Here is a 576,716-nt window from a genome sequence, read left to right as displayed (position 1 = left end):
AGGTCTCTGCAGAAAGAGACAGCGGGTTTAAGGATTCAAGAGAACAGTTCAGGAAGCAGTGATGATGCAGAGATCTAAGCTGACCAGCTGACTGCTGAAAACTCCTGCCTTTACAATGAGCCCCTGATCTGGTGTGATGGCTGTGGTTCTAGACCAGGATCCAGGACAGGGAGACTCATCCCAGCTCCGTCACGAGAGCCATTTCACCTCTCAGTAGCCGGTTGACTCATCATTGCCGTAAGAGCAGTAGTGACTCCCCTCTCTGTGTCCTCTCAGCCTGCTGCTGCCGTACAAGTGGATTTAACTTCGTGCTGCAATCTACAGATGTGGAGGATCCACGTTACTAACCACTACACCCATTGCTCTGGGGCTACCAGACGGGACATGCGTTTCAGCTGTACCTTGATCACTAATAGACAGTTTGACCAGGGACAAGTCCCTGCGCTTCCCTGAAGCACATCAAGCTACCACCAGGTACACAGACCATAACCCGCACCTAAGTGGCAGGTGGAGCTGCAGCACACAGGTCACTCCTCACGGCCGGGATTCTGGCAGAGGCTCCGAGGCCCTGCTGGCCACGCTGTGCGGGGTTTCCTTTGTGGCCAGAGGGGCTTTCACTCCAGAACCCTGCGGGCAGTGCGGCTGCTGCCTGTAGGTGCCCCCAGATTTTTGGCCCCCGCCTGTCTGTGTCTACCTCCCATGGCAGGGTTTCCAACCCACAGGGTGCAATTCCCCAGTTTCCTTACACCTTTACCAGCAGACGGTCTCCAGGCTCCTGTGACATAAGGCAGTCCATTATGAGAAGATGGAGCCTGGCTTATGCAGCTCTCAGCCCCTGACAAGTCGCAGAGAAGACAATCTAAGCTTTCTTTTCTCCTGCTCTCGTTCACGGCTCCCAGGATGATACCATCCTGCCTGGGGAATCGCGTGAGTAACTTGCTTTTAAAAATGTTCCTTAGCCTAGTTTTACAGAGCTATTAATCCTGGATTCTGAGTACATCTGCTCAGAAAGAAAGCCCCAGGGATCTCACTCTCACACAAGGAATGACTGAAATCTGCTCCTGGAAAAGCATAAATTCCAAGACCTCCCTCTGCCTTTGTCTTTAATACGTGCTCACAAGAACTAAGGCGAGTAGCCCGGCAGACGGCCCAGGGGAGCTGCAGGCCACACCACCAGCAAGGCAACCTGGTTACCAAAAGGACGCATGGGCTGCAGGCCAGGAACAAACGCCTGCGCTTCGGAGGGTCCACACTTGAGGGTTCAGTGCTGATGCTCCCAAGTTAGGGCCTGTTTAGTAAGGAAAGTAATATCCGTGGAAGAGGGAGAGAGACATCAGGGTTAGGCCAGTGCTATCCTCATCTGACACAAGTCTAAAAAGAAAATCACCATCAATTTCTGAAGATCGTTAAAGATTAAGTGGAAAAATCTCCTAGTTAAGAAGACCGTAGGGGAGGGCTTCCCTGGTGGCGCAGTGGTTGAGAGTCCGCCTGCCGATGCAGGGAACACGGGTTCGTGCCCCGGTCTGGGAAGATCCCACATGCCGCGGAGCAGCTGGGCCCGTGAGCCATGGCCGCTGAGCCCGCGCGTCTGGAGCCTGTGCTCAGCAATGGGAGAGGCCACAACAGTGAGAGGCCCGCGTACCGAAAAAAAAAAAAAAGCCCATAGGGGAAAAGTAAAATCTGGTGTGAACTGTGCACACTGATGCTCAATGGACACTTACTGAATGGATGAACTAATTAACAGAGGGGTGCAACACTGCTCTGTGGACTGAGATCCAAAACAGAAAGCGTTTTACCAAAAGCAACTTCTAGGGAAGAACATAGGTGTTATCTGCCTTTTCGGTGAGAAGAGGAAAATGAGGTGAAGTAAGCTGTCAGCAAGAAGCAGGACAGAAGATTTGCCCTTAAAAATATATTTTAAAAGTTTTAAAATAAAAGGGGGAGAGATAGTTAGGAGTTTGGGATTAACATATATACACTACTGTGTATAAAATAGGTAAATGACAAGGACAGGAAACTATGTTCAATATCTTGTAATAACCTATAATAGTAAGGAATCTGAAAAAGAATATATATATATAATATATATATTTATAAATATATAATACCAAATCGGGGAATTCCCTGGAGGTCCAGTGGTTAGGACTGCTGTGCTTCCACTGCAGTGGGCATGGGTTCTATTCTCTGGTCAGGGAACAAAGATCCCATATGCCACACAGCAAGGCCAAAGGAAAACAAAAACTAAAACTAAAACAAAAAAACTGAATCACTTTGCTTTATACCTGAAACTAACAACATTGTAAATTAACTATACTTCAATTTTTTAAATGGTTAAAAAAAGTTTTGAAAAGGAACAGTTATCTCTGACCTCTGCTCTTCTGTGTAGGTTAGAAATCCTACCCAGGTAGTCATTAGTTTTGTAAGATTTTAAACCCACCCAAACATATAAACAAAAAGCCCTGGCAGCTGGTAGAAGGTAGGGTGACCGGTGGGAGCACAGATCTACCCTCTTTCTCTGATTTTCTGTCCACGGCATCTTCTCTTTCACAGATTTTCATTCACTGCAGAAGCTAGATTAGAGCTCTAAATCGGAGACAGGCTTTGCAGGCTGCCAAGGGAATTCCAGTTTTGCGGTCTTTTTTTTTTTTTTTGCCAAAATTTAAATTGGACCGTTAATGTTCCCATGGAGCCTGTTGTCACTAATTTTTATCATTAATAATCATATCCTCACTGAAACTAATTCACCAACTCTTAAATGCTACTGGTTTAAATATAACTTTGATGATTAATGTCATTAAAATATTATATTTCCATGTGAATATTTTCAACTTTTCCCATGAATGATGAGGCAGCTTCACATGTAGTGGTGGATCCCAGGCTCTTCTTTCCCAGCCACAGGCCCGCTCTGAGCCACCAGTTAAAGAGATGACTGCTATTTGCAGACTTTGGACAGTGGTGTGGGTTCTGCAAACACATGAGTGGAATCTGTCTTCTTGTGAGGTTGGGGAGTGGCCAAAATGGCCAAGTTCTGACACACATGGGGCAGAATGCCCTAACTCTGGGACCCACTGCGTCAAACATCAAACATTCAAAAATCTCTACTGACTTTGTACCTTGTTTCCCCATAATTTCTCTGTTATAGTTTTTATCTTGAGTTTTCTGTTACAAGGACCTGATTTCACAAAATCTACCTTATTCACTTTTCATTAGCAAATAGGCAGAACACAATCAGGAACTTTACTGTGTATTTACAATTGTTCACGAAGATTATATTTTTGAGAAATGTAATGTTAATAAAATCTGAAACTTTAAAGCTACCTAAGCACGGACATTTAAAAATTTTCCAGCTAAGCATGGACATTTTAAAATTATATGCTTTTGAGTATGTATGAAAGAGTAGCGGGATGTCTGCCCCACTGCAGGGCTTCAAGAGCTATTTCTTCAACTGGATGGATGCAAAAGACAAAAATACTAACTCTATAAGCATCTCACTTCAAGCTTTGCCCAATAATGGAATCCGACCTGAATTTACTGACACCCTCACCTACCTAGTCTGCTGTATTCTCAGAATAATTAGATAATATAGTATCACATAAAGTAGAGAAAACAGAATACACAGAAAGCCATAACAAATGAGCAAACTGCTCTGCTCGGCTCGAAACAAAAAGCATTTGGTGTGTAAATGTTATGTTTGTCTTTCAAGGTCAAAGATTAAGAATATCTTCCAAATATACATATTTTCATTTTAAAACTGACTGCAATGCTTCAGTCATTTGCTAAATTTTCAGACTGTAATATTCCTGAACTTATGATCATATTAAAATTTGCTTACCATAAAAAAGAATAATTACTATGAATGATTGTAAAATATTGAGTAAATAAAAAATCTTCAAACAATGGTAATACTTAAAAGAAAGAGAGAATATACACTGCTCCCCCTTTGGATGTGACTGTCACCCCCAAGTCATCATTCTGACCATTGTAAATTACAGGGAAAGGATTTACCCTGTCTTTTTAGGAGGGACTGTAGTTTACCCTGGATAACGAGGAAAAGCTCTCTATTATGAAAAATGCAAGCTCTTATAAATGTAGGAAAAATGATAGATTTAGAAAATAACTATTTTGCAACCCCCAAGGAAATAATAAATCTAACAAGGATCAAAAATGGGTTCAAAACAATTAGATGAAAGCTGCTGAAGAACAAGATATTCTCTAGGTACACCATAAAAGAATCACTCCACAAATTACTTATTAATTGCAAATAGCAAAACCAAACCCATACAATGGGGGATCCCACGATCACTACTTAACCAAGTCATGAGACAGAGAGCATCGTGACAGTGTGAAGTGGACAGTATCACCTAGGAGGTGTCCTTGCCTGAACAGCTCACTCGATCAAGCCTTCAGACCAAGGTCACCGCTCACCTATTTGCACCTATTTCCTATTCCCTGCCTGGTATCCAGGTACAATTATTAATAAGGGCCCTTTTTACTCTCATAGGTATTCCCATTAGGATGATAAATTATATGGTTACCCTGTTTAAATCTAACTTCTAGTAAACAGGAAATACAAGTTAAAGAAGAAGCAGTTAAATGACACTATGAGGAAATAATCAGTAAAATCCAGAAAGTGGAACATTCTACAAAAGAATTGGCCCGGTTTCTTCACAGCTTCAATGTTGTGAAAGTGAGGGGAGTGTAGGGAACCAGGGCACGGGGCTTTATTGATTAAAGGCACTCAGGACTCCTAACAACTAAAATGCAGTGCATGAACCTTGATTGGATCTTGGTTTGGAATAACAAAAAATAAAAGTTGCTATAGAAGACATTAAGGAATAATTGGGGAGATTTGATTTTGGATATTAGAGAAGAAGAATAATTATTATTTTGTGGAAATTTATGTGAAAGGGAGATGCTATTGAGTACTATGTTGGAAACTCACTAGTTGATTCTCACACATAACCATATGGTTGTATATATACCACTCAGGACTGCTGGACATACTACTACTTGGCTCTACCATTCTGGGGAAAACTCCATTGGCCCAGATGGGTAAGCAAATGGCTAACGAGATTGACAAAATCTCTTCTCCAATTTTTGGATGAGTTGAGAGGTGTTTAAATGCAATCTAGTTGTAGAATCTTCCTGGTCAAGAGTTCTCTTTTGACTGTGTTGAATTCACCAACTTTTTATGAGCAAAGGCTTCGGATGAACATTGAGAATATAAAAGCTAAGGAACACCAAAACCCAAAAAAACGAAATCCATAGTGTAGCTGCAGGGCTGATCCAAAGGACAATGTGAATGAGTGTAGGGCGTGGAGGACTACAAGACAGTATCCTTTTTGACCTCATTTGTGTACCCAGGTCACTATAAGTAAGGACATTTCCCACACAGGAGAGGAATGAATGTCAGAGACACAGTCTGCTGAACTCAGCTGACTGCATCGGTCCATTTTCACCCCTGGAAGCCCCTCGCCCCCTGCGATGTTCCATGAAGACCCCTGAGTGGCCAGCACAGCTCATACTGGGCACTGCCGTATGGCAGCCGATGAGGATCATGAGCAGTAAAATCACTCCTGGAAATGCATTTCTTTAGACAGCTTAATGGCCAAGTGAATGTGCAAAGGACAGAAGTGTTAGAGAATTTCCAGAGGGAAGAACAAAAGAAAGGTGGAGAGGAGCAAACAGAGACGAGGGCGTCGGCAGCCACCCTCCAGAGGTGGTGCCTTGCGTCAGGCTCTTCAGAACCACCTCCAGGAAAGTCAGTTCAGGCACCTCGAGATGACAGGAACAATAGCTGGCAGAGTGGGGTACGTGAGATGCAGAAAAATTAACTCCCTTTTTGACATCGAAATGACAGTTCTGTTTTGACAGAGCTCTAAAATAAGCTCATGTCACATAAGGTTTTCTTTTACAATAGAGTATCTATATAATTTTAATTTTTTCTATTATAGGATTGTGTGCCGCTCAAAACAATAGGCAAATTCATGTTTATTCATTAATAATTTTGTAGACCATTTTCATTAGCACTGTAAGTTCCTTATTCCAGAAAGTTTCACTTACTCCCAATTATTTATGCAATTCAATGATAAAATCATTACTTCACTTTAGACCTGCCCTTTAAAGTACAATGATGTCTGGCAGAAATCAGTTCTCAGAGGATCTTACTGTTTCAGTATTAGGTTGCCTTTTGGCTAAATGAGAAATTCATTCTTGTGAGTGTTTGTGTGTGTGAGCAAGTGTGAATGTGCATGAGTGTGACTCTTAAGTGTGGGTGCATGTGCGTGTGTGAAGGTGAGGGTGAGTTGTGGGTGTGAGTGTGCAGAGTGGAATTGCATTATCATAAACGAGACACTGGGTTGTGGAGGCAGCTCAGGTTTGGGATCCTGACTCTGGCACTTACTGGGTTTGAGTCATTGGGCAGGTTTTAATTTTTGTGAGGCTCTGTTTTTGGATCTGTAAGACAAAAATTATACCTATTTTACACACGACTTTCTGAAGGTAAAATGGGGTGGTATGAGTAAGATGTCAATTCCAGTACCTGGCCCATAATAAACACTTAATAAATTCAAATTACTGTTATTTTGTGCATATTTCTTTTTCATTAGATGTATTTTGATGTAGAAATCTTTCAAACAGGTCTTTATTCTCTTTTAACATTGGAGAGCTATAAACAGAGGTTAAAATGCAAAATGCCAGCCTTTGGCCCACGTATCTAAATGCCTATCCTTAGCTCTGTTTGCAAGTTGGTGGAGTCATTGGCTAGCTCAGAAGTAGCTGCCCACTTTCCTTAAAATCACGAGTAATGGGGTGTGTATCCCTGATGGGGTGGGTAGACAGGGACACCCAAGGAGGAGATCCAGCAGCAGGCCTGATGAGAGCAGCTTTCACGTGGTACTAATGATTTGTAGTTGCTTAAACTGCTGTGAGTCTCAGTCTTCTCATTGGTAAAGCTCATCAGGTAGGATGGTGGGGATCCACTCAGCTGATGGAGAGCAGTGCTTGGTGCTGGGTGAACTCCAGGGCACCATGGCTGATCTTACCCCCTTGCTATAGTGTGCTGTAGGTGAGAGGAATAGCAAGGGGAAAAAACTGTCCTCTTGTCAAAAGACCTTGCATTACATTTTTGTTTCTGATGACAGGATTTTTGAGTCTGTAAAATGGAATTTTATCGTCTTCATAGTGAATGATTCCTTTTCTTATAAGACCTGTGCCTTCTTGCAATTAAGATACAGAGAAAAAGAGAATGAGAATGGGTAGAGATAAGTATTGTGATAGTTCTTAGTCATTAAATTATTGTAAAAAGATGACATTGATTTTTTGAACTATCAGCCATGTGGGCCCAGCCCTAAAATAGATTATTCCTGTTGGTGCCCCTACTTTTTGTATAAATTTTATTTTTTAGGGTTGTTAATAGGTTTTCAGAAAAGTTGAGCAGAAAGAACAGAGCATTCCTTATATCCGCTCTTCTTCTCTTCCACTCCTTCCCTGCAAAGGTTTCCCTTATTAGTAACATCTTGCTTTAGTGGGGCATATGTGTTACAATTAATGAGCCAATATTGATACATTATTACTAATTGAAGTCTATAGTTTACGTTAGGGGGGTCACTCTTGATGTTGTACATTCTATGGGTTTTGCCAAATGCAAATGGTAGGTAATGCCATGTACCTACCATTACGATATAAAAGAGCATAGTTTTACTGCTCTAAAAATCCTCTGTGGCCCACCTACTCACCCCTTCCTCCTCCCTGGCAACCATGATCTTTGCATTGTCTCCACAGTTTTGCCTTTTCCAGAATGTCTTGTAGTTGGAATCATACAGTATGTAGCCTTTATAGGTTGGCTTCTTTCACTCAGTAATACGCACTTAAAGTTTCTCCCTGTCATTTTATAGTTTGATAGCTCATTTCTTTTTAGCGCTGAATAATATTCCATTGTCTGCATGTACTAGTTTACATCTTGGTTGGTTTGCGGTTTTGGCAATTATTAATAAAGCTGCTATAAATATCCATATGCAGGTTTTTGTGTGAACCTAAGTTTTCAGCTCATTTGGGTAAATACCAAAGAGTATGATTGCTAGATCTTATAGTAAGATTATGTTTAATTTTGTAAGAAACTGTCAAACTGTCTACCAGAATAGCTGCACCATTTTGCATTCCCAATGTGATGAATGAGAGTTCCTGTTGCTCCACATCCTTGCCAGCATTTGGTATTGTCAGTGTTCTGGATTTTGGTTATTCTAATAGATGTGTAGTGACACAGTTATCATCTCATTGTTTTAATTTGCTTTTCCCTAATGACATATGATATTGAACATGTTTCACATGTTTATTTTCAATCTGTATATATTTTTTATTGAGGTATATTTGATCTACCATATTATATTACTTTCAGGTGTATAACATAGCGATTCAAAAATTTTATAGATTATACTCCATTAACAGTTATTCTAAAATATTGGCTGTATTTACTATGCTGTATAATATATCCTTGTAGCTTATTTATTTGATACATAGTAGTTTGTACCTCTTAATTCTCATACTAATCTTTCCCCTCTCCTTTTCCCTCTCCCCACTGGTAACCACTAGTTTGTTCTCTATATCTGTGAGTTCTGTTTCCTTTTTGTTATATTCGGTAGTTTGTTTTATTTTTTAGATTCCACATTAAGTGATAACATAAAGTATTTGTCTTTCTCTCTCTGACTTATTTCACTAGTCATAATAACCTCCAGGTCCATCCATGTTGTTACAAAGACCAAATTTTCATTCATTTTATGACTGAGTAGTAGTCCATTGTATATCTATACCACATCTTCTTTATCCATTCATCTGTTAGAGGACACTTAGATTGCTTCCATATCTTGACTATTGTAAATAATGTTGCTATGAACATGAGGTACATGTGTCCTTTCAAACTGGTGTTCTCATTTTCTTTGAATATACACCCAGGAGTGGAATTGCTGGATCATATGGTAGTTCTATTTATAGTTTTTTTTTTAATAGTTTTTTGAGGAACCTCCATGCTGTTTTCCACAGTGGCTGTACCAATTTACATTCCCACCAACAGTGTATGAGGGTTCCCTTTTCTCTACATCCTCGCCAACATTTATTATTTTTGATCTTTTTGACAATAGCCATTCTGACTGGTGTGAGCTGATATCTCATTGTAGTTTCGACTTGCAGTTCTCTGATGATTAGCAAGTTGAGCATCTTTTCCTGGACCTGTTGACCATCTGTATGTCTTCTTTGGAAAAATGTCTATTCAAGTTTTCTGCCCATTTTTCAATCAGCTTGTATGTTTTTTAGATATTGACTTGTATGAGCAATTTATATATTTTGGATATTAACCCCTTATCAGTCATGTCATTTCCAAATATTGTCTCCCATTCAGTAGGTTGTATTTTCATTTTGTTGATGGTTCCCTTTTCTGTGCAAAAGTTTTTGAGTTTAATTAGGTCCCATTTATTGATTGTTGCTTTTATTTCCTTTACTTTAGGATCAAAAAAGTATTGGTTCCATTTATGTCAAAGAGTGTTCTGCCTATGTTTCCCCCTAGGAGTTTTATAGTATATGGTCTTATATTTAGGTCTTTAGTCCATTTTGATTTTATTTTGGTATATGGTGTGAGAAAATGTTCTAATTTCATTCTTTTACATGTAGCTGTTCAGTTTTCCCAGCACCACTTATTGAAGAAACTGTCTTTTTTCCATTGTATATTCTTGCCTCCTTTGCTGTAGATTAATTGATCATTAGTGTGTGGGTTTATTTCTGGACTTTCTATCCTGTTCCATTGATCTATGTGTTTTTGTGCCAGTACCATACTGTTTTGATGACTGTAGCTTTGTAGTATAGTCTGAAGTCAGGGAGCCTGTTTCTTTCAGCTCCGTTTTTCTTTCTCAAGATTGTTTTGTCTATTCAGGGTCTTTGGTATTTCCATATAAATTTTAGAATTATTTCTTTTAGTTCTGTGAAGAATACCTTTGGTATTTTGATAAAGATTGTATTGAATCTGCCTTGGGTACGATGGTTTTTTTTAACAATATTAATTTCTCTACTCCATGAACACAGTTTATCTTTCCATCTGTTTGTGTCATCTTCAATTTCTTTCATTAGTGTCTTATAGTTTCCTGAGTACAGTCTTTTATCCCCTTAGGTAGGTTTATTCCTAGCTATGTTATTCTTTTCAGTGTGATTGTAAATGGGATTGTTTCCTTAATTTGTCTTTCTGATAGTTCATTGTTAGGGTATAGAAGTGCAACAGATTTATGTATATGAATTTTGTATGCTGCAATGTTACCGAATTCATGGATGAGCTCTAGCAGTCTTTTGCTGGCATCTTTAGGATTTTCTATATGTAGTATCATGTCATCGGCAAACAGTGACAGTTTTATTTCTTTCTTTCCAATCTGAACTCCTTTTATTTCTTTTTCTTGTCTTGTTGCTGTGGCTAGGACTTAGAATATTATGATGAATAAAAGTGATGAGAGTGGACATTGTTATCTTGCTCCTGATCTTAGAGGAGAAGCTTTCAGCTTTTCACCATTGAATATGATATTTGTGGGCTTATCATACATGGTCTTTATTTTGTTGAGGTATCCCTCTATACCCACTTTCTGGAGAGTTTTTATCACAAATGGATGTTGAATTTTGTCAAAAGCTTTTTTAGCATCTTTGGAGATGGTCATATGTTTTACATTCTGCAGTTTGTTACTGTGGTGTATCACATTGGTTGATTTGCAGTTACTCAACTATCCTGGCATCCCTGGGATAAATCTCACTTGATCATGGTGTGTAATCCTTTTAATATATTGTTAGATTTAGTTTGCTAATATTTTGTTGAGGATTTTTCATCTATGTTCATCAGTGATATTGGCCTGTAATTTTCTTTATTTGTGATATCTTCGTCTGGTTTTGCCTCATAGAATGAGTTCAGAAGCGTTCCTTCCTCTGCAACTTTTTGGAGTAGTTTGAAAAGGACAGGTGTTAACTCTTCTCTAAATGTTCAGTAGAATTCACCTGTGAAGCCATCTGGTCCTGGACTTTTGCTTGTTGGGAGTTCTTTTTTATTACTTTTTATTACTTTTATTCAGTTTTATTACTGATAATATGTCTATTCATATTTTTTTGTTTCTCACTGGTTCAGTCTTGGGAGATTGTACATTTCTAGGGATTTGTCCATTTCTTCTAGGTTGTCCGTTTTACTGGCATAACGTTGTTCATAGTAATCTCTTATGATCCTTTGCATTTCTGTGGCATCTGTTGCACTTCTCTGTTTTTCATTTCTGACTTTATGGGTTTTGGCCCTCTCTCTTTTTTTCTTGATGAGTCTGGCTAAAGGTTTATCAAGTTTGTTTACCTTTCCAAAGAACCAGCTCTTAGTTTCATTGATATTTTCTATTTTTTTTTAGTCTTTATTTTATTTCTGCTCTGATCTTTATGATTTCTTTCCTTCAACTACCTTTGGGTTTTGTTTGTTCTTATTTTTATAGTTCCTTTAGGTATAAGTTTAGGTTGTTTATTTGAGGTTTGTCTTGTTTCCTGATGTAAGCTTGTATTGCTATAAATTTCCCTCTTGGGACTGCTTTTGCTGTGTCCCATAGATTTTAGATTATTATGTTTTTGTTTTCATTTGTCTCAAGGTATTTTCTGATTTCCTGGTGGGTGGGGCTGTGTTAGTTAGTTAGTTGCTAGTTAGTTGCTTGGCCTGAGGAATTTCAGTATGGTGCCTATAGGCTGTTGGGCCAGGGCGGGGCTGGGTCCTGAAGCTCATAAGCTGGAAGGAGGATTCCACAATGGTGCCCACCAGCACCAGTGTCCACGTGGTAGAAGGAGCTCCCCAAATGGCTGCCACTAGTGTCTGTGTCCCCTGAGTGAGCTGCAGTTGTCTCTTGCTTCTCTGGGAAACTCTCCAAAGTCAGTAGATAGGTCTGACCAAAGAGTCTTTCCAATTACTGATTCTGCCCTGGGTTCCAGAGCATGTGAGATTTTGTGTGTGCCCTTTATAAGTGGAGTCTCTATTTCCTCCAGCCCTCTGGGACTCCCAAAAGTAAGCCTCACTGGCCTTCAAATACAAATGTTCTGGAGGCTTGTCTTCCCAGGGCAGTACTTCCAGGCTGGGGAGCCTGATGTGGGGTTCAGACCCCTCACTCCTTGGGGAGAACCTCTGCAATTGTAATTATTCTCCCATTTGTGGGTCACCCATCTGGGATTATGGGTCTTGACTATACTGTGACTCCACCCCTCCTACCTGTCTTGTTGTGATTCCTTCGTTGTACCTTCTGTTGTAGAAGATATTTTCTGGGAGACTGTTTTTTTCATGGATAGTTTTCTGTAAATAGTTGTAATTTTGGTGTGCCCATGAGAGGAGGGGAGCTCAGAGTCTTCCTACTCTGCCATTTTGGGAGTGCCCACATCTCAGTCTGTGCACCTTGTCTGGTGAGTTGTCTGTTCAGTCCTTCTGCCTATTTTTAAACTGTGTTGTCTGTTTTCTTATTGTTGAATTTTAAGTGTTCTCTGTTCTCTGTATATTTTGGAAAAAGTCCTTTATCAGATATGTATGTTAATATTTTTTCTCAGTCTGTGACTTGCCTTCTCCTTGTCTTTACATTGTCTTTCACAGAGCAGAAGTTTTTAATTTTAATGAAGTTTAGCCTATTAGTTATTTCTTTCATGGATCATGTCTTTGGTATTGTATCTAAAAAATCATCCTCAAACCAAAGGCCACCTAGATTTTCTCCAATGTTATCTTCTAGAAGTTTTCTAGTTTTGCATTTTTTATTTTTTCACGGTACACGGGCCTCTCACTGTTGTGGCCTCTCCCGTTGCGGAGCACAGGCTCCAGACACGCAGGCTCAGTGGCCATGGCTCACGGGCCCAGCCTCTCCGCGGCATGTGGGATCTTCCCGGACCGGGGCACGAACCCGTGTCCCCTGCATCGGCAGGTGGACTCTCAACCACTGCGCCACCAGGGAAGCCCTCCAGTTTTGCATTTTAACTTTAGGTCTGTGATCCGTTTTGAGTTAATTTTTGTGAAGGGTATAAGGTCAACATCCAGATTCATATTTTTGCATGTGGAAATCCACTTATTCCAGCCCCATTTTTGAAAAGACTGTCCTTTTCCCATTGAACTGCCTTTATTCCTTTGTCAAAGATCAATCAACTCTATTTGTGTGGGTCTATTTCTGGGCTCTCTATTCTGCTCCATTGATCTATATTTGTCTGTTCTTTTGCCCATACAACACCATCTTGATTATTGGATCTTTATAGTGGGTCTTGAAGTTGGCTAGTCACTGTTCTTTGTTCTTCTTCATCAATATTGTATTGGTGCTTAGGCTCATCACTCTTACACAGCTCTTGTCTCCCTGGATTCTTAGTTAGTTCCACCTCTGTCTGTCTGGCTTAGCCTTAATCCAAGCCCTCATTAATAAGGGATACCCCACTTCCTGTCCAAACACAATCCCTTCCCCTAAGTGCCTGAGTGTTTCTCTTCCAGTTCTGGAAGGATGTTGTTTTGACACCCGTGTCTTTTTCCAATCATATCAAGCCCCCTACTCTATGGATGCCTTTGCATATAGGTGGGTCTCCATTGTCTAAAAGGAAACACATTTTCATTGATTTTACTTCTCTGTCTGTGCTTGTGAACAAGCAAGGTCCCTGAGCTTAAGGAACCAACATTCTAGGTAGGGATTGGAGTCAGTAAACACAAAACTAACAACATGCATCTGGCAGTAGTAAGGATCAGGAAGCAAACTTACCAAGGAAGGGCTTTGCTGCTGTACAGAGAGTAGTCAGGGGAAGCAGCATGTGAAGAGACACTCAAGTCAACGAGGAAATAAGCCCAGTGGACATCTGGGGGCAAGTGCGCCAAGCAGAAGGAGCAGCAAGTACAAGAGCTCAGGGATGGGAACGTGCTGTGTGTACCCAGAGGTGAGCATGGAGGGCAGAGTGGCTGGAATGGAGCGAGCCAGAGAAGTGTGGAGGGGGCATCAGGGAGCCAGGCGGTGCAGGACCCTGTCGACCAGAACCAAGGCTTGGACTGTATTCTGGGTGTTGGAGAAAAGCCAGTGCAGGGTTAGTGCAGAGGGGTGACATGATAAAACCTGTATTTTAAAAATATTGTTAAAGTTATTGTTTAGCTAATAGCACACAGGAAGGCAAGGAAAAAGCAGGGAGACCTCTAAGGAGGTTATTATAAAGATTCCGGTGAGAGAGGATGCATTTTTAATCCCTTTTGCAGGCAGAGCCAATCAGATCTGTGGCTAGAGCAGAAGGGTGAATGAGGGGAGAGGAGTCAAGGCTGACTGGAAGGTTCTGGCCTGAGCCACCGGAAGGATGGAGTTTCCATCCACTGAAATGGAGCCGAGGAGGAGGTTGGCCTGGGATCATCACGAGGTCATTTTGGATGGTGTTAATCTCATAGGAACATTTCATCAAAGTGGAAAAAGCGTGAGAGGTTGGATACTTGAGCCTGCAGTTCAAGGAGAAGTCTGGGCTGGAGATGTAAACTTGGGTGTGGTCAGCATGGAGACAGCATTTAAGGCCGAATGCCAGTGGGGTCCCTGAGATGGAGAATCAAGTAGAGAAGAGCAGTGGGCCCAGGACTGAACCCTGTGGAATTTGGGGCAATGAAAGGAATCCAGCAGTGGAGACTGGGGGGAAAGGTGCCAGTTTCCGAGAAGAGCCAGGGAGAGTGGCATCCTGGAAGCAAACAGACATCTCAGGGAGAGAGTATGCCACTACCAGGGGCTCCTGAGTGGAGTAGGATGCGCACTGATGACTTGCTATTGGAAGGGGCTACAAGGGTGACCTGGACAAGGGTGTTTCACTGGGGTGGGGGCAGTGCCAATGCACATTTGCTCCTCTCTGCAGCCTTTTAGGAGATGCCCTCTCTCCTCTTGATCCAGCAAGAGGCAGAACACAGGGGCAACTTTAGGGACATCTTTCTGTCTGACTGAGGAATTCATATTAGAGGTTGGAACCCTGCTCTGAATGGTTGGTGATTCCTCAAAGTGGTCACATTTGTCTTCAGTGGATTAGGACAAGTGCGGAGGGGACAGCGTTCCAGGCCTGAGAAACACAGCATGCCGGGTCTGGGCACATGGAGGAAGGCGGCTCTTCTGTGGCACTGACGGAGGTGTTGGAGGGCAGGAGACGAGCCCACCTTCAGCAGACAGGCAGGGCTAGATGGTGAGGGCTATGGTGTCAGGCCATGGCGCTCATATTCCACCTGTAACAGCAGGAAATCATTGAGGGTTTGTACCCCATGATGGGAGGGTTAGACCTGTGCCCCGCAGAGCTGGCTGCAGACCCCAGTGCAGGTGGGAGAATGAAAGTTAGATGAGCTCCAAAGTGCAAAGTCTCTGAAAACACATATTTCACTGGAGTGTGGTTGAAGAGATTCTGCTCACCATGTCCCTGCAAGGGAGAGAAGAAAGGATACCTTTCCTAAACTTTGAGTGTGGACTGGGGAGAAAACACTATCATGTCACAGTCAGAGACCCTCAGTATGGCAGCGAGAACTGGAGCAAAGCTGGGAGGGATGCAGGCCTGCAGAGCTGTAGAACTGCTCCTCCTCAGGTAGACGTTAGAGGTGTGGGGACTCATGACATCACAGCCCCAGTGGGTGCATTTAATGTAAACAGCCTCCCTCAGCTCTCACAAGGTAAGTGTCATATGACCATTTAACAGATGGGGAGACCGGGGTTGTGACAACTGCACAAGGTGTTTAGCACCACATAACTTGTAAAAAGCGAAGCAGAGTCTCTTTGAAGCTTACAAGGAGGTTGAATTCTCCCACTAAGTTTTAAGTCTTGGATTTTAAGTGGATGGTAATCCATCCTCCTTCTTTTGGCATTAGGGCTTATTATAATAGAAGACCTGTGAGACTTTTGGAGGTTAAAGGGCAGTGTTTGCTTCAGGTCTTCCCACAGGTACCAATCCACCAGGAATTCCCCCTGGTACTGAAAAGTCCCAGCCCCAACTCTACCGGACCTTGTTTGAACTTGTCCAATTGGGACTAAAGCAATTATATCCCAATCGTCACCTTTACTTGTGTTCATCCCATCTTGTCTGTACAGTTTCCACATAAATCCTGTTTACAGTCATCACCACTCAAACCCAGTCTACCTTGTCTATCCCAGTATCCATCATTTTCCCACCCTCTGACCAGCTAACTTGGTCTGTGTGAGAAAAAAACAAAAAAGAAAATTACTGGGGACATTGGAACTTCACTAGAAGGTTGCTATTTGGACGGTGAATTTCAAGTGCCCATTTAAATAAGAGATTTAGCATCACTTGCTATTTTTTACATTTAACTCCTATTAAAAATAGAAACAATACCTTTCGTTTCATCTTTTGTTCTATATTATTCCTTATTGGAAGATGAAACTTTGAATTATTTAATTTTATTCAATTTATATCCATTCTTAATTTCCTTACCTTTGTAGAAAGGGCTAAAAATTGAAAAGAAAAGAAAGGATTTAATTGTCAGATAGAAAGACCAGTGGAGTAAGCACACAAGCAGGAAGTTAATGTAGAAAAGTAGAACGGAGAGGGCAAACACCGACAAGGTGGACATGGGAGTGGGTTGTTTGATAAACAGTCCCGAGGGCCAATAAAGTTAGTTTTACACCACACTGAAGTACACGCATTACTAGTCAGATGAACTACAGACACACCTTCGTACTTGCATTGCCTTCTCTCACTTTCTCCTGACACCAGTTCATTCATTTCATATCATCAACCTGGGTTGCTCCTGGCTTTCAAGTTAACTAGCAGTTGGAACTTGACAAGTCACTTAACTCTTCTGTCCTAATTCCCTCTTCTCTAAAATGAATGGGGTGTAATTAGATGGACTCTCTTCCACCACTCCTTGTTCTCAAACAGTGTTTCTTCAGACTCTTTAAACTGACCTATCAACAGCCAGTTAAAGGTTTGTAGAGCACCGATTCTATGACACTTTCGTACTGAGTGTGAGATGTCTCTAAACCAATAGTCTTGCCGTGCTCTGATGCTTTCCTTCTGTGCTTCTGGGAAAGAAATCTTCCTTCTTGAAAAGAATCTTCTTCTCTTCTATGATCAATGCCCATCACTCCTCTAGAAACCAGGCTTAAAACAGAATTATCAAACTACTAAAAAGCCTCAGTCTGAAAAGGTGACCTCTTTTGTATTGTACACATAGCTGTGTCTTAACATTATTCGTTCATTCTGTACAAATGGTATGAATGTGTAAAACTGTGCCACATTACATGCTATGGTAGAGGATAAAAATCTAAACTATCTGTTCCTGACCTTTAAAAAGAATATACCCTAGTAGGACTGATAGGACACACATTAAAAAAATCATAGTAAAGTTATGACTGTGATGGTAACTTACATTATATTCTGTAACAGCCCCCTGGGTCTGTGCAGCTGGACGGTTATGATAAGATGCTCCCCTGTAGAGTTTTCTTATCTCCAGTTAAGCAGATACTCACCAAGCCCTTGCTAACTGAATACATTATTTCAGATTGCCAGGTAGCCATAAAATGGTTACTGCCTTCAAGGACTACATAATTTTGTAGAGTATGTAAGTCATTTACTCATCAATTTATAAGGCAAGAAAGTGTGTGTGAAACATCAGAGAGTATTACAAAGTAGGTGTTAAAAACCTGGAGTAACATGAAAATAACAGACTAAAATCTATATTTATATAGATCGTTTTGTTCTTTTCTTTGTATTCAGCAGCATTTTAAAACTGTGCATAATTTACTTTGGAAATTTGACTACATGATTTACTGTTCCACACAACGGGTATCAATTAGGTCATGAGGCATCTGTAGATGTCACTGGGCACACAGTAAGATGTGGTTCTTGATGTTCTTCTGAATAGGCGTCTTAGTTTCAGAATTAGTTTATGATGGATACTACGTTATATGTGGACCCAGGGGAAATATGATGGATTGAGTTAGCAGAGTTCCAAGTTCCACAGGAAATGACAGAGGAGGGTTGGGTAATTGAGTCCAGTGTTCATCTCTGAAAGGTCAAATGAAACACAGTGAAACCATATTGATCTTTAACTTTGAGTGTAATGCTTGTACACATCAGAGCTACCACTGGGCTCAATCTATTTTTTGGGCAGTTTGTAATACACTTAATCAGATTTCCCACACCTTGTCCCCACTCTGGACCCTCTGACTAGGTTATAGAGTGATTTTCAGTTAGGGTGACCAAATAAATTTCTGTGACTTGAGATGAGATAAGGTGGTGTGTCTATGGCAATGCCTGTGAGGCAGACTTAAATTAGTAATATGATTTCTCTGAAGCAATAAATCAAATTCATGGGGAGGATGACAGTAAAATCTCAGAGGACAATTAACTTGTCAGTGATTCACATGACTTAGTCCTTTTACTGAGCTATATGCTAACTTCGTGATTAAATTTTGAATTATTAAGAAACTTTTGATTTAAGGACTTCAAGGTGAACATACTTTAATTAGAACTTTCAGATTACACTTAGTTTAGACAGCAGATCAACTACCTTTATTCCCATATTCTTGCATATTTCTCCCTTCTGTGGACTTTTTTGCTCTTAATTTGGGACAATGTGTTATTTTCTATGGCTGATGTAACAAATAACCAACAATGTAGTGGACTAAGACGACATGAGCTTATTATCTTACAGTTCTGTGAATTAACAAGTTCAACGCCGGTCCCACTGGGCTAAATCAAGGTGTTAGGAGGCCTCTTCCTCCATCTTCAAAGCCCGCAACATCTGGTCGAGTTTTTCTCATGGAATATCACCCTGACCTCCTCTTCCATAGTCAAGTCTCCCACTGTCTCTCCTTCTATCTTTGCCTTCCACTCTTAAGGTCCCCTGTGATTACATTGCGCCCACCTGATAAATCCAGGATGATGTCCCCATCTCAAGATCTGTAACTTAATTACATCTTCAGAGGCCCTTTTGCAACATAAGGTAACATTCACAGTTTCCAGAAATTAGGACATGGTCTTCATTTGGGAGGGGTCCTTATTCTGCTGGCCATAAGCTCTCACCTTAATGTGATGGTTAGTGTGTGTGTACTTCACCTTCTCTACTACATAAACTCCTGAAAGGATAATAATGTTATTGTCTTTGCATCTCTGTGAATTCTTTTTGGTTCCTTCTGCACTGATACCCAGTCTTGGGGCTGAATGCACCAAATAAGGAATAGCAAAGCATCACCCAGAGTTGAACCTGCCCATGGTCAGACACCAAACAAATACAGAAAGTTAAACAACAAGCAAATGCTAAGTAGAGCACAGTCAGTGTCAGACATTATATTAAATACAGCAGAAGAGTTGAGAGTCAGAGACCTCCGGCAAATTCAGACCAACAGACGACACCAATGCAGGAAGGTGAAGCTCGGTACTGTGCCTTGTGTGCGTAATCTCAGTAGTTATTTATTATGAGGATTTGGTGATTTTGAAGAGTGCAGAGATGGTCCGAATAAATTCTCATAGATGATGCTGTCCTCTGGCATGGACTTTGTGAAACACCAGGGATCTGCCTTCCTGGGCTTGTCAATTTGCTCTCCATCCTCCCGAGAACCCAGTGTCGGATGGCATTTGTTGGGCATCTGCAGAACTGTGCTATTTTACTTTACCATTTTCCACTTATAACTTTCACAGGCTTTCTTTTTTCTTTCTGTAACACAGGCTCTAATGTATTATCTGGAAAATGCAGCATTTCAAAGTAATCACATTAGGGGGTTATTAACTGTTCTCTTATGATATACCCCTTTTGGTTTGGTATGAAGATAATTGTTACAAACTCATTTTTGTCACTTTACTAGATTCAGCATCTCTATTATTTTCCATATTGGGATTCATTAAGCATGAAACTTCAATTATGTTTTGAAAGAAAATGACTGGCCTTTCTGAATATTAAAGACTGTTTGATTGCATTTTCACCCTGAATGTTGAGGCAAAAGAAATTTACTAGACATTATTATTTTTATTATTTGTCATTGTTTTGGCTTTTTGTACAAGGCTTTTTTTCTTCTCCTTTGAGATTATAGTGAACATGGTCACACCACAAGTAAAGTGAGAAGTAGGACAGAGAACTCTCTGAAGGCTGGTTTGGTCATCTGAGAGCAGTAAAACTGGAATGCTCGGAATAAGATTGTTTTTCTGTTTTTGTTTTTGTATTATTTGTCAAATTTCAGTTTCCTTAGACAAACTCAAGGCACTTTGCAATTGAATTCAAACTTGTACCACTTAGAGATACAAATGTGAATAATCTGAGAAGGGAAAAATTGAATATAAGGAGAGGACGTAAAAGGCAATAAAACATTCAGACTTGAGGCAAGACAGGCATCTGTCCTGAGAAAGGGAACTTATTCCAAGTAGCCTGGACTCTCTTATACAAGATAAATTTAAAATTCCAAATCCTTTCTGTGTAACAGCTGCTTTGAGGTATTTGAATAGCAACATCTGTGTTATCTTTGCTTTGGCGTTGGTTGATTGATTGTATTTCCCCATGCAAAAACTGAGATTTTCCTGGCTTTTGAGTGCCGAGTAATTTTGGATTGTATCCTGCATCATGCTTCCCATGTCTGGGGCCAATGGGAGGGTAGAAAGAGAAAAGGGCAGTGATAGTCTGCCCCAGTCTCGGATCACAGCTCCATGGTGGGTAGAGGTGGTGAACAGCTGTAGAGGACTTTCCCCTGAGCTGACGGCACGGTTGAGGGAGGATCATTTAGAAGAATGGAGACCTAGGAAGTCTTGTAGACTGAAAAGAATGAGCCAGAGGAAGAGAGGTGTTGACATGAGAGGGAGAGGATTATAGAAGGAGCAGTTTCAGAAGAGGTGGTAGAGAGGTTCTGGAATAATTTGAAGTTCCACACATTCACCATGATATGTTTCTCTTATTTCCTTATTTCCTTTGCTCGTGTTTTACCTTCTCTATAAAATAGACTCTTCCTCTTTGTTCTGCCAGATCCCACTCACCTCCAGGAAGTTTTCCCTGAACACCTCCTCCCCCAGCCCTGAAGAGGGTAGGTGTCCTTCCCAGGTGTGCCCTTTAATAGAATGCTTCTCTGTCTTTGAACTCACCAGAGCAGTTTATAGTTGTCTGTCTGTGTTCCTGTATGCCCCACTTACCTGTGAGCCCCCTGTGGGCAAGAATCATGTCTTATTCAGTTGTATGTCAACATCACTCTCTCTCTCTCTCCATATGTGTATATATATATATATATATATATACATATATATATATATATATATATATATATATATATATATACATATGTAGAGCACACATTTAAATTTTTCCAAAGTATAAAAAAGCTAAAAATTAGGAAAATTTGAGAACAGCCACACGAAGTCTCTCTGCTTCTGTCTTCTCCTGGTGAGTTACAGTGACATCCAAATAGATCCAACAAGTTCAGAAGTTGGTACAGTCATTGGCCATTTTTGCTCATTTCTGTGAAGTCAAGCTACTGCAGTAAAATATACAAGGCAAATGAATGTTTATAAATATAATAGAATTGCTTTCACTCTAACTCCTTACAAAACAGGAATTTTTTTACGTACATATAATAATTATTAGCAGTAATTGACCTTAACAATGGCATTACTCACTTTAACTTTTGTGAACTCTCTCAAGTTCACATATATATATATGTTTGTTGACTGAATACAAGAGCAGATCTTGTAGGTGTGAGACTATATGAAGTAGCAGGTGAGATGGCTGTGGTGAATTGAGAATGTGGTGAGTTCTGAATGCTGGGGTTGATGTTTCCTCAAGTGCTTATAAGGTCTTCCAAGGCAGTATATTGGAGGATCAAGATGAAGGTCACATGAGTTCTTAAAAATCATTTATTCAGAGTTAGAGCATTCGATGATTCATTAATGGGTAAGTGAAATGATGCTGAGGGCCAGAAAGATGTCAGCAAAAAGGGTGGAGTGGAAAAGTGCAAGGAGGGCCCTGACCTCATCCTGGAGGTCGGTGGGAACATGGCAGGACATTGTGGGGAGCGTCACAGATGATGAAGAGAATGGAAGAGGTGTGGTTAGAAGGAAAGATCAGAATGCTATACGAGAGGTTATGTGGAGTGAGCATGCTGTGGAACGGCCCTGTTAAGCTTTTCATCCTTTAAGAGACCAGCAGGGCATGATGTATGCTCTGTGACTGTGTGTGGACTGGTGCAGGGCATAGGCAGCAGTGAATTGGAAGGTGGCAAATGGTCCTTTCTCAGCAAATCAGAGAAGGAAGGGGAAGTGGGAGAAGCAGCTTGCTGTGGCCACTTGGGAAGGTAGGAGGTGAAAGACACCTGCAAGACAGGAACCCATACTGCATCATGACAGTTGAAAGTGAATTCAGATCTGCTAGGGGCCCAGGGATGTGCCCAGTGGCTTTAGAGGCAGCCCAAAAGTCCATCAACAGGAGGATGGAAGAATAAAAATTGTTTTATTTGCAAAGTGGAACGTTAGACAGAAGTGAAAATGGCTATGTCATCTACACTCTATAAAGTGGATGAATCTTAGAAACAGAATGCTAAGTGAAAACTGGCATATTGTGAATATGGTGACATTGTTGAAACCCCAAACCAAGCAAAGCTAAACAATGGATCATTCAAGAAGTACATACATATGTGATAAAAATGGTTTTTATTTAAAAAAAATATTTATTTATTTATTTTGGCTGTGCCAGGTCTTAGTTGTGGCATGTGGGGTCTAGTTACCCGACTAGGGATCGAACCCAGGCCCCTTGCATTGGGAGTGTGGAGTCTTACCTACTGGACCACCAGGGGAGTCCCAAAATGCTTTCTTTAAAAGGAGGTAATGATTAACCCAAATTTCAGAAAATGAGGCCCTCTGGGGAGAAGTTGGGGATGGAGCAGGGAGAAGCAGGCTAGCGCGGCAATGAGAAACCTTGTTCCCATTCTGTGTTTGATGACTGACTCATAGTGGTCCATTTATTCTCATGCTTCATAACTTACCGCTGTGCTTTATACAGATATTCTTTTGTGTGCATTAAATATTAAATAACAATAAATGCAAATGCCTCAGGGGAAGAGACCCTTGCCATCTTATCCATCTTCTGAGTGGTTTTGCACGTCTGGCACTTTCCCTAGACTAGGGATGATAACAGGAGAGCACCTACCTGTGTTGAACAGAAAGTTCACCAGATTTACGTTCTTGCTTAGAATGACTCAGAATCATAGTTTATCCTTCCTAGAGGTACACTGCCGTTGATTGCAAAGATGAGGCTCTGGCTCTATTCTCATGGGTTAAATCAGGGGTTCCCAACCCCTGTTAGGGACCGGGCCTCACATATGATTAATTTTGTTATATGCATCCTTAGGTGGAGGGAAAAATCTTACTGGAGAAGCAGCCAGGAGACGTAAGTCCTGCTGCTGATTTGAACAAACCTTAGGTAGTTGTTCACCCTCTCTGAACCTCAGTTTCCCTGTCTCTAAATGGAATGATACCTGCCCTGCTAACCCCCCTCCACTCTGCTGACTTGCCTGTGAGTTTCTCAGGGATCAGGGACATGGCCTCCTAAACGTTTTCAGAGCTGAATACAAGTCCCTCGTGGGATGGAAAGGAAGGAGGGAGGGAAGGAGAGGGAAGGGGAAGGAGGGAGGAGAGCAGTTCAACCACAGACCGTGAAGCATAGTGCATGGAAAGGCTTTGAGAACTTGAGAGAGTTCACAAAAGTTAATTTAAAGTAAGTAATGCCATTGTTAAGGTCAATTACTGCTAATAATTATTATATGTATATAAAAAAATTCCCTCTTTTGTAAGGAGAGTGAAAGCAAGTCTTCTATATTTATAAACATTCATTTGCCTTGTATATTTTACTGCAGCAGTTTGAATTCATAGAAATGAGCAAAAATGACCAGTGACTGTACCAACTTCTGAACTTGTTGGATCTATTTGGACATCACTATAATCCACCAGGAGAAGAGGCAAGCAGAGAGACTTCGTATGGATGTTCTCAAATTTTCTTACTTTTTAGCCATTTTATACTTTAGAAAAATTTAATGTGTGTTATACATATGCATAATTAGTAAGAAAAAGCTACTTGGTTTATAAAATTAACAGGAATCGTTCTAAAAATGAGTTTATTTTAATTAGTGTCGATTTCACAGCTACAGAACTTTGATGAGAAACAGTTTGAGTATTTTCCTCTCATCAAGTAGAATGTTTTGAAAATAGTTAATAAATAAAAGCACCTCAATACTCTTGGCAAATCTCTCTGATTTCTTCTCAAATATACCAATGTGGTAAAATTATTTGAAGACATTGGCAATGTGAAAGCTGATTAAATTTATTATTCAAGTGAATTTTATAAGAATATGAAACCATCCCTTTCTGGAAGTAATACTAATATGGCCATTTTTTTCTTGCTGAAAATTAAGTATAAGTCTTAAAATCTAATACTAGTTGAAAGTTGAATATGAATTAATTTTGTATTTTTGCTAACTATGAGCTTTACAGGCATACTTTAATAACTAACCTTAAAAGATAAACCAAAATGCTTAAAATTGCTTCAACAAAATGATTTGTTTTCAATCAGTTTCATTCTTTCTATTAATCAGTAGCAGAGTAATAAAATACGGGCAGTCAACATTAGGACTTTTTTCTAATATCCCCAAAGTAAGATTTTATTTTCCCCTTAAAGGTGCAAACAGTATGTTACTTTTTCCTCAAGGAATTAGGTTTTACGTCTTCAGAGTAGTGGGTACGTTTCATGAACAGGGGAGGTGGTGAGTCACAGGAAGCAGGCTTGTTTGCAGGTGATGATCTTATAAAAGTTCATAAACAGCAAATAATCTTCCTGTTGCCAAAGTAATGGATGATTTAAAAGTCAGGTGGTGTTAAATGGTTGCTAAGGAAGTGGTGACGATGGATGGTGTTGTGCCGCCAAAGTGGTTGTTATGACCACTCTACATGTTAGGAAAACGTCAGCTGTTCTGCAGAGGTTGGAGTTCTACCTGGCATCCTCTCCACGGCAGTGATTACCATTCTTGTTGTAGCAACAAGCCAATTCTGAAATGGTTTTGAATGGTTTGCTTTGGTTTTCCCCATTGACGGTGTAGTTGATAATATTACTGAGATAGATAAACTAGAAAAAACTTTCCATTTGGCCTGCTGGAAGTATCCACATTTGTATTTAGTAGAATGTGGATTGTTTCCAAAGACCACCAATAAGCAACATCAGCTTCCACGTCATTCAGCCTAACACCATTTCACAGGCTGCTTGTGGTTTGTCTTAATTTTTCTTTTCTAAATAATGATATGGAAAGGGGCCAAAAGTAAAGTTCCTAACCCCTGACTGTCCTCAAAATCATGGCCATTCTGTGTCATACCCAAAGAGGGTTCTTTCGTGCTTATTTTTTTTTAGAAAAATTAAAGCAACAAAAAACTAAAAAAAGAAAATTAAAGAAAGTAATAAAACAGAGCTGTATTTCAGCCATCCAGAATTGTGAGTTATAATTTTGTCACATTAGTTCTTTTTTTTTTAATATTTTTTTATTAGTTTCTGCTTTATAACAAAGTGAATCAGTCATACATATACATCTGTTCCCACATCCCTTCCCTCATGCATCTCCCTCCCTCCCACCCTCCCCATCCCACCCCTCCAGGCGGTCACAAAACACCGAGCTGATCTCCCTGTGCTCTGCGGCTGCTTCCCACTATCTATCTACCTTACGTTTGGTAGTGTATATATGTCCATGCCTCTCTTTCGCTTTGTCACAGCTTACCCTTCCCCCTCCCCATATCCTCAAGTCCATTCTCAAGTAGGTCTGTGTCTTTATTCCCGTTTTACCCCTAGGTTCTTCATGACATTTTTTTTTTAATTCCATATATATGTGTTAGCATACGGTATTTGTCTTTCTCTTTCTGACTTACTTCACTCTGTATGACAGACTCTAGGTCTATCCACCTCATTACAAATAGCTCAGTTTCATTTCTTTTTATGGCTGAGTAATATTCCATTGTATATATGTGCCACATCTTCTTTATCCATTCATCCGATGATGGACACTTAGGTTGTTTCCAGCTCCGGGCTATTGTGAATAGAGCTGCAATGAACATTTTGGTACATGTCTCTTTTTGAATTATGGTTTTCTCAGGGTATATGCCTAGCAGTGGGATTGCTGGGTCATATGGTAGTTCTATTTTTAGTTTTTTAAGGAACCTCCATACTGTTCTCCATAGTGGCTGTACCAATTCACATTCTCACCAGCAGTGCAAGAGTGTTCCCTTTTCTCCACACCCTCTCCAGCATTTGTTGTTTCTAGATTTCTTGATGATGGCCATTCTGACTGGTGTGAGATGATATCTCATTGTAGTTCTGAGTTGCATTTCTCTAATGATTAATGATGTTGAGCATTCTTTCATGTGTTTGTTGGCAGTCTGTATATCTTCTTTGGAGAAATGCCTATTTAAGTCTTCTGCCCATTTTTGGATTGGGTTGTTTGTTTTTTTGCTATTGAGCTGCATGAGCTGTTTATAAATTTTGGAGATTAATCCTTTGTCAGTTGCTTCATTTGCAAATATTTTCTCCCATTCTGAGGGTTGTCTTTTGGTCTTCTTTATAGTTTCCTTTGCTGTGCAAAAGCTTTGAAGTTTCATTAGGTCCCATTTGTTTATCTTTGTTTTTATTTCCATTTCTCTAGGAGGTGGGTCCAAAAGGATCTTGCTGTGATTTATGTCATAGAGTGTTCTACCTATGTTTTCCTCTAAGAGTTTGATAGTTTCTGGCCTTACATTTAGGTCTTTAATCCATTTTGAGCTTATTTTTGTGTATGGTGTTAGGGAATGATCTAATCTCATACTTTTGCATGTCCCTGTCCAGTTTTCCCAGCACCACTTATTGAAGAGGCTGTCCTTTCTCCACTGTACATTCCTGCCTCCTTTATCAAAGATAAGTTGGCCATATGTGCATGGGTTTATCTCTGGGCTTTCTATCCTGATCCACTGATCTATCTTTCTGTTTTTATGCCAGTACCACACTGTCTTAATTACTGTAGCTTTGTAGTATAGTCTGAAGTCAGGGAGCCTGATTCCTCCAGCTCCATTTTTCGTTCTCAAGATTGCCTTGGCTATTCGGGGTCTTTTGTTTTTCCAAACAAATTTTGAAATTTTTTGTTCTAGTTCTGTGAAAAATGTCACATTAGTTCTAAGTAATGATCTTTTCCTTTCAAATAAAGAAAAAAAAGAAACAATCTTTTTCTTTCAAGTAAAGGAAAGATTATCAGTAACATTGCAATTTATTTCTTTTTTTAAAATTTATTTATTTTATTTTTGGCTGTGTTGGGTCTTCGTTGCTGCACGCGGGCTTGTCTCTCGTTGCAGCAAGAGGGGGCTACTCTTCATTGCGGTGCACGGGCTTCTTATTGCGGTGGCTTCTCTTGTTGGGGAGCACGGGCTCTAGGTGCTCAGGCTTCAGTAGTTGTGGCACGCAGGCTCAGTAGTTGTGGCTCACGGGCTTAGTTGCTCCACGGCATGTGGGATCTTCCTGGATCACAGTTCGAACCCATGTCCCCTGCATTGGCAGGTGGCTTCTCAACCACTGTGCCACCAGGGAAGCCCGGAATTTCTTTCTGATCCTGAGGCCCAGCTCTCTCCTGACTCTCCAGAGCACTGACTATTAGGAATTTGGTCTATTATTTTCCAGGCCATTCTATTAAACTGTTACATACATATTCAAGAACATATATTATGTAGTCGTTCTATGTGTTTTAAAAATACACCTAAAAATGCATATTTATTTCTATGTGTCCCTGTAATTTGCTTTCTCCCCTCAGCATTCTCTTAAAAGAGATATTTCTAATTTCTATTGTTGCAAATCTATTCCTAAGTATCTTGCTATTTAATAGTTATTTTTAGAGTGAAATTGAGATGAAAAGAAAGCACAAAATTAAAGATAATCGCGTCCATGTCACATCCATCTACCTTCATACTTGAAGTTCTTTCACTTTACATTGACTTTTTACTTTACTTTTTTCTTTCTATCTGGCTTTCAGAGGGAGAGAGTGTTTAAATTTAAAAGGTCTCCATTTATTGGGGGTTCTTGAAGAGATTGGTTACATGTAAGTGAATTTCTCAGACAATTGAAATGCCAGATCTTTTTTTGATGGTAGTCTTTCTGAAATAATGTCTTAAACAATCTCAGCCTTAAAAATAAAAACAAAAAACAAATGTAAAACCCCCGAAACATGTTGAACTTGCTTGCTGAATCATATGATTTAAGATTTTCCAGGGTTGAGGGCTGTTTTTCCCTGTTGCGCTAATGGCCCCATGTGATTTTTTTTCTTATATCTAGATTTTATGGTGTTTCTGTCCGTTTACTTATTGTCACACTGACAAACTCACTTTTTGCTCTCATCCTTGGTTAAGATTCTGGAAACCCTCTCCTTCCTTCTCTTTCCTGCTTCTTAATAGGCCATTACTTGGAAATTTTGACCATAAACTATTAAACCGAAACTAGCCTTCTATCAGTGGGGAACTCATTTCATGCCTAAATTTGAGTCAGGGGCCTCTTTTCTTTCTTATTTTTGGTTCTTGGCTGTGTCCTGGTCAAAATTACAAAGTTGAAGATCTGAACTTTTCTTTGTAGGAAGAAAAAATAAATATTTGAAAATTAGAAGTGTTTTCTGTTTTTTAAGCTAATACTTCTACTTGAGAATATGAAAAAAGTAATGAAGCGATAGGGAACAAGTTGTCATTGCAAAATATAAGAACAGCTTTTCAAATATTGTCTCTCCTAGCAACGCGAGGCAAACTTTATGCTGAAAATTATTTCGATGTGGAAACTTCTAAGAGGACTTGTAATGTCAACATGCATTTCTCAAAATAAGTAAAAAAGAAATATTTTCAAGAAAAAAAATGATTATTTCTTCTGCCAAGGATGGAAGAGACCAGTTATGCATGTGCATATTTTAAAAATAATAATTTGCATTATTTGAGTAGAAATAAGTAAAAGCTCATTAACTTGAACCTGAAGTAATAAAAAACGAAAATTCAGAGGGATGCGTGCTTTCACAGATCATTTTGCCTATTAAAAAGTGATTTGGCCCAGGGAAATGATAAAAATGAGTTTGTTGAAAGAATCACTTTTCTAGGGATGACGAACTCGCTTTACTGATTTCTGTGAAAATGATGGTTGGTTCACAGGCAAGTCCGGGAATGTGTGTGCTTTGCAGGGCTGGGGGCTGTGCGTCCAAGTCACAGTGCATGCTTCCGAATGTCCCAGCACTGCTGCTTATGAAATAGTCTGTCCTTCACACTTTTCACTCTGGCCAGGCCTTTGCTCCTTGCACCCCTCTCCTCCCACCCCACCCCCCGTTTGTTTTCCCAACTAGACTCATTTGGAGAGTAAAGTACTAATTAATATTGCAATAAGAAGTGGTCATAATCACTAGATCATAGAGTTAGAAAGGGACCCTAGAGGTCACCCAGCCTCCCATGTTTATAGATGAGGTGATGAGACCCGGTGAAGGAAAGCGGCCCTGTGAGGTCCAGCTGCTCACCACGCAAAGCGGGTCCCCATCAGGCAAGGACCAGCGTTTCAGAAGGACTGAATGGAAACTGGCAGAGGAGGGTCCCGGATGCCGCAGTGAGAACTTCGGATGTGATGCGATGTGATGTTAAAATAGTTACTAGGAAGCCGCAGGGTTTTGAAAGAGGACTTAAAGGTTAAAGCGTTGGGTTTCTTCCTTCTCTTTCTTAGGGCTTTACTGTAAGAGAAAGATGGATATGAAAATGTTGAGGAACATTAAAGGAGCATTTAGTCTAATTATGCTTCGTAATAACCAAAGTGCATCCTATTTGAACATGAAAAATAATCCCTATAAAATAGTTGGTACTTTCCTTGTCAGACTTTTTCAAATCACACAATGCTTTATTCTTTGTCTTGCCAATGGGACTAAAAGCAGTTTGTATTTGTTTAAATAAGATATTATCAGAGTTAAACATCATTTCAGTTTCCCAGAAATATGAATATTTAAGGTGGATCTTTTAAAGAAGTATTTTCAAACACAACAGAGTATATATGGTGGCGTGAATGTTAAACTTCTGGTGGGAGAGCAAGGCGACTTCTGAAAATAAACCCAGCAGCCCTCCCCTGACGTCAGTCAGAACCCACCAGCTGCGTTCCCAGCGGGTGCTCCAGCCCCAGTCCCTCGGCCAGTCAGATGGACGCAGTCCACACTTCAGTTCCACAACAATTGACCAAGTGTGGCTGTCGTTAGGTCCCTCGTGCTGTTCTAGTGCAGGCAAGGTTACACAGTCCACGAACTTCCCAGGACTGCCACCAGCTTACAACCTAGGGCCTAATGAGGTAGGAGAGAGAAGCAGGGCTTAAAAATTTTTCCTTTTGCTTTGTTTGCTTCTTTTCTTTCCTCCTTCCTTCCTTCCTTCCTTCCTTTCTTTTTGTTTAACTGGAGATTTGATAGAGGTGAGATCAGGATCTTGAAATTATATTTTTTGCCATTGTCACAAATGTATTATTTGTTTTATTTACAGAATTCTTGAGGAACATAAGCTTTGAGGGAATAAGTTTTATTTCCTGTTTATTTCATGGGAGTGAGCAGAAATCTCTTTCAGGTCACTTCACCCGTATCAGAATCTGGTGGTTGGATCTGTGAAATCGGGGTTATGCTGATAAGCCTGGAAGCATTAAAAGTGCGGGTTATACTGGAACCACTCACAAACCTGTGGGGCTAATAGGAAAATGGAGCTGTGCGAACACTAACGGCTGTGAGAGGCTTTGCAGTGTGGTTTAGCAGTCGGTGTCCTGTGTGATTAGGTGCAGCCCTGCCAGAACTGGTTCCTGGGCCCCCGGGGCTCTGCAGACACAACAGAATGAAGCTGGTTCAGCTCCCATGGATTTTTATACTCTCTTATTCCATAGCGGCCCCCTAGAGGCTCTCGGACTCTCCTCACCATTAAATAAATACAGAGGCTGCAAATATCTGGGGCCCTGTCATTCAGCCACAGATTGTACTGGGCACGACAGGTAAAAACATTAGCACAACAGGAGCTCTGCCCTGGAAAACTCAATCTATCCATCCAATTCTACCCACTGCAGTGAGTCACGTTAGAAGCATGGTCTTTGGGAAAAGAATGAGGGTGTGTCTGGCAGGGACCGGGGACTGCAGGCCAGAGGGACCGACAGCAGGATGAAAGGGGAGGAAATTCTAGGCAGAGGCATGGACTGGGCCCGTTAGCAGCAGCGGTGGGGGCGCCCACCCGGAAAGGACCAGCCAGGGGTCCCCGCACTCTGCTCCTGAGCTTTGCATTGTCTCCTGTGGGTGACGTCATGACATCACGTGGTTAGAGGATGCAGTGACACACCTGTGTGTTAGAGCCCTCACTGTGCGGGGACACGGATGATGGTGCGGAGTCCAGCTTGAAGGCTAATAGATAGTTTTAGAGCAGAGGTGATGAAACCCAAGCCTGAGATAACACACCTCGTGCCCACTCTCGGGAGCGTGGGCTGTGTGTTGTATGAACAGGAGGGGAAGTAGGAGTCCAAAGTGACTCAATTGTTTCTAGGGTGGAAATTCAGAGCACATCTTCAAGCTTGCGAAACTTACCTAACTTCTTGAAATAAAAGACTGCCTATTATATATGACTATCTGCACAGAGAACATTCTGGAACGATAAAGGGGGGATTTTTTTTTTAAATAAGCAACTATTTTTAAAAAAATTATTTATTTTATTTTTATTTTTGGCTGTGTTGGGTCTTTGTTTCTGTGTGAGGGCTTTCTCTAGTTGTGGCGAGCGGGGGCCACGCTTCATCGCGGTGCGTGGGCCTCTCACTATTGCGGCCTCTCGTTGCGGAGCACAGGCTCCAGATGCGCAGGCTCAGTAGTTGTGGCTTACGGGCCTAGTAGCTCCGCAGCATGTGGGATCTTCCCAGACCAGGGCTCGAACCCGTGTCCCCTGCATTGGCAGGCAGATTCTCAACCACTGCGCCACCAGGGAAGCCTGAAAATATTGTTTTATCTAGGCAGTGGATATGGAGATTGGGGGTTGGCAGGGAGACTGGCATTTCCCATTTAACACCTTTCTGTATGTTTGCTTTCTACATTTCAGAGCATATTATTTGACAGTTCTTGGGTCCCTGAGCACTGCCTGTGGACCCTCACTGGACTCTGTTCTAGTCCTGAGAAGAAAGGACCTACCTTTTTTTTTTTAATGCTTCTGCATTAGGTTGCCTTTGTTTGTTTGTTTTCATTTGGTAATATTTCTCTTGCAATGTTCACTCCTCTATGTGTTACTCAGGAATAGAAATGGAGACTAGGATCTTACCAGGACTCTTCTTTTAAAACATTGACATATAATTTACATATAACATATTAGTTTCAGGTGCACAACATAACATAATGGTTCAATAGCCAGGACTCCTTTTTGAGTAAAGAAATTGTTTTCTCTAGATGTTAATATATCTGTCAATATTTTCTGGAATTATATTATGAGAAAAAATCAAAATCACATAGTAGATTAAGGATGATCTCTTTATCTACAAGGAATTATGTCTGTAGAGTTCCTTCCAATTCTCAAGATAACATGTTGCATAAATAATTTATTATGCTTGCTTTATACACACAAACTCATGAAGACTGAAGTGTTAAGTCAGTGAGCAAGATAGTTCTTAGCACAGAGCACTGAGGCCCCTTTCTCTTCTCTGGCCCATGTTATAAAATGCTTTATACTCTTTGTCTAGGTATCAGACACTGTACTGTTTCTTTGCTCACAGATGAACTTGCTAATGTTCTACATTTCTATCTGAATGTGACTATGTGCTTTCCAAGATTTTCACAGGGTATAAAAAAAAACTATTAGCAATTAAACTTTTGCTTAATTTTAGTTACATGCTTGGCAGCGTATAGGATATATTCAGCCAGAAGTCTGCATATATATCTTCTTTTCTTTGGCAGAGAGAGAGGAAGTGAGTCTCGAGAGATGCATCACTATTTAGATTAACCAATACAGATTACCACAGGAGCTAGATCTCGACTTTTTCCCTTTTCTGAAATAGGTTACAATTTCAGTAGACAGTCTCATCTACTCTAAAATGTATTTGTTTTTTTAAGCAGATTATAGCTACCAGATGATAAACTTGTGGCATTGGCAGGGCAGCCACCAACTACCTGTGGTTATTTAAATTTAACTTAACTAAAATTAGATAACATTAAACATTTAATTCCTCAGCCAGCCTAGCCACACTTCAAGCACTGAACAGCCACAGACGGCCATTGTCTGGGACAGCACAGATATAGAATATTCCAGCATCTCTGAAAGTTCTATTGGACAGCACTAATCTAGAGTAAACATATGTCATAAACAGAGTCAAAAATGGAAAAGTTTCTGTAATAATTTATGTAATGAAGGAAAAGACGTAGTTTCATGTATATTCCTTTTTTTAATTTTTAAATTTTATTTTTGGCTGCGTTGGGTCTTTTGTTGCTGTGTGCAGGCTTTCTCTAGTTGCGGCAAGTAGGGGCTTTGTTGCGGTGCGCGGGCTTCTCATTGTGGTGGCTTCTCCTGTTGTGGAGCATGGGCTCTAGGCGTGCAGTCTTCAGTAGTTGCAGCACATGGGCTCAGTAGTTGTGGCTCGTGGGCTCTAGAGTGCAGGCTCAGTAATTGTGGTGCATGGGCTTAATTGCTCCACGGCACGTGGGATCTTCCAGGACTAGGGCTCAAACCCGTGTCCCCTGCATTGGCAGGCAGATTCTGAACCACTGCACCACCAGGAAGTCCTTCATATATATTCCTTACAGAATGGAATATAAAGTGCACATCAGTACTTCACAGTTTACTGTGTTCTGTTTTCACTTAGTGTGTAACATGTTTGAGTTTGTAGAGCTCCATGCTTGGTGCGTTTTATTTGCCTTTTTAGACAAAGGAAGGAAAGTATGAGAATAATAAGGTTAATGACAGTCACAGTGTTTCTCTGGTTTAATACAGCAAGATCTGATTCAAGTTCAGACACAGCGCTGCCTTGGGTGGAGTTAGGACATTAACTGACCTTAACTGACATTGAAGGAAAAATGATTTAAGAGGCCAATCTTGATTTCCTACTTTTTCTTCCTAGTATTCTTTGGATTTCTAAACCTAGGTTATCATAATTTTTATATGTATCAATATATGTATATATATATTTGACCCTTGAATGACACAAATTTGAACTGGGTGGTTCCGCTTATGTGTGGATTTTTTTCAGTAGTAAATACTACAGTACTATGTGATCTGCAGTTGGTTCAATCCACGGATGCAGAACTGTGGATACGGAGGAACCACAAATTGAGAGGGCCGATGATAAGTTATACTCAGATTTTCAACTATGTAGAGGGTCAGTACCCCTATCACCAGAGTTGTTCAAGGGTCAACTCTTTCTCTCTCTATATGATATGTTGAGCTTCCAAAGTGCTTAGAAACGTTACAGAATAGGATTCTTTCTATAGGTGTTCTAATGCTATTAATTATGTTGGATAATTTTCTGTTTCCCTGTAGATATGGAAAAGGTTAAGAGCAAAGTGAAGGACATTTAAAATAAATTACTACCTTACACTATATACAAAAATCAACTCAAAAGAGATCAAAGGCCTATATGTAAAAGCTAAAACTGTAAAACTCTTAGAAGAAAACATAAATGTAAATCGTTATGATCTTAGATAGGCAATGGTTTCTTACATATGACACTTAAAGCACAAGCAACAAAAGAAAAAAATAAATTGTACTTCATCAAAATGAAAAACTTTTGTGCTTCAAAGAGCACTATCAAGAAAGTGAACAGACCAACCCACAGGGTGGGTGAACATGTTTGCAAATCTTGTACCTGGTAAGGATCTAGTGTTCAGAGTATATAAAGAACTTTTGCAACTCAACAAATAACCCAATTTTAAAATGGGTAAAGGATTTGAATAGATATGTCTCTAAAGAAGATATACAAATGGTCAGATAGCACATGAAAATATGCTCAACATCATTAGTCACAGGGAAATGCAAATCAAAATCACAATGAGATACCCCTTCACAACCACTACGATGACTAAAATAAAAAACAAAAACATCAACTGTAGACAAGGACAGGGGGAATTAGAACCCTGTACATTGCTGGCAGGAATCTTAAAATGGTGCAGCCACTGTGGCAAAGAGTTTGGCAGCTCCTCGAAAAGTGAAACAGAGACATATTATGCAACCAGCAATTCTACTATTAAATATATACCCAAGATGATTGAAAGTGTATAGTCACACAAAAACTTGTATTTGAACATTCACAGGAGCAATATAATAATAGCCCCAAAGTGGAAACAACCCAAATGTCCATCAACTGATGGATAGAAAAAGAAAATAAGGCGTATCTCTACCATGGAATATTATTCAGCTGTAAAAAGAAGGAAGTACCAATACACAATCGCAGAGGACCACATATTGTATGATTCCATGTATATGAAATATCCAGAGTAAGCAAATCCACAGAGATGGAAAGAGGGCTAGTGGTTGCCAGGAGCTGGGGAACAGAAGGAATGGGGGTGACTTCTAATGGGGATGGAGTTTCCTTTGGGGGTTATGAAATGTTCTTTAATTAGATGGTGGTGATGGTTGTGGAGGCTTGTTAATACTCTACAAACCATTGAATTGTGCATTTCTTCTTTTGCCACACCACGTGGCTTGTGGGATCTTACTTCCCCGACCAGGGATCAAACCCGGGCCCCCAGCAGTGAAAGCGTGGTGTCCTAACCACTGGACCACCAGGGAATTCCCGAACTGTGCACTTTTAAAGGATAAATTTTATGGTATATGTATTATACCTCAACAAAATATTTTAAAATAAGTGTGTAATTCTTGGTTTCTCTTTTTAACACTTAGTCTAATAATATGTAAGTTTTTTCAGTGCCATCTGACCCAGTCTTTCAGGGAACGTGAGTGGGGGGAAAAAATCGATGAGAGCAAGTGTCAGAGTGAATGATAATAGCAAAATCAAGTCCATGTTTTTATGTAGAAACATAAGAAAGCAGCTCTTTTCACTTTAGCTAAAAGTATAAATTATAAGTGGAGTGTGTTATTTGTAAGCCAGAAAATTTAATTATAAAACAATGAAGAGTTTGAAAGACTCAAGTAGTTAGCATCTTTTTTAGTCAAAATTGCATGTTATATAATCTTTCAACGGCTATATAAAAAGAGCTCTGAACCGCATAGGATTTTCACACGTCTCTAAAGTTTTAAATAAATGGAATGATTCTGAGTGCACTGGCAAACTATTAAACACATTTATTTCCACTTATTTGTCACTGTCTTTGCATTTATATTTAAATCTCTGAAGTGCCTGCTTCTCTCAGGAAGGGGGAGCAGAATCATTGCAGAGCTGCAGGTCTGGTGGCTCTATTTTCTGGGTTATATAAAATCCCAGCCTGGACAAACTGCCTGCAGGAAGTGTTTGCCATATGACAAATAAACAATAAAAGTAAGGGCATAAAAAAATTTTAAAATTCAGCTAGTTTGCAGCACAAAACGACTGCATGGAGAATTGACCTTAATCTGCAAAAGACTTCAGACTATCTGCTAAGGTTTCCAGTTCATTCTCTAAACTTTATACAGAGTTTTTCAACTGGGCACTGAACCGTGGTCTCCATGCCAAATTGTGAGGACAAGACGAATTGAACTTTACAATTCTTGCTAAGGCCTTATAAGCAATGTGTAACTAAATAATATAATCATATGTAAGTGTGAATCTTTCCAAATTAAAAAAAGCTAGCTCTTTGTAGGCTAAAGGTTTTAGTTCAAGTAAGTATTGGTGACTGTCCTACCACACATGGGATGTGCAAAAGCAGCCAGAAATACACCCCTTTCTCCTGGGTCCTGTCATCATAACCTGTCAAGGACTGCTACTCACTGCTTTCATGAGGACACATCTCTTTACATTTCTCTCAGTATTATTGTGGAGACACTTGCCCAGAGGACAGTGGAAGTGGAGTGAGTTGAGTGGGGGAAAGGCAGCAGTATTTATGGTGACATAAGAAAAAAGAGTGTAGCAAAATTTTTGTGGAGGTATACTGATTTGATTTGTAATCATTATGTATTTGTGTTCTAATTCACTTAATTTGTAAAGATCCGCTGTATGAGTGTAAGATATAATTACAGAATAAGTCTACAAAATTAGAAATTACCCCCCTTTTCTCTTCCCCACTCTCACCATCATTTTTTCTTTAATGTTTCTGAAATCTAAAGATCTGGTGACCACTGACAGAGTAAGTTGTAATGAACCTTTAAAAAGGCATTATTTAAAAAGACCATTCAGTGGATTTCCATTAAAATAACTAGAGAGAGGATCATTTACTAGGCATACAGTTACTTCTTATTGGAGAAGGTAGTTCTAGCCACACAATAGGATGTACTTTAAACTATTTATTTTATAATTTACATCTCAGTTTCCCTTGAAAGGGATATTTCTTTAACTACTATAAATTATAGCAGATATAATAAATACTCATTTAAAAGATTATAATATATTTTAATTATTTGCGTCAAAACAGTAAGCGTTGGGCTTCCCCGGTGGCGCAGTGGTTGAGAGTCCGCCTGCCGATGCAGGAGACGTGGGTTCGTGCCCTGGTCCGGGAAGATCCCACATGCCGCGGAGCGGCTGGACCTGTGAGCCATGGCCGCTGAGCCTGCGCGTCCGGAGCCTGTGCTCCGCGACGGGAGAGGCCACAGCAGTGAGAGGCCCGCGTACCGCAAAAAAAAAAAAAAAAAAAAAAAAACAGTAAGCGTTTTGTATTTCTAATAACTGAGACTGCTTTTTCTAATCTGCTGTTTTTAAGCATCTGTTGGTGACCTGATGTCTTAACCTCATGTAGATCATCTTAAATTTAAAGAAAAAGCCATGCTCATATATTAAGCAAAACTGAGGGGCAATTTAAAAGGTCTTTGCAAAATTGTGATGGATCCAGCAGAGAGATTGCAGATGATCTGGTGATAGAACTTTCAAGGAAAACTGAGACGTAAATTATAAAATAATTATATCTTGTGTGACTAAGAGAGAAAAGCAAAGCTCCACGTCCTAGGCGCCACCGAGTGATGATTTGGATCCTCAAACGGGCAGGTCCTGGCTTTACCGATCCTGTGTCTGGACAGGAGCTCGAATACTACGGGAATCAGCCTTATGTGCTCAGGTCCATAGAGTAAGTGGCAGAAGGACAATTGTTGGGGACGTGCTCCAGGCACCTCAGCGCCCACGTTTCTGCTGCTGCGCTGGGCTTGTTCAGAACCGCTGAGTGAGCAGTCTCATTGTGAGTCGTGTGACCAGGTGAGGTGATCACTGGGCTCTTTGCCGTGACCCCAGGGAGCTGCGCCTGGCATGGGACAGAGGTCGCCCTCCCGCCTCTTCCAGATGCCGTGTGCTTTCCTCTTTCCTGTCTCTTCTCCCACAAACCTCCCTCACCCCAATTCTTTCCCTTTACCCTATCGTTCCTTGGTTTAAATCACTGTTTATCAGCCATTCTTCCAAATTACTAGGTGAAGAACAGCTTTGAAGCTTATTTGATAATGAAGACTAGACACTCTGCTTTTTTTTTTTTTTTTTTTTTGCGGTACACGGGCCTCTCACTGTTGTGGCCTCTCCCGTTGCGGAGCACAGGCTCCAGACGCGCAGGCTCAGCGGCCATGGCTCACGGGTCCAGCCGCTGCGCGGCATGTGGGATCCTCCCGGACCGGGGCACGAACCCGTGCCCCCTTCATCGGCAGGCGGACTCTCAACCACTGCGCCACCAGGGAAGCCCGACACCCTGCTTTTTGTGCTATATTTTAAGGAAAAGAGTGATTCTAACAGCAATGTCTTTGAGTGATGGTAGAGTGACATTTATAGAGAGAAGTCTGATGAGAAAGACTTGTTTAAACACATAGAGCTTTTTCTTCAGATGCCCGGCTGTGTGATCATTCCCAAGGCCTTACTTCCCCAGGGCAACTGTTTATTTTACAAGTCTTATAAGTAAGTTTAATTAAGCACTTTAAAGTTGATAACTTGTAATTATTATTTTACAACATGGTGAGAGTCAGGACCCTGTTATCATGAAATAGTAATTGCTACTAAGTGATTTCATTAAGAGTGCTGTTTTTCATGAGAATGCAGGCTGCTTTTAGGAAAGCACAGAAAGATTCAGGACTCTGGCTCCCCTGCCAATCACAGGTCCATAACACGTCAATGCCATTTGGATTACTGAGAATGGAGGACACAAGTACCTCTTCAGAGAAGTTCAGTAGAAAAAGAAAAGTATTTTTAGGAATTTATTTCTGCTTTGCCCTGTCCTCAATGGAATCACATCCAGAGTGGAGGGTGGAGGGGTCAGGGGATGGCTGTGTCTTTTTGCTTGCTGTTTAATATCTAAGATAGACGCAGAACATTTCGAAGACATAGATTTGGACTTTTTCTTCTAACACTCCTAACTTACGGATTAACATTAAAACTGACAAAAACCACACAAGTATTTTCAGTGAGATGTTTTTGCGTGTGTGTGTGTATGGGTCTTTATTTTTTTAATTTTTATCTTTATTGTAATACAGTTGATAAGCAAAATTGTAAAATATTTAAAGTGTACATCATGGTACACATATTAGAAAATGATTTGTAAGAAAAAATAAGGAGAATTTTTTTTTTAACTAAGTGGCTATTGATACATACTCTTTTACTGAAACACATAGTACGGCTCCCACATCCCTCACTGACTTAGAAATAGAAATACCAACACTGATTGTCAGATGCCCACTGTTCTCAAAGACCAAAGACACTGACACTCATGGCTTTCTGCCATAGTGCAGCTTGGATGTATAATTTACGTCGCTTTCAAAACCTTTTATTCTCTCCTGAAACTGGTTCTCATTAATAATGGCTCTAAGGAAACAAGCCTTCTAATATGGCTGTGGATTTCAATTGCCTATAATACTTGTCACAAACTGCCCAGTAGTTTTATTTGGACATGATTAGTCTTTATGGAACTTCAAATATTGTTTACATATTCAAAGAACTAAGCAGGTCTGTCTATATAAACTCTTTTACTACTTGGGGTTTTTGTTCAATTTTAAACATGAACATTCATTACTGAAAAAAAAATTGACTTTTTATAATATTTCTAGATAAAATTCAAGATACAGGCCATCTGAGAGAAGCTTGTTTGTTGTGCCCCAGAAATCCTAATTCTAGATTGATTAAATGATTTGATGTAAGATAGGAGTTCAGATGGGAGTGACATATTTCTATTTTTGACCCCAAAAGGGTGACTAGCTATGTGCTTTCCATGTTTTATCTAATTAATTCTTAAAACAACACAATGAAGAAGGTCTCATTGTTATTGCCATTCTGCAGATGAAGAAACTGAAGCTTTAGGAGGTTAAGTGACTTGTGCAAGTCCACATTGTAAGTGGTGTGGAGTTGCAGCTCTCTGAATCCAAAATCCATGTGCTTAGCCACCAAAAATAATAATAAAAAGACACACACAACATATGTATATAAAGTATGTTTTGGTTGTCCATACCTATAAGAACTGTTGTGTTAAAATTAAATTTTTTTTTCCAAAAACTACTTCTAAATCAGTGTTTGTCTCCAATAGCACACTGATTAGTATTAGTAGTATTAGTATCGGAGTGCTAGGTATTCATTCCTCCATACCAGGAAAATGATTTGTTCTAGTTTGTTCTCTGGGGAGATGTCTCCAATCTGTTTTTCAAAAACATTGGAGGTTCAGTTGCACAGTCACTTATCAAGCGCTATGTTCCTGGCACTGCGTTACAAGTGAGCAAGCTCTGGTGCCTTTGGCAGCCTGGCATGTACCTTAATGATGTATCTCACTAGTTGGACGTGTTTGAACTTTACTAAATTATGAAAATGAAGCAAATGATTGTAGAAGAATTATTGTCTGTGTTTTCTTATATCTAGTTAATTGTAACTATGCTTACTTATCTCAACATGGAAAAAACTGTGTAACCATTAACATTTCTGCATTTCAAAGTACCGCAGCATTGTAAACGCTGAGGAATTATTTACCACTGTGAATTAGATGAGATTCTGTCACTGAAAGGAAGTTATCCAAAACTTTAATAAGCTTATAATAAATTATTGAGATTCATTTAGTTTAAATTTAAGCAAATTTGCATGTGGTGGGGAAAAAAACTAAACACTAAGATTAAAATTATGACTATCCTTTAAGAGATAAAACCTGTGAGTTCTGACACTGTTACTTAAAATGAAAACAAAGTTGTACACTTGGACTAGGTAAAAGAAAGCTGTTCATGTGAGCCTTCTGTATGTGAAATAAAATTCCTCTTTTAGAATTTGTCTGATGAGACACCATCAGGTGCCCCTCCCATCAGGAGTTTGGCCCTCTCACCGTGTTAGTGGCTAAACTACCTGAATAGAGTCCAAAGGTGGACACTGCCCATCTACCTACCCTAGACTGTGGTGAAATGCGTTCCTTCAATTTAACCTACCAACTCCCAGGGAATTGATGCCTAAAGTACATTATTTGACTTGTTAAAGATGCAATATAAGATAGCACTGACTTACTGAATACAGTTCCGACAATTCTGATTTGTTTTGCTTACCTAAAATTCAGGTAATCTAGTTTCATGTATTGCTCACAAAAACATTTCATTGATAATCAATTTAAAGGCTATGAAAATTTCTCTCAAATGCTAACAATATAATGTAATAATGCTGAACTATTTTAGTAAAATATGAGTTACATGTTTAAAGTAGTTTAGTTATACATGGATACATACATTTAATGTGCATATGTATTATATAGGAAATGAACAGGCATTTCCTAATGTGATATAATTTTGGTATTGACTTTCCCACAAGAATGAAAGAAAAGGGCTTCCCTGGTGGCTCAGTGGTTGAGAATCTGCCGGCCAATGCAGGGGACATGTGTTTGAGCCCTGATCTGGGAAGATCCCACATGCCGCGGAGCAACTGGGCCCGTGAGCCACAACTACTGAGCCTGCGCGTCTGGAGCCTGTGCTCCGCTACAAGAGAGGCCGCGACAGTGAGAGGCCCGCGCAGCGCGATGAAGAGTGGCCCCTGCTTGCCGCAGCTAGAGAAAGCCCTTGCACAGAAACGAAGACCCAACACAGCCAAAAAAAAAAAAAAAAAAAAGTGGAAGAAAAGCATCAGAGGATACATGACTCTAGGTAATGTACTTCATATTTTAAGTAGCATCTCTTCAAAGGCCATTTCCTTACAGATATTGACATTAGAAATGATATGCTCACAGGCCCTTCAGTGTTCTAACCTGAAGGGATAAGTATTTGAGAATTTTAAGTGCTCCTGCTGGGTTGATGTGTTAATTATGACTCTTTTGGGTACAAACGACAGAGCCAGTTACACTGGTTATCTGTTTCTGTGTAACAAAAGGGCCCAAGTCCTGGTAGTTTAAGGGGCACACACTTTGTCTCTGGGCTCCAGCGGGGGAGGAGTTGGGGTGCAGCTCAGCGGGGCCCTCTGGCTCCGGGCCTCTTGCACCCCTCATCCCACCGTGCACTGCCAGGCTGGCCTCTCCCCAGGGCAGCGCCCAGTGCGGAAGCTCGTGCAGAGTCGCAAGGAGACGGGAGGACAGGCTGAACTCAGCCCCCAGCGGGCATCCATCCCTCTGCTGCGTTCCAGCCATCAGAAGCGAGTCATGGGTCCAGCCCACCCTCGAGGGGAGGGGCGACACAAGTGTGACCCCCAGGAGGCGGGCACCACTGGAGCCACCGTGGGAATGTGTTAAGCAGATGGAGGGCCCCTCATGGTATCTGGGCCTGAAAGCAACACCACCTTCCTGGGCGGAGATCCGGGGAATAGTGGCCTCCTGTGAGGAGCACCCAGTGCCCTGTGGACAGAGACGGCGCCCACCAGGCACCCCTGTGGGCGATGGCCCCCCCCGGGGTGGGGGCGCCCCAGGCCATGTGACACCTGAAGGGGGGTCAGCTCAGAGCCCCAGTTTGGTTTCCAGCAGCAGCTGGACAGAGCAGGATGTCTGTGTGCTCCAGAGAGTTTGTGTACGGGGAGACATTTGCGAAATAAAGCGAACATCTGCACTTGAAACAGGAACCGAAAGACGGCGTCTGACACGGAACCAAAGGAAGCCGGAAGCCCTCACCTACGCCGGGCAGGTCCGACCGGAAACGGAAGGCGAGGTGCGCCCCCGTCCCTCTGGCCTGTCTGCCTGTCGGCCGAGCCCCAGGCGCTGGCGGTCACGGCTGGGCCGAGGGCTGAGTCAGCCACCTGGGCCCCTGTGTGCGGTGAGGGAACCGCCGGCGGCCACCTCGGGCCCAGGAGCGGACACGGAGCCTCGCGAGGCCGCCCGCAGCCCCTCCGAGCTCCTTGCACCCTGTCCTCCAGCCGGCCTCCTCCTCCCTCGACTGTGGCTCCTAAGAGTACAGGAAAGTTCCTCGGTACTCCAGTCCTTTCTTGCTTTCCACTTGACAGTGTTTGACCAAACACTTTGGTTTGGGGAATTGAATTCAGATAATTCCCGCTAATCGTTCCAGTGCGCTCACCGCTCCTCCGTGTCTCTGTGACCTGCGGCTCTCATCCTCCATCTCCTGACGTCAGCATCTTTGTCTCCAGTGAACAAGAGCCGGTTCCGTCCCCTTCCTCCTCTGCACGGTCCCCACGCAGCCCCCCGCCCACCCTGGGCCTTCGCCGTGGCAAGTCTTCTCTCCCTTCAGATGGCAGCTGGAGAAACCTGTCAGTGAGGACCAGGAGGCGGCACGCCAGCAGCCCCACGTCTCAGGTTCTGCCCCTAAACACGGTCCATGAGTTATCCCAGGAAACTTCAGGAAATGTGAGTGGCTAATAAATGCCAAGGAAAGAGTAAGTCAGGGTTTGAGTTGGAAGTGTGAGACATTTCGGACTCAGTAGGTGGCATTTCTCTCTGCCCACTTAGTAACAGAAAAGGTAAATGCTAAAAAGCAGAAATCTGAAGAGCAGATGTTTTTCATACACCGGTAAAAGTGTAAAGAAACTAAATCTGATAGGTGGCCAGAATTAGTTTGTAAGTGTACCAGTAGGGAAGTGGGTGAAAAGGTGCATCTAACTGGAAAGATTTGAGGTCTGACCTATATTTTAGAAGCTCTTAGTTGCCTATTTTGGATTTGTTGTTTCTTAATAACTTAATTATTTAATAATTTCTTTACTGGAAGAAACAGTCCATGGATGATGATGATGGTGATACGGTCGATAAAGATTATGGTGATGATGCTGATGAGGGTGGTGGTGATGGTGGAGATGATTACAACGGTGACGATGGTGATGAAGATAGTGATGATGTTGCTGATTATGAGGGTGGTTGTGATAGTGGTAATGGTGAAGATGGTAGTGATGGTGTTTGGTGATGGTGGTGGTGATGGTGATAGCTGTGTCTAAACTGAGCCCTTGGCATGTGCCAGATTCAGTTCTTATGTGCATTAACTCTAATGTGCATTAACTCAGTTCTCATAACAGCTTTACAAGATTGGTACTAGTATTATCCTCACTTTACCTATGAGGAAACTGAGGCAGAGAGGGGCTAAGTAACTTGTCCAAAGCACACAGTGGTAATGGCATATATTAGAAGTCCTAACCTGAAGTCTGTGAATTGAGCTACACTCTGCTGCCTTTCCTGCGGGCCCCTCAGGATAATGTAATTCTGTTTCCTAATCATAGTGCCTCTTCACAGGTGGATCAAGTCACACACACACACACACACACACACACACACACACACACCCTTCCCAGAAGTGGAAGTGGGCACTCAGATTTCAACACTGGGCTTCTGCAACCTCTGTGCAGACTTCCGTGGCGGTCCAGTGGTTAAGACTGCACTTCCACTGGGAACTAAGATCCTGCCTGCTGCACTGCCCAAAAAAAGTCATCTCCACTTGAACCTCTGTGCACTGTGGCACTTCTGTATGTCTGTTTTCTGCTGTGAGGTTTGCCTCTTTCCAGATAACTGCCCCTCATCTTTGCCTTTGTAGAACTGTTGGTAGTTGTTACTGTGGACAGTTTGCCCCTACAACCCACATATTTAACTACTTCCTTTGGCACGGGCAAGAAAACATAAATATTTCTGTCATGTCCCTGACTTTGAAATAACAGCAGTGGTATTAGCGGAACCAGAGACTGAAGTACACTGGAAGGAAAATATTTGAAAGGGGAAAAGATACAATCCTTACAGTTCCAGCTGGGAGAGCGTATGCATTCATGCTACAAAGTTAGAAACCACATAACGAAATAAGAGTACAGAACCCACACTACACTCTCCTTTTTCTCTAAAGCCTTAGGTAGCTTAGCACTTAATATTTTCTAATGGTTTGTGTATCCATTTTCAGGGCAAGAGCCATCGCAACACTTCTATGTTCCAAGTACCTAACCACTATAAACAGTAGAAGTGGAATTGACAATTGAATGCTAGTGGGCCTTTTTGGAGCCAAAAGATCCATATTTAAGAACGAGGCCCTAGAGTATTTTCCCTGGGTGTCTGGCATTTCTTTTGCTCATTTTCCATTGGGTTTTTGATGTCTTCCCTAACAGACTTCTGGTTCTTTAATATGCTGGATACTTGTCCTTTCCTATTTATATTTATATTCATAAGTATCTTCTTGCTGTTTATGTCTATTTTGTTTTAATTATTTATTGTTCCTTTTGATGAACAGTAGTTTTTAATTTTAAAGTTCTCACTTTTGTAACCATTCTTGTTATGATTTGTTCTTATAGAACCTAGAGGTACTCTCCCAAATTTTCTTCTAAGCGTTTTGAAGTTGTCTTTTTATATTAAGGACTTTTTCCCATCTGAACTGTTTTTTGTATGTGGTACAAGGTAGGAAGCTGATTTTATTCAATATGAAAAACCAGTTGTCCAAGCACTGTTTATTTTAAAATGTATTGTACATTTGTCATATTTTAATTTTCATTGATGTATGAGTCTGTTTCTAGGTTCTGTCTCTTATTCCTTGGTCTGTTCGTCATTTCTGCACAATTATCTTATTGTCTGATTCATCATAGATTAAAATAAATCTTGATGTCTGGTATGGCAGGTGCCCCACCTTTTCCTTCCTCAAAATGATCTTGGCTGTTTTTGACCATTTGTTCTTCCACAGTAATTTTAGAACATCTTATCAGAAAAGCCCATTTGAGAATCAGGTTGGAATTGCATGGAACTTTCAGATTAGTTTGGGAAGAACTGATGTCTTTATAATAATGAGTTTTCCCATTGCATGACTATTCTATCACTCCATATATTTAGGTCTTTCAGAAATGTTTTTGAATAATGTGATCATAGTTTTCAGCTTAAAGATAATTAACACCTTTTATTAGATTTAGTACAGTTACTCTGTAGCTGTAGTTGCTATCAAAACAGCATATTATTTAAATTACATTTTCTAAATAGTTGTTACTAGCTATAGGGAAGCATTTGGTCTTTTATTCAACACACTTGAATTCATCCTAACAATTTGTCTTTATGTTTCCTTAGGCTCTATATAGTTAGCAATATGATCTGTAGATATGACACTTTTATGTCTGTCTTTCTAGTAATTCAAATGACTTCTTTTGCTTCTGTCCGTGACTGTATTGAGTATTGACAGTGCTAGTGGACGTCTGTGTGGTGTTTCTGAGATTAAATGAAATACCAGGAAAGGACATAGGAAAAAAATTGTAAACCAGTCCCTCCTGTGAATATATAAGCAATAATTCTTTAAAAAAATAGCATATTGAACCTGACTGAATTTTTAAAAAATTATGACCAAGTTGCATGGACAGTTTAACATTGTTAAGCTGACAAATGTTGATGGAATCTGTCACACCCATCGAGTGAAGGAGAAAAGCCCTGTGATCATCTTAATGGCTGCAAGAAAGTATTCAGTAAATTTTATTTACTGCTTATTAAAAAAAAAACCTTAGAAAATCTAATTTTTCACAACCACTTCAAGCAGTCATGATCATGCCTTGGTTCTTATGCATAGTTATTTTCAACATATTAACTATTCTAAATGTTGTCCTGAAATCAAGCTAAATGGTCAGAAAGTTGGCTTTCTGACCCCCATGTAACTTTGTTTCCTTTATGGATTGCACTGTTGAGTTGTATGATTGCTTTGCTTTGGGAGGATGCTTGTCATCCTGTGTGCTTTAGAGATGTTACTGAGTGTAAGTTTGAGTTTTGAACACAACTGTCCAGGCCTACCCATTTTCTTCTAGCAAATGGTCTTTTTTCAATCATGTGCACGCTGTGAGCTTGGTGTACATTTTCCTCATGACCTTATTTGCCTGGGAGCTCAAACATATGCTGGTCCTATAGCCACTTTCTTAGAAAGTAGAGCAAATAGTTTGACGTTGTGGGCCCTGGATTTTACTTAATGTTCTTAAATTTACTTCCTAAGGTCTCAGTTTCTTCTCTATTAATTTATCCTGACCTCTTTTACTGGGTATTTTTAAAAAGGCGTGTTTATAAAGCAACATTTAGAGAATAAATCTGAGGCAAGTCACCTAATTAGTACGTTCACCCTGTTCTTGTCCTTCTCTCAACCAGATGTTTAGTGTCTGGGTCACTCCTTTTGTGCTTATGACTTTCTGCCTTGACTTCCAGTGTTTCCTGGCCTCCTAAACAAATTGCAAAATACTTGAGTGCAAGGATCAGTTCTAATATGTCTTTCCCACCCCTTGGAGCCAAGAGGCATGCACCAAGCACTGAATTAGCAGCATATGAGTGCATGCCCCTGATCTTATGCTAAACTGTGTAGAAGCGATTGCAGAGAGGTTTACGTGTAATAAGACAATCACTTCAAAGTTGTAAAAGTGTTTATTAGGAATTAGAGAAAGGTAAGCTCAATGTTGGTTGTAATCAATAAGCCAAGCCTGAGTTTTAACATTATTTGACTAAATTTTATGTGATGCATTAAACACATTTATGGTGAAGTAGTGGTTTACTGGGAATGAACTAAGGTTTCTAATCATATTTGGGTCAGGAGTTTATTTTTAAGTCAAGAAAATTGTAAAAATATTATTTTGATTGGTTTTAAAAGGATATGTGTTAATTTTCTACTAATGGAAGGAAGCACTTTAAGGGATTACAAATTAAAAGCTCAAAGACCTGAATTTTGTACCATGAAAACCAATACAACTAAAGTACAACTAAAAGTGAAGAAAAAATCATGGAGAAACATCTGTAATAAATGTGATGGTCAAGGGTCAATATATACAGCACATTATACAAGTAGCTAAAAGTAAAGAATGTGTGTAAATGTGTAAAGAAAATTCAAAGACACTTTATGTAAAGAGACCGTGACATGAACTTTCCCACAACTCTAAGCGCCTGATGTCAAGAGATTATTTTCATTGAACTCACTGGGAAAAATGATTAAATTAGCTTGTATCTAAATAAAAGGGAATTAAAATACCAATGAGCTACAATTTTAATCCTGTAAAACTAGCAAAAGCTATTCTAAAAATGAAATTGAATGTGGGAGAGTCTGCAAGGAAATAGGTATCCTGAAAAATTACCAATAATATTGTAAATCAGAATAATACTTCTAAGTAAAAACATTTGTACACTTTAGGCCAGGAATCTCACTACTAGAAACTTATCAAAAATAAATAACTGGAACTATTAAAAAGGCAATACTGGTCCACAATCCATTATCCAAATCCTGGGCCAGATGTGTTTCACAATTCAGGCTAATTTTTTTTTTAAAAGATGATATGATGTATCTACTGTCATGACACCACAAAGGTCTGAGGTGACACCTTACATTGAAACACACTGATATCTCTCCTGTGGAACATGTAAGCAAGATAATGACTCGCAATGAATTTTGAGTTTAAACTTAAGGGAAAATAATAAATTTTGCTTTCAAACTTGTTAAAAAAATTTAGATCTTTTTTATTTCATAAATATGTGTAAGACCTCGTCTCAAAAAGATATTAATACCAGTATTATTTCTGTCACGAATAATATAAACAAACTACGAAACAATTTAAAATGAATATTATGGAAAGTCTTAAGCAAATGTTGGTGGCGTAACAGTGAAATACTAGGAAGACTAAAGTTAAAATTAAGATAACTATGTACCAATATGCAAAACTGGTTTAAAAATGTTTAAAAATTGGCTCCGTCTTTACTATGAGATCTTTAATTATTGTAGACATGAAAATGCAAGCTTGCCTGCGTCATCTGTTCCAATGTGTTTGCTCCATAAGGATTGGATGAATTTGGAATTCTTTTTTCTGTAGGCATCACTACTTATAAACATGGATTATGTCAGAAATTTGTAAAGGATCTAGGGTCTTACATTACTTCTGCTATTTTCCTAGAGGGACTGTAAAACCACTTTTTAAAAATATGCGTTTCAAATAGATTAGCCTGAACCCTCCATTTTACCCTAAAGGCAATATTGGGAGGCGATAAATCACCATCCAAAAGTCACAATCAACTCTGGTTGTATATTCCCCGTGCATTCCATTTTCCTGTGCGTGGATAAACACAGGTGATACCGCCTATTCAATTTGTCCATGTCCTAGATGGAATGTTCATTAAAATAAAAATAAAGTTGGCCTGATCACATGGAACATCTATTTTCTCATCTATAAAATGAGGATAATATCACTTACTAAAGTTCTTGTTGAAGATTAAATAGGGAGCCAGAACATCTCCCTTAGAATCCTGGCTTTTCACTTGCTTAGTTCCGTGATTGATGCCGATTTAGTAAGTGGCCTATGTTGTGCTGTTTATTGTATTGAAACAATACAGTAAACTGGAGGGTCTGCAGTACGACAATGTCTACAGTACCTGCAGGAGCACATTGATCCGGTTTATGAAGTAAGAAATCGAGACTCATGAACACCGACTGAAATAACTCAGATCTCTCCTAGAGCTCCTTCCTTGACGCTGCAGGCAGAGGGTAGAAGTAAGGACAGCCTTGTATGAAAATTAAAGACGAGCAGGAGAGGTACTTTCAAAGTAGTCCTCAAAGTAGAACTTGAGAAATGTGGTCTAGTTAGTAGGATCGTGCCAATGCTAACTTCTTAATTTTGATAAAGGGCCGTGGTAACGTGAGGTGTTAACAGCAGAGGCTACAGGTGACAGCATAGGGTAACACGGGGCGCTATTTCTGCAGTTCTTCTATGTGTCTAGAATTACTGCAGAATGAAAAAAGTTTTAAAAAGTGACATATCCGGGAACATTTATGAAATGGGTCCTCTAGAATATCATGGACTTTAGTCCCAGTGCCTAGGTGCCTACCAGTGCCTAGGTAGTAATTAGCACATCATAGGTCCACAGTTACTATTAAAAGAATGAATGACTCACTCATTCCAGTAATAATGAATGACAGCTAAGATACAGGCTCGTCATTAGGCTCTGAAACAACTTACTGGCAACTTCTTTTTCCTCTATAAAAAGATAACGGAACATCAGGGCAGGCATTAATTGAACACCTCCTTGCAAGTGTTGGTTACAGGGTAAATTATCTAGTTCATTCTTTTTTTTTTCCTGTACGCGGGCCTCTCACTGTTGTGGCCTCTCCCGTTGTGGAGCGCAGGCTCCGGAAGCGCAGGCTCAGCGGCCATGGCTCACGGACCTAGCTGCTCTGCGGCATGTGGGATCTTCCCGGACCGGGGCATGAACCCATGTCCCCTGCATCGGCAGGTGGACTCTCAACCACTGCGCCACCAGGGAAGCCCCTCTAGTTCATTCTTGATTAACCCAAGCAGGCAGTGGCTGAGTTTCAGTTTTCTGTCTGTGAACTAGGAAGGTAAGCCTGTACTTCCATGGTGGGTCATGGTATGTGTGTCAGGAGGTGGGACAGCACAGAGAAGAGGGACAGACAGTGCTGCAAACAGGATATCTAGGAGCCAGTCATGCGCACGAGGGTTCCTGTCCAGAGCACTGTCTTGCTGACCTGATTGCAGGCCAGTGGCCAGAGATCTAAGTCTAGTCTGCTGTGATCATCATTGTTAGATACACATCAATCTCATTTTCTCATAAGTGTGTCTAAAAATCATAGTCCGCAGCCAGAGGCAAGGTGCAGTGGTCTTGTTGCTGTGCGAGGGCCCCTTGATGTGACCCTATGGCTGTGGTTCTGGAAGGTGTGTTCTGGAGTCCGATGGGCTGGGTTTGGCTCAGACTTCATTCTTCACCAGCGACAGCGGGTAAATGCTGGTGCCCCATCTGAGGGATTGCTATTGTAATGATTAAAAAATTTTGGAGATGGAAGGGACTGGAACGGAGAGGCACTTGATATCATCTGTCATTTGGGGGACCACCTTCGATTCTGTTGGGGAGACCGAGGGGAGGCGCAGTAGCAGGTAGAAGTCAGCACAGATTTTGAAGGCATGCAGGCTGGTCTAAAGTTAGGTTTTGTCATTTCTCTGAGCCTTTGTTTTATCTTCTCTAAAACTGAAGGAAATGATATTTACAAGGTCAGTGTGGTAATTTAATAAGATAATGCATAAAGGGTCCTTAGGCATCAGTAGATGGTCCTTGCTGTGATGATTGTCCTGACCTGTGCGAAACACACATGGCTTAGTCTAAATCCCTCTGCTCTTCCACTCCTCGCTGCCAACATTTAATTGCAGTATGCATTTTATGGTCTCAATATGTCATCTTTGCAAATGAAATATCAGAAAAATGGAAGTAAAATCTCTAGAGAAAACCCTTTTGCCTATAGTTTGTGGTCTTGTAAATTTAGAAATCGTGCTCTGCAGGTTTTCTTTTAAAAGTAAATCATGAAAGATATAAATAAACCTTCCCGTGTACCCGTAATCAATCCCATTTCCTTCCTACCCTCTCCGTTAGAATCCACTCACCTAAATTTAGCAGCTTTTGTTCACATGCACCTTTTAAAACTTCTACTGCATGTAAGTAGATTCCTATATAATACACAGTATTGCTGTGGTTACTTTTAATGTTATAAAATGACATCCTTTTAAAAAAAATTTATTGTCCATGGGGTGAAGTTGCTAGGTAGTAAGATACGCCTATACTCAACTTTACTACTTACTGTCAAATCCCTCTTGAAATTAACTGTGTCAGTATTAAACTTCCATCAGCAGTTTTGGATGATCTAGATCTCTGTCAACATTTGGACTTGCAGCATTTTTTAGTTGTTACCCATCTAGGACATGTAGAAGGCTACATAAGCGTAGAATGGTTTTGTTTTAACCGCTGCCAGAATGATAATAATGCCAATGACAATAACGAAGCTGGGTCACAGTGCTCTTTCTCAGACCTGCCTGTGTGGCTCCGTCTGCCTTGGACTTGCTCACACAGTTGCTGCCGTCACTCTGGCCACCACTTCCTTCTGAGTGCAGTTTCCACCTCCTGAGAGACATTCTGAGCTCGAAGCTGCAAACTCCCTGAGTCCTTGTATTCCTGGAGTAGTCTTTATTTTGCCCATACTCTAATAGATTGAGTAAAAAATTCTCTGTTAATGTTTATTTTTCATCAGCAGTTTGAAGATACTGTTTAAATATTTTCTGATCTGTGAAGAAGTCCCTGTAGCCCCATTTCATTCCTTCACAGGTCAAATAACTTTCTTCTCTGGCTATTTTAATTTTTTTCCGTTGTCTTTCGGTGTTGTGTAATTTCACTAATAAGAAATACGTGATGGTTAATTTTATGTGTCAACTTGACTGGACCATGGGATGCCCAGATATTTGGTCAAAGATGATTCTGAGTGTTTCTGTCAGGGTATTTTTGGGTGGGATTAGCCTTTAAATTGGTAGACTGAGTAAATCAGATTGCCCTTCGTAATATGGCTGGGGCTCATCATCCAGTTGGCTGAAGCCCTGACTTGAACGAAAGACTGACCCTCCCTGAGTAAGAGAGAATTCTGCCAGGTGGCCTTGGAGCTGGAACGCCAGCTCCTCCCGCTTCTACAGCAGCTTCCAGCCCTCACACTCAAGCTGGGACAGACCATAATTACGTGAGCCAATTCCATATAATAAATCTCTTTATATATATTATTGGTTCTGTTTCTCTGGAGATCCATTGCTAATATAGAATTAAGTTAAATATCCAGCACGTGGATATTGATCCTGCCCAGAACTGTCGTACTTCTCCAGTCTGAGGGTTCTTGACTTTCAACAATCTTGAGAATTCTCTACCATTATCTCTGAAAGCATCTTCTCTGTCATCTTCTTTATTTTCTCCTTCCGGTGCTCCGACTAGGAATGTGCGGGAAGTTTTCCTTCTGTGTGCCTGGCCTCTTACGGCTCCTTTCGCGTTTCCTACCTCTTTAGTCCAGCTGTGTTCTAGGTAATCCTCAGTTCCACCTTCTGGTTCACCAGCTCTCTCTCATTAACTTCATCCAATATGCTGTTTATTTCTTTTTTTTGTTTTCAGTGACTATATTTTTATTTCCAGAAGCTATGATTTGGTTCTTTTTCAAATCTGCCAGCCTCTTTCTTCATAACACATTTTTCTTTGTAGTTCTCAATCCTTTTCTGTCTAAGAATTTCAAGTAGACCTATAATTTTTTTCTTGTTCTAGTTTCTGAAATTTGGGGAATGCTTGTCTTCGGGTTTGCTGTATGTGCAAAACTTCTCCTGTGTGTATTTTCCCTCCCGTTTCGACATCTTTTTCTGTGGGAACCATGTGTGGCTTAGGTGGTAACCATGTCCCTCCAGATGGATTTTATTGTGTTTTTGGCAGGTGGCCAAGGAGTATCACTCCCTGTGAACCATCCTTAGGCTTTTTTTACCCCAGTGGGTGGGTTCCCACACACATGCAGACACAGAGTAAGTTTAGATTCGGACTCCATGCAGCTATCACGTTTTAATTCCTCAGAGACCTTTCTTTTCACCAAGAGACCAGGGAGATATGTGCTCTTTGTAGCCTCTCCCTTCCAGTGAATAGATCTTTCTTGTTTCCTTTTAGCATGGCGATGTAGCCTCTGAAGAGTCCCACTTCTAAGCTGATGTCTCAGCTTCATTTCCCCAACTTGCATGGACCCCAAGCCTCATGCCGTATCCATGAGCAAGAAGTGAAAATTGCCTGTGCACTTGGGTGTTGCATTTTGGATCCTACATATAACCCATGACTGTAGGTGCTGTGATTGACAAAAAGGCATCGTTTCGTTCCCCTCCTGACCAGATTGTCATTTTACGGTGCATCTGTACAACAATTTTTCATACACGGAGCTTTCTTGACTTCACTGAAAGCTCTGTGCAGGAAGAAGAGATTGTGAAGTACAGAAAGTAATGAGAAAGTGGTATTCTATCTTTTGAGACAGGAGAACAGTTTAATTTTCTCCTGTCAAACAACTGGGTGTTTTAATAATCCCAGCCTTTTAAAGTCTCAGACTTTTAAGTTTCCTTACATCTTTGACATGATTTCTCTTTGCAATTCCACCCACACCTTATGAGCATAACAATGTGCTAACGCTCTATCCTTCTACTGTGCTTTTTATTCAGAGAATTCCATGCACTTTATAGACGTTGCCATTTATCCTGACAACACCTTTGCAGGCTGTGGAAGCTAGTTTGTTAGTAGAAAAGTCTGTTTAGTGGAAAATGAGGACCAGGTAGCCCAAGTGTGACAACATTGAAAACAAAATATTAGATTATCCCATGAATAAGTTCACACAGGTGCAGCTAGAAACATAGGAAGAGTCTTCCCCCACTTCCCCAGCTCAAGGAAGCTGTTATTAACCTAAAACAATGTACAAGAAAATAAATCACCATCCTGGATATTCTTCAAAGAAGAGGTTTAATATGATAGCTTCTTGCTCGCTTATGTTTTATATCTCGGGTCTTTATGGGGCATGCCTGGTGAGATTTTTCAGCAAGACGAGAGCAGGGCTTACTAGGATAATTGTAGCAGGAAAGAAACCAGCACATCTGTAGCGCTGACTGACAAGGTGAAGGGCACAGAGGGCGTGCTATTTCTGGAACAGTGCAGCCTTCGCTGGCAATAAGAACCTATGGAACTTGGAGCAGGTGGTAGTCAGTCATCCAGACAGGCAACTGGCATCCCAGAGAACTGTCATTGGGAACCAGGGACCTAAGAACTAAAATACCAACGGATTCCTATAAGACAGTTGTCAAAAGATGAAAGGCTGCCAGGATATCATTTGGAGTTGGCTTAAAACTGTGAAAAACCTATGGAGTAAAGCAGGGGTTGGGGGCACGAAATAATAGAAGGGCTAAGGCTGTTGCTGTCAGAAAGCTGGTCTTGTTGCTTCAACTGAGTAAACTCTTATCTTCATGTTTCCTGAAAGCTACAGCAAAAAGAGAACAGGATGAGTTAATTCATTCAAAATGAGAGAGTACTCACTATGCGGTCCATCCTGAAGTAGGGCTGCTGCAGCTGTAACTTTCTAATAAAAAAACACTAATTTCCCTGCCAGAAAAGTTAATTTTGTGAGCTTCACATAAAGGGATTTGAAAACCATGGGCGTGTCTTCAGTAGCAGTTTTACCCAATGTATAGAAATATCTTTATTGTCTACTTCTTACCTTGACCCCTGATACCAGGTGAAAACAAAATACTAAGTTTTCTGCAGATCTAATTTCTTGTAAAGGTGATAACTCTTTTTGAGCACTTACTACATACGAGGCATAGTGCTAAGTGTTTTCATGCCTGAACTTATACAGTCCTCACAATAACACAGTGTAGTGTGTCCATCTTGCAGATAAAGAAAATGAGGCACAGGAAGGTTAAATAACTCACCCTTTGCCACACTATTGAAAGTGGCAGAGTTAGGGTTCAGACTGAAGTCTTGGCTTTAGAGGGTGGGCATTTTAGTGTTCTGCAGTGTTTCCTGGATCAGTAAAGCTTGCATAGAGCTTAGAGAATTATCCCCGAGACACACTCAAACTTTGATCCCCCATGACATTTTTATTGGTTTGCTGTTACTGTTTTAAAGTAACTATTAGGTTTTCTCTTTATAAAATTAATACTTTTTGATGGGAGCAGTTCATTTTTCCACTCTTCCAGTTACTAATGCAAACCCTGGAGTCATTCTTCTCTCTGCTAATTCTCCTCCAGCCAGGCTGGTCTTTGCTATTCCTCCAACACCCCAGGCAAACTCTGGCCTCAGGACCTTTACACCTGATGCTTCTGCCTTGCACCCTCTTCCCCAGATAGTCACAAGGCTCCCTCCTTCAATCCCTTCATCTCTGCTCATATGCCCACTTGGCGAAGGAGGGTCCAGACCCCTCCCCTAATGCTGCAAGCCCCTTCCCAGCATGGCTCTCCTCCATAGTACCTGCCACCATATCACATCCTGCCTGCTTGGCTCTATTCCTTTACTGTCTGTCTCTCCCAGGGGCTGAGTTTTGCCTGTCATGTTCTCTGTCACGTCTCCAGGATCCACAGGACGATGGTTCCCTCTGGGGATGCGGGGACATAAGGAGGGGACGCCAGCAGCTTCTGGAGTGTGGTGGTATTGTGTCGCTGGCTTGGGTACATGAGTTCTGAATTATTTGCTCACATTTTTGTATGCATGCTATAGTTCAGATAATGCAGAAGACACTCTGGGGTCAGAGGAAGTGATGTATTTGACAAGGGGACCTGAGAATACAGAAGGACTTCAGAGCAAATGTGGTTTTTGGGTTTAGCCTTGTAGAATAAGTGGAACACTCTGGTAGAAATAGAGGAGGGCTGTGCAAGTGCTAAGAAGGAGTGATTTCCATTCAGCTTTATCTTTGGTTGGTCTCAGGATTCCCTACCTTTTTTTTTTTTTTTTTAACCCAGTCTTGAGTTTTGAGTGGGCTTGGGATTTTTTTTTTTTTTGGTCATCTTTTAATTGGAGTGCATCTTCTAATAATTTTTTCAAAAAACGTATACAGGTGTCATATTTATTGAAAATATACACACATAAGATATATATATATATGTCTATCAGTTGCCTTCAAAACACAGCTTGACTGTATAGATCATTCTATCACAAACAACAGAAATTGCCCCACAGTCTCCAGCTTGTGATGTTATCTAGAAGCCTGAAGCTAGTCTGGTTTGCCCTTAAAATAACCTTAGACATTTTTCTGCCTGATAATCCACTGCAGGTATGGTTATCTGAGAACAGATATGAACACTTTCAATATTTGCTCTCCCCTTTACAACTTCTTCAAAAGGCCCACCTCTGAGGTACTCACCACTGTAGACCTTGCTGAGCATATGGTTTTGAACTACTTAAATCAGAGGTTTATTAAGACTCTGATTCCGTTAATACAATGATCACCAGGAACTTTGGACCCATGTGGCTGGGCCCCACGGTTATCCATTGAGTACCCCAATTAGGTGAGTATTGGGTTACTGCCCCCCAGTGGTAGGAGCAGGTGATGATTATTTATTATTTTGTTATTATCTTTAAGTGTCTCCTAACACAATCCTTTTTTTAAAATAGATTTCCAACTCTCCATATTTGAAAAGCCTGCTTTAAGTAATTTATCCAAATATTATAATGTTTTATCTCTTCATGTCTATAAGTTAGAAGGTAAAATCAGGATGGAAAAATCTGTTATATTTTGGGTATTTTCCATCTGAAGAAGGTTGATATTCAGTTTTACTGAAATTAAATTTTCACTGGAAAGCTTTAAATACATCCATTTTTTCCTGATCTCTCTTTAATTAGCTTCATTCCAAATGACAGATCTTCATCTTTTATGATAAATGTTTATAACTCTTACAAAATATAAATTAGGCAATAGAGAAAGCAGAGTCTCAAAAACTAAGGAATCAGAGACCAATCATGCCCCACAGATGTTGATCTGTTTGGTCTAAGTGGTCTAAGTCTCCTTCGGGGATGTCATTGCCTTTGAATGTTGCACACAGTCTCTCCCAGGTCAAGGCCACCGTTCTCTGTTTTTATTCCAGGGTATTTTACAATTTTATGTATCTTACCTTCACTTTGGATGGCTTAAAAGGCATTTTTGCCTAAATATGTTATCATTGCAACATAGCTCTTTTTTTTTTTTTTTTTACCGTTCCAGCTTTTCCAGTGTTCTCATAGTCATTATCATATTACCATCTTGGGGGCAGTTTTTTTGCGTGGTGAAAACTGGTATGTTGGAATTGTGAATGGATTCTTTGTCTTCAAACCATCACATTTCTCAAAATGTGTATTGTTTCTGGCAAACTCCAAGTGGAAGCAGGAAAGCTAATCTTTGTGCTGGGTCAGTGCCATGCACCCACACATCACCTCTGAAGGGAGGGGTGAACCCAGCTATGAACTGGCTTACGTTTGTGCCCTCTTCTCCCAGCACGTGTGTAGATCTGCGAGTTTCTTCTTGTGCCCCAGAAGCTGCTCCAAAGGTGCTTAGAAGAATAGCTGCATAAAGCGAAAGTGATGGTGTGGACTCGGATGGGAAGCGAGCACGCAGAAGTGCCGGCTGCTCTGAGGGCTTTCGGAGGCTCCGCTAGGGGAGAACCTGTATTTCTGGGTGCTGGCATCCAAAGAAACCCTGCCCAAGCAGTGTTCCTGGGAACCGCCCTATCTCATCGCTGTCTTATCCCCTGAAAAATGTATGTGTTAGGGGTAGGTGGGGATTCCTTGAACTGTTGGATTTTTGCCTAGTTTTCTGCTGAAGACTAAGGCCTAGTTGTCTGAGAAGAAAAAAATGTAAATCCCTTTTGGTTTTTTCTCCCCCCTCATCTCATTTTTGCAAACGTACAAAGCAGCTTTCAATTTTGGTCTTTTCAGCAGCATAAGATGAAAAGCAGCTGGACAAAATAAAATGTCTTCATTTTTCTTTGGAAACATGGATTATTCAGGTTATGTTTCATTAAATAAACAAACAGACTAAGATTTTTCCTTGCAGTGATCAAATGATTGGACAAGAAAGCAAATGATTTATTCATTTCTTTTATAATTTTCGATCTCCTGGCCCTCTTCCTCCTATCTGTTCCCTTCAAATTTCCATAAACATTTTGAATTCTTGAGTGTACCACTGTGGCTTCAGCCTTAGGAAAATAACCAGTGAGCTGGCCCACTCAGGAGACACTCCCAGGGCTATCTGTCAGTTTGGGGCCGGCTTTCTTGCAGCAATTCCTTCCTGGACCCTGAACTCGGCTCAGGGAGAGGAAGGAAGAGGAATAGGCGTCGAGAATTGTCTTTTTTTAAAACATCCCTGGGCCCCTGGAAAGGCCCCTTGTCTTCAGCAGGCATGAGTTGCACACGATTCACTGGGGGTGGCCTGGGTTCTCTGACAGGCTCTGCATGCTGACCTCTGACGTGAACTCCTGAGGAGGAAGCATGACACAAAGGTAAGTGAAATTTGGCTGTGCCGTCAGTATGTGGTTCGGAGGAGGAAACTAGTGTCAGTTCTCAAGAACTCTGCTCTGTGTTAGTCACTGGTCTCCTGCGGTCAGTGCTTGTGTCTGAGGTCAGCCCTCAGCTCATGCATGGTGGGGTCCAGCGCGTCGTCATCACAGCTGGGGAAGCGCTTCCTGTCCAGCTCAGGGCCCACAGCGCAGACTCTGGCCTGGAGGCAGGGTGGATGGAAGGACAGAAACGCCTCAGCACGCCCTCCCCTCCTGTGCCCTCAGAAGAGCCCTTTCCCTTGGGCTATCTATCGACACAGTGGTGTATCACGTTTTATTCTCGCTAGACTTGCCCATCTGTCCTTGGGGTGCTTTCTGTTTTGTTGGTTTGGAACACATTTGGGCTTCTCTGTAATCTCCAGTTTGGTCACGATGAAGTGCAGCACTTTTCGCAAAGGGGAATTTCAGCTATTTTCCTTGAATAGGCAACTGTGCTTATAAAATACTGTGCTGTGTTCAGCTCAGCAGGGGACGTCCTGTGTTAGCCTATGCCCTGATGTCAGGAGGGCCGGGTTTGCCCAGGGAAGCTGATTCTCAGGCTGTGTGGGATCTAACCGCTGGATACCCCCAGCCCCGCTCTTACAAGCAAATCAGCAAAGATTACTGGCCCAGCGTCCTTCTAACTTGCAACCACTGGGCTTTTGCAACCCTCCGCCCGCCACCTCTCTCCCCATGCTTAGCTCCGTGGTCATAGCTTCAAGTTTTTGCTGACAATGCTTAACTTATATTATCTGGGAACTCATTTATCTTGCTTATCACCAATGTAAAATTTTGAATATTTTCATCTAACTGTTGAGGATAATTCTTTACCCCAGGAAAAAAGTTTTTTGTTTCCTCATTTTTTCCCCAACGTTATAGTGTTTTCCAGTTCTATAAAATATTTATCAATTTATATATTTGATTGCTTCAGGGAATAGAGGACTGCTGGACTTCCGTTATCTTCCTCCCTCTTTCCCTCCAAGGGCTGGAACGTTGCAGGGCGTGAACATTCTTGTGGGATGAGTTGCCTTTGTTCATTGAAACCCTGGAAATTTATCCTGTAAACGATGTGACTCCTTGGTTCTTCCTTCCCCTGCCTTGCATGTGTACTGAAACACAATATGTTATATACTTGGGGCTTCCCTGGTGGCGCAGAGGTTAAGAATCCACCCGCCAGTGCAGGGGACACGGGTTCGAGCCCTGGTCTGGGAAGATCCCACATGCCGCGGAGCAACTAAGCCCATGCGCCACAACTACTGAGCCTGCGCTCTAGAGCCTGCGAGCCACAACTACTGAGCCCACGTGCCACAACTCCTGAAGCCGGCACGCCTAGAACCCGTGCTCCACAACAAGAGAAGCCACCGCAATGAGAAGCCTGCACACCGCAGTGAAGAGCTGCTCCCACTTGCCACAACTAGAGAAAGGCCGCACGCAGCAACAAAAACACAACACAACCAAAAAATTTCCTTCTACCTAATTATTGGTAATACCAGTAAACCTTATTTGATATAGCCGTTTCCCAGTAAATGTGGAAATTTGAACAAACTTCCGTTAATTTCCCTTGTAAGTATAGCTTAGAGGAATTATAAGGACCTGGTAGGCGTGATAAAAGAAACTTTGAAATTACACTTGGCATATTCAAAGGCTAAATGACTAGATGGATCTCATGAAGATATCAAACAACACTACTATATCAGATTTGTAAAGACAAGATTACAAGCCTGATTCTTAGCTAGTCTTTTTCTAACAGTCTAGTTGTTTACCTGTTTGTCTATCAGAATGAGGGTAATAGGAATAATAATTTAATTTTGCACCTGTAAAGCTCTTCTGATATTCTCGCCATACTTTTACATCTGTGACACTCTTGGTCTCAAAATGGCCCGGAGGAGAGCAGGAAAAATTTCATTAGCTTATTTTATAGATGAAAAATCTGAGCCTCTGGGATATTAGACTTAGAGACTTCTAGTGTCTTTTTCAGTTCCAACATCATAATGCTATGAGTTTAAATAAAACTCCAATTTTGCATAATGAGTATCTGGGGAAGTCTGCCAGCGTCTTCCTAGTGTGACCCTGTGTATGCACACAAATAAAGGTCATTTTATATGTAGTGGTTTGCTGACTAATCTTCAAACTTTTATTTTTGATGAACTAACTACATGCTACAAACTTTAAGCCTGTAGCATACACGGAGAAACCTGAATAGTCCTGATTCTGGAATAGCTTACATAGTTCACGACATGCATTTCTCAGTGAAATAAAGTTCCTTTTTTCTTCAGCATCTCTCAGAGGAATTTTATTATCTGAATAAAATTCACAGACTGACCTCCAAGGGAAAATAAAAAAATAATCAGACCCTTATTTTATTCCTTGTTTGTTCATACACCTTCAACACTGGCTTAAAAATGTTTAAGTGATCAATTTGAGGCAGCTGATCAGAAACAGCATTTGTGTTGTAAACAAAGCTCAAAATCAGATAGTTAAAATTCAGGTCCCACCTTCCTTCTCTGGAAGAGGCTTGAAGTCACGTACTCATTTCCCTGCTGTTTCTAAACTACAGAAGTTAACGTATGGAATTGTTAACAGCGATAGCCAAATGTGCTGTATTTTGATCACTGGGAGATTCAGAATCTGCACAGCCCACCAGGGGCTTTGGAGCGTGGTGGACACAACTTGGATTTCCAGCTGCACTCTTTGCACCTGTGCCTTTGTGAGCAAAACCCTCCGCTGAGTGTGAGCAAGTGGAATTTCATGTGGAAGAGGACAGTGAATGCTCACTCTTTTTGCAGGGTATGTCATGTTATAAATGAAAGGACTCAGAGATCTTTACATACTAGATAGTAAGCACTCACCCCCATCTCCTGAGAAAGCAAAGGAGAGAGAAGGCAAGGGCAGAGGTGGACAAAGGAGAAATTGGGGTTTGTCTAGAGTGAATCTCAGGAATTGTGATTGCCATCCAGGTCAGAGTTCCACAGCCTCGCTTGCTGGGGACACTCACCTCCGCTGAACCGCCACAGCCCATGTGATGGTGGCTCTGGCCACATCTGCTTTGAAGTCACAGCTGTGTATTTATCCCCTGCCCTGGCTGGATTGTACGTAACCGCAGATAGGAGGCGGAGGGCTAAGCATTCACGTTATTGTCTAAAGCAGAGGGTGATGGGGCTGTGTTCACATTTTGTTTATATTGGACTGAGAGGAATTATTGTGTCGAATTCAAGCAAAAATGCTGTCCAAATTAAGCTTCTGGGTGGAAAATATAGATTTATTTATTTTGGAGCAAATTTCATGAAAGGATTCATAAAATCAGTGGGCCATATTGTTTTACCTGTGGAGGTGTGATGTGATGTGAACTGATTTATCAGCGTGCTCAGCAGAAGTGAAGACCCTGAACTTTGTATATACCAGACTTTCAAGTGTCTTACCTTACCTGGTATTGTTCTGGCATGAATATGAGTAAAAATGAACCCTCTAACACTTGTGTCATAGTTATAAACCAGTGAGGCAGGATTAGGTCGAAGGGAGCCACCTTCTATTTTTCACAGATAATGGTCAATGGGTAAATGTAGCAAGAAACCCATCATATTTGCTTTATATCACAGCACTGGGCATGCCTTGGAAATAGATTTCCATAAAGTTCATCCAATCTCAAGATGAGGTTAATCTGGTAGAATTACCTGACATAATCACGTAAATAATTCCTTATCACTCAAAAAATTGAGGGGAAATATATTTGATGAAATATGTAAATTTGTGGTTTAACGCCCATATAAGAAATCACCTTGGAATCCCTAGGTTTAGAAGGAGTGTAATGCCACGAGAACTGTAATTTAAGCACCAATGATTTGTAGCTTGATGTGACAAGATTGTACTCAATAGTCCTCAGAAGAAATTTTTAACGGCTTTAGTAATTTTATTAGAGTCTCAGCTTCTCTTAATTTATATATTAGTATGTTTTTGTATAGACTCTACTCGCTTTATGTTATTTAAAACAATCAATGAATTAATTAAAAGAAGGAGTGCAAAAATGTATGAGATGGGTGATATTTGTGGACCAGTGAATCTACAACTGGGGCTCGCATGCTTGCTGGGTGTGAAGTGTGTGAATGAATGTGGTAGAGGAGGTCAGTGAATGTCCTTCTTGTTCTGTTTATTTTTCCTGCAAAGAAGCTGTTTACCGGAAAAAGCATCTGGATTCTATGGCTTGTTAATTCACTGCGGACCACTGATGGTGTCTGGAACCACTTACGATGTCAGTGTGTAAGTGGCATTTAGAGTATGGGCAGGAATGAAGGGTGACAAAAAAGCCTCTCCAGAGCAGTTGAGAAGTTCAGATCTACCGTTCTTAGAAAATTCTCTTGGGTTTAATTCACACCCCAAAGTATCATTTACCTGGAAGCACATAAAAAGCAATACAGTGTTTTCAAGTTAAGAAGTAATGAATTGGATTGGGGATGAAATCATTTCTCACCAACCACTTAAATCAAATATTTTTGAAGTGTACTTTCTAGCTCAAGGTTCAGAGGAAGTAATAAAATGCATTAAATCATAAACCCTTCACACTAGAAATTGGTCTCAGCCAGGGCAAAAAAGCCGTTATAACTTTGCCCTCCTGTTCCGCCCAACAGGGGCCCAGTTCTAATCCCAACACTGCAAGGCAACCCATTTTATTTTTGAATATCTCAATTTGAATTAGAAAGTCCTTTATGAGTCAGTCTCTCTCTCCATTTAACTTTTTTTTAATCCTCTACATTAAAAAATGTCTAATATATTGCTGTTCTAATTTTTTTTTTTTTTTTTTTTTTTTTTTTGCGGTACGTGGGCCTCTCACTGCTGTGGCCTCTCCTGTTGCGGAGCACAGGCTCTGGACGCGCAGGCTCAGCGGCCATGGCTCACGGGCCCAGCCACTACGCGGCGTGTGGGATCTTCCTGGACTGGGGCACGAACCCACGTCCCCTGCATCGGCAGGTGGACTCTCAACCACTGCGCCACCAGAGAAGCCCCTGTTCTAAGTTTTTAAGACTACAGACAGTCCCCGAATTATGATGGTTTGGCTTACCATTTTTCAACTTTACAGTCATGTGAAAGCAATACGCATTCAGTAGAAACAGTACTCCAAATTTTGAATTGTGACCTTTTCCAGGCTAGTGACACGTGGTATCATCCTCTCTCATGATGCTGGGCAGTGTCAGTGAGCTGCAGCTCCCAGTCAGCCCCGAGATCATGAGGGTAAACAGCCAGTACACTTAACAACCATTCTGCTTTTCACTTTCAGTACAGTATTCAATAAATTACATGAGATATTCAACACTTATTATAAAATGACAGGCTTTGTGTTAGGTGATTTTGTCTGACTGTAGGCTAATGTAGGTGTTCTGAGTACATTTAAGGCAGGCCTGGCTAAGCCGTGATGTTCAGTGGGTTAGGTGTATTAAATATATTCTTGACTTAATGGTATTTTGTCAGATGATGACGGGCTTATCAGGAAGTGGCCCCTTCGTAAGTTAAGGAAGGTCTGTAGTTACAGACACCCACACTGTCCATGTGATTGCTCTTTGCCAATTTCAAGACTCTGCATAAACACAACCAGTGACCTCCTTAGACCTTGGAACTGAGAACGATACTGCATAAGTGGCCTGGCCAGAGCAGAAGATTGGTTGTGACAGTCTTCCGTTTCTTGAGACTGGACTTGCATTTATTCATCCAAAATTGTATTACAACTCCCTACCTCTAACCAGTCACATCACATCACCTACGGATTTTCTGTGATGGAAGTGAGGACTAACTCTCCTGACACTCTCTCCCGCCATGCACCCTCATGAGCTCAGTGTGTTGAGATCACAGTTATTGGCTAAAGTGGTGGCATTTGCGTTCTTTGGTCCATGTAAATATTCCTCATGCCTGAGCCAAATAGGGTACCTGGATTCCATTTTTTCTCTTGCATAACTTATTTTCCCTTCAATTAGTATTAACCTTGTTTTATGGGTGCTTTGTTTTTTAGCTATATCTTAGTTTGGATTCTTCTTTTTTTCCAGATTGCTCTAACAGATTTGTCAACTCTAAATACAGTTTCCAAATTTATTCCAGACATGTTTAAAGCATGGTACTATCTCGGTGGTCTTTTCCCTTGGAGCACTCCCCCACCAACTTTAGCTCTGACCCACCAGAAGGGCTACATCTGTTGCACGCCTGCTGCCCCGGGAGCCCCTATCATCATCAACCTGGGACAGACCTTGGGACCTCCCACTGTCTCGTGTTTCTCTTTTCCTTGGTTTGCTCCCTCACTTTGTCAGAGCCCATTGTCTAGTGACTTTCTGACCAAGGGTACCTGGGAGATAAACATTTTGAGACTGTGTATGTCTAAAGATACCTTTTTTCCTCCATGATATTTTCAATGGCTACAGAATTCCAGGTTGAAAATCCTTTTTCATCTGAGTTCTGGACACTTCACTCCACTGTCTTCTAGTGTCCAGTAATGTTCTTGAGGAAGAGAACACCATTCTCCTTCCCTTTCCTTTGTTTGTGGCCCCTTTCCTTCTCTGGGAGCTCTTGGGCTCTGTTCTGGATCTCCACTGATAATCAATTTCACAATGATGTGTCTTGGTCTCTTTAAATTTATTGTTCCAGGCATGTGATGTACCATACAGTACAGAGACTTGTATGCTTCAGCCCTCGGTTATTTTCCTGTATTATTTCTTTGATAATTTCTTCTGTTGTTGTTTCTGTGTTGAATTAATCCTTATATTTTCTTATCTTTTCTCTTCTTTTGCTATTTTTGTATTTTTGCTCTACTTTCTGAGAGAGTTCTTCAGTTTTATCCCTGAAATTCTCCACTGATTTGTACCGTTTTTAATATTCTATTTTTAATTTCTAAAAACTCTCTTCTCTAGTCGTTCCTTGTATAGCATTCTTTTTACCATGAATGTAATATATTGTCTTCTCTCTCTGAGAATATTATAGTGTTAAGAACCTTTTTCCTCCCTGTGTGGTCTCTTTCCAAGGTTCTTTGAACTGTTTATTATTTTAGCCTCAGTCTTCTGTGTTGGAAGCTTTCCTTGACTCTTGTATTATCCTTTATCATCCTTTCCTACTAAAGAGTGAGGCACTAAAAGTCAATAGGAAGCCCCAGCGACGTGGGGAGCAGAGACAGCGAGTTTGGTCTGCTGAGCTTGCTGTGGGGTGACCGCCTGGGGAGACCCTCACAGACGTCAGAACGTGTAGGTCTGTTCCTGGGTACCGTTCGGTTTCTTCAGGGAAGAGTGTTCCCGTGTCTTGTCAGGGCAGGGGTGGGGCAGCAGCCGACCCCTGGAAGCGTACACTCCAGCAGCAGGATTGGGGGGACAGTTGGGGCAGTGCTGGGTACCTTACAGTCTGAAATGCTGAAATGCTGATTCTCACTGTGTTCCTGTCGGTCTAGGGCTTCAGCTCTGCCCTCCTGTAGGTACAGTGTTCTGAGCCCTCTATCCAGTCAGTGTGTCTGAGTTTAGAGTCTCTCTGGTTTAGTTTGTCCCAAGAATAAATCCTCTCTTTCTTCTAGGGATGGGGGAAAGTACCTGAGGGTCTAGACTCTCAGTATAAGGCCTTCAGTCCAACCCCCCTTGTTTAAATCAATGTCTCACTTCTTAGAAATATGTCCTTATCACAGCTTCCATCTGAAAATTATGGAAAATTCACAACAGGACCTAAAAACCTTGCTGTGTCCCCACTGGCTTGGCATTGAGAGTGGGAAAGATGCTGGCCATGCACGGAGAATGATTATAGAATGTGTGAGAGTCGGGGTGAGAACCTTAAGGAAGAGCTTCACTGAGCCTGCGGGAGGCCGAGCTGGGCCTGAACAGTGGCAGGTAAAGCATCTGGAGGACCCGGGATAAATACGCTGAATCCCCGAGACAGAGAGTGAGAACACTTATGACTGTAAGTGTAACACAGACAGGTTTACTTTCATACATTTGTGTTAAGGAATTTCCTCCAAGGATTTACTTTCAGTGCTTGGTTTGGCAGGACATGTACTAAAATTGGAACTATACAGAGAAGATTAGCATGGCCCGTGTGCAAGGATGACAAGTAAATTTGTGCCATATTTTACATTTTCAAAGAAATTAACTCCAAGTTGACCAAATACCTAAACATATGAGCTAAAACTATAAAACTCTTAGGAAAAAATAAGGGAGAAGAGCTTTATGACATTGGATTTACAGGGATTTCCTGGGCATGACACCAAAAGCATGGACAACAATGACAAAAAGAAAGGGATAAGTTGGACTTCATCAAAATTTAAAACTTTTAATTTTGGGCACAATAAAAAGAGTGAAAAGGCAGCCCACAGAATGGGACAAAATATTTGCAAATCATATATCTGATAATGGACTGATACCCAAATTGTGAAAAGCACTCCTACAACTCAACAGCAACAACAAAAAACAACCTGATTAAAAAATGGGCAAAAGACTTGAATAGACATTTCTCCAGAGAAGATATACAGGTATCTGGTAAGCATATGAAAAGATGCTTAACATCACTAAGCATTAGAGAAATACAAATCAAGACCACAATGAGATACCACTTCACATCCCTTAGGATGGCTATTATAAAAAAAAAAAAGGGGTGGGGGAAAGAAAATAACAAGTGCTGGTGAGGATATGGAAATATTGGACCCTTGTGCATTGTTGATGGGAATGTAAAAATGATACAAAAGCTGTGGAAAATAGTATAGTGATTCCTCAAAAAATTAAATATATAATTATCATATGATCCAGCAATTTCACTTCTGGAAATATACCCAAAAGACATGAAAGCAGGAGCTCAAAAAGATAGTTGTACATCCATATTCACAGTAACATTATTCACAATTGCCAAAAGGTGGAAGCAACCCAAGTGTCCATCCAGAGATGAATGGATAACAGAATTTGGTATATCCACATAGTGGAATATTATTCAGCCTTAAGGAGGTAGGGAATTCTGACACATAACTACAACATGGATGAACCCTGGGCATTATGTTAAGTGAAATAAACAAGTTACAAAAAGACAAATACTGTATGATTCCACTTATATAAAGTTCCTAAAGTAGTCGGATTCACAGAGATGGAAAGTGGAATGGGGGTTTCCGGGGCTCGGGATGGAAAGAATGGGGAAGTAGTTTTTAATGGACAGAGTTTTAGTTTGGGAAGTGAAAAGACTTGGAGATGGATTGTGGTACTGTCTGCACAACAGTGCGAATGTACTTAATGCCACAGAACCAAACACTTTAAAAAGGTTGAAATGGTAAAATTTATGGCAAAATGGTATGCATATGTACCACGATATAAAAAAAATTTAAATCAGGAATAGCCATTAAAAAGAAAAGATTTGCGTTCACAGATACCTCATCTCACTCAAACGTTCAAAACCATCTTTTTTTGTTGTTTTTCTTTCGGCTGCGTTGGGTCTTCATTGTTGCTCACGGGCTTTCTCTAGTTGCTGCGAGTGGGGGCTGCTCTTTGTTGCGGTGCACAGGCTTCTTTTTAAATTTTATTTTATTATTATTATTATTATTATTATTATTATTTTTGCGGTACGCGGGCCTCTCACTGTTGTGGCCTCTCCCGTTGCGGAGCACAGGCTCCGGACGCACAGGCTCAGCAGCCATGGCTCACGGGCCCAGCCACTCCGCGGCATGTGGGATCTTCCCGGACCGGGGCACGAACCCGCATCCTCTGCATCGGCAGGCGGACTCTCAACCACTGCGCCACCAGGGAAGCCCTATTTTATTATTTTTTAAACATCTTTATTGGTGTATAATTGCTGTACAATGGTGTGTTAGTTTCAGACGTAGAGAATGGACTTGAGGACACAGGGAGGGGGAAGGGTAAGCTGGGACAAAGTGAGAGAGTGGCATGGACTTATGTATACTACCAAATGTAAAATAGATAGCTGGTGGGAATCAGGTGCGCAGGCTTCTCATTGTAGTGGCTTCTCTTGTTGTGGAGCATGGGCTGTAGGCATGTGGGCTTCAGTAGTTGCAGCATGCGGGCTCAGAAGTTGTAGTGCACGGGCTTAGTTGCTACGCGGCCTGTGGGATCTTCCCGGACCAGGGATTGAACCCGTGTCCCCTGCATTGGCAGGCGGATTCTTAACCACTGCACCACCAGGGACGCCCCCAAAACCATCGTAGTGCTTCCTCTCTCTTACTTTTCTTCATGACAGAATTCTCTTTGTCTTCACCCATTGTCTCCTTTTTCCTAAATGCAAAGAAAAGAACTGTCTTCCCTCCTTCGCTGAGGCATAACATCTTACTCCTTCATCCAGTTCCCTCACACAGCGGCCAGGCTCTGAACCCCGGTTGCTTGTCCATAAACGTGAGGCCCTGTCACCGTCAGCTTCTTATTCCCTTACTGAAGCTGAGCTCCGAGCTCCATGAGCCTAAGAGAATCTCCTCCTGCAGCGCGCTCTCCGTGCCGGCCACCACCCTGTGCCCTCGGCTCCACATCTCCAAGTACTCAGTCTTCTCAGAACGGTTCTCCACCACACCTCCACTCCCTGTCTGGAGCACCACTGAAACGGTTCCTCAGGCCTAATCCTCTGAAAGCTGCTTACGGCAAATGATAGCATTGCTTCCACGACCCTCCTAAAAGGTCAGGTGCTCACTCGAGATCAGATCCTGCGCGTGAGAACTGCCCCTCGGCGGTCCCCGTGGCTCGCGCCCTATCCTGAAGCACCCTCTCTCTCTGCCTTGCCCTGCAGTGTGCATGAGCTCATTCAGAAAATACAAGAAAATGAAGGAGCTGCTATTAAAAAAAAACATACTGTGAATTTCACAAACCGAATGAATTGTAAATAATTTGTGAATTTTACAGTTGTGGAAACTTACAACCCAGGCCTTGGTGCCCAACTGTCAGAAGGACTCCCTGACTCTTGGTAAGTGCAGGGCGCAGGGCTGGCACCGGGGCACCTGGGGCTTCATCAGTCTGGACGAGAAGCACACAGTGTTCTCTTCCTGTTAGAACTCTGCTGTTCCCGCTGTTTGTCCTCAGTGGGTGAAGGTACTCTGTGGCCTGGGGCCTAAGCGGGAGGCCTTCTGTGGTCAAGGAGCCTGCATTTCATGTTACATTGACTCCCAGGAATGGTTTATAGAAGAAAGGGAATCCCGACTGCTCTGGTGGAACAGAATAAGGCTGGGGAGAAAGCGGTTTGCCGTAGTAACCTGAGTGGATCCGTAGCGGGGGACACAGATGCTGGGAAATGAGGTTTGAGCCTCGCACTTTTCAGAACGCACTTAGACCTGTTTGATCGCCTCTGTTTTCTGTCAGGCAGCTTCATCTCGTCTTCCTTCCTGGACCCTGATCCATCTGATTGGCCCTCCATACCGCCAACCCCTCACACTCTGAAAGAGGCTTAGTGTGTGTACGAGAGTGTGCATATGTGTGTGTGTGTGTGTGTGTGTCCCCTCTTTTCACCTCTCCCCCTCCTTCTTTCCTTCATTCCCTTGGAATCTGTTGCTCACTAACAGGTCCCTTCCTTCAGGAAAACGTGGTCTTCTCGGTGGCCCCAAAACACAGCATTCCTGGAATCTGCTGAATGGCTTATTTGGAGAGAAAATGTCTAAATTCAAGATTGGCTCAAGTTTAGATGATGTTTGTCAGTGCATGTGCAGCTTCTGCTGGCTGAATTTTGAGTCTGTGTACAGCATATTGTCTAGAATTAATGTTTTTCACCTTATTATTAAAAATCTTTAAATCCTGGTTTTCATCTGTATAAAGATGTGGCTGCTTATCTCAGAAACATTTGTAATCTGTATGTCCCCAAGCCTCACCAGTTTTGAGTGTGAATAAGGGCACAGTACCTGTTATGGCTCGTGAGTGCACACGGGTGTCACTAGCTCCCAGCCCAGCGCTTACCGAGATGCCATTTTACTCCGTCTCGTTCTCTCCCTGAAGCCCGCTGTCCTCAGGGCTGCCAGCCTCTGCTGCAAGTGTGCGCCTGGGCTCCTGCCAAGGGCCAGTCATCCTGCTGGTCCGGCCCCAGAGCTCCCAGTTCACACAGGTCTCTGCTCAGCTGAGCTGTGCAGGGAAGAGCAATCACCCCTGGTGTTCTGCTGGCCTACTTGCTGGGCTGGGGAGTCCCTGGAACCCCAGAGCGGCTCCCTGGGTGTTCACACACACGCTTTTCTTCTTTGCGCATCACTTTGTACACAGAACAGTGACTCCCTACAGCCGTAGATCCTGGGCTCAGTCCAGCTAGTCACAGCGGATCCTATTTCATTAATGTGTGAATTAATGGAGTTCTCTCAAGGGCCCCGGAGGTCCCCTTTGTGATTCAATTCCTGTTTTCCCTGGTGTGACAACCAGCCTGTTTGTGCCTGTAACGCAGCGCTGGACCTGATCTCGGTTCCACGCAGGGAGAGCCCAGGTCAGTGCAGGGAGGTGTCGCCTGCCCCACCTGCCCTGGCTTTTCAGGGGGAGCGACCCTCCTACCGACCTTTAACGTCTGTCCTCCTTCTGCAGTCTTCATGGTTGAGTTTCAATCCCTGTCTGTTCCTCTTACTTTAGAAAGAAACTTTGGCCCTGGTCTTTTAGACACAGTTATCATTAGAATGTCTTAAAATTTTAAAGGAATATGTGATCTGCCACACAGGGCTGGAGGCTAGCGGGGTCAGGAAGAGCAAACCCGTGGACGCCTCCACCTCCAGCCCCGCCCGGCCTGGTTGTTCCTGGCACTCCTGCCTCAAGGGCTCTTGGCAGGTTGGGGGTGGCCCAAAATAGGCAATATCCATGGCCCTCCATCAAGCCCATAGCTCGACTTTGATATGAGGCATGTCATGTGACTGGTCCAATACTGCACGGGAAATATCGAAACTGAGACTAGACCACTAGTCATCCAACTCCAGCATTCTCTCCGTTTTGTGCTTTTGTTTCCACACAACTCTAATTACTCAAAATGTCACGCTGATGGTTTCACGGGTGCATACGTATATCACAGTTTATCCAAGTGCTCGGTTTAAATATGGTCAGTTTAGGTGTCAATTATACCTTCATTAAGCTGTCTTAAAATAATTCATATGTTACAGGACATTTTAATCTGAAATATTTATTACGTATCAAAAGTCATCCTCTCACCAATAAAGCATCCTAGAATCTGTACATAGGACTTAGAAATTATTTGTCATCGGTTGTTGTATGATTTTTCACTTCAGACATGTGACCTCAGCTTTCTTGTTAGTTATCCACACATCAAAGGTAAGAATAGCGACACAGAGACCCATGAACACTAGTTGGTAGTTGCGTGCACACAGGTGTACCTGGCGGTCCTGGCTCTACCCCGCTGCCCCAGCCTGCTGTCGCTGGCGTGGAGAGGGCTGGATTACACTTTTCACAGCACTGGTGCTTGGCGTGGTTCTGGTCCTACTTGCTCTGACGACCTTTGTCTTCAGCCACCTCTGCTCCCTTCCTCAGTCCTTGCCTTTTTTCCCGACACACGGTGCCCAGCTCTTCTGCCCATGATGTTTGGTGGTCCTCACCCCAAGAATCTTCCTGAATGACAGCAAACCTCATGGCCCTGTGGAAAGAGACCAGGCTGAGCCCGACATCGCCCTGTGACACACTTCTGAATCGAACCCCCTGTGTCTGTAACACCCCAGCACACTGCCATTCTCCCAGTGAGAACAAGTACACCACACTCTCCACGTGTGGTCAGGAACTGGGAAGATTCTCCCAGCCGTTCCCCCTCAGCTGTCCAGATCGGCCCTGCTGATGTGAACCAGCACCTGGGTGCTTTAGGCACAGGAGGTGTGCTAGGAGGGTATGGCTTCCCAGAATCTGGACACAGAGGGCCCTCCTCATGTGCTCCTTCGTGGTTTTACTGCAGCACTGGGCCCTTGAGGGCGAGGCTCCAGAAGAGTGGTCTCCAGCCCTTGGTAACCACGATGGCGTTCACGGGCACAGCTGTGTCCTTTGGAAGTGTCCAGGGCCCTGGGCAATTCCCACTGGACCATGGGAACTGTGTCCCCATCCCTTCCTCTCTAGAAAGCTCTTCACATTGCACATGAGAGAGAGGATCTACTCATTCTAATTTATTTTCAAGAAAAAGTGAAACCTTTATTATTAAAAATCACATTTACTGGTACAAGTTACTTTCAATAGCAGAAGAGCTGAAGTTGCAAACTGACCCAAGCCCCTTCAGTATATTCGAAACCAGGTTCTTATTGGAAGACGCTCATGGGCCCCAGTAGTTAGAGCTGGGTGAAGGGTACAGGGTGCCTTTCCTATCTCCCCACTCCCCAGGTATCTTGTGGATGAAGTAAATCTCAGACCAAATCCTGCAACTGAGACAAACCTTTGTCAGGGAATGGGCACAGGGACACACAAAGGCAAACCATTTACCTGTGGTTGGAGACTTCCCGGGAGAGCCCCACTCCTGGTGGTGACTGCTCTGCCTGCTGTCATCGCGGGCATTCTGCTGGCCTCTCGTGAGACGTTCACCCAGGAGAGGTCAGCACTGTTCTAGCAGCAGCATTCAGCTAACCTTTGTGTCCCACCAGATGTTAGACCCCTCCCCTTGCAGCTCCCAGAACTGGAAAGAATTGCTGGAGTCTTTTACCTCCTTCATATCACCGTGCAGAGCCCCAAATTTTCTAACCAGTTCATCCTTCTTGAATTCCCCTCATCTCACCACTGAAATGCCATATCTATACCCATTATTCTGATGACAAACCCTCCAGTATGACCAGCGATAAAGACAGTTGAAGAATCTGTAGCGGCCACCTGCGGAGTATGAGATTTCGATGCTTCTTTCACATATTAAACGCTTCTGAAGTGCGTCATTGATCAGGGTGCTCAGATGCTAACTACCTACCCCAAGGATGTAGATTAAAACCGCCTAACAACGCAACATCACGCTGTCTATACTAAAGGCTGTTAAAATGAATTACAGATAATATAATACCAACATCACTGTGTCACAAGAATGCGTCTGAGACCCAGGCCTGATGAAGGAACAGCACAATTCCTGGGTTCTTAAAGAGGTTTGTAGCTAAGCTGAACATAGGTCGGCATTGTACTGAACAAGCATGTTAGTCCAGCCCTTCACCCTCCACCTTCCCTCTCGCCCTCATCTCATCTCTTGACGCACCAGGACACTCACATTCCCTACATTTCAGGTCCTGTCGGAGGTGCTAGACGGTGCAGGCTGACCTGATATCCCCTTAGGAAAACCTGCCAAATCGAGTCTAACTCTTAAAGCCACCTGCAGATAGCTAACTCTCAGAGTCCACTGTACATGACCAGAAGCAGGATGTTCTAGCCACTGTAAGTTTCTGAGCACGACAGCTCTGAATCCACAGTTTGGCGCCGTGTGTGTGTGTGTGTGTGTGTGCACGCGCGCGCGTGCTCCCATACTGAGAGGCAGTTGCAGCCCTGGTCACGCTGTGTCAATGACCTTCCTGGGATTGGAGACTTCCTGGGAGAGCCCCACTCCTGATCGTGACAGTACATTTCGCTAGCAGTTGACATTAACACCGTACCCTGTTGTTCTCTCCAGCCAGCTGCCTCCCCTTCACACTTAAAAGTGGGAGCCAAGGACCCGCTTTGCTGACACTGAGAAGCAGGCCAGAGGCCCAGGAGCAGATGGGCAGTGACCCAGCAGAAGGCAGCCTGGACTCTTGCGACGCACCAGGTACAAGGAAAGCCCCGCTGTGACGTCCCACTCCCTTAAGACGGTCTCTGCCTTCCCTGATGATCCCTCTTCCTCTGAGCAGGGGCTTCGTGGACAGTGGCCAGAAAACCTGTCCATGATCGGGAAAGATACGGGGATTCTCGATGTTAGAATAGTTGCCAGGAACACAGAGGCAGTCTTGCGTGAGTTTTCTAAAACACCTGTATGCCTTTTTTCTCTTTCACTTATTTCTCCTATGTTTGAGGATTTATTTGACAATATACTTGCTCTTTACCTCTCTTTTTGGTGAGTCAGATCAGGCATCTTCTTGGTTGAGTAGACAGTGAGATGTCTGACGCTGGTGCTGAGGGGACCAACAGCAGTCATGAGAAGGTGTCCGGCATGTGCGCTAGTCGCGGTGTCCTAGAGAGATGCCAGTAAATAGCTGAGAAATGAGCCCCGCAGCCTCTGGAATAAGGGAAGAGGAGATGCCACCAACAATGGCTGAGAGGAGGAGGAAGGCCAGGCATATGGTGGCCCAGAGGCCAAGAGGAGGAAGCATTTCAAGGAGAAAGCAAACAGCGGTGACAAAGGCCCCAGGAAGTTAATGGTGGACTTGGCAGTGTGGATTCCAGGTGGACCTTGGGGAGAGCTGTTCCGTGCAGGGACAGGAGGAAGGCCTGAGGTCCCGGGGCAGGATGGGGGGAGGGGGACGGGAGGCAGCAAGTGTGGGAAGCTCTTACAATGGGTTTTGTTTTATAGAACAAGGAAGTAGGATGATAAGCTGGCAGGGGAGGTAGGGATCAAAAGGGTTTGTTTATTTTGTGTATTTTCTTTTTAAACACGGGGCAGGGCAGATTGATTGAACAATATCAGTAGCAAATGTGACCATCCTACAGCCAGGTGGGGACTTTCTCCTCTCTGTAGAAGTCTCCAAGGCAAAATCAGTGCCTTTTCAGCCTTATCGGAGGAAAAAGTCTGCTTATCCCTCCAGTCAAGAGACCTTAAAGCAAAAACAATGCCAGAAAGCTGTAGATAGACAGACAGACAGACAGACACACACACACACACACACACACACGTGCAAATTCAATTCCAATGTCAAATTCAGTTCCAGTGGGGAAACCAATAACAGCATCTTTACATTTTTGGGTAGCCACTTGCCCTATGTGGCTACTGTAATGTAAATTCATCAAAATTCAGTGAAATTAAAAACTCAGTTTCTCAGTCAAACCACCACATTTCAAGTGCTCAATAGCCATATGTAGTGAGTGACTACTTAGGGAAGAGCATAGAAGTGGACTATTTCCACAGTCACATTCTGTTGGATAGGCTGCTGCGAATCCTAAGGGAAAGAATATTCTTAAAGAAAGATTGGCCTAGAAGAAGAGGAAGTATTTGCTGGAGAAGGGAGCAAAGCAAACTGAGAAGGGATTTGTCAATCCTGGATAAAATGTAAGAAAAACATAATGAAAGCAAAGCCATGCATTTGAAGAATTAGGAGACATGAAATCGTAGGTTGCTCATGAGAACTGAAGAGGTGAGCACCAGATCGACAGCTACTAATCAGAGTTTATCGTAAGAGAAAGAAATCGAACGCAAAAAAATCAGTAAAAATATAGTAAAGGCAGCTCCAACAATTATATTTCAGTTTTTTATTTGTAATTCAATGTTTTGCAACTCAGAACAGGATTCCCTTGAAACTGAGATTGTTTCATAATTCACAGAGGAGCTTTCTGCCCCCCCACTCCACGGTGTCCTTGAACGCTGGGCTTCTTAGCACATTCAGGTGTGACTTCTGAGGCTTAGAGAGGCTAGTTCCCTAAAAGATGGAAGGACATGTGGAAGGTGGTGGACCTTTGAGTCCTGGCTCAGTGTTCTCTCTGGGATCCTGGTGGGCAGGGGCCCTGACTAGAGTCTGGGCACCCTGAGACTTGGTTCTGAGCAGAGAGGAGGGGTCCATGCCAGCCCCGTTTTGGAGCAGAATCAGGGCAGGGCTAGGGGAGCCACTGTGCAGCCTGGAGCAACCTGGCTCAGGGTCCAGGGACCAAAACATGGTATCTGATCATGATTGCTATTAGCACCATTTCAGCTACATTTGGGGTCAAATAGGATTTCCTGGGCTTCCCCTAGTAATTCCCATAATTTTAAGACTACTATTTTCATGGAGAAATATTTTGTGTTTTAAACAACTGACTTGAAATAAACTTCTGGATCTCAACTTTTATATGTTAACATTCCTAGTTAGGAATACAGCATTAGCATTTTTCAAAGACTTAAGCAAATTCGGAACTACTTACTTGATAGGGATAGTGCTGGGGTTGAGGCTAAGAATAGTGTTTCATCTTTTGAAAAATCTGCTTTCCTTGAATGAAATCATGTAAAACTGTTACTCATAAGTCTTTTTCTCCCTACAGTCTAAATGGTAGATGAAAATAGGATTTTAATATCTCCTAATATTGGTTTCCAAAGGAACCTTTTATTGGATAATGAGAACTAATTATCCACCAAAGTTTCTTGCCCTTTTTGTGTTGGCTACCAGGAAGCTCCTAGAAAAACGAATTGACTTAATCACAGTCTTTGAAGTTTTCATGAGGAAGGTTTAACACTGAAGCCAAAGGGAGTTACTGGAATTGAGTGAGAGAACAGGATGGGGGGGAAGGAACAGTGACTCTGGAATCTGACTCTGGTTCAAGCTCTGTCCTTAGCTAAGAAGGACCAGAAACTCAACTTTATCAGTTACTCTACATAAATAAGTATTTCTGTTGGGTACTTGACTGTTATCATAAGTATTTATCAGAACATTAATTTATTTTATTTATCTATTTTTGGCTGCATTGGGTCTTCGTTGCTGCGTGTGGGCTTCCTCTAGTTGCGGTGAGCGGGGACTACTCTTCTTTGTGGTACGTGGGCTTCTCATTGCGGTGGCTTCTCTTATTGTGGAGCCACGGGCTCTAGGTGTGCGGGCTTCAGGAGTTGTAGCCCACGGGCTCAGTATTTGTGGCTCATGGGCTTTAGAGCGCAGGCTCAGTAGTTGTGGCACACGGGCTTAGTTGCTCCATGGCATGTGGGATCTTCCTGGACCAGGGCTCAAACCCGTGTCCCCTGCATTGGCAGGTTGATTCTTAGCCGCTGCGCCACCCGGGAAGCCAAGAACACTAATTTATTACTTATAATGGCAATGATCTCTTTGTGGTAACCAGAATGTTCCTGTTTGTAATCCATGGAAACCTCTTTCCTGATAGTGAGATATCTAGGAAGCCAAAATACTAATTAGCAGTTTGCTTAGGATTAAGGCAAAGGGAAGTAATATCTTGGGTGATGTTTCATCCAAACCATAGTAATACCATTGCAATACTGTTGCTGCCCAGTTGAGAACATTTTTCTGGTGGCAGGGATGCTTTTGCCTCTCAGGCTTTATCTTTTCCCTTCTCTACAAAGCTAAGCACTACTAAAATGTGCTTTTCTGACACCACTACACCATGTCAGCCGTCCCTCCACATTTTTCAGATGCGTTTCTATCACCAGTGTTGTTAGAGTGCTGTACTAGGAGGATGGCTGTCCCACTGGGAAGACGGTCATTCCCAGTACCTCCACGTTCCTGGAGGAGCGTGGCCCTGTCCACGCTTCCTTCTCTCTGGCAGTGCCTGTGTCATTATTGTAATCAATCGGAGCTCTTTTTTTTGGGGGGGTGGAATTCACATTTTACATGCAAATAAATAAAATTTTCAATATTTAAAAGAAGGGTTCATCATTAGCAGATGATTGCTTTAGTTATTGTCTTAATAATCCATAGGCAATTGTAATAATCCATAGGCAATTGTAATATTTTTAATGTTATGGCATCTTTTTAAAAAGCAGACTCCATATTTCACCTTTTATCAAAATTATCTAGTACCTAAATTATAATAGCCATCTTATATATCAAAAATCGGTAACCAAAAGCTGTGTATGAATAATTTTCCATCTGAAGTTCTCCTTATTGTTAGTTGTATTTGAGGCCACACGATTCTGTAACAACAGACTATTTGAACAAATTCTTGAATTCCTGGCATCTTCCTTGCCACCCCAAGAAGTATTTTTTAAAGACTATTCTGGTTTTGGCACCATGCTAGGTGCTATGGGGAACATAGCGTAAAACAATCTCTGTACTTTAAAAGGTTTTATATGACAAATCCTTACAAGAATTCCTGAGTCCCGTCCTCATGGAACTATCTCGGGAGCTGTGGGTGTTCCCAGGAATCTGGGTGGTTGACAGGTAGGTGGAGCAGTGCGAACTGGAGTGCTGGGCGCTGGTGATGCAGAAGAAGCCACCTGCTATAGCATCAGGGTTTGTTGTGCTTTGCCCATGAGGACAGTAGGGTCTGCAGGGAACAGGGGATGACCGCTGAAAGGAGATGATGTAAAGGGCAGAGACAGAAAAGAGGAGAATGAGGGGAAGTCACGGATGTATGCTATAATTGTATATTTGGTTATGGGCTATTATCAATTGATGATGGAATTCATTTGTTATATCTTTCTATACTATGGCTTTTTTTCCCCCTTGACCAAAAGCGTGAGATGATCAAATGTATAACAGGAAAGATGTTTTGGTTTGTCTGTTTGGTTTTGCATCTCTTCGTGCGTTTATATTGATCTCTCACTGTTCTCCAGATCTACAAAAAGGGATATTGTCTGTTCAGTGAAGCCTGTTCACAAAATCTAATCATCAGGGCTTTTTGCTGTTGATCAAATCCCATTGATTCTTCCCCCCTCTTAATGGTCACTACGTTGGTGACTTTGCAGGTGTGACGGTAAGGACAGACATGCCTCTGAGGCGTGTGAGTTGTGACAGATAGGACGACGTACGTAAACTCTGTGTGAACTCTTCTTGGAAAGGACACCGTGCAGAGACAGCCAAGGCTGCAGGGCAGTGGTAGCGTCCCTAGCGTTTCTGCTGTCAGCTTTCCTCGAAGTTGTCTCAGCCACACCCCGTCCCCTGGCAGGCAGGCAGGCAGTGGTGGTGCCGGTTGGCTCATAATTTAAGTGGGTACTCCTTGGTCTCTCCCCCTTTCTTTCCTGATCCCCATGCTACCCTCCCTTTCCTTGAAGGAGCGCACGCAGGTCCTTCCAAAGCTGTTGGCGTTATGCGCATCTGTTCGTCTGGTGGTGGGTACTGTTCAACACCCACAGCGTTTGCTGGCCCAGAGCCTGAGAACTCGAGCCTGTTCCCAAATGTATGTAGAATTTCTCTGTTAGGGACAACATATTGTGTGTGACACTGCTGCAGCTGACTTTACTCCCTCCTTGGTGAACATGTGTGAATATGTTTGGGTGTGTGTGCAGCAGCCTTGAAAAATGTGTGGGGAAAGAAAATGCTAGAAGCTGTGTTTTCCATGACTTGACTATGGCAGCCAGTTGTTCCACCCATTCTTCCTGGTGATCTGACTCTGTGACTTGCGAAGTCACATCCTTACTGCCGAGGGACTAGCTACCTCCACTCCTTCTTAGAGAATCTCAGGGGATGTGAAAACAGGAGAGACAGGCTGGCTGGTCCCTGGTTGGCTTCTCAGCCCCACACCATCCCATAGCCGTCGGTGAGGGTCGGAGGCGAGGGGCCCCCGCTGTTGGGAAGGAGTGATGCTTAGGAGGTGCCGAAGAGGCAGGATGGAGACGGGGAGCTGGGAGGTCCCAAAGAAGGTCAGGTCACATTTGCTTGCTTTTGGCCTAAGCCCAAGATTTACAGAGCTGAAGAGCACGGCACATGATCCTTGGAGTAATTCAGCAAATTGGACAGAGTTTCTGAGCTTTCAAATGCGTAATGTTTCTTATCTTTGTTCTCAAAAGAGAGCATCAGATCAATCTCCACGTTCCTTTAACTTCACATCTACAACAACTTTTGAACTTACTTTTGAAAGCCTTGAGCTGAGAGTCTGTGCTCTGCTTTGTGTTTCTTTGGAACTCACGGAGGGGGAATGTGAATTAACAGCAAGAGTGAGCACAAAAGGAACCCAGTTGTGTCTTATCCTTGTGTTCTTTGTATGGCTTTGCCCACAAAACCCTCTTACGGCTCTAAAACTTGGCAAAGTGACACCCGTGTTTTTGTCCCACTTGCCATCCCTGGATGAGGCTAAAGCAACAGCTGCATCAGCTCAACATCCCAACCACAGAACCCCTCCGCGACGTCACTTCTTACGAGAGGCTTGGACCGCACACCGGCTATGAGACAGTGTGACTGCAGAGTCTGTGCCACTCTAACAGAAGTAGGGAGTGACTGCAGTTTTGTCTTATTAAAAATAATTATTTGCAAGTTTACAAACAACTCCAGAATCTGACCTTTGCAACACAACACAGTCTTCCCTTCTCCAAAGTGAGTTGTTTCTGAGTTAGTGAGATGGGTGCACTTTACCTCTAAGAGACACTATCTAGTTCTTGTTCAGACGTATTTCAGGTTGCATAGCAAGTTGAAGAGCATTCTGGTTGCCAGAGATCGCTGCAGTGGGTTCTCATCTGTCTGCTCGTTTTCAGTATGTGACCTTTCCCAGAGCAAGTCCTGGTTCTGAGAGGTTTAATCTTGTGTAATAAGAATATCAGAGACCCCGTGTGCATTTGGTTCCAGCAGATTAGATAGTGAGGGCGCATTATTGTAATGAGCCGCGCTCACTCCTCAGATGACGTGGGAAGTCCGGCGATCTCGCGGGCCAAAGGCCGGCTGCCAGCTCGGCTTACTCAGCGCAGACCCGAGCCTGCCTTTGTCCTCTTCTGCTTCTCGCTCCTTTGAATTGTGTAACGCTTGTCAGCTTAGCACATTTGTGAGTGTGCCACGTGCTGTCACTCTCCCACGGCGAGTTGGTTGATCTTAACGGTCTACTTCTTGACACTCAAATAGGTTTCTGAAGTGTTACTGAACGTTTCTCGTATGTGCGTGTGTGCCCCAGATGGCAGCGTTGTCCCATTTCAGTGTGTGATTGCTGCTCTCCAGGTTGTGGAGATGTGCTGCTGGCCCATGTGCCCGAGATTAGAATCAAGCCCCTAGGGTCGGCTGTGAGGTCCTTACTCAGGCAAAAAGCCCATTGACGTCAGCAAGCGGGGAACGTGGTCTGGTTTCATTATAAGTTAAAAGTGTTCAGTGTCAGAAGGAAATAGAGAAAGGGCAGGGTGTTTTTAGAAAATTCGTTTTAAAAAATGAACCTGTTCTCTGCTTTGCGTGGTTTTGCCTTTGCAATTTACTGCACACGGAGTTGATCCTTAGGCAGACTGTCTCAGGGCATGTTCTGAGCTCACACAGCCCTGACCCTGACTGTGAGGTAGCTCCATCCGTCAGGGGCTCAAACGTTGTTTGCCTCTTGAAGGAAGGATAGACATACTCTAACACAGCGGGGGTGGCCCTGCCTACCTCCTGGCCTCCCCTCTGACACCCGAGGCTACAGCACCCAGGCCCCGACTGCCCGAGGGTTCCCTGGCACATCTCCTTCGTAGCCAGGCTCCCTGGCTACATGTGTAGGGTCCCTCCACATGACTAATTTCTCCTCCCTCAGTTTATCAAGCAGTCATTCCTCAGGACTCATCTCAAGCCTGTCAAGTCTTCCCTCACCCCCACTCCAAACACACACATTCTCCAGGAAAGCTGATCGTCCTCCCCTCCAGGGACCAGCATATCTTTTTCTTACATCTCTTGGTACTGTGCAAATACTTCAATCAGCCTCCTCTCCAGACTGCCTTTCCTGATGGCAGAAACCATCTTATTTACTTCTGTATCCCCAGCACCTACTGCAGTGTTGGAACATGTTAGAAATTCAGCAAAACAATTTTTTTTTTTGGCACGTGGGCCTCTCACTGTTGTGGCCTCTCTTGTTGCGGAGCACAGGCTCCGGACACGCAGGCTCAGCGGCCATGGCTCACGGGCCCAGCCGCTCCGTGGCACGTGGGATCTTCCCGGACCGGGGCACGAACCCGTGTCCCCTGCATCGGCGGGCGGACTCTCAACCACTGTGCCACCAGGGAAGCCCAGCAAAACAATTTTTGTGGAATCAAAGAAAGCGGCATAATCCAAGCTGGGATTGGCACAGAGCTGCCAAGTGGTCAGAACCCTCCTGAAAAAGTACAAAGGACAGCAACAGTGGCCCATTCTGTTTGTGGTTTTCCGGTTCTGAACACAACCAGAGGACAAAGGAAACCCACCTGTGGAAGGCATGGAATCACTGGAGACCAAGTTGGGTCGTTTGCCTCAGCAGTGCTGGACAGGTGGCCTTTCTGTAAGCTTTCCTTTTTCCCAGGAATTCACGCCCAGGCCTCTGAAGTCAGGGCATTTTGTTTGAACAAAATATCTCTCCTTCTGTCTATCAGTAGAGCCATGGTGTGCTTTGTAACTGATCTGTTTATTCTAAATATGCAATGCATTTAACTGAGGTACTATTACCTATGAGGCACGAAAGAATCTCATATTACAAATAGGACCCCTGTCTTTGTTCTCCTAATTATACTGCCAGAATGCAGGTATCAGACATAAGTTGAATATCCTACAATTTCCCAACCAGTGCTGCCAACGAACTTGCATAAATAAACCCTTCAAATGTCTCACTTTTTCTCATTGGTGCTACCTATAAAATCATCTGCATGATAGCTTTATCCTCTAAGAGAAAAAAAATCGTGTGAACATTAAATTGTACCTTTTTCTTCAGAGATTCTCCTAAGGATACAAGAAACCTAGTAAGTTGCATAATGTATATGTTGTTTTGACATCAGAGATAAGCTGATGGTGAAATACTTCCAGTGACGGTATACTTGGCAAATACTCTTACCACTGGCACTTGGAAGATGAGATTTCATTCCAATCATGGTAAACTCTGAGCATTATCTTTATAAATAAAGTAGGTATAAAACTGCTTAGGATAAACCATGTAATCTGCAGCAAAAGTTAATTTAAATTCAAATCTGACTTTCTAATTCTCTTCAGTCCCCAATCTACACAATATATTGGGTAATGAGGGACATTTTTATCTCCCCCCCAATTCTCTAACATCTGTATGATGTTACCTGCAAAAAGTAAAGGAAAAGGACATGGGCTGTGTATGTGCTAATGTTGGGAGACACTAAGAGAGGTGATATTTAAAAATAAAAAATCTTTCTTGAGGTATAATTTGCCCATTTGACGTGTGCAGTTAGATGGTTTGGGGCATATTCATAGATATGTGCAACCGTCACCACAGTCAATTTTGGAACATCTTCATTACTTCAGAAGGAAACTGCATGCACTTTAACTCTCACTCCCTAACCCTGGCCCCATCACCCTCCCACGTCCAGAAGCAGCTGCAGATCTACTGTCTGTCTCTATAGATCATCCTGTTCTGGACTTTCAAAGGAAAGGAATCACATAGTATATGGTCTTTTGCAACTGGCTTCTTTCACTCCGCGTAACGTTTTCAAGGTTTATCCATGTTGTAGTGTGTGTCAGTGCTTCACTCCTTTTTATGGACAAATAATATTCTGTTTGATGGATATACCACATTTTGTCTCTCCACTCATCAGTTGATGGACATTTGGGTTATTTTCACCTTTTGGCTATTGTAAATAATGCTGTTATAAACATTTGAGCTTTGTTGATTTTCTCTATTGTTTTTCTGTTCTTCGTTTCATTAATTTCCACTCCAATCTTTATAATTTCCTTCCTTCTGCTTGCTTTATGTTTAGTTTGCTCTTTCCAGTGTCTTAAGATTGGAAGGGGAGGTTACTGATTCGCAGTCTTTCTGCTTTATTGATTGTAGGCATTTACAGCTATACATTTCCACCTAAGCACTGCTTTAGCTGCATCCCATAAGTTTTTGTTTGTTTGTTTGTTTTTTTGTGGTACACGGGCCTCTCACTGCTGCGGCCTCTCCCATTGCGGAGCACAGGCTCCAGACACGCAGTCTCAGCAGCCATGGCCCATGGGCCCAGCCGCTTCGCGGCATGTGGGATCCCTCCGGACCAGGGCCTGAACCCGTGTCCCCTGCATCAGCAGGCGGACCCTCAACCACTGCGCCACCAGGGAAGCCCATCCCGTAAGTTTTGATATGTTATGTCTTCATTTCCTTCATCTCAAAGTATTTTCTGATTTCCTTTTTAGTTCTTCTTTGACCCCTTGGTTGTTTAAGAGTGTTGTTTAATTTTCATCTATTTGTGAGTTCTCCAAATTTCTCCATGTTGTTGATTTTTAATTTTATTCCATTGTGGCCAGAGAACATGCTTTCTATTATTTTTATCTTTTTAAATTGGTTCTTTTATGGTCTAGCATATGGTCTATCCTGGAGAATATTCTATGTGCTCTTTTTTTTTTTTTTTTTTTTAATCGTGATCCCCAGTAAGCACTTTGCAGAATGACACTGCTCCATGGACCATGCTTTGAGTAGGATCGGCCACAGTTTGCAAGGCCCAGTGCACAGTAAAAGTGTGTGTCCTTTTAAGTGTGTGTCCTTTGTGCTGACCTGAGTCCACTAGATCCTGTCCGTTGCTCGAGGGTGTTGCTCGAATCATCCTTTCACCGTGCTGCGTCGTAAGAGTCTCTTGCTCTATCTGATCATGTTCACTAACATGAAAATCGGATGCAGTATCTCCCAATTAAAGGCAAAGCAACAACGAAACATGTCCTTGATCAACCACTCCAGCCACTTACCCACTTACTGCTCTTGAGAAGAATGTGTTCTGCTGTTAGGTGGAGTGTTCTGTAGATTGAGTTGGTGTGTGGTGGTATTCATGTCTTGTATTTCCTTGTTGATATTCTGTCTCATTATCCATTATTGAAATCGGGGTATTGAAGTCTCTAACTATTATTGTTGAACTGTCCTTTTCTCTCTTCAGCTCTGTCAGTTTTTGCTTCATATATTTTGGTGCTATGTTATTAGGTGCATATATCTTTGTAATTGTTATATCTTCCTGACGGATTAACCTTTTTATCATTATGAAATATCCCTATTTATCTCTAGTAACATTTTTGTTTGTTTGTTTTAAAGCCTATTTTGTTTGGATATTAGTCTAGTCACTCTGGCTTTCCTGTGGGTGCTTTTTGCTTTATATATCTTTTTCATCCTTTTACTTTAAACCTATTTATATCTTTGAATTTAAAGTGTATCTTCAGTAGACAACAAATAGTTTTCTTAATCCATTCTGACAGTCTCTGCCTTTTAATTGGATTGTTTAATCCATTTACATTTAATGTTATTATTAATATAGTTGGATTTAAAATTTTTTTTATTTTATATTGGAGTATAGTTGATTAACAGTGTTGTGTTAGTTATAGTTGGATTTAATTCTGCCATTTTTCTTTTGTTTCTATGTATCTCATGTCTCTTTTGTTTCTCTATTTTTCCTTGACTGCTTTCTTTGACATTGCATAATATTTTCTGAAGCAGCATTTTAATTTCATTAATAATTTTTTTCATTCTATTTTTTTTTCTGATTTCAAACCCCTCACTCTTTCTACCATATCAAGCCACTTCTCACATTTATGATTACAAGTAGTGTTCCCTCCATATGGTCCCAGTTCAGATTGCCTGCCTTCTCCTTAGGTAGTAGCCCTTACAAGGGTTATTTATCCCAGTTTTCATTTTTTATAACACTGGGGATAGGACTAGAATTTAAGGATTAACCTAAGTGTTTCAGTCGAGACAGGAGATTGCTAGCTAGAGCCAAGGGGCCTCCTGCTGTGACTGTTCAACCAAAGGTGCCTTAAGCAACTAGTAATTGTTACTGAATGATCTCCCTGGTGTTTAGGTGAGGCATTCATAGCACCTAAAATTCAGTTAGGGGGAATTCCCTGGCAGTCCAGTGGTTAGGACTCCTCATTTCCACTGCAGGGGACACAGGTTTGATCCCTGATCAGTGAACTAAGATCCCTCAAACTGTGTGGTGTGGCCAGAAAAAAAAAAAAAAGGTTAAAATTTAGTTAGGTACTAAGGAAATATTGGATTTTTTTTTTAATAATAGGAAGTTGGGATGTTTAAGGAAAAGGAAGGATTCACTTCATGAGTTTAATTCTACAAAGCCAAGCCTGAGGAATAAAATAATTCTCTGAGGTGCTTATTATTATGAAGGTTGATAGGAACCAATACTCATTACTCTTAGCAGGAATGGTAACTGAGTAAGACTGGAATGTTTTCTTTTTATCTTTACCCTGTAGTCACAATTATTTTTTTTTAATTATGGTAAAATATCCATAACATAAAAGTTACCATTTTAATCATCTGAATATTATTCCATTGTATGTATATACCACAATTTGTTGATCCATTCATCCACCAGCAAACACTTGGTTGCTTCCACCTTTTGGGTATTGTGAATAATATTGCCAGGAATATGAGAGCACAAGTGTGTTTCAATCCCTGCTTTCACTTCTTTTGGGTATAAACACAGAGGTAGAACTGCTTAAAGTTTTGAGAAGTTGCCATGCCATTTTCCATAGTAGCTGCATCATTTTACATTTCCATCAGCCATTAACAAAGGTCCAGTTTCTCCACATCCTTGTCAACATTTGTTATTTTCTTTCTGTTGTTGTTGTTTTTTACTTTAGTTTTTTGATAATAGCCATCCTAGTGGGTATGTAAATTGGTCACTGTATTTCTGAGTTACTTTTTAGTGGTTGCTCTAAGGCTTGTCATATACATCTGTTTAACTTATTAGAAGCAGCTTCAAATTTATACTAGCTTAAGTCCAGTGATATATAGAAATGTTACTCCTATATAGCTTTATTCCTTTTCCCCCTTTTGATGGTATTATTGTTCTACATATTAGATTTATTATAATACAAGCCCAGCAATATATTCTTATAATTATTAATTTACAATCTGTCATCATTTCCTTAGCAATTATAGCTTTGCCCCCACCCACTTCCTTTGTGCTGTATTGGCAAGTACATTATAGTTCTGTCACATTTTTTATGTTATAGGACAAAAAATATATATCTATTATTTTATATAATTATTTTATATAGTTGCTCTTTTAGTGAGTTAAGAATCAGAAAAAAATATGCATTTATAGTGTCTTTTATAATTATTTCTACGGGTCATCCTTACTCACGTGGATTAGAATTATAGTCTTTAGGCTGAAGAATCCCTTTAGTATTTCTCATAAAGCAGGTCTTCTAGCAACAAATTATCTCAGTTTTTGCTTTGGGAAAATTCTTTATTTTCCCTTTATTTTTGAAGTATATTTTTGCTGGGTATAGAATTCTTTGTTGACAGGTTTTTTTCCCCTTTGAGCACTTTGAATGTGTTATTTGGCTGCCTTCTGGACTCCATTGTTCCTTCTGAGAAGTCAACTTTAACCTTTTGGGGTTCCCTTTTATGCACTTCATTTTTCTCTTGCTTTTTTCAAGGTTTTCTCCTGTCTTTGACATTCAGTATTTTTACTGTGATGTGTCTATTTGTGGGTCTTTTTGAGTTTATCAGATTTGAAGTTCATCAAGCTTCCTAGGTGTGTAGGTTATTGGTTATAGTTTTTCAGTAAATTGGAGGCATTTTGGCCATTATTTATTTGAATATTTTTTCTTCTCTTTTCTCTCCATCCTTCTGGTGCTTACATTATGTGTGTGTTGGTATGCTTAATGGTACCCCACTTTTCTATGAGGCTCTGTTCATTTTTCCTTTTCTTTTTTCTCTCTGTTCTTCAGTTTGCATAATCTCTATCAAACTATCTTCAAGTTTGCTAATTCTTTCTTCTGCCAGTTTATATCTACTGTTGAGCTCCTCTAGTTGATTTTTTATTGTACTTTTTGACTCCACAATTTCTACCTTGTTCTTCTTCATAAATTTCTCTCTCTTTTCTGACATTGGGTATTTGATGTGACATTGTCATTATGCCTTCCTTTGCGTCTTTAATCATAGTTTTCTTTAGTTCTGTGAGCAAATTTATAATGACTACTTTGATATCTCCTATTAAGTCTGACATCTGGCTGCTCTCACAGGCAGTTTCTGTTATCTGTTTATTTTTTACTTTCCCTTCCTCCCCCACCCACTTCCCCAGTGTGTGGGTCATACCTTCCTGTTTCTTTACATGTCTCATAATTTTTTGTTGGAAACTGGACATTTCAGATAATATATTGTAGCCACTCTGGCTACTGGTCCTCCCTCTGCCCAGGGCTTGCTGTTGTATTTGTTTGCTTATTTGTTTAGTTATTGCTGGATTATTTTAGTGAAGCCTATTCTCTCTTTCACACACACACACACACACACACATGCACACATGCAATACATGCAGCATAACCCTCTGACATTGCTCCTCAGCACACACACACACGTGCACACACACGCACACACACAGCATAACCCTCTGACATTGTTCCTCAACACACACACACAAAGCACAACCCCCTGACATTGCTCCTCAGCACACACATGCACGCATGCGCATGCACACACGTGCACACACACGCACACATGCACACACGCAGCATAACCCTCTGACATTGCTCCTCAGCACACACACACACGTGCACACACACACAGCATAACCCTCTGACATTGTTCCTCAACACACACACACACAAAGCATAACTCCCTGACATTGCTCCTCAGCACACACACGCACGCACACACACGTGCACACACACGCACACATGCACACACACAGCATAACCCTCTGACATTGCTCCTCTACTGGAGGCACAGCTTTTCTGGTGTGCCCACAGTCGTCCTGGGTGACAATGGTACTGGTGGGGCTCTCTTCCTGCTTTCCTTGACTAAACAGTTGTTTAACTCCACTAATTGCGTTGCTGGCTGATTGCTCAGTTGCTTTCAACAATGCCTAGGGATAGATTGATTTACAAAGTGATCTAATCAAATTCTGGCTCCTTTGAAGGAAAAGTTTCTGAGGTCATGTTTCATATTCTAACCCTAGGAGGGCTCCCAGCAGCGATCTTCTTCCCCAGTTCTCTAAAGCAGGCTAGCCAGCCTACAACCTAGACTGTCTCTTCCTTAAAACCACAAATCTCCTCCCAGTTGCCTTTCACCACACCTCCATTGTTCTTGAGAGTGCCCTCAATCTTAAACTTCTCCAGTGAGACCAGTTCCTTCCTCTTCCCAAGAGATAGGAGCCTATCTGTTTCACAGCCTGCTTCTGCTCCCAGGCCAAATCTCTGAACCAGGGCTCTGGGGCTGAGAGTGGGGACATTGGCTAGCTTCTCTCTGTGTGACACTTCTGCTCTAGGGGCTGAGTGCTTGTAGGGGAGGAGAGGTAGACAGAAGCCTGGGATCTTCTTAGCTCACCTCTCCTGGCATGGAACCTCCACCTCGCAGCTGGAGGAAGGGTGACTGAGGCCCAGTATTCTGAGCATGCCATGTCCAAGGGAGAGCCTCCACTCCATGAATGGAGTCTGGGCTGAAGAAGGAAGCCTCACCTCTCCACTGTACTCACCGGGACTTTGCCTTAGCCACAGGGAGCTGGGGCATGATAGGAAACACTGAAGTGATCTCCCTTCGACCCCTGGGGCCCCGGGAGCTGGGGGAGAGGGAGCCCTGCCATCTTGACTGCAGCTCTCTGAAATGGAGTCTCCACCTCACTGAGCTGGAAGGAGAGAGTGAAGATGCAGAGTCTCAGTTCAAATATCACAGACTCTGTCAGTTCTTAACACATTTCTGTAGATTTTCTTGAATAGATGTTTCTTCATTTGTTGTATGCTCTTAGGATCTTTTGTAGAGGCTTTAAGTATATGCTTTTGGGGTTTTTTTTTCCACAGTTTTCACCAATTTAGTTGGGGAAGGAGCCCACAGAGCTCTTCACACTGCCAAGCTGAAAGTTGATCTCTAAATGATTCACCCTTAGTATTATGCATACTGTTTTTCTTAGGGGAAAAAACCCTCATCTGTATCTCTATATAGAAACATTGTTCACTTCAGGGGAAAATGTGTTACAGAAATGGGACTGAAAAATAAACATCACTTTCAATTGACTTCATTTTCAAATAAGAGATTTATTCTTAGGGAGAAAAAGTCCCATAATTAATTGAATGAAAGGCTATGGCAAATACAGGGGAAAGCTGGCAACTGGTTAAAATTGTGTTTTTAGGGAGTTAACCTTCTCCACGAGTAGGTTTTTGTTTCATTTTGGAGCCTGATTTTGTTCTGATTTTGTGTCTTTTCTTTACTGTCAGTGCTCCCTTCTCATCCACCCTGTCTCCCAGATAGTTAAAGAGCAACAAAACGAAACCTTACTGGGTGATGTTTTGACTCAGAGAAGCTTCTAGCTCAACAGGCACTTACAGACCATGGACTGCACTCTCCTCTTTTCTCATAAGTGAGGAAACGCAGTCCTCAGGGGTCAGAAGCCCCTCGCAGCCATCATCCCTGCGTCCAGAGCCCTGGTCTCCCAGCCCCCCTGCTGCTCGCTACCCCACCTGTGGCTGTGACAGGACACTTTGGGGGTAGCGTCGAAGGGCGGTGAGTCCCAACCTCCAGCATTACGTGACTCACCAGTTTTGTTTATAGATCTGACCTCCACTCCATGCGATGGCAGATTACTCCTGACTTCTCCCACTGCTGCTCTGACCCCTTCATTCCCAACATGCTGATGGAGGGGGCTCCATCACACTGCCTTGTAGCTGCTACAGTGAAACATGGTGCACAGTGACCTGAAAATTGATTAGTTATAAGGCTGAGGCTAATGTCAAAAAGTTAAAGAATTTCCTACTTCCCTGATTTTGTGAGTCTGTCTCTGTATTTAAGTAACTTGTAATGAGATATACCTGTGCACTGCCCACAAAGGCAGGAAGCCTGTTATATAATGAGCCACCTTTCCTTCTGGTTTATGTTACATTTACAGTGCCTTGAATTATGTACACATTATCTAATATTGTTGTGCACAGATGTTGTGTGGTTTTGTGAGATGTTTCAACCTGGATCCATTAAAAGTAAAATATTTACTTCAAACTAGATTTATGAAATTCAGAATACATTTTAGAAAAATAATAAGTTGATTTCACATAACTGTATTAGCTAGCAGGAAAAAAAACTTTTAAAAACTTTTATGAGCATTATGGGAACAGCAAGCATTATTTGAAACCTGAAAATTGCTCAACAAGGCCCTGTGAATGTATTAGTTTGCCTTCTTGGCCGAAGTTAATTGGCTCCACAAAAAAATTAATTCCTGAGATCAATTTTGTTGGTGCCAAGATGTGGGGAATACAAGGCTGTCCTTTCAGATTGGTGAGAATTATTCAAACAAATCAGGTTCTTAAAACCAATACTACGTGACTTAGAGTACTTACAGGTTTTTAAATAATAGTAAAAAGAGAAACCATGATGGTGATGTGGAGTATTATACTTGGCTGCTATTTACATTCTAAAAACGTCACTGTAATTTTAAATGTTTCACTTAACTCATGATTTCACATGATATTCTCCAGAATGAGAATCTGAACTAACTGTTGCATAGATGCCCAGAGTGAAACTCAACTCACTAAAGCCCGTGTTTCTAAAGATCCCCGATTCATAGATTCAACACTTAAAACAAATTAAGGGACGTAATGATTTTTTTTTTAATTAAAATGTGACACCTAGAACTGGTACATCTTTTAGGCCACTGATGGTTATCTAGACCTATTCCATCCTCTCTGTGACGTTAACAAGATAAGACAGGAACCAGTTTCCTACAAACTATAAATATACTGCAGGCTTATCTCTATGGCACAGCCACTATGGATTTAGTTGGAACTTAGAAATAAAACGCAATGCTCCACTGCTTCTGGGTGTATTAGACAACACTTTTAAAGAAAATGTTGGGGGTAGGAGTTTATTAATTTATTCATATTTATTTTTGCTCTGTTGGGTCTTCATCTCTGTGTGAGGGCTTTCTCTAGTTGAGGCAGGCGGGGGCCACTCTTCATCGCAGCGCGCAGGCCTCTCACTGTCGCGGCCTCTCTTGTTGTGGAGCACAGGCTCCAGATGCGCAGGCTCAGTAGTTGTGGCTCTCGGGCCTAGTTGCTCCGCGGCATGTGGGATCCTCCCAGACCGGGGCTCGAACCTGTGTCCCCTGCATTAGCAGGCAGATTCTCAACCACTGCACCCCCAGGGAAGCCCTAGACAACACTTTTTATTCTGTTAGAAAAGGAAACATTGAAAGTATGTGATCAGAAGTGCTCTGGTAATTTCTAAATAGGAATTTTCTCCCAAATGCAAAATCTGTTTAAGATTTGCAGGATTTGTTTGTGTGCTGTATGTGCTACTGCAAAGAAAATGCTTTCTGGACTAAGGGTTTAAAGAAAAGCACTTCTCTAGATATGCTTAACTCCTGGAAGTTTTAGCCAAAAGGCAGACGGAAGGACAAGCAGAAGAGAGAGGACAGTGGGACCCTGTTGATAGCGGTCATGAAGTGTGCCCCCTGGGGACAGACAGGATCCCCGAGCCAGCGACCCAGAAGCCTGAGCCCATCGCTGCCTGAGGGAGCAGTAGTCTTTGTAATGCGAAATTATCATGATACAGGGCATGCCAAAGGCCCAGTCATAATCTTGTCCTCATTCACAGATGCCCAAAAGAGGCGGGAATGCCTTTTCCTCTTCAAAGCACAATGGTCTGCTACAAAATTCTGCCCTAAAATACAGGCGAAGCCCTTTGTTCCACCCACTTTCAGCATAACTGTGGATCTGAATATAAGGAGAACTTGGCAGGTGCTCTCCCAGCATCAAGTACTTTTACAATCTCGTAACACTCTATGAGGCTGGGATTCATGATCAGCTGTCCGTAAAGGCAGAGAGATCTGCAGTTGGAGCTGGGTATGAACCTGCCTCTTCCTGCGTCGAAATCCCCCTCGCTGTCACAACTCATCACCTCCTGCACTTTTGCATGAGTGGAGTCTGGTGAACACAGCCCTGTACTGCTCTAGACTAGACTGGTCTATATTTGAGGGTTAGGCCTACCACTAATGAGGGACTTTTAACAATTATATCTTTTAACTTAAAATTACCAAGCAAAGGGCACCTATTCAAGGGATGGTTCATTGTAAGGTGGTTCATTTCTTCACTTAAAGAAAGGGATGATGTAAGCTGCTTGCTTGTCACTTCATTCGGTGTACAGTCAAAAAGTGTAAGGGGTATAATAAAAATCCATTAATTCAGTAAGCACTTAATGAGTGCTTATTTCAAAAGTGTAGGATAAAATGGTAATAAACAGGACCCACGCAGAGTTTAGAGCCCAGTGGGCGGCAAGATGAAGAACCGGGAGCTTGGGCTCCTTGGGCAGCTGAGCTGGGCAGCTCAGGGAGGGGAGACAGCCCCGCTGGGACTCCTGATGGGCGCTTGGGCGCTCGGGGAAGCCTCCTGAGCATACCTGGGCTGCGGCAGCAGGAGCTGGCCCTAAGGAAAGGAGGAGACTTGAGGAAGGGCGCCCAGGGAGCTGGAGGCTGTTCTGTACCTTCAAGTGTCTGTAGGTGGTGGCAGACGGGGCCGGAAAGCCCCGTGAAGACCCTGAGGGCCAACAAGCTTGGACTCGTCCCCAAGAACCAAGGGGGCGGCCAGATCACATTCGCCATTTCGGGAGCTCACTCTGGCTTTATAAGGAAATGAATTGAGGAGGGCAGAGCCAGGGAGACCAGAAACCAGGCGGGCTGGAGTGCTGGCAATCTGTACAGACACTTGATGTGAGAACTTGTGGAGAGCCATGCCAGGAGAACAGCGGCTGAGCAGCCCAGAGCCAGAGACTGTTCATTTTCTACTGGGATGAGACCATGTACAAGATTGGAAACTGTCGACTGAAAAAAAAAGGCACAACCTAAAAGTTGAGAATCATCTTTTATTTGGCAAAGAAAACTGAGGATTTAAGCCTGGAAGACAGCCTCTCCAGTAGCTCTGAGGGACTGCTCCAGAGAGCTATGGGGGGAGCCAGGATATATAGGAGTTTTGTAACAAAGACCAGGTAGTCAGAACATCAAGAGAGTGCTGTTAAGTGAAGAAAATCAGACATCTCAAGGTAAGGAATTTAGCGCTTTTCTGTGTATGGGAAGATGCAGGAGTCTGGGCTTCTTGAAATCATTCCTTTGACACGCACCTTAGCTCTCTAGGGCCGGCATCCTGTTCTCTCCCATCCCGGTCCCCTCAGGGTGCACCCTTGGAGGCTGCTGCCGTGGCTGAGGGCTTGGCAGAGGGCAGATCGTTTGTCTCCATCCTGAGCTCCCGCAGGGCTCATCTTGGGCTGTAGCAGTGGCTGAGGGCTTGATGGCCTCAGCATCCTTTGTTTGTGGATAGGCAGGGAACAGTTTTCATTAACAAAGCCTTAGGAAGAGGTTTCAACCAGCTGGGAAGTTCGTAGTGGTCCCTGCAGGGCAGCCCCGGGGGTCTTGGGCTGAGACTATTTGACACTGAATTGAAATAGGAAGTGGCCTGTGGAGGAAGAAGTGTGAGCTTTGGCTTGAGACAGAACTGGATTCAAATCTGAACTCTGGCAATTCTGCTGTGAGACCGACAGAGAGCCACAGGGTCTCCCAAGTGCAGGCACTCAACATTCCATAGTCAACATATGCTCAGCAAGTAAGACCATGCATGGTGTATAAAGTACCTGGTTGGCAAAAAAAAAAAAAAGCAAAATAAGCTCTATTACTTACTAGGGAAAGACACAGCTGTCCGTGATGCCTGCCGAAGACCTGCGTTTACCCACATGTTGGCGGAGCCCGAACTCGCACCAGAGAGCGGCGTTCTGTGATCCAGTCGCCGTTTGTCGGGGACACGCTCGTGCCGGGCTCTCTAGAGCCAGGGCCTCGTTTAACCTTCGCAGCGGCACTGGGGTTCCTGTTGCTCCGTCTGTCTTGAAGGCCCTCGAGCTGAACTGTCCCACAGGCTGTGTGGGTTTTGTCCACATTTAAACCCAGGTCTGAGAGATTCTAATGCTTAGATTAATTCTACATGAATTCCATGCATAAGTTTTCTGTACTTCTGCGTACATCCCATACATATCCTGCATAAACAGTGCCAGTAGGGGATGTTGTTTTGGTCTTCGTTTCTGGTCTTTTGTTTAACGCATGACAGGTTTTTAAAAAAGTAATTTTATGACTTTAAATAAAAACCATAAAAAGGGGTATTTGGGGAAGTCTCACTCTTAACCCTGCTCCCCGTCACCACTCCTGTCTGCTCCTAAACCCATGCGTGTGCACATGTGTGCACACGCACAGTGCGAAGGGGGAGGGGAGAGAGGGAGGGGGAGAAGGAGAGGAGAGAACCACTTCTGTTCATTTCTGCAATAGTTTTCCGGAGTGTCTTTAAACGATACGTGCAAATATGATTATATATTATTTTTCTCTCTTCTTATACAAAAGGTGGCATTCCGTATTCACTGATCTTCATCATGTTTTCTTCATTTAATGTGTCCTGGAGATCTTTCTAGATCAGTATATATTCCATTCCCCTGCTTGGCTGCACCAGTGGTTATTTGATTAGAATATTACTACTTAAGAACATTCAGATGATGCCCTGCCGGCCCACAGAGGCTGCTCTTCGCTGGGCTTCCTGCCTTAATTTCTAGTTGAGGGAAATCCCGCTTGTTGCCAGCTACCTATTCTGAGGCTTCATCAGTTATGCCGTTAAACCACTCAATACTGGTCCATATTAGAGGGGACTGAGATAAACCTGTTGATTTGAGATCCATTGGAATTAATGCTCAAGTTAATTCCTCAGTTTGCATTTTCTTTCCCTTGACATTTCTTCAAAGGCATGTAAACCGATTCTGTTTAGGTTTTTCAAGCTCATCACTATAGGGGAGAGATGCAGAAGCTAGACATAAGTCCCACTCTTGTGAGAAGAGGTATATCCATACATGGTACCTGCTGTGTGTTTTCAGAGTCTCAGGTGAAACCACACCAGCAGTGTACGTTTGTGGGACCCACTAGCTGGCCCGGGCTGGTGGCTCAGGGCGGGATCCGTGGACTCGGTCAGTCCCAGCTCACATCTCCACTCTGCCCCTTACCGGCTGTGACTGCGGTGAGCTCGTCACGTCTGTCCACCTCAGCCTGCTAGTCTTCACCTCAAGAGTTGAATTATTAAGAGTGACTATTTGGGAAACACTTAATGTCTGGCAAAGAGTGAATGCTGCCTATAGCATTTGCTTAAATCATAAAAACCTCTCAGGGAACCTCAACCTCTGTATCTAAGGCTGCCCACCTGAATGTGGAGCCAGCAACAATGTTTCACGGAAGCATTGTGAGACAAAGTATAAAGAAACATCTTAGAAAAGACAAAGCCTGATACATTATACAAATGTTAGTGTGTCTCTGCAGTTTATACTTGGAGACAGAATCATTTTAACGTCGGCCCCTCGGTATCACTACCAAACTAATGAACGTCATTGAAAACTGCATCCTGCTAACGGAACTAGTGGGAAAGTTAAGCTGGTCGATGATATTTAAAGTAGTCTCACTAAGTGAAAACTTTTATTTCATGAACTTCTCGATTTTGCCGTTCTTCTCTTCTTATGAGAGTGAAATACAAGGTAGTGATGCTCATCTTTTATTTAAAGAACCGCTTTAGGTTCCCTCAGTTTGGCAACTTTGATCCATAGTTAAGACATCTTCATAAGTGATGTGGAAATACAGCTTCCTCACAAAGAGCATGCCTTGACCGGGGCAGCAGCCTGCCTATGGGCATCGTCTGGGAGCTCACAGGACAGGATAGGTGCTTTAAAGTAGCTGGAGGATGGGGTAGTGTAGGCGCACTGGGGGGTGGACAGAAAGGAAGGCAGGTAGGTGGTGGGGAACAGCCGTGCTCTGACTTGTTTTTGCTAAAACTTTGAATAGAGAGAAATTTGAAAGTCATTTAAAGAACTATTGTTTTTGTTCTAGTGTTACTTATGTCACTCTCCTTAACATCAAACTGTTGTACGTTTTCCAAAACGTTCTTGAAGCATGCATAATAGCATTCAGTGGAGAAGGGGCTCTGCAGAGCGTTTAGGTAAGAGCTCACGCCCGGCTGGGCTGCGGAGGTCCGGTCCCGTGAGAATGTTCATGCCCACGAGAACCAGCAAACGAGTGGATGATGCCCCTGCTCATATTTGTGCCCTGGTCTGAATGGCAAGCGTCCATTCAGACACTGCATCCACCGCATCTCTAAGGGTTTTCTAAAAAGCACTTACAGAAACGTGTTGGAAACAAAAGGACAGATACAAAGGCAGCTTACGATTTGATTGGGAAAAAGGCTATTGGTCTCCCTACCACATGCATATGATATTACAGACCTTCGTGTTAGACGTTGTTGTACTCTGCCCTCGTTATGTGTCATTCTAAATGCTGACGCTGCAAGAATTCAGTACTCACCCTAATGTTTAAAATAGAGCCACTAAGCCAGACTCTGGGAGTAGAGTGTGGCCGCAGCTCTGCCCTGAACAGCAACAAAATGAGGGGCTCACGTGAAGGTAGAAGAGGCCTCATGTAGCAAGCATGGTGGCCAAGATGGGAAAGAGCAGACATGCAAGGAGAACCAGACTTGCGGGGAAATCACCTCCGGAAACGTTGCTGTCACCGTTCACCAGGCACTGTGCCCAGCACGAAAGACCCAAGAGTTTGCAGCACATCACACGTCAGGACCCCAGAGGGCTCCTCATGGGCTGGTAAGGAGTGGTGCCTCATCAGACAAGTGTGACTGCAAAGCTAGTTCATAGGGGTCTTAGTAGGTAACGTGTGTGTGTGTGTGTGTGTGTGCTTTTTGTCGTTTTTTTAGTCTTTACCTGACTTTTCCTTTGGGATGCCTGCTGTCTGGGCTGTTTCCTAGAAGTCTGTGTTGGTGATGCCCCACCCGAAGGTCTTCAGTGTGTCCTGAATCACATTCTGTTGTGTTCACGCTGCATCCTTCCACCTGTCACCTGAGAACTGCGTCACTACTCTGGTAATCAGTCCCTTTCAGAAAACTACCCCCCTCATCCCGAGTTATTGTCTATACATCTTCCTGTCATCCATTCATTCAGCAAATGTTTTTTTTTGTTTGTTTGTTTTTTTGCGGTATGCGGGCCTCTCACTGTTGTGGCCTCTCCCGTTGCGGAGCACAGGCTCCGGACGCACAGGCTCAGCGGCCGTGGCTCACGGGCCCAGCCGCTCCGTGGCATGTGGGATCTTCCCGGACCGGGGCACGAACCCGTGTCCCCCGCTTTGGCAGGTGGACTCTCAACCACTGCGCCACCAGGGAAGCCCTAAATTGGCTTTTAAATAGAGCTACAATACCTCACCCCTCTTCTCTTCTCCCTTCACCTGGCATGCATTTTGGTCTCCCGACCTCGTGCGGTTGTTCCAGAGTTCAACTGAGATGATTCATAGGACAGCCCCTTATTCTGAACACCCCAGGCCACGGTTACCTGAAGTGACCACATGCCACACACTTAAAAAATGCTATCAAAATACCCTTGGGAAAATTCAGGAGTCCCAAACTGATCCTTTCAATGGGATTTTTTCCTGGACAACCTCCCATCTTCTTTCATCTTCTAATGTACTCCTTAACATAAAAGAATCTGGAAAAGTCTAGCTGACTGCTTTAAAAGCTGACTGCTTTCTTCTCTTTCTAGAAGAAAACAGACCAGATCCTTGGGGATGACAGTTGATTTGGTGGCTGTTGCTAGGGTAGAATTTCTGCCATGTGTAAGTAAGAATGTGATGCTAATCTATCATTCAAAGAGAATTTTTTTCTTTTTTGGTAAGCGCTAATGTGCAAAACCTGTTAGTACAAGGGGAGAAAGAGAGACAGAGAAGCTGAGTGTGGGCGGAGGAGGGTTGTGATCTAGTGCGTTGGCAGCGAAAGGGTTTGAGATTAAAGCGGCAAAGGACGCTGGCGGGGACTGGGGGCTGGGGTTTGGCACCGAACACGTAGCACGAGAGAAAACTGTTGCCGCGAGGCAAGCAGAATAGGAAAGGGAGACAATTTTTACTAACTTTATTTTGGAATCCAAATCAAATGATTATGAGGATTTGCGCTTTCACACTTCCAGTTTAAATTTAAAAAAGAAATCCCAAAAGGTTATTGCTACGTAAGAGATAATACAAATACATTTCCCAGAAATACAGAAGACCAAGGTCTGAAGACAGGCTTAACAACAGGGAAGGAATCATGGGGAAGTGTTCTCCAGAGAAACAGAACCAAAAGCGTTGGGTGGAGGGGAGGGGAGAGACAGAGACAGACAGACAGACAGGAAGGAGAGGCACGGTCTACCCGTGTAAATGTTAATCTCATCTAAAAGATGCCTTCCCTGCGACATGCAGACCAAACATGGGCACTGTGGCGAGGCGAACTGATGTATAAAGTGAACCATTGCAGGAAGGAAGAGCTTCGATAATTAAGCAAGATTTGGTACTTTTTCTCTGAAAGTTGTTATCAGGACAGTTCCATTTCTTGGGAATAAGTTAGTGCCCGTCCTGTGGGAGGAGGTGGCCCTTGGGGCCCCCAGTCACCTTCAGTGCTCTTTGAAGGTCTTCTTTCACCCACTCCTGAGGTTACAGGCCCATCCAGACACACAGGAAAGGAAGCACAAGTGTGGATTGCCACCTTGTCAGGCTCCTAGCGTCTCCATCCTTCCAGAGCAATTCAGGAAAAAAAAAAAAAAACATGAAATGTAGATGATTTTTTTAAAACAAAAGTCAGATCATGTGAGTCCACCAGTTCCCCCATTTCAGGAAGGAGGAAAACCAAGGTCAGTGGCCTAAACAGCTTGCACGAGTTGGTCACCATTCCCTTTCTGCCTCCTGGCCACGGCCACCCCTCCCCACTCAGATCTGCTCTAGCCTCCTTTTTGAGAAGCCACACACGGGTCCTTGTGGGGCCTTCACACAGACTGTCCCCTGGAGCACTCTTCCTCCCACACACCACAGGCTCACCCTCATCTCCTCAGGCCTCAGCTCACACACCAGCTTCTTAGTGAGCCCCGTCCAGCCACAGGTGAAAATCGGCCAGCACCTCGACCCACCTCACTGTACCCACCACACCTACCACATTATACAGGTGACTTCTTCGTGTTATTTGTGGCTCTGTATTCTCCGTTCTGGAGTATAGGCTTCATAAGGGCAGCGGTTTGTATCTGTTTGGTCCACTCATGTATCCCAAGTGCCTGGAATAAGGCCTGGCACGTAGCAGACATCCGGTTAATTTTTGTCGACTGAACACGAGTGACTTCCTAGGGTGCTGCAAGGGCTGGTGGTCAGCTGCCGCTAAATCCCTCACACCGCGTTTCTGGGTTTTCCTCATTGGCCTGATTGAGGCAATCTTGGGAAGAGATGGGAGTCCTTTCCGCTTTGCGAATATCCTCTGGGGGCATCCGTGCACGTGGGCACGCCAAGAGTATTTGTACATCTGATTTTAAAGGATCTTATTTCAGCTAAATATAGAATGCAAATCATCCAAGAAAAATTTGAATTAAATATATTAAAGGCTTCTCTCCCCTTCTCAGTACACAGAAGATACTTAGAGAAGGATGTACTTTACTCTTACCGAATGAAACTAAATCCTTACGTTAGACCCAGGCATAGATGAGCACTGGTTGACTTGCCAGCATGCAGTCTAATTGTTTTTTTTTTTTTGTAACATGAGCTCACTGTCGTCAGAAAGAGTTTTCTTTTTTAATTAATTTATTTATTTTTGCTGTGTTGGGGCTTCGTTTCTGTGAGAGGGCTTTCTCCAGTTGCGGCAAGCGGGGACCACTCTTCATCGCGGTGCGCGGGCCTCTCACTGTGGCGGCCTCTCTTGTTGCGGAGCACAGGCTCCAGACGCCCAGGCTCAGTAGCTGTGGTGCACGGGCTTAGTCGCTCCGCAGCATGTGGGATCCTCCCAGACCAGGGCTCGAACCCGTGTCCCCTGCATTGGCAGGTAGACTCTCAACCACTGCGCCACCAGGGAAGCCCCTATGCAGTCTAATTTTATGTACACTTTCCCGTGACTAAATGTGAAGTTCTGTGGTTTGGTCTTTTTGCTTAAGAAGTGTCTTCCAAAACAAAAACAAGCAAACAAAGCAGATACTTAAATCTCAAGCTTTCAAAAGCATATAAAAAATTGCCTATTTGCAGAAGAGCAAATTCATATTAAAAATACAGCCACATTTTTAGAGCAGACAGAGATGTAGAGAAAACGCTTGATTTTCTAATATCAGATTATCTTGATGTCTTCACCTCTCTTCTTATCACCAAGATGGCTTATTCTAAAAACTCCAGCTTGAAAACTTTGCTCCCTTTTTCCAGAACAAAAGGCCCTGGTTGCAGTGGGTTGCTGTGTCCTGTGGGCATCTGAATGGAGAGCACTGAAACTCAGGAGGCTGAGGTCTGAGTGGGTAAGGAAAAGGCACTTGGAATGGAACCACCTTTCTCCAAGCTTCGAGAATTGGCGATGGGAGATGCCCACAAAACACATGAAAACTCTGTACCTGGAAGCCGGTGTTGAAAGTTAGTGTTACAGTGTTCACAGACTGTTGGCTGCACTCTGCTCTGTGGTCTTGTTTGGAAGAGCAATCTCTGGGCACTTTGAGTCCCGGTGGCTTCTGCACTTCTTTTGTGAGAGCGTCAGTGGTTTTCTCTGGCCTGGTTAGGCCCTCAAGAATCATCAGTTAGGCTAGCTGGTTAGCTAAAAACACAGTTCAGTCTGAGTTGTCTCATTTTATGGCCCTAAGTAGCAGGTCCCGGGTGTGGGGCATTGGCTCTGTGTCAGGCATCCGTCTAACGGCCTCCATGCACTTTCTCTCTGAGTCCTCACAATTACGTCTAAAATGACTTGAACGAGCTGCCAGGGTGCAGCAGACCCAGGATTCAGAACCAGGCTGCTCTGACTTCAGAGACCCATTTCTTTTTTCCCTTCTTTTTTCTTAGTAGTATTTCTGTCTGTTGAGTGCTTAGGACATGCCAGGTGCTGTGTGAGGCATTTCATGCACATAGCCTTCCATAATTCTGACAGCAACATTAGGAGGTGAATGCTATTATTGTTCCCACTTTGAGGACGGAAAACGAAGCGCAGAGAAGTTCTGTATTTTGTCCAGAGACACACACACCTGGAAGGCGGAGTAAGCAAGGGTTTGAACCTGGGCAATTTGTCTCCTCAACAAAGACACGGGTCTGCAAGGCTCAGATTCTCCTTCCCCACCAGACCTTTATAAAGGTTGAGTATATACCTGGACAGAAAGAACACTTTAATTTGAATGTAAAATTAGAGATTTTACAGGCTACATACTTTCACTACAGCCAAAAAAAATTTGAAAATGATAATAATGTGGCTAAACATATTCTTCACTACTTGGAAACTGATAAGCATCGTCCTGTATAACCTGTCTATCAAAGAGGATATTAAAACTGAAATTAGGAATCTAGAAACATATGAAAGGGGGAATATTTTATTTTGAAGACTATAGGATCCCCAAAAGCTCAATGTATGGAAGGAAATGCCTTCAATATGAAAGAAGAAAGACTAAAAGGAGCTGAGAACACATCATAAAAAAGTAGAAAACAGACAAAAATGAAAGTGCAGAGAGAGAATTCAGAACAGCCGAAACTAATAACATATAAGAGAAAGTTCAAGTAAATACGGAAACTGAGTCTTTGAAGTTGGAAGTGGCCGACGTGGCCTGAGTTGTGGGCGGAGCCTCAGGATCTCCGAGGGACCCTCTTGCCGCCATAGTATGGGAGCTCCTGCTCTGAGGACTTTAGCCCCCGTCTTCCAAAACTGACAAAGAAGCTGCATTGGTCTGATAAAGCCAAACCTGCTATGTCATGAAAGAAAACAACCAAAAGTATTTAACTGCTCTGCTTTGCTTATTTTGGAATAGTGCGCCTCACAGTGGGGTTACAGATTCCTGACATGTGATGCTGGCTTTTGTAAATCAAATTCCACTTAAGTGCACTTGGGAAGTTTGCACACAATAGGGAATCTGCGTTCCATTCACCTGTAGTGGTGCATGTCCTCTTCCCTTTCCTCAGTCTACTTTTTCTACTGATAAAGTTATATTTTCTTCAGAGTTGTGATGTGCTTGCTGACTGCTTATTCAACAGATAGACCATGATTTATAGACCCTCTTTAAATTCTTTGCCACTCAAAGCTCATGTATCACCACTGATTTGGGCTTTTTGGAGGCAAGCTTTTGGATTTTTCTGTTATTACAAACTTTCTATTTGCATTTTGTGATTGTGAATCTACACTTTTACTTTCCAGTTAAGATTTGCCCTACCAAATAGACTTCACAAACCGTCCCCCATCTAGCCTGTACTACCACAATAACAATGTCACGGTGCCCAGGAGTTGTGATGGTAATTCTTCTACCCTATAATGTTTTAAAATGAGATGTGACTATTATAAAACAAATGAAAGATTTGAAAATTAATTTTTTTTTCACTAATTATGCTTTCTTCAGAGTTATACTGTGTTCAGTAACTGTATTCTGGATGAATTCACCTAGAAATCACAGTTCTGGGACATGTTAAGTGTTTGGTTCCAGATTTAATTGCCGTGAGCAGTGTGGGCCCACTGCTGTTACCTTATTTTAATCTTTTGTAGAAGGAAGTGGGGAAGGACTCTTTTATACCCAACAAAGACTGGCAACTCCAGTAGCCACAGTGAAGTGCTGGAGTTATGTTAAAAGGCTTTGGTCAAGCTAAAAGCCATTGCTTTGTAGGACCATTGACCCAGGAGATTTATATGAGTAATGCATACTTGTATGCAATTAATGAGTTTCTGATAAACTTTGTGGAAGTACTCTTTTTAAAAAATTTTTTTTAACATCTTTATTGGAGTATAATTGCTTTACAATGGTGTGTTAGTTTCTGCTTTATAACAAAGTGAATCAGCTATACATATACATATATCCCCATATCTCTTCCCTCTTGCATCTCCCTCCCTCCCACCCTCCCTATCCCACCCCTCCAGGTGATCACAAAGCATCCAGCTGCTCACTACCAAATGTAAAACCGAAAGCTAGTGGGAAGCAGCCACATAGCACAGGGAGATCAGCTTGGAAATATTCTTTTTTATAATTAGAATCAGGTTCTAAATGAATGATTCAAAGGGGGTACTTTGAATCATAGATCTATCACTTTGTATTGCTGTCTTCTGAAAACTTATTTATATTGGATTTGTTTAAATCAGAGTTCAAAACACAAAATCAGACTTCACCTGTATTTTATGGTTACTTAAGAAACAAGATTTGACTGCAAACAGATGGATAGATTTTCATAGCATGTATACTAACCCAGCTATAAAGTCGGCCTATTTAATGCTTAAGCTTGCTTTTATATCAGAAGAGCATTTTAATTGAGCCCTCTTGAAAGTGATCTCACCTTAATATATACAAAAATTTGGAAATACTGAATGCAGACATCCTGCCTTGGAGAATAAAGCACACATTACATACCTAAAGGGGAAATCAAAAGGCCTAATTTGCTTTCTGTAGCTGCTTTTCATCAGGTTTATAATTCGTGTGTGAAATCTACAAATGGACCTAAATCCCAGCCCATAAAAGCCACCTCTGAGGACTGTTATGAGCAGTTATGGGAGGTAAATTAACTGTCTCTGAGGGCAGTGACAGTGAACACACTCATGGAGAGACACAGAAAACAGTCACGTGAAGGGAGCAGTGTGTTCTCTCCTGGGCTGACTTAACTCACAAGTGCTGTGTGAATGGCACATGGTCAGTTCTCGAGTTAAGTGGGCAGGAGAACCTGGGCTGAATCTGCGCTCTTCAGGGTTAGACATACTCTGTGATCACTCCTGGGGTATCATGCTCATTGTCTCCCGAAAAAACTAAATTACCAAGTTTGCCAGTCTTGGGAAAAGAGGGTTAGGGAAATTTAATCAACATAGTTAAAAAACAAAGCAAAACAAAACAAAACAAAAGCCAGAAGAGGGTTTCACTATAGCCTATCACTGGATGATATTCACGAAAACAAATAGACTTTGGGGATTTATAGCTAAGATCATCTACTCTTTACTCTTTAAAAATAGTGAACTTCTTTTTGCCAAAAAGGGTGATTTAACATTGATACATTGAAAACCTATGAAATCCATCTCTTTACTATTGTAGCGTAATGTGGAAGGTAGGCCATGGGTATACAGTGTCGGTGTGTTAAGACTCCAGCAGTTAGCAAGAAGGCAGGGGAACATGGTCAACAGAGACACCACGCAGCTATCAGATAATATGATCAAGGTCTCCTTCATGGTGGGACCCTACCGTAATTCATCTAAAGGGGCCCTGCCGCATGAAACTTCTCTGTTTGTTTGCATACATTTATCTCCGTTCTTGTTCCTTACCTAAAGCGTGTGTAATGTCGGCAGTTTGGGGTATGCTAAGACCCCAGGGATTGTAGGCCGTCTCTACCACCTGTAACCTGGGCAGCTTCCCCAGAAATGTTGCCACTGAACTCCAGAAACAAGGAATAAGGCAGTCATAGGAAACACTCATGTTTAAATTAAGGTGACTATATCACGATTTATTTGTCAGTTATATAAGATTATCAGGTAAAAGTCACAGTCATTTTAAACTTGGTTTTAATTGTTCAGTTTCCTTTTTTTTTTTTTTTTTTTTTGCGGTACGCAGGCCTCTCACTGTTGTGGCCTCCCCCGTTGCAGAGCACAGGCTCTGGACGCGCAGGCTCAGTGGCCATGGCTCACGGGCCCAGCCACTCCGCGGCACGCGGGATCCTCCCGGACCGGGGCACGAACCCGTGTCCCCTGCGTCGGCAGGCAGACTCTCAACCAGGGAAGCCCCAGTTTCATTTTTTTAACCAAGTAGAATTTTTCAGAATGCATGTTAACAGTTCTAAACGTTTGTTATCAAATGAGTTGAATCTGGGTTAAAGATGTTCCATTATCTTTCTCAGTGCACCTGTGGTAAGGACTTTACACTATGGATGGGAAAACAGCAGCTGAATGGAAACTATGATATAAATGCCTTAAAGCCACCCTTTTTTTCTGTATTTCACTCAAATGCATTTTTTTGGTGACTCATATTAAGAAGTGTATTAGGTCTGCACACCGTATATGTCAGCCTGTACACTGTCTGTGGCTCACGACGCTCATGTCAGGACCAGCGTCCACCCTCACACCCTTTGGAAGGAGAAGATGGGCAAAGTCCACACAGAACGTGCCACATTAGTTGCCCCTCTGAAGCTCTCTGTGTCTGATTCCCCACGAGCCACCCTAACCATCCGTGTGTGGCAGGGTTGTCTTCCTGGCCCCTGCCAGGTGGTGCAGCTTTAGCAAATACAGCTTCCAGATGTTCCCTTCCTGCCCTGTTCAACCACAAGTGTACAGACTTGGGCTTGGGCCAGCTGGGTCCTTTAAAAAAAGGACCAGTGTAACATGGAAAGCAAAGCTAACAAATTATTTAACGCCACTTAACCTTGGTGTGTTCTTCTGTAAAGATGGCATTTGCCTTGTTGGCCATAGTCATGCCGCTCAGCTGGAAGCTCTCAGGGCACAGCAAACTGAAGAAAAGTAAAATGGAGATTTATTACAGAGATTTCCAGTCAGGAGGATATGTGTCTTTTTACTGTATTTTTTCAGCTAGGGTTGATATGCTAAATAGTTGGGTTTTGTTGCTGATAGCAATGATGGTGGGTTATTTGAGTAGGGCAAGCATCCTTACAAAGGACTATTTTTTTAAATACTTATTTATATGGCTGAGCCGGGTCCTAGTTGCGGCACGCGGAATCTTCGTTGTGGCATGCAGGGTCTTTAGTTGTGGCATGTGAGATCTAATTCCCTGACCAGGGATCGAACCCAGACCCCCCGCATTGGGAGCACAGAGTCTTAGCCACTGGACCGCCAGGGAGGTCCCCCGTAGGACTATTTTGAACACCAGTAGGCAGAGTATGGATTAACGTGCCAGGAGCACAAGACTCCTGGGTGGAGATTTCTGGAAATTTCCTGTGGAAATCTCTTCCTGTGGAAATTTCTCCCTCTCCTGGAGGGAGAAAGAGGGAATTTTCACACACACCATTGCAGAAATCTAACTGGAGACCTGGGATCAGTGAAAGGGCAGATTTGAACTCACAGGACCTCCAGGTGCTTGGCCAGCACTCTCCTATCCTCTGCCTGAAACAAGGAAATCCTACCACATCAGTGCTTACAGGAGCATATGTGGATGCAGATGAGCTCCCTGGGGAGGAAAGTCCACTTTTTGACATTGCTTTTGTTGATGACTGCAGTATGAATTAGTGCAGAAGATAAAACAAAAGTTACTAACCACCCCCCACTCTCAACCAAGCAAAAGGAATGTGTCCAGAGGTTATGGAAGATACATTGTCTCAGCTTCCCCTTTCTTCAACCACAGGTCTCTGGCTTTGGGTCAAGTCACATAGACAACCCATGTGGCTGAAAAACCAAGGCTGCTTACCTTTCGGCTTCTGTGTTTTTCTGTGATAAGAGTCCTTTCAAAAGATTTAATATACAAAGTTGTAGTGATAGTTCACAACGTGTTGCTTTTCCAGACGCCGGATGGTGTGTGTGTCAACAAGGAGGGATGACTTAGTCTGGATAAGGACCGTCTGTATCATAAAACCCAAATCCTGAGAACCGTCTGGGCGCTGTGTGTCTAACGTGCGAGGTGCGCATCAGCAGCCCGTGGCGCTGGACGGCTGCATGAACCTCTCTGCTCTACCTGCTTTTTCCTTTGGGCACTTTTATAAGAGGAGCTCCGGGAAAAACCTGTCTTTGTAATAAGTCAAGGCCTGACGTCAGAACAACTCACCCGTGTGAATGAACATGGCCTCTGCTGCATGCCCTTAAATGCCCATCCAATACTGGTCCAGATCAGAGCACTTGGGCCCCAGGCCATGCCGTGGTTTTTCTTGTTTTGTTTTTTGATTTGAGATGAACAGAAAGGAATCACATTCTCTGGATTAAGTGAGCCATTTTGATCCTAATTTTTGAGACAAATCCGTAAGAGTCAACAGTTTTGCTTTTTCCCATAACTGCATCATAACCCCCTTGTATAAATGTCAAGGCACATTGTAAGAATATGGCTATTAAAATAATGTTTGCAAGGAAAGGATTCCCAAACCACAGATGAAGACCTGCTTATTTCAAATGACTTTAACAATACACAGTTCAAGTATCACATGATAATTTGTGTGGGCGCTAAAGTGCTCATCATGGGGGGACAGACTTAGTAGGAATTTTGACAACCGTGTATGAAACTCTCTGCTCGTTGTATGTCAGGTGGTCGTAGGGGTCAGGGAATCTAAGCCATTCCCTAGCTCGTCCTTTTTATCCCTGATGCCCCCGCGGTCACGTTCTACTTAAGTGCTTTAAATTGACTTGGCTCTCTTAAAGAAGTTATTTCTTTCGTTTAGGCCTTTTATGTATATAATTGTATATAAATATATGTAATCTCTCATTCAGCTTCTATGTGACTCTTAAGAGAGCCTCAAAGGAAATTGATATATCTGACTTGTGGAAGTTTGGTGATAGTGTTGATTATTTAACCAGAACTCACTGTTGTATTCTACTTTGTGTGTTTTTGAGAAGTGAAAACTGCTTCAGCATTCTACAAATCTCAATGGGTTTCTAAAGTGATTCGATATTTTTTTAAATGACAACATCTTCAAAATTTAGTTCTGTGTCATAATACAGTAGTGTTATATAAGAAAGTAACTGCTCACAGGGTTATCACAGGAACTTTGTATTGATTATATAACTTAAGTGGACCTTTTAACTGCAGTCTCCTAGGGTCTAGATATTCACAGCCATTAAGCAGAGCTTATTTTCATGAGGGAATTAAGTGTTTTGCTCTTGATTAATGAAAATGTCTACTTGATCTTATTATTCATCAAGAGACACACTTATCCCCCTTTTCGGAAGGTATGGATACTTAAGGAGATTTATTTGGAATATTAATGTTTTAACAATTGGCCTGTTATCAAAAACATTCCCTCATTGAAAATTAAACACTATTTTGGCGTTTTTTAATGAAAAATAATATAGTGTTAGTTGTTTTATAACATCAAGCAGTACTAAAATTGTAGTTTGTTTTCTAGTTAATTTGTTTGAATTCATAAAAATAATTCAATCAAAACTGCAGATTTAGGAATATTAGGGCTGAAGAAGTTGTTTTCATCAACTCTGGTCTATTTTCAAGGCAGTCCCATTCAGTGTATTGACTTTATAATAATATTTTTCTTACTAAAATTATAATGCCCTTTTTAAAAAATAGGCCTGACTACAAGAGTACTGTAAGAATGGATCTGTCACTTTAGTCATGATTTGTTAACAATGATGCTAATAGAAATTTGTAATCAGTTGGCATGCAGGTGACAGGTAGGGGAGTGAACACTGAGTGCTTCTTGTGTGCTGGCCTTTATTAAAGGTTATGAGTGGCAGAGAAGCCTGACTTCGAATATCAGGCTCTTTAAAATAAAATTGTCAGTGCAGATTATACGTGCATTAAATTTCTTAAGAGGTTTAGTGCAACACATTCATATATGCAGATAAAATGCATTAGTTCTAGGAGTCTGGACAGCAAAGCTATGATGGATTGCGGATGAGAAAAATTAAAGGAGGCTTTGAGAAAGAAAAACTTAGAACTAGTAGTGAGGGATTTGGTGGACTGGGCAGGGCATGAATTAGTGCCTGGCAGCTGAACTCCACTTTTAACATGCCAGACAAGGAATAAGTTATCTTATTAGAATGCAGAGAGTTTGTGTGTTATGATATATGATGATAATTGACTAACAATTAAATGGAAAAGTCTGACATGTGAAACCCACATGTTTCTATTGAGCTTGGGAGCAAAAGACACTTGCTTATGAATTATTTTGCTCTGATAACTGTGTATTTTAACCAAGTCACAAAAATTAAAATCAAAGTAAAAAGAGTGTGTCTTTTTATAGACCTTATCTATATAAATAGAGGAGTTTAATCAATCTTTGTCTTATGTCTTTATAAAGGTTACTAGCATTTTAAAAGAGAAAACAGATTATTCAAAAATCAGTTAGCAATGTAAAATTTACAGCTGTAAGCACTAATGTTAAAAGTTGTAAAATAAAATCAATTAAGACGCAGGCCCACATGTTGACCAAAGAGTTCATAAAATATTAATTATATTTATTGCAAACCTAACTCTTAGGCTATTAAAAGGGTTTCACGGTTCAGTTACCATAAAGACATTTTATAATTTTATGAGAAAACCAACATTTTAACATTTCTTATTCTCTTCCTTGACGCATATTTTAAAATGTTTTTAAGAACATATCTTTCAAATTAGATAATAATCAGGCAGATATTGTTTCCTCTATATATGAATTATTATGCATAAAATACTTAAAATTAATATAGAATTAAGGTAATTGAAAAATAACAGCATATGGAAGAATACTTGGAGAATTTAAATATACTTATGGTTGCATAGGTCCACTAATACAAGGTTTCATTACCGATATCAATTTCTTCCTTGATCATTTTCCTTGGTAAAGGGCAGAGACAGATGCTTTACATTCTTTTAAAATGCTGAACTACTAGTAATGATCATCATAATTCTGGCACCTTTCCTGGTGTTAGCCGCCCTCTTAATATTCTTTTAGTTTTTATTCTTTGCAGTGCGGGCTGGCATTTCTTCAACTGAGAATTAGGAAGATTGTTCATTTCACAGACGGTGCACAGTCGTGGTGTGACCTTCTGCCATTGCTCTTCTTTTGCTGGAGTTACAGCTAATAATTTCAGTTGTGCTTAAGCTGTGTTATAATCTGATAACATTTTGACGTATAGCTAAATTGCTAATTTTATGGGGGCTATCAGAATGCAGAGTGCACTTAACTGTGAGCCAGCGTGTTTATTCCTAAAAGGCTTGGAGTAACAAATGTTTAGTGACAGTCTTCTCCTTCTCCTGATATATCACTAAGGAAGCTCAAAGCGAAGGAAAAGAATCCCCAAGAAACACATTCTACAGGTGTTGCAACACCTGAACACGGGTGAGTGACAGCGCCTTTATGTCTATGTGTTTGTAATTTACATCTTGACTACACAATATTTCATGAAGAAAGGAACTGTGGCTGGGCGCCTGTTAGACTTATATTAACAGAAGTGGACTCCGGCATTAAGTAGGGAGAACACTTAACAGATAGATGTAACCGATAATCAGTAAACTCCTCATCGTGTTTCTTTTCCGTTGTCAGGCTTTGTCGTTTTTAATTTGTCCAGGAAATGTGTGCCTTCCAGCAATCATTTGGAGAAAAGAAGGAAGAAAAATAGAAAGAGGTTGATTCCAGAAAAGGGTTACTGAAAATTCTAAAGTTTGCATCCTGGTTTAACAAAGACCCGGAGAACAAATATTTGATGTTTTCCATCCCGCGCCCTGCACCCCGCGATCCTATGGCTTAATTCAAGCTAAAGGCAAATTTTCCTGTAACAGGAAAGTCACTTTACTGACTCCAGAAAGGCAACTAAAGAAACTTAAACGACAAGTAGAAACATTTTGCCTGTAAAAGAACGAACAGTAAACACTCCAAGGAGAAACACGTCCTCCCCAAACCTGCGGGCAGCCCAGGACACCCTCCCCGCGGGGTCGAGTGCTCAGCCCGCGCGAATTGCCAGCTCTCAGGAAAGTAACAGGTGTCAGAGCTGCGCGGCCCAGAAACGTCAGGCTGGAGGCTGCAGCAGCAGACCAGGCAGCACGGCTCGGTCGCTGTCATTTTTTCTTCGCCGGAAAAAAATTGCAAATACAACGGGCAAAATCCCCCCTCAGTAAGGTAAGAACCACCAGAATCTTTTGCTTCTTCCGCAAAGTCACGAATTCCGATCCAGTGAGTGCCAGGGTCGGCGCGCGTTAACAAGCGACAGTCCGAGTCCGCCCCGCAGTCGCGGAAACGCCCGGGTACTTTGGAGAGGGAGGGGAGCCGCACAGCCTCCCAGGCGCCCCACCGGCCCAGTTTGGTGCAAATACCAGTATGCCCTTTTCCAGTGTGGGTGTCTGGATGAGAGTGGGGAAAAGCAGACCAGGGAAGAATCTGGAGTACGTTTCAAAATAAAAACACCAGAGAACTGGACGGAGGGAAGAAAAAGTTGAGGGCGAGAAAAGACCCCCCAGGCCAAGCACACACTGGGGGCCCCGGGCCCTGCGTCACCGGAGCGGCTGCACCGCCGCGCACGCCTAGCGCTCAGGTGACCGCCTTGACCTTCGCGGAAGCTGGGCATCGGCGCGCGTGCTGCAGTCCTGGGAAGGTGACCTAGTGCAGGGAGTCTGGACAGCCCGTCCCACCGTGGGTCAGCAGGCCCGCCGCCCCGGCTCAAACCCGGAGCGCTGCGGTGGCCCCGCTGCGCGCGCCTGCCGGACACCGACACCAGCGCGTCCGTGCGCGCAGCGCTCCAACTTCCCTAACTTCTGGCGGTCGCTCCTGGTTCTGAGCGCCCATTGGGCGTCACAGTTCTCTTCAGTAGCAACCGTGTGGATTGGGGCTGGGGAAGGAGAGACGGGCCGTTGTCCAAGAAAGCCAAAGGTGAGGACGCGGTCCTCAAGGCTTTGGAGTGATGGTCTCCTAGTTTTTAACTAAGGGCAGCCGTAGTTTGCCCTTTCTATTCTCTAACGTGGCCGGGGCAAACTGGGTTGTGCACACAAAGTTCGTTATAAAGTGAGTATTGGAAAGGGAGTACTGTGGACGAACCAGGTTTCTAAACCTTAGCTTATTGGGAACAGTATGCCTTGAAGGGAACTCCAACCAAATGTCTGAGTTTGCACTCTCCTGGGAGCTCTGAGCACAGCTCAGTTGGAGCTGCTGGCCAGCCATCAGTAGGGCTCCCGGGCTCGGGCACGGAACAGGCCGACGTGGCTCGCCCAGCAGTGCACAGCTGGAGCGGCTGCAGGGCGGCGGGTACCGAATGCGGAACACTAGGCTTTGAGAACGCCTCGCAGAGACGCAGCGTTTCTCGGTCCTTCCTCCCGGGCCTGGGGCGCACTGTTAGCACAGGGCCGCCGGGGTGCGGTGCCTGGTGCGGTGAGGCCGAGAAGCTGCGGGGCGCGCTACGTGGGCGCGGGCGGTGGCGGCGTGGGGAGCGCCGGCTCCGCCAGTGGGCGTCTTCTGCAGCCGCTGCAGCCTTCACGGGCAGCGGCACTGCGGCGCTTCTCTCCGCTGCTTTCGAGCAGTCGCGGAGGCCCCGCCAGCGGAGAGCGCACACACCACGCCACGCTTGCTCCGCAGCCCCTCGCCCCGGCCCGGAGCACGCCCCAGGTCCTCCCACCCCCAGCGCGGAACACGACGTGAAGACCGGGCCGAGAGGGAGAGAAGGGCTAGATTGACGGTTGGGCCGAGTGGCCCCGGAGGGCTGGTTCTGAGGGGGCGGAGCCCGCCGAGTCCCGGCCCGCCGCGCTCCTCTCCTGCCCGCGGCCGGCCCCCACCGGCGGCCCGCGGAGGAGGGCCATGGTCGGCCCCGTGAAGCCGCTCGTTCCCCGCCCCCAGGCCCCCCTGCCCGCGGCCGGGGACGAGCCCGGCCCCGGCAAACTCCGCCCGGAGCCCAGGGGCAGCTCAGCCGGCGGAGGGAGCGCGGCGGTCCGGGGCCCGGCCCCCGAGTAGCCTGGTCGCGGCCGGGCCGAGCGCGCCGTGCCCCCGCGCCCTCCCCCCTCTTCCGCAGGCCGCGCCAGCCCCGCGGGGGGCCCCGGCGCCCTGCCTGCGCGCGGCGGCTGGGTCGCAGCCCGCGCTCCCTCCGCGCCCGCCTTCTCCTCCCCTGTCCGCTCCTCCACTCCGTCTTCCTTTTACTTCTGGCCGCCGCCCCCTCCGCCCCCTCCTTCTCTTCTCCCCTCCTCATCTGCCTTTCACTTCCCCGTGCGTCTCCCAGGAAGGGAGGGCGCGGCGGCGGCGGCGGCGGCGATGCTGGCGGCGGCGGAGGAGGAGGACAAGAGGCAGCTCCCTTGAGCGTCCCCCCCGGCAGTAGTCACCGCGGCGGCGGGCGGCGGCGGCTCTTCCTCTCCCCTGCGCTCCAGGGCTTGCTGCTGCCAGCTCGCGCCGGGCCCCGGCCGCCGCCGCCGCCCCGGCTCCCGCTCGGCCCGGCGGTCCTCCGCGCGGGCTCCCACGGCTTCTCGGGCGCCGGCGGTGGCTGCCCCGGCCCCGGCCCCGGTCCCAGCCTCGGCGGCGGCGGCCGAACTCCGCGGTGGCCGCGAGGCGCCGGCGCCGCCCTCGCCGCCGCGTCCCCGCTGCTTTTCGGTTCCGACATGGAAGATGGACCTTCTAATAATGCGGGCTGCTTCCGAAGGCTGACGGAGTGTTTCCTGAGCCCCAGTAAGTGCCTGGCTCCACCTTCCCCGCGGTGGGCGGCCGGCAGGGTGCGTGTGCCCGGGGAGTTTGGCGGCCCGCGGGCTTCTCTGGAGGGGCGGGGGGCTCGGCCAGCGGCGGGACACCGGGGTTTCCCAGGCTCCGCGTGCGTGCGGGGGAAGGGTGACCGGGAGAGCGGTGGGAGCCGAGCGTTTACAACAGGACCTGCTGCCCGCCTCGGGGTCCCGGTGCCGTTTCTGGCCACGCTTGCCCTGCACGTCTTTATACTCTCAACTCTGTGGCCACTGCCGCCAGACTTCTCTCTTTAGCCTGCGGCCACTAGGCTGGAGTCGAGGCGCTTCTTTCCTCTTGGGGTCCCGCCCGCTGCGTCCCCAGGCTAGGGGAGGGCAGGCCAGGGCCCCGGGACCCCGCGCTCCCAAACGTGAAGGCACTCGCGGTTCCCCGGGCTGGGTGTCGGCGCCTGGCTGCTCTATCCCCGCACCCCGCAGTGACCCTGTTCCAGAGCGTGGACTAGCCGCGTGGAAGTGGGTGCGCCTCCGCCGAGAGTCCACTTTCTCTAGATCCTGGGGGTTAGCTGGTGGTCGGGTTGGTAACGGGAAGGACAATGGGGCGAGAGGGTGGAGGAGAAAGGTGCCGCCGGATCGGACTCCCGGCCCCCCCCACAGCCCCCACCCCGGGATCACGGCCACTCCGCCTCCCCAGCCCCGGGATCGGGGCTGAGAGCGCGCTGGAGCAGGGGTGGCAGAAGGCGTGTCACGGGGGAGGGGGACAAGACTGAGCAGAATCGTCAAGGCAGATATTTGCTAGAAGGCAGGAGGCGGGAGATGTTAAGGGAAGAGGCGCCGGGTGCACAGAGGAGGGGGTCGCCGTTGTCTTGGATGGAGGGCGAGCGAGGTGAGGACCGGAGACCTGGGGCGGGGCGGGGAGGGAGGTCGCGCCCGCAGAACACCGGGCGACTCCGGCGCTAGCTGGGGCGGGCGCGGCCCCTCGAGGCCCTAGGCGCGGGGCTCCAGCGCCACCGTCCACCGCGTGCGCACCCGAGCCTTTGTCTGCTTCTCGCCGGGGAACCGCGTTTCCGCGGCGCCTTCTCCAGGCAGACTCTTCCAGGGTTGCTGTTGCGGCTTCCGTCTCCCATCCGCCGCTCACTCCCCAGTCCCGGCCGGCCCGCGCCTCCTGGGTACCCGGGGTCTAACCCCTCCTCGCGGCCGGAACTTGTCTGGGCTCACCGCCCGCAGGGCGCCTTTGGGGTGCAGCCCCTGGGCGTGCGAGCGTGTACGGTGCGGCCCGGCACCCCCCCACCCCTCCCCGCCCAGCCCCGCCCCGCCCCGAGATCCCGCCTCCCTGGCGAGGTTCAGTCCGAGGGGGCCGCGTGGTCCAGCGGCCTCTCGCTTGCTGGCTGTCTGGAGCCGCTGGAGGCTGTCTCTGCTCATATTTGCCGGTGGACCTGATAGGACATCGGGGCGTGGGCCCTGGACTCGCAGCTGACCCCTCCATCCTGTAGCCTCCCGCAGTCTGACCCGCACAGCAGCTCCCAGGGGTCTGCCTCCCTCGGGCCCCACCTGCGGGTGTTGATTAATTCAGAGATGTTGCGGCTCAGGAAGGGCATGGTCTGGGCAGGAGCGGCCTCGCCAGCTGCCCTTGGATGTGTTAGGAATGGAGCCTGGTGGCCGTGAACTGAATGAAGGATGCGGGAGAGGACGGAGCTCCCAACCAGCTCTGACTTGTGTCGGGTCAGTCCGGGGCCTAGAATTGGGGCTCCCGTCTGCCCCCCTCCTCCTGCACTAGTGATTTCCTTCTGTATAAAATAAACATCTACTCTTTACAGTTGGCAGCTGGTGGGGTAGGAGAAGTGAGGGTGCGGGTCAGAGGCTGCCACATCTTTTGCATATGAACGTTTTGGTAAGAAGGCTGTGCTAGGGAGACCAGCTGTGCAGGGGTTTTCCTAAAATGAAGTTTCTGTCTGTAGGTTGTTACTGCTGTTTGTCTAGGGTGGGGCAGGTTGTGAGGGATACTGGGGAGAAGAATAAAGATGAACAGCTCAGGTGGGATGGAGACGTCCTAGGGGAATCCCTAGCAGGCTTTCCGTTTGGAGGGACAGAGGGCCTGGAGAAGAGGGCCATGTGACCCCATTTCCCACCTCCCTCGCCCCCGTGGGGCGTTCCCACAGGGAGAAGCCCAGTGATAATAGACTCAGGAGTTGTTGGGTTTTTTTGTTTGTCTTTTTTTCTCTAACCAAGTCACTGAGCGGTAGCTTGGGGTTTGAATAGGAACCAGAGGTTATAAAAATCTTCTTTGGGATGTTACTAAGGTAGTAAATACTAAGGTTCTTTTAAGCAAAATCTATTATTAGGCCCACGTCACTGCAAAAGTGGAAAAAGGCTAGATGGCGACTTTAAGGACCATTGCCAGTTTCTGCTCTGACCCTGTATCCTTCACGTTGGGGGACTCTGTTTCTGTCTGTGGCTGCGTGACAAGCCACATTTGTGTGAATGGCTGAAGTACCTGAAGCTTGGCAGACTTTTTTGATATTTGTCAATAAAAATGAGTCTTTTTGAGAAAACTTTGGAATTCTATAAGAATGAAAGAACGCCCAAGTGTATACAGATGTGTCGTGATTGGTGCATGTTTATTCCCTTGTTTTCCCTTTCAGTTTGATCTCCTCTAGGTCTAACAAGCAAGTTGTCACGTAAAGGCTGCTGTGTCCAACTGTTGTTTGTAGGAATGCCTGCTTTTTATCAGCATCAAAGGGCAAATTGTGTTTTAAAAGCATCATATCCTCCTTCCATTCCTGTCCACTTTGGCTCTGCATGTTGGCTCACACAGATTCACTGGTTCGCTCAGTAGCGCACGGAGCAAACACTTACTAAGAGCTACTGCCACTTGCCAGGCGCTGCCCTCGCCGGGCTGCGGTCTAAGAGGACGTCACCCACCAGGAGAAGAGCGCTCCTAGAAGCAGGTGCGGCATTGATGCCAGTTCTGGAAGGGTCAGTGGTCACTCTACATCCCTGTCAGGGTGTTGCTGACTTCACCCCATCCGCCGTCTACCTTTCATTGCTGACCTCTGAGCTTGTCCTCAGGCACTGGGCTCGAGCACTTTACTGCTCTGAGAGTTGTTGCTGGTTGGAATAGAAAGCAAGCCCCGTGCAGGGAGAGCCCAAATCCTCCCAGAGCGAACTGAGAAGTCCACTTGGCAGCGGTGTGTGTGTGTGTGTGTGTGTGTGTGTGTACACAAGCACATACACACAGGAAAGGAAAGCCAAAAAGTTATGCTTCGATAGGCCAATAGGAGCTGCATTTGGTCTTCCGGAGGAAAGAGCTTACCTTGAGTACACTTGGTGCCCTGGTGGGAAGTGCAGGAAATATACCTGGGGGGCAAGGACTTTACCAGTTGAGTCGGGAACCCTGCCTTAAGGACATCCAGAAGTTAAAGGAAGGTCATTGTCTTTCTCTCCCTCTCACGAATGCTCCCACCGCTCTGCTACTGTGTGTTTCACCAGTTGGCTGCTCCGAATGATGCGGAGTGCTCTAGTAGAGAAAACTGTTGGTCAATGAGAGATCAGAGACAGCAAGAAAAATGAGCTAAGAGAGATTTGTTAGCGCAGGTGGCAAATATTCAATACTTCTTCACACAATTTGTATCTTTCTCAAATATTCCAAACAGAAAATGTGTATGTGTCTAGGAATCCTAGACTTTAAATATACTCCGCATCCATCACTGTCCACTCTTGCTCTGTTTCTTGAGACTTAAAATACCGTGTGGCCAACACTTGAGCAAATTGAGATAAATATGATCCCTTTTAAGAGCAAGTGTGTCTACCGTATAGAAGCTACACTGGACTTCACGTTGAACCTGTTTTTATGGATCTGTTGAGACTGGGACTGCAGAGGGGTGCAAGGCCAACAACACAGCAACCAAACTGGGTATAACTCAATTAATAACCAACTAACAGGTAATTATTGAGGACCTATTCAGTGCAAATCATTTTAGGGAGATGCAAATGATAAGAACTAGTCCCTCAAAGGACCTGAAATATAGATAGGATACCTACCAAGATAACCAGCAAAGGAAGGCTATGAACTCTTCCTGCCAGGCCAGGGTGCGGGTCATGAAATGACCAGGCGTAGTGGAGGTGCCTACGTCTGTTTTGGCTGGAGTAATCAGGGCTTAAATCCAAAGGGCAAACTGTTTAAACCGGGTGGAACTATTTAGATTCATTAATTTTAATTTCATGAAATTCCTCTTTTAATTTCAAAAAGCTTCCATGAACAAAGATAATCCCTAAAAATTTAAATGAGCAATGGTGGAAGCAGAAGAAGATGGTGTCTTCTACAGTGTCAACCTGATATATTAACTTCAGGTAATTTCTGCATCTCAAACTTTTTCTACCCCATTAAGAAAAATGAATGCAATGCGATAGATAAATAAGTGATGGTAACGGAGCATGGTGACTGTAGTTATTAAGACTGTACTTCATATTTGAAAGTGGCTAAGAGAGTAGATCTTAAAAGTCCTCATCACACACACACACACACACACACACACAATGCAGTGTGCTAGATGATTACGAGATTTCGTTTACGATAAAGCAGGTTAAACTTGGTGTGGTGAACATTTTACCAGTTAATACATTGTTAGTTTTTGTTTGTTTAAAAACAGCTCATGAGGTCTGAGAGGGAAAGAAACTATAATTTTCATGAGAAAGGAATATTTCTGTCTTAAAAGGAGAACTCTTATTTATTATTTTTTTTTCGGTACGCGGGCCTCCCACCGCTGTGGCCTCTCTCGTTGCGGAGCACAGGCTCCGGACGCGCAGGCTCAGCGGCCATGGCTCACGGGCCCAGCCGCTCCGCGGCATGTGGGATCTTCCCAGACCGGGGCACGAACCCGTGTCCCCTGCATCGGCGGGCGGACTCTCAACCACTGCGCCACCAGGGAAGGCCAGAACTCTTAGTTTTAATTCAAAACATTTTAATTTCCTTTTAAAATGTAAATCACGCGTCTTCAGGTGATCTACGTCTGTCTAAGGGAAAACTCCACAGTGATAGAATTGCTCAAATCTTACAAAGGAAGCAGAGGACGCCTAGCACTCTGATTTTATTTGTAGCATTTACCACTTTCTGGAATTCTTGTGCTCATTTACTGGCCTACTTGTTTATCTGCCTGTCTTCCCTGCGCAGAAGGCAAGCTTGGTGCCAGCCTGAGGGCAGGGGCTTCTCTTCCTTGGTTACATCCCTGAGCCTGTAAAGGTGGTGGACACATATATGGAAGGAGCTCAGATATTTGTGTTGAAAATTCAAAGATGAACTGAAATGAACAACAACGTGGTGTCTGCCTTCAAGGAACTCAGAAGTTGAAGGCCACTCATCGAAAGCATCCTTGGCCTTGGCCCTTGTCCTGAGGAGCCAGGATTCCACCGTGGGTGAGAAAGAGCCACTCTGGTAAGAGCGCACGGCTGAGGACAGAGACAGGCCAGCTGACAAGCAGGTTCCCGGAGGAGGCGGTGCAGACGCTCCGGGACCCGGAGCTGAGCCCCGTCTCCTCCGAGGGCCCCAGAAAGGTTCCAGAGGAGATGCGCTGGGTCTTGTGGTGGAGGGTGCTTCCAGCCAGGGCTGGGGGGAGCCGGGTTCTGGGGAAAGCCTTTCTGGCCAGGGGAGGCACATCGGAGGCTGCTCTCAGGAGGTAGGTGGGGCGAGGCCTGGGGAGGGAGGCTGGCGAGGCTCAGAGGATTCTTCTGGACCAATGCTGAGGGCCTCACAGTTACCCTTTGAAGGACTCTACGGAAGAGGTAAGGTAGGAAGGCAGGAAGCCCACCTTCCGTGGTGGAGCCGGGCTCGTGGGCGACGGAGACAGAGGGCTCGGGCCTGTGGCGGACGCCCCCAGGTGAGAAGAGGTGGGCCTGCGCCAGGCAGCCAGCACGCGGAGGCAGCCCGAGTCAGGGCGGACGGCGGCCAGTGCTAACAGAGCGGGCGGCCGGGTGAGGTGAGGGCGGAGGGCCACTCGGCTCCTGACGGGGGGCTTGGGCTGCGTGTGGTGGCTGGGTGCTGAGAAAAGAGGGGTCGGCACTGAGCCCCTACTCTGGGCCGAGCGTCGTCGGTGCCGACGTGCCACGGTGGAGACGCTGAGCGATCAGGCATACAAACCAAGAGTGTCAACCGTCAGGAAGATCAAGTGCCGTAAGAGTTGGCAGGTTTGAGCGGTCTGTGAGGGTCTCTCTGGGTAGAGGAGGTTAAACTGCACGTGTTAGAGAAGGAGCGGCCCAGGCCGAGGGAGACCCAAAGGAACCGAGCGAGGACCTCGATGCTGGGGCTTGAGCCCAGGGGAACGCCGTACCTGTGGAACGAAGACCACGAGGCACACGGGCCAGGTTAGGGCTTTGTAAAATTTGCAGTTTACTCCCCGTGCAAGGGGCAGGTCCTGGAAGGTTCTAAGCAGGTGGCTGACATGTGATTTGTGACCTCAGAAGTTCATTCTGGCTGCAGTGTGGTGAGTGAATCTAGGGTCTGGGGTGGAAACGGAGGACCCGAAGGCCACCACGGTAGCCAGGACAAGAGACACTGGTGGCTTGGACTAGGGCGATGGTGACGGAAGTGGAATCCGTCGAACCCCGTACCTTCGGGAGGTGTTAGAACACGTCAGACGAGCGGGCGGGTGGGCTGCTTGGAATAAGGGGAAGCAAGGACCAAGAACAGGGCCCGGGGCTTTAGCTAGAGCGCGGGCCGTGAGGTGGAACTGCGCCCAGCGGGGGGAGCTGGCAAGGGGGCCGCCAGGGACCAGGCGTCGTGCTTGGCTGTGCCAAGTCTGAGATGCCTGCTGCACAGTTTAGTGGAGATGGTAAGGAGGCGGTTGGGTAAGTCAGTCTGGAAATCAGAGGGTTGATGGACCAAGACCGGAGAATAAAGACTGTAGTCATGGTGTCTAAAGCCCTGGGGCTATGTGTCCCCCACTGAGAGTCTGCAGATGCTTTACGAGACCGGGAGGGCTTTGATGGAGTCGGCTAAGAAGCAGTCGTGTGGGGCGGTGTAGGTGCTCCCCCAAGTCTGATGAGTGACAGGAGGGCTCTGGAACCCTGCAGAGGGAACTGATTAGGTTTGTGACTCTCCAGGTAGGCGTTGAGGCCATGGTTCTGAATGGGAACCTGAAACAAACAGGGGGAGTGAGAGAAGGACAGGAGTCCGAGCTGACAGAAGAGAAGGAGCCATGGAAGCCCCGAGAAGGAGTGGTGCACGAGCGCGGAGGTGAAACGGGCCAGAACGAACGTGCCGTGGAATTTGGAAGAAGAACCTCGAGACAGAGGCAGCCAGGGTGCCACCAGCGACCTCTGTCCAGGGCTTCCGAGTGGAGTGGCGGAGGCAGAGAGCCATCTTCAGGGGCTGAGAAGTTGGCAGGGACGCATCTGTGTGGCACTTTAGTCCTCAGAGAAGGAAAGGGGAGACGTCGCTCCGTATCTACAGGGAGAGAAGAGCTGGCTTTTTCCAATGTAGGACTGGCTGCAGAGTGTTTATTTGTTGAGGAAAAGGAGTTTGAAGAGTAGGAAAAAAGAGAACACAACAGAACCTTAGAGAAGCTGGGAGGGATGGAATGTAGAGGGCACGAGAAGGCTTGGTACAGCAAGGGGACCTTGTCCTCAGAGAGAACGGTGGGAAGAGCGGGTGTGGGTGCTGAGAAGGGTTTGGGTGGAGAGAGGGAACGGGGGGAATTAACAGCACCTTCACAGGATCCTCTCTTCCCACGTCCCTGACTGGACAACCTTGCAGGCATCTGGGGGTGAGTGGAGTGGGAGGGCCAGCCCCGAGGAGGACGAGCTACCCAGGGCCACGCAGGGGTTGAGAGCGTGACCGAAGGTCCTGTCCAGGCTGGCGAGGATGGGCTAGTGACTGGGTGGTTAGCTGAGGGATGGGAATGAGTGAGAACTTTTTTTTTTTTTTTTTGCGGTACGCGGGCCTCTCACTGCTGTGGCCTCTCCCGTTGCGGAGCACAGGCTCCGGGCGCGCAGGCTCAGCAGCCATGGCTCACGGGCCCAGCCGCTCCGCGGCATGTGGGATCCTCCCGGACCGGGGCACGAACCCGCGTCCCCTGCATCGGCAGGCGGACGCTCAACCACTGCGCCACCAGGGAAGCCAGATTGAGAATTTTTTAGAAGGGAACTGATATGACTGAAGGAACAGTTGAGGAAGACTTACCCATCAGTGGTGTGTAGAGAGGCTTGCGTGAGAGGGGGCTGGCACAGAGCCTGTGCACACACTCTTCTGCGTTCAAAGAGTACGCTGAACACTTCTAAGCTCTCAGTACACGTCTTGGTGAAAAGGGCCCAGTGGGGTGAAATTTGAGAGGTGTCTTGAGGGAGAAAGAGTGTTTGGTATGTGAGGCTGAGCAAGGCCCTGGACAGAGGCAGGAGGGTAGGAGCTTACAGTCAGGATCTGGGAAACAGGAGGTGGGATGATGAGATGGTGGTGAGGGCTTCACGCAGAAGAGAAGGGAAGGTAAAGCTGTAGGATGGAGCAAGGGAAGACTGTCAGGTCCTCCCCTGGAGGTCATTCGAGTGTTTCACTGGCGAAGGGTGGGAGGTGCCGAGGTGCACCGTGTTGTCAGATGCTGTAGCGCACGGATGTTCCTCGAGGGTCTGCTGTGTACCACTTGCTGTCTAGTCACCAGTAATGGCTACGTCCAGACCCATCCTTGCCTTCAAGGAGGGATGCGGACAAGATAGAAGGCCACCACGGACAACTGATGGAGGAGTGCGTAGGTGTGAAGAACACTCTTTGATGGCATCCACTGCCCACTGTCCACAGGGCCATTTGCTTGATATCCTGAGCCGCTGGCCCGGGTCATGACGTCTCCTGCGACAGGGCTTCCTCCCCGATGCCAGCTGTGGGGACCCCTGGAATCCCGTCCTGCTCCCCATCTTGCTCACCGGCCCCGTCTGTGTCTCCCTAATGCCTGGCGCTTGTAGCCATCCACGCTGGCGTTGCTCCTCGAGGGCAGGCGGCACGTTGTATTCTTTTTCTTAACCTCAGTGCCTAGCACAGTGCAAAGGACAGAAAGTCTAATGTATGAGTAAGTGAAGGTGTTTAAACGGGAGAAAATGATCAAAGTGGTCCTTTAAAAATGTTAGTTTTTGCGAAGGAAGGGAATAATTAAGTAACGTGGTTGATACATTTTGCTAGCATCACTTGAAATTCCACTTGATCCTTTTTTCTTTTTCATGTGATCCAAGTACACTGCTTGGCACCAATGACCAGGGCTTCTGAGTTACTGAGAGCACAGCGTGTCTGTCCTCCTGAGCTGCTGGATGGGGAGCTCCAGGGGCGGCCCCAGGAGACGATAGGAGGAGTGGGGCATAAGTGTCTCGAGCATTCTGGATGCCTCAGCTTTAGCTCCTGAGGCGGTGATAGAGAGCTTTTTACTTTGACAAAAACATTTTCTACACTAGGAAAGAGAAGGTGTTGCTTGTGAATTGCTGAAACAATGCCATGTGTTTGGATGTGATGAATTATTTAAAAGAATATAAGCATATTTGGACTTGTAAGTTGGTAAGTACTCTGTAAGAAGCAATTTTGCATGAAGAGCAGGTCACTGCTGGAGCAAAGCATCATGAGTGTGTGGCATTCAAGTTGTACTTCTCTGTGCGTGACGCAAGTGTGTGCTTCTGTATTGGAGTTTTAGCAGCTTCCAAAATAAACATCTAAAATGATATCCAGAAGGGCTTGATTACTATAGTTTTCTAGATTTGGTAATTATATATTTATCTTTGCTATTAGGATTACATACATCTTCACATTTTCTTTTTCTCCCAGGACCAGAAGTTTACTTTGAAAAACATTCTTGTGTCCTCAGTCATCACGCCTTTTTAGGATAATACTCTTTGTGTCTCATGATTAAATATGTCATCTAATTTTTTTTTTTTATAAAACTGCAGTGATTAAAACAATGTGGTACTGGCGTGTGAATAGACAGACCAGTACAACAGAATAGAAAGGCCTTAGAACAGAGCCAGACTCATAAAGGAATTTAATATATTTTAAAAGTATCATCTCATATAGGAGGAGTAGAGATAGACTACTGAATAAATGATTTGGGGACAACTAGGTAGTCATCTGGAAAAAAAATAAAATTAGAGCATACCTTTTACTATACCTCCAGGAAAAATTCCATATGGATCATACGTTTAAATATATATTTAAAAATATACCATAGATGCTGGCACAAAAACAGAAATATAGATCAATGGAACAGGATAGAAAGCCCAGAGATAAACCCACGCACGTATGGTCACCTTATCTTTGATAAAGGAGGCAAGAATATACAGTGGAGAAAAGACAGCCTCTTCAGTAAGTGGTGCTGGGAAAACTGGACAGGGACATGTAAAAGAATGACATTAGAACACTCCCTAACACCATACACAAAAATAAACTCAAAATGGACTAAAGACCTAAATGTAAGGCCAGACACTATCTAACTCTTAGAGGAAATCACAGGCAGAACACTCTATGACATAAATCACAGCAAGATCCTTTTTGACCCACTGCCTAGAGTAATGGAAATAAAAACAAAAATAAACAAATGGGACTGAATGAAACTTCAAAGCTTTTGCACAGCAAAGGAAATCATAAACAAGATGAAAAGACAACCCTCAGAATGGGAGAAAATATTTGCTGATGAAGCAACTGACAAAGGATTAATCTCCAAAATTTACAAGCAGCTCATGCAGCTCAATATCAAAAAAACAAACAACCCAATCCAAAAATGGGCTGAAGACCTAAATAGACCTTTCTCCAAAGAAGATATACAGATTGCCAACAAACACATGAAAGGATGCTCAACATCATTAATCATTAGAGAAATGCAAATAAAAACTACAATGAGGTATCATCTCACACCGGTCAGAATAGCCATCATCAAAAAATCCACAAACAATAAATGCTGGAGAGGGTGTGGAGAAAAGGGAACCCTCTTGCACTGTTGGTGGGAATGTAAATTGATACAGCCACTGTGGAGAACAGTATGGAGGTTCCTTAAAAAACTAAAAATAGAACTACCATACGACCCAGCAATCCCACTACTGGGCATATACCCTGAGAAAACCATAATTCAAAAAGAGTCATGTACCACAATATTCATTGCAGCTCTATTTACAATAGCCAGGACATGGAAGCAACCTAAGTGTCCATCAACAGATGAATGGATAAAGAAGAGTGGCACATATATACAACGGAATATTACTCAGCCATAAAAAGAAACGAAATTGAGTTATTTGTAATGAGGTGGATGGACCTAGAGTCTGTCATACAGAATGAAGTAAGTCAAAAAGAGAAAAACAAATACCGTATGCTAACATATATATGGAATCTAAGAAAAAAAAAAAGGTCATGAAGAACCTAGGGGTAAGACAGGAATAAAGACACAGACCTACTAGAGAATGGACTTGAGGATATGGGGAGGGGGAAGGGTAAGTTGTGAGAAAGTGAGAGAGTGGCATGGACATATCTACACTACCAAATGTAAAATAGATAGCTAGTGGGAAGCAGCCGCATAGCACAGGGAGATCAGCTTGGTGCTTTGTGACCACCTAGAGGGGTGGGATAGGGAGGGTGGGAGGGAGACGCAAGAGGGAGGAGACGTGGGGATATATGTATATGTATAGCTGATTCACTTTGTTATAAAGCAGAAACAGACCATTGTAAAGCAATTATACTCCAATAAAGATGTAAAAAAAAATAATGTACCATAGAAGGAAGAAAAATGAGGAAATTCCTTTCTAGCCTTGGAGTAGGAGGAGCCTTTAAATGTGACTCAAAATCTGGAAGTAAATAAAGAAAAGATGGAGAAGTGAGTCTACATTAGCAAAAACACCTTTTGATGGCCCTGAATACCATAAGCAAAAATCACAGTATATTCCTGCACATCTCCCGTGTGGTGACGCTCTCTGCCTTCCTGTGCTGTCTCTATCCTGCTTTCTACAGGACAGTTAGGGCTCCAGCATCACCAAACTGTTAACTGTCAGCTCTAGGAAAAAACACTTATAGCCCACATCACAGCATAGGGCCAACCTTCCTAACATATGAAAAGCTTCTAGAAGTGCTTAAGAAAAAGAACAACCCAATTAAAAATTAGTCGAAGGATATGAACAAAAAGATGCCCAACCTCATTCATGATAAGATAAATGCCATTTAAAATCACACGGAGGTACCGTTTTCTCCTGTCGGGTTTGCAGAAATTAATACATTTTATAACACACTATTGGCAATTTTATGAGGAAGCAGGTACTGGCATGCATTCCTGGTGGGAGCATCCACTGGTACAGCCCTGGAAGTGGGCAATTTGGCAGTATCGATCAGTATTAAAGGTGCATGTACCCATTGAATCAGTAATTCTACTTCTGGGAATTTATCATTCAGATAGACTCACACTTGGGCAAGATGACTTAACAAGGTATTAATATATTGCAGCATTGGTTGAAGAGAACGTTTGAAGAAACCACCTGAAGGCCTACCTGTAGGGGCCTGGCTAAATAAAATCTGTAGCAGTGAAACAAAGGTACTAAAGCTCTTCCAGATACATCGCTATGTGAAAAAAGCAAAGTGTAAAGCAATGCACACACATACACGCACACTTTTGTGTTAGAAAGGACAATAAAAGTTTATAGCTGTGTGTGTCTGTGTTGCGTAAAGAAACAGAAAGAAACGTAAAGGGGCAGAAACTCAGGGAAGCACCCACAGCACTTTCCCTACAGGACTGGTGGAGATGGCGGGAGTGGGAACTGGGGTGGGGGGGGCGGGAACAGGAGTTGTAGGGAGACTTCAGTGTTTACCTTTTATATTTGTTGATTTTTGAATAACAATTTATTACCCATTCAAAAATTAAATTTAAAAATCAGTAAGATTTTACTGAAATGCCGTTTAACTCATTGTAGGCGTCCTACTTTGTGGTTGACGTTTTCCTTTTTTTTTTTTTTATTGTCCTCCTGTTGAGATCATAGTTGATTTTTCAGCCCCTGAAGTTTGTTCACTTGATTTCTGCCTTTCTCTAGCCTCCCACTTACTTCTCCTACACAAGATCTCAAAATGTCAAACCATGAATATTAAAAAAAAAGTCCCATGCATCAATACCTCTCATACTTAGCAACTCCTTTTCTACGTCATGCGCAGATTTGAAAATGGAAAAAAGAAATCACTTCTATTTTAATGTAATTTCTGACTCTGATAGAGTCTATGGATTCACATTTAAGATATGAACTATTGTTTACACTGCTGGAGAGCTGCCCAGCCAGCTTCATCTGGTAGAAATCACTACATTTTGGCAAGAAACTGAACGTCTTCCCTGTGAAAACGTGGGCTTTACATTTTAGCGCTTCTTAAGTGAGTGCAAATGTAGCCCCGAGTTGTCTTACAACTTAATAATACCCCTCAACAGGGGCCACAGCAGTTCATTATAATTTATTCTCATTACAGTGATTGGATTTTTCCTTTTGAGCAGGGACAGTGTGAACTCATGCATTCATTCCTCAGCAGACATGTGTGTGCTGAGCCACTGTGGGAGCCGTCTGGCCGGACCCACTGAAAGTCTGCCCCTGACCTCAGAGACCTCGCTGTCCAGCAAGGATAGTGCCCCTCCTTCTGGCTGTGCCTTTGTGGTGGAAACATTCTTTAGATCCTCACATTTGATCTATTCTCTGATTTGATTTGGGGTTTAAAGTTAATATTCACCTTTTCTCTCAGTATCTAAGTGGGTTTCTTTCTAACGTCCTTAGATATCAACGCTGCTGATTTTCCTGTGTTCTGCTTATAATGTTGACATTTTTCTTTGTCTTATCGCTTAGTATTATTTCCTCCTATAGTCCACCCATTGGTTTTATTTTAGCTGCTACTTCCTTTCTAGTTACTGGATTTTGTGCAAACCCTTTTCTAACCTTAAATGTCAGCCTTCCACTACCCTAACCAAGTTCTCTGACCCACATGTGCATGCTTCTGGGGTCTTGACACACTGAATCCATGCTACACACCCTAGCCTTGGGGATGCAGACATTGTCAGCTTGCACATACTTAAGCCTCTTTCTTGAAGGCACAGTTTTCCCATAGTAGCCAGGTTTTCAGGGAAAGCCCTGATGATTATTGCTCTTTTTTCCTGGAGTGAGGCATGTGGATCAGGTGTGTGTGTGGGGGGTGGGGTGGAACCCTAGTCCTTTCACTCTGCTGAGCACTGCAGATACTTTCAGAGGATTTTCAAGTCGCTGGGAATGCCTCTATGTTAAAGGTTATTCTTTATTAACGTTAATGCTCTAGTTTAATTGCATTTCTCCTAAGACTATCATAGCTGTAGAGTTTTGGCACCTATGTGTCTTGTAACTCTTCTGTTCTTTTTGTCAAATGGGCCATCATTAGGAAATTTGTCATTTTTTTTCTAAATGATTTTTGAACTCTTTTTGTTTTGTGTTGGTACATTTTTTTTAATGTACCCTGGCCAGATTTTCAAGATTCCAGATTATTACGGCTTCTTGTATCTGGGTTATGGTCTGGTGAGAAGTACCCCATATTGCTATTACAGCAAGGTACCAGGGTGTGGGACGATCCAGTCTTTTTACAGATGTCATTATGAGACAGAGATCTGCCCTGGGGAGGGGGTGTGTGTGGAGAGAGATACAAACAGTTCATACTCTTGTTCATTTTTTCTTTCTTTGTGGATACACTGCTGGCCCTGGTCAATATTTCCTAGCGCGTTGGGGCTGGTGACTTTTCAGTAAGGAAAAGCAGAGAGGCTGAGGTGTTGAGCAATGGGTCTGTGTCGCTGTTTGTTAAGCAGATGCCGAGGACACAGCATAACATGGTGCTTGTGGAGTTAGGCAAGCTCACGTTGGAGCGAAGATGAAATGAGATGACGTGTGTCCGGTGTTGGCAATAGCGCCTTGAACAGAGTTAGTGCCAGAGCACACTCGCTGTCCTCACGTCCCTGGGCTCTGGGCGAACCCTGTGAGACAGCCTTTGCCGGGAGGGAAGCACGGCAGCCCTGCGAGGGCATCATTTGGCAGGGAGATGGTCAAGTGGCAAAGGGAAACGAAGAAAAAGGCTGCCTAAAGCATCCGATTGGCTGGGAAAGGTGTTTCTTTGTCGTTACAGGAAGTACAGCTTCTGGAAACACTGATACCAGGAAATGGCTGCAGCCTTAGAGCAATTCCAGTTTCTTGGCAAGGAGTTAAAGGAAAGTGTGTTGAAAATAAAAGGGAAGAATTTTTGGAAAGAGAAAGAACTGAGAAACAGTGATTGTCATTAGAATTCTTGCATTTCGGGGAATCTATTTTTTGAACGGCTAATATAGTCATTTTCCCCCTTTGTGGAGCCTCTGCAGTTGCAACATCTTTGACCTCCATTTTCTCGTGTCCCTGAACTGTTCACTCTCACTTGGCCTGACTAAAGAGGGACGTTTCTGTGGGGCCTCCCTGCTGCTTCAGTTGAGTGGGAAGTGCAGCATCCCTGGACGCAGGGACAGGCCTCACGCGAGGCGTGTGCCAGCCCAGGACGCAGCTCCCACGTCTGGGCCTTTATCCAGAGGACAGGATAGATTAGATTTGGTTTGTATGTGTACTGTTTACTTTGCAACTGGCTCTTTATTCACTTCAGACTTTTGTAGAGTTTGGGTCTATATTCTTAGTTAACTACGTGAATGGTCTTAGTCCTATGTATGTGTTACATTTTTCTTCTGTAATTTAATAGACTCTGACTTGGAGAAAGGTGAGAATCGGCCCATGAACAATTACCTCCTTAAGGGTGAATTTTGAGGCTACACTTGGAACCATTTAAAAAAAAATCTACATCTGGTTTACATTTATCTGAACCAAAACTATCAACGAGTTATCTCATTTTCATTTAAAACTTCACAAATAATTTGAGGAATTACACTTTTATCTGTCATGATCTTTTGGAATTCTTTAATACTATGTAGTAGACGTGTATATTTAAAAAAAAAAACTGAATTGGCTTCTGCTTTACCGCAGAGAATAGTTCATAAAAATTAAAAGAAATTCCAGATGGGCTTTCAGTGGTGCAGCCATGGCAAAGGCTCCTTCCCCATCCTTCTGCTCTTTGTACGGAGACCTGGGTGATTACTCTGTCATGATGCCAAAATTGCTCACCTGTTCACCTGTCTTTCCTTGACACTGGGAGCTTGAGGTTTGCTGTCTTTATATCTCACATGACCAGCGGAGTCTTCAGTAGGAATCATTCACTAAGTGTGTATTGAATGAATGAAGGATTTCCGAGAAGCAGGAGGGTGCACTGGAAACATGTACTTAGGAAAAAGAGTTGGGTCCAGGTCTCAGCTCTGCTTAACTTCTGAGCTAAGCTCTGCTTATCTGTAAAATGGGTGGTCAATACACGTTAGCTTCCTTTCAGTACTTTTCCCCAAAGAAGAAAGAACAGATCTAAGCCATAACACTTCGGAATTTTCTTGAATTGTAACAAGTTTAGATTTGTAATGTTTTCATTTTGATTTTATGTTAAGTATGAGAGGCTCAGCTTAGTTCTTCTGCATTAAAAGAGACAGGAAAATGCAGAGCCGTTTTCAGAATTCCTTAAAATATTGCCTCTGATTCTTAGAAGAGTCTGTGACCTCGCGGAAAGGTCTGTGAGGAAGTGTCAGGGCTGGGGCTGCAGGGCCTCCACCTGCCCCAGAGCTGGTCCCGGGGGCCCGTGTGGCCGCTCCCTGAGAAGAATGACGCAGGGTTCAGGATTTGACCTGAAAACCCAGTGGTTTCCATTGCTGGGTGATTGTGCCTCTTTTATTCTCCTTTCTTACCTTATGTAAGGCTATCGTCCTCAAGTGGAAGAGTCTGTGAAACCATTTGTGGTTGGTTTGGTAGCGGCTTCCGGTGGAGTCGAGTGATTGGCTGAAGCCAGTGGGAGGTTGAGGGGCTCTCAGCTGCCACCCCTGTAGGTTTTCCCGAGTCCAGTGTGGTTGCATCGCTGTGAAATCGCCCTGCGCTCACACCTCTGACTCCAGTGGTTCTCTTAAGTACTACGTTTCCCTTGAAGAAAGATTTCAAAGAGCTCTAGTTTGCTTTTCTTTTTTTAAACATCTTTATTGGAGTATAATTGCTTTACAAGGGTGTGTTAGTTTCTGCTTTATAGCAAAGTAAATCAGTTATACATATACATATGTCCCCATATCTCTTCCCTCTTGCGTCTCCCTCCCTCCCACCCTCCCTATCCCACCCCTCTAGGTGGTCACAAAGCACTGAGCTGATCTTCCTGTGCTATGTGGCTGCTTCCCACTAGCTATCTATTTTACACTTGGTAGTGTATATATGTCCATGCCACTCTCTCGCTTTGTCCCAGCTTACCCTTCCCCCTCCCCAGACGGGAATAAAGACACAGGCCTACTAGAGCATGGACTTGAAGAGCTCTAGTTTCTTTTTTTTTTTTTAATCTTTATTGGAGTATAATTGCTTTACAATGGTGTGTTAGTTTCTGCTTTATAACAAAGTGAATCAGTTACACATCTACATATGTTCCCATATCTCTTCCCTCTTGCATCTCCCTCCCTCCCCCGCTCCCTATCCCACCCCTCTAGGTGGTCACAGAGCACCAAGCTATCTCCCTGTGCTATTCGGCTGCTTCCCACTAGCTACACAGACCTACTAGAGAACGGACTTGAGGGTATGGGGAGGGGGAAGGGTAAGCTGGGACAAAGTGAGAGAGTGGCTTGGACATATATACACTACCAAACGTAAAATAGAGAGCTCTAGTTTCTTAGTTGGGTTTTCCCTGGAAGCAGAGCCTGCAATAAAAGACCGGTAGTTGATTTGGGAGGTGATTCCAGCAAGTGGGATCAAGGGAGTTGAAGTGTGGGTCATGGGCAAGGAGTGGAGCCAGTAGAGGGCGAGTTATTCACACGGCCCTGTGGGCAGTAAGGGCTCCGCTCTGCTGGCCCCCGCTCCCGGAGGGGAGGGGCCTCCGCCCAGACGGGCCTCCCTCCCACAGGGCTGCAGGTAGGGGCCAGCAGCATTTACCCACCTGCGCCCTGCCCACTGGGGAGGGCCGTTCTTTGGAGCACTAGCTCCGCACTTCCAACCTCTTCTGCACGTGCTGGAGGGCCTTGTGTCTGTCCTGAAAGCGGTCAGGCTCAGGGTGTGGACCGCCTCAGCGGAGTCCCATCTCGCTAGGAACCGGCCCCCACTGCTGGCCCAGAAACCAGAAGTTTCGAATGCTCTCTGAATAATCAAATTTCCACCATTTTGTTGTTGCTAGTCCTCAGCTTTTAGAAGTGATTCTTCTAGATGACATGGAATTATTATCCACAGGGATAATAATTATAAGCACAGGGAGTGTAGCTTTATTTATAAATTTGGCACGGATGGAATTTAGGTTAGTAAAAAAATATCTTTACTGTTGCATGTTTCTGAATCAGAAGATTGTATAAAGTAATTGATTAATCAATCAATATGGTGATTGCCTAAGGCTAATGATAGAGACTATTTTAAAATAAATACTAATGCTAGCATATTCTGTGAAAACGTCTATATGAAATGATGGTCTTAGAACAGGGGCAGACTTTTTCTGTGAAGGGCTAGGTACCTGTTTTAGACTTTGTGGGACATAGTTTCTGTTGCCACTCCTCACCTCTGCCGTTGTAGCAGGAAAACACAGGCAGCACATAAGTGAATGAACTTATTTACAAAAACTGGCAGTGGACTGTAGTTTGCTGACCCCTCATGTTAGAAGAATATATTATTTTTGATGAACACAAACTTCTCCCTTTGGGTGTTTAGAAAGCACTAAGCACTCTTGCCATAGAAAGAGTGTCTGAGATCATAGTCAGAGTTTGGGAATGTGGACATTCACCCCAAAGCAGTGTGGCTGGCTGGCTCTTTGCTTTAGTGGCCCAGTTTGTTTAAGACAGGGCACCCTGCTCCAGTAATTCACCTTCTTTGGGGAGTCGAAAGGGCAGCAATTTCATGAAACGGGAATTGTTGGGATTTCCTTGTAGAATTTGCATCACTGATTTTTATTTTGTTTTAGTATCTTTTAGTCCTAAATCACAAAGAGTAAGACAGAAACCAGGAGACATGTATAAATATGCACTTATCTCTGGGACCCATATGATGTATGCGTAATTTCTTTTGGCAGAATGCTTTAAATTTTTTGTACCGTTGAACTGGCTTGGAGAGATGATATTGATATATCCTTTTGTGGGGATAACTAGATTAATTTACACAGAGGCCAATGACCTAGTACTCAGAATGGCCAATTTGTCAAGAAACCCCTGTTGTCACATACATACAGGCCTTTCTTTTTTTCTTAATGTATTGATTAATTACGGATCCTAGGGAAGATTTGGATATGCAGCCTGACTTATTATTTAGATACGTTAGGGAAATTTTTCCAGGGTTTACATACTGAATGCATGCTAAATACATTTGTATAATAATATATATACATTACATGTGATAAACTGTTATTATTATTACAGTGCATGTGTAATAGTGATGACTGGATGATGTAATGGCTACATTAAAGGAGAAGCCTGAGGGGAAACCACTGGGCCTGTCTTCACACGTGTGATGCCCAGGGGTAAAGGCAGCCTGTAGGGATGATGGAAATGCCCTGGCTCAGGGGAGATGACAGGAGGACCCCAGGGCTTTCTCGAAATGGTGGGAATTCCTCATCAGCTGTCTTCAAACTGGTGTACCCACTTCCGAGAGGAGACTTGGGCAAAGGTTTTAAGAACTTAAGAAAAGGATTTAAAGAAATCAATTGCTATATCCTCAGTGTTCATATAGACTCTTGAAAAATGAATTTGCTTCTCTCGCACGATTGCGCTTCTCCCACTTACAAAAGAAATAAGGCTTCCCCCTTTCCTATCCAGAGTCTCACCATGGCTTGTTGCCCCGGGGTGTAGACGTGGGTCCTGAACTGGGGCGCCATCTGAGAAGGCTCTGCTCTGAGGGAGGGTCCAGAGAGAGTGAAGGGAGCAGGGCTCCTGTGGACGTGGAGAACCTGCTTCTCACATTAACAGGTCATTACGGAGCTCCTGGTGTGTCTCCGTCCGCGCTCCATCCATCCTCCGTCTTGGAATTCTAACGCAGAAGTGAGATGCAAGTTAGAATGTGCATCTAGATTACAGAATAATCCTTTCAGACCGAAATTAGGTCTGACTTAGTTATTTGTTGGCGTGGCTTTCCAGTAAGGCTGTGTGATGGACAGACTCCATAGACTGAATGAACTATTCCTCAGCTCCAAGGTTTTGACAGAAATACATGTAAGACATATTTGTTGTAAAACAAAAGAAAAAAAAAGAAACATATATCATTCACATCTATTTAAACCTGTGATGAAAATTCTATGTGTCAGCCTAAGAATGTGTGAGAGGGTACAGTTTCTTCTGGAAGTAAAATACGCTGCAGAAGAGTGAGTAGACGTGAAAGGTGCTCTTGACCTGAACTGATGTGCTGCACGTGGGTGAACTACCTGGGCCGTGGTGTCCCCCACCTAAGAGTACCTGAAAGCCCTAAAAGGTGGAGGGAAAGCCAAAAGGGTGAAGATGACAGATGGGGATTATGCTTGAGGTTTGGCTGACAGGTGTCTTCAAGACCAGAGAGGACCCCAGGATTGTCTTCCTGCTGTCAACCAGCTCATACCCCTGATGTCATGACCCGGGTGACTGGGATTGCTTTGCAGAGCTCGCCCTCTGGGTATCTCTGTGGTGGACTATGTTTATTTGAAATTCCATGTTGATGCACTTCAATCCAGTGAGTGTTTTTTGAGGGCTGCATGTTGTCTATACAGAGACGAGCAAAGCTGGCAGCGTCCACAGCCCCGTGGCCCGTGGTCCAGCAGTCCAGGCAGACCGACGCCAGCATGCTGGACCCGTGTGCCCAGGGGCTGAGCTAGACTGCGCCTTTGACCCCCTGAGGAAGAGACAGAGAAAGGAAGAGGCTGATTAGAAGGTGTGGATACTCTGAAGAGGAGCGGGGGGAGGGAAGGTGCCCTGGAGGAGGAGCAGTGGGTGCAGAGACCTGGGGAGAGGGCTCTTGTTACCCAGGTGCACGTGTCTGAATCTGGTGTCTTGGGGCAGCCTCGTCGCCGTCAGAGCGACACGCTGCAGTTCCCACAGAGTGAACAGATGGATCCCTCGTGCGTTTGTGACGGCACCTCCCTGATGGACGAGGAAACCAAATTCACGGGAGGCCACGCCCTTAAACTGGGGGCTGACGGCTGGAGGGCAGGTGCGGCCAGCGCTGCCACAGCCGCCTGTGGAGGCCTCCAGTGACCTGGACAGTTCCAGGGATAACAGCGCTTTACAGACCTGGAAGCGTTTTCAGTTTGTTAAATCGTTTTATATTCATGATCTCACATGTTTTTTTGGTTATTTTCTTGAAGTATAATTGACTTACAATATTATGTTAGTTTCAGGTGTGTAACAGTGATTCGATATTTTTATACATTATGAAATGATCAACTCAATAAGTCTAGTTACCATCTGTCACCATACAACGTCATTACAGTATCATTGACTATATTCCCTACGCTGTACATTTTGTCCTGGTGACTTACTTATTTTATAACTGGAAGTTTGCTCTTTTGGTTCTTAACATAGTCCCAAGAGGACAAATTGTAAGCAAAGAGAGGCTCAGAGGCGCAGACCTGGGCCCCAGCGCTGTAGACACAGTGAGCCTTGGCCCACGCTGGCTTCTGTACCTGGATGTGCTTGCGTGGTGGCCTCCTGTGCGTTATCACCCTGAAATGGACTGCCTCTGCCTCCATGATCCAGCCTTTCTGGGAGGGGAACCTTTCTCAGATTACTCATGTGTAACTTTTAAAGCATCTACTTTTCATAATTTATTTTACATAGAAATCTTCCAAAAATGTGTGATGCCTTTCTTACCTTATTAGATGTATGTTGTTAATCTAATATTTTCCCTTTTATCCTATGAGCATCAATTATTGTTCTTTTATAATATAGGAGTGCCTTAAAGAACTCTTAAGGTTTATGGGTCTATAGGCTGCTTTAATTAATAATCTCAGAAAATTGTGCATTTTTATTTATCTTTCTTGCAACTTTTAAGGTTTTTCTTCCCCTTTTTTTTCTCTGTGGATCCATGGGCATCAGCCACTGAGGCTCTCCTGTCCTCCCGTCCCGAGGCGGCTTGCTTTCCATTTCCTCTGGTCAGGAAAAGCAGACACCACGTTTGTGTGCAGGTTACTAGCCCTAAATATGGGAACTGCAGGCCTGCCTGTGGATGGAGTGCACCCACTGCTTGGTGATGTCACTCCTGACTGCGTGGAGAATGGTCCCTGGAGTGGTGACCTTGGATGAGTGACACGGACTTTGTGTGCATTTTCAGTATTTCCCGATAGCCTGCTGGGCAAAGTAACAATCAGGATAAAGTTATTGTACTTATTGGGTGAATTATGTTGTTCTCTGCCAAACTTATAAACTATTTTTAATAAGTAATTTTTATTAAAAATGTATAGACGATTTTTTACACAATCCAGATTTGATCTAAAGTTTGTATCTTACAGAAACAACATTGCATAGTTTATCAAAACTTTATTTTATACATCTGACATCCAGATGAGAATCTGGTGTACTTTCAGTCCTTTGTAACAAGAAGTTTTGGAAGAGAGGAAGAGGGAGAGCCTCACAGCAGTTACTAATAGTTAATAGTAATGTATAGGTTATTACATGAAAGTTCTCCTTAATTTTTACTAGTTTTCATGTTCTTTACATTTTCTTTGTGCTAAAGTAATTAACTGCTTTTCTCACCATTTTGGAATCACGTGAGTAAGCTTGTTTAAATTTCACAGTACAATTTGTTGATAAGTAACATGAAATTTTTACTTTTAAACCTTTACAAACCAAGAATAGTATAGTTGTACTGTTTAATATGTGTTTACTGAGTAAATGATGTATTATGGTTGGTGATTTGAAAAAGGTGTAAAATCTTAATATTACATATAAAATAATACAGAAACAGAAAGGCATGTGACTTTTAAAAGAACTTTTATGATTTGAAATGTCTTAGCAGTTTAAAAGCATTTTCAACATCAAGAAATTTCACATTGTCTGCATGTCTTATATCCTAATGGAAAAGAGTGACATGCATACAATTTAAAGAACTTTGCTTCATTTGATGTTACATAGATTATTTTTTGTCTCCCTTCATTGTTTATCTTTTATTAATTGCAGTTGAGAATTATAATAGGTATGACTTCCTATAAGAAATAAAATTAGTTTCTGAGTTTTCAGTTGTACAAACTAAGGTAATGAATGAAAAGTCATAATAGCAGCAAGTCAATAAAACATAAGTATCAGAGTGTAATGTAAAGAATGCACGCCTTGGAATCAAATGACCGGAGTTTGAATATGGAATAGTTTAAGCACTGGTCCCTCCAGCTGCTGGTTGTGGATGGCTGGGCAAACCACTTCATTTCTGAGTGTTTTCCCCAATCTGTAAAACGGTGGCAATCCTACTATCTGCCCCTCCGTCCCCTTCCTCCCTTTTTGGTCAGGATAAAGATGAAATAATGAACGTGAAAGTGCTTTGTAAACTGTAAAATTCACCACAAATGTGATGCACCATTAGGGTATTGTTACAAAACCTGGGGGACAGAGAATATGTAGTTAATAGTTCTCACTGTTACATAGTGTTTGAGGAGCAGTTTTGTGCTCTAGGCTCTCAGAGACCAGCCCCCCCCACCCCCACCTCAGTACAGTAGTTAATTTGCCGTTGTGGTTCACAGGCTCTATTTTAGATTGCTATGTGGGCAACTAAACACATACCCTGTTGTACAGTGTGGGTGATTTAACCTTGGTGTGATGAACTTAACTTTTACCAGTATGACTAGTATATATTTAAATGATCAAGCTTTAAGATTTTATAGTATATGCTTTTTAAAAATCTATTCTCTTTGCATTTATCTGTGTAGTTACGTTAACAGCATAGAATATACAGTGTAAATGTTCTGTCCCAAACGCCAGTGCAGATGAGGTGATCTGAGCAGAGGAATAGGATTCTGTGCATCCTTTCAGAATGCAACACAACAAGTGCAGTAATTGGTATAAGAAAATTAACTTATTTTTCTTTTAATGATAGATTTTCTTTGATATCAAAATAACTGAGCCCTTTCTTCCCTCCTTCCCTCCCTCCTTCCCTCCCTCCTTCCCTCCCTCCCTTCCTTCCTTCCTTTTTGTTAAAATTGCTTTGCATTTAGTTTTGACTTCTACTGTGCTTAATCTGAATTGTAAAGTGGAAATAAAAGGGAAGGGTGGATGTGCTGCATATTAGAATCATTTCCAAATGGAAAAGGTTAAAATAATTTCCTTTCTTTCTTTCTTTCTTCCTTCCTTCCTTCCTTCCTTTCTTTCTTTCTTTCTTTCTTTCTTTCTTTCTTTCTTTCTTTCTTTTGACAAAAAGTAGGAGGCTTTACTCTGAGGCATTTCACAAAAGGCATAATCTTAGAATCTGATTAGATATCCATTTTGAGTTGGACCTTTTCACGCAGCATAAAGAAATCCTGACCCATTTTTAGAAGAGAAGTTATTGACAGCATTTACCAACAGCAAGCACTGGATGGAGGAAATGAGGACCTATGGGAAGTGGGATTATGGAGAATAATTGCTAAAAAGCATTTTCTTACTTCAAGAGGTAGAAAAGGCACATTTTTAGAAATTATTTTTTGGCTGTAGGGAAATTCAAGCCAGAGTTTGCCTTCTGCTTTGGCACCCTGCCTTTATTGTAAATATCATTTCCCAGGGAATTCAGTGAGAACTCTGGAAAGGCTTTACTGCAAATCTGGGAGGATCTCCCGCCTGTGCCCGGGAACTGCACACTCAGATCTGGGGGTGCCTGGTCCTTGCTCTTCTTTTCCGCATGTTTAGATGAGAAGAAATAAGAAGAAGTTTGTAGTACTGGGGCAAAGCCTTTTACAAACCATTAAAAATGAGGCCTTTGTCTTTGTGATCCTATGATGCTGCTTGACACATAGAAGGTGCTCCAAAGAGTATTTACTGAATATTGACTGGATGGAGCATCTGTTTTCTCATGGCAGATATGGGTAATTTTCCAAAGCCTGTGTGTGTACGTCACTGCCATCCACCATAAAGCTTAGTTTTGGGGACGGAACAGATTGCACCCAGTCTTTCATGGTCAAGTACAGTCGGTGCATGTCAGAGATAGGTTTATCTGGTCATAAACACACCTCGAAGCCCGGGCGGGACTGGGTGGGTGGAAGATGTGGGCAGTGGCTGGAGGAATGGAAGCCTGGGGGAAGCAGGTGGCCACTCTTTTGCCGGTTCTTTCTGTGTCAGCTGTGTTCCTGCCCTTGGCGTTCGTACTGGGCACTTTGGTTCAGGTGGGGAAGTGCCTCAGGCCTGACCTGTCACTTACTGTCTGCGAGCAGTTAGTTGTATAACTTCTTTTTGTCCCGCTTATCTCATTTATAATATCGAATGAAAAGAAGTACTTTGTTCTTAAATTGAACTAGTTAAATAATAGGAGTCAGGGCAATGCACTGAGTACATATCAGCTATTATTTCCTTTACTGAGGATTTTCAGGTTAATTATCTCAAGTGTGATCATAGCCATCTTGCTAGAGAGGCAAGCTATTGTTTTGCAGATCATAAAATTGGCTTTGAGGTGTCAAGTGGCTTGGTGACAGTCACTCAGCCTGAGTGGAGGTTTTGACATTGCCACGCCCTCCCCGTAGCCTGCCCTGCCTTCCTTCCGGGGGGAAGGGTGTCTGGGCCGGGGGCTGGTTTGGGAAGCAGGGCTTTTGTACACTAGGTGGAATCATGCCTGATTAAAGCAAGCGAATGCGTGGCATCAGAAGGAAGCTGATTTCTATACCTCCAATTAATTTTTCACATCTATTTTCATGTGGGTGCACAAACAGCCTATCCAGGTTTGTAGAATAATTGCTTGTGTAGCAAATTTCTCTGTTTGAATAGTGAGTGTTGCATTTACTGTGGGAAGTAGATGGGAACAGACAGCTGCTGTTCCTGGGATTCACTTGAGCCCACGGTACGTCTGGAATGTGAGGTTTCCTGTCAGGGCTGCTTTTGCCTGCATTCTTCCTGTGAAGATTTACCAAAAAGCTGTAAATTTTAATCAGATTAGGGTGCTTCTTTTTGACGATGGATTTTTTTTTAAAACATCTTTATTGGAGTATAATTGTTTTCAATGTTCGACGATGGATGTTTAATCCTCAAAGTTATATATCAATGGAAAGACTATAGATACATAAATGTAACTGATCAAATTATATTCCCATATTTTCACCCTCAATTTTGCCCCTCAAAATAATTGTTAGAACTTTGTTTTGAGGTGTGTGTGTGTGTGTGTTTGTGTACTGTGTCAAAATTTTCTTTGTACGGAGCCAATGAACTGGCTTGTATGTTTGCTAATACAACAAAACGTATGGGGGCAAGCATATGGGATTTATTTCCCAGGATTTAGTCTAACCCACGGATAGAAATATGGGATTCTTTTGATAATGTGCATCACATGCCCCAGGTGAACAAGAGATTTTTATTTACCACATGAATGTAAATGTCCACCTATAGATAGAATTATGCATTTGAAATTTGTAGAAAAAATAAAGAACAAACACTAAGGGACTTCCTAGAGGGCATGGGAACAGCTTGCATTACATCGAGACACTTAACAATAATGATAAGCCTTAGCTTGTGATATTTGCAATTATTGTGAATGTTACTGTTTGAAACACTGCAGCCAGGCAGATTACTGTAATTATATAGCATTTAATATTTTTCTGTTAAGAAAGTAGAATCTTTGGTTTTTATTAAATTATAATATTCTTCTCTCTTTATCTTTTGTTCCTAATTACTCCTCAGATGGTTATTAAAGTTATCTTTGTTGAATGCCTCAAATTATATATCTCAGCAAAGACTATGGTCTTTAACATTTTTTATTTTATTTTATTTTTTTTTTGCGGTACGTGGGCCTCTCACTGTTGTGGCCTCTCCCATTGCGGAGCACAGGCTCCGGACGCACAGGCTCAGCGGCCATGGCTCACGGGTCCAGCCGCTCCGTGACATGTGGGATCTTCCCGGGCCGGGGCACGAACCCGTGTCCCCTGCATCGGCAGGTGGACTCTCAACCACTGTGCCACCAGGGAAGCCCAACAGTTTTTATATGAACAGACCTATGCATTTATTTGAAAGTAATTTAAACTGTTCGCTCTGAGAAGTATTTCCAAATCTCTGAAAAAATTTTACAAAATGCGTATGTAGGAAAATGTTTAGACTTGTCACAAATCCCTTTTAAAGTAAGTTAAAATAGATATGAATGCACTCTAACTAAAGCATCCACTTGTTTAATTGTATGGCATAATTCTGAATCTGGTATGATACTTGCCATGGACAGTGGTTTCCTAAGTTAATTGTCTGTAAATACAGACCTAAGACGTTTTGCAAGTTTCTTTACCCACTAACTGATTTAATGGACTGACTGTGATTGTACACTCAGAAAGAAGCGGTATATTATTGAACTCCCGGCTTCCCAAAGACAGCGAGCACACACACACACGTGCACCGTTTGACTTGGTACCGATCGGTGACACTGTGCTTACGCCAGGACTACATTGGCGCCTACGCTCAGTCTTGTAACCTGACAAATAATAACCCTGCGCCTCACAAACGATAAGAACAAGTCAGACCCCTTTGCGGATATTCCCTATTCTGACGCCTTTTATAAACCCGTTCCCTGTGCTCGGCACGTGCCCACAACACTCGTGTCTTCTGGGGTCTTCCTTGCCTGTTTGTCCCTCTGATACTGCCACCGACTTGGGCGGGGGGGTGGGCCGCGGCTGCTTCTCAGTAACTGTGAGGCAGCCTCTGTGAGGAGTGCGGCGTGGCTGCTCAATTTTAGCAAAAATGTCCCCTCTACCTGCTCAGCCCTTAATGAGGTAGCGTGAGTCTTCGTTTCACGGACAACCTGGAGGAGCCGTAGTCCAGCCACTTCTCGGGAAATACAGTAGGTCAGTGATTGCCACATAAAAGCTGGAGTTAGGGCAGGCCAGAGGCCTGTGCTACACGTGGACCCTGGACCGTGTCCCATCGGACCCGTCAGTGTGAACACGGCTCTGTAGAGGGGACGTTATAATGAGGCCGTGTCTACAGAAATTTTGCTGCGAAAGGCCAGCAGTTGGGGGACGTGTTCATTCTTTTAGTACCAGGAATATTGTTCTGTTTTTCCAGAACAAGTGGTCTGCTTTTATTCTGTGGATGCTGAGTTGTGTAAATGAGCAATTTGCGTTTTCACCTTGACTGCTGAAAGCTTGCAGGCAAATTTGTGGCTTATCTGTAGTGTGTGTCACTTTCTGTGCGATGTGTTTTGTCTTATCCACATTTGTGCTATTATATTTCCCAATTTTTGCTTTCTTTTTCTTTTTTGTTTAATGTATGTTATCTTGTTTTTTCACTACTCTTGATGTATACTTGCAATACATACTCTGGAACAAGGCAAGGTAAATAATCTTCATTTATTCATTATTTAGTACAGGAACCAGCAGTTTTAAGGTCACACAGCTAATAACGTGGGTGGCAGGATTCAGGTTCAGCTGTAGGTCCCTTTCCTGGAAAAGCCAAGCTCGTTCCACCAACCATGCCGTGCTCTCTCTCAGGAAAACCAACAACTACAATGTGACAACTCGTGACACTCCACAAACACAAATGAACTTTGCCTGGGGAGCTGCAAACACATCCACACCCCAAGCCAAACACATCCAGATTGTCCAGGCTGACCCTGCAGTGTTCTCAAAGCGTGTGGGCCCTACTCCACACCTCCTGCATGGGAAGCTCAGAGCAGGGGGCCCAGCACCAGCTGATGCACTCTTTTTTTTTTTTGCGGTACGCGGGCCTCTCACTGCTGTGGCCTCTCCCTCTGCGGAGCACAGGCTCCGGACACACAGGCTCAGCGGCCATGGCTCACGGGCCCAGCCGCTCCGCGGCATGTGGGATCTTCCCGGACCGGGGCACGAACCTGTGTCCCCTGCATCAGCAGGCGGACTCTCAACCACTGCGCCACCAGGGAAGCCCCCCTGATGCACTCTTTACTTTGAAAACCACTCAGTATTTTTTTTTAGAGAAAAGAAATTGTTTCCTTAAATAACGGGCCCTTCAAGTCCGTGTGCATTTGAATTCAATTTTTAAGGATTCAGTTTTTAGACATCGCTTCCATAACATGTACGTTGGGTGAAAAGAGTAAGTTTTAGAAATAAAAATGATCTGTACTATTCCTGTTCCTCAAAACTCCTCCAAACTACTGGTCCCTGTTTCCTTTGGAGAAGTGAACGCAGGGTTTTTAAATGTTTACTTGTTGGTTTCTTTTCTTAATGATTCCATCCTTTCTCTCTTCCAAGGGGAGTTTTTCAGTTTTTTTTTTTTTTTCCAGCCTGCGATTCTGTAACTATAGAGAAAAAGCTAACCTATCAGTAAAGGTTTTATAATATGTTTACAAAGGACATCCCACCTGAAGATACTGAGGAGAATCCTTTGCACTCAGCCCTTTGGTTGCAATGCTCACTGACATCAGTACGTGCTCTTGTGGGTTCCCTCCTTCCCCTGCCACGAGGAGCCCCACAGCTTTAATTTTCTTGCACATCACTCTGGTCCCCTTCTGCACAAAGGAAACCGGGCCCCCATTTTCCTGAAGCGTCTGCTCCTGTGAGCGTGCGGTGCCCTCATCATGTAGAGGCAGCTTCTGAGCTAGATTTCAGAGACATTAACTGAATGGAGGGTGCCTTATTATTCATTATTATGGGCCTTATTATTACTTTCTCCCTGGTGCTTTGTTTGGATGTAGAGAAGTAACCCTATGTCTCACAAGTGCATAAACCATGGGCATTGACTTCAACGTGCAGTGTTAACATCAGACCAAGATAAAAAGCTGTGTTTTTCTATACAATGACTTTCTTTATTCTCTGAAGTGAGCATGGTACCCTCTTTACAGAAATTGTGAAATAATCTCTTCCGCATTGATTGACTGAAAAACACACAAGGTGATAGTGATGTTTTAATCATGCAGCCCCCGGATCTCGGATGGAGGGAGCCCTGTGCCTTCAAGCTAGAGCTGGGAGCCCATCTTGGCAAATCTGAGTGATTCCTGGGGGTGTAAAACTAAAGAGCAAAACAGATGTTACAGAAGCATGTCAGTCCAGACGTCCTGGAGCTGGTGTCCCATAAGCCCTCCGGGTCTCTTTCTAGTTGGAGTTTGTGTGCCTGAAGGAACCCTCGTTCCCATATTTGTGACTCAAGTTATTGCATGCAGCCAGCCTGTTAGGCTCTGGTGTGTCTGACTTGTGCAAGGACAGCCTTCCCCACGCCGCTTCATCCCCAAGGGCTGTAGAATCTGGGCAGAAATTCACCCTCCGAGATTTACCGGGATACGGGGACCGAAGTCATAGGAAGTCCATCTTTTTTTGTTCTTAATTTGAAATCACAAGATACAGCGATTGTGATGAACCCTTATCTCACAGCTTCTTGGAGCTGATAAGAATCAGAGCAGAGTTCAGTTTTCTTAAGGAGTCTCTTTATCAAAACAGTGCATTTCATGATGGTTTTCTGAAGTGTTAGAAGTTCGTTGAAATTACAGTGTAAGAAATTTCTAAGGCGAGAGAGGGATCCCACTGTTCTCTGTCCTCCTCAAGGACCTTCTGTGTAGCTGTTATCTGACATTGCCATCACAGTCTCCTATCTGAGCTTTCTTATGAGCTTTCAACTCAAACTGGAATTCCATTTCGTTTGATTCTAAAGCAGCATAGCTTCTGTGGCTTCCTGCTTAGCGAGGGATGGCATTCACCCCCAGGCCTCTGTAATCTCAGCCTCTTAATATCCTTTTTTTATTTTTAAAAATCTTTAGTTATGTCACTATCCCCTTGAGTATTAGGTACTGTCTTTTGGTGGTGGCTGTTTATAGTCTAAGGGTATAAGGGTAGTTTTGTTAAACTTAGGTTTTATGTAAGACATAATTTCTGAATGACATTTGTAAGACATTGGCAACCTCCACAGGCTGCTGGTTTGGGGGATGGTGTTCCTTTCTCCCCTCTTTACTCTGGGTAATTGCTAACAGTTCTTATTTCTACGTATAATGTTTTGTTTATCCATGGTTTTGTAACAGTAAATTTAATCTCGTAATAAAAAACATGGAGAAAGGTATTTAAGACACATAATTAATGGCATACTGTAATTAATAAACCTGTAGGGATACAGATAACGCAGCATTCATTTTTGGAAGGAAATTATTGATGACAGTTTACTTTTGTCCAAATTGTCTCATTCAAACAATGCTGAGGGGATTGACTTTTTCTCCCCCACCCCTGCTGCCAGGTGGATGCTAAGGATGATGTGTACATTTATGACATGTCAGATGGTTAAGTTGAAATTAAACCCTCCTTTATTCGATTGAAAGAGAATAGTTAGGTGTCCTCATACACACTGGACAGGAAAACAGTAATTCCAGTTATTTTGACACTTATGTTTATTTTATTGTTAAAACAAAATTCATTGCACTGGGGCAGTTTGCAGGAGAGCTAGACAGCTTTAGGCTTGGATCAGTGAGAACTCCACCCAGCTGATTCTGGAGGAGCTGTCCCTTGGGTTCTGTCTCTCCAAGATTTCCTTCATTCTTCATATTTTCTACTCAGAAGACTTAATGTGTGTACAGAGTCTCAGACTTAGGTCTTTTTCTAGGCTGTCAGCATCATACTTTCTGTGAGATGCTTCAGCTTTTCCCCATCTGTATGTAAAACATCAGGGCTGTCAAGTGTACATTTCTCTAATAATTTACAGTAGAAATATTCTTCATTTCCACATATGCTCTGAAATGTGTCCTACCAGTGTTAATTGTGGTGGTCAGAATCCAAATGTTCTAGTGTGTAATGCAGAGTAAGAAATAGAACAAAGAATGAAAAGGATAAACTTCCTTCAAGAACAATCTGTATGGGAAATGGATGCTATATATGACACCAAAAGTACAAGCAACACAATAAAAAATAGATAAATTGGACTTCCTCAAAATTCAGAACTTTGGGGTATCAGGGGACACTGTCAAGAAAGTGAAAAGACAGTTGATGGAGTGAAAGAAAATATTTGGAAATCATATGTTCGATAAAGGTTTAATAGCCAGAATATATAAAGAACTCCTACAACTGAAGGATAAAAGATAACTCAGCTAAAAGATGGTCAAGGGACTTCCCTGGTGGCACAGTGGTTGGGAGTCCACCTGCCAATGCAGGGGACGTGGGTTCGATCCCTGATGGGGAGGATCCCACATGCTGCGGAGGAACTAAGCCCGTGTACCACAATTACTGAGCCCACGTGCCAAAACTACTGAAGCCCGCGCGCTAGGGCTTGTGCTCCGCAACAAGAGAAGCCACCGCCATGAGAAGCCCGCGTACCACAACGAAGAGTAACCCCCGCTCGCCACAACTAGAGAAAACCTGCGCACAGCAACGAAGACCCAACGCAGCCAAAAAAAAAAAAAAAAAAAGAAAAAAAGATGGCCAAAGGACTTGAGTAGATATTTCTCCAGAGAAGATATACAGATGGCAAATAAGCATATGAAAAGATGTTGAACATCGTTAGCCATTAGGGAAATGCAAATAGGGGTGGGATAAGGAGGGCGGGAGGGAAATGCAAGAAGGAGGGGATATGGGGATATACGTATGCATATGGCTGATTCACTTTGTTATACAGCAGCAACTAACACAACACTGTAAAGCGATTATGCTCCAATAAAGATGTTTAAAAATGCAATGAAATACCATTTCACACCTAATATTGTACAATAGGTGTAATTTAAAAATGTAAAGTTATCGTTGGTGAGCATGTGGAGACATGTGGACCCTCCTGCACTGCTGATGGGAATGTAAGACGGTGCAGCCATGAGGGAAAACAGTCTGATTGTTCCTCGGAAAGCTAAACATAGAATTACCGTATGACCCAGCAAGTCCGCTCTTAGGTATATGTCCAAAGGAACTGTAATCAGGGACACAAACAAATACTTGTATCATAATGTTCATTGCAGCACTATTCACAACAGCCAAAGGATGGAAACATCCCAAATGTCCATCGACAGATGAATGGATAAACAGAATGTGGTCTACACATACAATGGAATGTTATTCCGTCTTCAAGAGAAAGGAAAGTCTGACACATGCTGCAACATCGATAGCTATTTATTTATTTTACTTTTTATTTTTTTTTGCAACATGGATAAATCTGGAAGACATTATGTCAGATACAAAAGGCTAAATGTTTTGTGTTCCACTTACATGAACTATCTAGCATAGGCAAACTTATCAAGACAGCAAGTAAAATGGAGGTTACCAGGGGCTGGGGGGAGCAGAGAATGGGGATTTATTGCTCAATGGTTACAGAGTTTCTGTTTGGGGTGTTAACAATTTTTGGAGCTAGATAATAGTGATGGTTGTGTAACATTGTGAATGTCATTACTGCCATTGAATTGTACTCTTATAAAAGGTTAAAGTGGCAAATTTTATGCTGCATATTTAATAGTAGTATGTATAGTTAATAGTAGTGTGTGCATATCCTAATTTATCTTCTTCACCCCATTCCCCCGTCATCCCCTCTGGTAGCCGTAAGTTTGTTTTCCATGTCTCATATGATAGTTGTCTTTCTCTGTCTGACTTACTTCACTTAATATGATAATCTCTAAGTCCATTCATGTTGCTGCAAATGGCACTATTTCATTTTTTATGGCTGAGTAATATTCCATTGTGTATATATACCACATCTTCTTTATCCTTTATTTAAGACATGGAAGCTACCCAAGTGCCCAGTGACAGATGAATGGATAAAGAATATGTTCACATACTTTTTAAACCACAATTTAAAAAATGTTACGTACCAAAAACAATGAATTGAACACTTTAAATGGGTTAATTGTATGTTATATGAGTTATATCTCAAGATAGCTGTTGAAAAATACCCCCAATAGTATTAATATTTCAAGGGACCTAGTTGACTTTGTGACATTTAATGGTGAAGGAAAATTCCCCGTATCCTGATGTCTGTCATGGAAAGCTTGACCCCATTGATCCTACTTCTCTGCTTCCACACTCAGCCCTGCTTCCTGGGCCGTACAAGTGGAGGGAAGCTTTTGCTAAATGTTCATGCAGACACGTAAAGGGCCGCAAACTGTCCACCTGGAGGAATTTCAATTCCATTCAAACATGCCTCCCTTAATAGTTTATTTAAGAGAGAGCGGGAGGGAGGGAGGGTAAAAGAGTGAGAGAGAGAACGAGTCTGTGTAATTCCTTCACGTCACTATACATTAAATTGCATGGAATAATTACAGTCCATTTTCCACATAACTACAATCCTTACATACATTTAAATCAGTGTCGAAATAGCCCTGCTTGGATTCTCTGGTTTTGTACTGAAGTTAAGAAGATTTCAAGGAACTTGAAGTGTTGTTTGATGAGGGTTTCACGTTTGAGTTTTCGTAATTGTGGATGAGTTCTTTATATTGACAATGGCGTTTAATTGGAACCAAAATGAAATCAGTACAGTAAAAATGGTTTAATATGATAACAATTTATTCTTGTTCATTTTAAAATTGAAAACAGTTGCTAATCCTGAGCTGGTTAAAATTCTCTAGTGAGCTTTAATTAAAAAAAATCTCATAACTCAAAGTAGGCAACTTGAAAGTAGTTTTTAATATTAACGTATACACACTACTATATGTAAAAAAGTAACCAACAAAAGCTTACTATATAGCACAGGGAACTATACTCAGTATTTTGTGATAACGTGTAAGGGAAAAGAATCTGAAAAAACAGATAGATAAATATAACTGAATCACTTTGCTCTACACCTGAAATTAACACAACAGTGTAAATCCGCTGTACGTGAATAAAAAAAATTATCCATGCTTTACTTGGAAAGTCTATAAACTAACTTATATCTAGTTAAGAAAATAAAAAGTTTGGATTTGAAAATATCATTCAAGTGACTTGTTTTCTGGCTTTCTGAATTCAGTATTATGATATTTAAAGACTCCAGGTCAGGGGAAACGGTTTTCTATGGAACCTTAGCTGTATGCTGTTAGGATCACACCTCACTCTGGCACGCAGCCTTCTGGAATTCTCCTTTCTGGAGGCATCTAAGGAGAATGTAGGATCCATTCTGTAACTGCCTGCTGGAAGTCCGGTAGACTCGGTGCCCTGCCTTGCAGTTCGCTGCTGCTTAGCCTACAGCTCCGTCTTATCTGCTCACGCACTCACAGCTTAACTTCTCCAACTCTTAGGAACCCTTCAGAAGTTTTTTTTTCAACGCTTAGTCACCACATCCTCCCACACTATCTGCCCACTTGCACATCAGAAATACTGAAACAGTGTCGAGTCATTCATCTCTGTATTAAAAAAACAACCAGCACTGCGAAAATCTGTGTATCAGGGATTCTGACAACTGTGATGAAAGTCTGGGCTTTTTAAACACATACGTCCGCTGCCCTCAAGTAAGGGGTCTTTTCACTATCTAGATTTTCTATTTTTTCAATCCAGCAGTTGGATTATTCAGAGCATTACAGTGCTTTTTACTATGAGGGAAACATGCAATAGTGAAATCCTGGTTATCAACCATTCTGGAGGTTTAGACCAGCTTAGTGAATTAGTGAATTTCACCACCCCTTGAAGCACCACACTTGAAAAACTTACCGTTTTGGATGGAAATGTTTTAAATTTTGCTTAAAAGTTCCGTGTGCTATTCTGACTTCCAAATCAGAGCAAACTGATATCACTGAGCCTTTTCTTGATAGAAATAACAGAAATCAGTGCATCCTTACTCTGTGTCAGGCACTGTGCTTAGCGTTTTGCCTGGATTGTTTTATTTGCACCTCAGTCCGTCCCTGTGAGGTAGTGGTGATTATTCTCACTGAATATATAAGGAAAATAAATGTCAGAGGGACTAGGTAACTTGGCCTGTGAGCACAGAGAGTTTCAAAACCCAGGCAAGCTGATCCCAGAGTGGCACTGTTCTCTTAATTGTTTTATGCTTGAAGGCTACAACTTCACACTAGTCTCTTAAATTCCAATGGCTTAAGATTTTTATCATTTACAGCTGTTTGTGTTTGTTACGCTGATGTACCATGGCACTGGTTTATAATCCACATAAGCAAAAAAGGTTTAAAATTATGTATAAAGCAAGAATAAACCACTTTCAAGTAAAAGATGGAGAGGAAACCTTATTAGTAAATTGCAGTCATTGAAATCTGGAGAATTTGTCTTCTGTGATGTCTTCCCAAGCTACCATTCCTTTTTCCTTTAAGTAACTTTAAAATATATTAATACTTTTGTACCATTAAAAAAGTTTCTGTTTCAAACGTGCTTCCCTTGATGACATTTCTGGCAGCTCCTTTTTGAGGGTGTTTAGGTTTCTCTGGTTTCTTTTCTCTCCCTCTCCCCCTTTCCCTGCTTTCTTCCCTCCCTCTTGGTCTCCCTGCAGTTCTTGTTTCATAGCTTAAAAGGCATAGGATGTAATAGAGTCCCTTGGCATCTAAGTTGATTGTAAAGAAAACACTGTTTTTTCCGCCGTCGGCAGTGAAAGTGCAGAGTCCTAACCACTGGACCGCCAGGGAATTCCCCAGATTTCTTCCTTTTACCGGGTTTCTTTCTCACATGAACTTTTCAACTGAAGGTGTTTTCTGATAGCTCCACTGTGTGTGTGTGTGTGTGTGCGCGCACGCGTGCACGCACGCACATGTGCATGTTTTACCATAAGGGTTTTATTAGGTATTTTAGGGTGAAGAGAAAGTGTATTAGTCATGGTTTTCCAGGAAAATAGAACCAATCCCAATTAGAACCAGTTGCAGCTGACCTAAAACGAACGCTATTCATGACCTCTCACTTGTGATAGAAAATTCCACTTAAAACTATGAGCAATCTTAGAGGCTCTTATTCTCCTGAATAGTCTAAAACAAAAAAAACCAAACCAAAACAAACAAAAATATCCACCCACCAAATCAAATAAGTGGTGCCTGCAACAAACAAGCACACACAAAAAGAACCAATTGTGTGTGTGTGTGTGTGTGTGTGTGAGTGTGGAGAGAGAGAGCTTGATTTATTGATTGATTTTAAGGAGCTGGCTCACATAATTATGGAGGCTGCAAATCTGGAATCTGTATGGCAGGCTGGAAGTTCAGGTAAGAGTTGGTGTTGCAGTCTTGAGTCTGAATTCTTCAGGGCAGCAGGCTGGAAATTCAGGTTGGGTTTCTGTGTTGCGGTCTTGAGGAGAATTCCTTCTTCTTGGGAGAAACCTCAGTCTTTGCTCTTAAGGCCTTCGACTGATTGGCTGAGGCCCACCACGTTATGGAGGGTGATCGTCTTTACTCACAGGGGACTGACTTAATCACATCTAAAAAACTACTTTCATAGCAACGTCGAGTCTGGTTTGACCAAACACTTGGTTACCATGGCGGGTACCATGGCCTAGCCAAGTTAACATGTAAAATGAACCATCACTGGAAGAAAGGAAACAGTTTAGGACAATTATCTATGTGTTAGAAGCCTTAGGTATGATAGAAAATCAGGGGAGAAACCTCTTGGTATCAGGGATTTTGTTTTCCGTATCAGTCTCTTATAATCCTTTACTGACAATTTAGATCTTATGCAACCTGTTAGAGATCCTGATCTGAGAGGTAAAAGGCCTTTTCAGTTCCAGAAAGAGTCAGTTTTGACTTTCCAAATTTTATATTGTGAGCGTTATAGACAAGTCATACTGTAAGTGTAGTCATTTTTAAGCTTAAATTTGGTATGTGATGCTTTCCTGAATGTCAGTTCAAGTTTTAAAATTTTTTAGTTCTCTAAATGTTATGAATGATATCTTTAAAATATGCAGTTTGCTTCACCATGTAGTTTTCATCACAACAGTTACATTTGATCAGGGTCTTCAAATTTTTTTTTTCTCAAATTGTTTCAGGACGATATATGGAATAAGAATTGGAGGTAAGAATCAAAGTGTGAGCAGTTGTACCTTTCTCTGCCCTTCTTGTCCTGATATAGCATCTGCTCTGGAACCAACAATTGAGTCCGAGAGGTCTGGGCTCTTCCATGAAACTCGCCACCATGTGAGGTAGCATCCTTCCTTCCTCACCCTTTGCCTTTGGCCACCCCGCTTCACACCTTATCCATTCCTTTACTTGGACATTTGCTCTCTTCCTTTGGCCCTTAGTAGCTCTGCTCAGCATTTCGCCAGGTCCTGGGCTGCTGCTAGCCTAGGGAACAGTCAGGTTTTCCACAGCTGCATGGTTACAGACCCTCAGGCATGCTCTGTGGCATCAGTAAGCACAAAGCTAGTAAGCAGCTGCTCTAGCTTCAATGTGTCACAAGGTATTTCATTTGGACACTGATGAGATGCATCCACTCTTCCATTTCTACTGCCCTTTGTCACCTCCCCACGTTTAGGCACTGCTGGGATGGGGTGGCGGTGGGAGCAAAGACATGAAAGAAAACAAAAAACCCTGCTTTACTTGGTGTCTTTATTCTGTGAGCGCAGAGATTGGTCCTTGGTATAAAAAAAAGTATCATGGCCCAGAGTACTGAGTGGCCTGTCGATTTTTTTTATTAGATGGAGGGTAGGAATTGGTAGGAAAATAATACAATTAAAGGAGGAGAGTAAAGGGATATGAGTAGGGAAAGATTAAAATGTATTCTCAGCTTCTTTGATACAGATTCTTCATTTTAGAAATTATTAGAATTCTGCCTTACTGCTGGTTGAGACCTTGAAAGTTGGCACAAGGGTAGCTAAGAGTCAGTTATTACAAACTCAGAGTGACTGAGTGCTTGTGAAATATATCATCTCATGTAATCTCCACTGCTGCCCTATACATAATCCAGGGATTACAGATACTACAACATGCTCAGGGAGTTTAGTAACTTACTCAGGGTGCTCTGTGGTAAGTTAGAACCTGGTTGATCTGGCTCTCAAGATGACACCCTTGATCATTATCCTGCATGTCTTTCTCACGCTAGCCAGGGGATGAGCCAGACCATACTCTTAGGGCTCTTTTGTTACCTACTAACACTGCTTTTTTCTTTTTTAATGCTCACCCAACACACTTCATCCTTCACATTGTGTTGGAGGGTTTTGTGCTTTTTGCTGTGAGCTCTCATGTGAACATGGCTATGACAGGAGGAGGGGAAGCCGGTACAGGTCATCACCGTCTGGCCCCAGGGGCGTCGGGTGATGGGTTAAGGGCAGAGCTGACATTTTTGTATATCAGTACAAACTGCCCTTGTTGGAGGCCTGAAAAAAATTGGAGGGGGCACCAGAACCCCCTCTCTGTGACTCTCTGCGTGGAAAAGGACCATGTAATTCTTGGATTCTCTAGTTAAGTGACTGTTCTCTCCCTCTGTGTCTTTGGTCCTTTCTTCACATAGACCACTTTCTCCTCGAGGAAGTGAACCACGTGCATGCGAATTGCAGCCGGTTTTATGCTTGATGTTGAGATGGGCCCGCTGTGGTGTGAGGAGACCAGGACTGACATAGGCGGCCAACACAGACCACCTCTGGATAATCCTCACATGCCTTTTCTATGTTTTCAGGATGGGTGGATTTCACGTGCGATGTAGTGTCCAGGTTTCAGATCCAAGAATTGCTATCAGAGTGAATTTTGCTCCTGTTCCTTTTTTGCTTGTGCAATCTGCAAGCTATATTAGTCTGTTATACTAACATAAAGTAAAAAAAAACACCCAATTACTAGACAATTATATTAGTCCAAGTGATTTTCTCATGCACCAGTTTTACCAAGTGAAACAGTAGCAAATACACATTTAAACAATACCTATTATATATCTATACTTATATATCTATACCTATACACAAATTACTTTTGCTATCAAAAAGGTAGGGTCACTATATTCTTCTCTGTGTATTTCATTGGTCAGTTTTTTAACCTTTAATGCATGCAATTTATTTTGGAGAAAAAGCAGCCTTAATTGCTGTGTGATTATTCCACTGTGCTTCACTACTGAGAATTGTGTGAATAAGCATGGATCCTTAAAGCTGAAGGCCAGTGGGGTTTATTCTGCTCATGAGATTGATTTTGTGTTTGGTTGACCTTTATTTTGGCTAAATCTCATGCTGCAGTTGCAACTGTGCCCGTTAGGCCGATCTACTGCCTGGTCCTGGTTGGCCTGGGAGTTTCCTGGTTTTAGCACAAAATGTCTCATGTCCTGGGAATCCCCTCAGTCCCAGGCAAGCCGAGAGGGTTGCTTACCCTAGTGCTAGACTTTCCCAGGAGCATATTGCTGCAAACGCCTGGCCACCTCCTGGCCCTGCCTTAGTACTGACAGTTGGTAGCTGATCACCTGTAACAGCTCATTTTAAGTTGTTCATGCAGAGTTGAAAATTGTGGCACTGCTGTAGATATTGTAACCCATAAAGCTGACCCCTTCCTGATTTCTAGGCACTGCTTCGTTGGGTATTTTGCCTTTGCAAGGGGTCAACTTGCCTATATTGGAGTCAGAGGACAGGAAGGAACCCTGCCCCCTTTAGAAATGGGCTTCACCCTTTTAGGCTTGCTCTGCTTGTTTTCCCAGAGGTTCTCCTGACATTTCAGGACTTAAGGATGTAAATGTAACCACACTTGAGAAAGCATCTTGCACTTGAGAAAATGTCAATCCTATGCCCTTACAAGTATCTCTTGTACCAAGATATATTTTCTTGAAGTTGTGCTCTTAGTTTTTTTTTTTTTTTGCGGTATGCGGGCCTCTCACTGTTGTGGCCTCTCCCGTTGCGGAGCACAGGCTCCGGATGCACAGGCTCAGCGGCCATGGCTCACAGGCCCAGCCGCTCCACGGCATGTGGGATCTTCCCGGACCGGGACACGAACCCATGTCCCCTGCATCGGCAAGTGGACTCTCAACCACTGCGCCCCCCAGGGAAGCACTGTGCTCTTAGTTTTGATTCTAGGCATCTAGCACAGGAATAGTATTGACTAATTCTGCAAAGATTCAGGAGATGTCTGCCAGTATAATTAAAATAAAATATTTATTTTAAATAAAATTTATTGAAAAAATGATCTGTTGCATATTTGTATTGCTTTCAATTTTTGTGTGTGTGTGTGAAGATGCTGGAGATGTACAATATGTGTGCCTTTTTCTTTTCCGTTTAGAAATCAACTCTTTTTCTTTTATTTGTGTAGGAGACTGCAGTGCACATTAACTCGTTGGATTCAGGAGAAACTGATTGTAATAAGTTGTCTATTAACAAAATAATTCATTGTGCTAGAAGGAAGCTAGTCTTTTTGAAATTCAGTGGCTGTGTAATAATTTGCTAATAGGACATTAATTTGGCATCCAAGCCAAGTGCACGTAATAATGATATTGGCTTTGCCTGTATATGGTAATATCTTGTTATGTATCTCATTACATATATATGTGTATATATATATGTATATATATGTTATATATATGTATGTGTGTGTGTGTGTGTATATATATATATATACATATATATATATATATGTATATATATATATATATATATAACATACACATCATGATAATATCACAAAGAAACTTTAGAAAAGGCCACAAAAGATCTATCCCCTTTAGGCTGTCTGCCTAAAGAAAACGTTTCCCTAATGGAGTGAAAGCTACTTGGGGAAAAACTGGAATTATTCTTTAAAAAGTGTTTACTACAGCTGCCAAGGAGCAGTTACTTCCTGAACTCACGGGATGTGTTCTGAAGTTTGCTCCCCGGGACGTTCTTCTGTTTCCTTTGCTAAATATGGTTTGGGACGTTTGCCCCTTCAAACTAGGCTTTGTGCTAAAGAGAGCACTTCTTTTCAGAATAATTTTATAAATTGGTTCCTGAGAGGTTTCTGGGTGGGGAAAGTAAAAAATATCGCAGCCACTGCTTACCTTGAGTTCTGGTAACTTGCGTTCCTGTCATGTGGGTAAGGCCAGACGGGGGACTAAAACACATCCGAGCTGGGAAATGTCTTCTCTTCAGTTGGAAAGAATAACAGAGGAAATTAAGTTTAAGTAACTTACTAGAAAGCCAGTGTTTTCAAACTGCAAATCAGGTATAAAACGAAAGGAAGAAAACTCAAGTTTGTGGGCAAAAATCAGGGTTTTAAAATACCTAATGTGAATCAATGAAAATAGATTTTTCTTTATTTCCCTCCATTTTGGTCTTCAGGGTGTGATTCATGCATTCCCCTGCAATGCTGCAAACACAACAGGGACGCAGGGTTAGATCACAGGAACCGGAAAATGAAAGTGACCATAAACGGGTAATGGGTGTGTAAGTGGGTCCTGAATGAGTCACTGAGAGAAAGTAGCATAAATGTGAAAAGACATTTGAATTTTATTAAAATCAACTGAGTAGTAACCTAATACAATGAATCAAAGCTGAATGAATAAGCATTATTACGCATAAAGTATTTCTTTGCAAAAAGGAATTTTAAGATAAAACTTTTGATACCTATCATATTTAAAAGAACCTCAGACTCACACATCTAATGTTTTATCATTGTTTTTGTTTTAAATATTTCTTTTAAAAAAGCAACAAAGCAATAATATCTCATTGCTTTCATCATAGCCTAATAATCTTTGCCTTTTGCTTCTGTTTGTCACTCGTGGAAGAAATCCAGACTTATCTTTATCACTTTGGTATCAGAAGCATTCCAGAGTTTGTTGACAGTACCTGAATAAAAAGCTTTTTTGGAAGCCTGACATTTAAAATGATAGGTTTTACATAATTATTATGACTTTAATTAGCTACCTTATCAAATTTGTTTTATCTTAACATAATGAAGGGAATTTATTTATTTCATATGCGTTTTTGTAAAGTCGGTGCAATGAGTTTATACCACTTTGCTTAGATTCTTATTTTATCACATCCCTTACGGTGAACAGTTCCCTCACCCAGTCCTTATTTCTGTTTGATCAGTCACTGCACCTGCATAGGGATTTTAACGTATTTTCTCTGTTTTAATTCATTTAATCAGTTATTCAGATGTTTACTGGATGCCTCTTGTGCACCAAGAACTCTGCTAGGTGCTGGAAATACATCAGTGAACAAAATAAAAAGTAGTCCCCGTTTCGAAAAAGGCCCAGGGGAGAACAGCTACTGCAGGCTGGGCACACTGGGAAGCTTCACTGGAACCAGGCACATCCTGATACATGGGCTTAAAAGATACGTGGGCCTTAGGCAGATGGGGGTGGAGGTAGGGGGTGCGTTCGGTGTGGGGCAGAGCCAGTGTACAGCCAGGCCACAGGTCAGGCTCCCGTGGGCTATCCCAGTGTCCTGGGGTCGCTGTCCTTGCACTTACAGTATGGAGGTGGGTGGAGGAGGGGAAGCGGAAGAGGTCATTTGGGATGGGATTTTGGGAGGCTTTCTGAGCTACAACCACAGTTTGGATTTTATCTTCAAGGCACGAGGACTGGCTGAAGACTCTTTTTTGTTTAATTAATTAATTAATTAATTAATTTTTTGCTGGGTTCTAAGTAACTTTTTTTTTTTTACATCTTTATTGGAGTATAATTGCTTTACAATGGTGTGTTAGTTCGTGCTTTATAACAAAGTGAATCAGTTATACATATACATATGTTCCCATGTCTCTTCCCTCTTGCATCTCCCTCCCTCCAAACAAACACATGAAAGAATGGCTGAAGACTCTTAAGGAGGGAGTGTGAGGAATAATGTCGAATGAACATCGACAAGGACGACTTTGGCATTTTGGGCCACTGGTTTGGAGGGACATGAGTTAAAGCAGAGAATAGGCAGCAGAGTGTTTAAGACCCAGTCACTGACAAAAGGGGTGAAAATAATGGAACTATCTGAGCGACGTCTGATGGCATCAGCACAGCTTGGAGCTGTGGTGTCCTGTGGCAGAGAGGGGAGGGTGATGGCGGGGCCCCCGGAGGACCTCCAGGTGTCAGGTCTGGGCGGCAAGGAAGGGGTCCCAGGAGGAGGGCCGGCTTGGGGAGTGAGATGAAGAGCTTCGCTTGGGCCAGCTGAGTCTCAAGTACATGTTGGCTGGGCAAGCGGCGAGCGCGGGCTGGCGTTAGCAGTTCGAGCACGGGTCTGAGGCTGAAGAGAGAGCGGTAAGTTGTTAATGAGAATATTGCTGCATCTTTAACTTTTGTGCTGCCTTTGGAAGAGGAGCTCTGCAACAGATTGATGCAGGTAATTTCACACTTAGTTGTGACTAATAAGTTCCACGACCTCTGCTTTACAGTTCTGTGGGCTTCCTCCGTATCCACGAATAGGCAATTTATTGACTGTCATCAAATAAGTATTTGGTTCATCGACTGCTGGGTTATGGAATGAGGCATGTTAAGAAAAGTATCCAAACGCACACAAAGAATGTATAACGCCACTCTTCAAAAGGCAGCGTCTATTGGGAAAATAACATTACCGTCTATTACACCACATGATGCAAGGAACAGAAACAAAGGGAGACATTTGGTTTTCAATTTAAGGTATGAACACAGGAAAGAACTCTAGTAAATATAAAAGAGGAGCTATCTCCTAAATAAAAATATTCTTTTCTGTTGGAGTGTTAAAATATTTTATGTGTCAAGTTTGAATGCATTTTCATCTTTACACATTGCTTCTGATTACAGGTGTAGTAAAGGATTTTGATGATGGTTCTCACATCATTCTGTTTGAATTTATGCCCTGTTGATTAAAATGGTTTTTGATGTGTGGAAGCCTAGATATTTTTACAGTTATTCATGAAAGAAATGTAGTGAGGTGAGAGTCTCTTGCTGGAAAAGATGTTTTCTGGGCTATTTTAGTACTGTTTCTCATAGTCTACTTCAGTTTGCATTCTTGGCATTAGATAAAACCATATAGGTTTGCTTCTCACACCATTTTCTAATGTGAAGACTGGTTCAAAAGTGTATGCAGATAAGGAGAGTGTACCTGATGTTTGCTTACATGGGTTGGGTTGGGGAGAGGAATGAAAAGACCCTTCCCTAGGGTTGCCCTAGTTTAGAGGATTACAAGAATAACAAATGCTTCCCATCAGAAAATTACTTTCTGTTCTCTGAGCAATATAAATCTCGTTTGGTCTACCTTTAGATTTATAATAGGTAATTTAGCATGGATATTCTTGTGTTGATATTTTTTTGTAATGAAGTTGTTCAGTATATGATGTTTTGAAACCCTAAATGAGATGAGTTGTCTTCTGCGTGTGGACAATGTATGTTTTCAGTACCAGGGAGAAGAGGATACATGGGTGCGTGAAAGAAGTGGGGGGAGATTGTATCCCATCTTGGCGACCAGCAGAAGTTGTCTGCAGTAGTTACTGATGACAGTGTAATTTTCAAACAGAATTTGGCAGGTCTTCATAGGCTGGGAAAGAGAGCTGATTTTTGAATGGAGGAGACAAAATAACCTAAACAGTACATGATCTTTGTTTTACTTATGCTTGCATAAAACAAACACAACTTGTTTAATCCAAACATTGTGGCAGGCTTTCTTAGAGAAAATTATATGAATATTTATGGAGAATTTTCTGCATGTTGCTTTCAAGGGAATGAAAATGTGTAATGGCTGCACTAATAAAGAGATAGGCTTGCAGGTAATTGCTCAGAGATTAGGTAAATTTTAGAGAGAGTATTCCATGGACAGTAGTAATTATGGCTCATCTGTCAGCTTTTGGTCACAGCCCCTGCACGCCTGCTGGGTTAGAAGGCGTGTGTCTCGGGGCTGGACCTCACAGTGTCCCGTCATCCGGTGCAAGGGCTCGACCACGGCAAGGCTCATCAGTGCCCTTCCTCAGGTCTGGGAGGGGCTGCTGGGAGGAGGGCTTCTCTTATTCTGCTGAGGCTGGTAAGCAGGGGTGGATTTGCTTGCACTCGTGTGAAGGAAGCTTGTGCTTCAGTCAGGATGGGCTAGGTTAAAACACAGTAACAAGTGCCCTGGAAATCTCAGTGGCTCCACAGAATGGTAATGTATTTCTTTTTCACACACAATTTTCCACAGGCCTGGATGACAGCTTCATAGCTTCGTGCTTTTTGCTTGCTTGTTTGTTTGTTTGCTGAGCTAGTATGAATTGGGATTTTGTCCCTTGCAGTTGAAAGGGTCTTTTGAGAAACATACTGGAATTTTATCCAGTGGAAGGGAACACCACCTTAGGAGAGAGATATAAGCAGAGCCAGTGGTTAGGAATGGCATTAGGATTCACTGTAACATGGGTATGGGCCCTCAGCTGCTTCCACTGGAAGACTCTTAAGTTCAAACTTAAAGTTAGACTAATAGTTTTCCTTATTTTATGAAGGGAAAGCTGAGGTGAAGTGACTTGGGCCTCCTGTTAAAGGTCAAATAGGAATTTAAGGACTGGGACTTAAACCAGAAAAAGGATTTCTGACTCCACATGCAGTGATTTGTCAATGCTTTACAATCTCTCTCTCACAAATAAAGGTAGAAAAGTTTTGAGGGCCTCGCTCATAAAGTATCTAAAGAAAAGGCAAGTGTATATGAGGTTAGCACACACAGTAGGCGCGTTGCCCACGGGTTGGGAATTGTATTTAAAAATCCTGTAAGTGATCATTGCTGGCAGCAGAAGCACCACTTGAATTGGAAGAACTTTTTCGAGAATAACCGAGGGTGACTCTTTGCCGGGACAAGCGTTTTGGCATCATCTCATAACACAGAGGTCATATTGGGGTCTGTGCTCTGTAAACTCAGCTGACACCAGAGACCCTGGAACTCAGCTGGGGGTGAGTTCCACGTGCCTGCAACTCCCTTCACTCTGCACCCGCCCAGCTCCAGTCTGAGTTGGCATTTGAATAATTACATTAAAGCTTTGCAGTCCACACTCCTTCATAGACTGGGACGGACGGTGCCAGCTTGGCCTCGTTCTTTCAGTGAGGAGAAGCCACTCCTTCTGGAGGTGGGTGTGCCCTTTAGATCTTTCAGGTCCTATGGTTCATGAATTTCTGAATTTAACTTTCTTTCTCCATCTAAGTGGGGAAAATACCTTGAAAAAGTTGTTTTTCTGTTTCCAAGTTGTGAAGCAAGAAAATAGATAAAATGAGTATAATTATGACAAGTTAACAACAGAATAAATATACTTCCTCTTGGAATATGAAGAGGCCTAGGTTGATCGTATTCAATTGCAAATATTATCATGCCAGTCTCCTCGGTTCCCACCCCTCGTGTGACCACTAACATAGCGTAGAAGCCCTTTCCAATCTGACTCAACCTGCCTTCCTCAGCCCAAGCTCCCGCAAGGTCTCCACACACTGTGTTCCAGCCACACCACGCTGCAGATGCTCGTCTTCCAGCCTGACTGACTGTTTGCTCTCTGCCGACCTTTGTACATTCTTCTCCTGGTGCCTCCTCTGAGCCTTTCTCCCACTTGCTGTACCTGGTACACTTACTGCTCCAAGAAATGCTCTTCTCTTCCCACTGTAGTCACTGGTGATGTGGGGTTTCTGGGTTTTCCCCTGGTTATGAGGTAAGATTGCATTTCCCCATCCCCTTCAAACTTATAATCATGTGACTTGCCATGGCCAATAAAACGTGGAAGGAAGCGAGGTGTGTTACTTAACAGTGGACGTCTTTTTTTTTAGCCAGTGCACAGTTTACCATGTTGCCTTCCCCCGCCAGGGTAGGTAGTGATGTTCTAGACGCTCATTTTGAGTGGCTGAGTGAGAACAAAGTAGGGGTAAATCCCCAGAACTTCAGTGGGCAAGTATAGTGAGTGAAAAGAAATCCTTGGTGTTTTCAGTTACTAAGATTCTGGAAGAGTTTGTTACTTCAGTGAAATTTAGCTCTTACTGATGGATGCATGCCCCCTGTAATGAGCTTCCCTCTCCTCAAGGTTATTGTAACTACTGATTGCATTTTTGAGAATTTACTGTGTCTCATGCTCTGTGCAAGGTGCTTCATTTGTGTTATCTCATTGAATCTTCTCAGTAGCCCTATAGGAAATTCTTTATATCACTATTGCACTTTTAGGGAAACTGAGGCTTGGAGATGTAATATAATTTGTTCAGGGTCATGCCGTGTGTCCCTGGAGCCTGTGCTTCCAATGACCGCTCTCCCTGACCCCCTGGGCTGCAGTATCCTGCAAATATCCCTGAGCTCCTGTTGTGGGCCCAGCTCTGTACTAGGTCTGAGGATGAAAATGTGAATCAGAAATAGTCTCTGTCCATGAGAAGGTTAGGATTGTACAGGGAGAGGGACCTGTAAGTACCATGAAGTCTTAAAAGTAATGCAGCATAGTGGGTACTCAAAGATTTGGAATCAAAACCTGTCCCCTACTGTATGGTCTTGGGCAAGTCCTCATACCCACCCCCACTTCCTGACTTCTATTCTGTCATTCCTAAAATGGGTGAAGTTTCAAAATTTTATTAGCCATAAAATTCAGAAGACTGTCTACCTCAAAAATAGCATTAGCATGGAATAGATCAAATTTTCAAAGTCCCTGGCACTTGGCAGCCTACGATACCTGGTAGCTTCCAGTTGATCTTGTTGTTTCAGTAGAAGATGCAGTTAGAACATGAGGAAGGAGCCCGCATCTGAGGGAAAAGGAGCCGGAGAGTTTCATGGAGGAGGTGATGCTGGGCTTGAGCTCTTGAACAGAAGTGTACGTTACTTACAGGAGGTGGGAAAGGGAAGCACATTCCAGGCTAAGTGGAGTAGCATGAACTAAGTTATGAAACATTTAGGGAACTACAAGAAATGTGTTACAAGATAAATACAGAGCACAGTGGAGGAAATGGCGAGAGATGACATTCTGCCAGGTGTCCTGGGCCGACTGAGTTGCTTCAGCTTTGTTGCTCAGGCCTTAAGGAACCACTGGGAGAGATAAGTCTGTGCTGTGGCTTTTTTTTTTTTTTTTTTTTAAAGTGTGGATTCAGGAAGTGTGGAAGCAACGTCAAAGATGGATTGGAGGGGGTCACAGACGAAGGAAAGGAAGCCAATTAGTAGACTGCTGGAGAGGGAGAGATGATGAAGTCTTAAATTAAGGCAGAGGGGGTGGAATGGAGAGATTAGATATAAAGCAACATTAAAGAATGAAAGTTGAGAGACATATTCCTTTATACAGTTTCAGGAGTGAGGGCAGGAAAGGAGCCCAGGAGAGCTTCCGAGTTTCGGACTTGGTGACTTAGATGTTTGTAATAAAGATTGGGAATGCAGAAAGAGTTCTGTTTTTTAACTAGCAAATTTTCTTTTTTGTATAGGGATTATTCACTTTAAAAAATAAAACAATGTGAAAAATGTTCAAAGTAAAGGAGGAATTCTGCACCCCATACGGGATGACCCTGTTAGTTTTTCCCCATTTGTTTAAAACCACATGTCTGTGTAATGATCATCTTAAACAAAAATAATACCTTTTGCAGGTTTCTTTTGTCATTTAATAGCATGGTATGAGCAGCTTTCCACTTAAGAACATAGAGATGGATCTATTTCATTTACTAGTGTAAAAGGATAAGTTGTATTTCACTCCATTTATAACGTTTCTGTTTACTTCTTTTATATTTGCTTTTACAAGTAATGCTATAAAGGATATTCGTGTATCTGTCTAAAAATTGTGATAAAGTTTACAAAAAAGAAGAAACGGCTGGTAGGAAGGACTCTAATTCTTAAATTCAGTGGTAGGGAAAACCCTCCCTGTTTGTCATATATTCTTTTTTTTTTTTTTGCTAATCTCAATAATATTTTCTTTATGTACATGTCTTGATTGTTGTACTTTCCATGTGTCCTAGAAGGAGCACACTGTGTAAAAATTAGCTTAAACAAGTAGAAATATTCTCAGTTTGGATGATAATTTGTGTGGTTTTATTACCCGCTTTAGCTAATTGGGGGATAGTATTCCACTGTTTGCTTATACCGCCTTTTATTTTTTCATTCCACAGTGGATAAGCATTTAGGTTATTACCAACTCTTTGTTATTTTTTAAAAAAGCTATTTCGGGAACAACACATCCAACATTGAACTTGCCCTGTTTCTCTGCGTTAGTTTAGTACTAGTTCTGTTTGCAGGTGTCAATGTGCCAATGACTTCTCCTTGCTTGGAGGCGTGCTTCCCACCTGACCCCATCCTCACTGGTACACTGTCCTCCCGGACGCTCTGCAAGGGCCTTTCCTCTGAACTGTGTAGGAGGGGCTTAGTGTCTGAATGCATTAGAAGAGGCCACTATGTCTTCAGGACTGTGTGCTGGCAGGAAGACCTCTCTCTCTTACCCGAAAGCCTTCCTACTGTGGACACAACATGGGGTATTAGAAGTGTTTTTGCTACTAAGTGTTACATCTCTGATTCTGTTTTAACTGTTTCCTGCTAACAACATGTGGGTTACAATTGCCTTGGGTCTTATGTCACTAAAGTACAATGCAAAATTATCAAAAATGTCAGTGAGTTTTTAAAGAGTTGCCATGGAGTATAATCCCATAAACCTTTTGGTGCATTAATTTTCCCTCAGTGTGATTGCACAGCAGAATCCTGTGGGAGAGTCAAGTTTCCTGTCCTAGGCTTATTCATGCAGACTCTTCAGACAACACATTTTTTAAAAAGATGCTCATGGGTTACCAAAGCTGGTTCATGGGAGATCTGAAAAGGAGGCATATCATTAGTAACTATCATATTATATAAATATTTTTTCTTTCTAGCATGAAATTTGTTTTTAACTTATTTCCCTTCTTTTGAAAGTTAACCTAATTTTGTTTTCATATTGGAGAAAAAATGACTTGCAATGCCACATAAATAAATATAATACAAACTAGTTTAGACTTCATATTATCTATCTTTTAATTAGAGCCTTCTACCTGTATAAGACATAAATTAGGAGCACTGGATTTTTGTGAGGTTGAACTTTATACCGTATGGGTGCCTATTTATGAAGAAGAACACAAATGTCTCACTTTTGCAAATTTCACAAAAATATGTGATCATGTGAAATTTTGCGAATTTCACAAAACCTCATCATTAGGGTCTTTCCCGGGAACCTGGAGGGGCCTGTCCAAGTGCTAGGCCTTGAAACTTAGCTTTTTGGTAAATCATCCTCTACCCCAAAATATTGTTCTCAGTCAGTTTCCACCATGGCTGAAGTTGCATGTCTGGGAGGGCACTCCAGTGGTACATTGCTTTTTCTGGAATTCTTCCAGTAAAATTGAAACTTCTGAGAAAGACTGAAACAGTTAAGCCACAGAGACCAGTAGGTTTATTCTCCAGGCCCGGCTCCCATGGGCCGTGGCCAGATCTTGGAGTGTTTTGTTGAGGAAGGGTGTGATATAGATTGGGGTGGTGGGAGGGGGAGGGGGAGTTGTCTGTAGGATGGGGGGAGGGGGATGGAGACCCGGGGTGGGTCAGGAGGACTTGTTTTCTATCCCTGCAGTTTGTTACCATTGCCTGACACCTTAGCATGAGTTACTTTATGGATTTATGATATTACTTTTCCCTGTCCTTGTAAAAGCCTATGGAGAATGCTGGGGCCTAGAGAGTAGTGAAGAAAAGGACAGTGGATCTGGATGAAAAGTGAAAACTCAGACCCAGAGACAAACTTGTTTTATCAACCTGTTTAGCTCGGTAGATCCTGATCTCAAGTGTTCGTTTTTAAAAACAGTGATTAGAAAAACAATTTTCTCCTTTGTTTCTGACATCTATCATATAACAATAATTATTGCAACCAGGATAGAGTTGGGTTAAATGCTGTAGTAGTAGGTATGGGACCCTTTATGTTTGAAGACTTTGAGAAGAGACAGTATAATCATAAACTCTCAATAAATTAGACAGACGTGAGAGACCCTACCTATTATTTAACTCAGCTAAGAGCAAATAAGCAAAAATATCAGAAAACAGCCTGCCTGACTACCTCTGAAAAATTTTAGAAGGACTAAGAAGTTGTCTGTTAGCAAGTGCCTTTTTCTTTTTAATATTTATTTATTTATTATTTATTTATTAATTTTTGGCTGCGTTGGGTCTTCGTTGCTGCGCATGGGCTTTCTCTAGTTGTGGCGAGTGGGGGCTACTCTTCATCGCGGTGGCTTCTCTTGTTGCGGAACACGGGCTCTAGGCGCGTGGGCTTCAGTAGTTGTGGCGCATGGGCTCAGTAGTTCTGGCACTCAGGCTCAGTAGTTGTGGCACACGGGCTTAGTTGCTCCACGGCATGTGGGATCTTCCTGGACCAGGGCTCAAACCCGTGTTCCCTGAATTGGCAGGCAGGTTCTTAACCACTGTGCCACCAGGGAAGTCCCTGTTAGCAAGTTCTTAATGTGAAAATGTCAGGAGATGAGGCATCCAGAGACTAGGAAGTCTTGAAAGCAGTTACTCTTGTGAAGTGAATTGGAAGGATGGGGCAACTGGACATAAGTATTGGAGTCTATCAACTTTTGTGTGTTGGTGTCTTCACCTCTACCTCCTAGAGAAATTGTAACCATGACATGTTGTAATGCCACTAGTCACATGAAACATTACATAGTACATAGCAGGCACTCAAAAAATGTTAGCAAATTGTGTGTAATAAATTATGTGTGATAAGAACTGTTTGTGAAGCAGAATGCTAGGGGGAGGGATAAATTGGGAGATTGGGCTTAACACACACACACTACTATATATAAAATAGGTAACTACTAAGAACCCGCTGTATAGCACAGGGAACTCTACTCAATACCTTGTAATGACCTACATGGGAAAAGAATCTAAAAACGAGTGGATATGTGTATATGTATGACTGATTCACTTTGCTGTACACCTGAAACTAACACAATATTGTAAATCAACTATACGCCCATAAAAAATTAAGAAAAAAACAATGCTCATATTATTGCATTTGAGTAGGTAGAGAAAAAATATTGAAGTCATACTTAATCTAAGTCTTTGAGCACTAGATTCGGCTAATATTGCTTTCAGCAGCAGGTGTGTTTTAAGAATTAATTCCTTATTTGTGAGGCAAGACTGGAGCGGATAGAGAAGGAACAATATTTGCAAGTACCAATTTGTGATTGCGCTTGCTATAATCCTGGCAGAGAAGTTAAAGGCAGTGAATAGGCCCTGTGGGAATGTCTGTGGGCAAATGCTTTTCTGTGTCCTTGCTTAAATAGCCTCAAGACCTTGATGGAGTACACCCTGTGGGGGTGAAAGGTGTGGTGAGGGAAAATATGGATGTAAATCTGCCAGCCAGAGCTAGAAAACCCAGTGAGGAAAAAGCTAATACAAGGGGAGGTGCACCAGCTGAGCTGGCGTGCAAGGCAGAGGGGAGGGAGGGGCCTCCGTGACAGGAGCCCAGGAAGCGGGACTTGCTACGCTGTCCACGGAAGGGCACAGTAGAGCAGTTCACCTGGACCCGTGTGTCCACACACACATGCACTCGCACAGTTTGGTTCCTTGAACAGAAGCACAGACCCTCAAAAGGCAACCAACCCACTTTCCCATCAGAGTAAGTTTTACACGGTTCTGAAAACTGTTAACGACCAGGGCTCTTCACCTCCTTAGTCAATCAGAGGCCAGACAAGAAATCCAGGTAAGGCTTTACTGGGGCCCCTGCTGCAGCAGCGGGCAGCGAGAACGAACAACAGCAACATGTTTCCTGGCTTGCTCGCTTGCCGAGGACAGGGGGCGGTGAGCTGGGGGTAGGGGGGTGGGTCCAGGGCTCGGCAGGAGGGCGTGGCTTAGGCGCTTCGCCCACCCCTTTGGTGGTGGTGTGCGCAGGGCGCGTGCGCAGTGCCCTGCTTCTGCTCCCAGCTCTTCAGAAGTGGCAGTTGGGCTTTTTGGTCTCTTTGTATCTTCTGGTCCATAATTTGCCCCGACTGCGCAGGGACGCAGTTGTTCTTAGTCCCTTAGAGGTTTTGTTTGTTTGTTTGTTTGTTTGTTTTTCTGTATTTTGTTGCTGCAGGAGACGTTTGTCCGGGTGCAGGCACTGCAGCAAAGGGTCCCAGGTCCCAGGTCCCAGCCTGTCTCAAAGCCAAATTTCCCGAGAACTCATTCCCTGCCATTTCCTACCAATCGGCCTTTAGAACTGTGTGCTGGCTGGCCCCGCGCTCCCTACCAAGTGGTGAGCACCTCGGAAAAGCTCAGGGCCTCTTGGCCATTCGCCCCCAGCCTGGAGCGCTGAAAACCCCGCGAGGCTTCCCTGGAACCCCCTGTAAGGTGTCAGATTCTCCCTGGGGCGGGAAGTGTTGGTGGAGAGAGACTCAAGCCTCTGGCTGGGGAAGGGTGAGCGAGGTGTGGTGAGGTGAAGGTTCCAGGCTTGCACTGTGATGTCAGCGGCCCCGGAGGGAAGAAGCTTGTACTCAGCCCGCGGCAGTTGGAATCTGTTGGAGGGCGGTTGGCCAATCCTTGGCCTGAGAGACTTGGGCAGGAGGAGACCCCACCGGTGCATCGGCTTTCACTGCAGGTGCAGAGGAGGTAATCTGAGGACCCGTGCAAGTCCCTCTCCCCAGGACGGCCTGCAAGCCTGATGCCAACCCCAGGAGTCAGGCTGCCCCAGAGGCCGGAGAAGCCAGCTTAGCAGCTCTGTGCTGTTGGCCAGAGAAACACTCCTGCGCCCGCCCCCGCCCCCCAGTGGCTGATGGCTAACTGGGGGATGGCAAGATTCTATGGTGAGGAGGAGGCTTGTTCAAACGGTAGAGCCGTGGAGGCTTATTCAGCCCTTACTGTGTACCAGTGTGCCGAGCCTGTTTAAAAACCCTTGGGGGGCTTCCCTGGTGGCGCAGTGGTTGAGAGTCTGCCTGCCGATGCAGGGGACGCGGGTTCGTGCCCCGGTCCGGGAAGATCCCACATGCCGCGGAGCGGCTGGGCCTGTGAGCCATGGCCGCTGAGCCTGCGCGTCCAGAGCCTGTGCTCCGCAACGGGAGAGGCCACAACAGTGAGAGGCCCATGTACCGCAAAAACAAAAACAACAACAAAAAAAAAAAAAACCTTGAGTTCTCTTAAGTAGCTGTTTTATGGTATCATAATGTAATGGGGACACCTAGTATTTTCCTAATTAATGTAGGTTAAGTGATAGAAGCAGTGGCTTCAAGGGTTCCTCTGACTTTTCATTATTCTAAAAGGCCAGGAGAGAGACGGATGAGAAAACAAAACCAAAAACTGATATTAACACAGTTTATCAGAGAGAAGCTTGGAAAGAGGTAGAGGGGAAAAAAAAGGGAAAACTGTAGAGGCACTGTGCATTTGTGGAACAGAGAGAAATTCAACCCCATTGCAAGGGAGTGAGTTAAACTGAGCAAGGGCTGCACATAAAGATTTGTTTGCCTTATGAACATGAGGGCTGACATTTTGCAACTGCTTCTTTGTGTTTGCTTGTTTTAGTATGCTTTTGTTTTCAGCAGAGCATTTATTACTTGCCAGAAACACTGGCAGGAAGGCAGGAGTTGGCATAAAATTCATTATGATGATGTGTATTCTTTACAATTCATCCATAATTGTCCTATAATATGGCATTTCTAAGATTACCAGAGTGGAATAGAGATTAGAATGTCTGGATTAGAGTTTGGGTTAATCTGGAAGTACTTTATGGTAGGGCCGTTTCTCACCTCTTTTGAAGTGTTGGAGAGGCACATTTGGGTAGGGTAGAAAATGGGAAGGAAAACATTCCATAAGAGACAGCTGGAGATCTCTTCCAGAGACAAGAGGGGATGGGGTGATGCAAAGGTTGTTGTGATGCACTGATCTGGTCACTTTATTTTACATAAGTTAAGGTCCAAAGCCACACTCCTAGCTGAGAGCGAAAGCAAGTTTCTAACTCCTAGTCCAGGGTAAGTAGTTTAAAGTTCTCCTAATTTATTTGAAAAAGGATAGGGATAAGGATTTTTTTTCTTTGAAAATTGATTTGTGATTCTACCCACTGTATGAGCTTAATAGAAAATAGAAGGACCTCAGGAACCATTTATTGAGCAGTTATCATGTTCTAGACATTATATTGAGAATTTTACCTGCATTATTTTTATTAGTGTTTACAGTAATTCTTATAAGACTGGCACTGTTATTATCACCATTTTACAGATATGAACCTTAGGATAAGTCCATTGCCCTACATCACACAGTAGGGACCATACCATCTGTACCCTGATTATAAATGAAGGGAAGGACTTCCTTTTTCGTGATGTGGAACAACTTCTGTACCAATGACTTAAGTGTGGAAGATTGTAAGCAGTTTTGCCAAAAAGTATTTTTTCATTTATTTTTTTCTGTTTCAAAAGATAATTTGACAATAACTTGCCACTGCATTTGCATGTAACTCTTAAAAGTTATATTTTTAAGGTCTCTTTCATATCGTTAGTCTTCTGGGGGTCTCTCCAAGACCTGGAAATAAGGAGAAAAGAAATGAAGTATCAGTAGTGAAGTTTACTTTCAAACTGTTACAACAACTAATTTTACCATTCTCAGATGAAGTGAAATAACTGCCAAAATGTATGTTGGTATTTTAAGATCTAACCAGCAAATTGACACATTTGGAGGTTTTCCTCAACAAAAAATAAGTGGGAAAAAAGTCTTGTTAAATTCGACTATGAGTGGTTTGTTGGTCTGATTCATGGCCTTGAGTAAGCCAGGAGGCCAGGGACCAAAATGTTACTTATGCTGGTGAAGTTCTTGTTGTCATAAGTGTTTGGTTCATAGGAGACATCTATTTCACTCTTCCATGTGTGTCGCACACAGCAGATCTTAGTTGCCCTTTCTCTTCTTTTCCATTATACTAGCCTTGAAGTCTTTTTTCTGTTAGCTTCTAATTACATTCCATTATATATAAAAATAGGACTTCAAGGCATATGAGGGACACAACTAGACTGTAAGTAAACCTAATGTCATTTATGTTTTTCCTTGTCTACTTTAGTTGGACATTGCTAAGATCCATCCACAGCTACTAAGCGATCTGGAAAATAATTAACTAGAACACGTAATACAGACATTCTGTTTCTAAAGTGGATTTGTTTCTGTCCTACAAAACTTTCCCAAGTCTTTGTTTATGCACTACATTTGGACTTGACGGACTTCTTCTTCCTATTAATTACAGTAGTCACTGTATATCATACACTATTATGATATGTATATCATACACTATTATGATATACACTGTATATCATACACTAAATATCGTACACTATTCTGTAGTCAACACAGATAACCTAAGGGAGAAAACATTTTTGTGGCTAAAACTTGAGTCCTGTGTAGGAAAATGCTTGGGTACAAATACAACCAAAAGCTCATTGGCTTACTTTTCTACATATAGTTTGTTTTAAGAATTAAGATAACTTCATGATTAGTTCAACATCAAAACCTGATTAGAAGAAATTGGCTTAAAAAAACACAACCCACAAGGATAATTTTCTTTTTTTTTTAGTTATTTCTGAGATATACATTTTAAAGTAATAACTAGAATTATGACTTAAACATTATACCAGAACATATAAGATTTTTAGAAATTTCATGTAATGTCTGAAACATATTTCCATACAAATAACCCAAAGAAAGTTTAGTATTAGTTGTTTTGTTTGTTTGTTTTTTTATGCTGCAAGTTCTTATTAGTCATCAGTTTTATACACAACAGTGTATACATGTCAATCCCAATCGCCCACCACCATCAGCACACCACCATCCCCACCCCACCATGGTTTCCCCCCCTTGGTGTCCATACGTTTGTTCTCTACATCTGTGTCTCAACTTCTGCCCTGCAAACTTGTTCATCTGTACCATTTTTCTAGGTTCCACATACATGTGTTAATATACGATATTTGTTTTTCTCTTTCTGACTTACTTCACTCTGTATGACAGTCTCTAGATCCATCCACGTCTCAACAAATGACTCAATTTCGTTCCTTTCTGTGGCTGAGTAATATTCCATTGTATACGTGTACCACAACTTCTTTATCCATTCGTCTGTCGACGGGCATTTAAGTTGCTTCCATGACCTGGCTATTGTAAATAGTGCTGCAATGAACATTGGGGTGCATGTGTCTTTTTGAATTATGGTTTTCTCTGGGTATATGCCCAGTAGTGGGATTGCTGGATCATATGGTAATTCTATTTTTAGTTTTTTAAGGAACCTCCATACTGTTCTCCATAGTGGCTATATCAATTTACATTCCCACCAACAGTGCAAGAGGGTTCCCTTTTCTCCACACCCTCTCCAGGATTTATTGTTTGTAGATTTTCTGATGATGCCCCTTCTAACTGGTGTGAGGTGATACCTCATTGTAGTTTTGATTTGCATTTCTCTAATAATTAGTGATGTTGGGCAGCTTTTCATGTGCTTCTTGGCCATCTGTATGTCTTCTTTGGAGAAATGTCTATTTAGATCTTCTGCCAATTTTTGGATTGGGTTGGTTGTTTCTTTAATATTGAGCTGCATGAGCTGTTTATATATTTTGGAGATTAATCCTTTGTCTGTTGATTCGTTTGCAAATATTTTCTCCCATTCTGAGGGAGAAATTTGTCTTGTTCATGGTTTCCTTTGCTGTGCAAAAGCTTTGAAGTTTCATTAGGTTCCATTTGTTTAATTTTGTTTTTATCTCCATTTCTCCAGGAGGTGGGTCAAAAAGGATCTTACTGTGATTTATGTCAAAGAATGTTCTTCCTGTGTTTTCCTCTAAGAGTTTTATAGTGTCCAGTCTTACATTTAGGTCTCGAATCCATTTTGAGTTTATTTTTGTGTATGGTGTTAGGGAGTGTTCTAATTTCATTCTTTTATATGTAGCTGTCCAGTTTACCAAGCACCACTTATTGAAGAGACTGTCTTTTCTTCATTGTGTATCTTTTCCTCCTTTGTCATAGATTAGTTGACCATAGGTGCGTGGGTTTATCTCTGGGCTTTCTATCTTGTTCCATTGATCTATGTTTCTCTTTTTGTGTCAGTACCATATTGTCTTGATTACTGTAGCTTTGTAGTATAGTCTGAAGTCAGGGAGTCTGAGTCCTCCAGCTCCGTTTTTTTCCCTCAAGACTGCTTTGGCTATTCGGGGTCTTTTGTGTCTCCATACAAATTTTAAGATGATTTGTTCTAGTTCCGTAAAAAATGTCATTGATAATTTGATAGGGATTGCATTGAATGTGTAGATTGCTTTGGGTAGTAGAGTCATTTTCACAATGTTGATTCTTCCAATCCAAGAACATGGTATATCTCTCTATCTGTTGGTATCATGTTTAATTTCTTTCATCAGTGTCTTATAGTTTTCTGCATACAGGTCTTTTGTCTCCCTAGGTAGGTTTATTCCTAGGTATTTTATTCTTTTTGTTGCAATGGTAAATGGGAGTGTTTCTATAATTTCTCTTTCAGATTTTTCATCATTAGTGTATAGGAATGCAAGAGGTTTCTGTGCATTAATTTTGTATCCTGCAACTTTACCAAATTCATTGATTAGCTCTAGTAGTTTTCTGGTGGCATTTTTAGGATTCTCTATGTTTAGTATCATGTCATCTGCAAACAGTGACAGTTTTACTTCTTTTCCAATTTGTATTCCTTTTATTTCTTTTTCGTCTCTGATTGCCATGGCTAGGACTTCCAAAACTATGTTGAATAACAGTGGTAAGAGTGGACATCCTTGTCCCATTCCTGATCTTAGAAGAAATGCTTTCAGTTTTTCACCATGGAGAATGATGTTTGCTGTGGGTTTGTCATATATAGCCTTTATTGTGTTGAGGTGGGTTCCCTCTATGGCCACTTTCTGGAGAGTTTTTATCATAAATGGGTGTTTAATTTTGTCAAAAGCTTTTTCTGCATCTATTGAGATGATCATATGGTTTTTATTCTTCAATTTATTAATGTGGTGTATCACATTGATTGATTTGCGTATATTGAAGAATCCTTGCATCCCTAGGATAAATCCCACTTGATCGTGGTGTATGATCCTTTTAATGTGTTGTTGGATTCTGTTTGCTAGTATTTTGTTAAGGATTTTTGCATCTATATTCATCAGTGTTATTGGTCTGTAATTTTCTTTTTTTGTAATACCTTTGTCTGGTTTTGGTATCAGGGTGATGGTGGCCTCATAGAATGAGTTTGGGAGTGTTCCTTCCTCTGCAATTTTTTGTAAGAGTTTGAGAAGGATGGGTGTTAGCTCTTCTCTAAATGTTTGATAGAATTCACCTGTGAAGCCATCTGGTCCTGGACTTTTGTTTGTTGGAAGACTTTTTTTTTTTTTTTTTGCTATACGCGGGCCTCTCACTGCTGTGGCCTCTCCCGTTGCGGAGCACAGGCTCCGGATGCGCAGGCTCAGCGGCCATGGTTCACGGGCCCAGCCGCTCTGCGGCATGTGGGATCTTCCCGGACCGGGGCACGAACCCGTGTCCCCTGCATCAGCAGGGGGACTCTCAACCACTGCGCCACCAGGGAAGCCCCTGGAAGACTTTTAATCACAGTTTCAATTTCATTACTTGTGATTGGTCTGTTCATATTTTCTGTTTCTTCCTGGTTCAGTCTTGGAAGGTTATACCTTTCTAAGAATTTGTCCATTTCTTCCAGGTTGTCCATTTTATTGGCATAGAGTTGCTTGTTGTAGTCTCTTAGGATGCTTTGTATTTCTGCAGTGTCTGTTGTAACTTCTCCTTTTTCATTTCTAATTTTATTGATTTGAGTCCTCTCCCTCTGTTTCTTGATGAGTCTGGCTAGTGGTTTATCAATTTTGATTATCTTCTCAAAGAACCAGCTTTTAGTTTTATTGATCTTTGCTACTGTTTTCTTTGTTTCTATTTCATTTATTTCTGCTCTGATCTTTATGATTTCTTTACTTCTGTTAACTTTGGGTTTTGTTTGTTCTTCTTTAGGTGTAAGGTTAGATTGTTTACTTGAGATTTTTCTTGTTTCTTGAGGTAGGCTTGTATAGCTATAAACTTCCCTCTTAGAACTGCTTTTGCTGCATCCCGTAGGTTTTGGATTATCATGTTTTCATTGTCATTTGTCTCTAGGTATTTTTTATTTCCTCTTTGATTTCTCCAGTGATCTCTTGGTTATTTAGTAACGTATTGTTTAGCCTCCATGTGTTTGTGTTTTTTACATTTTTTTCCCTGTAATTGATTTCTAATCTCATAGCGTTATGGTCAGAAAAAATGCTTGATATGATTTCAATTTTTTTTAATTTACTGAGGCTTGATTTGTGACCCAAGATGTGATCTATCCTGGAGAATGTTCCATGTACACTTGAGAAGAAAGTGTAATCTGCTGTTTTTGGATGGAATGTCCTATAAATATCAATTAAATCTATCTGGTCTATTGTGTCATTTAAAGCTTCTGTTTCCTTATTTATTTTCATTTTGGATGATCTGTCTATTGGTGTAAGTGAGGCGTTAAAGTCCCCCACTATTATTGTGTTACTGTCAATTTCCTCTTTTAGAGCTGTTAGCAGTTGCCTCATGTATTGAGGTGCTCCTATGTTGGGTGCATATATATTTACAGTTGTTATATCTTCTTCTTGGATTGATCCCTTGATCATTATGTAGTGTCCTTCCTTGCCTCTTGTAACATTCTTTATTTTAAAGTCTATTTTATCTGATACGAGTATAGCTACTCCAGCTTTCTTTTGATTTCCATTTGCATGGACTGTCTTTTTCCATCCCCTTACTTTCAGTCTGTATGTGTCCCTAGGTCTGAAGTGGTTCTCTTGTAGACAGCATATATATGGGTCTTGTTTTTGTATGCATTCAGCAAGCCTGTGTCTTTTGGTTGGAGCATTTAATCCATTCACGTTTAAGGTAATTATCGATATATATGTTCCTATGACCATTTTCTTTATTGTTTTGGGTTTGTTTTTGTAGGTCCTTTTGTTCTCTTGTGTTTCCCACTTAGAGAAGTTCCTTTAGCATTTGTTGTAGAGCTGGTTTGGTGCTGCTGAATTCTCTTAGCTTTTGCTTGACTGTAAAGCTTTTGATTTCTCCATCGAATCTGAATGAGATCCTTGCTGGGTAGAGTAATCTTGCTTGTAGGTTTTTCCCTTTCATCACTTTAAGTATATCATGCCACTCCCTTCTGGCTTGTAGAGTTTCTGCTGAGAAATCAGCTGTTAACCTTATGGGAGTTCCCTTGTATGTTATTTGTCGTTTTTCCCTGGCTGCTTTCAATAATTTTTCTTTGTCATTAATTTTTGCCAGTTTGATTACTATGTGTCTCAGCGTGTTTCTCCTTGGGTTTATCCTGTATGGGACTCTCTGTGCTTCCTGGACTTGGGTGGCTATTTCCTTTCCCATGTTAGGGAAGTTTTCGACTATAATCTCTTCAGTATTTCCTCTGGTTCTTTCTCTCTCTCTTCTCCTTCTGGGACCCCTATAATGCACATGTTGTTGCATTTAATGTTGTCCCAGAAGTCTCGTAGGCTGTCTTCATTTCTTTTCATTCTTTTTTCTTTATTCTGTTCTGCAGCAGTGAATTCCACCATTCTGTCTTCCAGGTCACTTATTCATTCTTCTGCCTCAGTTATTCTGCTATTGATTCCTTCTAGTGTAGTTTTCATTTCAGTTATTTTATTGTTCATCTCTGTTTGTTTGTTCTTTAATTCTTCTAGGTCTTTGTTAAACATTTCTTGCATCTTCTCGATCTTTGCCTCCATTCTTTTCCCGAGGTCCTAGATCATCTTCACTATCATTATTCTGAATTCTTTTACTGGAAGGTTGCCTATCTGCACTTCTTTTAGTTGTTTTTCTGGTGTTTTATCTTGTTCCTTCATCTGGTACATAGCCCTCTGCCTTTTCATCTTATCCATCTTCCCGTGAATGTGGTTTTAGTTCCACAGGCTGCAGGATTGTAGTTCTTCTTGCTTCTGCTGTCTGACTTCTGGTGGATGAGGCTATCTAAGAGGCTTGATGGGAGGGACTGGTGGTGGGTAGAGCTGACTGTTGCTCTCAAGGATAATTTTCTTAATCCATGATTGTATGTATGGGTTTGTCATATATTTATCTATTTGATATTCATTTACACAACAGATATTAGGAGCCTGCTGTTTTAGGAATTGGGAATATAGCAGTGAACAGATTAAAAAAAAAACTCTGTGCTCCTGGATACCTACATGATGGAGGTGGGCGAGAAGACAGAAATAAACAAGTGAAATATATAGAGTGTCAGGTTTGTGATAAGTGCTACAGAGAAAAATACAGCAGTGAGGGGGGATATAGAGTGCAGTTATAATTTTAGTTGATATAAGCAGGGAAGGCTGCACCAAGAAGGTAAAATCTCATCAAAGATTTCAAGCAGGTGAGCCAGGCAGATCGCTGGTGACAAGGTTTTCAAGCAGAGGGAACAACCAGCAAGGCAAAAACGTGATCTGAGAGCATGGCTGGCATATTTAAAGGCTTTCCAGGGAGGCCAGTGTGAGTAGAGGAGAAAAGCTAAGATTGTGGTGGGTGCTCAGGCCCCCATTAAGGGTTTTGTCTGTTCTCTGCCTAAGATAGGGAGCCATTAAAGGGTTTTAAGCAGAGGAGTGATCTGACTTACTAAAATCACCCTGGTTGCTGCTTTGGGAACAGACTCTAAGGAGAAGTGGAGCCAGGGAGACAGGTTAGGAAGCCAGTGACCAATCCAGGCAAAGGATGATGGTGGCCGGGCCACAGCAGAGGCAGTCGACTGGATGAAAAATGGCAGGTTGTGGATATTTTAAAGGTACAGCTAACAGGATTTCCCAATGGATTTGAACATGGGGTGGGAGGGAAAGGCATGAACGATGGTGTAAAAGTTTTGGCCAAGTTTCTTGGCCAAAGTTTTGGAAGAATGGGGGATCAGGTTGGTGGGAAAATCAGGTGTTTGGTTTCGGACATGTTTAGTAGAGCTATTGAGTAGGCTTTTGGCTAAGTTATGACAGAAGTCTGGGTGTTAAAACTTGATTAAAATGGGCATTGATTTTCATTTGAGGCCGTTGTAATGGACCACAGGCAAGCATTTCATTGATATTTCTCATGGTTAATTTTATTCAGTCATTTAAATTGACTAGAACAATAAAATAATAATAATCTTTTAATTTTACTGTTGTATGAGCTCATGTTTATTAATTTTGCAGGCATCCATACCTGTAATAATTGAGCTATTTTTCTTGACTATAATACAGCCAAAGACATCTAGCCATCTTTACTGTAACCGTGCTGTGGCACAGCTTTGATGGTGGTGGGGTATTCTAGCTTGAATTTCGTAAGGACTAAGGTAGAGGCAAGTAGGTTAGGAAGAGGAAGGACTGAGGCTGGGGCAGGTAGGCTCCAGGGCTGGCCCTGAAGGGGTGGCCTGCTATTTAAGGGAGCAGTCTACAATCGGCCGGACGTAGACTTTAGAACCAGTGGTGGTTGAGGTTGCCTGGCTCCTGTACTCAGAATAATCTGGGTTTGAGAATCAGGCGCACTTGGTTTATATTTCAGCTTTGGCAGTCACTAGATACTTGACTTTGAGAATGTTATCAGACTTCTCTGAATTACGGTTTCTTTATCAGCAGATTGGAGATAACCCTAATTTCTGATCTGGACCTTGTTTACCATACCAGCTTTATCTCCTGCCACCCTTGTATGTGTGACTTCTCTTTCAAATTATGCAGGAGAGTATATGGTTCTCTGGCTTAGCACAAATTCTTATTGCATCCCATAATGTCAGTTCTATTTTTGGTGATCCTAAATTTGCTCTCTAGGTTCAGATGGTGTCCGCCAGATGTCTCTACTATAAAGGTATCTTTTCTCCTTTGTAATGAGTAATCTGTGGAATGATAGTTTGAGATGGTGTGAATATCATGTTTCTAACACCCTTTCATTCAGTGGTTTTAATATTCATTGATTATCTTTGCTTGAATTATTACTTTGGGGTTTACAGAATGATGACTTTGAAAAATTCTATTTTTTGTACATTTAAACCTTGAATTATCCTTATAGGCTAGGTGAGCTCCCCTCACCACACATCCCCAATCCCCTGCTCTCTCTCTCTCTCTCTTTTTATTTTTTTTTGTTTTGCTTTGCTTTGTGTATCATTATGGACTCATGGATTCCTTTTATACTCAGTGTTATGATAATACATTCCAACATTTATTCTTTTTCTTTTTATATTTGATATGTTGCAATACATTGCTGGATTTAGTATTTCTGATCCTCAAATTGCCCCTTATTTGGGCAGTATCAATTCTTTCAAAGCTTTTCCTCAGCCCATTTAACATGTCTCCATTAGCCTTGGACACTTACTTGCCCTTCAAGCACAAAATTTTCCATAATTATTTTATACTTTCCTATCTCAGACCTGGAATTAGCCATTTCTCCAAGGAGCCCCAGTCCTGTTTAATGGGGAATGGTAGTTAGTAGCCAAGACCTGAGCACCAAGTGTGCTCACTGCAACTTGGCTGTTATTCATTCTACGCCCTTTCAGTGGATAAAGCTAGGAGTTTATAATGCTAGCTGCAATTCAAATCCAATACCATAGGGTTCTTCCTCACTATGAAAGGCAGTTAAAAAATTATTATATCAAGTAATCAGCATAGAAAGCAATTATTAGAAAGTTGATGTATTATAGGCTAGTGTGACTCATAAGAATCTCATCTTATGGTACAAGTATTAATATTGATGATTTAGCTCACTTAGAATAATATCTTATGTGGGTTATGATAGAACAAGAAATCTGAGGAAAATTTTTGTTGTCTTTTGAATCTTGCCTTGGTAATTCTTTGCATCCCTAACTTATTCAGAATGACTACATGATTCATAATATTAGTGTCTTTACAAGTTGGATAGTTTAGGAGTACATTTACCATTTTAACATTTCTTAAATTATAACTCAAATATATTTATTAAAACATAAATGTTTACTAATAAGACTTTGAAGAAATTGAAATGTGACTAATGTAATGTCTTAATATTATTAGCTGTAGATTTTGTTGATGTGATAGGCAACATATGAATTTTGACTTGTAGTTTCATACCCCTTATTTGTGCTGCCTTTGCTCATTTTAGAATATAGAATCATATCATCAACTCTCATAATTAGAATATTTTAAAAAATTAATTAATTAAAAAAATAGAGGTAATATTGGTTTATAACATTATGTAAATTTCATGTGTGCAACATTATATTTATACTTCCATATACCCTACAGCATGCTCACCATCACAAGGTTAGTTTCCATCCATCACTTACAGTTGACCCCCTTTATCTGTTCCACCCTCCTCCCTGCCCCTTTCCCTCTGGTAACCACTACTGTATTCTCTGTATGTGTTTTATTTTGTTTGTTTTTAATATTCCACATGAGTGAAATCATACAATATTTGTCTTTCTCCATCTGACTTATTTCACTTAGCATAATACCCTCAAGGTCCATCCATGTTGTTGCAAATGGCAAGAGTTCATCTTTTTTATGGCAGACTAGTATTCTAGTGTATTTATATATATGTATCAAAACTTTTTAATCCATTTATTCATTGATGGGCGCTTATGTTGTTTCCATACTTGGCTATTGTAAATAATGCTGAGATGAACATAGGTGTGTGTATATCTTTTTAAATGAGTGTCTTCATGTTCTTTTTTTTTTTGGATATTCTTTGGATAAATACCCAAAAAGTAGGGTTGCTGGATCATATGATACTTTTATTATTAATTTGTTGAGGAATCGCCATGCTGTTTCCATAGTGGCTATACAAGTTTACATTCTCACCAACAGCATATAAAGGTTCCCTTTTCACCACATTCTTGCCAACACTTGATATTTCTTGCCTTTTTAATAATAGCCATTCTAACAGTTGTGAAGTGCTATCTCATTATGGTTTGGATTTGCATTTCCTTAATAATTAGTGATGTTGAACATCTTTTCATGCGCCTGTTGGCCATCTGTATGTCTTCTTTCGGAAAATGTCTCTTCAGCTCCTCTGACCATTTTAAATTGGATTGTTTGTTATTTTGTTGTTGAGCTGTATGAGTTCTTTATATATTTTGGATATGAATCCCTTATCAGATATATCATTTGCAACTATCTTCTCCCATTCTTGGTTGTCTTTTCATTTTGTTGATGGTTTCCTTTGCTGTACAGAAGCTTCTTAGTTTGATGTAGTCCCTTTTGTTTATTTTTGCTTTTGTTTCCCTTGCCTGAGGTGTCATATCTAGAAAGATATTGCTAAGACTGAAGTCAAAGAGTGCATGTCTTATGTGTTCTTCTAGGAGTTTTAAGGTTTCAGGTTTTCCATTCAAGTGTTTAATCAATTTTGGGTTGACTTTTGTGTATAGTGTGAGATGGTGGTCTAGCTTCATTTTTTTGCACATGGCTATCCATTGTTCCAAATACCATTTATTGAACAAACTATTCTTTACCCATTATATGTACTTTGCTCCTTTGTTGACTTGTAATTGTCCACATATGTGTGGGTTTATTTCTGCACTCTCAATTCTGTTTCATTGATTTATGTATCTTTTTCTGCTAGTACCATGCTGTTTTGATTTGTAATATAGTTTGAAGTCAGGAAGTGTGATATCTCCAGCTTTGTTAAACTTTTTTCTCAGGATTGCTTTGACTATTCAGTGTCTTTTGTGGTTCCATATAAATTTTAGAATTTTTTGGTCTATTTCTATAAAAAATGTCCTTGAGATTTTGATCAGAGCTGCATTGAATCTGTAGATCGCTTTAGGTAATATGGACATTTTAACAATGCTAATTCTTCCAATCTCTGAGCACAGATCCTTACATTTATTTGTGACTTCTTCAATTTCTGTCAACAATGTCTTATAGTTTTCAGTATACAGACCGTTCACCTCTTTGGTTAAATTTATTCTTAGGTATTCTTTTTGTTTTGATTGTAAATGGGATTGTTTTCTTAATTGCTAGCTCATTGTTAGCATATAGAAATGCAACAGATTTTTGTATGTTGATTTTGTACCTTGAAACTTTACTGCATTAATTTATTATCTCTAATAGTTTTTTGGTGGAGTCTTTAGGGTTGTCATATATAAACATGTCATCTGCAAGTAGTGACAGTTTTACTTCTTCCTTTCTAATTTGGATACCTTTTATTTCTTTTTCTTGCCTAATTGCTCTGGTTAGGACTTCTAATACTGTGTTTAATAAGAGTGGCAAGTGGGCCTCCTTGTCTTGTTCCTGACTTTAGAGGAATAGCTTTCAGTTTTTCATCATTGAGTATGATGTTAGCTGCGGGTCTATCACATATGACCTTTGTACGTTCCTTCTATACCCACTTTATTGAGAGTTTTTTTTTAATCATAAACGGGTGTTGAATCTTGTCAAATGCTTTTTCTGCATTGATTGAGATGATTGTATAGTTCTTAGCCTTCATTTCGTTAATGTGATGTATCATGTTGATTGGCTTGTGGATGTCGAACCAGCCTTGCATCCCTGTCATAAATCCTGCTGATCTTGGCATATGATCACTTTAAAGTATTGATCTCTCTGATTTGTTACTATTTTGTTGAGGATTTTTGCGTCTATATTCATCAGAGATATTGATCTTTAATTTGCTTTTTTTTGCATTGTCCTTGTCTGATTTTGGTGTCAGGATGATGTTGGCCTTGTAAAATGAGTTAGGAAACGTTCCCTCCTCTTTAATTTTTTGGAAGAGTTTGAGAAGGACAAGTATTAAATCTTCTTTGATTTAATGTTTGGTAGAATTAACCTGTGAAGCCATCTGGTTGTGGACTTTTGTTTTTGGGGAGCTTTTTGATTACTGTTTCAATCTCTGTACTAGTGATTAGTCTGTTTAGAGTTTCTCTGTCTTCATAATTCAGTCATAGGAGTTTGTATGCTTCTAGGAATTTGTCCATTTCTTCTGGGTTGTAAAGTTTGTTGGCGTATGGTGGTTCATAAGATTTTCTTATAATCCTTTGTATTTCTGTAGTATCTGTTGTTAGTTCTCCTCTTTCATTTTTGATTTTATGTAGTAGAGCTTTCTCACTTAGTGAGCCTAGCTAAAACTTTGTTAATTTTATCTTTTCAAAGAACCCAGCTCTTAGTTTTTTTTATTGGTTTTCCCTGTTGTCTTTATAGTCTCTATTTCACTTATTTACATTCTGATATTTATTATTTCCTTCCTTCTACTGACTTTGGGCTTCACTTCTTCTTTTTCTGGTTCCTTTAGGTGTAAGGTTAGATTGTTTATTTGAGATTTTTCTTGTTTCTTGAAATTGGCTTGTATTGCTATAAATTTTCCTCTTAGTATCACTTTTGCTAATTAGAACATTTTAAACTATATATATATTATATATATATATATATATATATATATATATATATACACACACATATATAAAAGAATATTTTAAACTATATATATATATGAATATGAAACAATTTGAATTAAAACTGATTATGCTGCAATGAGTGTTTATTATGCTAGTATGGCATTTTGTCTACTTATAATTTGAAATATTTGATATTTTTGTTATGAACACATAATACAGTCTTTTAAATAAAAAACATTGCTGAATGACTGGGTCAGCTTTGTGGATTAAGTTCTTTTCTTTCTTCTGGCAAATAGCATAAAATCCATTGAAGGCAATCTCAGGTAGGTTATATTCTTAATTTATGTCATGCTAATATGTACTCAGCTGCCAGTTAACGATTTTTGATCTTTCGAAGAGCTATTTAAGCTCTTTGTTTGCATGTCCCAAGTGTGAGGTGAACTTGACATTGCATTTTGACCAGGATTGAGGAGCAGGGCAGGACTAGGTGAGTAATACTTATAACGGTTCAAATTTCTGGGAACCCATTCCATACTGCTGCAGTTTTTGCTGTTGGAAAACCTGGTCTTTGAATGAGAGCCAGCAGCCAGAACTGACAGGTTTACTATGGTAGAGCAAAGAAAAATAAAACAATAAGCAAATAACTTCTACATTGACACCAAGTACAGTTGCACCAGTTGTATTTCTTTCTTTTTTTTAATGTTTTATTTATTTATTTTATTTATTTTTTTTGGCTGCATTGGGTCTTAGTTGTGGCACGCATGAACTTTGTTGAGGCATGCGGGATCTTTCATTGTGGCGCACAGGCTCCTCGTTGTGGTGTGCGGGCTTCTCTCTAGTTGTGGCATGCAGGTTTTCTCTCTCTGGCTGTGGTGTGCGGGCTCCAGGGCACGTGGGCTCTGTAGTTTGTGGCACGCAGGCTCTCTTGTTGAGCTGTGCGAGTTCAGTAGTTGTGGTGCGCAGGCTTAGTTGCCCCGTGGCATATGGGATCTTAGTTCCCTGACCAGGGATCAAACCCACATCCTCTGCATTGGAAGGCAGATTCTTTACCTTTGGACCACCAGGGAAGGCTCTGCACCAGTTGTATTTCAAGTGCAAAACTTAAACTTCATCCCAGGTTCTGCCTTCAAAGAATAACAAACAAAGTTTGACTGAAAGTACTTGTCAGGGAAAATGCTTGAAATCTATTCAGCTGTTTTGGGGCTATGAAAGAAAAACCTCCTTTCTGTTGTCTGTTAGGACTCACAGACAGGAAGGTTGCAATGTGATTCCCCTTTTGACCATGCTATCTAATTTACAGTGAATTATGCACAGTTAAAAACTTTCCCCTTTCACTCCACCCTCTGCTCTTACTTCTCTTCCCAATGAAAATACCTCTTTTGTTGCTTTACTGCTTTTGTAATCCAGATGACTAATAAGATTCAATGGGAAAGTATACGGGAAAAACAACTCTGTCTCATCTTCTTACTTATTTTGGTCTAAACAATTTGTTAATTGAAAGGAAATAACTACAAATTTATAATTTCATCATGATTGTTGTAATTTTGAGTTAAATGTCTACACTATTTAAAATGATATTTCTTTAACTTAAGTCATTTTTCAGCATCTGTCCAAACACTGAAATGTATGCATTAAAAGAAGAAAAAAGGGCTTCCCTAGTGGTGCAGTGGTTGAGAGTCTGCCTGCCAATGCAGGGGACGCGGGTTCATGCCCTGGTCCGGGAAGATCCCACATGCTGCGGAGCGGCCGGGCCCGTGAGCCATGGCCGCTAAGCCTGCGCATCCAGAGCCTGTGCTTCACAATGGGAGAGGCCACAACAGTGAGAGGCCCACGTACTGCAAAAAAAAAAAAAAAAAAAAGAAGAAGAAAAAAGAAGGCTGCGGTATTGCAACTGGTACATCGTAAGCACTCAAAAAGTGTTTGGGTAAATATTAAAAGCATAGAAAACTCTATACGTTTGACATATGTTTAGTTTAATTCAAGAAGTATTTCTGCCCTTGGAATTAAGAGTGTGACTCTGGAGGCAGACACCTGGATTTTAACCCCAGCTTTGGCACTGACTCGCTGTGACCAGCTCTTCAGCCTTCCTCTGCTTCCGTTTCCTCCACTTCTGTTTCCTCATCTGTAAAATGGAGGGAATAGCAATTCTCATCTGAAAGAATTGTTGTGAAGAATAAATGAATTAATATGTGTAAAACAATACAGTGCTTAGTCCATGGTTCATACTTAATAAATGTCAGCCATTATCATTATTATGACTACTTTCCTGTAAATCACTATTACCTGGCTCTTAATTAGTAAACTTGCGGGAAAAAAAGCCCAATCCAAGATTTTCTTGAAATAAATACTGGTGTTATTTTATAGGAAAACCAATTATTAAAGATTATTTAGTCATTTTTCTTCTCTCTGAACCTCTTCGTCTTTATAAACATCCCTGAAACATATTCACTAATAATCCAAAAATTTATCTCATCCTCAGATATATACAACTGAAAATCCAAATTCTTCAATTAACTTTCAGAAGAAACTTTATACTTTTTTATTTTTGTCTTAAAAAAAGAAATAGTACAGTATGCATATTTAAGCTTAACATTTTGCCTCTTGAAGTGTTTTTCTTTAACTTAATACTCTGAATTTTCTTTAAATTAAACTTAACACTTGTAAATTTTAAACAAAACTCAAAATTTTTAATATACTCTATGGGTGGACGTTTTGAAAACCTATTCCCTCAATTTCTAGTTTGTTATTGAACTTTCAAGTCATACCACATTGCAGATAAGTTAGTTAGCCTGAGCATATAGTCTAAGACTTTCTTTTTCCAAATTCACAGTTTTTCTCATCCATCCACTTGGCTTTTCATCAGTCCATTCATCCATCCATCCGTTCTCCATCCATCCAGTAACAAAAATTTTCTGTGTTCGGCACTTTTGTGTGTCTGGGGATAAATGTAATTAGTCTAGAACATGAGAATAAAATGAACACCCATGCAGTAACAAACCAGTGTAAGAAATACTAACTCGATTTTTAAAGTTAAAAGGTTGTAATGTTCACTTTTTACAGTTTTTGATTGTCTGTTTTACTTACACCTAAGATAAGGAAATAAAACGTTTTTCTTAATTTTAAACCAGTGTATTTACTTAATTTATTTATAGTTATATACTTTTATAGTTTTTTCTTTTTTTAAACAAATTATTTTTATACAATTTTCAATTAATTTTTCTTGGAGTATAGTTGCTTTACAATGTTATGTTACTTTCTACTGTACAGCAAAGTGAATCAGCTATATGTAGACATATATCCTGTCTTTTTTTGATATCCTTCCCATTTAGGTCACCAGAGAGCACTGACTAAAGTCCCCTGAGCTATACAGTAGGTTCTCACTAGTTATCTATTTTATACATAGTATCAATAGTGTATATATGTCAATCCCAATCTCCCAGTTCCTCCCATCCCCCTTCCCCCTTGGTGTCCATACATTTGTTCTCTGTGTTTGTCTCTATTTCTGCTTTGCAAATAAGATCACCTGTACCATTTTTCTAGATTCCACATATATACGTTAATCTATGATATTTGGTTTTTTCTTTTTGACTTACTTCATGCTGTATGAGTCTATAGGTCCATCCATGTCTGTACAAGTGACCCAGTTTTGTTCCTTTTCATGGCTGAGTAATATTCCATTGTATATATATATACCACATCTTCTTTATCCATTCCTCTGTTGATGGACATTTAGGTTGCTTCCATATCCTAGCTATTGTAAATAGTGCTGCAGTGAACAGTGGGGTGCATGTGTCTTTTTGAATTATGCTTTTCTCAGGGTATATGCCCAGTAGTGGGATTGCTGAGTCATATGGTAGTTCTATTTTTAGTTTTTTAAGGAACCTCCATACTGTTCTCCATAGTGGCTGTATCACTTTACATTCCCACCAACAGTGCAGGAGGGTTCCCTTTTCTCCACACCCTCTCCAGGATTTATTGTTTGTAGATTTTTTGATGATGGCCATTCTGATGGGTGTGAGGTGATACCTCATTGTAGTTTTGATTTGAATTTCCCTAATAATTAGTGACATTGATCATCTTTTTATGTGTTTGTTGGCCATCTGTATGTCCTCTTTGGAGAAATGTCTATTTAGGTCTTCCACCTATTTTTTGATAGGGTTGTTTGTTTTTTTGATATTGGGCCGCATGAACTGTTTGTATATTTTAGACATTAATCCTTTGTCAGTTGCTTCATTTGAAAATATTTTCTCCCATTCTGAGGGTTGTCTTATTGTCTTGTTTATGGTTTTCTTTGCTGTGCAAAAGCTTTTAAGTTTCATTAGGTCCCATTTGTTTATTTTTGTTTTTGTTCTCATTACTCTAGGAGGTGGGTCAAAAAAGACCTTGCTGCAATTTATGTCAAAGAGTGTTCTGCCTATGTTTTCCTCTAAGTGTTTTATAGTGTCTGGCCTTACATTCAGGACTTTAATTCATTTTGAGTTTATTTTTGTGTATGGTGTTAGGGAATGTTCTAATTTCATTCTTTTACATGTAGCTGTCCTGTTTTCCCAGCACCACGTATTAGAGAGGCTGTCTTTTCTCCATTGTATATTCTGGCCTCCTTTTTGATAGATTGGGTGACCATAGGTGCGTGGCTTTATCTCTGGGATTTCTATCCTGTTCCGTTGATCTATATTTCTGTTTTTATGCCAGTACCATACTGTCTTGATTACTGTAGCTTTGTAGTATATTCTGAAGTCAGGGAGCCTGATTCCTTCAGCTCCATTTTTCTTAAGATTGCTTTGTGGTGGTGGGAAGTCTTTGTTGTCTCAGGGTTAGTGGAAGCCTAAGGATATTAGAAATCTGATAGAAGGGGATAAAGAGAGTTTGAAGACATGAGATGTAGAAGGGAGATACTTGAGTGAGCAAGACAAAGAAGTAATGAAGAACCGAGAGGGATAGCTAGCTAGCTGAGTTAAGAACAGGAGGTAGAGAGAAATGTTGAAGAGGAAAAGTGAAGGATGCTCTCAGGAGGAAGAAAAAAAGGTCAAGTCACATGTCAGGGAGATAATTATGTGTCTGGATGTTAAGAGTAATGTAGCAGTGTTGGTTCAGCTGCTTTGGGATCAAGATAGGGAGTCATCCCAGGGGAAATACAAAGTATTGGCATGACTGTGCATTTTTCTCTAAACAATTAGAAATACCAGTGAAAGGAATTGGATGGTGGGTTTGCCTAGTGTTGGGGATATGCAAGGGATTCTGTGGTGGTAGCTAAGCCATCATTGCAGTAATTGGCAAAGGTTTCCAGACTCAGTAGTGAGACAAAATTAATTCTAATGGCAGAGAAACCAGGTGAACAGGAGCCAAAGTGTACAGTTGAGGGCAAAGACCAGGCTCAACAGGAATGAAAGAACAAGGCATAAGGATAGGAAAAGGTGGATCAATCTGCTAGGGCTGCTATAACAGATTACTATAGACTGTGTGGCTTAAACCACAGATATTTATTTCTCACTGTTCTGGAGGCTGAGAAGTCCAAGATCCAGGTGCCGGCTGGTTCAGTTCCTGGTGAGAGCTCTTTTCCTGGCTTGCAGATGGCCCTCTTCTTGCTGCATCCTCACAGCAAGAGAGACTTGGCATCTTTTAAGGACACTAATCCCGTAAGGAGGGCCCCACTCCCATAACCTAATTATTTCCCAAAGGCTCCAGCTCCAAATACTGTGACACGGGGGGTTTAAACTTCAGCGTAGAATTTTGCGGGGTTACAGTTCAGTCTGTAACAGAAGGTGTGGTCAGACGGGAATTTTGTCATGGGGGAGCGAGAACAATTTTTCAATCCATGATTTATGACCTCCAACCCCTATAGAGGAGTATTTGGGTGCAAATTAATTATATTTATTCTAATTTAACAGGTAAGCTTGAAGGAATAATAAGCAGTGGGTTTACTGTAATTTTATGTCTATAGTTTTATTAGCTGTATAACCCGGATGACAACATAGTTTGTGATGTGTAGTATATTGAGATACAAATCATGGTGTAAAGGTACTATCATTGTTTCACAGAGAACCATTTAACATATAAGCCAAGTTGAGAATAGTAAGTAAAAATTTGTTTTGGATATTCAAAATATAAGTGTTTATTACATTGACAGAATTAATTTTTACTTAGCAAGTATGATCTTTCCCAAATATTTAAAATTTGTTTTAAAGTGATTTTAAAATAAGTTACAGTTTTTTTAAAAATTAATTTTTAGGTAATTTTTTTAAGGCAGTTTATCTCTGCAGGAGACTCTCAGTCCTGGTTTGAGTGACGTGACTGAGCTGCACCTGGGTGGTTGAGTGTATCTCTCTGCCTTTCAGATCTTGTGTTTAAGAGTTGCGAACATTGGTGAACACTTGAAAGCAGTTTAAATCTCATTCCCAACCCCCAAACGACTGTTTTAATGGAGCTAGTGTAAGAGTTACATGTACATTTTCTACCAAATTGCTTTTTCTTTAACTCTTCTAAGTGGAATATAACAGAATCATTCTTCTGGAACTGTAACTTTGACATACATTTGCATAAGTGGGAGGAGAGGTGGTCGTCATATAGCTAGAGAGCCTTTTTAAAAAAAAACTCTCTTTCTCTCAAGGTTGAGTTTGAGGGCAGAAACTTTCATTATAACTAACGTAAGACGTTGGACTATTTTTTTGTTGTTGTTGTTGTTAATAAGTGGCTAAAACCTGCTTAGCTCACAACTGTAACCTACACCCTCACAGTTATACACCTTCCTTCCCCCCAGGTTCACACAGTAATGGTGGAAGTGCCAGACACTGTAAACTGATAAGATAAGCAGCACATGGTCCACTGCCATGAGCCAGGGGTCCCTGCTGGGCTGGCTGATGCACACAGCCCTCCCCTGATGTCAGACAGCTGATAAGTAGCACCTTGGCTCCTTTCCCGCATATTGTGCCAGAGGGAGAAAAGGCTCTTTGTCTGAAAAATCAGCTCTATTGAAGTTTTTTTTTTCTTTTTTTTTTTTTAACATATTATTGCTTTGCTTGACTGTAGGCCAGATTCCTGTCTGTTTAAACCATTTAGTATTATTTCTGAGTTGTTTGGCAGAAATGTTGGTCAGCAAAAATATGTTTAACTCATTATGCATGATTTCTGTGATATATTTATTACCACTTACAAGGCATCGCATTTGTTTTTGTATTTTTTTGTGAAAAAATAAGTGTGGCAAATTAGATGATACCTGGCTATCACCCCAGGTATCTTAGTAAATCTATGAAGAGGGGGAAAAAAACAAGTATTGACTAGGATCAATTCAGCAACCCTTAACATCTGACGGGCCATTCATCTCAACACACTTATTGGTGTTTATACTGAAATATGAGAAATATTAGTTTCATGGGATTGAACTGTTAAAACTGGTGATAATCTACTAGTGTGTACACCAAACACATTCTCTCTCCTGATTAAAAACATCCAGTTATAAGACCACACTCTCGAGCCAAATTATCATTACAGTGATAAGGTCTGAGCTTTATATTATCTGGTAAAATGTCTGCTTGACTATATTAATGGTTCATTATGAAATCCTTGAGAATAAAGAGAGCTTCAAATCTGTAATTTTATGACTGCCTTGTTAAAAAGGGGGAGCCCGGGGCTTCCCTGGTGGCACAGTGGTTGAGAATCTGCCTGCTAATGCAGGGGACATGGGTTCGAGCCCTGGTCTGGGAAGATCCCACATGCCGCGGAGCAACTAGGCCCGTGAGCCACAACTACTGAGCTTGCGCATCTGGAGCCTGTGCTCTGCAACAACAGAGACTGCGATAGTGAGAGGCCTGCGCACCACGATGATGAGTGGCCCCCACTTGCCACAACTAGAGACAGCCCTCGCACAGAAATGAAGACCCAACACAACACAAAATAAATAAATAAATAAATAAAATTGTTTTGAAAAAAGGGGAGCCCAAGGTGCCTACAGCAAATTGAGTGAATGGTCTGCAAACCTAAACATCCTAGCACATTTTATATCAGAATTATTAATTATTAATTCAGAGATCAGCTCAGGTTAGTGAAATTCAGATTTTTCATTATCATCTAGATTTTCTATTTCAGAATACACGCTTTTGAATAAAGTTAGCATGAGAACTCTAGATTACAGTAGTAAGCATGTACATCCAATTGGAATAATGGAGAAGGGTAAAATATGTTGAAAATGAAAAAGCTGTGAAGAATGGCTGTTTAATGTCTATGTTTTTGTCACTCAGGAAGCTGAAAAAAAGTGTTTTGGGAATGTATAAATGCCACTGAATTCCTAAAGTTTTATTTTGAAGCTGTGATATTCTACTGCGGCCACTTTTCTGATGACATAGTATTGTGTCTTCTCCTAATTAATACATAAACTAATGTTTTATATGTATGTTCTAGCAATAGCTAACAATTTCTGAGCACAATTTTAAAACATTTTTGTCTCATATCCTCACTTAATCCTTAAAACAATCCTATGAGGTATAGATACTATTTTTGTCTCCATTTTACAGATGGGGAAATTGAGGCACAAAAAGGCTAAATAACTTGTTCAGTAACTCAGTAAGTGGGAGAGCTCAGAGAAGGACCCTGGCAGTCTTTCTTTAACACACAGATTAAACGGTGTCACAGTGACCAGAAAAATAATGCACCTTTTCTTTGGCTGCCAACTTAACTATCATTATAAGTGATTAAGTATTGAGGAAGGGAACTGGAGCTTTCGAGATAATCGGTGACATTTATGAAACTTTCAAGAAAACAGATATGTTTACATTGGGTTGGCCAAAAAATTCATTCAGGTTTTTCCACAAGATGTTACAGAAAAACCTGCACGAACTTTGGGCCAACCCAATATTTAAATTTTTCTCTAATATAAATGAACACAGTTCTGTTCCTTCTGTGCAGCAAGTTTAAGTTAGTGTGCAGAATTTGTTTATATTCCTAATTGTGGCATTTCTTAGTCACCAGGGAGAAACTGGGTCATTAATTATTATTATTACTTTTTAATTTCTTAAATTATTTTTTAATCATTTTTTAAATTGAAGTATAGTCAATTTACAATGTTGTGTTAGTTTCAGGTGTACAGCAAAGTGATTCAGTTATACATATACATGTATCCACTTTTTTTTAGATTCTTTTCCCATAAGATTGTGACTTACTTCACTTAGTGTGATAATGTTTAGGTCCATCCACGTTGCTGCAAATGGCATTCTTTCTTTCTTTTTTTATGGCTGAGTAATATTCCATTGTGTGTGTGTGTCTGTGTGTGTGTGTGTGCGTGCGCACGCACACATACATACCACATCTTCTTTATCTGTTCATCTGTTGATGGACACTTAGGTTGTTGTAAATACTGCTTCTATGAACATTGGGGTGCATATATCTTTTCTAATTAAAGTTTTCTAAGGGTATATGCCCAGGAGTGGGATTGCAGGATCACACGGTAGCTCTGTTTTCAGTTTTGAAGGAACCTCCGTAATGTTCTCCATAGTGGCTGTCTCAATTTACATTCCCACCAACAGTGCAGGAGGGTTCCTTTCTCTCCACATCCTCTCCAGCATCTATATATTTATTTATTTATTTTTTGAGGTACACGGGCCTCTCACTGTTGTGGCCCCTCCCGTTGCGGAGCACAGGCTCCGGACGCGCAGGGGCAGCGGCCATGGCTCACGGGCCCAGCCGCCCCGCGGCATGTGGGACCCTCCCGGACCGGGGCACGAACCCATGTCCCCTGCATCGGCAGGCGGACTCTCAACCACTGCGCCACCAGGGAAGCCCTTCGTAGCCTTTTTAATGATAGCCATTCTTACTGGTGTGAGGTGATAGCTCGTTGTCCTTTTGATTTGCATTGCTCTAATTATTAGCAATATTAAGCATCTTTCCATGTGACTGTTGGCCATCTGCATGTCTTCTTTGGAGAAATGTCTGTTTAGATCTTCTGCCCATTTTTTTATTGGGTTGTTTATATATATATTAAGCTGTATGAGCCGTTTGTATATTTTGGAAATTAATCCCTTGTCAGTAGCATCATTTGCAAATAGTTTCTCCCAGTCTGTAGGTTGTCTGTTCATCTTGTTTATGGTTTCCTTTGCTGTGCAAAAGCTTTTACGTTTCATTAGGTCCCATTTGTTTATTTTTGTTTTTATTTCCCTTACACTAGGAGACAAATCCAAAAAAGTATTGCTGCAATTTATGTCAAAGGGTGTTCTGCCTATGTTTTCCTCTAGGAGTTTTACAGTATCCAGTCTTACATTTAGGTTTTTAACCCTTTTTGAGTTAATTTTTATATATGGTGTTAGAGAATGTTCTAATTTTCTTTATTTTGCATGTAGCTGTCCAGTTTTCCCAGCACCACTTATTGAAGAGACTGTTTTTCTCCATTGTATATTCTTTGCCTCCTTTGTTGTGGTTTAATTGACCATAGGTGCATGGGTTTATCTCTGGGCTGCCTATCCCATTACATTGATCTATAAGTCTGTATTCATTCCATTACCATACTGTTTTGATTACTGTAGCTTTTTAGTATAGTCTGAAGTCAGGGAGCATGATTCCTTCAACTTTGTTCTGGTCTTACTTTTCCTCAGAGATAACATTATCCACAGCAGTGATATTGACTCTTAAACATAGGAAGTTTTTAATATCTCAGTGCCAATTATAAATAGTGTGTAATTTTTTGTTCCATTCTATTGGCAGGACTTGATTCCTTAGGTTTCCCAACATGATTTCATGGCATGCGCTGTTTCAGTATGTTCATATTTATCAGCAAAAAGCTAGTAGAATAAACAAAGAAGGTAACCTGTTTGCTAGGTAGGCAAGGCAGAGGGCTTAGTTCCCACAGACTCAAGTTGTTAGCTTGATGGCTAACAAACAGCCTGGGTCGTGACATGCACAGCTTTTCCTGCCCTGGTGGATTCAGTGTCATATGGGTATGTTTTAGATGGGATCAAAATAATGAAATTACTAGAAGTAAAGGGAACATCTCATTATGATAGTGATTTCATTCATTTATTCCTTCAATTCTAAGACATTTATCAAATGACTACAATGTGAAAATGAGTTGAATCTCTTTATTTGTGGATTCTGCATTTGCAAATTTGCCTACTCACTAAAATTTATTTGTAGCTCCAGAATCAGTACTCACAGTGCTTTCATGTTACTCATGGGCATGTGTATACATAGAGCAGTGGAAAATATGAGTCATCCTACACACACGTTCCCAGCTGAGGTCAAACAATGCTATACTCTACCTTACTGTTTCAGCTCTCACCCTGTAAACAAAAGTCCTTTCCGTGGTGTATTTAGTGCCATGTTTTCCCCATTTTTGTGCTTTTTATTGGTGACTTCACTGTTAAAAATGGCTTCCAACCAGAGCACTGAAGTGCTGTTTAGGCTTCTTAGGCACAAGCCGGCTGTGATGGGCCTTATTATGGAGAAAATACAGGTGTCAGATAAGCTTCGTTCAGGAATGAGTTACAGTGCTGTTGGCTGTAAGTTCAATGTTAACTAATCAACAGTATATGCTAAATGAGGTATACTTATTATATATTTAAGGTATCTTTAAATAGAAACACACATAAAACAAGGCTATATACTGATCGGTTGGTGAAAATGTAGTGACAGAAGTTTATAGGAACCAAACCCTCTATTTCTCCAAGGGCAGTGTCTCATTATTCACTAATTTAGTGTTTGCCTGGGCTTTATAGAATATAACTACTGCTACTAACAAGAGTCAACAGTAGTTACAGGCTCTGGGAATAAGAAGATAAATAAGTTATAGTTTCTGTCTTCAAAGATCATGCTAATGGTGGAGAGGGTCTTAAGTTAAAGTTTAGAAAATTGATGTACTGAAGATCCCATGTGGCATAGGTCTATTCAGTAAAGACTTTGAAGACTTTTGGGGGATGGGATGCTAGTTTATTAACTTTATTAAAGGGAATTGAGTTATTCCTGTTTTAAAATTAAGTAGTACTTGAGCATATTGGTTTTGACTTGGAAAACATTTATCTTAAAATATAATTTTTTGATATTAAAATAATAAATAATAAATAATGAATTAATAAAGTAAAATAATGAATTGCTGTAATTTCAAATATGTATTTTTTGAAAGTGTATAGTAAATCACATTATTATATGCATTGCGTTAGTTCTTAGTCGGAACTCTCCCATTTATCTTGATTGTTCTCCTAGTGAACGCAACTAAATCTAAGCATTAGGAAGACTGTAGTTATACATTTGCATGGCTCAGATATCAGATCAGATTAATAGTCTTTTTTTGCATGTTTATTATTGGACACAATATTTATGCATTTATTTAAAAGATTCATTCTGCCTTTAAAAACAGTTTTAGCAATAAGATTGTCAGAAAGGAGAATGTATTGGTTTGCGAGGGCTGCCATAAGGACATCAGTCACATTGGATTATCCATCTGTCCTTCTACATTTTATTACTTTCCATTGTTTTTCAGCATGTAAAATGCAGTTCTGAGTTAGTGACTGTCCATTTTATTTCTTGAACCAAACTGCCTCTGAGAATATTCTCCCGATGGCACTTCTCTCTGCTCTATTTAACATTAATTCTGTCAGGAAATGTGGGCCAAAAAATATGAAACCAATAGTAAAGCAATTATACTCCAATAAAGATGTTTAAAAAAAATAGATAACCAGCAAGAAACTACTGTATACCACAGGGAATTCTACTCAATACTCTGTAATGACCTATATGGGAAAAGAATCTAAGAAAGAGTGGATATATGTGTATGTATAACTGATTCTCTTTGCTGTACAGCAGAAACTAACACAACATTGTAAATCAACTGTACTCCAATAAAAATGAATTAAAAAAAAAAGACCAATAGTATCTCCAGGGACTAGTCAGCGTCAGCAATAAAGATTGCCCACAAATGAGTGCAGTTTAGTTCAGCTCTTAGAAGAAAACTACTTGCATTTGTGTTTCAAGTTTGTGCTTCCAGCTTGGCAAGTCTAACTGTACTCTTTCTTTCATGGGGCACCACTATAGTAGGAAACAAAGTTTTGGTAAGAGGCTGCAAATTTCCCTCCCTTTATGCAGATGTGTTCTTTTCCATAAAACAGTTATTAAGCATGAACCATATACAGAGCGAGCTAACCTTTAACAGAGATTTGCAGATTTGATTTGGTATTTAAGGTAAACTTAGACGTTGAATTCTTTTGTAAAGCAAAGGAACATTTTGTGAAGCACATAATAACTCATCCTTTTAGGAAATTTAGATGTTTTACACCCTGGATTTACTTAAGTTTGTGCATGATAGGTGTGTGCTAGGTTTTCTAAAGATCCTTCACTCTGTAAGGTAAACCCAGATATTGTTTGACTGAAGGCATAAATCTGAAAAAGAAGGTGGGGCAAGGGAGCCTAGGTGAAGTTGCACAGTGCTGATGGTTTACTTTTTTTAAGAAAATGCAATGATCATAAAACCGCATAAGGCAGGTGTTATTACTTCTATCAAACAGAAGACAAAACTGAGGCCCAGGGAGATCGAATAATTTATCCAAACTCACGCAGTTAACCAATGTTAGAGCCACTTTTGTGGTCCATGTCTGCCTGACTCCAAATCCTTACTTCTTCCCTAATCAATCATCGGTGTTTTATTTTTACTGCTTCTGGGAGCAAAAGCCAGGACATGTGAACTGGAACATAGAGCTAAGCTACTGTACAGAGCAGTGGCTCTGGAGGACTGCAGGAGAGAGTGGTGGGTTGAATGGTCCCTCCCCCCGACCCCCATATGTCTCCATACTAAACACAGAACCTGGGAATATTACCTCATTTGGAAAAAGAGTCTTGCAGATGTAACTAAACTAAGGATCTTGAGATGAGTTCATCCTGGATTACTTGGATGGGCACTGAATCCAATGGCAAGTGTCTTTACAGGAGAGGCGGGGAGGGAGATCACACAGCCAAAGAGGAGGAGGGAGCCTGCCCAGGAGGCCTCCAGGCATAGGTGCTGCGGCAGCCCAGAGTCACGGCCCCTCGGCCAGAGTGAGGTCCGCCCGCCCCACCCCGCCCCCAGAACTGTGAGAAAATGAATTTCTGTTGCTTTAAGTCGCCCGCTTTGGTTTGTGTTGATTTGTTATAGTAGCCACAGAAAACTAATGCAAAGAGTAATCTCTTATTCTGAAACACCCCTGAGATGGGTCTGAAAGCCTGGCTTGGGTCTCCACTCTGCTAATGGGCAGTCAGTAGTATATTCTTGGGCAGATTACTTATCCTTGTTTCAGGTTTTGCATCATAAAAGGGGATGAGACCGCCTGGAGGGGTGGGATGGGGAGGGTGGGAGGGAGGGAGATGCATGAGGGAAGGGATGTGGGAACAGATGTATATGTATGACTGATTCACTTTGTTATAAAGCAGAAACTAATAAAAAAAAAATCTTCCAAAAAAAAAAAAAAAAAAAAGGATGAGAATAATAGCCCTAGCTCCCTCGAGCCTTTTGTTAGAATCACATGAGACAATGTACTAGGTGATCTATAAAGGTTTAAAGAAATTATGTTGATGTACATCACTTTATAGAAATCAAAAACGTTATTTGTCTTACATGTTAATCACTTAAAAATAGTAATGTCAAAATCAATTTTTAAGTAGGTTGGCAAAGTTGGAGCATGTCTTTTGAATACTAATACAGTCTAAGAACACTCTTGCAAGAGAAGAAAACACAATAAATTTACTTCTCTATGTGGAACCCAGGACAGAGGATGGCAACTGAATGGGCTGTCAGTTAGTTTCTGCTGTGCATTTTAATAGCCTAAATTAAGGGAAAGAGATCTTGAATAAGCAGGGAAAAAAAAAAAAGTCCTCAGAGCAGTGCTGTCCAATAGAAATGTAATGCAAACCACATATGTAAGTTAAAATTTCCTAGTGGCCACTTAAAACACATGCACCCCAGCGTTCATAGCAGCACCATTTACAATAGACAGGACATGGAAGCAACTTAAATGTCTATCAACAGAGGAATGGATAAAGAATTGGTACATATATACAGTGGAATATTACTCGGCCATAAAAAGAAATGAAATTGGGTCATTTGTAGAGACATGGATGGAGCTAGAGAGTGTCAGACAGAGGGAAGTAAGTCAGACAGAGAAAAACATTTGTTTAATAACGCATATATATGTGGAATCTAGAAAAATGGTATAGGTGATCTTAGTTGCAAAGCATAAATAAAGACACAGATGTAGGGAACAAAAATGTATGGACACCAAGGGGAAAGGGGTGGGGTGGGAGGAATTGAGAGACTGGGATGGACACATATACACTACTGATACTCTGTATAAAACGGACAACTGATGGGAACGCACTGTATAGCAAAGGGAACTGACCTAGTGCACTGTGGTAACCTAAATGGGAGGGCAGTCCAAAAGGGAGGGGGTATCTGTATGTGTATGGCTGATTCATTTTGTTGTGCAGTGCAGGCTAACACAACATTGTAAAGCAACCATAGTCCAATAAAAATTAATTAAAAAAAATTTCCTAGTGACCCCTTTAAAAAAGTAAACAGCTGAAATTAATTTTAATAATACATCTAATTTAACCCAATAAGTCATCCAGTTATTTAATATTTTTCACTGTTACATTCGCACTGTTGTCTTTGAAATCCATATATATTTTATACTTACAGCACATCTCCCTTTTGGAGAAGCAGCTTTTCAGGTGCTCAATAGCCACACATGGCTAATAGTTACTGTGTTGCACAAGCACAGCCCTATAGACTTTGTGACAGAAGAGTGTGTTTCTAATTCTTACCCCAGAAAATGTCAAGTTTCTAGGGGTATAGGAGGCACTTGGTGAATGTTTGTTGAGTGATCTAATAAGCACCTGTGTATTCTAATAGAGCCTTTATTTTTTATCTTCAGAGGAAATTATACCTATTAATTACTTAGTTCTTTTACTAACCCTAACCTTTAATGAGTTCCTGTTATGTGGTAGGCATTCTACTTAGAGCAGAGGATACAAAGGTAAGTAAGTTAGTGTCTTGACTTTCAAAGAGATTAGAATCTTGAGGTCAAAACAGATAAATCGATCATTAACAAGGTAAAGTGAAAGATGGAAACTGATGTAGTAGGTAGAACTTTGGATTTGGATTCAGCAAGACTTGGATTTGGATCTTAGTTTCGGTACTTTTTAGCCTTGTGACCCCAGATTATTTATCTCATGAACCCCCTCTATTCTTATTGAGAAAAGGCTGATAAACGCCAGGCACTTATTAGTAAGCCCTTAATAAATGATAATTTTTTAAAAAGTATTTTAAAAGTAACTTTCAAACCAGCTAGTTTCCTAATCTGTTGAGGGTGTAGGGAGAGATTGGGGAAGGTTTCACTTAGGAGAGGCGCAGACGCTCGTGTGGAGATGGAAAGGCAGTGCTCGCAGTGCAGTCAGCGCACCCGAAGGCCTGAGGAGAACAAACACTCCTTAAAGACATGATTTTTCTAAGTAGCTTTTAACCCCGGGCTCTATATTTTTCATAGTTTTGTAAACCTGGGTTCGAATGTCATTTCTACCACTTACTAGTTCTCAGTAATTGAACCTCTCTGAATTTTGGCTTCCTTGACTGAAAAATGAGGATAATCATACCAAAGCCCTTACTGTGCCCCCTTCCCGTTACTACGCCTTAGGATAACCACTTTTCTGACTTCTTACAGATGGTAATTTAAAAAAAAATTTATGAATGGAATCATGCAGTGTTTACGCTTTTGTCTTTTTTTTTTTTTTTTAATTTATTTATTTATTTATGGCTGTGTTGGGTCTTCGTTTCTGTGCGAGGGCTTTCTCTAGTTGTGGCAAGCGGGGGCCACTCTTCATCGCGGTGCGTGGGCCTCTCACTGTCACGGCCTCTCTTGTTGTGGAGCACAGGCTCCAGACGCGCAGGCTCAGTAGTTGTGGCTCACGGGCCCAGTCGCTCCGCGGCATGTGGGATCCTCCCAGACCAGGGCTCGAACCCGTGTACCCTGCATCGGCAGGCAGACTCTCAACCACTGCGCCACCAGGGAAGCCCTACGCTTTTGTCTTTTGCTGCTTTGGTTCAGCATTCTGCCTGTGCACTTCACCCATATGGTTGCACGCAGTTGCAACAAGTCCTTATTGTTATATGGTATTCCGTTGTGTGAACATACAACTTTCTTTTCTATTCCGTTGACGAACGCTTTGGTCTTTCCAGGTTTTGGCTCTCAGAAAGAGTGCTTCTTTGAGTATTCTAGTACTGTGTGTGGCTTCGATGGTCACAAGTATGCAGTGCTGTCAGGGGGGATTGCTGGGTCATAGGACCTGCATATGTTCACTTTCACTAGATGCTGCCCAACACTTTTCCAGTGTGATCATGCCGATTTAGCCTCCCGCCAGCAGTATATGGGAATGAGGGTGGAATTTTGACTTGCCCGTTTTGCCAGAGCTTACTCAATAAAGCTGGGATTGCTTTTTACAAGTGTGATTAGGATCCTGTCACTCCCATGCTTTAGGAAAGCCCTTTAGTAGCTGTCTTTGCCTTCAGGACAAAACAGTTTATGGCTTACCAGGCCTGTTGTTATCTGACCCTGGCTTTGCTCTACACATTTATCTCTAGAATCTTCTCTTGGCATTGTACTTCTCAGCCGGAGTTAGTTGCAATATCTACCCTCCCCCCCACACCGCCACCCCACCCCCAAACACACACACTCATTTCCGGACTTTGACGCATGCTGTTCCCTTTGCCAGAAGGCCTTCCCTCTCCCCCTTGGCTAACCCTCATTAGTCCTTCAGTGTCCAATTTAGATATCACCTCTGGTCTCCCTGTCAATGGACTTTTTATATAGATGTTTGTGACTCCCTCACTAAATTTGGAAATGACAAGCGAAAAAAAGCAAGAACAGAACCAAAACAGCCAAAAAAAAAAGTGGGGGGGGAGACTGTACTATTGTTTTATTTCAAGACAGACCCACTGGGTTTTTGGTTTTTTTGTTTGTTTGTTTTTTTTTTTTTGCAGTACGCGGGCCTGTCACTGTTGTGGCCTCTCCCGTTGCGGAGCACAGGCTCCGGACACGCAGGCTCAGCGGCCATGGCTCACAGGCCCAGCTGCTCCGCGGCATGTGGGGTCTTCCCGGACCGGGGCACGAACCCATGTCCCCTGCATCGGCAGGCAGACTCTCAACCACTGCGCCACCAGGGAAGCCCGACCCACTGGGTTTTAATTCTACCTTTGCCCTTTACTAATTAGACCTTGGACAAATCTTTTATTCTGACTCTCGGTTTTCTGATGTGTGAAATGAAGGAGAAAGAGGGGGAAGAGGAAGGGGAAAGAGGACAGAGTGGGGACAATGGGAGGGAGGGAGGACCGAGGGGAGGACGAGGTGTAGATGTTGGGAAGATGGCGGTATGGAAGAGCACTTAGAACCTGGCACCTTGGAAGTGCTATGTGAATGTTAACTGTTATAATTTGCTAGCACTGAAGTGCTTTGGCACTTTTACTTGCTGATACAGGCAGTTCCAGACCGTACAATTTATTGTTTGAGATCATGATCTGCTCTGCTTCCTCTGGAGCTAGGGACCAGGTTCCAACACTGGGAATGTGGCTGCTGTCTTCAATACCACTGCCCAGCAAGGGAGTAGATGGGACAATGGCAAGTAGAAATGCACAAAGCTCTTCTGTTTTTAAGTTGCATTTTTCTGGATTTAACGTATTTTGGTTGCTGTAAACATCTGACTATTTTCCAAAATTCAGACAAAGTTGATTGTGACAGTTTTTGCTCTATGGAGAGTCAGGCCATTTGAGCTCCCTACTTTGCCATTTTTGTTAAGGTCACTCCATCTATAAAAAACGTACAGCTAATATTATACTTTATGATGAGAAAGTTGATATTTTACAACTAAGATGAGGTACAAGAGAAGGACGTCCCATTGTGCTGAAACCATGCACCTCAGATTGGGACTTGAACCCATGTGTCGGGACTTGAACCCAGCCTACACCCAGATTGGGACTTGAACCCACACAGCTGGGACTCGAACCTGGCCAAAACCCATGGTCTTCCAACTGAGATCACATACCTGGATTCAGGACTTCATGAAGCTCAGTTTCTTGATGTCTCATCACAGAAAGAATTCAGTGAGAGTCAAGGTGATAGGTAAGAAGTGGATTTGTTTAGAGAGAAACACACTCCACAGACAGAGTGTGGGCCATCTCAGAAGGTGAGAAAGGCACCAAGGTATGGGGGTTGTCAGTTTATATAGGGGTGGGTAATTTCACAGGCTAATGAGTGGGAGGAGGATTCTAGCTGTTTCGGGAGAGGATGGGGATTTCCAGGAATTGGACCACCGCCCACTCTTTGATGCTTACCTCAGCCTTGGAACTGTCATGGAGCCTGTGGCTGTGTCATTTAGCTTGCTGATGTGTTACAGTGAGAGTATACTGGGGCTCAAGGTTTAGTGGAACTTAACTTGTCTGCCATCTTGGACCCATTTGGTTCTAATCAGTTTATGTCATGTCCTCAGACTGTGTCATTCTTTCAAAGGTTGTGCCCTGCCCCCTTCCCTCCTGTTTGATCACCAATCCTTTTCAACCTTCTCCTGAAAGATCTAGTTAATGCAATAATACAAGAAAAGGAAAACAAGGTATCCAGACTGGGAGGGAAAAATATAAGTCTTTTTTCACAGATGTTGTGATTGTCAGTGTAGAAAATCTGAAAGAATCAACAACAAAAAACCTCCTGGAACTAATAAGTGATTATAGCAAGTCTTCAGGATATAAAGTTAATATGCAAAAGTTAGTTGCTTTCCTACGTACCAGCCATGAACAAGTGGAAATTGAAATTAAAAACACAATACCATTTACATTAGCACCTCCAAAAATGGAATACTTAGATATCAACCTAAGAAGATGTACACAAAATGTATCTGAGGAAAACTGCAAAACTGAGTGAAATCAAGGGAGAACTAAATAAACAGGATATTCCATGTTCATACATAGGAAGACTCAGTATTGGCAAGATATCATTTCTTTCCAACTTTATCTATAGGTTCAGTGTGGTCCTAATCAAAATTTCAGCAAGTTACTTTGTGGATATCGACATACTGATTTTAAAGTTTACATGGTGTGGCAAAAGACTTGGAATAGCCAACACAAAATTGAAGGAGAAGAACAGAGTTGGAAGATTGTCATTAACTGACACCTTGACTTAACTATAAAAGTACCGTGATCAAGAGAGTGAGATACTGGTGAAAAAAATAGACAAATAGATCCATGGGACAATACAGAGCCCAGATATAGACTCACAGAAATATAATCAACTCATATTTGACAAAGGAGCAAAGACAGTACAGTGGAGCAAAGATAGTCTCTTCAATAGAGGGTGCTTGAACAATTGTACATCCACAAGAAGAAAAAGAAATCTATTCACAGACCATAAACCTTTCACCAAAAAGTAACTGAATAGTAGACTTAAATGTAAAATGCAAAACTATAAAACTCCTAGAAGATAACATAGAAAAAGCCTAGATGAGCTTGGGTGTGGGCGATAATTTTCTAGATACAGCCTCAAAGGCACAATGCATCAAAGAAAAATTGAGAAGGTGGGCTTCACTAAAACTAAAAATTTTTGTTCTGTGAAAGACAATGTCAGGATAATGAGAAGGCAAGCTACAGACTGGTAGAAAATATTTGCAAAACACACATCTGATGCAGCACTATTATCCATAATATACAAAAAGCTTTTAAACCTCAACAGTAAGAAAACAAATAACCTGATGGCCAGCAACCTTAACAAACACCTCACCAGAGGAAAAAAATATATATATGGGTGGCAAATAAACATATGAAAAGATGTTCCAAATCGTTTGTCGTCAGGAAAATACAAATGAAAACAACAGTGAGTTACCACTACACACCTATTAGAATAACCAAACTCTAGGGCACTGACAACACCAACTGCTGGTGAGGATGTGGAGCAACAGGAACTCTCATTCACTGCTGTTGGGAATGCAAAATGATGCAGCTACTTTGGAAGACGGTTTGGTGACTTTTTACAAAATGAAACATCTTACCACACAGGCCAGCAGTTGTGTTCTTTTACCTAAATGAGTTTAAAACTTATGTCCACCCCAAAACATGTATGTTTATAGCAGATTTATGTATAATTTTCAATCCTGGAAGCAACCAAGATGTCCTTCGGTAGGTGAATGGATAAATAAACGGTGGTAAATCCACATAGTGGAGTATTATCCATTACCAGGAAGAAATGAGCTACCAAGCCATGATAAGACATGGAGGAACGTTAAATGTATCTTACTAAGTAAAAGAAGCCCGTCTGAAAAGGTTAGATACTGTATGATTTTTAACTACATGACATTCTGGAAAAGGCAAAACTATGGAGACAGTAAACAAAACCAGGGGTTGCCAGGGTTTGAGGTGGGGGAGGGATGAACAGGCTGAGCACGGGCGTGAGGATTGTTAGGGCAGTGGAAGTACTGTGTATGGTACAGTAATGGTGGACACATGTCATTGAACATTTTTCCAAACCCACGGAAAGTACACCGAGTGAAGCCTAATGTCAACTGTGGACTCTGGGTGATTCCGATGTGTCAGTGTAGGTTTATAGACTGTAACAAATGAACCACTCTGGTGGGGATGTTGGTAGTGGGGGAGGTCACACGCACGTGGGGGGTAGGTGACATATAGGAAATCCTTGTACCTTCCTCTCAATTTTGCCGTGAAATCTAAAACTGTTCTAAGAAGTTGTCTTTAAAAATTGCGTTGACTGTTTTGAGCTTATTCTCTTAGACTTGAATATATTGCAATAAGCATCACTGTAATTATTTTCCCCTAAGCACTCATATTAGCCAAGGGATGTGAAAATGTACTATTTTTAAAGGCACCCTTGACCCTGTTAAAAATATTTCCTCTGCAAGTTTTTGGACTAAAAATTTGTGAGAACCTAGCAGCGTGTTATAGTGTCAGAGACAGGAAACGTCTTTTATCACCAATAACAGTTTGGAATTCAGCATGCCATTTGAAAACCACTGAAAGATTTTAAAAGGGCCAGGGGGATTTTTTTTTTTCTTTTTTTTAAATGAAAAAAGGCAGAGACTTAGAATTCTTTGGGAGAGACAGGATTGGGTTGGCCAAAAGGTTCTTTCGGTTTTTTCCGTAAAACGGCTCTAGCAGCACTTAATTGTCTTTAACTTCATTTGAAACAGTTTTGTTAGATTGTATGTGACAGCTGTCATATCAGCGTGCATTTAAAAAAAGACTTACCAAAATTGGTGAATTTTTGTGTAGCCATTTTAATATTGAAGGTGGAAGAAAAAAAGCAACATATTCGGCATACTATGCTTTATCATTCCAAGAACGGTAAAAATGCAACCAAAATGCAAAAAAACCTTTGTGCAGCGTATGGAGAAGGTGCTGTGACTGAACAAACGTGTCAAAAGTGGTTTGCGAAGTTTCGTGCTGGAGATTTCTCGCTGGACGATGCTCCACAGTCGGGGAGACCAGTTGAAGTTGACAGTGATCAAATAGAGACATTAATTGAGAGCGATCAACTAATATTGATTGTGGTATAACTACCACACGGGAGATAGCCGACATACTCAAAATACCCAAATCAAGTGCTGGACATCATTTGCACCAGCTTGGTTATGATGCTTTGATGTCTGGGTTCCACCTAAATTAAGCGAAAAAAACCTTGACCATGTTTCCACATGTGACTTAAACGTAATGAAAACATTCCGTTTTTAAAACACCTTGTGACGGGCGATGAAAAGTGGATACTGTACAATAATGTGGAACAGAAGAGATCATGGGGCAAATGAAATGAAGCACCGCCAACCACACCAAAGGCCGGTCTTCATCCTAAGAAGGTGATATTGTGTATATGGTGGGATTGGAAGGGAGTCCTCTATTATGAGCTCCTTCCGGAAAATCAAACAAACGATTCATTCCAACAAGTACTGCTCCCAGTTAGACCAACTGAAAGCAGCACTTGACGAAAAGCGTCCAGAATTAGTCAACAGAAAATGAATAATCTTCCATCAGGATAAAGCAAGACTGCATGTTTCTTTGATGACCAGGCAAAAACTGTTACAGCCTGGCTGGGAAGTTCTGATTCACCCTCCGTATTCACCAGACATTGCACCTTCAAATTTCCATTTATTTAGGTCTTTACAAACTTCTCTTAATGGAAAAAATTTCAGTTCCCTGGAAGACTGTAAAAGGCACCTGGAACAGTTCTTTGCTCAAAAAGATAAAAAATTTCGGGAAGATGGAATTATGAAGTTGCCTGAAAAATGGCAGGAGGTAGTGGAATAAAGGGGTGAAGATGTTGTTCAAGAAAGTTCTTGGTGAAAATGAAAAATGTGTCTTTTATTTTTACTTAAAAACCGAAGGCACTTTTTGGCCAACCCAGTATTACAGTAAGATGTGGGACATTCAGCTTTTACTATTCTAGTGCACCTATTTGGTCACGTAACTTGGACTTCCCCTTATTTGGTGATCTCCCAAATTCCTCCCAGTTCTAAGACTTCAGTTTTATATTCCATGTTGATTCTTAGCAGCAATACTTTTATGTCTTATTGAGAAATGGAATTATGCTAATAAAATATTCTCAGAATTTTAAAATATATTTTACTTTTTAAAACTTGGAAATAGGATTGATTCAATAACATGATTCTTGTTACTAAAGATTTTTATCTGTATTCTTGTATGTCTTTATTATATGCTTTGCATATTTCCCCTGGAATATTGTTATAAATTTCATTTCTTGAAGGAAATTCCTATCTTCTCAATGTATACCACAGTGTAAAGTCTCCTCTTGTTTTAATATGCTATGATGATAATGTTATAATTTTTGACATACTTTGGGAAAATTTTTGTTATAAGCTTAAATGTAGCTGACTCTACCCAGTCTTTTGCTTCCCTTTTTAAGTTAAAGTTGTTGGAGAGGAATAGTTAATTTTTCTCTCCCATGAAGAAGCCCTGATTTATCTATTGAGTTTCTATTTGATAAGTGTGGGATAAAATGTTTATATTAATGTAAGGTATATTAGGTATCAAATACACTCCTAGTCTGTCAGTTATTTAATAGATACTGATGAGTATATATCAGAAAATGAGAGAGACTCTATATGGAACTTAATCTTGCATTCATTAAGTAAATAATTAGAAATGATGACCTAACAAATTAGAAGTATGCAATACACCGTGAAGGTGAAGGGTCGAATGCTTCTTGGGGGGGAAATGGCTCACTGCAAAGAGTTCCTGGACCCAGTTCCAACCTGTTGCATGTGTAGGCTTCCCAACACCAACAAGCAATTCTCCGACACCAGCAGGGTGTCTGAGAATTCAGCTCAATTTTGACACTTATCTACCCAGAAATAGAATCAGATTCCACAGGTAAAGGGCTTAGTGCCACAAGACCTCCCCTCCACTTCAGACACCAGTCCCAAGCCTGGGTGGTTACCTCTGCTTTGACCTACCGGGTACAAACTGGAGGTTTTGAGGACCTTCTCCTACTCAGAATGACAGTCACATGTCCAGGTTGTTAACCTGTACTTCTGACTGACTGGCTATAAATCAGAGGTTCCCAGAACCCCCTCCTCTGGTTTGATTAATTTGCTAGAAGGGCTCATTGAACTCAGGAAGACCATTTTACTCACTAGATTACTGATTTATTATAAAAGGATACAAATCAATGGCCAGATGAAGAGATGTATAGGGCAAGGGCCTGAACAAAGGAGCTTATGTCCTTGTATGGCATGGGACCCGGACGCTGGTATGGTTCGCCATCATAAAGCTCTCAGAAAGGGCACAAAATCCATCTCTTCTGGATTTTTATGGAGGCCTCATTACATGACTGAATCATTGGCCAATGGCAGTTGATTCAACCTCCAGCCCTTCTCCCTTCCCCAGAAATCAGATGGTGGGGCTGAAAGTTCCAACCCTCTTATCACATGATTGGTTCTCCTGGGAACCAGCCCTCACCCTTGGGTGGGACCCAAAGGCCACCTTCCCCGAAGCCTTCTCAGGAACTGAGGACAAGAGACTGAATATTATTCCATTGCTCTTATCACTCAGGAAATTTCAAGGGTTTTGGGAGCTATGAACCAGGAACTGTGGATGAAGATCAAGTATATATTTTTTCTATAAATTGAAGTATCACACTCACTAAGTTTTTGGACTAGGCAAGGAGAAAAATCTTTCTATAGTTGGTCTGTCTAGCCCACATGGGTGTGGAATATGCCAGGGCAGGTGGCCACCGGTGCTGTTTTCTACGATTAAGTCTGAATGAGTTTGAGGAAAGATTTTTGAAATAAATTTATTTGAGTGATCTCTGTTTTTCAGGAAGATGTTCCTAGTCAAAACATTTTATTGTTGTTTAGTCAGGAGTGTCGAGGGGTCTTGTCTGTCCTTGTTCCCCCTCTTGCATTTATGTGGGCTTAAGGATGAGAAACAGGCCTAGAGGGCCTTGGCTGCCTTGCTTCACTCAACTGCCAGCTCTTTGTGTGGTCAGGCACAAACACCAGCCCTGTGTTTCTTGTTTCTCTCAACAGCCCTGCTTTGGAGAACAATCTTGGACTTCTCAGGAAACCTTTGCTCGAAAATCCACTATTTAATGGTCTTCACTGTAAATACTTGTTCTGAAGTATAGGGGTTTGAGTTGAGGATTTTTTGTTCCAGGATTTTGGGGGAGAAAAATTTCAGACCGAGGGTTTTGTGGCTAAGAGATTTTTAAATTTCTTCTGCAGAATCACAAAGAATAGTCCTTTCCCTGTGAATGCTGTGCATTTCTGGAGAGAAGGCTGGCCTATGTGGTTGAGGGGGAGGGAGAAGAGAGGGGGGAGGAGGACGGGAAGGTATATATGTGCATATACCTTCATCTGTCTCATCATCATAACTACCGTTTCTTTGAGCCAAGTTTTATGTCTTTTCCATACGTTAATTTTAACTCTCATCAGAGCCATGAGATGGATGTATAATTATTACTCATAGATCAGAAAACAGGTCAGAAAGCCTCCCTAACTTGCTAAGTCATTCTGCCTATTAGTGGCAGAACCAAGAGTTTGAAATGATTTTTCAAATGTCTGATAAACATGCACATATATACCTTTTAAAGATATTTATGTATTTATGTGTATATTTATATGTATACAGATATAAAATTAGTATATTAGATATAAAATTAGTATACACTACTGGCATACCCATTTGAACTTCTTGGAATAAGAAAAGCACCTTCTGGCAAGCCCCCTTTTATTCTCCCCCATCCCCCAAAATAAGGCATATTACTTTTTGTAAAAAACAGCATCACATTTTAACTGATGTATTTTGAATTATTGGCAATGAGCTGCATCTTTAGTATAATATTTCCTGTGATAATGAACTTGCACTGATTTGTAAATAATAGCATTCATTTGCAAGGTGGTTTGCAAATGTAGAATATCTCCTTGATCTTGGGTTAGATTGAAGAGACCTTGGTCTATTGTACAGTGGTACAGCTGAGAAATGAGAACTACATCATAATGGTATAATTTACTCAAGACATAGAGGATGGTAGTTTCATTATTTTATTATTATACCTTGAATGTGGTCTGAATTGTTGTGGTTTCTTACGAGGTTTCTACCCAAGCGCTCCTAATGTCAGAGGAAAGGTAAAAGCATACCTGCTTGGGCTCTGTGTCTGTAGTTTGGTTACTTCCTTACTTCCCCAACCCCCAACCCCAAATAGATGTTGGCACTCCGAATTCCTCACCTTTACCTTTTGTATCCCCACCCAGAACACCTTCTGCCCCCCGGAGACTCTTGTATCCTATTTTGAGAATCACAGACTTCTCCAGTTTCTAAATGTGAAACAAAACCAGTTTGCCTGTTAAAGTTTGGGTTGGATTCGATTCTTTAGCCTTAAGACTGCTCCTTATTATTAGTTAAAAGAAATGACGTATAATCAGTTTGTAAGGTATTTTAGCTGAAACATGGGAAAATCCATTCATTCAGCAAATATTTGAGCACCTCTCTTTTTACACACCACATACCATTCCAGGTGTTGTATATAGAAGTGAGTCAAACCCACAAAATGTCTGTTCTCCTGAAGCGGATGTTACAGTTGGGGTTGACGGAGAACAGATAATCACGTAAGTAATTCAGACAGTTTCCAGTAGCGTCAAGGGCTAGAAAGGATGTAAAACCAGCTAGAGGATCGAGGATGACTGTGGAGTGTGGTGGGACCTGCCTCAGTGGGTAGGCAGGTCAGACTGCTCTGAGAACCACACTTGAGCGGAGACCTGAGAATTGGAAAGGAAGTTGTTAAATCTAGAGAAAGAGAGTGGAAGGAAAAGAGAGCAGAAAGCTCACAGGCCCTCAGGTGGGCAGTGCCTGCCTGGGCTTGGGTACCCGAAGAGCAGGGGGAGGGGTAGGTAAGCTGACCAATTTAACAGAGCTCGTATGAATACACTAGAATGAATAAATACATAATAAGAAAATACGTTCTTATGCACTTCTTAGCCTCTTCAGATCTTAAAGGAAATGTTTGATGAATGTAGTGATCATAAATAAACTTTATAATTTCAAAACCGTCTGGATGATAAGAATTCGTACATGAATATATTATTAGTTCTTTGGTACAGAGGTCCTATTTAATTTCCTCCCAAGAGAGTTCTGCATACAGTTAAGTAGCGAACCTTTCCTATAGAAAGTATAGATTTTTAGTTTCCTAGGCAACACACAAGGATCTACAGTATTATAGTATAGTGACTGAGAAGTGAACACTGTGGGATCAGGATAAACCACCTAGTAGCTATGTGACTTAACCTCTCTCTGCCTCAGTTTTCCTATCTATAGAATGAGAATAAGTAGAAGTAGTTATGCCTGTAATGATTTCATAAAGTGCAGAGTACCATGCCTGTCACATTGGAATAGTCAACAAAAGTTTTTTTTTTTTTTAAATAACAATTCTGGAGGAACAGAGGTAGCAGCTATTTTAAGGAGAGGGCGTTTTTTTTTTTTAATGTTGAGCCTTCTTTTAATTTATTTATTTTTATTTTTGGCTGTGTTGGGTCTTCGTTTCTGTGCAAGGGCTTTCTCTAGTTGTGGCAAGTGGGGGCCACTCTTCATCGCGGTGTGTGGGCCTCTCACTGTTGTGGCCTCTTTTGTTGCGGAGCACAGGCTCCAGACGCGCAGGCTCAGTAGTTGTGGCTCACGGGCCTAGTTGCTCCGTGGCATGTGGGATCTTCCCAGACCAGGGCTCGAACCCGTGTCCCCTGCATTGGCAGGCAGATTCTCAACCACTGTGCCACCAGGGAAGCCCAACAAAAGTTTTAATTGTAATTTTAGGATGGGATATAGTTGACACTAAAATAATTTACACACAGGCTGTAAGTTGGCTTGCTTATTACTCTCTCCTACTCCTAGATTTTTATCCTGCTCCTTATCTGTCTCGCTTTTCATTTTGTTTCTTCCCTGCCCCTCCTCTTTGCTATTTGTTAAAACTTCATTAGGGATTAAATAAACTTGGTTCAGTGTTGTTCAGCTTGGGGTCCTAATAATCTACGTTTACACTGCAACTCGGTGCAGCTTTTTTCTAGTCAGCAGTACGTTCTGAATTAGAGCTGGGGTGGCAGGGGCCCGTTTTCTTTCATTCATTTTCTCTTTGCTATGGTTATTGGGCATCCCCTCTCATCTGGAGGTGGGCGCCCACTCTGGGGGTGAGTTGATGCTTCCAGGGAATGTGAGGGTTTTGCCGAGAGGGAGCAAATCCTGGCAGTGGTCAGAGCAGCTGTTTACTGTGCAGGAGATGAAAGTGGACATCTGTACTCATTTCTCCTTGTTCATGCTGACATGGTTACTTTTGGGTGCCCCTTGTTCCCTAACATACTTGGGAAATAAAAGCACATTGCTTATGTTTGTTTATCTACAGTGCCACAGGAAATTAGCATCTAGATCTCATTACTAAATACACATATATCATATTAGTAGACTTCCCTTTTATTTTGTTTTGGGATATTTAATTTCCGTACACCATGCTTTTAAGTACTGAAGTGATCCTGATTGGAGTATTTTATACACTTGTCTGTATAAAGTCCAAATGATATGAGGAGAGATGCCGTATTCTGATGAATTAAAAGTAAAGTCCTGGATTTCTGAAATGTACCTTAACATGCATTTCAAATTTACTTTTTTCCCCAGTGTGTGGTTTACAGATGCAGAGAGATGGAGATAACATCAAACCATTATCATACAATGAAAAAAAAAAGACTTCTTTCAAAGAAATTTCAGCTAATACAATGTTCAAATGTTTAAAAAAACATTTAAAAAGAAAAATCAGTCTTCTGTGAGAATATGCTTTAATTTACTTTTCCTGGTTTGGTGACTGCATTGCACAGAAAATGGTTTGCTTGGTTAAAAAAGTCAATCTAAAAATCTCAGCTCAGTGGAGCAACCAAATATGGTGTATGAACTTTAGGACATTATTGAAGCAAAAGGATTAGATTCTAGCTTAGATGATGGGACCACAGAACTCCTTGAGAATCTGACGAAAGCATGTTGAGCCTTCCTCAGGAAAATGTACATATGTTCAGGAATGTAAAATGCCACAGATACCTCAGGGTGGTATCTGAATATATGAATATGTGAATATTGGGGACTACAATTCAACATATAATGTTCCCTAAGTGATTTTTAATTGCCATAATTTCAAAGGCCTTCTGTTTCAGATGGTTACTAGAAGTCCTAAAGTCCAGATGCCAAGATATTTAAATCAGCGTTATATCAACATCTTCAGCTGCACTTAGCACATCTCCATCAGGTATCCAGGCTGTACTTTTCAGAATCTCAGTGTTCTCCATCTTCTTAATTTTTCCCCTCCCTTCCTTTCTTTCTTTTGCCTACATTCTTCTTAAACTTCCACATGTGGGAAAGCTTCTAGTATCAATTCAGGAGGCACTTATTGAAACCAGGATTTCTCAACCTCAACACTATTGATACTTTGTGCGGGGGGGTTCTTTGTTATGGGGCTGTCCTGGGCACTGCAGGCTGTTTAACAGCATCCCTGGCCTCTACCCACTAGATGCCAGTACAACTCCTCTTTCTTCCCCCTCCCCCCTCTGCCCCCCCCACCAACTGTGACAAAACGTCTCCAGACACATTGCTAAATGTCCTCCTGGGGACAAGGTTGCCTCCTGCTGAGAACCACTGATTTACACTTTACTATGTGCCAGGCCAGGCACTGGGGAATCCGAAGATTTGACTCTGACAACTCCCGTCCTCAAGTGACTCAGGTCACTGACACTGGTTACACACGTAGGCCGTGCAGGGCAGCAGAGAACAGCGTATCAAGGAAACTCATAGATTGTGCCAGTGGTGAGAAGGGAGGAGAACAATCTGGGAATCTAGAAGCTAAATTAAAAAGTCAGCAGCTTTTTCACACGTATCTTGAAGAAATCTTAGCTGTTGTTTCTAATCGTTAGCAATTATCTTTGATATTCTCTAGACTTTTTTCATCTTTTGTCTTAAATCGCACTTTAAAAAATATTTATCTGAAAGCTATGTTGAAGAAGAGCTAATACCAGTGCCTGTGCTTTCATGTAAAATAGTTGGAGAGTTGAGACCTTTCATTGATTTAAGAAGATCAAATTCATTCCTTTTCTTCATGGATTTAAATTTAATAACTGACTATATTCTGTTTCCTTGTGTAGTACACCCTACATTTGAATGTAAATGTACATTTTGTTTCTAGCTTTTGAAATATTTTAAACATTATAATTGTTTTGATTATTAAAATCATAAACAGCTATAGTGAGTTTAGTGAAATAATGATGGCCATGCTGACTTAGTCATTTCTACTGCCAAGGAACAGCTCTGAGAGAGTACAGTTGCTTTTCCTGACAGTCCAAAGAGGGAGGTCATGTCACTGTTGTTTTGTTGTATTTTTTAGTGCAATTACATTAGGAAATCAATTTTAAGTTTGGAAATCGTTTTATGTGATATGATTAAATTGCATTATAATATTTAAATCATTTAAATTTCCAATGGAATTTTGAAACAATACACAGTGGCACTAAAAAGTAACAAAAATGACTTCATACATGATTCATGAAAACTAATTTTAATACTTCATAAAATTTCTTATGTTGAGGGAGGGATTTTCTGGGTTTAAATATAGAATTGAAGTTAATATTATTAATCTTTTACGAGTTCATGTTGGTGATTATTGGCCTAATTTCATTTATCAGTGGTCAACCTAATGTTTTAGGGGAATCAAGACCTTACTATTCGAAGGTATTAAAAGCTCTTTCAGCATTGCAAGTCAGAGGCATTTTGACCTTAATTGCCCTAAATGGACCTACCAATTTTTGCTTGCTCTGTTCTTGAAAACAAGGAAGGTATCAAAATATTTATATAAGCATCCTACAGAACAGAGGGGCACGGTGTCATATGTGTTTGTAGATGGGCTTAAAATTTTGTTATTTGGATAAAGTCTGGTTGAGCAACAAAGCCAGGATTTGGAGACAGAGGATAAAGGAATAATCTTTTCAAAACTGTAGTCATGGGTGAACTCCTTTGTTGTATGATGCCTCTTAGATTTTTAAAAAATAGTCCTTCTGGAAGACAAAAACTGAGAGCTTTTATTTCTTAGAGAGTTTTTGGTTTTGTTTTTCTTTTAACTTCCTGGAAGAAAAATTGCTCATGGTTTCTCCCTCCATGAAGGATATGAATCTTTTTTCTATTTTAAGAGATATCATAAAGACCATATCATGCAGTAGAGTAAGGTCTATTTTTAGTATTTCTTTCCTCCAAATGCATTTCTCTAACTTGTCAAAGAGCAACTTGTCAATTTTTTTAGATTTCATTTTTATCCCCAGAAATATTCATTGTTTGGAGGTCAAATTTATTTCTCAAATAAAAATGCACTGACTTAAAAAAATGTTTCATTTACCTCTCTGACAGAATTTGGTAAATAGTGGTTATAATTTGGTAACTATTAAAAAATAATGCTAAAATTATATGACTACATAGTTCTTTAGATTATGCAAAAATATGTAGTTTTCTTACTAATAAAATACATAAGTTAAATGAACTTTGATGATCTGCAGCAATTGCAGTTATTTCAATTTATAGTTAAGGGTATGTGTCATAATTCTTCTTCTCAGAGATTTACTTCTAAAACACCTGAAACACATTAATTTAGTATGCCTGAAAAAAGCATAGTGCCACTCTTTTACAGCAATAAATGGTATGATTTTGTCATCATTTTCTTTTTCAGATGTTTTCTTTCAGACTGTTCTGCCCAAATTTCAGAGTCTTATGGGATTTTAAACAAGTCTTATTTTGAACTGTATACTTATTGATATAAAAATCAGCTTACTGGGTTTTTTAAATGAGGAGTTGTCAAAAGACATACACATTCATTCTTTCAACAGATAATTTATTGGGTATTTATTATATGCCTGGCACTATTGTAGGCTAGGAATAAAGTAGTGAAGAAAAGAAAACTGGTCTATAGACTATATATACCAAAGGGAAAAATAAAGTAGAGAAGAGACTCTTTATGTGTTTGTTTTGAATGGCAGAATTGGCAGTTTCAGAAAAGATACCAGGGAGCCCTCACTGAGAAAATGACAACTTGAGTGGGTTAAAGCCTGGAGGAGGTGAGGGAACGGTCCTTGGAAAAACTGCGTTAAGAGCTTCCCAGGCAGGGGTCAGAGACCTTCAAGACGGTGGAGGAGTAAGACATGGAGATCACCTTCCTCCCTACAGATACATCAGAAATACATCTGCATGTGGAAAAACTACTACACAACAACTACTGAACGCTGGCAGAAGACCAAAGACCTCCCAAAAGGCGAGAAACTCTCCACGTACTTGGCCGTGTGGCTGACAAGGTCTTGGTGCTCTGACCAGGTGTCAGGCCTGTGCCTCTGAGGTGGGACAGCCGAGTTCAGGACATTGGTCCACCAGAGACCTCCCAGCCCCATGTAATATTAAATGGCAAAAGCTCTCCCAGAGATCTCCATGTAAACGCTAAGACCCAGCTCCAACCAACGACCAGCAAGCTACAGTGCTGGACACCCTATGCCAAACAACTAGCAAGACAGGAACACAACCCCACCTGTTAGCAGAGAGGCTGCCTAAAATCATAATAAGGTCACAGACACCCCAAAACACAACCCTGGACACGGTCCTGCCCACCAGAAAGACAAGATCCAGCCTCATACACCAAAACACAGACACCAGTCCCCTCCACCAGGAAGCCTACACTGAACCAACCTTAGCCACTGTGGGCAGACACCAAAAACAATGGGAAATACGAACCTGTAGCCTGTGAAAAGGAGACCCCCAAACACAGTAAGGTAAGCAAAATAAGAAGAGAGAGAAACACACTGCAGATGAGGGAGCAAGGTAAAAACCCACCAGACCAAACAAATGATGAGGAAATAGGCAGTTTATGTGAAAAAGAATTCAGAGTACTGAGAGTAAAGATGATCCAAAATCTTGGAAATAGAAAGGAGAAAATACAAGAAACGTTTAACAAGGACCTAGAAGAACCAAAGGACAAACAAACAATGATGAACAACACAATAAATGAAATTAATTCTCTGGAAGGAATCAATAGCAGAATAACTGAGGCAGAAGAACGGATAAGTGAACCAGAAGATAAAATAGTGGAAATAGGTACCGCAGAGCAGAATAAAGAAAAAAGAATGAAAAGAATTGAGGACAGTCTCAGAGACCTCTGGGACAGCATTAAAGGCACCAACATTCAACTTATAGGGGTCCCAGAAGAATAAGAGAAAAAGAAAGGGACTGAGAAAATATTTGAAGAGATTATAGTTGAAAACTTCCCTAATATGAGAAAGGAAATAGTCAATCAAGTCCAGGAAGTGCAGAGAGTCCCACAGGATAAATCGAAAGAGAAACACACCAAGATACATATTAATCAAACTATCAAAAATTAAATACAAAGAAGAAACATTAAAAGAAGCAAGGGAAAAATAACATACAAGGGAATCCCTGTAAGGTTAACAGCTGATCTTTCAGCAGAAACTCTGCAAGCCAGAAGGGACTGGCAGGACATATTTAAAATGATGAAAGGGAAAAACCTACAACCAAGATTACTCTACCCAGCAAGAATCCCATTCAGATTTGACAGAGAAATTAAAACCTTCACAGACAAGCAAAAGCTAAGAGAATTCAGCATCACCAGACCAGCTCTACAGCAAATGCTAAAGGAACTTCTCTAGTCAGGAAACACAAGAGAAGGAAAAGACCTACAATAACAAACCCAAAACAATTAAGAAAATGGTAATAGGAACACACATATCGATAACTACCTTAAATGTAAATGGATTAAATGCTCCAACCAAAAGACATAGACTGGCTGGATGGATACGAAAACTAGAACCCTATATATGCTGTCTGCAAGAGACCCGCTTCAGACCTAGGGACACATACAGACTAAAAGTGAGGGGATGAAAAAAGATATTCCATGCAAATGGAAATCAAAAGAAAGCTGGAGTAGCAATTCTCATATCAGACTAAAAGATGGTTCATTGAGATGATAAACAAAATTGGTAAACCATTAGCCAGACTCATCAAGAAAAAAAGGGAGAAGACTCAAAAGAATTGGAAATGAAAAAGGAGAAGTAACAACTGACCCTGCAGAAATACAAAGGATCATGAGAGATGACTACAAGCAACTATATGCCAATAAAATGGAAAACCTGGAAGAAATGGACAAATCCTTAGAAAAGCACAACCTTCCGAGACTGAACCAGGAAGAAACAGAAAATATAAACAGACCAGTCACAAACACTGAAATTGAGACTGTGATTAAAAATCTCCCAGCAAACAAAAGCCCAGGACCAGATGGCTTCAGTGGCAAATTCTATCAAACATTTAGAGAAGAGCTAACACCTATCCTTCTCAAACTCTTCCAAAATATAGCAGAGGGAGGAACACTCCCAAACTCATTCTATGAGGTCACCCTCACCCTGATAGCAAAACCAGACAAAGATGTCACAAAGAAAGAAAACTACAGGCCAATATCACTGATGAACATAGATGCAAAAATCCTGAACAAAATACTAGCAAACAGGATTCAACAGCACATTAAAAGGATCATACACAATGATCAAGTTGGATTTATCCCAGGAATGCAAGGATTCTTCAATATACACAAATCAATCAATGTGATAAACCATATTAACAAATTGAAGGAGAAAAACCATATGATCATCTCAATAGATGATTTCAGAAAAAGCTTTTGACAAAATTCAACACCCATTTATGATAAAAACCCTCCAGAAAGTAGGCATAGAGGGAACTTACCTCAACATAATAAAGGCCATATATGACAAACCCACATCCAACATCATTCTCAATGGTGAAAAGCTGAAACCATTTCCTCTAAGATCAGGAACAAGACAAGGTTGTCCAGCCTCACCACTCTTATTCAACATAGTTTTGGAAGTTTTAGCCAAAGCAATCAGAGAAGAAAAGGAAATAAAAGGAATCCAAATCGAGAAAGAAGAAGTAAAGCTGTCACTGTTTGCAGATGACATGATACTGTACATAGAGAATCCTAAAGATGCTACCTGAAAACTAGTAGAGCTAATCAATGAATTTGGTAAAGTAGCAGGATACAAAATTAATGCACAGAAATCTCTTGCATTCCTATACACTAATGATGAAAAATCTGAAAGAGAAATTAAGGAAACAATCCCATTTACCACTGCAACAAAAAGAATAAAATACCTAGGAATAAACCTACCTAAGGAGACAAAAGACCTGTATGCAGAAAACTATAAGACACTGATGAAAGAAATTAAGGATGATACAAACAGATGGAGAGATATACCATGTTCTTAGATTGGAAGAATCAACATTGTGAAAATGACTCTACTACCCAAAGCAATCTACAGATTCAATGCAATCCCTATCAAACTACCAATGGAATTTTTCACAGAATTAGAACAAAAAATTTCACAATCTGTATGGAAACACAGAAGTCCCCGAATAGCTAAAGCAATCTTGCAAAAGCAAAATGGAGCTAGAGGAATCAGGCTCCCAGAATTCAGAGTATACTACAAAGCTACAGTAATCAAGGCAGTATGGTACTGGCACAAAAACAACTATAGATCAGTGGAACAGGATAGAAAGCCCAGAGATTAACCCACGCACATATGGTCACCTTATCTTTGATAAAGGAGACAAGAATATACAATGGAGAAAAGACAGCCTCTTCAATAAGTGGTGCTTGGAAAACTGGTCAGCTACATGTAAAGGAATGAAATTAGGACACTCCCTAACACCATACACAAATATAAATTCAAAATCGATTAAAGACTAAATCTAAGGCCAGACACTATCAAACTCTTAGAGGAAAACGTAGGAAGCACACTCTATAGCATCCATCACAGCAAGATCATTTTTGACCCACCTCCTAGAGAAATGGACATAAAAACAAAAATAAACAAATGGGACCTAATGAAACTTAAAAGCTTTCGTACAGTAAAGGAAACCATAAACAAGACGAAAAGACAACCCTCAGAATGGGAGAAAATAGTTGTAAACGAAGTAACTGACAAAGGATTAATCTCCAAAATTTACAAGCAGCTCATGCAGCTCAATGTCAAAAAAACAAACAACCAAATCCAAAAATGGGCAGAAGACCTAAATAGACATTTCTCCAAAGAAGATATAGAGATTGCCAACAAACACATGAAAGGATGCTCAACATCACTAATCATTAGAGAAATGCAAATCAAAACTACGGTGAGGTATCATCTCACACTGGTCAGAATAGCCATCATCAAAAAATCTACAAACAATAAATGCTGAAGAGGGTGTGGAGAAAAGGGAACCCTCTTTCACTGTTGGTGGGAATGTACATTGATACAGCCACTATGGAGAACAGTATGGAAGTTCCTTAAAAACTAAAAGTAGAACTACCATACAAGCCAGCAATCCCACTACTGGGCATATACCCTGAGAAAACCATAATTCAAAAAGAGTCATGTACCACAATGTTTTATGCAGCACTATTTACAATAGCCAGGACATGGAAGCAACCTAAGTGTCCATCGACAGATGACTGGATAAAGAAGATGTGGCACATATATACAGTGGAATATTACTCAGCCATAAAAAGAAATGAAATTGAGTTATCTGTAGTCAGGTGGATGGACCTAGAGTCTGTCATACAGAGTGAAGTAAGTCCGAAAGAGAAAAACAAATCCCGTATGCTAACACATATATATGGAATCTATAAAAAAAGGAACGAAAAAAATGGTTCTGAAGAACCTAGGGGCAGGACAGGAATAAAGACACAGATGTAGAGAATGGACTTGAGGACACAGGGAGGGGGAAATGTATGCTGGGACGAAGTGAGAGAGTGGCATGGACCTATATACACTACCAAATGTAAAATAGATTGCTAGTGGGAAGCAGCTGCATAGCACAGGGAGATCAGCTCAGTGCTTTGTGACTACCTAGAGGGGTGGGATAGGGAGGGTTGGAGGGAGACACAAGAGGGAGGAGATTTGGGGATATATGTATATGTATATGTATAGGTGATTCACTTTTTTATACAGCAGAAACTAATACACCATTTAAAAGCAATTATACTCCAATAAAGATGTTTAAAAAAAACAAAAAAAGAGCTTCCCAAGCAAGGACACCAACATGCAAATGCCCTGATGCAGCGTCCTTGGTACCTCTGACCAAGTGCCTGGAGAGAAGTGAACAAGAGGGAAAATAGAGAAGTGAGGGGTCAAGTGGGTCATTTGGGGGAGGGACTATTATTTTGAAGATACGGGAAGCCATTTGAGCCAAGTGACGTGATCTGACTTATATCAGTATTTTCACAGCATTGCTTTGTTGCTGTGTACGGAATAGAAAGAAGGAAGGCAAGGGTAGTAGCAGGGAAACGATTTAGGTTTTAGGAAACTACTGAAATGTGTGGGTGAGTGAGGTTGTGGCTAGAACCTGGACAGCAAGAGTAAAGGTATTGAGTGGTTGGATTCTAGATTTAGAGCCCACTGGACTTAGTGACAGAGAGGGGAGTTAAGGCTGACTAGAGAGATTTTGGCCTGAGCAAGTCAGAGAATGGAGTTTTCATTTACAGAGATGATGGAAACCGTCAAGGAGAAGGTTTTGGAAAAGTCTTATTTTTCAAATATGTGGATTAAACAATTTTTGGTAGAATGTTGTAACATAAGTGCATTATTAATTTGTTTTTAAGACATACTACTGTAACTTTATTGTCAGTGTCAAACTTAGGCATATAAGTCTTGTCTTTTTTCCATTTTCAAGATTGTTCTGGTTATTCTAGGTCTTTTGAATCCATAGCAATTTCTTATAAAAAGCTGTAGATCAGTTTGGAGAGAATAAATACCTTAATGATACCGAGTCTTGTAATCAGTGTATATAGTATCTCTCTCTATTTAAGTGTTCTTTAATTTGTATTTGCTGTATTTCTAGTTTTCAATGTATGGATCTTAAATTTATTTTGTTAAAGTTGTTTCTACATGTTTTATTCTTCATGATGCTATTGTTTTATTTCACTTTTCAATTACTTCCTACTAGTGTTTAGAAAAATAATTGATTTTTACATATTTATTTGTATCCTGTGACCCTACTAAATATGCTTATTTGTTCTAGTAGTTTCTTGTAGATACTTTAGGATTTTCTACCTACAAGGTTATGTGTGTTGTTCGTGAATAAAGCCAGCTTTCCCTCTTCCTTTCTAATCTGTATGCTTTTACTTTTTTTCTTGAGTTATTACATTTTTTTTCTTGTGTTAGTATACTGACTGGAACCTTCAGTACAATGTTGAATAGAAGTGGTGAGAGCAGACATCTTTGCCTTGTTCCTTGTCTTAGGAAAGCATTCAGTTTTTTACCATGAACTATGGCTTTTGCTATAGGTTTTTTATAGGTGCTTTTTATCTGGTTGAGGAAATCTCCTTCTGTTTCTATATCATGAGTGGATGTTGGATTTTGTTATGTAACTTTACCTGTATCGATTTAGGTGATTGTATGATTTTTGTATCATAACTTTATTGTTATGATTATTAACTTGCTATGTTATGTTAATTTATTTTTGGATGTTATACAAACCTTACATTCCTAGGGTAAGACCCTCTTGATTGTATATTCCTTTATACATATTGTTGGGTTTAATTTGCTAATATATGTATTTTTTAATTAATTTATTTTATTTATTATTTATTTTGGCTGCGTTGGGTCTCCGTTGCTGCATGCAGGCTTTCTCTAGTTGTGGCAAGCAGGGGCTACTCTTCATTGCGGTGCGTGGGCTTCTCATTGCTGTGGCTTCCCTTGTAGTGGAGCATGGGCTCTAGGTATGCGGGCTTCAGTAGTTGTGGCACATAGGCTTAGTTGCTCCGCGGCATGTGGGATCTTCCCAGACCAGGGCTCGAACCCGTGTCCCTTGCTTTGGCAGGCGGATTCTTAACCACTATGCCATCAGGGAAGCCCTAATTTGCTAATAATTTATTAAGGATTTTTGCTCTACATTCATGAGGCATATTTATGTTTGGTATGAGGGTAAAATGCCTCATAACAGGAGTTGGGAAATCTTCCCTCTTGGCTTTGTGTGGGATTGGTATTATTTTCTTCTAAATATTTTAGATAATTCACCAGTGGAACCGTATGCTTTTATAAAAATTTATTCTCAGTAATATTGCTAACTGTTTAAGCTTTCACAGGGTTATCCTCCAGTGGGCTATTCCTTATGTACCTACTGTGTCTGCTAATTGAGCCTTTGATATTAACACCTTTTAACCACTTATCCTCACTCAGTTAGGTATTTAACCCCCTTTCAGACTTAAATTTATATTTGCCCACTTTTTGCATTCATTGTTATTTTAAAATTCAAGAAAATTTAAGAAACCTTTTTGAATGATATTATACCACAAATTGAACTAATTTAAGATACTTGGATTGGGAATCTCTGCTGCTGTGGACTGAATTTTGTTTCCCCCAAATTCATATGTTGAAGCCCTAATCTTTACTGGGACTGTATTTACAGTAAGGACATAATTCAGCTTAAATGAGGTTATAAGAGTGGGCCCCTAATCACATGGGATTAGTGTCCCTATAAGAGGAGATACCAGAGAACTAGTGTTCTATCTCCACCATGTGAGGGCGGCCAAAAGGGAGGCCTCTCCAGAAACCAAACTCTGATGGGACCTTGACATTGGGCTCCCCAGTCTCTAGAGCTGTGAGAAAATAAACTTCTGTATTTAAGCTGCCCAGCAGTCTGTGATATTTTGTTATGACAGCCCAAGCTGACTAATACATCTCCTTTACGCTATTGCTTTTGGAATGTGTTTTCCTAATTGTGCTGTCATGTAACTGAATACCTGATAGGGTCTTCTGCATGGGCTTTTCAGGGAATCCTGGATTGGATGCTTGTTATGGTCTGCTGAGTGTTACAGTAGCTAGTTAAATGAATGCTAGTTTTCACAGACTATAACCTGTCAGGAGTGTTCCACCACCTGTTGGTGTGTTCCCTCAGAATCATGTACATATTCCTCAGAACTGTTAGTGTCTTTCAGTACTAACGTGAGCTTGGGAAAGTAGAGGTTTACTTTTCTGAGTTTGAACTTCCGTTAAACAGAAAATTTTTACAACTTTAATAACAGTTGGCAGTTATGATTTTTGTTAAACTGTATACGGGTCACATAGTTTGGGAACTGTATTATATTCCTTTTTACTTTTAAGTGGATTCATGTTAAAAATAATCCAACTTTCAGAGGAGTATTTACTATTTTTGCACAACAAATGCCACAAATTTAGTGATTTAAAACAATGCCCATTTATTAGCTCACAGTTCTGTGGACCAACAGTCTGGTGGTGTTTGACTTTTTTTTTTTTTTTTTTTGCTTAGGGTATCACAAGGCTAAAATTAAGGTGTTCACCTTGCTGAGTTCTCATCTGTAGGCTCTGGGAAAGGTCAGCTTCCTAAACTCGATCTTGTCATTGGCAGAAGGCAGTTCCTGTGGCAGTAGGACCAAGGCCCCCTTTCCTTGCTGGGCCCCCAGAGTCTGACTGCATTCCTTGATGCGTGGCCCTCCATCTTCAAGGCGGCAGTGGAGCTCTGAATCTTTCTTGTGCTTGAATCTTGAACTTCCCTTTCTGCCACCAGCAGAGAAAATTATTTGTTCTTCAAGGGTTCGTGTGATTAGGTCAGACCCAACTGGATAATCTTCCCGGTTTAAGGCCAATCTACAATGTAACAAAACCTAATCATGAGAGTAAAATCCATCATTTTCAGCCCTGCAAATTATGCAGGGTGTGGACACCACAGGAAAATCTTACGGGCATCTTACAATTATGCCCGTCACAAAAGGGTTTTCTGTAAGTGAATATGTCTGTGATTTTGAATCTTGATGATTTGAATAAAGAGGGACTGATCAAAGTATTTCCTATGCAATCCAACTGACAAAAAACTATACATACGTGTTTTACATTTTTCTAGAATGACTTAATCTTTCTAATGAGACAGTGTATAATACAATTTCCCTCCATGATTTAAAAAATAGTATAGGGATGGGAATGAGCATTTTCTTTTGCTATGTATGATGCAGTGCAGTATTCCTGAGAAATCTAGTCCATATGTAAATCTGTCATCAATATGAGTGACTTCCAAAGTGTACACCTCTTAGCTTCTACTTCCTTCTTCTGAGCTGCAGATTTATATTTCCTACTGCTTACTGGAAATCACCATATAGGTAATCCGATAGGCAACTGAATTTCAGTAGATCTCAAACCAAAACCATTTTCTTTTCCATGCATCTTTCACTAACTCCTGTATTTCCTATGACTGTCTGTTACCTAAGCTAGAAATGTTGGAGTCAACTTTGATGTATCCTACTGCTTCATTGTCTTTTTTTTTTTTTTTTTGCGGTATGCGGGCCTCTCACTGTTGTGGCCTCTCCCGTTGCGGAGCACAGGCTCTGGACGTGCAGGCTCAGCGGCCATAGCTCACAGGCCCAGCCGCTCCGCGGCATGTGGGATCTTCCTGGACCGGGGCACGAACCTGTGTCCCCTGCATCGGCAGGCGGACTGTCAACCACTGCACCACCAGGGAAGCCCCTTCATTGTGTTTTTAATTTGTCACTAGTTCGTGTTGGCTGACCTTACCCAGGATTAAAGAGAATTTTAAAACTTTACAAGGGTAAGGATATTGTTTTTTATTGTATATCAACCACATAGATATGCTGGCTCATAATAGGCTCTAAATGAACACTTATTGAGTGAATAAATGAATCTCAGCATTTAGAACTAATCATGTCAGCCAAACTCTGTGTTCAGTTAATGTCCCTTCCTTGCCTTGCAGCGTGGTTATGTCTGACTACCCCTCTTTCTACTCCTTTCTGATGTCCCTCAGAGTTCACTTACAGATTTGCCTTCAGCTGACTTTACCCCCTCCGCACGCTCTGAGCTGTGCTTATAGACTTGCCCATGGCCTCCACACCCCTCTGGCTCTCTCCAGTATCTAATTGGCTTAACCCAGGCTTTGGCATCCATCCCTGTGTGGTCCTGCCTTCCTGGAAGTTCTTGAATTAGACCTGCCTTGGTCCCTTTGAGTTTAGTGTTCAAATACACATTCTGGTTAATACGGTGGTTAGCTAGACAGTTTATGGATTTGATAGTTCTCAACTTAAGCACTCATGGGTACGTATAAAATGTGTTACTATTCTGAAACACACCTAGATGAAATGGTCTTTAAATATAGGTAAATAAAGGTTTTGTGAAGTCAAATTACATTTAAACAGTAGCATGTTTAGATATCTGTAAAAATCTTAAATCTCATAATATTTCTTGACATAAAGGTGCCCACCGATTTGATGAAGGTGGATAATTATTCATTCATCCCTTATTATGTGTTCAGACTTTTGCATGTGTTTTTTCCTTGTGGAGTAGGTACTATTATTGGGCTCATCTTTTGTTTGTGAGGCCAAGAAGGCTTAGCGGTTTAAGTGGCTTGCTTAAGGAACATAAGCCTGTACTTCAGCATACATCTGGTGACTCAGAACCTGGAGGACCAAGATATGCTGTCTCCCACAGGTTACTGCACATTTACAGGTGAACTTGAGTTACATGGGTGAGAGTCTTAAACCCTTTGTGCTACAAGGTGTGTGCCTGAATGGCTGCCTCTGTTGTAGGCTTCTCTTTGCTGGTGTTGTTTTCTGAGTCAGGAGAAGGGTAAAGGTTGGTGTCTTAAGCTTTCCTTGTGGTTCTACTCCAAAATCATTGTTCTCCTCTATGTCTTATCACTTTGAGCAGCTGAAGTTTTTATTTGGCTTTCTCAGTTAAAGAAACTTTCATCGATATCCTCAGCCAAGGGAAAACACATAATTTCATTTTGGTTTAGAAATACAGCAGTGTGGGATTTGCCTTCTGATAAACGCAAATTACAAACAATGAAAACGATGTCTTATTTGCAGCCAAGGCACCCTTCAGGCTGTTAATTCACTTGGAATGAGCAATCAAATAGGTAGGTCAAAGTCCCAGCAGTATGTTCAATTAAGGTTCATTAATTGACTCCTTTTTAGGGCATAGGCAAATCTTCTTTCAGTAAGAAAGTACTTGGGTAGGAAGGAATTATTTAGGTTATATAGATAGACAGATAGAAGGCAAGAATAATGATTACAAGGCATTTAAATTTTTTTTTAGCTTTATTGAGGTATTATTGACTTACATGTATCTGTAAGGTATACAGCGTGATAACTTCAGATACGTATTTATTGAGAAATCATTACCAAGATAAGGTTAGTTAACACCTCCATCCCCTCACATAAGTACCTTTTTGTGTGTGTGTGATAACTTTTAAGATCTACGCTCAACAACTTTTAAGTATATAATATAGTGTTGTTAATTACAGTCACAACACTGTATATTAGATCCCCAGAATTTACTCACTAACTCATCTTATAGTTGGACCCCGTCGACCAATATCTCCCATATCCCCAACCTGCGAGCTCTTAGCAACCACCAATACTCTCTCTTTGAGTTTGGCTTTTTTAGATTCCACATACAAATGAAATCATACAGTATTTGTCTTTCTCTGTCTTATTTAACTTAGCATAATGCCTTCAAGGTCCATCCATGTTGTCACAAAAGGCAGGATTTCTTTCCTTTTTATGGCTGAATAATATTCCTCTGTGTGTGTGTGTATCACATCTTCTTTATCCATTCATCTGTTGATGGACACAATGTCATTTCCATGACTTGGCTATTATGAATAGTGCTGCAAAGAAGATGGTGGTACAGATAGATCTCTTCAAGATAGCATTTATTTCCTTCAGATATATACCCAGAAGTAGGAGTGCTGGATCATATGTTAGTTCTATTTTTAATTTTTTGAGGAAACTTCACACTGTTTTCCATAATGGCTGCACCAATTTACATTCCCACCAACAGTACACAAGTGTTCCCCTTTCGCCAACACTTTTCATCTCTTGTCATTTAGGTGATAGCTATACTAACAGGTGTGAGGTGATACTTCACTGTAGTTTTCATTTTCATTTCCCTGATGATTAGTGATATTTAGTACCTTTTTATGTACTCATCTACTCACCATTTGTATGTTTCCCTTGGAAAAATGACTATTCAAGTCCTTTGCTCATTTTTGAATTGGATTTGTTTTTGCTGTTGAGTTGTATGAATTTCTTCTATATTTTGGATGTTAACCATTTATCAGAGAGTTTGCAAATATTTTCTCCAATTCTGTGGGTTGCCTTTTTGTTTTGCTGATTGTTTCTGCTGTGCAGAAGCTTTTCAGTTGGATGTAGTCCCACTATTTTATTTTTGCCTTTATTGCTTGTGCTTTTGGTGTCATATCCAGAGGAACTTTGCCAACATCAATGCCAAGAAGCTTTTCCCTATGTGTTCTTCTAGATGTTTTATGGTTTCAGGTCTTACATTTAAGTCTTTAATGTATTCTGAGTTAATTTTTGTGGGTGGTGTAAGTTAGGGGTCCACTTTCATTCTTCTGTGTGTCGTCATCCAGTTTTCCCAACCCTGTTTATTGAAGAGACTGTCTTTTCCCCATTGAGTCTTCTAGACTCCCTTGTCAAATATTAGTTGACTGTATATTTGAAGGTTTATATCTGGGCTGTCAATTCTGTTCCATTGGTCCGTGTATCTGTTTTTATGTCAGTACCATACTGTTTTGATTAGTATAACTTTGTAACAAAGTTTGAAATCAGGGATAGTGGTGTCTCCAGCTTTGCTGTTCTTCCTCAGGATTGCTTTGGCTCATTGGGAGTGGGTCCCATGAATTTTAGAGTTTTCTTTTATTTCTGTGAAAAATGACATGGCATTTGCTTTTATTTTGCTCCTTGTTTTTCCTCCTTGGTTAAAAAAGAATGATATCACTGGCTATGGGGTTTGACAGAACTCCAAAAAAGCATCTCATCTATTTGTTTTTATTATAACTTTGGAGCTATTTTAATGATATTGAAAACCGTTTACATCTCTCACATTTTAACCTCTACTCATTGCATATAAAGGACTTTGCCTTTCTAAATAAAGAAGCCAAAATGGAAATTAACTTTAAAGCCCATGAATCCCTTCCTTTATTTGATAAATGGCAAGAAGGAACTGCTATATAAATCCTTATGTTTATAAACTCATGTACACCGGCGCATTGTAGGGTAGAACTTTGACGTAAAGATTTCATATGATAGTATATACAGGGATCTGTTTCCAGAATTGGAGCTACATTATAGGTGGATTGAAGGGTGTCAGAATTAGAAAAGCATATTCAAGAAGTAAAGAAATTCTTGTTTTTCAGAAAACTTAATACAGACATTCAAACTGTTTGGATGGAAAAAGAAACGTGAAAGTAGTGTAAAAGAAAGAAACGAATCTCATCTGGTCTCAGGGAGGATTGGGAACTTGAGTGGGAGCTGTGGGCTACTGAGAGGTGGGGTCCATTGCTTGGACACTTGCTTTCCGACCTGGGTGCCTCTGTGATCTTGCAGGGCTGGGCACAGTTTGCAGCAGCACATCTACACATCTGTGAAATCATGTGAGAAAAATGATGACTCATGGATTAGTTCACTAATTGATGATTGTCCCTGTGTTGGGGATTCCCAAGACTACTTCTGAGTTTGGTGATTTGCTAGGAGGACTCCAGAACACGTAGTCCTGCTTATGGTTAAGATTTCTTATAGCAAAAGTGCCAAATCAGCAAAGGGGAATGGTGCACAGGGTGGAGACCGGAGGGAGATCGGGCATGAGCTTTCAAGAATCCTCTCCCAGGGCCTCCCTGGTGGCGCAGTGGTTGAGAGTCCGCCTGCCGATGCAGGGGATACGGGTTCGTGCCCCGGTCTGGGAGGATCCCATATGCCGCGGAGCGGCTGGGCCCGTGAGCCATGGCCGCTGGGCCTGCGCATCCGGAGCCTGTGCTCCGCAACGGGAGAGGCCACAACAGTGAGAGGCCCGCGTACAGCAAAAAAAAAAAAAAAAAAAAAAAAAAAAAAAAAAAAAAGAATCCTCTCCCAGGGGAGCCACACAGGACTCAGATAATTCTTCCAGCAATGACTGTGACAACACGTATGACGTGCTGTCTACTAGGGAAACTCATTAGAGACTCAGTACCCAGAGTTCCTGCTGGGGGCTCGTCGCATAGGCACCCTCTGCCTGTCACTGTCCAGACTTGCAGACTCCCAGAAGGAGAGCAGGTGCTTGGCATAAATCATACTGTTTGCACAAGCAGGCTAGCCCCAGCGGCCGCTGGAAACACTCTCAGGGCCAAGTTCCCAGGTGCCAGCCTTGCAAGCAGCCTCTCAGAACAGTCTCAGGCCCGCTATCAAGTCTCTTCTGCACGGAGCCAGGGACTGTGCTCTGTGGACAGTGGAGAATGAGACAGATCAGCTGTCCTCATGGAGCTTATAGTCTACCAGGAGAGGCTGACGTTTAATAAGAGAACAATAAATAAATAGGGACTTCAGCTTGGGGTGAGTGATTTGGAGTATGAGAGAATCACAGAAAGGGCAGTGAATGTAGAATGTGTGGTCAGGGAAGTTGCCTCTGAGGAAGTTGCTTTGAAATTGGTGAGATGTCTCGCTTAGCCAGGTGAAGAGTGGGCAGACATCAGCAGAGACCACAGATGGGGAAGGGCTTGGTGCATTTGAGGAAACAGAGGAAGCATGGGGGGAAAGTGGGATCTCAAATTAGACTTATTTTCAGGGCTAGCCTGTGGTTCCAGGTGGTTTCTGCTCCAAAGATTTCTTCCTGCCTTCTTTTCAAAGTCTGAGGTTTAGCAGTCAGATTTCTCAGTTTATAATTTGAAGTAAAATGTGTAATATCACTCCAGATTGGGAGGTAGCACTGATCAGTAGCAATCCCATTAAAGTATGATAAGCTCAGATGGGGAAAGTGTCAAAAACAAGAAGCAATTTGCCTTTAAGAGGTAAGCTCTTGGGCTTGTAGCTTTGTTCCAACCTGAATTATTGCTTTTGTGGAGAAGAGAAAACTAATTCAATTACTTCTCTGTGCTCAATTTCCTTTTTTATACTTTGAGGATTAGGATTTATTTTTCAACCAATATTTATTGATCATTTACTATGTGCCAGGTACATGATGCTCTGGGGCTTCAGTGAACTAATACATGCCACCGTTGTAGCATAGAATCATATTCAGAGAGAGCGTTGAAGTGAGGCCAGCAGTGGTTAACGAAGGCTCGTAGCTGGTTTATCCTTTTGTGAGGGAAGGAGATTAAGTGGTTGGAGCAGAGGTGAGGCGAGATCAATACCCAGTAGGGAGAAGGTGTACAAAGTTTGCGTTGGGGATTCTAAAGGCAAACTTAACTGATTTTAAGCTTATTCCACTGCTAACCTGCACTTGATTTTGGATAAATACAGAAGGTCATGCTTAGAAGCATACACATGCAACCCAGGAGAGCGATTACCTGCAACTTGTGTGAACACACACACACACACACACGCACAGACAACTTCGCAAAGTATTACCATTGAGCACCATGACTGTCTGCCACTGCTTAGTATGACATGAGATATCTTGTTTTAACTTGACAGATTTTGTTATTAAGGCACTAAAATGATTACCGTACATTTAGAATATTTACTCTTTAAGACATGTATTTTGGAATTGTCTTTTGAAGCTAATGAGAATGATTTTTGCAGTAAATTGTTATATACGCCTCTCTCCTGGATAGTTTGAGAATGTGATGACACCTCAGACTATAAGGTGGAGTCCACTGGATTCCCCTCTCCTGAACCTCCAGATCCAGTTACAGAAGCTTTTATTTCCTAAAAATTTCTGCCTGATATTGAAGAACAATTTGGTTTCCTAAAATGTTAATTCTAGTTTTGTCCCCTGGGTTCATATATGGGAAAAAAAACAGAAAAGAAAAACCAATCCAAATTTCTTAACCTTTTTTACTTAACAGCATTCAGATTAAGCAGTAATAGTGTCCACCAGGGACCTTGTGTTCTCCCAACTAAACATTTGTAGTCATTCCCTGACTCCTCATGTGACATGCATTTCAACCCCCTCACAGTTCAGGTTATTCTTTGACAATTGAGCTAGTATAGTATAATATTTAATAGCATGAGAGGTTTTGTTTTGGTTTGGTTTATTTTGGTTGTTTATTTATTTTTTATTTTTATTTATTTATTTATGGCTGTGTTGGGTCTTCGTTTCTGTGCGAGGGCCTTCTCTAGTTGTGGCAAGTGGGGGCCACTCCTCATCACGGTGCACGGGCCTCTCACTATCGTGGCCTGTCTTGTTGCGGAGCACGGGCTCCAGACGCGCAGGCTCAGTAATTGTGGCTCACGGGGCCAGCTGCTCCGTGGCATGTGGGATCTTCCCAGACCAGGGCTCGAACCCGTGTGTCCTGCATTGGCAGGCGGACTCTCAACCACTGCGCCACCAGGGAAGCCCCTTGGTTGTTTATTTTTAATCAAATGCTATCTTATGGTTGAATTACGACTTTAAGAATCTGAAAATGATTTACTTATTCTTCACACCTGGAGTAAACATAGGGAAATTATAAAATTGAGACAATTATTGTGATGAATCAGAGAAAGCACTATTAGTAATGTATACCTTAGAATTTTAAAGTATACGGTTTCTTCTAATCTAGCTGAGATTAGCTACAGTGAGATAATGGGGCAGGAGAAGACTTGATGATAAGACCCCTAATTTGAGAGGAAAGAATTCTTTTAAGATTGAGAAGACCTGAATTAAGGTAACATAAGGGCACTGTGGAATGGGGCTCAGGAACCACAGCTCAGGAATAGGGGTGGGCGATGGGAGGGTGCTGGGCTCCTGCCATATGTATTTGACTGCTTTTTTAAAAAAAGAATACAGACATGTATTGGGATTTTTCTCCACAAATTAAGATAGCAGAATTAATACTTGAAAAATTGTGCTTTTTCTTATTTCTAACAATAGATCCTTTAGTACTCATAATTAATTTAAAAGTATCCCTCTGAGTGAGAAAAACAGTAGTAATTTAGCCTCTGATTTGAAAATGATTTTCTAATTTTTTATGAATATTAAGATGGGAAGATTTCAGAAATACAAAGTTCTTCAGCATGTAGCTATCCACTTTTAGAATAATAATTTGTAATAAAGACACATTTACAGGTATATCTGAAGTGAACCTAAATGTGTATCCAGTTGGTGACAAAATCAGAGAGAAGAATATTCCAAGTGACTTTAAAATATAGTAATTTGTACATTTCTAGTGAGATATATACTAAAGGAGAAAAAAAAGAACAACTTATCTGTTTACAGCACTCATACTGTTACATGTGTATTGTGTAATAAAACAGATGAGTAGTTATGTAATCTAGTCCGTCATTCCTGGAACTGAAATACCACTGCCCACCAAAAGGAACCAGAGATCCTAAGGAAAATTGTCTGCATCTACATCTGGGGCAGAAAATGTACAAGCTGAACCTGAAACACCCTACATCCTCGCAGATTATAAGGAAGCCTTCAAGAGCTACTAGATTCTTGTCCCAGTGACTTGGGAACCAGCTTGAAGAGGCTCCTTCCACTGGCCAAAAGATGGGACAGTTTGAGTACCAGCAAGGAAAATAATTACAATGGAAGAAACAGATCAAATTTGTTCAAATCTATGGGTTCATAGTAGTAATATTTTTAGTTCCTCACCTACAGAATGCTACTGAACCAACTCATTGTGAAAACTGGTAAATAAAGGGGAACAAATTAAGCGTTTATCCTGTCTTATCTCAATGAACTAACCAAATACTAGATGAGGTGAAGTTTCTCTTTGTATTATTTCAGCTAGTACATGGAAAAGGCATTATAGAATCAGGAAACCACCATTTTCAAGGCATAATGAATCAATAGCTCATAGATCATCAGTGCTGCTAATGTCACAGAGAGAGACAGCCAGATGGTGTGAACCTTTTGACAGAAGAACACAATGCGGCTTATAAACATTGACTACTGACCTCCATGTTGAACCTCAATCTGCTGAGGTCTCTAGATCTAATTTCAGTTTTCAGGAAATGCAGAGGGAAGATGAGCATGCTAAACAACACAACAGGGATACGGTCAGAAAAATCCAAACTCTAGGGCTTCCCTGGTGGCGCAGTGGTTGGGAGTCCACTGCTGATGCAGGAGACACGGGTTCGCACCCCGGCCTGGGGGGATCCCACATGCCACGGAGCGGCTGGGCCCGTGAGCCATGGCCGCTGAGCCTGCGTGTCCGGAGCCTGTGCTCCGCGGCGGGGGAGTCCACAGCAGTGAGAGGCCCTCGTACTGCAAAAAAAAAAAAAAAAAAAAAAAAAAAAAATCCAAACTCTAGAAAACCATAGAACAAAAGTTCTGTTTTCTTCAGTAATAAATATATGGGGAAAACAAAAAAAATGGAGGGGGAACCTATAGGATAAAGAAACCTCTGAAAATACTGAACAACTATAACTGCAGCATGTAGACCTACCTGGGTCGAGGTTTATGCAAACAGCCTGGTCAAAAAATATCTAGAAAAATGGTACAGGTGCATCTATTTGCAGGGCAGGAATAGAGAGGCAGGCATAGAGAATGGATGTGTGGATATGGGGTGGGGGAGAGAGGGTGGGATGAACTGGGAGATTGGGATGGACATATGTGCACTGCCATGTATAAAACAGATAGCTTGCAGGAACCTGCTGTATAACACGGGGAGCTCAGCTCGATGCTCTGTGATGATCTAGATGGGTGGGATGGGGGGAGGGGTGAGAGGGACCTACAAGAGGCAGGGGATGTATGTATACATACAGCTGATTCACTTCGTTATGCAGCAGAAACTAACACAACATTGTAAAGCAACTATACCCCCAATTAAAAAATATATTGAGAATTAGAAACTCAAACACTTGGATATTTGATGGTTTTAAAAATGATTATTAATTTGTCTTTATATGTGATAATAGCATCTTAAAATCTGTATGCAGGCAAAATATTGCATAGATGAGAGAATGTAGTTCATTAGTGGAAATGAAGTATTTTTAAATATATTGGTTCAAATGTTCATGTTACCTTGGAATAGACATTAGTATCTATCTGTGTGATGCATTGTGTGGATTATTGGTGGTAAATTTTTAATCACTGGATGCTAGTGTGTGCTAATGACAGCTGTGGTCTGATCCCATTGCTCTCATTGGGTTTGTTTCAAAGAAACACTAACCAAGTCTTTTACTGACATAAACAAAATGTCCAGGCCATGGGAAGCTATGGAAACATTAAACCAAAGTCAGACGAAAACAAAAGAAGAATGATTTCATCATCCATACATCTGTCATTTTCCAGGAGTGTGGATAATTATTTCAGTGTCTTATATTCTGGGTTGGTCCTGTGTTGGCCCAAAGGTCCTTTGCAAAATTGCATGTTAATAGGAAGTAAAAATGAATAAAATATTAGAAAAGAGTGCTTTTGTTGGCTAAGAAAGTTGAACATACTTTAAACGATAAAACAAAAATGGACATTTTAGAAAGTTTGGAGTTTTAATGCTAAAGAAATGAGAAGTTACAAATGTGTGATTTGATTCTGTGGACAATCCAAGAATTGGCTTTCCTACAGGTGAAAAATGACTTTTTGGTACTATCGATACTAGTAAATGTACTCAGCAAAAATGTTGTGTATGGATTAGCTCACTGAATTATTATGACACTGTGAGATAGATATTATTGTTCTCATTCCTATTCAAATCCCATTCCCGTACAAAGAAGAAGCCAGGCTGAGAGAGTTTAGGTGCTTTGTCCAGGCTCAGGCCCAGGTGAATAGGTGAAATGAGGAAACTAACTTTTGCTTTTTATCACTTATAATCACCAAGACATAATGACTCCCCCTGCCATTCTCATGTTGAAGGTGGTAGTTATTTTCATGAAATGTGAATGGTAACTTGGGGAGAAAAATTATAATTAGGTATTTTGAGACATTTGAGATATCAAGCTATGTAATAACATTTGGAAATCTAAAAGGAGTTTACAACCAAAATGGTCTATTTTCCATCCCATTCTCATCTACATACTTAAATCCAGGATTTGATTAATTTCTTTAGAAGTTTACTTAGACATCACAGCTCATTTATGACTCAATTGATCTTTAAAAAATATTTTGAGTAATTTATACAAAATAAGTGTCAAGGAGTGGGGAGTTATGCTCCACCTTCTTGAGGGCAGAGTATCTGCATAAATTATTTGGAATTCTTCTGTATGGAAGATTTGTCTACTCTTCTCTGTTTGTTCATTTATTTATATCAGTATGAACTCATGGATTGTCTTAGTCCATTCAGGCTGCTATAACAAAATACCACAGACTGGGTGGCTTATAAACAACAGAAATCTATTTTTCACAGTTTTGGAGGCTGGGAAGTCCAAGGCCATGGTGCAGCTTGGTTGAGTGAGGACCCTCTTCTGAATCACAGAGTTTCTGTGTTCTCACATGGTGGAAGGGGGCTTGGGATCTCTTCGAATCCACTTTTATAATGCACTAATGCCATTCATGAGGGTTCCACCCTTTGCCTCTCACACCTGGCAACCAGTGATCTTTTTACTATCTTTTTCTATAATTTTGCATTTTCCAGAATGTTGCATAATTAGAATTATACAACCTGCAGCCTTTTCAGACTAGCTTATTGTACTTTGTAATATGCATTTAAGGCTAATCCATGTCTTTTCATGGCTTGCTAGCTCATTCCTCCTCATTGCTAAATAATATTTAATTATATGTTTATGGCACAACTGATGTACCCAACTTGCCTTTTGTAAACGTTTTTTATTTTTAAAAATTTTATTTATTTAAAAAATTTTATTGGGGTATAGTTGATTTACAATGTGGTATTAGTTTCTGTTGTACAGCAAAGTGAATCAGTTATACATACACATATATCCGCTCTTTTTTAGATTCTTTTCCCATATAGGTCATTACAGAGTATTCAGTAGAGTTCCCTGTGCTATACAGCAGGTTCTTATTAGTTATCTATTTTCTATATAGTAGTGTAGTGTGTATATGTCAATCCCAGTCTCTAAATTTATCCCTCCCCCCCTTTACCCGCTGGTAACCACTTTTGCAGGACATCTTAGGTGTTTCCAATTTTGGTTGATTATGAGTAAAGCTGCTCTAAACATTCACATGCAGGTTTTGTGTGGGTAAATCAGTTGGGTAAACACTTGGTAGCGTGACTGCTGGATCATATAGTAAGATTGTATTTAGCTTGGTAAGAGACTGCCAGTCTTCCAAGGTGACCGCCATTTTGCATTCTTACCAGCACTGAAGGAGGATTTTTGTTGCTCCTCATCCTTTGCTGAAATTGATTGTCGGTTTTTTGGATTTTAACCATTCCAATAGGTATGTAGTGGAATCTCATTTTTGTTTAACTTCAACTCACAAATGATCCTCTTTGCATATTCTTATTTGCCATATCTATATCTTCTTTTGCAAAGTGTCTGTTCAGCTCTTTGGCTCATTTTTAATTGCGTTTTTTTCTTGTTGAGTTTTTTTTTTTTTTTTTTGACGGTACATGGGCCTCTCACTGTTGTGGCCTCTCCCGTTGTGGAGCACAGGCTCCGGACGCACAGGCTCAGCGGCCATGGCTCATGGGCCCAGCCGCTCCATGGCATGTGGGATCCTCCCAGACCGGGGCACGAACCCGTGTACCCTGCATTGGCAGGCGGACTCTCAACCACTGTGCCACCAGGGAAGCCCCTCTTGTTGAGTTTTAAGCATTCTTTGTATATTTTAGATACAGTTCCTTTATCTGATATGTAATTTGGCAAATAGGACTTGTATAATATGCCCTAAGGTGAAATGATATGACAGTGAGTCAGTTATGCCTTTATATTTTCAGCCTGGGTTTCTGGAAAAAAGGGAGAGTAATAGTAACAGAAAACAGAAAGCTGCGAGTTAAAATCACTTTGGGAATAAGTGGGAAGGAGATGACTCATGTAGTTTTGAGTCAAGATGGAGCTAGAGGTGATGGAAGAATTTCCAAACTAGAGATTAAAAATATAATAAGATTTTGCTGTCATCGTCATAGATTATTGTAGAGAAAGAAGAAGTAAAGAGCAAATAGAAGTTAGGATAAGAACCATATTGTGTCACAAAAGTGATAGAAGGAAGTTTTAAGAAGGAATCAGACGTTGAATATGTACCACTATGACGGACATAATGAAAGTATGAAAATTACTTTGTCTTCTTGAGGTCAAATCAGCTGTCAGTTTACTTCTATATTCTGTGCCTTTTGTATCTGGGGACCCGAACTTGCTTTGTCAAGAGAGCTCTCTCTCTTACTTTAATGAATCTCTTATCTTTAGCACCTTGTAGAATTTCTCAAATTGAATTTTACATTACTGAGGCTCTTTTGCAGGGTGAACATGGGCTGGATCTTGTTTTTTTTTTTTATCTACTACAACTACATAATTATATATATTATGAGAGATCTACATATCTATATAGTTTAAATTGATTTTTTAAATACTGAATTCATTGAAATAAATCAGTTGCCTTCTCAATAATACCAGTCTGTTGTAGAATCATACAGTTGTGACTTTATTCCCCAGAAGAATTAATTAATATGTATAAATTCTGTGCCTTGTCTGTGCTAGAAACATGCAGCCTATTCCCTGAATTCATAAAGATATACTTGCTTTTTCTCTTTTCTGCATCTAAAAGTACAATTTTCCATTGTCTTTTTCACCTAACCATCCCTAAGGATGGTCATTTATTGAATAATTCACAGAGAGTGTACAGTAGTACAAATAATTACAGTCACTGAGTAATAATTATTGATAGCCTATTTGTGATTTTGAGTTGTTTAGTGGAATGGCCTACCAACATGAAGCATCAATTTGAAAACATGTAATTTTATATATTTTTAGGTGAAGATATGTAAAAGTTCTTTGCTTGAAAATTCTGTGTATATTCAGCAGTTATTATTAGACTATGAAAGTTATTTCAGTGAAACTGACTACATATATTGAATGTCAATGAAAAAATGTCAAGTATTTTGAACTGAACATTAGTTTTATCATTGGATTTAGTGACCCTGAGAAAAAGGAGAATTTGTGTTGTAAACAGTAAAAGATAAGAACTTATTCATTAAGCATGTTTTTTAGCACCTGAACTGTACCAGTGCTTTATTCTCCCATTTGATACTGTTGCTAGAGTTTCACTTACCTTAAGTCTTAAATTTATGATAATTACTTACAAAAAAGTGGAAGCACTTTGCAAGGCTTAACCGACCAGCACTGGATTACAGCATCGGTTCAAATATGACACTGAAATTTACTGTTGCAAAACAGCTGTATAACATGATGTAATATCTATTGTTTAAAATTGCTAAAGTTCTAACTTTACTTTTTTTCCCCTACTTTTTCATAGTGGTAAAATATAAATAACACACAATTTGCCATTTTAACCATATCAAGGATATATCCAATGGCATTAATTATACTCACTATGTATGCAACCATCACCCCTGTCTACTTCTAAAACTTCGTCTTCATCCAAAACAGAAATTCTGTACCCATTAAGCAAATAATTCCTCATTCTCCTCTCCCTCGGCCCCTGGATGCCCCTAGTCTAGTTTGTCTCTATGAATTTACCTGTTCTAGATATTTCATATAAGTGGAATCATATAATGTTTGCACTTTGTGTCTAGCTCATTTTATTTACTATATCATTCTTAAGATTCCTCCATGTTGTAACAGGACTTCATTCCTTCTTATGGATGAATAATAGTCCATTGTATGTATATACATCTTTTAAAAATATTTCTATGTTAAATCAATTTGCATAAATGTCATTTTTCTATATCTTTGATGTAAATGAAGATGTCGTATTGGTTAATTTTATTCTTTTCTATTCTTTTACAGGTTTGACAGATGAAAAAGTGAAGGCATATCTTTCTCTTCACCCCCAGGTATTAGATGAATTTGTATCTGAAAGTGTTAGTGCAGAGACTGTAGAAAAATGGCTGAAGAGGAAAAACAACAAACCAGAAGGTAAGATCTCATTCAGATTGAGTGTGAATTATTTTCTATTTTATAGTGACAAAATGGTATTTAATACATGCTAGAAAGTAAAATATTAGTAGTTTAATTCTGTAAGAATTTTATTCTGTTTAAAAAGATAACTTAAAATAAGTTAGAATGAGGGGAAACAAATACAAAAGGATGATCTTTAAGAAAAGAATTGAAAATTTATTTAGATATGACCACATTGAAAAATGCAAAAGTCAGTATTAGATTTGATTTTATTTAATGATTATTGTTGATTATAAAAATATTCTTTATCTATTTCAAAAATAGATTTATATTATTATATTTTGCAAAATGAATTATTCAAACAATTTTTATATGTGCACAGTAGGAAAAGAACTCTTGACTTGCATTAGACATTTTATTTACACTCATAAACTTAAGATGTGGTTATATTTATGGAAAAAAGAAAGGTGGACTCAAAAGGAATGTGAAGTCAAATAAATTTCCCCCCAAATTGAATCTATATAAATATATTAGATTTGGTTATTCTGGTATAATTTTAATTTTGGATTTAAATGAATTTATATTTGGCCAATTATGACTTCTCATTTCTATGAATGTTCCTTTTATAGTGGAAATTAAAATTTATATATGATTCTAACTACACGGAGAAGTTTTATGTTAAAAGAAACAAAATATTTACTATTTTTCTGGAAATTTTTCTTGTGTAAAAAAATGCTACATTTAAAGTTCAAAAATGACCATTATTAAAATATTATGCTATTAGACCTATGCTAATAGTGTGCTGCCTGGAGCTGATTTTCCTCACTCTACATATGAAAGTTTCTATAATTTTCTTACATAATTTTTATAATAAAAAAGAGGTGGATTTTTTAAAAAAGAGAGTCTTTGGTATTGAAACCAAAGTTGTTTTTAAAGTGTCCATGGGTGGGTGTGAATGTGTATGCATGTATGTGTGGATTGAGAGGGAGGGAAAAAGGGAGAGAGAGAGAGAGAGAGAGAGAGAGAGAGAGAGAGAGAGAGAGAGAGAGAGAGACCTAAATCAGAGACAGGCATATTCTTTTCAAAAGGATCATGGCATTAATAGTAAGAACAAAACTTGACATGGCATGTTTCATCTATTACAAACCTTACACATTTCCAAACAGTTCGAGATGTCTGAAACTTTCAGAAGTGTGACTGAGTTGTACTTAAGGCAACCTGCTGTATAATGGTGAACAGTAATATAATGCAAACATATATGCTGCCAACACTGTTAATCAACTACACTCCCATATAAAATGAAAAGTTTAAAATATATATTATGTCTCTGAGATATGAAATTGAGCGTAGGTCTTAGAAAAATGAAAAGAATTGCATGCTGTTTTAGTGTTACAGTGATAGTTAACTTTTAAAGTTTTATAAATATTTGAATGTCATTCCACATCTCCCGAATCTGTTTTCTATATTAGTTAACCAAATAATACTTTAAACCTCTTAATACATATCATCAAGAGTTAAATGATTATTAAGAATAGCAATGTGTAACTGAAACAATACTCAGTTATGCTGGAAGAAAAACTTGTCCTTATAAGGAGATGATTTTGACAGTGACCCTGTGCCGAGCTAGAGACTGTTGATGCCACCGAGAATGTGAATGAAACGTCCACTCGGGGCTCACTGTCTAGTGGTGGGGACAGGCATAGAAGTAACCACAGCACAGAATTCATCAGCAGTAAACACGGATGCAAGCAGTTTGCAGTGGAAGGGCATTAAAAGGAATCTTTAATTCTACTGCTGTGGTCCAGTAAGACCCTTTTTTTTTTTTTTTTTGGCGGTACGCGGGCTTCTCACTGCTGTGGCCTCTCCCGTTGCGGAGCACAGGCTCCGGACGCGCAGGCCCAGCGGCCATGGCCCACGGGCCCAGCTGCTCCGCGGCATGTGGGATACTCCCGGATCGGGGCACGAACCCGTGTCCCCTGCATCGGCAGGCGGACTCCCAACCACTGCGCCACCAGGGAAGTCCCAGTAAGACCCTTTTTACCTCCTCTTCCAAGGAGTTTATCACAAGAATGTATCTCATTACATCTGCTTTATATCCAGTGAGATTCTGTAGCATGGCCCCTGCAGACTGTTTAAAGGCAAGGGTTAGCACTAAACTTGTGTGAGTAGCATGGAAAAAGCATTGCCCAGTCTTCTTTGAGATATAGAAAGCCAGTTAAATATGTTTATTTCATTTATATAGTCATGGATTAAAGTAGTGGTTCTCTGAACCATCTCCTTTCTTTTCCCTCACTCCGCCCTTCTCATTATTATCCCTTCATTGAAAATGCCTTGAGGAAGAAAATTTTTGTCAGGAGGATTTTTAGGGAGTGTTTCTATTTCCATGTGTGGACCCAGGAGCAGAAAGTGTGATAGCTAGAAGGTCTTGGAGAATATTTTGTTGAAAATGAGAAAAGCCTATTCAAATTATTTCATTTTGTGTCAGTTTAGTCAAAGAAAATGAAGTAAGGAAAGCTGTGCTGGAATAAGTAATTTGCACAACACTTTGTACATTATAAGTTCTCAATAAATATTTATTTTATTTATTTTTTTAAACACCGATAAACCAGCCTCGTATGGAAATGATCTACGTTATGAGGACAGAAATCGTGTAAAGGCATATTCTGCTTAGAGAAAGATCCTATATGAAAATTCAGATTTTTAAACAAATGAATAAAGGGTGATTATTTAAATTACAAAATTATATTTGCCTTTAAAATGGTCAGCTTTCATACTGCTTGCACGTGTTTCTTAATGATGACTGTGCTATCCAAAAAGCTAGTTTTTCTTCAATCATTTAGCATTTTGTTCAGCACCTACTGTTTGCTTGGTGCTCAGAAGGCAAAATGTTTAAAAAATAGAGAACGCATGACATTTTATTTAAACTATGGTAATATTTATAATGGACTAATATTGTGTGACCATAGAGCAGTTGTAATTTTCAAGACAGCTCACATATATTGACCCTTTACATCTGGTTGAATTAATGAAGGTTAAGTAAGCTCATGTTCATTTGGCAGATGTTGGAACTGTGCAAGGGAAGCTAAAGGGTCACTAACGGTCCAGCGTTTATCACAAGAATGTGTCTCATTACATCTGCTTTATATTCAGTGAGATTCTGTAGCATGGCCCCTGCAGACTGTTTAAAGGCAAGGGTTAGCACTAAACTTGTGTGAGTGGCATGGAAAAAGCATTGCCCAGTCTGTCACGTGTACCTGTAAATGTCAAGTAATGAACAATGAAAATGTTAGTGCTGTCAGCTGCCTTCAATATTTACAAGAATGGTTTCTTTTTTTACCCAAAGAATATAGTTACATTTTTTCACCTCTCCATGATTCTAGAGATGGGATTTAATTTTCATTCAAATAAAACTGTTAGATAACTTCATACTTAGAATTAGTAGGACTTAATTTATGCCCCCCAAACCTATTATATACAACCTAATATGTGGATTAAGTAGCATTTGCCCTACTTGGTATATAACATACAGTTTCTATGCTAGTGTATATAATGTAGCAGGATATTAAATTAGCAGAGCATGAATTTGCCAAAGCACACAATGTTAGAAGACTTCAGTTAGTAAGACACTAATCAGTGATGTGTTAACTATTAGGACATACCAGGAATAAGAAAAAACACATAATTGAAATAGTTTACTTGGAACTTCATTTTGGGCACTTTCTCTCTTTTCCTTAAAATTACGTTGTCTCAAATGTTGAAATTACATTTTCACATAGAACTTTCATATTCGTTTTCATAATGGAAAACAGAAAATGTGTTGAGTGTTGCATGCCTTAATCTAAATTACAAATAAACGTGAGTTCACCATCTAGTAACTAGAAGGGGGATAAAGTTGATATTAATTCATTTGTAAAGAGTTACTTGATGTATTTTGTTAATTCTGTTAATTGTACATATTACTGTTAAAAGGTGTATCTTTAATATATTCTTTTTGAGAGTGTTTGGGCTCCTTAGCAATCCAATCAAGTTGATTGGGATTTTGATAGTTTCAAAAGATTAAATCAGGGCTTCCCTGGTGGCGCAGTAGTTGAGAGTCCGCCTGCCGATGCAGGGGACACGGGTTCGTGCCCCGGTCCAGGAAGATCCCACATGCCGCGGAGCGGCTGGGCCCGTGAGCCATGGCTGCTGAGCCTGCGCGTCCGGAGCCTGTGCTCCGCAACGGGAGAGGCCGCAACAGTGAGAGGCCCACGGCTCGCAAAAAAAAAAAAAAAAAAAAGATTAAGTCAGATCATCACAAATATTGTTAGTGATTATGAAACTAATTCAAATAAATTTAATAGCTTTGTTATAGACTAGATTGATTTCTGAAGCAATTTTTATATTATCTGTAAAGTTCCTATCAGTGGTAGCTATTATATTTTCATTCAACATTGTCACTACTTTTCCTAAATAAAAATTTTGTTTGCAAGGGATTCTAACTAATGAAAATGTTATGAGCTAATGGAGTTTTGAAAATACTTTGTTTTTGTTTCTTTTTATAAAAATTGTATTTGTTAATTGCACATATTATAGACAAAGATGTGTAATAGAAGTCATTACATCTATTTAATATAATTTTTTTGGCATTTAAAATTTTGTTTCATGTAACACAGATTTTTAAAAATAAAATAAAAAGCCTGTGAAAGATAAGTGATATAACCATTTCTGTGTGTGTGTGTGTGTGTTTTTTTTTTTTTTTTTGCTGTACGCGGGCCTCTCACTGCTGTGGCCTCTCCCGTTGCGGAGCACAGGCTCCGGACACACAGGCTCCGCGGCCATGGCTCGCGGGCCCAGCCGCTCCGCGGCACGTGGGATCTTCCGGGATCGGGGCGCGAACCCGTGTCCCATGCATCGGCAGGCGGACTCTCAACCACTGCGCCACCAGGGAAGCCCAATGTGTGTGTGTGTTTTAATCTACCCCTTAAAAGCTTCCTGAAGATTTAACATTGATCTGGATTATTTGACCAAAGGTTGAATAATCATTTCTAGAAACATTCATTTGAGTGGTGAGTTGTAGCTGGAATGTGACCAGGTACTACTCATTTCTCTAGCTACTTATTCAGCATGCCAGTTGACAAAAATCTATGTAGTACCTACTATGGGAGTGTAGTTGGAAAACAAGGAATATAAATTTGATTCCCTCAAGGTCACTTTCTGGTAGAGGAAGACAGATAATAAACACATAAGCTAAGAATAAGATTTATTTCAGTATTTGTTGACTGTGTATATTTGAAAACATCTAGCATAAGGTCTAGCAAATAGAAGTTTTTAGGAGAATTAGATTTGCTTGAGATTTTAAAATCCACATTGTTTGCTTTTGGATAGTCAGACAGAGCCTATGTTTTATATTAAGCATGTGTGCCTGTCCATCTGCCCTGTCCTGGGCTCTTTGTAAGTCACAGGAGCACTATTTCTCGTGTTTACTGCCCTTAAGGGACTCATAATCTTGTGGTGTGGAAAGAAGATATGAAACTATGAGAGTACAGCAACTGAGGGTGTATAATCAAGTGTTAAATTGTATGGTATAGTTTATCAAGACAACACTTGTGAGAATTGGGGTCATTAAGAGGTATGAAAATTGAGAAGGCTTTTTGTAGGAATTGGTTTTTGATTTAGGCAACTGGTTCCCTAGATCACCGCCAACATCACTTGGGAACTAGTTAGGAATGCCATAGGTTAGGTCTTAGCCCAGACCTCCTGAATCAGAAACTCCTGTGGTTGGACCAGCAATCTGTGTTTTAACAAGCGCCCGCCGTGGTTTCAGGTGGTCCCTGGCCCCGGCCCTGGCCCCTGGTAATTCTGATGCAAGCTAACACTTGAGAACCACAGCCTTGGGCACTGGGGTGGGGCCTGTGGAGGAGTAAGTGTCATGCTGCTGTTGGCTGGGGCGAGCAACAGGAGAAAAGGCAGGGCTGCAGGACTTGCTGTGATTTCCTTCTGTGAGAGGCTGAAGAGGGAGGATTTGTCACAAAATTCTGGGTAGAAGCAAGTTGATAGCAGTAGGGTGGTCGAAAGCAAGTTGGCTAAAACAGCTCAAATAGAAGTTTGGTTAAAGAGAATATGTTCAGTCACTCTTCTTTTCTTTTTAAAAAGGTTTATGGATTTTTTTGTTTGTTTGTTTGCTTTTGTAGTGCTGGCATTTTGATACGTTGTGGAGTCATTTGGTATAGATTTTACATCTTGAAAATATTTTTTCTTATTCTAAGAATGTGAGAAGTTGCTGTTAAAATTTTTGTCTTTCTACTCTCATTTTATTTTAGCTATTTATTCATGTTCTGCATTGACTGTAATAGGAAAAGCAGAAACAATGTAAAAATCCAAAATAGGTGTTTAATTGATAGCTTTGCTAAAGTATGGTGAGTTGTAGAGCTACATATATTATCACCTTTTTGCAAGATAATAATCACATATAAATGCATAGACAAAGAGCTAGCAAAATATATGTCATTGTGGTTGTTTCTGGATTTTGGGGATTTATAGGTGTGTTTATATCCTTATATGTGTTGCTGTTATAATGAGAAATAATTAGAAGAAATATTAAAAGAAAGTTTTTAGAGTTTTTCTTATATGGAGTGTTTTGCCCCAAATTTCAGTACTTCTAATTCAGTTTAAACCAATTATCCTCTGCTTGTTTGGCTACTTTTCTGTTGCAAGGGATAATAAACATTTATTCTATATTTACTAACCCCTTTATTGTTGGCTTTTCCTCCCCCTCCCCCATATGTTATCTTCGGTGACATAGATTATCACATAGGAAGTTGGTGGCTGAAATGGGGTCTAGCAAAGCACACAGCTCAGTTTTTGCCCAGAGTCATCATTTTGGGTTTACAAATTATTTTACTCAAATTTACCAAATATCTTCTATATGTTTAGCATTTGCTAATAAGCATCAGACATGAATTCAGTTGTAATGGAATTTGCTGTCTAAAGGGAGCAAAAAATATTAAGTAATTTGACCATAATTATTTAAATCAGTTATATAAGTTTTTTCCTTGTGATGAGAACCTTTAGGATCTACTCTCTTAGCAGCTTTCAAATACCATGCAGCCGTGGTAACTCTCATCATCATGCTGTACGTTGAATCCTCAGTCTTTGCTTATCACATAACTAGAAGTTTGTACCTTTTGACCACTTTCACTCAATCTCCTCATCCTAAATCAGTTTACAAAGTGTTAAGGTTGAAAGCTTTTTCCTGAAGCTCAGGAACAAGACAAGCTTGCCTACTCTCACCACTTCTGTTCAACATGGTACTGGAAGGCCTGGACGGAACAATAAGGCAAGAAAAAGACATAAAAAGTATCAGAATTAGAAAGGAGGATGTAAAAGTGTCTCCATTTGCAGATGACATGATTTTATATAGAGAAAATACCAAAGACACTGCCAAAACGTTGTTAGATTTGATCAGCTAATTCAGGAAAATTGAAGAATACAAAAATCAGTAGTGTTTCTATACACTAACAATGTATTATTTGAAAAAGAAATAAAACAATCTCATTTACAATAGCATCCAAAACAATAAAATTCTTAGGAATAAATTTCACCAAGGAGGTGAGATACCTCTGCTCTGAAAACTGCAAGACGCTGATAAAAGAAATCGAAGAAGACACAAATAAATTGAAAGGTGTACTGTGTTCATGGATTGGAAGAATTAATATTGTTAAAATGTCCATACTACCCAAAACCATCTGTAGATTTAATGCAATCCCTATCAAGATTTCAGTGGCAATTTTTTATAGAAGTAGAAAAAAGAATCCTAAAATTTACATGAAACCATAAAAGACCCTAAATAGCCAAAGAATACTGAGAAAGAGCAAAGTGGTAGGTATCACACTTTGATTTCAAGGTATAGTACTTAAAACAGTATGGTACTATGTGAAAAAAGACAAATAGATCAATGGAATAGAATCAAGAGCCCAGAAATACACCCAAACATATGTCAACTAATATTTGACAATGGAGCCAAGAATACTAAAACGAGAAAAGACAGTCTTCAGTAAATGGTGCTGGGAAGATTGAATTTTCACATGTAAAAGAATGAAACTTAGACTCCTATCTTATACCATTCACAAAGATTAACATAAAATGGATCAAAGACTTAAATGTAAGATCTGAAACCATGAAACTCCTAGACAAAAACAAAGGAAAAATAGCTCCTTGACATTGGTGTTGGCAATGATGTTTTAGATATGACATCTCCAAACAGAAGCAACAAAAACAAAACTAAGCAAGTGAGACTACATCGAGCTAAAAGCTTCTGCACAACAAAAGAAACAATGAATAAAATGAAAAGCCATCCTATAGAATGGGGAAAAAATTTGCAAACAATCTGATAAGAAATTAATACATTAAAATAAGTAAGGAACTCATTCAATTCAATAGCAACAACAGTAAAAGAAAAAAAAATAATCCAATTTAAAAATGGACAAAGGACCTGAATAGACATTTTTCCAAAAGACATATGGGAATAGCCAACAGGTACATGAAAAGATGTTCAACTTCTGGAATCATTAGGGAAATGCAAATCAAAACCACTTCACACCTGTTAGAATGGCCATCATCAAAAAGACAAGAACTTTGGGACTTCCCTGGTGGTCCAGTGATTAAGACTCCATGCTTCCACTGCAGGGGCATGGGTTCGATCCCTGGCCAGGGAACTAAGGTCCCGCATGCCACCCGGTGTGGCCGAAAAAAAAAAAGGCCAAGAGCTAACAAATGCTGGCAAGGATGTGGAGAAAAGGGTATCCTAGTGCACTGTTGGTAGGAGTCTAAATTGGTATAGTCACTGTGGAAAACAGTATGGAGTTCCTTAAAAAATAAAAATACTATTATCATAGGATCCAGCAATTGCACTCCTGGGAATATATCTGAAGGAAATGAAAACACTCTGTCAAAGAGATATCTGCACCCCAATGTTTTCCTGCAGCATTATTTACAATAGGCAAGACATGGAAGCAACCTAAGTGTCCACTGATGAACAAATAAAGAAGTTGTGGTATATATATACAATGGAATATTATTCAGTTATTTAAAAAAAGGGGAAATCCTGCCACTTGTGACAACATGGATGGACTTTGAGAGCATTTTGCTAAGTCAGAGAAAGACAAATGCTGTAAGATCTCACTTTTTTTTAATGTTGAATCAAAAAAAAAAACTGAAAAGGAGACCAGATTTGTGGTTACTAGAGGTCGGGGGTGGGGTAATGGGAGGGGGGATTTGGATGAGGGTGGTTAAAAGGCACACATTTCCAATTATAAGATAATTAACACTAGGAATGTAATGTAAAACATGATGACTATAGTTAACCCTGCTTTGTGATACACCAGCTGTTAAGAGAGTAGACCGTAAGAGTTCTCATCACAAGGAACATTTTTTTTTCTTTCTTTAAACTTGTATCTATATAAGATGATGGATATAAACTAAACTTACTGTGGTAACCATTTCACAATATATGTAAGTCAAATCTTTATGCTGTATACCCTGAACTTGTATAGTGCTGTATGTCAATTATATCTCGGTAAAACTAGAAAAAAATCTTTAAAAAGGTGCTAAAAAGGAAGGTTGGTGTTTAAGCTCAGGCCTGAAGGATGAATTTGCTATTTTTTTGGCTGCACTGGGTCTTCATTGCTGCATGCGGGCTTTCTCTAGTTGCGGTGAGCGGGGGCTACTCTTCGTTGCAGTGCGTGGGCTTCTCATTGCAGTGGCTTCTCTTGTTGCAGAGCACGGGCTCTAGGCACGTGGACTTCAGTAGTTGTGGCTCGCGGCTCTAGAGCGCAGGCTTAGTAGTTGCGGCACAGGAGCTTAGTTGCTCCGTGGCATGTGGGAATCTTCCCGGACCAGGGCTCGAACCCATGTCCCCTGCATTGGCAGGTGGATTCTTAACCACTGTGCCACCAGGGAAGTCCTGAATTTGCAATTCTATTAGAAGGAGAGGGAGAAAGAGTTGGAGAACTCCAAAGGTGGAAGGGGTTTTGTTGGAGAATCATGGAGGAGGAGGATGCGGATGTGAGCAGAGAACGATCCTACAAGACTGTTCAGGTCATATTTAAGGGCTTTAGATTTTATCTTGAGAGTAACATGAAGGTATCGAAAGGTTTGAAGGAGGTCTGATAAGACATAGTTTGAATGGATTTTCACAATCTATAATATCTTGTTTGGTATGAAAAAAAATCAATGCAGTGAAGTTTCAGACTCCGGTCAGTTGTCATCTTCCCAGAACTCATCAGCACATTTGTTTGGTGGTTTGTTGTGTCAGTATCAGTTGATAGCTTACTTGCAGATATCTTAATGCAGTAGTTCAGTATTTTGAAATGGAAGCCAAAAGTGTGTATCTCTAACGTTTATGAAATATCAAGGAATAAAGTTTTGCTGGGAACTTTTTATAGAACCTGTATGACTAATATTTTCAAGTGGAGTAAATAAATGTCCATGTTGGTTGGCACAATTTAAAACCTAATGGTAAAACATTGAATGTATTTGGGGAAAAGTGAACATTGAGTGAACAAGATTCAGGAAGATAGAAAGCACTCATTTCTTTAATCTGTATAAATGACGGAACATTATCAAGAATGACTCATAAAGCACAGAACATTAAGAGACACAACAAAACAAGAATGGTTCTCCATCTTCCAAAACAATTGAACAGGAAATGATAAAAATGATGAAAGGAATGATTTATCTTGGAGTAATTTTATAAACATGAAGAGCTTGTAATCAACAAATGAACCATTAATACTAGGGATGTTTTAGAAATTAATCTCAGACTAAAGATTTTAAAAGTCAAGGGTCCTTAGAGTAATCAGAGTTGAAACTCCTTATTTTGGAATTTATGTGATGTTTTTCACTTAAAGAGTTTACCTAAAATATATATAAACAAGCATATTTATTTTCCTAATTATATATGTATGAGATTTGTTTGAGATGGACTTATTAATAATATTTCTCACAGCCTTGAAATTTTTTTTTAGACATCAGTGGAGGCACTCAGATTTCAGTTTGGCTTATAATTGTCCTTATACTGTAGTGCCTTTTCAGCTTTCTATACATTCTTTTACTGTGGGACTAAGAAAATTAAGTTCTAGACTAAGTCCTATTAGAACTTTCTTCATAAATTTTTTATATGAAAGTATAATGCAAAGAATGGAAACTTAAAATGTGTTAATTTATTGGCAATTTCTAAGATACGTGACTTCAGTTCTTTTTTTGTGTTTGATACTCTAAGGAGGAAATTAGAAGCGACTTTAGAAGCAAAATATTTTTTCTGATATTTTTTCACATAAAAAGACTTATGCATTCTCCATACACATTTACAAATGTAACATGTAGCATATATTTAAATTATTTTTGTTTTAAGAATTGCAAATCCATTTCTTAGAACAGTATCCTGTTATGCAGAATTCTTGCTCTAAATATTCATTGAAGGAAGGAATTCACTTAAGTTAAATATGGACATGCAAAGTTTCAGTAAAACTGGGGATTACTAATATAAATCAATCAAAGCTTTATGAAATGAAATTAGTGCCTGGCTACTAAACATTTATAGAAAGAATGAATAAGTGAATATAGTGAAGCCCATAAGATTACAGAAAATCCCCATACTGTTTTGTAGAAAGAAAATTTTAAAAACTGGTTTTTATGCTATTAAGGAAAAACAACAATAACAATACTCTAACAGGAAACAGCAGGTATAGGAGATGCTCCTATGAATAAAAAATATATATATTAACTTAAATAGTAAAAACAAGCAGAGATCTCAGTAAAGTTATAAATTATGTAAAAAATGAATTTTTCAAATGATAATGGCAAATAATAATGTGGTACTTATTTGCCAACTACTACTTTAAGTGCTTTACATATATTAATTCAGCTAATCCTTACAACAATATTATGAGAAGGATATTATCACCATCCCCAACTTACAGATGAGGAAACTGAAATAGATCTGTAAAGCATCAGAGCTGGGATATGAACACAAGTATTGAAAGCAGGGCCTGGGGCTTCCCTGGTGGCACAGTGGTTAAGAATCCACCTGCCAGTGCAGGGGACACGGGTTCAATCCCCAGTCTGGGAAGATCCCACCTGCCACGGAGCAACTGAGCCCGTGCACCACAACTACTGAGAGTGCACCCTAGAGCCCGCGAGCCCCAACTACTGAAGCCCGCGTGCCACAACTACTGAAGCCCGCGTGTCACAACTACTGAAGTTCACGTGCTCTTCAACAAGAGAAGTCACCGCAATGAGAAGCCCGCGCAATGCAAAGAAGAGTAGCCCCCGCTCACTGCAACTAGAGAAAGCCTGAGTGCAGCAACGCAGCCATAAATATATAAATCAATTTATAAAAAAAAGAAAGAAAGAAAGCAGGGCTTGGAAGATATATTTATACACCTATGTGCTTCATAACATGATTTGCAATGGCCAATGGTGGAAGCAGCCCTAGTGTCCATTGATGGATGAGTGGATAAGCAAAATGTGGTCTATCCATACAGTGGAGTATCATTCAGCCTTAAAAAGGAAGGGAATTCTGACACCTGCTACCACATGGATGAAGCTTGAGGACACGATCCCATCACAAAAGGACAAAATACTGTGTGTTTCTACTAATACAAGGCACCCAGAGTAGACAACTTCTTAGAGACAGAAAGTAGAATGGTGGTTGCCAGGGGCTGGGGGAGGGAGGAATGGGGAATCAGTGTTTAATGGGTACAGAGTTTCAGTTTTGCAAGATGAAATTGTTCTGGAGATTGATTGCACAATGACGTAAATATGGTAAACAGCACTGAACTGCATGCTTCGAAGTGGTTAAAACGGTAAATTTTATGTTGTGTATTTCATCAAAAATTTTTTACTTAAAAATTAAAAAAAAATTCCAATCACCTATCACATCATTTAGGAAGCCTTTGGGGGACACCCCCAGGTTGATTGAGATGGGCCAATTGCTTCCCATGGCACCCCGGCTTGCTCTCCTGGCTCTGGGGTCCTGTGCATAGGAGTAAGTCCATGGTTTGTGAAGCTCGAGAGAGAGACACTCTTGAAGAAAATTTGGTGTAAAAGCGAGCATTTATTATTTTTTATTTTAATTTTATTGGAGTATAGTTGATTTACAATGTAGTGTTAGTTTCAGGTGTACATCAAAGTGATTTGGTTATGCATATACATATATTCATCCTTTTTTAGATTCTTTTCTCATATAGGTTATCACAGAATATTGAGTAGAATTCCCTGTGCTATACAGTAGGTCCTTGTTGGTTATCTACTTTATATATAGTAGTGTGTATATGTTAATCCCAAACTCCTGATTTATCCCTCCCCATTCCATGTTTCCCCTTTGGTAAGCATTAGTTTGTTTCTGATATCTGTAAGTCTGTTTCTGTTTTGTAAATATGTTTATTTGTATCATTTTTTAAAAATTAGATTCCACATATTCATATGATATTTCTCTTTGTCTGACTTACTTCACTTACTATGATAATCTCTGGGTTCATCCAAAAGTGAATATTTCCTTGGATTGGGAAAATAAATGACCTGAAATTAAGACTTTTTAAAAGCTGAAAAATCTAGGAACATTACACAAATCCAGAAAATTAACATAATACTGTACTAACTTTAGTTATTTCCACTTTTGAGGAATTGTGAATAATATTAATGCAATTTTAAATAACTCCCTCGAAGAGCAGTTTCATGGGAAGTGCTGGGTCATGTTGCTTTTACTGGAGTGTTTTTATGTGTTGACTTATGTTTTGGTCTTTTTGATGAGATTTTAATCTTATCTCTTGGATAGGGATTTTTGAGTCTTCTGAGTCCATTTAAGACATCATAAGATGTGTAAAAAATATCATCTGTTTCTTGCTTATCCTACTTAGCTTCGATTTCTTAGAGATTTATTTTATTTACTAGGTTTCTAATCATAAGAAGGAATTATTTGGTGGCAGAGCTTTCCAGGATTGGTTAAGCCTCTAGTCTCTTATGCAGTGTTTGACGTAATGGGCAATATTAAATGTTCACTTAATGAATAAAAGATTTAATAAGTGAATGAATAATTCACAAGCACTCTAATATATACAATGAAATTAGTTTTGATTCATGGTAAGATAGTGATATAAGGTTATTATCATAGCTTATATATTAAAAATCAGCTTTTTATATTACCTTGAACTGGAATCTTTAATTTACATATTGCTTACCACAGAAAATGTGTCACTTGTTAGTGCCCAAGGACACACTGTCTAAAGGTAGCTGTTATTTTATTCTACTATGTCCTTGTAGTTGTTGAACATGGTAAAAAGGGAATAATTATATATGTAATTCAAAGTGAAACATGAGGTTTATGATTATTTTAAATATTTTTCAATTGCTGTTTTCCTTCAATGATTTAATTTGGATACGTGATAGAGGGGAAGCGTGTGACCAATTTATTCTAAAGCCCCGGAAGCTCTCATAGGTCTCATGTTAACCTCACTTATCCATTCATTAATGAAAAATTACTTTTGGAAATGTAAAAGTTGCTTATAATTTGTTCTTGCATTCTTAACACGTAAAGTGCTTTTATACCGTCATCAGAAACAGTGCCAGCAAGTAAGGTTGCACGTGTGCTGTGGTAGCAGAAGGTTCTTTCATCTGGATCAATAAAAACAGGTGAGGGACAGCCTGCTCTTGATGTGTGTACATCTTTGGGAATAATGTAACTCAATAAAGCAATCATTAATTTGACAGTTTAGGAGTTTTATATTTTTGAATATCAGGGTTAGAATAGGGAAGCAGTATGGTGTTTATAGGTGATTACGGTCAGAAAATATAATTAAAATGGCAGTATGCAGACAGTTTGCTGTAATTCTGCTGTTTCTCTGGACTGTTTGTAACATCAGAATGATCCTATATTTAGCTTCTGCTTCTTACTATGCTTTCATGCTTCCTGAGATAGTAAATTGAGTTGTAAAAAGTTAATTTAACTGAACTTATACATCTGTGATACTGTTGGGAGTATATTGTAAAAAGAAAACCTAATAAGGATACCATCATTTGGTTGTTAACTCTTTAACTTATTTCTGGAGAAGTTCGAGAATTAACTTAATTTCAATATTATTGTAATTACACTGTAACTATACTCTTATTTCTTGGTAATAGCACACAGATAGACTCAGTTTCACATACAAAAATACTAGTCTGTTACTTCCTGACTGCCACTCCAGCACGGTGGGCTTCAATAAGTATTCGTCGCACCATCTGCAGGGGGTGTACCTTAGGCTAGCTATCAATTTATACAGTTACGTGGTTATTGTATTTGTTATCCACTCATTCATTTGTTCACTCATATATTTACTACATGCTAGTCAAAGCAGTTCTAACTAAATCAAGAGATTCGACGTATGGTTAGGCCGTCTGGTCTGCCAGCCCAACAGTGTTAGATGAAAAGTTGGAGAATATTACCTTTTGTAATTTATCGTCATTTAAAATATATTTATTCTCTCCTTATTTTCTTAGCAATAAAAAAAATACACAGGCAGGTTCTCCTCATTCTAATTATGGTAGATGTTCTACTGCAACCAAATTTTGGAAATGCATATTTGTTAATGAAATTAAATTTGTTTCACTTTTAAAGTCAAGTGCTGAAATTAATTTCATAATATTTTCCTCTCTTTTTGATAGATGCAGTTGAGGTTCTATTACATTTAATTATCAAATAAGATTTAAATCCTGGGATATATTTATTTAACATAGGTTAAATTAGCTTTGCCTAAGAAGAACCTGATTTCTACCAGATAATTAAAAAAACTGGAAACAATAGTTTCCATAAATTTAGAAGGGTGGCTTAAACTGATGTTGAGGATTCCCATTTCACCGTGTTTGAATTTATGTACACAAGTACTTCATGACTTAACAGACATGTAATTCCTTCATAGCAAACTTAATGGACATATAATTACTTTGTAGCAACAGATGTGCTGGGCCTGTTTTAATAGGAATTTTTAACTTGAAAGCATCTGTTTAATCCTAATTTTAGAAATAGGGAGAATTTTGAAGATGAGAGGAATATGGGTAGAGCACAATTTTTGGGGGGCAGTGGATATTGGGAGTTCAGTTATGGACATGTTAAGTTTGAGATGTTTATTAGACATAAAAATATAGGGTCAGATAGGCAGTTGGATATTTGAGTCTGAAATTCAGAGTATGCTTAGGGCTGAAGAAATGAATTTGAAATTATGAGCATACAGATAGCATTTAGAGCCACAAGACTATATGAGTAAGTATAGGCAGAGGTTCAAGGACTAGGCGCCCTGTAGAATTTCAACATAGGAGTTTGAGAAAAAGGATCTAGCAAGAGAAACAGAAGGAAAGTGTTCAGTGAGCTAGGAAGATAACTGAGAGAGTGTGGTGTCCTGGGAGCCAAGGGCAGAAAACCTATGGGATGGAGTGAACAGCCGTGTCAGATGCTGCTGGTGAATCAAGTGAGCTGAGGATGAAGAACTGATCGTTTACTTTAGCAATGTGGAAGTATTAGTGATTTGGCTAAGCACAGTTTTGGTGGAGTGGTACAGTTGACTGGGGTGGGATTAAGAGAGAGGGGGAGGAGAGGGCTTGGAGGTGAAATGTATATACAAGTCTTTTTTTTTAACATCTTTATTGGAGTATAATTGCTTTACAGTGTTGTGTCAGTTTCAGCTGTACAACAAAGTGAATCAGCTATACATATACATATATCCCCATATCCCCTCCCTCTTGCATTTCCCTCCCACCCTCCCTATTCCCACCCCTCTAGATGGTCACAAAGCACGGAGCTGATCTCCCTGTGCTATGTGGCTGCTTCCCGCTAGCTATCTACCTTACGTTTGGTAGTGTATATATATCAGTGTTACTCTCTCACTTCATCCCAGTTTACCCTTCCCCCTCCCTGTGTCCTCAGGTCCATTCTCTATGTCTGCGTCTTTATTCCTGTCCTGCCCCTAGGTTCATCAGAACCATTTCTTTGTTTTCTTAGATTCCATATATATGTGTTACCATGCGGTATTTGTTTTTCTCTTTCTGACTTACTTCGCTCTGTATGACAGTCTCTAGGTCCATCCACCTCACTACAAATAACTCAATTTCATTTCTTTTTGTGGCTGAGTAATATTCCATTGTATATATGTGCCACATCTTCTTTATCCATTCATCTGTCGATGGACCACTTAGGTTGCTTCCATTTCCTGGCTACTGTAAATAGAGCTGCAATGAACAGCTGTTCATTGTGGTACATGTCTCTATTTAAATTATAATTTTCTTAGGGTGTAGGCCCAGTAATAGGATTGCTGGGTCATATAGTAGTTCTAGTTTTAGTTTTTTAAGGAACTTCCATACTTTTCTCCATATTGGCTGTATCAATTTACATTCCTACCAGCAGTGCAAGAGTGTTCTCTTTTCTCCACATCCTCTCCAGCATTTATTGTTTCTAGATTTTTTGATGATGGCCATTCTGACAGGTGTGAGATGATATCTCATTGTAGTTTTGATTTGCATTTCTCTAATGATTAATGATGTTGAGCATTCTTTCATGTGTTTGTTGGCAATCTGTATATCTCCTTTGGAGAAATATCTATTTAGACCTTCTGCCCATTTTTTAGATTTTTTTTTTTTGTTTTTTATATTGAGCTGCATGAGCTGCTTGTAAATTTTGGAGATTAATCCTTTGTCAGTTGCTTCATTTGCAAATATTTTCTCCCATTCTGAGGGCTGTCTTTTCGTCTTGTTTATGGTTTCCTTAGTGGTGCAAAAGCTTTGAAGTTTCATTAGGTCCCATTTGTTTATTTTTGTTTTTATCTCCATTTCTATAGGAGATGGGTCAAAAAGGATCTTGCTGTGCTTTATTTCAAAGTATGTTCTTCCTATGTTTTCCTCTAAGGGTTTTATAGTGTCTGGCCTTACATTTAGGTCTTTAATCCATTTGGAATTTATTTTTGTGTATGGTGTTAGGAAGTGTTCTAATTTCATTCTTTTACATGTAGCTGTCCAGTTTTCCCAGCACCACTTATTGAAGAGGCTGTCCTTTCTCCATTGTATATTCTTGCCTCCTTTATCAAAGATAAGGTGACCATATGTGCGTGGCTTTATCTCTGTGCTTTCTATGCTGTTCCATTGATCTATTTTTCTGTTTTTCTGCCAGTACCATACTGTCTTGATTACTGTAGCTTTGTAGTATACTCTGAAGTCAGGGAGCCTGATTCCTCCAGTTCCGTTTTTCTTTCTCAAGATTACTTTGGCCTTTTGGGGTCTTTTGTGCTTCCAAACAAATAGTGAATTTTTTTGTTCTATTTCTGTGAAAAATGCCATTGATAGTTTGATAGGGATTGCATTGAATCTGTAGATTGCTTTGGGTAGTAGAGTCATTTTCACAATGTTGATTCTTCCAATCCAAGAACATGGTATATTTCTTCAACTGTTTGTATCATCTTTAATTTCTTTCATCAGTGTCTTATTGTTTTCTGCATACAGGTCTTTTGTCTCCTTAGGTTTATTCCTAGGTATTTTATTCTTTTTGTTGCAATGGTAAATGAGAGTGTTTCCTTAATTTCTCTTTCAGATTTTTCATCCTTAGTGTATAGGAATGCAAGAGATTTCTGTGCATTAACTTTGTATCCTGCTATTTTACCAATTCACTGATTAGCTCTAGTAGTTTTCTGGTAGCATCTTTAGGATTCTCTCTATATAGTATCATGTCATCTGCAAGCAGTGACCATTTTACTTCTTTTTTTCTGATTTGAATTCCTTTCATTTGTTTTCCTTCTCTGTTGCTGTGGCTAAAATTTCCAAAGCTATGTTGAATACTAGTGGTGAGAGTGGGCAACCTTGTCTCATTAATGATCTTAGTGGAAATGTTTTCAGTTTTTCACCATTGAGAATGTTGTGGGCTGTGGGTTTGTCATATATGACCTTTATTATGTTGAGATAATTTCCCTCTATCTCTACTTTCTGGAGAGCTTTTATCATAAATCGGTGCTGAATTTCATTGAAAGCTTTTTCTGCATCTAGTGAGATTATCATTTGGGTTTATCTTTCACATTGTTAATGTGGTGTATCTAATTGATTGATTTGCATATATTGAAGAATCCTTGCATTCCTGGGATAAACCGCAATTGATCGTGGTCTATGATCCTTTTAATGTGCTATTGGATTCTGTTTGCTAGTATTTTGTTGAGGATTTTTGCATGTATATTCATCAGTGATATTGGCCTGTAATTTTCTTTTTTTGTGACATCTTTGTCTGGTTTTGGTATCAGGGTGATGGTGGCTTCGTAGAATGAGTTTGGGAGTGTTCCTCCCTCTGCTATATTTTGTAAGAGTTTGAGAAGGATAGGTTTTAGCTCTTCTCTAAATGTTTGATGGAATTCGCCTGTGAATCCATCTGGTCCTGGGCTTTTGTTTGTTGGAAGATTTTTAACCACAGTTTCAATTTCAGTGCTTGTGATTGGTGTGTTTATATTTTCTGTTTCTTCCTGGTTCAGTCTTGAGAGGTTGTGCTTTTCTAATAATTTGTCTATTTCTTCCAGGTTGTCCATTTTATTGGCATAGAGTTGCTTGTAGTAATCCCTCATGATTCTTTGTATATCTACATTGTCATTTGTTCCTTCTCCATTTTCGTTTCTAATTCTATTGATTTGAGTCTTCTCCCTTTTTTTCTTGATGAGTCTGGCTAGTGGTTTATCAATTTTGTTTATCTTCTCAATGAACCAGCTTTCAGTTTTATTGATCGTTGCTATCATTTCCTTCATTTCTTTTGCATTTATTTCTGATCTGATCTTTATGATTTCTTTCCTTCTGCTACCTTTGGGGTTTTTTGTTCTTCTTTCTCTAATTGCTTTAGGGTTAAGGTTAGGTTGTTTATTTGAGATGTTTCTTGTTTCTTGAAGTAGGATTGCATTGCTATAATCTTCCTTCTTAGAACTGCTTTTGCAGCATCCCATAGGTTTTGGGTCATCGTGTTTTCATTGTCACGTGTTTCTAGGTGTTTTTTGATTTCCTCTTTGATTTCTTTAGTGATGTCTTGGTTATTTAGCCTCCATGTGTTTGTATTTTTTTTACAGTTTTTTTCCCCTATAATTGCTATCTAGTCTCATAGTGTTGTGGTCAGAAAAGATACTTGATATGATTTCAATTTTCTTAAATTTACCTAGGTTTTATTTGTCACCCAAGATATGATTTATCCTGGAGAAGGTTCCAGGAGCACTTGGGAAGAAAGTGTATTCTGTTGTTTTTGGATGGAATGTCCTACAAATATCAATTAAGTCCATCTTGTTTAACATATTGTTTACAGCTTGTGTTTCCTTATTTATTTTCTTTTTGGATGACCTGTCCATTGGTGAAAGTGGAGTGTTAAAGTCCCCTTCTATTATTGTGTTACTGTTGATTTCCCCTTTATGGCTTTTAGCATTTGCCTTATATCTTGAGGTGCTCCTATGTTGGGTGCATAAACATTTTCAGTTGTTATATCTTCTTCTTGGATTGATCCCTTGGTCATTATGTAGTGTCCTTCTTTGTCTCTTGTAATAGTCTTTATTTTAAAGTCTTTTTTGTCTGATATGAGAATTGCTACTCCAGCTTTCTTTTGATTTCCATTTGCATGGAATATCTTTTTCCATCCCCCCACTTTCAGTCCGTATGTGTCCCTAGGTCAGAAGTGGGTCTCTTGCTGACAGCATATATACTGGTCTTGTTTTTTTATCCATTCAGCCAGTCTATGTCTTTTGGTTGGAGCATTTAATCCTTTTACATTTAAGGAGTTATCAATATGTATGTTTCTATTACCATTTGCTGAATTGTTTTGGTTTTGTTGTTGTTGGTCTTTTCCTTCTCTTGTGTTCCCTGCCTAGAGAAGTTCCTTTAGCATTTGTTGTAGAGCTGGTTTGGTGGTCCTGAATTCTCTTAGCTTTTGCTTGTCTGTAAAGGTTTTAATTTCTCTGTTGAATCTGAATGAGATCCTTGCTGGATAAAGTAATCTTGCTTGTAGGTTTTTCCCTTTCATCACTTTAAATATGTCCTGCCACTCCCTTCTAGCTTGCAGAGTTTCTGCTGAAAGATCAGCTGTTAACCTTATGGGGATTGCCTTGTATGTTAATTGTTGCTTTTCCCTTGCTGCTTTTAATATTTTTTTCTTTGTATTTAATTTATGATAGTTTGATTAATATGTTACTTGGTGTGTTTCTCCTTGGATATATCCTATATGGGGCTCTCTATGCCTCCTGGACTTGATTGACTATTTCCTTTCCCATATTAGGGAAGTTTTCATCTATAATCTCTTCAAATATTTTCTCAGCCCCTTCTTTTTCCTCTTCTTCTTCTGGGACCTGTATAATTGAAATGTTAGTGCGTTTAATGTTGTCCCAGAGGTCTCTGAGACTGTCTTCAATTCTTTTCATTCTTTATTCTTTATTCTGCTATGTGGTAGTTATTTCCACTATTTTATCTTCCAGGTCACTTATTCATTCTTCTGCCTCAGTTATTCTACTATTAATTCCTTTTAGAGAATTTTTAATTTCATTTATTTTGTTGTTCATCATTATTTGTTTGCTCTGTAGTTCTTCTAGGTCCGTGTTAAAAGTTTATTGTATTTTCTCCATTCTACTTCCAAGATCTTGGATTATCTTTACTATCATTATTTTGAATACTTTTTCAGGTAGACTGCCTACTTCATCTTCATTTGTTTGGTCTGGTGGGTTTTTACCTTGCTTCTTCATCTGCTGTGTGTTTCTCTGTCTTCTCATTTTGCTTAACTTACTGTGTTTGGGGTCTCGTTTTTGCAGCCTGCAGGTTTGTAGTTCCCGTTGTTTTTGGTGTCTGCCCCCAGTGGGTAAGTTTGGTTAAGTGGCTTGTGTATGCTTCCTGGTGGAGGTGATTGGCACCTGTATTCTGGTGGGTGGGGCTGGATCTTGTCTTTCTGGTGGGCAGGGCTACATCTGATGGTGTGTTTTGGGGTGTCTGTGAACTTAGTATAATTTTAGGCAGTCTCTGTGCTAATGTGTGGGTTTGTGTTCCTGTTGTGTTAGTTGTTTGGCATGGGGCATCCAGCACTGGAGCTTGCTGGCCTTTGGGTGGAGCTGGGTCTTAGCATTGAGATGGAGAACTCTGGGATAGCTGTTTCTGACCGATATTACATGGGGCCAGGAGGCCTCTGGTGGTCCAGTGTCTGCAGTTGGCCCTCCCACCTCTGAGGCTCAGGCCTGACACCAGGCCAGAGCACCGAGACCCTCTCAGGCACATGGCTCAGAAGAAAAGGGAGAAAAAAGAAAGAAAAACAAACAAATTAATTACTTAATTAACTAATTCATATAAAATATTATTAAAATAAAAAAATAATAAAAAAGAGAGCAAGCAAACCAATAAAGAAATCCACCAATGATAACAAGTGCTAAAACTATACTAAGATATACATAAAAATCAGAAACAAGTCAGTCACAGACAGCAAACCTCAAGTCTACAGTTGCTTTCAACATCCACCAACTCAATTTTGCATTGATTCGTTATCTATTCAGGTATTCCACAGATGCAGCATTCCTCAAGTTGATTGTGGGGATTTAATCCACTGCTCCTGAAGCTGAATGGAGAAATTTCCCTTTCTCTTCTTTGTTCGCACAGTTCCTTCAGTTTTGGATTTGAGCCTGCCTCTGCGTGTAGGTCGCCTGAGGACGTCTGTTCTTCGCCAAGACAGGATGGGGTTAAAGCAGCAGCTTATTAGGGAGCTTAACTCATTCAGGACGTGGGGAGGGAGGGGTACGGTAGTCATAATGGAATGCAGGGTGAGCCTGCGGTGGCAGAGGCCAGCATGACATTGCAACAGGCTGAGGTGTGCCATGTGTTCTCCCAGGGAACTTGTCTGTGATTCATGGGACCCTGGCAGTGGCAGGCTGCACAGGTTCCTGTGGAGGTGTGGATAGTGATCTGTACTGCATACAGGATTCTTCGTGGCTGCAACAGCTGCATTAGCGTTTCATGCCCGTCTCTGATGTCTGAGCTGATAGCCGCGGCTCGTGCCTGTCTCTGGAGCTAGTTTAAGTGGTGCTCTGAATCCCCTCTCATCATGCACCCCAAAACAATGGTCTCTTGCCTCTTAGGCAGGTTCAGACTCTTCCAGACTCTCTCCCAGCTAGCTGTGGTGCACTAGCCCCCTACAGGCTGTGTTCATGCAGCCAACCCCAGTCCTCTCACTGGGGTATGACCTCCGAAGCCCAAGCCTCAGCTTCTAGCCTACACTCATCCTGGCAGGTGAGCAGACAAGGCTCTCAGGCTGGTGAGTGCTAGTGGGCACTGATCCTCTGTGCGGGAATCTCTCTGCTTTGCCCTCCGCACCCCTGTTGCTGTGCTCTCCTCCGTGGCTCCAAAGTTTCCCCCCAGCCCATCCCCCTATCTCTGCCATTGAAGGGGCTCCTAGTGTGTGGAAACCTTTCCTCCATCACAGCTCCCTCCCACTGGTGCAGGTCCTGTCCCTATTCTTTTATCTCTGTTTTTTCTTTTCTCTTTTGCCCTACCCAGGTACGTGGGGAGTTTCGTGCCTTTTGGGAAGTCTGAGGTCTTCTGCCAGCATTCAGTAGCTGTTCTGTAGGAGCTGTTCTACATGTAGATGCATTTTTGATGTATTTGTGGGGAGGAAGGTGATCTCCACGTCTTACTCCTCTGCTGTCTTGACGGCCCACCCCGTATATACAAGTCTTAAGGCTTGTTGTGAAGGAGAAGAGAGAGGGCATGGTATCTGGAGGGTGTGAGGGCCTTTCTTTTTTTTTTTTTTTTTTTAACATGGGTGCATGGGTTTTGTACTGACAATATTCCCAGGGCGGGTAAGTTCATTACCCACTAGGTAAGATACATCGCAGTATCTACCACAGAAACCAAGTGCAAGAAGGTCAGAATGGTTTAGAATTCACATTTCAACCCGTCTGTAAGAAACTATTATATGCCAAGTGGTGGTTTCATTTCAAAGCAGAATACGTACAGTTTTCTGAAAAGTCTATGAAATACTCCTCCCTTCTCTAACTACATACGTATCTTTATGAGTTCAGATTTTCTTTGATTACTTCAACCATAATAACATGCCACAAAAAATTAGATTCAAGAGCCATTTAAAAAAGAATCAAGGCTTTTAAATTAGGCAGACTTTACAAGGATTTATAAAAATGTAAAAATATACCCCTCTTCCCAGTAAAATTTTCTTTGTTTTGGAAAATAGTAGTTTTTTTGTAAAAATTTGTATGCATGTTTTGTGTAATGGGATTATTATTATAATTTTAAAAGTAATAAATACACATTTAAAATGCCTCAGTTTTTATTTCTATTACAGCGAATATCAGTACTTATAAAATACATAAATTAAAAGCTCTCTGGGCTCCTCATTAATTTTTGAGTGTAAAGGAATGTAAGATTAAAAAATTGAGAACCACTTCAGTGTAAGAATCTCCCAGATTTCCCATGGCTGGCTTTTAATGAAAGACTAAAATCTTTTAAGAATTATGGTCTAAAAAAAGAATTCTAAATACTCTGTATAAGTACTTTATGCAGTAGAGTTGTTCATAATGTATACATTCATTTAATTTTTTCAGTTCTATAATATATTAACATTATTTTCTGATATTGTTGAGCATATAAAATATGATGTATTTGTCTTACTAATAGCTAGGGCTTTTTGTTAATTAAAAGCCAATTCAATACGTTGTGACATTTTTTATTTGCTCAAATTCATTAGCATTCCCATCTTAACTAACATATTTAGATTTTACATATTAGAAGCAAATCTAGAGTGTGGAAGTAAAGGGAGAAGGAACTTTTGGGACAAGTATTGTACTTAAAAGTATATAAGTTCTAGCATTTGTTTTCATAAAACATAAAAAAAATCACTATGCAATCACTATACAATTAGTATCAATCATGTAACTGGAAGTGTTGTATACTTACTGCCTTTTAATGAAAATATTCTAGTCTATAAAATACTTAACATGTTTCTTAAAAGTCTTGTGCAAATAAATGACCTGCCTCTCATGTAATTTTTTTTTCCAATTTTTAAAATAGTGGTAAAATACATATAAAATTTACCATCTGAACCATTTTTAAGTATACAGATCATTGATATTAAATGCATTCATAATGTTATGCTACCATCACACCATCCATCTCCAGAACTCTTTTCTATACCCATTAAATAATAACTCCCATTCCCCACTTCCCTGTTGCTCCCAGAAATCACCATTCTACTTTCTATCATTTTGACTAAGTATCTCATATAAGTGGAATCATAGAGCATTTTATTTGTGACTGGCTTATTTGATTTAGCATAATCTTCTGAAGGTTCATCCATGTTTTAACATATATCAGAATTTCCTCCCTTATTAAAGTTGAAAAATGTTTCATTGTATGTATACACTACATTTTGCTTATCCGTTCATATGTTGATGAACACTTGGATTCTTTGGGGAATATACTCAGAAGTGGAATTGCTGGATCCTATAGCAATTCTATTTTTAAATGAGGAACCACCATATAGTTTTTCATAATAACAGCACCATTTTACATTTTCACCAGCAGTGCACAAGGTGCCAGTTTCCACATCCTCACTAACACTTTAAAAAATTTTTTTGATAATAACCATCCTAATGGGTGTGAGGTGGTGTCTTGTATTTTTGATTTGCATTTCCCTAATAATTAGTGATGTTGAGCATCTTTTCATGTGTTCATTCGCCAGTTTCCTATCTTCTTTGGAGACGTGTCTATTCAAGTCCTTTGCTCATTTTTAAATCTGGTTGCTTATTTGTTTTTGAGTTTTAGGAGTTCTTTATATATTCTGGATGTTAATCCCTTATCAGATGTGTTATTCAAAAATATTTTCTTCAGTTCTCTAGGTTGCCTTTTTAATTTGTTGATAGTGTCTTTTGATGAACAAATTTTTATGCAGTCCAATATTTCAATTTTTTCTTTTGTTGTCTATGCGTTTGGTATTGTGTCCAAGAAATCACTGATAAATCTAATATCATGAAGATTTTGCCCATTATTTTCTTTTAAGAGTTTCATAGTTTTAGCTCTTACATTAAGGTCTTTGATCCATATTGAGTTAATTTTTCTATATGATGGTATGTAAGGCTCCAACTTCATTATTTTGCATGTGGATATTCAGTTTTCCCAGCACCATTTGTTGAAAAGGCTGTCCTTGCATCATTGAATGGTCTTAGCACCCTTGTCAAATTATTTGACCGTATATGTAAAAGTTTATTTCTGAGTTCTCTATTTTATTCCACTGACCTACATGTCTGTCTTTATGCCAGCACCACACTGGTTTAATTATTGTAGTTGTAAAAGCAGAAAGTGTGACTCCTCCAGCTTTGTTCTTTTTGAAGATTGTTTTGGATTTTTGGGGTCCCTTGAAATTTCATATGAACTTTAGGATAGGTTTTCCTATTTGTTCACAAGTCATCTTTGGGATTCTGATATGGATTGTATTAAATCTGTAGATTGCTTTGGGTAGTATTGACATTGTAGCAATTTAAAGTCTTCCAATCCATGAAAGTGAAATGTGTTTCCATTTATGTCTGCTTTAATTTATTTCATCAATGTTGTGTAGTTTTTATGTACAAGTCTTTCACTTCCTTTGTTAAATTACTCCCTAAGTATTTTATTCTTTTTGATGCTAATGTAAGTGGAATTGTTTTCTTAGTTTCATTTTTGGATTATTCATTGTTAGTGCATAGAAATTCAGTTGATTTTTGTGTGTTGACTTTGTATCCTGGTACTTTGCATTTATTAATTCTAATAGTGTGCGTGTGTGTGTAATCCTTAGGTTTTTTTGCATAAGAGATCATGTACAAACAGAGATCTTTTAACTACTTCTTTCCAACTTGGATGCCTTTTATTTCTTTTTCTTGCCAAATTATGCTGGCTAGAACTTCCTGTACTATGTTGAATAAAAGTGTTGAAAGTTGGCATTCTTAAAGAAAAGGCGTCTCTTTTTTATTATTGAGCATGTTTGCTGTGGGTTTTTCATATATGGGGTTTCATTTTGTTGAGGTAGTTTCTTTCTGTTCTAGTTTGTTGAGTGTTTTTATCATGAAAGGGTGTTGAATTTCATTAAATGCATTTTTTTGATTCAATTGACATGATTGTGTGGGTTTTTTTCCTTCTTTCTATTAATTTGGCATATTACACTGATAGATTTTTGTATGTTGATCCATTCTTGCATTCCAGGAATAAATCTCACTTGATCATGGTGTATAATCCTTTTAATATGATACTAAATTGAGTTCGCTGGTATTTTTTTGAGGATTTTTGCATCAATATTCATAGGAGATATTGTTCTGCAGTTTTCTTTTCTTGTAGCTTCTTTGTCTGGCTTTGGCATCAGGGTAATGCTGGCCTCAAGCAGAAAGTTAGGAAATGTTTTCTCCTCTTCAGCTTTTTGGAAAAGTTTGAAAAGGATTGGTGTTAACTCTTCTTTAAATGTTTGGTAGATTACACTAGTGAAGCCATCAGGTCCAGGGCTTTTCTTGGTCAGTTTTTTTTTATTATTATTATTGATTCAATCTCCTACTAGTTACAGGTCTCTTCAGCTTTTCTTTTTCTTCAAAATTTAGTCTTGGTGTGTTTTGTGTTTCTAGGAATTTTCCATTTCATCCAGTTCATTCAGTTCGTTGGTGTGCAGTTGTTCATAGTACTCTCTTATAATCCTTTTTATTTCTGTAGAATCAGTAGTAATATACCTGCTTTTATTTTAGTAATTGGAGTCTTCTTTTTTTTTTCCTTAGTCCATCTATCTAGGGTTTGTCAATTTTGTTGACCCTTTCAAAGAATCAACTTCTGATTTCACTGATTTTCTATATTGTTTTCTATTCTTTATTTCATTTAGCTCTGCTCTAATCTTTTTTTATATCCTGCCTTCTGCTGGCTTGGAGCTTATTCTTTTCCTAGTTGCTTTAGTTCTAAAGTTAAGTTGTTGTTCTGAGATCTTACTTATTTTTTAAATAAGCATTTATAGTTATAAATTTTCTCTTTAACAGTACTTTCACTGTGTCCCATACATAAGTTTTGGTATGTTGTGGGTTTTTTTTTCATGCATCTTTAAGTGTTTTCTAATTTCTATTGTGATTTCTTTTATGAGCCATTCATGTTTAAGAATGTGTTGTTTAATTTCCATAAATTTGTGAACTATCCAGCTTCTCTTTTGTTATTGATTTCTAACTTCATCTCATTGTGGTTGGAGAAGATGCTTTGTATCTATCTTTTTGGTATATTGAGACTTAATTTGTGGACCATCGTATGGTCTGTCCTGTGAAATGCCCCATGTGCACTTGAGAAGAATGTGTATACTGTTACTGTTGAGTAGAGTGTTCTGTATATATCTGTTACATTTAGTTGGTTTATTATGTTATTCAAATCCCATATTTCCTTGCTTATCTTCTGTCTGATTGGTTTGTCCACTATTGGGAGTGGGGTATTAAAGTTTTGAACTTTTATTGTGGAACTGCCTATTTCCCTCTTTGATGCTGTTAATTTTTGCTTCATATGTTGTCATGGCCTCTTATTCGGTGTGTAAATGTTTGTAATTGTTATATCTTGTTGCTGTATTAAACATTTTATTAACATATAATGCTCTTCTTTGTTTTTTATAAACTTTTTTGACTTAAAGTCTATTTTATCTGATATTAGTATAACCATCCCTGCTTTCTTTTGGTTATTTGCATGGAATATATATTTCTGACCTTTTACTTTCAATTTATGTGTCTTTGGATCTAAAGTGAGTTTCTTATAGATAGCATGTATTTGTATCATGTTTTTTTTTAACCTATCCTTTAAATCTCTGTCTTTTGATTAGAGAATTAGAATCATTTACATGTAAAATAATAACTGATAAGGAGGAACTTACTTCTATTTTGCTATTTGTTTTTCCACATGTCATATATATTTCCCCTTATCTTCCGCTTTATTGTTGTCTTTTGTGTTTGTTTAATTTTTTGTGACCCATTTAAATCCCCTCTCATTTCCTTTTGTGTATATTCTTTAGCTATTTTCTTTGTAGCTATTACTATGCAGATTACATTTAACATTCTAGAGTTATAACCCTTGAATTTATACCAGCTAAACTTAAATAACATGCACAAACTTTACTCCATTAAGCTCTATCTCCACCCTTTTTAGTTGTTTGTCATAAAATTACTTCTTTATACAGTGTGTACCCCCAAACATATGCTAATAATTATCTTAAATGCATTAGTCTCTCAAATTATGTAAAAAACAAAATGTGGAGTTACAAACAAAAGTTACACTACTACTAACTTGTAAACTAGTTTAAAAAAATATTTTAGCCTCAAATCATGTAGAAAACAAAAAGTGGAGTTTCAAACAGTTAAAATAATAACAGCTTTTATAGTTTCATGCCTGTTTTACTGAGATATTCATTTTTTTTCATGTGACTTTGAGTTACTATATGATGTCTTTTTATTTCAACTTGCAGAACTCCCTTTCTTGATGAGCAGGGCTAATGGTTATAAATTCCCTTTTGTATCTGAGAATGTTTTAATCTCTTTTTCATTTTTGAAGAATAATTTTTACTGATATAGGCTTCTTGGTTGATAATTTTTTTCTTTCAGAACTTTAAATATGTTGGCCCACTGCCTTCTGGCCTCCAAATTTTCTGATGAGAAATCTGTGGATAATCTTACTGAAGACCCCTTGTGTGTGAAGAATTGCTTCCCTTTGGCTGCTTTCAAGTTTCTTTGTTTTTTAAAAGTTTGATTATAATACATCTTGTATGGGTCTCTTTGAGTACACCTTACTTGGAATTTGTTAACCTTCTTGGATGTTTATATTCATGTCTTTCATTAACTTTGGGAAGTTTTCAGAGATTTCTTTAAATATTCTCTACACCTTGTTTTTCTCTTCCAGGACTCCCGCAATGCATGTGTTTGTTCTTTAAGTGGTGTTCCACAGGTCTCTTAGGCTCTGTTTACTTTGAGTATGTTTAAACAGTCTTTTAAAGTCTTTGTCTATTTATCTGCCATTAGTTCTTTTTTAGGGAGAGTTTGTGTTGATCTGTTTTTTCCTTTGGATGGGCCATATTTTACTGTTTCTGTGTGTGCCTTGATTTTTTTTGTTGTTTAAAATTGTATATTTGAATGAAATACATAACTCTGGAAGCAAGATTCTCCCCCTTCTCCAGGATTTGTGATTTTTGTTAGTTTGTTTTTCAATTGATGCAAGCTATCTCTGTTCTGAGGATCAGCCTAAGGTGTATGTTCAAAATATTCTTGGGTCTTTTCTGAGCCTGGGTCTTTACCTGAGCATGCGTCTTTACCTGAGCATGTGTCTTTACCTGAGCATGCATGGTATATGCAGTTGTTTTTGAATGTTTTTAATGTCTTTAATGCTTGGCTCCCAGAAGGGAAAAAGAGAACTGGCCTTTTAAGTCCCCTGATAGCCTCTTTAGCCAGAAGAGAGGGCCTTGCAACAGTTGGGGGAAGTGTAACAACAATGGATGCCCACTGTTTTGCCAGCACCTCTGAAATCAGAAACAGCAATCAATGACCAGATTGTAGGCCCTTGATATCTGGAGGAGAAGGCCCCTTTTGCTCACCCTGACTCCCACAAGCTGTGTGCAAACTGTTACAGGAACACTGCACAGCTGCCTGCCATGGGAGTAGGGGGAAGGTAGCTGGTACTGTGCTAAGAGCCAAAATTGACCAAAATTAACTGTAATTTACTATCCAAACTTTCCCTGGAAGTTACAAACCTTCAATAGAATCCAGACTTTCAAAATAATTACATCCAACAGACTCTGCCAGTGCAGTTGTTGTCTAGAGGGGGAGACTAATTTTCAGAATTCTCTCTCTCCCTTCATGCAAATCTTGTAATATGATGTATTCTTCCCATTAGTTTGTATTTCCTTGTTTTTAAGATGTAATTTTTACCCCAACTCCTCATTCATTAATAATCCTTTGACACAATAAAATGAAGTAGATCAGTTGTATTGTATATTCTAAATTTAAAAATTTTATCCATAGTGCTAATTTTTATTGTTTTGAAAGACAGTTTACAACAAAACTAGATCATTAATGCTTTGCTACCTAATCTGATTTTATATATATAAGTAAGTAGTGCTTACTTTTCCTTTAAGTGAACTGTTCCCCTCAATTAAAGTTCTGATGTTTGGACCCTTATGAACTGTACCACCATTTCCCAAACCTCTTCAAAGTAAATCTGTGAAACAGATTTTTTAGAAAATAATTGTGAAGTGTTTCATACATGCAGCTTTACGTCCATACAAACTACACAAATAACTTATTGAGCTTTTACATAATGTGTTGAAAAATCAAAGTTTTACATGGCAACAAAATTAATGACAAATATAAATGAAAGAACCAGCAGTATGTTGGAGTGGCTTGTACTGGCTCAGCCAGTTGATACATTTTTAGGAATTTTATGATCCAGATGATATCAAAGTTGGTAGCTTGAAATCAGCCATGGTGGAAGTATTCACACCACAGCAATCAACAAATGCTATCAATACAAATCAGAGTTTTGCTTCTTTTCCTTTGATAGAGCTGGTAAACATTTACTTACAGAGCAGTGAATTCCTCCCATCCTAGTCCATATCAAGGTACCAATGTGAGGCCACCAAACAGGGAATTAAGAAGAGATAAGCAGTAGCACAACATTATATAGTATTTCTATCATACAGATACAGTAGATCTCAAGGGTATAGATAACAGTAAAATGTCATAAAATAATTAGAGAATGATGAGTTTTCAATATTTATTACCTTTAAAATATATTCTGTTTAATTTTAAATTTATATAATTAAGTTTTTAATAATGTTTTTTTAACAACCATCTTGAAAAATTCTTGAAAGTTTAATAATTGGTTCTTTCGAGCCCATGCAACCTGGTTTCAGCACATGATAGGAATATTTATACCACAGAGACTGGAAAATGCTACAAATCAAAGCATACTTTCCCCAAGGAGTGATTTGTTAAACACTTACCAGCTCACCACTGGAGATAAACCCTACAGTGATTCAGAGGTCTGCCTAAAATCAGCAAAAATTTTTAGGGGTTCGGTGATCCTGGGTTATTGCCTGCAAAGTAATATGGAAATTACTACATCTTGCACCTCCCATTACAAAACAGTTAGCATACTCCTGGTAGTCTGTTCAGGTCTGGAAGAAGCATATTCCACACCTGAGAACACTCTCCACCCTATATGCTGGATAGCACAAAAGGCTGGGCTTTGACTGGGACCCAGAACAAGCTCAGTCTGCCTGTAACAGATCCAGGCCATGCTGCAAATGACTCTGCTTCTGGTGCCATATGATCCAATGTATCCTGTGATGTAAGATGTATCAGTGACGAGAGGGACTGGTTTACACAAAGGGGTATGGAGGTTATGCTTGGTCCTGAGGTCATTCACTAGGGCACCTATTTGTGACACTTGCCTTCTAGTGATGTTAAATGGGTAAGTTCCACAGCAGTGGCCTGCTTCATTAAGAACATCCTTAGGGCTTCCCTGGTGGCACAGTGGTTGAGAATCTGCCTGCTAATGCAGGGGACACGGGTTCGAGCCCTGGTCTGGGAGGATCCCACATGCTGCAGAGCAACTGGGCCCATGAGCTACAGCTACTGAGCCTGCACGTCTGGAGCCTCTGCTCTGCAACAACAGAGACCGTGATAGTGAGAGGCCCGCACACCACGATGAAGAGTGACCCCCGCTTGCCACAACTAGAGAAAGCCCTCGCACAGAAACGAAGACCCAACACAGCCATAAATAAATAAATAAATAAATAAATTTTAAAGTGAGCTCTCTAGGACTAGTTTCTCTAAAAAAAAAAAAAAAAAAAAAAAATTAAACTGACGTTTTTTCTATGAGTGTGGGAGAGCTTTAAAAAAAGTTATTCAACACAGCATATTTTATTACCATTTGTGCTTGTTGCCTAATATTACACAAAATATTTATATTTTTTGCTAGTGTATGGCATAGAAAAAAATTAGTGTCTACTAGCACAGTTTGGAGTCATTGCCATGATTTGTGCTATAGCCACAGGCTGTTTTAGCAGAACAAATGTCAACACAGTTGTTCCAGGATAAACTGTGATACTTGAAAAAGTTACTCAGCTCTTTGAATATTTCAGCACCGCTTGTGAAAAAGTTACTCAGCTCTTTGAATATTTCAGCACCACTTGTATTTGTTATCCAATATTCATATAAAAGGTCTTTGATGATTCTTATGTTCTGATTTTAGACAAATGTAAGGAAAACAATGACACCAGCCACCTCTATAAGTTCATTCATTGTAAGGCAAAATTACAGCTTCCAAGATACCAGTTCAATCTTTATGTTTGCAACTAAGTCGTTAATGAGTTAATGAGTCGTTAATGAGTTACCTTATCACTGGAAACATGACAACACTGTGGATTCTTTTGCTGACTTTTCATGCAGCAGGCATTCAGCAGTGTCAGCTGTACATTTGTGTGTTCCTCTCTGGTCAATTCAATAACAGTAACTTACCCTGAAGCCAGTGGCTTTGACATTTCTAGTTTGAAAAGCTATTCCAAGCAATTTTGGGCTTTTTTTTTTTTTTTTTTTGCGGTACGCGGGCCTCTCACTGTTGTGGCCTCTCCCATTGTGGAGCACAGGCTCCGGACATGCAGGCTCAGCGGCCATGGCTCAAGGGCCCAGCCGCTCCACGGCATGTGGGATCCTACCAGACTGGGGCACAAACCCGTGTCCCCTGCATTGGCAGGCAGACTCTCAACCACTGCGCCACCAGGGAAGCCCCAATTTTGGGTTTTTAAAGAGTGCATCATGTCTACATTTAAAATGTTCAGTAATTTTTTCTTTATACACTGAATGATTGGTCTCAAAATAACCTTGCAACTTAACTGGTGCCGCAGTACTATTTGAAAATGTTCTGTTGCATAAGACAGGGTCAGGTAAATTTTTAAAGCCAGGATAAGGTAAATTATTAAAACCAAGAGAGTGATCTTTTATCATATTTTTGTTTCTTATTTATGGTTTCACCCTGTTTCTTTGGAGTAGACTCTTCCCTTCCATGAGTCAGAGAATCTTCTGATAGGTCAGTTTCATCTTTTTCAATATCTTTAGACATAAATAGTGCAGCTGTAGGTTGAGAAAATGAGTTTACTAAGCTCCCCCTTTTAAAGCCAATGATCTATCCTTAAATATAAGAAAATATACTATATATGAATTTTATTTTTAAGATAAAATAATTAAAATATTAAATTCTAAATAATAATAGTTTTGGATGAACTGTACTTTTTCTGTGTCTATGTAGATACAAAGAAAACTTGGGAATTCAAATAACTATTTACTGGATGTTAATGAAGTTGCAGAGATTGTAGCAGGTGTGACCAAAGGTAGCAAATAAAAGCACTGTGAAAGGACTGAGAACATGAATTAACCTCTGAATACTGATATCCTAAAGCTATGACCTTAAAACATTGTAGAAAATATTAGGATACAAAGGATGCATTCCATGAATCATGAGAGGACATGTAGCCTCTGAAAAATACAATGTGCATTTGTGAGAAAAAGGTGAATAACATTTTAGCGTGATTATGAAAATATCAATAGTTTTTACCTGTGAGTCCTCTGAATTTTCTCTGGGAGGCCAGAGGTCTCTGAAGTACATGTTGATAATTGCTGCTACTCAGTGAAAATGATGAATTTGAATGCAAAGCAAGACTTCCAGCTATGACTGAGTGAAGAAAGCAGCAAATTCTCTTCTCAAAAAGCAATTATAAAATGGACAGTCATGGACAAAACCAGACATTTTAGTCTCTGGATATCAATCAAAGGCATACAACAATTCGAGAGGCATTTATGATTTGTAAGCTGTGACATTCAGGAAAGAACTGTGGGTATTCGTCATGTTATGGCCTGGAGCTTCTTCCATTACCCTCTGTCCCCTTGGTTGGAGCAGAGCTTCTGACAACTTCTCTGCCACAGGTGAAAGGGCTCACTCAACTTGGAGGCCATCCCGTCTCCCCCACTTCACTGGAATTTTGGGGTCCAGTGAGTGAGGGAGGGTTGACAAACAGCCGAGCTGTGCCAGCCTGAGACTTCAGTCAAGATTGAGGCAAACATGCTCCTGGCTGAGGACATGCACACGTTCCTGGAGAAGCCCCTTGTCTCTTCACAGCTTCTGCTGGTCACCCTTGGAAAGGGCCCAAACAACATAAAACTCAAGCAGACCTGAAAACGGTTTGAATTTTGGATTTGCTCCCCTTCTGATGAACAGACCCATCAGCAGTTGATGGAGGATGAAAAACTTCGTGTCAGAAATTAGACGACTTGAATGAAACAGATTCCTGGAAAAATCAAATCGCCAAAACTGATGAAACAACAAATAGAAAATCTGAACAGGTCTTCAGTGATTAAACGTATTCCCACAACCAAAAGCTTGTTTCCAGATCACTGTACTGATGAATTGTATCAAATATTTTAAATGGAATAATACCAATCCTTCACAAACTCTTTCAGAAAATAGAGGAGGGGGGAAAGCTTCCCAACTCATTCTATGAGTAATGTGTTAACCTGATATGAAAACCAGACTAAAACAGCACAAGAAAAGTATAGATCAAGTCCTTCCTGAACATAGATGCAATAGTCCCTAAATAAAATTAGGAAACCAAATCCAGTAAGATGTAAAAAAGATGGTATAGTATGACCCAGTACAAATACCAGTTGGTTTAATATCAATAAATCAATTATTTAAATTTATTAAAGTTAGAAAAATGATAATCTTAATACAGAAAAAGCATTTGACAGAATCGAACATCTAATTCATGATAAAAACTCTCAAAGAAGTAGGAGAAGGGAATAGTTAACTTGAGCAATGAGAAACAAAAAGTATCCAGATTTAAGTGGGAAAACTAAATCTGTCTTTTTTCCACAGATACATGGTCCTGTATGTAGAAAATTTCAAATATTCCACAAAAAAACTACTAAAACTAATGAATGAGTGAGCAAGGTCTCGGGATTCAAGGGCCAATATACAAAAAAAAAGTCAATATACAAAAATCAATTCCATTTCTATCTACAAAAAGGAACAATTGTAGATAAATTAAGAAAATAATTTCATTCATAATAGAATCAAAAAATTAAAAGCTTAGGAATAAATTTAGCAAAAGAAATGCAGAATTTGTATACTGAAATCTATAAATCATTCTGAGAGAAATGAAAGAAAAGTCTAAATAAATGGAGACAGATTTTATGTTCATGGGTTGGAAGATTCAATATTGTCAGGATGACAATTCTCTCCAAATTGATCTATAAATTCAATGTAATACCTATCAAAATCCAGGAGGTCTTTTTTGTACAAATTGAGCAGCTGATTATAAAATGTAAAGGACCTAAAAAGAGCCATAATCATTTTGAAAGTGAAGTTTAGTATTGAGGAGTCACATTACTTGATTTCAAGACTTACTATACAGATGATATTTCAGACCCTTTGTTACTGCCATAAAGATTGGCATATAGATCAATGCAACAGAATTCAGAGTCCAGAAAAAAATCCCTACATGGTCAAATGATTTTCGACAAAGGTGGCAAAACAATTCATTGGGAGAAAGGATAGTTTTTAGATAGATAGAACAATTGGGTATCCACATGCACAACAAAAAATTACCCTTTCCTCATATTGTAAACTACAATTAATTTAATATGGATATTGTATCTAATTGTAAGAGCTAAAATTCTGAAATTTCTAGGAAAAAATATCCATGACGTTGGGTGAGGCAAAGAGTTATTTTATACAATACCTAAAGCATGATCTGTAAAATAAAAAAAAGTTTTTTAAAAAATAGTCTTCATTAAAGACTTGTATCTAGAATATATAAAGAATTCTTAAACTCAATAAGAAAATAAATAACCCAATTTAAAAATAAACAATAAATTTGAATATGCATTATCCCAGAGAAGATATGCAAATGACCAATAAAGGCTGCTTGGACTTCCCTGGTGGTGCAGTGGTTGAGAGTCCACCTGCCGATGCAGGGGACACGGGTTCGTGCCCCAGTCCGGGAAGATCCCACATGCTGCGGAGCGGCTGGGCCTGTGAGCCATGGCCGCTGAGCCTGCAGGTCTGGAGCCTGTGCTCCGCAACGGGAGAGGCCACAACAGTGAGAGGCCCGTGTACCGCAAAAAAAAAAAAAAAAAAAAAAATGTCTGCTCAACATCATTATTAGGGAAATGCAATGAGATACTGTTCTACACTCACTAAATACATTAAAACAGGCAGACAATGTCCAGTATTAATGAGCATGTGGATAAACTGGAATCTGTACGATTCACTTTTGGAAAAATAAAATGGTAATAGCACTTTGGAAAACAGTTGGTCAGTTTCTTTCTTTTTTTTTTACAACTTTATTGGAGTATAATTGCTTCACAATCGTGTGTTAGTTTCTGCTTTATAACAAAGTGAATCAGTTATACATATACATCTGTTCCCATATCCCTTCCCTCTTGTGTCTCCCTCCCACCCCTTTTAAGAAGCTTTAGGTGCTATAGATCACTCTAAAGTAAAATAAGGGATACTGAAACTGTCTAAATTGTCACCTCAAATAAATTTAGAAATATGAGATAGTTTTGTTAAAAGCATAGCTTAGTCTACTGATCTATATTTAGTTTCTCCTCCTTTGTCTAAGGATTTAATGATTGAAGACAACTAGAAGATTTAAAGAAATGCTTGTGTTGCTAGCCATTCATTCACTCATGGAGGATAACAATGGAATAAAAAAGAATAGTAATCTAACAGGAAAAAAAATCTTTTCATTTCCTCACAAGACCCTGGGGAGATGTTGTTTTATATGTATTTGATATACTTGTCTCCAAATATCAGGGTTTAGTATTTTACTATCTCACAGTATTAAAATAAAACCACCTATCGAAACCTTTTGTCATTTTTTTCTTCTTCCTATAACATTAGTGAACATCATTTTCTTTCTAAGGTGGTAAGAAGAAAATTATCATAATATTAGTTGCCATTTTGGCCTCAAACCTCCAGGTTATTTTTATATTAATATCTGTGTTCCCATTTCCACAGCCTTGAACCTTCTGAAGTGTATGGTTAGGTGGGTTTATATTTTGAAATGTTCATTTGATTTGTTTACTCATTTTAAACTATTATCAACATTTTATGAAAATAGTTTCTGGTAAATTAGAAGAGCTCATGATGTCACATATGGATGAATTCTTTGACCTATATCAGACAGTTGTTTAAATTTTATATTCAGTATAATAGTGGCTTCAGGTCTATTATACAAGGTATTGCTTTTATTTATACTTTTGGTGCTGTGGTAGATATGAAATTATTAAATTAAATCTTCATTCACTGACAGAAGATATTATATCTTTTGATATTTTCAGGCTGAGAACATAGTGGGCATTGAATAAATATTTATTCATAATCATCACTAATAAATGCATTTACTGTATACTCATGGATAAATATGATCAAATAGTTACATATCCAATCATTCATTTAACAGATATTTACTGAATTGTCTACTTCGTGTCAGAAATAGTTCTAGGCACTGAAAATATAAAATTCTACAAGAGATATTTTTGCCCTCATTAAACTTTCACTGTAGTGTGAGTAGAGGGAAGACAGACAATAAAATAATAAATTAGCACTTTTTATATTATGTTTGAGGTATGAAGAAAACAAAAGCCAGGGTAAGGGACAGATGAGAGGCTGTAATCTTTATCGGGTATTCATGGACATAGAGCTCACTTTGTTGACTAAGGTGGAAATGCCTAGGCACATGGGACTTCTGTATAATGGGAAATCCTAATGAACATTATTTTAGAACTAAAATAGAAACACATTTAAGTGTATGCAATAAGAAATGAAAGAGATAAATGCTAAAATTTCAACCCAAGGGAAATATTTGGGGAGTTGAAGCTTGTGTACCCAGAATTTATGTAAATCTTGTTGTGTACCTGAAATTAGATTTAAAACATGATTATCTAGGCCAAGTGCCTCATACCTGAACCCCCATGCTTATTTTATTTGAATATATTTCTTTTTATAGATCATTCTCAGACCTATGATTAGGAATCTTCTTTTTTCTTTTTAATTGTGGCAAAAAACAAAAAAGGAAATAACAGGAAAGAGAATCATATAAACAGTGGTTTTCATGATGTGTTCCTTAGAATTATGTACTTCTACAGAAGTGCTTCAGAGGCTCCAGAAATGTTTCATTCAAATTTATTTTAATATTTAAAACTATAATAAAATAATAGGGATGTTTAAATGTACCAAGTTTAATCTATTGGAGACCACCAGGAGAATAACTTTGTGTTGTTGGTTCAACTTAATTTTAAGAAGAACTCAGATAAAACTTACAGCAACCTATCTGTATATTTGTTTGAACTTCTTATAAATGTGTCGTATTAGTCAAGTTTTGGCTCTGTGCTCTCAGCTTTTAAAAAAAAATAGTTCCGTGCATATTTAATCACAAGAACATATACAGGAGTTGGCTTATTGTGTGTTTGGGTGTTTCTTGTTATAAGAAATTTGTATTTGTGTTTGTTATATATTTAGTGATTCAACATTGAAAGAAAAATTTGTAGATATATCTCTTTTAAGCTTCTGAGTCTTTTTTTTCCTTAGATTTTTTTTTTTTTAATTTTTTGGCTGCGTTGGGTCTTCGTTGCTGCGTGCAGGCTTTTCTCTAGTTGCGGAGAGCATGGGGGCTACTCTTCGTTGCAGTGTGCGGGCTTCTAATCGTGGTGGCTTCTCTTGTTGCAGAGCACAGGCTCTAGGCACGTGGGCTTCAGTAGTTGTGGCTCGCTGGCTCTAGAGTGCAGGCTCAGTAGTTGTGGCTCACGGGCTTAGTTGCTCCTTAGTTGCTCTTAGCATGTGGGATCTTCCCAGACCAGGGATCGAACCTGTGTCCCCTGCAGTAGCAGGCGGATTCTTAACCACTGCGCCACCAGGGAAGTCCCCTGAGTCATTTTAATCAAGAGACTTTTGAATTTGTAAAGCGGTCTGTAAAACAAACAATCAAGCAACAAATGCCCTAAAGCAGTATCTTTTATATCTTGTTACTTATGTGAACTGTTATGGGTCTCCAAAAAAAATTCAGAAATAAATCTGATCCTCAGACTGATGAAGACTACAGATGTCCTTTTTTTCTGAACTCGTTTTAACATTTTTCTCCATAACTGTTTGAAAACAATTGAACTAAGATTTTCCCCAGGAATGGGAAATAATAATTTTATTACTACCATGAGAAGAAATAATGATTCCAGGGCACCAACCAGTAAGGCCAGCATCCCTATAAACCTGCTACAAGAGTGAAATTCATTTAAATGAGTGTCTTCTGGGAAAATTGGCAGAATCATTCTAAAATACTTTTAACATGAGAAATAGCATATACTTGTTAATTTCCTAGTTACCAAAGGGCCAGATTAAAAAGATTCGTTGCAGTCAAGGGATTTTTCAGGGTTATAGTATCGCCCATCAAACATCAAAACATGAGATGCCCAAGACTCTGAAAAAATTCGATAACTTTCATTTTTACATGCAGTAGTGAGTCCCTGGGAAATAAGTAGATGTCCTTGACACTGTACTATGGTTAGTTTCTGCTTCTCCAGGCATTTTGCTGAACACTGTTTTTACCTTTATCGGCATGCAGTCATAAACAGTGCCAGGGAATGTTGAAATAAGTACGTGAACTTATTTGGTCTTGTTTACAGTAAGAATTCAGAAAACATGGGACTCATGAATAGAATGAATGCTTATTGTTTTTATGTGTTTAAATAATTGAATATAGTTGTTTTAAAAATTATAGTAGAATAAATTTGGAGCAAACCCCCCCCCCAAAAAAAAGACTACAGATGTCCTCCATGAACGTCTGTTTCAAAATTTTACGTTAATCAAATAGCTTCTTTGTTCTCATTTGTTGAGCTTGTAATGTGATATATAATAATTTTTAACTCTGACAATAAATTTTTACTAACAAAACACATGTCAAGTAAGGTTTGGTTATAGATAATAGAAACCAATCTAATTTAGCTTAAAGAGAAAGAAATGTATTGGGCAACTTAAAAAGCATTGGAAGGGCAGGAGGGGTCAACTTTAGGTGGCGTGACCAAGACTTCCAGGCCCCAGAATTTCACTTCCTCAGCTGGGACAGGAAAAATTGCTCCCTTGGCTCCAGGAAGCCCAGAGAGGCAGGAATCTGGTGGCTGTGGATCCACACTGTCCCTGCTTTCATGCTCCCACGTCACCCCATTCTGAACTCAGTCTCCCATTAGCAGTACATCTGATTAGATGCAAGGAAATCTGACAATGTGCTTTTTCAGTTTCCAGCCTGTGCAAAACAGGAAGGAGGTTTCAATGGAGGTTGGAATTATATCTGCCACTACATTTCTTTTATTCTATTTAATGTATTGGGTTATTCCATATAAGATTTTATTTGGAAATAAAAACCTGCCCTGTTAGAAAAAGTTTGGAAACTAGTGATACAAGCACCAAAATTTAGATTGTGATATTCAGTACCAAACGCTGTAGATCTTCTGATAACAAGTGGATGGCTCTGCCTGTCTGTAAGCATGTTGATTTGAAGCCCCTAGAATCTGCTGTCATGGCTGCACCTGTGTTCCAGAACCATAGCCAGTGTGTTTAGAGACCTCAAGTTTATTGGGATCATAGTAGAGATGAAGAATATTCAATCATTTATCTCAAATAATGCTGTAATTTGTTTTTAAATTCTAGGTATTTAATACTATAGCTATGTTTGGTTATTTTTTATAGTGTTAATATAAAGTCATCGGGCTTCCCTAATGGGGCAGTGGTTAAGAATCCGCCTGCCAATGCAGGATACACAGGTTCGAGCCCTGGTCTGGGAAGATCCCACATGCCGCGGAGCAACTAAGCCCGTGCGCCACAACTACTGAGCCTGCGCTCTAGAGCCCAAGAGCCACAACTACTGAAGCCCACATGCCACAACTACTGAAGCCCGCGTGCCTAGGGCCCGCGCTTCACAATAGGAGAAGCCACTGTGATAAGAAAGCCGCACACCACATCAAAGAGTAGCCCCTGCTCACCGCAACTGGAGAAAGCCCCCATGAAGCAATGAAGCCCCAACGCAGCCAAAAATAAAAATAAATAAAATAATAAGCAAATTTATAAAAAAAAGACATCATAGTGTTGGTCTCTAATGCATTTTTCTATTTTGTGTTTTTTTATTGAAGTATAGTTGTTGTACAATATTGTATCAGTTGCAGGTGTTCAATATAGTGATTCACAATTTTTAAAGGTTATACTCCATTTATAGTTGTTATAAAATATTGGCTATATTCCCCGTGTTGCACAGTATATCCTTGTAGCTTATTTTATACCTAATAGTTTCTACCTCTAATGCATTTTAATTTAGGAATGTGACCTCTTGTCTCTGCTTAGTGGTTATCTTCTCGAACTTCCAAAATAATATTCTAAAAAATTATTTCTCCCTGGGCTATATTTGTTCTACTAATCTCTACTCCATAGGATTCTGGAATTATCCTGTTATCAGTTCTTTTATCAATTTCCAGAGAACTACAGACACAGCATTTTTAAATTCAACAGTCTTTTCTGCAGATAAATGCTTAATTCACTTTTATAATTGATTATTATTAATGGATGCTGAAGAATAATGAATTTCATAACAATATTTTAGCCTTCTTTGTAGAAGTACAGCAGCAAGATTGCTTTGGATATGCAGAAGAAAATTTAATTTTGTTTTCTTTATCTGATTTTATGCTGCTCATGGATTTTACATTGTCTACTGATAGAAAACATATAATCTCGGCGACTGAAGGTCTCAGTTACTTCTGCTTTAAAGCCTACTTTTTGGCATTAACTTGGTCACTTTTGGCACTTGGTATTCTCCATACTTAGTCTTAGATACCTAGGACTAGCATTATCAGAAGGTGCCAAAGTGTTTTCCAAAGTGGCTGTGTGAGAGTTCCAGGTTTGGACAGCTTCTTCCTAAATTTTCTTTCTTCTCTCTGACAGTTGGGCATATAGGGAAACTAGGAAACGAGGCAGTGATGGTGGGCAGCCTTTGACCATTTAATACTGTCCTCCTGGGTTCTGCTGAGCTCACTGCTCAGGCTGCTCAGGCTAACATGATGCAGGGCCTCCCCGTGAGAGTCCCTCTGTTTGCTGCCTGTGCCCTCCGTTCTCCAGTGTGGCTGCTGAACGCCTGCAGGGTGCTTTGAGGTGGGCTTGAGGGAAAGGAATGATGTGGGTCAGGTTGCAAGGTTCGCAGTCGATATGGAGGAATAACTTGGAGGCTGGGGACGGTGGGAGAATGGAGGGAATGCAGGACACGTTAACGTTCCCTCCCCGCCCCCAGTGCCCCCAGCCAGCACTGAAGTGTAGGGCCGGAGGATGTTCTAGACAAGACGGTATCCTGAATGGTCCTGGCGCCCGCTGCACGAGGAGCTAAAGCCTAGGGCGAGTCATACTTTCCTGTTCAATCAGCTTTATTAAGGCAGGATTACATACAATAAATCTGACCAATTTTAAGTATGCAGGTCAGTCAGTTTTCGTAAATGTATTGTGTCATGTAACCATCACCACATCAGCATTGCTGTCCCCCCAGAAAGTCCCATGTGCCTCTTTGCAGCCGAGCTCCCCTACCGCATCCCTCTCTAGTCTCTGGTAACCTCTCAGCTGCCTTTGTCCTGTTTACGGAATTTCATATGAATGGAATCATACAATAGGCAGTATTTGCATCTGGTTTCTCTCACTTGGCAGAGTACTTTTCAGACTTGTGTCTGTTGTGGTGTGTATCAGCGCTCTGTTCATTTCTGCTGCTCAGTAATATTCCTTTATTTGGATGTATTACACTTTTAGCAATTTATAAATTTCCAGTTACTTCACATTCTTTCCTTTTAACTTTACCATCCTAAAGGGTAGGTGATGGTATCTCATTGTAGTTATAGTTTGCATTTCCCAAACAACTAAAGATGGTGATCTTTTTTTTTTTTTCAGTGAGCTTACTTGCCACTTCTATGTCTTCTTTTGTGAAGCATCTATTCAAATATTTTGCCCATTTTAAAATTGGGGATATTTTTCATCTTAATATTGAGTTGTAATATTACTTTGTATACTCTGGACACAAGTCCTTTATTAGATATATAATATTATGTATCTCCCAGACTGTGGCTGTTCTTTTTTTTTCCCCAGTAGTGTCTTTTGAAGAGCCAATGTGTTTAATTCTGATAAAGTCTGTTTTATCAATTTTTTCATTTATGATTTTTTCCCTAATCCAAGAAATAAATTAACCCAAGATTTTCTTTCATGTTTTATAGTTTTCACTCTTTTGTATATGACATTTCAAATTCATTCACTTGAAGTTAATTTTCCTATGTGGGGTAAGATAAGGGTCAAGATTTTTTATTTTGTTTTGTTTTTCTATATGAATATCCATTTATTACAGCAACATTTGTTAAAAAAGATTATTTTTTCTCCAGTGAATAAAACTTTGGAACCTTTGTTGAAAATCGCATATATCCATATGTTTATTTCTGGATTCTCTATTTTGGTTCATTATCTATATATCTGTCATTAGGTTGTTTTCATCACACTATTTTATTTTTGTTTCCAGCTTTATTGAGGTATAATTGACAAAACTGTATGTAATTAAAGGGCACAACATCAACATCGCTAATCATCAGGGAAGTACAAATAGAAGCCACAATGAAATATATCTGCTCACACCTGTTAGGGAGTCTGTTATCAAAAAGACAAGAGATAAATGCCAGTGAGAATGTGGAGAAAAGTACCATGCAGTTGTGATTAATACAGCTTTATGGGAAGCCTTAGAACGCAGTGTAGCTTCTACAACTTCCTTATTTTTCAAAATTGACTTGGCTTCTCTGGGTCATTTGCCTTATCATGTAACAGGGTATCTTTCTCTATTTAGGAGTTAAATTTCTCTGATCTTGCATCTTGTGACCTTACTGAATTCACTTATTTATTCTAGTAGTGTTTTTTTGTGTGTGTTTTGTTTTGTTTTGCAGATTCCTTGGGACTGTCTACCTAGGTTATCATGTCATCTGTGGAAAAAGACTTTTTTTTCCTTTCAGATCTGTATACCATATATAATATTTATATTATATGTAATATAAATTATATAACACACACTTTTTTGTCTTATTTTTCTGTCTAGAACTTTCAGTACAATGTTTAATAGGAGTGGTGAGAGAAGATATTCTTGCCTTCCTCCCCATCTTAAGGAGGAAACATTTGGTCTTTCACCATTACGTACAATGGTACCTGTAGATCTTTCACAGATGCTCTTTATCAGGTTAAAGAAATCTGCTTAAATTCCTAATTTGCAGTGAGCTTTTATCCTGAAAGAGCACTGACTTTTTTTCAAATATTTTATCTCTGAGATTACAGTCTTTTCGCTGGCTGGTGGCCACTGTCTAAAAACCTTTGTTTCGTGCATTTTGTCTGGTCTTCTAGTTGTTGATGATTGGAAGGCCATTTCTGTTTCAGTTAATCCTTCATGAGCAAAAGTGGAATATTATTTTAATACTATAACTAATGTCACCCATATCCAACTTCAGGCAAAGTGAAAATGAATGTTCAGTGATTCATTGCTATGAACTGCTGTTACTTTTAAATTAAGTAAAAAGTCTTAATATGGAATTATCGACAAATCATTACTTCTTAACTGATACCAGAAATGTATCTTGGAGTCAATATGCTAAAAATTGTAGGCAATTAAATTCTTTGTTCAGTTCTAGTATTTTTTTGTTAGTGTCTCAAAAACATGAAGTATTTGCCTGGTTTCTTTGTTTCATTCCTTTGGTTGGTATCAATAATAAATAAAATGGATGTCCAATATAAACGTACATATTCCTAAAGAATAAGCAATTTTCAGACAGAGCTCTACTTCGTGTAGGGCCATCCTCACCCCCATGGTTCAGCTGCCCACTCCCCTGCTAAGACCCCTTTGCTCCCACTGGCCTGAGCAGACTCTGTTCCTGAGGCTGTTTCCCTTCTTGGCCTGTCAGCTGGTCTGAAGCAGAAAGAGAACTGCTCACAAACGTCAGCTTTCTGCAGATGTTTTTTGTTTGTTTGTTTGTTTGTTTTAGCAAAATGAGACTCTTTAAAAGTTTTACCATTTTCAGTGTCACAGAAACAAAAAAGAGAGCCAGTGTTCTAAACTTTATCGCACACTTGAAATATACTGCAGAATAAATAGAGTGAAGATGAAGTAACTTCAGAGAAAAATAATAAAGCCCCTACTTTAATTTTTCCCCTGAACAGGTTTAGAGTAGAACTTCCAAGATGTACAGATTAAGTTAGCAGTAATTAGGCTATAACAGACAATAGTAACAAAAACATCTTCAATCAAAAGTAAAGTAAAAGATTTGCACAGAACTAAATACTTTTGTATCACATTTTCTAATTTATTTTATTTTTCATTATTAATGTTATTACAATTCAAAATGATATGACTGAGTCAGTAAAATTGAAACCTTTTTCTGAGATCTTAATCTTTATCATCTATTTAGTCCCAGGATCTTCTCCTATTTTCCTATCAGTTAAGATCTCTGGCTAGAGGCTCTTCAGTGGGGCAAATGGCAGACTCTGGGAGGGCTCACGCCAAGGAGTACTTCCCAGAACTTCTGCTACCAGTGTCCTTGTCCCCATGGTGAGACACAGCCACCCCCGACTCTACAGGAGACCCTCCAGCACTAGTAGCCATGTTGCTGACAGGATTTCGTTGCTCCAGCTTGGTGTCAGGCCTGAACCTCTGAGGTGGGAGAGCCGAGTTCAGGACATTGGACCACCAGAGACCTTCCGGTCCCATGTAATATCAATGGGCCAGAGCTCTCCCAAGGATCTCCATCTCAACACTATGACCCAGCTCCACTCAATGACCAGCAAGCTACAGTGCTGGACACCCTATGCCAAACAACTAGCAAGACAGGAACACAACCCCACCTGTTAGCAGAGAGGCTGCCTAAAATCATAATAAGTTCATAGACACCCCAAAACACACCACCAGACGCGGTCTTGCCCACCAGAAAGACATGATCCAGCTTCATCCACCAGAACACAGGCACTAGTCCCCTCCACCAGGAAGCCTACACAACACACTGAACCAATCTTAGCCACTGGGAGTAGATGCCAAAAACAACGGGAACTATGAATGAGCAGCCTGCGAAAAGGAGACCCCAAACACAGTAAGTTAAGCAAAATGAGAAGACAGAGAAACACACAGCAGATGAAGGAGCAAGGTAAAAACCCACCAGACCAAACAAATGAAGAGAAAATAGGCAGTCTACCTGAAAAAGAATTCAGAGTACTCATAGTAAATATGATCCAAAATCTTGGAAATAGAAAGGAGAAAATACAAGAAACGTTTAACGGGGACTCAGAAGAACTAAAGAACAAACAAATAATGATGAACAACACAATGAATGAAATTAAATATTCTCTGGAAGGAATCAATAGCAGAATAACTGAGGCAGAAGAACGGATAAGTGACCTGGAAGATAAAATAGTGGAAATAAGTACCACAGAACAGAATAAAGAAAAAAGAATGAAAAGAATTGAGGACAGTCTCAGAGACCTCTGGGACAACAGTAAACTCACCAACATTCCAATTATAGGGATCCCAGAAGAAGAGGAGAAAAAGAAAGGGACTGAGAAAATATTTGAAGAGATTATAGATGAAAACTTCCCTAATATGGGAAAGAAATAGTCAATCAAGTCCAGGAAGCACAGAGAGCCCCATACAGGATAAATCCAAGGAGAAACACACCAAGACACATATTAATCAAACTATCAAAAATTAAATACAAACAAAAAGTATTAAAAGCAGCAAGGGAAGAGCAACAAATAACATACAAGGCAATCCCCGTAAGGTTAACAGCTGATCTTTCAGCAGAAACTCTGCAAGCCAGAAGGGATTGACAGGAAATATTTAAAGTGATGAAAGGGAAAAACCTACAAGCAAGATTACTCTACCCAGCAAGGATTTCATTCAGATTCAACAGAGAAATCAAAAGCTTTACAGTCAAGCAAAAGCTAAGAGAATTCAGGACCGCCAAACCAGCTCTACAACAAATGCTAAAGGAACTTCCCTAGGCAGGAAACACAAGAGAAGGAAAAAAACTACAATAACAAACCCCAAACAATTAACAAAATGGTAATAGGAACACACATATTGATAACTATCTTAAATGTAAATGGATTAAATGCTCCAACCAAAAGACATAGACTGGCTGAATGGATACAAAAACAAGACCTGTATATATGCTGTCTACAAGAGACCCACTTCAGACCTAGGGACACACACAGACTGAAAGTGAGGGGATGGAAAAAGATATTCCATGCAAATAGAAATCAAAAGAAAGCTGTAGTAGCAATTCTCGTATCAGACAAAATAGACTTTAAAATAAAGAGTATTACAAGAGACAGAGAAGAACACTACATAATGATCAAGGGATCAATCTAAGAAGAAGATATAACAATTGTTAATATTTATGCACCTAACATAGGAGCACCTCAAGATATGAGGCAAATGCTAACAGCCATAAAAGGGGAAATCGACAGTAACAAAATCATAGTAGGGGACGTTAACACCTCACTTTCACCAATGAACAGATTGTCCAAAATGAAAATAAATAAAGAAACACAAGCTGTAAACAACACGTTAAACAAGATGGACTTAATTGATGTTTATAGGACATTCCAGCCAAAAACAACAGAATACACTTTCTTCTCAAATGCCTCTGGAACATTCTCCAGGATAGATCATACCTTGTGTCACAAATCAAGCCTTGGTAAATTTAGAAAAATTGGAATTGTATCAAGTATCTTTTCCAACCACAACACTATGAGACGAGATATCAATTACAGGAAAAAAATCTGTAAGAAATACAAACACATGGAGGCTAAACAATTCACTACTAAATGACCAAGAGATCACTGAAGATGTCAAAGAGGAAATCAAAAAACTACCTAGAAACAAATGACAATGAAAACGCGATGACCCAAAACCTATGGGATGCAAAAATGCCATTCTAAGAAGGAAGATTATAGCAATGCAATCCTACCTCAAGAAACAAGAAAAATCTCAAATAAACAACCTAACATTACACCTAAAGCAATTAGTGAAAGAAGAGCAAAAATACCCCAAGGTTAGCTGAAGGGAAGAAATCATGAAGATCAGATAGAAATAAATGAAAAAAGAAATGAAGAAAAAGATAGCAAAGATCAATAAAACTAAAAGCTAGTTCTTTGAGAAGATAAACAAAATTGATAAACCATTAGCCAGATTCATCAAGAGAAAAAAGGAGAAGACTCAAATCAATAGAATTAGAAACGAAAATGGAGAAGTAACAACTGACCCTGCAGAAATACAAAGGATCATGAGACATTACTACAAGCAACTATGTGCCAATAAAATTGACAACCTGGAAGAAATGGACAAATTCTTAGAAAAGCACAACATTCCGAGACTGAACCAGGAAGAAATAGGAAATATATGGCATATATATACAATGGAATATTACTCAACCATAAAAATAAATGAAATTGAGCTATTTTGTAATGAGGTGGATGGACCTAGAGTCTGTCATACAGAGTGAAGTAAGTCAGAAGAGAAAGACAAATACCGTATGCTCACACATATATATGGAATTTAAGAAAAAAATGTCATGAAGAACCTAGGGGTAAGACAGGAGTAAAGCCACAGACCTACTAGAGAATGAACTTGAGGATATGGGGAGGGGGAAGCGTAAGCTGTGACAAAGCGAGAGAGTGGCATGGACATATGTACACTACCAAATGTAAAATAGATAGCTAGTGGGAAGCAGCCGCATAGCACAGGGAGATCAGCTCGGTGCTTTGTGACCCCCGAGAGTGGTGGGATAGTGCGTGTGGGAGGGAGATGCAAGAGGGAGGGGATATGGAGATATATGTATATGTATAGCTGATTCACTTTGTTATACAGCAGAAACTAACACACCATTGTAAAGCAATTATACTCTAATAAAGATGTTAAAAGGAAAAAAAGATCTCTGTTGACAGAGCGGTGTGTGATGTCCAAATTTCATGGAATCTTGTATGCTCCAGAGAATTTGGGAAATGTAGAGGTGATCAATACATTCTGGGATTTTTTCCCCATCCTCAGAAAACTCTTAGACCATGTAGACTTTGATGCTAAGCCCTTTTCTGTTGATTATTCTTATAAATATGATAGGAAAGCTTTGGATTTCTCAGATCCCCACATCCTCAATATTGAAGCATCATTATAAAGATATTTTTTAAAAGGCACAAAATATTGTAAGAGTTTTAGGAGGCCTCCATAATTTTTATTTATAATTTTTATCTATTTATCTATCTATTATAATAAATTTTTAAGTTCCTTAGCTGTTTCTAAATAGTTACTTGAAACTATGAATTTTGGAAGACATTATTGAATATAGAACTTCCCATGTTAAAAGGTGAATAATTCTCCAAATGTTAACAGAGTTTACATTTAATTACTTTGGTTTCTTCTGTCAGAATGATAGAATTGCTTCTCTATTTCAACAGCTCACATGTTATCAATTGAGAAGCTAAGATCAGCTCTGCCATTTGCCTCTGGGAGAGATGTTGCTCAGGTTGCTAACGGTGAAACTTACAGTGAGTTACAGTTGCTCACGAACCTGACACCAAAGCAGAGTTCAAAGACACAGAATGGATACAGCTCCAGGACATTTAGAGATAGCTAAGTTCTATAACGCAATATATAGAAATGGAGAGAAGCATATTAAGTGTTTGTTTAATGATACCTAATGATTGTTTAATGATAACTTTCATATATATATATATATATATATATATGTATAAGGAAGGTACTTTGTAAGTTATTACATTATATATAGAAGACCGCCTGCAATTCACACAATGCCTTTTTAAGCCATCACTTTTCATTTATAGAATTGGAAAGCTTCATGGACTAACTCTCACTAGGAATGGTCTCCTTCTGTTTATATAGAAATAAATGCAAAGAATAGACTATGCTGGGGTGTGCTAGAAAATGTGATTCTGTAAGTTACTGAAAATCATTACAGTCCTTCAGGGGAAAAAAAAAATTTCTCCTGTTTTGTGATATAGCTTGTAAACTTATTATTTCCTCCCCCCACCCCTTTTTGACCAAGACTACAATAAGTATATAGTTCTTTATACTTTCCAATTATTTAGTGATTTGTAGATTATTTCATGTTTCCTCATCAGTAACTGCAAAATAGAGGGTTTATTGGCAAAAATCAATTAATCTGGTATTTCAGGTCTTGATTACATGGCTCATATTCTTCCATCAATTCCTGTTTTTTAGCGTTAGAAAATTGAAGTAAGAAGGATAACAAAAGTGAAGTGATTTGAGCACTATGTTTAATAGTTAGGCCACGAGATTTTAAACCGTTGGCAAAAGTAACAATCTCCTAATGTTTTACCACAATGTTGCTGTCTGTATGCAAAAGAATCATTATATCTTAATCATTTAAGAATCATTTTTTGAAATGCCTCCTCCCCCCGTAATGTAAAAGAAATATTAGATGTGGTCTCTTGTCTCCTAGAACTTGTGTTCAGTGAAGAAGTTAAGTCATTCATATGTATATAGTTATCCACACAAAGCAGAATAGTCAATGCCAGGTTGAATGCAGAGAAAGAAAAGTGCAATTTATTGAGAGCCCGTTCTGTGCAAAAACTTCATGTACATTATCTCACCTGATCCTAGCACCTTCTGAAGTGACCTCATTTTATAAATATGAAATTACCAAGTTTGGAAGGTCAAGGAGCCCATGTATGGTTTGTAAGTGAAGCTGAGAGTTGCAAACAGATCTCTTTGGACTCCAAGCCTATCTTCTTTTTTAATGTAGCACTCTGCTCTCCTCACAGGAAAGGAGTGTGTAAAAATTCTGAGGGAAGACATATAGTGGGCCTGTGTGCTTTTGAGAGGGCCTCAGAGACAAAATACAAATTGAGCTGAGTCTTGAAAGACTTCAGTGTGTGGGAAGAGGGAGGAATCAACTTTGAGGAAACAGCAGGCACACTCATGTCTCAGCATCTTTGCTCAGGCCGACCCCTCTGCCTGGAAAGCTTTTCCCTTAGGTAGCTGTTTTTGTAGTCCGCCCCCTGGAGGAGGTCTTCTCTAACCACACTTTCATCTGCAGCCTGCCCCCAGCCACTCCCCCCTTGCTTTCTGATCCTTCTTAACCTGGTCTACTGTGTTACCACTTCCAGCTTGCTGTATAATTTAGTTATTTATCATGTTTATGGACCATCTCCTGCCTTTAGAATAAAGCTTCAGGAGGACAGGGATTACTGTCTTTTTTTGTTCTCAGATATATTGTAGGCACCGAGAATAGTGCCAGGAACTTAGTTATTGAGTAGGTGCTCAAAAAATACTTGTTGTTGGGAGGTATGAAGATTTTGAGTTAACAGAGAGCAAAGCATATTTGGGGCTCTAGTAAGACCAGTTGAGTCCTGTTGTTACAGATTCCAGTTGGAAAAATAGAACCAAATTGTGAGGACTTGAATCCTAAGCAAAGGGATTAGTTTATTTTTGGTAGGAATCGGAGAGCTTTCTGAAGATTTTATTTTAAATAATGGTGTATTGATTTAATGATATAAAAGTAATATCCTATTAACATTTTATTACATTTCCTTCATTTCCTTTCCTCATTTCCTTTTGAGGGCTTTCTGTTTCACCTGGTAAAATTGGCTTAATCAATAGGGAAATAAACTGTCTCACATATGAAGAAGGCTTTAGTAAGGCAGTCTTCAAGGTTGGCTGATTAAATTGGTTAGAAATGTCTCCAGAGATCCAGCTTTTCTCTCTTTCCTCTCCCCCAGCTGCCCTCTCCTTCTGCCCAATGCTCTGTGCCCGCCTCCCCTTCTCCTCTGTTGCCCTTGCTGGGTTATTGTTGGGGATTGACTCCTCTCATGACTACAAGGTGGCTCCTGCCACCAGCTAGGGCCAAAGGCTGCCTTTTTGTTTTCTCTCAAAGCCATGGAATTTAAGTCCTCCCCTTTGGTATGATTGGGCCAACTGAGACATTTATTCAGTATCTGGCACATATTATACATCTGATAGATATTTGTGGATTGAGTCGTTAAGATTGCATTGTTAGAAGACACATAGCTGTCTTTAGACAAGCTCCATAGCTGTGCCAGAAATGGCTGGAGGAGGCTGAATGGAGCCACACCAGCTCCTGAGTGATGGAAGTGTGTATAAAAGATGGCTGGTTTATTAATTTTCATGGGAAATACGTATTTCCCACAAGGAGAAGACAAGTATGCTCCATTTACATTATCTGCAGAGACTGCAAGGCAAAGTGAGATGGATAATCTTGAAGGACTGAGGTGCAGTGACATCTTTGCAATGATCGCAAGTTCTCTATCTTCTAGTCACTGTTTCTCCTCTCTGGATACATAGTATCAATGCGTGACTTAGACTTCTTTTCTTATACTACAGGGTGAGCACTGAAAGCCGAGAACTTAACCATGGAAAATTTAGTCAAAATAACTGTATATTGTACTTCAAGGAAATGATAATCAATCTAAAAAGTTTTCTTTTTAACAATATTAACACACATTTATACATGTATAAATTATACATGACCATAATTGTTTTCATTTCAGACTTGTAACATGATATACTGAAGAGAGAATAATGTGTAATTGAAACTAATTTGTGTGTCTATGTATATAATTTATAAAATGTGTATGTGTTTACATACACTTATAGATTAAACACATATACATATATTTTAACTTAACCAAATCATGGACAATTTTTCATGTCAATAAATAAACATAAACATTCATCATCATTTTTAGCAGCTGCAGTCTTGGATTATGTTGAATCTGTTTTCTTTATTGTAAAAAAATATTCATTTTTAGTAGGAAGATTTTAAAAGATCAACAAAGAATAAAAATACTTAAGGATCATAAGAATCAATCAAAACTTTTTAATGCTTGGTTTTAAATGGATCTTTTTTAGATCTATAATAATTTATTAAACTTATTTTGTTATTCTATTTGTTATTTTTCTTTATCATATTTTGTTTTTCTTTAATGATATTCACTTTTGCGTATAGTTTTTATGGCTCAAATAGTAAGAAAATTTAATAATTTCTTATTGATTCTAAAGAATATGAGTTTTAATGGAATTTTTGTCTACTCTGTATTTCTGGAGCTCTTACTTCAAAGCTAAACACCAGAGTAAAGAGGAATATTAGAAGCAGACACAGAACTTTAAGTCAGTCATCATAACGTAAATTCCTTTAAGTTCTACTTAGAAATTTGGATTCATTCCTGAAATCCCATTTCATATAAGAAATATCAAAATTGATCACAAAAAACAACGTACAAATATGTGCGCAGTTATAAGGATTTATAAAATATTCAAAATTAAGTACTTGCTGAAAGGTGTACTTACTAAGAAATCCTCCAGGGGTTTTTTTGTTGCAAGAGCTATTCTTCCTAAGGCTTTAAAAAATTATTAAAATGATGTTTACATTGAAGACAGTTCCTTTTTTAAAAAATTTTTTTCTCTTTAACAAGCATCAATATTCCCTTTCTGAAATTATTTAAAATTTTTTCTTGTTTATTCTTCCCACTAGAATTTAAGCTCCTTGAGAACAGGGATAAATGCCTGGCACATAATGGATCCATAGTACACATTTCTTGAATAAACAAATGTGTACAGAACCCTAATGCCACATAAATATTAGTGTCTGCTGTTGCTAACATTTTTGTTGCTAATATGATGCTCATGAAGGACTCAAAATCTGCCATCCATGGAAATTTCCTTCTTTTCCATGATTGCCTGTCCCTTCATTTTTAAGTGAGCTTCATTCCTGAACCATGTGAAATGCCACTCAGACAGTTTAGCTGGGAGTACATGTTGGAAGTGTACAGAGACGTTCCAGAGTTGTGGGTTCTTAGGAGTCATTCTGAGTTGTGGTCTCTTAACCTTACATTGAAAATGTTTTTGTGGAAAAAATTATTTTTCAGTATCAAATTATATTGATAGGATGTTGTCTAACTTCAGGCTTATAAGGTGGCAAAAGAAGTCAGACACCTTGCCAAAAAGTAAGGCAACAAGTGACTGGCCATGTGGGCTTCTGACCACAGTGCACGCTCTGAGCCACTAGCTGTGCCTCCTCTGCTATTCGGTCATCCTGTCCTCTCCATTGTGGATGAGAAAGTGAATGGATTGTCTGCAACATGCTGAAACTTGCCTAGGGCAAGAGAGTTCAACAAAATGAAAATTCCAAGTATAGGAAATAGGAAGGAAGCCTCCCTTATCGTAACAAATTCACTGGACCCATTAATTTCCTCAGCTAAAAGACCATGTTCTCTAAATGTAATGGACTTGACATTCATTTAACAAAAATTGTTTGGCTTCTAAGTTGGAGGAAGAGATAGATGATATATTTCTAAATCTGTACATAAGGTGAAAAATCCAGAAATAAGTTATAGGTAGCATTTTTCTTTCAAAAACTTTGTCCATAAAGCAAGAAAAAAATTGGTTTTTATAAATACATATCAGTAGAGTTTCTTATGCACACTCAAGTTTGAGAAGCACTAAGCAAAACTAAAGGAAAAAGCAAAGGGGACATTTATGTACAGATGTCTGGATATTCGAGCTCTTCTTCCTTTGAACTAACTTTCAGATCGTACTGATGACTGGAGACTGGAAGGGTCACAGCTCGAAAACTCCATTCAGTCCCACAGTAAACTTGTTCACACGGCTGCTGCTTTCCTTTGCATGTTTTAATCAACCTTGAATTTTCAACCCTGTTCATTGAATTTCTTAGATAAAAATTAAAAATAATTAAAAACATATATGCCTCTACAACTTTATAATCTGTTAATAAATTTGTTGTGATGATTAAATCAAAGAGTCTCATCTTCAGAGAGGTTTAGAAGAGAATAAGAGGTTAGGAGTTAAAGAATAAATGAAAATGTTTCCATGATATGACTTCAGTGTATAAGGTAAAATAAATGTTTTTCCTATAACATGGTTACATTCTTAGGGAAATCAGATGCAATGCTCAAACCATTATGGAACAATTATAAGAAAAATATATAAGCAAGTATGTATTAATACAGTAATACAAAAAAATAGGAACTGCTTATTGAACGCTTACTATCTGATAGTCCCAAGCTTGCTAATTTTGAAAAGGTCCCCAGGTAAAGGCAACATGCAGCAATTTTTGAAGTGTAATTTACTTTAAATTATGAAGAATCCAAGGGGCATGATAGATGGGGTATTTTTGAAAGATAAATTGGGTGGGTGAGTGCGTGTGTGTGTGTGTGTGTGTGTGTGTGTGTGTGTGTGTGTGTGTGTGTGTAGGCATGATTGCCAGGGCAGATATTGGATTCAGGGATCAGCTTAGAGGTTACTGGTTGATAGGTGATTTGGAACTAGACTTAATGTTATTTGTGGAAATGGATGGTAAGCAGTAAATCTGAGAAAGATAAGAAAAAAGAGGAAACAACAGGACTCGTGGTTTAGTTAATAAGAATATTGACGGAGAAAGAAGCATCACAGCCCTCTCTGGACTTGTGAACTTTGTCAGTGTTAAGATAGGTTAGGCTGTGCTTTTTGGTAATGTAGAATACATTAGAAATTTGGTGTGTTAAGTGTGTGCTGCTGGTGGTAGTTAGAGAGGGTTTGGTTGCTAAACAAGACACAAGACAGCAACAGCATGAAATTGAAGGCTGCCTCCCTGTGAGCGGTCTGGAGAGGCCCAGCTCCAGTCACCCTTCCTCTGGAAGGGTCATATCAACACCTTTTCTCTGGGTCAGAACCGGTTACTAGGCATGGGATACTCTTCACCAGTGGACCTGAAGTGGAGTCTTGGACAGTTTGTGTCTTATACCCTGCTGGTGGGCACAGGCATATTCTTGCCCTGTAGCCAGATTTGTGGGGAGAGCCCTTCAGAGGGCCTCAACTAGACCAGGTCAGTCCATGAGTGTGATTTTACTAGTAAAGAATGCTGACATGCTGGTACAAACACCCCCGCCAACTCCTGGGATCCATGGTACAAAGCAGCACTATTAATAGGTGTGTTTCATGCCTTAACCAGGGTGCCATGCAGGCACATGTCTTATTTCAGCAAATTAGAAATGCTGGAAATAACCCTCACAGCACAAGTGTCAATGACCATTTGAGATATTCATGTGGGTTGTGTCATTTAGAATATTGCAAATATTACAAACCCTTTTCTAGGTGTATTTGATAAACCACAGTGTAGCCATATTTGCAGGCAGTACCATTTTAGAATCTCTAAAAAGATAATCTTGAAAATGACTGGCAAACTGTTGCGTTATTTTATTTCCCTCCAAAATTAATACATACATCTACTCTAAACTTATTGTTTAACTTTTATTTTACAGAGTTTTAAAACCAAATTCCTAGATTTCACAAGCGGAAGCATTGCAAATAGCCTTCTAGTTTATTGAGCGTGAATGACATGTTCTGTATTTCAGAAACTACTCAGACTTTCTAATTGTATTTTTTTCTCCCTTCCTTCTCCATCCCCCAGATGAATCATCTCCTAAGGAAGTCAGCAGGGTAAGTAATGTGAATATCATTTTTGTTACCACAATATAGGAAATAAATTCTTTTGTATATTTTCAGTGCTCTAATGTGTTTAAGTGTTAGAAAAATAATTACAAAAAGTGAGTGCCCTCTCCAAAGTATCACTCATCAGTATGGAGTAAAGCCAGTGAGGAGAGAGGTGTGAAATTGGAGGCCTCAAACTGAATACAGCTAACAGATGCGTTCCATTTGGCCTGCACATGCTTATGGAGTTTTCTGAATTTGTTGCCAACATTTAGATATTGAGAGAGTGCATATTAAGATTGGATTTCTGGCTTCTCTTGAAAACCCATAAGATAAGGCAGCACTGATACCGAGTTCCCATGTGGCGACGGTCTGCTCAGGCCGCTTCCTCACCGTCCCCTGCTCAGTGGCTTTGCACGTGTGCTACTGGGTTAACCCTACCTTCAAGTTCATGCACCTTGTTTCTGGGAGAACAGAAGGTGACTACTCGTGAATTGAATACGTGATATTCTTCAGTACTTTTAGAAATACTAAACGCACCATTCTCACGTTCAAGAGAAATACTTAGTGTTAAAGTTCTATGAGACTTAACAAACTTAAAAGCTTATGGGGTATGAGTATCGAGAGCATTTTAGCATGCCATGTTTAATGCTACAAAATTATTATTCTGTAATTACATATGAAAAAGAATCTTAACTATATATCCTGTTTACAGATAAAGATCTTAAAATGTGGATTCAATGTTGAAAATAGTCAGAATTGTATCTGATGCACCCTTATGTAAGAGATCACTCTTTATCATAAGACATAAACTGAAGTACTGTTATCAGGATCACATATATAGATATATTCCTTTATTTTTGATTATCTGTAGAAAGGAATCTTTAAAATGACCAGGGCCATTGCCGGAGACTGGGCAGAATTCCCTCTGTCCCTAGCAACCTAACAGACTCTTAAGGTTTCTATAAGTCTCAGGGTTTTCCTGGGTACATGCACTATTAACTTCACATTTACAGGGTTCACACCTGGAAAGTTCCCAAGACTGAGTACTTCCAGGTATATCGGGGGCAGAGGGATCAGCCTGGAAGTTTGACAGCTACTGAGAGCAGCAGAAATGGCTGAAAAGCCATGTTTGAGGATAAAAGAAGATTCTCACAAGTGGACCTGGGCAGTCATAAGATACTGGGGTGTTGATATTGGCAAAGCTACTATCTCAGATCTCTGAGATAGTACCAGGTGTCTATAAATCCAGGACAGTAGGAAAAAAACTACAACTTACTCATCAGTATTCTTGTTTTAGAATAACTTTTGTTTATAGGGAACCCCTGACCTCAATTTAACCTTTATAGCCCTCAGAAGATTTTAGACATTGTTGTTTTCGAGGGAAGTGGGAAAAGAGATGCCCAAAAAGGTAGTTTCAACCCACCCTGTGTTTTCCTTACACCCTGTTCTGCTCACAGAAAAGACCAGAGCTGCCCTTGTGATACCTTGCTTATTTCAATATATTAACTCTATCCACCTGTTGGGTGAAACTCACCCTTCGTCTCCAGGGTCCCCCAATTTAAAGATTTTGTATCATACTGTCTGTCATAAATGATTTTGTTACTGAAGCTCACTCTTAAAATTATAAGGCAGGTTCTATTTAGGGAGAACAGCTATATAGACAAGGAGTAGACTTTTTAATTGAATGCATTTCTATATATTTTAGTTATGCAAAATATCACCACAAGACATCTTGGATTCAGATTGCCACCTACTTCTTACTATGCCAGTGCCTTCTTCTGGGTGAAGAGAGAAGAGATGCAGACAATAACACACACTATCTTTAAGCCCATTAGATATGATGATAAACTATACATAGTCATTTTTTCTTTGCTATTATTTTATAAAATTCTTTTACTTTATGCCAAATTTGGAGAAAATACAATTCCAGGTGAGAAATGCTAAATATATGAACTGATAACCTAGAATAGTTAACAGTTGCCGGATCTTTAAAAGTTTTTTTTAGGGGCTTCCCTGGTGGTGCAGTGGTTGAGAGTCCGCCTGCCGATGCAGGGGACACGGGTTCGTGCCGCGGTCTGGGAAGATCCCACATGCCGCGGAGCGGCTGGGCCCGTGAGCCATGGCCGCTGAGCCTGTGCGTCCGGAGCCTGTGCTCCGCAGCGGGAGAGGCCACAACAGTGAGAGGCCCGCGTACCGCAAAAAAAAAAAAAAAAAAAAGTTTTTTTTTTTTCTGAATATACCCCAGATCTTGGTCAGTTCTGATACATAGAATTTGCATTATAAAATAGTATACCAATGTTTTAAGTTAAAATCAAGATTTAGAAATACTAGTGCAAACTTTTGGTAGATGGTGACTTGCCACAGGGCACATCCATTGTCAAAAGCATGCTCTTTAGTGATGCAGATTCTTACCCCTCCAGGCAGTTCTGGTTATTGTGACATACTTTCTCACTTAGCGCCAAACAACCTCTCTTTAATTGCCATCTACTAGTATTGTTTTGACTTCTGTAGCAGCTCAAAAAGGGCTATACCCCCTACTCCATATGAGAGCTCTTTAATTAGAGGGATTGTGTTCTGTCTTTCCCAGTGAGACACACTCACTTAAAATAATTTTCTTCCTGTGGGCCTCCTTAGGGTCTGGGTTGACATTCTCTGGACAAAGTATGCATTATTAATATATATTTTTAGAAGGTGGAGGCAGTGCCATGACATTATAGACCAACTGTGGCTTGACCCTGATAAGACGAGGTAGGCCAGGTAGCCCTCGGAAACTATGTATCTGTAATAGAGTTTAGGGAGGATTAGCTTTTCCAAGAAACTATAGGACATTTCTGGTTATTGATCCAGAAATGGAAGATATTTTTTCCATGAAGTCAAGTCAGATCTATAAGTCTTAAGCCCTTTCTCCGTCCCCTCTTTCTTCCTCTCTTTCTCCTTCCATCCCTCCCTCTCTCCGTGTCTTCCTCCTTACCTGCCGTTCCATAGACAAATATTTCTTGGGCATTTATATGCCAGGCACTGTTCTAGGTTTTAGGGATACAGTGCAAAACAGTATTCCAGTTATCATAGTATGGAAGGTGGTGGTGGAGACAGTTGCAAGTTTTTTTTTTAATTTATATATATCAGGCAGTGATAAATATTATGATAAGTACATAGAAGAATAAAGCAGAATGAGCTGATAGAGAGTGACGGTGGATTAGGAGTGGACTTACCTGTAGAGACAAAGCCAGGACAGAGGATGATCGGTGCTAGGGGTGTGAGTGTGCAGCCAGGGATGGCTTACCAGGGTAATTGAGGAAATATTATGGGAGATGAAGGAGGGAACCATGCAGAGAACAGCAGGAAGAGCACTCCAGGCAGATGGCACAGCAAGTGCAAGGGCCCAGAGGCAGGAAGGTTCACGTTACAGAAGGAGGTCATCTGGACCAGAACTGAATGAGTGCAGGAGAGAGCCCTGGTCAGAGAGCTTGAGGCAGGAGGGGATCTAGAGGGATGTGGTATCTGTCATATCTGTGTCATTTGTTTTCATCTAGTCAGCAAAGTTAATCTTTTGTTTTACTATTATTGTTGTTGCTGTTGTTAAGTGGTTCCAGCTTCTGACAGGAAAAGAGAGAGAAAACAAGGTAAGAAGAGTATTTGGGTGCTGAGTGCTAGAATATGACAAATTTAGCCAGGTCTAGAATTCTTGGGTACTGTCTTTGTCCCTCAAACTGCTGTAGATATGTTTCATTATATTCTAATTTTTATATAACAGTTTTAGTCTTATGAAATATGTCCTGAGGAAAAACACTGATTCGAGGCTACTTGGTCAAAGGACACAAATATTTTATGACAATTAATATACATTGTTAAGTTGGTTTATCAAATTATTGTTCCAATTTAAGGTTTCATTTTAACCCAATTTAATTAGCAATTATATCCCTTCTTGTGTAAATGGCATGCCATTATTTTAATATTTTTATTTAAAGAAAATAAACGTATTGCCATATGTTAACTATGTTTCTTTTGGGTGAATTGCATCTCTATGTCTTTTGCGTGTGATACATTCAAAAGAACGTCTCTGGTATAGTGTAAATCACACTTAGATTTGAATTTCTACTTTGCCACTCTTCATCTGAGTGACCTTTTAAAAAAATAACTTTTAAAAGGCTCAAATGTAAAATGGGGACAAAATCTACCAAACCTAAGGTATACAGCCATAATAGGATGAAAATTTATATTCTTATATTCATTTTTAGAACACCCAAAATAAACTTTTTAAAAGCAGAGGGAATTAATGAAAAGATATTAATGGCCCACAATTTAAAATACAGGCTTGATTAATAACGAAAAAGATATTTCCTTAAATAGATCAATAAAATAGGCTGTGTTTGGCAATCTATTCAAGAAATAAGAAAATAACAAATATTAAGGAATGCAAAAGGAAAGATAACTATAGTACAGGCAACAGGACGAGTATTAATAATTTAATAAGGAATAGTAGATACTAATGCATTTGAAACATTAGATATAATGGGAAATTTTAAGGAAATTATAAATTATTAAAATTGATTGAAAAAGAGTTAAGAAACCTAAATATATTGTTAACCAATGAAAAAAACTGAAAAGTTAGTAAAAGACCCCCTAAAATGGCATGATACCCAAAAGCTTTTACTGGATAATTCCACCAAACATAAAAAAGGAGAAAATTCCTACATAATATAAAGTATGTATTTCCAAAGCTAAGAAAATAACTTATCTCACTCAAGACAGAATTTTATTCCTAAAACAAAAATTAGAGCATTATACAAAATAGAAAAGTATTGACCAGTTTTACTAGTGCAAACATAAGTGCAGAAATCTTAATAAATTCAGCAGGACTTTCATTGCCAAGGGTGGTGGTAGGTAGAAGGCTAGTGCAGTAATCCTGGTAAGAGATGAAGATGGCGTGGACCCGGCTGAGGATGATGGAGGTGGGGAGAAGTGTTTGGATTTGGTAGACTGAATTCTACGTATATTTGGAAGGTAGAGTGAACAAGAACTGCCGATTAATCAGATGTCTGGTATAAAAAAAGACAAAAAAGAGAAATGATCGCATCGAGGTTTTGCCTGAGCAGATGGAAGGGTGAGTTGCTATTACTTAGATGGGAGTGTTTGCCAGAGGGGCAGGTCAAGGTGTGTGTGGAGGAGGGGGAAACAGAGGTCACTACTGGGTGCTTAGTCTTAGATGTGCTAAGTCTGAGATACCTAGTAGATTTCTAAATAGAGATGTTAAGTAGTTGGCTGGATATTTGAGTCTGGAGTCTAGGGAAATGATCTGAATTAGAGATATAACTCTGAGAAGCCTTAATAATATGGATGAGTTAAGAATCATCAGCATGTAGGATGGTATGTAGAGTGGTGAGGCTGGATGAGATCACCTAGGAAGTGCGTGTGGTTTGAGAAGAGAGGATAAAAGCCAAAGGCCCACCCTGGCACAGAACATTTAGAAGTCTGAGATGGAAGGAAGACCTACAGAGACTGAAAAGAGGTGTCCAAGGGGCAAGAGGAGGACCAGGGGTGTGTGCATCCTGGCAAGGAAGAGAAATTATGTCAAGACACAGAGAATGATCACCGGTGTGTTAAATACTGCCTGTATTTCAAGGGTAATGAAGCCTGAGAGTTGACAAGTGGATTTTGCAATGTGGAGTCATTGGTGACTTCAGTAAGAGCTGTTTCACTGGAGAGATTAGGTTGAGTTTGAGACAGAGAGAGAGAGAGAGGGAGAGAGAGGGAGAAGGAGAGGGAGGGAGATGGAGAGGAAGAAGAGAAATTGTAGGCAGCAAATATAGACAATTGTTTTACGGAGTCTTGCCTTAAAAGAGAGAAGAGAAATAGGGTGGTAGCTAAATAAGGAGTTGAGATATTTTTCTTGAGATATAATTGACACATAATCTTTCATTGGTTTCAGGTATACAACATAATGATTCAATATATGTGCATAGTGTAAAATTATCATCACAATAGGTCTAGTTAACATCCATCACCACACATAGCTATAAATGTCTTTTTCCTTGCGGTGAGAACTGTAAGATTTACTCCCTTTAGCAAGTTTCATATATCCAATACAGTCTTATTAAGTATAGTCATGATGCTGTGCATTATATCCCCAGAACTTACTTATTTTATAACTGAAAGTTTGTATCTTTTGACCACTTTCCACTCTCCACCCCTGAGATATTTTCTTTTTAAAATGTTTGGTTTGTCTTTTTAAAAATGGTATAAATGACAACAGAAATATACTAATGGAAATAATGCAGTAGAGAGAGAAAACATGATGATTTGGGACAGAGAGGCAAGTTGGTTGCTGCACAGTCCTTGAGTGCTCAAGGGGCCTCACCCACCTTCGGCAGCCTCCCCAGTACACATCAAGTTTTTTCCTTCACAACTAATTCCCATTTACTCACTTTCAATTTCTTTTTATACCATATCAGTCTTAAAAAGAATTTTTAATTGGTTATCAGAAAACAAATATAACCAAAGAAACAAAATAGAGGAAGAAACAGAAGTGGAGAAATAAAAATTGGAATAGTCAGTACTTTTCTATGAATAAGCAGGCTGTTAACTTCCAGTTATGTGAAACTGAACCAAAGTAGGTTGCTTCACTTATGTAAAGTTGACCTTAAAAATAAAAGACAGTTATTTTACCAGCAAGGTATGTTTTTTTCAGGAGTAGCAGAGAATTGCAATTTGGGATAAGAATGTTATAGCAAAGACTATAAGCAAGTCCAGACAAAGAAGGGGAATGGTCTTTTACAGAGGAAAAGGGGAAGTTTGGAGGGGCTTTTAATAAGCAAGGAGTCCACTGAAGGAAACTGGGTGTTCAGAGTGTAGTGTCTTTTCATTGGCTGAGTTGTGACAGTCTCTTGTTGGCTGGGCTGTGCCTGGGCAGTGTGAAGATTTTCTTTTCTTCTACTGGGTAGTTAGGTAGTAAGCAGCCTTCTCCCAGTTGGAGATGCAAGGTAGTCTCTTCCTGTTTGGGGTCTGCATGAGAGTTCCCCCTTCTGCCCTTAACTGATTCCAATTTAAATAATGTATCCTTTATGTATTTTTACATCTCTTAGGGAAGGATACCAATCAATTATTCTTAAGGACAAAGTTTTTATTATCATTACTAAATTTCATAAAAGTGCAAATCTGTTTATATAATCTTACATCCATCTTTAGTAAGTTTCAAAGACATACTATTAAAATGTGGTTCACTGTTCAGTAAGTGAAGGTGATATACAAACAGCGAGAGTAGGTAGACACATGGTAGAATTATCTGGAGTAATTTTTCATGTTACCTATACCCCGCCTCCAGTTGATAATCACGGGGCTCATGTGCTGTGGCCCAAGGATAGAAGTTAGAATGTGTGGAGAAGCAGACAGAAAGTGTGTCTTCTAAAACCTCCCTATATATAATTTACTTTAATCAGGTTTTGGCTAAGAGGTGGGGTTTGGACAGTTGAATATGATACTTAGAAACAAGGCGCTAGAGGACAGGCAGGTCACGGTCACATTGATTATCAGCATATCTGTAGGGTGGAGAAACCAGAGCAGGCAGAGATGTAACGTTCCTATCAGGTAAAGTGAAATTCTGGCATTTTGAATTTTAAATATCAAAGAGCCCAACAAGTATTTCTCACCCTGATGGAAAATCACCCACTTTCCCGAGGAATACTGGCTGGAAGCCTGCAGGCAGAGTCTGTGTTTTCCATATCACACAGGTCAAAATAGCTTCAGGCACTCCAACTTGAGTTTTGTGGAAACCCAAAAGAAAATATCTCATAAAGCATGGCACTGTTTGTTTTAGCTAAATTTCATTTCACAGGCTTTGCCGCTAGTTATTAACTATAGCCATAGAAACCTGTGTGGAGTATCAGTTCTAAGCACCTCGGTTTCCTGAGAGAATTAGTTGCAAAATATTTCCCTATGTAACTGAATGCATCAATCTGCTATACAAAAATATTTCATTCTACTTACATGCTGGAAAACGGTGGCCAAAGATAGTGATTTTTGTTTGCTTGTACTAAGGATGAACCCCATAATCTTAACAATAAATTAAACATACCAATCATCTGTCTATTAAAGTTTGTTCCTGATCAGTGATAATAAAATGAGATGAGTGATGTATAGAAGAATACAGATCCTATTAATCATGATGGTGGTGATTAAAAACAGTATCAAACCATTATGATAATTCTTTTAAAAAATGGGAACTGAACACATTCTTCTTTCACAAGATTTTAACTTATTACCTGTTTTTTAAGACCATTCTTGGCAACCACAACTTTATTTTAGAATATAGATGTTGAAAAGTATTAACAATGGAGAAACAGTATTAAGTTTGGTCTTAGTAGAGTTTGGTCTTGGCCACAGAACCAAAGGCTAATTAAAGGCCATTGTTTTGTGCACATTTCCTTATTGAATGAAAAACGAAAATAGTAATGATCCAGCCAAAGAGTAGTTGTGCATAAAATCCAGTTTCTCCTAGATCACAGTTTATTACATTAAAGGTGGCAACAAAGTCATAAATATGTTTCATTTTTGCCATAGATGTTATCACAAACTGATATTTTCTTGTTTATCACATTCTCCTCACTGGGATTTAAATTCCATGAGTGTTAGAGCCTTATCTGATACTTACAATAGTGCTTGACACGTTGGTGAATAAATATTTGTTTAAAAAGACTTACTTACTTACTGACATTCAGAACTATACCTACTAGGTAAAGCCCTTACATACTTCTTTTGTTTCTCTAACCTTCTCCTTATTCATCTTCTCCTGATAACTTAATTTTTTTTTCTATTAGCAGTCTTAAACATATCAGAAATGTTTACTACTTGAGTGATTTGAAACTATTTTATCTACTGGAGTCATTCTTCCTAAATTAAATTTTTATTATGAAAAGCCCTTTCATCTCATGGACCTTTTTGCCCTAAATTAAATTAGTTAATCACAGTCCTTTGAAAACTTAAGTGTTCTTTAGGAATATTCATTTTTATTATTTCTGTCCTTGTGTTGAGCTGATGGTGTGTTTTCAGAAGAATGCCTCACTTATTTATAGACTCTCAGCCTGCTTGCTTTCACCACTTTTACCGTGAATTCACTGTCTTTCCTGAGGGTAAGCTGTGATCATCTGTCCTCGTGTCCTGCTTGTTGCTCTTCTGCCTTCCTCCGGTTTTCTCCATCCTTTGCAGCTTTTCGTTAAGACGCTTCCTCTGAACCAGCAGTAGCCTTCCCTCTGCACTCAGTTATGTGGCAGGACAGGCGAGGAAGCTTCCCCTTAGTGTTAGGATAGGCTCAGGATGAATATCTACTAATCCCTTGCTTTCTGTTGAGGACTTCTAAACTTTTAAAATGAGCATTTGCAAAAGGGTCAGTAGCACCCTCTTTCCTAGCCCTGTTCTCTTTTTCTCCCATGATGCCTTTGAGGCCACAGGTTTCCTTAACTGTTCATTGCGACTGCTCATCCTTAGAGCAGTTAGAATTCTTCTGCCTATGGTGTTTGTGCGAAATAAATGACCTATATGTACAATTTATTTTCCTCTAAAATACTCAAATCATTTTGATAACTTGATCTTTAACATATAACATTGAAAAATGTTTGCCACTTTCTTGTCAACTTAAACATGCATTTACTTTTTGACCCAGGAATATCCCTGTCATGTATTTACATAGTATAATTTTGTTTCTATTTTTTTTGAGAATTAGGTATTAAATTTATTTTTTATTGAAGTATAGTTGCTATACAATATTATATGTTACAGGTACACAGTTTAGTGATTAACAATTTTTAAAGGTGATACTTCATTTATAGTTATTATAAAATATTGGCTATATTCTCCATGTTGTACAACATATTCTTGTAGCTTATTTTGTATGTAATATAATAGCTTGTACCTCTTAATCCTCTACCCCTGTATTGCCCTTCCCCACTTCCCCCTCCCCACTGGTGACCATTAATTTCTTCTCTATATCTGTGAGTCTGCTTCTTTTACATTTTATTCACTAGTTGTGTCTTTTAGATTCCACATATGATATAATACAGTATTTGTCTTTCTATTTCTTATTTCACTTAACATAATGCTCTCCAAGTCCATCCATGTTGCTGCAAATGGCAAAATTTACTTCTTTTTTATGGCTGAGTAGTACTCCATTGTATATATATAACACATCTTCTTTATCCATTCATCTGTTGATGGGCACTTAGGTTGCTTCCATATCTTGGCAATTGTAAATAATGCTGCTATGAACATTTGGGTACATGTATCTTCTTGAATTAGTGTTTTTGGGGTTTTTTGGATATATACCCAGGAATGGAATTGCTGGGTCATAAGGTAGTTTTATTTTTAGTTTTTTGAGAAACCTCCATACTGTTTTCCACAGTGGCTGCCCCAATTTACATTCCCACCAGCAGTGCACAAGAGTTCACTTTTCACCAACATTTGTTATTTGTGTTTTCTGATGATAGCCATTCTGACAAGTGTGAGGTAATATCTCACTGTGGTTTTGATTTGCATTTCCCTGATGATTAGTGATGTTGAGCATCTTTTCATGTGCCTCTTGGCCATCTGCATTTCCTCTTTAGAAAAGTGTCTATTCACTTCTTCTGCCCAATTTTTAATCAGTTTGTGTTTTTTTTTTCATGTTGAGTTGTACGAGCTGTTTATGTATGTTGGATGTTAACCCCTTATCAATCATATCATTTGAAAATATCTTCTCCCATTCAGTAAGTTGTCTTTTTGTTTTGTCAATGATATCCTTTGCCGTGCAAAGCCTTTTAAGTTTAATTAGGTCCCATTTGTTTATTTTTGCTTTTGTTTCCTTTGCTCTAAGAGATCCAAATAATATTGCTGTGATTTATGTCAGAGTGTTCTGCTTATGTTTTCCTCTAGGAGTTTTCTGGTATCTGGTCTTACATTTAGGTCTTTAATCCATTTTGAGTTTATTTTTGTGTATAGTGTTAGAGAATGTTCTGATTTCATTCTTTTACATGTAGCTGTCCAGTTTTCCCAACACCACTTACTAAAGAGACTGTCTTTGCTCCATTGTATATTCTTGCCTTCTTTGTCATAGATTAATTACCCATATAAGTGTGGGTTCATTTCTGGGCTCTCTATTCTGTTTCATTGATCTATGTGTCTGTTTTTGTGCCAGTATCATACCGTTTTGATTACTGTGGCTTTGTAGTGTAGTCTGAAGTGGGGAAGCATTACTCCTCCAGCCCTGTTCTTTTTCTCAAGATTGTTTTGGCTATTCAAGGTCTTTTGTGTTTCCATACAAATTTTTTAACTATTTGTTCTAGTTCTGTGAAAAATGCCATTGGTATTTTGATAGGGATTGCACTGAATCTGTAGATTGCCTTGGGACGTATGGTCATTTTAACATTATTGATTCTTCCAATCTAAGATCACTGTTTACCTTTCCAACTGTCTGTGTCTTCTTAAGTTTCTTTCATCAGTGTCTTTAGTTTTCTGAGTACAGGTCTTTTGCCTTCTTAGATAGGTTTATTCCAAGATATTTTATTCTTTTTGATGTGGTGGTAAATGAGATTGTTTCCTTAATTTCTCTTTCTGATAGTTCATTGTTAGTGTATAGAAATGCAACAGATTTCTGTATGTTAATTTTGTATCCTGCAACTTTACCAAATTCATCGATGAACTCTAGTACTTTTCTGATGGTGTCTTTAGGATTTTCTATGTATAGTATCATGTCATCTGCAAACAGTGACAGTTTTACTTCTTCCTTTCCAATTTGTATTCCTTTTATTTCTTTTTCTTCTCTGACTCCTGTGGTTAGGACTTCCAAAAGCATGTTGAATAAAAGTGGTGAGAGTGGACATCCTTGTCTTGTTCCTGATCTTAGAGGAAATGCTTTCATCTTTTCATCATTGAGTATGATGTTAGCTGTTGGTTTGTCACATATGGCCTTTATTCTAATATAATTGAAAACCTGTGTTCACAAAATGACTTCTGCAAGAATGTTCATAACAGCTTTATTCCCAATATTCCAAAGCTGGAAACAAAAACGTCCCAGATATCCAACAATAGTAGAACAGATAAACAATTTGTGGTATATTTATACAATAGATGCTACCAGAAATAGAAAGGAACAAGCTACTGGAACACACACCAACATGGATGAATATCAATAATACTATGTTGAACAAATAAAGCAAGGTTCAAAATAGTTCGTGTTGTGTGATTCCATTTCCATAAAATTCTTAAAACAGGCACCACTCTAGTGGGAAAATGGTTAATTAAGAAAGACCATGGGAGGGACTTTATAGAAAGATGAAATGTTCTATACCTTTATTATTATTGCTGAGATGTTTATTATTTATTTTTAAAATTACATTTATTTAAAAAATTATTTTCTTTTTCTTTTTTTGACAAGTAATAATTGTATATGTCTAAAGTATACAGGGTGATGATTTGATATATGTTGTAACATGATTACCACAATCAAGTTAATTAATACAGTCATCACACACATAGTTACATTTTTCTTTTTTTGTGTGTGGTGAGAATGCTGAAGATCTACTCTTAGCATATTTCAGGTATGCAATACAGTATTCAGGTCTTACATTTAAGTCTTTATTTCGAGTTGATTTTTGTGTATGGCATACGATAAGGGTACAATTTCATTCTCTTGTATGTGAATATCCAGTTTTCCCATCAACATTTATTGAAGTGACTGTCCTTTCAATGCTGTGTATTCTTGTTGCCCTTGTTAAAGAGTAGTTGACCTTATATGCATGGGTTTATTTCTGGGCTCTCTATTCGGTTCCATTTGGTAAGTGTCTGTTTTTATGTCAGTACCATACTGTTTTGATTACTATAGCTTTGTAATATAGTTTGAAACCAGGACGTGTGATGCGTCCACCTTTCTTCCTCTTTCTCAAGATTGCTTTTGCTATTCAGGGCCTCTTGTTGTTCCATACATACAATCTTAGGATTGTTTGTTCTATTTCTAGGAAAAATGCCACTGGAATTTTGATAAGGATTGCATTGAATCTGTAGATCACTTTGGATACCACTGACATTTTAACAATATTAATTCTTCAAATTCATGAGTATGGGGGTATCTTTTCATTTATTTGTACTTTCTTGTATTTCATTCATCAATGTTTTATAATTTTAGCATACAGATCTTTTACCACCTTGGTTAAATTTATTCTTAAGTGTTTTATTCTTTTTCATACTATTGTAAATGAGATTGCTATTTTAATTTCTTTTTCAGATAGTCTGTGAATAGATATGCAACTAATTCCTGTATGGTGATTTTGTGTGTCTTAATTAGTGTATATGTTATAAGAATGTATCCATTTGTCAAAACTTAATGAATTGTACATTTCATTTTTGTATATTTTAGTATTTCTTACATTTACCTAAAAATCTAAAATATATTGACAACTAGTTAGTAGGTTTGCTATTTTCAATGACATGGCTTAACAATTCTGAAACTACTTCTGTACATTCTAAGCTTGAGAAAATATGTAAATATGTTATAGTCATTGGCAGTAAGATATTTCATTGTTGGGTGAGGAATTACAGATATAGAAATGGGGAATATTAGAATGTGTTCACTGTGGTGTTTGGTTGAAATTGAAAGTATCAGTAAGAACTCATAGTTTTTAATCTTTTACTCTACGTGTATTTATAAATAAATAAGTAAAGAATTACATATTTGTATATATGTATATATATATATTTACATAAGGGTCTCTCATATATATATATATATATATATATATATATATATATATATAATATTCATGTTGATGAGAAGCCTAGAGGCAATGACCACACTGGGCACATATAGCTCCAGCACTTAGATTTTAAATATCATTTGCCACTAAAAGGATCTAGGACTTCTTTTAAGAAACAGAAATGGCTGGTTCAAGCGCTAGCAAAATATTTGATGAGAAAGTAAGAAAGTCTTGAAGGCATCATGAAAATTTGTCAAAAGGGCATAGGAGATATCTTAAGGGGCTTCCCACTGGTCAAATCTGGGACAATTTGAGCATTAAAATGCATGTATAATAGTATTAATTAATATTAATTACACATGTTGAATAAAATAAGCATTTGTGAGTCTAGGCTCATGTAAATGAATGAATGAGGGAAAACAGAAAGCTCTTCTTCCCAGTAGAATGCCAAATAGCAAATGTAGGATGGTCGATAGTATTCTAGCTTCATCACCTCATTGTATTGTTGCCAAAAACACAGAACCTGAATCAAATCTTGAGAAAATATCAGACAACTCAAAATTGGCCCATATTCTTCAAAAACATCAAGTTCAAGAAAGGCTTGAACACAGAAAGGCTGTGGAATTGTTCCACATTAAAGTATACCAAAAAGACATGACAACTAGATGCCATATATGATCTGGAGTTCAAACCTGGACCACTGAGTGGGGGATAATTATAAAGACATTATTGGGACAAGGTATGAAATTTGAATGTGAATTTTTAAAATTTTAATTTAATTAATTTATTTTTTATACAGCAGGTTCTTATTAGTCATCTATTGTATACATATTAGTGTATACATGTCAATCCCAATCTCCCAGTTCATCCCACCCCACCCCCAATTTCCCCCCTTGGTGTCCACATGTTTGTTCTCTATGAATGTGAATTTTTAATTAGCTGATATTGTTGTAGGGATGTTAGTTTTTCTGATTATGATAACTGCATTGTAACTATGTCTCTCACATTCAGTGTACAAATTTAGTGTATTCTCTTAATATTCTTTTTCTTAGGAAGTATATTCTGAAGGTTTGGGTAAAAGCAGCATACCAACTTGTTCTCAACTATTCAGAAAAAAATTTTATTACTGTTGTGTGTATATATGTGTGTGTGTGTATAGACAGATAGACAGAAAAGACGGAGTGAAAGAGAGAAAGAAGAAGGAGAAGGAGAAAAAGAAGGAGGAGAAGAAGAAGAAGAAGAAGGAGGGAGGAAGGGAGGAAGGGAAGGAAGGGAAGGAGGGAGGGAGGGAGGGAGGGAGGGAAATAATTTACGAAGAGGATAAGGCAAATATGACAAAATGTAAATAGTTGTTGGTATGTAGGAGTTTCTTGTACTAGTCTTGTAGTTTTCTGTAGGTTTGCAATTACGTCAAAACAAAAAGTTATTTTTTAAAAAAAGGTAAATTTAAAAAAGAAACAGGAAAAATCTAAAGAATGATGATGAGAAGATTCCAAACATTGAGCTTTATACTGGAAACTAAGAGCTTATTTTGCATGCTTTTAAGTATTTATCTAACTTAACACCCATCTCACTCTGTTTTCTAGTGTGTTTGTTATAGCGCTTCGAGATATGTCAGTGACCCCTCACGGAGTCATGGGCTTTTGGGGCCAGCAGGCATCACAGACTTCATCTTGTTCTCTCTCCCATTTCATTCTTGAATTGCCTCTAAACTCTTGTGGTGAAGTGGTCTTCCAATCTGTGTTTAAACACCTAATTCACTTCAGCAAGTCTGAGGACATTTACTCTTCTGGTGAGACCAGGTCTCGGCTTTCTTTCTGAACCAAGGGTTAATACTTCTCCATTCATGACCACTGTATCTCGTAAAATACTATTTCCCTCTGGGTGAAAGAGTGGCTGTTCCCCTGCTTCCCAAATTGTGTTCCAAATGCCGTTGGCACCACAACAAACCCACAGGGATGATTTAGGACATACTGCAGTTTCACGGGAAACAACACCGTCTGTCAGAGCTTGCTGGAGCTCACAGTTTCAATAGTAACCTGACATAGTTCCCAGTTTTAATGTTAGGTCACTACAGTCCTGTCAATGAAGTCATATCTCTGCAAATCCATTTTTTTAGTGGTTGCTCTAATGAAAAGCAAGTACTGCATGAAAACCAGCATGGAACAGAAAATGAGGTTGGCCATGTCCAGTTTGATTCTGAGGTTTATACCACCCAACTCATTGTACCTTAGAGTTCTAACTCATCTTGATTGAGGAATGTCTCAGTGATATTCAGTATATACTTTATATGGGTTCTTTTAATAAAGGCAGTGGTGAAAGGAATTTATGAAGTTAAAAATGCTGTGCAAATACAAGTTCTTAACAACTTCATTAATATACTATTGTAATTTTCTATTAGTCAAGACATAGAATTGAAAGTTTATTCGACTGAATGGAATTGATCCCTTAGTAAACTTTCTTCATCATGTTGTTTCCATAAGAGAAGTGCATTTTTTGACGTTTGTCTCCACTTGTTGCCTCTTCCTTCCCTCTCCTGTTAGTGCTCATGAGCAGCAAAATGGCTATAAGGCTAAGAACCAAATAATAATTATTCCTATTATTCACATTTATATATTAAAAAATTTAAATATATAAAATTTTAAAATTTAAATATATTGAAATTATATATTAAATAAATTTAAATATATTGAAAATTTAAAATTTTCAATATATTATGGTTTGAATGATCCACTAACTATGAAGGTAGGTCTTTAATATTTTAGAGGTAGTATTACATTTGTATAGTTTAGTAATCATAATTAAACATTTTCTCATGAGATTTATGCAGTTATCATTGCTAATCAAAGCAAACAGGGTGTACTAACCCATCTGTTGGGTTCAAGATTAGAATTTGAAGCTTAATATAAACAACAACAAAATCGAGGTCATAGATCATCACAGAAGGTTACTGTTGAAAGGTATTTTAAAGACAATATATTTCAATCTTCTTGTAAGGAAATCTTGAAAGGAAATCTCATGAGAAACTGTCCATAACCCCAAATGTCTTCTTGTTCTCACTTGTGTGTGACAAACCATTTCCTGTCCAAAAGAGATAGAGAACAGCTGGCCATTAATGTCAACACTGCATTCTGGTCATTTTAAAGGCCCTATTCTCAGAATTACATTGTCAGAGAAAAGGGTCTGTCTGTATATCATTTTTATAGGGACTCCTCTATTGAGTGACTAAACACCCACCTTAAAACTAGCTAAAGTATCCCTTCCCCACAAAAAAGAGGGTGTATTCAAAGAATGGATTGATTCATGACAAAGAAATGCCTAGGGATAGAATTTTAGGCTTGAAGGCTTTTGCGTGGCTGGGTTTAGGGGTTCAAAGTCTGTCATTATGACTCAGTCTCTATCTCTTGGCTTCAGTCTCAGATAAGCTCTTTCCCAGGACTTTGGGGTTCGGGGGGGGCGGGTTGTAGAATGAGTTGTTCTGATGAGCAGCAAGGAAGAAAGTGTATATTAGAGTAGAATATTTTCTCTGGAGTTCTTCAAAACTTGGAATAGCTCAAATAGGATCTTTTTACAGATGATAAGAAACAACAAAAGCTTTTGTGACCCCATACAATGCTGTCACGTTTTGTAGGCATCAGAATTTCAAGTGTTCTTGATTCTTATGCACATTTGCACTGTCACTCTGGTAATTTCTCCTTTACCCAGTGCACAGTTACCCAGCTTAATGACAGCAGACCTCTGTGGAATGTAAGAAGAAGCACTGTAAATTTGGGGCTGTGAATCAAAATCCTTCCTTGAGGGGACCTGGTCTCCCCTGGCTTTATTCAAGAAGTTCTGTGAAGTGGCTCAAGTCTGGAATTCATTGAGGTACCTGACTTTCTGCTGTGGTAATTAAGTCAGATTTTTTTTCGCTTAACCCAGAACTTCTCTCTTCAGACAAATGAAAAAATAGTAGGTCGCCCTATCTATTTCAGTTCCAGGGACACTGATCGAGTGCTTGATCCAATGTCGAAGAGCTCTGCTGGCCAGGTCATTCTGATAGCAGCTTCAGTTTTGTCCATTTTGCTAACAATACCTTATCTCTGGAGATTATGTGTTGCCTCTTGTCCCCTCGACGCCAAGATCCCATCTTCTCAGTGAAGCAGGGGACCCTGTTGGAGGGCGGTGGTGCCTCTAGTCATCCGAGGCCCACACCGCAGAGCTCTTCACACAGGCCAGGCAGGTGTGGCCTCGGGATGTATTTTTCATGGCCTTGATGAAGGGAGTGCCCATGGGATATAGCTAGGGGATGGGTAAACGGGTCGTATAGGACAAATCCACTCTAGCATTCCAGTCTTGCCAAGGTTAGAATATATACCAGAGAAGTTCTGGTTTTCAGCTTCATTTAATGTCAGCCATTTTGGGGAATAGGTTTTAGCCAAGCAAGCACTAGCACACTGAAGCCAGTACTTCTGCTTAGTGCACCCATATAAAAAAATTTGCCTGGTCCACCATTATCTTTATTCTAGCCTATTCCAGCACCTGTGAGATCCATTCTCCTTTGTTTCCGAGGTGTCTATACATTAGCTAAATCTAATCCATTCCTTTTGGTGTGTATTCATCTCTTGACAAGTCATCCTTGATACTTGATTTTCTGGGACCTGCCTGGAACTTGAGTCTGATAATAGGTCAGAAGCCAAGAGAGGTGGTGGATGATGGGCAGACTTCGGCCCTTACGGGTTCTAAGTTTCATTGGAGTCTGTCCCTGTATCCCATGTCACTGAACCTTCCCTTCCCTGACCATCCTACTTAAAAGGTAGCCCTCTCCCTCCAAAGGCGTTTACTGTCAGCTGTCCCAGCTCTCCTTTCTGCCTCGTGACCACTGCCTTCCTTCACACCGTGTAGATTACTTATTCTCTTCCAACAGGAATGTAAGTTCCTTGAGGACTGGAATTTTATTTTGTTCATGCTCTAGCACTTTTTGTTTCTAGAAGTGTCCCTACGTGTAGTAGGTTGTCAGGATTGGCTGCGCATGTTTGTGGAATGATTGACTGATTGGTTCAGCCATTCTTTATTTATTCATTCCACAGGTGTTTACTGAGTACAGTGCTCAACAGTGACAGCAAGCAATAGGCCTGCTGAGAGGGAGAGAGGGAGAGAGAGAGAGGGAGGGAGGGAGAGAGGGAGGGAGCGATGGAGAGAGAGAAAGAGAGAGAGAGGGAGGGAGGGAAGGAGAGAGAGGGAGGGAGGGAGAGAGGGAGAGAGGGAGGGAAGGAGGGAGAGAAAGAGAGAGAGAGAGAGAGAGAGAGGGAGGGAGAGAGAAAGGGAGGGAGGGAGGGAGAGAGAGAGAGAGAAAGAGAGAGAAGGGAGAGAGGGAGGTGGCTTGAGACGGGTTCCGAGGCAGAAAATAACCACATCTTGCAAAGTGCGAAGGCCACGCTGGGAGGAATCTGTTGTTCTAAGTACAGTGGGAAAAGCCCCAAGAGTGTTTTGAGCCACAGAATTTTATTTTATTTTAAAGTTCGCCATGGTTGATGTTAGGAGAAGAGGCTTAGGAAGGCAAGCTCTGTAGCAGGGAAGCTCACTGGAAGACTGTTTTCAGTCCTTTGAGGAAGACACAGTGCTGGGCATAGCCACAGTTTCACTTCCACCTTCTTCCCAGACCTTTGTCCACGTGCTGGTGTTCCTGCACCGCGGTGCAGCCTAGGGCCACGGGCTTGCTGCGGGGCTGCTGCTACTACGGCGGCGGCAGAGTTGAGGTCAGACTAGAGTGGTCGCCATGTGGACCCAAGGGAGTGGAGAGTAATAAACTTTGTTTCACCCGGTGCGATGCACGGGGGCGCTTTTCTAGCATATTAGGACGTTTCATTCAGTTAGCAAACTTTCAAACTGTTTTTACTGATCTAGTTGCCTGATACATCATATATCAATATAAAGCTTCAGAAACAAAACTGTAATTTGTAACATTCGATGTTTTAGTATAAATAAGCATGCATGGAGTCTATAGATAATTCTAAGTAAGTGGTAGCAATTTTAATTTTCAATCTGTGTTTATAGTAGATCATAATATTTAAATCATGCTCTATAAAAGCATAATGAATAGCTATTATATAACATAAAGCCATATATATTAATAGTATGTTTTACAAACTAAGGAATTTTTATTTTATTATATTTAATTATGTCTTTTTTTTAATTCAAAGTATCAAGATACAAATATGCAGGGAGTTGTATACGAACTAAACAGCTATATAGAACAACGGTTGGATACAGGAGGAGACAACCAACTACTCCTCTATGAATTGAGTAGCATCATTAAAGTTGGTAAGAAACGTTTTATATTCCTCCTAGTAGAAAAATTAAACCGAAGATAAAGTTAAATTATGTTCTCCTCACTGATGATATGTAAGCATATATACATCGTTCTTTCTGGTTGATGCTTATATTATTGGTTATTCAGTATTATGAATATCACTTTGTCTATTTTTAAATACTTTAAAAATTAAAGGTAAGTCTCAAATTTAAAAAATATGGGCCTCCCTGGTGGCGCAGTGGTTGAGAGTCCGCCTGCGGATGCAGGGGATACGGGTTCGTGCCCCGGTCTGGGAGGATCCCATATGCCGCGGAGCGGCTGGGCCCGTGAGCCATGGCCGCTGGGCCTGCACGTCCGGAGCCTGTGCTCCGCAACGGGAGAGGCCGCGACAGTGAGAGGCCCGCATACCGCAAAAAGAAAAAAAAAAAAAAGAAAAAAAAAAAAATATTTTCTAATAGTTCTGATATTCACATTTTGACAAATGTATTATTACATAGTACATTGCTGTATGCATTTGAGGATGCCACATCTTAAAAATTGCAATAGCTAATGAAAATATTCTAGTTATGTGATTCAGTAAAGCCATAAATTATTTTGTTCAATTATTGCATGACCCTTAATTTTGCTAACAAATCCATTCAAAAGACTCATATTTGAGGTCTCACCTTAGAGAATTCATGCATGTTATATTCTTCCATTGAGATTAGTTTCTTCCTTTTTTATTACTTTGGCAGCCACAAAAGCTGATGGATTTGCACTGTATTTCCTTGGAGAGTGTAATAATGTAAGTATCTAAATTTAGATATAGGTGCTCTAGATAAGAGAATGTTATAAGCTTTTTAAAAAAGATAAACTATTATGTTACAAACAACTTAATAGATGTATCATAATTAAGTACCTTAAAGCTCATTTTGTTATTTTGTTTCTATATGTGGTTATTACCAGTTGGGAATTTTGCCAACATGGTGACAGTTAGGCATAAAATCTTATATTTTTTATTGCTTTGGTTTTGGTTTGTGGTATCCTATTTTCTGAATGGCATTTCTAGACTTACTGTTTGGTATAGAAGTTATTTCATCACTGTGGCCTGGGATGTCAGGGACAGTCTATGCCCTTTTTTCACACACAATCTGCAGTAGAAGAAAATGAGAGCAGACGTTTTATGTGAATATTTTAGATATTTTTAAAGATGACTCTAAAAGTGCAGGGATGGAGTTGCTAGGTATAGATTCCTGAGCTGTGGTGGCCGTGTCTCAGACTGTTTGGTGGCATGGGGCTGCCCAGGGGTGCCTGGTCCAGTCTTTGGTGCGCCAGGCAGACCCTGTGTTTCTGCTTTGACTCACTGCAAGCACAGTCCACTGTCAAGTGCAGCTTGCATAGGCACTTTCAAAAGTATTTTGAGGCATTCCATTACTGGCATTTGAGTTTTATTATGGTATTAACACATAAGTAACATTTTAGAAAAATGTTCTGAACCAATAACACCTATATTCATAGCCGAGATATATAAGACTCCGTTACAACGTTATTTTGCAAACTTTTACTGTGCATTTCTTGTGCGTTTGGTATTGTTATTTGAGATTTGGGATGTATTTTTGCAATGTGATATTTGTTTTTGTGAGTAATCAAAACTCACAAAATGTATAGTATAATATTTATATAATATTATAATATAATATTTATATTATATAAAATGTTAATAGGAATAGAGACACAGTAGTCTGAGATTTTTAATAGTATTCATGAATAGGTGAGTAGTGAAAAGCACGACAGTAGTTGCACAAAAAGTATTTATTGGCTGAATGACTTAGCTCATAACTGGTAACTGATCCTCTTCATTTGCATGTCCTTCGTTTCCCCTTGTGTTGTGATAATCTATGTTACAAGATTAAATCTCTTTAGGACAAGGACCTTTCCTTATTCTTTTCTGTATCACCTAGCATCTCTCCTAGTGCCTTTCACATAAACAGTAACAAGAGGGTTTAATAAATTGAATTATTCAGATATTACACCTACTTGTAAATACTTTATGTTTTACATACTGGTAGTATTTGGCTAAGCTACTAAAATAACAAATAGATCTCTTTACTCTTCATTCCAAAAATTTGTTTCTAAAATTTGAGATTTTTATTTAAAAATCAAGACTTCCTTTCAGAAAATTATTATATAATTTGCCATAATTTTTATGATTTCTGGTATGTTTATTATCATGTAACTGTGATAGTCCACATTTCATTACTCCTTCCCCGACATCTCCAGACAACCCACAGGGGTTGGCCATGGCAGCCGTGTTTGTTTCATGTGACCCCTGACCTTCAATCGCAGCTGTTTGTGACCCAAACAGGGACCAATCAGATTCTCTACTGAAGCCTGGGTCGTGGACTCAGCATTCTAGCTGTTTACCTGAAAAGAAATAATATGAACCCTAAGCTGAGGCTGCCACGGTGGGTTGGCCCTCTTCTGCTCCACGTGAAGGAGAATGGGGAGATGGGGAGACCTTGTTTGCAGAGGTCGAAAAGCGGTGGGCGCCTGGAAGCCTGGGTCTGCAGTGTGGGCACCTCCAACGGTGCTTGACTCTTGGAGCCTGGATTTAGATTCCCAAACCCCATGCTGTTAATAACTTGGCTATACTTTTCACTTCATTGTTTGCATACTTCTGCGTGATTATGATTTAGAAAACACTTTTGTATCTATAAAATCCAACATGTAATTCTCTGTATATCAATTCTAATTCTTTCACTTTTACTTATCATTCCCTTTTGTAGCTTAATTGAGGGGGGATACCATGTCTTTTCAGGCTTTAGTTGGCTTCTTATTCTAAACCCCTCAGGTCAGTTAATATACTCTATGTGGTTCTCTCTAGGGTCCTTACTCCTTTCTCTCCCACATCTCAGGGGCCAAGTGTATCCTGTTTAACAGTATAACCCTAGAAGCAGCAAGGTACATAGCAAAACTGTAGCTTTTTCTGACCTTCCTAAGTCAGATTCCACTCTGCTATGCTTTCTTAATGTCATATACTTCTCCTTCATAGAATTTAGCTGAACCTGTAATTACATATTTATCTGTGATTTGTTCAATTATTTGCTTATCTGGCTTTCTCACTAGAATACAAGCCTCATGAAGGCAGAGACCGTCTCCCTGGGAGGATAATTTTAGGGGATAATGACTGCGTTCTACTCACTGTATTTTTCCTTTTATGCATTCCACATAGGTAGTGAGGCCCTTGTTACTTCCTTAACCCAGTGATTTCTCTGGATAGGAAGAAGACATACTGTCTGACGTTTGAAGTTCACTGAGGTGTTTCTTAAATGTATCTACTTAATTACCAGTTTCTTTGCTCTTCATTTCTTCTTATATCTCAGGTCTGACATTTGGAATCAGTTTTTTTTTTTTTGTCTCGGAGAGCTTCCCTGAGTGAGAATCTGCTGATGTGAAACTCTCTCATTTTTGTGTGTCTGAATATATCTTTCTTTCACTGCTTTCTTGAAAGATATTTTTGCTGGATGGAGAATTCAGGTTGATAAATATTATCTCTCCATATATTGACTATAATTAGTTACATTTTGGTGGTTTTTTGATTTGTCTCAGTCCTTCATTTTTTTTTTTGTTCCCTGGACATATTTTCAAGTTTATCTTTTATTTCTTGAAATATGACTAACTATACCTCTCTTGTATTGTTTCATATTCTTTCTGAAATTAGTTTCTTGGCTTTTGTTTCATCTGCCTTTCATCGATGGTGACTTATATGCTCATGCCTTTTATTTATTAGCCATAAATCATATTCCTTTGGCCCTTTTAAATGGATATTCTTGAGGCTGTTGAAGTTCCTTTCCTGTTATATTTCTAGAGATTGGATATGTATTTGTTTTTGTCAATCACCTAAGGCAGTATCAATTCAGGACAATTTTAATTAAATTATCTAGTTGAGATTTTTTTTCAGACTACTGAGTGGTATGGATTCAAGCCTTAAATCCACATGATGTGCAGTTATTATTTTTCAGAGGAAATTTTTATTTTCCCTTCAGCAATAAATCCAAGATAATCTGGTTTCCTTGTAATCCCCTTGCAGCTGTAAGTATATTCACCCTTCAAAATAAGATGAGCCCATAGCCCTTTGCTGGTCCTGGCCCCATCCATGCAGTTGAAAATCCACATATAACTTTACAGTCGGGCCTCAGTATCCACGGGTCCACATCTGCAGACTCAATCAGCCACAGATGTGTAGTACTACCACGGCATTTATTGAAATAAATTAATGGATCCACACAGTTCAAACCCATGTTGTTCAAGCGTCAACTCTATATCTAGGCTTTTGTTGATGCTCTCAAGAAAAAGACAGTTTGGGATTTGCTAACCTCTCAGGGTTCCTTTATCTACTTCCTTTTAGATTTCTGTGGATTCCTCCATTCTTCTCAGCCCAGCAATGCATTATAAAATATTTGTGAAATATACTTTATCCAGCTTTTAAATAATTTTAAAATTGTTTTTTTCAGGAGTGTCAAATTATCTAATCTGCCATATTGCTTGCAACAGATGTTGACATACTTCTAAAATGTAAGCTAACCATATTAAATAAAATAAAACATTTTTTGAACAATGAGCAGATACATGTATATTTTCTTATATTTCTTCCTTTGTACGTGAAAGGTAGCATATTATAGATATTTATCAATGTTTTTAAAAATTGTCTCTGGATTTTGAATCATAGTTAGAAAGTGTTTCTTAATAACTTACTTTCAAAACAAAATATATATACTTTAGTGACAAAATTATAATAATGCAACCCAAATGGACTGAGATAAAATTTTTAGTCTATATCAACAAATACCAAGGATTAAGACAGAAATGGCAGGGGCTATAACATTCTTATACTTATAAAAGTATTAATTTCTTTTTTCATAAATGAGAATCAGTAGAAAAAATTTAATTTCTGAAATTGATGCATTAAGAAATATAATTTAAATAATATTTAAATACATCAAAAGTTATACTAGTAGAATTTAAAAGCCACATTCATATTACCAGAGAGGAAAAATTTAAAGAAAACATAGAAAGTTTAGGAGATGATAGAAAACAACCTAAGTGGTATTAAAGCACTAAAAATAGAACATAAAATATGATTATCACAATCATTTTGAAGATAATTTAAAAGATAGTAAAACAATAGAGTGAAAATGATAAATTATGAGAGGATACTTATATTAATAAATGTGAAAATCTAGATAAAATGGACAGTTTTTGAGGAAAATATAAATTGCTCCATTTAATGCAAATGATGATAGAAAACGAATAGACCAGTAAATGGAAGAAATTGAAAGTAGTGTTGAAATAATGTTTTTTTAAAAAGCTGGTAGGACATTTATTTAACACAGTTTTTTGAGCACCAACCTTGTTCAGGCAGTTGCTAGCCGTGGGGCGCATTGATGAACCAGAATCGTTTCCTGTACTTCTGTGCACACACTCCACTGGAGACAGCCCTTCAGGAGAGAGAATTCCTGTGCTGTCTACACTGTCTCAGAGCTTGGGAAGAGAAGACAAGTTTCCCAGTTAGCAGCTTAGTTTTCCAAAGAATTTTGATTCTGGAGTTGGATTGTGTGAGTTCCAATTCACCACTTTGGGACTTTGACAAGAGTCTTAAACTTTCCAAGTCCGAATTTAACCTCCATTGGTTAAATGTTACATCATGCATGTTATTTAACAAACCATTTCAGACACCTGCCATGTACCAAAAACTGTGCTAAATTGCTGAGCATACAAAGATAAATAAAAATCATTCCTGTCCTCAAAGAATGTACAACCAGTAGGAAAAATCAAGAAATCCACAGTTAATCATAGCACATGACCTTACGTGTGAAAAGAGAGGAACAAAGGTGCTCTGGGATCCTGCATTTGATGGGGCTGGCAGGGGTGCTGGGGTTGGTGACACTGAAAAGAGCTTGGATGATGAGACCTCTGGTGGAGCAGGGATTAGAAGGCCTCTTCCTTAATAGACAAGAAGGGACAGTAAAGGAAGAAGCAATTTGTGAGAAATCTGGAGCTGGGAAAGGAAGCCTTTTGTGTTCTGACCAATACCAGTGTCTGACACATAACATATACAAGGTGCTCTTAAAATGTTTGTTGGGCAAAACTGATTTTTCACATGTTGGCTGGCTTAAAAAACTGTTAGTTTGCTTGAGCTGCCATAACAAAATATCACATGTTGGCTAGCTTAAAAAACAGCCACTTATAGCCTCACAATTCTGGAGGCTGGAAGTCCAAGATCAAGGTCTAAAAAAATTCAGTTTCCTGTGAGACCTGTCTTCCTGGCTTGCAGTTGTCCACTTTCTTGCTGTGTCCTCACATGGACTTTTCTCTGTACACAGAAACAGAGAGAAAGAGCTCTGGTATCTCTTTCTTTTCCTATAAGGACACTGGTTCTATAATATTAGACCCGACTCTTATGAATTCATTGTAACACTAGCTAGATCCTTAAAGTCTTTATCCACAAATACAATCACAGGGGGGTTAGAGATTCAACGTATGAATTTGGGGGGAGAATACAGTCCAGAACAAAGATAAAAATTAAATATCTGATTTTATGCTAACAGCATAAATCTGTTATCAAAACAGGAAAAGAACATCAGAAATATTAATTTATATGTCAATATTGCTTACCTATGAGTATAGATGGAAATTTCTTAAATTAAAAAAACAAAAAAAAAACCCCAAAACTGATTTTTCCATGATTAAGATTTTGCTTAATTCACTTTTTAATGTTTCTACAGGTTTTCTCTTTCATATCTAGAGTCACATACTCCACTTACTATGTAACATTTTTTATAATGTCATTACTATAGTTTTTCTTGTGTTGCTTGTAATTGTGGTTTGTGAAAGCTGGAAACCTAGTGGTCTCTAATTATATGTCAAACTTTATAATTCATAAAGTAAGTTCATAGATAGCTTTTGTGTATTAGCTTAGAAACCAGTTTACAGCCAGTAGTTTAGAGTAACTGTGTGACTCTTTTCAATGCACAATGACTTCAGTAGGTTTATTTCTAAGAATCATGCTAACAAAGTTAGGCATGTGGTTCAAGGTCCAGTGTACCTGGGGTTCCTGGCTAACGCCCTCTGCCCGGATCTACATTCATCTACTCTTCAGTGCCATCTAGTGTCTATAAGAAAAATAACTTAATGGTAAGCCTAAATAATGTTTTTTTTTCTTAAAAAGTGTTTCCAAAATTTAATTGGTTGTGAGTTGAAGCCTTAACATGAAAGTGAAGTTTCATGAATCAAGTGATCTTTGAATCGTTCATGGAAAGAAAGATGAAAGCAACTGTTTACCAAGTGAAGTAGACTTCTCTCTTTAGTTGATGTCAATGAATCAGTTTCCCAATTCATCAAAAAAATCCTGGTGTTTAAGAAATAATGTGTGATAGCCTATTCTATGGTTCTTTTCCCACCAAATCTATTTCTCAAAATTTGATTTTTTAACTAATTTGAATGCTTTTTATTCCTTCATTGAGCCAACTTATTCATTATGACTACCATTACCAATCTTCTCTAATTTAAATTATTTAACTTTAGAAATACTTATGAAAATGTACTGTTATCAAAAAAATATTGGATAGTTCATAATGAGTTTCTTTGAAATATTGAAAGAGCTAATTCATCCCCTACTACTGCATGGCCTTGCCTCTGGATTGATTTCTAGCTCTTTGGCCAGTCTCCTTGCTGGTGTTGGGAGGGGAAAGGCCTAACAACAGTCAAGCCACCTGCAGAGCTGTCAGGTGGGAATTAAGGTGCAGAGCATCAGTGGGCAGGTGCGTGCCCTGAATGCAATGACGCTCTTCTCTGGAAAGGGTAGAGGTGGTTGAGGTTTGAAACTTTGAACCTTTTCCTTGTTTTTAGTTTTCGTGTAGTTTTCATCTCTAGCCCCTAAAAAATGTTTGTGTTAATAAAAGTTTTCATAGATTCATACAACATTAAAGCAGAAATTAATTTTAGAGGCTCATTTCAACGCTGGATGTTATAGATTGTAAATGTATGCATAATAGTCTTAATACATTTAAATGTTATGTAGTGATGTTTGATGAAAGTTTTCATTCATCCACCTATGAAAGTAAATAGTTAGTATAATCTTTTTCATCTTATTAATCTGAACATCCCAGTCAAATTCTTATGTCAAAATTCATAATGATTGGCATGGAGGAGTGGGAGGTACAAACCACTGGGTGTAAGATAGGCTTCCGAGGATGTATTGTACAGTACGGGAAATATAGCCAATATTTTGTAATAACTTTAAATGGAACATAACCTTTAAGCATTGTATTAAAAAAATTTAAAATACGTCTTTAAAAATTCAACATGATTGATTTTGAAAAATAAAGCCATTACTTCATTTTTAAGTTTCTTTAGAACTTACACCCATCAGTTGTTAATGCATTAATGCAGGCCCTTCACCAATGAAAAATGCGAAATATGTCTTATAAATTATGATTATTTTGAAACATGAAGAACCCAAGCAAGACTCGCCTTGCCAGATCACAACATGTGCTATAAACTTACGGTAATTAAAATAGTGTGCTAGGCAAATAAACCAAGTGGTACAGAATTGAGAGTTCAGAAGCAGACCCAAGTGTACTTGGGGATTTAGTATATGATGAAAGTGTCCATTCAGCCAGTGGGAAAAAGAAGACTATTCAATACACAACTATCTGTTCGATTATTTCTGTGGAGTAAATAAAGGTATATTTAATAAACTTTTCTCCATTCCTGAATACATGTAAAATTTAGCCTCTAATTTGGAGGTTCGTTATCGACGTTGTCTGTTTGCAGTAATAGCTGCCCATCAGCCTGTTCCACTACAAAGATCATACAGCATATGCTATTGCAGAACACACAATTCAAACCAGTGATTGATCTTTAATCAGAAATGAAGGTCATGGACGGAGCTGTTGCACAGGTGAATCATACGGAGTTAAAAAAAATGCCACCAAAAAGAGTAGGAAACTACTAAGTGCACAGAGGAGAGAAACTGAAGCTGTAAAAACATCAAAAAACAGGTGTCTGTCTAGGTTGGTCCTCATTTTCCCTTCCTATCTGAGCTTTTGGCCTTCATATGACAACTTATTCAAAATTTTGTTAGCACTTGCCCTCTGCTCTCATTTGTAAGCATTTCTATTTTGTAAGTGTGAACAAAAATCATAACCTAATTAGTAAAACAAGTATAAAGTTCCCACTGTAAAGAATTATTTATTGTTTTGATAATTATTTTCCACAAGGAGTTTTCCACATTCAATCAAGTAATTGAAAGATTTCTAAATCATTTATTTTCAGCAAATCTAGTATGTAAAATAGCTTTCCATATATCCAAGATGCAGTATTTGCTTGTCTGTTTCTTGTGCATCATATAGAAAGCCTACACAGAGGTAATAAATGTTTTATATTAAATAAATGACCTAATAACCTAGGAATGTGTATGTGTAAGCTATTTTGTCATATTGAATTATGAAGCTAAATGAAGATATTATTATGAAGATATTATGAAGATACTATTAAATCCAGCCTTAAAGGGCATATAGCAAAGTCATCCAAAAGAGATACCTGTTGTATATCTTCAAACAACAAACAAATAAAGTCAACAACTATTTTTTAAAAAGTCCAAAGCTTCTGTTGGGAGCTTGCTTTAGAGTTTACTTTCTATCGCTGTCATGGGAAGTTCTTTAAGACTTATCTAAATAATTCAGGTCAATTTAAGTTCATTTCCTGCAGTTCTGACTCTGGTTGAGCAAAGAAACATTACTCAGCATCCTTCTTACGATTAACTTTCTCATAGTTTGGAAAAATCATTTTCAATTCTGACTTTAATTCAGGCTAAATATACCATGTCCTTTAACATTTTTTTCTTGCAATCATCTCTCTTCCTGTTCTTGGATCATTTCGCTACTCTTCTCTCAATCTTAAGAAGGGGTGACACACTGAATTGTATTGCCACATAGATACTAAATCTAATGAAAGTCTTACTTCATTTATGTCATATGTATATTGGTGCATTATAGTAACTATAAAAACAGTGACTTATTTCTAGCCTCTTTAAAAATAAAGTGCATTTGTCATTTATCATCTTATGTGTAGTTGAATTGTAAAAATCTTTTAAAGTGTGTAACTTGTATTTAAACATTTTAAGCTTAATCCTTTTTAAAAGAAGCATTCAAAAAACATTTTTCACAGGCATAATAGCAAATTACTGCTTAAACACAATCCTAACTAATGTAGATATATTAGTGAATAAAAATATTTTGAACTTAACTTGTAATCTTTAGATAATGACGACTTACTTAAAGCTGATGGGGTGAGAGCCAAAGCTCTTTTCCTCCTCTCTGCTCCCAGTGATTGAAGTAGCTCAAGTTTATAGGGTTCACTGTCTTGTGATTGTAAGATTTTACTTGAAGAAAGGGCTCTTCGACATTACAAAGCTTGAAAACCACGTTATCTAAAAAGTAATAACCACATCCAACTCATTGTCTTCACTTAGACCTAGCTTGGTGCTAGCAAGCATTAATAGGAACATCTTTAGCTTCAGAGGATTGCCTAATACTCACTGCTTCAAAAGGGCATCATCCTTAAGTCGCAGCACTCCAATTTAAGATAAAAGTATAGTGTTGGGAGAATTTACCAGAACTTTAATATTTTTCAAATTGAGTAGATAATCATAATACAGTTATGTCAAAATATTGCTCCCCATGCCCAGACGACTTGTTTGGATGAGCAATTCTTATTTAGTAGAAATTTATTTTAAAATATGATTTGGTTTAGTCAAAATAACTGATCATATTTTAAAAAACATTTCTTATAAAATAGTTTCAAATGTTACCCTCCCACCTAGTCTTTTGAGACAGAAAGATACACCCAGCTTTCTCCTTTCTTTTTTTTTTTTTTGTGTGTGTGTGTATGCAGAGAAGAGCAAAGATTTTACCAAGCGCATTCTGAATCTGTAATTTTATGGGCAGGTCAGTTTCAGGAATGGAGTGGTTGAGTATTAAAAATAGAAATAATGTTCTGAAAAAGATTTTTAATGAAAATGAAAAAATATAACCAAATCACGTTGACCTGTAGTTACAGAGCCATGTGGCAAGTCTGTAGGGTGGTGGGGTGCAGTGTGTCTGTTTCTTGTGTGATAGTTTCTTGAGCCCAAGGACAGCTTACATTTTTTTTCATTTTATTATTTTCTGTGGATAAAAATCGGAGGCTATTTTAAAAGATTTTCTGCACCTAGACATTTGTGTGAGTCCTGTATCTAGCTTGTGTGTTGTGTGCGTAGGACATATGAAAGAGAATTTCACCTCAGACACTCAGTTTGGTCATGCAAAGCACCTTTCCTCATCTTATGTCTCTACATTTCCTTGGCTCACAGATTTCTCGCCATTGTTAAGTAAACTTTTCATCCTGTGCCAAAGACTTTCCTAAGTCTATAAAACATATTCCTTTTTTCTTCCTAGAGCCTTTGTGTGTTTACCCCACCTGGAATAAAGGAAGGAAAACCCAGGCTCATCCCTGCTGGGCCCATCGCCCAGGGCACCACCACCTCTGCCTATGTGGCCAAGTCCAGAAAAACGTTGCTAGTAGAAGACATCCTTGGGGTAAGTGGCTTTTTACTCTTTGTGCCATTCGTAACCTGAAGTATTTAATTAAGAAAGATAACATATACTCTTGCTGTTATAATTTAAACCATTTTATAACAGCTTTAAAGCAAGATACAGATCAATAAATGCATTTGTATGTAAACTAATTCTTTGTACTCCAAGAATTATATCTTATGTACCCCTAAGATGTAGATTTGAGTAGTTGTTCTTTCAACATTTGCCAGTATAGTTAAGCATAAAAATGTATACTCATAGTCATATAGACTAGATGATTACTGTTTTATGTTTCATATCCTAGCAGGATATATATGAATGGGTCAGCTATTGCTGTGTGAAAAACTACCCCAGATTTTAGTGGGGTCATACAGCCACCACTCACTGTCTCTGGATTGGGCCATTTTGCTGATCTGGGCTATCTTTGACCGGGCTTGCTTATGTGTCTGAGATCAACTGGCCGTCACTTAGGAGCTGGCCATCTTAGGTGGCCTTTGTTCTCTGTGTGTGTCTCACCACCCCCTCCAGTAAGGCTAGCCTCATGTTCTTATGATGGTGGCAGGTGTCAGAGAGAAGAAGTGGACACATGCAAGTGACTTTTCAAGCCTCTGCTTACATCAAATTCACTGCCCTCAGGTTAGCCAAGCAAATCTCATGGGAGGTCCAGACTGAGTGTAGGAGGGTCTGACCAAGGCCATGGGTACAGAGAACAGGACAAAACAGAGCCCTCAGAGCAGTCTGCCACAGTGCATGCGCACACGGTGATGAAATGTCACTGCATGAGCTCAGACTTTGAAACTAACAAGCATACAAACAAGTATATAGGTGTCATGAATTTGCTCTGAAAAAGTACTAAATTGGAGTCACAAAATCTAGATATTAATTTTGTTTTTGCCACTAGTTATCTGTATAGCCTTGAACAAATCAGGTTACTAGTTACTTTATCAAAAATAAAAGAAAAGGTGCTAAAAATAAATGTTTCACAGTATAATGTATATAGACAACAATACTGTATTATAATCATCAAACTTGCTAAGAGACTAGACCTTAATTATTCTCACCACAAAAAAGAAAAGATAATTATGTGGCTTGATAGAGGTATTAACAATGCTACAGTGGCAACCATATTAAATATATAAACGTATCAACATGTTGTATAACTTAAACTTCCACAATGTTATATGCCAAATATATTTCATTTCTAAGAAGTAAATGTAACAAGTAGATACTGTATAAGTTGTCATTTGAAAATGTTCTATTTTATGTATACGCAAGCTTTCAAAATATCTGTAAATTACAAAGTATAGATTTATACCAGTCTATTCATGAAAACCTTCCTGTAGACCACAGAAATTGAATAAATAGAATTGGTGTTTTGATATTAATTCATTCGAGTTTCTTGTGTTCCTTTGAGTGATTTTGCTAAGCTAGAAAATTAAGTCAAAGAACTGATTCATTTCTTATGATAGGTAATTGGTAATTATTGGATGATTTGAATATCTAATATGGGCCTTTGAGGTTCAGTTACAATGACTTTCATTAACATATGCTTTTGTGTTATTCTAACCTTAAAAATAGAAGAGAAAAAATTTTATACATGTAATTTCCTTCCTATGGCATTTACATTTGGAGTAATTTTCACTTGTGACGTTATACCTGTAAATCCCTTAGTTCTGGCACATACCAGGTGAGGAATAAATAAATGTTAACCATCATAATTACTTTTATTATTGCATGAAGTTATGTATATTCATTCACTAATTAAATTCTACTGTACAATGATAAAGAAACATTAAATCCATATTTGGGTATAAGTTCCACGTTGCTAAAGATAAGCATTTTCTTAAGCAATGTTTATAGTGGCTGGCCATGATCATTTGGTTTTCCTTTGAAAAGGACTACTTATTACTGATGACAAGTATAAGGAATTTTCTGATAGAATCATAACTTGATGATTCCATTACTTTCACTGAATTTATATCTTTTACCCTTCTATTTTTTTAGGATGAACGATTTCCAAGAGGTACCGGACTGGAATCAGGGACGCGTATCCAGTCTGTTCTTTGTTTGCCAATTGTCACGGCGATCGGTGATTTGATCGGCATCCTTGAGCTGTACCGGCACTGGGGCAAAGAAGCCTTCTGTCTGAGTCATCAGGAGGTGAGGCCTGGACACTGCCCGTGAGGACTTTTAGTTGTACCTAGTTCATTGAAGGTGCTTATTAATATTGTTCAGTTAATAAATGATGAATATTTAATGAGTGAATATTTAAAACCATAATTTGCTTAATAATATTTTGATACTAACGATTTTTTAAAACATTTTTTTTGTTTTGCAGTTGTTTAGAGAGGAAACTCAATATAACGATATAGAAATTTATAGTAAGTTATTTTAGTAAGGATCCATTTTAACACTAAAAATAAAATACCGTATTGCGAATCAAATGAAGTAGTAGGATGGCTTTGGAGAGTTTTCACATTCTAGTTGACCCCTTAAAAATGTCCTCTTCCTAGAGTATGTCCTGAATAGAAGTTCCAGCATCAAATCCATTTGGGAAACAATAACTTCCATTCACTGTTCCCTGAACCGGAACGGCTCAGTCCTACTAAAACCAAACAGTACATGATCTATCTGTCAGAAGTGGTGTTCGCCCAGGTCCCTCCGTGGCCTGCACCGTGTGCACTTACCAAGATGACCCGTCTTCTGCTGCTCCAGCCCGCTCCCTGCCTGCAGCCACGCTGGGCCCTCTCCTGCGCACAGCCTGCACCTCTGTTCTCCCTCCCCTTGCGCTGCGCTTGTCCTGTACCCAGCCCCAGCTGCCTCCTTCAGGAACGTGCTCTAAGGTCACCCTCTCTGATCAGCCTTCGTTGAACACCGCACACAGACGTGAGCGGCTCCTGTCCCTCTGTCGTGCCTCTTTTCCGCCGTAGCCGCGTCACCAGCCAGTATAACGTGCGCTTCGCTTTATTTTCTTTCTTGCCCTTCTCTCTGCCCTCTCTCTGCCCGCAGCAGCTGTGAGCTGTTCTGTTGTTGATGCTGTATCTCCAGCATCTAGAACAGCGCCTGGTACCTAGTAGGCACCCAATAAATATTTGTTAGATGGATGAAAAATCAAAGAAATAGAATAGCTAGAAGTTTGAGCACTTGTCAGTGAAGTCTGGGAAATACTTCCTCATTTTAAAGTGGCATTAGAGGCCTTTTTAGTAGTATTTTGGTTGAAACTGAAAAATAATTATTTTATGTTAAAATCATTGGATGACAGTTCTCTTAATCAATTTATCTTCCTTTTTAACCCAAAGTAGGAGGAACAAGAGAGCATTAACCTCAATAACAAAGAAGTGGGAAATATAAAAGAGAAACTTTATACATATTTGACTATTCACATTTGGCAAAATATTCAAAAATGCAATGATCTTACAAAATTCTTCATATATGTTTATGCTAGAGTCCTTTGCTGGGATGTCTGCATGTGACTGATAAAAACTTGCCTCATACTCTTTTTTTTTTTTTTTTTTTTAGGTTGCAACAGCAAATCTTGCCTGGGCTTCAGTAGCCATACATCAGGTTCAGGTGTGTCTTTGGGATGTTTTCACAGGGGCTTCCTAGGAGAAAAGGGTGTTTGGCGTGCAGCATTGGGGAACGGAATGGAGGTTAACAAGTAACCCAGTGCTTTGTGTTTGGATATTAGGTATTTTGTTGTTTCTAAAATGTTTGATCTATTCGCTTATATTTACTTACTCCCTGCCTTAAATATTTTCCAATTAATTATTTTTATATATTTACATATAATGTTAAATTATTTATGTTCCCTATCATGGTTTTTGTTTTCCACTGAAAGCCCAGGAATGACCTCCTCCTGGCAGTAACACTGATATTTTTATAACTCCATTTCCTAAATTAAAACATCCACTAAACTAAGTGTTATATGAAAACATTAATCTTAAACATTAATTGTTATTTAAGATGCCTGATTCTCTTAAAAATGTGATCTAATTTAAAAGATCACAAACTGCATGGAGTTTTCCCGAGAACTAGACTTTTAAGTTCAGGAACATGGCAGCAATAGAATTCTATTTTGTTTCTTCCACTTTTTCTTGTTTTGCTCCTTTAAGTCCATTTCAGCAAACTCGGGTTGATGAGGAACTGTCTGATAGGAAGAAAATGTATATATATTTTAGGATAATGGTATGAGAAGCAAGGGCTTCCTGGACCTGACAGTATTGAATGTAGGTAGGATATGCACCCAAGTACAATTTTAAAAACATCGAAGTAGTGATTGTGTTATGCCTTTTTAAATAAATAAGGTAAATAGTATTCTGGAATTTTTATTCTTAAATAAGCAGAACTCCCTTAAAATTAATAGCCATTATTTTGTATGGCAGGTATGCAGAGGTCTTGCCAAACAGACTGAATTGAATGACTTTCTACTTGACGTATCAAAGTAAGTGTTCATTTCTAGGAATGTGGTAGCTCTTATTGATCAACAGTTTAGATTAAGTGCAGGCTCTGACAGTGATGGATTACTATCTAGTGCAGTCAGTAACAGAAGACCAATCTTTATTAGGCAAGTGGTCTGGTAACTATGGTCAGTCGTATTTTGGATCATAGAGTTACATTCTCATCCACGTTCACTTTACAAGTGAAGGATCGCAGATGTATAAGTGATGATCTTAATTTGCAAGTTGGTATATATTTTCTAAACAGACTCACTAGATGATAGAGACTATCTAGAGAGATGCACTAAGTATTGATATTTCTATTTTCATAGGAGAAAACTGACAGCAGTAGAAGGAGAGGAAATGTCTTAGTTTACTATTTTCCAAAATGTCCTCTCTGGCCTTTTCAACAAATGTCAGTACATTAATACAGACTCTTAATATTATCATTTTAATTATCCCATGTATAGTAGCTCAGATATCATTCTCCAGAAAATGCTCCATTTCCCTGAATTTTGACCTAGAAAAACTCCCTTGGGCTGGCAGTGGAAGCAATTACAGATATTTATTAAATTTCAGGTTCATATTGGGTTTGCTTGCTACTTGGAAGATCTCGTATCTATCTGACCCATCTGCTTAATTGTTGAAATCTAAAACGCCCCAGGACATGGTAACTTCAGGTCCCATTCTCTGACAAGTTAGCTCAAGGTGTGATGTACCTGTGCCTCCAAGGCCTCCAACACAACTCTGACTGTGTTCTCGCTCACGTCACCCTGGCACACTTCATAACTAACTCATCACCAAGTCTTGTAATCCTCATCACTAATGATTCTGACGTTGCTGCTTTGTGCTTTGGAATATAAAATTAGAGAGGTATGGGACGGAGGGAGTGCTCTTTTGATCCCCTAGGCCAGCTGTCTTCTTTGAGATGGAATTAAACAGTATCTCTGGGACACATGATATTACGACTTCAGAAACACCTAGGAAGGGAAGCTGTGCACGTTCTCATACTAATGTATTTGAATACTTTGCAGGTCTCCCAGAGTCCGATTAAAACCCTCATGTGACACCTTAAATCTGTTCCCCAGTGGGAAACCCATTTGCTTCACCCTGTTCCTTGCAGGATATTCCTCAGTGGATGGTGTAACTAAGCATATTAGTAGCTTCAAGCCAGATGATTTCTCTTCTAAAAAAAAAAGGCATTGTTTATTGCTATAAGTTATCTTAATCCTGAATACATTACTAAATTCTCACAAAACTAAACTGAAAGCAGTACCTTGCCAATCGAGTCTATGTTGAGTATTTCTTTATATATTCCTTATAACACATGCCTGTTGATTCATCTGTTTCTCTGGTCTACATTTTAATGTATGTACCATATGCCTCCAAAATATTTACTTGCAGTTCAAAATGATGCATATATATTTTACTTGTGTAAAGTTGTCAGGTCCTTGTCATTATTTGTATTCTGATATCTCTTCTCAAATGAATTGCTTTGCTTTCTTAGTACAGTTAAACTACATTTTAACTTTTGAGCTTTTCCAGTGATAATTTACATTTTTAGCATATTAATGAGATTTAGCAAATTTAAATATTTTTATTTTAGACCAAAGTTATTTATGAGGTATTAAGTTTGATGAAACCAATTTTATTTCTTCATAGTTTTAGTTAAATGCCTCAAACTTTCTCTCTACCTTGAATACTTACTGATAAAATAATTACTTAATGCAGCCTCCGGAATTAGAGTCCTTATACTAAAGTCAATGATAAACTTTCATTTCTCTCTTTAAAATAATATTATTGGTTGCTTCCACAAAAGGACAAAAATCAGACAACATATACCTTTATGTTTTTTATTTAAATGTAGACAAAATTGAGAAATGTATTCAAAGTTTAACAAGTTCTTTGTTCTAATAACATTACTTAAAGGTTTTATCTTCCTTTTTTTCAGAACGTATTTTGATAACATAGTTGCAATAGATTCTCTGCTTGAACACATAATGGTAGGTTGCCTTCTGTTTGGAAAATGATTTGATTTAATCCTTAGATTCATGTCCTAATATGTGGTGGGACATTTTAATGTATGAGACATACATGCTGTTTTAAATATGATGAAAGGGTGGTGCTTAGTGATCTGGAGGCGTCGCCTTGATTTATTTGTCACTTCTGTTAATTTTGGAGGGGTTTTGAATAGTGTTTTGAAAAACACCTCAGAGTTTTTGATTATTTAGTGGAGAGCTAATTTGGAAAAACATTTAGTTTCTTTTTATGATTTCTTCAGAATACCTTTTGCATATAGGTTATATTAGGAATTTCCAGTAGATTCTTCCTGATCTTGAGGTTCATTCTACTTAGTTTTAGTCTTAATTATTTCTCTCTTCTAGAAGACTCACAGGCAACTGTGGTTGAAAGCCATATGAAATAGAATTTTTTTCTGCCACATGTAGTGTTGCTGCTTTAGTGCTCTGGAGAGACTCCACTGAGGAAGTGGCTTCCAGTAGTCGAAGTGATGTGCATGTGTACCCCATGGGTGCTAGTCTGGCTTGCTTGGTGCTGTTCATGCCCTGTTGTCTATTTTGATAAATATTTTTTCTCCTTCCCATTTTCCTGGTCTTTCTCAAAATATAGTAATCCTGTGCAACAAGGGTTTTTTCATCTCCATGTTTCTGATGTGCACTGATCAATTTCTCTTTGATACCATGGCAGGGCCAGGTATGGAGTGTGATATGTTCAGTGTCTTGTAGAAACAGACAGTTTACTGAGGGTAGTATTAGGGGTTATTACTTTTACACATTCCTTCTGTAATTAATTACATTGATGATTTTACAGTTGACCCTTGAACTGCATGGGTTTGAATGGGTCCACTTATGCATGGACTTTTGTCAGTACTAAATACTATAGTACTACACGATCTGCAGTTGTGGAATTTGCAGATGTGGAATCATGGATACGGAGGAACCGCATATGTGGAGGGTGATGTAAGTTATACAGGACTGTGTAAGAGGGTCGGTGCCCCAACCCCTGCCATGTTCAATGTTCAGCTGTATTTGGACAAAAAAAGAGAATAATTGATTGCACAGTAAAAAAAAATAACTCTTTGGTTGTGACACAATTTAAGGAATTTGTGAAGCAATGAAAAGAATTAAGAAGAATATGAAAATATGTAGATATAATATGGATCAACACAGAGCTTGTACAAGGAGTACAAGAAACACTATCGACCAGTTCTTGTATTATTAATATTATACTTTAAGAAACAGTTTTATTGAGATATAATTCCTTTATGATACAATTAATCCATTTAAAGTGTTTAAATCAGTGGTTTTTAGTATATTCACGGACATTTGCAACCATCACCAGTCAATTTTAGGACATTTTCATTACTTCGGAAGGAAACTTCATACCATTTTAGCTATCACCTCTTTATCACCACATTTTGGCTAATGCAAATCGTGCTCTTTTGAACATTTGGGTACAATTTTCAGTTCTGATACCTGTTTTCAGTTGTTTTAGGTAAGAGTGGACTGGCTAGGTCATATGGTTACTCTATGGTTAACTTTTTGAGGAACAGCCCAACTGTTTCCATGGCACTTGTATCATTTTACATTCCTACCAGCACACTGGTTCCAATTTCTCCACGTTCTCACTAGCACTGGTTATTATCTTATTTTTTGAGTATTGCCATCATAGTAGATGTGAAGGGCTATCTCAATGCGGTTTTTTTTTTTTTTTTTTTGCGGTACGCGGGCCTCTCACTGTTGTGGACTCTCCTGTTGCGGAGCACAGGCTTCGGACCCACAGGCTCAGCAGCCATGGCTCACGGGCCCAGCCGCTCCGCGGCATGTGGGATCTTCCCGGACCGGGGCACGAACCCTTGTCCCCTGCATCGGCAGGCGGACTCTCAACCACTGCGCCACCAGGGAAGCCCCTCAATGCGGTTTTGACTAGCATTTCCCTGGTGATTAATGATGTTGAACATCTTGTCATGTGATGAAAGATTCAGATTCATTGGCTGCTTTTTACTTTAATTTTTAGTGTTATGTGCTAAGATTTCATCATGTATTATAGATAACACTCCCTTATGTGATGTATGATTGGTAGATATTTTCTCCCATCTGTGTATTATCTTTTCACTTTCTTGATAGTATCTTTTGAAGCACAAAAGGTTTTAATTTTATTAAGGTCTAATTTATCTTTTGTTTTCTTTTGTTGCTCATGCTTGTGGTGTCATATCTAAGGATCTATTGCCAAATCAGATATTATGAAAATTTACTCCAATATTTTCTTCTAAGAGTTTTATAGCTTTAGCTTTTACATTTAAGGTTTTGACTTATGTTAGTTAATTTTTGTTTATCAGGTAAGGGTCCAACTTCATTTTTTTGCATGTAGCTATCCAGTTTTACCAGTACCATTTGTTGAAAAGACTATTATTTCCCCTTTAAATGTGGTCTTGTTAGAATCACGTGAGCATAGACACATGGGTTTCTTTTTAGGGTCTCAGTTCTATTCAGTTGATCTATATGTCTAGCTTAATGACAGTACCACTATGTCTTGATTACTGTTGCTTTATAAAAAGTTTAGATATCAGGAAGTGTGAGTCCTACAAATTTATTCTCCACGTTCAATTTTTTTTGGGTCCCTTGCAATTCCACATAAATTTTAGAAACCAACTTGTCAATTTCTACAAATAATTCAGATGGGATTCTGGCAGGGATTTTGTTGACTCTGTAGATCAATTTGGGGAATATTGCGATCTTAATAATATTAAGACTTCCAGTACATCAACATGAGATGTTTTCCATTTATTTAGCTCTTCTTAATTTTTTTCAACACTGTTCTGTAATTTTCAGAGTACAAGTATTGCTCTTATTTTGGTAAAGTTATTCCTAGGTATTTTATCTTTTAGTGCTATTAGAAATGAAATTGTGTTCTTAATTTTATTTTCACATTTTTCATTGAAAATATATAGAAATAAAATTGGTTTTTATATTTTGATCCTGTATCCTGCAACCTTGATGAAGTCATTACTTCCAATAGTTTCCTAGTGGATTATTCAGGGTTTTCTATATGCAAGATCATGTCATCCGTAATTAGTTATAGTTTTAGTTCCTCCTTTCTAATCTGTATACCTTTTTTTTTCTCCCTTGCATAATTGTTCTGGCTAGATCCTCCAGTACAATATTGAATTAGGGGATGGTGAGTGTGGACATCCTTGTCTTGTTCCTGATCTTAGAGGAGAAGCATCCATTCTCCACTCTTTCACCATTAAGTAGATGGATTAGTTGTGGACTGTTGATAGGTGGCCTTGATCAGGGTGAGGAAGTTCCCTTGTATTCCTAGATTTTTGAGTGTTGTAAATATTAATTGGATGTTGGATTTTGTCAACATATATTTTCTCTGCATTTATTAAGATGATCATGTGTTTTAAAATTTTTAGTCTATTGCATTCCTGTGATGTATCCCTCTTCATCATGGAGTATGATTTATATTGGAACTACCTTAATTTAATAAAATCTTAAGTAGAGTTGATGTCTTTAGCATATGTAGTCTTCTTATACAAAAACACTGTCTTATTTTCAATTAAAAATCTCTCTCGATTGAATGTGTTGACTTTGATGCCCCATATTTGCTAAGTTGTTTTTTTCAGTTTACAGTCTTGGATTTTTAAGAAAGAAAATCGTTTATAATCATATAATGAGAACAGTGGTTCTACTTTTCCAATACTTACACTATTTCTTTTTTGTTTTTTAATGTGTTTGCTAGAACCTAAGAACACTGTTGAAAGGAACCAGTGAGAGTGGATATAGTTTTCCTAATGTGCATACTGTACCTCAGTGGGGGTGATATTGACATTTTAGGCAGAACCGCTCCTCCTTACACAGTACTGGCCTGAGCGTTGCAGGTGTTCAGCATCTTTAACCTCTGAGAACTAAATGCCAAGAGCGACTCATCACCAGCCGGTCCACCACAAATAGAAATGCCTTCACCGTTTTCACATTCTCCGTGGAGAGGTGGTTTATCGGCTAGTTGAAAATTAATGAATGACACTTGCCAATTAATTTTTATAAATTTATAGGCACTTTAAATATTCTTCTGATCTGTACTTAAATTCCCTTCCTCATCTGTAATTCAATTAATGAATATTTTCTCCCACCCTCCCTCTCTCTCTCTCAAATCAGACTTGCCTTGAGCTTGTTTGTTCATTTGGACTATGGTGTAAGCCAGAAGACGTCAACTACCTAACTCAGATTAGTTTGAGAGAATAAAATGAGGGATTTCTTGGTTCTTATCACTGAAAACCTTGAAATTTCAGACTTCTATGATTGCCGACCTGGGGCCTCAAATTATGTTTTCAGGAATATGTCATTTTCTGTCTGTCCAACTAACGTATGTGTGGTCCATGATAAAACACAGCATAATTTTACTTCTTCCTTTTTTTGCATTTTAATCTTATATATTTTGGGGGCACAACCAGATATTTTAAGCCTTTTTTTAATTAGCTTTTTTATATTATACCTGTAACTCCTTACATATCATTTCCTAGTGAATTTTACAGCTTCATTATAGTTTTAGTGGTTTCTTTGCTCATCACCTTTTCTTGTACCCCAAGTCTTCCCATGCTTTCTTGAATTTATCTGTTTGTTTATTTTTGCTCAAGCTCATCTGTGTGCTTGAGAAATGTCTTTATTTTGCCTTATGACTTATGGCTGAATGCTAGTTTGACTTGGAAAAGAAGTTTAAGTTTAAAATAAGTTTTCCTCAGAAATTTGAAGATATATTTCCACTGAATTTTAAATCCTCTGTTGCTGTCAAAAATTATCTTCTGCTTGTAAGTAAACCTGTGTGCGTGTGCATGTGTACATGTGTGTATGTGTGTGTGTCTGTGTGTGTGTGAGAATGTGTGTAGGAACGGGGATGGCTTTTAGAATGACCTACTGAGGCTTGGAGTTCATAAATATTACCAAAATATGCCTAGGATTTCTTTATTAACTCTTTTCCAGTATGTGAGTGTCATTTCAAACTGAAAGTTTAATATGCAGGGAGAATGAAAAAGTAAACATGTGTTTAGAGTCACTCATCTTAAAACAGAAGTCTTTCTTATTGCATGTAATTGTTTTCAGTTGATTTTCTTGACTTTTCAACATACTCAGTAACATTGTCACCTAACAGTAAAACTTTTGTCTCTTCAAATATGTATACTCATGCTTTTTTTACCTAATTGTGTGTTAATAATTATGATAACATGTCTTTGTCTTGTTCATAACTTTAATGTCTTAACCTTAATTGGTTAATTCTGATATTTTATCATTTTGTATGATGAAGACTGATATTTTCACATATTATCAGTATGTGTATGCATACCGATATATACACATGTACATATATATTTTTTCTTCTATTCCCATTTCACTAAAATTTTATCATGAATAATTACTGAATTTCATTACATATATTTTTTGACAGCCATAAAGAAAATCATATGATTCTTCTCCTTTGTTTTATTGCTTTATGAACTATAACAATAGACTCTACAATACTGGACAGTTACGAATAGAGTGTAATTTTAAAATATTGAAATTAAAAAAAATTTATTCCTGTTTGACTTGCTAATATGTGTCTTTATAATTTTTCTTCTGTTTCCAAGGTAAATTAGTCTGTGATTTTCTTTTTTATAGTATCTTTGTCAATTTTTAGTATCAGTGACATAGCAGGGCTTGTAAAAATAACTGGAGAAGTTTTGTTCTGTCTGAACTTACAATTTAAATTAGATGGGACTTTATTCTTGAAAACTCTTAAGTAATTCGTATTTGAAATCGTTTGGGCCTGCTGCCTTTTATGGGAATAAATTATTTTTACAGTATTTCAATTGTCTTTATAATTCTGATTCCATTCAGATTTTTCAACTCCTTCTAAATTCATTTCCTTTTCCTAGAAAATTGTCCATTTCATCCAGATTTTTATAACTGTTGACATAAATATGTGCCCAAGTATCAAGCAGCCAGCGTGACCACTAAGGATGCAGATGTCACTGTAGATAATTTATTATGACTTAATAATTCAAGATCGCTTGAGTGTGCAGAATAGATGGGTGATGGTTCTGGGATCGCCAGCAGTGACACCCATAGCTCCCTTCCCACCTTCACGTTGTTCCTCCTCCTCAAGTATTTATTGAGAGCTCTTCTATGTTCTAACCTAAGGGCTGGCAAATTCTTTTTAAGGGCCAGTAGTAAAGTTTTATGCTTCGTGGGCCGTACTGTGTTGCAACTACTCAACGCTGCTGTTGTAGTAACTGTGAACCATGCATAAAGGAATGCACGTGGCTCCGTCCCAGTGAAACTTTGTTTACAAACACAAGCAATGGGGTGGATTTAAATGGCTTATGGACTTTAGCCGTCCTCTGCTCTAGGCCTGGTTCTGGGCGTTTGGGATACCGTGGGGGAAAGGAAGCAGTTTCCACTGCCAGGGGCCTCATCAGTCGGCTTGTGGCCGCGACAGGTCACCTGGAAATTCTGACACTCAGAATGCCCAGTACTTGGTCCACGGCATATAAGGCACAGCCAGTGTTTGCTGAGTGAATGAGTACAGATTATAATAGCAGGAAAGACAAAGCTACAATATGAGAATGAACCAGGGTACCTAACCACCTCTGATTTCTTTTTATTTAATCTATAAGGTATTTTTACATGAGATTATATGTTTTCCTCTGGCCACAAGGTGGCCTATGTCCCTTTTGCACAGACTTTGTGATGGCTCTTTTTCTCTGAGAAGTAATTCTTTTTCTCTGAGCAATAATTTCATGTCTATCATCTTGAAGTTGCCAGAATTCTGAATATGGGTAAATACAACTTTTTGTGACATAACTGTAATCCCAGCCCACTGGGGACAGTGAGAAATGTTAGGCATTAAAGACATACTTGTTGAAGGGAATTGATGAACAAATGCATGACAATATGAATCCACAATTTTCCATTCACAAATGGTAAGGCATGTTTGATATAAGAGCATAGGCCGTGGAAACAGCTAGTATGAGTTCAAATACCAGATCCGTTTACTAGCCACGTGAGAGTGGACAAGTTACCTCTCTGTGCCTCAGTTTTTCTAATGTGTAAAAAGGAGGTTGAATTTCCCCTGAATTAATGTTGTTATTGTGAGGATTAAGTGAATTAATGCACATAAGTCTATAGAAACTATCTGGCACATAGTAGACACTTACTAATTGTTACACATTATTATTAGTGCAGCAAATAAAATGCAACTAATGTAAATATGGACACTGTGTGTCTTATTGGACACACATTTCATATTTTTTACAACTGGTATGTTGTAAACATCAGCCAGTCAGAATGGATGCTGGCCTGAGAGCCGACAGAGGCTCAGACTAGGGCATCAGGGAGCCCTGAGAAGCTCTGGAAAAGTAGCCAGGGTGGCATACAGGCTCTCAGGGAGAAAGGCCAGTAGCTGCTTTCCAGCCCACCCAGGAGTGTTGTAATATTCCAACATCTGCCACCACAGCGTGGGTGGAGAGCAGCTGCTAGTGTCAGCACCTTGACAGTGACAGAGAGTATTACTTTTTGTATTTATATGCCTATGTTTATTTAACTATAATGCTAATTTCCTACCCTGTTACAGTATAGGCTAGCTGAAATTAATATTTACTTCTGATAAAGTTTACCTGTAAACTCTGTGAATCTCTCATTGGCTTACTTTTGTTTTCTCGTTTCCCTTTAGATATATGCAAAAAACCTGGTGAATGCCGATCGTTGTGCACTTTTCCAGGTAGACCAGAAGAACAAGGAGTTATATTCAGACCTTTTTGATATCGGAGAGGAGAAGGAAGGAAAACCTGTCTTCAAGAAGACCAAAGAAATAAGGTACAGCTGGAAGTAGCGTGCCGGGTGCTGTGCTGGCGGCTGTGCAGGTGCTCTGTTACCCACTTGTCTGTGCCTATTCACAGGTGTGCTGACAGTACTTGTCATACTGTGATATCATTCCCACCAGGACCCGCCTCCTGAAGGTAGTGCTTCTGGGAATGACCTTGCAGTGCCAGCGAAACCGCGCCTAGGAAGCTTTAGCGTCACTCCTGGAAATGCCGTCTTCCGGAGGCGGTCCTTTTGGAAATCATGTTGGAAAAACTTACTAGTGCTGCCAGGTAGGTAAAGGTGCCACCCCACCTGGAGTCTGCAAGGTTTCCTGTGTCTAGGAGCAGGTGTACTTATACAATCCTGACCCCACCCTTCCCAGCTTATAGCGCTGTCTCAGAGTCCAGACCATAGTGGACATTGGCCTGGTATACTCGGTAACTTCGGCACATTATTCTATACCCAACAGTTGGCTTAATCGATCACAAAGAACACTTTTGTTGCACCTTGAAACCGCAGCCTTCTTCGTTCTTTAAGTGGCAGCTGTTGTCACTTAGGCGAACAGAATGGAGTTTGGCTGGTAGAGGTGCGGTGGCTCAGTCCTATGACAGTCTGGGCACCTACAAGGGGTACTGTCACAGAACTGCTAAGAATCAAGCATAACTTTCAGAAATTGTATTTTTTTAGATATTTGCATTTCTTTTGCTTTATATTGATATATATTGTTTAACTACTTTTCTGCATAGTACTCTAAAGTACCTTGGTAGTTACAACTTTCTAGTAAAATGCCGTTCCTTATTAATAAGAATTGCTATTCACTTGGGCCATCTGTTATACAAGGAAACATGGAATGTGGTCTGCATTGGGCCTCACTACTGCCCACCCCTGGGTGCTTCCCATTCTATCGTCCTGGGGTAATAGAACCTATATTCCATACCCACATAACTCTGACTTACAGGCACCATTTAGGTATTTTAAAAAGTTGTTTTAGTTTTTGTTTGTTTATTTAGAGCTCAGTAGGTCAGTCTGGATGTAGTCATTTAGGTCAAGTCATTTCTCTTGCTGAAGGTTTGAGTGTTCTCTAACAGTGCTGGCATCGATCTCATTTTGAAGATGTTAACTTGGGAGCCTGTATTTACAAGTGTGGGGAAAACAGTGAGGGGGATATGGTTGGCTGTAGCTCTCTCGGCTGACTGAGCGATGCCAGCCATTTATGTGAGGACTGGCTCCTCAGTTATGGCTTCCACTGACTGGAGATGGCAAACCACACCGAGCTACTCCTAGAGCACGGAAATAAGCATAAACCATGAAGTGGATTCTGATGCTCTGCTCAAGGCACTCTAATTTGTTGTGGTCATGTTGCTCAAAGCACAAGAAAACCGGGGTGAAAACAACCTCGCATTTTATGCAGTGCAAGGTTGGGTTCACTTTTTGGTGTTTTAAGAAAGTTAGTTCTCTTTGGTGTCAATTCTCTTTTGAATTTTCCTTAGGGAAATCCTTAGGGTGGAGCTTTATTTCAATAATGATTATTTTCTATAATGCTGAAAATGTAATATTATGGAAGTAATTTTTGAGCTATTGAAATATGTAGATATTGTGATTGTAATCATCTTAACTAAATTTTGAATGAATCCATGTTTGATTATAATATTGTAATGAGAAAACTATAAATATAAGAATATGTTTTAACATCTTTATTGGAGTATAATTGCTTTACAGTGTTGTGTTAGAATATATTTATGTATAAAAATGCTGATATTAGATATCAAAACATAGTTAAGTGTAGTGAGATAATGCCTGTATTTTGGCTGTTTTTAAATTGAACAAATTAGAGGAGTAAAAATACTACAAGTTGTAAATTGTGTTATTTTGGTATAGTACTTGTATTGCAAATGCGTTAAAATTCAAGTCTTGTATCTCAAAGATCACAGATAACCTGTGGTTTTGGTTATATGTGTGGTGGAACATACCCTGGCATTGACCTGCATTCTTGTTTTTATTGTGTCACTAATATTTTAAGAGTGTTGGCAAGTTATCAAACCCATATGGGTCTCAGTTCAAAGTGAGAATTAATTAAGAAAAATTTATATTGAAGCATCTTGTAAATTATAAGGTATTTTGCAAATATAAAAGATTATTATTGGTCAGTGCAGGAGAATGCTAGTTCATTTTTCAATTTCAGCTTGTGATTCAGTATAAGTTAATACATCATGAATTATATCTTAAAACAGGGTTCTCAAGTGGTTACTATGCAGTGGTTTTATGCTTTACCTTTATGTATTTTATAATAATATGATTTAGAGTATGTAAATGTAAAACTAATACAAGCATTTCAAGTAAAACGATCTGTTTCATTCAATATTTGGTGGTACTGAAATGTCTCAAATTATTTTACACCTGTATTTTAATTAGCACGTTCCTCTTTTTTTATATGTGCAGATTTTCAATTGAGAAAGGAATTGCTGGTCAAGTAGCAAGAACAGGGGAAGTCCTGAACATTCCAGATGCCTATGCTGACCCACGCTTTAACAGGTAAGAAGGAGTTTGTGTCCTCCGTCGGTTTCTCCTTTCTGGTCCCACTTGGCCGAAGCCTCTGAAGTAGAGCCCTAGCTCTTTGTGTCCCAAATCAATTTTTTTTTCCCACTTGGTGCTGTTATACTGTCTTTGAACCAGCTTATTATCAGTAGTCCATGTGTTCAGGTATTTATCAATATAAAATGATGGATTCTAAACCATTAATCATCTCCAGCTGCAGGGGTTTGAAGTGTTATAAAAAATAACCAAAAAGCAAGAGTTTAAATTTATAAAGTTACTTTTCTTCATTGTAGTGTCATCATTTTGTCCTGAGCATATTCTTTATCAAACAATACCTTCAAAGGCTGTAACACATAGTGATAAAAGTACTTGTTTTGAATCCTGGTTCTGTCCTTTATTGGCTCTAGAATGACCTGGAGTAAGTTACTTAATCTGGAGCCTCAGTTGTTTTCTCATCTTTAAAATGGGCAAAGTAATACCTATTTTGTAGGGTTTTTTTTAAGATTAAGATTTTAAGATTTTTTAAATATTCATAAAAGGTCTGGCAACTTTATATGACACAAAGTAGGAACTCAATAAGTTACAGCCTTTATTGGCTGTTATTGAAGTGGATATTAGGATTGCTTATAAAGATTTTTTATTTTGCTCTGAGTGTCTTTGGAGAACTAGAAACCAGTTTATATAATTCGATCTTAATAAATGTCTCAGAATTGAAATCCCAAGGTTGATGCTCTGACCACTGACGGTAATGGCTCACATGTCCTGGCAGCAGTGCTCCGTGCATTCAGACACTGGGCTTCCTTCAAGAGACAATTAAATACCATAGGGCAACAGGAGGCTTTTCAGGCGTCTGATTGATTAATGTCAGATATCCATGACTCGCATATGAACACAGCTGTATCCTCGTAATAGATTTTATCAATACGTGAAGAGTATGCTGAAAATCTCAGGTTTTTTCTTAAAGTAACAAACTTGCTATTAAAGTACTTAAATATTAAAAATATTTACATATCCTTATAGAAAGCCTTTATATAAAAATGTATGGATCAACTATTAAGAACCTGAAAAGGCAAGCGACAGATTGTGAGAAAATATTTGCAAAATATATACGACTGTTCTGAAAAACTCTCTTGAAAACGGAACAAGTTCGTTAAAATATTTTTGAGAAGGTTTTAATAAAACACTTGCAGATGTCACGTTGTCTTTGAATTTAGACGCTAACAGTTCCATTACAGTTAATTGTAAGAGAAGCAAAACTGAGTTGAGATTTACGATAGAACGTGTGGTTTATTTTCTTCTGCCTGTTCTTTCTTTTGTCGTCTTGCTCCTTGACTCTCGTGCAGAGAGGTGGACCTGTACACAGGCTACACGACCCGGAACATCCTGTGCATGCCCATCGTGAGTCGGGGCAGCGTGATCGGCGTGGTGCAGATGGTGAACAAAATCAGCGGCAGTGCCTTCTCTAAGACGGACGAAAACAACTTCAAAATGTTTGCTGTCTTTTGTGCTTTAGCCTTACACTGTGCCAATGTAAGTAATACTTTTTAAACACCTTTTTTACTACTCAATATTAAATTTTATAACCTTTTAAATAAAGGTTGTTTTTTTTTCCCCACTTCTTTTAGAAACCCCAAACAGCGATTCCTAGTTGTGCATGTTTTAGGAAATACCTTAAAATGCCTTGGAAGAAAAAGAATCTCCTAATTTTTACATTCATTTCAGTGTGTGAATTTGTTAAAAAGAAAAATGAAGTTAACCTAAGGGTAAAACGTTCGAATGTAAGGTTTACATTTCCTGATAATCTACTGATGTGCATGAGAGGGTTATCCAAACCCTTAGCGTTTGTCACTTGTACCGCACTTGAGACTCTTGTACACAAAAAGAGAGAAATGACTCATGTCTTAACACCAGCCAGGCAAGTTTCCTTTGTGAGGAAAAGTGAGGCAGCCACTCAGCACGTTTGTCAGATGCCTTGTAGATGTCAACTCATTTAATCCTCACAACAGCCCAGCCCTGTTTACTGAATAACAAGATGAGGTTCCATTTATTTTATGAAGTCTCACTTTAAAACAGTTGAACGTATCATCTTTCTTTTACATTTTTATATTTTGAATGAATTAAACATTTAGTATTCTATAAACTCCAGTAATCCTCTAATGACATCACTGGAATTTTGAAGTTAAGGAAACTTTTAGTAACCTTTTATAAAGCCAAATCAACATAAATGGGAATTATCACCTTAGTAGTTTAGAGAAACTGTCTTTTTGTAAATAGGATGGAATTCCATAGGAGCAAGCATATAACTAATGGAAAAGGTTAAAAGAGAAACAAAAATGGCAAAAAAAAAAATACTCTGGTGACTAGGGATAACTGTTTACAATGAGATTAGTGCTGTTTAGTAAGAGCACCCGTCCCCTGTCTGCATCACCTGGGCCCTCTCATGGGGATATTTATTGTTACTCGGCCCATCAGAAATAAACTAGTGCAGTTGTCAGATACTTCTTACTTCAAACATTTTCTGTACCTATGTATTTCCTTATAAGTAAAAATATTGACAGTATACTTTTTTTTTTTTTCTGCACCACTCAACTTATGGGATGTTAGTTTCCTGACCAGGGATTGAACCTGGGCCCTTGGCAGTGAATACGTGGAATCCTAACCACTGGACCACCAGGGAATTCCCTACATTTGTTTTGTTTAGTTTAAAAGTTTCAGAGAATGTAATTTCCAGTATAGTCCAAATACTGATTTTCATCATTTTTAAATGTATTCGATGGACTCTATGTATTAGAACAACTTGACATTGATTATAGTCCACTTAAAAAACACAATGATTAGCTCTTCTGACTGAAAAATTGAGCATCATTCTTTTCTCTCTTTGAACATGTGTTTCTATTATGCCACAAAAGTTTATTCTAATATAATATATTTTATGCTTTATTTTGTTAATTACCCTAGGATAATAGTCTAAAACAAACATGTATAAGAAGGATTACAAATTAATTTTGACCTATAGTATTATGTCATTATTACTCTATATGTGATCAAAGCAACCATGTTATTAAATTTTGATAATTATCAAAAATGAGAAGTACACATCATTGGAAACTGTTGTTTCTTAATGAGATGGCTGTGGCTTAGAACAAAAATAGTTAATGTACCCATTCTTAAATTTTACCTATCATTAGAATGAAACTAGGCTTGCCATAAATTTTTTACACTTTTTATTTTGAAATAATCTCAGACAGAAAGCAAAGTTGCAAAAATAATACAAAGGATTCCCTTATACCTTTACCCATGCTCCCCCAAATGTTAATATATTAAATGTTAATATATTAGCATTTTTGCTTTGATATTCTTTCTTTCTCCTTCTCTCTCTTTCATTCATAAGTATCATTTTTTTCTGATACATTTGAGAGTATGTTTCAGACAATGTGTCTCATAACCCCTAAATGCTTCAGTTTGTATTTTTTACAAGCAAGGACATCTTCTTTTTCTACTGCATAATTAAAAATAAAGAAATTCACCTCGGTATTGTATTAGTTTGTTAGGACCGCCATAACAAATACCACGGATTGGGTGGCTCAAAGGACAGAACATTATTTGTCCACAGTTCAGGCGACTGGAAGTTAAAGGCGAGGGTGCTTGCAGGTTTGGTTTCTTCGGAGACCTCTCTCCATGGCTTATGGATGCCTTCCTCATCCTTGTGTCTTCAGGTGGTCTTTTCTCTGTGCAAGTCTCTGTTCCACTCTCCTCTTCTTACAAGAACACAAGCCATGTTGGGTTAGGGCCCACCCTAGCAACCTCATTTTACCTTAATCACTGCTTTAAAGTCCCCATCTCCAAGCACAGTCACATCTAAGGTACTGGGGAGTAGGGTTGCAGCATATGAATCTGGGGGGACACAATTCAGCCCCTAACAGGTACTGTACTGTTGTCTAATCTGAAGACCCCCTTAATCTCCTTTAATCGGGAACCCTTCCTTACTCGGTCTTTCATGAGCTGGGCGTTTTTGAAGTGTATGGGCTGATGTTTTGCAGATTGTTTCTTCTTGGGGTTTTGTCTGGCATTTCCTCATGACTGCATCAAGGTTATCATTTAACAGGACTATCGCAGATGCTGTGTTCTCGTGGCACCCATTGCGGGAAGGCTCGTGGCCCATTGCTGGTGATGTTGGCCTTTACCACTCTGTTCCGGAGGCATCTGCCTGGTTTCTCCACTGGAACGTCCTTGCCCCTCTTTTCACTATTTTAGAGGAGAGTTTCCACATAAGCCTCGATATCCTTTGTGCTCTCTCTCTCTCTTTGCCTATCGATACCTCCGTGTGACACCACGGAATTCCTTGCAGCCATTTCATTTCCATCTTTGGAACTTTGTTCTCTGACGTTGAGAAATGTGTCCCCCACTACTCAGCGTCAGTTTTATTTGTACTTGTCGCTTTTATTTTTAGGGAAGCCATAAGAATTGTGTTCATTTGGGGTAGGTGGGGACAAGAAGTTTTATTATGGCAATTACTCTTAATCTGAGCGCCACCTGAGCTAAGAGGCCAAAAAGTACTGACAATTCTATCATCAAAAATTATTTTTAATGACTTATCAGCTGAAAATTTATTTAGGTCCACCTTCAGTGTCTTATGAAAGCTTTAGAAACCACGTTTAGACCTTATTAACACCAATATTTTAAATTTTAAATTATCTCTTTGCTTTAAGAGGTTTTTGTATTAGTGCAATTTGAGAAAGGGGTGATTTGAAATGGGATGTGGGAAAAGGTCATTTTTAAGTAAATGTACGTGCGAAAGTTAAGCCGGTGGAAATTGATCCTCTTATAATCTATCCATGTCTTCATGTATCCCTTGAAGAATTACTATGTACTTCCCAGAATACATAAATGTCAGTTTCAGTACTATGGAATTGATTCAGCTGTGCCATGAGATGAGCTAGCCCAGTGGGTTCAAAGTTCTTCTGAACACTGATTGTTGCATCATGAAACCTGGACTCAGTCACGATTAAATGATTATACCAAGCTGAATACCAAACTGAATCAAGAAAAATAACACTCCTTCTGAAAAGTCATGAATAAGTTAACAGGCATTCTATTTTTACGTTGATTATTTAGGGTAAAGTTAGTGGAGTTCGTTTGTAGTGAAACACTTGTAATTTTTATAAACACTTTGAAACTCACCAAAATTATTTCTGTTCTCCAACAATGACAGGTAGTGTATGTGCCATGGCTGTAGTAAGTCCTCGCCCGCTGGCAGGCTCCGGATGTAAAACTCTCCCAGGTTGAGCAGACCCAGGGCTGGTTGCCTTGAAGGTGCATGTTGAAATCCAAGTAATGCAACCTCAGCTCTCTGTGGAGTTAATTACCAGTTTTTTTAACTGCAATATTTCTTCTCCTCATGGAAACTTTAAAAAATTATATAGTTTTTGACAGTTTCTCCAACTCAAAAAGACTAACAGCCTCTGACACTGCAGCTTCAGGGTACCTCCTCTTCCCTTCCCTGGCCTTCCAGTCTGGGGTTATTTCTGTTCCAATTCAGAAAAAAGACCAATTTACATACCTTCTTTAAAGTAATACTTGCTTTGTTGAAGCAAGCATCCTTCTAAAGCAAAAAGAAAAAGCAAACAACTCCCAATTTATGTCAGTTTCAATAAGCCAGCAGTTGGTTTCTTTACAAGGGAGTTTCTCAGCGCTTTCTTCAGCTGAGGATGTCAGATCATAGACCTCTAGGGTAAAGACCAAGACCTGGATTCCAGTCCTCACTCGGGCGCTTACGTGATGTTTCTTTGAGCAAGTCTGCTTCGCAGTTTTGAACATTTTTTTTCCCCAAGCATCTTATGAAGATTCGTTAAAAACAAAAACTTGTATTAGCATTGTCCCAAGCAATTAATCATATCCATGGCTCCCTGCTTTACCTCAATGCTCTACTTGTTTCTAGAGAATATACATGAATATTTGTTTAGATTGCAAATATGAAGAAGCGTTGTGTAGTGTGAAGTGCCTTGTAATCGCTGGCTACTAAGTCAGATTAAACAGGTTGGTCCTGGGAAATTCAAAATATTTCTGCTCCCTAACAGATTATTATATCCTTAACAGGAGCATTTTACCACATGTAAAAGGCTTCTAATACTGAATGTGATAATGTAAGAGCATCTCTTATTGTTCAGCTCAGTGGTCTTGTTTGAGTGAAAGTCCTGTCTTGGAGGCATATGTCTTTATTCTTCTTTAGTTCATCTGTAGATCTCTTAGGTTACACCCCTTTTATTGGATTAATGGGGCACGTCTCTGACTGGCAACATCTCCATTTTATTTTTGACAGATAATTGATAGCACTGTCAATGGAATGGTAACCCTTTAAAAAGAGTGAAAGAGATTTTTAAAACTAAAAGAGCCAATTAATTTACTCATACATGTGATTTTAAAGAAATAATTTGATATGATGCAAAAAGCTAACAGTATAGTAAATACCTGTTATATCTTTTGCCTAGAAAAAAGGAGTCCTTTAAAAGCAGATTAGCTGTGTACATTTTGAATCGAGAGACATTTAACATTAAAGGAAGGTGGAAAAAATCATTATTAAAATGAAACCAATTGGCTAGGAACAGATTTAATAAATGGTCCAAACTTTATTCATTCCTGAATTCAACCACTAAGTACTGCGTGTCTTTTCTCTATCAGAAGGTGACTATTAAGGTGGCTATGATATAAGAAGTCCTCTTAATCGATGTAACACTGACTCTGGGACAGGCACTATTCTGGACACTTTACATATAAAAACTCGTTTCATTACTCCCACAGCAATCCTGAGTATCATTAGCTCCACGTGACAGGAGGAAAAATGGACATGTAGCATTTAAGTGATTTGTGGAAGGTCTCACAGCAAGTGTGTGACAGAGCCAGGCTCTGGAGCCCTGGCTATGCTGTCCTTCACTTGTCTTTAAGAAAGACAGCATTGTAAACACTTCTACCTAGGATTTGGTCAAGGAAAAAATATCATTGCTTTGCATTTGGTGCTGTGGTTTCCATAAACTGGAATAACCATGCAGGCAAAAGAAGTCACACATCAAATGGTGTATTTTTTCAACAGTATACTTTTAATCACTCAATTCTTTCTTTATCAACTCAGTTCTTAGGGGGCGTAAATCTGTTGATTTTTCCTTGTGTTGGTCTCTTCTTTCTTGGATTTATTTATTCATTCATTCATTCATTCATTCATTTACTTATTTACTTTATCTTTACTTATTTACTCAAATTGATCCGGAATTACTTGCCCTGCGGGAGACTTACGTGACCTTCTCTATTTACAGAGTCCTCAGTTCAGTAACTGGTCTCAGCAGCCACAGCGAGGTCTCTCGTCCCACACAGGCCTTCAAGTCCCAGACCACGAAGCACAGCCTCTGCTGAGTCTGGTGTTTCTCTCGCCCACTTCAGCACTGTTTTATGTCGCTAAAAACATAGCACAGGGTTTCTTGCTCATGCCCGTGTGGAGTGTGTCTTTCATTTTAGGTTTATTTAGGGGACCAAATTAATTGTATTAACGATATCATTTAATGCTGTTGATAAACACCATACTGAAAATTTGTACTCTAGCAATTATTTTGTCAATTAGGTTGGAAACGTGAATTGCGTAGAAAGGGGAAAAGAGCTCACAGTTTATAACAGCAGAAGTTAAGTTACTTTTATCTTGTGGATTGCCCGTACCCGGTGGTATGCTGGTAAAGCCTGCTCTCTACCCAAGAAGAGGCCTTATTTGCAGCGTTTCCCAGTTTCTGTGGAGCGCGGGCTCCCACTGCGGATTCTCTCAAGCTCCCACACAACGTACTGAGTGCAGACTTGTGTGGCAATGTGCGTCATCGGCACTTACAAGACAGCACAGACGCCCCTGCCACTCAAGAATCCTTCGCCAGGGCTTCCCTGGTGGCGCAGTGGTTGAGAGTCTGCCTGCCGATGCAGGGAACACGGGTTCGTGCCCTGGTACAGGAAGATCCCACATGCCGCGGAGTGGCTGGGCCCGTGAGCCATGGCCGCTGAGCCTGCGCGTCCAGAGTCTGTGCTCCGCAACGGGAGAGTCCACAGCAGTGAGAGGCCCACATACCGCAAAAAAAAAAAAAAAAAAGAAAAATAATAATAATAAATAAAAATATAGCTTATTCTAATTGGAGGTCATAAGCTTGTAAAGTGATAAATGACAGTATTTTTGTGAGAGTCACGTGAAGTAGTGCATGCAAAGCACTTAGAACGCTGCCTGCCGCAGAGTTAGTGCTCACTAGCATTAATGACTGTAATAGCAGTATTATTTTGCTGCCTAACGTATAATAGCTACTTTTACTAGCACACACCCCCCCCATAGAATTACACTGAATAACAGGTAGTACCGAATCACGGTAAATCCTGAGTAAATCCTGTTGACTGTTCACCCTCCTACAAGAACCTACAGTATCATCTCGAGTGGAAGGCAAGTGACAGTCCATTGAGGGGTAGGAGGAAAATGTGAGAGCTTCTTTTAGGTAAATGATATTAAAGAAACTACAGTTTCTTGATTGGTCATACACGGATGGAGCTTTCATCCTGTTCATGCATCAGGTGGTTGTGTCTTGTCCAGGGTGTGGAGTTCCCTGTGACAGAGTGGGCCTTCTACAAGGAGGAAGAGGTGACAGTGGCGTCCAGCCTGCACTTTTAAGCCCCATCCTGGCTTTTCCTCAACCATATCAGGAGGACAGCTTTGCAATGTACATTCATTTCCACTGTACTACCAAGGATTTGCTGCTATGAGGCAAAGTACTTGGAATAGTTATTAGATTCACTGATTAGTTACACATATTTCTTTCACAGAAAGGTAACTCCAAATTGCTGATCTTTTCTGATGACAAATGACAATGTTTTGTTACTTAGAAGACATATTCAAAGAAATAAGCATTTAATCTGAACTTTCAAATTGCAAGTCACATTAACACTGAAAAAGAAGATAGTTGCTTTTCCAAATAAACTATTGCCATAGAGTACTTTGAAAACGGATGTTTTCATCACCATCATATGACTCTTTTTGCTGAAATTTATGTGTCACATATACAAATTATCACATACCTTTACAAAGACTGGGAGCTAACTTTTAAAAAAAACTTTACTGGGGTTTATAAATATACAATGAACTGCGTGCATTTAGAGCATACAGTTTGATGTGTGTATATGCACACAGCCCAGTGCAAGCATCACCACATCAAGATGACGGATGTACCCATCACCCCCTCAAGTTTCTGTGGCCCCTTTGTGATCCCTCCCATGGGACCCTCCTCATCTTCATCCCCCAGTTTCAAGTAACCACTGACCTACTTTCTATAACTTACTTTGCATTTTCTGGAACTATTTTTTATAATTGGAATCATAAAATCTGTGTTCCTTTTTACCTGGCTTCTCTCACTTAGCACAATTATTTTGAGATTCATCCATGACATTGCGTGTGTACATAGTTCATTCTTTTTTATTACTGAGTATTCCATTGAATGGATATGAGCTGTTTATGTAGTCCCCTGTTGATGGGCATTTGAGCTATTTCATTTTGGGCTGCACTCGTCTTTGTGTGGGCATACGCTTTAATTTCCCTTGAGTAAATCCCTAGAACGGTGGGGTCATCTGGTGAGGGGATGTTTAAGAAACTGCCAAACCGTTTTCCAAAGTGGTTGTACATTCCCAATATCATTGTGTGTGTTCCAGTTTCTCCACATTTGCCATCTCCATGTCTTCTTTGGTGAAGTGTCTTCTCAAATCGTTTGCCTATTTTTTGTTTGTGATTGTCTGTTTTTTTTTATTGAGCTTTAATAGTGCTTTTATATATTCTAGATACAACTCATCTATCAGATTGCTTATTTGAAAATATTTGCTCCCAGTGTTTGGCTTGTCATTCTCTTAACAGTTTCTTTTTAAGAGCAGTTCTTATTTTGAAGAAGTCTAATTTATGATTTGTTCTTTTTATGATCATGCTTTCAGCATTGTATCAAAGAAATATTTGCCTAACCTAAGACCACAAATATTTTCTCCTATGGTGTCTTCTAGAAGTTTTATAATTTTACATTTTGAGTAAATTTTTGTGTATGGTACAAGGGAAGGATCAACATTTCTTTGTTTATTTGGCCTACCGGTGCCCTTTGATCCAGCTCCCTTTGTTGTGTAGACTTCTTTCTCCACTAACTTGCCCCTGCACCCTCGTTGAAAACCAACCGACCATATACACTTAGGAGTATGATGTTCTCCTGATGAACTGACCCCTTTAGCATTTTGAAATGATCTTCTTTATCCCTGGTAATAGTCTTTGCTCTGAAATCTACTTTATTTGATACAAGTACAGCCACTCCCACTTTCTCTAGACTGGTGTTAAATGTTAAATATCTTTTTCAGCCTTTTACTTTTACCCTATTTGAGTCTTTATATTTAAAGTAGGATGCCTGTAAACAGCGTGAGTTGGGGTTTCGCTGTTCTATTCAATCAATTAACCTTTTCTTTTTAATAGGGATATTTAGACCAGGCACATTTTATGTTTAGGTATAAGTCCATCAACTTGTTATTTGTTTTGTTTGTTCCACCTGTTTTTTATTTCCTTTCCCCTCTCTGTCTTCAAAAGTTAATTTTAAAAAAAATTTATTTTATGAAACAGCTTTTAATTTATTAAAATCTTCCCCATGAATAATTTCATTGAGTCTCATTGGTTTTGAACCTGATTGATAATATATAAAGATGCAAGATTAACTGATTTACATCAGGGAAAATGGAATTTTATCTGAATTTCAGTCAAAAATGTTAGTCATTAGGGAGCAAAACTGTAAGTGTGATATTTAAGAACAGTCAATACTACCTTTATTCCATCTGGATCCGCATACTTTTTGGCACATTCTCTAATAGTACAACTGTTTCTAACTATTAAACTTGATGCCACCACCTCACAAAGTAGTAAAGAAAAGACTTGACAGTTGATAACATACAATTACAATGCTTCATTTCAAAATATATAATTGTTTAGTATGAACAAAAAGAGTCTTGTTTACTAAGTAAATAAAATATTTTAAAAATATGTACTTTTTATTTTTATCTTTTAAAATTTCTATTTTAGTTTGTTTCATAATATAAACAATATATTAGCACAGTGCATGTGCATATAATTGCTGAAGAAGTATACGTTTATTATGCATGCATCTTTAAATTTATCTTACCAGTAAAGAACTTTACAATCAAACATTTTTCAAACTCCCTGGACTAGAGGACTTTGAGATCACCAAGAATTAAGCTAAATATTTTTAAAAGGAGACATAGAAAAAAATATCTTAACTCTTGTCTCATTTAGTCTCTGTCTCAGTCCATCTGTGCTGCTATAACAAAATACATGGACTAGGTGACTTATAAACAGCAGACATTTATTTCTCACCATTCTGGTGGCTGGGAGTCCGAGAATAAGGTACCAGGTAATCTCTCTACCCAGAGATGATGTCCAGCAAAAATACATTTGTTACGGAATTTAATAAGTCTTTTAAAAAGGAGATATAATTTTTTTCAATAATAATGTTTATATTGATCACACATTAAAATGACAATATTTTGGATATACTGTGTTAACTAAATATAATTTAAAATTAATTTGATCTTTTTCTTCTTTTGTTTTTTTTTACATCTTATTGGAGTATAATTGCTTTACAATGGTGTGCTAGTTTCTGCTTTATAACAAAGTGAATCAGTTATACATATACATATGTTCCCATATCTCTCCCCTCTTGCGTCTCCCTCCCTCCCACCCTCCCTATCCCACCCCTCTTGGTGGTCACAAATCACCGAGCTGATCTCCCTGTGCTATGCGGCTGCTTCCCACTAGCTATCTTTTTTACGTTTGGTAGTGTATACATGTCCATGCCACTCTCTCACTTTGTCACAGCTTACCCTTCCCCCTCCCCATATCCTCAAGTCCATTCTCTACCAGGTCTGTGTCTTTATTCCTGTCTTACCCCTAGGTTCTTCATGACATTTTTTTCCTTAAATTCCATATATATATATATATGTTAGCATATGGTATTTGTCTTTCTCTTTCTGACTTACTTCACTCTGTATGACAGACTCTAGGTCCATCCACCTCATTACAAATAGCTCAATTTTGTTTCTTTTTATGGCTGAGTAATATTCCATTGTATATATGTGCCACATCTTCTTTATCCATTCATCCGATGATGGACACTTAGGTTGTTTAAAAATTTTTTTAAAAACTATTTGTATCTTCAAAGTCACATGTGTCATGGATATCTTCAGTGTATATGGAAATATATATATAGTAATAGTAGTTAATGGAAAGTAATAGTGAATCCAATTACAGTTCTGATTTTTTTATACCAAATTCTGAACTTTAATGACAAAACTACTTTAAACATTCTTTATTTTTTCCCTGTTGGATTTGCTTTCCAGATGTATCATAGAATTCGTCATTCGGAGTGCATTTACCGGGTCACCATGGAGAAGCTGTCCTATCATAGCATTTGTACTTCAGAGGAATGGCAAGGCCTCATGCATTTCAACCTTCCCGCCCGTCTTTGCAAAGAAATTGAATTGTGAGAGTTTTGTCTTGTCAGTTTCTTCAGGAACAGATTTTTAATTTGACTGAAATTAAAGTGAAATGGGTTCTAGAATTAGAATCATAAATATCTATTACATGTGTGGTTTCTTGTGTTGCCATTTTCCCCTTGGAAGGAAGGAAAGGCCAGATCTTTTTATCTTAAAACAAAAAAGTCTGAACACCATTTTGAAATGATTTAACCTAAATGTTAGCTTTTCTCTTTAGTCTTTTGCACACTTTACACTATGTAATATTTAATATTCAAAATGACATTTAATATCAGATAGCTGAAAGTTTTCATTTCCATATAATTTTAAATTTACAAATCTGAGAATTTAGTAATAAATAGTTCAAATTTCACACTTTGTTTCTAATCCTATGCTAATGTATTTGTTACTGGTGGTAGGACCTGCCCATTAGAAGTACAAGCCAACACTATATAACTACATAAAAAATCTTCAGAAGTGATCCAGAGCTGATATTTATTTATACTTGGAAATAGAGTGTTCTTAAATTAATTACAAGGAGGCCGTTAGACTGATGTGACTTTAATGCCCTGGTGGCCTAGTAAACGAACCTATAAATCTAAACCTGTAAATGCCTCAAGGTAACGAGATGGAAATGCTAAGGACAGCCAGTTCTGAACAGCCAACTAGGCTTTAAGCTGTAGCCAATCAAATAATTTCTTTTCTTTGCATCTTCTGTTTAGATGTGTTTCCATGGCTCCTGTCACCAAAGCACTCAACCGCTTTAAGTTGGTGCTGCCCTATTCAAATGGGTTTTTGCTCAAATAAACTCTTAAGATTTTTAATATGCCTCAGTTTATCTTTTAACAGTATATGTATTATATAGTGTGTGTACATGTGTGTGTATATGTATATATATATGTATATATATATATATATATATATATATATATATATATATATATAGTATATGTTGTGATATAATAAGAAATATATGACTATAGTCTTTGTAGCTAGTTCCTGGCACAGAGCTCCTTTCACTCTTGTAATTCCCTGAGTGATCTGGGTGAGAGAGGCATCTTTTGTTACTCATATTAAACCTCTTTTAGCCACCCTGAGTTTCTGAGTGTCTCTCGGAGGCTGAGGGCCAGTTGCCAGAGAAACCAGCATACGATTAGAGGGTTGGAGGTCAGCCTTACCCTTGGACTCCTTTCCAGGGAGAACTGGGGATTAAGCTAATCACCAGTGATCCATGATTTAGTCAACCGTACCCATGTACTGGAGCCTCCAAAAAACCTTAACCAAGGGGTTCGGCGAGTTTCCAGGTTGGTGAAGGCATCAGCTGCTATAAAGGGGTCGCCCCCAGAGAAGCATGGGAGCTCCACAGCCCTCCCCCCACCTTACCCTGTGCATCTCTTTCGCTTGGCCCTTCCTGCGTTGTATGCCTCATAGTAAACCCGTAATAGTAAACGAAGTGTCTCCCTGAGTTCTGGAGCTGTCCTAGCGCATCATCTGACCTGAGGAGGGGTTGTGGGGACAGCCGATGGATTAGAAGTGTGGGTGGCCTGGGCTTGTGATTGACGTTTCAAGTGGGGGCAGCCTGTGGGCCTGCGCCCCTAACCTCTGGGGTCTGCATTAACTCCAGGTAGTGACAGAATTGAACTGAATTGCAGGAAATCAGCTGGCTTCTGCGGAGAACCGGAGAATTGCTTGGTGTGGAAAACTCACACATTTGGTGTCAGAAGTGCTGTAACGAGAGGAAAATGGTCTCTTTTAATACTTTCCCATTCTGCTTATTTGGGTTAAATGTTTGTAACCAAATTAGCACATGAAAAATAGGTAATAACTTTGGATGTTAATATTTATGAAATTTTCTCTGGATTAAAATAGGAAATAGACTAATTTTCATCTCTCAGAAAATTTCAGATGAGATTCTCCCCCGTATCTGTGAGTTGTGTAATGTATGTGTAGGGCTCATGATATAATTATTTTGGACTTTGTCATTGCTCTGATAACAAACACAACATTCCATTTTTACAGATTGCTTAATAAAGCATTAAGCAATGGCTTAAATCTTGGACTAAGTTCCTGAGGGAATGTGTGGAATTTCCTCCTGGAAACCTTTGAATACAACAGAGATGTGACTGAGAAAGGCAGGAAGGGGGGGCCGAACTCCCAGGATTTTTTTAGTCTCTTGATAGGCAAAAAGTTCAGTTACTCCCTTTACTTGTTCTTATGTTTATCCTAATTAATTACATTTACTCATGACCTATGCTTTCTGTTTATTTCAGGTTCCACTTTGACATCGGTCCCTTTGAAAACATGTGGCCTGGAATTTTTGTCTACATGGTCCACCGGTCCTGTGGGACAGCCTGGTATGTGTGACCTACACCCTTGCTTTAAAATCCTCCTCCCCTATCTAAATGGCTCGCCACTTTCTTGGTTGATAATTATCTTAAATATGCCATATAGAAATTGTTTTTCTAGATATTTAAATTTTAAAAAGCTAAGATTATTGGACAAATGTGCATCCTTTTTAGATTCCCTCAGAGGCTGCCCCTTGGTTAACAACCAGGTCTAACCAGGTGATCAGAAGAATATAGGTGGAGCTAAAAGAGATAGGGGTTACTTCTCAACATAATTGCATACTGTTTTTAGGTGTGTTTTGGAATGTACATACACATTTAACATCGACTTTCACCTTTAACTTCGATATATCAGTTAAAACAAGTGTGAAAGAAACAGGTGTCCTAAGTCAAAGTCTAGTCCTTTGTTAGTAATGAAGTTATGTTGCCCTTTCCTTGCAAATCTCTGTCCTCTCCTTGCGGCCTGTCCTAGAGGCCTTTTATGAATTTGTATCCGTTTTTTTTGTTTGTTTGTTTGTTTTTGTTTTTTACAGCTTAAACACATACTTAAAATGCAAGGAATAATTTTCTTTTTCTCTTTTCTTACTAATTTAGTCATTAAGTGGATTATAGAGGCTCTTAGCATCTCTAGAACTAAATTGTCACTTGTTTCCTATTGAATTCTGTGTTTTCTCTTATTTCCACCAGTGACTTTTATAAATTGTTGTCTCAAAAGGATGCACACAGGGTAACTAATGCCACTTATTTCTTAGATATCAATTGAGAGTATGACCAGTTGAAACTCTTAAAATCACATACCTCACGCTTCAGGGACATCTGAAAATCTTCAATGGAGAAAGATAAAGGTTATATGTATTTAGAGGTTTTATGGACTCTCGTCTCTTTGGTATTTCGGGGAGCCCTGTTTCATATTGATATGCCTTTGTCTTAAGCTGCCTTAAATCCACTGAGTTGGTGGGGCTTTAAATACGTGTAAACACATGATACGTATAAAAATGTATAACCATATTGTATGATAAAATACATCATATTCTTTCATGGACTGCGTCAAGATTTGGATATAGCCATCTGCTACCACCGCGTAATAATTTGAGTGTCCCATGGTAATTTGGATTCCTCTTGAAAGGATAATCACTCACCTAGGAAATTCTTATAGTATGCATGTTTGCAGTTTGGGAATCTGAATATGCTTTCTGGAAAAACTTAGCTAAAAATACCCTTGAACGGGATGATGATATGCTGTTGTCTGTTGAGCACAATGGGATGCAGGAGATGCTTGAAAGCTAAGGAAGAGGTGGTGGGCATTCACGATGGGTAACGGCAAGATGATTCTGGAATTTGCTCCCCGGTGGGCCTGTTACCATGCCAGAGCACGAGCCACCAACGTCTTCGTCTGTCACGTGGCTGGAGAAGCAGTGGGGAGGTTCGTGAGTGAGGCCCCCGCGCTCCTGCATCCCGTCCCCACGCAAGTGTTCACCCGTGCAAGTGCGTGCAGGACAGACGTGCACATCTAGTGGTCTCCTGGAACGTACTGCTTCTTTACCAGTTTCTGTCATGACGATTTCTTTTCCACACAGCTTTGAGCTTGAAAAGTTGTGTCGTTTTATCATGTCTGTGAAGAAAAACTATCGTCGGGTCCCTTACCACAACTGGAAGCACGCTGTCACAGTGGCACACTGCATGTACGCCATACTCCAAAACAACCACGGGCTCTTCTCCGAACTCGAGGTGGGTGTGTACACGCTTTCTTTCTCCCGCTTCAAATAACCTGAGTGGGTTGAAGAACTCTATGTCTGGAGTACATTTATGATATAGTTAGGCAACTCTGTGTCATTCCGGGACAAATTTTGGTTCCGTAAATTCACAGAAGCATACTTTTTAAGTTGTTGTACCCAAGCATTTTCCCTATTATTTTGTATAAGGAATGTAGATACAGAAATTCCAACTTCATCAAAATATCCCTCAAGGAAACACTCATTTTTGTAGTCTTTCTTCCCTATTAAAGCTGAATTCTTCTGAAAGGATGTAAACAAAGTGAATTGTTCTCTTTGCCCTTATGCCCTGGATAATGGAGACATATCCTACCCATCTGAGAACCCAGAGCATTAAATACAATTCAAACATAAATGCTTATTTGACCTTCTCTAGCATAAGGGAACAGGGGCTCGGCGATGTTCCACTGATTCACCGGACTTTACAGACTTGGAGTTGGTGACACACTCAGAGAAGATTTGGGGATGCCTAGTCCATTCATGCACTGCTGTCGAGCCCCTTCCTTGAATGCCCAGCCCGCATTTGGTAATGGGGCCCCTTCGCCCCAGCTGTGCTCCTCCCAGGCGGGACCTTCCTGATGGCCTCTCTGCCCTCTCTCCGCAAGGTCCCAGCAGCCCTATGAAATCCCTAACTTGAATCCACCCTTCTCTCCTCCTGCCTCAGGACACGTGAAGAAAGGGAGCTGCCGTCTCTGTGATAAAGAAATTGTGCTTCTCCCAAGGTCACGTCCACCAACACTAGAACCCTGAGGTCCAGTCCTGTCCTTTCCATCCTGTCAGACCAAATTCACAATTTGGGTGGGAAACTTGAAAGATGCATTTTAGAAAAAAAATGCTATTGTAAAGAAAGAGTCAAAACGTTCCTGTTTTAATTAATAGTCTTTAGATGGGGCTTAGCCTAATAAATAATTTATTATTTATCACACACACACACGATGAAATTTCTTCTTTTTTAATATAAATTTTTCTAAACAATTTTCCATCTCATTGAACCCCGTATTTTTGAAAATTTCAGTATTTCTCCATTCACTTCCTTTTAAGAAAGCAATTTTATTATCTTTTCTGCCAAAAGTTAGCCTGTAAGCTTGAGAATTATAGAAATTATTCTTTTGGATTATATTAAAATTTATATTCAAAAATTGAAAAATTTTAAGACAAGTGAGATAAGTTTTGTTACTACATATTGACTTTCATTTAAGTTTCTAGAATTATATCATTCTGTTTCTCCAGAAACTTCAGGTCTTTTGGCTAAAAACAATCCCCCAATAACATACATAACTATTTAAAATATATTTTATAAGGTGCATATGTAATCTCTAGTAGAGCTTTAGAAATGATCATTTGATGTTTTTAAAGGAAAAGTTAGCAAAGGCAGTTCATTACTTTGTAAGTTATTTTCAGATGCGTGATTCTGGCATACACTTGACAAAACTATCGAACATCAATACAAATAAAATAGGTTAAAAGGAATTAGAATGCTTTTATCCATTGTGCCAGATTTTACAACCTTGACATTTCTTACCAGATTCATTATGGCTGACGTTGCAGCATAAAGTATGCGAACAGCCCCCAAACAAAACGACCCCCAGAACATACACAGTTCAGTGTCTTAAGACCTCCAAACACTTAGGGTTGGTCCCTTGCCTACCGCATAGTTTAGGGGTGCGGGTGCCCGGGGCGACCTCCCTTCCCATTAGGTGGCAGGAGAAACCAGCGTGGCTCGGCGAGACTAAGGCAGCAGCAGGGCGCAGGCGCAGTGCTCCTGTGGGGCTTTCTGCAGGCGCCCGCCCCGCGGCAGGTGGCGCCGCGCGCTCCGGCCTCACGCCCTCCTCCGATGCTGTCCGGGCACCTGTCCAGAGCCGCCCTGCCGGTTGCCCTGGTCTCAGAGGTCCCTGCCCTCGCGGTTCTTCCCTCCCCCCCCCCGCCCCCCCACCCCACTCCGTTAACTCGCTCCCTCCGCGCTGGGTCCTCCGCAGGCTCTGCATCCCGTGCAGGTCGCAGGCTGTGACCTCCACCTCACTGCACCCTCTGCCTCTGCCTCTCCGCTCGGCTCCCTCCGGATTTCTAGGCTCTTCTTTGCCGCCGGGCCCTGGTGGAGCCGCTGTGCTGGCCGCCTGCAATTCCTCTCCTCCCCTTTTCTCTGAAACCAGCTCCATCACCCCCCTGAAAATGCTCTGGTCCAGGGGTCGTGCGGGTCCAAGGGTCAGGGCTCAGTTGTCCTCTTTGCGTCGCTGTTCTCACGTGGCACCCAGGACCCCCAGCACCCTCGATTCCCGAGCGCTCCTCCCGCCCGCTCCCCCTTCAACTTTCCCTTCTCGGTGACGACCCCGTCCATCAGCGCCTAAGGCTGATGACCTGGGCTTCAGGCTTGGCTTCCCCTCCCCCGCTCGCCGTCCTGCCCTGCTTTCTTCTCGTGCCCAGCCTGCCAGAAAGCTCTGTTGATTCTGCCTGCAGAATCTTCCAGACTTTAGTCATGTCTCCTAAGCCTGCATTGCTAGCGTCCTGGTCTAAGCTTCTGTTATGTTTTGCCAGAGTCACGACAAAAGCCTCCCCCAGGTCTCTCCCACCCTCCTGGAGTCTGTTCTCAATACAGTGGCCAGCGTGGGGATCTTTAAAGAACATCAGCTAGATGATGTCACTGCTCTGCTAGAAACCCCGCCATCGGTCCCTGGATCACAAATAATACAAGATCTTTACCCTCCCCCCCCGCCCCCGCCCTGCCCTCAAGTTCCTCTCTGTCCTCCTCTCCCCGCAGCCCCTGCAGTGGTCAGTCCTGGTCATGTGACTCTGGTCCTGTGACTCGTGGGCAGGCTCCCCTGCCAGGATGCGAGCTGGCTGACAGCCCCGCCCCCGCCCCCGCCCCCGGGAGCCGCCTGCTTCTCCCCTTCTCCCACCTGCACCTCTGCCTGTCTGAGGCCCATCCTAACTGCTGTACATCACAGCCACCCGCTTCTCCCCTGTCCCCTTCAGCCTGCTCTTCCTTTTATCTTTTTCCATGCAATTTGCCATTTTTCACATGCTTTATGATTTACTTGCTATATTTCTCATTTACGATAGCAGTAACATCGTTAGAATTTAATATTGAATAGATTTTTGAGTGAAGAACTGATACTGTCCTCTCCTTTTGCAGACTTGCTTCATCTGTGATTCTTTGGAACATTTGCTTTAATTTGATACCACCTACACTTTTTACCAGAGTCGATCAGGAAAACTCAAGAATAATTTGATTGTTAAGCTCATAAGCAGAAAGACAAAGAAACTGGTTAAAAAAGAAGTTAGATTATCTGTTATTTCAGGCATTCATGAGCATATTGGCTGCATCAGTGACAGAAGTCAGTGTGATAAGAATACTAACCGTAACTTTCCTCATGTCCCATTTCTTTGTTTTCAACATCTGTGCACTGTGGTTTCTCCTTAAGCGCAAGGGACTGCTAATTGCGTGTCTGTGCCATGACCTGGACCACAGGGGCTTCAGTAACAGCTACCTGCAGAAATTCGACCACCCCCTCGCAGCACTATACTCCACGTCGACCATGGAGCAGCACCACTTCTCCCAGACCGTTTCCATCCTTCAGGTGAGGCGCCCAGGGCCACGTGCCTGCCCGCTGCCCCTTGTGTACATCGTCTTGTCAGAGAGACCCACGGTTTATACGTAAAAGAGGGATATTCTTCTGGCTTTCTTTAGAAACAGCAGCTACATTTTATCGTAAAACCTTTTTTAAAAGATTTATATATATTTTGCAATCACATTTGATTTTTAAGTACGTTCTACCCTAAGGCAAAGTTTGTTTCACATAGTTAATTTAATCTATGTGGATCATCATGTTCCTGAACCAGAATGTGTCGAACAACGAATCTTGAATGTTAGGCAAACAAGACTTTAAGTGCATTGAAGTTCTTTTATTTTTTCTTTTGTGTGTTTTTAAATTGAGTTTTCTTGCTTTTAAGATGTCCTTAGTGACTGATCTGGATGCTGACAGGTCTCCCTTCCCTGTGAGATATGTACGCTCCTTCACTTCAAACCTTTTTCTCAGAGTCATCTTAACTACGTAACTATCGCCTCGTAATGCTTTGACTCCACTCACAGGCAATTTTTAAAATGTGATCTGTGTTTGACATAAGAATAGTGGACCCCGTTTCTTCCTCTCACTGTCAGCACCTCAAAATAAGAAGAGAAGTCTCATGAGATCTTCTGGTTACGTGTCTACGGGAAGGATTTGGAATTGTCAAGGTTGTGACGCAAAGCCCCGGCAGGACCTCAGCAGCGCCTGGCTGTGGGCGACTTGCGAAGCAGGAAGGTGTCTGCCACTTGGTGCAGTTTTCCCTTCTTGTGTAGCCCAGGCCTCCCCTGACCACCCAGGGCTCTTTCCTCTCCATAGCTTCTCTTAGTGGCGCCTCATGGTCCCAGCTGTCCCAGTGATTGGTAGTACTGCACACTCAGATCTTTTCAAAACCCAGCAACATTTACGCGGTCAGACCCCCTTTCCTCAGGACTGAGAAGGTAAATGATGAGCTTACTGAAGTGCAGGCGCTCTTCTGATGACCTGCGGCGTAGAGTGAAAGGTCTGTCAGATACGGAGTCATATCCGGCAGGTGGCTGAATGTCCCCCTTGCTCCCGGGCTGGTTCTGTCCCTGAAAGCAATAGGTAGTCACCATTCCCAATGTTTCCTTGGCACCAATACTTTATTTTTTAAATGATGTATGTTATGTATGTTTGTCTGGATAGATAGATAGATACATACATACCTAGAAATTTAAGCAGGATAAAAGATGTGTGTGGATATATGTATATGTGTGTGTGTGTGTATGTGTGCATGATACAGATATGTGTGTACCTATATATGTGTGTATATAATAGGTGTATATATACACACATGCATTAAAACATGCTTTTTGTAAATAGACATTTATAAAACTTCATGACAGTTTATATCTACTTTCCCCTTAGGCTATTTATTTGCCCAGGAAGAAGGGTATATGCCAGAAATGACATGAGGATGCCTTCATTTAGAAATAATTAGGACTCCCTGGGTCCCATGTGCATCCTATGTCCTAAATGAATTCATACATATGACTATGACAGCATTTCTGGCAATTTAATCTGCAAATGAATTTTAATAGCCTTCATAAAGTTCCCTCAGAAAACCTATTTTAAATTTAAGAGACTTAGTTTTTACAGAGGCCAGGATTGCAAAGTACATTGCTGCTGGATGGAATAAGACATAAACTGTGTGATACAGCAGTGATACAAAGCAGAAGGGATGGAGAGGGTCTGACCCAGCCAAGGAAGACTTCTGGCAGGAAGACTTGCTCCGTTTGCTGCCGTTGACAGTGGAGATGGCACAGAGCAGTTTGTCCCATTTTCAGCAAACCCTCAGCCACGTGGGGGGCTCCGTGTTACACGATGAGGTGTTCCTAGGATGATCAGAGCGTCATCACTGGAACTCAGGCAGTGAATTAAGTTCAACCACGCTGTTGGCATCCAGAGTTGTTGGAGGGTAGTTAGATTCCGAGTATTAGAGAAGGCATTTCAGTCACTGTCGGTGGGGGGACATAAGGGCACATGTGTTCTTGTGTCTTTGGAGAGGTGAGATTCTCCACAGACAAGTGGGATGGGAAGCCGGCTAGAAGACCCGTCATGGCCACAGGTTCAGCCCACCAGTTAAAACCTGAATCTGTATCCTGGCTTGACCAACACCTCCTGTGTGAGCTGTGACACGGAGAAACATAGGGGGCATAAACTCACGGCCCCATCTTCATGGGCAGGAGGATGGCGGAGGGCTCCTTCATTTTCTGGAAATCTCTAGAATCTGCTGATTGTACATGCTCATGATAACTCCTCTGAGTTTGTCTTCTCAGATCCATCTAACTGCCTCTTGAAATTCGTTTCAATAGCGAACATGTTTATTCACTGCCTCGCAGCTGCCAGCACACGTTTCAGGCCCGGGGGACGGTGATAACAAAAGCACAAACGCCTGCTGTGTCCACAGCTCCGCCCTCAAGCTGATCTTGTCGCTCCACCTGGCCGGCCTCCTGGGGTCCCAGCCATCCTAACAGGCTGTGGCTCTCACGCCCGTGCGTCAGCCTGGGGTACCGTAAGGTTCTGTTTCCAAACGCTTGTACTGTGTTTGGCGTTCAGTGTGGCCAAAATCGTGCTGAGTTATTTTACACCCCACGGGTCAGTGACCCTGTTAGAGCCCTTCCCCCTCACCCTGCCCCCAGCTCCAGTCACCAAGCCCTGCCAGTTTGAAGTTTTGTCAGGACCCCTCCAGACTTGACCAATTAAGGTGATATCCTTGGCTGAGAGTAAAATTTAATTTCAACATCCAGTCACTGAATTATCAGACAGAACACTATGTCATTACGTCACACAGACCCCTCTGATAGGTCTGTCCGCCCAGTGGGCACGGTCGTGAAGGCCTCTCCTTCGGTGTCCTCACCTCCGCAGGCAGCCTTCAGCGCTCTGGCTGCATAGAGGATCGCAGTGCCGGAACTATTCATCCTTTGGCCATGTGGCCAAAGAGGAGATAAAAAAATTCACCATGATGGTTAGAGATGGCTCCCCATGAGGCCTCCTCAAAGCTGTGTGTGTGTGGCTCTGTGTGTGTGTCTACAGACCACAGTCTTGTTAACCCGACTGCTGGCTTTCAGTGTTGTTGCCGCAATTACTTATGGGATAATCTGGGCGACTGGGGAAGCGTGGGGAAGAGGCCCCCTGTGTGACCACAGCAACCTCAGCAAACAGAAAGGGGAAGTATATTTAAAAGCTAACCTCAGTCCTTCACACACGAGCAGAGAACTGTTCACAGTGCAGCACGGCAGGGAGGGTGTATGTTCGTTCACACTTGCCTTCACTTCCGTCACAGGGAGAAAGATGCAGTGGGCAGTTCCCACCCTCCCCACCCCCCGGCCCCGAGTGGGCAGTGGGAGGAGACTAAGTCAGGAATGAAGTAAGGAGAAGTGTGAAAGCATCTAGAGGAAAGATAGGTTCAGATTCTTAACTTTTGCTGAGCTGCCCCTTGTCTCAACGTTGGGCCTCAGGACTGTTTTCCTGGTGACTGGGGCCCAGGGCTGTTTACAGGCCGTGAGGGGCATTCAGAGGAGACGGAGTTCCCATTTGGCGCCTGTAGTGGATGCTGAACTGGCCCCTCTGAGCGTACAGTCTCCTACATGTCCATCAAGGACCTTTCCCGAGTGACATCCCAAATTGTGCCTTCATTAGACGTTGTCTGTTTGACTGCCTTTTCCCCCATATTGATCACCATTTCCCCAAACTTGTGGTTCTCAAATTTATCTTCCAAATATATGTCTGAACATGTTATTCTCCTTTTTAAAATCCACCAGTGGGTCCCATGGCCTCCAGAATAAATTTTGTTTCTTAATTGATACACAAGTCTTTTATAAATGGCCTCTGCCTGTTCCAGGACTACTGTATCTACTGTATTTTTGCAGTTCCAGACCATTTCTTAACTCTGCATTGTCTAGAGTTTTCTATTTTGGTGGCCAGCTTCTCCTCATCTTTAAGGCTCAGCTCAGGCAGTACCTCCTCCAGTGAAAGTATTTTATGATGTCTCCACATAACTGGGGCACAGTGTGTGCCTTTTCCATGTGGCCCCCAAGTCCCTTAAACATACACGTATTCTAGAGTTCTCACGTGGTATTGAAATTCTCTGTTTGTGAGTTTAGCCTTCCCGTCCTCTGAATTGTAAGCCCGGTGAGGACAGTCACTGCCCCTCGTTCATCTCCACCCCGCAGGCCTGCTGCCGGGTCTGTTGACGTGGGGGGTGGTGGTCACGTGAAGATAAGAATGTGGACCTAAGAGTCAGAGAAGGCAAAACAATGTGTGCAACGTTTGGCGACTGGTCACTGTCAGGTCCTATTTAGGGGAAACTGAGTAGATATGTCTCCTTAGGACAAAGCGTGTAGGTGGCTCAGTGGTGGAGCGTAAGTGGAATGACTTCAGGTAAGGAGACTGTTCTATGTGGACAGTGACAAGGTAGTGGGTAAGCTTTGTGTTCTGACCTAAAACTTACCCATGTATTTTTATTTAGCAATGGTGGTAGAACCATTAGCGTTAGAATATTAAATCCATTTTAATGTTCATTGAACATTCCTTTTTTTAATATTCGTAATTAATGTTCATTTTAATAGTCAAATTATATTTCATAATAAGATAATGATTATTTTGAATATTGAAGCTACCCTCTTTCTGTGTTTTGCCTTCTGTGAATACCCTATGTTAGGTACGCAGAAGTCAAAATTTTAGAAAACAGACCAATTAGGAATGGTTATTCTCATAATTAAGAAAAATTTCTCATCATTCCATTAATCTTAAATCATCTAGTGCTTTTGAAATATGTTTACATTTTTAAAAAGTTATCTTTAGCCCAACATTTTGGGATCCCATGACATTTTCATTACGTTTTATAGCAGTAGCATTTCTGTGACACAGCCAAATCCATCTGCAGTGGGTAGAATTTACCGTTGTCTGTTGCAATTATAGCAAAATAGTTGTACTTACACTCAACACTGTCCTTACTTCTAGACTAAAATGTATTAGTTATTACAGAGGTTAGCCTAAATCTATCCTTTTCTACAGATGTACTCTAAATAATAGAAGTGTTCTCTGGCGGTCCAATTCAATTCTGGGCGTATCGGTTTGTTTGCTTGTTTCTCCTTCTCTCTCTCCCTGTTTCAACTCTGACTGCAGAAGTTCTACTGGTAGGTTTTATCATCATCACCATCATCACAGTAATCATTTCATCATTTATTAGGTACTTCCTATATACCAGAAACTTAAGAACTTTACATGTATCAGTACATTTGATTTTTATGGTATCCTATGAGACAAGTATTATTATTCATTTCCATTTTACACATAAGAGTAATGTGCATCAAAGAGGTTAAGTAACTGGCTCATTGTCACACAGCTAGTAGGGGGCAGAGGATATTAAAAATCAGAGTTGTTTGACTCCAAAACTTGTGTCTTAATTACAGTACTCTCATGTTTCCTAGTATATGGTTTGATGCAGTGGACAATTAAATGTCAAAATAAATATTATGTATCTTTTAAAGGCATCATTGTTGTGAATGCTTGAAGCAACTAGTTGTGTCATTGACTTTTTTCATCCTGAAGCCCCAGAATGATTCAGCCTCCGCCTGTTGCCCCTGTGACAGTGATTCACAGCCCAGTAGGGCCAGGGCTGCTGGGGAGTGAGACCTGGACTGGCTGGCATGCAGATACTGAAATCTGGGCTCCAAAGCCCTTCCAGGAGAATCTCTTTTGTAGAGCTCAGCACAGTAGGGCTTTGGGGAGAATTACGTATGATTAATGGTAATATTTTAAATGCGTGCTGAGGAAAGACTGATCATCCGCCCTTCTGCATCTGTTCTGACCCACCTCAACGCACGCTGTTGCCAGAGGGACTGCTCTAAAAGCCACCTCCGTAATCCTCAGTGGCTCCTTATTACTTTCTATATTATATTTCAGTTCTGCACCCAGGCCTTTTTTTTTTTTTTGCTGTACGCGGGCCTCTCACTGTTGTGGCCTCTCCCATTGCGGAGCACAGGCTCCGGACGCACAGGCTCAGTGGCCATGGCTCACGGGCCCAGCCGCTCCATGGCATGTGGGATTTTCCTGGACCGGGGCACAAACCAGTGTCCCCTGCATCAGCAGGTGGACTCTCAACCACCGCGCCACCAGGGAAGTCCTGCATCCAGGCCTTTTAAAAAACTTTTACTTTAGTTCTTCCCATTTCTGTATTAAATTTGCCTCAGCTGCACGGAAGTGTCTGTGCTTCCAGCAAATGCTCAGGGTCTCATGCTCTCCTCTGTTCCTCCAGCTGGTCCTTCAGAAATCATGTCGCCACCAAGAAGAGCGTCCCATGTGCTCCCATGGTCTTCACTTAGCTCATTCGTGGGGACCATGCCACTCTATTTTTTGTGTACCACTGAACAGTGAACGCCTCAAAAAAATGAACTTATGTTGTTTAGGACCTTGGATATAGTAGGTACTAAGCTACTAATATCCTTACCCAAAGTGAAACACTACAGACTGAATATCTGCTCAATGAGACATACATTCCTCATATTGTAGTGGGAAAGATACAGCTATGGAAAGAAAGCAGTGCTCCAACAGTGAGTCAGAATGCTGAGAATCCTTAGACCCATCATGTGTGAGAGTTAGCAGGGACCTTAAAGACCATCCACTTTAACGACCGTAAAGTGTGCCCCCGAGAAGTCTCTCAGCATCAGGACCATTTCAGCGTTGTTTATATTCTCTCGTACACATCTCACAAATCTCAGCTACTTAAGCAGCTGAGCCTTTACAAACGGAGCCCACTCGTAAGCTTTCACAGACGTAAGAATTATATGCTCCTTACCTATTTTGGGACTTTAGAAACATTGCTGGGTATAAAATACTTGTTATTTTATGCTTGATTGATACAACATGGGATCAACTGCCTTGAATTAATATAAACTTTAAACAACATAACCTGGAATATTAGTTATAATAAACTTATCAGTTGGTATATAAAAGCATCTTATTATTTTATGAGGTTTTATTAGGCTGTTAACTAATGTGATATTGGAGCTTTCAAAGCATTTTCAGCTGTTTATCTGCTGTGCTGGGTTGCTGTTTCTCCCTTATTGTCTTTTGTTTTGGTAGGAGCAAAGTGTTGATAAATATATACTATATTCTCTTGAAAGGAAGGGGCCATTTATTGTTTGTTTATCACTTATTCCCTTTACTCTTGTAAAATGTTGAAGGAAGTAGTCAAGCTGTTCATTATAAAGGTTCACTGCTGAACTTTTCCACCTAGTTTCCCTTTAATATCGAAAAGTAAAGTAAAAAAAGAAATAATGAATCTGAAATAGCCAGCAGAATACACAGATCCTTTAAAACGGGTCTGACTTTGTCTTATATCATGGGCACTTTTGAGAATCTGATGAAAACATGTGTTTATGGATGACACACTCAACATACTACACACAGTTGTAGCGAGTTCATCACTCTGTGGTCCCTGGAACCCAGGCTAAGAAGTCCCTATTTTAGAGAGGTGAAAACGTAAAATCCGACAGTATGTGAGAATATCTTATGTGCTGTAATTTAATAGTTTGTTGGCGATAGAGAGAATAAATCATATAAATATATATCACACGTGATTCCTCTTCAGACGACCTGCCAAGAGCAGATGTGTGCGTGAGTACCAGCCAAACACATCCAATGTGGAACTTGTTTATGTGGTCAGATCCCAGGTCACAAGGCATTAAGCGCTGAAGCAGAGGCCAGCTGCTTTACTGGAGTTATGATCCAAGCAAAGCAGCTTTCTTGGCACAAGTCAGAGTCAAGATTTCTTTCTTGTAACTTTGTACAATACAAGTTTAGAGTTGAGGTTGAAAGGGGTTTGGAAGTTAATTACCTTCCCAGTGATTAAATCCCCGCCCCTTGTCCCCCAGCAGTTACTAACCAGCGTGTGTTTTGAATGTTTCCGCAAACAGCATCCCATGCATAGTTCACCTGGTAACTCTGAACATTTAGATGGTTTTTCCTTGTGTTGAGCTGAAGTCCTGTCCTTATCATGTCCACCTCTTTGGCCCTATTTTATTTATAAAGGCTGCTTCAAATGAGATTACATTACTAAAAATTACGGAAATAACCAGTTTATATAAGTACTGCAATTTTTCTTTAGTCAAATACAAATGTTGTTAATGCTTCAGCAAATACTTCATTTCAATTAGATATCAAAGATTATTTAAATTTTATAATTTGAAAGTGCAATCATGTGTTTGAAAGTGTTTTATAATGCTTAGAGCATTCTACAAACATGTCCTTACTATTATCATTGTCTGAGAAAGAACCAACTAGAACTAACTCCATTTATCATAGGATAATTTAAATATAAATATAATACCTTAAAAGTAAATAATACAGGAAGATTCTGATAACTGAAAATAAATGTGGCACATACAACCTTATTTCAGAGTAATAGGAAGCAGACAATATCTTAGTGAGATGTCTGATTTTGTAAAGAAATATACTTTAATAATTTCAAGTTTGTCATGTAATTTATCAGTCAGTATTTGTAGCTTAAGACAAGCGGAAACAACTAAAAATCGGTTTATAGTACAACTGTGTTGACTAATGAATCATTAAAACATAATCGATGAACCCACAAATTGAATCTCTACCTTTTTTTGTTTGAACAAAAATGACCCGTTTTAACCTCAACTACAAATAAAACTTAAAATCCTGAGGAAGAAATTATTGTAAAAAGTTTTTAAAAGATTCATATACAGAAGAATACTTATGAGAAAACAGAATTCAAATGACCAGTGTTTGGTCTTGTTTAGGGTGATGATCTGCTGGGTCCATCTCCCATGAGGACAGAAGACAGGATGGCCTTACAGTTTTTGCACCTCAGGGATTTGTGCTTTATGTAAAAGCATTCTTGCCTGTAGGAAGAGTTTTTAATATGCCTAAATTTTATGTTCTGGTCCTGGGACATTTTCTTCTATGATACAGAGAAAATAGTTTATTAATCATTAGGCTTGCAGAAGTGGACAAAGATATAGATGACTTTTTAAGCCCATTAATTTCCAGTATAATGGGAAAATTACCGAAGTTCTTAATTAGTTTACAAGGAAAAGTCTTTTACTTAAATATTTTACATATTCCAGTCCTTTAATTCCTTACTACAAATATCCCCAAACTAGGTGTATATTTAAATCACTGGGATTTTATGGTGGGAAATGTTACGTAGTTTAAATAGTTCATTTAAGTGGCAGCTTTATTGTTGTATCATGAAGAGAAACCAAAACATTAATTTCATCAGTCATTTCAACTATCCTTTTGTTCCCCCAAAACCCGTCCTGACCGAATGCCATCGACTGACTGTTGTTTCAAATAACTGGAAATGTCATTAGATTGGAGCTTGTGCTTGTTATTGGTGGTGTTTATTTGTATTTTTTCCCTAGTTGGAGGGGCACAATATCTTCTCCACCCTGAGCTCCAGTGAATACGAACAGGTGCTTGAGATCATCCGCAAAGCCATCATTGCCACAGACCTTGCATTATACTTTGGAAACAGGAAACAGTTGGAAGAGATGTACCAGACCGGATCGCTAAACCTTAATAATCAATCACATAGGTAAAAATAATTTTTGAAAGTTTAGTAGCCCAGGAAGGGTTATTTGGAATAAATTTATATTTAAAAACAAAAATGTAATTTGGCATAAATTTATATTTGAAAAAAGAAATGTAAAAAGAATTTATGTGGTTTTTTGTTTGTTTTATGTGCACTTTATATTTACTTTGGATATTTCGTTATTTGACAAGATTGCTGACAATGTATTGTGAAGGTCACTAAAATATGAATTAGAATTTAAACTGGTCACATAGGAATGGGTACTTTTAAAGGGAAGTCATTTTCCAAGAAGCCTCTCCTTGAATTTATCACAGTCCAGCGTTTGGTCATTGACCTCACAGACTCAAAAGCAAGTGAAAATGGATTCATCAGAATCCAGATCTTATTAACCAAGCCAATGTGATTGATATATAAAACCTGAATTCCATTTTATTGATCTGCAAACATACATTCTAGTTATAAGCATCAGAATATTGGCATTCAGCGTGGTCACAATCCTTTAGGAAGCCAAGTGGCAATCCAAAGTGGTTTGAACGTGGGGTCAGAACAGAGAGAATGAGATTCCTTAAATGTTCTAATGCATCAGGCTAAGGTAGTTTGATTCCTTTTATTCTGAGAAGGCGTGACTTGCCCGCTGGATTCAGAAATGTGTCCGCTCTTTTCATTGTGCACCTGTCCACCCATCTGTCCATTAGATCTCAGTCCACTGGCTAAAACACCTCTTGGCCTTGCCGGTGTGTAGGTGGTTACCACCAGCTTTTCTTTGTAGGACTTTCCCTTTGCTGTTTCCATGTCTGACTAAGTCCATCTTAAGTGATGCCATCTTGATCTTTAGATTTGGGAACCTGTTTATTGGTTCATCCTAGTCTTGCTGAACTTGAATCTATTCTTTTTTGCTTAGGTGCTTTGTGTACCTCCTCTGTAATCCATTAAGGTACTGATCATAACATTTCTTTCTAGAGAAATCTGCTTTCAGTCCTTAGAAGCAGTTCACTCAGGTGCCCCAAACACAAAACATTAGGTCTACAGATGACTATAGACAGATACATAATAAATATAGTTGACCTCTTCAAGAATATGATCATCAGAGTTTTTATGGGGAACCTTCTTTGAGGAAAAAAATATACATCTTAATTTTACAGAGGGCAGTCTGGACACATTGCCAGCACCCTCCCAGGGTTGGCAGAAGGGTCAGTGTCATGCAGGACAACACACCCTCTTCCGTCTGCAGCCCAAGGGATGCGTGTGATTTACAGTCTTCATGTGTCTGCAGAAACGGGTGTTTGTCCACAGTTCTCTTTCTTATGGCAATTATACGACTGGAGAAGTATGCGCTGGGTTAAGGTATCCTTTGGCTTGCTGAAAACTATGTGTATACATTGTTTTTAAGTTATAAATAAGAGTCATGTAAGTAGTAACAAGTTTCTTGCATATGATTTTAGCAAAATGATTACAATAATTATATTCTTATAAAATAGAAAATTTAAAAATCTAATTGCAAGTAATATTATACTTGGTGCTTAATGCATATGTACATGTTAGTGGTGTATACTGTATAGTTATGATTAAATAATTTTAAAGGTATTGCATATTTGTTTTAAGAATTCAAAGAGTGCAGGTATATACAAGAAAAACAATAATAGAGTCGTCCGTGGGTGTTCATTCCCGGAGCCCCTGCAGGTACCAGAATACGGGTATTACGTCCCTGGACGATGAATAGGGTCACTCTCCCAACCGCACAGTGCAGATGAGAGACCTGGGGGTCCGCTGGGTCCTGTTCTGCAGAACCAACAGAACCATGCATTCTCCTCTGTTTATTCTAAGCTGTTTATATGCGCAAACATACATCTTTAAACAAAAACGTGATTACAGACCTTCCTCGGTATCCACAGGGGATGTGTTCCAGGACACCACCCGCATAACAAAATCAGTGGATGTTCAAGTCCCTAAATCCCTTCGTCGGCCCTTGGCCCTCGTATCCATAGGTTCCGCCTATACGGATTCAAGCAACATAGTACAGGATCCGAGGTCGGTTGAATCTGCGGATGCAGGACCCGCAGATGAGCAGGGCCGACGGTATACCAGATGCTTGCCTATTTTTAAGAGTTATGTGACATCACGTAGTATGGAGGACTAGCTAAAGCCTCACTAAACCTTCCTCCTATTGATCAGATGTTTCTAGAATTTTGCCCCATAAATCTGCAATAAACTCTTATAAAGTCATCTGCTGTCCTTTAAAAATATATATCACATCGCCTACGGTGCTAGAAATGTAGATACATGTTAAATTTTCTAAAAGGACGGTAGAAATTCACACTTCTCCTCACATACGGTGAAAACTGTTTCTCTTTAAGTATGCCATTCTCTGACAACTCTCTGCATTAAAGATCTTTTCATGTTTGTTGACTTTGTTCCCACTTCTGTTTGTTCACAACTTTTGTGTAATTTTTGTTGAATTCTTTACTTTTTTTATATATCAGTTTGCATTCTATATTTTTGTTAAGGATGTTAACATTTTCTCTGTTATATGTTACAAACATTTTCTTAGGTGCTTTTCAAAAGTTTTATTTAGATTTTATTTTAAATACAAAGAAACTTAATTTCATGAAGCCAAATCTTTTTTTTTTTTTTTTTTTTTTGCGATACGCGGGCCTCTCACTGTTGTGGCCTCTCCCTCTGCGGAGCACAGGCTCCGATCGCGCAGGCTCAGTGGCCATGGCTCACGGGCCTAGCCGCTCTGCGGCATGTGGGATCTTTGCGGACCGGGGCACGAACCCCTGTCCCCTGCGTCGGCAGGCAGACTCTCAACCACTGCGCCACCAGGGAAGCCCTCATTTGTTTTTATCAAATCTGGTTTCCTGTCTTGCTTATGAAGGCCTCCCCTATCCTCAAAGTAATATAAATTGTACTTAAAATTTTCTTTGCATATTAATGCTTCTGGAGTTATATTTTTTTATGAACATAACTTTATTTCTTCCTGATGGGTTGAATCAATACCATTTAATTAACAATCTATTTTCTTCCACTGAATTGAATTGGAGTTTCATATAAACTCGAATACTTCTTTGGACTCCTTAAGCCAGGTAATTGTTAATTATCTAATCCTCGACTGTGATCATACTGTTTTGATTATTGTAACTATATTGAAATTTATCATACAACCTGGTAAACTAATCTTCATCTTTCATTTACTTTCTGAAAATTTCATGGAAAACGTTACTTAGTAAATGCATTTTTTATATTTTTATAAGAAAAATTTCAAACTTAAGAGAAGTAGAAATTATACTAAAATGTATACTCATACCCACATTCAAGAATTATTAACATTTTACCATATTTTTTGCCTTTATTTTTTGACTGTGCCAGTTCCTTGTGGATTATAGACCTCATTACCCTTTATGTCCTTCATAGTGAATACTTAAAAAAGAAAAAGAATAGTTTATCGTGTTTGTTTTCAATTTAAAATATCCACATTGGGATTTTGATTGCAGTTATATCGCACTTATTTCTTCACCTGTAAATGAGAGCATATTGGCTTCTCATCCAAAAGCATTGGCATGACTTTTTAGTCTTGGATAACATTTTATATAGTTTATTTACACAGATCCTATCACTTTTTTAGTTAAATTATACTGGTCATGTTATAAATGTTATCACTTGTGAATGTATTTTTTTTCCAGTTTTTAATGGAAATACAATTTCCAGTATAAAAAAAGTTATGAATTTTTATATATTTCTCAATTTTGCTTCATGTGTTTAGAAACTTTGTTATTAGGTGCTTATACATTTGTGTATTTGTTATGTCTTCTCTATGATTTATCCTCTTGTCACTATGAAATTCTCTTTTTATTCTGGTAATACTTCCTGCCTTAAAGTTTTCTGTGTCTAAGAGCCACACCAGCTTTCTTGTGCTTACTTATTGGCACGTCATATTATTTTCCAATCCTTTACTGTTACCCTATCTGCATCCTTATATTTTAAATGTGTCTTGTAATCAGCAGTAGTTGAGACTTTCAGTCGCTCCTTCCTTTTGGACTTTCAGTTCGTTTGCTTTTAATGTAATTATATTTATGTTTGTCTCATTATCTTGTTTGTTTTCTCTTTAACCCTTTGTTCTTTGTCCTTCCTTTCCTGTCTTCACTGGAGTTAATGAAATGTTTCCTTTGTTGTTGTGTTCTATATCTTCTATTGGCTTTTATTGTTACGCTTGTATGTTTTCAAGTGGTTGCTCTTGAGTTTACATGAACCTGCATTTTTCAGTCCACCTTGAATTACTATTACTCCATTTCTGTACAATGTAACAATCTGAAAAAGACAGAATCCAGTTATGCCCAGTTTTGTCTTTTATGCTGTTGTTGTTAAATATTATACTGCTACATACGTTGTATACACCACCCAGGTTGCTAATACTTTAAATTAAATAGTTAATTAATTATTAAAGAATTTTTAAAAAGAAAAAGATAATCTGTCATATTTTCTCATATGTATACCATTTCCAATGTTTTGCATTCATTTGTGTAGATCCAGATTTCCGTCTGGTAATTATTTTACCTCAGTCCAGACAGCAGATTCTTTCAGCCTTAGTTTATCACCTTTATTTTGGCTTCACTTTTCCAAGATTTTTTTGCTGGATTTAGGATTTTAAGTTGACACGCTTTCTTTCAGCATTTTTAAAATGTTATTCGGCTGTCTTCTGCCCTCCATCTCTTTCTTTTTTCCCTGATGAGAAGTCAGCAGTCATTCTTATCGTTATTCTCCTATATGTAGCATGTCTTTTTATTCTGGCTGCTTTTAAGATGTTCTCTATATCCTTGGTTTTTCAGCACTTTGTTTATTATGTGCCTCAGTGTCCTCCTTGTATTTGTCCTTCTTGAGCTCCTCTGAGGTTTCTGGGTCTCTGGGCTGCTGATTACAGTAAAACGTAGTAAAGTTTTAACCACTTTTCTTCAAATATTTTTTTCGTCAACCCATCATTTTTCTTCTGCAACTCTAATTACACATATGATAGAGCACTTAATTCTGTCTTACAGGTTATTAGGGCTCTGAACTGTTTTTTTCAGTCATTTTTCCTCCCTGTGCCTCAGTTTGGGTAATTTGGTATGATTCGCCTTTAATTTCAATGATCCTTTCTAATGTTCTCTCCAATCTGTTGTCCATTCCATCCAGTGATTTATTTTATATATTGTGTTTGTCAGTTCTGACATTTATTTGGGGCTCATTTTTATAGCTTCTGTCTCTTTTAAAATTCCTGTCTCTTCACCCATTGTATCCAAGTATATATTTTCCCGGAGATTCTTTAGTATATCTATCAGTTACTTAACAGTCCTTGTCTTCATTTCCACCAACTGAGTCCTCTATGGGTCTTTTTTTGTTGGCTATTTTTTTTTCTGAGTCATGGAACACATTTTTCTTTTTCTTTAGATGTCTAGTAATTTTTTAATTTATATGCTACATTGTGGATAATATGTATTCTCTGTTATCTTTCTGGATCCTGTTATCCTTCTCTGAAGATAATTGACTTTTACTCTAGTGGCCAGTTAAATTTCTCATGGATTATCCTAAATTTATGGATATGTGCCTTAAGCATTTTTTGTGTGGTTCTGTTTCTGTTTTGGCCTTGGTCCTTGGGTCCAGCCAAGGATTTGAGGGGAATATGAATGCATATTTGGGGACTATAGCCTTTGTGGCTCTCTCCTTTCCAGGATTTTTCTCCTCAGATTCCATGTGCTCTGGCAGCCCAGATGCTAACCTCTCCACCATACTGTGACTTTCTGTGGGCCTCTAAATGTCTCATACCCCAACTGAGCCATAGTCTTAGCAGAAAAGCTAATAAATGTGGATTATGCCCAAAGGTTTTAAACCCCTTCCAGTTTCTGCCTGCTTTTAGGTACTCAATTGCCTTCAATGAGCTGTTTTTAAATTTTGTTCAGAATTTATTCTGTCATTACTAGGATTCTAAAAGTGTGTTTTCTAGCCATTTTATTATGTTTTCTGTGTCAGTTGAAAATATTAGTCTCTTGGATTCTCTAGGCATACTTTCACATCATCTACAGTTAAATATCATTCATTCCACTTTTCTGCTGTTGATACCTATTTTGCTTTCTCAGCTGACTGTATAATTAGAACCTACCAAACAATATTGGATTATGGTGAAAAAGCAAGTATATCTAATATGTGCTTGATGTTAATTGTAGTGATTTTAGATTTTAATTTTTTATGTGATATGTGATATTATTTGGTAAATCATTTTCATCATGTATGAGTTTTTTTTTCTTTGTTTCTTGTTTATATTACTTTTTATTAGGAATTTTATCAAATTCATATTCAGATTCAGTGATAATATGATTTTCCTAATTTCTGTGTTATTGATTTCTTATTTTATTAATAGATTTTTAAATTTCCTAATTTTGTGCTACCACTGAGTTCCTTGTACTCTAGTTTCCCATGGAATTACTTTTTTAATATGCTAAGGAAATCAATTTTTGCTTTTTTTTTTTAGCAAGTTTGTGTCGAATCCATTAATTGACATGTATTTGTTTTTCTGTATGGTATCATAATTTGCTATTAAGATTATGATAGTTATGAAATTAAATTTCTCTCTGGTCTAGAAGGGTTTAAATAACTAAAGATATCCATTGGGGGGAGCTTAAATTATACTTATTTGTAAAACCATTACAGTCTGGCACATTTTTTTAATGGAAGATCTTTAACAAACTTTTTAATGTCTTTTGTGGTTTGAGGTAATTGTTTTGTTTTGGCTTTTCCATTTTATTTCACCTCTTGGTCAACTTATTTTGCTAGAAAATCATTTTTCCTTAGACTTTCAAATTTATATAAAATATTTACACAAATTATTCTCACTTAAAATGTACTTATCTTACTATATCTGTAGTTATCTAATTCTCAATATTTTATATTTTTATTTCTCCCTTTGTTTCTTAATCAAATTTGCCCTTTCATTTTAATTATTCCTTTCTTACAAAGTTACTTTTTAAAAATTTATCATTTCTTTCTTGTGTATTTGCTCTTTCATTAGTTTTTTTTCTTTTTTGGTACGTGGGCCTCTTACTGCTGCGGCCCCTCCTGCCGTGGAGCACAGGCTCCGGATGTGCAGGCCCAGCGGCCACGGCCCACAGGCCCAGCCGCTCCGTGGCATGTGGGATCCTCCCGGACCGGGGCACGAATGCGTGTCTCCTGCATCAGCAGGCAGACTCCCAACCACTGCGCCACCAGGGAAGCCCTCTTTCATTAATTTTAGCTTTTATTTTTATACCTTCTTTGTACTTTAGTTGTTCCTTTTCTTATTTCTCAAATTGCATAACAAAACATATATATGTATTATTATCTGACTACTAATTGAACTGTACCCTGCAAGTTTTTGATGAAGCATTCTTCTTTTTCTTAGTTTTTAGATAATTTTCATTTCTGTTTCCATTTCCTCATTGATGTAGAGGTTAATTTAAAAGAATTTCCTAATTTCCAAATACTTTGGGTATTTGCTTACTTTTTGTTTTGTTTCTAAGGATGCTACACTGGATCCTTAGAAAAGGATCCAAAAGAGAATATGACGTATGAGTTCTCATATATATCTTCTAATTTTTTTATAAGATAAATGAGTGATTAAAGCAAAAATAATAATTGTACTAAGGTGAGGTTTATATCATATGTAGAGATTAAATATATGAAAACAATAACACAAAGAATGAGGGGTACATAGAATTATAGTGTTGTAAGGTTCTTATGTTTGTGAAGGGTGAGAGTGAAGTGCTAAGTGGAACAATATTAAATTTATGTATGTGTTATAAATATGTATATTGTAATGTATAGAAACCATGAAAAAATAAAAGCATAGCTTTTTTTAAAGAAAGGGGAAAAATGAATAATAAAAAGTACATTTTATTAGCCCACAATGCAGCAAATGGAAAGCAAATATGAAGACAGTAGATTTGAACCCAATCAAACTAACAATTAAACGTAAATGGATTAATACCTCAATTGAAAGCGAAAAATTATCAGACTTGATAAAATAACAAGACTTAATTATATGTTATGTAAGAAATATACACTCTAAATAGGAAGACTCAGATAAGTTGAAAGTAAAATGATGGGAGAAGATATACCATGCAGACACCTTAAAAAATCTGCGTGGCTGTAGTAGTATCAAACAAAGTCATTTTGAAGGCAGAATACTGTGAGCCAGTAAGAGGGATAATTCACCATGACAGAAGGGTCATTGCATAGAGAGAAATAATACTGCAAAATGTGCACGTGCACCTAATTAACAGAGCTTAAAAACACATGAAGGAAAATCTCACAGAACAGAAAAGGAATGCAAAACAGAGTTTTACATTTTTCTTTAAGTAATTTATAGAGCAAGTACATAAAAATCTAAGGTAAAGAAAAAATCAACACTGTCAACATCACCTATTTTATATACACTGAACACTAAAAAATGACTACACATTCTTTTCAACTGCACATGGAATATTTATAAGATAGACTGTGTGCTGGTACCTAAAATAAATCACAATAAATTTCAAAAGATCGGATTCATAGAATATTTTTTATTGTGATGGAAATAAAAATTACAATAACCTATGTAGAAAAGCCCTATATATGTGGAAATTAAACAACACACCTCTAAATAACTCATGTATCAAAGAAGAAATAACAAGGGAAATAAGAGAATATTTCAAACTGAATGATAGGGAAAAAAAACTATCACAATCTTTAGGAGTCAGCTAGAAGTTTATTTTTAAATGCCTGTGTTAGTCAGTGTTTTAAGATGACACATTAAGCAGCTAGAGAAAGTAGAGTAAATTAAACCCTAACTTGAAATGAATAATCAAAAGAGGAGCAGAACAATAAAACGGAGAGCAGCACACAACAGAGAAAACCAATGATGCCAATAGTCAGTGCCTTGAAAAGATTACTAAAATGTATAAACCCCCAAAAGACTAAGTAAGGAAAAAGGAGAAAATACCAATCACCAATACTAACAGTAACAGAGAGGATATTGTTACAGAATATGGGCAAAAAGAGGCAGTAAGAGATTATTATAAATAATTTTATGCTAATTTGAAACAGTTAAAAATGGAATAATTCCTTGAAAATTACAACTTATTGTACATGAACCAAGATGAAACAGAAAATCTGAATATCCTATTAAAGAAATTCTATCCTTAAACAGAAAATTCTCCTCATGGTTTCATTTGTGAATTCTATCAGACATTTATGGAAGAAATAATATCAACCTTACACAAAATGTTTCTGAAAATGAGGCTCTACTACTTACCACTTTATTTTATGAAGTCTGAATAATACTGATACCAAAAGCTGACTAACACATTACAAAAACAGTAAATTAAAGATCTATATTGATTGACATGTATGCACTGCTATATTTAAAAGAAAATGCCTTTCCATGAAAAAAAAAAGATCTATATTCCTCACGGACATAGATCCAAAATTCATAACAAAGTATAACAAATTCAGTCACATATTCAAAAGACAATATAACAAATGGATTTTATCTCAGGAATAGAAAAGTGGTTTAACATTTGCTAATTAATATAATTCACAGTAATGGAACAAAGAAGAAATATCATATGATCATAGCCAGTGCATTATACTGAAAATAAGTAAATAAATCAACAAATAAAATTAGAAAGGAAAAAGTAAATCTGTATTTTTAAATCACATGCCATCTACTAAAAAATTCCTCAGGAATCTCCAAAAAAATCTACTAGAATTAATAATTGACTTTAGCAAGTTCACAGGATACGTTTAAAAATTAATTTAGTTTATATATATTAATATTAATTGGAAGTTCAAATTAAAGCAATTCCATTTGCAATGTCATTTAAGAAATAAATTTAACAAATTATATAAAGTCCCTTAAAAAATAAATTTAACAAATGATATAAAATCATTTAAAAATAAATTTAACAAATGATAAAATACATAACATTTCCTGAGAGAAATAAAGAATACTAAATGACTGGAGAGATATATCATGATTATGAATTGCAACACTCAATATTGCTATTGATTCTCTACAAACATTCCTCCAAAACTGCAATTCTAGTCAAAATATCCACAGGCTACTTTTTGTAGAAAGTGACAAACCAACCTCAAATTTATATAGAAATACAAAAGACCTAGAATAGTCAAAGCAATTTTGACAAAGCAAAGACAAATTGGAGGACTTATACTATCTGATTTCAAGACTTACTATAAAATAACAGTAATCAAGACTGGGTGTATTGGTATTAGGGTAGACAAATTGGGACAGATCAGAAAAGATCCATTCAATGTAGCCTGTTGATTTTCAGCCAAGGGGCCAAGATAATTCAACTAGGGAAAGGATAGTCATTTCAACATTGCTTTTTAATTACTGAGGTTTCAGTTGGATGATAGACTTAAATGTAGAAGCTAAAATTATAAAAATTTTTAGAACTAAACATAGGAGAAAGTCTTCATGACCTTGCATAGGCAAAGATTCCTTAGCACACAAAAAGCATTAACCTTCAGAGATGTCCGTCAAAGGGTACAAAGTCTCAGTTATGAGATTAATAAGTTCTGGGTATCGAAGGTACAGCATGGTGATCACAGTTAGTAACACTGTACTGTACACTTGAAATTTGCTAAGTGAATGGATCTTAAGTGTTCTCACCACACACACACACACACACACACACATACACAAAAGGTAACTGTGTAAGGTAATGGATGTGTTAATTAACTTAATTGTGGTAATCATTTAACAATGTATACATATATCAAATAATCACGTGTACAACCTAAACATGTACAACTGTTTTTGGTCAGTCATGCCACAATAAAGCTGGAAAAAGCAAAACACAAAAGCATTAACCTTCAAAGAAACAAACAAATGATAGATTGTCTTCATCATATTAAAAACTTATGATTTTCAAAACAGCTTTTAAGGAAATGAAAAGACAAGCCACAGAATGTGAGAAAATATTCTCAATATTTATGTTTAATAGCAGTCTTATATATCTCTTGCAACTCAATAATAAGACAAATAATCAAAGTAGAAAGTACATGAAAAAATTTCCTTTTAAATTTATTTAAGAAAAAATGTGACTTACTTTAAAGGAGATTAAGTATGTTCGTGCAGATGCTATCAAGTGAAATACAGTATGTGAAGTGTACTGTCTGACATGTGAGGGTGTCATATCAGAGGCTCTTGAGGGATTGGCCAGTAAGGAATGGGAGAAGGGAGCAGAGACACCAGAGACACCCAATTCCACAGCTACAGATTCGGTACCTTTCAGTGCCAAGCCTGGGGCGAGTGCTGGGTGTGCAGCAAAGACCCAGACAGCCCCTGGCCCTGCTGTCCTGGGCCTTCCAGTTTAACAGAGAGATGGGTGCATCAACTAAGTAACTCTACAGCACATTAAAATAAACTTGTGTTCTAGAAAACTCTTATGGGATGAATTGTGTCGCCCCACATATTCGTATGTTGAAGTCCAGATTCCCAGAATGTGACAGCATTTGGAGATAGGGCCTTTATAGAGGTGATTAAGGTAAAATGAGGCCATGTGGGTGGGCCCTAACCCAATATGACTGATATCCTTGGAAGAAATTTGGACAGAGATGTGTCAGTGGGGAGACCATGTGAAGACACAGAGAGAAGATGGCCATCTGCCAGCCAACAAGAGGAGCCTGGAAAAGATCCTTCCCTCATGCCCTCAGAGGAACCAACCCTGCCAACACCTTGATTTGGACTTCTGGCCTCTAAAACCGTGAGACAATAAATTTCTGTCATTTAAGCCACCCAGTTTTTGGTACTTTGTTACGGCAACCCTAGCAAACTAATACAGAAGCTTAAGTGAGTTTTTGTCTTCTGCAATCAAAAGAGCCCAACTGACCCTGGGAGCAAATAGTCTTGAGTTTGGGAAGGCAAGAGCCTGGCCAGGCCTAGAGACTTCACGGAGCTTCCTGGGGGTGGGGTAGCCCCCGCTGTGTGCCTGTTTGGCTCCATTGTCCTCCCCATCCCCACTGCTTCCTCACTCCGGCCCACAATCCCTCTGACCACAGACACTCATCTCCCCCACCCCTGGGTGGAGAGTAAGTGAGTAAGGAGACTCCTGCCTCACCCCTGCCCCATCATGGCCTCCCTGCTGTTCTAACCCTAGTCAGCTGTCACAGTCCTGTGGGAAGGGCCGGGTTCACTGCCAGGAAGAGAAACTCCAGGGATCCCACTTTCTGCTTCTGGGGATAAACGGGTGGAGTGAGATTCTCCAGCCCTGACTAATGCGAGGTTTCATGGAGAAGGGAAGTTGAGAGAGTCACAATGACCATACTGAAGAGCAGTTGAGCGCATTTCCACTGCAGCATTAGCCGGAATCAAAACCTGCATGATTTGATCCTGTTTGCAGTCGCAGCTGCCGTGAACTAACACCCAAGCCATCGGAGCAGGGTGAGTTCAGTTTGTTTGGTAGGATATGCTGTCTGAACCCATCTGGGCCCGATGATTTCTGTTTTGGAAGGTTATTAATTATTGACTAAATTTCTTAAATAGATACAGACCTGTTTGGATTGTTTATTTCTTCTTGTGTAAGTTTTGGGAGATTGCATCCTACAAGAAATTGATTCATATTATCTAGGTCACCAAATTTGTGGGCGTAGAGTTGTTTATAGTACTCCTTAATTATCCTTTGAATGTCCATGAGATCTGTAGTGATGTCTCCTTTTTCATTTCTGATATTAGTAATTTGTATTCTCTTTTTTCCTTAGTTAGACTGGCAACAGGCTTATTGGTTTTATAGATCTTTTCAAAGAGCCAGCTTTTAGTTTGGTTTATTTTCTCTGTTGATTTGCTGTTTTAAATTTCATTGATTTCTGCTCTAATTCTTACTGTTTCTTTTCATCTGCATATTTGGATTTAACGTGTTCTTCTTTTTCTAGTTTCCTGAAGTGGAAACTTAGATTTTTAATTTTACATCTTTCTTCTTTTCTCTTATATGCATTTAATGCTGTAAATTTCCTTCTAAATACTGCTTTCACTACATCCCACAGATTTTGTTAAGCTGTGTCCTCATTTATGTTTAGTTATAAATATTTTAAAATTTCTTTTGGTTTCTTCTATGACCTGTGTGTTATTCAGAAGTGTTTTTTTTTTTTTTTGTTTTTGTTTTTTTTTTTTTGCAGTACACGGGCCTCTCACTGCTGTGGCCTCTCCCGTTGTGGAGCACAGGCTCCGGATGCGCAGGCTCAGCGGCCATGGCTCACGGGCCCAGCCGCTCTGTGGCATGTGGGATCTTCCCGGACCGGGGCGCGAACCCACGCTCCCTGCACCGGCAGGCGGACTCTCAATCACTGCGCCACCAGGGAAGCCCCCAAAAGTGTCTTTTAATCTCTAAATATTTGAGGGTTTTTCAGCTACTTTTCTGTTAATTTCATTGTTATCTAAGAGCATACATTGTATGATTTCTGTTCTTTTAAGTTTGTTAAAAAGTGTATTTTATGGTCTGGAACATGGTCTATCTTGGTGAATGTTCCATTTGAGCTTGAAAAGAATGTGTCTTCTGCTGATGCTGGCTGAAGCAATCTACAGATGTTAGTTGTATCATTGTTTGATGAAATTGTTGGATTCAAATATGTCCCGATTTTCTGCCTGCTGGACCTATCCAATTCTGATAGAGGTGTGTTGAAGTCTGCACCTATAGTAGTGGAGCTGATATACTTTTCCTTGCACTTTGATCAGTTTTTGCCTCACATAAGTTGATGCCTTGTTGCTAGGGGAATACAGGTTGAGCACAATTATACCTTCCTGGAGAATTGATCCCTTTATTCTTATGAAATGTTCTCTTTATTGTTGATACCTTTCCTTGCTCTGAAGTCTGTTCTGTCTGAAATTAATCTAGCTACTCCCATTTTCTTGTGAATAATGTTAGCATGGTATATGATTCTCCATCCATTTACTTTTAGTCTATATGTGTGTTTATATTTAAAGTGTGTTTCTTATAAACAACAAATATTCAGACCTTATTTTTTGATCCACTCTGATAATCTTTTTTTTTTTTTTTTTTGCGGTACGTGGGCCTCTCACTGCCGCGGGCTCTGCTGTTGTGGAGCACAGGCTCCGGACGCACAGGCTCACGGGCCCAGCCACTCTGCAGCATGTGGGATCCTCCCAGACTGGGGCACGAACCCACGTCCCCTGCATCGGCAGGCGGACCCTCAACCACTGCGCCACCAGGGAAGCCCCTGATAATCTCTTTTAATTGGTGTATTTAGATCATTGACATTTAAAGTGATTTTTGATATAGTTGCATTAATATCTGCCATACTTGTTACTGTTTTCTATCCTTCGCACTTGTTCTTTGTTCCCAATTTTGTCTTCCACTTTTTTTCTGCCTTTCACACAAAGGCTTGGACGCAAATATTCACAGCAGCATTATTCATAATATATCTAAACTAGAAGCAGCCCAAAGGTCCAACAACAGTGAATGGATAGACAGTTTCTGGCACTTATTCAGTGGAATACTGTACTATTCAGCAATAAAAAAAATTAGAAACTACAGATTCATGCAACATCATGAAAAAATCACACAGTCACTATGTTGAACAAAACAGTGCATACTATATGAAAACATTTTAACCAAATTCTAGGATAAGCCAAACAAATCAATAGTGTTAGTGATTGCGGTAGAATTCAGGCTGGCAGTTGTTGGTGTTGGATAAGGGATATTGAACGGGAAAGGGCAGAAGGAGTGTCTGGATCATGAAAATGTTCCCTGTCATCACTGGTCTGGTGGTTGGACTGTATACATTTTCATACTCATTGAACTATATCTTTCAAATTCATGCATTTAATTCAATGTAAGTTACACCTAAGTTAAAGTATAAGCAACAAAAATATGCAATCTAGAAGTATGATTCTGTGATAAAATATGATATACTTTTGTTTCAAGTGTTCTGTTCTTAAACAAGGTAGAGTATGTCAATTATATCAGTAGGCCTTTAAATGAAATCTTTAAAAAAAATTAAATAGAATGGTCCTTAATTCACCAAATGAGATCAAATCTCATTTCTGTGAGGTGATTAGGAGTTGATGAGCTCATAGAAGCCATTCACAGAATTCTGCATGGTACTGAACCAGCTTTTAATCTATTTTAGTATTATTAGTGAATTCAGTATTCATGCATTTGACATGGCTTTGTTGGCCTTTCATAGATTTTCTTGTGAGGATTCCATAATGATTTATGTAAGAAATTGCATAATTTGAGCCATTCTGCGTTGTCCTAGGAAATGGTAGACATGGAGTTCAGCCACAGGGGGATTTTACAAAGGCTCAGGGCTGCCCTTGCTGTGAGAAATGTTTATCTTCTCCTTTCTATTTTCTAGAACCTTTACTACACTTGAGTTAACACAGACATCATTTCCCCTGTGACTAGGGTATATATTCCACCACCTCTGTCATAGACACAGGTTGGCTCCAAATGTTCTGTACACGGCATCATCTATAACTTGACAGCTGTTTCTCCAGTGAGAGCTGCAGTTTGCAGAAATAGCTCCATTGAGTGGAGCTCAATATCGTCTCCAAATTAGGCTAGTTTTTACATCTAGCTCCTTGTTTTCTTGCTCTAGCAATTTCTGCTCGAAAGAAACATGGCAAGGGCTCTCTTTCCTGACTCTGCTGACGCATTCACGGGTCAGGTGTCTCCAGGGCTGGCTGGTCTACATTCACGGTAGCCAGGGGTTCTCGTCAGATGGTTTAAAAAAGATGCTTCTCCAAAGCTGTTTTCTATCTATTAGTTAATGTGCAGTCTATAAGCTGGAAATATACTTTTGAATACAGTTTATTCTGTTATTTTACTGTTTATCTTTGCTTAACAGTGTGGTATCCTCCTTTGATTGTGAATTCTTGTTCTCTTTTGGGACTCTGTTCCAGCAGCAGTTTCTGGTGCAATCATTTACTTCAGCCCACTAATGTTTTTCTCCTCTTATGTGAATATCCAATTTAGTTTAATTTGTTTTATACATTTAATAAATTATTTATCTGGTATTCAAATTTTTTGTAGTTAAATATATGATTATATTTCTTAGAAGATGATTGTTAGAGATAGTAATTGTAATTGCTCCAATAGATAGTTAATAAATGGCAAACATGGCCTCTCCCTTTATACCTGGAATTAATACTAAAACACAAAAGATGCTACCATTCGTCTGAGGACATCAGTGGCAGACTTTGGCCAAGAGTGAAGTAACCTAAAATCTAGAGAAGTGCAGCCTTTATTTAAATTAAGAATCACTGTATTTCTAAACCATAAGCAGAGAGATTAACATAGTACTTACAAGAGCATTTTGTTTAGTTACATGTGCATATCCATGTTAAGCCTAAAAATGTTTAGATGGATATTTTTTCTTCCCTACCAGTTGTTTGGTAAAAAATTAATATTTAAGATTAATATTTTCATAACAATTCTCAAAGTACTGATATTATCTTTATTTATTTTGTGATATTTTTGTTTTAAAATCAGGGTGACCAGACTCCCTAGTTGTTCTGGATCATTCTCAGTTAATACCTGTTGTCCTGATATAATTAAAATTAGTGCTCACTTTCACTCTCAAAACTCTCTTGTCTTAGACATAAATTATAATGGTATAATGCCCCGTTGAGCATAATCAAAAGACAGAATGTCATGTGATGGAAGTAATTACATTCCAGGCTTTTGTCCACTTGTTGGGCCCAGAGCTACGGGTAACTGTGACGCTGCTGAGCACGTAGGAGGGTTCAGTATTTGTCAAGCAAACAAATAATCCAAAATGACAAAAAATGAAGAGTGTAGGTTTCATAATGTGATCTTATATTCTTATTATATCTTCAGTGACATTTTGTGTCCCGGTAATTTGCGAATATTTTACATGTACTGATGAAGCTGGAAATCTGCCCTTCCTGGCATCCAGTCCTTTCTAAAAAAGTCAGATATCTCAACTCTCTGGGTTTTTTTTTTTTCACAAGTATTCTCTAGAGCATGACAGATAATCATTTTATATCAAAACATATAGTGTATTCTGAATGAAGCCAGACAGCCGCATGTGCATTAAGTGTTCTATCAGTTAGGAAAGCGTTTAGTTTACAAAAGATAAATCCTAATGACTAGTGTCTCAAAATATAGGGTTTTATTTTTTATCCTATTGTAAAGAGTCTGAAGGCAGGTAGTTGCTGGCTTAAGTTCAGCTGCCCAGTGATGCTTTCAGGAAACCAGGCTCTTTGTGTTTTTCTGCTCCGTCGTCCTTGGCGTGTTGGCCTCTTATTGGTCTCTTACTCTTGGGTCAGCTGGACTTTACCCAGATCATTCTCTCATTTTATGGCTCTCTCAGTCTTTGTTCCTCTCGGTCTGGAGCTGAATGTCACGTAATCTCTTCATCATTGCTGGTAGTCCTAATATTCTGACACTTCTTCCCTACCTTTTGTCCTTACTTCTGGTCCTTGCCACCTGCCCTTGACATTTACTATTATGTCTTTTTTTAAATTGAATTTTTATTTTATATTGGAGTATAGTTGATTTACAATGTTGTGCTAGTTTCAGGTGTACTGCAAAGCAATTCAGTTAGACATATACACATATCCATTCTTTTTCAGATTCTTTTCCCATATAGGTTATTACAGAGTATTATATTGAGTATAGCTCCCTGTGCTATACAGTAAGTCCTTGCTGGTTGTTTTATATATAGTAGTGTATATATGTTAACCCCAAACTCCTAATTTATCCCTCTCCAGCTTAACTTGACATGCCCTTAACATTGACTATTATGTCTTGTATGAACTTGACATTGTAGCCACAACTGTGCTTGAAAAAATTAGGTAATTTTCTTATTCTTTATTTTGAAAATGAATCAACCAGAGACTAGATATGTATGAAAGTCATTGCCATGTGTCTTTCAAAATCAGATGAGTGACTCACTTTTATATTAGACATACATACAGTTTTATGTTTACAAATATCTCACATTTAGTAATGAGTATGTTCTTTAAACTTTTTAAATAACAGAGCCTGCCAAGTGATTTTAGGGCCCCAGAAATGAATTATTAGATCAGTTTAAATCTAATTTATAAAAGGGGACTTGCGAGTGACATAAAAGATGGAGAGGAGGAGAAATAAAGTGCACCAAAAAGAGAAACAGAAATTGTAAACTAATTCATTCCTTCACTGAAAATGTCCTTCAATACTCTTTCCCTAACCACAGTTAAACCACAGTTAACCACAACGAAAATGAATGTCACATTTGGAAACCAGCTCTGGACTCAAAGCAAGGGTCGGCAAAGGGTAGCTTAGTTTTTCCCTGAAACAACTAGTGATCATTGTCCCCTTTGGACAAAAACTGAACAGAACATCCATGGAAATCAGAGAACTATTCTTGAATTACAGCATCTTTCTTAATGGAGGAAAACATATAGTCTTGCCTAAGGACCACTTTAGCAAACATTATGAAAGATCAAATGTTTTTTAAGTTATGAAATTAAGTTAAAGTATCCTTTTAAATATTAAATGACAAATATATGAGTTAGTAGTAGCTTTTATAATTTTTATTTCCATGTACTTCATGTTGGAATTGCCTTCCTCAAACATGTATTTTAAAAATCAACTAAGTGCGGAATTTTATCCTTAAAAGCTTTCGGAAATATATGAATGAAAATGTTTATTCTCTTAATCTCAGGGAATATTTGTACCCTTCAAAGACATTCCTTTGCCACCACTCCTCCGAAGTCTTTCCTTAATTTAGATTTAGGTGCACGTCAAAGAAAGGGTATGTTAAACACTTGACCAATTCTTTAAACAATTCAGAAACAGAGCTCGAACAGATATACACTTTCACACGGCTACTGCTCTGTACTTCGTTTGTGTGGTTTCCTTTATTCTTAGACTATAATGCAGTTTCCTGTAGCATTTTGTCAACGTGACACCAGTGATCTGTCTTTACCTGCAGTAGTAAATGTACGAGGGCCTCGTTCTGCTAGGTGTGTGTTTTATGTTTCAGCCGAAGAACTTGAAATGTAGGGAAACTACTTTCTAGCATGAAATCACTGATGTCTTCACTTGATTTAAAGTAATACAGAGTTGCCCATGTTAGGAGGTCAGAGTCATCAACGCTGGGACTAACACAAGGATTCTGTTAGGCAAAGAAATTTTAAGTTAGAATATGTTTTTAATAACAGCAAATCCCTCTGTGAGACACATTTGCTCAAGGCTGATTCTGCATTGACATATAATTTCGTTTTCCCTCTTCTTAATGGTGTTTTTCAAAAAGCAACACAGGGTTCCACAAAAATAAGAATTGAGAACTTAAAGTTTATTGAGTGAGATCATCATGATATCATGCTGATGTTTATATTAAAGGTTATTATTTGTGTCTTTGGAAACAGTAAGATTCTAAAATCTTATCTATGATTTTGGTTCTGCACCTGTTCAAATAATATTCTCAGAATCTACAGCATCCTTAGTCCAGTTTAATGTCTAATAAATTAACCAAAATAGGTCATATTATGAGAGAAGTACAGTAGTTTTTATAGACATGATTTAAGTTACTCAGTACACTGATTTAAAATTCCTTGAAGATAAGTTTTAAAACAAGAAAAAAAATCATTAAAATGATAATTTAAGGGAAAACGGATTTAACCTAGTCTCTTTTCACATGCTATGTATGACCTAATTTTAAAATAAAACAAAGGGATTAAAATAAGGCTAGATGAGAGTTTCTAAGGAAAACATCCACTCGTATACCCCCAAGCACTTGCTTTTTATTTAACCACTTGGCGCCACTTTACTGACCTGCTCTAACAGTTACAATTAAGACACCTCCTAATAGAAGCTCTTTCTATATGCACACTCTAAGATAAGCAGGATGTGCATTTGTTTTCTTTTCTTTCTGTTGTTTTGGTGACAATCTTGTGCTGGGTCCCCAAAACCTAATGGCATAGATTTTCTTAGATTAGTAGAAGTGTTGGCTTTAAATTCATTTTTCTATTTCTGTGCAATTTAATATTTAAATGGTTCAAATTTCAAATGTACTTTTCCTTGTGAACAACAGCTTTTTAGCTCCCCCTCTGGGCTACTCCCATGTGTTGGGCGACCTCCATTTGGCCCCCAGATCCACTAAGCTTGTCTTCCACTTTGATCCCCAGGGGCAAGTCACTCAGCTCCCTTGCCCTCCCTCCAGCTTTCATCTGGATTCAGCCACGGGTGACGTTGACAAGAGATCAGAGGGCAGGAGGAGAGAAGAGTTGGTGTGTTCGTTCCCCTTGCTTCTTCCCTGTGGGTCCCCGGTTTAACAGCGCTTCTGGGGGCAACACCTCAGGCCCTTGCTAGCTGTCCTTCATCCCTCCAGGCCCTGGGTGGGAACCTGCCTACTAACACTGGCCCTCGGTGCCTTACTATTCCTTGGTTTTCCTCCAGGCCATGTGAATAGTCCCTTCAGTCAATCCTCCAATTCTCCTGGGTGTGTCATCTGTTTCATGTCAGGACCCTGGCTGATATAACCTTGTAGTGAAGTAGGTATTAAAGTTACTGTGTTTTACAACTGGGCTATATTTCTAAATTTCTCTCCCATTTAAAGACTTAGTTGGTATGTGGGAGGTTGCAATGAGGTCAGAGCCTAGTAAACAGTGACGGTAGAGAATCAGAGGTCCTGAGTATTACATTTCCAGCTCTCTGTGGAAATCCAGCCAGCCTTTCAGTCTTTTTGAATTCTAGTTATTCACACAAGTGAGAAATTGTAATAATAATCATATGAGAATTCATTCTTTGTTTTTCTTCACAGTGTTACCTGAAATCTTTTATAAAGTTGCTTATACGTTTCATCTGCGTGGTTCTACTTCTTTTCCAATAGGACATCGTATCCTCGGCTAACTAACTTTACAGAGTCTGTGGCATGGGATGAGGGGCAGTGGGGGAGAGCTGGGGCTTCCTTTTTGGCCACCAGTAACTCACCTGAGATCCTGCAGGCTGTGTGGTTTCTTTTCTCTCCCTCTTGTAAAGTTCTGTGATTCTATGATCGTGGGATGTGGGAAGAGAATTTTAAAATAGGCTGGCACTGGGAAGGCAGACGTACGCACTGGCAAGAGGCGCTCGCTTTCAGGTCAGAACCTCTGCTCACCTGTGACAGGTCCTGTGTTTTAAGTTGCTCTAGCTGCTCTGGATGACGCTGTGGGGTGGGGAGAAGGGAGGAGGGAAAGACAGGGAGAGAGATGTCTCATTGTAACTCCTGTGGATGTTAACGTCTTTCAACTTGGCTCTGCCTCTAACGACTAGAACCCTCCTACTTTCTTTGTCTCCGCTACTGTCACCTTAATTCAAGCTGCCATCCTCGTGCATCTGGACTGCCGTGTGTTCTCCTAAACGGCCTCTCAGAAACCTCCCTCCCCCTACAATGCTACAGTTCATCCTCCTCTGGGCAGAGCTGAGGGATCTCTGTAAAAGTGTGTCATGTCACTCTTCTGCTCACAGCTGCCAGCATCTCACCGTCAGACTTGGTCCTGTCTTGTCTGGAGGCTTAGCGGCGGCCTGGCACCTCCTCACTCCTGCATTTCTGTCAGACAGGCTTTCTCGCTGTTCCTCCAGCACACCTCACCTATTCCCATGTTAGGACTTGTACGCACACTGCCGTCTCTGCTGGACTCTCTCTCTCATCTTCATATTTTTGCCTCTCTTAAAATATTTATTTATTTATTTGTTTGTTTGTCTGTTTGCACTGGGCCTTAGTTGCGGCACGTGGGTGCCTTAGTTGCAGCACATGGGCTCCTTAGTTGTGGCATGTGAACTCTTAGTTACAACATGCATGTGGAATCTAGCTCCCTGACCAGGGATCAAACCCGGGCCCCCTGCATTGGGAGCGTGGAGTCTTATCTTCCCTGCGCCACCAGGGAAGTCCCCTAAAATATTTTTTATATAGACTTGTTGTGTGAAAATCTTTACCTTATTTTCTACTTCTCCCCATTGGAACATTAGTTCTACAAGGGCAGTGCGTATTTTGTTTATTATTTTCGCCGTGCCTGATACATACAGGCATTCAAAACTTTTTGGAATAAATGAATGTAGTCAGTCCCCCCAGAAATTACCCCCGTAGAAACTATCTGTGATAGAGGCATTGTGTTGTGCTCTTACTGCAGTGCTCTTAGTCAGGAGGCTGTGCAAGATCATACCAAGAGCACAGTTGGCATAAACTCCATCCCTTTCACAGTTGGTTATTGGAATGCATTACAAATTAGGTCTCTATACCATTAGGTCTATATTCCACTCAGAGAAAGAAATAAAACAATTCCAATTCAGGTTACTATTTCTGAAAAACCATGACCATCTAGCTGATTTGTCCTGGAGAGTCAAAAATGAGTAATTTTTATTTACTAAAGGCATTTAGTACAAATTTTCTTATCTGTCTTATTTTTTACTTGTTTGGTTCACAGTAAAATACTCTTAAATTGTTTTGTCTAAGTAGTTTTGATAGTGAAATCTAAAGGATAACTAGGTTATAAACTTTTCAACCCTAGTAGTAGCAATGTTACCTACGGAATCATATCCAGTGAGAAAGCTGGCTCCACATGCTTTCCAGCGCCCAGTTCTATTAACATTTTTTTCATAGATTTATGAGATAAGAAATCTTTTTTGAGATAAAGCTTATTACAATATTTAGCTAAAAGAAATAAATGCTGATTTTTTTGTGTGAATGTAGATTGAATAAGATTGAATTATTTCTATCTTATGAAATAATTATTTGTTAACAAAATAATAGTTTTTTCTCATGTTCTATTTCTGTTTAAATGAATTTATCTGTTGAGCAAACAGATAATATACTTGTTGCTTTAGAAGCCCAAATCCAGAAATAAATATTCTTCTTTTAAACCACAAAGTGCTTAGGAAACTACCTCATCAAGAAACCATGGGGTTTCCTGATCATTTTAAGGGATTTGCATCTTCACGTGGCATCTGTTTTGGGGTCACAGGATGGGTACATGTAAGTCTCATGGACGTTTTTAAAGTTATTTAGGATTCCCTGTTAGAGACATGATACCCTTTTGACATGTGTCCTTAATGAAAAGTAAAGTTGTGGAAGATACCATTTAATTAGGCTAATGGGCTAAACGAAATTGGCTGATGGAAAATGAAAGAACCTTATGAGTGATTGGCATCAAAGGAACCTGCTTTAGGGAACACCACTAAATCCGAGACTCTGCCCACGCGACCGACAGATGCTCTTACTATGCTTTGGGCCTGGTGGGCAGGCTCAGGACCCAGGGAGTACTGTGCCCACAGATGGGGATTGTCTGTGCACCTCCAGGAAATAAGGTGGCCTTGAGCAGCAGTGGAGTCCTCAGACGCATTAGAATTTAGGTAGGAGCTGGAATTATGACACCTTCTCACTTGTTATGTGGTTTTGTGTCTTTCTCAATAATTTGCCTTTTATTATTATGTAATTTGCTTTGTAAAAGTTAATGTCAGTAATATTAAAGGCTCTTAATAACTAGTACTTAGTGCCACCAGTAAGTGTAGACTTCATTTAGGGTAACTGCATGTCACTAGACCAGATGCATTAAAATTATAGGGGCTATGTCTGTTTGAATTCTTTTAAGCACTTTTTATCTTTCTCCAAGAGGAAATATTAAACCAAACCATATTTAGAATAAAAAATCAGACCTAGAACACATAGTTGTGAGTGCAAAGCAATTGAAAAGGAAACTCCTTTCAGTTGGGAAGTTGGAGCTTGTAAAGTGTTTGGAGACCACATTTCTCGGCAGGTGGAGAGATGGGAGAGAATTCTGGAAATCTACATCTACTCTGGCCTTGTCTTAAGCCAGTTATACCTTGAAGACATCATTTCATTTATTTGCACCTCAGATTCTCCTTATATAAAATGAAAGGATTGGGACTTTTTTCTTCAAGGTTTCTTCTCACTCTAAATTTCCAAAATTCCATGAAAGTCAAAATCTGGTTTGTGGCAGTAAAATATAGCAGGGGATTTAGATGGTATCAGGGCCGTGCCCACATAATATTTTATTTCAACAGTAACAGCCAGACAACAGGAACACAGGATATACTCTTCGTGGAACTAGGGACAGAAGTGACTGATGTTCTTACAATTAAAGCTACACTGTTCTTTAATTCTTTATTTTTTTGCCTGTTAGTTGTATCTGCTCTCTAATGCTATCGTTCCCCCAACATGAAGTGATGCCCACTTTAGGCCTCACTCACCCCTGAAGATACAGAAGTCTTTCCAGTTGTTCTTATAAATTTGCAAATGCTGCAGTGACCAGTTTTATATTATTGTGTTCTAGAGACCGTGTCATTGGTTTGATGATGACTGCCTGTGATCTTTGTTCTGTGACAAAACTGTGGCCAGTAACAAAATTGACAGCAAACGATATATACGCAGAATTCTGGGCTGAGGTATGTCCTTGATTTTTATATGAACATAGATAGTATCAAGAAATGAGAAACAATTGGGAAGAAATTAAATATAAGGATAATTTAGTAACAGTATCTTAGTTGCTCATGTTGCTAGTTACTTAAAAAAACTATTGTTTAGCATTTATACAGGTATGAAGTAAGAACAGTCATTCTGTTACATCTGACTTGAATATGTGTGTAACTTCTCTGATCTCCACTGAAATATTTCAGGAACTGATTCCCTGAACAGTAGTGCAAGAGTTTTCCTTATTTAATAGTCAATCTTTTGTCATCCATCCAATAAACTGTATTAGGCCATCTCCTTTATGTCAGCCACTGGAAAACGTACTAAGAGGGACCCACAATATCACGGGCTTTATGTGCCTGCAGCTAGAAATTCGAGAGAATAATCACGTTGTACCATAGAAACTGAGATTATGTAAATATACCAAATGGTCAATTCAGCTGCAAATTATGAGTTCTGTAGAATATGTGGGATGTTAATCCATGAATTCCTGACATGTGAAACAACCATGTGAATTACTTTCATGAATACCTTTTCTAGACTGATTATCCAAATTATCAGAAACATGTGTTTACTCCTTGATTTGCCATGAATAAGTAGAATATAATTCTCTTATTCAAATGAATCCACCAATACTTAGATTCCTGCATATTCAAAGATTATGGAAAAAAAACTGTAAAGTGTTTGTGCACCTCATTTGTTCTGAAGAAGTAAAAGTAAATTTGGAGGACAAAAAGTTCGGTAGTTGATGGTTCAAACCATAAAGCTCATCCATGTAGAAGAGCGGATGTAAAAAGTAAAAAACAGTAAATCATTCAGCTAACAATTAGTAGAAATAGTCTATAATGTTGATCTGTCTTATAATTGTAAAGCCGAAGAATTTTTTTTGGGTGAGGACCACGGGCATTGAGTTGAATATACTTATGGTGTTATTTCTCAAATACACAACGCATACATTGTGTAGGCATCCTCTTGCATGTTTTTTTTTTCTTTATTTTATTGTGTGTGTGTCAAAATCTAGTTACTATCAGACTCAGGAAGATTGTTTTTAGATGTACATGTCTGAGCTGTAATGTTTGACTTTATTATCACAGTCAACATAATTTGCATGTGTGTCTAAAAGTAGTAACCTAGAATTAATTCTATAAATACCACATAAGAAAACTTGTCTGAAGCTAGCTTATTGTTTTGCAAATACTTTTATTTATTTAACTATGACATACTTCATACCATAACAATTATATTTGGATTCTAAAATACGAATCGAAATGTGAGAGACGTGTAGACTTTTTCCCTTTCTATCGCCCATTGGTTAAACAGCCCACAGGGAGCGATTAGCTGCCCGAATGCTCATAAATGACGTCTGCAGGGAGCTCGTAGTCCGGGGGTGGAAACAGAAATGTAATCACCCAGTCTTGCCAGTTGATCGTTCATAAAGTCCACGCTTCTCACCTCGGCCCCGCACTCTCTCCCACTTCTTCAGAGCTTCACCAGATTCCGCCTGGGTTACTGCAACATCTAACTGGGTTCCTTGCCTTTATCTTTTAAAATCAGTGTAACAGTGATTAAGAGTATAGTCTCTGGTGTCATGTTGCTTGAGATGAAATCCTTGCCTTAGTACTGAGACTGAGCCCTCAGGCCAGTTCTCTGACTCATCTCTGTGCTTCGGTGACCACACTTGCAGGTTCAGGACGACTTTAATTCTGTTTATGTCAGTAGCACACCTCCCATCTTCCGTCTCTCCACGCTGATATGATAAAGATGAAAATCACGCGCTTGATGCAGCAAACCCTCTGCCTCTCCAGGCTCTCCCACGTTTCAACCCCTCTGTCCTCTGGGTCCCTGACCGTGCTGTGCAGTTTCATCTGCCTGGGGCTCCCTCCCTCACCCCTGCAGCCCCTCCCCACTGAGCCCCAGACACCCCTGTGCTCCTGCACACACGGTCCATGGTGTCCCATTGTTTTCCTCGTCAGCATCAATCCTTATTCGGGTACATATTCAAATCACTGCTTATTTTAAATCTTTTTGTATGTTGGGCTTGTGACATCCTTGAGCAAGGGGCCTAGTTATTTTCATTCACTTAGGACAGAAAAGAAAAAAAAAAGCTTGAGAACTACTGCTGTTTATATTTAAAGCAACAACACCAGAGCAAACTCTATACTTCAAGTGACCTTACGTAGTCAAGGCAAGTGTCTTTGTCCTGTACACAAACATTCTTAACAAGGGTTAGAGTAATTTGTCTCTAGACCTTATCTTAGCAAATTCAGGGTGGTTTTAGTTGTTCTGTGCTTTGGATTTCTGAAAACAAGCATAATTCAAATAAAATAATTAAATAATTAAAAAATGTGAGGGAAGAGTGAGGTATTCAGTAAAATTTTTAACAAACTTTAACCTTAAAAAATAAATAAAAACAGCAAGATAATTTTTAAAATCTATAAAATGGGGATAATAATATCTAGCTCATAGTATTTCATGAAGATTAAGTGAAATAATATTACAAGTTGCCTAGCACAGAGCCTGTGATATCATACATCTTTAATAAACATCTATAATTTTAACCTTTATGCTAATGTCTAGCCAGTTATACTGTACCTTTACTGAACATATTTTAGTAGACTATTGTTTATTATTGATGTATCAATATTCCTCTTTAAAGCCTAGCTTCACCCGGTGCATTGCATGTGAAAAATCATCTGAAGAAGTGAGATACAGACCTTGAGGTTATTGCACATTTTGTTCTCGTGTTCCTCCTCACACATTTATCTCCTCTTATTCCTAACTTTCACTAACTTCTACAAAATGAAACCAGAAGAGATGGCTAGGTTTCTGGTAATTCAGTGCAGGAGAGGAGTATCAAGGTAAAAAACTGCAATAATACATTACATTTTTTTATTATTCTGACATTTGTTTGGGTCATTAAGCAGCAACATTATTCATTTTGAAGAAAATTAACGAAAAAAGGGAACAGCTCATTAATACCAAAGTTTTATAACAGTTTATAAAATTGAGAGAGCCTCGCTTTCCCCTGTTTCTCCCAGGGTGATGAAATGAAGAAGCTGGGAATACAGCCTATTCCCATGATGGACAGGGACAAGAAGGACGAAGTCCCACAAGGCCAGGTATGAATTGTGTTGTAAAGTCCAATTGTTTACAGTGGCCATAACAGCGGATATGAATAAAAAGCATATGCAGTCTTATAGGACCTGGAACCACCTGAAATCTCCATTTAGACAGACTTGGAGGATAGTAAGACCACGAATGGGAAATCCTAGTTGGACTTAAAGGATTCACAGCTAGCCTTGTCATCTACGGATGAAATTGCAGTCAATTGCAGGCTTTCTTTTCTTACTTGAAATAGAGGGGATGGATGCATTTGAATTGTTGATATTTTTAGCAAGCAGAAAATATTTTGTCATCAAATGTACAAAGATATTTTTTGGAGAATAACATTATAGATTTTGATTAGGTCCACTTTTCCTAACAACTAATGCATATATTTTAGTACATTTTGAGTTTTGTCTTACCATAAACTGGCACTAATTATTCTCTTTTCAGGTCTTACTACATAATTTATGTTAAGTTTTTGATGTTTCGAGAGCTCTTGTGCCTTGTTAGTTTTGCATGTGTGCGTGTGTGGTGTGATATATTCCTTTTATGATGGTCTTTTTAAACTCTCAATCTTCTAACATCATAATAAGGATGTTAGTTGTGGACAAATAAATATAATATAAAATTCAGTTTAGAAAACATTTCAGAAAATTCACAAGATGAAGGTTTTGGATAAGTTCTCAAATTTTCCTACTTAGTTATTTAAAGTTAAGTTATTAACTCTTAATACAAAAGTTTAAGCTTGTCCACAGCTCTTGGAGGGCACAGCCCAGCAAGAGGTGGCATGATTTTCTCGCCATCATTGCTCTGGGGAGCAGTTTACTTGTTCGTATCCTTAACCAGTTCTTCTAACAGGAGGCTCACTTTCCTTCTCTGCTGACTGTGTACTGACATGCCTACCATGCATGTTGCAGGTGGATTTTGCAGTTTAGTTTTATTTTAACATTGTTTGTGGGACTTTCCCGTATAGGTAATCACAGTGATTAGTCTTTCCTGTCTTGTGCCTGCTTTTCATGTCACACTGTAAAAGTCCTGTCCCACCCTGAGATTATATAAACATTTGCCTATATTTTCTTCAGTTATTTTTTTATTTCATCACTTTATATTTAATTTGTTAATTCGTTTGGAATTTATCTTGTTATATGGATAAGATAGGGAGTTGATGATGTTAGCTTTTCCTTGTAAATAGTTGAGCAGTCATCCCAATAGGGTACATAAGAGAACTGAAGATGTTGTCAGGGAATGAACTTTGTTCTCTTGTTATTTCATTAAGAGTAGTATGTTTCTGCCAAAATTCCAGATCCATTTATAGTATTAGAGAATTTTAAATAAAATATTTCTGTGATCAGCTAGTATTTTACCAAATATATTGCTTCTGACTTGAGATTACTATGAAATTATTCTTTGCCATAAAAATAAAAGACTCTACTTCCCAATAATTAGTCTCTCTCTCGAGACCTTCTGCTCCATGGCATCTGCAAAATATTGACATAAGAAAGTCTGTGCATGAACTGTAAAGTTAAAAATGGAAATGCATTTATTCTAGCACGATGACTATGATGATAGACTTTACAACAGGAGAAAGCAGAAAGGAACCAAGTAGATTTGACTCTTCTATATTCCTTGGTGTGTCTCACCGAAATTCAGTTAAGAAACTGGTAAGCCATGGCTTGCCCGTCACTTTATCTAAAGAGCCAGTTTTATCTTCTACATGTTGTCAACCATTAGGGCAGTTATTTGTAGCCAGACAGTCTGTGTTCTCTGGTTAATCATCCAGCAGCTCTTTTCCATGTGGCCTTCAAAGGCCAGTCGGGGCGAGCATCACTTATGTGCACAGTGGCCCAGAATAATTCCTAATAAAATCTTTAATATATTTTTTAAAGTATCACAGATTAAAAACTTTAAATTCTGACATATTGAGAGGGCTCTTACCTGAGAGTGCTATGAAAAAGTCAGTGAGATTTGTCGTAGGTCAAAAAAAGGGAGGGAGGAGATGAAGAAAATTTCAGTAAACCAAATGAGGTACCAAAGCTAAGAGTAACAAACAAGACACCCAACAGTGGGTGATTCCTGAATATTAAGTTGGCGAAGAGTCCCCCATGTAGAAGAATAGCAGATTTGACTTTGAAATGCTTAACACTTAAAGTACTAAATTTGACCAGAGATAAAAAGAGGACCTGAGTTATAACTAATCTATAAATAGAATCCCACTGAATATTGTACTTGGGTTTTAGATTAACTTCTTTTTATGTTTTAAATTTTTATGTTTTATTTTGTGAATGTATTTTAATGAATTTTTAACTGTAATCTGCAGTAGCGTTCCTTGAGCCAAAGATTACTTAGCAAAACCGGAACATTTCGTTTTTTAGGTAGGCTTGAGGAGTAGAAAATTCACTTGAGGAATATAGTGCTACTAGAATCGCTAATGTGCAATTGTGTTTCTTGTCCGTGGTTTTTGCGCTGAGGCAGCTTGGATTCTACAATGCCGTGGCCATTCCCTGCTACACCACTCTCACCCAGATCTTCCCGCCCACAGAGCCTCTCCTGAAAGCCTGCAGGTATGCACAGTAGTTCAACCTGTGATGCTATTTTTTAAAAGATAAGAATGTATAGGGTTTTATCTCCAAGTATATGTGTCTTCACTACAGTTTACAATAAATGGGCTGTGTGTTTGCCTATGTAACAAGTATACATCAAGAGTATTTATTCATAAAGTTTTGAAGTTTTGTTTGTTTGTTCGTTCTTATGACTCAGAGATCCCTGCCCAATGCTGTTTTGAAGAAGACAATAATATCTTTTCTGGGCCGCTGGTTTGGAAAGGCACCCAGTTTAAATCACACAGTTTATCGTTTGAATGGAAGAGATGGAATCTTAAATGGCATCTTAAGTTTCATTTTCTTCCCAGAAGAAATGCAAGCCATCAACAGTTGATCTGTTCTAGTTCAGATTTCTCTGTGTCCTCTCATCATCTTTTTGGAGGGCTAAACTCAGCTAAGAACGTTGGAAATTTTTTAAGATTTTCATCTTACTTTGAAAGGAAATTCCTTTGGGGAAGGCGAACGGTGTTGAACAACGGCTGTGTGAGTTGATTCTCTGCAGGGGAATTGGTTTCGACACGATTTTTCTAACCACCCAGCCAGAACTACACTGAGGGGCTGAAATAGATGCACCTTTGAGGGGAGAACAGACATGTGACGAGATATTTGTAAACAAAATCCGAGGATTTAGCGTGCTCCCATTCTCTGCTGTGGAAACTTATCTGATGAACCCATTCTTTAAGGAAAACAAACTAACAAGCAAGAAAATTTTTAAAAGATCCTGCTTTTTCCTATTTAAGTGATTCTCTTTCTTCTCTGCTCCTGTGGAGATGAACAGAACATCCCAGTGTATTTTGTTGCACCATCACTGACCTTAATCAGTAGCTAGTTTCTGAAAATGTTATCTTATTCCCTAAGGGCTCAGCCACGTGGACAGTTTGGAGTGTGAGTGAGTATTCATTCTTGATGGAGTCAGGTTGGAAAAATGAATGTCCCACCAAAGCAAAAAGAGAATATCAATTGAAATCCAAGCAGCATGTTGTAAAAAAAAAAAAAAAAAAAAAATAGATGCAGACATTACTCAGAAGTTCTTTTTGTCCAAAAATTCTCTGTATTTGCACTAAATATTTAGAACCAGCAGAATGAACGCTTGCTATTATTATCAAGCTCTGGGATTGTTATTCAGCTGTCTCAGCAGTTTTGATGCCTCCTTGCTACTGTGGACTTGGCTAAACCGCATAATCCCTTAAAGGCCATGTCAATATGATTAAAACTTGAAAAATTCATCATGTATCATTGTATCCAAGGAAACACAACAAAGTTAGTGGGTGTTTTTTTTTTTTTTTCCAATATATCAAAAAATCTCTTCAGGTTCTGGGAAAATGATACCTGATGACATAGGACAAAAGCTAAAGCGTTACATTTTTCAGGTTACATTTTAGGGGTTTCTTTTGTCCAAAGGTATCTTAGCAGGTCTGCTTTGCATGAACTTTGTGTTTGCTAATGCTAAGGTTCCCTTCTGATTTTGACTTTGCGTGTGAGAAAGCAAGGTGCAAAGTGGAGAATGTTGATGAGGCCTCTGCGAGGTTAGCCGGGCCAGCAGGGTGGCGGTCAGGCAAAGGGAGTTCTCACACCATTGGCGGAGAGGAGGAGGCTGCGACCCTTGAGCTGCAGACACTGAGAGGGGAAGACAGGAGGTGGGGGAGTGCGGCTGTGTTTGAGACTAGAGGCCACTGGAGCACAAATACAACCTCATAATGAGGAAATTTCAAAAGTTTGTAACAGGTGTAACTTATGGTGCCTTTCTAATACATGACACGGTGTTCAAAATAAGACTTCTCCCCGGTCTCGCGTGTGGGGTGAAGGGGATGGAGCCGCCCTGGGGGGACACACACTTCCCCCCATGGGGTGGGAAGACCTGGCCGGAGGTGTCATTGGTGGATGAACTTGAGGCTCCGGGCCCCCTCCCACCCTTTCCTCCCATTCCGCTTGTCCTCGGTGGCCACCCGTCGGCTCAGTCCCCTTTCCAGTGAATCCCAGCTAAGAAACGAGCTGGTGGGACGGGGCTTTGGTGGTTGAGGCTCCTCTGAGGAGACTGAGCTGTGGTGCCGAGTCGGGGGACAGGCTGGGAGCCTGCAAGCTGGTTATAATCAAGGTCACCAGAGTCAAAACGACACCCAAAAGCCATGAGGCTGAGTTATGCCACAGGATGGCGCGGATAATTGTTGGGACAGAGTCCAGAAATTCTCTCTGAAACAGCCCCTGTCGCTGTATCTCTTATTCCAGGAATAACCTGAGCCAGTGGGAGAAGGTGATTCGAGGGGAGGAGAGTGCCGTGTGGATCTCGAACCCGCCGGCGGCCCAGGGGACCTCGGAGAAGCTGCCCGTGAAGATCGATGACTGATGTCCACCCCTGAGCCCTCCCACCTGAAGATGTTCATCTTGCTTCTTTGACTTTTCTTCTTTTTATTTTTGTGGGGGGAACCTACACCTGGTAACTGGGATGCAGACCTCTTCAAGAAGGTACCATCAAGTAAACACATCCAGCAGACGTCTCCCTGCCAGCCTCCTCTGTACTGTGTCACAGACGGTGATCAGCCAGGACCAGAAATCCGCAGCCCCAGTGACTCCTTGTGAACTGGCCTTTTCTAATGGGCTAATAGAGCTGAGGCCTTAATGGAAACGGAGAATTATTCGGAAGGGGTACTTTTCCACTGTATCTTTCCAGTGAGGGTTAAAACGGTACTATTAGGATATTGTACTTTGACTTTCACACCAGTGTTGCTTTGATGTTGTTGGTTATAAATAGGAACTTTTACATGTTACTCTTGTGGATGTTCATGTGTGACCTACTTGTAATTAGCGTGAATCATAGCAGACAGCCTCAGACACGTGGCATCGAGGTTACAGAGTAAGAAATGCCTTTCTGCAATCAGTGTGGGAAAATCGATTCTTCTTCAGAGCCTCATGAATTAAAAGTTAGGTGGACTTAAAGCGTATTCTGTAAGCTTATACTAAAGAGCTTAGATGAATAAATTTAACACTAAAGGAAGCAGATTTTCTATCCTCTTGAAACGAGATGCAGGTATACATCATACTAAATCTCAGAAATCCAAGTATCAATTCAAAAAATGTCAGAGAATATTTTTTCTTTATTTTTTTCTTTATTGTAGTCTTCTTGGCAAATTTCCTAAACCCTTTACATAAAGAACAAAATAAAAGCAAGGCATACAATTTTTTTTCAACGGACAATTCTTACGGATGTAAAACGTGAATTTTTAACAATGATCCTTTTGTGTTTTCACTTGATGTCATTGCAAAATCTTAAACTCACATTCAAAGTGAAAGGGTTGTTCTACAAATTATTTAATTACAAGACCATACATTTCTCCTAATATCAATTAAACCATAACGTTTAAGCCTCCGGGAGACTTCACTGCGAGCCGCTCATTCATCTCCTGTTTGTACTCCCCTCGTGCTCGCACTCTGCATGGTCTTTTGTAAGCTCTCTGCCCTCGGCAGCTGCATTGGGGCCCATCTCTGTTCTCTTTGCTCTGCTCAAGATTGAATATCTACAGAGACACCTGCCTCTGCATAGCCTCTCCTGTATCAGTCTTGATAGGCTCATATTACTCTACAATGTAAATGTTTTGAAAAAATATGCAAAAGTAATAGTCTGGACCCCCTCCTACAAGGATTATAAACCAGTCACTTCTGGTGCATATGAATGCTTTAAAGATTTTTAGCACAATGACATGGTAACCTCCGAAGCTGTGCTAGTCCCAACCTGAAGGAATTAGAGTCTCAGAAGTGCTAGGCTGAGCCGTAACAAATGGCTTATCCATGATTCTCGAAGCAGGAAACTGGAATAGTACTTTCAACAAAATAAATTTTGAAAAATATTCTTCTACATATCCAATACTATACACATTGTTTTTCATATGAGCTTGGTTTTTGCAAAAATGATGAAATCAGGTGTTTCTATAATATGGTTTATTTGTGTTGCAGCAGAGTTAGCTATACATAAACATAGTTCTTATTTTAAAATTACCACTGCGTGTTCAGTTTCCTTATGGGCTTCTGAAAGTCGCCATCTTCCTTACATGGAGCTCCATTTGCTATTATAATTATACAGTATGAGGTAAAATGAAATAACAAAGGAGACAGAATACCACTGTGGCTAGATACACACACACACACACACACGGATGTATGTAGCTGTGCACACATAGACATTCATGTAGGTACACACATGTATGTAGATACACACACATAGGTGTGAGAGAGAGAAAGGGAGAGAGATGCAAACACATCTGTGAAAAGTAAAAATCAGCCCCATTCTTCAAAAAGTGATTTTTCATGTTGGAAAATGTATATGGTTTGATATAGAGCTGACTAGAAAGAGTCCTTTCTCATGTTCATGTATTCACAGAACTGAATTCTAAAAAGTTGCATACATCCAAACTTTCTACAGCCAAATGTATGAAACTGGACCCATAAGATTCAACTTTAATCACAAAACTTAATTAGGTCATCTAACTGAACCTGGAGACTGAATTGCAAGGGGGAAGGAAATATCACTGAAGACTATTGTTTAATTAAAAAGATTTTAAAAGAGTGCATGAATTCTGCTTCTTGAAATAGACAACAGTCATGGGGGAGGGAATGCTATGGCTATTTTTGCATTTTTAAGGTTGCTGTTCTGACATGATTATTAGAGAAAAGTATCTTATTTTGGCACACCCAGGTGTATTGCATTATGTGACCTGTACTTTGAACAGTAGTTTCCCAAAGAAACGTGTATGGAGTTATTGGTTGGTTGATTTCTTGTGAAATAGTCATAATAGAAGCAAAGTTTGAACAAAGGACTGTATTCAAAAGTAAACTGTTACTATTACTTTTATCATGTGTAAGATTGACTTAGGAATCATAGATTTACCTAAAATGAAAGGGCCTCAGATGCAGTGATATTTAGTTAACAATCTGTTGTGGAAAACACACAGTTAGGAGTATCTTGTATCTCGGCAGATTTATTTAGCAGACACGCTTTTGAGTTCTGTTTTGTCTTTTCCCCAGATTTTTTCTTTAAAGGGCAGATGGTTTTTATCGCCAAAAGTTTTGATGAGTTTCTCCTTAAAGTGGTATTTTATATTGGGCCAAAGTTTCCCTGTTCAGTATAAATTTGGTAACCAGCTGTGAGTATATGTAGAATATTTGATTTGCAAAATTTTTATTGGTTGTGCTGATTTATAATAGATACAGTTTTATCATCAAATGCAATTATTCCATTCAGAGACAGTGAATATATTTTTTAACTAGAAATTTTCTTGGAAATGCATGCTAACAACGTGAACTATTGAACTTGGGCAGCGGAATAAAATTCTAAAAAATGCAAGTATCTGATTAATTACTAGTTGTGATTTAATTAAATAGAAAATCTTAAATGCAATTAATGTGGAAAGGAATTCTCAAAAATGAACCTTTTACTAGGGCAGGAACTGTGATCCATTTCCCAGCTTTAGTTATTTCTGAGAAGCACGTGAGAAACCAATGTTGGAAGAGAGACCAGGTTTTGAATTAGTCACACACCGTTGTCCTCCATCCTGACTCTTCTCTCAATGGAAAAGCATCTGTGCAGACAATCACGGTGCTCCTCGGGGTGACTTGTTCTCACAGCAGCAAAAACAGAGCTAATTCAGAACTAGATTTGTTCAGTGTAGGTTTCCTCTTTTTAGCATGCTTTTCAGATATTATGCTTTCTTTATTTTATGCAATCAACCTCAGTGAATTTTGCTTTCTTGGTATATTCAAGCACAGTAGCTATGTTTGTACATGATACACATAGATGCATAAATCCTTAGCTTCCTGGATTGCTTAATAGATTTAGTTTTGAGTATTATGTTGCTGGTCTTTTAACCCAGAGTAAAGATTTGAATTTTAATAGGACTAAGTGATTCACCATGCCTTGGCCTGTGCCTTTATTTTAAATTTTGTAATTTTACTTCTTCATTCATATACTCATTGTTTTGCTTTCTTACTTAACTATAATTAAAAACATTTCAAGGGACACATCCATGGTTAATGTTATCAAGTGGAATGAGTTAGGATCATTCTCTCCTTATCAGATTTCTATCCCTTATTTCATTTCATTCACAGTCATCCTTGTGACCATAACTGATGAACTGTTCAGATTCAGTCTTTTTTGCAAGAACTTCCAGAAACTGTGACACTGATTATGATGTGATTTTGTTGGGTTTTTCAGGTACATATGCATGATTTAGATTTTGAAAATCACTTCTATCTTTGTATATTTCAAATGTATTTGCTTTCTACACTTTGCTGATTTTATTCAGGATTTAATTCTTTAAAAACATATTCATTTAGTCACCTTAGTGTATCCCTTCTATTGCAAGTATTAATCTGATTTTAAAATCACTGTAAAATGTAAATTAACCGAGAATGCTGTCAGTGATGGTTTCCCCAGGCTTGTCTGTAGTGCATGGCTAGTATATTTTTACCTTTGCATTAAGTATTTATCCTGATACACATTTTGCCAATTTCTTTAAACACTTAAGTTTAAATTAGTGATACCCAATGCAGTGCTTACACTTTTTGTTTTTTGTCTTTTTTTTTTTTTTTTTTACTGGATATTTTGGTTGTCTGAAGCACTAGATACATTTATGTAATGACAAGAATAGAAAAAAAGGAAGAAAACAGTTTTGATGCTGTTCTGGTTCTAAATTGAAAAGATGGGACGAAGTGAAAGACAAGAAACACGTTTGAAATCCAAAGAAGCATTACTACCTTCACCCGAACTCTAAGCTTTTCCCTTCTCTGACTGACCGTGGAGGGTCCTGCAGAGCTGACCGCCCTGAGAGGGTGCAGACCTGCGTGTACCTCTGCTGGGCACGAGTTAGTGTTACCCCAGGACCCAGGCTGAAACTTCCAGCCAGATCACGCTTGCCAATTAGGGTAGTCGGTTTCCACACATCAAGTTTCAGCTAATATTTTTGAGGAACCGTACATTCACTGAAGCTTAAGTGGAAAGGTTTTATTCCTATTGCAGGATAGGTTTTAAAATTGTGTTATCCAGTACCCTAGACCACCTAAAATATCATCCTATCCTGGGCATTGCAGCTTTTGTTTTTTCTTTAGTTCCCAGTCTTGTGCCGTATCTCAAATATACTGTGTAAACGACATGTGGGGACACTCTTTTCCATATGACCTGTTGTATGGTGTATGCCCTTTATATTCACTTAGTGTGCACACTGAGAGTAGATGTAGTTGTAGAAGGTGTTTCTATACCATGCCCCCCACCTATTCACCAGAACCCACCCAGTGACCCACTGGAAAAGGTGTGCGTGCCCAGAACACTGTGAAACAGTTACCAAAATTTGTAGAAATGCAGCATCTTGACTCTTTCTGAAAAGAAGAGGTGACTTTTTTTTTTTTTTTAAGTCCTTATGAACAAAGGAGATCCTCTATCCCTGCCTAGCCAAGGCAACTAAGAGTTTGCTGGTGATAATCTCCTTGCTGACCAGAAGCTGCTGGAGTGGAATACAGGTTACAAGCTGTCAAAAATACAATGCTCATAATAAGCTGATTTGTAGAGTCGATGGATCTGTATCCAAAGTTTTAATGGGCTCACTTTTGGAAGGAGAAGGAATTTTGAGTTAACAATATCCAACTTCATTACAGTTAATAAGTTATAAATTTAAAAATATTTTATATGTACGACATATAAAAACTTTGTAACATGCACAAGTGCAATAATTTAAAGAGGTCTTAACTTTGCATTTATAAATTATAAATATTGTACATGTGTGTAATTTTTTCATGTATTCATTTGTCGTCTTTGTATTTAAAAGAAACCTTTACTGTCATGTTTGTATAATATAACAATAATCACTGATTATAACCTAGGCAAGTTGTAAATAAATTCATAATTCAAACAGCCAGTATATATGCATATATGGGTATTACTTTGCAAAATCTTTGTTTTACTTACATGCTTAGAGCAGCAAGAGACCTTTGTTGATATGTAATTATACATTTAAAGTATATATATATATATATATGTATGATACATGAAATATATGTAGAGATGTTCATAATTTTAATGGCTATCCTTCGGTGTGAATAATTGAATACAAGAGTTTTTAAAATATCACCTTTCACGTTTATCATTTGTTCTCACGTGTGGGGAAGGTAAGAGATCTTTGCAGCTTCATAAAAGTTCATGTGCAAACACTCCAGGCCTCGTCTGCAGAGGAGAGACCAAGTTCACACTGGAGCAACATGATAACTTTGCTTCAGCCATTTTCTAGCAGAAAGGATGAGACAACCTAAAACGCTACATTTTACAGGATGATTTCTATTAACTCCACTGTGTAATTTTAAAAGTGAAAAGACTCTCTGGGAAAAGTGTGGTCTTTTAGAAAGACTGCTTCCTGTTACAAAACTCATGAGCCCCAGTGCCAAGGCTGGTTCCTGAAGCAGCTTCCCCACTGGCTGGGCTCCCAGGACCAGTCCAAGCCCACATGGCTTACGAGTGGGAAGGTCTGCACGGGGTGGGCATGTTTACACTAAGCGCTGGGATTCTCTCTGCTAGGAAGAAAAAATGTTCTCAGCTAAACTCACATAATCTTTAAACCGTGATCAGTATCCTCATGGCTTCATCTTTAAAACTCCGCTTAACGTAACGGTGTTTATTTGGCTCTCCGCTTGCCATCAGGTGGGCAGGGAAATGATAAATATTTAAGACCAGAAAGTTAAAGCTGAATCGCATCCCAAGACCCTCTCTAACCAAAAACATATGAGAGCTACATTTGAGAGTGAATGAAATAAATGTTTCCTGGAATAAAGACCTGTTGCATTGTTAAACATGGGTATCCACGGCCTTGTTAATTAGACGAACGTAGAAAGACCTTCCAGTGGAATTCTGCACACCAAACTCTTACTGATGGACTGCTCTCTGAGTGCACAGCACTCTGCATGTTGTAGACAGGATTTTTGTTCAATATTCACTTCCTGTGACACTGTATCAAATGTTTACTGTGTTAAAAATAAATTTCATGAGCTAATATCTTCAGAAACTTATTTGGTAATTGAGCTTGCAGACTGGTTCTCTGTAAAGCTGATCTGAATTTGAACCCTTATCTTTATTACACAGGTTTGACTTTTCCATCAGACTTACCATAACCAAGAGCTATTTCCACACCAAAGGAACCCTAAAAACACCACACTATTAAGCAAACATTTATTCAGCAAGTGTGTCGGGCGCCTGATGTTCCGGGAAGTGCAGGGCGGGGCGGCTGGGAGTCAAGGGCAGGACACAAGTCTTCCTTCCTCCCGAGGCCTTCTGTCACCTTGCTGTGACTTGCTGTGCCCTTGTCCCCTCCTGTGATGACTGTTTTCAGAGGCCCAGTTCTGGGAGAGACAAAAGGGAAACTACATACTTTTTGACCTGAGAATCTCACGTATTTAACAAGACAGTTTTTTAAATCTTCCAAGTAATACACAAATGACGCAGTTTGCAAGAGGACCCGGAGCCTGATGAAACAGAAGCCTCCATAAGCTGTTCCTGCACCCCTCTCCTCCCTCCCCACGGCCCTCTCCCACCATCACGTAAAAGGGAGCCGGGTGAGATTTTTCCTCGATTGATGTTGAGGGGAGAAAGTAAAATGACTAGAAAATAAAACCAGGCATTTATTTGAAACACCAACTTCCAAATGTTTATTTGGTAACGGTATACATTTCAATAATGTTGGCCTTGTTGATGTCTGTGTCATTAATTAGGTAGAATTCTTGCTCAGAATGATATTCTTAGAATAGGGTAAATGCTCAGTCATCAACAAAAAAGTCAAACATTTTAACACACAGAATGACTAAGATACATTATTATATTAATGTACGTTAAGAAAATAACATTTACCTGCTTAACTTGGCAGTAACTAAAGAGGCCATGCATCAAAACACCTGTTTCCTAAGCCTTCCTGGTAACTGAATTCTGTCCGTGTGAAACTATGACTGTCAGAGTTTCGACTTGAGGGTCACTGGTTTGACCTTCCACCAGCAACTCGAGGTCACTTACTCGCCACCTCTGGTAGATGGTCCTCCAAGTGGACACCGCTCCAGGGGTGGAGGACATGTTCCCATAATGCAAACCAGACCATTGCCTGACAGCTCTGGCTGCCAGAGAGCTTTTGCTAAAGTTGTCCTGAAATCTGTAGCTTTATGATTTTTCTTCCGAGACGCTAGTTCTGTACTTGCAGCCACACAGATACCACCTTTCAGTTACCTAGCTGGACGCTCTCTGGCCTCCTGTGCCTAAGCTAGTCTCATTTAAAACAGTGTAACTTGGCTCAGGAGCCCGTGCAATTCTCGACATCCTCCCCGTAGAAATTTGCCAGTGGCCTTCTGCTGGGCCTGTACTTACAAGAGACCCGACTGTCGGGGTTCATCAGCTGGCACTCTGGGTACATCTCCTACACCTCCCATCTCCGTGGCTCCGTCATCCCGAGGCGCACCTGTTCTTGGCTCTTCCCACGTGTCCTTTCACGAGCACGCCCCGTAATGGTCTCTCTCTTGGAATAGCCTCCCTTCTGCTGAGCACATCCTGAGAGGCACGACTGTTCCCTCGTCTGTTCAAGAATCTCCGTTCCTCCCGCTCAGTGATGTGCTCCCTCCTGACCGTGCTCGCTCGGGACAGGGATGCACCCCGTGCCCAGGCGGAAATAGCAGAGGTTAACATATGTTGAGCACTTACTGTGCACCTGGCCCTCTAGGTACTACTTGCATCAACTCAGTATTCGACGATTCTATAAATTATGCATGCTATTGCCCCCATTTAAAGGTGAGGAAAATGAAACCCAAGGAAGTTAAATAGCTGGTGAAAGAGAAAGCAGGCTAGCCTCGTCCAGGTCCAGAGCCCCACACGCAAGCACCCTGCCGTCCTGGGTGAGCCGGGCTTCACTGCCTGCCGGTAAAGGGCGCCTCTTGACGAATTAGACACATGGAACCTTGGAGGCGCCAGTGAAGACCGGCCCCAGAGCACTTGGTGCTTCATAAGCAAGCCTCCCTCCCTGCCCTCCCTCGGTGAGGACCTGAACGGGGACTCAGAGGGGAGAAACCGCACTCAGCTGTTGAGTTGCAAAATCACATGGGGAAACTCAGATGAAGTCTTAAGAGAAACGCTTCTGTGGGTGTTTATAAGCTGACAATCTGGCTGAAAAGAGTTGTCTCCAGACTGTTCAGTCCGGGTACTGAGGGTCGCATGGCCCCGGGGAGGATGGACTGTGGAGAAGAAAGTTGTCGAGGTGTCAGCGTGCCGTCTCCACCAGGTGAGAACCGTGCGGGGGGGATTCACCCCGGACCAGTTCTGTGGAATCTGGTCAACAGGATCCTGGCGCCCACTTTTCTCCTAGAGCTCGGAGAGTGGGTGCAGGTCGCAGCTGAAGCCTCAAATCAGCCTGCGGTGCGGGCTGCCTGGGCCACCGGGTGAACGCAGCCCACGCCCTGCTCTGGGGGTCACAGCCCCGCTCTGGGGGGAGGGTCACAGCCCCGCTCTGGGGGGGTCACAGCCCTGCTCTGGGGGGAGGGTCACAGCCCCGCAGACCTCCTGCCTGTGACGGCAGCACGTGCTGAGTGGTTAGGGGGTAAAGGGGAGGGGCATTGCCTCCGAGAAACCAACCAGAGGAGCACAGACTGGCTCAGGGGACATCGCTGAGGATAGATGGGCAAGGACCAGGCAGGACAGAGCAGCCATAGTTCCCCACTCGCCCCCCAACCAGGCAACAACCCAGCACAGCCCGCTCCTGAGCCCGCATGACAGCACCCACCCCATTGCCCTGGCCCCCCTGCAGCCACACCCAGCATTCAGGTGGAATGGAGCAGGGAGACAGGCTTTTAATTTGACTGATTTAAAACCCAAGGGACTTCAGGACACAGTAAGTTTAGTACAAGTGACCCCATCATGCCTGAATTCAGTTTCCACATTGGACGAATTAGGAAATCAAGGCAAGTTAAAGACAGCTCTAGAAAAATAGTTACATTTGTTTTTCACTGAATTCAGGGCCAGTGAAATGTGTCTTCGCTATATTGATATAGCTTATTCTGGGTTTCAAATTCTTCGTTCCAATAGTTTAGAGATTTATTTAACTTCTACTTTGCCAGCATCGGCCTGAGAGTGACATGGAATTTACTAGAGGGAACATGTGCGTCTGTGCATCACAGTGTTGACGAATCATAATGCGGCGCTATCACCAAGGCGGAGTTTCCTCACTCAGAGAAGTGTTAAAATTCCCTTTGTAAAAGTTGTTTCTCTTTCAGAATAAAAGTGCTACTTTTATTCAATATCCTATTAACATTCACGGTCCAACTGAGTCAGCCCAGGAGTATGAGTCAGGGTTCCCCAGAGAAGCAGGGCCAATGGGCTATACACCTACACGTGTCTGTACGTACGTACGGATGTCTATATATATCCCGCTGGCTCTGTTTCTGTGTAGGAGCCTAACACACACACACACACACACACACACACACACACACACACAGGCGTTTATTATGAAGGATTGGCTCACGCAATTACGGAGGCTGACAAGCCCCACCATCTGCCGCCTGCAAGCTGGGGACCCAGGGGAGCTGGTGGCTTAGCTTCTAAATTCTAGTCTGAGTCCTGTGACCTCAGAGCCAGGAGCAGCGATGGTGTCAGTCTCATTCCAGGGGCAGGAGAAGACCAGCGTCCAGGCTCACGGTCAGGCAGAGGGAGCAACCCCACCACCCCTGCCTTCTGTCTATTCCGGCCCCCAACAGCTTGGATGGGGCCACCCCCACTAGGGAAGGTGATCCGCTTGATGCTGTACTGATTCCAGTGCTCACCTGATCCAGCGACAGCCTCCCAGATGCGCCGAGACTTCTGTTCGGCCAAATATCTGGTCCCCGCAGCTCAGGCATTGACACGTAACACGGACCCTCACAGCAAGACGGTGCTTTCTTCCATCAGGGCGCTTACTGTTATTTGTCAATAGTTCTCCAGCTCACAAAGTCCTCCTTGGATCTCTGCTCTTTCTGTGTGTGCCGCCTTTTGTTTTGGCCCTTTTGCATCCTTCCAATATGCGCTGCAGAAGCCAGCTGCCCGGAGCCCCTGCTCCGGAGGCTTTGGCCAGTGGTGCCGTCACTCGGGCGCTCGAATAGCTCCGCTGCCACTTCCCCAGCTGTGGTGAATTCTGACCGCGGGTCTGGCTCTGTTCCAGGCACTGGGCATCCAGCCATGAATGAAAACAAGAGAAACACTGCTTTCAAGGAGTGTACGTGCAAGTGTGGAAAGACGGATGAGGAGTGAGCAAGGCAGACAGTACATGACGTGTCAAATGGGGACAGCTGGAACGAAGAAGAGCAGGGCAGGAGGTGAGGGACAGCGAGGGATATCTCTAATGAGGTGGCACTTTAGCAGATTCCTGATCAAGTGACCTTGGGGTAGGTAACAGTTGCTTAGATATGACACAAAAACAATCAGCGATAAAACAAATAGATCAATCAGACTTCACTAACATTAAAAATATTTGTGGGCCCAGTCGCTCCGCAGCATGTGGGATCTTCCCAGACCGGGGCACGAACCCTCGTCCCCTGCATCGGCAGGCGGACTCTCAACCACTGCGCCACCAGGGAAGCCCCATCAGGCACTTTAAAAAATATTTTTCCTTCAGTTATACTGGGATATAATGGACATTTAGCACTGTGTACGTTTAAGGCATACAGCACATTTCCAACCTTTTGGGGTCTTGTAGTGACTTTACCCTCAAATACCACTTAAAACTAAAGTGATGCTGCAGAAAAGCACCGTTAGGGCAGAATCAAGGCTGTACGTGAGAAGGTGTGAGCTGCGTGGAGACAGGACTGTTATGGGTCACCCTGGCGGCTGCTCCGCTGCATCTTCCCACCTCAGCAAGTAGTCCACTGCCCTGCCTGCAATGTTCTCTGACTACTACCTGTTCCGTCAACAATAGCCATAAAAAGAAGCACAACTGAGTTATTTGTAGTGAGGTGGATGGACCTAGATAGAGTCTGTCATACAGAGTGAAGTAAGTCAGAAAGATAAAAATACCATATGCTAACACATATATACAGAATCTTAAATAAAAGGTTCTGAAGAACCTAGGGGCAGGACAGGAATAAAGATGCAGACGTAGAGAATGGACTTGAGGACACGGGGAGGGGGAAGGGTAAGCTGGGATGAACTGAGAGAGTGGCATGGACATATATACACGACCAAATGTAAAATAGATAGCTGGTGGGAAGCAGCCGCATAGCACAGGGAGATCATCTTGGTGCTTTGTGTCCACCTAGAGGGGAGGGATAGGGAGGGTGGGAGGGAGACGCAAGACAGAGGGGACATGGGGATAAATGTTTACCTATAGCTGATTCACTTTGTTATACAACAGAAACTAACACACCATTGTAAAGCAATTATACTCCAATAAAGTTGTTAAAAAAGTAATAATAAACGCGAGGGCGCCTTTGCCTTAGAAAGAAGTGGAGTCACAGCAAAGGTTTGCTTTTATATATATTTAGATTGGAAAAAACGAGAGCACATTTGTTTTCCCGATGGAAATGTTCCATCAGGTGGAGGCAGGGAGGGAGGGAGGGAGGGAGAAGGAGAGAAAGGTGGGGCAGAGGGGAAGACCCACAGGTGGAGTGCGGACCCCAAAAAGTCAAGCACGCAAGGCAGCGCAAAACCCCACGCTGTGGGCCTTTGATGGGTGAGACTCTCCTTCCTCCACGTCAGGAGGGGGTGGGACTGGGGTGGACTTGCAGCCAGCCCTCCTTTCAGTGTGTGGACCTGGAAATGCCCGTCTTGACTCTCACTACTGCCCCGTCACCGTCTCCAATACAGCACCAGAGTTATGCTTCTCACACGGAAACCTGTGCTCGCCTCTCTACTGTGTAAACTCTTCCAACAACTCCTTGCCACCTGCGGGACCAAACAGAATTTCCCTCTTGACGCTGCCCCGTGCACCCGGCAGCTCTCAGCCTCCCTACATTTCCGCGTCTTCCCCCCTCGGGCTGGCATGTAATTTCCGTCTAATCTCAAGTTCCCTCTAGGCATCTCTGTTTCACGCCTCCAGAGCTGAGAGGCCACAAAGATGTTTAAAAAGTCGGTTCAACTTTGCCCATTTCTGCTCAATGAATTCTAATCACGGAAAATGTTTATTTTTGACCAATTGCCTCTCCAAGCCATTGGTTGTTCTGACCCACCCGAGGCTCTCCTCCCGCCCCCGGCACTTCGGTCTGGGGTCCTCGACCACTGCCTCCTCTGCGCCTTTTCCTCTGGTCTCCGCAAAGCTCAGATCACCGCGTCCGTCCCCTAAGTTGTCTGTCTCTTCTCCACTCTGAATCTTCAGGGAATAAATCGTGCACCTCTGCAGTCTTGGCAAAGTGACAAGAGCAGACAATATTCTTTTTCTTTCTGGACGCGGAGTAGGATGGAGGATGCGCGGACACGAGCTGGGACGGCTGCATCTCACCTGCGTTCCGTCGTGTTTTAAGATGTGCTCCAGCGCCACCTAGAGCTGAAACACAAAATAGACCATCCGTCCCGGTAGAAATAACTCCAAGGTGAGCCATTGTTGATTCTTACACAGACGTCTGGCCTCCAGGAAGACCCCTGTGGTTCTGGCAGATCCGTTCGTTGCGCCCATAACGTAATACTTAAATACATTTCTGCTTCAGACACTTCGTTGAAATATTTAGCAATCGGAGAGCCGCAGGTGGGCTTCTAAGGCTTGCTATTGATTTGACCAACGACTCCCTGAACTGTAGTGTGTAAGGGGTAGGTTAATTTACGGTATGTGTGTCCATAAGACTTGACTTGGGAGAAACTTAGGTCTTGGGGACAAATGTATCGTTTTCTTTCTGATCTAAACCAAGACTGTGCATGTCCACGAAGAATGAGCCCTGGCTGAACCTGGAGGCCGCCCACCAGCCGGGGCTGACACCCCCCAGCTGTCTCTACCACGACCTCGGAGCCCTGTCGCTTCAGCCTTCCTGTGGGGCGGAGGGGGGACACCTCTGCCACCTGACTGCTTGCCCCTACAGGGTGGAAAAGGTGGCGTGCTCTGTCTACAAAAATAATCGGCCCTTTTACTAAACCACTAAGCAGTTTTGAACAGAAGAGCTCACTGTTTCATCTCCAGTAGTTGGTAACATGGCAACCTGTATTGCCACACGTTTGCTCTTAATTTATAATTAACTGAAGGAGGGAACTTTCCTCTCCTGGGTCAATGCTTAGCTAGCCTCGTGTAATGTGGGCATTTCCTGCCAGCATTTCTCGTTACGGTTGGATGCCTAAATACTGTGAACGTTGGAGAGAGAAGATCAGTAAACACTTTTGTTATTTTTTTCCAGGTTAAATTCAAATACACTGGATTAGGGAGCCGTCTGAGCTTGCTAGGGTCATGACAACTTCATGGTTTCAGAAAGGCTCACATTTAAAGTGTCCAGCCAGCATCAGTGGAAAGAAAAGAAAAATACCATGTGCCCTGAATCTTTCACAGGCACTGACTTCATCCTCCCAATTCTGTAAGGTCAGATTTGTCACCTTTGTCATCTGGAGCTGGTGAGTCGTGAGGGCTGCTCAGCGTGACCTCTCCTGAAAATAGAGGAGCCAGCATTCCACTGCACTGAATTCCCTCTGCCTGGAAGAAATTTAAATCAAATACAGTGTTCAAAGATAAGAATCTTAGAGGGTTTTAGAGTTTCCTCCCTTGACATATGGGGTAGCCTGATGAAAAAGCACCGACTTTGCAGCCAAACGTGAATTTATATGCTTTTGTTCCCTGCTAACTGATCTCCGGCAGGTTACTTCACCTCACATGATCTCAATTTCCTACTAGGAACTTTGGGATAATAACACTAAAATGACTAAATGATCATTTAGAGACTGGCACCTACTATGCACTAGAACTCCAGGTACAGTTGGATGGGTCGTGCACTGTACAATCTGTACATCTCCATAGAAGATGCCCGATGAAAGGCCACTTACCTTTGGCTTCCTGGGCTTCGGAAAGGAATTAAAGAGTGCAAGGACATTTTGATGTTTTGCAAATCACCAAAAGGGTTTTATTTTAAAAAGAAAAACAGGCAAGCAAACCTAGTACTCCCTGTTCAAGAAGGCCAGAGGCATATGAGGAGGTCAGAGGAGAGATCCCTTGGCAGGGGGCTGTGTACCCTGGTTGCCCGGCAACAGAGGAGCCCTGGGAGAGGGACTTGGAATGTTTGTCTGTCTCCAGGGCAACTCCCAGCCTCAGCAGCTGCAGTGGGAAGGTGATGGCTGAGGATTTGGAGCCTGAATGTAAGTGGACATTGAGCGTTTTGTGTTTGGTGTTTGATGTTTGATTGCCTAGGAACCCAGCTTCTCTAACCCAGTGTGAAGAATCAAAACCTTTCTTGTGGCTGCAACTCAGCTCCTGGATCACCAAGGTTTAGGATTGGATTTGGGGATTGGAAACTTCTCAGAAAATCCAATAATAAAAGGCAGAGAAAGAGGTCGGATGTGTGTGTGTGTGTGTGTGTGTGTCTTCTGGGAAGAGGGAGGATGGGGGACATTTCTAGATGCTGTTAGTGTGTTCTTTTTTAAAAAACCACATTTCAGGATTTTTTTTAGCACATGGCCCTTCCACAGTCTCGCTAAACAACCACAAAGCACAGGAGCTCCACACCGCTGCGTACAAAGTGGTTCCCCATCTCTGATTTAGATTCATCTCTCTGGAGGCTGGGTTATTGTGATTTTACAAATGGGGGGCAGACTTCGCCCTGGGTCTTCGGACTCTGAAGCCCTTGCTTTCTCATCACACAGCATGCATGAAAACGATGATTCAGATGAATTTGGGACAGAGAGAAAACTTGTTGGATTGAAGCAGTCTGAATTATAAAATATTTTAATGGGATTTTATTACTTCCAAGTGCATTTGTACTGGCCTCTGTGCATTGGTTAGTGGGCAAGTGAGACCATGGGCTGTGGAAGCAGCTTTCCAGGAACCGTGCACACCTGATTAACCACCTGTGTCTCAGTGTCCACATCTGCAAAAGGGGATGGTAAGAGCACCTAGCTCCTGGGGCCGTGGTGACGACTAAATGAGCTAGTGCATGTAAAGCGCTTAGGATACCGAATGTAAGTACTTGTTAACTTTGCTATTACTATTACTGTTTCTTCAACAAGGTAATGAGTCTAGTTCAAGGGTGGCTGGGCCATATTTCTTTCTTTCTTTCTTTCTTTCTTTCTTTCTTTCTTTCTTTCTTTCTTTCTTTCTTTCTTTATTTATTTATATTTTAATTTTTTTAACATCTTTATTGGAGTATAATTGCTTTACAATGGTGTGTTACTTTCTGTTTTATAACTAAGTGAATCAGTTATGCATATACATATATCCCCATATCCCCTCCCTCTTGTGTCTCCCTCCCCCCCTCCCTATCCCACCCCTCTAGGTGGTCACAAAGCACTGAGCTCATCTCCCTGTGCTATGTGGCTGCTTCCCACTAGCTATCTGTTTTACGTTTGGTAGTGTATATATGTCCATGCCACTCTCTCACTTCATCCCAGCTTTCCCTTCCCCCTCCCCGTGTCCTCAAGTCCATTCTCTACGTCTGCGTCTTTATTCCTGTCCTGTCCCTAGGTTCATCAGAAGTGGGCCATATTTCTGAACGTCCTCAAATGCCTCATGGAGACTTTCAACCAGAACGAGAGCTTCCCCCTCATGCACACTGGGATTGGTCTCAGGGATATGGCCCAGTCAACGCACTGCAGGAATGGCCCAACTTAACAAATAAAGGCGAACAGCAGCCGGTGTGAGTGCAAAAGTGTCTTGGAAATGTTCCCTGCTTAAAACGTGATTTTGTAAGTTCTTTGACTATTTCTTCTGCGTGCAATTACTCAACATACTAATTGTGTTTAAGAAAACCCCTCTTCTTTATAAAGAATATAAATGATCGTGTCAGTCCCCTCCCTGGGCAAGTGTTCTCAACACCAGGAGTGAGAAGCATCTCTAATTGTGCTACTTTAGCTCTTGTCAAGCTCCTGTGTGCTTCCAGGTGTGTTGCCTCCATCGTACAGATCATTCAGACAGTTTTGCACAAAACTCATGTTTCTTTGTGTCCCGTGAGGGTGTCAATGTTGTTCGCGTGAGGGGTGGGAGGGTAGGAGTTGGGCGCCCAGAGTAGAGCGCATGAGGTTGAGGCAGACCATCCAAGCCCACTTTGCCGGAACATCCGTGTTAAGGTCCCTGACTCTCAGGAACTGCCCTACAGAATTAAATTCATAAAGTAACTTCATTTCACGTGTAAAAAGTACAACTCGCTGGTTGGACATAGAAGAACATCTCACCTTATTTTTGTATTTCTTAATAAGTACATAATCTGTAAATTAAAAGTAGGAAGAAAAATTAGTTGCCAGGCAAATCCCTACCAGGTAAAGTGGGTAGAAGCCCAGAGTCGGTGTTCGGCGCCAGCGAGGCTGAGATGCCCGCATTCCAGCCGTGGGAGGTGCATGGGACAGCGGTGGTAATTCTACAGTCGGTCAGCCCTGGAGGTCATCCTTTCTCTAATAGGCAAGTAAAGAAACTGATGTTGTTCTACTCCATAAGGTTGGGAGGTGTCACTGCTTTCTTCCGTTTGGGGTCCCTGGGGGAGGGAGATGGTGGGCTCTGGGTGGTCACCTGTCACCTCTCCTTGCAATGCTTGCTGTCCTTGAAATGCCAATTCTGTCTAGGGATTTGGCCGCCCCTTCTGCTGGCCACTAGCTTCCGCCACCCTGTCATCACTGTCCCACCCTTCCTATCACAGATCATCTAAACCTACATTCCACGCACTGTCCCAATGTATTAGTTTTCTGCTGCTCCTATAACGGATTACCACAGCTTAAAGCAACACAAATTTATTATCTCTGTTCTGTAGGGCAGAAATCTGGGTGAGCTCAGGTGGCCTCTGTTCAGGGTCTCACTGGGCTGAAATCAAGGTGCAGGCTGGGCTGCCTTCCTTTCTGGAGGCTCCAGGGCACAAACTCCTTCCAGGATCATCAGGTCATTGGCAGAATTCTGTTCCTTGAGGTTGTAGGACTGAAGTCCCATTCCCTTGCCGGCTGTCTGCTGGGTCTACTCCCAGCTCCTAGGGGCCTCTCTCTAGTCCCTGCACCTGGACCCTCCACCTCACAGCTCCCAATGGTTCTGAATCCTTCTCAGGCTTAGAATCACAGAGCTCTGCCCTCCCTTTCTGCCACCTCTCTTTTCTGACTTCAGCCAGGGAAAGTTCTCTGCTTTTAGGGATTTATTAGACTGGACCCAGAAAATTCAGAAAAATCTCTTTATTTTAAGGTTATAACTTCAATTAAATCTGCAAAGTCCTTTTGTCAGGAGCATGGCTTAGGAGGTGGACATCTTTGAGGCACCATTACTCTGCCTTCCACTCTCAACCAACCTAAGAAAGGTAATTGACATAAGATCTCTTTTTCTTTCCTCAGTAAACACTGTAATGTGTGCTTCTCCCACAGCACCTGTATTCTCCCTTATCACAGGTGTTCATATCTTCTTCCTTATCGGACTTTAAGATTCCTGGTGGGACATATGCTTTATCCCCTAAGAGAGAGAGCACAGTGTGTGGTACAGAATAAAATTCTAAATTATTATTTAAAATTCTGAAAACATTACTTCTTTTCCACATTTATTCTTTAAACTAAACAATTACCCCTGATCTTTTCCCAAAGATGCTAGTGTGAATACAACATAGTTCTTTCCCTTGAGGAAATTTAAGAGTCATAACAGAAGTGTATGGGAACAGTCCCAATGCCATCTGCTGGGCTCAGGAAAGAAAGTTGACAATCTTGAGAGGAGTTTTTAAATATCCTCCAGGTGGATAAGATGGGGCAGAGAAAAATAGCCAGAAGGAGAGGGTCCACATGGATGGAAAGATGCCCCATGTAGGCTCTGTTAGGAGTTGGTAGGGGACCACAGAACACAGGGAGGGACGGGGCTGTCTGAAGCCTGGCACCCCACCTGGCCTGGCCTGTTCTCTGAATTCTTGCTACTAACACATTCCAGGATATTTGCTGACTTCAGGATGGAAGTGAGGGAGATAGAGCACAGAAAACACAGGTGGTGTGGTGTAGGATGTTCTAGAAAGAGACCAACAAGCTTTCCATGGGATGCCAGGGTTCCCAGAGTTCAGATAACACAGGGCAGTGATTTCTAATCATTTTGATGTTAAAGACCTGTTGCTTCTATTCTGAAAAAGGTGAATTACTGAAAAACAACACCCCATGTTTAAAAATATCAAATGCTAACAATGGTTGAAATATCTGTTAATTCAAATCTAGTCCCCAAAACCTATTACTATGTCTGCCTTATCAGTATCTATTCAAAAAGTTGGTTTGGCTTTACTTAAAACAAATTTATTCCTTGATCATTTTGTAAAGAGTCACATTTTCCATGAACCTTTTCAACTTCTTTTTCTTGGTTGTCAGCTTGAGATGGCAGGATATGCAAATCACAATGTTTACAGTTAGAAAAATCGTTAAAATATTCATTGCTGAGATGGAACCCTTGGTACTTATCATAAGATCTTGGCAGAGAGAAACAGGAATCTGGATTCTCTAAGTCTAGTGAAACAAGTCTTCCTGCAAACTAAGGAAAACAAATTCTAAGTAGGAAAGTGATTTTACTAATTAATTTGCTGGTGGCTCTAACTCATTTTTGGAAATAGAATAAACAAAGGAAAACACAACAATTAAGTCACTTCCTCCGATTTTCCAAAAAGAGTGGGTCTAATGTGTGTGATGGTGAATTTTATGTGTCAACTTAGGTGGGCTACCGTGCTGGATATTTGGTCAAACATGCTGGATGTTTCTGCTGAGGGTGTTTTTGGATGAGATGAACGTTTAAGTAAGGAGCCTTTGAATAAAACAAATTCCCCTCCATAGTGTGGGTGGGCCTCATCTAATCAGTTGAAGATCTTAATAGACCAAAAACTGAACTCCCACAAGCAAGAGAAAATCCTCCAGCAGAAGGTATTTGGACGTGTACTCTGTCTCTAGCCTGCTACCTACCCTGAAGATTTTGGACTCTCCAGACTGCATAACTGTGTGAGCCAATTCCTTACAATAAATCTCTGTTTCTGTATATTCATCCTGCTGGTTCTGTTTCTCTGGAGAAGCCCAACTGATGCAATGTTTTTTTAGTGCTTTCTTTACGCGTTGGTGCATTTGATGAATTATGATTATCTGTCTTGAAAACTTGTTCTATTAATATTTTAACATTTCCTTGATACAAATGAACTTATTTACAAAACAGAAACAGGCTTGGATTGACAAGTACACACTGCTATATTTAAAATGGATAACCAACAAGGACCTACTGTATAGCTCAGGGAACTCGGCTCAATATTATGTAACCTAAATGGGAAAAGAATTTGAAAAAGAATAGATACATGTGTATGTATAACTGAATCACTTTGCTGTATACCTGAAACTAACACAACATTGTTAATCAACTATATTCCAATATAAAATAAAAGGTTAAACAAAAAGAAAAAAGAAAAAAGGAATTCTGGCTGAAAAACTTTTTTTTAACATTTCTTAACTGGTTTCTCTGAAGTACAAAACTACTCGGCAAGGAAACTCTCAAGGATCCCATTGCTAGAAGTGTTTGCTCCAGGATCCAACCGCACAGGAGGGAAAGGATGATTCTTTTCCACCTGGGACAGTGCAAACGGAGCCTGGGCTCTGGGCTTGGTCAGAGAGCAAGAGCCCAAGCCCAGAGCCCAGGCTTGGTTTGGGGTGGCCCGAGTTCCCTGCCCCCTGCTGTACGTGCCCAGCACAGATCCCAGGACTGAACATGAGGCAAGCACTCTGCGGTTGCACCGTGACCCATGGCACCAGTGACCTCACGGCAGGGAGAGTGCTGGGTGGGCCTGACCTAATCACATGAGGTCAGTCACAGGGGAAGAGTCAGAGGTCCAGAGGTCAAGGGCATGGGACGTATGCAGAGTGCCCTTGCTGGCTCAGGGATGAAGGTGGCCCATATGGCCAGGAAGGTGGGTGGTCCCAGGAGCCAAGAGTGACCCCTGCCAAAGGCCAACTAGGAAGTGAGGACCTCAGTCCAACACCTGCAAGAAACTGGCTTCTGTCCCAACAGGACTGAGCCCAGGGTCAGATTTCCCCTCAAAGCCTCCAAGGACCCAGCTAGGCCCACACCCTGATATCCTGGTTGTGATCCTGGAGTGGGGAGCTCAGCCTGCAGGCTGAAGTGCCGACCATGGAGTAGTGAGCTAGTCTGGGGGTGTGAAACTTCTGGATGTAGGGGGGTTCATCACACAGCACAAGACGCTGTTACGCCTCCTCATACCCTCTGGTCTCTCATTTCTTATCTCAGGTGGCAATGGAGACAATGACACGTCCTGATTTGTGGTACTGCTTTCAGACGTGGATTGGCCAGAGGAAGGGGTTTGGTGTGGGTCCCAGAAAGCCCTGTCCTGGCCCCCTTTGCTCGAGCCCTTGTGGAATGAGGGAAGAACCCAACAGTTAGGGTAAAAATGCTGCATTCAGAAACCAACGCTGCCACTTGTCAGGTGCCGGGACTTGAGTTGATCACAAAACTCCCCTTGGCTTCCCTGTCACCAAAGGGGCCTAGTTACAGGTGGGCCTGTCGTGTGGATTGAGGGGTGTGGCAGGTGTGGATGTAGGTGAATCCTGGGCCTCTGAGAGCTCAGGCCAGGCCTTCGAGGGCCCCAATGGGCCTGGTTCACGGCCTTGTTCCCAGGGCCCCTCCCAGCTCAGGTAACAAGGCAGTGATACGACGTCTGCTGGCTGATTCCTCCAGCATTCTCTGGGAAGGTCGTGCACCAGGCCTGCTGCTCTATGAGCATCTCAGCGACAGCCCAGGAAGAAAGCCCCTCCCCCGTGTCATGTTGGAGTCTGGGCCTACTCCTCTCCTACCAGAAGCGTTGAGAAGGTGTTCCCTGGACTGCAGTCCTTTGATAAAAATAGGCGGCCTTTATGGAGTATCTACTCATCCAATGTGCTTGTTTGCCAAAAGCAGTTCTATTTGGTTGGCAGTCGGCCCTTCAGAGTAGGACACTTCTCCTGACTGTGTAGAGGAAGGGCCTGCTTCAGAGAGGTTATGTAAGATCTTTGAGCTCACACAGTTAGGGAACTGATTCAGAAGGCCGGCGTTTCCCAGTGCCTGAATGGACTCCTACCTCCGGGACCCTTTGTGGGGGGAGCTGGGGCCCCTGTCAGCACAGCCACAGGTTTCCCTCTGTGGCTCATTATCTTCCTACATGGGGCGGGGGATGTGTGAACGCCTCATCAGTCATGGATCGGTTTGCTCAGGGACTCCTGTGATGTTTAGTTTTAAGGGAGAAAGAAAAACACCTTTATTTATTCCCTAGCATAGCTGTCTTTAAGTGTCATTAAGAATTATGATCATGCCTTTAGATTTTTCTTCTAGAGCCTTTGCTAAGAGAGTAAGAAATTCCCTGCTGGATCAAAATCCCCTTTTCCTTCTTCCTGGCTTTGCGGGTCCTGGGCTTTCTGATGGCAATTGCCCATCACGTGCCCTGGTTCACCCTTCGTCTGCAGTCAGGCTGGCCTGTACTCTCTCCTCTCTGTATGTGTGGGCTCCTGCTCTGGGAGAGGTACACGCCAGCTCAGCAACTGCACACAGCCCTCTTACAGCCTCTTTGTGGAGCTAGAGTGGTATTTAATACTCTTCTTGTCTTTCCTGACCAGTTTACCTAAGGTGGAAACACTGTGAGACACCAGGTATTAAGACTCTGTGCAATCTAAGGACACTTCTGAACAAACTCCAGAAAGACCACAGAGATGATGTCTACATGTACACCTCTGGACACCTGAACCCCAGCAAGCTCTACAGGCCTCTGGAGACAATCCTGTATCACTGGCCCAATGCCAACAGGCCCAAGGAGGCAAACGTCTTTGGAGTAGAAAAGCCATCTGATAAGAAGATTAAGAAGATGAAAGATGCTTTAGCTTATTTTACCATCAACACAGCTGTGGGCCCAAACGATGCCGAGAACACACCACTCTTCAGGTATTTGAACCCTCTGACACATGGTTCCCACACTTCGGAGGAGGATTTGATTCCAAAGAAGGGTTTGAGAGAGGAAGGTTCCCCTGAACGGCCAAAGAGAGAAGAGCTAAGATGGCCCAAGATGAAGGTTCTGAAGCACAAAGAAGTGAAGTCCAGACGTGAGTGTGCGATGTGCCCCCCAGGCAGGGATGAGTTCCAGGACCTCAGCTCACACTTGGCTGGCGTAACAAAAGCAGACAAGTACAGGAAGTTCTTGAGTTTCCAGAAACAAGTTCTTGCAAAGCAAGATGTCTTGAAGAGTGACTTCACTGGGAGCAAGGTAGTGATGCGCCATGAAAAGAAGTTGGGGCAGGTGAGGAGGGCAGTTCTGCGATGCTATCGGTACCCGTGCTGGTCCTGGGAGTCTAAAGGTTGTGGGCGGAGGCTGACTCTCTGACGCCTCACTTACTTTCCCAGCTAGGATGGAAAAGGGTTGAGAATATCCCACGTGATGTAGACGGTAACAGGGTGAAATCAAAGAAGGTTAAGTTTGGAAAGTGGTGCCTTGGAGGTGATTTCATAATGGATAGCAATGGATGCTGCAGAGCAGCTACAGTCAAGCAAGTATCCCTGGGACAGCAGAAGCACCTGAGGAAGAGGTTTGCCAAACTCACTATGGAAGAATGTGAAGAGAGGGTGAGGAGAGAGGTGAGGATGCAGGTGAAATCCGAGTAGGAGCCAGGTGGTCTGTAGAAGGTAGTTTGGCATCGTGGGACATGCTGTTGTGAACAACCAAGGGCTGAGAGTGGTACTTAGTGATGGGAAGGGTGAGGATGCAGGGAAGAGTCTACATATGAAATAACCAAACAGTGATGAGATTTTTGGCTGAGAGGACTGATAGAAGGAGAAGGACCTTGAGGACACTGTAGAGGCAGAGAGTGAATCCCTGATTCACAGGATGCAAGGGAATAAATAAAGAAAAATCAGGCAAACATAGGTTCTCAGCCCCAGGTGGTTTGGCACTCAGCTCTGCTGAGACCCAACGCTGGGGGGCGGGACCTGTGCCCCCTGATAGAAAGCCCCATGGGGTGTCTGATTCCTCAACCTGAGAAAGTAATCAGAAAGGAAAACAAAGTCATCCTGAAATTGGCTGGTTCTCTTTTTCCTCCAGAAGCTCCAGAAAATCAGTGTCTGTGACCCTGAAGAGTTCAACAGACTACAGGTCTTTGGAGAAGCCTTTGAAGATATTTGCAATAGTTCTTTGATATTTGGTGATATCTTGAAAGAAATTAAGGTAAGAGAAACATGCTTTTCCCAGGTAACAATTGAGAGCCATGCATGATTTTTTGCACACATAAGCTCAAGCCTCACAGAAATTCTGTCGAGTATCATGGTGTCCGTTCTACACATGAGGAAAATCATTCACGGAGACTTGAAGGAATGTGCCTACAGCCACATGAGTCATAAATGGGTCACGTGAGATAAACACCCAACTAGCTCACTCCTGAAGCCCATATATTTATACTAAAACTTCCTAATTGTAGATAAACTCTTATAAACTGCACATATGTAACACAGAAACTTCTATGGTTATGCATATATAATTTTATATGAACCTTTAAGGAGTTATAAGTTTGTTGTGATTTCATGGTGAAAGTGACCATCATATCATAGCTGGGTTGGAATTAGGTTGCTTGTGGAGTCTGCTATTGTCCAAGTCCTCAAAATAGGCAAGGCTTAAAAGCAGGGTGTGGTGGTCTGCCCTCCAGAGAACATCTCCATCTCTGGAAGGTCAGTAGGACCCAAATCCATGGAGCATCCTAGTGGCAGGAGGTCATATGTTGTACGTGTGTCAAGGTATTTTGTGATTCTATCCTGAAGTCATCAATAGTTAATATTCAAATATGCTTTAAAGATGGTGAGATATTGTACATTTTAGTGTGTATACTATTTAATATATTGCAGGAGCATTCTTACATTTTTTTAAATGATCTGAACTGACGTCCTTAGCCTCCATTTTATTTACATACGCAAAGAATATTACATTGTACTGTAATCTCATAACACATTTCCAATGGATCTTTCTTTCTTCTCTCCTTTCTCCCTTGCTTCCTTTCTTCCTTCTTTCTTTTCTTCTCTTTTTTTCTTTCTATAGGATGAATATGAACTCTACATGTTATTACTTCTGAAGACCCAGCCCACAGAACAGTATAAGGTAACAATCAATCATGCAAGTCTTAAGTAGAACATATTTCTTCATATTTCCTGAGCACTGGAAACATGTCTGAATCAAAGAAGCCCCATGTGTGCCTCCATAATTTAGAACAACTGACACTTTTAATAACAATGGGCTTTATACTCATGAAGGACACTCCAGGTAAAGGCAACAGTGAGGGGTGGGCGGGGGAGGCACACACTTTTCTTGTTTTCTGCAGTATCTCTGGCCACCAGTTCTCCGTGATCTCTGCAGGTCTGTCCTTCTGTAACCCAGTCCTCGGGTGTCTGCTTTGCTCAGAATCGGCCCTCTCTCTCTCCTCAGTCTCTGCTGGTAGATGAGATCCCTTACACTGATGGCTCTTGGCTTTGTATGCATTACCCCAATCTTTCCCGCGAGTTCCAGATTACAGTGTATCCAGCCAGTGTCCCCCTGGAGGCTGACACTTAGGTGTCTGAGTCGGCAGGTTACAGACCTTAAAATAGGGAGATTATCTTGAATTAGCTGGGTGGGCCCAGTCTAATCACACGAGCCCTTAAAAGCAGAGAACTTTCCCTGGCTGAAGTCAGAAGGGAGAGGTGGCAGAAAGGGAGGGCAGAGTTCTGTGATTCTAAGCCTGAGAAGAATTCAGGACCATTGGGAGCTGTGACGTGGAGGGTCCAGATGCAGGGACTAGAGAGAGACCCCTAGGAGCTGAGAGTGGACCCTGCTGACAGCCTGCAAGGGAATGGGACTTCAGTCCTACAACCTCGAGGCACCGGATTCTGCCAATGACCTGAATGATCATGGAAGGAGTTTGTGCTCTGGAGCTCCAGAAAGGAAGGCAGCCCAGCCTGCACCTTGATTTCAGCCCAGTGAGACCCTGAGCAGAGTCCAAAAGCCACTCAGATTTCTGCCCTACAGAACAGAGATAATAAATTTGTGTTATGATACTAAGTTTGTGGTAATTTGTTATGACAGCAAAATGAAAGTAAGAAAATGTCCCACAAACATCTCTAGTTTCCAACACTGTTGTTAAGCTGCTCTTTACTGAATATTTGCTGCCATAGTTCATGTGTGGTCCTTGTCTCCTGATGCCTCACCAGCTCCTTCCACACTGCACATTCTGCATTTTCCCAATGAGGTGAAATAGTGTCCACCTGGAAGCTGGGTGACCTCTTGGCAAATAAGGTTTGTGCAGATGTAATCAAGTTCAGATGCAGTCGTTAGGGTGGGTCCTAATCCAATAACTGGTGTTCTTAGAGGGAGAGGGGAGTTTGGACACAGACACAGCATGGAAATTGGAAGCAGAGATGGGACTCTCTGGAGTCCCAAACCGTGGAGTAGCTATAGATGTAAATGGTTTGGGAATATAGAGGGTGCTGCGTTAGTAATTACTGGAAAGCATGTACAGTTGTTACCCTCAGGGGAGAGCGAGCAGCCCACATAAACTGTGGCTACCTCCTCTCACTGTGCCAACTTCCAGGGGTTCCCTCTAGGCTTAAGCCACACCTGTGGATGCTTAATAAGGAAGATGGACTACAGGAATGATGTCATCTCTTACAAAACTAAGAGAATATAGCACTGTAGCTAGGATGACTTTTGACATTTTCAATAAAGTTTAAAAATTCTATCTTATAAATTGGGAAGAAGAATGTCTTACTTTGTCTATGAAAAAAAAAATCACACCCTGATAAGGAAGTCCGTTCTAATTTAGCTCTTAATCGAAAATCACATGTTTGCATGGTGTTCTTTGTTTTGAGCTTTTCGTGCTTCAGAAAAAAGCTTTTGTTTGGCAGGAATAAGCAAAGGCTCCAGCTGGGGGTCTACCCTGTTCTTTACCTTTTGAGGTTAAGTCACAAAGGAACATATATGCCCATATCCCAATCAAACACCAGAATGAAAAAATCCCCAGGGCATCAGGGCACTAGATTCTTCTTTCTGCTTCTGGAAACTTGGCAGCCCATCACTTAAGAAGGCAGAGACCTTTGTTTCACCACATTTGAGAAGCATCACTTCATATCCATATATAGCCATCGAGTTAATATCATTTCTCACTAATTAGAAAGAAACAATTGTGGTGCTGATAATAATGCACTCAAAGCACTTTATTCAGCACTTTCCTTCCCCCATACAAACCAACAGGAAACCCCACCACTCTAAATTTCTTAGGAAAACAAAAACTTAAAATTAAAAAATATATACCTTACCCAGATCTTCACGTGGCTATTTATCCCTCCTCTGATATTCCTCTCTCCCTTTTGTCCTCCCTATTTACCTATTTTGACTAGAATTTGTATCTTGACTCAGGACATCTTGAATACACTGTAGTAACAAAAAAAAGGAAAATCCTCACCCTGGCTTTGTGTTTGTCTCACCTGTTATGGCCTCATTGTGCCCAGACTTTGCTGACTCACATCCAGGGGCTGGAGAGGAGGAGGGTGAGGACCACAGAGGTCGACCAGGCCAGAGAGGAGCTGAGGGCGCTCGTGATGGCCATCAAAGCAGCCCTGGACCATAATGACAAGTGAGGGTTGATCTATGCTGAGATTACACTTATTTTACAATGTCTTAAAACCATGTGACAAGCGTAGTTTACACTTTTTCCTGCCTTGTTGGGTGCGGCACGCTGCCTTTATCAACACCAAGCTGGTCGTCGGGTCTCTTGCACAAACTGTCACACACGTGACTAGGATGTTCTACTAAATCTGGTGTTTCTATGAGGGGAACTTGAGGAGGTTTCTGAAGGAATCTCAGGTCATCTTCAGTTGTCCCCTGAGGATTTATTGTTGGCTGAGTATGCTGCAAAATCAAGATAGCTTTTAAGAATGCCCTAGTTATTTTTTTAACTTAGAAAATCTTTTAACCTCTGTGATTAGTCTTTCAGGGTGAAACCACAATCTGATAGGGTATAATTTTTTTAAAGAATTAAAAAAAAGATGAAAGTAAATCTGACACACTCAAAATATGCTCAAGCAAACAAAACAAGAAACAAAAACCAAAAATCAAGACTCTGCCTTCAGTGTAACTAAAAGACAGAAAGTGTCCTAAATTCAAAATACCTGAAAATAGAAATAAACATTCTGTGCCAGTGAAACATTATCTACTCTCTTTCTGCAAAACTTGGTGAGAGCAAGGTCAGTCTGCAGCAGGGAGAAGAATGGAGTTAGTAGAAATCCTAAAATTGTCTTAAAAGCACTGTGTGAGAGAGAGTGAACCACCCAAAGTGAGAATACTGCACAGGTCACTGGGGGGTCCACCAGAGCACTGACTCAAAAGAAGGGGACATAAAAGTGAGTGTGGAAGCAAGGAAACAATTCTGAGATGATGATATGGGTGAGAAGAGGGTTAAAAGGAAGTGATCAGCATACTTGGAAGAGAAAAATTAGCAAGGAAGAGAAATTTAGAACCCCTTAAGAGGAGAAAATCAAAGGGCACACAACCCCTCCCACTACTGTTTTTGTCTCTTCAAAAAAAAAAAAAAGGAAACAAAACAAAATAAAACCCAAACAACAAAAACAACAGTATAATTTGCTCTGACAGAAAAGTGTCTTCTTGAATTAAGAATCTCACAAACTAGGAGCTCTAACCATAAAAATGCAGAGTCTGTGTCCACACAGCTGACTCGAAAAAGAAAACAGAAAATAAAGACCCATATAATTTAGCTGATGAAAATCCCTAACATCTGACAACAACAACAAACAGCTGGAGAAGAAGACTGTGCCACAGCCCTGCAAACTAAATGAAATATTCTCAAAAGAGCATTTCAGGGTATGAAAACAACCTTGAGTCATAAATTTAAAACCTAAACACAGAAATCAACAGCAGCAAAGGAGGAGGCCATGAAACAAGATTTGACAACTGAGGAGAGATAGTGAAAAAGTCAAAATTATATTATAGATCAAGACTAAACTAGGACATGTCCAGGGAGGAATTGTTTTGAATGAAAATGTAACAAAGGGCATTAAAAAAAAAGCAAGAAACAATCAAGAGAATTAAAACGTGATAAATAAAGGAAAAGAGTCTGAGAAAAAGTGGTTGAAATAAAAGACAGGCAAAGAAGATCCAACTTATATGTAATGGAAGTCCCCAGGAAGAAAAACAAAGCAGTGAAATAGAAACATAAGTAACATTTAGAACTGTAACACGTTAAAAGTTTTTTTTTTTTAATTTATTTTTGGCTGCACTGTGTCTTCGTTGCTGTGTGCAGGCTTTCTCTAGTTGTGGTGAGCAGGGGCTACTCTTCATTGCAGTGCATGGGCTTCTCATTGTGGTGGCTTCTCTTGTTGTGGAGCATGGGGTCTAGGCATGTGGGCTTCAGTAGTTGTGGCATGCAGGCTCAGTAGTTGCGGCACATGGGCCCTAGAGCACATGGGCTCAGTAGTTGTGGTGCATGGGCTTAGTTGCTCTGCAGCACGTGGTATCTTCCTGGACCAGGGATCGAACCTGTGTTCCCTGCATTGGCAGGCAGATTCTTAAACACTGCATCACCAGGGAAGTCTCATATAACACAACACATCAAAAGTTTGTGGAGACTGAGCCCTCTGAAATACATATTGAAATGGTTTTCACCATTATTATTAACCCACTTAACCTTAATTTCTTAAACTTGGAGTCATAATACTTTTCTATTTCTTTTAGTCTGTCATAAAATGAGTTAATGTGTACGAAAATCTTAAACCATCAAGCCCCTTGTAGACAAGGCAGTGTTAAGACATTTGTGGTGCTGATGTTTTTAACCAAATCACAGGGTTTCCCTCAGTATATGCAAGACTTATTTGATTCCTTTTTCTCTCTATATCTATTAGAGATAGTCAGTGTAGTTTATTTTGAATGAGGAAGAAGATACAAAGAGATAACAAAGGTTTTATTTCCTCCTTTTAAATTTTCTTGTGTTTTATTTTTAGTTTAAATATAGTGGAATTTGTAAATTGTATCTATGGGATACAATCATAATTAACAGGGAAAATGCAACATGTATTCCAATACTGGTAGGATTTTTCCATTATTGGGCTCATTATTTCATTATTGGCTTCAGAGTGTAAAATGCTAGTTTCTTTGCCCCCTTGCTTCTTAAAAATTCAAGTCACCAAGTAATATTAATAAATGCTGTAAGACCAGCTTCTTTACCAGTGGCTTAGGCAATCTTGGTAAGAAAGTATTCTTTTGTTTATTGAACTTGACTGATCCAGGCTCTCATACATCTTCAAATCACCTTTTTGGTTAGAAACTAAGAAGATCTGTTCTTATTTCTCAATTTTAGGACTGTTGTATAAAATAGACAAAAGGAAAATGGTACAAACAGGGTTCTAATATATCACTATGTTTTATCATCAAACCGTAGACTCAGAAGTGAATTGGAGCTGGAACGCATGTTGCTGCAATCCACTAAGAAGAGATCAGGTGAGTGACCGTGTGATTGACCTTCTGACGTGACTTTTGCTGTGACCTTCGGGTGAGGAATCTTCAAACCTGGTCCACTGTTCATGGCCTCTTCTGTTAGTTGTTTGAAAGGGCTTTTCAGAGAGGTTGTTACATTTTATTCCTTTTTTTCCCCATCAAGTTCTTTAGAAATTCAGTAAGTTTTCATTTTATCTGAAGTGGTTTAAATGAAATACTTTAAAGACACAAGGAAGCAGTTGATTTCTTTAAGAGATTATGTCAGGGCCAAGATCATTATCCCAGTTTCTGCTGCTTTGGGCACTTTTGGTTATTGAGTTTCTCTGTAATGAGAGACGACTTGTGTGCATTTCATTTTCCTCCAGGATCTTTGTGGGTTTTAGTGGAACATTGAATGAATTCAGGACCATATGTAGCAAGAATTAGGTCAAGCTTTGACCAAGATATTTGGAATAGATTCTAGGAAAATTGACCAAATGGTATAAATAAGAGACTCAGCTCCCCTGAGGAAGTGCTGAAGGACTAAACGCTGTTGATTTTAGAGAAAGTGTCTTGAAATATATAATAGATTTTAGGGGGTGTGGACAGTGAACACTTCAGCACAACCAAGTGAGATGGAAACAGAGGAAGCGGGGTCATGGCCTGTGGTTTCCAGGGTAACAGCAAGGAAGACAGCCCAGCCTGGTTTTCACAACCTTTACCTCTTTATTCCTGGATCAAAGGAGTCAGCTTTTCCAGACAACAAGGAGTCAGCTTGTCCAGGTCTGGGGTGCCCTCTCTTGCAGACTGTCTTCAACCTGCCCATCACAGCGACCCACTCACATGGCTGTTATTTGAACTGGTTTCATCTCAGCTGCTGCCTGTTCACTGGGGACAATGACAGTGCTTCCCTCAGTCGTTAGGAGGATTCAGCGTGATGGCCCTTGTGAGGCAGGAACACAGGGCCTGGCACAGTGGAGCTGCTCTGCTTGTCCGCTCCTTCTCGTATCATTATTACATGTGAGCAGGAACACACAGTTCACGGGAAATTAATTACATTTTGTGAACATTTATGCAGTAACAAAATTAAAAATTATCTCAAAATTAGATACACAACTTGGAGTTTGATTAAATAACCAAAATAAGTTCAATTAAGTATGCCGCTCATTAATCTTTACTGTTTACATTTATGATTCACTCAAATGTCACTTTTCCTCCAGGTTTGTTCCACACTAACTCATCCTGGAATCACTTGTCTCCTCTCAGCATCTTTGAGGCTGTTCTCACAAGTCTAACCTGTTTTGAGCCTGGTTTTGAGAAGAAATCTGGTGTCCTGTATTCTTCCTCTTTTATTCTTTTTCTAAAGTTTTCTCATTCGCAAGCCTTCTCCAACCATACACATTTTCTGTGGAATTCCACCCATTTTGATACCACAGTCTTCCTCTTTAGGTAAAAAAGAGGAACAGTTGGATCACACTCCTTTTGGCTTCTTTGCTGACAGTTAATTGTTTCAGGTGAAACCCTCAGGTTAGATCGAGGTGGGGGTCAAAGACTTTATTTTGTAGTATCTCTCAGAGTTCGCGTAGAGGCTTAATGACTGTTTCTGCTCTGTTAGCTCATCATGTATCAAAACTTACCTTCCCACTTTTCCCTTCTTCCAAATTTGGCAAGTTTGAGTGCCGGCAATGACTTGAGTCCTGCTCACCTATGTATAAGTAGGTATGATTGCTCTTTCTGCCTTTTTTCCTGTCAAAAAGGAGTAGTCGTTCTTTCTCAAAAAATTAAAACCTCCCACTCATCAGAATCTAGCTGTGCTGCTTGAGAACAAAGCAGCCTTAGCAGTGAGTTACTCTCTGTCTCCACCTCCTCTCTGTACTCTTTGAATGCTGATATTTATTGGAGCCCAGCATGCTTTTGGTGCAATCCACATGTCTTTGATTCTAAATCTCTTCCCTGCTAAAATACATTTTTAGGCTTAAGATCTGTATATGCCACTGCCTACTGGACATGGCACGTGAATGTCCACTCAACAAGTCCAAGGTTGGGTTCGCTCTCTCTCTGAATTTGCACGTCCTTGGAAATTTCAGTGAATGGCATCTCCAAATGCATGGCGGCTCAAGTCAGAACACCACTGGCAGGTGTCTTCACTCTCCTCCCTGAAACCATGTCAACAGGGCTTGTAGTAGGTGGCCATGGCCAAGCTGGGTTCAAACCCAGCTCTCTCTTACCTCTCTGCTGCACTGAGCTCATTATTCCCTTCCCACCACATCTGTTCTTACCTATGGCCAAGCTGAAACCTCGGGGTTAGTTTGGTACCTACTCCTCTACATCCAGATCATGGCAGCTACCAGCTGTATGTCCTACATCATCCCTCTGCGCTTCTCCTTATGCCCCAGGTTCTGTCGTGATCTGATAATTTGAATGACTGCAGTAGCTTCCTCACTGGCCGTCCAGATTGGAGTCTTGCCTTTCTCACTTTTGGAACCATAGACAGAGTGACCATGGTCGACAGTGTTTCTTCCCAGCCTAAAAGCCTTCAAGTCAGCTTTGACTGATTTCTTCACGCAGGTCAGAAGACCTTTTCAGATCTGCCTTCTGTTCCTTTCTAGTGTCGTTTCTTCATGTCTCTCACTGGTCCCTCAGTGCCCCCAGCCTACTGTGTAACTTTCCTTTTACTGAATGTGCCAAATTCTGCCCTTCCGCCTCCTCCCCACACCCTCCCGCTTGTCTGACTGCTGTTCATCCTCCTGGTCTCAACTTAGTCACACGTCTCTGGCAAAGTCATCCATCCACGCATCTTCCCCACACCGTGTTAGGCACTCAATAAATACTCATCAGTTACATAAATGAATTAAAGGAAGAATCCCCCCATTCTTGGATCAGATAATTTTTTCCTTTTATCTCAGTGGCTATGCCTTTACTGTTTATATTTTTAATAGGAAAAGATTCACAATATAGAAAAATATATAGAAACCAAGGCAATGAAATACATGTACTTAACTTGGATCAGATAATTTTTATTGATGTGATTGAAGTTTGAGTTACATTATAGTTTATAACTCTATGCAACATACATAATATTGTTAACACATAATGTTATTAATAAGGACTAAGGTATTAAACATAGAATACTTCGCTTTTAAAAAATATTCCAGAATCACCTGAGAAAAATGTAATGAAGGAGAAGCACCTTACTCTTATGGAGAAGGTTGAAAAAAAGAGGTGTGAAGTGCTTAATAAATGGGATGAAATTCAAGCTCTTGAAAGAGAAATTAAAACAACTTTGGTTCATACTGGAATTTTGCATATCACCGAGAATAAGATTAAAAGCTTAGAGGTATGCAAATTGTTTATTTGAATGTTTACATTGTTCTTTTTGCTGGAAGACCTTGGCAAACACATGACATGTTTTGATTTTGCAATAGGGAAAAAAATAACATAACATTTGGTCCAAACATATTTTCACTTCAAAACACTTATAGCAAATGATTAGAATAATTAAGAGATATAGCTAAAACAACAAAAATGAAGGTGATAAAAATTCTGTAGAGCTCTGTTAAGGGTCAAATTGGATCTCTTTCAGGTCAGTTGACATCTCTTAAAACTTAACAATTTTGTATAGAAAATGTTTATCATAAAAATTACTCCCATCATTCAGTGTCTAAAATATACTATGTAGTTTAATCTGAAGCCCAGAGAGGCTAAGTGACCTGCCCAACTTGACACAGAATACAGGTGGCAAAGCTGGGATTCACTTTAATTCTTTTGGGCCCCAAAGTCCTTATACTTACTATGGAGCCACATAGACTCCATACAAGTTGTACGATTATGCTGGAAGATAGGATTAGTTACTGCCATTGAGGGTCTACTATATTAGACTTTGTCAATTGTTGCTAACCATTTTCTTGATAAACAATAAAATATAAATTATGATCTATGTTTTGAAATGCTATGATGCCCAAAATTTTAATGTTATGACCTAATTTTTATTTGTGCAGAATCTGACTCAATACAACTTCTACTTAGAGAATTTATAAGTGATATTTGAATGTTCTTTTTCTCCTGGTTATAGAGTTACCTATATTTTCCCAGTACTACCTTTTTTTTTTTTTTTTGCGGTACGCGGGCCTCTCACTGTTGTGGCCTCTCCCGTTGCGGAGCACAGGCTCCGGATGCGCAGGCTCAGCGGCCATGGCTCACGGACCCAGCCACTCCGCGGCATGTGGGATCTTCCCAGACGGGGGCACGAACCCGTGTCCCCTGCATCGGCAGGCGGACTCTCAACCACTGCGCCACCAGGGAAGCCCCCTTTTTTTTCTTTTTAAGTCAAATTATAAAGTGTATAGGAAGGTGGTGGTGGTCTAAACTTGTTTTGATTTCTCTCTCTCTATTTTAAAATAATCTGTTCAGATTTCCTTCTGTGTTTTCATTTAGAGTCTGCCCCTTATTTTTTAAACTAAAACTGACTTGAGAAGAAACACTAATTTATAGTTGAATTTTTAAACAGTGAAAACAAGTTGTAGCTTTATGTATTGTGAGCATGTTATAATGCAAAATCATGTAAACTTTTCTTTCATAATTAAGACCCCTTTTAAATGGATTGAACCTAGGAAATAGAAGATTCCGTATAATGATTCCATATCAGTAATTTATAATACTTTAAATATTTATTATTTATATTTGGCTCCTTAATTCAAATACTGGAGGGTACAATAGAATTGCGTTTATTATCCTATTAAGTAACTGATATCTGGATCTGGATTCGAAATGTTATTTCTAACCAGAAGAAAAAATAACTAAATATATCACGGATTTACAATGGACATATATTGCTGTAAACAATACAAAAATACTATTTCATTTAATTCCCAACAACCCTAAGAGATAGATGCTGTTATCAACCCTCTTTTTCAGATAGGGAAACCAAGGCACAGGTATACTAAGTAACTTGGTTAAGCTCACAGCATCAAGTAGTAGAATTAGGATTTAAAGTCAGCCCAACTTCTTAATTATACATTATCCAGCCTCATGATGCAATTGTGAATCTTTTTCAATATGGTGGATATCTGGAAGAGCCGATATCCTTTCTTCATCATTATTTTGTTCACAATTATCTTGGATATTGCCATTTACAGTATTAACTAATTTTTCAGCTTCAGTAATAATACTCTTGGTATTTTTATTGTGCTTCTAATGAATTAGAAATTCATTCGGGAAGAAGTGACAGCTTTACAATATGAGGACTCCATCTAGGATCATTTTGCATTTGTTTATTTTAATGCATTCGTCTGAAATATCTTTTGTTACTTTTGTTCTTGTGACTTTTTGGTATCTGTTACTACTGTGAATGGCAACTCAAAACTTTTTTCTTAACATTACAGTTTATAATCAGTTAACACTGATATTATGTGACTTATTGATGTTTGTATTTTTATATTATATCTGGCTATCTTAAAGATTCCATTATTAGCTCTGAAAAGTGAGTAACTCTTCTACTCTGGAACTTCCGTAAGCTTCTCCAGTTTTTTGCAACATCAGCTTCCACCTTCTCTAGTTTTTGACCCAGAGGGCCAGGATCTTTCTGTCTTAATAAATGTCCTTCAAGTCATGCTTTGTTTATTCATTGTTTTTAAGTGGTGTGCTGTTGAATACTTTTGAAATTAGAATAACAGCATTCACATAATACTTTTTGTTCCATAAATGGGGAAAAATACTTAACAAATATTCTTAACCAAGTATCTTTCTTTTCAAACTGTTTTTCCTTCAGACTGAAACTATAAAGTTGGAAACAGCAAATAAAATTTTAAAGAAGAAAATACAAGTAAGTTTGTGCGAATCTGTGTTTTTCAATAAAAGTATTCCCCCTAGTGCCTTCTCGTACTATGTCATAAACCAAATATGAAAGTATATGCATAATCTTTCTAAATGATAACTTTCTCTCATGCCAGGAATATCTCGCTATGCTGACATTAGCTTAAAACTGGACAGGTGTAAGCTAATGTATTAATGAAAAGAAAAGCATTCTTTTTTTAATAGTTGAATGTGTCAATCAGAATTGACCATTTCTCTAACCCTTCTGCACATAAAAATTAATTATAATAAGTTTATTTGGTGACAAGGAATGTAATGAACTGGCTCCCTTAATGACTTTCCAGGATAGCCCTCCGAAATGCACGGCAACAATTTGTTGTTTCATAGATGGTAGTGCTGCCTTGATTACATATGTATTATATACAGTATGAAGTAGTATGCTATGCCTGATTCTAGAAGTGGTAATGCATTTGGATGTAATCGACATCACCGCCATTACCAGTGAGCAGTATCATGCATTATACATAACCAAATGATTTCTAATTCTTGGTAGTTTACTGAAAACCACATGAAGCAGATCATGGGGAAGAGCAAGCTGAGTGAGGGGGAGCAACAGTGAGTATTGATGCCCTGGTAAAGGAACTGTCATAATAATCTGATGTTGAAACTATCAAGACCGTCCATTAACAACTAGATTACACTGGACAGTACTTTTGAAGTGTTTGCATTCCTGAGTGTTAACTTCACACATGCATGCCACACATCCTTTCCAGTGCTTAAGAATGCTTAGTCCAAGATTTCAAGCTCCACTGTGTATATTATTCAGCAATCTAGAAATAAATTCTTTGGACAAAGCTGAAGAGTTGAGGGTGAATCCTCATGGACAGGGATCAGGAAGGTGGGGAGGGGTGTGGCTCTGAGTGGCTTTCTTTTCTCAAATTATATGGCTTTTAGTGATACTAAATCTTTGAAACAACCTATACATGTATGATTCTGAAAATTTTAATTTAAAAATAAAATGCTGATTTGTATTATCTGTTACATACGTTTAGATCTTATAGAGTTAATTTTCGTTTGAGTTGGTACCATAGTTTAAATCTCAGGATTTGGAAAGGCTGGGAAAACCACTGATGGTTTAAATATGGAAAGAGCTTATTGTATCAACAAGTAAAAAGACGTTTAGTTGTTGGTGGCATAGGTTCAATGAAATCATCAAGGAACCAGGGTTCTTCTCTCTTCCTTCCCTGCTTTCCTCGAGGATGGTTTTCCTCCTTAGGGCTTCAGCGTGGCTGTCTTCAGGCACTGGGTCCACGTCCCATGTGGGAAGAAAGGGGAAAGTGCAGGACAGGTGGAAAAGAGCTTTTCATTATGAGCTTATTCTGTTGTATTTAGGAAGGAAAGCCCTTCCCAGGGACTTCCACCGTATCTCACTGGCCAGCACCACATCCCAAGGCCACCCTTAGCTGCAAAGGAGTCAGAAAATAGAACCATTCCACTTGCCAGTTTACATGGTAGAGAGAGGAGAAAAGGTGTTAGGATGGATGTTGACTGAGCCACACAGGTAGTTCCAGGTTCTGTGAGGCCTTGTATTATCCTCAAACGAAAAGAATATAGAGGTACAAATACAAAAGAGGGAAGATTCCTTCCATAGTCTTGGCAGTGAGAATGAACTGACCTGACGTTTAAACATCATTATCGTCAAGGTAAATCTACCTCTGCTGCCACACCCTACTTAGCCTGGAAAATGTTGCAGGGGACTGTGCCCATATGTAGAGAGAGAAACTTTGCTACATTCAAGGCCAAAAGTCTACTACAAATATCCTTTGAAAGAAAGTGGAGGGTTGCAAAGTTTTACTCTAAGTTTCTGAGTAAATGTGTCCTAAATAGATGTTTATTTTGAAATTTTCTTTCATGCTTAATGTACTTTTTTCTAACCCATTGTACTCATTTGTTTTGTATTTTAAGGAACCTTTGGGAATTTATTAATGAATTTGTAAAATTAAAACAGACATAACTCTTAAGTGACTGGAAGAATGACCTAGGAAAACTCACAGCCACCATCTACATAGTGTGGATGTTTGCAGCGGTATAAATTAATGAAGATACATTTCATTTTGTCAGTTTTAATCTCCAATAAAATTAATGTGGTATATGTATCCTACTCAAGATATTGAAATAAGTACATGTATTCATGTCATTAGTTTTACTTTGTATACATATTCATAAAAATAGTAGTTCTTAGAGTATTTTCTGCTTCCATTCAATAACTTTCTCCAGGAAAAAATACTTTCAACTGTTGGATAGGAATAGGAAATTCAGCACTGCTGCAATACAGATTAAACTTATTTCTTATTTGCCAATGCAAGTTTATGTATAAGCATTTAATAAAATGTAGTAGTCATTGAATAAATATCCATTTAATGAAATGATACAGTGCTCTATCGCCGTTACAAAACTAGCATGGTGCTTTGCACTGCACATGTCTTAGGTGATTGTGATCTTCATGACAACCTTTGTATCCGCACTTTGCCTATGACACGGTCTGAACAATCAGAGTAAATGCAAGTCCAGTTACTTTGGACAACCGTATATAGAGCTGCAGTGAAGGTCAAATGTCAGTGATTGGTATAAACATGAGGATTTTAACCCTAACTTGGAACAGTAGGGTTTGAGGTTAGAGAGAGAGAAAGAGATAAGTAAGGTTTACTTTCTATGGACCAGAAGGTGTGTTCATCACAGGTCTCCTTAAGATGTTCAGCTCTTCCTAGGGCCTGATCCACTCTGCTTTCAGAGAAACACGGGTGGCAACTGAAACAGAAACATGTTACCATGTATAAAAATAAATTAGACTTTATTAATGTTTGTTGAGTTCTCTGTGTTCAAGTTGCTTTCTACGGGGTATTTATGTTCTTTGGAATCTCATTGAGTAGGCACCTGATATCCCATTACACAGGGGAGAGAATGAAAATGTAAAATGGTGAGTTGATTTGCTTAAAGTTCACTTAAATAACAGAACTGGGATCCAAACCCAGATGTGGCTTGCTCAGTTCCTAAACTCTTATCACTGCAATGTGTCATGTCATTTTGACACATCACCAGTCATGATATAGGGAAATGAATTTCTGCAATGTCAAAGAGAGACATAAAGACCACTAGAACTAAAAACAGACCAACACACAAAGTTGCATTTATTTGCTTGTCAAGAAAGGGAGAGCTATTCACTCAAGAGACGGGGTCAGGGAAGATCTACTGTGGAGGCAGAGAAGCTGGATGTAGAGGCAAAGGGATGTGTTATTCCATGTTATGAGGGCTTCTGGCTTTAGGGACCAAATGGATTTGTGGGGGAGGAGTGGAGGGGCAGGAAAATCCTTCTTTCAATTGACCATTATTCTGGCTAATGCCACAAAAACACTGTTTTTGAAGAGATATGAGATAAACTATAATAAATCTTTGTCAAGATCAAAGTCTTGTAGCAGTCACTTTGGTATGTACGTACTTGGGACTGGTTAATTTTTCTTTAAAAAAAGTCATCCTACTATTCATCCTACTATTCATTCATTTATTCAAGCAACATTCATTACATCAACATTCAGGTACATTTCAAACAATATGCTAGTTGCTGGAAGTATGGGAAAGAAGACACAGTCCCAATCCTTAGGGAGTTTACCATTTGCTGCACAGATTTCTGAACAGAATAACAACAAAAAAGAAAGTCTGCTAAACCTAAGTGCATACAAGGACATGGATAAACTAAGTCTTACCCACTGCTGAAGTGAGTGTAAATTGATCCGAACAGGTTAGAATGTAATTAGGCCACAAGTTGTGCTGGTCACCAAATATCTGTGTTCCTAATGTGTCCCAACTCCCCCTTGCAGGAAGACCAGGTAACATGTTTGGGCCAATGTGGGAGGGTTGTGATAACATATTACAAGAAAGGTGAGCACCGGCAAGATCAACTTATTTGTAAAAAGAAATAAACAGGAATAATACAAAAGAGTCAGAAATTTGGACTTCTTACTATGAAAAAAAACGACTGCTTTGAGTCCAGAGATGTAAGAGATGAGATTATAAAAACTCTGTAACTTGACTGACCGTGTGAAAATAAAGAGTAAGTTACAGGTGTGGCCTTTCCACCAAAGCCCCATTGCCTCCAGGAAACTGTCTTTGAATTGAAGATTAGAGCTGGGCCGTGGGGATGAGAAAGCAAAGAAAAAGATTTGAGAGCATCTCTAAGCAAACAGTGGGCACCCGGAAGTGACGGGAAGCAAATGGAGTGGACATCTCATGAGTTTTGAGGGGACTTTTACTGCCAAGGAAATTGGAAACCTAAGGCAAGAAAGTCCATTGCTGTTCAAAACCTTGAACCATCCTTGGACCCCTGAACTTCAATGAAGAGGTGCAGGAAGGAAGCTGAGGAAACGTGTATCCCCCAAGGAAGCATGTTCTGGGAAGCCCACGTGTCCAAGTGCAGAATAAAGGAGGGCCAAGCCAGTGACGAGGACAATGAACAAGAGGGTTCCATTCAGATGCAGAATCAGTACTTAAACCGAGCACTTCACCCGGATGCTTCCTAGGGACCCTTACAGTGTCTCTCTGCAGGCCTTCAAAATGCTGCAGAGCAAGGGCCGCTATGTGTATGTTCTATTCTCACCTTTTTTTTTTAATTATGTATTTTATTTATTTATTTTTGGCTGTGTTTTGTCTTTGTTGCTGCACTTGGGCTTTCTCTGGTTGCGAAGAGCGGGGGCTACTCTTCACTGTGGTGCGCAGGCTTCTCATTGCGGTGGCTTCTCTTGTTGTGGAGCATGGGCTCTAGGCGTGTGGGCTTCAGTAGTTGTGGCTCGCAGGCTCAGTAGTTGAGGCGCACGGGCTTAGTTGCTCCACGGCATGTGGGATCTTCTGTGACTAGGGCTCGAACCCGTGTTGCCTGCACTGGCAGGCGGATTCTTAACCACTGCGCCGCCAGGGAAGCCCTATTCTCACCTTTTCTGTATGAAAACACACTTGTACATTTATTGCAATTATTTCTGGTTATCAGCAGATGGAGAGACTACAGGGTATCCCCCAATGATCGTGGACTCTGAGCTGGATGCAGGGACTGGGTGGGAAGTTGTGTCCCTTAGAGAGTTTGGGAGTATCTCCATGCCAGGGAGGAAGTGAGCACAAAGATGCTATTACTCAGAGTGTGGATTGTGACATAAACATTTCCCTGTTGCAACATCAGTAAGATGTAAGCTTTATTACAGCTATATATATTATACATGCCAGCAGGTATTAGGATTAACTTGTTACTGCAGCATAACCTAACCTGATCTACCATAAAGGTTGACCCTAGGGAAGTCCCTGGCGGTCCAGTGGTTAGTACTCCACACTTTCACTGCCAAGAGCCCAGGTTCTATCCCTGGTCAGGGCACGAAGTTCCCATTATCTGCGTGGCTGGCCAAAAAAAAAAAAAGTCTGACCCTAAAGAAGAAACTCATGTACATGTACCCAAGGAGATTTCTCTCCCTCTCTCTCATTTGGTCTGTCCATTATCTATCTATCATCTATCTATCAATCATCTATCTATCTATCTATCTATCATCTATCTATCTCTATCTATCATCTGAATACCTATCTATCAATGGTCATTGTATAACTGTGATAGTGGAAAATGGAAGCAACTTAATGGTTCCTGAGTAGGGTAGTAACGGTCCTGGTGATGAAGTCTTTCAATGGAACACTATACAGCAGTTAAAAGAAATAGAGCTACATATGTTAACATTGCTAAATATAAAAAATATAATGTTAGGTGAAAAAAGCAAGTTTCAAGAGGATACATACATTGTGGTATCATTAATTAAATATAAAATTAAACAAATAAACAATCATTAAATAAAATTAAACAAACATAATTAAACACACATTGGTATGAAGCTCACTAATTCTAGGATGCTGATTAGCTGTGGGGAAGAAAAGAGAAGGCATAGCTAGCTTTAATGGTTTAGTATATCTGTAATGTTTCATTTCTTTTAAAAAAGAAAAATTTGAAGCAGATATTCCTAGATACATTCCTAATGTATGTTTAATATTGATAGTGGATTCACAAGTATTGATTATATTATTTTCTATACATTGCTGTACAATTATTATGCTAGCACCTAACACGTATTCAACACTCACTGCTGTATACTAGACACTAGTCTATGCGCTTTACGTGTGTTCATTTAATTCTCACATGACCCCATGTGGTAGATTACAGTTATCATTCTCATTTTATAGATGGGGAATTGCTTATTTAAAATGTTTCACAATTTAAATATATTTTATAAAACGATGAGTGGAATAGCTCCGTTATGCGGCTCTGGTGTAAGTATTTGTAAATGGTGTAAGGAGAGTAAAAAGATGGACCCAAAGGATTCATGAGCATTATCCATGGGAGAGAGGGGTCAGAAAGGCCTGATGGCCTTTTTGAGTCCTTTGTTACCAAGAAGTTACCAGGAAGAGTACTGCTCTCCCAGCCTCTTCCTGCCCCCAGTCCTGCAGCCACGATCTGGTACTCAGGATGGAGTGAGAGAGAAGCGGCCCTCACAAGCTCACACCTTCCCCTGTGGAAGATCGTGAGCTGTCTTGGCCCTCAGCTGGGCTGCCCTGGGAGAAGGATGATGTGGTAAAGTCACACTTCTCCTCTTACCCACGTGAGTGCATCCAAACTTGTATTTTTTGCTCCAAAGTTGTGCAGGACCTTCTCCTCTGGAAACCTGGACTTCACAAGGCTCCCTTGACTGTAGGTGATTGTCTAAGACAGCGTTTTTCAAGGGCTCCCACGGCTGAGAGGGGCTGGCGCTGGTTCATGGGCCCCAGCAGGGTACACACCTGGGACCAAGGTCTACCTGCCTATCACCAGAGGCATGCGTGGGTGAGGCTGTCCCTGGGTCCCTTGACATATGGTGCTGGATCCCACAGCTTCCACAGAGGCACCTTCGTCTGTGGATGGACCATGACTTGTTGTTGTGGAGTCGGAGGGGGGAGAATGAGGGACACATTATTCAACAGTGGTGTTGACGTCACTCCCTGAACACTGGGCTGTATCGCAAATCTCACAGCATTTTGGAAAGAGTCTATTGGGTGATACAGATTTATTTATTTATTTATTTATTATTGGCGTATAATCGCTTTACAATGTTGTGTTAGTTTCTGCTGCACAGCAAAGTGAATCAACCCTACGCATACACACATCCCCTCCCTCTTAGACCTCCCTCCCCGCCCCCCATCCCACCCATCTAGGCCATCACAGAGCACCGAGTTGAGCTCCCTGTGCTATACATATACAGCAGGTTCCCACTAGCTATCTGTTTTACACACGGTAGTGTATTTATGACATAGATTTATTTAGATAAACCTTTAACTGTCCAAGTCCCAACTGTTAGGCTATAAGAAGAAAGTGCAAGGTCTCCAGAGGCTTGGTGGTGCCAGGAGGGTCCATCAGAGATGCTGCAGGAATGCTTGGCTTTGAAAGAGAATGAGGATCATAGTAGAGAGAAGCCAGAGTCATAACACAGATGTCTTAAGCATTAAGTTTGAAGTGAGGAAGGAACAGGAGAATCAATTGCTTTCTGTGATGAAAGTGGCCACTGGAGTCCAAGGGAGTGGATGGGGGGTATCCCAAGGGTGAGCAGGGCGTGCTGGCATTCGTGAATAGGGGCCATGGGCCATGCTTTCTCTTCTACACGCAAAAGCCACGTTCCCCAGTCCTCTCTCTCCTACAGGTCACCCAACAGGCAAGCTTCAAATTCCTGTGTGTGGCTTCTGCTTATAGACAGGGCATCTCAGCCTGTGGCACTCCCCACGTGTTTCTGGGCGCACGAGAAGGTGTCTCACGTCTGTTTCTGAGAGGATTCCCTTCTGGTAGGCACTTTACCAGGCACTGTGTCTCCCACTGAGCTCTCCTTTCCCCCGCAGCCAGCACACCACAGCCCTCATGCAACGCGAGTTTGCATGGCCAAAGGGAGCAAGGAAGCACATCTCCAGCATGCTTTATGCTCTGTGCAATAGAAACATCCGCACAGGATTGCTTTCATGCCTTCACCACGTGAGGTGGTAAAACCTTCTAGGCAAAACATATTCACTATTTACATTTCCATGAAAGGCAAAATTCTAGACTACAGTCTGCTCATGGGTCTAACTTGCATATTGGAATTGACATGAATCTTGGCTTTTAATCTTGTCTGTGTAGTTTTAAACCTTTATCTTGATTGTAGAGATAATACTACACATGCTATCATCCCAGGGATCTATCTCCCAAAGATACTCATAATATTGACTCAAGGGATGGTCTTCTGGATGTCCTTCTATGTATACTTGTGTTTGGTGCATATATATATTCATATAACAGGCTTGTGCACTTATATTAATAATTAATGATAAATTAATTGTAACTGTAAATTAATAAGTGCACACATATTTTAACAAAGCTGGATCAACTTATAATAGCTTTGAAACTTGTCCTTATTTGACATTATACTAGTATCATCTTTTAAAATAAGAACATGAAAATCTGCTTTTTTGTTGAATGGCTACATCCTATTCTATGGTGTGGCTATATTTTAATTGATTTAACTATTCTCTCATGGATCACTGACTCTTAGCTTGTTCTCAAAATCTTTTTGCAATGGAATGGACATTTGCAACTGCCATGAACAACCTTTATTTTAGACGGTAGTTTTTTAAGATAAACTATTCAAAGTAGGATTTCTATGTAAAATGGTACATGCATTAATTTTTTTCTAGATTTGTTCAAATTGGTTCAAATCATGAAACTGTAATTTGGTTGTACCAAAATTAAACCCTCATCAACCATAGAATTCCCATTTCACCTCTTTGTAACTAGCAGCTATTGGAGTTATTATTTCTAATTCAATCATTACTCACAATTATTTATTGAGGACATACTGTGTGCTGGATGTTATCCTACATGATGGAGACACAGCTGTAGATGCCAGATACAAAGCCACAGGAGTCCTGGGCTCAGGAATCCCAGTTCTTGACCAGTTCTTGACCCGTTCCTCACAAGTAAATTGGTGAATATGTCAGATGGCAATTAGTGCTATGAGTGAAAGTAAAGCAGAGGAAAGGAGACAGGGTGTGTGGAGGATAGTGAGGATGATGCCATTTCACATAGAGCGGCGAGGGAAGTTCTCCCTCCTATCATTATATTGGAGCAGACACCCTAAAGAAGAGAGGTGAAATCATACAAGGGTCTGGTGGAAGCATTCCAGGCAGAAAGAGAGCACGTGCAAAGGCCCTGGAAACAGAAGGACATGGGACTTCAAGGCACAGCAGGGGTGTACATCCAGTACTGCTCGTGCTATCGTCCCAAGAGTAGGCTCAGCAAGGAGGGAAATGCAGCAGAAAGGAGGAAGCAAGGGAGAACGAGCAGGGAGAGATGCCCGGAGCTAGAGCAGGGCTTCTACTGTGAGGGCGACAGGCAGTCACTGGGGGTGAGAGTAGAGGGGAGAGGACCCGTCTGTCTCCTGCGTAAGGGGCTTGGACGGTGAGTTTTATGGGTCAGTCTGTCCAGGCCACAGTGCCCAGGGATTTAATCAAATACCGTTGCAGTGTTGGTGTAAAGCTATGTGGTAGGTGGGGTTAACATCTACCATCAGTTGGCTTTAAGTAAAGGTAATCACCTTCCCTAATGCTGGTGGGCCTCACCCAATCAGTTGAAGGCCTTAAGGGCAAAAACTGAGGCTTCCCTGTAACAAAGTTCTGCCTCAAGATGGCAGCATCTACTCCCACCTGTTTCCAATCTGCTGGCCTGTCCTATAGATTTCAAGCTTGCCAGCCTCCACATGGCATGAGCCAATTCCTTTAAAGATTCATTTTAACATGTATAGCCTACGGGTACCTTTCCCTGGAGAAGCATGGCTGATACAGGCCCCAGGGCAGAAACCTTCTACACAGGGACCCCACGAGGAGAATTTTCCAGGAATACAAGCAGGAGGTGATGCTGAGCCAGCCAGGAAACTTGGGAGTGGCGAGAAGTGGTCAGATGTGCTAGAACTGGGGGTAGAGGAAAGCAGATTTGAAGGGGAAGTGGCAGGATTTGCTGATGGTTTGGATCTAACGCTGGAGGGAGAGCAAGAAATCTAAGGCGACTTTAAGGCTTTTTGTCTGAGCAACAGACAGGAGCTGACTGGGGGAAGCATGGGTTTTGGGGAAAAGGAGAGAGTGGAGTGGGAGGGAATTATGAGTTTTTAGTTAATTTAAGATTCTTACTTGAGCTTTTTCTTTTCTTTCTTTTTTTTTTTTTTTGCGGTACGTGGGCCTCACACTGTTGTGGACTCTCCCGTTGTGGAGCACAGGCTCCGGACGCGCAGGCTCAGTGGCCATGGCTCATGGGCCCAGCCGCTCCGCGGCATGTGGGATCTTCCCAGACCGGGGCACGAACCTGTGTCCCCTGCATCGGCAGGCGGACTCTCAACCACTGCGCCACCAGGGAAGCCCGGAACCATCTTTATGTCCTGCTCTTTGATGACAAAATCATCCATATTCTCATCCACCGTTGCCACCTTCCTCAAATTTACCAAGTGTCATGATCACAGTAAGAGCCCAGTGCCGGGCTCGCTGTTCTAAACAGAGGAATGGGCTGTTATTATCCCAGCCCTGCAGATGAGGAAACTGAGGCACAGGAGGTGAAGGACTCGCCCAAGTTCACAGAACCTTGCGGCCAAGCCGTGCTGTCTGGCTCCGGGGCCCCGCTCCTAAGTGCTCCTGTGTAGCTTCCGGAGTCCAAGCTCATACCATGTGGGAGACTTTTCTGCCCACATCCTCATCCTGCTCTTTCCTTCCCTGACCCCTCGACTCAGCGGTGTCTTATTTCCTTATATTGTCAGATAGCCCTTTTCCATCGGTTCCTTCATATCAGGGTAAAAATGTCTAAATCTCTCCTATTAAAAACAAAAAGAGGGGCTTCCCTGGTGGCACAGTAGTTGAGAATCCACCTGCCGATGCAGGGGACGCGGGTTCGTGCCCCGGTCCGGGAAGATCTCACATGCAGCGGAGCGGCTGGGCCCATGAGCCATGGCCGCTGAGCCTGCACGTCCGGAGCCTGTGCTCCACAACGAGAGAGTCCACAACAGTGAGAGGCCCGTGTACCGGAAAAAAAAAAAAAAAGAAAGAAACAGAATTTCTTTACTGGATAGTCTTCTTAGGGGCAAATATCTGTTTCAGAGTTGAGCTTCTTAACGGACCATTTGCCTGCACTTTGTGGGTTTGTGAGCAGACATCCTGCCCTGTGTGCCAGGGACTGCAGTTGGCTGCACACACATGAGCCAAACAGAGGGTCACTGCCTGAGCCCATGGAGCCTGAGGGTCTGCATGGAACGACAATGTGGCAGGTGAGCACGAACGTACAATTTGCTCCATAACACATGGAATGCCAAGTTGCTTTATTTCTAAGTCAAATTAAAGTTGGCTCTGAAACCCTTATCCATCTGGTAGAAAGATAGCTCGCATCAATTATTAGAGTTCCTCTCTCCAGTTCCTCTTTGGTGGGTATAAAAATCTTGGGGATAAATTTTTTTCTAAACATTGAAAAGACAATTTAAAAATGTATTTGGAAAAGTGAAGGACCAAGAATCAAGGACATACTTTACCTGACATCAAAACTTACTATAAAGTTGATCAAGAGAGTATGGTATTGGTAAAATGACAAAAAATAGAGACCAGAAATAGACTCGCTCATATATGGTCAGTGTTTTTGAAAAGGATGCTAAAGCAATCCCATGGTGAAGGAAAAATATCTTCAACAAATGGTGTTAGAATAACTGAGTATACGTAAGGGAAAAGTGCTTTCTCAAGTTCTACTTCACACCATCCAGGAAAATCAATTAGAGATGGGCCTACAGTTGGCATAAATGCTAAACAATAGGCCACCAGAGGGAACACAAGAGAATATTTGCATGAGCTTGGGCAGCAAAGACATTCTTTTTAAGTGAGGGCACAGGACGCATGGGAAAAAAAAGTAAAAGGCAATGTGGAATTCTGGATTGGATCCCAGAACAGGGCAAGGACAGTGGTGGAAAAACTGGTGAAACCCAATCAAAGCTGGTAGTTTAGATACCAGTTGTGGACCAGTGTTAATTTCATAGTTTTCACAAATGCACTGTAGTCACTTAAGATATTAACATTAGGGCAATCTGGGTGAAGGTTCTTAGGAACTCTGCACATTTTTATACCTTTTAAGTAAATCTAAGTATGTATTATTTTAAATGTCAGGGAGCCCAGAGGCAGGCAGTTTAGAGCTGATCCAGTGGCTCCAGTGTCCACGGTATCCAGGTTCTGCCCATGGTTCGGCTGTCCTAGTATTTCGGTTTAATATTTAGATTTCTTCCCTCATGGTAAATTGGCCAAAGAAGAGAGGCATTTCATGTTATTCCTCGCTTTTGTTTCAGGAGGAAAATCCTTCCGAGGAGTGATCAGCAGACTTCCCACCAGAAATCACAGGGCGGAATCGGGTAGGTGCTCGAAGTCTAGCTGCAAGAGAGGCTGGTGCTACAGGAAGGAGGCCCATCCAGAACAGGATAATCTTAGGACAGTTCAATAACAGAGGTGCTGGGGTGGCGGGCCTGCTAGGCTGGGGCAGTCTCCAGAGCTGGGACTTTTGAAATGTTTTCATACTTCAGCCAAAGGGATGAGGGGAGGGAGACATCACTGGACCCCCAAAGTAGGGCATCTTGTAGGGAGACCATGGTGAAAGGAGCAGGGACGCTGAGCCCAGGGTGATCTCCAAGGAAAGGATCTGGCATTTCCAGCCCGGATGGTGGGGGTAGGGAGTGCCAGAGAGCAGCCGAGCTCTGCATGCAGTCGGCGGTGGCTGCTACGCTCCCCGACGTGGCCGGGACCAGTGGCTCCACATCTCTGAGTTTCTCCATCTGTGAAATGGCAACAGTGATAATCCTTCCTTCACATATTTTGGGATTAAGTTGAAAAATAAAGGTTAAGCACTAGCATACGACTTGGACTGCAGTAAATGCTCAGTAAATGTTAGTCTTAGTGTGACTTGTCTGTTTCCTAACCAGAGCTCCCTTCCTTATGCTCAACTTGGAATCCTCATTGCCTTGTGATGTGCAAGCAAGCTGTATGGCTGGACGTCGTTTTCCAAGTCTGGTCCTTGACCAGCGGCTCAGCACCTCTGGGAACATGTTAGGAGTGCAAATTCTCAGACCCAGTTGTTGAGACCTGTTGGATTAGAGACTCGGTGAGGGGGTGGGGGGGCCAACTGTGGTCCAAGCAGCCCGGGGGGCTCTCCAAGGGCTGGTGTTGAGATCAGGCAGGGGTAGCACTGGGGCGGATGGGCTCTGACGTTTATCACCTGGTTCAACTCCTGCGTTCATCTCCCCTGGTGCGCAGTGAAGGGGTCACCGTGTTGAGAACTGACTCGGAACATTGTCAAGAATCCCTGGGCGCCCTGACGCTGCTCGGGGAGAGGTGATCCTTCCAAGTCCTGGAGTTCCTGGGACTGTAGTGTGAGGGGGTGAAGTACGTTGGCTCTGCGAGCTGGTCTGTTGTCCCAGCACCGACACGGGGTGGATGGAGAAGTCTGAGAAGAGTGTTACACCAACTATAAGGTACCAAGCTGGAGAATGACCATGTTTGTACTCAGGCATATGAAAACTTACCCCATCAGAGCATCGCTCTCACTTGCAATTGGCTTTGTTTTTTGATACAGAAAATGAGGGAGTAAGGCTGAGGTCAGAGTATTAAATCTCCTCTTCCCTGCCCTCCACCCCACCATAAGAGAGCCTGTGTGCATAAAACTACCTTGTGTGTGCTAGAGAAAAAACAACGGGTGAGAACGGATTTTCTAAGGAATTAAATTTATTTTCTATTTGCATTAGAGCAAGGCTTACCGATCCAGTGACATCAAATGCAAACTCTAATTATAAATGTAGGTATAAATATTTTAAGTATTGCAAGGGCCTGTTTTCAAGGCATTTTATACTTGATAAAGCAATGCTGCTTATGTTTTTATGCACAGCTGAAGCCCTTTCGCCTCTCAACCATAGTGGTAGACCTGAAGCACACACTAAGCTGATACAAGAATTAAATGTGTGTCCACCAGTGACCTTTGTTCCATTGCTACTTTACTTAGAGTTTATGAGAATTTGTGTTGGTAAGAATTACCAATTAGGACACTTGAAAGTATAGAACTTTTTTCAAGGGGTAGCAAGCAACCTAAATTAGTATCATAAAAAAAGGATCTTTTACTGGCTTGTTTTATAGGTAAGTTCAGGGGTGTGTTTGGCCTCCGGCTGGTGGCAGGGGTAGGGGTGGGTGGGGACTTGGCGCTGGTTAGGCTCCAGGGGCTCCAGCAATGCTCTCTTTACAGGTCCTCAAGATTATTCTCCAGACTCCTCTGTCTCCGTGGTATTTCTTGCATTAAACCCAATGATTTAAAGTCCCAAGGGTAGGGATATTTTATCTCTATTTATGAATATAGTTATTCAGTTTTTTAATAGGCTTTATTTCTTGGAGCAGTTTTAGGTTCACAGCAAACCTGAGTGGAAGGCACAGAGATTGCCCGTATCCCCCCTGCCCCTGCATGGGCACACCCTCCCCCATGATCAACATCTCCCAACAGAGTGGTGTATTTAGGATAATCGATGGACCTATATTGACACATCATCACCTTAGGGGTTCACTCTTGTGTTGTTCATTCCATGGGTATAATGACATGCAGCTACCATTATAGTATCATGCAGAGAAGTTTAACTCACTGTCCCCCACATCCTCTGTGTGCTGCCTATTCATTCACTCCCTAACTCCTGGCAACCACTGATCTTTCTACTGCTCCATAGTTTTGCCTTTTCCGAAATGTCATATAGCGGGTATCATACAGTATGTAGCTTTTTCAGATTGGCTTGTTTCACTTAGTTGTATGCATTTACGTTTCCTCTGTGTATTTTCATGGCTTGATAGCTCATTTCTTTCTTTCTTTTTTTTTTTAGAAATTTTTTTATGTAGCGCATATTTTTCTTCTGGTTCTTATTTTTTTAATTTTTTATTTACTTTTATTTATTTTTGGCTGCGTTGGGTCTTCTTTGCTGTGCGCAGGCTTTCTCTAGTTGCAGCGAGCAAGGGCTACTCTTCGTTGTAGTGTACAGGCTTCTCATTGCAGTGGCTTCTCTTGTTGTAGAGCATGGGCTCTAGGACACACGGGCTTCATAGTTGTGGCATGTGAGCTCAGTAGTTATGGCTCACAGGCTCTAGAGCGCAGGCTCAGTAGTTGTGGCGCATGGGCTTAGTTGCTCCACAGCATGTGGGACGTTCCCAGACCAGGGATCGAACCCATGTCCCCTGCAGTGGCAGGCGGATTCTTAACCACTGCGATACCAGGGAAGTCCAGCTCATTTCTTTTAAATGCTGAATAATATTCCATTATCTGGAGGTATCACAGATTATTTATCCATCACCTAGTGAAGGAAATCTTGGTTGCTTCCAACTTTTGGAAATTATGAATCAAGTTGTTATAAACATTCATATGCTCATTTGGGTCATTTGGGAAGAGTATATTTAGTTTTGTCAGAAACTGCAAGACTCCTTCCAAAGTTGTTGCACAATTTTGCATTCCCACCAGCAAGAAATAAGAGTTCCTGTTGCTCCACATCCTCATCAGCATTTGGTGTTGTCAGCGTTCTGGATTTTGGCCATTCTCACAGGTGTGTAGTGGTGCCTCATTGTTATTTTAATTTGCATTTCCTTGATGACAAATGATGTAGAGCATCTGTTCATATGCTATTTCCCATCTCTATATCTTCTTTGATGAGGTATCTATTAAGATCTTTTGCCCATTTTTTATTTGGATTGTTTATCTTCTTATTGTTTAGTTTTAAAAGTTCTTTGCATATTTTGAATAATAGTCTTAAAACTTGAATTAAAAACATTGACCAAATTAGCAGAATGAGTGAAATAGCAATAACTTAAATCAAACACCATAGTCTTTTTTTTGTGAACTATTTTTATAAACTTCATTAATTTGCACTTGCAGTTAGTGAGCTCATTTAAAACTGATTTATAATATGTCTTTATCTTTATAATGTTGAATAAAGCATTCTGTTCAGAATGCTGAACATCTTAACTTGAATTTGGTCCCATATTCTAATTTGCTCTAGGTCCATTCATAAATGTAAAAATAAATTGTTAAGAGGAACATTTTTGCAAGAGTAAACTATGATTTTTCAGTCTCCATTGATTGTTATCGTGGAGACTTGATCTAAAATTATTACTTTATCATCCGAATTTGCTTAGCTTTGGCTCTCAGCTCAGCCTTCTAGTTATAATATTTAAATGGATATTATGTTTTACGTTAAATATATACAAAATCCCTTGGATCTAATTGATTCAAAATTTATGACCTTAAGAACTATTTAATTTGGTCTATGGATGTGCCATTTCTCCCATGTTTTCTTCTTGCAACACTTAACAGCATTTTAATTCCAAGATGAGTTTTTAAATTCTGCTATCAGTGTGTGTTGTAGATTTGTTCTTGTACCTTTCTTGCCTGGAATAGTAAGAGTCAGGGCACTGTGGAGGGTTTTCCAATGTCCTAAGGATGCAAAACTGTTCTGAGCTGCAAACAGAAAGTGAAAGAGCACTGCCTTCCAGGAAGGGAGGAAATAACTATTGATTTTGAGTGTCCTCATAGAGCACTCTCCAAGACTCACTCCCTCTTTACTTATAACTTCCAGTTTCTAAGCAGCGGCTATTTTTGGATCTCAGAGTCTACTCTTATTTGCAAGGGACTCAACGGTGTGTTAACAGCGCTTCTCTGAGCGTTTAAATTGTGTACGCTCTAAGCCTCTGGAGATACCCATTGCTGACTCTTCAATAACCTTGCCCCATCAATCAGACTCTCTATCCGTTATCTTTAATCGCTCCTTTCCTGGGTCTTTTCCCTTAACTTGTAAACATGGCCAAGTTATCCATGTTACAAACAAACATACAGCAAGGAAAAAGAACAAACTTCCCTTGATTTTACTCTGCTGTAGTGTGGGCTGCCTACCTAGCATCTGTTACCCACTCTGCCTTCCTAAAAGAATCTGTGTTTTTCAATTGTTTTATACTTTTAATTTTTTTCCACCGTACCCACACCTCCTCCACCATAGCCCTTGTAATGTGGCAGACCAGACCTTCCTTCTACATTCAAGAGTGGATCCCAAATTCGACCGTGCCAATGGGTCTCAATTTTATCTGAACATTAGACTCCTCCGAGGGAAATTGAGAAAAAATAGATGCCTGAGCTTCAACCTGGACTAATTAAATTGAGAGATTGGTGAGATTTGGGTATTAGAAATTTGTGTAAGTTCCCCTAGTTCTTCTGATGGCTGAGCTGGTGCTTTTGACTTCATCCTTCCCCAGTATTTGGTCAGGAACTCAGGCTGAAGCCTGGTATAGGGGACTCTTACTGTCTAGGGGTGGGAACAAGACCTACATTGGACCAAGCAGATGAAAGCTAAGGATGCTACTGTGTGGTTGGCAGCAGTGTCCTCTGGCGTCCGAAGGTCAACAAGGAGGCAAGTTGCTCAGTTGCTGCTGACAGCTGTCTGGCAATGATGAAGAAGGACCTCGAGAGCAGCATAGACACACAGAGGTGGGCACAGGGAGGAGAAGGGCATGCGGACTGTGAGCTGATCTGACCACAGTCTCCCGAAGGCCACCCACCTCTGCCTTCTCAGTGAGTTTTCTTATTTGAGCCACATTGGCTCAGGCTGTACTGCTTGGGGCCTTCTTCACTTCATCGTTTTCCTCACCCAAGTGTTTAGAGCCACTGTCTTCTGACCTCCTCACATCCAGTTGAAGGGCTGTGTTCAGACGTTGGTCCAGGACACCTGACACTGTTCTTGGTCCTTTTCGTTGGTCCCCTGTTCATCCCGTTTCACACTCTCCGTCACAAGCACCCATTCCTGGCCCCACAGAGCATCACACCATCTCTGCTTTAATGTCACAGGGAAGGTTTCTCAGCCTAGAACAGCCTTCCCATCCTTCCTGCTACAGTAAGTAGGATCCATCTTTAAGAATCAGATGTTCACCTTGTCTGGGAAAACATCCTAGGGGCACAAAGCCCCTCCTGTGTACACATTGTCACAGATGCGGTGATTTTCTGTTTATGGGTCAGTGTCCCCCCACAAGAGGGGTGGCTCCTCGAGGCAAGGAGCCATAAGTCATACCTGTTGCCTTCAGTATCTTCATAACACGTAATGCGTTTTGGTGATGTTATGGGTTGAACTGTGTTCTCCCAAAAGACGTGGAATCCTTTTTTTTTTTTTTTTTTTTTTGCGGTACGTGGGCCTCTCACTGTCGTGGTCTCTTCCGTTGTGGAGCACAGGCTCCGGACGTGCAGGTTCAGTGGCCATGGCTCACGGGCCCAGCAGGATCTTCCCGGACCGGGGCACGAACCCGTGTCCCCTGCATCGGCAGGCGGACTCTCAACCACTGCGCCACCAGGGAAGCCCAAAATGTTGAATTCTTAATCCCTTGTCCCTCAGAATGTGAATTTATTTGGGACTAGGGTCTTTGCAGGTTATTAAGTTGAGATGAGGTCATAGGGTGGGCCCTAATCCAGGATGACTGTGTCCTTATGCAAAGGGGAATTTTGGACACAGACCCGCACACAGGGAGAACAAGTCAAGAAACCGCCAGGAGCTAGGAGAGCGGCCTTGAACAGAACCTGGCTCTGCCGACCCCCTGATTCTGACTTCTGGCCTCCAGAACTGTGAGAGCTTACATTTCTGTTGTTTAAGCCACTCAGCCTGTAGTACTTTGTGACAGCAGCCACAGGAAGCAAAGACAGAGAGGAATCCCTGCATGTCTGCTGGGTGACTGAGTGAACGAGTGAACAGGGAAGCTAACCTTGAGCACAGGAACGAAGCTCTGACCCCCAGCGCGGGTAGAGCTTTTACTGAACGCAAGCTCTTATGCCTGACGCACAATGAGGACAAACAAACCGAAGTGTGGACTTTGGAGCAGAGAAAGGTTTATTGCAGGACCATGCAAGAATGGGGGGCTTATCCCCCCCAAATCCCTAACTCTCCAACGGGTTTCAGCAAAGCATCTTTAAAGGCCAGGTGAGGGAGGGCAGTGGTTGGTAGTTGCAAACTTCTTGAGCAGGAATCCTTTGTTCTTGCAGCTGTCCATGTAGATCAGGTCACGTGTTCCTGTAAACCTCCAAGAAGACAAATGTTCTTCTCTGTTCTGCAACTTTTTACCTCTGTATGAGTGAAAAGTGTGTTATCCTTAAAGGTCAGAGCCTTGAGGATGAGCTATCCTATATATTTCAGGCTATAAGCAACATTCTTAAAGCAAAGCGAAAGCAATAGAATACAAAGGTTAAAGTATAAGACAGATCTAATATGGAGTCAGATTTGTTCTTCTGTATTACAGAGCCAGAGGGTGGGGGAGGCATGCTTAGTGCAGGGCTATGTTCTGGGGCTCAAACCTAGACCGGCCCTGCTCAAAATGGTGTAAATATTGGATGGGAGTTTTTACTTGTGAATTCACACTCCTCATTTTTAGTTAAGAAAATTATCTTTTAACCTAAGTTTTGCCTAGATTTCTTATTTTCTGGTCTTTTAAGAATTTATGTTAGACTTTTCTGAAATGCAAGCATTGTATAAGCAATTGCATATTTAAAATTTATTTCCAGGTCATTATTTGCTTCACTGTATCTTCCATTTCAAATTCTCTCGGTTCACTGAAAGTAATTTGGGTTTTCCCTCTCCCCAGACAATGCTTTGCTAGACATTTTCCTACACTTTCAAAACATACTGAACTCAGAGTCCTTGGCAGAAATGAGAAATAGTGGTGAACTTCTCTTCAGGTAGTAAAGTGAAACTGACCTACTTGATTTTTCAAATCTCAAGGAATTTACACACAAATAAAGTTGATTTACACTATTGTAAAATGGCTCAACAGTTATTATCTAGTTGTTTCAGAAATGCAACTATTAGCTTATTCTTTCTGAGAACATTACTCTTCACAATTGTACAATAATAAGCCTATTTGGCTACTGTATTTCCTTTTCACCTGGAAGGTTTAGGGCATGAATTTTCACTTCCTCTCATCTAAATCACATACTTTCAAGTTTCCTTGGCTTCTGCAGAACAATGGCTTTTGGAGCTAAGTTAACTCTCATTGACATGTTATCCAGAATATTCCAAAGAAGAACCCCAAGTATCTGATGGGACCTTCCTATCCCTGAACAGAGGCTAATACAGGTGACCTTTCCGTCTCTGCCCTGGCAGGGCCAGGGAGGCCAGATGGAAGGTTACCCTTGTGTTAGTGCCTTGATGTCTTCCAGTTTCCCTCTTTCAAAACGGGAGCTGATAATAATAACTCACGATAGCTATTGTGAAGGTCAAGTCCCAGATACTTACTCTGGCAATATCAGTAATTGCGGTGATCCCCTTCAGAGGGAATCCCACGCCCGCCCCTGAGTGGGCAGCAGGTTACCGGGCACCAGTCCTCAGTGTCACAGGATGGACACCTGAGCCCCAGGAATGCCTAACTGAAAGCATATTGCGTGTCTGCCGTGGGCAGCTGGGATGCTCAGGGAGCCTGTACCCAGCCCTGAATGATCCCACCCAGGAGGGCAGAAGCTGGGGTAGTTATTGCCAACTTCCATCTTGCATGGGTTGAGGGTTGCTTCTGGGGGTGCATCATGACCCTGGTGCCCCTGAAGGAGCCAGCAGGCCTCTGTGGACAGAGAGAGATCTCAGGAGAGGGGCCCAGGGGTGCGTGGGAACTTCCCGCCAAGCTGCAGGTGACATCCAGGGCAGGGTCAGGGACTCTGGGAGGGCAGGGACTGTATGTGATGCTACAGGGAAGGGAGAAAGGCCAGGGGAAGCCGGACAGAGGACACGGTGTGTACCTGCAGACACACTGAGGTGAGACATGCCAGGTAGCCCCTGGGGACTGAGAGATGCTTCGACGCCAGACTTGTGTGTCTGAGTTCTGGCCTGTAGGGTCCTCATAAAACCTCTCCTTTGGCAGTTCGAATAGATTTATGTCACTTGCACCCAAGAGCCTGATCAGAGCACCTTTATGATTTCACAAATTCAAGCATTGATTCATATGACTTGATTGAGTGCTATGTGGCCCCCTCTGCGGAAACATATATTCATGAAATACGGGAATTGTCTGGAATCGCTTCCATTGTGTAGAGCTGTTTAAACTAAAACCAGTTATGATTCTTGAAAAAAGGACGAGGAGACGTTAATAGGCAAAGACATGTTTTAACATATGTTTGGAATTCAGGTTTATATATTAGTGTCCTTGGAAAGGAGCGCCCCTAGAGAAAAGTGTACTGTCTGGATCTGGGGTGGCTCGGCCTGGCCTTGTCACCTGCTTGTCACGGGCTGGAGGTTCTGCACTGCCTCGGTCACCCTATATGGAGGGTTCTTGGTGCCACGTCCTCCTCCCTCTGTCAGCAAAGTTATCTTTCTGTAACCTGGGGGGGTCAGCCTTGAAACTATGCAAGAGGATTCTTCTGCTTTTGGAATTTTTATTCCCCCCCTAGAGACCTCCAGAAATTCTTAAATTTCTCCAAGAAAGATGACTCTTTTTTGCAGATATGACTACCTCTCTAAAGAAACATTGTTCCACATGTCTAACCTAAAGCATATTTACTGCAGTTTAAGTGAATTTTTGTGGCAGGCAGCAGGGAGAGTTAGCAATTTTGATACTATTGCTAACTTTGAAGCTGCTCTCGTTTCTGTACCTTTCACAGAAAATATGAAGCCCTGAACTGGAAACAAAATGAAACTTTGTGACTAACGATGCAGTCCTATAAATCACACATTGCAGTTTCTGGGTAGATTTTGCTTTAGTTATGGGTGCGTTGCTGACAAGGATTCAGGGCTGACCGTTACAGACTCAGGCTCACATCTGCTGGTGTTTTCAGCCTGCTCATCCAAGAAGAACTTTGATCTTCAGACTTGGTGCACATTCCTAAGCCCCTCTACTCTCAGAAAATAGGAATACTTTGCATTCTATATAAATATGCTAATTAAACTTTGACTGAACTTTACTTATATATTGTAGATGTCGTAATGTTGTGGGGCGCAGACATGCAGATCGTCCACCTCTGCAGAATCAGAGATCGAACATCTGGGTTGGCAAAATATTGTAAAGACAGGGATATTTCTAGCTGTCTGTGTCCCACTACCTTTTCTCATCTGCTGTGATAAGAACTCATCAAGAGAGCAGTGACAGACACTGAATGTCATGGGCCCTGTTGAAAATAGCTCCGCTTACTTTACCCTCAGAGTAGATCCAGAGTCACACTGCTATCACTTGCCAGTACCACCTGGGCACCACCTTGCACTTGGCTGGGGTTATATTTTTCTGGGATTATAGTGATTGCCTCCTACTGGTCCCCCTGCTTCTCTCATTGGTGCCCCCAGCTCAACACCCAGAGGGATGCTTCTGAAACGTGAGGCAAGCACTTACTCTGCTCACAGGCTCCCTGGCACCCGGTCCTGAAGAGTAAATTCCCAAGTGCTTAGGTGCCTGTCTGGCTCTCATGGCTCCACCCACCATTGTTCTGCGACCCCTCCTCCCAGCTGGTTCCAACCAGAACACTCTGGCCTCTCCCTGTGGACTGAGTGTCTGCTCAGGGTGCCCTGGTGGGGCCATCCATGACTACCTTACTCAGAATTACAGCCCTCCATCTCCCATCCTTCATACCTGCTTAATTCTTCCCCCAGACATATATATTATGTAACACCCCAATTAATTTACTTATTGATTCTGTTTATTGCCTGCTTCCTCTCAGCTTGAATGTCAGCTCCAAAAGTTGTAGATTTCAGTTGGTTTTGTCCACTCAGTCCTCCAAGCCTAGAACAGTGATGGGCACAACGAATTTGTGACACTTTTTCTGATGCTTTATGTGTCTTGTGTACATCAGTTCATCTAATCCTCCTTCTACCCATAAGAGCAGGTACCCTGTCATTATCCTCACTTTATAAAGAGAAAGCTGAAGCAAGCCCTGCAGGGCCTAACAACTGACTGAGATCATGGGGTTTGTAAGCAGGGGAGGTGCCCTGGCTCCAGAGTATGTGTTCTTTTTAAAATTTTTTTAAACTTTTTATTTTATATTGGAGTATAGTTGATTAACAATGTTGTTTTAGTTTCTGGTATACAGCAAAGTGATTCAGTGATATATATACATGTTCTTAAGTCTTTTATCACCACGCAGGAGCCAGGGCGATCCACACTTCCTCAAGTTGAGTGTTTTCCCTTCAGAGCTGGGGCCCTGGCCTGGGCTTAGTTCATTGCTTTGGGTGTGTTTAGGCATCTCCATTGGTGGTTGGTTTGCTCCAGACACACAGATATTTAGAGGTATTTAAAATAAGATTTATTTTATCTACACATTTCTTAACTCCCTTCTTAACAGACCTAAGAAGCTCTAAGTCCTGCTCTTATAGCCTCTTCATGTCCTTTACTTCTCAGAAGACTTCATTGTAAGAAAACTTGACTCCTGCTTTGCCATCTGCTTTTTGTCCCATTTCTGTACCCAAAGCCCAGTTTTCTCTTTTTCTAATTATCCCCAGGGGGAGACAGTGGAATTCCATATATCCTAGAGTTGTAATCCTTGCTGCTGTTGGGAAGATATTCATAAATAAATGTATGCATACTAGAATTTTGCATAAGGGCAAATATTTGGTTGTGGATAGATATTGAATACAATAGTTGAGGCATAAAGTAAGCATACGTTATGAGTACAGTGGATAATCATTAGAAAACATCAAATAGATGAAATAGTCATATTTTCATAGGAAGATTTCTAACTATGGTTTATTAATTTGATCTGTTGATTGTGTTTCTCCAACAAATTCCACACTTTTTCTCTATCTTATTCTTCATGTGCTTCATACAATGTGACCCACTTCTGCTACCTTCCTTTGTTCCTGCTTCACTTTTTCCCCCCAGAGTGTTTATCACCTTCCAACATGCTATATTATTTACTTACTTATCTTTCATCCTCCTTTGCCAAAATTTAAGCTCCTTGAAGGCATGGGTATTCTTGTTTTGTTTTGTTTTGTTCACCAGTGTATCTTAAATGCCTTGAGGAGTACCTGGCATGTAGTAAGAAATTAATAAACATTTGATGAATGATTGAATTCATTGTTAAACGGTGCTTGATCTTTATTTATCATAACATTTTAATTTAAATTAAAGTCCTTTCTTAACCTTGACCAAACTGAAAAGATATAGACTCTGACTTATCAACCACTGTTCCTCTAACACATGGACTCAAGACTGTGCCAAAATACAGAAGCTTCACATAAGATTTTCTGAAAGGGCTTGTTATTATTATCTTTTTAACCTAGCATAACTTAATTATAAACTCTTCTTGCAAAACACCATAATTGAATAAAATATACTGAAGTGTGGAACCTGATTTTTCCTAGTAAAGCTATCAATCAAAGCAAAAGTTTTTACTGATTAAGAAATTGTATAATATTTGCAAACTCATTGCAGAATTTTTTAGATTACTTCTTTTTGCAAGTGAAAATGAACACATATAGGAGATGATTGTACAGCTAGGAAAAGATTGAATAAAGAAGGGAAAAGTATGATATGAAATACAAGACAATGAAATAATACAAGAACAATTTCAATTTCACTTCTAAACTGATTGATTGATGCCTCCTATGTGAGAAGCACTGTTTTAGTGCCTATGGAGAACATAAGGCAGAATGACATAGTCTTTTCTTTCAGCCACTTGAATCTTGTGGGTTAAAGTGGCAAACGCATCTTACTTGAAAGGGCCAAGAGAGAAAGAGCATAAATTCAATTCTCAATATTCAATGGTTTAAGAAATTTACAGATACTTGGAAGATAATCTGGGAGCAACAATGACAATTACAGGTAATTGAAATAAGGGTAATGTGGCAAAAAAAAAACCTCTATCATATTTAACGTTGCATATTTTCTGACAAGAGGTCTTCTGTAATCTCCTGTATTGTTACTCTGTGTGTCATGTATTTTTATCTCTGGTAGCCTTCAAGAATTTATTTTTACTTTTGACTTTTAGCAGTTTGAAGATGATGTGTCAGAGTTTGTGTGTGTCTAATAATTTTTGAATGCTGAGTATTGTAGACTCGTAGAGACTGAGCTCGTATATGGGTCCACTTTTCATCTATAATGCTTTGAGTATGGTACGTGAAGTCAGCCCAGCCAATAGTTGAGCTGGATTCAGGTTTGATTGTTGCCCTGGTTCCACTCACTGCACCCCTAGCTTCAAACTCTGCCAGTATTGCTTTGTGTTGAAGGTGGTGGCTGGTATCCTGAGGGCTTTTCTCAGGTTCATCCTCCATCTTCAGCTCTTAATCTTTGCTGTGCTCCTATGCCTGGGGGGCTGGGTATTAGTTTCCCAGGCCTGCTGTAACAAATTACCACAAACTTAATGGCTTTCAGCAACAGGAATGTAATCTCTCACAGTTCTTGAAGCCAGAGGGCTGAAATCAAGGTGCCAGCAGGGCCATGTTCCTTGCAGTCTTCCAGGGGAGGATCCTTCCTTGCCTCTTGCAGCTTCTGGTGGCCCCAGGTGTTCATTGGCTTGTGGCAGCATCTCTGCAATCGCTGCCTCTGTTACCAAGTTCAAGCTCATACTGCTCACCACACGACAGGCCAATAAATTGAGAGATGAATTGCTGGGGCAAGGATTAGTGACTTTATTCAGAAAACCAGCAGACTGAGAAGAGGGTGGACTCGTGTCCTAAAGAGCCATCTTGCCTGGGTTTGGGTGTTCATTTCTTATATAGAACAAAGAGGGGTAGGTGAGGAGGTAAATTAATAAAGGTGATAAGTTGTTACAAATATTTCCTGGTTCCAGCCAGACTCTGGAGAGGATGGGTTAATTTCTTCCTTCCTGCAGCCATTCACAGGTGGGCCTGGTCAGGATGTTTCTTGCAGCTAAACAAAGGTATTTTAGCTTAACTTCAGGCATGGGAGGCAGGGTTCCTGGTGATGGGCCATTATGTGTAATTTAAGTTATAGGCAGCATCCCTTTAGTGATTAACTTGTAGCAAAATCAATAGAATACAAAGGTTAAAGTAAAAGAAACAGATCCAATATGGAGCCAGATTTGTTCTTCCCTGTTACACCTCTGTCTTCGTATGGCCATCTTCTGTCTGTGAATATCTCTGCCTCACAAGGCCTTTTCCACTCTGTATGTCTGTGTTCAAATTCCTTTTATAAAGACACCAGTCATTGGATTAGAGCCATCCTGATCCAATAACCTCATTTTAACTTGATAACAAATCCAAAGATTCCATTTCCCAATGAGGTCACATTCACAGGTACTAGGTGTTTGGACTGACATATAGTTTGGGGGGACACAATTCAACCCAATGCTCTCACCCCCCTCCCAATGGTAGATTGCTGTCACTTGTTCCTCGGTGCTTGCTAGCCTGGTAGGGGTCACTGGGAGGGGACATTTCTCTGTTTTCCCAGTGTAGCCTCAGTCTTAGGCTATATGTACCTGATTCATGATTTTTTTTTTCAGTGATTCTGGGAGGTCTTTCTTTTCTTCCCACAGTGGTAAAAGACCTCACTGAATTGATTTAGGATCCTGGGTCCAGGAGTTTTCCTTCACCTTCCCCAGGACAGAAGGCTTTTGCTCCTTTTACTCTTTCCCCAGCTGCAATGGGTCATCACATGAGCACTGGGATTGGCTGGGTTCTAGTAGTGGCTTAAAGCTTAATTTTCAGAGGGGAGGAGTCCTTTTATCTTGTGCCTTTTCTGCACTAGTAAACCATCGCCTCCTCCAGGCTGCACCAGAGCCCATAGCTTTCTCTGCGCTGCCTTTCTTGGAGCACCCAGCAGAAGTATGTAAGGATCCAGCGAGAGGATGTGACCTCCTCTTGTGTCTCTGGCTTCCAGAAGTTCTGTATTCTCAGGCTTGCCCACACAAGCCTTTTGGAATTTCTACAATTTTTGGATCAATTCTTGGTGCCTACTCTTTCTTCCCATGCTCTGCTACAAGTGATCCAGGCTCCATCACCTCTTTCCTTGGATGGTTATGTCTTTCCGTAGAGTTTAGGTTATTTGCTCTGTGACCTTAGCTCTCTGTTGAGATACCATTATTATGTTTTTGAAATTATCCAGCTTTTTCTCGTGGCTGGAGTAGGAGGAATATTCTTCCCAGCTTTCTGACCCCCAGGCACAAGAAGAACACCTTCCTTCAGTTGTGTTTCCAATTGTAAATCTCTACTAATAGCTTTGGACATATTTTGTCAATAGAGTAATTCGTTTTTACAAACATAATCCTCAGGTGTTAGAAAATCTTGACAGGCCTTTTGAGTCATGTGAGAGTCTAATGATTATCTAGCACCGCTTTGGGATCCTATTTACTTAGAGATCTAATTTGTTGAAACTTGGTTGTACTTGCAGGATATACCCTCAATGAACATCAAGACTCCAGACCCATTTCTCAGCTTTGTGTAACAGCCCTTGGGAATTGAGAGGGAGGGAGATGTTACCATGGAAGCAGTCAGGCAAGGGGTCCCAAGTAACAGATTGCACTGATCTGCTCCTGAAAATCATCACTGTTGAGAACTGTAGCTTGGAGTTTCTGCGGCAGTGGCATTTTGGGGCTTATTTGTCTGTTACCGGGTCATTATCATACCCATCCCACTCCCACCCTGCCCCACGCTGCCTACTCCCTACTTCCAGTTTGATATTTTTATTCTAAAACCAAGTCATTTAAAATAGTTAAAAGCATTTCCCATTTTGCATTCCATTTACACTTACCATTTTTACCCAAGACTTTCTATGGAGACACTTGAAAACATAAAGAAATGTTTATAGTGAAAGGATGAAATATTCATTTCGGATCTCACTTTCTCTTCAGGAGTGTGTGGGATACGTTTGTGATTGCCAGCTGGAGTGCCACCAGTGGAATGAAGGGGGAACAGAGCAGAGGATTTTTCAAAACTTGAGTATCTGCAGGTGTTATGGAAGCGTTTTTGAGCTACATGAAATATTTTATCAACGTTTTCCCTGAAGTAATTGCTTACTTTTGAAAAGCAATGCTAGTTTATTTAAATTGGCTTGAGTCTCATGGGTAAATGAAATATAGTATGTAGACATATGAAGGAATAAGGAAATTTACTGCTATTTAATTTTGTCAGGTTAAGAGTTAGAGAACTCAGCAGAAAGGAATAATAGATTTCACTCCGCAACTCATTTCAAAATTCATAGGTTCTTTACATTATTTATTTTGTAATAATAATATAACACTTTTATTAAAAGCTTTCTATTCTATTCTAGAAAAACATAAGTCTATTCCTATGGAGTTGTTCAAATATTTACTCATCCCCTTCTATATGTTACACACTGTGATGAATAAAGCTTAGCCCATGTCATCAAGTGGTTTACATTTCTCATGTAACTCACAAGGGTCCAAGCTAGATTTACACACATTTTTCATTTCCTTCAGTGGATAAAAGAAAGCATTCTTATGGCACTGTGTATTAAGTCTTATAAATGTCTTTGTGTTTTTATAATATTTTACCTGTTCAAATGGAAACTTTAGGAGTCACTAGGGTTTTTCCTCTAACCAGTTTGACTTTTGAATTCAGTTGGATTGATTGAATTGACTGGTGGTTTTGGCTCTGAGAACACATAGACAAAAATCATTTTCTAGCTGATCTTTAGCTAAAAATGTCAGTCATGTAAACTTTCATGTAGTTATTAGTCTCTAGCTTTTTAAAATATCATTATAGACCACTTAAATTTTCTTCCCCCTATTTCCGATTGCTCCATGGGATACTGAAATAGTTTCAAGGTCAATTTAGTAAATTAAGTATATTGTGCATTTCATTTGTGTCCTCTTTTTAAAGCCATTAGAAAAATCTGAAAATATTTGCTGTGAAGTCTCTGATCAGGATATGTCTGAGGGGCAACTTTAGAGTTTCATCAGTAGGGAATGTAGGACCATGTTCACTTTTAGGGAACACCTGTAGCGTAAAGATGGAACTTTGCACCAGGAGAGTGCAAGAGAACTTTGATTCTAGTGCTGCATCATTCCCTGGTGAATTCATAAGTTCAAAAACCCTCAGTCATGGCCAGTGGCTTTGTATTATGATCAACTTGCTAGAGGTCAAGATTTAGAGAAGAAAATGATCCATCTCAGCAAAAAAAAATCAGGAGATAATGTTACAAGGGTCGTGGCTCTTTGAGTCTAATTAAAGTAGCAGACTATAGGAGAACTGATGCTGAAATTGCAGGCTTAATCATCTGTCCACTCTGATGGTGTATCCTGTTCCTTTGGCTTGTGGACATTCTTATATACCTTATTTCCTGGCCAGGTGAGGGCCCTTTGAATGCTCTTTCTCAGTGTGGTCCAATGGCCACCTGCATCAGAATCGTCTCTAAGGGCGAGATCTGGGAATCTGTATATTTCCTCTGCTTCTTGAGTGAAAATGTCTCCTTCATTTTGGGGGGCCTCATTTTCCAGAGTTTTAAATCAGGGGATTAGACTGGAATATGGTTTTTAAGACCTTTCTCATGGGATGCAGGCACAAGTCAAGGAATGCTGACAGCCCCCAGAAGCTAGAAGAGACAAGGAATGGATTTTCTCCTAAAGCCTCTGTGGGGTATATAGCCTTACCAATACCTTGATTTCAGATTCTGGCTTCCAGAACTGTGAGAGGATAACTTTCTGTCATTTTAAACTACCAAGTCTGTGGTAATTTGTTATGGAAGCCACAGGGAGCTAATACACACATTCAATTTTCACTGAATACCAAAAGATAACTTCCTGGGAATTTTCACTTTTATCACTTGATGGATTATCTGGGATTAGATTTGCCTTCCTACGCTAAAAATCTAGAAGCTGGGTAAAATAATGAAAGAACTGCTTACAGACATTGGGCAATAGGCGATGTAGTACTGTGTTCCCTGAGAGGAGAGAACAAATGAGGGGGCCTTAGAGCAGGAGGGAAGTCACCAGTGAGTGTTGGTAGTTGGAGAGACAAAGAGGCTGGAATTTGCAGGACAGTGGACAGAAGAGTTGTGAGCTGTGCAGAGAAAAAGGTCCAGAAATCTGCTTATGTGACTCTTTGAATCTTTGTTAAGTACTTATCTGTACATCTGTACTTGCTCAAGTGTACTGTACATTTGTAGTGTGTTGATGAAAAATTAATCAGTTGATCTAAGAAACAATTGGTAAATTTTATTCAAACCAATTTTGAGGATTGTAATCTGGAAAGAGCATCTCAGAAAGCTCTGAGAACTGTTCCACTGTTAGAAGTCAGACACAGTTTATATAAGTTTTTTGAGACAGAGGGCTGTGCATCAACTGATGTACGTATTATTGACAGTTAACACAATCCAGAGCTAAGCGCTGCATGGCCCCTTACGAGATCAAGAAGGAATGTTACTTTTTTTTTTTTTTTTGCGGTACGCAGACCTCTCACTGTTGTGGCCTCTCCCGTTGCGGAGCACAGGCTCTGGACGCGCAGGCTCGGCGGCCATGGCTCATGGGCCCAGCCGCTCCACAGCACGTGGGATCTTCCCAGACCGGGGCATGAACCCGTGTCCCCTGCATCGGCACGCGGACTCTCGACCACTGCACCACCAGGGAAGCCCCGAATGTTACTTTTCAGGAGTTGTCTTGTTGATGTTGGGAGAATGCTGCTCTTTATGGTTGAGCAGGTATTCCTGCTGATGGGGGAGGTTTGGTGGATGCACAATGCAGACACACAGTGTGCAGTGGAGGGAGAGGGGAGGCCAAAGGGCAGAGAAGAATTTTTATGTTTAAATTTTTCTTGTCTTGCCATAAAATATGAATCTTATTTCACAGGTGTGATGCTTATCATTAGTAAACAGGACAACACATCCTGAAACCACAGTAAGATATTCCAGCATACTTGCTCTGTCAGCTACAGTGAGGTGTCCACTGTCAGAGTGGATGTGGTGCAACAGGTACAGTCATACACTGCTGGTTGGAAAATAAAATGATATAACCACCTTGGAACAAGTTCAGGCAGCTTCTTATAAAGTTATTATACACTCACAATATGACCTTGTGAATTTACTCCAAGGCATTTCAAGAGAAATGAAAAGACTTGTGTACAAATGTTGACTGACTTATTTATAATTACCCCAAACTGAAACTACCTAGACATCTACCAGGTAATGAATGAATAAACAAAATATGGTATATCCATACAATGGAATACTACTCAGCAAGAAAAAAGATTAAGTTCATGGTACATGCAACGTGGGTCAATCTCCAAATCATTATGGTGAGTGAAAGAAGTCAGGAAGCAAAGCAAATATATTGTATGATTCAATTTATCAAAAATTCTAAACCTGGCATAATATAAAAGAAAGCAGATCCGTGGTTAGGGCTGGTATGGGGGGGTAGTGTGGCAAACAGGCATGAGGGAAATTTGGGGGGTAATGGAAAATTTTATTTGTGGTGGTGGTAGCGACAGTTCTATTTGCATTTGTCAAAATCCATTGAAGTGTACACTCAAAATAAGTGAATCAATAAGTTTGATTAGTAACATGTTTCTCATGAATTTTTATTGAGAGTTCCAAGTAAGTGTTGAAGAGCAGCATCGGTATGGTTGAAGCTGGGCTAAGTTGAAGAACCCCTGCCACCCCCTCTTCTTAGTTCAGTTCTCTGGAACATTCCGTCTTGAAATATGGACACCATCCTCTCAAGAAATAAAGATCAAGTTTTGTGTGTCAATTTTGAACAGGAGAATTTCTTTGTATAATATCAACCACAAGATGGCAGGGCAGCCTGCTTTACAACACTTTAAAATGCTCCATCCAAATTCAGCTATGCTTGGGTTATTGTTATGATCCTAACAACGATTATTTGGCATTTTGGATGGCAAACGTCCCTCCGAGGCTGAGAGAGAGGGCCATCCTTTCAACCAGGGACTCCCAGCCATACCTGGTGCATTTGAAGAGCTGTGCACAGAGAGCTTCCTTTACCCTTACATTTCTATTCCCCTCAAATGCTCAGGAAGCACCAGTGTAGAGACAGGCAAACCTTATTATGGCCATGCACCACTTAGCAGGCACTTCTGCTTGTTTGTGACATCAGAGGTTTTGAGATGCATGTCATAATAATTTGATTCAATACACACTGTTATTACAAGGTCTTCAGCAGTCGGGTCAAGAGGCTGCATTATTATTGAAACTCTGTCTTGGAATGCTTCAGTCACTGGCTTGCTGTGCCCAGAGCGCTTTCTTTCACACCTGTTGCCACCATGGAGGGGGAGGAGGGGCAGGGGAGGGAGGGAGGACGACCACAGAAGCACATTATTCCTTGGTGGGCACAGGAACAGACCCTGTCTTCTTCTTCTTCTTTTTTAATTTTATCGAAGCATGGTTGATTGACAAGATTGCGGTAATTTCTGCTGTACAGCAAAGTGATTCAGTTATACATATATACATATATGTATTCTTTGGCATATTCTTTTCCATTCTGGTTTATCACTGGATATTGAATAGAGTTCCCTGTGCTCTACAGGAGGACCTTGTTGTTTATCCATTCTATATACAATAGTTTGCATCTGCCAACCCCAAACTCCCAATCCATCCCTCCCTCCCTCCCTCCCCCCCTCCCCCTTGGCAACCACAAGTCTGCTCTCCAGGTCTGTGCAGACTCTGTCTTCTGCTGTCTCCTGCTGCCCAGGTGCTGGGTAGGCTATGGGTGGGATGGCCTCTAACTTAAGACCTGGGTGAGAGAAATTCTCTTTAACCTTCAGCCTAATTTTGAAATCTTTGGACTAATTTAATCTTTGGCCTAATTTTCAAAATATACTTGGACACTTTTCTTCTTTTATCTTCCCATAGACTCTTCATTTCCACCTCATTAAATGCTTTCTTCGCTTTCTGACACTTTATTTACTTTTCATCATTTTCTCTGATTCTCCTCCTCACCTCTCCCCTTGTATTCACTGCCTCAGTGCTTTCCTGGAAAGACTTGTTTTTTTTTTTTTTTTCATTTTTGAACAATTCATTTCTCTACTTTGCTGTAAAACTTTACATTACTACAATGAAAGTATTTAGCTATAGTCAATGAAGAATCTTAAGAACTTCACAGTACACTCACATACTTAAGCAGTATCATCAGATGAGAGAAATAACAGCTGATTGATGAGCATACAAAAGGCATATTGCAGAAATGTGACTATTTATTGCTTGTTATATTATTGTTGTAACTGGGATGTTTTGCAATTATGAATGTTTATTTGACCTTTTATATGGCTGGGAAAATATATTTATTATTATTATTATTATTTTGATGTAGTTTACTAGTAGAGGATACCAAATGTGTCAAGTCTCACTTACTGGATTTACATGTTCACAATAATATTTTTGAAAGGAAATATAGCTTGTTCTTTATTTCTCTTTCTCTCACATATTCAAACACATGTATACATGGGAGATATGTGTTCAATTATTTAGCCAATGGAAATTATTTATCCATCTCACACTGATAAAATCAGCCTTGGAAAACTTAGAAATGACTAAGAATAGTAAGAATGGAGCATTTAAATGTTGTAAAGGTAGTAACTATGGTGAGACAAAGCATAAATATTGGCAGAAAAGTATTTTAAAAATCTTTATGAAAAACCTTTGAACTTAGAAATTATACCCAAGAAAATTAGGTATAAATTTAGGTGCAGTGTAAGAGTTGTTCAAGCCTTCTTCCAAATGATTTTAAACTAATGCTTACTGAATTTAGATTGACTTTAATGAGAAAATATATTTCTTAAGTGAAAGCACATTTTTCTCTCTGATAAAGCAATATATGGAAAGTTTATTTCTCAAATGAATTTGAATATAAAACTCTAAAATTTTATTTTGGTTCATTGTTACCTAAAAGAGTTGTCTTGCAACTGATTGACCATTGATATTATGCTGTGTGTTCCACAGTAAATAATAGAGGTTGGAAGAAAACTACACCTTGAGAATCTATGCAAAATATGTGACAAATTGTGATAGCAAAGCCAAAAAGTTATTAGTGGTTGACTATAAGATCAATTGATGAGAGAAGTCAATTAAACCATTGGAAAAAAGCACATGAAGAGATGCTTAATACTACTAGGTTTAAGGGAACTGAAAATTAAAACCACTGTGAGACATACCTTATAGACTATCTTACATTAAAATGAATGACCATGCAAGTTCTGACAAGGTTGTGGAGGACCTGAAACTCTCATACACCACTGGTGTGACTGTAAAATGGTACAATCACTTTGGAAAAGAATTCAGCAGTTTCTCAAAAACTTGAAAATATACCTCTCACATAACCCAGGCATCCTACTCTTAGGTATTCAGAGAAATGAAAGAACACATCCTTGCAAATATTTGTACACACGTTCATAGCAGCTTTATTTGCAAGAGCCTCAAACTGAAGAAAACCTGAATGTCTATCCATAGATGGATGGATAGATCTATCCATACAATGGAATATTATCCAACAATAAAAAGGAATACACTATTGATATGGGCCACAAATGGATGAATCCCAAAACACGATGTTGAATGAACGAAGCAGAAAGGATATATTGCATGGTTTCATTTATATAAGATTCTGTGAGATGCAAACTCACCTATAATGGCTGAAAAGGGGTTACTGGTTCTTGGGGATGGAGGTGAAATGAAAGGGGCAGGAGGGAAGGATTTCAAAGGGGCAGAGAGAAACTTTGCACATGGTTTTTATTTCATAACACTGATTACAGGATATAAACTTGTCAAAATTCTTAAATTGTATGCTCTAAATATGCACAGTATACTCTATATTAGATATATATCAACAAAGCTGTTAGAAATATAAATAAAAATAATAAAGAAGTAATCTACTAGAGAATATGTTCTAACCACCCCCAAATCAAATAGCAATTACTTTAGAAATTTTATGGCATGATGTCTGATTTTGTTAACCTAAAGTGATTTGCTTCCTCGAAGTTAGACCCACGGCCTGTTTAGTCTTAGGCTCCAATGGCTCTGTTGCCTGCCTGTTGTTTGTGATGCATTGTCCTCCTGACCAGCGATTGCTCATGGACAGTGTATGTCCTGGTTGACTGCTTGTATTACTTTGTTCCTAGAACCAAGTCAGTAATTCCGAATTCTTTGTTCCTCCTTGTGTGTGCATGTGACTTTCATGGTTCTTCTATTTTCTTTATCCACTATGCACAACTAATTTTGTTTATAGTTAGTCTCAGTGATTATGTATTGTATTAATGCTCTGAGCAGTGTTGGTCACTCAGGGCAATGTTTTTCCTCTGCCACACCATGTCCAGAGCAGCCAGCAAGCTGCCTGCAGTCTCCTGAGCTGGAGGATGACAGCATCTTACCTGCCGTGTGATTCCAGACCAGCACTAACCACGTCTCTTAGGTTCTGGTCTCGTGGTGCCACCCCCCGTAAATCCTTACATGTATAATAATGGAATATTACTTGGCCATAAAGAAGAATGAAATAATGCCATTCGCAGCAACCTGGATGGACCTGGAGATGATCATACTAGGTAAGCCAGACAGAGAAAGACAAATATTATATGATTCATTTACATATATATATATATAATATATATAACTGATTCACTTTACTGTGCACCTAAAACTAACACAACATTGTAAATCAACTCTACTTCAATTTTAAAAAATAGTTAATCTCAAAAATAAAAAACCAGCACTTGCTGTGTGGGCAGGGATATCGGCTATGGTAGTGACCGCTCTGCAGTCCGTCCCGCTGGGGGTGAGGGAGCGGCGTCCTGTCTCGGCGGCCAATCCCCTGGAGCAGGTCTGATGGCGACGCGTGTTTGGGTCTGTGCTCCGTGGGCTCCGAGAAGCCTCGGGGATGAGGGCCACTGCTGGCACCTGTCAGGTGTGAGCAGCGTGGGCTGCACTGCCTGTCCCTCTAGGGCTGGGGCTGCCCTGGGCTCTGAATCCGTGCGGCACAGTGAGCTCCTCTGTCGCTTTGTGCTCCCCTGTGGGGGGCGGGGGGCGTGGCAGCCCGGGGAGGCCAGGGGTCCGCAGTGGAGCCTCTGCCCGCGGTCTGCGCACCGAGTCGGGCTGAAATCGCGTAGAGGGCAAGACACGATCCCTGAAGCACAGGGGGCTCCCGACCTCTGCCACGGGGCCCCATGAGGCTGCCACCTGGGCCGCCTGCTGACGCAGAGCCTAGGGTCCCGGGCACACAAGGGCTCTGTCTGCAGTGCTGGTGGGAGATACCTAGGGGGAATGAACACATTTATTTTCTCTTGGGAATTAAAACAAAACACCCAAGCAGATCCTGTTATACTTGCTGACTTCTATTCAGATTTTATATTCAGACACTAGTATTTAACTTGCCACCCTGGCTGGCCTGTTTGTAGCTGTGGAGGAGAGCCAGGCCCTGTGACAGACAGGCCGTGAACACCTGAGGGTACCTGACCAAGGCAGAGCTCATGGGAGATCCTCCACACTGTGCCCTTCCGGTGGCTTCCAGGGGGCAGGCATTCCAGCCTGTGGCCTCACTAGAAGGCCAGCTGACCCCTCGGAAGGAGACCAGCTCTCCCCAAGCCAGATTTTAGGCAAGAAAGGCAGATGGAGAAGAAAGGTTGAAAGGTAGGGGGAGAGAGTGACAGGATGGATCCAGTTATATTTTAAACTGGGGTCTAAACATTTCAGAATCTTAAGTGATATGAAAGTGACATAGATTTATATTCAGCATATAGCCTCTTGGGTACCTAGACGGAGAGGACCTGGATGTGGTGGGGAATTTTGTCAGCTTGGCTGGGCTGTGACACTGGTTGTTACATCACATACCATCTAGGTGGTGCTCTGAGGTTACTCTGTAGATGTGATGAACATTTGCAATCACTCTGCATTTGGTTTAGGTAAAGCCCATTACCCTCCATCATGTGCGTGGGCCTCATCCAATCAGTTGAAGGCCTGAAGAGGTCTCCTGGAGAAGAAGGAATTTGGCCTCAGTATCCCAATGTCAGCTCTGCCTGCATGTCCAGCCTGCCCTCCTGCCCTGTAGATTCTGGACCTGCCAGCCTCCACAATCTCCCAAGCTAATTCCTTAAAATAAGTCTCTCTCCCTCTCTCTCTCTCTCATTGGTTCTGTTTCTCTAGAGATACCTGACTGATATGGCATGGGAGAAAAAGGGTTTGAAGACAAAAGAGGATGTTTTCATAATTTTCTGGTAGAAAACTGGCTTTTTGAGCATAAAGAGACACTTGCATCCTTTATGCTGACTCCGGGGGAAGAGACCCATGTTGGGTCTCCGCCGCCCCTCTTGCTAGCCTCTGAGCGACTTGTGTGGGATTGCCTGTTTTTCTGGAACTCGTGGACTCACCTGTCGTGGCCCCAAGGCTGGTGAACCGTGGCACGTGATTCCACAACACATGTGTCTTTGGGGCACATTCCTCCAATATTTAAAGAGTTTTCCTCACAATCGTTGGGATGAGAATCTGCAGCAATCCCAGCTCTCACTGCAGGAGTGGATTTGCATCTTTTGGGAAACAATCCCCCCGTCGGTTGGTGGGGTCTGTTCCAAGCATTTGTTTTGGAGGGGTGTGTGTTGAAGCTTTTCTCGAAAGGATCCAATATCATACTGACTTTTGCTGGAGGCCGGACATGGCACCAAAGGGACACTTCTTCTGATTCCACATTAAATACAGACTTATTTCTGTTTTCTCACCGCCTGGAAAGAGGTACTCTTGGTAGCCCTGACGCCTTCAGATTTGGTGGTATTTAGTCATGCTGGGTCAATATTCCTCAAGCTTTGATCTTTCCAGTTTCAATGTGAATTTTACATCCTTTTTTCAGCATACTTTGTTTTTCTCACAAAGGGCTAGGATTCAGCTTTTGATAAATTCTCACTTGCACAAGGAAAGTAAAAGGAGAAAAAAAGCATTTGGACCCTTATAACAAATAAGGTTTTACCGTGCGATGGTTTTGAAGTTTGAAGGGTAACACGTGTGCGCACACACACACGTGTACTTCAAACATGAAGAGGATTTGAAATAAATCAGGCACCACGTAAAGGGATGGAACTCAGAGAAGAGGATGCTGTAACGGCTGTGATAAGCCTTTTCTTTACTCTCTTGAGCTGATTGTTTGTGTCCCTTGACACACTGGCATCAGGAGTAGTGAAATTCTGACAGGCTAATTCGAGCTGGTGGTTCCAATGAAATGTACATAAGGCACTAGTTATATTTAGTGACAATCAGGGCCATCTTCTGTTTAAAAACAATCCATTTATTTGGTCGCCTGTGAGTGCAGTAGCCCTTTGGAGGGACCTAGAGACTTAGATCCAGTAGGACAATGGGGAGGAGAGACCAGAGGGCAGAGAGAAGGCCCTGGCTATTGGCTGCTTTGGGTTACCCTGCGGGCAGGGCCTGAAAAAATGCAGGATGGTGACACACGCTTGCATTTGACAGTAAAAATGAGCTTATACCTTGCCTGGGTGATTTCAGCCCTATTTGGCAAGATCTTGATGGATTTTGACTAGCAGAGATTCAGATGGTGATTTTATTTGGTTATAAGTCCAGCCTGTAGCTTTAGGTAGAACGTTAAAAGCTAATTCCACATGGATTCCAGGAAACACTAAATGTTAGCCCAGAAAAAAATCAATAAAATGAGAAGTGGGGGCGGAATATATTTTGCCAATAGGTGGCAGTATCGAACCAGGCAGAGCACAGCTTCCTGCTCGGCTGCGACAGGGAGATGAGAGCTGTATACAATTTCCCGTTAGCATAGAAGGTGAAGTCAAGGGTTGTAATAAAGACCACTTTGAGTCTTTGAAAATGCCGCGTGTCAGCAGCAACCAAGACTGACCCTTTGAAAGAAAAGCCCAGGGACCAGCTCACCGAAGAGTGTACTGAAACAGTGTCCTAGTTGAAATAATGTCTGATGTCATGGGTGAAAATAGACAGATCTCGGCTGTTTATTTCGACCATAAAGTGGTCACATTTCTTAGGCGTCTGGAAGTTATTTCATTTTAAAAGAGAGAGGCATATTAAAATAATTTTTATACAGCTTATTTTTCAGAAAGATAAAGAAGATATTCTAAATAACACATATCTCCTAAATCTTGTGTGTGCCCCTCAGGAACCCTAGGGCTAGAACGGCAAGGTCAAGGTAGTATGTAATTACAGTGCCAGATGGGAGACTCTTTCTGCCATCCAAAATTCTAATTTATTCCTTCTCTTTATCCAGCACTAAATTGACTCAACTTAATAGAACCACACACGGCCAACACCACCACTGCTGCGTAGCATTCTGATTTGTGCCTATCTTGTAACATTTCAGAAAAGCCACATTTTTAGATTGAATGAACATGAAATAGGAATGTTACAAGAATAACTAAGTTCCTAAGAGACTGCAGACGATTTAAACACAGTATAAACCCGCCTGAAATGGTACTCTGACCCTATAAAGCCTTACCTGGGGGAGGTGAGGTGGTGTCCCGATTGGTGAGCTGTCATCCTAAGCTGCTGTTTCCTTAATGTTGAGACCGGACTGTCCTAGCAAGATTTTTGTTTCTTTGTTTTACTCAAAAATCTTTATTGAGCCAATTTATTTCCCCCTTACTGAAAGCGATCATCAGCTAAAGCTGTAGTAAAACCCCTTTCCCCCCAAATCGCTATAGTTTCTGGGCAATGAAATGTAATCAAGTCAGAGGTGTGCTATTTTCTAAAACAGTGGTCCAGCCATGAGGACTTGGGGATCTGGCTTCCTTCCAGAGACATGTGCTAGTGCCATTTTATTAGGGAGCAGTAAAGTTATGGGCAGAAATGTAAGAAATAGGGGTGAAAAATTGGTGGGAGAGAGAGCTTGGAAGAATCCAAGTGTGGTCAAGTTAAAGAGTTCTGCCCTGGGCAGCCCGATTTCGGGAGCCCCATATTTTGTTTGGCTTATTTTTTTCTTGCCAGAGTGAACAACTATTGATACGAACCAAGTCAGAGTCCTGCAGAGGCAACTATGGCAATTTTCCAAATGGAATTTAGGCTTGGTCAATTTCATAAACTCCAGTAGCTAAATTCTTCATTATTACTCATTTGGCCACTCAGATTAATGCTGCTTTATTGCAAATCTCCGAATTCAGTCAATCCCAATGCATACAATTACTGCTCCAGGCAAATCTTTTACCCTAATGCTCTCCTTGTGAAAAGAGTCTGGATTTGGAGTTACCATCTCCAACTTCATTCCAGGTCTATGATTGGCTAGTTCGGGCTCCACTCCTGATCCAGACCTGGCCAGGCCATGATGACTCACTTCAGGACCGTCCTTCCCATATTTCTGGACACACTGGGAAGGAGAGGGGTTGTCAGGCTCTCTGCTCTCCTTTGTGCTTCGAGAGGGTTATCCTATCATGATTCCTTAACAAATGCTTCCTTTGTTCGATTGTCACCATCTGATTACATTGTTGTTTTCAAGCCCTTGTTGGTCCTTGTCCACTGACCTTTAGCCTATCCGGACACCTTCTCTGGAGCCACAGCGAGTCTCTCTACCTTGTCATGGTAAGGACAGAGTAAAGGGACAAAGTAGGTGATTAAATAGTTAATCCCACTAACGGATCCTAAGTAAAGGGAACAGTATGGGAGATGCCTGTAACTTGATGATCACTCAAGAAAGCAGGTTTGCTTAACCACAAAACCAATCAGGCTTGTTTAGCAACAAGACCATGCAACAGAAGCATGAGACATGCCCCCAAACAATACAACAATGGTGGCCTAAGACCCACATCCTGCCCAGTGAGCTCAGTAAGCTAATGATTCCTAGGACATGCTCTTCTGGGCATACTAAAAACAAAAATATAAGGAAAAGGTGACTTTATACTGAAATCTGAGAAGATTTACCATATTTTAGCATAGGTTACCAACTTTTTGCTCATTTCCACGGTACCATGACAGTCCCAGTTTGACCACGTAGGGACAAGAAAACTCCCCCGCCCAATGTGGAGGAGGGGGAGGGGCTGATGATGGACGCTCAACGTCTACTCAAGAATGAGGAAGAAGGTGGTCTTCTCCCCCTCCCCACTTTCTCTTTGATTATAAAGCCGTAGTCCACTAAGTTCTCAATGTGACACTCTCTTGCCCGCCAGCTTGTATTTCTCACAAGCCTCCTATTCTAATAAACTCTTTCCTTACCTGTCACTCTGCCTCTTACTGAATTCTTTCTGCATCGAGACAGAAGAACCTATGCTCTACTAAGTACCGAGATGCGTTCTACCAGTTTTAGTCACAGGGCCAGTCGAGTGTCGGTTAAAAAATGGGTGGATGTCCTGGAACACGGCAGTTGTGACGTTCTGCTTGTGGACATACCACAAACTCATGCTTTCTCTCCACAGCCAGATATCTGTCTTCCTTTCCAACCATCTTAGAGTAAGAAGGATCTCATTTCCAAGGCTAACCCTTCCAGTTGGCATCTCTGTGTCCTTCAGGATTGTATTCTTTTAATTTTCCCTTTTGTCCCTCTTTTATCTCAATGTCCTCCCTCCCCACTGCTCCTCCTCTGTGTCTGCAGACATGGGTATTTCCCACAAGAATAAAAATGGGTAAACGTTTCCCTGGAATACTGTCAAGGATCCCCTCTCATACCAAAATCATGGCCTTTTCTCTGGAAACCACCTCCAGAAGTCAGCATCCTACCTCTGGAGTCACATAATTGGTTTCCTGATTTCTGCTTACGTCCCCTCCATTCTATTCCACACACCAGCATGCATGATTTCTTTTAAACACAAATTCATTATGCCAACTAACGGCTTAAAATACTCCAGAGTGTTCCAGTTACTCTTAGAATAAAGACCAAGCTCCTTACCGCATTGCCCTGGACCCATTTGCCATGGAAGTCCTGGGTTGTGACAAGACTGTGACCTCACTTTGTGTTGCTTCATCTTGCTTGTACCCCCGCGGTCACCCCAGTCTGCTTCTACTGTCACAACGCATTGAGTTCTTCACACGGCAGAGGCTTCACATTTGCTGTTCCCTCTCCTGGAATGTTCTCCCCCTAACTCTTCTTGTGGTGCTTCTCCTCAATCTTATAGAAACCTGCTTCTTTCTTTTCTGGCACTTAACATACTATTTAATTAGTGAACTTGTTTAGCTTCTGTCTCTTCTAGTAAAATGTAACCCCATGAGGGCAGGGATTATTTCTGTTTGGTTCACTCTTGTATTCCCTGCACCCACTCAGCAGGGTCTCTGGTATATTAAACACACTCAGTAAACAATTTATTGATCTAGTGAATTAACAAAGGGACGGATGAAGTAATTAACCCTGTGACCTCAACCAGCCATCTGACATGTGGACATCTGTACACTGAGCCCTGTTACCTCTGCTGCTGTTCTATGAACACTCATGCTTCTCCACACCATTGATTTAATGAGAGCTAATTTTGAAGATGCAGACCCCATCTCACCTACTCAAACTACTCCACTCCTAATCAGCTTAGCCTAAGCTCATCTCTCCCTTTTCTCTGAGTCATAGTATATTACCTTGTACTATTTACAAAAAGGTAATTTTTTCATGAAAACATGCTTTGTTCTTTTAACTGGATTATGGGCCTTGACAACAAAAAACGTGTTTAATATCTTTTCAATTTCCTAGAGTTCTTTAGCACTATAATTATTGACTGCTAGACTTGAAAAGGAGGATGATGAAAGACACTTACTGAATGTTTAAACTTTCATCAAGATGGAATAAGTTATATAAGAGTGACTTTCCTAATCTTTATATACTTTGCTCTGAGATTTCCTTCCACTGTGATGAAAAAAAATAGAATATTAAAAAAATACTAAATAATATGTAATATACTTCAGTGGATATGACAAATATGGCTTAATGTAGCAGATGAAAATGTAGTGTCAGCAATCCTTGTGCCTTACCTTTTGAGGAGAAATTCTTCCCCTTTTCTTTTAATCTCTCAGGTAGGGTTGGAAACTACTTACCCAAGAAAATCAATGGAGGGAAGTCAGTTTGGGAGCCAGACTGCTGCCAGTTTTGGATCAGAAGAGGTTTTCAAGTGTTTTCAGACAGCAAGGTAAAGCATGGTCTACACACGGTGGCTGGGGTGCTTGTTTGTGTGGATATAGCAATGCTGCTGCAAAATGAATTCATCATATTGCATTCATGTAATGATGTGGATTTGGTTAAACGTGCTTAAAATCAGTTCAGTGTCACCCACTGTTGGAGAAAAAAATATTCTGAAATTGATTCAAACAGCTTTGTGGTTTGGCTCTGATTCAATGGGGTAGAGTGATCTAAACCACTTGTTACCACTCTAGTACCCAGGAGGCTGTACAATGTCTTCTAAACAATATGTACTTGAACAAGGTATCAAAGGCCAGTGCCATACATTGAGGATTAAAATGTAACACAGAAGGAGACATTTGGGACAAGTTAGAAATTGAAGGATAAGTATAGAAATGCTACTTGAAAAATGCAACATGATTGATTGTCACTTGGGTATAAAAAAATAGCAAGCAGATTCCCGGGAAAGAGTTGGGTTAAAGCCAATTAATCAAATTAGAGTTGGAAGCAAAGATTAAATCAGAAGTCCGAGGAAAGTCTCAAGTGCTCATGGAATATTCTCCAGGATAGATCATATCTTGGGTCACAAATCAAGCCTTGGTAAATTTAAGAGAATTGAAATTGTATCAAGTATCTTTTCTGACCACAATGCTATGAGACTAGATATCAATTACAGGAAAAAAAAATCTGTAAAAATTACAAACACATGGAGGCTAAACAATACACTACTAAATAATGAAGAGATCACTGAAGAAATCAAAGAGGAAATAAAAAGATACCTAGAAACAAATGACAATGAAAACATGATGACCCAAAACCTATGGGATGCAGCAAAGGCAGTTCTAGAGGGAAGTATATAGCAATAAAATCCTGCCTCAGGAAACAAGAAACATCTCAAATAAACAACCTAAACTTACACCTAAAGCAATTAGAGAAAGAAGAAGAAGAAAAACAAACAACCCCCCCCCCAAAAGTTAGCAAAAAGAAAGAAATCATAAAGGTTAGGTCAGAAATAAATGAAAAAGAAATGAAGGAAATTATAGCAAAGATCAATAAAACTAAAAGCTGGTTCTTTGAAAAGATAAACAAAATTGATAAACCATTAAACAGACTCATCAAGAATAAAAGGGAGAAGACTCAAATCAACAGAATTAGAAATGAAAAAGAAGTAACAACTGACACTGCAGAAATACAAATGATCATGAGAGAATACTACAAGCAACTATATGCCAATAAAATGGAAAACCTGTAAGAAATGGACAAAGTATTAGAAAAGCACAACCTTCCGAGACTGAACCAGGAACAAATAGAAAATATAAACAGACCAATCATAGGCACTGAAATTGAAACTCTGATTAAAAATCTTCCAACAAACAAAAGCTCAGGACCAGATGGATTCACAGATGAATTCTATCAAACATTTAGAGAAGAGCTAACACCTAACCTTCTCAAACTCTTCCAAAATATAGCAGAGGGAGGAACACTCCCAAACTCATTCTACAAGGCCACCATCACCCTGACACCAAAACCAGACAAAGATGTCACATAAAAAGAAAACAACAGGCCAATATCCCTGATGAACATAGGTGCAAAAATCCTCAAGAAAATACTAGCAGACAGAATCCAGCAGCACATTAAAAGGATCATACATCGTGATCAAGTGAGTTTTTCCCAGAAATGCAAGGATTCTTCAATATATGCAAATCAATCAATGTGATAAGCCATATTAACAAATTGAAGGAGAAAAACCATATGATCATTTCAATAGAGGAAGAAAAAGCTTTCAACAAAATTCAATACCCATTTATGATAAAAACCCTCCAGAAAGTAGGCATAGAGGGAACTTACCTCAACCTAATAAAGGTCATATATGACAAACCCACAGCCAACATCATTCTCTATGGTGAAAAAACTGAAACCATTTCCTCTAAGATCAGGAACAAGACAAGGTTGCCCCCTCTCACCAATATTATTCAACATCATTTTGGAAATTTTAGCCACAGCAATCACAGAAGAAAAAGAAATAAAAGGAATTCAAATCGGAAAAGCAGAAGTAAAATTTTCACTGTTTGCAGATGACATGATACTATACGTAGACAATCCTAAAGATGCTACCAGAAAACTACTAGAGCTAATCAATGAATTTGGTAAAGTAGCAGGATACAAAATTAATGCACAGAAATCTCTTTCATTCCTATACACTAATGATGAAAAATCTGAAAGAGAAATTAAGGAGACACTCCCATTTACCATTGCAACAAAAATAATAAAATACCTAGGAATAAACCTACCTAAGGAGACAAAAGACCTGTATGCAGAAAACTGTAAGACACTATAAAGAAATTAAAGATGATACAAAAACATGGAGAGATATACCATGTTCTTGGATTGGAAGAATCAACATTGTGAAACTGACTCTACTACCCAAAGCAATCTACAGATTCAATGCAATCCCTATCAAACTACCAGTGGAATTTTTCACAGAGCTAGAACAAAAAATTTCACTATTTGTTAGGAAACACAACAGACCCCGTGTAGCCAAAGCAATCTTGAGAAAGCAAAACAGAGCTGGAGGAATCAGGCTCCCTGACTTCAGACTATACTACAAAGCTACAGTAATCAAGACAGTATGGTACTGGCAGAAAAACAGAAAAATAGATCAATGGAACAGGATAGAAAGCCCAGAGAAAAACCCACAGACATATAGTCACCTTATCTTTGATAAAGGAGACAAGAATATACAATGGAGAAAAGACAGCCTCTTCAATAAGTGGTGCTGGGAAAACTGGACAGCTACATGTAAAAGAATGAAGTTAGAACTCTCCCTAACACCATACACAAAAATAAACTCAAAATGGATTAAAGACCGAACTGTAACACCAGACACTATAAAACTCTTAGAGGAAAACATAGGCAGAACACTCTATGACATAAATCACAGCAAGATCCTTTTTGACCCACCTCCTAGAGAAATGGAAATAAAACCAAAAATAAGCAAATGGGGCCTAATGAAACTTCAAAGCTTTTGCACAGCAAAGGAAACCATAAACAAGACCAAAAGACAACCCTCAGAATGGGAGAAAATAGTTGCAAATGAAGCAACTGACAAAGGATTAATCTCCAAAATATACAAGAAGCTCATGCAGCTCAATATTCAAGAAACAAACAACCCAATCCAAAAATGGGCAGAAGACCTAAATAGATATTTCTCTGAAGAAGATATACAGCTTGCCAACAAACACATGAAAGGATGCTCAACATCACTAATCATTAGAGAAATGCAAATCAAAACTACAATGAGGTATCACCTCACAACGGTCAGAATGGCCATCATCAAAAAATCTACAAACAATAAATGCTGGAGAGGGTGTGGAGAAAATGGAACCATCTTGCACTTTTGGTGGGAATGTAAATTGATACAGCCACTGTGGAGAACAGTATGGAGGTTCCTTAAAAAACTAAAAATAGAAATACCATAGGACCCAGCATTCCCACTACTGGGCATATACCCTGAGAAAACCATAATTCAAAAAGAGTCATGGGCCACAATGTTCATTGCAGGTCTATTTACAATAGCCAGGACATGGAAGCAACCTAAGTGTCCATCGACAGATGAATGGATAAAGAAGATGTGGCACATATATACAATGGAATATTACTCAGCCATAAAAATAAATGAAATTGAATTATTTATAGTGAGGTGGATGGACCGAGAGACTGTCATACAGAGTGAAGTAAGTCAGAAAGAGAAAAACAAATACTGTATGCTAACACATATATATGGAATCTAAGAAAAAAGAAGAAGGTTCTGAAGAACCTAGGGGCAGGACAGGAATAAAGACACAGATGTAGAGAATGGACTTGAGGACTCAGGGAGGGGGAAGGGTAAGCTGGGATGAAGTGAGAGAGTGGCATGGACATATATACACTACCAAATGTAAAACAGATAGATAGTGGGAAGCAGCTGCATAGCACAGGGAGATCAGCTCGGTGTTTTGTGACCACCTAGAGGGAAGGGATAGGGAGGGTGGGAGGGAGATGCAAGAGGGAGGAGATATGGGGATATACGTATATGTGTATGTATAGCTGATTCACTTTTTTATACAGCAGAAACTAACACACCATTGTAAAGCAGTTATACTCCAATAAAGATGTTAAAAAAAAAAAGAAGTCAGAAGAAAGAACAAGGCAAGGAAGGATATAGGAGAAGTTCCTGGGCCACTTGCTTCTCTCTAAGAGAAAACAGAATATAGGAGATTGGATTGGACTGTTTTTTTTTTTGTTTTTTTTGTTTTTTTTGCGGTACGCGGGCCTCTCACTGTTGTGGCCTCTCCCGTCGCGGAGCACAGGATCCGGATGTGCAGGCTCAGCAGCCATGGCTCACGGGCCCAACTGCTCCACGGCACGTGGGATCCTCCTGGACCAGGGCACGAACCCATGTTCCCTGCATCGGCAGGCAGACTCTCAACCACTGCGCCAGCATGGAAGCCCTGGCTTGGATTGTTTTGTTGCTCTCTGACAAAACTGTTTGCCTATTGGGAGAAATCCAAATTATTAACTTGATAGAGACTGTCTTGAGCACCAGTTGGGTTCCAGGCACAATTCCTGGTGGTTCAGATTCATCAGTGAACAACAAAAAAAAGATTATTGTCCTTCTGGAGTTTATATCTAATGGAGGTGGTGGGGGTGTGAGGACAGAAAGTAACAAAGGCATATATGAATATTTAATTTGTAACTTGTTAGAAGATGAGTGCTATGAGAGAAGACACATACAGGGGCTTTCCTGGTGGTACAGAGGTTAAGACTTTGCGCTTCCACTGCAGGGGGCACAGTTTCGATCCCTGTTGAGGGAACTGAGATCCCTCAAGCCACAGGGTGTGGCCAATAAACAAATAAATAAATAAGACAGTTTTAAAAAAGAAAAAATACGTACAAAGTAGGGTTGGGTGGATTGGACGTGGGAAATGAGAGAGGAGTCAGGGTGATGAGTGTTTTTGTTATGAACAACTCACCAAAATGTGCACGTGAAACTAATGTATTTTTCTCACTGCTTTTCCTTTTCAGGGTGTCAACTAGTTTGGCATGGAACATGGGCTAACGTGAGCATGATTATCAGTCTGCAGCTAATATGGGCATCTAATATGGAGAAAAAATCTCTATAGCCTAAATCCATCTAGTGAAACCATGAATTGAGTACAAAAGAAAGTGGGCAAGGAGTATGGATTAAGTGGTAAGCACCATCTTCAGATGGAAATAAGTATATTATTGATTTTCTAAGCTCCTCTCCCTGGTGGGAAGCCTGGCAAAGTTGGCCTGGTGGTTATGTGTCCCAGGGGACCTAGATGGGTAGGAGGAAACACCTTTGACTCTCAGCCTTATATTTATGACCTGAGGGACGTTTAATTTGGGTTAAGCTTAATGTTTGCTGACATTAATCACTTGGGGGCCTATTGCCAAATGGATTGTCAAGCAAGCTGAGTCTGAGCCTCAGCAGTGAAACCAGAGGGTAGAAAGCCAAGAACTCTCACAGGCGTGACGATAGCAAGAGAAACAGGTAGAGTAGACCTGAAGGGGAGTCTATAGCCTTCTCTGACATTCTGGATGGTATATTTTTAGATGCCTGTATCATTGTCCATGTAATAGCTATGAACTGGTACATTTACCTGAGTAGAAGCATTTGTTTCTGATGTTACATGTAGGTGAAGAGGCTTGTGTAATTATAATATGACCTCAATATTTGGGATGGAGCAGTAATCAAGAATGGAGGTTGGATGGGTCCTAAGCAGTGACTTTGCTCTGACATTGTCCTGTCCCTGGATCCTACATGGTGGAGCTCTCAGCCAGCTGAATGAAAGGCTAAGTACGAGAGAGAGAGAGAGAGATTATTCTACAAGGCAAAGCTCCTGGGCTTGTTCTTTTCCAGTTTTCTCTTTTTCTCCCATGACACCTGTGATGGCTAATCTTATGAGTTAACTTGACTGGGCCATGAAGCGCTAGGATATTTTGTCAAACATTATTCTGGTGGTGTCTGTGAGGACCTTTCTGGATGAGATTAACATTTGAATCTGTAGACTGAGCAAAGCAAATCACCATCCCTTATGTGGGCAGCTTCATCCAATTAGCTGAATACCTGAATAGAGCAAAGCACTAACTGTCCAGCCAGTAAGATGGAATTCCTCCTGCCTGACTGTCTTCAAGCTGGAACATTGTTTTTTCCTTGCCTTTAGACTTGGACTGTATGATGGGGGGGAAAAATACTCAGTTTTTTCCTTCCCATGTAGGGAATAACCTAGTTCTTCCCTACGGTGTGTCTCCAGAAAACACTTCACTTCTGACACTTCTGGTTACAAAATGTATGGAGGTTGTCCCCACACCAAGCAATTCTCTGTGACACCAGCTCTGTGTCCTATAATTTAACTCAATTCTGACACTACCGACTTGGACAGAGCATCAGACCCCCCAGGTTAAGTGCTCAGTCCCACAAGACTGCCTCCCCTCCTCCACCCCCTCCTTCAGATGCTTGTTGCAAGCCTAGGTTATCACCTGTGGTTCTGACCAATTGGCTATAGATCAGAGGTTCCAATGATTCCCCTCCCTGGGTTTGATTAATTTGCTAGAGCAGCTCACAGAACTCAGGGAAACACTTATTTACATTTACCCATTTATTAAAGGATATAATAAAGGATACAAATGAACAGCCAGATGAAGAAATAAATAGGGTGAGGTCTGGGAGGGCCCTGAGCACAAGAACTTCTGTCCTCATGGAGTTGGGGTACATCACCTCCCAATGTGTGGATGTATTTGCCAGCTGGGAGACTCCCCCAAGTCTATACTATTGGGGTGTTATAGAGGCTTTCTCATGCAGGCATGGTGAATTATTACCTTCATTTCCAGCCCCTTTTCCCTTTATGGAGGATGGAGGTGGGGTTGGAGCTGAAAATGCCAAGCTTCTAATGCTGGCTTGGTCTTTCTGGTGACCAGCCCCCATCTAGGAGCCTACCCAGACTCACCCCATTAGTACAAAATATGCTCCTGGTTTTCTTATCATTGAGGAACTTACAAAGATTTTTATAAGCCCTGTGTCAGGGATGGGGGGACAGAGAATAATATATATATTTTTTCTATTATCTCACAAACTGAAATATGGAGTTTTCCCGGTTGTTGACTCTGCCAGCCCCTGGACTAGAACTACATCATCAGGATTACCAGGAACTCCATAGTGACAAACCCTGTGGTCACCTCTCTTTTCACAGTACATTTGACTACTTAGTATTATCTGATGCAATTGACATCATTTTTTCCCCCTAGATCAGAGTTTCTCAACTGGGGGTGATTTTTATATCCCAGCTGTTAGTTGGGAATGTCTAGAGACATGTTTTGTTGTCCTGATGGAGAGGTACTACTGGCATCTAGTGAGGAGAGAACAGGGAGCCCTCACAACAAAGAATTATCCAGCCCAGCATGTCAATATGAAGTGCCAAGGTGCTGAGGTTATCTTTTATTTGTAACTGTCTGATGGTTTCAAGGGATGCTCCTGTCTCATTTGCTATTATCGTCTTCCAGATAACCTCTAAATATTAGAATTTTATAAGATTCGGTCCTGTACTTCATTCTCCATTTATGTTCTCTCCATGGGTAATCAAATATATTTTCCTGTTTTAAAATACCATTGGTATGCTGATTGTTCTTGCTTTAAACACCTGATGGCCTCTAGACTCACATATCTAATTGCTTACTTGACATTGCCATTTGAATGAATAATGGGATCACAAACTTCATATGTACAAAATATAATTTGAGTTGCTTCACCAAACCTGTTTCTTCTCCACTTTTCCACTTCTCTGTAAAGAGTACCATAACTTATCCAGTACATAAAGCTCTAGCGATCATGCTTGGTTCCTCTCTTTCCATAGCCCTCTACAGTTTGTACATTAGCAAGTCATATCAGCTTTATTTATATTTCCTGATTTAATTGAATTTTTTCCGGCATCTCATCTAAGACATCATTAAATATTGCCTGTATTTCTTCAATTACTTCTAAATGATCACACTGCTTCTGCTCTTGCAACTTATTACCTATGTAGGGTCCCTAAGTAATATTTCAAAACCATAAATCACCTAGCTTCTAGGGAGTTATACTGTATTTAGTAAAAAAACTACATCTCCTTACTTGGCCCACATGTTCTGAATCATTTGACTTCTGCCCATCTCTCTCATTGAACTAATTGCATCAGCAGTCGTGGTATAGATGGCAAAACAGCCCAACTATTACTCTCCCCAGATTCATGACTTACTGAAGCTTATCTCATCAAAAGATGAAGTCTATTTCTCTCCCCCATGAATCTGTGTTGGCCTTGTGATTGCCTTGATTAAATGAGTGCAGCAGAAGTGATGGTGCATCCATTCTGAGTCCCGGCATCAGAAGGCCTACTGTGCCTCTGCTAGCCTCTCGGGTCACTATCCAGACACCATGACAGCTGCCTACTGGAGGATGAGAGACCACGTGGAGCAGAGACTTGCTATCGCCTTTGAGGCAGTCCAAGATCAAGAAACCCCCAACAGACCCAACAGCTGACCACAGATCCAGCATGAGTGAGCCCCACTGAGACCAGAAACACAGTCTATCTCAACTTGCCCAAATTGCTGACTCATGGAAAAGTGAGCCACATTAATAGTTGCAGTTTTAAAGCATTAAAGTTTTTTTGGGTAATTCGATATAGAACAACACCAGCTTTCATTCTGTTCCTCTAACCAGAAAAACCGGTTCCCTCATCTGGATGGCTGTGCACTTGCTGTTCCTCCTGCCTGGAATACTCTTCTCTTAGCTCTTTTAAGTCATAGTTGCTTCTGAGTCTTTGTGATCAGGGAGAAACTATTTAAAAATTTTGCATGGGTTATCTTATTTAATGCTGATGATATTATTATTTACATGTTTCCCAATAAGAAGACTGAAGTACCACAAGTAGCCTGTTAGTTTTCTCAGTGAACCAGTTGGGGAACTGGGACTCAAGTCAGGAAAATTATGATTCCAAGAGCCCATGCCATTTTTTCTCCCTTTATGTATACGCAGTAAGATACTAATAAATATTTGTTAAATAAAAAAATTGTGTAAGTGAATGCATAAGGCAAATGTGTGGCAGAAACACAAGAGTAGCAACCTTCTTTTGGAGACTGTGCTGGGGAACAAAATGTTTCTTAAGAACTTTCCCAAGCATACATCTTTAATATTTAAACAGAAAGGGAGGGAAAATATATTAAGGAAACATTGAATATTAATGATCGTCATAGGTTTATTGAATGATCTGAGCTCTGAGTAGTGAATAAAAAAGCAACTTCTTTTTTGGCTGCACCACACGGCTTACAGGATCTCAGTACCCCGACCAGGAATTGAACCCTGGCTGCAGCAGTGAAAGCCCAGAATCCTAACCACTAGGCCACCAGGGAACTCCCCACAAGCAACTTTTTCTGACTCATGTCAGATGGCCCTCTCCCTAAGAACAAAGACTCTGGCAAACGCTCAGTCAATTTCAGATACTGATAAAGTTTCATGCACAGAAAAGACCTAAATCGAAGCTTCGGTTTCTCATTCAATTTAAACTCTCTTTTCCACAGGTCTTCTGGCCTAACCCAGAAGCTTATGTAGGAAGAAGGTGTGGTTTGTTTTTTCCTCTTTGCTCCTTTTCTTCTCCTAGACCTGGTTCTTCTGGCACCTCCAGGGTGAGCAGAGAGAGGAGTTGTAGGAATGTGAAGGTCTTGCTTGACTGGTGTCATTGCAATCTGGTATAGTACTGATGTTTCTGCTGTGAAAATGCAGACACTTCAGTCTTGGGGTAAAGCTCACACAGCTTCTTTCCATTGGTGTCACTTCTCCCTGACAAGCCATTTGTGGGACGGGCTCTTTCATGGAAATTCATGGGCTACTTTCCATGGTGACTACTCTGGCCCGTGGAAAGCACTTTGCAGGTCACTCTCCATGTAGCTACAATTTCTCACTCGTCTATCACAGATACCTACAGCCAAACTCTTGCTTTGGGATTTTTCTAGATAAAGGTCAATTACTCAATTTCTATGCCTCAAACTTTATATGGTGGCTCTAATGCTTCCTTTTACCTGACTTGAATTAGAGGAAATATACCCTTTCCTGGATGGGGGTATGGGACACACAGTACTCTTCAAACACTTTCCAAGAAAATCCTCCTGGTCAGTTTTCTCCCTTACTGATCAGTCTACTGTAAGTTTCTGGCCTGGGGGAGAGCTCCAAAGAGCTTTCATTGTCTTGTGCATGACTTGTTTGTACTGGCTGGTGTATCTCTTTCGAACATGGGGATACTTGAAACCTAGAGTCCTTAGCAGCAATTCTGACTGGAAAAGCCTAATTCAACATGTTTAATAATTTGGTTCCTTAAAAGGTAGCTTAGATCTGATCACTGAGCAAATCAGTGTTAGGAGAGTTTAACAGAATGAGCTGAACATGGCAGGGTTAGGCAGGGTCCTAATGAAGGACCCAGTATGTTCCCAGTAAGTTCCCAGTATGTGGGAAGAAGACTGTCTGCTGGTGGAGACAAGGCAAAGAAAGTTTCTCACAGGGCACCAAGTGTGTGCCCAGAATAAAGATCATTAGTCTAGCCTTCCCGACAGTGTCCTGCGATACCGTTATTTTACAGATGAAGAAACTTAACGCTAGTTATATTATTTTTACTGTTTTCTAGACAAAGGAGAGGACAAATATTTAGATTGGTAACTGATCAAAATATTATCACCCAGTAAATAGGTATTTTGCTTTCTGTGTTCAGTTTGATAAATAATTTTAATTACACTGCTTTGTTCAGTACCTGCACTCTAATGAGTAAAATGATCGTTAACTTTAATGTTCCATACGTTGCTTACTTTAACTTTCATGTTTCATCTCACATTGACTTCTCATCTACCAGGTGACAGATAAAGGTTTTCAGTATTGACAGGAATTGACCACTCGAGTTAATTCCCATGCTGATGTAGTTAAAAATTTTACCAGTCTGGGCCATTTAAAATAAGAATGCATAGGAACATCCGAATATGCTCTCTTTTTGTCCCAATCCTCCCCCAGGTTCTTCTAAAAGACCCCACTTTTGCCAACTCTACTATCTTCTGTATTCATCTATTTCTATGATGTTAGTCAGTGGTATCTAGACTCTGAACAAATATTCATTCAGACTGAGGCAAAAACACTCAGTGTAAGATTCCAAGGGAAACCAGTCATGCATTCTTTATCTGGACACATACAGAGAATGTAAAAATAGTTGTCAAGTCCTTTTTTGTCTATGTAAGAGATAAGACACTTTTTTCTCACCTTCCAATTTATCATTGTCCATTGGAATGTTTATCCAGTGTCAGGAAAACAACCCAAGCATCTATTTTCTACTTTAATAGCCTGCCAGACACAGGTGCCCAAATAGCTTTTATTTTGAACGATATCCTCATTTTTATTACATTTACTGTTTGTTGATCATATATCACTTGACATAACAAACTTGACTGTGTTCTTAAAATATATGACAAAACATGATAAGGGTTTAGGTTTCAGATAATTTTGACTGAGTGGTGTTGGATTCTAGCGCTGCTGAACCAGACTGAGACTTTTCCTGATGGGAGAAATGTGAATACATTAGAATCAAACGATCAGCCTTTCGTATCCGAACTAATGGGATGCAGAACTTAAAAAAAAAAAATCACTGCAGCACTGTCAGCGTTCCTATCGGAGAAGCAGCTGTGCTAACACACTGCCGCCTCTCTCTTCCAAAACCTGTCTACATGTAAGATGTCAAAGGGTCACACTTGCTTACAGCTGTGATTCCCTGAGATCTTTCATCAAGATAACCAGCTTCTGGGTAATGCGATCAGTCTTCATTTATCTCTGCAGAATGTCCAGTTTAGAAAAATGAAATGCCTGTATGAGTTAAGATTTAAGAATACTTGAAGCCAAGCTGAAATCTCTATTAATTAATTTTTTCCACACCATTGTCTCATCTGCTATAATAGTGTATACATTAAATGCACACTAATACAGTAACACTGAAAGATAAAGGCACAGGAAATTGTTTAGGTTTAGGAATAAGACAGAAATGAACTTTTATGGGGCAATTATTAATATTTCCAATGTGTATGACTTGCAGAAAAAGCAGCTGATGTGTCTTGACTAAACTGTCATTGTTTGCCAGCTGCAGTTACAAAGGTCGCCATGTTAAGGTAGGGAGTGTGAAAGCCAGTTGATGTCGGCGGTGTGACACAGCTGTCTGTTAAGATTTTTCCTCAAGCGGAAGATGCCAAGGGTGAATGCTAAAATTGAAATGGCATCAAGAATATTAGGGCCACAGAGCAGAATTACTTGAACTGAAAATTGACCTGATCATGAGGACAAATGCTCCCTATCTTATGAAAGTGTTTTAGGAGCTCTCCAAAAGAATTTTCTATCACATGTGCTGACTCAAGCAGCTGCAACTCTCACCAGCTACAAAGCTCTCCTCACCCTGAGCTGTTCTTACTGCACATAATAATTTTGACTCAGTACCTTTATATCTTGTTTGCTTACCACCATAATCTCCATTGTTTCCAAGAACACCTTTAGGATTGAATTTCCCCATGTTTTGTTCCAAATATAGTTACTTCAACTGGGCAGAGCTTTGGTGCTATCTGTAATTATGCCTTTCCTCTTCCTCTGGGCAACAATCTCTGTATGACTGCCCTGGAGCTGGGCCAAGCACAATACCACACTTCTCTGAAACACCCTGCTTCACTAGCATGGCACTGGGCTCAGGGGAGAGCAACTGGGGCCCTGATATTCTCCATCTGCTGTGCTTAAGGCCGAGCTTCTGCTTTATGAGTGAGAATTGGGTAGATAAAAGAGTCTCAGATCCCTCTGTTGCCATTGTCTGGAAGAAAAGCCTCTACAACATGGACCTGGGGCTTTGGTGAAAAAACACTGGTCGCTTCCCCCTCCTGGGGAGATACCATAGCCATCCACTGGGAGCTGGGGGGAGAGGAAGCTGTGTGTCCTCTTCTGTCCCCATACATGTGGTGCTTCTGTCACTATGGGTGAAGGAAGGAGGAGGAAAGGAGGGCATCATGGCTCAAATACTACAGACTGTTTCTATTCTTATTTAGATTTCATAGATTTTCTTGACCGAATGTTTATTTGTTTGCTATATACGCTTAGGACAATTTCTAGAGACTTAAAATTTTTTTTAAAGAAAAGTTTCACCAATCATGCTCATTTCACAAGAGAGTGGGTCCTTACTTATGCTACCAAACCAGAAGTCATCCTCATGTATAGTTTTTAAAATTAACATTATTAATGTATAATTTTCTTACAATAAAAGCACCCATTTTCAGTGCATCTTTTGATGAGGTTGACAAATTGATACATCTGTGTATCTACCAATGCAATCAGTAGGTAGGGCATTTCTGTCACCACAAAATAGTCCCTGTGCCTCTTCCCAGGCAACTCCCCAGCAGTGACCCCACGCAGCCACTCACCTGTTTTCTGTCTCTACAGGTTTTTCTCTTCTAGAGTTTTAAGTACATGGAGTTATACAGTATGTACACTTTTATGTCTGCATTCTTTTACTCATCACTATAAATTTGAGGTTTATTCATGATATACCTCGTACTAACAGTTCATTCCTTTTTATTCCTAAATTGTATTCCATGGTAGCAATGTGCCACAATTTGTTTATACATTCACTTGATGGACATTTGAGTTATTCTGATTTTTGATTAATTCAAATAAAGCTCTTACGAACATTCTTTGTGCAAACACATGTAAAATACCCAAGAGTGACATTGTTTTCCAAAGTGACTGTACCGTATTGCATTCTTGGAAGGAGTGGGTCAATTTTCCTATTGCTCCACATCTTAACTCTCTGTATTGTTTTAAAATTTGGGTCATTCTTGCAAGTTTATAGTAGTGTTAAATTGTAGTTTTAAGTTAGATTTACATAATAGCTAATGATGTTGAGCATCTTTTCATGTTCTATTTGCTGTCTTTATATAGCTCTTCTTTGGTGAAGTGTCTGTTCAAATCTTTAGCCTATCTTTTTTGTTTTGTGTTGTTTTTGCAGTACACGGGCCTCTCACTGTTGTGGCCTCTCCCGTTGCGGAGCACAGGCTCCAGACGTGCAGGCTCAGCAGCCATGGCTCACGGGCCCAGCCGTTCCGTGGCATGTGGGATCTTCCCGGACCGGGACACGAACCCGTGTCCCCTGCATCGGCAGGCAGACTCTCAACCACTGCGCCACCAGGGAAGCCCTAGCTTATCTTTTTAACTGGGTTTAAAAAATTTTTTATTGTAGAATTGAAAGACTTAAAAATATTTTGGTTATAAGTTCTTTATTGGATACATGTTTTGGAAATATTTTCTCCTAGCTTCTCTGTTTATTTTCTTAAAGTGTTTATTGTTATGTCTTCTGGGAAAATTGATCCCTTTATCGTTGTGTAATGTGCTTCCTTGTTCCTGATAACTTTCCTTGCTTTGAAGTCTGCTCTGTCTGAAATTATATAGCTACTCCTGTTTCCTTTGGATCAGTGTTATCATGGTATAATTTTTTGAACCATTTACTTTTAATCTATATATGTCTAATATTTAATTATATTATTTTCATAGGCAACATATATTTGGGTTTTATTTTTTGATTCATTCAGATAATCTTTTAATTGGTACATTTAGATATTTGATGTTAAGTTGATTACTGATATAGTTGAATTAATATCTACCATACTTGTTGCTGTTTTCTATTTGTTGTCTTGTTATTTGTTCCTATTTTTGTCTTCCACTTTTTATGCCTTTTGAGGTTTTAATAAACATTTTATATATGGTTCCATTTTCTCTCTCATTTCTTAGCATATCAGTTATACTTTTATTTATTTATTTATTTTTAGTGGTTACTCTAGTGTTGGTAAAATACATTTACATCTAATTCAAGTTCACTTCCAAATAAAACTATATGGGCTTACAGGTAATGTGAGTATCCTATAATAACAAAATAGTTGTAATTTCTCTGTTCTGTCCCTTGCATCATTGCTTTCATTCATTTCAATTATACATAAGATATGTACATAAGCATACATAATTGAATACAGTGTTATTATTTTGAACAAATTGTTATTGGTTAGATCAATTAATAAGAAAAATAAAAATTTTATTTTACCCCCATTTACTCCTTCATTGATATTCTTCCTCTCTTTATGTAGATCAGAGTTTCTAAGCTGTATTATATTCCCTTTCTTTAAAGAACTTATTTTAACATCCTTTCAGTTTCTGTTTGTCTGAGAAAGTTTTCATTTCTCCTTCACTTAAAAAAAACTTATTTATTTATTTATGGCTGCACTGGTTCTTCGTTGCTGCACGTGGGCTTTCTCTAGTTGCGGTGAGCGGGGGCTACTTTTAATTGTGGTGCATGTGCTTCTCATTGCAGTGGCTTCTCTTGTTGCAGAGCATGGGCTCTAGGCACAGAGGCTCGGTAGTTGTGGCACATGGGCTTAGTTTATCCATGGCATGTGGGATCTTCCTGGAGCAGTGATTGAACCCCTGTCCCCTGCATAGGCAGGTGGCTTCTTAACAACTGCACTACCAGGGAAGTCCCTCTCTTTCACTTTTGAAGGATAATTTTGAGGGGTACAGAATTCTAGGCTGGTGATTTTTTCTCTCAGCACTTTAAATAGTTCATTCCACTCTCTACTAGCTTGCATGATTTCTGTGAAAAGTTGATATAATTCTTATCTTTTTTCCCCTTTAGGTAAATTGTTTTTTTTTTCCCCCCTCTGGCTTCTTTCAGGATTTTTTTTTTCCTTTACCTTTGATTTTCTGTACTTTGAATATAATATGCCTAAGTAGAATTTTTGGGGACATTTGTTCTGCTTGGTGTTCTCTGAGCTTCCTGGCTCTGAGGTGTGGTATCTGACATTAATTTGGGGGAAATTCTAAGTCACTACTGTTTCCAATATTTTTTTCTGTTCCTTTCTCTCTTTCTTCTCATGTTATTCCCATTATGCATATGTTGCGTATTTTGTAGTCATCCCACAGTCCTTGGATATCCTGTTTTATTTTTTCAGTCTTTGTTCTCTTCGCTCTTCAGTTTTCGAGGATTCTATTGATATATCACCTAGCTCAGAGATTCTTTCCTCCGCTGTGTCCAGTCTTCTAATAAGCCCATGAAAGGCATTTTTTTTTATTTCTGTGACAGTGTTTTCATCTCTAGCATTTCTTTTGGGCTCTGTCTTAGGGTTTCCCTCTCTGGGTTTATATTCAATTAGAGTACTTGGCATGTTGATTACAGTTGTTTGGAATTCCCTATCTGATCATAATTCCTTTATCTTTGTCATGTCTGGTTCTGATACTTTCTCTGTCTCTTCCAACTGTATTTCCTGTCTTGTAATTTTTCCTTCATAGCTGGATATGATGCACCGGGTAAATAGGCCTTCAGTAATGTGGTGTTGAGGTTTGGGGCTGGGGACGCATGCTATAGTCCCAGGTTATGTTGATCAAACCATGTTTACTTCTGCTTATTTATGGCATTTAGAGGTGGGGATGATGAAGATTCTGGAATGATGCCCACATTTCTTGGGTGGTGCACGGCAGGGTACTTCCATGATCACTGAAAGGGGAAGTTTACAGGGAGATGCTTGTAAGAAATGCCGTCACTTCAGCTGAGGAGGCGCCGTCCATGAGATGCCCGGGCGCAAAAGCCTAGTAGGTATTTGGTACCCCAATAGGTATCTGAGCTGGAGAACTATATTTAAAACTTAGGCACCTTGGGAATGGAGAGAGAGGGAGTGATTGCTTTTGTGGAATAATGATTCCAATAAGGAAAGAAAAGCTCAGTGTTTTGTTTTGATTTTGACAGAAAATCAGCACTCCTAAAGTGAAATTCATCTTACGGTACGTAGAACATCCTCCTTTGATGAATCATTTGTCAGGGTAGAGCTGCTTTTTGAGGCAAATCCAATATTTATTTATTTTGTACCTTGCCTTGTTACTAAAAGCATTTCAAGTGGCTTTCAAGGGTGGATGATGTGTGACAATATTAAGTGACTCGATTATAGCATGAAGAGGAAGGAAGAGGAGGAGGGAGGGAAGGATGATGAGAACAAACTGCAGACAAGGGTCACGTTAAACATGTGTTACTAAGGCCTGCCTGTATTCTCTGATTGAGTCCGAAGGCATTCTGGTAGTGCATGTGACAAAGACTATTTGTATGTATTCTACACTTAGAATTGGAACTGCTCTGAGGCTAATGTCAGGTGAGAATTCAGAGAGTGTGGTAAAGAATTACACTCTATGTAACACAACATACAAAGTCCTCATAATGTCTTTACAGTAGTTACTGAGTTTTATTACTCGGGGATGCTTGTCCCCCATTTGTGATGTTTCCCTCCAAGTGGAGAATGCTTCATTATAGAAGCACGTCTGGCCTCTCTCCATCCTCTCATTCCCTTTGTGAGTTGGTGCAAAGCAAACCTTGGCATGAAGAGTACAGTGGCTTCTCCCTCTCCTTGGGAGTAAGGTGCCTGCTGGGATACAGACTTCCCTCTACTCTGAGTTATTACCTATTACAGGGGAATCCCTACAGCCATCAAAAATAATGGGAAATGATGCCAGCCCACTACTGCCTATGACTGGATCTGTGAATAAATCCGAGTAATCCCACTGACTGAAATTTCTTTAATATTCATTTATCAGTCAAAAAATAGTATGTTGGATTTCCACCTACTTGCTTATTTTCTATTTCTCAATTGGCTCAGCTGTCACATGGGGAAGAGATGTTTGTTTACTTACTGAAACCCTTAGAAATGCAATAATTTTCGCAGTTATTTATTTTAAAGATAATCAATGTAAGCTGACATCATAAAAAGAAAATGCAACTTAGTAAGTGATTCTACAAGTGCTCAAATTTGACGTTGGTACCGTATTTTGCTGGATTCTCTAGATCTAGAAATGTATTGTAGAATATCTAGAAAACAGTAGATGGTCTGCATGACCTTGAGTTTGCTTTTTTTTTGCTGGAAACTAGTCAGAAGAGCCACTTGTTTGGGAATCAGGAGACCTTTATTGCAGTTTTACCTCTGCTTCTCGATTAACGGTTTTGGCAAGTCAAATGACATCTTGGGAACTCATGCTTCACATTCTCTAAGGCTCTGCTTCCCAAACCTGCAGTTCATCACACTTTCTTGAGAGCTTATATTGTGTTGTGTCCCAAAGGTTCTGGGCCAGAAATTCTTCTGTGCACTGCTTGAATCTGGATTTGATCCACAGCTCAGGAAGAGAGGTTTTTCCCACTCTGAGAATCCCTGATTCCCTGAACTTTCCAACTGATGGATGACATTTTCTGTCTCATCCGTAGTATGTCACCAGTCACACTATTCCCAACGTCATCTTCACTTGTATGTTTTTATGTAAAATATATTCTCAGTTGAGTGATGATATGGTACCTGTAGCAGGTTGCATACAGCGGAGTGTGGCATCATGTTCTTACAATCATCCCGAATCTGAAGACTCCAGAGGAAGCAGGGCCGGGAGACTCGTCCATTTTGAGTGGTGCTGGGAGTGACGTGCAACCCACGGTTTTAGTGGCTAGTTGACAGGACCTGGTTGTGTGAACGGGGCCCCACTTTGTTCCCTTCAGATCACTCATTACTCATCCGTGCCTGGTGCTTCATGAAGGAACAAACGCTGCCCTCAGCTCGGAGCCTGGGGCCACCCAGTGGAACTCCAACAACGCTTCCTGCCAGCCGGGTGCTCCTAGACATGAAAAAGGAATCTTTTAGACAAACTACCTTGTCAGTCTGCAGTTTGCAAATTTGCATAAATAGGATTTTTGATGTGATGCCTTGGAGCAGCCCCACATACGCTTTGTCAGTGTGCTGTGCTAATCCACAGAGAACTGTTAGGATGTTAATAACGTCACAGTGGGCCAAGCTTATCTCTAAACCAATGAGGCAGATCTTATGGAAATGGCAGGGTACAAGGTGGGGAGCACTACAAAGATAGAAGAAAAGGGATTCACTGGGTTTTTTTGTCCATAAGAGGACAAGAGATATATTATTAATCGTTTGTGGTCAGCTTTCAGACCCCTCCACGAGGTACTGTTTGAATCACACATGATTTAGAGAAGAAATGAATTGGACAGTTTATCTAATCAAATCTCTTCACTGCAAAAATGAGGAATATGGTCTTTAGAGATGTGAAGTGATTGTTTCCAAAATAACACAACTAATTGATAATAGATCCAAAAGTATAGGATCATTTACCTTGTGGAAATAGTAACGAGATGTATTCTTCCTGTCAAGTTCCGACTCTCTCTGTATTCTTCCTGTCAAGTTCCGACTCTCATTTTTTCATTTCTCAGCTGTCACATGAGAAGAATATATTATCTGATGGTTTCCTAATTTAAGCAACAAATGCATTACCTTCTTGTAAATCTTTTCCCCAGCAACTTATCAAAAGTGATACTCATGCCATTGACTCAGTGGGTTTCAGAGACAGAGCAAAGATTGGTGACATGTAACTGAAAGGGACTCAAAGACAAGAAAAGTCCTCATATTAAGGAGCAGCCCATACATCATTCAAATACGCATTTGTGGAGGGAAACTGGGATTATCCACTTTTAAACAGGGAACATTAGGGAAAAAAAGACTGTGAAATGCTGACTGAGATTGAGTCAGGAAAACTTGCTTTGTGCAACAAGTAGCACAATATTTAGTTGTTTCAAAATAGGTAATACATGCTAAGGTTCCAACATATTATTTAGGCATTGCTAATTAAAGATGGAGGCTCTGGAGTTCAAATTAGTAGTCATTATAGAAAACAGTAGTGCCCAGAAATACATGTTCTTGTTACCCTTTTTTTCTCTTAAGGAGGTTAAATGGGTTGAAATTGGCCACAGTGAAACAGATCATGTTACCATCTTACAATTCACATTTCATGTGTTTTCACTCATGGAGGAAGAAATAGGATATTGGTTTGGGACAGAATTTGAATAAAACTTGTGATTCTCAAACATTCAGTGTTAGCCCTTGGTTACAAATTGGCGGGAAAGGGGATGTTTATATATCTCAGTGTCAGAGCAGGTACACGTTGGTGCTGCATCTGAGATGAGGTAGAACGTAGCACAGTTACCTCTCCAGGTAGCAAGTGGGATGATGATTTTTTTTTGTGACATTTTCAGAGGGAAAGTATTTTTTCCTTCATAGACCTTTTGTATTTACCTTTTGAATCATGCATTAAATCATCAGTATTATAATTTTGAGAGTAACAGAGCAGGACTTCAACAAGAAAAATATTCCCTCACCCTCAAATGCATGGGCTCATTAACCCATTCATCACGTTTCTTGCACACCTGCCATTACAAGGAGCTCTGTCAGGAGCTACGAGGACTGTGAAAGTGAATAAGGTACGAATGGGCTCTACACCTAAGATCAGAATAAGAGGTGTAGATCTCTTGTTACTTTCTCCACTCCATGTGTTTAAACATTTAGATAATATCATAATATGCAGAAAATGTATTTTCTTCCATCACACCATGGGGGTTCACCTCATAGGGTTTGTTTTTCAAATTTAACAGCTCCAGAACTTGTGAAAAAATGATGACTCCCCCCACCCAACACCCCCCTTCCCAAATGGGACACTCCTGTATGTTGTCTAGGTCACTACCTCACACAATTTCTGAGGGTTAGGGTTCTGGGAATGGCTTAGCTGGGTGCTTCTGGCTCGTAGTTTCTTGTGAGGTTGCAGCCAGTCTGTTGGCTGGGGCTTCAGTCATCTGAAGACCCAATGGGGCTGGGAGATCACCGGCATGGCTGTTGGCAGGAGGCCTCGGTTGTTACCATGAGTTCTCTTTGTGGGGCTGCTCAGGACTTGGTGACTGGCTTCCCATAGAGTGAGCAATCTGAGAGAGAAAGAGGGAGGGAGAGAGAGGAAGTGGAAGATGGAAGCACAGCGTCTTTTACGCTATCATCCCAGAGGTGACTCACCATTACTTCTGCCATTTCTATTGGTCGAATGGGCCAACCCTAGCACAATGGGAGATGTGGGGTCTGGGGCCATCTTAGAGATACCATGACTGGGAATGGACTGAATAGGATGGAAGATCCTTCTAGTCATCTGACTATCTGATCTTTGAATTTATTTAGAGAATGAGATTCTTTTCTATTTGGCCCCATTAAATGAAAGTAAGAAAGGTTCTAATACACTTCTGCTTTGCAATAAATGGTGGATGCCAAAAATGGCTTATAATACTACTAATGAAATAGAACATAATTTTGTAAACTTTGGTCTCTTTGTCTATGGCCCTTATAGCCCACTGAATATGCTGGAGCTTGGTAGAACTAGAGGTATTCCTCTAAGCTGGAGGCTAAGACCAGAACACCTGTACAGAGAGGCTATGGGAGATCAGAACCTTAGTAACAACTAGACACTCACTGGGTGGTGCTGAGTCCCGGACAGTACAGACGGTGGGCAAAGCAAGTGGGAAGTCCAAGCAGGTGAGGACAGAAAGAAACTTGGACAGAGATTTACAAGTGAGTCAAGGAGCAAGTGGGTCTAAATCATTCTCCTCAGAAAACTGACTTTGACTTGTGTGGATGAGTCTGGGTGAAAATCATGGGAGTTGTTCTTTCTGTTGTTTTCCCAAAGCACCTTTTCACCTGTTCAAATAATTCCAGACCCAGCTGGCATCCGGGCATGGTGCAAGGTTCTGTCATGTCACCAATATAGGGCAATTGCATCTAATGAGATGGAGGCCCATTGTAGCATAAGATTAGTGATTATGTAAGATTATATTCCATCCTGAGGCTGTAAGAGGCTTACACAGCGGTGGAGATCTGCATAAATGTGATTAACTTCAGCTAATTAGGACCCTTCTAAACCTGAGAAATCTGGATTCCAGAAGCAGAGATGAGAACATTTGGACCACTTTTACAAAGCACTTACAAAGCAGCTTACATTTGCCTGTGGCCAGTGCTTGTTTAAATCCTCAAGTAGTAAAGGCTTTAGCTGAGGATATTCAGCCTGGCCTGAAGAGAGCAGCTGTCTACACAAACCTTGGATTTATCCGGTGGGGTCTCTAAGGTTTTGATTGTTGGACTATAATTGTTCAGATGGAATCTGCCCCATCCAAACCATGTAAAAAAGTTGATAAGGCCCACTTTCTCTTAGAACATTGAAGAAAGAAGAGCATTTATTAAACATGATGCAACCTGCTTTCTGGATTAAGAATGGCAGAGGTGCTTCTTTCCAGGTGTTAGATTTGCCTAAAAACCACGGCTCTCCATAACAAGTGGAGAGGTCCTGCTTTTCTTCAGGTTCTACCTGCCTTGAGGGTGATACTTACGTAGCATCAGACCAACATCTCTTCTCATCAAGTTCAGTAGCTTTTGGGTTCTGCTGAGCTTTCCGCCATCCCTTGGTTTTGCCTGATGAGCTGAAGAGCTGCGTGTTTCAGGCCCTCACACACTTGCAGAATATCCTCAGCCTTTGCTTAGGTACGTGTTCAAAACTCCTCTGATATGCAGCCTTAGTAACTGTTTCTGGTCTCTGTGTATTGGAATATGTGCTAGAAAGGAGAGCTGCGTATCACCCCAAGAGTAGCTCCTGTAGGCATGTGTCCGAAGGCCCCTCTCTGCACTGAGTTCTCTGCAGCTAAGGTGTGGACAGGGCTCTTGTCCTTATTGGGAATACGGACTGAAACCTGGGCCTTTGCTTTGAAGCATTATGATGCTGCCTAGGTAACCCCATTAAATACTTCCCTCCAGAAATCCTGATACCGCCTCCAACTAGTGCAAGCAAATGTCTGCACCATGGACACACACACCATAGATGCAGGGTTAACTATATCCAACTTTGTTGTGTCTTAGACTACTATTAGCTTATTTGATTAGAAGTGTAGAGTAGTGGTTAAGGACGCCAGCTCTGGGGTCTCACTTCAGCTCCTGGTGTCTGAAGCTTGATTCTCCTCAATGTTTGGCCTTGAGTGAATTACTTAACTTCTCTGAATGTCAGTTTCCTCATCGTCAGATATCTATCTATCTATCTATCTATTATATCCTGTCTATCATCTTTCTCTATCTGTCTGTCTCTCTCATATCTGTGTATCTCTATTGCCTATCTATCACTACATCTATCAATCCTCTGTCTCTCTCATATCTCTGTATCTATCTGTCATCTATCTATCCGTCATCAATCTATCAGTCTTCTATCTATCATCCACGTCTATCCATACCTCACAGGTTGCTGTCAGGATTAAACAAGTTGCTTTATGCAAAGTGATTCAAACAGTGCTTGGCCCATAGGAAATATTTAATAAATGTTAGCTTTTAAAATTGTCTAGTGGCACCCTTAAAATCACCCATTTTATAACAGCCAAGTTTTTCCTTCTCCATTTTCTCACTTGCATACATGCCCTGCTGTGTTGCTTTTATCTTTAACTGTTGTGTATGTGTTCATCCCTATCTGAAGGGCATGAAAGGAAATTGGAAATGCTGTTAATTTTGACTAATAAGTAGATCTATATATTTAGCAAATTTCCAACCAAAATCGTAATACCTTTCCTTTTATAACTAGACGGCACTTTTTCTGAAGTTTCTAATGAAGAAGTGCATGAAAATAAAGACATTTTTGTAAATTAATAAGAGGGCTGCTTGCCATACAGGTGAAACATTGCATTGATGACCCAAGGTGGGGGATTGAAAGGACTCACAGGCTCCACAGGGTACACAGGACACATAAGTGAAGACAAAGGATGCAGTAAACAGGAGAAACTGCTGAAGGTCACGGTCACAGAGGGGTTCCGAATGTCCAGGTGCAGCTACTTTCCCTCCATCCCCCTGGTCCCTTCTCACTTTCATGGGATGTACTTTATGAACCACTGAGAAATATAGCTCAACATCAGAGGAAGTCAGTGAGGAAAGGGTAAAGTAGTCAATAAATTATAACAGTGTGTTCTAGGCATTTGTTGTTTTTCTGGAGCCATCATTTCTATTTTATGATATAAGTGACCTTTAATTTTACTTCCTGGTAGCCCAGGGACTCTTCTGATGGTCATATTGCAGTAAGATACCAAGAATACATAAATTTCAGGGAAAATATATTATTACAGTTCTCTGTCAAATTTTCAAAACTATGCTGTCCTACATGACTTCGGTGCCATAGGTATTGGAGAAGTAAGACCAAAAAAATGAGAGAGAGAAAAACACCATATTTTCTGTTTTATCCTAAGTTTTACTGAAAGTCTATGAAGTTTACTAAAGAATCTCTTTTTATTTTATTTTTAGATATTTTCTATTTTAATACAAGGCACATGTCTATCTTATCATGAACTTTAACACCAGTATTCTTCCAGTTTCCTTTTTTATACAGCAAAGTTTTGATAGGCATACTTAAAAATGTTCTTTAAAGATATACATTTAAATGTATTTATCATCTTCAAAACCTTTGTTACTATTACTTGTGCTTGTTGAGTAAGGCACTCAATTTTGTCTTCCACGCTTGTTTCTAGGACAAGAGTTTCCTTGGAGACCGAGCATAGATATGCTTGTCATTGGAAAATTGTCTATTTTCTCATTATTATAAAATAATATATTGGCATTCTGTGTTGCAATCTGCTGGTCTGGCCTCTGGGAGCCAGGTTCTTTTAATCAGTTCCTTAGGGCTTTAGTTAAATGCTCTTCATGCTCCAGAACTGAGAATAAAAGGAGCATTTTAGAGCAGATGTCAGAGACAAGCTCTTACCACACAGTGAATAGGGTGCAGTGCATATGAAGGTTGCAATGAACAGCTTTTTACTTCCTTGGTCAGAAAACTCTAAGATTCCACAATAACTTTGTTTCTAATGTTATCATTATATCTCTGTTTATTAGTTTTATTCTAATGACCAACTCTCAGCCAAATACACTTGCATATTTCAACAGTCAAGATACGTTTGCAACAGAAAAAGTGGGGTTTTTTTTGGTGGATAAAGGCAAATGAGGACTGGAAAAGATGTCGTCAGCACGAATGTGCTCTCTTTCTGCTCTTTATGAATTAGAAAGCTTAGTCAGTGATTTCCTTTAAATTATAGGCTCCTAATCTTACCACCTAGCAGTCACATAATTACCAAGTCCTTATCTGTTGCCACTAATTTTCCATTTGTAACGTGTCCATTTTGGAATGAGAGAAGAATGGCACAAGGGATTCTCAAATAAGAAAGATAATGATAAAAACTTCAAATGTTCTGCCAAACAAGAATAAAGACACTCTCAATTCATTTCCACACCATCTTCTTTTCTACATCACAGTCTGTCCTGAAGACTCCTGCAACAGCTGGGATATTAACAAAATATGGTTGATGTTTTAAAGTCAAGTTCAAGTTTGGCAGCAACACTGAATTTGATATAATAAAATAAAAGAATGAAGCTATTCAGTCTTAAATGTTAATGGAAAGATCTGTTGGCTTCCTTCTTTTCTTGACGCTAGTTTATAAGCACCTCTTGCTAATATGAATAAAACTCTTTAACTTTGCATGTATATGTAAAGTATTATTGATGTATATTTAATTATATTAATTGAGTTTTATAGATGTTCCCTATGTTAATTTCACAAAGCAAAACAGGATAACTGGAGAAGGAAAGTCATGTGACATTTAAAATATAACAAACATGGAAAAAACACTTAAGAATATTGAGACTTTAAGATGAGTTATTGTTCTGAGTCAGCCTGATCAGAGGTAGTATAGGGTAACGGAAAAACACTGGGAAGGAAGTCAGGAGACCTGGGCTTATTGTGATTTTTTTTCTGACAATTTTTTTTAACTGTCTCATTTTCTGCATTGGGAAAATGACTGTGTTGGGTTATTAGGTCTGATGATGTCAAAACTCTCGGAGTTCAAATATTACCTGATACTTTCTCTTCCTCGTGTTGTCACTAAAGTATAGGGATTTTAAAAGCTTGATGAACTAAAGATGAAGAACCACACAGAACCATTGTTTAATTTTGTCTGATGCCATACTTCAGATTAAATCATAGTTTGCTTCAGGAACTGTGCTAGGCACTTTCATTAGCTATTCTCCTAAAATAACTCTCCATTTAACAGCTGAAGGAACTAAGAGAATCTAATTGAGTTTGTTAAGGTCGCACAAGCAGTGAGGGGCAGGCATAGTGGGGATATGAGCTGATCTGCTGTCTCTGAGTATAAAGCTGTTGCCCTAAATCTCTGACGTGGCATAATATTTACATCTAGATTATGACAATATTAATTAACATTACACTGATGTTTTTTACACATAAAATAGAAAGTGATGTGCAGTACAATTTGAAGAAATGCTGATGGAACGACTGACACTGATCATTGAAATTACCTTTTATAGAATGATTATTTTGGAAACACGTTTCATTTAAATCTGCCTAAATCTGCCTGCATTATTAACTTCTCACAGTACATTAGTATAACTGATAACAGAAATAAAACGGTTTTCCAACTTCCTCGCTCACTGGTCAGTATTTACTGACATGGCCATGATCCCAGTATAACTAATAGATGGGTTCAGAGATGAGCAACAGTCCATAGAAAAGGGAAATGGAAGTTTTATACGGGGAACTAGACTAGGGATGTCTTTCCATCCACTGATCCCTGATACAGTGGATTTTTGTGGCAAAATAAATTTTGTGTTTTTTTTTTTTTACATCTTTATTGGAGTATAATTGCTTTACAATGGTGTGTTAGTTTCTGCTTTATAACAAAGTGAATCAGTTATACATATACATATGTCCCCATATCTCTTCCCTCTTGCGTCTCCCTCCCTCCCACCCTCCCTATCCCACCTCTCTAGGTGGTCACAAAGCACCGAGATGCTCTCCCTGTGCTATGCGGCTGCTTCCCACTAGCTAGCTATTTTACATTTGGTAGTGTATATATGTCCTTGCCACTGTCTCACTTTGTCACAGCTTACCCTTCCCCCTAATTTTGTGGGGTTTTTTTTCTTTTAATAAAAGAGATTTTATTACTAGCGAGAAAGGAAAATAGACACTGGGAAAGAAATTGAAGTCCCAACATATATCAAATAAGGTTCCAGAAAGACATAATAAAGTAATAGGGAAGGAAGTTTTCTGGAGTTGAAAAAAAAAAAGACATGAAACTTCAGTATGAAAAAGCACAACGTCTCAATAACAACAAATAAAAACACATTTATTCATAGGCACACTGTAGGAAAACTATGGGCCATCAGATATGAAAATAAATATCTAAACAGCTATCAAAGAGAAAAGACAGAATATCTACCAAAAATGACCATTGAAAAGTCTACTCTTCAGGAGAAATGAACATTGCAGGACAATAAAATGGGTAAGCTATAGTGTTAGGGGGATAATGGTAATGACCTGAATAGAAATCAGGAGAACTATGAAGAAAAAGACAAAAACCATGTCAGAAGTGAAAAAAAAATATTATTGGGTGGCTTAGAGTGAATCATTTGAAATATACTAAGAAACTTTGAAGAAAGGCAGAAAAAAAATGAAGAAGATGAAAATGTAATAAAAGTGAAATATTCAGAGAGAAAGAGTTTGTAATTGAATGCAGGAAAAATGGCCCCAAGTAGATATAATTGGAGTTACTGAAGAAGTAAAACAAAATAAAGGAAGAGAACCAATATTTAAAATAACAATCCAGGTAAATTTTCTGGGATAGTGAGGAAAGACTGAAGTTTATTTCTTGAAAATGGCCATTGTTTTCCCAGGAAATTGAACTGAAATCACTAAACCTGAGACAAAGCCTATTAAAAGTATTCATTGGACCTCCTGAAAAAAAAAAGAGTTACTGATGTGGTTAAATGAATTAGGCAAACTTGAGACCAAGTAGTCCTCCAAGTATAGGCTTTGGAACAACAGCACTGAAGGTGCGGGAACTCAGGGGACAGAGTGGACACATGGGCTGCGTGAAACATCACCGAAAGGATGACCATCATCAAGTGGGGAAGCCTTAGCAAAGAATCGATGCTGATAACTTAATCCTGTTAACTGACGAGCTAAGATTAAAACAAGAATATGTTCTGACAGTGTAGAAAGAAACACGTAAATAATGGCAATTAGAGGAAGAGACAAAGGGAAATTAGAATAAGATCATTGAAAATAGAAAATCACAGAAAATAGGTGTGAGTCAAACAATACAATTTAAGCCTCACAGACCTAATAGCGGTGGTTATGTAAGAAAACAAAAAGAGGACTCTGCATTGTAAAAGGTATAAACATACATTTAACAACTAGATCAAGTTTAAGCCTTTGAAAAATATCAAAGGAATTTAAAAAGTAATAACAGAGGTGACTCCCCATATAAAGAAACAATAAATATGACATAGTACATACAGGTATTATAACAAAAAAATTATGTGACAGATCTGAGACTAATATAACAATCATATCAATAAAAGGTGAATGGGCTTGACTCATCTATTAAAGCTAAAGCGGGACTTCCTTGGCAGTCTGGTCCAGTGGTTAAGACTCCACACAACCAATGCAGGAGGCATGGGTTCAATCCTTGATCCGGGAAGTGCCACAAGCCATGTGATGTACCCCCCGCCCCCACAAATAAAGCAAAACCGTCTCCACAGTGGCACATAAAATAAAATCCCGCTCTATGCTGTAAATAAAGACACACCCAAGGCACATTGATTCAAAAAGCTAAGAATAAAGGGATGAGGGACTGTATACCAGGCATGGAAACAATAAGAAGATTGGTGCTGCAATTCTGGTTTGGGAAGAAGGAGAATTCAGACAAAAGAGCATCATATGAATTACTTTATAATACTAAGAGTAAAAATTCATAGCCAAGAAATGATTATCTATGCCCCAAACAGCCACTACCTGCACAAAGCAGAAACTACAGGAGATGCAAGGGGAGATACACATAAACACACTAATAGTAGAAAACTTTAACATACCACATGGTGAAAGACAGGTCAAGTGCACAGGTAAGTAAGAATATAAAGGATCTAAAAAACATCTGGAATAAAGTAGCTCTTATGTATATGTATATATACCTATATCTGTCTATATCCTTATCTATGTATCACTATATATAAAAATATATCCTGAAAATAGAGAATATACCTTCTTCACAACTGCACATAGATGATGTACAAAAAGTATGTAATTTTGATCATATATCAGATCACCAAGAAACATTGGTAAATTCTATGTAGTAAATATATTTCAAACAAAAGTCTTTAATCAAAAAAAAAAAACAACCCTCCAAAATCCTAGAAATTTGAAAAGGAATTAAAAACTCCTCAAATTCCTTCTATTTGGAAATTTAAAGCCTTCTATTAAACAACTATGGGAAGAAGGGAAATATGAATTGAAATTTCAGAATTTCTGGAAAAAATAATAGGAACTTATATTACATATCAGAATCAATGGGATACATTTAAAGCAGTGACTAGAGGAAAATATATAGCCTCAAATAGCTCTAGCAATGAAAGCAAGAGTGAAATAAATGAATTTACAATTTAAAACGTTATTCAAAGTACAAGGTAAACAGAACAAAAGCACAAAAGCACAATAAGAAAATAATAAAGAAAAATTAATGAGGTTTGGAACAGAAAAATATTGGATGAATCTAATAATTCAAAATGTTGGTTCTTTGAAGATATCAAAAAAAACAAGAAAGAAAAGAAGAAAATCCACCGACCAATTTCATCAAGGAAAATGGGAGAAAGCACATATATACAAAATATTTATTGATACAGAGGAATTTGAAACAACATAAAACATTTTTACACCTCTATGGAAATATATTTGAAAATCTCAGTGAAATGAACAGTTTCTTAGGAAAATAAAATTTATCCAAGTTAATCCCAGTAGAGACAAAAAGCTTCTATTCATTCCTATAGAAGAAATAGGAAAGTTATCAAGGCCACAAAAAGCACCAGGCCCAGATGCTATCACAGGGGACTTCCACCAAATCATTACATGACCAGATAATCTCAAAGTTAAAAAAAATTGTAGAAAATGAATGAAAACTTCTAAATTCATTTTATGAAACAAGATTAACATTGACACAGATATGCCAAAAATAAAATATAGATCAATGTTGCTTATGAATATAGTGCAAAAATACTAGTTACAATATTAGTAAACAGGTTGAAAACCACATTAAAAGTAAGTACACCCTGACTAAGTCAAATGTATACTATGAATGCAAATCTGATTTAGTATTAGGAAATCTTTTCTTTTTTTCTAATTTTATTTTTGCTATATTGGGTCTTTGTTGTTGTGCGCAGGTTTTCTTTAGTTGTGGCAAGTGGGGGTTACTCTTCAATGCAGTGTGCGGGCTTCTCATCGCGGTGGCTTCTCTTGTTGTGGAGCATGGGCTCTAGGCACGCGTGCTTAAGTAGTTGTGGCTTGCGGGCTCTAGAGCGCTGGCTCAGTAGTTGTGGCACACGGGCCTAGTTGCTCCGTAGCATGTGGGATCTTCCTGGACCAGGGCTCGAACTCATGTCCCCTGCATTGACAAGCAGATTCCTAACCACTGCCCCACCAGGGAAGCCCAGGACATCTATGAATATAACTCCCCATACTAATGAGTCTAAGAGGAAAAATCATGTCATTATCTCCAAACGTGGTTTAAAAACTTTGAATTTGGCAAAATTCAACACCTGTCCTCTTAAAGACTTTCAAGAAAATAAATACAGATAGGTACTTTCTTAACATCATAAGATATAAATACCTCAGTCTTAATATTAGACTATTAATGGGGAGGAAAGAGGCAATCCCTTCGTGGTCAGGAACAAAGCAAGAATATTTAGCAGGTCATGGGAAGCCAATGCAATTAAGAAAGAGAGAACAATTAAGGACACAAGACTTAGAAGAAGAGTAAAACCACTATTAATAGCTGATATGAAAGCATGTTTGGAAAGCCCTAGAGAAACAATAACAAAACTAACTCAAAGCATAAAAGGATTTATCAGGGTAGTAGAATATAAACTTTGCACACAAAAATCAATAGTCTCCATATACAGAAAAAAATAACCAATTAGAGTATAATGGAGGAGAAAACCCCATTTATAACAGCAACAAAAAAGATAACATACTTAGGAATAAATTTAATAATTTAAATGGATTACATCCATCTATTAAAAGACAAGTATTCTCAGAATGGATTTCTTTAAAGGTACATGCTGTTTAGAAGAGTTATCTATGTACCTAAAATACAAGGATATAGAAGGGTCGAACATGTAGAAAGGGAAAAAGATAACCATGGAGTTATTATCTTAAAGAAAGCTAGATGAGCTATATCAGAAAAAAAGCTATGGGGAAAAGAATTAAGGAGAATAAAGAAGGAGATTTCTGAATAATAAAAGCAATATTTCCTCAAGAAGATATAAAAATCATGTCCCTTATTCACCTAACCTCATGGCCTCAAAATATTTAAATCAATAGAAAAGGGATAGATTATAAAACTCACTGACAAATTTACTCTTATAGCAGAGATTTTAATAAACTGAGAGAGGAAATGAACAGATCATTGTCATTTGTATATTATGCCTCATTTAGTCGTCATGATAACCTTATGAGGTAGATACAATTATTATCCCCAGTTGAGGGAACTGGGAGCACAGAGTGGTTAAGGAACTTGCCCAGGGACACACAGCCAGTACGTGGTAGACCCAGGACTCAAAATTTGATGATCTAGCCCCAGAGCCCGTGTGTTCACGCTCTGGAGGCAGATGGGGGGACCTCACCAGTTAGCTGTGACCTTAAGTTACCTTACTTGCATTACTGTACTTAGGTTCTCAGTTTACCATCTGTAAACTAAATGAATGGTGCATGGTGCCTGGTACACAGTGGGTCTCAATAAACGCTAACTCTCAGCGGTCTCAGCCTCTCTCACTACCATCGAATCCAGCTTTGCCTCCTGAAGAGGCTCACGAAGAAGGTGCTGTGTCTTCATTCCCCGGTTCATTTCTCACGTATCACTCTAATTTGTCTTCCCCAGCTTTAGAAAGGTTCAGTGGACAACTCAAGAAAAGAATTGCCAGAGGACAGGCACAGTTAACTCACAACAAGGACTACAATTGACTAGTAAACATTTGATAAAAGTAAAGGTCACCCCCACTGGTATTCCAAAACATGAAAAATTAAAACAGCATTTTCGAATATCAGGTTGGAAGCCATTTAACAATGGTTAATACTCAGTGTTGGCCAGGTTGTGTGAGAAGTTTATTCTCGTTCATTTTACGTTGGAATTTTATTATGTATGATCTCGCTGAAAAGTTTGTATCAAACATTTTTTTTTTTTTTTTTTTTTTTTTTTTTTTTTTTTTTTTTTTTTTTTTTTTTTTTTTTTTTTGCGGTACGCGGGCCTCTCACTGCTGTGGCCTCTCCCGTTGCGGAGCACAGGCTCCGGACACACAGGCTCCGCGGCCATGGCTCGCGGGCCCAGCCGCTCCGCGGCATGTGGGATCTTCCGGGATCGGGGCACGAACCCGTGTCCCCTGCATCGGCAGGCGGACTCTCAACCACTGCGCCACCAGGGAAGCCCTGTATCAAACATTTTTAAAAAGTTCACATGACTATGACTTTAATTCTACTTCAACCACTTAAATGAAGATAATGACAGACAATTATTGAGTTCTTGTGATGTGCCGGCGTTGTTCTAAAACCACGTGGAACTTTTGCTGTGGGCTCCCATCTGTAGCCCAGCTCATATTTAAACATTTTTTTATTGGTGTAGAGTCGACTTATAATGTTGTGTTAGTTTCAGGTGTACAGCAACGTGAATCAGTCCTGCACATACACATATCCGTTCTTTTTCAGATTCTTTTCCCATACAGGTTATTACAGAATACTAAGTAGGGTGCCCTGTACTCTACAGTAGGTCCTTATTAGTTATCCATTTTATATGTAGTCGTGTGTATATGTCAGTCCCAATCTACCAATTCATCACTCCCCCCTGCCATTTCCCCTTGGTAACCATAAGTCTGATTTCGAGATCTGTGACTCGGTTTCTGTTTTGTAAACAGGTTCAACCATATCATTGTTTATTAGATTCCACATACAAGTGGTATCCTATGATATTTGTCTTTCTCTGTCCCACGCCCAGCTTCTTTTTGAAGAGGCTCAGAGACGCCGCTGGGGACACTCCCCTAGAATGCAGGGTGGCTCAGAGGGCTCACATTCTTGGGATTCTCCTGCTCTGAGTTCCCCAGATTGGCCAAGAAAGCAGGCACCTCATCATGGGGAGGTTTCTGGAATTTCCACACTGCCTTCAAGTCCCAGCTGATCACAAGGCTTGAAATTATCCCCAGTGGTAATCAAGGCTGACGATGGTCCCCAGGGAGCTGAAAGCATAGCCGGCCTTGGGATGGACTTGGGGGCCGCCAGAGGCAATCGCAACTAAACTCCTGGCTGGACCCGCAGTCGGGTAAGACCCCTCAGGGACAGTGCAGTAGACATTGTTTTTATTCCCTGCTCTGAATTTTTCTTGCTTTCTCCATGTCCTGTATCATAAATGACGCTTTCTAGTGTTTTCTCCTGTCTCCTTTACAGATGATTTTTTTTCTTGAGGATAAGCAATACCATCCGTACGTTCCCACATCATACAGAGCACAGTGCCTCACAAGAGACGCCCACTCAGTAAGGACCGATGGATTGACTGAATTGCCACTCCACGAGTTTCCTCATATTGTCGCTTGATAGTTCCCCTCGTAGTTTAGCAAAGAAGATTCCATCAAAGAGTACAAGAGATTCCAAAGCAAAGAACGTAATTGCAGCCTAGTGTGGGCAGATCTGGCTCAGCTGACTAACAGGTACAGCTGTTCAGGCTTTTCTGTAGCTAGGCAGCTATGGCATACTTTCAAACTCAGATTATATTTGTATTTTCTTGTGTTGACATCCCAAGTTCACCGTGTAAGGTTCACACTTAGGATAATAAAGAAAAAGAAAAAGTGAAGCTTTTACACCTTGCATTTTTTTTAGGTCAACATCAGCAATTAGGAGGCAAAAAGGAGGTGGGGAGGGGGGAGAAATAAGAAGAAAAACCTCAGCCCTGCTTTATAGAAATTTATCATACATCTCTACTGGAATATTTGACCAGATCTGAAATGCAGCTTTATTTTATTTTATTTTATTTTATTTTTGCGGTATGTGGGCCTCTCACTGTCGTGGCCTCTCCCGTTGTGGAGCACAGGCTCCGGACGCACAGGCTCAATGGCCATGGCTCACGGGACCAGCCGCTCTGTGGCATGTGGGATCTTCCCGGACCGGGGCACGAACCCGTGTCCCCTGCATCGGCAGGCGGACTCTCAACCACTGCGCCACCAGGGAAGCCCTGAAATGCAGCTTTTTGATTTAGCAGGAAGTTTTGCTGTCTAACCAGCAGGCAACTGGCAGCCCAGAGTCCAGAGTATTTGTTCCTGGAGCTTCCACTCCACAAGCGCTGGCCCTGGCTGTAACAGATATTCTTCTATCAGCTGAGAAGTGGGACTAGACGGCAGTTAGGGTCTAATGGAATCTAATCCAACATACTTCAAAATTTTATTTAAAATAGATATTTTATAAAAAATCGTCTACTTAATTCACAACCCTGTGGTTTAGATTTCAAATCTCCAGATCAACTTGAAATCTATTTAATTCAATAAATAAGTAGTCAAATAAGCCAACCGCTGTACTAGGTATGGAGATTGCTCTGGATATGCAGCAGGTTATGCCCTCAAGGAGCACGTGCTCTAGCAATTCTTCAGAAATATTTTCCACTGTTGATTTACATGCTGGCATATCTGAAGATGAGAAATCATACAGTTCTTGGGAAAGGCCTTGATTTCTATGCATCCTGAATGAGTTCACCACTGAGCTTACCCAGCACATATGGATTTTTCTTGGGTGATCTTCAGTAGATACTTTTCAGAGGTGCTGAGAAGTTCATTGACGTTCTTAAGCACTTACCTTCCAGGTCCCCATCATAGTTTGAATTCCAGGTATTAAGGGCAACGAGCGAGCCCTTTAGGATTTCTCCTTGTGCTGTTCTTACCGGTGCTTGGCCTCCCATCTCATGGCGCACACTGGAGACACTGGGACTTCTGTCCGGTATGTTGTAATTTCACCATCGCCGTCGCTCTAATGCTGATGTCTTGTGGCTAAATGTACTTCACTAAGTACCTTCTAATGGCATCCGAGCACTAAAATGCCACTCTGTGGTGTGTTCTCTTTACTTATGATATCGGTCTCAATGCTTTTGTTTTTGTAAGAAGAAAAATATTCTCCACATTTTTTTTAAGAGGGAGAAAGAAAATCTCCCAGAGCAAAGACAGCCCTCTCTTGAAATGCTGAGGGGTGGAAGAGAGTGGTCAGAAAGCTGTTTGAGCTTTTCTCTTATAGATGGATCCCTGACTTTTCAGTATCTAAAATGCCACTCTCATGTGACGACTTTTATAAGAGGAAAGGCTATACCTTGGCAGATTACAACATGTTTTCATTCATTCACAGTGAATCTTCTGGACTCATTATTGATAAAAATGAGCTGGCCTTCCTTTAAAGAATGACTAAGTGCTTTTCATACAGATAGGATCTTTGGTCCTTTCTATTTTAGAAAAGCACATAGATAAGAGTTTCTATATTTTCTCTGGTCCTGAATGCCTTCCACAGACTGCAAAGGCCACCAGTAGCCATGAAGCAGCACAAAGGATGCCAGTCGGAGTGGTGTCTGCTGCCCCTCCCTGTGCCGTGGGACCTGCTAAGGCCAGTGATGCGGGGTTTCTGCACCTGGCATTGGGGGCTCCCACCTCCTTCTACAGGAGCTGCCTTCACCTCTTGTTACACAAGGCAAGGCCACAAGGGAACCTCTTCCCCTCAGTTTGTGTCACACCCTGGTGTTTGGGGCTCCTGACCTGTCATTCATTCATGAAGCAAGTATTTATTTATGCACCTGCTATGGCCTAGAAACCCTGCAAAGTCTTGGGATGATGCATCAGTGAAGAAATAGACAGTGATCCCTACCCTGATAGAGGTTCATATTAAAGTGGGACCAAAACATCCCATGTGCGGAGCAGAGTCTGGAGAAGCTGATCTGGGTGAGAAATCAAAGGAAGGAAAGGGGCGAGGGACCAGGAAGTCCTGGTGGAGAGCAGGGGTCGTCACTGCTGTGACTAGAGGGGGACCACAGCCGGCCTCACTGCCTGGCTGCCCGTCCTGCCCAGGGCTCCTTTGGTGCCACATGAACCAGGAGTAAGGACCAGAATCATTCACAGGAGGGTGAGGCCAGAAGTCAAGTGTGGACGAGGAAACCATGAGCCTTTCTCCAGAGCTGTGTGAACAGACCTCCAGAGGAGCCTCTCAGTGTCTGTCAGAAGCCTTTATCCAATGCTTGGAGCTTTCTTTTCCCTTGTTGCTTAGAGTCATTTTGTACTTTATGAGTTCTCTACTCCAAAAAAGAGGGTGAATTAGTGAACTGTTAATGTTTCTTATGGCTTCAGCAAATATAAAGTGTGTAGATAATATTTCAGAGCATAAGGTATTAGGTGGATTACAAATACGGACCTTTCTAATGCATGGTCCAAATCTAGTCCGATGGTTTCTGGCTCTGGTGAAAATGTATTCTTCTGGAAAAATGTAACAGGGAAACTGGATCAAACCAGTCCGATTCCACTGTGAGCAAGTGTCTGACACACATTCAATACATGTAACTTGAGGATCTAAAATAATTCAGTAATAATTTATTCAACACATATTCAGTCAGTGCTTATCAAATTCTTACCATGGAGGAGGTGTCCTCTGTCAGGCCCTAGGGATTAATAAGATGACCAAGAATCTGTCCTTTTTCTTTAGAATCTTAACATCCAATCAGGGAGCCAGGCATGTCTGTAAACGATTTTATTCCAATGCAGATATACAATAAGTAAGACACAATATAATACTGAGGGTAAAGGAAGGGAGAGGTCAGTTTTATCTGTGAATACTTTAAAAAAGATCTGTGTAATAGCTTCTGAAAGAATCTAGAACTGGAGAGGTCATTTAAAAGATGCCTGGAATTCAGAAGGGCAATTCATGCAGAGGAAACAACTTGAAGAAAGACAAAGGACTGATTATATTAGGGGGAATAGAACTTCATCAATTTAGGGAGCTTTTAAATACCAGAATGAAAAGTTTGAAATAGAAAGCAACTGACTATTTTATAACAAAGGGGTGGCATTCTCTGCTCTGTATGTATGGAAACAAACCTGATGCTGGTAGCTGTAAAGAGTACCGATTTGGAAGAAGCAAGATAGTAGGAGGAGGGCTATCAATTCCAGTTATGAACCTGGGCAGTGGCTGCAATAAGATAAAGGTGGATGCGAGGAAGTGGATTTAATGATTGTTTAGAGTGGAATTAGAGAGGCATTGATGATATATCTGAGTAGGAGTAGTTTGCCATGTGTCTGTGGGGATTCTGCGGTAAATTCTGTTTAGAAAATGTTGTTTCAAAGGTTTCGGAATCTTGTATCAAGATGTTAGTCAGACAAATCAAAATGTGGTTTTGGGGCTTCCCTGGTGGCGCAGTGGTTGAGAGTCCGCCTGCCGATGCAGGGGACACGGGTTCGTGCCCCGGTCCGGGAGGATCCCAGATGCTGTGGAGCGGCTGGTCCCGTGAGCCATGGCCGCTGAGCCTGCGAGTCCGGAGCCTGTGCTCCGCAACGGGGGAGGCCACAACAGTGAGGGGCCCACGTACCGCAAAAAAAAAAAAAAAAAAAAAAAAAAAAAAAGTGGTTTTGGAGCTCATAAGATAGATCAAAGCTGGAGACAGGGGTTTATATTCCATCAGCTTAGTATCATTGCTAGTGGAAGTCGTCAGAGTAGAACATATTGCCAAAGGAAAATCTGTGGAGTGAAAAGGAAAGAGAATGAATATTAAGGTAGGTAACAGCTATAACAATGATGACAGCCACAGCAGCAACTAAATCCCTACGTCAACGGCTGTGGCAGTGAACTTCCCAGACAGCCCTGAATGATTCTCAGCTCCTGGTGTCGTGTCTGTTTTGGTCAAATAATGTCCCCCCCCCCGCCAAATCCTGTCCCCCTGGAACCTCAGAATGTGATATTTTCTAGAAATAAGGTTTTTGCCGATGTAATCAGGTTAAGGTGAGGTCATACTGGCTTGGGTGGGTCTGTAAATCCAATGACTGGTGTCCGTATAAGGAAAGGGAGATCTGTGGACACAGAGTATAGAACCCCATGGGAAGCTACACACAGAGACTGGGTGATATATCTATAAGCCAACAACAGCCAAGGATTGCCAGCAACCACCAGAAGCTAAGAGAGAGGCAAGGAAGAGATTCCCCCTTCCAGAAAGAAGCAGCTCTGATGACACCTCGATTTTGGATTTCTTGCCTCCAGAGCTGTGAGAGAATGCTAGTTTAAGCCACCTGATTTGTGGTACCTCGTTACAGCAGCCCCAGGAACTGATACAAGGTCCTGTGCTGTCCTCACTCGCATTGGAGAGGGCCGGGCTGCCTGACCCATGGGATATTGCTGGCATGACAACGTGTGGCTCCCACCTTGCTCTCTCTTGGAGCGCCCTCTGCGGGGACCCGGCTGCTGTGTCTGAGGACACATAAGCAGCCCAGTGGAGAGGTCTTGGGGTGAGGAACCGCAGCCTCGGCCAGCCACCAGCACTGACTTGCTGGGTCAGATGTCGGGCCACACTGGAAGAGATGCCCCAACCCAGTCAAGTCTTCAGACGATTGCAGCCCAGCCAGCATCTTGCCCGCAGCCTCCCAAGGGAGCCTGAGACAGACCACCTGGCGAAGCTCTCTGCAGATTCCTGACCCACGGAAATTGTGCAAGCTTATATATGCTTGTTTTTTGAGCTGCTAACTTTGCAAAATGACTTTTACACACTGAAACAAAATGGATTCACATTTGGAAGGGTTTTTCTTTTCCCTTCTCCATGTCTACACCTAAGGCAGGTTATGGGGAGTATGCTCTCCTTAATGACTGAACTTGCAGTTTGCTTTCGGCTTGTGCAACGTTTAGCTCCTCGAGGCTTTTTCAAGGCTCACCTAACAATCATGGGTTTTTTTTTCATACCAGAATCATGATTTCCTGGGCAACACCCTCCCCTTAGAAACCATCATGCTTCTGGCCTGTTTCTGGTCAGTTATGTGTAGGAGAACCGTATCCAAGTTCATTCCTGGACGTGCCTTTCATCTTTTCTTCCTCCTTCCATGCTTCTTTCACCATATAAGCATCTTAAATAACAGGCTTACAGGTGGAGCCTGGTATTCAACGCAGCTCCAGGTCATTCTGTCCAACTGAGGAGTCTTATTAGCCTTTGTTGCCCAAAGCTCTAATCAATCTTATTCTCTTCTATTTGGGGCCAGAAGCACTTGGTTTTTCTTTATTTCCTTTAATTTCAGCTTAAAAACTATCGATGTTTTGCCTAAGCTTATTTCATATGTTGCTAAGGGCATCCCAAAGCAGTGCAATACATGATGCTCTGACTCTGCTTTATTTATTTCCTGCTTATCTAACCAGAGCATATAGGCCAACTTCAGAGTTTCTAGATATAGGGGATTCTGTTCCTTGTATTTTATGCAGGGACTCAGGCTGCCAAAGCATTGCCATCTTGACATTGCCCTCCAATGTTCAGCCAGCACACATGTAAAGAAGATGGGGGATTATGCAGAGAATATTTTTATGGGTCTGACTTGGGACACATATAGGTCATTCCCACTGGCTGTATGTGAAGATGGGAAATGTAGTCTGACTGTGGCTTAAAATACAAGAAAATAGGATTGATGGTCAGCTAGCAGTCTCTGACACAGATATTGAATCTTGTAAAATACTCTCACTTAAGGAATAATTATCAGAAGAAAGAAAAGATGAAATTGAAGATGAAGCTCTTAGAGTGGGATGAGACACAACAGAATCCAGTTACAAGTAAATAAATACATACATACATAAATAAACAAAACAAAAAGAAACAAGGAAAGTGATAATTCTAAGGACTGAGGGTCAGGTTTTGTGTTTAAGTCTGTAAATCTCCCTGTCACCACTTATATCTTCAGAAAAATACACTATGCACATTACATATGTGTATGTATGTATATTTAGAAATGGGTTGAGATTAAATGTTGGGTTTATGCAGTAAATTATAGATCAGATTGCTAGTTACACATACATAGACCATCTTTGATCTTAAAACTACATTGGAAATATCGGGTGAAATAAAGCATACTCCTATTAAAATTATGTCCACACTGGTTTCAAAACAAGTTGATTTAGTTAGATTGACCAGTTCACCAGGCTATGCGGTGGAGATGTGAAGAACGAAGGCTCTGGGTTCAGACACATTTGGGCTAGAATTCCAGCTCTACCTCTCTCCAGCTGTGGGGCCCCCTGGGAGTCTCAGCCTCCTCATCTTTAAAATGGGAGTAGCAACCATAGTGCTACTACCATAGTGCTATTTTGTACAGGCTTTGATAGGATTGGTTAAAATAATAAATGGAAATCAATAAGCATAGTTCCTAGAACAAAACAAAATATACAATAGCAGTCAATTTATTCACTTTTAAATAAAGGGTCCAAGCAGTGGGTGATTGTAACTGGAGCATAACCTCTAGGGGGTTGCAAAATTTCCCACCTTCCTTCTCCCATAAGGAAGTGGCATATAAAGGAATATGGTGGAAAAATTAACCCTACTATGACTAGGACTTTTACACTTTCATAAGTAAAGTAGGTAGAGCTTTTGAGTGGAAAATCCAAGTGGTTAGAAGAGATCTTTTCCATGTCCCTTTTTGATTTCTTTACCATTTAGATTCTCATCTTTTATTGTATTCCTCTTCCATGGGGGTAGTGATGAAATGTGATCCAGGATTTCCTCCAACCTGGGAGAAAATACTTCTCTCATCCCTCTTTCTACTAACTCTGAGTTATAAAGCCAGGTAGTTGCAACCCAGTGGGACGCAGGAGACAATAAGCATGAGAGAGGCCTCTTAAGGTCACATTTTATCTGGGCTTCAACCTGGAGGGAAAATCAAGATTTCTTAATCTGACTCATGTTACCACATGAGGAGAATTTATAGAGATATGTGGCTGAATTTCTAGTAATCACCAATGTGTGAATTTTTGTGGAGTGCCTTTTAGAAGACTAGTAGAGAATGAAGTTTCAGAAATTCTGATTCCTGGTTCTCTTCACAGAAGAGAGAGAATAATAGTGATAAGTGAACAAATAAAATGAGTAAATAAGGCTTCCACCTTGAACTGTATTTTGTTCCCTTTCTTGTGCTATTTTAAAAATGTCTACATCCTATCTATCTATCTATCATCATCATCATCATTTATTTACCATCTATGTATCTTTTATTTTAGTAACTGTTGGGAAACATTAATAACTTCTAACCCATACATTGGAGATTGCTTGATAAAGTACATTTTTCAGTACTATAAATGGTCCCAGAATGTCTTCTGTACATTTATTCATATCATATTGAGTACATTTGCTTAGGGAAGTTTCTAAATATGGTTCACTGTTGGAGTAAAGCAATTGTTGTACCCCTTTCCTATCATTATTCGGGCTGCCCTTATGTTAACGGGTAATATGGCTATGTCTAACTCTGTGCTAGGCACTCAATAATGTTTTGAGGTCTAAGTTACAATTAAAAGTAAACCCAAAATATCAATTTTATATCAGGGCATTAATTCATTAGTTTCTTTCTCAGTAATATTTTTATGATGTTACTTGTTTCTATTCTAATTTTAAAAGAAGATTGATTTCATAGTAGTGTCTATTAGAAATAGAACAAATAAGGAAAAATTTGTAAATTGTTACATAAAACAATTATTGATACATTTTATATTTCTAGTTGTTTTCTTCCATGTAAATACACATATATAAACTTATGCTTATATGGTGAAAAAGTTTGCTTATACAAATGTATATGTGGAGGGCAAAATTGGAATAACTCAGTACATGATGTATTGTTCATAATAGGGTCATGAATCTTTTTTTGACTTAACAAGACATAATGAGCATTCTTAAATGTTATTAAGTAATTTAAAAACATTTTCTAATAGAATTACACTTTAGATTTGCAATTTAATCATTTCCTGTTATTGGTGCTTTGGTTTTCTGTTATAAATAGTTCTGTGAATGATATTTATTATTATAGTTTCTTTATAATAAACGCTAGGAAGTAACATTACTGATTTAAAGGGTACAATCTTAAAAAAAAAGTCTGCACCGTCTTGCACTCTCACCAATAATATATATTCACAAAATAACTCTTTACACTAAGTAGTTACTAAGATTAGAGATGAATATAATGCATCAGTGTTTCAACTTGTATTTCTGTAGTTACTCATAAGATGGAATTTTCCCCATATTTTTATCAGGCATTTGTATTTATTTCATGAACTGTCTTTACTTGGCCTTTGCCCACTGCATATTATGGATCTCAGAGAGATTAGATTAATTGCATCAAGAAAACATGACGGTTCCATTATATTCATGTGTTGATTATTGGCACAATTAGAGTGTTCTTCCTCCCTTCCCTATTGTGTTTTCTTCTCTATCATCTCTTTTGAAATATCATACTCATAGAAAACAAAAAGTAGAAAGTAGGTGGGGTGAAGGGGGGGACTTTCGGCAGCACGTTGGTCACAAGTCAGGGGCCACAAGGAGTGGGGTGAGGGGGAGAGCTCTGGAGCAGTGCATGCTGGGATTCATGGTGGGCTCTGTGTTTCATTGGTTGGGAGTATTGGGAGGTCCCACTCTGGTCCAACAGAACCCACCTGGATGAATGTCTACTGAACACGAGGATAGAGGGAAAGAAACTGTCCATCAACTTATTCTGCACCTGAATATCCTACGAGGAATTTTGATTGTCATCCAGGTGGATGGGGAATGAGTCAAAAGCAATGCACATACCCCTCCTGTTGGTAAAGAACGGTTCTGTTGAGAACCTGCCTTACTTTAGCACAAATAAACAAGGGTTCTGTGGAAGACCAAAGGGGCAAGTGAATAACATCTTGAGTCATAGAGGGAACTTAGCATTCTTTTCAATTGTTTTATTACATGAATAAGAAGAAAAATGTAGAAAACTGCTAAACATTCTTAATACGTTGTAAGATTGAATGAACTCTTAAGACACAGGGGCTGCTATACATTGGAAGAGAAGAAAGAGGATAAAAACTGAACAGGGGTGAATAAACATGGAGATGCATGAGTTAAGAAAGGACTTCAGTGAAATTTTTAAAAATGTAATAGTACCTTTAAGTCAATATGAAGAGTTCATTTACAAAATGATAACTGTATTTTGGAGTAATCTCTTTTCAGTCTCTTTGAGAAGAGATTCATTCCTAAATTCACTAGGTATTTTTCTTTTCTTTCTTTTTTTAATAGACTTTATTTCTTAGACCAGTTTTAGGTCCATAGAAAAATTGAACAGAAAGTGCGGAGAGGTCTCATATGCTCCCTTCCACCACACACACACAGCCTTCCCTCTATGGTGTTTTTCTTTTTAGTTATGAGAACTTAGAAAGATTCTGGAAGTATTGAAGAAGTATGAATATTTTACATTCAAAGGTGCAAAAGCTTAAGTTGGCTTCCTTCTTTTCCTCTGCACCTAGTTTCAGAAGAAAACTGTGCCGTAGTCAACATTTGTAAGATAAATGCCTGCTACCCAAGAAGCACATGACCAAAGAAGTTGTTTTTTACGCAGGAAGGCATTAAAGACAGTTACAGATGTACAAGGACTAGGAAAATACACTGTAAATGTGTTATTTTTATGGTAAAAAGAAATTTTGGAAACATACCAAGATGCATTGAAGCTATGATTTTAAAAGTAACATATTCATGGCTCAAAAGGGCTTGCAAGTCTTCCCTCCCTGGATTTCACCATAGACTCTGGAATTTAGCTGAGCTGTGTATTCTGACAGGTACTGCAGGTGGGCCCAAGCTGGATTTTCCTCATTGGTTACACACCTGACTACTTTTCTCACAAGGATCCCTTTTCTCAGCCATGTTCTTCCCCCATACACAGAAACAGAATCTGACACTCAACTTTGTGTCCACATCCTATGATTAATTACTCTTTTTTCTCTTTCACTACTTACCAATTTTGGTAAAATATTTCTCTAAGTTGAACTCTGAGATTGGAAAATTATTTATTTAAAAAAATCTAATCTTAACTCCTATTCAAACAATGTTGTGAAAGGCAACAAAATGGCCATTTATAAAAGAATTTGAATGGTAATTTTATTTTTTTAAACCTCCTTTTTATTGACTTATACACTGCATATGTTAAAGTTAGGAAATACAAATAAACTACTTATTAATAGATATTATTTGTTTCCAAGTTGTTTTCTGTTTCTTTTCTGTCTATAACCTGCACCTACAGCAACGCTATCATTCTAAATATATTTAAACAAGCATTCCTGGCAAAAATTCTGGAAGGAAATATTAGAAGTAATTATCTATTTAAAGCCCTAGAGGTGTTACTTCTTTTCTTCTGCCCTGTGTGTTTCAAATTCACTTAGTTGTCCTGAATTTTTAATTTGGAAGAAAACAATTATCTTATTGATAAAATAAAAGTTATAAAAATACAATTTTAAAATGGCTTCCATACTTTAAAAAGAAAAATAATTGATATTCTGAACCTGTGATGCAAGATTTTGAGCAAGATATAGATTCAAAATTATCATAGAGAACTTAAGTTTGCCCAACATTTCTGTCTACTCTTTTAACTGTAAAAAATAGGCAAATATTTTGAGTGAATATTTTAAAAAATTATATGTTTAAAATGTGGTACTTTACAAATTTACAATATTTTTAAATTAAAAAATCAATAACAATTTATTTTGAAGTGTAGATTAATATTTTAAAAATCAAGTTTGGGAAGTTTTCAGACTTTTAAAAAATATTATATCTGCCCCTTTCTTTCTCTCTTCTCTTTCTGGGATTCTCATTATGTGTAGGTTGGTACCATCAAAGTCCCGTAAGTCTCTGAGACCCTGTTCATTTTTCTTTTTTTTTTTTTTGCAGTTCGCGGGCCTCTCACTGTTGTGGCCTCTCCCATTGTGGAGCACAGTCTCAGCGGCCATGGCTCACAGGCCCAGCCACTCCGCGGAATGTGATCTTCCTGGACCGGGGCACGAACCTGCGTCCCCTGCATTGGCAGGCAGACTCTCAACCACTGCACCAACAGGGAAGCCCCCATGCTATCTTCTTACCTGATAAAATATAATTCTCTTATCTGGATTTCTTTCACTGTCTTTTACTATCTGGCATCTGCTGTTTCATTCCTTATTAAAACCCTCATTCACAGACCCTAGTTTCTGAACACTTTCAGAAGATGGAATATTTCATGGCAAAAAATTATAGAGAGTAGATAAAACATGACCTGAAGTTTTGATCTTTCTGGCTTTTTATCTGTAATTTCCATTTCTTCTTTCTACCTGAGCTTGAAGATCTAGCTCACTTGTAAAATCCTCCAGGAAACCTTTTTTAATTCCCTTGTCACAGCGAATCTGCCTGGATTAACCCTTACAGAATGCCTGGGATATAATTCTCTCTGCCTTTGTACTCTTAGAATTTTCATGTACTTCCACTATCACACACATTACATTTGCTGTATACTATAGTAATTTGTAAAAATCTCCCTGAGAGAAGGGATATAATTTTTATATAAATTTTCCTTGAAGTACTTAGTACAGTAAAGCATGTAGCAGATCTTTATCAAATCTTTGACGAGTAGGCTTAAGATAGGATAAAGAAAGCATCAAGATTTCAGAATAGAGTGATGAACCAAGAGTAACAAAAATTATGTGAATTTTCCTGTTCCTGTACTCTCACCCACTTCGTGTAGGTGGTTCAAAGTTGTCCATTTCCTAATGTATATAGTTTGCTTAAACAACAGGTCTCATCTTCATCCTTCTCTCATTCGCATCTATCAGTAGAAAGAATATATTTCTTTATACATTTTACACACACTACATTTCTTATTACGTGTAAAACTCAACTACTGTTTAAATGTGCTAATGTCTCTTATTAGGAAATAAAACCTTAAGGAAATTCCCCTTGAAATAAACCCACAAACGACATATAAATCAAAATTTCTTAATAGGTCTTTCCTACACAATACTTGGTTATTGTCTGTCACATAAATTCGGTTGCATACATATCTTTGTACATTTAGAGTATTTTGGTCTTAGAGCTACATGTGTGCACACACTCACACGTGCACACACACACACAGCCAACTCACCCAAATGTATTTATGTTGTGTCTTCATGTTGAGTGTCAGTATTTTTCTAAGATATTTAGGGTTTTTTTTTTTTTTACAAAAACTTTAACTGGAGTTAGTTTCTCCAGGCTTTCCTCATGTTTTATGTTACTGGACTTTAATCTAGGACTAGGATTTTGTTGCCACTCTTTTAGATTTAAGCATTAATTAAGACACCTAAGAATTAGACTTCCCATGGCCCAAGAGTGTATTGAGTGATGTAACTTATAGTTAAAAGAAACAAGAAAAAAGATAGTGCTGAGTAGAGTTATACCAAAGAAATGATCCTTTTATTACCAACAATTAAAATAATTTAATACATTTATTTTCTTATGAAAAGGGACAAATTAAATCCTGAGTAAAATTTGAATGTTTGACTAGAAATCCATTTTGTTAAGGAAAACAATTCTTATGCCTTAAAATGATACCTTGTTAAATCCACAGTATTAAGTTGTTGTTGGTGGGAATGTGGTGAGGACCCGGAGGTTTTGTGGGTTGCGCTGAAGAAGGTAACTAGAAGAAAGCACAAAATGAGCTGAAAAATAAACCGTTCCACATATATTGAAGCAAAGGATGGGCGACCATTGGGAGATAAACTATAAATACTTTGTTATATAGAATGTGCTTTGACTGGAGAGTGGGTTTATAAGGAATTGGCATTGGGAACACAATCTGACCTGATAATGGGACATTAGTCCATAGGTTCACACTGTCAGTTTACTTTATTGATGTTTTCTATTTTGCAAATTTTATGCTTTTATAGAGCAAATGCATCTCACAACTTACAAAACTGAGTTTATTAATATATAATGTCATATTTTATGTTCTGTCTTATTTTTAATAAATGCTCATAATTTTTCCTCATGTATTGGGATTTTAACTTGTTATGGTGGAAAGGTGGGGATTGGGGATAATATTGTGTCCTCGGTGTTTCCCTCATTCTATCCCCCATATATAATCAGGACCATGGACAACACACTAATGGTGATAGTTGATTCTAAGCTTTCTGTTAACTTGGATATTTTAATGATTCATGTTTAATCTCCTTCTTCCCTAGGGAGGTTAGATCTTAGTGTATTGAACACCATGGTTTTATGCACAAATTTCTAAAGAAATAAACTAGAAGTTGTACTTGATTAATGAAGAAAGACTTGAATTAAGAACTTTATTTTACCACATTTCAACTGTAAGTAGGATTGTCTCTGTTTTTACTGTTACTTTAGTTTATACCACTGCTCTCTTACACCTTTTATTATTCCATTCTTGAAATTCATTTTCCATGGGTACACAGAGTTTTGAGTATTTTATAAATTAATCAGGGACAGATTTCTTAGGGTTTTCCAATTTAATTATGTTTTAAAATTTATCTAGTTACTGAAAGTCATTTGACATCCTATTAAACTACTTGACTCTGAAAATTGTGTTTTGGGAAAATTGAAATATTGAACGTACAAATCTTCAAATGATCTGTAGATTTAATTCTACATTGACATTCATAAAATTAAAAAAATGACAGATTTTAATCTGACTTTATTGGGTTTGACACTTCCATCCATATTCAGAGCACCCTTACCTCCAGATTCAGGAACTTAAATACCATTCCACACTGAAAAGAAGAAGGGCCACTTAAATAAATGGCTGCTTCTAGGTCTGGGGAACAGTATAAATTTTGGACATTTTGTCTTTTCAGAAAGCAAGTAAATCATCAAAGACGACTAGAGGAGTCTTCTCTGAAGTTTTTCCATTGTTAGAATTAGGTTCCATGCTTGATCTTTAGCTCCATTTGCCTTTGGATTGCAAAATATGAAAATTCACTCAAATGTTTTCAAAGTTCACTGACCTTCACATTATGCTCTAAATTGTGCTTAATAGATCTGTGGCTGCCATTTTCTCTCTTCAAGGAATCTATGGCCCTTAGCCACGTTCATCCAAGTCTATAGACCTTAAAATTACCAAGTTCCCCATGTTTTTCAAATGACAGATGTATTGCAAGAGCTAGTGTGTTTCCTTTTATCAGAGGTAGATGCTTTAGCAATCACACATCTACTTGCTACGTTCTAGCAATACTCCACCCGTCACCAATCATAAAAACCTCATTGTCTTCAGGTCTGCCAGGGATCCAATTCCAGAACCCCATACCAAGATTCTGTTTCTAGAGAAATTTACTGTCACCAACCAACTTAAACTGAGTTCTCTAAAAGCCGTCCCCAATCCAGTGTTCAGAGTATGTGATTTACAGTATTGAATGAATGTTCTTTGGGAAAAATCTGTAGGTTGTGAAGCAAGAGAGAGCAGGGGGAAAAGCTGAGCAAGCTGGTCTCAGGTCAAGCCTAGTGTTGGCCTGACCCACAAAGGGAGCATAATCCACACCAGGGAGTTGCTTCCCTCTGCCCACCTCAGGCTAGTGAGCCAGGCTTTCACGTCCCCATGTCGCTCAGTCATTGGTTTTAGGCCATCAGGTGTGAGATGGTGGGAGCAATTTCCCAGGCAAGGTGGCTCTGTCAGTTGTAGGTAGTTGTCCAGAGAAGGGGAACAGCTATAAGCCTTCAGCATCCTTCACCCACAGTTCCTGAGGGATGTTTGCTGGACCAGTAGCGGTGACCAGGGGAGGCCAGCACAGCATCATACACACCCAGGTAACCAAAAGTATGGGACAGAGAGAGAAATGTGTGAAATCCAGAATGTGGGTGTATTAATTTGCTAGGGCTACATCACAAATACCCCAGGACAGCTTAAACCACAGAATTTTATTTCCTCACCATTTTGGAGTCTGAAAGTCCAAGATCAAGGTGAGATATCAGCCAACTTGGTTTCTTCCATGGCCTCTCTCCTAGGTTGTAGATGGCTGTCTTCTTCCTGTGTCCTCATGTGATCTTCCTTCTGTGCACATGTGTAGCAATCTCCTCTTCTTATAAAGACACCAGTCAGATTGGTTTAGGACCCCCCCCTTCCCCCAAGGACCTCCTTTTAACTTAACTACCTCTTTAAAGGCTTTATCTCCAAATACAGTGACATTCTGAGGTATAGGGGATTAGAGCTTCAATACATGAATTTTGGGGGAACACAATTAAGTCCAAGCAGTGGAAAATTCATCAGGACAAATAACATAAGCTCTTCAAATAGTCCAAAAAAGAAGGGGGTCAGGGAACTTGTTATAGATTAAAAGACATCAACAAAGTGTAGGCTATGGGTTTTCCTAGAATCTAATTCAAATAAATCAACAATAAAAAGACATTTTTGAGTGAATTAGGGAATATCATATTCAAACTGGGTATTAAAAGATATCAATAAATAATTTTTTATTTTGTTAAGTGCACTAATGGTGGTTTTGTTTTTATAAAAACGTTCTTATATGAAAACAGGTACTGAGCATATGTGGGTGAAATGATACGCTGTCTGGGATTTGCTTTAAAATAGTTTGGATGTGCTCCCTCCACAAAAGAAAAGCTGAAGGTGTATTAATGAAAGAATAAAGGTAAACATTTAGACATTTTTGAAACTGGGTGATTAAGGGTTCATTATACCATTTTTTCTATTTTTTTTTGCATTTAAAATGTTCATTAAAAATAAATTAAAAATCATGTTCAAATTGTTCTATGAAAGAGACCTATTCCTTCCACGTTTAGGTCAGTAACGTTTTCTGTTACTCTGCTAAACAGGATCCTCACCCATCTATGCTGTCAGGACACTCCTTCAGGGAAGCAGTTGTATACCCTCGGGTTTTCTTTTTGCCACTATTGGACCTGTATCAGGCCTGCCCATGACATTCCAAGTCTTGATTTTAAATATTCTTCAGACTCTGCTTCTAACTCAGCTTCCCACTTGCATTCACCACATGCTCACCATACTCCTTTCTTTCACTATATTCTCCCATGTGTTAGGGTTATTAATATATTTGCTTTATCTTCCCTATTAAAAAGGGGGTTCTCTGAGGGCAGGGAGCATGTTTTGTTTATCTTTTATATCTATAATATTTTTCACAGGATCTTGCATAAAGTAAATGCTCAATAAATATGTGGATTAGCTACAAATTAGAATGTTAGGTTCTTCTTCTTCTTCTGCTTTTTCTTATTATTATTTTAGTTCCTGTTAAGTGTTATACATTAAAATATTTTTTTTGCATGTAATGTTTTTTTGTCTCACTTAATTTGGATACTTTCCCCAGGATTTTCTTTTCCGAATAATTTTGACTTCTAAATTTCTCATATTATATTTGTCAATATAGATATTAAATAGATTTAGATATAGCTATCATACAAATTTAATAGGCATAGGAAAAAATATGGCACAAATGACAATAGAAATTCCTTCTGAATACTCTAAAAACTCTATTATTATAAAGAGTTGTGATCTCCACACTGGTTGATGGCCAGTATGTGAAGGGCTCATAAACATTTACAGGTTGAATTAACATCTACTCAAGGTCTGTACTTTAAAAAGGGCTTTCCCCACTTGACCTTTTTAAAAAAAAATTTTTTTTTGATGCGGATCATTTTTAAAGTCTTTATATAATTTGTTACAATATTGCTTTTTTTTTTTTTAATGTTTTTGGTTTTTTGATCCTGAGGCATGTGGTCTCTTAGCTCCCCAACCAGGGATCAAACCCGCACCCCTGCACTGGAAGATGAAGTATTAACTAGTCCTCCTAGTTGACTCTATAGAAGGTAACAATCCAAAGCTTTAAATTTCCTACAGACTGAAAGCAAGTGAAATGTTTGGGTCTCTCTCTGTCTCTCTTTGTCTCTCTATCTCTGTCTTTCCCTCTCTGTCTTTAAATCTAGTCACAGGCAGGAGGCTTGGAATCTCAGAAGCAGATGCTGGTGACAATTGCTCAAATGTTGGCACATTGGTCTGGCTTTTAATTCAGAAATGTTCTTTTCATCCCTATCATCTGCCAGATGACAACAAACTGCCTTGCCTACAAGTGCCTGGCACCTGCAGCCATAAGGTAAGAGGCTCACAGCAGCCACCCACCGAAGTCATCAATGGAATACTTCATCCACTTAAGGGCAGAATGCATGGTCGTGCTTGTTTGACCCTTCTCGCACACAAAAGAAAGGAGCAAGCCTCGAGGCTAAAATGTCTTGATATAGTTTACGATTTCACTTTGGAGTTTGGATTTCTTCCCCTGCAGATCTGGTTTTCTTCTGCTTCCAGAATCTCTCTGCTGGCAGCCTGAATATTGCTGAGCTTTCTGATAAAATTTGGGTTACAAAACTAAGTCCCAGCTGGAAGACAGACCCGTTGGCTTTTGGAGATTCCTTATTGTGATGCAGGTTTTCTTCTTTTCATGTTTTCTGTGCTTACTCTGTTTTGATCCTTGTTTTATTTCTTTGGTGGTAGCCTGGAAAATCTAGCATGGCTAAGAAGTGTCATATTCTAGAAAGATTAATTCATAAAGTAACTTGTATTGATAGGCAACCTATTGGAATTTTAAGAATCCTTAGTAAAGAAAGAATCCTGGGGATTGTTTCTGAAGTTTCAGCTGAGGAGCCCAGGATTTGTATCAATGCCACCTTATTCTTATTATTTCAGCTATTTTTTTCCTTTTAATGAAACAGGCAAACAAACCAACAATAATGCCAGCTTGGAAATAGGGCTTAAAAATGTCATCACATAAAATGAACTTCCAGTTACCTTTGACTTGTATTTCCTTTTTGCCCCCTAGTTTCTATTTGGATCCAATTATGCTAAAACAGCAACAACAAAAACAAAATAAAACAAAAGCAGCTTCATTATTTCCCAGCCTAGGAAACACATGAGCCATATGGACCCCACACTGAAGTTCTGATATTAAATCTATGGCAGGGCATTCACTTTTTATGTCCAGAAGATCAAGCAGATGGAAAAGCCATTTCACGTGGGTGGGAGACTCCTATTTAAAGCACAGATAGCTGAAATAATAACTAAATAAATTCAACAAAGAGGTAAACTATTTTCAGGTGCAATTTTTCTTTCCTTTTATAACTTTACCAAGTATGAAAATTCACAGAAGTAAAGACACAACAGAGAAGAAAAGCAAAAAATATAAAGTTTCTATGGAAAGTGGTGAGAAAACAGCCATGGATCAGCGGGCTATAGAAATCACAATGATTCTGGTGTGTCCATCAGAAAATGCCACAAGAAATATCCTACATTTCTTCTTTCTCTTCGGTTCCAAAGGTAGAACAAGGTATTAAGAATAAATGTATGTATATAGTTTTTTTTCCAGATTAAAAGAGGAAAGATTCATTTTCTCTTCTTCCTCTAAAATATAATTAAACACACACACACATGCACATAACATCAGAGATGTGCACATACATTCACACACATCCACATGAGTACACGTGTATGCACACACATGCACATGAGCACACACACAGATCACCAAACAAGTGCTGGTTGTAACAGCTCTCAAATGGCAATAATGGGTTGTACCAGATGGCGCAAGGTGGGAACAACTCTGCCAGTGAGTGATTTGTGTTTTTTGTTGCTATTTCAGAAAGTAGAAAGTATATCAAGCGGAATGTAATTTGTTTCTATAAGAGGAATGGGTAATTCTTCTGCAGGGTCACTGATGTATGACGAAAATCGCTATACTTCATTAGACTAGCTTGTCATACACTGTTTAGTGGAAATACCTTTTCAGTTTTTTTGTCAGTTATCCTGACAGACCAGAGAGACCTCAATTTTTCAGGAAATATTCCATTTTACAATGGAAAAGGGAGTTGTAGAGTGAGAGGGAGTGAGGCATAAACACATGTGGAAAATATGTCTTCACAAGTTTCATTGGAGTATATTTCAAAATGCCTCAAAATGAAATATAAGGCAATGTTTTCCAGAATATAATTCAGAAAACCCTCAAGTCTTTGGATTCTACAAGAAGGCTACTCTGACCTGTTAACGTTAGAACAGTATTATTTTTATCTAACTCACTACTAATATCTGATGCTGTTGTAGCTTATTGAGGGTTAGACCAGGGTAAATTGTGTATTAGCTTATGGGTTAGCCTTTTCCCAACACATTATTATTTTGCTGTTTTTGTATTTTAACTCTGGCATAGATAAGAGTAGCATATCCCATAGAATTAAAATGCAAACATCTATTTTTATGCAAATTTTCTCATCTAAGAGAAATTTCCCCTTGACAATGCTGGCTCATTATATATGTGGCTAATAAATAGCAATTTATGCCTGGTATTATGGAAAGGAAGTCACAAAAAGTCTTTGATCTCTGTGTACCAAAGTAGATAAAACAGGATATTGCAATTAGCAACTAATGTAAACCCTGGAGAGGCATAAAGAATGAAAAGAGGTGTACACATTTTTCTTCTGGAAGGATTTTAAGAGAACTAAAGCAAAGAAGGATATAAAAGTGGTGAGATAATGGTTTCTTTTATGTCTACCAGGATAACAATGTCCATTGTTATCTGTGTAAAAAAAAACATTCATTAAACATCTAATGACCCACCAAAGGATAATAATACTAATTCAATATTTTAGCCCAGAAGTCATTTACAAAAGTTGTTAGCACCATAAAATTCACCTTGGAAAGTTAGACTCCATCAATATTTGCTAGAACAAGGATTCCATTCATTTAAAGCAGGGCATTCCACTGTTTTAGGAGATGGAAGTCAAATTCTTTGTGGACTTTTGTGATATTCTCATTGTCTCTTCAAACTATAATATTGTTTATTGTTTGAATTTCAAAGCAATTAATTTAATTTAATTTTGAGGATCTTTGAAATACACAAACATGCTCTTGTAACACCTGGCAAGAGTAGCAATGTCATAAAACCAGGCTTGGACCTGCTGGCCTATGGGAAGAAATTACACAAAGAGTTAATGGGATAAATTTCTAAGACTATGAATTTAAAGTAATAATGTTATAACTTTTTAATGCCAGATAACCAAACCCCAAAATAGTGACAAATCATAAACATACAGAATGTCTGACCACATGGGAACAAACCTAGGTGTGCATTATCCAGGGCTTGAAACTGAACATTATATATGCCTCAGACCACTTCACGCTGTATAGTACTCACTACGTCCCATTCTTTTCTTCCCCATGGGTAACCATGACAACCATGATGTTGACTTCTAACATGATGGACTAGTACTACTTTTTGTTTAATCTAACAGAATAGGAATCACATACATGTATTCTTTCTATCTCATTTCTTTCCCTTACTATGATGCTTATAGGTTTCAGTCTGGTTGTTGTGTGTCCAGGTAGTTTGTTCATTTTCATTGCTTTGTAATACTCCATTATATTTCACAATTTCTTACCACATCTCACAATTTATTTATCATGAGAAAATACCATATAAATACAAATTGAAGAACATTCCACATGTCTTTTCCAAGACTTTTGGTGCACATCTACATGCATTTATGTTGGGCATACCCATTAGAGTGGAGATGCTCTTTCTACAGTACATATGCATTTAAATTTAGAAGATAATGCCTTAACTGTTTTCCAAAGTGGGTTCCAATTTACCACTTGCATAGTGTGAATGTTCCTGTTGCTCCAAATCGTTGTCTCTTGTCCTGTTAGTCTTTTTAATTTTAGCTATTCTGGCGAGTGTACAGAAAAATCCCATTGTGATTTTAACCAAAATTCCTTAATGACTCATGACGTAAGTATGATTTCTTTGCGTATCTCTTTTAGGAGGTGCTTGTTCAAGTGATTTGTCCATCATTTCTATTTTGGGGGGGTAATTTTCTCATTGATTTATGGGAGGTGTTTTCATTTTCTGGAGACTTGTTACTATGTGGGCTACAACAGTTTCTCCAACTTTCCAGCTTACCCTTTTACCCTCTGGAAGATGTTGTTTGATGACTATAAGTTCTTAATTAAAATGTAGTCTCACTTATCAGTCTTTTTCATTATGGGGAACTTTTTGTGTTCTATTAAGAAGTAGCTGCCTACTCCATATTTAAATTTAAATTAAGTAAAATAAAGTCAAAATAAAAATGAAGTGATCCAGTTACAAGTGTCACATTTCAGGTGCTCAAAAGTGGCTAGTGGCTACCATGTTGAACAGTGCAGATAGTAAAGCATGTCCATCAACACAGAAAGTTCTATTGGATGACACACTTCAAGGAGTTTTGTTGTTTTACCTTTCACATTTAGAACTCCAATCCATAAGGTATAATTTTTTCGCTCTGGTATGAGGCAGATGTCATTTTACTTTTTTGCCATATTGGTATCCAATTGACCCAGTAAAATTTTTTTGAAAAGACAGTTCTTTCTCCACTGCTCTGTGGTACAAACTTTGTCATAACAAAGTGTTCACTTATGGGAGATTCTGTTGGTAGACTCTTACTATTTTATTTCTATTTATGGATCCTTATGTCAATAACACACTCCTTTAATTACTGTGGCTTTATATAATTCTCAACATCCAGTAGTTTGTCTTGAAATAATCTTGGCTCTTTCCTTCTGTACAAATTTTAGAAATGTCTTCTGAATTTCTACCAAAACATTAATTTTCTAGGGATTTTGTTAGGATTTGATGAAGTCTGTATAACATTCTTGAGGAGTGGGATGAGGCATTCAACATGCTGAAAGAAAAAAGATTGTCAGTCAAGAATTCTATATCCAGTGAAACAATAAGAAATTAAGACAATTTCAGATAAACAAAAGCTGAGAAAATTTATTACTAGTAATGATTCCCCATAAGAAATGCTAAAGTGAGTTCTTTAGTCTGAAATTACAGGACACTAGACAGTAACTCAAATCCACATGAAGTGATAAAGAGCACCAGTAAAGGTACATACACATACATAGGTATATACAAAGGTATATACATAAAAGACTGTAAGCATGATTTTTTTGTTTTAAAATATTTATTCTCCAGTAAGACTGACAACATTGAGCTAGGCTTATCAAGAAAATAAGAGAGAAAATTCAAATGACTAAAATCACTAATAAAAGATGGGACATCACCACTGACCTTGCAAAAATAAAAAGGATTATAAGAAAATAGTATGAACAAAGCATGCTGACAAATTAGGTAACTTAGGTGAAATGCATAGATTCTTAGAAAGACAAAGATTACTGAAACTGGTCAAAAGAAAGAGATAATTGATAGAGACTGATTACAAAGAGATTGAGTTAATAAGTAAAAATCTACAACAACAACAAAAAAACCAAGCCCAGACGACTTCATTGGTGATTTCACCAAACATTTAAAGACTTACTGCCTATCTTTCACAAACTTTACTAAAAAAGTAAACAAAGAGAGAACACTTCCCATCTCATTCTGTGAGGCTAGTATTATTATCCTGGTGTCAAATCCAGACAGATAATACAATAAAAGAAAACAACAGATCAATATCACCTATACATATAGATACAACATTCCTGAACAATATAATGCAAACAAAATCAAGCAGCATATAAAATGATTATACATCATGACCAAGTGGGACTTATCATTGGATAAGAAGGTTGTTTCAACATCTGAAAATCAATGTAATACACCATATTAATAGAACAATGGACAAAACCACATGAACAACTCAATAGATACAAGAAAATCATTTGACAAGAACCTAATCTATTTTTATGATAAAAGCACTCAATGAACTAGGAATAGAGGAAACTTCCTTAAGCTGGTAAAGGACATCGGGGCTAGTCCCAAAGCTAATATACTCAATTGAGAAAAACTGAATGCTTTCTCCCTAAGATCAGGAACAAGACAAGTGTGCCTGCTATCACACTTCTATTCAACATTGCATTGAAGGTTCTATCTGGTGCAATTAGGCAAGAAAAAGAAATAGGCATCAAGTTTGGAAAGGAAGATGTATGACTATCTCTATTTGCTGATTATGTAATCTTGTATATGGAAAATTCTAAGGATTCTACAATAAAATTATTAAAACTAATAAATTCAGCAATATGCAAAGCAATTAAAATGATTTCAATAAATATTTCTTCAAAGGAGATATGCAAATTATTAATAAAGAAATGAACAGATCATTAGACTATACCATTAGTCAATGGGAGAATGCAAGTTAAAATCATGATGTGATTGTTACCACTTCATACACACTAGGATGGCTACAGTAAAAATAGTTAAACAATAACACCTGTTGGTTAGGATAGAAAGAAATTCAAACCCTCATACATTGTTGGTGGGAATGTAAAACAGTGTAGCACTTTGGAAAGCAACTTTTCAAAAGGATACATATAGAGTTACCATATGACCCTGAAATTCCATTAGTAGGTGTTGTGAAAGAAGCCCAGTCACAAAAGACAACATATCTCATGATTCCATTTATGTGAAATGTCTAGAAAAGGCAAATACATAGAGAGAGAAAATAAATTGGTGGTTTCCAGGGACTGGGGCAGGAAAAGAATTGCAGAGTTACTGGTAATGGGGACAGAGGTTTTTGAGGTGATGAGAATGCTCTAAAATTAGTTATGGTGATGATTGTGCAACTTTGTGAATGTACTGAAAACCCACTAAACTCTATATTTTAAATGGGTGAATTTTGTGATATATAAACTATATCTCAATAAACCTGCTAAAATTAAAAAAAGTAGAGCCTCTGTATTATGCCATCTTCCTTCCTTTCTTTTTGATAACATATATGGAGTGTAAGTAATCACTTAAATTCTGATGAGGCTTGTTTCTAGCTTTGTTTATCTCAATTTTGCTGGTCGATTTCAGTTTTGCCCTTATTCTGAGAAGGTGGCCCTTCTGGTGTTTATTAGGACTGCTGTACCTTGGCCCGAACACCAACCTCTGTTAGCATTCTTGTGGCATTCTATTCCTCTACATCAAAAATGGCAAATGTTGTCAGTAGAAGTGCCAAGATGAATGCAAAACACCCCTTGTTGTGTTTCCCTTCATAGAGGATCAGAGCCTCTCAATTCTTGCCTGTGTTGGCTACTCTTCAAAGTTTTTTAAAGTGTTTTTTTTTCTCCAATTCTCTAGATTTTGTGTTTCTTTTTTCCAGCAGGAGAGATAGTAACAAGCTGATGCTCTATGATGAGAACTGAATATCCCCCTATAATGACTAATTTTAGCATAGAGAATTGCAAGACCCCCTGTAGTAGATGTCCTTTGTTTTGACACGGGAATAGCATGGACTCCCTCCGCCTAGAGGAATGTATGTTTCAGAGACTACTTGGACCTCGACTCCAACCAGGTGACTTGAGTGGGAGCTGCCAATCAGAGCACTCCACTCCCCAGGACAGCCAATCAGAATCTTTCCCAAGTTGGAAGCCCTGTAACTAGGGGGAAGAATATTTTCTTCTCCTGTGCAATTCTTTGAAAGCGTGAGTCCCAGAGGGAACAGTTGCAGCCTTTGGGGAAAGGCAACTTGTAAAAGGAAAAGGTGGAGTTGCTGTACAGAGAAGGTAAACTATGAATGAAAGAATCACAGAAATCTCTGGTTCTTAATCTTCACTAGTTACACTCTTTCCTGTGTAGTTAAACAAATACATTTACCTTATTGCTGAAGCTAGTTCATTTTTTTTTTTCTGTCCTAGGAAATGAGCCACTTGATCTGTGGACCACATGGTGATTTTTGTGCTTCTTTTACACAATGATTTAGGAAATTTATATGAATATTGCTTTTCTTCCCACAGTTTGGGAATCGTCAATATAGGCGTTAGGGAGAAATAGAGTATACTTTATCAAAAGAAACGCATTCCTGGATTTATGTCTCAGAGAGATGAATTTGATCACACTTCAGTAGGTGAAATAAGGAAGAGTCAGAAGTCAGCAAAAGGAATTGAAAAGCTCAAGGTAAATTAAAGGAATAACAAACCATGGAAATTGTGAAAGATATGGAAAACAAAAGAACACTGGTTAAAGAAGTATTTTGGAAAGAGAGCTGAAAGGACCTGGATACAGATAAAAAAAGAAAAATAGAATTCAAAATTTTAGAAAATGCTAAGAATTATGATAGAAAGAGTAAGATAAAGGAAGAAATCTTTTGCATGTGTTTTCTTGGGGATCGATCATTGAAAATATTGGTGAAAATCACATTTCACCTCATTTTTACAAGATCTAAATATGGACTTAAGACATCAGAAGAATCAGAATTCATTTATTCTTTACTCTCTCCCCATTCTCATTTTTCGATCAGTTACTGTATTGCTTTATTTCACTATAGGTTTTGAGATATGGGGAATGTTATAGCCCCAAGCTTATCTGTAACTACAATGGATACTCAGATTGTTAGCGGGTTGCAAGCACTTCTGAAATAATACTGCTCCTCATGATGTGATTTTCCTTCCTCTATTTAGAAAGAGGTAGCATCTTATATTTCTGCACATCTCAGAATGAGCAAATTTCATTTTTCTAATCATGGTTTAGATGATAAAAGAAAAAACAATAGCATGTACCAACGAACAAATGAAACACTTTCTTGACTGGCTCAGTGTTAGAACAATGACAAAGCTTTGACTGAAAAATAACCTAGTTTCTTGTCTGTTTAACAGTACGCAACACATTTGATTCTAATTTTATTGTTTCTCTGTCATCTTATATATGTTCTAGGAAATTGTATCCTAAAGTTTTATTACAATGAGAAGAAATATTTCCAGGGTGCATACAGTGGTACTCTTGAACATGTGACATTTAAAGGGCAATAGAATGCTAATGTGGCTAATAAAATAGAAAAATGGCTTTATAACAGACCATGTGAAGATCATAGCTTCTCCTTAACTTATAGACTGACTAAATTTGACAACTTAGTTTGTAAAGATCGAAATAGAGAAGCACCGTGGATTCAAAATGAAGTAACAGTAAAACAAAGCCGTTTCTTATATTTCAAAAAACAGGTTGTCAAGTTCTTCTTTTTTTGTAAGGCAAAATCTATTGGGAAAGGGTGGAAGAGTGTTCTGTGAATGTGGTGGTCTATAATGATTTTTAAATTACTCTGGAAGGCAAGCAGTTGCAATACAAAAATAATCCTTCTTTGGTAATTGATTGCTGTACTTTCTTTTGAAAGCATAAAATTGGTTTCAGGGCTGGCATGTTACCATGTGCCAGTGAGCGAGAATATTGACAACTATAGTCTATGAACTCAGCAAGCTATCCATTGCCATTTTTGCCCTCGGTGCTTACATTTAGCATACTAAAACTAGGTCTCAGCAGCTGGGACGCCTGTATTCAGAGCTGAAGATCAGGGCACTGGGTCTGTCAAATGTCAGTGTACTTACATGGGAACATTAAGCGAGAATATTTGAAATATGGATGCTCCAGAAGTTCTAGGACATAGAGTTACTCTAGCTAAAGCCTGTTTTAAGGAGAAGAAAATATGTGTTCATTCACTCACTTGTTTATTAACTCAAGAAGCATTTTTACCCAGCAATCCCTCTAGTGGGCATATACTCAGAGAAAACCATAATTCAAAAAGAGTCATGTACCACAATGTTCATTGCAGCACTATTTACAATAGCCAGACCATGGAAGCAACCTAAATGCCCATCAACAGACGAATGGATAAAGAAGATGTGGTACATATATACAATGGAATATTACTCAGCCATAGAAGGGAACGAAATTGGGTCATTTGTAGAGACATGGATGGATCTAGAGACTGTCATACAGAGTGAAGTAAGTCAGAAAGAGAAAAACAAATATCATATATTAACGCATATATGTGGAACCTAGAAAAATGGTACAGATGAACCAGTTTTCAGGGCAGAAATAGAGAAAGAGATGTAGAGAACAAACATATGGACACCAAGGGAGGGAAATTGGCATGTGGGTGGTGGTGGTCTGATGAATTGGGAGATTGGGATTGACATATATACACTAATATGTATAAAATGGAAAACTAATAAGAACCTGCTGTATAAAAAACTAAAATTAAATTAAAAAAAAGAATTTTATGCCACTTAATAGTCACCAAACACCAGAAAAATGAATTGGGGATGAAGCCATGAACAAGAACCAGTCTCTAGAAGCTCACAGTGACTCTTAAAGGAGCAATGAGAATCAGGAGACCCTGCTGACCTGGACCTTTTGTCTCCACTGGTTCTTCCATCTGAGGAGGACATCTGAGCATGGTCGTTTGGTATGGAAGTCAGGGTCCATTGTGAAAGGTTGTAAGTGAGCCAGTGAACCTTCTGGTTTGGCAGAGCAGGGCGGGAAGACTCAGAGCCTTTCATGCAATGGCTGCCCTTGCAAAATTTCTGTTTGCTCCTGTCAGGCACTGCTGCTCCCTCTCTAACCTGCTTGAGCCTCAGGAGGCTGCCCTGCATGGGCTGAGTCAATGGCGCCCTGGCTGGGCCCTCTGGCTGTTGAGACTCACCAGGAGGAGACTGGAGCTCAGCCCCTGGACTCCCCCGCTGGTGGCTGCATCACTGTCTGTCTGGACAGCTGTGTCGTACAGCTGCATTGGCTCTCTCCAGGTTTTGGTAGCCACTTCCTCCCTTCAGGTCCAGCCTTCAGGTCCAGCTGTGTCAGCCTCAGGATGCCTCACCATCTCTTGTTGATTTCTTAAAACTCCACATAGTTTTATAAATTGTCCCATTCTGGAACTTTTCTCAGTTATCCTGCTTGGATAGACCCTCTGTCTCCTACCTGACCCTGACTGATACATAATGGTGGATTCAGCAACAAACCAGCAACAAACCAAGAGTGATGAGACACACCCAGTGTGGCACTGGCTAATGAGGGGTTCTGTGTAGTCTCCAGGGCATTACAGAGGCAGAGGCTTGGGGAGGAGTTTGGATGCAGGCTCTAGCTGGTTGCATTTCTTTTTCTTTTCTTCTTCCTTTCTTTCATTCTAATAATTGGGTTGGAAAGGTCCTTTTTAAAATAATGTTTACATTTTTATACAATTTTTAAAGGTTACTCTCCATTTACACTTATTACAAAATATTGGCTACATTCCCTGTGCTATACAATGTATTCTTGAGGCTAATAGTTTGTACATCCCACTCTCCCACTTTTATATTGCCCCTCCCCCTCATTGGCAACCACTAATTTGTTCTCTATATCTGTGAGTCTGCTTCTTTTTTGTTATATTCACTAGTATGTTGTACTTTTTAGATTCCACATACAAGTGATATCATATGGTACTTGACTTTCTCTGTCTGACTTATTTCACTTAGCATAATACCTTTCAAACCCATCCACATTGCTGCAAATGGCAAAATTTCATTCTTTTTCATGGCTGAATAGTATTCCATTGTATGTATGTTAGTCGGTCTCATTTCTGCATTCATTAGGAAAGGGTGATATATAATTGATAATCCACTAAATTTTAAATTAGGAGAAAAATCATGTTAATAAAGTTTTTGCAACGAGAGAGAGTCCTTGATGTTGACTCTCTATGAAGCCTATTGAAGACCCTCTGATAAATCAAGAGTTAAAAATCTAACCATGTGACTGTTAGAAAAACCCAGAAGTCCACTATTCTATGTTCAGTTTGAAATTAACTTTTCTCTGTTCAATGAAATTTGAAAGGATGATGTAACAGTTCAAATGGGTGTGTCCAGGCCAATTTTTTTCTATTACCTCTGCAATAGGAAGTAAGTCTTTCCACAAAAAAGAGGTTTAAAGTGCTTCTCCCATCACTGTGGAGTACAGAAGACTGATACTGGCAGAGAAAAGCTGCTAGTTTGGCAGAAAACACTGGCACAAGGCCGAGAACTGCATCCGCACACAATCATTTCTGTTAAGCAAAGCAGGCAGCCAGAACTCTGCAAATCTTGATGGTGGGAAGCAGAGTCTTTAACAACTGTTCTTTGAGTACATAGATAAAGTGAGGTTAACAGCTTGGGGCAATAAGTAATAAGAACCCTTAAGTAAGGAACAGACATGCCAGTGTAAAGAGTGCATAGAGCGAATATCCTAGTAAGGAAAGAAGAGTCGTTCACATCTCTGTTCTCTTGGAAAAACTGGTCAAGGATGAGTGAAAATGATCACAAGAAATCCCTGTATAGTATACGATTTTACATGAGTACAAGCCTGCAGTTCACATTTCTTCTTTTTTTTAAAATTTATTTTTGGCAGCGTTGGGTCTTCCTTGCTGTGAGTGGGCTTCCTCTAGTTGCAGCAAGTGGGGACTACTCTTTGTTGCGGTGCGCGGGCTTCTCATTGCAGTGACTTCTTTTGCTACGGAGCATGAGCTCTAGATGAGTGGGCTGCAGTAGTTGTGGTGCGTGGGCTCAGTAGTTGTGGCGCGTGAGCTAAGTACTTGTGGCTCACAGGCTTAGTTGCCCCACAGCATGTGGGATCTTCCCAGACCAGGGCTCAAACCTGTGTCCCCTGCATTGGCGGGAGGATTCTTAACCACTGCGCCACCAGGGAAGCCCCCGGCAGCTCACATTTCTAATTTCGTTTTCAACTCTTCTCAATAAGTCATTTTTTCATCTTCAGAAACTTTCAAGAACTTGTCTGGATATTGTTACATACACATTTGTACCTTTCCTCTCACACCCACACCTGTGTCTAACTTTAGAAAGGAAATGTTGTAATAAAGCATTGCTAAGGCATCTGCATGTTGCATAAGTATCTAGAATTGCATCCCCTACTACGGAGGGCGATCCGTACAGGACTCTCCTCCCTTGTCCCAGCTGCATGGACCAGGTGTGGACAAGAACTCCACCTGGGATCATAACTTTTCTCTCTGGGGATTTAGAATTGTGACCCAGGACCATTTGCTCTGTCTCTGAGTGTGGCTGAAATTGAGAGGAGTGTGGCTGAATGGTGATGGCATGGTGCTTCCAGGGTTGAGGGGGTCACACTGACTTGATTTTCATCACCTCAAAAGGAAGCCCTGTACCCAAGAATCACTTGCTCTTCATTTCTCCCTTCCCCTAGCCCTGCTCACCATCCATCTGCATTCTGTCTGTGGATTTATCTATTCTGGATATTTCAAATAAACCTATTCGTACAGTATGTGACATTCTGTGTTTCTTGTCCTTAAAATAATATTTTCAAATTTCATCCACATTGTACCCTGTATCAGAATTCTTTCCTTTGTATGGCTAATATTTCATGGTATATATTTAGCACTATTTGTTTATTTATTCATCCAGTGATGGGTACTTGGGTTTTTCCATCTTTTGCTTATGGTAATAGTGCTGCTATGAACATGCATATACATCGATTTGTTTAAGTACCTGTTTTCAATTTTGGGGGATACTTCCCATGGAGTAGAATTTCTAGGTCATATGGTAAGTCTATGTTTAATCTTTTGAGGAACCACCAAACTGTTTTTCACATTGGTGAACCATTTTCCATTGTCAGCAGCAATATATGACGGTTCTACTTTCTCCACACCCTCACCAACATTTGTTATTTTCCATTTTCTAAATTATAGTCATTATCGTGGGTGTGAAATGGTACTTCTTTGTATTTTTGACTTACATTACCTTAATGCCTAATGATTTTGAACATATTTTCATGTGTGTGTTAGCCATTTGTATCTTTTCTTTGATAGGATGTCTATTCAAGTCCTTTGCTCATGTTTAAATTGAGTTGTTTGTCCTTTTGTACTTTAGTTGTAAGAGTTCTTTATATATTCTGGACACAAGACCCTTATCAAGTAGAAGATTTGCAAATATTTTCTCGCATTCTGTATGTGGTCTTTTGTTTTATTGATGATGTCCTTTGATGCATGAAAGTTTTTGACCAGTGAAGTTCAGCTTATCTATTTTTCCTTTTGTTGCTCATGCTTTTGGTGTCATATCAAAGAATCCATTATTGATTCACTCTTATGTTTTCTTCTAAGAATTTAATGGTTTCAGTTATTATATTTAGGTTGTTGATTCATTTTATGTTAATTATTGTATATGGTATGAAGTGTTCAACCTCATTCTTTCGAATGTAGAAATTCAGTTTTTCTGACATCACTTAATGAAAAGACTATTCTTCCCCAGTTGAATAGTCTTGGCACCTTGTGTAAAATCGATTGGCAGGAAAATTGTACATTTTTGATACACTCAGGGTGTGATTAAAATCTATTTATCTTTTACATTAAACCCAGGGGCTCTGAGTAAACACTATCCTAATTCTGGAGCATGAGGAGGAAGCTAGTCTGGTGTGAGAGGAGATTGAGACAAAAATACAAAAGAAAGAGATGTAAGAGATGCAGAGTACCTGTCACTCACCAGTTTCTGCTTCCAGTCTCTCCCTGAGGTACAATGCTGTTCCTGCCCTGGGCTTCCTGGTCACACATCTATCCTTATCATAAGTTCCACTTAACTTTCAACTAACAAGATTTTCTTTTATGTAGAATTAATGAGTCTAATTAATAAGAATCAATTCTTTCATTGTACTCAAGAAAAATGAAAAGATAACTATGTTGGAATTACTGTATTTAATCCTAACTTGGGGAGATATTTATATACAATTACATGAATATTAGAAAGGAAGAATGGCCAAAACATAATATGCCAACAATGTTAAGGCTAGAAGTGCTCTTATGAAGCCATGGAGACTCCCTCTGAGCAAACTAATCCCTATGCTCTCAGACAGGGGCTCCTAGACTCTTACTGACAGTAGACATACCTTGATCAGAGCTGGCACTTGTCACAGACATTTGATGTGGAGTTGCCAGGAATCTCTGATTCCCAGGCAACCCCTCCACCTGCTGATTTTGTCCAGAATTTTTATATCCCATTTCCATCCTTTTGATTATACAGGTTTTCTTTTTGACTGAGGAGTGGTCATTAAACAATGAGTCAGACTCCATAAATCTTCTATTAAAACATTTTTTACTTTATTCATATGACATAGTCCTTAAAATTTTTATTGCACAAAAATTTCTCCTCTTCTTTTAATTTTTTCCAACATGACCCCCTTTCTTCAAGTTTTAATATAAACATTTTATTTTGATATGAATTTGCAGTGTAAAATAATTCAAAACCTACAGAAAAGTTGTAAGAATAGGTAAATAAAACCTGTATATTCTTTATCTTTTATCCTGATTTACTAATTGTTTACATTTTGCCCCATTTGCTTCAGTGTCCACTTTCTTTCTTTCAAGAGGGAGCAAGAGAGGGAGAGAGAGAAATTATATATATAATAATAAAGTTATAATTATATGTTAAATACATTTTATATATGTATATCTTTATCTTATTTTTCTGAACCATTAGAGAGTAAATGGCAAATTTAATGCCCCTTTAAATACGTTAGAATGTATCTCCTAAGGAAAAGGACATGCTCTTAAATAACCATAGTACAATTATTATAATCAGGATACTTAAAATGGATGTAATACTACTATATAATTTATGGGCTAGATTGCAATTTTGTCAATTGTCCCAATAACATCTTCAACTTTTATTCCTTGAGGAATTTTTCAAGGAATATAAACAAGGCATGCTTAAAAGGTTTAATTATTTTATTTTATTTATTTATTTATTTATTTTTGGCTGTGTTGGGTCTTCATTGCTGCACACGGGCTTTCTCTAGTTGCAGTGAGTGGGGACTATTCTTCTTTGTGGTGTGCGGGCTTCTCAATGTGGTGGCTTCTCTTGTTGTGGAGCATGGGCTCTAGACACGTGGGCTCAGTAGTTGTGGCTTGCAGACTCTAGAAGGCAGGCTCAGTAGTTGTGGCTCATGGGCTTAGTTGCTCTGTGGCACGTGGGATCTTCCCAGACCAGTGCTCGAACCCATGTCCCCTGCATTGGCAGGCAGATTCTTAACCACTGTCCCACCAGGGAAGTCCTCAAAGGTTGAATTTTTAAAATTTGCTTTCTCTGGCTCTTTTCCCCTCCAACTTTATGAACTCTCCTTTGCTTTTTCTGTTGATTTTCATAGCATTCAGCTTCTGCCTTTGTGGCAATGAGTTCCCAGTCAATACATCTCCCCTGATTTCCAGAGACATATCTCTATCTGCATTTTCCAAATGTGACTTTCGTCATGTAGACCCATAGGAATTACCAAGTGTTTGGCAAGAGAAGGGATGAATGAATGAATGTATTGATTCTTGTATCATGGGCTCATCAGCTTCTCCACAAACCTACCCATCTCAGAAACCTGGACAGTCATTCTTCTGTCTCATTTCTTCCCGCAATATTCAGTCACTCCCTATTCTCCATGACCTATTTGAAGTATTTTTCATTTCTATGCTATGGTCTAAGCCATATTCTTAACTCCTATGCTCATGTCCATTTTCTTTGGTAAGTGCAGAGTTCCCATTGGTCTCCCTGATTCCAGCCTCATCCATTCCACATCACTGACGAATGGTCTCCATCACTTACAAATCTAATTCTTTTACTCCTTCCCTCAGTGTTTTTCAAAGAGAACATTTCTCAGTAGAAAATGCATCCTCTCTATCATAGTAGAAAATCCCTTTTACCAAGTTTCTGTACTTGGCCAACTTCATCTCCTTCCACCACATCGGCTCTGAGCTTTATGCCTCTGGGCCCTTGAGTCTGTAATTATTTTGTCCTGGAATGTCCTCTTTACTGTCTTGTAGAAACTTCTCTTCACACACGATTACTTATTATATTAATTTTTAAAACACAATTGCAATTTGAGTAATTACTTGTAATTTGCTGCTGTTTGCCAGTTGAATTTGTATTCAGACGTCAAAATTTTTGTAAAGCTGATGTTACATTGAACCTGGTCTGGTTGTTATTAAAATAAATTAGACTGAGAAAGATTCATACCAAGAGAAATTTGATTCCTAATATGGCCATCTGAAGGGACTATTGAGGTCCATTCCAAAACAAAGGCATGTAAATCAAAGAATCTGACAAGTGATGAAGGAAAATTCAGCCAGAAAGCTAGTGTGGGGGTCTAATGTGAAGTAGGGGGAGGTCTACCTGCAGGCATCATGAGGCAGTGAGGAAGCTCAGCTGAGTGATAAGTAGAAGTTTACGTAGGTAGACAGATGACCTAGCAGTGTATGTCCTCAAGCACTGGAGCTCTATCTCAGGGCAGGGGCCACGGACAGGTGGATACCAGCTAGATGCAGGAAGAGCTGTGGGTGTAGATGCTCAAAGCAAGGTGGAATACTCGTCCCAGAGGACCACATGCACTGGGAGGCTGGAGTACTGAATAAGGATTTAGGCACAAGGAAAAAGGCAGAAGCTCAGGTAGCTCAAGTGCTACCAGGTCTGAGCAGGATTTAGAGGTGAGTATGATTTGGTGCTGATGCTGGACTGTTAAGCTCCTTAAATTTCTCTGAGTCAGGGATGGTGTAGAGACTGAGCTGTCTTGATCCTTCTATGCAGGACCAATGCCTGGAGTCTGACAGAGCAGGGAGTGGGCAGCACCTGAGAGCATCAGGTTATGTTGACAAGCATAGATGGTTCATGAAATCACCTACTCCTTTACCAATGAAGTCATTTGTTATTTCCCTTTCCAGTCTTAAAATCTCACCTGTACCCCAGTAGTTATTGAAATAATTGTTTGTGGCTCATTTTTATTAAATACTTTTCAAAGCAGATTGAGTCAGTATCCTGCTGATTTGAAAATGAAGGCTTTTAAAATAATCTTTGAAGAGGTTTTTAATTAAGCATGTAGTAGAGAACAAACAAGTGAAAATCTAGTGTTTCAACCAAATCTTACTGGTGTTTGTTGTTAAAATGAGACATCTCAAAGTAGCACATTTCAGAGACCTGCAGTTCTTTTAGTGTCTTTAATCATTCTTTTTAAAATACTGGAAAAAGAAGAAACATGTTCCAGAAAATTCGAAAATAATGAAGACTTTGTAAAAATAGCTGCTGTTGAAATTCAGGTAAGGGCACACTTGGATAATTTAAACAAAATAAAATTAGTGGTTCCAGATGGCATTGAATGCAGTGCTGCAGCTGAACTAACTAAGAAACATATTCAACTACTAAAGAGTATTTTTAGAATACAAAAATAGAGACCCGGGAAGGTATCAGAAGATAGGAAGTAGGATACGTCTTTTAAAAAGAGAAAAAATAAGTGTGGTAATTATCTTAACTGTATAATTCTTGTTAATTTCATAGGAAATTGTAAGATAAAATAGCTCAGAAATCTGGAGTCTAATGGCGTTATTAAAAATAAGGTTCATGGGCTTCCCTGGTGGCCCAGTGGTTGAGAATCTGCCTGCTAATGCAGGGGGCATGGGTTCGAGCCCTGGTCTGGGAGGATACCACATGCCACGGAGCAACTAGGCCCGTGAGCCATAACTACTGAGCCTGCGCATCTGGAGCCTGTTCTCCGCAACAAGAGAGGCCGTGATAGTGAGAGACTCGCGCACCACGATGAAGAGTGGCTCCCGCTTGCCACAACTAGAGAAAGCCCTCCCACAGAAACGAAGACCCAACACAGCAAAAATAAATAAATTAATTAATAAACTCCTACCCCCAACATCTTCTTTAAAAAATAAATAAATAAATAAAATAAGGTTCATCAGTTTGGAAAGGTTGATGATAATTTTTTTGGAGGAAGTTCTGCTTCCCTTTCTCATTGGGTTGTGCTCTTTTGCCCACACTGGACTACCTTTCCATTCCCACTTCCTGCTTCACAATTTCTGTTCCTTTGACTCTTGGTTGCTCAGGGCTTTTTTCCTCTCTTATTGACCTCTGTCTTGCTCCTTATGTGAGATCATTCACTCCCCTGCCATAGGACACTGTCAGGATTAAGTGAGACCAGGTGTGGGGTAGCCGCCCATGATGCTCCATTGTGTGTTCACTCTCCTCCCTCTCAGCATCTTCCCTTCCCTTGGCAGCCTCACATTCTACTTCTCGGCGGTACTTACTTTGTCTACTCACTTGCCCTCTGATTACGAATTCCAGTCTCCTAATTCTGTAAATTAAATTAACCAAACATATATCGAGTGTCTGCCCTAGTGAAGACACCAGGATGGGATTTGATTAACCCGAGGGTACCTGCTTGACTTACTTCCACCTTCCCAGAGTCCATAGTCTCTGTTTCAACATTCCACCTACTCGTGATCCCAAACTTGGAAAACCCCTCTCCTCCTCTTCTCTGTTCTTTCCCATCACTCCACCTCGGGAACCCTCCAGGCTCCTCATCACAGGACCTTTTCTTTACCTTGAGCCTCCAGAGCAGCATTTCCTGAACATGGCCTGAAAAACACTATTTCTTTGGACCTCTGATTTTTTTTTTCATTAAAACAGGGTTATGTGGTCAAACACCTTTGGGAGTTGCTGATTTAAATGAAGTTAATCGAGTTTCTTTGCCACAGTATTTCTCAGAGCTTTGAATATCCTAATCTGCATTTGGAATCCTCAAGCAGGGGTTACACGGTATGTACATTTGACTTTTATACTTGAGTACAAACCTGATTTCATGGAACGACAAATGGGACTCGTGTTCCACAAAACACACCTTGGGAAAAAAAAAACTTATATCATCCATTCACCATACTTTAAAACATTTGTTTATATTAGGTTTCTAAGTCCATTTCTTCAATTAAATTGACAGTTTCAAATTTTTGAAGACAGTGCTTTATGCTTCTTTGTACCTCACAAAATGTGGCTTGTCTGCTTTACACAAGGGATAACTTCAAACAAAAAACAAGCTACTGCTAATCAAGAATTTATCATCTGCAAGGCCTGGGGAGTGCATCATGGGGACTGTGAAGCTATGACTCATCTTGCACTTTCTTGCTTTCATAATTAACATTTTGCTTGTTTGACACTTTAGAATTTACCTTGTACTTTTAAAGGAAGTGTTTTATTTGAGCTTTTCAACAATCCCATGACGTTGGATAAGTGTTATTCTTCCCACTTAGTGAGTAAACTGAGTTCCAGAAAATTTCACCAACTGGAGTGATTCTTCATTAAGGACCAGAGCAGCCCTGGGTGCCAGTGCCTCTGCTTTGCATGCAGGAAGCTGTCCACAGCATCAGGGAGCCCTGCGAGAGTGTTCACTGTAGGGGGTCAGGAAGTTACCCCAAACACACATAACACTAATAATTACAATATTGGCGTTTGCTGGAGGATGGATCATAGAGGGCAACAGGCTTGCAAAAAACTTCACACAACTTTGCATAACTTTGCACAACTAACAGGTTCGATGTGGTGTGATGAGCAATTAGGCAAACAGAACTTTGCCAACTATACGTTGTGTGATTTGGGGGCAAGTTGCCATCTTTACTGGGACCTACATGCACCAGGTAGAACCCAGTACCCTGTATGCAAATCAAGGCATTTATTTTGTCTCTGTTGCCATGAAAACACGACCACTTACCTGAATCACCACTTGCACTTTTTAAAGGCCCCAAATAAGGAATGCCCCTTATTTTTAAGAAGAATCAAGTTTTCTTTCCTAGAAAGAAATCAGAAATGTTGATGAAATTATACACAGGTATTGGAAGGGCATGAACTGAAGAATGTGGATTGGGAGTGGTACTCATAACTCATGTTTGGCAAATGATGATAAAAATACAATAAAAATTAAATCCAGACATATGGGAGGAGGTGGCAAAATTAATAGAGAATATTATAATTAAGTAGGGGCAGTATATAAATTCAAGAAAAAGAAAGGATTATATTTACAAATGGATACAGGCTATGAAAAACAAGTGACAGACTGAAAAATTTTGTATTTATTGAGGTAAGAATATGAATTTTGAATTATAGAGTTTTATAAATTTTAATAACTCACTTTCATCTACTTTTATATTTTGATTTGAAAGTTTTGTGAATAATACTTATAAAATTATATTTTTAAATTTTAGGTGGGAGGTATGAAATTGTCTTTACTTTCTAAAAATTATTAGCTGTCTCAATTAGTAATGCAGAAATAATGTAGTTTTCCTGGGTAAAAGGGATATTAATGCTTAAAAATTCCAGCAAGGATCAAGATTTTAAATAGATACAAGGAAGTTTGCACATATGAAGAGAATTATAGATTCTTTCAATATTTTCATATTTTTGCTATCTTTGTTTAAATCATTGTGAACATAGAATTGTGTTGAAAGGAATTTTCCTCAGTTTGATAGCCCTTTCAGTTTGGGGTTTATCACTATTTTCTATAGTAATTGTTCATTAGTGGGCATCCTGTTTACTGACCATGTTTGCAGGAGAACTTTGAATTGGCTTTGAAAACAACATATGAATGACATATTACTAAAAAGCATTTGGTAGTCTGTGTACCAGACAGTGACAGCCATGCCCATTGCCCTGGGTGTGGTTCCTGTTGAAGATGTAAAAGAGGGGTTAGCAAACTACAGCCTGCAGACCAATTGGGCCTGCTGCCGATTTTTGTAAATAAAGGTGTTTTGGAACACAGCCATGCTCATCTGTTTACACATTGTCTATGAGAGCTTTTGCACTGTGGTGGCAGAATTGAGTCATTGTGACAGATGCCTCATGGCCCACAAAACCTTTTACTCTCTGGCCCTTAACAGAAAGTTTGCTTCTCTGACATAGAGGAGGTGTGGTAGAAATTTACTGTTTTCCCCTGTCTGGTACCCAAGTTTCCCTTCTCTGGTAGCAGCTCATGATTTACCTTTGGGGAACTGACCTCCTATACTTTCGACCCTTATTCTTTGATGGGTCCAATCCCGCTCCAACTCCAGGAAGGGGCATCTGGCCCATCCTTGGCCAACCAAAGTCAGGGTGATCAGTTCAAAGAAGGGTGCTTTATGTGCTTTGGGCCAACTCAGAACCTTTGATAAAGGTATTTTCTGTTAGGCAAGAGGGTGTTTTTATTCCTAAAAATTTGCTAAATTTATGGGAGATAACTCAACTTCCATGTTGAGAGAGCCTGCCTCAGAATGAGGCTAACCAAAGTACAGCTGGTCCAGCATGGAAGAGGAAAAGATGGGGACAGAAATAAAATTATAATGAACTATATCTGTATGTATACATGTCTATCTATCATCTATCTATCTATCGACCAAATTCAGATAACATGGTTTGTTGCCTGGAATCTAGCTGTACTGGGCCTCCCTGCAAATTTAGACCGCACTTTATTATTATTATTTTTTAATGAATTAATTTTTTTTTTTTGCAGTACGCAGGCCTCTCACTGTTGTGGCCTCTCCCGTTGCGGAGCACAGGCTCCGGACGCTCAGGCGCAGCAGCCATGGCTCACGGGCCCAGCCGCTCCGCGGCATGTGGGATCTTCCCGGACCGGGGCACGAACCCATGTCCCCTGCATCGGCAGGCGGACTCTCAACCACTTCGACACCAGGGAAGTCCTCCTCTTTGGTTCTTTTTTTTCCTCTACGGTATGAGATGACCTGAAATGAGAGAATAAGCAGATAAATTCAGTGATGATGATTTCTTGCTGTCCAAAAGGCTCTCTGACCTGTGCCAGGGGAACACTTAGCGGTTTCACCACAGCTCCTTTCACGGCAGTGGTCCCCAACATTTTTGGCACCAGGGACTGGTTTCGTGGAAGACTATTTTTCCATGGATGGGGAGGGGGGGTGATGGTTCATGCAGGAATGCCAGCAGTGGGGAGCTGCAGATGAAGCTTTGCTCACTTTCCTGCCTCTTGCCTCCTGCTGTGGGGCTGGGTTCCTAAGAGGCTGCAGACCTTACTGGTCTGCAGCCCTGGGGTTGGAGACCATTGCTTCATGGCATCCGTGATGTCAGTGAAATCCTTTCCTTAAAAAACTATTTCAAAAATGTCCACCTGTTTCAAGGGTTCCTCAGCAGAGAATATCACAATGAGGACATTCTAGGGTTAGGATAGCAACGGAGGGTGTGGGAAATTCATAGAGAATATACACAGTATTTCTACTCAAAACCAGGAAACAAGCTAAAAAATAAGATAATTTATTGTAAAAGAAATCTTGGAAGAAGTTTTCAGGATTAGTGAAAATATAATCTAGACTCTCATGGCTTCTAAAGTGGGGACCTTCATGTTTTTAGGGATACCTGGGATGTCCTGTAAGAGCCAGAAATGCCTTCAGAGCTACTTAAGAGGGAGCCCCTCTTTCACTGCAGTGATGCAGCATATGAACCCACGGGAGGCGTACCCAGCGCCTCTGCCCCCCTGCACACAACTTGATGCAACTCTCGGCAACTCCCACTGGTGTCAAAAAGTGGGATCCCACGTTAGAGCGTATTGGCTTATATTTTCATAATTTGGAAATTGTTAAAGGTGACTCTCAGTTGAATTAAATAACAAGAAAATGCCATTTCTTAAATGTTTGTGTGTACTCCTCTGCATACGGGGTATACCTCACTACTACCGCTATGCTCCCATGCGTGAAAAAAGTTCTGTTTCTGGTTGTACAGCAGCTGGCTTTAATCCAGTTAACAAAAGATATAGCAGATGTGGACTGGCAAAGAAAAATACCTTCAAATTTGCAATAGTTGTCAATTTTTGTGCCTTTATTTCTTTCAAAATGGGGTGCTGATTTCCTTATATTAACATAGTGCCATTAGCCAGTTGCGTCTTTTCCATAAAACCTAATATATCTTATCCTTTCCTAGTAAAGAAAACCTTTTTTCTTTCCTTTACCAGATCAGTAAGAGTTAATACTATTATTATTTTTCAAAACCTCTGAAAATGAAATATGATCCTTAATGCCTCCTACATAAAGCTACAGCTATTTCAAAATCAGGTTTATTATCTTTCCGAAGGAGAAGAATACATTGTTTCTGCTTGGCTTGTCCAGGGAACATCTTAGACTGAGTTCTAAATTGTGCTGTTTTCTGAGTTTCCTGGTAAAAAGAGATTTAAAATGAACATGACACTGATGAACTTCTGGCATTGAAATTTGTGCTCCTATACAAGGGATTTAAATATTTTTAAGATTTATGAAAGTTCATTAGGAAAAAAATGTTTTGCATGGCTCAATAAAGATTTCTAAGATCTCTTAAAATCTTTAAATTAGCACGTATAGTTACATCATTCAGAAATTTATTTTAGGCCATTACTTACCTTCAAAAAGGGAATAGGTTTGGATGGACCAATATCTGTGACAATCAAGCATGCCAACTGCATCAGGCAGCATACCGTAGTGATTTCATTCACTCATCCATCTTTCCATCCATCCATCCATCCATCCATCCATCCATCCATTTCTTATTTTGCATATTCCACAAATATTTATTGAGAGATTTCTAAGCATGTATTTTTTTTTGTTAGTTTCTGGGTGTAAAGAAAAATAAAGTACATGTCTTACTCATAGTGCTGTGGGAAGACAAACATACAAACAAACAAGTATAATGTAGTTTAATTCTAGAAAATGATGGGAAATACCCAAATCAGCAACATACGATCTTGAGAAGACCTTACTTTCCCTCTAGTCCTTTCTGAAAGATGACTAGAAGAAATGATCTTTTGTCCCCCTCCAAAAGTATTAAGTATCTCTTTAGGACACACCCACTTCTGTGGTTATAGATCCAGGGGTAGGGAACATTTTGTGTACACCAAACATGAAGACTGCAGAGACTTTAGGGCTTCAAATCAAATTTTAGGTCACTACTATTATCATAAATGAAAATAATAACTAAGTCGTAAAGCACTTTATGGATTTAGAAAGAGATTTAACATTTAGCCTTGTAAACTCAGACCTTGTACAAAACCTATTTGTAATGGCTTATTCATGGTAATTGACATTTTCAGGCAGTGGTTTAAATTGAAGATGCATGGTGTTAGGAAACAAAACTGTCAATCTTGCCATCATAAAAGAACAAGACATTCAAAGATATGCCATTAGGAAAGAAATTATATCCCTAAAGCAAAAATCTGCAACTGTGAAATATGTTCAATCTTAGAAAACACGCTATAAAAGAAAGCAACATAACATATTTCAAGCAGCATATTGTAACTGATGACTGTTAAAAGTGAAATGCACGGGAAAAATTTTTTTTAGGATAAACGTATGTTATTTTTCCATGGCAAATCATTCAATCTTTACTGCTTCGCAGACAATTCTGCCACTTCAGAGGCTTTGGGAAAGGACCTCATAAAAATTGATTATAAAATGGCAGTTCCATTCTAAGCCTCAAGTCTTTAGTTTTTTGTTATAAATATTTATGGTGAAGCACAATTGATTATGCTTCATAAAACAGTAATAGTTACCTACATAAAATTCAGTCTCTGATTTTGTTTAACCATTGCTGATACATAAACATTACTGGTCTATAGTAAGGCTTTATTCTTCCAGCTACAAAAATTACCCAAATTTGGAACTATACTCAAAACTACATTCACGTGGGAAGTCACCTGAAAGAATTATGCCTTAAGTTGACAATTCAGTTGTCACATGTGAATTCTTGTAACACGAATGTCACAATTTTTTCATTTGTTTCTACATCAGATACACATCCCAAGGAGAGAAATATAACTCAGTTACCTTGTATTTTCTACTGCAGGAAAACTTTAATTAGGTGTAAGTGAGTTTAATAAATGAATAATTAACTTCTATTGAAGTTTAAGGAGATTGCCTGACCTGGCCATTCTATTCTGAATTTAATCTGGAAAAGGCTGGATAATTAGTGTTCAAGGAATTAATGCCAGAGGCTGTCCTTCTCAGTGTTCACACTGAACAAGGTTGAGTCAGCCAAAAATTTAACTCTAGAGTCAACTTCTCAGTGCTCAACAGACCATAGTGTACAATTTAATCATGAAATATAACCCAGAAGAGTTTGATTGTGCTCTTTGCATTGAGAGGTTATCATTATGGAATCTTGGTCATCCTTTGTGGAGCCTATTGAATACCTGCTGGTCCATGTTTCTTGGATCTATGATTTTAGAGTACACTTTCAAGTTTCATTAATAACCATTCATGCATTTGTTCATCTATTTATTTGCCTTTTATTTCATACCTACAATGGCTTGGTAATGTGCTAGCTGCTGAGGATAAAAATTTAAACCAAACCCAGTCCCAGGTCTTAGAGAACTTACAGAGAGAGAGCCAGAAAAGTACATGAACAGTTTAAATGCATTGTGACAAGTGCTGTATTAAGAGTTCTAAGTGGTAGGAAACATTGAGGATGCAAGCCCTAACTATATCTGATGAATAGTAATGAACAATCTGAGCCTTTATGAATACTTTTTCTGGCGATACTCAGTCACATGGAAGGAAGAAGAGTGGGATTAAGGTTGGGGACATGCAGGGCAGTGCTGTGAATCGTTGTAGAGGAGACTTGTACTTGAGATGGTGCATATGGATGCAGCACTTAGAAAATTTCACTTTTCACCTATGTATTTGATCTTTGCTCTACTTAGTTAAAGTATATTAAAAATTGAGAAATTATAAGGTACAAGTTGATATAGAGGGAGGGTAAAGGTAAAAATAAAATAAGACATAGATCCTTCTTTTTTATACTGTATAGTTTACTGTTAATAACAGAAAAATTCTATTTTGGAGATATTGAAGTATAGAATTTCTAAAAGCCCTGACTTCTAGGTACTTCAGTAGTACAACTATATGAAGCAGGTACTGTTATCCCATATCAGTGTCAGGAAACTGAGCCGGGGATGGGGGGGTATCACTTAGGGAGCTGTGTCAGAACCAGGTGTGGTGTTCAAACTGGATATGCTCTGTGGAGATTCTGATTATCCACCTCCCTGCCCAGTGTGGAAGTGAAACTGAGCAGGACTCTACGGGACCCACCTGGGTACAAATCCTTTCTGTGCCCCCCATTTCCTGTTTGTAGGAAATATGCCTCATTCAACCTCCTAGACCTTCCCTGAGTTCCAAAGGGCAGATTCAAACAGTAGCTAATTAGGGAAGTGAGGGAATGCAGAAACAAAGGAGGAGCAGTCAAGAAACAATAGTGCAGCGATTAAACCAAGATCTTGGCTCCTCCTCAAGGGATATACATAACAATATTTTTGAGTTCTTCTGTAGGAACTAAAGCCTCCACCCAGGTGGAAGGGGGTAACTACTTGCTGAGACCCCAGACTGGCTGAAACCAGAAGGCTGACTATTGAGAGTCCTGGAGCCCCACCCTGTTACCTCCCCACCAGCCAATCAGAAGAAAGTCATACACCCTCAGCCCTTTACCCCAAATTTTGCCTGTAAAATCTTTTCCCCCCAAACCATCAGGAGTTCAAAGTTTTTAAGCACAAGCTGCCTGTCCTCCTTACTTGGCCCTGCAATAAAATTTTTCTGCTCCAAACTCTGACGTTTTGGTTTGTTTGGCCTCACTGTGCCTTGGGCCCACCAACTTGCATTTGGTAACAGAAGAATCACTAATAAGTCACTGCTGCTGATGAAGGAAGTCCCCCCCTAAGATATGATGTGGAGGGAAAAAATGTTGAGAACTGCTGGTTGAATCACTTTGGAATGAAACTGCTTTTGTGAAGAGTATGGTTTTATGAAAGCCATTGCCATAACTTAAATAATTGTTTTATGAAGATTAGTTGACTGTAGAAACTTAATGAAATAAAAGATATCTTGGGCTTCCCTGGTGGCACAGTGGTTGAGAGTCTGCCTGCCGATGCAGGGGACAGGGGTTCGTGCCCCGATCTGGGCAGATCCCACATGCCGCGGAGTGGCTGGGCCCGTGAGCCATGGCCGCTGAGCCTGCATGTCCGGAGCCTGTGCTCTGCGGTGGGAGAGGCCACAGCAGTGAGAGGCCCACGTACCGCAAAAAATAAAAAAGATAACTTTTTTCAACAATTGATTCATCTTGGGAAAATAAGACTATATTGCATTCTTCCCCTTTAAACCCTTATGAAAGGAAATATGAACATAATTGTAATGTATATAGGTAGCAGAGGGTAAGGATATGGGAAATAGGGAGAGGTTGGTAAAAGGTTACAAACTTTTAGCCATAAAATGAATAAGGTCTGATGATCTAATGTTAAACATGGTAACTATAGTCATAACACTGCATTGTATAATTGAAATTTGCTAAGGGAGTAGAACTTAAATGTCTCACCAAAACATCATCAACAAAAACAAATATGTGAGGTGATGGATGTGTTAAAAAAAAAAAAAAGAAAGAAAAGAAAAGAGAAGAAAGCCTGATGCAGAAGGTATAGAATTAAAAGGAGTGAAGAACTAAGGAAAGTGCACAGATGAAGGAATTAGGGAAGGTCAGAAATGATCACAGCAACGCTGATACGGTAATATGTGCTATAATCCCAGTGCACAAGGGGAGAAAATAAATGGTAGCACTGAGGAGAGAAAAATACCATACACCATTGGGGCAGGGTAGTCAAAGGTCACTACAACATCCCTAGATGAATGTTTTATCTTAACTCTGTGGGATGTCAGCTCTCATGGTTTATCTGATGAATGAGGTTTGGGGAGCATAAAAAGATATGATTCATTAGGGAGCAAGCAAGTATGTAAACATGAACTCGGGGATTTTGCACACTGTTGGTAGTAGGTCCTACACTCTATGATTTAGTTATATATTAAATCATTGTGTGTGTATATATATGTTTCACAATAACCAAGATATATAGATATAGATACAGATACAGAAATATGTATACACATGTAATGAAACATTTGAGTAGTGAACTTCTTATAATGAAGTGCTTTAGGCATGGACATGTCTCTAACAACAATGATATCTTTTCTCCAGTAAACATGGTTAAGAAATATATCTATTTCAACTTTCCAGAGTCAAAATACAAGTGGAGTGTATTCTAGACTTTTTGGGAGTTATACTCATATATAAAACATTATTCCTTAAAAATTGAGGTCTGACTATGGGAGAGGGAAAGGGGGGAGGCAAAATAAGGTCAGAAGAGTGAAATCACAATAACGCAGGTAAGTGAGGTTGTAGCAGAGGAGTAACAAAGAAGCATGAGGGGAAAATGGAATTAATGAACATAAATAAAAGGGGTAAGGGCAGATTTGGAAATGTAGGAAGCAAAAGCACGATGGCTTCATAAAGCCCATGAGGTCAGTAAAAAGGCAAAGAAAATTTATAAGGAAAGAGTGGATGAAACTTTAGAACAATCCAGGAGGAATGACATACATAAATAGGAAATAAAGTTTAGATGGGGAAACTCACACTAAACAACACTTTACCTGGAAGCATGACAAATCACAGTGCACAGAGAATGATGGGGTAAAATAATATTAATAACATTAAGACCATGAAATCTAAAGACAGAGACTGTGTGACTTTGAAAACAGTAAAGGATCTATATCGTTTTCCTGTCCAGATTCAACCCAAAGCCTAAGGGAATGATGTATAATGCCAGAATCAGTAGGATTGAGTGAATTTCACTGAAGTTTTTCTATGAGGAATTTATATGTGGCTGCCACTAACTGGATGCATGGTTTCTCAGCTATGATTTTTATATTGCTTTTTGGAACAATATTATTTAGAATCACTTCTTGACCTTTCATCATCTTCAAGCTTATGTATTCACTATGCTTTATGTAATTTTGATAAATTGTTCTGTAATTGTTCTGTCATTTCATGTTACATCTCCCTGAAAATATTTTAAGTTCTATGAGGTTAGGGACTTTGTCCTCTTTTTTTTTTTTTTGTGGTACGCGGGCCTCTCACCGTTGTGGCCTCTCCCGTTGCGGAGCACAGGCTCTGGATGTGCAGGCTCAGCGACCATGGCTCATAGGCCCAGCCACTCCACGGCATGTGGGATCTTCCCAGACCAGGGCACGAACCCATGTCCCCTGTATCGGCAGGCAGACTCTCAACCACTGCGCCACCAGGGAAGACCCAGCCTCACATGTATGAGATAAAACACACTTTGTCATGATGTATTGTCTTTTTTATATATTTGTGGATTTGATTTGTTCACACTTGTTAAGCTTATTTTTGTGAAGGTTCATCAGGGATATTAGTCCATAGTTTTCATTTCTTATAATGCCTTTATCTGGTTTGCTTTGGTTATAAGAAATGAATTGCTATTTTTTTGCCTCCTCTAATTTCTGAAATGATGGCAGTATTTATTTTTTAGTCTTTGAATTAATTACTGGTGAAACAAGCTAAGCCTAGAATTTTCATTGTGGAAAAGTTCTCAATAATGAGTTTAATTTTTTAATATGTAAAAGGCTATTAAGATTTTCTATTCATCTTCAGTCAACTTGTTAAAAGTTGTATTTTCCAAAAAGTGTGACTGTTTGACTATGTCATTAAACTTATTGGCAGAAAGATTTTCATTTTGTTCTCACATTTACCTTTAATGCTTGTAAGATTTGTAATGATATCTCATTTTTCATTATGATATTAGTAGTTTATGGGCTTAAAAAACTTTTTAGTTTTAATCTCTCTAGCACTGTGATTTGTTATATTTTCCAGTTGTCTGTATTCCATTTCATTCTTTCTGATCTTATTTTTACAGCTTCTTTTCTACTATTTATTTTGGATTTAATGTGTGCATCTTTCTCTAGCTTATTAAAGTGAAAACTTGAATTCTTGATTCTAAATGTTTGTTTTCTAATACAAATATTTAGAGCTATGACTTTCTCTCTAATGATTGCTCTAGAGGCATTTCACAAACGGCATGACTTTATTTGTTTTCTAATACAAATATTTAGAGCTATGACTTTCCCTCTAAACATTGCTCTAGAGGCATTTCACAAATATGACATGTTGTATTTTTTATTATTGTTTAGTTCAAAAAATTTTCTAATTTCCATCATGATTTCTTTGTTGATCCACAGATAATTTAGAAGTACAGTGCTAAATTTTCAAATGTTTGGCAATTTTTTAGGTATTTTCATTAATGGATCCCTAGTTTTATTCCACTGTTATCAGAAAATGTACTCTGTATGGTTTCAATCATATGAATTGTATTGAGACTCTTTTTTCCTAGCTAAATATATATTCTATCTTGGTGACCCTTTCAAGCAAATTTGAAAAAAGAAATTGCTTCAGTTGTTTGGTTTAGGGATTGTTACAGATAGACTTAAGCTTACCTCCAAGTTTTTGCCTACTGGTATTTATGCTTTAATGTAATTCATTATCCTTGAAGTTGGGTGGGACCTGTGACTTGCTTTTAACTAATAGAATATGACAAAGGAGAGGGTTGCTACTCTTGTGATTATGTGATTATGTTATATAAGACTCTGTTTTGCTTGCAGACTCATCTTAGAGTTATTCTGTCTCTGTCTCTGTCTCTCTCGGTCTCTGTATATCTCTCCCCTTGCTGGATTTAGTAGAGCAAGGTGTCATGAATTCTTTAGCTGTCAGGGAAATAATTCTGCCAATAACTGGAGAGGGTTTTGAGGTTGGTACTTCCCCAGGCTAGCCTCTGATGAGACTGCAGCCCTGTCAACACCTACACTGCAGCCTGATGGGACCCTGAAGCCAAGGACTCAGCTCAACCATGCACAGGATCCTGACCCAAAGATGCCACAAGATGACAAAAGTGTGTTGTTTTAAGCCACTAAATTTGTGGTAATATGTTACGTAGCATGAACATGTTTGCCCTACATTACAATATTTTATCTTTAAATGTGACTTAAGATAGTTAATGCTGTTCAGATATTCCTTTCCCTTATTAATTCTTTATCTTGTCCTTTTTTCTATTACTGAGAGAGAGGTATGAAAATTTCCAACTATTACTGTGGGTTTGTCTATATCTCCTGAATGTCTGTCATGTTTTTCTTTGTGTATTTTGAAGTTCTATGCTTAGTGTGATATTCAGTTTCATATGCCAACTTGGTTAACTTATAGTTCCAGTTACTTAATTAATACTTATCTAGGTGTTGCCTTGAAGTCTAGTTTGTCTGATATTAACAGAAGCATTCCAGTTTCTTTATGCCCCCTGTTTGCATAGTATAACTTTTTTGTTTATCATTTTGCTTCCCAGCTATCTCTAAAGGGTGTTTCTTGTAAATAGCATCTCGTTGGATTTTATATTTTTATGCACTGTAATAATTTCAGCTTCTTAATGAAGCTGTTTTGTTATACATACTCTGCTAATTTACTTTTACATGGATTACTAACACCACATTAATCACATATATTGTAAAGAAAAGAGAAGCAAGAGTTAAAAAATCTCCTTTTATATTTCCATACATATGTATATTTTGAAGGTCCTTATCTATTCCTATAGACTGAAGTTTCCCTATGATAACTTTTCAATCTGAAATTATTTTCCTTGTGGTGCATGTCTGCTAGTGATAAATTTCCTGAGTTTTAATTTTTTAAATGCCTTTTTATCTTCTACTTTTTAAAAATATATTATTATCACTGGATATAGATTTGGAGATGACATTTCTTCTTTTTAATTATTTTCACATTTGTCTCTAGCCTTTCTTTTCAGCTGTTATTCATATCATTGTTTTCCTGTCTTTAATATTACTTTTTTTGGGCTTCTTTCAATATAATCTTCTTATCTTATGTTTTCATTTGTTTGACTATGATGTGCTTAATTACAGTAATTTTTAAAGCTTTTTATTTTGAAATAATTTCAGACTTACAGAGAACTTGCAAGAATAGTAAAATTTCCATAAGTCTTAGACTCCTCAAATATTAATACTTACCTTATTTATTATATATATTATATATATTAATATACTAACACAATTATACACTATATACGTTTTTTTCTGAACCTTTTAAAGTAAAGTTGCAGATGTGTTCTTCCATACAGGTAGATAATTCTGTGTGTGTTTCTTGAAACTGAGGAAATTCTTTTACCTATTTACAGTGCAATTATCAGCTGTATAATGCTGTTTGCTAGTCACAAGTCCTTATTCAAATTTAATCAATTATCACAATAATGTCTTTTATAGCAGAAGATAAAAAGTTTTGATACAGGATGCAACCCAGGAATACTCATTGCATTTAGTTTTCACTTCTTTTTGGCCTTCATTCATCTGGAGCAGTTCATCAGTCATTGACATTTTGACAAGCGCAAGCTGGTTATGGTGTTCAAGATCTTTTAATTTGAGATGGCTGGATGATTTCTACTGAGTAGATTTAAGGTGTGCATTTGCAACTGGAACAACATGGATTGATGTTTTTAGTACATTGTATTAGGAGGTAATTGCTACTGATTTGTCCCTTTACCAACGATGCAATGATGCTAATTTTGATCATTTTATTATAAATTTATGTCTTCCAAGTTTGCTTGCTACTAAGTTACTACTTTATTTTGTGATAAATAAATATCTTATGGGTGGATTCTTTGAGACTAGGTCAATATCCTGTTTCTCCTGAAGTCTTTCATTCACTATTTTTAGTATCCATTAATGATTCTTATCTAAATAAATGATTGTTGCTATGATGATTATCAAACAGTTTTTCTAATTTGATCATTCCTCCTACATGTGTTCTTTGGGGTTCTATTATAAGGAAGAGCTTTTACTTTTCAACTATGAATTTATTCATTTCATAAGGAATAAGGAATTATGCATTCTTGATTTAATAAATGCATTTTAGCCAGTGACACCCCTTTAAATTTGGTTTGATTCTTTCGTATGTCCCCATCACTTTTTCAACATTATCTTAATTTTCGGTGTAACAATGTGCTTTCGTCTCATCTTGTATTCTCTTGGTCCAGGATCTGGAATCAGTATTTTCTCCAAGAAGCCCTGATTTCTTTTAGTGGAGAATAGTATTTGGAAACCAAGATTTGAGCACTAGATCTGCTCATTGCTACTGGATATTATTGCTTTTAGTTACTTTTAATAGACAGAGCCAGGAAACACACACACACGTACATACACACACACACACTTGTACCTGTTTAGCTATCAATATACCATTTGGATATGTATATATCAATATGTATATCTGTATCTATATCCATCTATCAAATTATGGGTTCATACTGATAACTCCAATTCCAATTCAACAAAAAAAGTTTATTCTCACTTCATCCTTTTATACCTCACATTGAAAATTCTGGCTTCATCTGTCTGCAATATATTTACTTATTTGCTCTATACTAAAATTCAGAGAAAGTAGTATTATATAGCTAAATAAAACCCACTGAAAAAGGTAATAACTAGAGTTTAATGTTTGTTTAAATTTATTTTCCTGTTCAGCCTGAGGATATGTAATAAAAATAAGGTGACTAAAAGTTTCTTAGGTCAGCTCCTATTCCCCTTTTCAGTGTGGTCGTGTCTCTCCCTTGAAATATATGTTTATTTCTGTTTGTTTTATTTTAGGATTCTTGTTGACTTTATTGTATATTTTTGGTATATATGTTACATGGACATCACCCCAAAAGACAGGTTATGCACAATAGTATAGTCAGATAGATGTCACAGTTCATGTTTCCACACTTTTCTGACCCTACCTTCTATTTGTTTTTTGTTTATACATCATGTGCTTCTTTGTGCACTAGTGAGTAGATATACATTTATTTTCTCAGTTTTCCTTCTAAAATAAAAGGTCACAAACTATAGGTATTTGTACTTTACTTTCAATTAGCAGTATATCCTGGAAATCCCTTCATACCAGTTCATAGAGATGTTCCTCATCCTTATTTAAAACTGCATAGTATAGCCTTGTGTGGATGTATCCATTTTTTTTTAACTCCTGTATATAGGGGTTTTGTTGTCTCTAATATTTGGCATTTATAAACAATGTTGCAGTGAACAACCTTGTGCATATGCATATTTGTATTGTTTAGATATATCTTTAGGGTAAATTACTAGACGTAGAATTACTAACTCAAAAAATAAATCCTAACTACATTTGTTAAATATTGCATGAACAAGTTTGCATTTCAACCAGCTGTATATGAAAATGCTTGTTTCCCCAAAGTCTTAGTGAAAAATGTCTTGTCATACTTTTTAATTATTGACAATTTGGTGGGAGAAAATAGTAACAGTGTAGTTTATTCTTATGGTATTGAGTATATAAATAGTTTATTCCTTTTCATTGCTAAGAAGTATTATATGTATGGATATACCACAATTGTCTGTTCATTCACTTGATTATGGACTTTTTGGGTTGTTTTCAAGTTTTGGATATGTGAATAAATCTGTTATGAACATTTGTTTAAAAGCTTTTGTGTGAACATATATTTTTATTTCTCTTAGTTAAATACCTAGGAATGTTATGATTGGATCATGAGGGGTATTGATATTATTAAGTTGTTTTCTATGATGATTGTACCATTTTATACCCCCATCCATAATAGGTAAATGTTCAATTGCTCTGCATCCTCATCAACACTTTGTATTGTCAGTCTTCTTAATTTTAGTCATTCTAGTGTGTATGTTGTGTTATATCATTGAGGGTTTAATTTTGTATTTCCTGGATGAGTAAAGATGTCAAGAATTTTTCATATGCTTATTAAGCATTTTTACATGTTCTTACGTGGTTTCAAATATTTTGCCAATTTTTATTGGATTGTTGTTTTGTTATTGTTTTGTCATAAATATTATGTACATAGGTATATATATATTCTGGATTACATTATATTTTCTGATGTATTGTGAACCTTTTCTCTCTGTGCTTTCATTTTTATTTTCTTATCACTATCTTTGAGGAACAGAGGTTTTATATTTAAGTCCAGTTTATTAATTTTTGTTGCATAGTTTTTGTTATCAGCATCATAGCTAAGAAAACTTCATGTATTCAAAATTGAGTAGGTTGCCTCATGTCTTCTTCTATGTGTTTTATAAGTTTAGCCTTTACACTTATGTCTATAGTTTCATTTGTGTTAAGTTTTGTGAAAAATCATTATCTGTAGATGTGTGGGTCTATTTCTGGATTCTTTATTGTTTTCCATTGATCTATATGAATATAAGGCAAAATTGTCTCAACTATTCCTAGTGAAGTTGAAGTAACAGGTATAATTATTTATGGATGTCCCCACTTCATGATTGTGACATCTCCTGGAATTGGTCCACTTAAATGACTAGAAATCAACCTGGTCACTCAGAAGTCAGTCACTTCCCCCATCTTGCCTGTGAAAGTTTTGTATCATCCCAAACTGGATGGAAAGTCTACTCCCATCCTTCATAGTAATTTATATCTCACTTGGTGTAATCAATTTTATTAACTTCCTTCTTTCAGTGCATTTTGAAAAGGGTCAGAGGGTATTGGAACTGAAAGGAGCAGTGTATCTTCAGTTAATAGGAAAGGGATTAAAGTAAATGCTGACTCTACCTCTTACCTATGTTGTGAACTGAGCAAATTGTGTAACCCCCTAATCCTCAATTTCCTCATGTATGAAGTGGAACAATAAAAATATGCACTCCCTGGTATCTACTACTGTCTAATAATGTCTACTCCAAACTAAAATATTACAGATAAACACTTAATACACATCAGTGGCATATAATGATAGCTAACATTAACCATTGCAATAAATATTTATTACTATCAGTATTTTTATTCTATTACAACTCAAACATTCTGTCTTTTGAAAAATCTCCACGTAGTTTGAAAAGTCTCACCTCTCTGTGAGAGGTGCAGGGAGAAAGTACTCAGATTATTATTTACAAATATTCACTGAACCAATGTTAAAATGATCTTTTTTTTATGTTTTCAGACATATCAAATCTACTTGGTGCTTATAACATCTTAATTTGTTCTGCATTAAAAATTCAAATTTAGACTTCAGTGAAAACATAACTCAGGAAGAAAAATCAATACTTACATGCTCAGTGTTAAACAAAACCAGGTTTCTTATCACAAGGTAGAACAATTTAGTGCTAAGATCAGGAAATCCATACTTATCATCATTACACTTTTAATTGATATTGGCATCTGAAGTTAACAACTCTGTTTTTCAAATCAATGTGTACCATTTTCTTGAGTAATTTCTTCATACATGGGTCATGGTTAGCAGAATTGCATGTACTGGGTTTGAAAGACAATGTGATCCATAATTCATGAAGAACATAATTTATTGAAAAAGAAACCATTATTGTAAAAATATATTCTTGAATCAGACAAAGGGAAATTTTTTCATGGGAAAGAATAAACATTTCCATTGATCACAGCATTTTTTGTGAACTTATATCAACTATAAACTAATTTTTATTTGGTTTTACTCTTTGGTCCATATTAGCCTGCAGTTTCAACTAGTGGTCTAGTAACTCTATGGGGATTAGTAAACCCTATGCTTAATTAACACTGTCTTTGAACTTGCTAATCGTTGCTTCATGTCATAGAAATATGCCAGATAATTAAAATTAATTCCTGGGAAAACTACCTAAGAACCTATTATAATAGACAACCTAAGTACAATAAAGAATGTGGCCTGAAAATAAATTTGTAGATGACGTGACTTCTAGGAAAGACTCCTGTCGATTGTACCCCAGATAGCCACCATTTCTTCAGCTACAGCTCACATTATCAACTGATAATATTGCCATTCTGGTTTATAAATCAATCTCTCAGGAGATGAATCACTTTGCCTGAGCTTGATCATCTCTGATTAAGCAGATAAAAAACAGTTATAACCTTGTAATACTGCTGTACTGAACCAAAAAACAAGAGCTTCTGGGAGCGAAATCTCCACTAAAAGAATAATCAATTAAATTCTCTGTTGGATTTGCTGCTGCTGAGGTCTTAGTGGGGTTGCCTTCTCCATAGTCTTGCAAGGTTTTTAGTAGCAGAGGTCTACGAGAGTTTCTTTCAATAGAGACACTCCTGAGCCTCACATATTTCAGGTTGTCCCTTGAAGGGCTTTATTTACATTAATAAGAACTAGATATTATAAATCTTACCTGGAATAAGAGATACAAGTTTAACACAGTCAACAAAA

At 40.0% G+C, this 576,716-nt stretch overlaps 2 protein-coding genes and 1 long non-coding RNA gene across 3 annotated transcripts; 2 read left to right on the top strand and 1 right to left on the bottom strand.

Moving 5' to 3' along the window:
- Positions 1–114,069: 114,069 nt before the first annotated feature.
- Positions 114,070–411,910, top strand: PDE10A (phosphodiesterase 10A). The gene is given in 24 exon segments (XM_081250479.1): positions 114,070–114,277; positions 114,281–114,557; positions 114,560–114,982; positions 240,390–240,518; positions 298,115–298,143; positions 318,035–318,155; positions 318,879–318,928; positions 329,622–329,762; positions 331,764–331,919; positions 333,279–333,329; positions 334,142–334,200; positions 336,147–336,198; positions 343,925–344,067; positions 346,495–346,587; positions 347,934–348,120; positions 359,026–359,168; positions 361,431–361,514; positions 363,083–363,233; positions 366,697–366,852; positions 376,257–376,429; positions 400,731–400,842; positions 403,906–403,986; positions 406,445–406,533; positions 408,799–411,910. Coding segments are annotated over 24 exon segments (3,168 nt in total). The 5' UTR covers positions 114,070–114,127; the 3' UTR covers positions 408,917–411,910.
- Positions 411,911–422,008: 10,098 nt separating this feature from the next.
- On the bottom strand, positions 422,009–423,658 carry LOC308626290. The gene is made up of 3 exons (XR_014017223.1): positions 423,554–423,658; positions 423,110–423,206; positions 422,009–422,081 (listed from the first exon to the last, which is right to left on the bottom strand). It is a non-coding gene; the product is annotated as an uncharacterized lncRNA (long non-coding RNA).
- Positions 423,659–423,837: 179 nt separating this feature from the next.
- LOC308625908 (uncharacterized protein C6orf118) lies at positions 423,838–446,983 on the top strand (the record flags this gene model as incomplete). The annotated part of the gene is made up of 10 exons (XM_081250503.1): positions 423,838–423,862; positions 431,285–431,958; positions 432,757–432,879; positions 433,741–433,800; positions 436,182–436,306; positions 439,124–439,182; positions 442,314–442,495; positions 444,926–444,979; positions 445,523–445,584; positions 446,935–446,983. 10 exons carry the CDS (start codon positions 423,838–423,840, stop codon positions 446,981–446,983), a joined length of 1,413 nt encoding a protein of 470 aa, XP_081106629.1.
- Between the last annotated feature and the right edge of the window lie 129,733 nt (positions 446,984–576,716).

The sequence above is a fragment of the Mesoplodon bidens genome, assembly GCF_964165515.1.
Source record: "Mesoplodon bidens genome assembly, chromosome: 12".
Taxonomy (NCBI): Eukaryota; Metazoa; Chordata; class Mammalia; order Artiodactyla; family Ziphiidae; genus Mesoplodon; species Mesoplodon bidens.
This window is presented reverse-complemented; position numbering and strand designations above follow the sequence as displayed.